The sequence below is a fragment of the Rousettus aegyptiacus genome, unplaced genomic scaffold, assembly GCF_014176215.1.
Source record: "Rousettus aegyptiacus isolate mRouAeg1 unplaced genomic scaffold, mRouAeg1.p scaffold_m13_p_3, whole genome shotgun sequence".
Taxonomy (NCBI): Eukaryota; Metazoa; Chordata; class Mammalia; order Chiroptera; family Pteropodidae; genus Rousettus; species Rousettus aegyptiacus.
The window spans coordinates 126,085,061-126,542,024 of NW_023416306.1; the positions used below are offsets into that span (position 1 = coordinate 126,085,061).

At 35.4% G+C, this 456,964-nt stretch overlaps 1 protein-coding gene, 2 long non-coding RNA genes and 6 pseudogenes across 12 annotated transcripts; 5 read left to right on the top strand and 4 right to left on the bottom strand.

Annotated features, from left to right (window-relative positions):
• Positions 1 to 22,474: 22,474 nt before the first annotated feature.
• Positions 22,475 to 107,219, bottom strand: LOC107517616. 3 transcript variants are annotated; one of them, XR_004950106.1, is made up of 5 exons: positions 106,368 to 107,219; positions 55,267 to 55,439; positions 45,071 to 45,227; positions 43,451 to 43,700; positions 22,475 to 22,753 (listed from the first exon to the last, which is right to left on the bottom strand). It is a non-coding gene; the product is annotated as an uncharacterized LOC107517616 (long non-coding RNA). The 3 variants fall into 3 exon arrangements; XR_004950107.1 differs by lacking the exon at positions 22,475 to 22,753 and adding an exon at positions 46,125 to 46,171 and having other exon boundaries at positions 40,001 to 43,700; XR_004950105.1 differs by lacking the exon at positions 22,475 to 22,753 and having other exon boundaries at positions 40,001 to 43,700; positions 106,368 to 107,216.
• On the bottom strand, positions 31,711 to 38,647 carry LOC118600441. The gene is made up of 2 exons (XR_004950108.1): positions 36,469 to 38,647; positions 31,711 to 36,362 (listed from the first exon to the last, which is right to left on the bottom strand). It is a non-coding gene; the product is annotated as an uncharacterized LOC118600441 (long non-coding RNA).
• Positions 107,220 to 122,566: 15,347 nt separating the features above from the next.
• LOC107518615 lies at positions 122,567 to 127,830 on the bottom strand (annotated as a pseudogene).
• Positions 127,831 to 127,935: 105 nt separating this feature from the next.
• On the top strand, positions 127,936 to 414,882 carry TCF12 (transcription factor 12). Of its 8 annotated transcripts, XM_036238494.1 has the most exons (22): positions 127,939 to 128,199; positions 129,157 to 129,253; positions 130,319 to 130,391; positions 238,111 to 238,184; positions 245,702 to 245,761; positions 256,887 to 256,989; positions 317,053 to 317,117; positions 340,973 to 341,108; positions 344,195 to 344,247; positions 373,519 to 373,624; positions 374,665 to 374,804; positions 375,070 to 375,214; positions 375,549 to 375,613; positions 383,746 to 383,824; positions 390,217 to 390,290; positions 391,311 to 391,382; positions 392,122 to 392,328; positions 400,610 to 400,724; positions 401,573 to 401,735; positions 405,437 to 405,669; positions 409,456 to 409,609; positions 412,511 to 414,857. In XM_036238494.1, exons 6-21 carry the CDS (start codon positions 256,971 to 256,973, stop codon positions 409,596 to 409,598), a joined length of 1,815 nt encoding a protein of 604 aa, XP_036094387.1. In that variant the 5' UTR covers positions 127,939 to 128,199; positions 129,157 to 129,253; positions 130,319 to 130,391; positions 238,111 to 238,184; positions 245,702 to 245,761; positions 256,887 to 256,970; the 3' UTR covers positions 409,599 to 409,609; positions 412,511 to 414,857. The 8 variants fall into 8 exon arrangements, with proteins under 8 accessions (XP_016015923.1, XP_016015922.1, XP_036094387.1 ...); XM_016160437.2 differs by lacking the exon at positions 245,702 to 245,761 and having other exon boundaries at positions 127,936 to 128,199; positions 405,440 to 405,669; XM_016160436.2 differs by lacking the exon at positions 245,702 to 245,761 and having other exon boundaries at positions 127,938 to 128,199.
• On the top strand, positions 165,115 to 165,233 carry LOC118600941 (annotated as a pseudogene).
• On the top strand, positions 169,091 to 169,209 carry LOC118601332 (annotated as a pseudogene).
• On the top strand, positions 213,521 to 213,639 carry LOC118601312 (annotated as a pseudogene).
• On the top strand, positions 316,223 to 316,341 carry LOC118600791 (annotated as a pseudogene).
• On the bottom strand, positions 382,115 to 382,233 carry LOC118600640 (annotated as a pseudogene).
• Positions 414,883 to 456,964: the final 42,082 nt, after the last annotated feature.

The following is a 456,964-nucleotide window of genomic DNA, read 5'->3' on the forward strand; positions in this document are numbered from 1 at the left end:
TTATGCTAAGTGAAAGAAGCCAGTCACAAAAGACCACATATTTTACAATTCCATTTATGTGAAATGAACAGGCAAGCTCATAGAAACAGAAAGTAGAGTGGTTGCCTAGAGCTGAGATGGTTAAGTAAAAATGGAGGGATGACTGCTAAAGTATATAGAGTTTCTTTTGAAGGGAATGAGAATGTGCTAAAATTGGTTGTGTTGATGGATGCATAAACCTGTGAATATACTGAACACTACTGAAGCGTAGACTTTCTAAGTGATTAAATTGTGTGGTATGTGAGTAAAATCTCAAAAAAGCTGTTCTGTTCCCCCAAGAAAGAACCAGAAACAACTAATAGAAATATTGGGTGATTTTTTAGCCTCAAAATAGTTTTAGGTAACTTATACCTAAACTACTGTGTGTGTGTGTGTGTGTGTGTTGAATTTCAGATTAAAGAGTTGAGACAAAGGATAGATGATCTCTTAAGATCTGACTATAATTGTCTTTTCTCATTTTTGTATTTCTTTTTATGTTTCTCAGTGTGCTAGTTAGAATATAAAACTAATCTTAACATTAATTATAGACCATGCTGATTCAGCTGACATATATTTCTTCTTACATAGCATATGCCGGACATTCTTTTTGGTGCTGGACATGCAGAAATGAACAGGACAACTTACCTGCTGTCAGCATACATTCTAGCTAGAGTAATAGAGTGTGGTGGGCAGGAGAGACATTCTCTTCAAGGAAGTGGTATTTGACCAGAGACCTAGATAACATTAAAATTTGGAGGAAGACAGTAACAGGTATAGGATGCAGAAATGAAGGCCCTGAGTTGGGAGAAAGCTTAGTATATTAGAGCAGTGGTTGTCCAACCTAAGCATGCTTTGGAATCAATTGGAGAATTTGTTAAAAGAGATTGCTGGCTCCACACAGTGTCTAATTCAGTAAGCCTGGGATAGGGCTCAGGAATTTGCACTTCTAGTAAGTTCCCAAGTAATGCTGATGATGCTGGTCTTAGGAACACACTTTGAGAACCACTGTGTTAAAGGAACAACAGATAAATTAATGTGGCTGAAGAAATTTGAGTAATTGAGAGAATGGTAGGCAATAGTGTGCCAAAGCCAACTGTCAAGAGACAAAATTATACATCTCTACCTAATTTTGTGTTCAGTGATGTTCCATTGTCAGCTTAATGTCAGCATTTATACCTCAGAAACTGGCAAATGCATCAAGGATCCCACTACTAATGGTAGGGATGAGGTTAAAGAGATTGGCAGGTATCAGAATTTGAGAACTCGTATTCCATGAAAAGGAATTTGGATTTAAGTATAAGGGAAATGTGAAGGCTTTGAAGAGTTTTGAGTAAGGGAGAAACACGACCTGCCTTGTGTTTTAAATGGAACATCCTGCCTACTAACTGAAGTAGATTATAGAAGGTAAGTTTGTACACTCCAAATTCAATCTCTCCTTCTTCTTGGGTGCAACTAGCTGCTCAACTAAAGGCTGCATTTCTCAGCGTTCCTTGCAGTTGCATGTGGGGAGATACCTCAATAAATTCCAATGGGTTGTGAGTAAAATGATGTGTGAAATTTCTGAATCACTAGATAAAAAAGAAATCCTTACCCTAATTGTCCACTCTTTTCCCTCCTGAAAGCCAGAATCCAGACACATCAAGGACCCATAGCGGCTGACTCTGCAAATGATGACAATACCCAAGAAGATGAAGAAACAGTGACTTAGAAGTGACCTCGGTTTGCTAATCACTAGAACAGCAGAGTTCCCATCAACCTACAACAGATAATGAAAAGTTTTCCTTTACGCAATAAGCCACAGTATTGTTGGACCTATTTGTTGAGTAGCCTAGTCTTATCCTAACAGCAGGAAATGTTAGAGTGGAAGCAGGAGGAAGATTTAGAAGACTACTGTAATAACCCAGTCAAAAGATTACAGTGCCTTGAATTAGGGTATGTGCCAGCTGGGCCCTTTTGCTCTCAGACCTATTTCTCTCCCTTCCCTTCTTTTGCTGGCTGACCCCTGCATTTTGCTTTTTCCAGGCTCTCTGTCAGCTGGCTTCTGGCAGGCTATAGGCACTGTTTGGAGATGGGGGTAGAGGTAGGAATAAGGGGAAGTCAAGTCATTTCTACCAACCCCCACCCTCACCCCCTCAATCTCTGCCTTAGGCAGCATCTCTGGCAGGAATGGAATGGCTCCAGATCCTGCCATACGGTATCACCATTGATCCAGCTCCCTCTGGGTGATTGTGACCCCTTTTCTTTTTATCTTCTCAGCCTGGACATGGCAGCAGCTTCCTAAAATTGGCTTCTCACTTCTTACACCACTTGTGTAACCAATTCTCTGCATAAATCCCCTCTGTTTAAATAGTTTCTGTTTTCCTGAGTGAGCTTGAACTGATACAGAAGGTGATGCTGGATTGGTGAGAAGTGTTGGAATAGGGGCATATTTCGAGATTGAAATGACAGGGTTGATAAAGGACTGAATATGGGATATGAGGGAAGAGTTTAAAGTTCAAAATGGATCATGACCCTGCATTCTCCTCACTAAAACTGTTCTCAGTCTTCCTGACTCAGAAAATTACACCATCATTTACTCAATCTCAAAACAAATTCTAGACCTCATCGCTTATGCATGGGATTCTTCCATGCCAGTAACAATGCAGAGCAGATTAACTATAACTATACTCTCAGTTGATCTTCTATACATGTGGTCCCCAGATCAAATGTAGGCTGTGGTTTAATTCATAATTAAAATAAAATGTTTTCATTGCAGAAATTCATTGCCAACACGTTTAACTTTGTGGAGAAAATATTTGTGGGTAATGGTGTAGGGTACCAAAATTTGGGGAAGAAAGGCAACATTAATGTAAAATGATCTCATAAGAAGAACCTCATGAACACTATTATTTTTTTTCTCTTCACTAACTAGATTTATAAAAAAGTGGCAATGTGTACTTGTAGACAACTCATATTTACTTGCATCATAATAAAATAAGTTTTTATAAAACACCTTGTAAATTTGATTTAAAAATATTCTTTATATAAACACCTTAATTCTCTAATTTATAAAGCCAGTCAGGATATCTTTCTAAGAAAAAAACTCAAAATGATGAGGACAGGATAGTTTTGTTTTACTAATTCTTTTTTCTGATATTTTATTTTTTCAAAATTTATAGCAATAGGCATGCATTAATTTTTGTTCCCCAAAGAAATTAAGATTCAAAATATACATGGTGCTTGTATGATTACTGGATTATTTCTGCTTAAGAGTTGGCCTGCTCTGTCTTTTTATAGCAAATCAAAATGAAAAAATTAAAATTAGTTACTTGCTCACACAAATGTACGCAATTATTAATTTTATGTGTCAACTTGGCTAGGCCATAGAACCCAGATATTTGGTCAAACACTAATCTAGATGTCACATTGAAGGTATTTTAAAAGTGAGATTAACACTTAAATCAGTAGACTCTGAGTAAAGCAGGTCACCCACAGTAATGTGGGCGAGCCCTACCCAGTCAATTGAAGGCCATACGAGAAAAAGACAGGTTTCAAAAGGAAAAGGGGATTCTGCCTCCAGACTGCATTCAAACTCCAGCTGCAATATCAGCTCTTTCTTGGGTCTCCAGCCTACTAGCCTGCCCTGCAGATTTCAGACTTGCCAGTCCCACAGTCACATAAGATAATTCCTTAAAATGATCTGAATCCCAAGATAGATAGATAGATGATAAACAGATAGACAGAAGTGTAAATAAATATATACATTCTATTTGACTGGAAAACACTGATTAATACAACTGGAAACAATAAACCAAACATCAAAGTAGCAAAACCATTTCTCCAAATAAAATATTTTTAGAACTTATAATAGTTTATATTTTATTATTAATTTCCCACTGATATTCTAAATCAAAATGCTACCACATGTTTTTCTTACAAGGACTATTACCTCAAAAGTTTCCCTGACATGAAAATCTCATTTCTCTTTTTCATTTTTTAATGGCTTAATTGAGATATAACACCATACAAGTCGCCCATCGAATGTATACAATTCACTGATTTTTAGTGTATTCACAGAGTTGCACAGCCATCACCACAATCAATTAGAACATTTTCATTGCCCCCAAAAGGTAATTCATACTCACTTCATCCTGCTCTCCACTGTTCAGCCTTACATAAACATTAAACTACCTTCTGTTTCTATGGATTTGCCTAATCTGACATTTCATATAAATGGAAGCATACAACAAGTGGTCACTTGTGACTGGCTTCTTTCACTAGCATAATGCTTTCAAGGTTCATCCATGTTGTAGCATGTATCAATACTCCATTTCTTTTTATTGCCAAATGACATTCCATTATGTGGCTATCTCATATTTTATTTAACCATTCCATCATGATGGACATTTTAGTTTTTCCACTTTTTGGCCATCATTATTCCTCTTTTCCTTAATCTTAGTGCTAAAATGTGAAGTGACTAAAAGATAAGCAAGAAGAAAAAAAACTGTTGAATCCTGGAGAAGTTCTCAGTTAAGTGAAAGATCACTGAATAAATGAGTTCTCAAGAAATAATATGTGCATAATCCCTATTAACTAATCATTTCCAAAACCATAACTATCAATGAAATGTCTTTCAAAATATCTGCTCATTGCAAGTATTTGTGCCCAAGTGCCTCTGTTTATGGGACAAGAAATTGGAATGACTATCTTTGTGGCATAACTCCAGCTATATAAGGGATTAAGAGTACTTTTGAGAAGGAGTAACAATGTGTTCTCTGTGGCTTTGGAAATGATGGTAAATTTATATATAATGTATGGATGACTATATTATATCCTTATGAGAGTATCAATCAATATAGCATTTCTTTCAGAAGATAGTTTCTAATTCACAAAATGTAGTTTTTACATTAGAATCTTTGCTGGGCTTAGATTTATTTAATGTTCACATTCCCCCGTTAACTTATTTTTATAAACAAGTTAATTCCGACTCTGAGCAACAACTATCCATACCAGCCTGGCACAGGAAAGCTTAAATCTAATCCTAATATCACCTCTCGTATAACATAAGTGCTACTGATATTGAAAAATCCCCAAGGTGGTGTTCTTTTTAATTACCCTTAAATTAGCTGGTATAGCCAGTACTGCTTCACAGACTATAAAAAGAACAGAGGCTAGTCTTACATAGAACAGAAATATACTCTAGAAAAAACAATAAAAACAATTGGAATTAGTGTGGAATGCAACATTTAAAAATTCCATAAAATAAGGAAGGAAAGCAAGAATTTACTTACAGGCATTTAAAAACACTTTGTCTTCTCACCAGGAATTGCTCACATACTAAACTTTTGGTTTAGTTTGCCTACGGGTATGTTTACAGCAGTCCCCCCTTATCCATCCATGGTGGATATATTCCAAGACCCCAGTGAATGCTTAAACTGTGAATAGTACTGAGCCTTATGTATACTCAGTGTTTTTCCTATACATACCTATGATAAAATTTAAACTACTCATGCATTTGGGGGCCATTATTAAGTAAAATTAGGGTTACTTGAACACAAGTACTGCAATACCAACACAATCGATCTGATAACCAAGATGGCTTCTAAGTACTAATGGGCAGGTAGTATATACAGCTTGGAGACACAGGACAAAGTGATGACTGACATTCGGGGCAGGACAAAGAAGGAAAGTTCAGGATTTCATCATGGTACTGAGAATGGCGCACAATTCAAAACTTACCTTTATTTCTGGAATTTCCTATTTAATATTTTCAGACCGTAGTTGACTGCAGGTAACAGAGCTCATAGAAACTGAAACCTCAGATAAGGGGGACTACTGTATACAATTTTAACTTATTAATAAAATGTGAGTAACAACTTGACTTGCATGCTTTTTACATAAGTCCAGCTAAATCAAATCGTTAGTGGGCAATGTTTATCTTAGTGTTCAATATTTTACCTTGGGTGTCTCTTAATTCTCATTTCCTCTGTTTCCTTTTACAGTGTTTCTCTAGAAAGATTTTTTAAAGTGATTTATACAAAGATGATAATGACAACTTACTTATTTTCAAAGAAATATAGGCATTTTCAAAGAGGCCATATTAACATAAACGAATAAATTGTTACTGATGAAATGTTACATATGCGCATAGATTCAGGACCTTCTTAAATCTACACCATTTTTTCCATAGTAAAGCAGGCCATGCTATCGACCTACAGACCTAAAAAACTGACTAGCATAACTGCGTAATGAGTATATTAGCTGAAGGGAGGGGAATTCTTAGATCACAATCCTAGTATCGGCCAGTAACAGCTGTTTTCCTCCAAATCTGAAACTTGTAGGAAAGACTGGGTGATAGAAAGACACTGATGCTTCTGATTATAGAATCAGAGGACATGAAGATGTTGCACGCACCATACACAACTAAGAATGGACCGGTTCAGGCCTCCTTCTGTGAGTGGTGCTGCTTCATGTTCTGTCATCTCATCATAATGCTCCTGATTGCAATTGTCAGCTGGATCCCCTTGGTTCAGATATCTATAATGTTACCTGAAAGGGTTATCTAACTTGGAGGTTTATAAAAAAAATAAATAAAACATTTATTTGGGAATAATTTATCCTAAAGTATGGAAGAAGAATTAGATACAGATTTCCAGTTTGAAAATAGTAAAGTAAAATTGGCATTTCCTCTTTCTCCTCTAGGAAATCACGCAAAAGAAGAATGAGAAACAGAAATGCAAACTAGAATACATATGCAACCCTAAACCACAAACAGAACAGCTGCAAAAAGCAGTGAAGATCAGACAGGATGTGGGAGGAAGGAGAGGGGATGCCTATGGATACAAATTCCTGAAAAAAAGCTGGCACTATGCCAAGATGAGGAGCATGCCTAAGATGCAGACCAAAAATCCTCGCGTCTCCTAACAGGGACAGGGGTGTGGGGTTGTGACAGAGGCATCTATATGCTGGTTTCGTTCTCAGAAGCAGGGGTGACAGGACAGAAGAAGGACCATGACAAAGGATATTGTAAGAAACAGTATTGGTGAGGCAGAGGATTCAAAAAAGAATCTGAATGGCGTGAGTCATATAGCTGCCTACCTCTGTTGGCTGGGTAGAGATAATAGTTAAGTGAACTTACACTTAACTGAGGGCTCTAGGGAGAGTACTGCTAGCTTTGGACACAGTTTTAGTATCTCCAACATACGAAACCTTTGCAAATAGCTGGTCAAGGAAAAGCCCACTCATCCAACATGAGAAATCAAAAATAAACCATCCAGGATCTATATACGATATTAAAAAAAAGAAAAAAGGGAATAAGAAAACAAATGCAGATAAACACTGATCAAAGCAGTATTTCCATGGAACAGATGAAAATTTTGACCAAATGTTTTGCCATGGATTTAAACAGTTAATAAAGCAATTTATCTATGAAACAAGAGCCCCTATATACATACATGCAGTGTATTTAAAGAGTTAAAAAGGAAGGGAGAGAAAATCAATGAAGCCAAAAGCTGGCTCTTTAAGAAAATCAATAAAATTGATAAGCCCCTAGCTGGGCTAACAAAAAAAGAGAGAGAGAGAGAACAAAAATTACTGATATGATAAATGAAAGAGGAGACATCACTATAGATCCCAGGAAAAGCATTTCAGTTCTCAGGAAAAATTGACACATCATGGTCAACACAGACATATCCTAATACAACTGTTGAACTTTGAAGAGATTAAGAAAATTTCTTTGGATAATCAGGCAAAAACAATGAGTCAGCTATGAAAGATTGAAACAAAATAGGCTGACATCAGACTTCTCTATGTGCAAATCTAGAATACTGGAGAAATGCCTTTAAAATTCTCAAGTGTGACCTAAGAAATTTACATCATCCAAATATAAAGGTGACAAACAATTTTTAACATCCATGAACTCTGGAAATACTGGGAAAATATTTGCAATTATCACAACGTGCCAATTTTTTTCCTATAAAGAATCTTATTTTTTAAACTATAAACACAGCAATCACATGCTAACAATTTTGAAAACTAAGACAATATGGAAAAGTTTCCTGAAATAATATATATACATTATAAGATGTGACAAAAGAAAAAAATTAAAAACTTGAATAGTCCTGCAACTCTTAAAGATATTGAAGTGGTCATTTAAAATCTTTCTACAAAGATGAGATTAGATAATATGAGTAGTTATAAGGATATATTTTTCTGGAGATCAGGAGAAAGGTCAAGACTAATATATGTCAATATGTCATCAGAGAAAATGTAAAATAGAAAAACAACTATGGTAAGAATTGTCAATAAACAAATAAAACCTTGAATATGTATATCAACAAAAGCTATTGCAGTTCTGAAAGGCCCAACTGGCAACTCACTTAGCCTTAGCTACTCACACACTGATATAGCCAGGCTGTTGTTGGGAGCAGAGGTTGGCCCAACAAACTAATCATAAACCGCTACTTTTCACTTCTGCCAGGCAGGAAGAACACCTTTGTAGGTGGCATTTATAGAAATGAATAAATTGCAATACAGAAAATAAGGAAATGGAGTGGAAAGTATCTCATTTTCCGCATTTTCAGTGTATACTACATATATTTTCAAAGCTCATCCTCATCTTTATTTTCAATGGGGCTCAGTCATTTATTAAGTATCATTTTTAGGATACGGGATGAAGTTTAGTGGCTAAACTAGCAGCACAAAGAGAGCTCAAGCCTCTTTCCACATGTAATATATCTCTCTTCAGTAGCAGTACTGCAAAAAAGTAACCTCACTGAACCATCTGAACATTCAAAAGGAATTTCAACCACTCTCCTAGATACAAGCCAGAGGTTCATTTGTCCAAATAGAATATCCACCAACTAGATATATTCTCTCATTCTGGCAGCAACTCCAGATTCATTTCGGCCTAAAGTAAAGATAACTGAATGAAAGGAAAAATAAATTAACAACAAAATAACTACAGATAATTTAATAACTCTGAAGATAAATGAGCAAAGAATATAAAGTTTATTTTTTGACAATGTTTTATTGTTTTGTAAATTTGTGTATCTTTGTTCCATATTAAATGCTTTTATTGAATGGTTTACATAAAAGGAAATATAAATAGCTCTAAATATATATGGAAAGGTGTTTGATCTCTTCATAAGGAGAAAGGCAAATTAAAATTAATCTGAAATGTTTAACCTATCAAATTGGAAAAGATCATAATGCTTGGTAACACATTAACGTGTATTAAAGAGGCATTTTCATATATTACCAATAGGAATGTAAATTAGTAAAACCTCAATGTAGGGTAATTTAGTAACATTTAGCAAAATTAGAAGTATACATATTTTTAGAATCAATAATTCTACCTCTATGATTTAACCTATAGATTAAATATGTACAAAATGACCTACATACAAGTCATCACAGAATTATTTGTAATAGCAAAAGACTGGAAACAACCTAAATGTTCAATCAGCGTGGAGCTGTTTAAATAAATTACGATGTATCCATTTAATGGAATCCTATGCTGCTGAAGAAAGATAGGTATATTCATTATTGATATGGAATTAATTTAATTGTATCCAGGATATAATTTAATGAAAAAAATAAGCTTCAGAGTATACAGAATGTTATCATTTGTGTAACAACTGTATATACACTTGCTCATATATACATCAAAGAATGTATAAGATATAGGTAATATAGGTTGCCTCTGAAGAGTGGAACTAGGCTGGCCGGATAAGAGTTAAAGAGAACTTATTATTGTAACTCTTGTACTTTTGGAATTTTGAAGCATTAATTCATTACCTATTTATACATATATACATACATACATAAATACATAAGAAAGCAATCTGTGATTCTGTTGTTTATGTCTAATATCTTTTCTGGGGAATTTGTGAATCCTCTTAGCCATGACTTTTCTTTCACCAACCCACTTTTGAGCCATTTGCTACCTTCTTCTGAGCCTTACCTCATTTATATCCCCATAATGTCCTAAGTGAGCACAGTGCTTCCTTAAATCAAGGCTTTTAATATTTCAAATAATTCTATGCTTATCCACATGCAAACACTCAAAAATTCCTATTTTAAACAGAAGTTTTCAGTAAGCTCTAACTATATCTATTTGTTAATTGCATTGAGCTTAAGGAGGTTTCTTTCTACATGTTTTAGGCTCTGCAAAATTAGGAATACTTTTTGTCTCTTGGATAAGCCAAATTTTAATTCTTCCATAACAATGAAACAAAAATTCAGGATTATAAAAAACAGAAACTGGTCAAAAATGATTAATATGCCCTCTGTTTTCTACCAAAACACATTTTGCTTATACTTTTTGGCTATACTTTTTTCAACTGTTTGCTTGAAAGTTGAAAACTTCAGTTGTCCAAGCAGTCCTGGGCTCTGAGTTTATGTAGCTTGCTCATGTCTAGATGTGGACTATAGAGGGGGTATCAAAAACCTGTAGTTAATCCCTGTAGGATATTTCTGGATTATTGCTCTAGCAAATTGGAGGACTATCCTGACTCCTTATATTTAAAAAACATATAATCTTTAATGAAGTAGAGATTGTAGCCTTCTAATGAAATTTACTTACAATCTCCTGATGCCCTGTTAAGCTTCCACCCATGGCAAAGTCCCATTAGATCTGTCCATGCTAAAGCGTATTTGATATTAAAACAAAAGGAAAGATTTTTCTGTAAGTAGATTAGGTAGGCAAAATCAAGCAAATCAGCTTTCAAAATGAGGGGACTTTAACTGTGGAATTTGCATATATTATTCCCTCCATGTAAACATGCAGATATTGCTCAGTGAACTTTGGCCTACTGGCTTAAAAATCAACGGTTGTAATATTAGAATCCCCCTTCCCATAACTGCTGCAACAGGATTTCAGGCCCCATAGGGGATTTTCACAATAACATTCTCTCACTAGTTTCTAATATCCTTACTTTAAAATGCTACTTGGAACTTTGTAAGTAGAATGGTTTTTTGCCTCTTTGTGTCAAGTTTCTGCTTTATATAATCTGTGTCTGCTTCTCTGTTGACACTTTGCACTCTCAGCTTCTGGCTAAAAGAGTAACTTCCAGGTCAAATTTAATTTGATAAAGCATTAAACACTATAAAGAGTTAATGGAATCTATGTTGTACCTTGTGTAACACTATTAAATACTCTTTATTCCATTTGGCTGCAGTCATCTAGGTTTTTGTGATTAAATTGTGCTCATGTTCTACAATTTAGTCAGTCATCTGTTCTTTGAGTCATACTGTTTTCTACCTTGATTTAATGCCTTTTGTCCCTCCATGTCAATGTATGCATTTTTTTGTGAAAAAAAAAAATGTAATTTATTATTGTCCATTATTGCTTTAAAAATTTACTCAGCGGGAGTGAGATAGAATGAGGCTGGATGAACAACTGAGAAGGCCTTATCACCTTTCTGTCCACTCTAAGGTACTAGAAAGACCTGTGTCACTTGAAACATAAATGTGATCTCAGTTCAGCAATTAGAATATCCATATTTAGAAATAATCGCAATTCTTAACTTCATTTAATGTCCATATGTGCTGGGTTTGTTGTTGTTGTTGCTGTTTAATGCCTGCAGCACCTGGTATTCCAAGGTAACCTCCCTTCCAAGGACTAACCACTAACCAGGCCCAACCCTGTTTAGCTCCCGAGATCAGACGAGATAGGGCACGCTCGGGATAGCATGGCCATAGACCATACAAGCTTTTTTTAAAGCTGGAAAATGAAGTGTTTCTAATAGCTTTTTCAGATAATTGTGGATATTCTTCTTTGATACTATGCCAAAACTCAACAATTAATAGTTTCTTAAATGTTAGTTATATGAATCTGAAACCATATAAATGAACATTCATACCATTTAATATTAGAGTCCATTTACTATCCTAAACTTTGAATTGATCTTTAACCTACACATGACTTTAAAAATCATGCACTGATCATTTAGAGAATATTAGTGTTCATTGAGTTATGTAGATTTTCCAAATGTTGACATATTTCATTTTGAGCATAAAAAAAAAAATTCACATCAGTTTCCATCACACAAATCTCATCAGAAAAATCTTTAAATAGTGGGAAGCTATCAAGTTTATGGTGGTAGATATGTTTTCTTAACTTCCACTTTTTGTTGAAAGCTCACATTTTATTATTGGCAACAAATACTTTCAATTGTTTTCCTTGAAATGACAGGCTCACTTCATTCATTTTGGAAAAATGTCCACCAAAACTGCAGTTCTGGCTAATCATAGTTGTCTGTTTATCAGTTGTTCTTTCAAGTAAAAATAATGTTCCATGAAAAAAGATGCTAATTCAGGTCACAACTTAAATAACTTTATAAGTGTTTTTCCTCCAAACAAGATGACAGCATCTTGATCTCTAGCATGAAACTTTTATTCTATTTTGTCTTTTCACAACTTGCTTTTTCTTTCTGTTAATGCATGGGAGAACGATGCTCTTTAACTCTGGCAACTATGGTCAAACCTACTGCTGAGGCCATAGCTGCATGACAAAAGTTCCTAGATTTTCTTGCTAAAGTAGTTTTTAGATAATAGAATTACTTTAGAGTATTAAATGGCTGAACGAGGAGGAGTCTGTGCCATAACAAATACCTCCAGCTGTACCTGGATCAATACCTCTGGTATTATAGCAAATACAAGAAATTAACAAACAAGGTGCCTGGCTAAAACAGACTAGTGCCCCTTCAAGTACATTTTTGGTTTATTTGATACCAACTGGTCATGCTCATGGGGGCCCTGGCTAAGAAGTATATTGCAGTCTCTTGGTATCATTCTTTTAATAGTTATCATTGTAGTCTCCCTGGTGTTCCTCCAAGGTCTTATATGCTTGCTTATAGCTATCAGATCTCACTGCACTTGGAGAAACAGAAACAAGATGAACTATGAGATGAATAGCAAAAACAATCCTTCCAGATCTGATATTACGACCTATGAATTTCACAATGAGTCAGGATCAGCTTAACTCTGAATGTGAATATGAGTGCCACTAATATCAAATTTTGGTCAATCTGTCATGTGTGAGAGGATGACCAAAGGGGTGGGGCGTTGTTAAATTAATTACACAAGAAGACCAATAGACTGAGGTAGCTCCAATGCCATGGTGGCCTATGTAAGCAAACCCAAATCTAAGCCTGTAAATGCCTCAAGATTATGAAGTCAAAACAGTCAAACAGGTTTTACACTATAACCAATCAATAATTTCCTTACTTTGTTTCTACCTTTTCTTTATAAAAATCTCACCCTGAACCCCTGATAGTGGAGTCATCCTAACTGCTTCTGGTTTGGAGATCCTGAAAGAGAGGAGCACCACCCCCCCATACTAAGGGGGCAAATCGAGGGGAATGAGACAACTATGTATATCTGTATTAAGAAATAATCATAATTCTTAACTTTATTTAATGTCCATATCTGCTTTTAACACAAGCATCAGTATATACATGCTATATTAGTTTCCTGTTGGTGCTACAACAAATTACCTCAATTAGTGGCTTAAAACACACAAATTTATTATCTTATAGTTCTATAGGTCAGAAGTCTCACACGGGTCCCAGTGGCTAATATAGGTATTAGCGGGGCTATGTTCCTTTCTGGAAGCCCTAAGGATAAATCTGTTTCCTTGTCTTTTCCAGCTTCCAGAGGGTACCTGCATTCTTTGGCTCATGGCCCCATCCTCCATTTTCAAAGGTAGGAATATCACATCTCTGTGACCATACTTCCATCATCACCTCTCTCTGACCACAGCTGGGAAAGGTTCTCCAATTTTAAGGACTCGTGATTAGATTGGGCGTACCTTGATAATCCAAGATCATTCCCATCTCAAGGTCCATAGCCTAATTATATCTGCAATGTCCCAATATCATTTATTCGAGCCAGCATTATCATTCACCTATATCTCATCTGGATTATTGGAATAGATTTCTATCTCGTTTCCATTGTTTTAATCTTGCCCACTATAGATAATTATACTCACAGAAAAATAAAATCAAAAGTTGTGTTTTCCACGTTTTAAGTTTGGTATACCTGTTAGACAATCGAGGGGGTTTCAAGTAGTTTTCTAGTACCTAGATGAATCTTCAGTTCTGGAGCTCAGGGAAAGGTTTTGACTAGAGATATAAAATTAGGAGATATCAACATATAGATGGCATTTAATACTAAAGGGCTGGAAGGGATAACCAAAGGAGGGACTGTAGCTAGAGAAGAGGCTGAGAATTGAGTCTTAGGGTATTTCGACAAGAAGTGAATTAGCAAAGACTTCTAGTCTGTCAGTGAAAATAGAAGGGAAACTAGGAGCTGTGGCTTTCCAGAAGGCAAATGAAGAAAGTATTTTAGGAAAGGTAAAGTAATCAGCTGTGTCAAGTGCTGCTGAGAAGTGGAATAATATGAACACTGAATATGAAGACTGCCAATGGATTTGGAAAGACGGAAGTAGTGACCTCAGCAAGAGATCTCAGTAAAGGCAGTTTCAGAGGAGGAGTGGGTACCAATGCCTGACTGAACTATGTAGCAGGGAGCACAGCTGAGTGGTGGCCCAGCTCCAGTCCTTATACATCCACTACATATGCAGAACAGGTAAGAAAACTGAAGTTCAAAGAGCTTAAGTGAATTTCCAGGGTTTCCATGATTAGGAAAGAATGGAACTGAGAGGTGAAACTTTGCTGATTCCAAGTATTCATTTTATTACCACACCCTTCTGCCTCAAAGAAAACACACAGGTTGGATGGAGAGTCAAAAGAATTGGGAGAGCAGAGTATGATCATACCAGGGTTAAATGTCAGCATATGGGAAAATTGGAGCTCACATTTAGGATACCAAGTCTATTTAATATACACAACCATAGATCAAAGTGAAATAGAATACCAAGCATTCCACTGGACTGATACATCATTCTGAAGACACTTGCTGGTCAATATGAAATCCAAGTGTGTGGCAACAAGACAGATCCTGGGATACACTCGGACCAGAACAAGAAGGCTCAAAGCTGACAGCAGGAGGAAATAGTCAGAATTCCTGAGCCACTAGAGCAATGCTGCAGGCATTTTTATAGTGTGCCACAATTAGGCTGTAGTTTGGAAGGGAATCATGAAAGATTCTGAGTTAGCAGGGATGTAGTCATGTTAGAATTCAAAGATAAGTTTAAGGTTCCTGTCATGGGGAACCAAATGGATGCACTCAAATTAAGAATACTAAGAGCAAGGCAGGATGGGGTGTGAAGGTTGTGACAGAGGCAGATGACGAATTCCTCTTGATAAATGAAAACGTTTGGGATGGTGAAAGATTCCCCTCTGGATCTAAGGGACAATATATAATTGATTTAATGAAGAGGTAGAACTGGCGTCTATAGGTTATAGAAAGGGGAAGGATGGAGAAGAGGAGGCTTATATAGGTCCTGGGGATCAGGAAGAAAGAGGTCTTTCATATTTTACTGAATTCCTTGATCACAATGGCGAATAATACATCTTTCCTGACTTGTTTAAGCTTTAGAATGCTTACTTTTTATGTTCTTACCCCATGTCCTCTTTTTGCAAAAACAATTTCTGCTTTTTCATTATAGGAATAGAAATAGCAATAGTTAGTTCTCACTTCACATTACACAGCCTTCCTGTACATAAAAGCCAGTCAGTACCAACCCATCTCTCTCCTTCCCCTCTCCTTCTTCTCTTCCTCTCCTCTCATTCCTTTCCTCTGTCTTGCCCATCTCTCTCAATCTCTGTCTGTCTCTGTCTCTCTGTCTCTCCCTCTCTCCCCTTTGAGTGGGATCTAGATTGTATGTTAGCCCCATAGTTTTCTTTATAAACTTTATCTTCCTCATGAGAGGAGGATCAGCCATCAAGGATGTATAGTGGAAGGAAAGAGAAAAAAAAAAATCTCAAGATCCACCATAAAGAAGCAACTCCACATTGATAGTCATAGATGGGAAACAACTGAGAGGAACGTGTACTGTGCAACCTAGAAGTCTATAGCTTTGCCTGGAGTTTCATTGGTGCTCCATCTTTCAAAACCCTGGGCAGGGTGTATGAAGGACAACCAAGAGAGAAGAACCAATAAATAGAATATATGTGCAAATAAGTATGCTTTAGTTCAAATTGTTCACTAACCATTTAAATATTTTCTGTCTCCCAGATCTTATCTTTGCTTATTGAATGTAGTTGAAGCCCCCTTACCTTCTGAATAGAAGAAATCTTCTAGTTATACATGCAGTCCCTACCCTTTGCCACTGTATATGTAGCTACTGCATTTCATCTTAGTTGTCTTTTACTTTAGATTTTATGCAGTTTACATCCATTGTCTTAATTTGTTCAGTACTGAATTAATCATTTTTCATTCAATCCCCCTGTGCTCTGGATAGCTCCTTCACAGAGGATGCTACACAAGGGCAGAGTATTATTTATCTCTGTGATCTGTCTCAGAATCCCCAGTATTGTAGGATGAATAGATAAATAGATGAGTGGATGAATGGATGAATTATTTTCATTTATCCTCCATTATCTATTAATGACTTACCTTAAATGATCCTTCATTTATGAAGCCACTCTTCAGTTTATCCTCAAGATATCCATCCTCATTTATTTGAACCCATGTGGACTTTATTACCTAAGACACTTAAGAAAATCCCTTCTTGTATTTTCATCATCTTATTTTTTGCGTTTGTTTCAGTCTTCCATAGAGAGGGACTTTTGTCTCATCTTTATGTCTCCTGTTGCACCTAGCACAGAGCTTACATATAGTAGATGATAGATATTTTTAATGTAATTTCATATAGGATAATTTGATTTTTGTAATACTTCTGCAAGACAGGCAGAAATAGTATTATTGTCCTTATTTTGCTGGTTGAGTGAGATTTATAGAAGTTAATGACGATTGTCCAACTGGCCACGGACACTCGATTGGCCAAAAAGCTGGCTAGCAGGAAAGCACAGGGCTAGAAAAGGCGAACCAATTTTATCAGCACCATTTCTTGACTCGGTCTGCATTAAACAGATCTGCTTTTAAACAGCCTTTAAAAGGAACATGCTGGGTCATAAAAATGAAAAACTCCTGCATGTAGGAAGGAACTAGGTTTTTAAATATATTTTCCCGCTTTGATCTTTCCTTTAGTAGGGCATATGTCATATTTTCCTTTTCACCAGTATACACCCATCACCATACACTATCTTACCCAGATGTCGTATGTGCCTAAAATCTGTTCTTATGTTTTAACGTCACCATTGCCCACCTTGTCAAGGCCCCCACTGCCTTAGAATTACAAAACTGCTGAGCACTTTTTTTCCCCTCTAAGTCCCTGTGACTGTTTTGTAACTTTTTATATGTACTTCATCCCTTCAACTTTTTGCTGAGCTCCTTTAATTGCTCTTTCTACCATGTAGGTCCCTCCACCTTCCAGTCAATTCCACAACAATGCTAATAAATCTTTCAAAGCTACCATTGTTCCCATACTGCCATATGTGAAGGGAAAGTAGAGAACAAAAAGAAGTGATTTGGACATTTTATCATTCATTTACTGATTGAGCACCTGCTACCCTGTCTATACTAGATACTAAAAAGGCTTCAAAAATGAAAACGCATGGTCAAAACTTCCAGGAGCTTACTATCTAGTAGTATGGAAGAGACAAAATAAGTAGTTAACAAAGTAAAATTAAATGCAAAAAAAGAGTTAAATGAGAAAGGTAGGAATCAAGAAAAAAAAAGAAAGATCCACTCCAATTCTGTGAAATCAGGGGAAAACTTGGTGGTAGAAACAAAATTTGAGCACCCACATAGTTCATTTCAATATTTTATGTGATGCTAAAGTCTATAACACAGAAGTCAAAATTATATCACATTTGCATTTGGAAGATTAAAATTACAATCAGAAAATTAACAGATACTTTGGGTTCTCTAGACAGTCTGAGTTTCTTCAATATACATTTAACCAATATTTATTGAGCTCCTACCTAGGTCTGTGACTGTGCAAGGAGATGCAAAAGTAGACACAACTCAATCCTGCTCTGGAAACGTTCAAAGTTGAGTATCAGAGACATGTCAATACACAGATAATTTAAAAGGTTTACAGTAAGTGCTAGAAGTTTATACAAAGTGTAATGGAAACACAAAAGCATGTATACCTATCTGAGTTTGCAGAGGTAATGGAAAGCTCCACAGGGAAACAATCCCTTTACATGAGTCTTGGAGTACTGTAGTTTATCTGTTACACCAGTGGAGGAAGAATATATAGGCAGGGGAAATCGTATGTATAAATATTAAAAAGAGAGGGATTGCACTTGGCTGCATTTAACTGTAAATAAAAATAACAGTGGTTTAAACAAAATTGGGATTTATTTAATTTTCCCACATATTAGGACATCTACCAGTTCCTGGCATCGATTTAGTGACTCAAGGGTATCGGGTCCTAGGTCTTTGAGCTTATTTTGCATTATATTCCAAAGGAAGCTGGGAAATAAAGGTTTTCTTTTATTTATTTTATCCTTTTTAAGCTGGGCACAAAATTACTCCCAACAAAATCAAAATTTCCTTAAAAATAAAGGAGGGAGAGAATGAATACATTTGGTGTAGGCAACTAATGGTCTTTTTTCTACAGAATGTTCAGGCAATTGCAAGTCTTTGGTATAGCTGGATGATAGCATTTCAGAGAGGATTGATGAGCCTGGAGATGCAAGAAGAAATAAACCAAAGGCAAAGTTGATCCGTCCAATTTTTTCATGGAAAAATATATCCAAAGTTCCATGATGGGATATCAGGCACGTGGTCCTGGCTATAACCCAGCATTAGGAAAAGAAAGTACTTTATTCCATCACATTTGGCAAGTCAACTGATCAGAAAGCTCCCAAGTCCCACAAATGTAGCCAAGGGCAGGGTTTCAGCAGAAAGTACTGGTTGTTTTGCATAGGCTGTCTAAGACCCATTTTTCTCCCATGCTTTGTTAATGATAAAAGTTACCACTGCCAAGAATATTTCTTTTTCTTTTGTCCCTCTATTCCTTTCTTCTCACTTGGAATTTATACCAGTGTGTGTGGCCCAATGACTTCATTCCTTCCCCTCTTAATGAGTTTTCAGCAAGATTCCACACCCATGACTGAAAGCCAGGCATAGTCCTATTTAGGCTCCAGGGTTTCTGAGACTTAATTTTGTTTTTATATTTTTCAAGTTTCCCTTATTCTGTCATATTGTATGGCTCTCATATTGTACGCCCCTCATCCTGTGAGCTTTCAACAGTTCTCTTTTAGCATGTGCCCCTCCTCCCTCTTGACTCCTTCCTTTCCTGGGTCCGCTTATCCTCTCTTGAATAAGAAAAGGTCAGAAAAATGTTTAGTTACCTGTAGAGGTAAGTGCTTTCTAATAGCCAATTAAGTCTCTCCTACTACCAAATTAAACCTATATCCTCTATTGTTGATATAAATAATAATGTTTTGATGATTCTCTTTCTCATCTCAAAAGTATTACTTGTTTATTTGTACAAAAAAACTTGAAAAATACAGATCAACCAAAAAAGAAATGGGACTCGTCCAAAATACCCACTATTAACCTTTTGGTATATGTTCTTTCTTTTCAGTCTTTCTGTTATGCATATAGATTGTGTACAATTTTCAATGGTATCACTGTGTACATATTGCTTTGAACTTGTTTTTGGTTAAAATGAACCATAATAGCTTTCTTTTCCAGTCATTTTTTTAAATTTAAATTGTAATCTTATTTAAATTATATATATGCATACATGTAGTTTTAAAATCAAATAGCACTACAAGATTTTTAATGAAAAATAGTATTAGCCCCCCGCCCCGCCCTCAATTTTCAATGCCCAGGGTCAGATACTCGCAACTGTCTTAATTGTTTCTCCTGGAATAGATCTATGTATTTCTAAATTATATGCCTTTATGATTATTTCTGGGTTTTACATTTCAGACAATGAAAATCCCTCCTAAAATGGAATAGAAGGACTGATAACTCATGAACTCTTCCCTCAATGTACACACATATATCTCTCCTCTTGGAGTAATATAACAATTTTTACTAAGTCATCATTTGATGTTTACATTAAAATATCAACAATGTGATTGTACTTAATGCCACTGAACCATACACTTAAAAATGAGTAAAATGGTAAATTGTATTTATGTAGATTTTATCCCGAATTAAAAAAAAACTCAAGCTGTACTACATTTCATTTCTAGTACAACATTTGTTTTTTCTAGAGTCCATAACTGCCTGTGTTTTCTTTTCCTATTTGCTTAGTTTTTATGGAACTGATCCCAAACCTTCCAATATAGCTGTAAAACCTAAATCAGTACAGATAAATATATCAGGGATTTTCATTTTTGTTTTTTTGGTTTGTTTATTTGTTTTTGACAATATCCCCTTTGGAGTCCTCCACAATCTTGCTCCTATCAGAACTGGAAACTGAATCAAGCTTTGTTTCCAACCTGGAAAGTCCTTTCACCTCTTTCCTATCTTGGAGGTCTTGTTTCCTGAACTCCAATACTTTTTTCTTGTTTTATGCCTTTATTAATGACGCGTACTTGAATAACTTCCTGAAAAACTTTGCACGGAAGGTAAATTTTCTGTGCTCATGAATGACTGAAAATGCCTTTATTATACACTACTCTCACCTGATTGGTAGTTTGGCTGAGTAAAGAATGTGACACCGAAAACAATTTTTCCTTGGAATTTTGAAGGCCTTCCTCCATTGTTAGCTTCCGGAATTGTTATTGACGTATCTGCCATTCCGATTCTTAAAACTTTATATATTATCTGGTTTGTTTCCATGTTTTTTTTCTCTTTATGCCTGGGGACTTGAAATTCCACAATGGTATACCTTGGTATAGGGCTTTTTTTCATTTAGTGTGCTGGTCACTTACTCCGTTCTTTATGATCCTTCAGTTTGGAAACTTGTATCCTTTTATTCTGGGTAAATTTTGTTTTTCTGTGATCACTTCCATCCTTTTCATTTTTTTTTCTTTTTGGAACTTCTATTATTCAGATATTGGCTTTCTTGAACTAATAATCTTATCTTCTTGTCTTTCCTCTTTTTCATCTCTTGTCTTTTTGTATTGTTTTCTGGGAGATTTCCTCAACTTTATTTTGCAACTCTTCTATTTTCCCATGGCTCTTTATTATCCATGAAAGTTCCTTTTCTTTCCTTCATTTCTTTCTTTTCGACTTTTTTTTTTTTAAAAAAAATAAAAGAGAATTCGCTTGTGTCACTGAAACTAAAGCTATTAACTAAAGCATAAACTATTAATGCCTTAAAAATTCTTTTTTCTTCTCTGGGTATTGTTTTTGTATTTTTTTGTTTTTTTGTTTGTTTGTTTGTTTTTTGTTTTCCTAGTGTGTTCTCTTTGCTGGAAGCATTCTTCAAATATCTGGTAATCTTCTTTGTTCATAATTAGGGAATTACTAAAAAACTGACTTGATTAGAAGCCCTTTGTACCTGAATGAAGCTTGTTGATTAATGAGTTCTCTGCTATAGAAAAAACAGAAGCCCAAAATCTAACTGCAAGTACTTTCCCTTAGACTGATCAATTGCACTTAAGGAGAACCCTCCATTCTCTTGTTTAGGGAAAATAGGCCCGACTACCAGCCTAGAATGTAGCCTTGTACATGTTTTTTTTTCACAAGTGAGATCATATTATTCATAATGTTTTCTAAACTGTGTTCTTCATCTAATAATATATCTAAGATATCTTCCCATGTCTGTGTGCATAGGAATACATAAGAGCATAAAACAGCTGCCTAAAATTTCATACTATATGAGACATAACTTAAAGTGTTTCTAATTGATGGGCGTTTAGATATATTTTGCTATAACAATATTATAATTGCCTTTTTCTTTCCATACTTGTTCAGGAATATCTGTACAATAAATTTTAGAAGTGGAATACCTGGATCAAAGGGTGTAAATATTTTAAATTTTCATCAGTATTGACAAATTAATCTCTAAGAAGGTTATACCAATTCATATTACCACCAATGGTATGTAAGAGTGCCTGCTTACTTCTATTCTTGATAATTCTAGGTACTGTCAAATTTTTTCAACTTTCCCATTTTAACAGGATTTTTAAAATTATATGTAATTCCAGTTATAACATTTCTTTGTATTTTTTTTTTAATGAGCACAAGAAATTTTAGCTTTCTAGAGGCCCCAGCTAATTCACATTGTTCAGCTTCCAGATGTTTAAAATAATTGTTACAAAAATTGTTACATTTTAAATGTTTACTTTAGAGAGGTGAATACTTTTAACAAACATAGAAGAACAGATGGACTAAGCTTACAACATACATTTCTTTATTAGTGAGGTTAAATAATTTTTACTATTTTTATTAACCATTTATATTTATATTAATATAAACATTTTCTTTGAATTCTTTGCAGATTTCTCTATGAGTTATTAGAATTTTCTTATTAAATTATTAATTTCTGTATATTGAAGAAATTGGGCCTTTGTCTATTATTTACTTTGACTTTTTTTTTTTTTTTACTTTCTAGTTTTATTTTTTCCTAGTGGAAATTTTAAGGTTATATATATATATTTTATTTCATGGCTTGGGTTTTATGTAATTCTTTGAAAAGCCTTCCTTACTCTTAGGTGACAAAAAAATATTCACTGTGTTTTACCAAGTGTTTCATATTGGCTTTCATTATATGGAGGCACCATATTTTATTTAAATAATTCTATTAATAGACCTTTATGTTGATTCCCATTTTCTGAAGGCTACATCCTCTTGTTTTGTCCTGGACACCCTGGAAACCAAAGAACAATAGGTGAATGTATTGTCTATAGAAGCTTTATATAAATGCTTAAAAGTTTTTCTTATTTGGTTTCGATAATTTCAACTACTTTAACTATATTTCACTTCATTTTTTGGTTCATTTTTTGTTACTCTACACCCGAATCTCCCTGCCATTTCACATGTCCATTAAAATGCCAGTGCCCAAACTTGGCATGATACTTCAGGGTGTTACCAATTCTAAGTTTAGCAGAGGGATACTTTCCTAGCCCTTGGATGTCATAGACCTATTAATATATTTCACTATCACAGTTAGCTTTATAAAACCAGCCACACTGTATTGCTGACTCACTCTCAGCTAGTGGTTCCAGGCTATCAAATTCATAAAACTAGAAATAATGTTTAATGTCTTAGATGAAAGAAAAAAAGATCCTGGAATTTTGGAACACTGGGCCAAAAGATGAAACTTATCAGGAAGAAATAAAAAAGTTTTGCAATTAATATAAAAAAAAATAATAAATGACCTAAGTACAGGATAGGGATGATTCCACTTAACACTTAAACACTAAAACATTTTAGTTTCCTATAAACTTAACATCAGCAACAATGTGAAACAGCTGCCAACAAGCTTAATGCATTTTTGACAAGAAAAAAAATTGATGTCTGACTGTTCACAGCCTCCCCCCTTCCTCCTCATCAAGTTCTTTCATGGCAATGTCAGTTCCCTGGCCTTTTAAAGAAACTGGTGGAGTGAGTAAGAGGAAAGAAGTTTGATTGATCTATTGGAAAAGTTGGAGAGATAATGAAAATGAGAGCAGGCATTAAGAAAGCCAGTAAGAGTTAGGGGAGAAAAAGTTTGAGAAGTTTATAAAAGAGAGAAAAGAAAAAGAAATTGGATTAGCTGCTATGTGTGGCAAGGAAGGCTTTTTAGATGAAGAAGTTTTAAAGAAAGTGTCATGTGTTATGAATATCATGTCATTTTGTGTGTTCAGTGACTTAAGTAAAATTTAAACATTTTTCTAATTATTTTTGGATGTCTGAAATATGTGTCTTTAGATGGAACTTTAACCTGAGAAACTGTCACAGAATATCTGGTCTGTATACAGTTTACAAAATCTTATGTCACATCAACAGAACTATAGTTAGTGTTCACAATAATAAAGATGACAATCGTGTCACTTGGTCATCTTCAGCCCTGGATACCACAGTTTTACAAGGTGTATTAGTTTTCTAGGGCTGCCATAACTAAGTACCACAGATTGGATGGCTTAATCAACAGAAATTTATTTTCTTACAATTCTGAAATCTAGAAGTCCAAGATCAAGGGACTGACAAGATTGCTTTCCTCTGAGGCGTTGCTTCTTGGCTTGAAGATGGCCATCTTTTCCCAATGTCTTCACATAGTCTGCCCTCCATGTGTGTCTGTGTCTCCTCTTTTTATAAGGACTCCAGTCTTATTAGATTAAGGTTTGCCTTAATGACCTTGTTTTAATTTAATTACCTCATTAAGACCCCTGACTCCAAATATTGTCATATTCTGAGGTATTGGGGGTTAGCACTTCAATGAGGATACACAATTCACACTATACACAAAGCTACTGACAAATTCAAATTTTATTTTAATTTTTAGATTCCTTTGAATTTTATTGCTGGTCTTTAAGGGCTCTCGTAATCTGTAAACAACCAGAATAGTTTCAACTTCACCATTAAATCACTGGTAATAGTAAATTCACCTTGAAGATATTGATGCACATGAATTCTGTTCCACCCAAAAGAACTAAGGATCTGGTATTTTCTTAGACATATGCAAAATGGTATATAAGTTGGCCCTTTGGAGGTCACTCACTCACACACACACACACACACACACACACACAAAGAAATAATTTCCTTTTCTGTCAAATGAATCAAGTGAACTAGATAACCAGAAAGGTCTCTTCTAGTCCTGAAATCCTACAATTCTGATTCCAGAAAAACAAAAGTATAATATGTTGTTAAATATAATGTTAAATATTGGGTCTGTGTTATAAATATCAAGCATGCAGGAAAGGCAGAGAGCATGTTAGGAATTGTGAAAGCTTTTCTTAAAATGTGAATGGACAATCTAAAATATTTTGGAGGAAAATCCTTTAAGTCAGATTGCTAACCTAGAGTTAGGCCTTAAGAACCATAACTCACATTGACGGCACTCAGGTTCCCAGTTTCATATTGTTTCTATAACTAGTTTTTCCTCTCATAGTTTTATATGCTTCAAAAGTGACTCAGGGGACTTAACCATGTATGGTCATGTCTTGCCATACATTTCATACCTCTTTAAAGCTGCAAGAAAAAATACATTATATTTCTCATCTCTTTTACTTTTATTTTATAGTTTGTTGCAGAAATAGTAACACTTAATCAGCAATAACAGATGTATTTAGACATAGAAGAATAGATAGTAAACTTCTGTAGTATACAGATAAATATTTGGGTTTGACAATGTTTTACACATTATATTTATTCATATTTCCCAAGCTCACATAGAAACCTATTCATATACATTTCAACAAGCCAGGATTACACAGTAGATCTGCCAATCCCGAAAATTAGTTTTTTAAAATACCTTGTACAAGTCAGAAAATATGGCTCATCTCTTTGAAGGTTGAAGACAGGCTAATATTTTACTTTTCTTTAAAAAAATAAGATAAGGGCCAACTATTGGGCAAAAGTTGTGAAAATGTAGCAGTAATACTTAGAGGTTGCTTTCTGCAGTGAATTATTATACTTTGAAAGACTTTCATGTACTATCAAGGCTCATTTCTGACATCAAGTTAAACTCAGTTTGGCATGAATAATTTTTAAATAAAACATTTTCTGAGGGTGGAAAAGAGCCATATTGAATTTTATCTGGTTATTAAATTCAAAAAGTGCTTTGTATCAAGAAAGTGGATATTGTGCCCAGCATTATTAACATATTCTATTTAGAAAAATGACACTGTTATTCATATGAAAACAGATGTTGGTCTAGATAAAGTTAAATGCCTTCACCAGTCTCAACATGTGTACATAAAATTACAGAAATTAATTATAGTTCATGCTAGGATTTTGACTGATCTTTTGCTACGAAGGGAATGTTTAAGTTATCTACTGCCGCATAACAAACCATCCAAAAATTTAATGGCTTAAATTAAGGCTTGGCAAACTTTTTCTGTAAAGGGCCAAATAGTAGATATTTTTAGACTTTGTAGACAATATAATCTCTGTCACAACTACTCAACTCTACTATTTTACCTCAAAAGCAACTACAGATATAATGTAAACAAAGGGGTGTGGCTATGTTTCAATAAAATTTTATTTATGAAGAGGCAGTAAGTCAGATTTAGCCTGCAGGTCATACATAGTTTGTTGACTCTTGCTTTATTAAGGCTTATAATTCTATAGGTTCATATTTTGGACAGAGCTCTCAATGGAGGTGACTTGTCTCTCTGCTCCTCATGGTTGGATGGATTGACACATGTTTGTAGTCTATTGGCAAATTGGCTGGGGGTGAAATTGTCCTGAATAGTCTCATTCACATGTCTGGCAGTTGAGTGTGGCTGTTGGCTGGGCGCATCAGTTTTCCTGCACATAGCCTCTGTAATAGGCTAGCTGGGGGGTTCTCACATGGTAGTTGCTTTCGGTGGGGAAAAAGCAGAAGCATCAAGACATCTCTGAGGCTTCAGCTATAAAGTCACTTCACCATATTCTACTGGTCAAAGTCACAAGGCTGGCACAGATTCAATAGACTCCACCTCTTAATGGAAGGAGCTGCAAAGAATTAGGGGCCATTTTAAATTCACTACAGGGAGTGCTATCAATTCCTGTAAGACTTTTACCAACAACTTTCCTCCTTTGAAAACCTGTCAAAATCTCATGTATTATGGTCACAATTGTCACTGTAAATCATATAGCCACAAGCTAAACAAGAAACAGAAATTAATCAAAATTTCCATTCAAATAATTTTGGACAAAAGACCCAAAAAAACGAAGAAAAGAAATCCTCTTCAATAAATGATGCTAAGAAAATTGCAAAGCCACATGCAAAAGAATGAAACTAGACTATCTATCACCATACACCAAAATTAATGCAAAATGGGTCAAAGACCTAAATGTAAGACCTGAAACAATAACTTGCATAGAAGAAAACACAGACATTAAATTCATGGTTTTAGAGAGGATTTAATGAATTTTACCTCAAAGACAAGGCAAAAATAATTGAATGGGACTATATCAAACTAAAAAGCTTTTGCACAGCAAAAGAAACCAGCAACAAAACAAAGAGGCAACCAACTGAATGAGAGAAGATATTTGCAAAAAGTCAGCCCTCCATATCCCTGAGTTTGAAATCCATTCATTTAATCAACCATGAATCAAAAATAGTATTTTCAATCTCCAGTTATGAATCCGTGCATACACAGTTCCAACTGTTTGCACTGTTTTACTCCTTTTTATATAAAGGACTTAAATACCTGCAAATTTTGGTATGTGCGAGGGACCTGGAACCAATCCACCACAGGTACCAGTGACTGTAGTTAAGTTTTGGGGGAGTCTAGAGTTATACACAGATTTCTGACTGTGCAGAGGGTGGGTTCCCATAACCTCCACATTGTTCACTGGTATTCAGGTTTGTTCAATAACGCTGGTTATAACTGCTTTCCCACTGTTGCTGCTGTCCCTCCATGTGAACTCTCTCCTCATTCCACTCATACTCTGAGACCCTGTTCCAAGCTGCCACCTCCCCACGTAGATGCCCTCTCATGCTGCTCAGGCTCCAACACTGTATGCCAACTCATCACAACCACTGCTCATGCCCCTGCCATACAGACTTTTGTACTCAATCTTGAAGGAATGAAATAATGAATGCAGTTTCTGGATTTTTCTTCTATTTTTTGTATTGGGACCCATATAAAATGTATTTGCATAACTGAAATACAAAACTTCGAAAACAGGTTTTGTATGCCTAAACCTACAAAATAAATAAGTATTATCACAATATATGCATTACCAGTGACATAGTTGTTACATTATTGCTATCACCAGTTAAACTTCATTATTCTTTTTAATAGTCCTGTTGTTTGGATGCTGTGGTGTTTAGACTTACAGATAAATGGTCCGCTGCTGTAATTATCTTCATAATTTTTATCTTCTTGTACTAGACATGTTAATCAATAGTTTTTGCCATGAGCACATCCCTCCTGAAAAAGCAGCCTATTAAATTCTGTTTAATATCACATAACTGCAATCCTTATAGGAGACAGAGCTGATTAGCCACTGACCCAAAAGACATAAACCTATGATTTGACCAGAACAGGGTTCTGCCTATAATCGATGCTGTTGGTTCCCTGCCTATATACCTTTCACACCTTCCGAATCACATTATGTCGACAACATTCTGCTCTAAGCACCTGCCACTTTCTACTTAAGGTAAATGGAGCAGGCTGGCTACGTATAAGTTAACAATCCTGGAATCAGCCCTCTGCCAATGAAAGATGGAAGTTAAAGGACAAATACCCAACTTCTTTGCCTCTTTACTGTGGCAACTCTGAGGAATATTCTACACTGTCTCCAAGAGTTCCCCCTTGGCACAGTTAGTTGCCCATAGCAGTGACCTGCCCAACAATGAATCCTTTATTGGCTTCCTTTCTTTCCTTATCTCAAGTCCCTGTTTCCCTAAAAGTGTTTCCAGGATCCACCTCTCAAGTAAACTACCAGCTCTCAAATTCTTGCCTCCAAGTCAGCTACTGTGGGAACCCAACCTAAGAAACTGCTAAAATGTCACAATAGTTATCAATAGAGTCTAACAGAGATCCTTCCTCAGGTATTTAAATAGGAAGTACAGTTGCACCACTTGATACATTCTTAGAAATGTGTTGTTGGGGAACACATTGTGTGAATATAATAGGGTACACTTACACAAACCTAGATGATATAGTCAACTGCATACCTAGGCCTTGTGACATAGCCTACTGTTCTGTAGGAAATGTGGAGGGAAAAGGGATTCTATGGAAAGTAAGCTCAGAGGGTTATCTGATCATAAATTCCTAACTGGGCAGGTCATGGTGAGTAGACATGCCGCAGGCATATAATTTCTTTTGTAAAAGGCTCATCTATGCCTTAAGCAAGCCCTGTCCATTGTTCTTGTACATCTAGGTTAACACATCTTTGAATGCCAAAGTAATCCTCCTTTTCAACCCTTCAGAGGAATAACCACCCTCAAAAGAACACATAATCTTAACTATCCAGTAATCCAAACCCCATCTTGCTTTCTCCTACCTTCATGTAATCTACCTTACATTCCCTCCTTAAGCCTAAATATGTTTTTTAAAACTGCAAAACTGTCGTTCTCTGGAGCATTAAAGATCTTGTTTGCAGGCATTGCTGTCAGTTTGTTCAAATAAAATCTTATAAAAATTTTATGCAGGTTTAGACATTTCTTACACTGACAATACCGTAGGCAATTGTAACACAACAGTAAGTGTTTATGTAATGAATTGTTCTACAGATGTCACTAGGTGACAGGAATTTTCAGCTCTGTTATAATCTTATGGGTCTGATGTCATATATGTGGTCTGTTGCTGACTGAAATATCACTATGCAGTGCATGACTATATATTTTTTAAAAAACCATTTTTAGTTGGACAGAGGAAAAGAGATATGTAAACGCTATTTGAACACTATTTAAATACTATGTGGAGCATATAGAGGAGATATAAAAATCCATGCCCAGAGGCATCATCCTTTGGATCCAGAACCACCTTCCAGTTCTAATCTGCATCAGACTGTGCTCTATTACAGCTCCTCTTGAATTTACATGAGATTCTTTTATTCTTTAACTGTATATGTGCCCTAAGAATAATGAAAACCAGCACTCCCATCACCACTCATCTGAGTTTATATTGAGAATCTCCGTTCCTTGATATTAAACAACAATATAGGATGCATCAACTTTGATTTATATTTTGCTTCCTGCCTATCTCAGGAAACAAGAAAAATCCCAAATAAGCAACTTAACATTACACCTTAAAAAACTAGAAAAAGAACAAATGAAGGCCAAGCCAGGATAAAATAGGAAATAATAAAAATTAGATCAGAATTATATGAAATCGAGGGAAAAAAGACAATAGAAAAAATGAATGCAACAACGCGTTGGTTCCTTAAAAAAAGATCAGTAAAATTGACAAACCCCTGGCTAGACTGACTAAGGAAAAAAGAGAAAATACACAAACAAAACCAGAAATGAAAAAAGGAGAAGTTACAATGGGTACCACCAAAATACAAAATATCATACAAAAATACTTTGCAAGATTAAATGCCACCAAATTCATTAACCTAAAAGAAATGGACAAGTTCTTAGAAATATACAACCTTCCCAGAGTGAATCATGAAGAAACAAAAAATCTAAATAGACCAATTAACAGTAAGGAAATTGAAACGATCATCAAAAACCTCCCAAAAAGTAAAAAGTCCAGGACCAGATGGCTCTACTAGTGAATTCTACCAAACATCCAAAGATGATTTAATACCTGTTCTTTTCAAATTTTTCCAAAAAATCTAAGAGGCAATACTTTCTAACTCATTTTAAAGGCCAATATTACCCTGATACCAAAACCTGGTCGAGATAACGCAACAAAAGAAAACTATATCCCAATATCTCTAATGACTGCAGATGCAAAATTCCTAAACAAAATACTAGCAAACTGAATACAACAATACATTTAAAAGATTATACATCATGATCAAGTGTGGTTCATTCCAGGGGCTTCAACTTATACAAATCAATTAATGTGTTATATCACATAATTAAAATAAAGGATAAAAATCACATGATCATATTAATAAATGCAGAAAAAGCATTTGACAAGATACAGCATCCATTTATGATTAAAAGACTTAATAAATTAGTATAGAAAGAAAGTACCTCACATAATAAAGGCCATATACGACAAACCCTCAGCTAATATATTTTGGATCCTGTATTGCAGCTAAGATAAAATCTTGCATAAAGTAGATACTCAATTAATATTTGTCTGATGAACAAGTCAGAGAGTTATTTAAAAGGTATGTTGACTGAGTATAAATGAAATAGGAGGCTTTGTTGAAATTAAAAATGACAAATTTTATTCAAGAATCTTAGATTTTTAAATAGGAAACATTACCAGGTAATATCCAGCATGTTCCAAAGAAAAGAGAAAGGTTGAGAGTTCTTACAGTAAAACTACATTCTGAGAAGAATCAGTCCTGCATTCTTAGCCTCTGGATTTGATGGAAATGGTAATCTTCCAGATGGCCAGTGGTCTGGGTAATGAATATCAAATGGTCTGGATAATGAATGTTATGGACACATGACCACTCTCTCCACTGGGGGTCTTGGAACATATCCCCCCTAAATAAGGGAGAATTACTGTATTTTTTTTCTAGTGGGAAAAGTTTTAAGGAAATTCAACCAAGTGTGAAAGATTTGCCCCAAAGTCTTTAATAAATGTTTCTGAGTAAATTAAAACGATTTAAGTGTCTTCTGGCCAGTTCTACTTGGATGTCTCAAAAACAACTGAAATTAATCTGAAATTGAGTCTATCTCCCAAAGCTGGTCTTTTAATAATACCCTTTTATCAGTATAATGTCACCACCATTTATCCAATTTATGTGTAAGCCAGGAACCTGGGGTTATTTTTAATAACTTCTTTGTCCTTCACTTCTCCATATCTAGTTAATGACGAAGTTGTATTATTTTATCTTCTAAACATCTCTTGAGTCTTTCTGCTTATTCCCAACTCTGCTGCCACTTCCTCTGTCCAAGCTATCATTATACTGGACTGCCGGACTACTATTCTAACCTACTAATTAGTCTTCTTTGTATGTACTCCTGTTCCCTTTTAATCCATTTTCCACTCTGAAGTCCTTCTTTTCATGTCTGAATGCAGATCTGTTTATGTTACTTCCTCTATTTTTTTCCCTTCCTTTTTTAATGCCCTGCCCCTGCACTTCCACCACTGACCCATGGATGTTGCCATTTTCCCCTTAAGAACTGGATCTCTGAAGGCAGGGCATCCCCTTTCACACACACCCAGTGTGTACCCGGTGTGCACCTGGGGCCTGGTGCACACGGGGTATGGTCTGTGGCTCCACCTGGGGCGCGAACCCAGGACATTTTGTGTGCAAAGTAGACGTGCTAACCATTACACTATGGAGCCACCCCCCACTTCCTTTATTCTTAGCCTGCTTAAAATTCTTCAGAAATCTATTGGACATCTGACGATTTCTGTCCAGAAAATTCCCATCCTCCTTATGGTAATAACATGCTAGCCACAGAGATTGTTTTAGAGAAGGGCGTTTAACCCAAATCTAAAGCACTTAAAGTACTGCATCCCCATAGCTAAAGGAATTGGTTCAATGTGGGCATGTAATTTAAACAAATCCAATCAAGGACATTGACTGGTTCTTGTGACTATGTTGGGAACCAGAATAAAGATTAAGCTAGGAGAGTCAAGGAATCCCAGAAAGCTAGACCAGAGGCATGAAGACATCATCCTCCCATGGATAAAACTGTACTTGGGTAGGGTCTGAACTATGAACTTCACCATTAGATAAACCAGTGACCTTTTCCCTCCCCCACCCCCCTCTTTGGCTTAAGGCAGATTAGACTTGGTTTTCCATCACTTGTGGCTGAAAGATTCTTAGCTAATATCCACATGTTGCACACTGAAAAAAAGCAAAAGTCCTTAATATAACTTGAAGCACATTTGCATTTGCTCCCTGGGTTCAAGTCATAGAGGCTGCCATTTAACCTCTATTTATGCCATATCCTCTTCCTGAAATCCTCTTGGCTTACTACACACCAAAATTATGCTTCTTATCCTACTTATTCAGTAACTCAGCTCAAATGCCTTCCATGACTCTTCAAACACTCTCAAAGAACAGTATGGAGTCAGTTCCTATTTGTAAGTACAGAAATTTTACATTCATTTGTGAGATTCTCTCATAAAGTCTGTCTCTTAACTATTGTTACATGTAAGAAACTCTCTTTGCTCACTACAGTTCCTGACACAGTTAGTGCTTTATTTTTGTTGTTGTTGAATTAATTAAAGAAGTCAAAGAGAGGAAGATATTCTCTGAGCAGAACAAGTTTCATTTAACATCACACTTTATCAAATAACAACTTGAATTGCATTTGAAAAGAAGCAGAAAATCACAGTATCAATGGTTCACTTACAAAATGAAAATAGGTTAGTAAAATTCATTTTAAAGCGATGGTGGAAGGAGAAATTTTCCTGGTCATATCCAAGCAATTTATAAAAATGAGAAATTTAAAAAACCGATATATCAGAGACACATACTATTTTATTTAGAAAAATGAAATAGTTGAGTTAAATTAACACTTTTGGAGGGTAAAAGTTGAATAAATTTGCTTTTAGTGTAACTCAACCAAAGGGGGCAGAATATGACCAATGTATTGATTTAGAAGTAGATGAGATGATTGTGAAAGAGCAGGATTTCTGGCAGTCATTTCCCTAGATTAAAACTGCAACAAAGAAGCTGATAAACGTTTGCAATTCTATTTCAATGTTGGATTGAATCTCAACATATACTTTCTTTCAACTATTGGGAAAAGAGTTTGGAATAATTTTGTTATACTACGAATTACATAGTCCATCATGCTCAAAAGACAATTGCAGATGAATTTCAGTTTTAAGATCATATTTCCCCACCAATTTTTCTTTCCTGGTGCTCCATCCTCACAGCAGGGAAACAACAAATGTGTATGGGGAGGTTAGCTGACCATATTGTCGCTCTAATGAGAGTTTCATAAATATAACAAAATTTGTCATATACTTGGTAGAACAATACTTTGTTGTTATTCTTGTTTTAAACAATGGCTGAATGAAAATATACCATGAGTCAATTTGGACTTTGAATGAGCTATGATTCCATAATTAACAATACCTAGAAAAGTAAAATCGTAACGTTTAGATCTCTGAATTTATTTTTTTCTTCAACCTGAAATGCCTTCATTTCTCATTTCTATCTAATCCAAATTATCCTTGATTTTTAACCACACACTGAACTCACATCTTACAATCTTATTACACTGGGTTGATTTTGTTGTTGTTATTTGTACTTGGCTAGTATACTTATTTGTGTGAGATCAGTGACTCCTAACTATCAATCCAAAGACCACATTATCTATATACCAAATTACCTGGAAAACATAAAATACGGCTTCTAAACTGTTCCCTACTCTTCTCTCACTTTTAAAATTTTGACTCGGTAAATCAGAGAATCTAAGAAATATGAAAAAATTTTAAACATTCTCTGTACATCCATGTTCATAGTGGCATTATTCAAAATAGCTGAAAGGTGGAAGCAACCAAGTATCCATCAACGATGAATGAGTAAACAAAATGTGGTTTACATACAATGGAATATTATTCAGCCTTAAATAGGAATGCAATTCTAATATATGCTACAACATGGACGAACTTTGAGGACGTTATGCTAAGTAAATAAGCCATTCACAAAAAGATAAATACTGTATGATTCTACTTATATGAGGTACATAGACTAGTCAAACCCATAGCAAGGTAAGGTAGACGGGTGGTTGCCAGGGGCTGAAGGAAGGGTAGAATGGGGAGTTATCGTATAATGGATAAAGAGTTTTACCCATTAAGTGAAAAAAGTTTTGGGAACAGATGGCGGTGAAAAGATGTGAATGTACTTAATATGACTAAACTGTACACTTAAAAATAGTTAAGATGCTAAATTTTGTTATGTGTATTTTACCACTATTTTTAAATGGTTAAGATAATAATTTTTGTTATATTCAATTATAATTTTAAAAATTCTCTAGATGTGTGATATGCTGGCAACAGTCATTTATCTTGGTTCTTCATTTTTATTATAATATTTTATTCATACATTTCTTCATAAGTATTTATTGAGTACCTGCCATGCACCAGGCAGCATTCTAGATGCTGGAGATATAACCACAATGCAAGCAGACAAGGTCCCTGCTTTCAGAGAGTCATAATTCTATTGTCTATGATATTGTATTTGTAAAAATGAGGTGGTGTAGCATGAGACATAAAACCCAATTTTATAGCAGCTTTAACACTCGAGATGTTGTTTTTGCATGTAAAATGTCTATTTGACAGGAACCAGGTTCCTTCTAGCTTTCTTTATTAGTACTAGGTATGACCATATAGGCATGATCCAAGGTGGCTGCTGAATAGCTGGTCATTGCATCTGCATTCCTACCAGCAAGAGGGAGAAAATACACCCCAAAGGGCATAACCCTTATTTTGGGGATAGTCTCTGGACATGATATTCATTAATAATAACTTAGTCATATGGCCACAACTAGCTGCAAGAGAAGCTGGGAAACGCTGTCTTTATTCTTGGCAGCCATGTGCCTAGGATTCTCTTAGTGAAAAAGAGAATAATAAATACTGGAGAACTATCAGACTCTGCCACAATTATTTTCAGATCTTGAATTCTTTGAAGGCTGAGTGGTCTCAAAATATAGAAGTAGTCAGCAGAAACCAAGGGGCAAGGTAGAGGGAGTATTTAGTGTAATATCCTTCTGAGAGCTTCACCCTTTTAACATGCCCCTGCCTATTGATGAGGATTGCCTTACCTTAGAGCAGACTTTTTATGTAATGGGCCAAATAGTAAATACATAGGCTTTGCGGGCAATCGATTCTCTGTCAACCACTCAACTCTTTTGTGATTGCATGAAAATAGACATAGAAAATATGTAAATGAATGTGTGGCTGTTTTAAATAAAACTTTATTTACAAACACATGTGGTAGGCCGAATCTGGCCTGTGGGAAATAGAATGCCGATCTTTGGCATACCTCACAACATAAGCCCTTAAGAGGCCTTAGTATTTTATCCATATATTTTACATTTTGTCACCTTCATGGGTAGTAATCAAAGCTAAACATGTGACTCAGATCTCTCAGGAAGTTTTATTTATTCCATCAAGTCAGCCAATGGCACAAGTAGAGGTAATAGTTAAGCATTAGAGTAATTTAGAATGGATAGTAGAAGAGGTGTTGTGGAGGAAGACCAATTGTGGCAATTATTTTCTCTTTCTTTGAGATGTCTTTTCACTTTCTTGACAGGGTTTTATGAAATACACAATTTTAAAATTTTGATGAAATACAATTTTTACCTTTGGTTACTCATGTTTTGGTGTCATATCTAAGAAACAATTGTCTGATCCAAGGTCACAGAGATTTAAACCTTTGTTTTCTCTTAAGAAATTTATAGTTAACTCTTATATTAGATCTTGATCCACTGTGAAGTAATTTTTGTATATGTTATGAGGTAGGTGCACAACTTCATTCTTTTGCTTATGGATATCTAGTTCTCTTAGCACAATTTCTTGAAGAGATTCTTTTTACTCCCATTAAATGGTCTTGGCACCCTTGTTGAAAATCAATTGCCCATTAATGTATGGGTTTATTTGTGGACTCTCAATTCTATTTATCTATCCTTATGCAAGTCCATAATTATTTTTACTAACCAGAATGCATATTTTGCAGTATTATAGTTAACATATCCTTTTATTTATGTAATCATTTACCAAATATTTTCTAAGCACCTAAATAGTGCCTGACACATAGAAGGTGCTTAGAAAATATTTGGTAAATGATTACATAAATAAAAGGATATGTTAACTATAATACTGCAAAATATTTTCTAAGCACCTTCTATGTGTCAGGCACTATTTAGGTGCTTAAGGAGAAAGGAAAAACATTGTCATTTAGATTATGTTTAGGTACAAATAAGACTCCTTGGATGTGCTTCCTCAGATATAGCTCTCTGGGAACAGTTCCTTTTGATCTGTAGACCTATAAACTAAAGAGACAAAAAATCTCTTCCATACATTCCCAACATGCCATGATGTTGGCACAAAAATAACTGTGATAGATACTGCCATTCAAAAAGGGAGACAATCGAAGCACACAGAAGTCATTGGTCCCTAGCAATACTAAAATCCGGCTGGACATATATTGCCAGTTCCTTGATTGAAGGATCATTCCCATTGTCTGAAAATTATTTGCCATGACTCTTGGCTCTGCCTCTGTATTCTTGACCTTTTCATTTTCCATGGAAAATAGCCCACATTTACAGCTAGGTAATTTTCTCAGCCTGCTCTGCCCTTAGAAAGTTGGGATCCAAAGATCACTCTCTCGCTCCCTTTTTTTGTACAATCTTTTTAGTCCAAGTTGATATAATTCTTTTAAAATCTTTGTAGAGTTTTTAAATGAATCAATTTATAATCCACTCCATTAAACAAAATCTATACCCATGGGTCTCTTTGGGATAGCTTCTCTTACTTTGGTCTTATTAGGCTCCTGAAAGGACAATATCTTTAAGAATTCTTAGAAGTCCTCTTTAAATAGAGATGCCCTTAAAATCCTCAGAGGACATTGTGTCTGAGGAAACCACTTTGGATTTTTCTGAGATCATAACAATAGACCTTGTAGTTCTTCCTTAGATTTGATCTTCGCTGTGAAGCTTTTTCCTCTTTGAAATCTGGGAGAGCCTGAAAACAATAGTTTTATTTTCAAATTCAGCTCTTCATTTCGCTTATTTCTGACTTCTCACATTTTACTGTAAGCAAGAAGCATCAGCCAGGTGGCACTTTCAACATTCTTCCAGGAAATCTCAACTACATCATCGAGCTCATCAGGTATATTTTCTACTTTCTCCTTTATCGCACGTTATAGTGTTGCTAAACATTCTGTCACTATGTAAGAAGAATCCTCTTCCTCCTATTTCTAATAACGCCTTCTTTACTTTCTTTTAAGCCCTCTCCGAGAGCCCTTTTGAGGGCCATCAGACTCTGCCATCAGTCTCTTAAAGGCACTTTCACCTTCCATCCACTGTCCCAAAGTTCCAAAGCCACTGCCATGTTTTTAGAGTTTTGTTACACCAACATCCTACTCCCAGGTACAAAACCTATTCAGTTGCTATGATTGCAGTATAAACTGCCTCAAACTTGGCAGCTTACAGCAACTATTCATTATGCCTATAGATTTTGTGGGTCAGGAACTTTGTGGGAGTGGCTTGTCTCTGCTTCATAACATTTGTGAGATGGAAGACTTGAATTGAAGTTTGGGAACTATATTCACCTGAAGTCTCACCAATCTGTGTGGAAGTAGATAAACCATTCATTCTGGAGCTCAGTCCCTCTCTATGTGGTCTCTCTGAATATGCTGATTTCCGCTTCCTCATATCATGGTGACTGGGTTTAAGGACATGTATCTTAAAAAAGAGCTAGATGACAGCTCAATTGCTTTTTGTGACCTAACTTGGAAGTCACACAGTGTTATTTCTGCCTTGTTCTATCAGTTAAGATACAAGGTCCTCTCGGGTTCAAAGACTCCACTTCTTGATGGAGAAGTGGCAAGTGGAGAAGAAACATGAAGAGTAAATGAGACCATAAAAAAATGCTGTGGCCATTTTGGAAAACACATAGGAAGCCTAGAAAGGTACTCCTTCAATACATCTCTTGCATGAGAATTCCATTCCAGGCTCTCCTTCTAGGAAACTCAACTGCATTAGTTTCAAGGGCTGCTGTAACAAAGAACCATGATCTGGGTGGCTTAAAGAATAAAAATTTACCCTTTCACAGTTCTAGAGACTAGCAATCCAAGACTGAGGTATTGGTAGAGTTGCTTCTTTCTAAGAGCTGTGAGGAAGAATCAGTTCCATGCCTTTCTCCAATCTTCTGGTGGTTTGCTTGCAATCTTTAACACTCCTTCACTTATATAGAAACAGCACTTCAATCTCTGCCTTCATCTTCACGTGGCATTCTCCCTGTGCGCATGTCTCTGTGTCCAAATTTTTGTAAAGACACCAGTCATATTGGATTAGGGCCCACACTAATGATGTCATCTTAATTAATTACATAAATTAATTACATCTGCAATGACCCTATTTCCAAAAAAGGTCACATTCTGAGGTACGAGGGTTAGGACTTCAACATATGGATTTGGGGGAACACAGTTAAACCAATAACACTGATCTAAGTCATAAGAGTACCGACATTATAGTATTATTGCAAAGAATACCTGAAATAATGCATAGGAAATTCATAGCACCAGCTAAATGATCAATACATGTTAGCTAACATCATGATTTATCTTTGGATCCAGAGAGACTAGCACAGTGCTTAGCACATAGTGAGCAAATAATGAACATCTTTAAATTTTGTCTGTCTGGATTTCACTCCACATTTTCTGGTAAGAACATCCTGAAACAGTTCCCTTGCCAGTCTTGATGAGGCAATCATGCAAATGCCTTGGCCTCCCTCAAACAGGTGGTAAGTAGATGGATGACCCAAGAATGCAATTCAAACTCTTTTTCCCAATACTTAAATCCACACTACCTCACTACGAATACTTAAATCCTCCTGCCTCACCATGACTTAGCCATTTGGAGAGGGTGTAGTGGACATCTGTCTGGAGCCCAGCACTTTGGGGACACTTTCCCTCTATTTAGAGAGTTTCCTTCCTTCTCAAGTTAAAAGTCAGAAATTGTGCTTCCCTAACCCTCCTTGTGGCTGGGAACAACTATATGACTCAGTCAACACCCTGCCCACCATCCCCTAACCCCCACCCCCAGACACTCTTGTGATATGTCCTTGGAGAAGAGACTAATATGGGGAGAAATGCCATGTGAAATCCATTTTGCCAGTGAGAGTGACACCACTGTCACTTGGCCTTCAGAGGCGGCACTGTTGAGTTTCTGGTAACAGAGCTATCAGTAGTACCTGCATCAGTAAAATTGCTTCTGGCAGAGGAAAATGTAGCATTGAGTCCTGGGAGGCGAGTATGGAGGCAGTAGCAATGTCCTCAGGCTAGTTCTGATGACCGTTCTAGGTGGTATTCTGGAAGTTCTACCTGAGCCTGGCTCTCTAGCCCTCCTGGAAATTTTGTGACCTGCCAAATATTCTTTAATAAATTTCTTTTTGGCTTAACCAATCAATTATATTTCTGTAACATTCAACCAAAACTTCAATCAGTAAAATTTGTTATACTGATTCACAGTATTAAAAATCTGATAAATTAATGATAATTCTGTGAGGTAAACATTGTTATTCCCATTGTATAGATGAAAAACAGATCCAGTAATATTAAGTGCATCTGGCCCAAGGTCATGCAGCTACTAAATCCTAGTGCAGAGATGTGAATTCTAGTCTCTTTTTTTTTAAAAAAACAAAAAAAAACAAAAAAACTCCAAAGTTCATTTTTTTAGTATGCCATTTGAAACTTGCTTTCAGAAGTAATCTTTTGACAGAATAGATTGGTTTACTCACAATTCATCCTAATCTCCTTCTAGTGTGCCTTCCTATACTACAGAGACTGAGAAATTAAAATTGCTATTTCCTAGACTCATTTACAACTAGGTATATGATTTAGACTCCACCAAAGAGATGTACTTGTATGAAAACTGAACTTAAACGAAGTTGGAAGGCAGGCAGGCCTTCATTTTGATGGTACATATCAGGTACACATGGTTTGACACCAACAATTGAGGCTACAACTTTCTGATTCCTGAATTGTAGCAAAAGTCGTGTGATCTTGGAGCTGGCAGGTGGCGCAGGGACTCTTTGATTCAACAGCTTCCTGACTACTGCAGAGAGAGTTCTTTGAACAGGTCAGCTCTGTGGTGGTGTCCTGGAAGTCATCACTGGAGGCCCAGCCTAGAGCCCATTCCTCCAGCCTTTTATACTGTGAGTATTTGATTCCCTCCATCTAATTCTTTTCTGCTTAAACTATGAGACTGGTGTCTGCTACCTGCTTCTGAATCCTGTCTAATATAAGCATGTACAGAGGTCAAGTACTACATAATCAAGCAGCACTGTAAAGAGATTCTTATCTTCTCTCAGAGTCACAATTAAGGTGGGGGGGGGGTGGTATATATTCAAGGTAAATCAATATATTGAAGTCATAAACATCATGGCCTCTCCAATCTTGCCACACCTGTATCTCAAGGACACTTAGTGTATCAGTTAGGGTAGAGGCAAGCAATAGATGGCTCATTCAACCTGGATAATTTGGCGAGACACAAATAAAGACCATTTTTCAAAGATATGCACAGGGCACAGAGAACCACAGAGGTTATACAGTGCCACCAGACCTAAAGTAGCAAGGAGAAGGAGCATGTTATGGACTGAATGTGTCTCCCCCACCTCTCCACCAACTTCATATGTTGAAATTCCAACCCCAATATGATGGTATTAGGAGGTGGGGCCTTTGGGAGGTACTTAGGTATGAGGGTGGAACCCTCATGAACGGGATTGCTGCCCTTATAATAGAGACTCCAGAGAGCTCTCTAGCCATTTTTACATTATGTAAAGATACAGAGAGAAGTCGGCAGTCTGCAACCAGGAAGCAGGGGCTTGCAGCCCCAAAACTGTGAGGAATAAATTTCTGTTGTTTTTAAGCCACCCTGGTCTATGGCACTTTGTTATGGCAGCCTGAACTAAGAGCCCTTATGGAAACCTGGAGACAGTTATATAGAGAGGATGCCTTCCAGGAGCTGTGAAAGTTGGTTGAGGGATGCGGCTAACTCATGGCAACCTCATACTCGCCCTCCTTTCAGTCACCTGCCCATTTCCAGAACCCACATGCCAGTCAGAGAACAAGAGCTTATATTGTAATTCATATAGAAAAACCTCCCCGGGTGAAAAATGATGGAGACTTGATCTGAGGAGCAAATGAGAGATACCCAACACAGCAAGTGAAAAGATAAATAACCACAGTGCAGCAAGAAATCATAAAGAATGTAAGTGGAAATGTTTTGGTGCTACTGAAACATTTTTGTCAGGGGGGAATACAGTTTTCTGTGGTGGGGGTTGGGGAGTTGGTGCTACTTAATTTTTAATGCTCACGGGTTGATTTTATTCATTCCTTTTAAAGATAGTCAAAATAATCTGCTCTATGTGATTTGAGGGCATTTTACTCAATTTAGCAAGAGGGTCATAGAGCATGAGAAGTGGAAGACACCTTAGAGTTCTCGCTGGACATTTCTCATGTCATAGATAAGGAAACTAAGACTTAGAGAAAGAAAATAAATTCCTCCAAAGTCACATATCCAAGAAGTTGCAGAATCAGAAGGCACACCTAAGTCTAACGATGCCCAATTCAGGGGTCTTCCACTACCTGCAGCTAAAATCCATATTGGACACAAGATATGCTCATTACTAATGGCTAGGCTGTAATGTGGCTACAGTCTTAGTCTTGAGCATCTCTCTGCTTTGATTTTATTTTTCTCTTCATTTTAAACATTTACCTGAGAAACTGAATTTCAAAGACACTTTTCCTAAAAATAACTAGAAGCTACGGAGGATGAAATTAGCATAATGTATTTTATCTATAGTTTACAGTGTGTAATCTAAAAATGTGCGACAAAGCAAAGCTAGTAGTGCAAAGAAAATTCCCCTGAGATATTTGGTGCCATTTAAAACACCTCAGTATGGGGGGATGTGGGAGCAGCAGCCTGTGACACATTTCCATCAGGGTAAAATGTTATTCCAGTGATTCACAGAAAGAAGCCTGACAAACACTTCGAGTCGATATAAAGGTTCTTGCCATCAAGATAAAATGAGAATTGCAGTGGGTGGTCCCATTCTAGCTTCATGTCTCCTTCTACTTCTGTCCTGACTTAGGTGGTTGCCCTGGAAACAGTGGGGTGGCAAACAAAACCATTTGGAACAACTTTTAGGAAGCCTTATGCATGAAGGCCTAATTTTTATTTGCTGCTGCCTTTTTTTCTCTTCTTAAAGGGTAACTTTTCCATGGTTGTCATTCCCTGAGAGGGTGTGCTCTTTGGACTACCTTAACAGCTGAATTATTCTAAAGTCTTTAGCAAGGTCCAGTTGGAGGGCTAGCCAGAGTTTGGCAGATAGTGGAGGAAAGGGGTTTTATTTCTCATTATTCAGCTTTGGATCCGAACACAGATGGTCCTGATCTCCTCCTCCCCCACTGAAGAATTTTTCTAAAATGACACCCAAGTTTTTCTTGGCAGAAGTTATAATTCCTGGCAAACAGTTCACTGCAGCTCTAATTATGATGACAGCTTTAATGGAGAAGATAATCATATTAAATGGTTCTTATTCAGTTCCATGTGATGAATTAGTGAATACCAGGAAATGTGTTAAGCAGCCAAAAATAAGGGGAAGGGGTAAGGTACTGAGCTACAAGTTGAGGTTTGAGGGATTCCAAAACTGGGTGGGAGATAGGACAAAATGATCTTAAAAGAGGAGATGCTGATTCTATTGTCTCAGGTGGCTTGTTTACTAAGAAACCCCTTCTGCCTGATGTGTCTGAAAAAAATTTTCTGACTTATAAAAATGGTGAAGAAGATTTTATTCAAGACTATTGCAATAGGAGCTGACTCTACCACAATAGGGGACAGAGATCAGGCTCAACTCCTAACATGGCAAGATAATTGAGGATTTAAGCCCAAAAGCAGAGTGAGGGATCAGTGGATGGAAAATTAAAAGGAGACACAAAAAGTAGGGAAATTCTTTTTCAACAGGATTCCTGCTAAAGGCAGGTCAAGGATTTATACATCAAAGGTGCGGGGGCAAGGGGGTGGGGGGTGGCAAGAAGCTCTACCAGACATAGAGGGTGATCAGATATCAACAGTTGAGCGGACTCTCATTAAACTTACTTAGCAGGATTCTTGTTAAAACTGGGCTAGGCATGCCAAAGACAGAAAAAGGCCAAAATGGAGGCCTGCGAATCTGTCAGTCCCACTCCTTGTTTAAGGAAAGAAGAAACAGTCTTCTTTCATTTGAACAATATAAGTCCATTTCTTGTTAGTTTCCTTTTGTTCATTAAGGGCTAGATGAACCATCAGTTGGGACTAGAGGATATTTGCTGGATGGTGCAAATCATCAGACATTTAAGAGGGGGATTTTCTAGGGGAAAAAAAGAGAAAAACATAAATTAATGGTTAGAGCAGACTATAAATCCAGTTTCTGAGTCAAGGGTAGCCAGTTGAGATTTCTATATATTGCACTTGAGGGATCATTAGATGGTAGAATGAGGACAGTAGTGGCAATCTGACAGATGTCCTTACAATCTGAATGTCTTTGGCGATGGCAAAACATCAGTGTCACAGTCATGGCTATTTCCCAGAGCAGAGTATGGAAGATGTGAAACTGTCACTACACTTCCTGAGTGGCCTACACAGCAGCATCTCCAGGCATGGAGGACTGACGAAATGTGCAAGATGGCAGAATTCAGTTCAACTTTCAAGGAGATAACAAAATCTCAAAGATAATGAATAGGACCAGGGCCTGATAACCCATGAGGGTGTGCTATAATTTTCCATGGACACATAAAATTTTTCTCTATACTCACCCTTTTTTTCAAAGAAGTTACTCAAAGTAAGATTATTCTTATTTATAAAACAAGTCTGTTCTTATTAGATCTGACCTATTATTTACATAAGTGCAGCAAATAATAGTAATTGACCACACAGAACTTTGGAAGTTTGCTTTGCTCGAACTTGTTATAAGGAATTTCAAATCAGACTTTTAAAAGCTTCTCAAGACTAGGAAGCCAAGCCAGAAACTTGCCACCAGACTTGATCTGCAGTACCTATAGGTCTGGGTGAATTTCTCTCTTCTTTAGGTCCCCAAAATATCCTAAGCTTCCTGGGCCTGCCTGTAAGTGACCTGTGCTCACCTGTAAGGCTGGGAAGCCTGTAAGCCAGGTACTAGGCCTGTTTTCCCAAAAGGGCTTTGTAAAGCATTGGCTCCATAAAGTCAACCTTAATTGCTTAAAACTATCTGGTCATATCTGATTCTATGTACATCATTCTCAAATATGACATTCCAGTCAAAGTACTGGTTATATAACCACTGTTTTCAATTGTGTCTTTTAAGGAGGACAGATTCTTATTGAACTTATGCAAATAACTATATTGCCATAAAAATAAGAACACTCAATAAGCGTTTTTGAATTCTGGAGAGATCGGGCAGGCAGAAGAGATAAATGTTTCATTTCTGTTTACAGAAGTGTTATCTACTAAATTGTTGTGCGTTATAACTTAAAAGGGAAAGGGGTTCCTTAAATTCAGCAGCAATATTCCAAACAAAAGTCATAATCATACTTCATCAGTTCATTCAGTCTCATGTAATTAATTCCTGTCCTACTTGGACTTGGGTTAGTGGTTTTATGAACCTATTAGCTTTTCCACTAGAGTTCTGGAAATCCTTTCTCAGTTAAGGTATGATCTCAGAGTGATTTTAGCAATGCCATCAAAAGCCTGAATTACACAGACCTGTCAGTCTTTTCCATGGATCTTGGAGACAGTTCCTCTTTGTTGAAGATGAAACACTCTGCTTATATCTGATTACAAGTGCTTTCAGAGAAAAGTCAGAGTAAAACAAAAAATTTCTGTTGATGACCAAAGGCTTAAGATGTCTGTGGGTAAAGATCTGAAGAGAGTTCATAATAAAAATTATTCAACTGACAAAGGAATTATTTCTACAGCATATAACATTTAAAATAACAAATTATGACTGATGCCATTAAACCAGAACATATCATGAACAGCAAGGGTATTGACAAATTTCATACAATTTCTGAACTATTTATATTAATAATATTTTATTCATACAAATATAACCTAGAGAAAATTAAAGCATCCCTCATTCGACAATGCTTTTCTTGCAACTGAACATATCAAGTAAACCTAATTGTTTTTTGGCATCTCTCTTTTTATAATATGAAACTAAAAATCCTTTGAAATTTTCCAAGAGCCATCTGAGAAATCTTAAGCTCAGTTCGGAATCAAGATTTCATTTAGGATTTGATTCTGGAAAAATAAAATTGTCCAAAATGTCAAAAGGTTTGAATACTTGACTAAATACAATCCTAGGTCACTGTGAAACAATACTTGGCTACCTATTTGATCAAAGTGACCATAAAAGAATTCAAAAGTAAATATAGGAGATAACATGACAATAAAAAAATGTTAGCTCTTGTTAAAGTGAATTAATTAAGGACATAATAAAGGTTAACATAAAGCACAGGAAATTATTCTGAGAAGACAGACAGTATCTTTGTTTTGCTGGTTTAAAGGTAAGGAAAAGCCTTTTACAATCTCTTATTAAGAGAAGACCAATATGTTAGTTTTATTTTTAATTTTTTGAGGAATTTCTAAAGTGGCTACACCAGTTTCTAATCCTACCAGCAGTGCACAAGGGTTCCCTTCTCTCCACCAATACTTGTTCTTTGTTGTCTTTTTGATGATAACTATTCTGACAGGTGTGAGGTGCTATCTCATTGTGGTTTTGGTTTTCATTTCTCTTATGACTGGTGATGTTGAGTACCTTTTCATGTGTCTGTTGGCCCAGCAATACCACTTCTGAGTATTTACCTGAAAGAAACAAAAACACTAATTCAAAAGACACATGCAAGGATCTTTGGAAACATGACAGAGTGAGAGATGTCCCCAGATCTCTCCCCTTGAAACAACAATAAGCTGAACATCTAAAACTTAACAAAAAACACCCAAACTGCACACCAGCAAGTCTGAGCGTGGGATCTGAGCATAAGAACTACCACAGGTCAGAACCCCAGGTGTCAGGCAGTGGACAGGGAGAAATAAAGAAGCTACCTCTCACAGCCACCAGAGCTCCCTGTAGGAGGAGGGGGAGAGTAGAAGGAGCAGCGAATTTGTGCTGCGAGCTCCCTGAACATTCCTGCTGTGGCTGGCTGGCTGCAGGACCCAGTCATCAGGGCAGAAGGCAGAGAAACAAGTATGGCAGAAAAGTGGGACGGGACCAGAGAGAAGCAGGATGGGATCACAGAGGAACAACAGCTGTTTTCTGTGGGCTGCGGTTGCAAAACTGAGGCCAAGCCACAGCCCCCAACCCCCCAATCCAGTGGGCCCCTCCCCCACAACTTCTGAGACCAAACACCGCGGAGCCCCAGGACAATCTGAATAAACGTTGCTGAGACTGTTGCTGACACTGACAGGGATAGAAACTGAAGGTAGCGAGCGTAATTAAATATCTACAAGAAAATTTAAAAGGTGTTATTAAGACTTTATGTAAGCAGGGATCCAAGAGGCTTAGATGCCACCTATTGGAAATCAAAAGAAAAGCACCTTCTTTGCAGCAGGCTAAAGAGAGACCTTTCTATAATAAATTTTTCTGGAAAAACCACAGAATACACTTCCATTAATAGCCAGGGGGAAAAATAGTCCATTAAACACCATGAACAACAAAAGTGACAAGGCATCTCAGAAAGAAAGAGAAAAATCTCCAGAAAATAAGCTTACAGACATAGAGATATGTGACTTAAATGACAGAGCATTCAAGATGGTACTTCTGAAAAAATTCAATGAGATTCAAAATAACTCAATTTCAGGAACTGAAAAACAACTAGATGAGCAAAGCAAGGAGACTGAAACCCTCAAAAAGAACAATATAGAACTTCTGGAGATGAAGAACAACTGCAAGAGTTAAAAAATGAAATAGCAAGCTTGGGAAATAGAGTCAACCAAATGGAGGAAAAGATCAGTGATATTGAAGACAGAAATATAGAAATAAATCAGAAGGAAAAAGAGAGAAACCAAAGAATGAAAAATAATGAAAGAGAAATACAAGAACTAGCTGATACCATCAGGAGAGGAAACATAAGAATAATGGGCATTATCAAAGGTGAGGAAAAGGAAAAGGGATTAGAAAGCATTTTCAGACAAATAGTTAATGAGAATTTCTCAAATCTAAGGAATGAGTTGGAGCTTGGAATTCAAAAAGTCAACAGAACACCCAATTATCTCAACCCAAAAAGGCCATCACCAAGACACATTGTACTAAAATTATCAAAAATCAATGACAAGGACAGAACTCTCAAGGCAGCCAGAGAGAAAAATATGGCAACTTATAAAGGTTAAACCCATTAGATTATCCTCAGACTTCTCAGCACAAACCTTACAAGCCAGAATGGAATGGAATCAAATATTTAAACTATTAAGTGAAAAGAACTACCAGCCTAGAATAATGTATTGAGCTAAGCTCTCCTTTAGATACAAAGGAGAATTAAGACTTTTCCAGACATATAAAAATTGAGGGGATTCTCTACTGCAAGGCCTGCACTACGGGAAATACTGAAAGGGGTCAGTTCACCTAAAACAAAATGACAAAAAAAAAAAAATTATTAGGAGTAAAGTGACTATCAGGCAAATAGAAGCAGAGGAGGGCAACCCTTACTAAGAACAGGACATTATAAGCTTAAATAATAAGAAGAGAATTGTTATAACAAGATAGTAATGAACGTTCAGCATACATAGGAACAACTTAAGATAACAATGACTAAAAAGGGAGGATTCAAAGATCCAAATTCACAAATAGAGATAAGGAAATATGGAGCTTAATGGAGATAAGGCACCCACAGAAGAAAATGGACGACTATATATATATAACTATCCTTTACATATGCATAATGGTAACCACACGCCAAAGATTCAGAACCTTTGTATAAAACAAGAAGGACCAGAGGGAAAACCCACAAAAGCCAACCAAAATAAAGAAAATAGAAGCTCAAGGACAAGGAAGCAATGGAAACACCGAGCTACCAGAAAGCAAAAGATAAAATGGCTATAAGAAGACCAACCTCATATTTCAATAATCACCCTAAATGTAAAAGGATTGAACTCACCAATAAAAAAGCACAGAGTTGCAGAATGGAACAAAAAACAAAACCCAACCATATGCTGCCTTCAGGAGACATATCTCAGCTCCAAAGACAAAGGCTCAAAGTGAAAGGGTGGAAAATGATATTTCAAGCAAGTGGCATTCAGAGAGAAGCGGGAGTAGTGGTATTAATATTAGATGAAATAGACTTCAAACTATAAAAGGTAAAGAAAGATACTGAGGGACAATTCATAATGATAAAGGGAATCACGCACCAAGAAAATATAGCACTTATTAATGTCTATGCTCCCAATCAGGGAGCCCTGAAATAGGTAAAGCAATTACTAACAGAACTAAAGAGAGAAACAGATCAAAACACTATCGTAGTAGGGGACCTAAATATCACAGTGTCAGATATGGACAGTTCATCAAAATGGAAAACCAATAAGTAAATAACATCTTTAAATGACACATTAGACTAACTGGACATAATTGACATTTATAGAGCCTTCCATCCCAAAACAGCTGCATATACATTCTCAAGAATCAACCACATACTGGGACACAGAGATAGGCTCAACAAATATAAGAGAGTTGAAATCATACCAACCATATTCTCTGATCATAATGCTTTGAAACTAGAGATCAACTGCAGAAAGAAATCAGGAAGAACCACAAATGCATGGAGATTAAACAACATGCTACTGAAGAATAACTGGGTCAGAGAAGAAATAAAAAGAGAGATCAAGAGATACATAGAAATTAAGATCATGATAGTACAACATAGCAAAAGCAGTAATAAGAGGAAAGTTCATATCATTACAGGCCTATCTCCAAAAACAAGAACAAGACCAAATAAACAACCTAATGCTTCATCTTAAAAAACTAGAAAAGGAAGAACAAATAAAGCCTGAAGTTTGCAGAAGGTAAGAATAATCGAAATTAGAGAAGAAATAAATGAAATTGAAAATAAAACAAAACAAAAAGATAGAAAAAAATAAATGCAACAAAGAGTTGGTTCTTTGAGAAGGTTAATAAAATTGACAACCCCCTAGCCAGACTCACTAAAAAAAAAAGAGAGAAAGGGCACAAATAAACAAAATCAGGGATGAAAGAGGGGAAATTACAACTGACCTCACACAAATACAAAGGATCATACAAGAATACTATGAAACATTATATAACACCAAATTTAATAATCTAGAAGAAATGGACCTGTACTTAGAAAAATACGACCTTCCTAGACTGAATCAAGAAGAACTGGAAAATTTAAATAGACTGATCAGCAGTATGGGAATTGAAACAATTATCAAAAACTTACCAAAAAGTAAAAGTCCAGGACCAGATGGCTTCACCGGTTAATTCTACCAAACATTCAAAGAAGATTTAATACCTATTCTCCTCACTCTTCCAAAAAATCGAAGAGGAGGCAATACTTCCCAACACATTTTATGAGGCCAATATTAGTCTGATACCAAAACCCGGTAAAGATAACACACAAAAAGAAAACCATAGACCAAGATCTCTCATGAACACAGGTGTGAAAATCCTAAATAAGATACTAGAGAACTGAATTCAGTAACATAGTAAAAAGATTATACACCACGATCAAGTGGGCTTCATCCCAGAGGAACAGGGATGGTTCAACATATGCAAATCAATTACTGTGATATACCACATAAACAAATTAAAAAATTTAAAAAATAAAAAGTATTATATGATCATATCCATAGATGCAGAAAAAGCCTTGGACAAGATACAGCATCCGTTTATGATCAAAACACTTAACAAAATCAGTAAAGAAGGAAAGTACCTCAACATAATAAAGGCCATATATGACAAACCCTCAACCAACATTAAACTTAATGGTGAGAAACTAAAAAACTTCTCTCTAAGATCAAGAACTAGGCAAGGCTATCTACTATCACCACTGTTATTCAATGTAACATTGGAGGTCCTAGCACATGCCATCAGACAAGAGAAAGATATAGAAGACATCCAAATAGGAAATGAAGAAGTCAACAGTCACTATTTGCGGATGACATGATTCTCTATATAGAAAACCCTAAAGACTCCACAAGAACACCACTGGAAACAATAAGCAAATAAAGTCTCTAGATTCAAAATCAATGTTTAAAAATCTATAGCATTCTTATACTTTAATAATGAAGAGTCAGAAAAAGAAGTGGAAAAAATAATTCCTTCTGCAACTGCAATGTAAAGAATAAAATACCTAGGAATAAATTTAACAAAACAAGTGAAGGACCTATATAATGAAAACTATAAGACCCTATTAAGAGAAATCGAAGAAGATACAAAGAAATGGAAAGATATTCTGTGTTCTTGGATTGAACAAGATATTCTGTGTTCTTGGAAGAATCAACATAGTTAAAATGACCATATTACCTAAAGTATCATACAGATTTAATGTAATCCCCATCAAAATCTCATCAGCATTTTTTAAAGAAATGGAACAAAAATCATCAGATTTGTATGGAAGCACAAAAGACCCTGAATTGCCAAAGCCATCCTGAAGAAAAAAATGAGGGTGGAGGCATCACTCTGCCTGACTTCAAATTATACTACAAAGTGACAGTAATCAAAACAGCATGGTATTGGCAGCAAAACAGACACACAGACCAGTGGAACAGAATTGAGAGTCTAGAAATAAACCCATATTTATATGGGCAAATAATTTTTGACGAAGAAGCCAAAAACATACAGTGCAGAAAGGAAAGCCTCTTCAATAACTGGTACTGGGAAAACTGGAAAGTCACTTGCAAAAGAATGAAACTAGACTGTTGTCTATCACCACACACCAAAATTAACTCAAAATGGATTAAGGACCTAAATATAAGATCTGAAACAATAAAATGCAAAGAAAACATAGGAACTAAACTCAAGGACCTTGGATTTAAAAAGGATTTTATGAATTTGACCTCAAAAGCAAGGGAGTAAAAGCTAAAATGAATGAATGAGACTACATCAAACTAAAAAGCTTCTGCTCAGCAAAAGAAATCATCAACAAGGTAAAAAGAGAACCATACGAATGGGAAAATATATTTGCAAACGACACCTCCGATAAGGGCCTAATATCCAAAATATACAAAGAATTCATACAACTCAATAACAACAAAACAAACGATCCAATCAAAAAATAGGCAGAGGACCTGAACAGACACTTCTCCCTAGAGGACATACAAATGGCAACAAATACTTGAAAAGATGCTCAACATTGCTAGCTATTAAGAAAAGGCGAATCAAAACCACAATGAGATACCATCTCATACCTGTTAGAATAGCTATAATCAACAGGACAAGTAATAACAAATGTTGGAGAAGATGTAGAGAAAAAGGAACCTGCTGGTGGGACTGCAAATTTATATAGCCACTATGGAAATAGTATGGAGGTTCCTCAAAAAAACTAAGAATTGACCTACCGTATGATCCAGCAATCCCTCTACAGGGTATTTTTCCCAAAGACTTGAAAACCCATATCCAGAAAAATATTTGCACACCAATGTTCATTGCACCATTATTCACAGTGGCCAGGACATGGAAGCAACCAAAGTGTCCTATGATAGATGACTGGCTAAAGAAACTGTGGTACACATATACAATGAAATATTACTCAGCCATAAGAAGAGATGAAATACTGCCATTAGCGACAACATGGATGGACCTCAAAAGAATCATGCTAAACAAAATAAGCCAGACAGAACAAGTTGAAAATCACATGATATCACTTCTATGTGGGATATAAATCTAAAAGCAACAAATGAGCAGGACAAACAGAGACTCATGGACATGGACTAGGCTAGTGGTTATCAGAGGACTATAGACTAGTGGTTACTAGTGGGGTGGGGGAGGAGGGGGTAGGTAGATAAGGTAAAGGGGGTCAAACATAGGGTTTAGAGGGGAAGGGTGAAGTGAGTAAAGGGGATCAAATATATGGTAGCTGAAGGAAACTGGACTTTGGGTGGTAAACACACAATAGAATATACAGATGTCAAATGATAACGTACATCTGAAAATTATATAATTGTATTAACTAATGTTACCCTAATAAACTTAATTTAAAAAAATACATGCACCCCTATGTTCATTGCAGCATTATTTACAATAGCCAAGATATAGAAGCAACTTAAGTGTCTAACAATAGGTGAATGGATAAAGAATGTGGTATATATACTCAATGGACTATTACTTAACCATAAAAAAGAATGAAATCTTGACATTTGTAACATGGATAGGCCTAGAGGGTATTATCCTGAGTGAATAAGTCAAACAGAGAAAGACAAAACTGTATGATTTCACTTATATGTGGAATCTAAAACATAAAACAAACAAACAAAACAAAACAGAAATAAACTCACAGATACAGAGAACAAGTTGATGGTTACCAGAGGGGAGTGGGTGGGAAATGGGCAAAAAAAGTCAAGAGGATTAAGAAGTACAAACTTCCAGCTATAGAATAAATCACAGGGATGTAATGTACAACATAGAAAGTACAGTCGATAATATCATAATAACTTTGTATAGCAGCAGATGGTCACTAGGCTTATCACAGTGATCACTTCATAAGGTATATAAATGTCTAATCACTATGTTGTACACTTGAAACTAATATAAAATTGTACATCAAATATAATTTTAAAACAAATATAAATATTTTTCAAAAGGGCAGACCAAAATTCTAAGAAAACTTTATTATTTCAACAGAGAAAACCAAATTCTAGTTTTGCTTCAGTGTACTTTTGATATGATAATTCATTTTGTAAAAAAAAAATACCCTTTAAATAAATCTATACAATCTCAACTACTGTTGATCACATGAGACAAGATTCCTTTTCCAAGATTATTTTCCTACAAACCTTCTACAACTTTTTATATCTATTCTTTTTTTGTCCTATATTTTCCTCTTTTATTTTAGGACAAAATTACTCACTTGTTCTCCTAACAAAAACCCATTCAACATAATTTGTATACTTTTCTTATCAAAATACATTCTACTTTCCTTACATGCTTTTCATACGAAGTTGTTTCCTTTCACTCTTATTGTTTCTAGTAGTTTTGTTTACAGATATTGATTATAATTTTTAACCATTAGTAAACTTTTTAATATAAAACTATGATGTATTCAATTGTGAATTGTCTATTATAAACCAGCATTCTGTGGCTCATTAGCAAATTTTATGAATATACCACCTCATAATTTGTATAGGTATATGCTTCCTGATAGTACGGTTTTTCCATGTGTCAAAAAGAGGATGCTTATTAACCTACTCAATTATATTTAGGCTCTCTGTATCATGTAAAAATAAGAAGCTAATTTGTGCTTAGTAATTTAAGGTTTAATAGTTCCGCTTATTTAGAAATGATCTACATATTTAATGAATATCTACTAATTAACTTAGAATAACTCTAAGGTTGCAAGTTACCAAAAAGATTTTAGAAACTATTTTTAAGCAGATATATTTCAAAATTAAAAGAAAGTACCCATCATCTCAACTTGTTTTCCTGTTAACTATTTTTATAGCGCATGCATGTTAGGCAAGCAACAAAAAAATTATAAAGCAAAGAAACCTTTAAAAAGTTAAATACAAAATATGTGCTGGTATTATACTTAATGCTGATAATTCAGAAGACATTGCTATTTTTATTAACAATATTAAACTAGACTTTTTTTTTTTTTTACCAAGATTTTCCCAAATTACATAAACTTGAAAAGCATTTGGATCAGTTTCTATATTTTGGGGAGTTTTCAGAATATTTAATTTATATAAGCACTTATTTATCTGTCTTCCATAGAATAGAGCTCCTTTATGACATTTTATAAATTATTTTGGTAATACCATCTAGAGGTAGAAAAATACCACATATACATAACATACATATACAAATATACATACATAAATATACAAATGCAAATAGAGACCTTATAGCTTTCATTTTAAAATTTTAGACATGAGTCAGATAAATATAGCAATATAAAGCTCACTGGTTTATGCAAAAGAGTTGGCTCTCATCTTGACTCCATTTTACATTTTTACCTAAATTGTGTTTCTTACAAATGGAACAAATTAAGGTTACCTGATCAAGATGAGAGCTAATGCTTTTTACCAATATTTGCGGTGGAGGCTTTTAAGATTTTCTTTTTCCCTGACATATAGTTTCTTTTGGGGTACCCTTAGTCTTTTGGGAGCCCTCAATGGGGCACAGGGGACCTAAAGTTCAAGTAACTATATGGAATTGAGTGGCTAAAGTGAAAAGAGAAAAGTCTTGCAGGACTAGACAGAGATGTAGGAAGTAGGGCCTTGAAGGTATTCATATTAGAGGACCTAAGGGAACTGAAGGGAAGACTGAAAGTGATAAAAGGAGGAAGGAGAAACAGAACAATGGTAAAGGAGAAGTCAGGGGAACCAGCTGGGGAAGTCATCAAAGTTCCAAATTATGCTTTGTAAAATCATTCAAACAAGGAGAACGTGAACAGTTAGTGTCGTGGTAGTGGAGCATATGGTCAGCAGGGGTATGAGATGAAGTTTCAGCCCACTGAGAAACTGCAGGTTCTTACCACATGGTACTTTGTAAACAAAGAAGCCTTGGATGCCAACCTAACCTCCCATTTGCCTATGACTGTAACCCAGCTTCTAGAGTAGAGGCCAGGAATTTTCCGCTTGAGAGTAAGGGAGTAAATCCCCACTCAAAAAGGTCCCAGACTTCCATTCAGAAAGATGCTTGCTCAAACAGGTTTTCAACCAAAGAATCCTGGGACTCTGACCCAGCCTTAGAGAGTATACTCAGAATTTTAAGAATCAATATCTGTCCTTACCAGGCTTCAACAGACTGCCATCCAGAGTACTGGCTCAGGAGCTGGACTTGCCTATGGATCCCCAATCAGTCAGGAGTGAGACAAAGGCTTCAAAAGTGCACACTTGAGGTCTTGGATGAAAGGTCCAGGTGTCCGATGATGACTTTAATCCTGTCTGATTCATGGCACCATAGCTGTTAAAGAAAAAATTATTCAGACACTTATTAACATGGTACGGAAGACTTTATTTGAGACTACTGAAATCACTCATTGCAGTCGGGGAGAGATTAAAACAAAGACAGCAAAGACAGCTAAGGATTCATAGCCAATGAGCAGAGTGAGGGGGTCAATGAATGGAAAATTATTCAGAACAGTAATTAAAAGTAGGGGTATTCTTACTAAACCAACTTAATAAGATATTCTCTTTGTAGGTAGGCCAAGGTGATCAGATATGGAGAGTGGGAGATAAGGAATTAGATCAGATATTGAGGGTGATCAGATACCAAGGGTAGCAAGATTCTTGCTAAACTAACTTCGCAGGATTCTTGCTAAAATTGGGCTGAACAAGCCAAAGATGGATAGAGGCCAAGGTAGAGACCTAAACAAGAGGGTTCAGAGGAGCCTAAGTAAAGTTTAGTCAAGGAAAGAGTCTGTCATATCTACCACTAGTACTATATACTTTTACATAGTGACCTAGATATGAGAAGGTAAGAGGCAAGGAGGAACGAAGAGGAAAGAAAGAAGGAAAGTTTTTAAAATTGCCTTCCGAACTCAAGACTATTCTGAGTGCTTCCACATATTTGTTTGATGAAGATAAATTTGATCTTTTGAAACAGCCAAGAAACATTTGGGGCCAAGTTTTAAAAATAAGAAGGGGATCAAATTGAGTGACACAGTTATGACTACAAAACAATGAGCTGGTGGTTCTCATGTAGCTTATAAATAGGATGACCAAACTTGACCCAGTTTGCTTGGAACATTCAAACCTTGAGAACTGAAAATCTCCCTTAGTTCCAGGTAAACCAGGAAAATTACCCAAGGCTGTCTTAATTTTCAAACTAGAATTCCTACATCCTGGGAAACCCTTCGGTCCTGGAAAAACTGAGATGGTTGATCACCCTATTTATAAAGAGTGCTAAGGTACTTCCAAACAAGAAGTTTCAAAATCATTCTGAGTCATGGCACATGACCAACTAGGTGTCTGGCTTTCAATATAAGGGTTATTTGTTTTGTTTTTTAAAGCCACCTCATTTGTTTAGTCATATATTATATAGAAATGTAAATATTCACTCTGACTCCTATTTAGTTAGATGTTCATTTACTTAAATATCTTAATTCAAGTGTGTGTGTGTGTGTGTGTGTGTGTGTGTGTGTGTGTGTGTTGTGGGGTGGGGGTGAGGGTCTTTCATGGGAAAACAACCTTCTTTATTCTCATCTTCTCCAAACCCTAATTTATTCATACTTTCACTCATTTTCCCAAGGGCTGTGTTATTCCTTTAGAAGGCTTTTTTTTTTTTTTTGAAGGGGGCAACTAGAGATGGGTAGAGGATTGGATGGCCAAATTTTGCTCAGAAAGCTCTGTTATTGCTGCTGCTGTTTTAATTAATCAATAACATTACTTTATCCTTTAAAAATCTATTTTACATGTTCTCCTGTGTGTGTGAGGACGTCCCCCACTAAAAAGAAGAATCCAGGCAGGCTAGGAGGGCAATATCATAGTTGGGAGCCTGGGACATGTCTGAGGTTAATTGGAGCTGAATAGGTAGAGATTCAAGAGGACGCAACTTAAGAAGTTGAAATAAAAAACCACTTAATGCCAAAATATCCAAATATGAGGACAAAGTGGGAAAACTGCTCAGAACGAGTAGGTTAGAAACACAGTATAGACAGAATCTAAAGAATTTTAGTAGTTCTTTTGACTTTTTTATAGGTTGCCAGCAGCCTCAGCCTGATGGTGGTGGACATTTTAACCAGAACTTGCTCTTTTTCCACTCCACACTCCAGTAAACTGTGTTGTCCAGTTTGGGTGGCTGAAAAGCCTTAACTTGCTCAGGTGGGTTCTGAATTCAGGTGGGGGACTATCATGTATTTGCTTCTTTAACTGGCATTCTTTCTATTGGACAGAGCTGGCTGTGGCACTGCTGGAAATCCAGAACCTTCCATAAGATTCTTGGGTTCTTCTAACTCAGTTGTCAGGATAAATTGATGGGATTCTGAGTTGCCAGTATAGTCTCACTTGCTGGGCTAGCAGGAGCTGGTGAAAAGAGACTTCATCTCTACTTTTTCTAAGAAAGCAGAAGCAATCAGAAGATAACTATGACAATTTCCCATCATCACTTTTATAATTTTTGCCTTTCCTTCCTTTGTGACAGAAGAACTGTCCTGGAGTGTAAGTTCTCTTAGATGTCACCACTTAAGCCCTGGATCCCCTCTCACCTATTCAAGGGCTTTGCTCTTTTCATCATCCATTCTGTCCAACATTTCCACATTTCCTCTCTCTACTGTGAACAGTACCATCAGTGTATAAACATGCTATAATAGCCCCCATCTTAAAATAAATCTGTCCTTCCAAAAATCTATGCTTTCTTCCAAGTACCCCCTTCTGCTTCTCAGGTCAACTTGCATCACCATTTCCAAAATGAGTTGTCAATACTTCTCACTTCATAGTCTCTTTTTCGATCTTCTTCAATCACATTTTCTTCTCTACAACTCTACTAAGCCATTCTTCTCAGTATCAGCTATGAGTCCCATCTCTCTAAATCTTCTGAACAATGCCCACACCTTCTCTCACTTGACCTCTCAGTAGCATTTGACTCCATCAATCAGTTGGCTTCTGTGTCAACGTATCATCTCAGTCCTCCTCCTACATCCCTAATAGGCTTTGTCTTAGTCTGCTAGCTCCTTCCTCTTATTCCCAGTTTTTAAATTTGTTAAAACCTCTCCTGTTAACTATACCTACTCACTTAGGAGAAGATCTTATCCAGTCCCATGGCTTTAAATTCTATCTGTCAGAAACTCCCTGATCTACATATCTTCCAGCCCTGACATTGCCCCTGAACTCCAGACTTAAGAAACATATTCTGCTGCCTATTTGACATTTCCATTAAATGTGTAATAAGCATTTCAAGCTGAACATTTTAAAGATAGAACTTGATCTTATCTCTCAAAACTGTTTCTCCCATAGTTTCCCCACTGCAGCTACTGGCTTTACCATTCACCCATGCTATGGTTTGAATGTGTCCTCCCCAAATCCATGTTAAATCCTAAATCCCAAAAGTGATGGTATTAGTAGGTGGGGACTTTAGGATGGTCTTAAGTCTTGAAGATGGAGCACTCATGAATGGGATTGGTGCCTTTATAAAAGAACTCCAGAGAGCTCCCTAACTCCTTCTGTCATGTGAAGATGCTGGCTATGAACCAGTAAGGGGACTCTCACCAGGTGACCCCCTGCTGCATGATATCAGACTTCCAGCCCCCAGATCTGTGAACAATAAATCCCTGTTGTGTGTAAGATACCCAGTACTTCGTTATAGCAGCCTGAATAGACAAAGACAATTCGGTAGCTCAGGATATAAACTTAAAGCTCACTCTTAACTATTTTATTCATCTTACACCTACATATCATAAAAATCCAATTGTGTGGGTCTCTATCTGTGTCTGATTATAAATGATAGCTAGGACTAAATGTCCTTAGAATTCTCAGCCAGATGATTTCTCAATGGTTGGCGACATTCATTTGGGTGGGCTGGGTCAGGTAGGTTAGCGGAAGGTTGGAGGAATTAAGCAAGGTTCACTGGGAAGACTGCATTTGCCTCTGAGAACCAAAAAAAGCCTATTTCAGTTTTGAGAAGGTCAGCTATTAAACAGACAAAGAGAAGAAATGTGTAATTAATCTTATAATAAATTTTAGGAATTATTAAATATATTTGATGAACCGTGTGAGCCTTACTCTAGAACCATGAACATTTGAAGCATAATGCAGATATCTTGGTTGTACAGAATACAATTCAGGACTTCTTCCGTTGTCTTGGACTTGTACTTTTCAGAGTTGGCCTGCAGGTGGTGGTGTAGCCTGCAGAGGACTGTATGGACAAAGGACTGATGGGATGTTAGATCCAGATAAGTATATTAGGATTTTGTCCAAGTAGATATCGCCTTCTTGATCCCAGATGTGATTCAAGAATATGACTAGGACACTACATGGGCAAAATGACACCATAATCTTCCAGACTTTTCCATTGATCTCAAAGTTCTTGGAGCAAGCAGCATATCAGGATATGTATAACCTTCTCTATGTCCACGTAGGTGATAAGAGAGAAACTGCCTCCCAGATAAGTCCCAAATGAACTTCCCATGTGAGGTTGCTAATGCTTTTGAAGAAAGGGCATCTATCTATGAGGCAAGAGGTCAGTTCTGTCATGATGCTGGCTCTTCGGCTCAATAGAGTACGTTAGCCCCACCCCACCACATATTCCACCTCTGCTAAAGTTTGTGAATAGAACTGCTGTCCATAACTGGCTGGGCAGGAAGTCCTACATATTTGTAGTGGTGTCACAAATTAGTTCACTCTGATCTTAGATGTGCATAGAAAATAGCTTCTTTATTTCTCCATAACTCATCTGCTCATCCATAGGGAACTGAACCCTAAACTTATCCCATTCAGTTAAACCTAATTCAGTTAAATAATTCAGACAACTCTTTTATGTGAATTCTCTTTGGTTTCTTTGAGCAAAATGTTGTCTTTAAAACTTTTCCTCCATCTCCTTGTTCTCCGTCAAGACAACATCTGTGTGTATTGAGGTCTGTAAGAGTTTCAATGACCCATAGCAACAGAGGTGGTATTACCTAAATCTTCAGTGATAGTGGAGTGGCTGGATTTTGTGTTCCCTCAACTGATGATCACTGAAGTATAGTTTTTCTGGCCTTCTCAAAATTCCTATTCAGCTACCTCTTTGTTTTGACCAGAGCCCTTTGATATATCTCTGTGCTCTCAAGACTATGTCTCATCAGAACACAGGAGACTTGCTGGGTCACTGGACTTGGAGGCCTAGGAGAGATGGCTCAAGCTCATCTATCAAGTCACCTCCTACTACACCTCCTCACCATCAGTCCTTGCCAAGATTCTGGCCTCTGACCTTGCCTCTTCTTTGTCTTATTTCTTTCATAATCCCTTAGAATTGAGAGGGGCAGACTTTAGGCAATTCATTTGTCTGTGTAATATTTCCCTTGTAGGCTATAGCAGTGAGCCTCACACCTAAGAAAAAACCTGTGATTTGAGTCCCCCTTCCCACCCGCCTAATTCTAGACATGCCTTAAGTCTGAATTTAAAAAATCCTTTCTTGACAAAGGCTACCTTTAAGTCTTGATATAGAATCAGTGCAAAATACAATGAAGGCACCAAAGGTCAGAAATTACTTTGTTGTTCCAGAGCTACGCTGTTTACTATGGTAGCCCCATGTGGCTATTTAACTTTAAATCTAACATAATTAAAATGTAGAAATTCAGTTCCTTAGTCAAATGTGGCTAGTGGCCACTACAGTGGACAGCAAAGATACAGAACATTAACATCATCGCAGAAAGTTCAATTGGACAACTGTTCTAGAGGTATCTTTCTCCCTTCCCTGAAGCATTAAATGTTTTATTTAGATGGAAGCTTCCCATACAAATAAGTTTTGCAGGATATGGCACTACATCTGAAAATACATTTGTAAACAACTACTCCTAATGTTTGTTGCCCTGGACTCCTAAGAAGCTGGGTTAGTCAATAAGTCCCACTCACTTCTTCAACTGTCAGTGATATTCTCTGTTTCTCCTAAGGATAGGCTACAAAGTTGTGGGGCCTAGTGCAAAATAGAAATTTTGAAATTTTATTCAAAAGTTATTAAAAAATTTCAAGACAGCAAAACCAGAGCATTTACCCAAGTACTGGCTTTACTGAGTGTGGGGCCCATTGTAACTGCAAGGGTCTCACACCTATAAAGCCGAGCTGGCTTTATTCTAAGATAATCACACCTGAAGAGAAGGCAAGGCAGCTCTCTGCAGGTTCACTCACTGCAGGGAATTTACTCACCAGTGGTAATGCCAGGGTCCACAGCTGTGCTAGTGATGGCCAAGTTCAGATGTTAACTCAGACAGCTGCCCAGGGAATGCCTGTGACTGAAGGCAGCCACCTAGCCAGAAAGTAGTGATAGAAAATAAGGATCCCAAAATACTGTATTGGGAAGCCAAATGCTGGAAGGTCTGGGCATGTCAGCTGCTTCCAGTTGGGTATGTTTCCATCACAGCCAGGGGCATGCACAGCCAGGAAGGCTGAGATCTGTCAGGGCTATCATTTAGAAATTGCTGGAAAATGAATCAAAGGCAGCACACCTAGGAACTTCAGCAGAGAGAAGTATGTCCAGTTGTCCAGTTGTCCTACCTGCACTGTGGATGTTAACACAGCATAGTGTCCAGGAGCTTGTGTATAGGGGAGGGCTTGCCTGCCTCAATCTGAGAAAGGGCATTTGAGGAAAGGCTAGAACAAAGGCCACTCAGAACTTCAAAATGAATCATCATTGCCAAGGAGCAAGACAAAGAAAAAAGAATCTACTTATAAGTTGACTAACAAGAAACCGAGGAAAAAAGATAAAAACAAAAATATCTGAAGGGGAAGGTGAGACTTGGAACTTGTAAACATTCTGTAAGATAAGTAAACTAACTCCCACAGCTTTTTATAATGTAACAGATTGGTACCTACCTATGAAAATGCTGATTAAAAATGCAATGAAAAGTAAATTTTAAGTAAGCAGCTAAGTTCAAAAAGAACAGTTCCAGAAGGAAGACAGACAAAAAAAGCCACAATGGGTTCAGTCTGAGCTGACCCTCTGATTCATTTGATGGTCTACATATTTCTTGTTCAGGGTTTTCTTCAGGTGCCATTTCACCTCATATTAGCCTCTGGCCTAAGGCAGAGAAGTCCTGGCCCTGTGCCCAGCCAGCCTCTTGGCCACCTTCTCTGTTCCAAGTTCAGAAGCTACAGAAATAAATCCACAACTATACTCTCACTTAATATATGACAAAGGAGGCAAGTCTCTTCAATAAATGGTGCTGGGAAAATTGGACAGATATATGCAAAAAAAGAAGCTGGACCATCTTCTTACACCGTATACAAAAAACAGACTCAAAATGGATTAGAGACTTAAATGTAAGACCAAAATCATAAAACTTCTAGAAGAAAACATAGGCAATAAACTCTCTGATATTGCTACCAGTAATTTCTTTTTGGATGTATTTTCATATTAAAACCTTGGGAATAGTAAGAAATAAAATATTTGTACATCTGCAACCTCTAAAAACATATCATGACAGAATCCCAAGGATGGCTGAACATTAAAAAGCTAACAATGTACTTATATACTCAAAATCATTCGAGGAGCTGTTTAGCAATAGATACCTACAGCAGCCATTTCCCTTCAGCTATTTGCCTAAATGCTCTGCACCACCAAGGTGCTCGTTATCATCAATCTTCTTTCTGTCTTTCCTGTCCAGTCACTTTCCCACAAAGCAAAGCAGCCTGAGAATCCCTCTTATTAGAGCATTGTTCCAAACACAAATGAATTCTCGTTTTCCCTATTAAGATGAAGGAAAGGATATTAGCTTATACATGACTGAAATGAGTACATTTCAATATTAGCAACATGAAAATAAAAGTTTCAGTTGTGATATTTAAAAAAAATCTAACAATGCATCTCATTAATTAGATGAGCAGCTTATAAACATGCAATTTATGGGAGGAAAAAAGAAAAACTATTAGGAAACTAGTAATGAACTACAACCTCATGTCCTAATCAAGAGTATTGTAGGACTGGGCTTGGCTGTGAGTGGCAGTAAACTCCAAACTACATAGAATTTTATTTCCCATGTAAATGACTGATTAGGTGAACCAGAGCCAAGTTCCTTCTATCATTTTATTATGTTGTGCGTAATCTTTATTCCTAAAATTACTTCAAGTCCAATATGATTGCTCCAATTCCAATAATCACATCTGCATTTCAGGTGGCAGATAGGAGAAAAGAGGAAAGTGGTTATGTTTCCATTTTAGGAATACTACTAAAATTTGCATAGGACTTTTACTTACATCCCAATGGCGGCAAGTAAGTTATGTACCCTCACCTAGTTGAAGATGATTGAGAAAGGCAGGCATTTTTCTTAACACCCATGTCTCCAAATAAAATTTAAATATTCTACTGGGGTAAAAAGGGGAGAACCAATGGGAGGGACTCCCAACAGTGTCCTCTATAAGTATCTACCAGAAACCTCCAGTGAACATGATACAACATTATAAATATGCTCTTTGGAGTCAGAAACAAGCCAAGTAACGTTTCATCACAGCTTCCCTTAAACACCGGATAGAGTCCTAGCCAGAGCAATACTTTTAAAAACAATAAGAATTAGAACGAAGGAAAGAAAGATGTCCTTATTTGCAAACTATAAAATTATTTATATAGAAATTGCAAGAGAATTTGTGGGCAAATAATTCAAACCAATAGAAGAATTTGGCATTCCAGATACATGTTCAGGGCGTAAGAGAAAAAAATTATATATGTCTACATATAAATTCTCATTTACAGTAGATACACAGGCAAAAACTAATGAAATACATGCAAGACCTATTTGGGGAAAATTATATGAAAGATGCACTAGATAAATGAGATACTGAAGGATTGAAAGATACTATTAAATCCTGCAGTTCTCCCCATGAATTTACAATGGATCTATATGATTCACTGTAATTCCAATCAAAACCCCAACAATCTTTCCATGAAATTTAACAATCATGTGGAAGATTCAAGAGATCAAAACCACCAAAGAACTTTTTGAAAAAAGATACTAAGGAGTAGAGATTTGCCCTTCCAAGCTAATTATCAGGTTATAGTTATTTAAACAGTGGAATATTGGGACAAGGCTTTAAAATAAGCCAAAGGAACACAAAGGACAAAATTAGTCCATACTGATTATAAGTATATGGAAAATTGATATGGACAGAGATGTCTTTACATATCAGGAGGGAGTGGTAACCATTAGATAAATGGTGCTAAGACAACCGTCTATAGCCAGTACATACACGGAGAGAAATTTTTTAGATCTCTACTTTATGCCATAACAAAATATACATCCCACACCAATGAAAACCTTAAATGTATGGGGAAAATCTTTAAAGTTAAAAAGGAAGTATAAGAAGAAGAATGTTTTCATTACATTTTTTTAGGTTTTTAAACAAAACACTGAAAACAAAAAATATAACAGAATTTAAATGAATTAAAATTTTTTAAAGGTACCATAAACATTAATAACGCAAGTTACAGACTGGGAGAAGTTCATTATAATACACATTACTGGGTATTAGTATCCAGAATAAAAAGATCTCTATAAATCAGTACAGGAAAATAAGTACTATGACAGAAAAATTGTCAAAGGTTTCAACTGGGGATTAAATAGCCAAAAAATGTATAAATGATACCTTCAGTAACAAATACAAATTAAAAACCATAATGGGCCTTATTTCACACTTATAAGACTGGCAACATTTTAGAAGTCTAAGAAGCCCAAGTCTTGGTAAGAATGTAGCAAAAAGAAAAAAAAAAGAAAAGAATTTTTAAACATAGCTGGTGTGAATGTGTATTGTTAAAAACCACAATGGAAAACAATGTTGCAATATCATATGATGTTGGTGTGCACATACCCTATGACCTAGCAATTCTACTTGTGGGTGTATATATATAAATATAAATAAATAAATACACACACACACACACACACACACACGCACACACACTAAGGGGACATGAAATAACATGTTAACTGTAGCATTGCTTTTAACAGCAACAACAATAAAAAAAAATTGGAAACAACTTAAACACTCAAAAATAGAACTGTGAATAAAGGATGCCAGAGTCAGACAATGAAATACTAAATACGTATGTGCTAAATATATAAAAACCAAGCAGGAAGGATACATGCTAATTTCAGTATAGTGATTACCTTTGGGCAGAGCACAGGAATTGGGCAGTGGAGGGTGTGGTTAAAATGTATCTGCAATATTGAAACAAAACAAAAAACCCTAAAGCTATTATAGCAAGATGTCAACATTGGTTAAATCTGTTGAAAACAATGAGCCTGCCCCATATGTACAGACTGCTAAGAAATTATTTCCAGGGTATATTGCTAAGGAAAAGAGTAAGCTACAGAAGAATAGGGAGAATGGACTACCATGTGTGTAAAAACTAAAGGGGAGGATCAGACTGTGTCGAATATTTCTGAATGGCACAAAATACACTGACAACAATGATGGCCTCTAAGTGGGGAGAAGACTGAGGACTGGGGTCAGCAGTAGGAAAGAGACCTACTTTAATGCACCTTTTTCTACTATTGGGTTTCTTTTGTCACTTTTTCTCAAAAGTAAAAATAATAAAGCAAAAATAAATAAATAAATAAAATGAACTCTAACCCAACAATGCACTTAGAACCAAAGTTACTGTTTTGAGGAATATTTTGCATAAAAGTATAAGTATATCTTCATGTTTGCCATCTTCCCAAATGACTGATTTTTCCGAAAAGTTCTTGATAATAAGCTCCTTATGATTAGTTACACAGAAATATATACCCTGCCTGCTGCATCTGCTTTAACTGTGCATCTATTTATATGGGATGACAGATACTTTCCCTAATAAATCTTACCATTTTCTCTGCTAAGGAACTGAGTGCTGACTAAATGGCTGATGACACATGGAAGTTATTCCTACATTTTCCACACACAGTGAGACAAATCAATGCAATGCAGAGTTCTTCTCTTACAAACATCAATAGCTTTGAGATATGTCAAAAAGGGCTCGGGGTAGGGGGTGTACAATGAATCCATAGTTTCTAGACTTTCCTGTCAGAGACAGCCAAAGGCAACTTGGGAGGAAAAGCAGGATTTGGAGTTTCTAATCTCAGGCATTTTATTTCCATTATCTAATTTATCATCAAGAGAGCCTCAATACTGCCAGATCTAGAACTCAACTACTCCAAACAGTGATCCTTTCTCTTATATTTTGCATTGAGTTTTTAAAACTTGTTTTTAGGTTGTTTAAAAGCTAAATACCTGAGCAGAGTAGTATTTTCAACTTGATTGCTTAGGACAATTTTAGGAAACAAAATGATCCAAAACAATTGACTCTCCCTGCCTTCCGTGACCCCAAGCTAAACCCATAGGGCTCTACGCCCCAATTGGGGTAAAGTGCAAGGATCTGGTTTATTCCACTTCATAGGTATCAAAGAGGCAAGAGAGAGACTCAAGATAATGAGGGGAAAAAGGAAAGAAGATCAGTCATCTTTTAAGTCTTTCATTTCACAACTTCTTCCTTCCCAGGCCTGCTGGTGTACTCCCTTGCCTTGTTCCAGAGCCAAAAGACAGGTCAACTTCACTGCTTCTTATCCAAGTTGGCAGAGGTTGTGGCAGCAGGGTGGTAACTCTGCCCGATGTTCTCAAGCTGCAGTTGGGACACGTCCAACAGCAAAGTCACTCAGTAAACAGTTCTCTGTTTTCTCTTTTCCTTGAGTTGGCTGGACTATCTCTAGGCCCAGTACCACCCACTCTTTAATTCAAACCAAACCCACAGATCAGAAACTTCACAGATCACCCTATCTTAAAACAGTCTTTTGCTGGGTACAAAATACCATCTACAAAATCATTGATATGCTACACTGTTTCAATTCTAAGCCCTATAGATGTCACTTTGATGGAGTGGTTTTCATGTTTTTAGTAATATTAGTTGTACATCATTCAGTTCAATAGTCAAGAACTTTATTAAATATCTATTTTGTTCCTAGCTTTGTTCTGGGGTGGGGTAGGAGAGATTAACAAATATTGCATGTAACAGTTCTTTGTTTTAAGAAGTTTACAAACTAATTGGAAAGGGAAAAGTCAATATGAAATGAAGAATAACTGAAGACAAAATATCTCTAAACCAAAAGCAGGGGATAAACATCGGAGACCTGGAGAGGTGAGGTAAAGTTTTAAGAAGGATTTAGATTAGAGCTGGTTTTTGAGGAGGAATGGAGGGTTGGGAAGGGCTTTCTGATAGGACAAGATGGTCAAGACCTCAGAGACTGGTCTCAGAAGAGTGGATTGTGGCACTATCAGAGACCAGTCTAATACCCAGAAACCAGTTAAATAGATAAACAAAACCATAGGGCAAAGATATATTAAAACTTAGTTAAGAATTACTTATTTTGCTCATATAGACTCCTAGAGATCAAAGGGACCTCAGGAATCACATCACCCACCTTTTGCATTTATTATACAGATGAGAACACTGGGGATCAGATCGGTAAAGCAATTTCACCAGATCAAATGGTAACAAATTAGTGCCAGAGCAGAAATTCAGCTCCAGGACTTCTGACTCCCAATCCATCACACTCTGCTTCAAACCATCACATTATTATGCTCAAATGACTCAAAACCAATAGGTACCAGTGACGTATCAAAGTAACAACACAATAAATTCAAAAACAGAGGACTGTAGAAGGGATAAGGCTTACTTTGTACTTGATACTTGAGATATTTCTAATTTTTTCTTTTCCTGAATTGCAGTACTTATTGCATCATGTTTTACCTCCTCTGCTTGACATCCAAAATCTTCCATAACATGACCCTGTCCAGTTTTTCTGACCTTATTTCCCAACACTCCTCACTCTACAGCCTCCACTCCAGCCACATATAACCATTCACAATTATAAGCCTTTGCTAGGCTCATTTTTACCTCTGGGCCATTGCTCCTGTCATTTCCCCCTCCTCTAAGGTTTTTTCACCAATTCAACATTGACATAAAACCCAGGACTCAGTTAGGATCTTTGGCTACCTCGAGTATTCTCTATACTCCTAATTGATTCAATGTGAAATAATTTCAATGAAATTTTATGGAGGGCCTGCTGTGTGCCAGGCACTCCCACTAGGCCCTCAGGATTCCAAAATAAGTAAAGCACGGGTGCTGCCCTCAAGGTACTAAGAGTCTAGAAGTGGAATGCAGACATGAAAGCAAATTGCTAACACCCAGAATCACAGAAACTGGTACAAAAGACAAAGATAGCACGATATGGAAGATGGAAAGGGAGGAGACTTGAGAGGATAATGTCTGAGGTAGGTTAATGGATGCGTCAGAGTTTACCAGGGGCTTAGGTTGGGGAGAGGGAAGAAAAAAGGCTATTCTAGGCAGTGAAGACTGCATGTGGAAGTACACAGCATTTGGAAACTTTGGCTTTGTTTTGTTTACTAAACCAGGTTTGGGTTTAGTACCAGGATTTAGTTTGCCTTCAAATCAGTATGCTAATAGAAGAGCAAGGGAAGATAAAGCAAGAAAAGTGGTCAGGGGCTCCTTACCAGGCTAGGAGCCTGGATTGCATTCTGTAGATGACAAAGAGCTATAGAAGACATCTAAGTGTCAAGTATTAGGGTGGGTGGTTCAGAGAAATGTGGGCCCCCCCTTGTATTCAAGCAACCAAGTAAAGCTAAGTTAAGGAAAGTTATGGAGACAGATCTTGAAGAATGAATAAAATTTCAATAGACTGAAATGGAGGGCCAGTCATTATATCATTAGTGGAAATGGCAAAGTAACCATTTAATTGTTACCTGATGATTCCAACTATGTTAATAATATTTTCTCCTGAGACATATTATCTAAATTTTTCAAGGACAGGGATTATTTTTCAAATTTCCTTTTATTAGCTCCAAGTAGCTAACACAGCTCTGGATACACAGTGGGTGTTTGGTCAATTATCAATGACCTTTTGGGATGTGGCAAAAAAAAAGCGGGGGAGGAAGAAAGAGAAAAAGAAAACCCTTCATATTTGTTCATGACAGGAGCTTGTTTTATTCCTAAATCTGTTGCTAAGAATGAAAATTCATAAGGTTTTATAGATCCATATTTTAAATGAAGATGGTGTGTATAATTGGAAGCTTATGGCTGTCTAATAAAGGACAGAAGATTCCAATTAAAGCCAAAATTCCATCTCTAAGCAGCCTTTCTCACTGTGTGGGCATCCCAACTGCTAAGTTTGTTTAATAGATCAAATTAAATGGATGACTGCTTTTGAAGGGCATCTTAGGGACTTGGGACTTAGCTTTGCTTTGGAACATGTTTCCCTAAGCTCGCCACTGACAGAAGTAGTCGGTCTTATTATCAGAAAGTCAAATCACTTTTAGATATTAAAGAGAATGATAATATGATATAAATATTTCATGAAGGCCCATATTTGCATGTTATTTCTTTTTTCTTAAAGAGAAACAAAGGGCACTGGGTTTCATCAATTCTCTTTCCCTGTTCCAAATCTGATCGGGTTCTGAAAAACACCCTGCCAAAAAATTTTTTCAAGTGCTAAGTAATTTTTGTTCCATAAAGATCAATGTCCTTTTTATGTGTTCGACAGTGCTCATATTGCATTACATATGTTATTTTTAACTCATAAGTGGTGAGAGACTGTCATGCAGGGATGATATTCAAAACAGTTAACAATGGTACAGCATGTACACCAGCCATTCAGAATGGACCCCTCAGCAATCTAGATGGATGCTAGCTGGTTCATCAGAACTGCACACACAAGCTCCATCTCAGTCCTGGTGTAGTGCTACTTTTGGCCATAGATTTTCCTTCTGGTAATAGCCAGATGTTTTCCTTTGGAGAACTGCCCTACTCTATTCCAAGTGATCTTAAAAGACAAAATGGCCATCATGGGACCTCACCTTCCCTTGGCCACAATGCTGACACATGTGATCCATATTTAGCCAGTCAAAATACTCCATTCTTTCAACACAGTAATTGAGAAATGGATGCATAACCCAATTTAGTCCGAGCAGACTTTTTCCCAAAACTTTTCCTCTGGAGTTAGTTGGGAAGATTCCTCCTACTTTGGAGATTGCTAAACTTAAAGGAATTGACGCCAGTGCCTTCATAGAAAAGAAATCCTACTGAAGAATGAAAACAGAGTTCTCACAACATTGTTTGAGCCTCTGGAACCAGTCATGCTTACAGCCAGATGCAATCTGCTGTACTTCCGATTTACTCAAAAACATTTTCTTTTTTCTCTTCCCTTTCTTTCTCTTTCTTTCTTTCTTTCTTTCTTTCTTTCTTTCTTTCTTTCTTTCTTTCTTTCTTTCTTTCTTTCTTTCTTTCACTTTGCTTAAATTGAGTTGAGTTTCTGGCCCTTGCATTCAGACAAGTACTTAATAATTATGCCCACATAACATAATTTTATATAATTTCCATTACACAGTGCTGATGAAATCTTGGACTTAATTGAAAACTCTGCTTTTCATTAGACTGTCCTAAGGCTCCAAACCAATACATTATGCAACTAGAAGCCATCATGGGTCCTAATCAGAGGAATAACAAAATAAAGATGGTGTTTTAGAAAAGTTTGCCTGGCTAGAGATGTGTGGAAATAATCAAAACAACATATGCTCATATATGTATTCAGAAATATATATTTATTATCCTTAATTTCAAATATGCCAGATGCCATTTCTTTTTGTATTAGCATAACTGAAAAGAACTATTATTGCCCATACTATAAGAATGTTTGGAAATTATCATACACTCTTCCTTTAATTATTTGGAACACTGAATCATACATTTATATCATTCATCTATCCTATAAGCATATATTAGGATATTACTATGTTCAAGTTACAGGCTCCAGGGATAAAAAGATGAGTAAGATGATTTCTCTGCTCACCAAGAATTCACATTCTGGTGAGAGAAGCAGAAGTGTAAATAGTGTAAGAGCTGTCAGGACTGGAACCCTTCCTTTTGCTGGGTGTCTCCTTTTCCTTCTAGGAAGCAATGTTAGTCAAGAGCTAGATGATGTGGAGTACAGTATATGCACACAACTCCATAAAAGCAGCTCCTGAGTATTCCAGGCTAAGCTGCTCAGTGAATCATGTAGTCCTGGATTTTCTGGCATTTCAGGCACAGGTCAGATTGCTTTGGCCTTTTTTATGTAAAGAACTTTCCTATGGGAAAAATAAAGAATGAGGTATCCATGGTTGATGGATGTAGCCTTAACTCTCTTTACAAGGCCAGATGTGATCTTCAGGAACCTACTTTGGTTGATTCATACTTCCATTTGTAAATTAAATTTAAATTTTAAAAGTTTAATTATGAACAAAATTCTTGAGAACAGAGAGGGCCTTATTTACATTTTCAGACATTGTCATGCCTATGCTTATTCAGAGCCACTCCTTAAAGATGTACAGTAGATAGATCTTTAAGAGTGGATTGTGTTATAAGAAATTTCTCTAGGCTGTCTCATTCTCAATTCCTCGTTAGAACTTTGCGATAACTTAACCCATAGTTGGAATTCACTTACAAATTCCTAGGAACTAAAAGCCAAAAGGACACTGACAATGATTTCTTTCACATTTTTTTTTTCTTATCCTAGGACATGCATCTTTCTGTGAGTGTTGCTTGGCTTCAGTGGATGATTGGTGTCTTTGAAAAGCAGAAAAAAAAATGTCTTCCATTTCCTTTTCCTTTCTATTCTAACTAGCTTTTTAATTTTCCATCTGCACTTTCACATTAAATGTAGTATAAAATAGTATGTATGTATGTATGTATATGTATATATGTATATATATACATATATATATTCCGAAGTAAGTCTTAAAAGAGAAAAATAAAATATTTATTGTGTCATATTATTTATTATAAAGGATTTAGTGTCTGACTTCTAAATTACATGATTTGGGGACTAGAAAGGTCTTTAGAAATTACCTAGTCCAAATTCCTCATTCTATAAATATTAAGCCGGGTAAAATAACTTGCTTAATTCACAGAGCTAGTAAGGGTCACAGCCAAAACTAGAACCCAAATCTCATCAACGTACTCAGCACTGCTGATAAGTTCCCTGCCCATTTCTCATAACAGCTATTAAAATCTTCAAGACTGTTTTCCTGAACCTTATACTACTACCTCCCCATCACTCTGGTCCCTACTTCATAGAAAATTAAAAGTCACCAAGCATGACTCCAGTTTCTACTTTTAAACTTCCTCATATCTCATCTTAAAGGAACATGATCATTATTTTTCAAGGGTAATCCTGCAATTTGTTATCTGTATCCCAATGAGTCCCATCTCTTCTGAGACTTTATTCTATTAATTATTTCTTCTCACATATATGGGAACCTTTCTCCCTTAATCCCTTCTTTTTATTACATAAACAAGCTCAAGGATTTGCATGTGTCATGACTTTGTGCCCCATTCCAGAAACATTCTTTCTTTTCTTTTCATCATAACAAATCTTATTTTAGGAAAGGTGTCTTCTACTGACACTACATTCTCATCTCCAATTCACTCCTTCAACTTCAAAAATATGACTTTTGACACTACCATTCAACTGAAAATGTTTTGGCAAAGACCATCTGTGACTTTTAAGAACATTTCAATTCTCTCCTTTTGAGAACTTTCTTCTCTGCTGGCTTCCTTATTTTCCTCTTAACATTGGGTTTCTGTTTTTCTCTCCTCCTTCATTTATTCCTTCATTATTGATACTTACCAGGGTTCTTTTCTCTCACTCTGTACTTCCTCTGGGTAAGTCCCACTTATATCTACAGCTCAGCTCTCACACACAAATTTGTATAATGTACAGATGCCTTTTAAAGGAAAAAAAGTTTTTCTCTTAAGTTTTTATTATATTATTTACTTATTAAATATAAAACTAAATTTAAATTACCTATGCTTATAGTTCTTACACAAGTATACAACCAAAACCTTTATAAAATGAATTCAAATAAATAAAAAATTTTAAAACTCCTAATATGAAATAAACATTAATTTATGTGGATTGTTATACTGTTTTCTTGAAACCAAATTGCCAACACACGATGTGAGTATGGGGATCACCACTAATAACACAAGTTATTCTTAATTTAAATTAAACTGTATACCATGTAAAGAATCAGTTCTCCCACCACTTTTCTCTATTCAAACTATATGAAACCTTCATTCACATGGGCAAGCACATGATGACACCATTTTGTCTTCACTTGACCTGACTGCATCATCTACCTAATAAGCCTGGCTCTATGATACTTGGCACCAGCAAGATCATAAACATAAATACAAACACAGACACTGAAATACACAAGCAATACTCATAGGTGGTCAGTCATTCAGATGATCCAGATTATTGTTGAAATGAAAGTATGAATATAAAAATCAGTTAAGTATATACACAGACCCCTGATAATATATTTGATAGATGTCAGGAATCTGGGAACCCCAACTTCGTAAATCCCAGATCTATACTAATAGTCCCAACCCCTCTCCTGAGCCTCTGCCCTGTATTTCCAACTGCCTACTAAAAATTTCTCTACCTACATGACATAATCACCTCAGTGTGACATATACAAACTGAATTTGTTTTCATCCCACGCACACACCCACCTTAACCTGTATTCCCAATCTTAGTTAATGATATCATCATCTACCCAGAAATCTAAGCCAAAAACTTTAGTCTCATACTAGATTCCGTCCTCTGCCTCACCTCTTACATGCACGTCTTGTAGATTCTACTTCCTAAACTTCTTTCAAATCAATGCTCATTTTTCTTTCTACCCAGAAATCCTACTCAAAAACTATTCCAAGGGAATAACCTAAATATTAAGGAAGCAACAAACAGACAAAAAACAAAGTTCACCTCACTATTACACTTAATAGAGAAAAACTAAAACAACATGACCATTTAAGATTAGGGAAAAGAATAAGTTCTTGGCAGACTAGTTATCAAAATATTTTTTTAATGCCCAGGAAAAACACCTTAAAAATGCTGACTAAATTTTTAAAAAAGTTTTTGTAGATGAATGGCTGATCTATCAATAATGTAAGAGAGATTCTCAGAAGCCAAAATAAAGAGAAAGAAGAAGAGGATCATGAATCCAAAGAGGTATGAGAGATCCGAAGCCAGCTCCAACCTTGGATATCTATCAATCTTTGGTGGCCTAGAGCTTTAGTTTTAAGAGACATTGAGCATGATAGACAAGAGACAATGTAGGCCAAAGAAAGGCTGGATATTATATTACAAAGCCAGGAATTCCAGAAAAGCAATATCCTCAGTGAGTAAACTAGAAAACAATCTACCCCACAGAAGAAGATGTGAAGGAATATTCTCTGTCCTGGTCTTGGCCATAAAAGGAGAAAAAAAATAGTCACTCTTGATAATTTAAGACTATAAGCCTACCCTCAAATGGGTTTGGTGACAGAAATTACAGACTCTGAATGGTCCCTGATGTGGAAATTTTCATTTAAATTAGTCCAGGTTGGTGGTTCTCCAGACATTTAGCAGAAACTAAAATAAGTCTCTCCCAAGAGATCCAATTTCAACCTGGGCCTCAAAATAAATTCCACTAAAAAATTTCAAGGAACATAAAACCTATATAGTACAACATATTGAAACATGAAGAATTAGTTATTGTGAACAAGTGTCAGCATAAAAATTTCAGGATAAGACTCACGAAAGCTTCAGTTATAAAAGTTATTGATGCAGAATATAAAATAAACATGTTTAATATATTTAAAGAAATAAAAGAAAATATAACCAAAGAATGAGTCTATAAAAACATAGCTAAGTTATAAAAGAACTAAGAAGAACTGTTAGAAATGCAAAACATAACTATTGAAATTTAAAAAACACCAGTGTATGGACTCAATAGCAGATTAGTAGATTATACAGAGCTGAAGAAATAATTAGTAAATTAAAAGATAGTTCTGAAGAATTATCCAGAATATACAATTACATAGAAATTACATAGAATATATGTAATAAGATGGATACACAGCACACAGTGAGAACGTCTAAAAATAAATATTTGCAATACTGAAAGATGAAGTGGAAAATAAAGGAGATAATAATATTTCCAAAATTATTAAAGACATGAATTTTTAGATTCAAGTAGCCTACATTACACAGTAAAAAAAAAAAAAAATCTAGACATAAACCACCTCTGGAAAACAGCTACTGAAAGTTTTCCCCCTAAGATCAGTAATGAAACAAGAATGCCTACTATCGCCAGTGCTATTCTACACTGGAAGTTCTAGCCAAAGCAATTAGGCAAGAAAAAAGAGGCACACAAATTACCTATTCACAGGTAACATGATGCTCCATATAGAATATCCCCCCAAAAAACGTTCATAAAAACAACTGATAGAGCTAATAAACTAATTCAGCAGAGTTGCAGGGTATAAGATGAACACTCAAATCAGTTTTGTTGTTATACACCAATAGTAAACTATCTGAAAAGGAAATTAAGAAAACAATTTCATTCAAGATAGCAACCCCAAAACAAAAATAGCCCAGGATAAATTCAACCAAGGACGTGAAAGACTTGTACAACAATAAGTATAAAAAAATGGCTGAAAGAAATTAGAGATAAATAAATGGAAAGACATCCTGTGTTCATAGATTAGAAAACAATGTTGTTAGATGGAAAGAATACCCAAAGTGATTTATGGATTCACTGAAATTCCAATCAAAATTCCAATGGTCTTTTTTGCAAAAATAGAAAAGCCAATCCTCAAATTCTTATGAAAGTGTAAAGGGCTCCAAACAGCCAAAACAATCTTGAAAAAGAATGAATTTGGAGGCCTCACACTTTCTGGTTAGAAAATTACTGCAAAGTTACAGTAATCAAAACAGGATAGTATAGGCATGAAAATAGGTCTATAGACCAAGGAAATAAAATTGATAGTCTAGAAATAAATACATACATCTTTGGTCAATTGATTTTCAACAAGGGTGCCAAGACCATTCAAAAGGGAAATAAGAATCTTTTCAATTAATGGTATTGAGACAAATGGCTATCCACGTGCAAAAGAATGACTTTGGACTCCTACCTCACAGCACATAGAAAAATTAATTCAAAATGAATCAAAGACCTAAATGTAAGAACTAAAACTTTAAAACCCTTAGAAGAAAACATAGGGGTAAATCTTTATGCACTTGGATAATGGATTCTTAGATACGTCACAGAATGAGTAACAGAAGAAAAAATAGATAAATTTGACTTCATTAAAATTAAAAACTTTTATACATCAAAGGACATTATTAAGTAAAAAGCCAACCTCAGAAGGTAAAAAATATTTATAAATTATATCTGATATGATTCTAGTGTCCTAAATATATAAGAACTCCTACAACCTCATGACAAAAAGAAAACTCAATTTAAAAATGAGCAAAGTACTGGAACAGACATTTCTCATAAGAAGAATATACAAATGGTAAAAAAAATATGAAAAACTGCTGTACATCATTAGTCACTAGGTAAATGCAAATCAAAACCACAATAAAATATCACTTCACATCAATGGGATAACTATAATTATAAAACAAAAACAAAATAACAAGTGTTGATAAATATGTGGAGAAATTAGAACCCTCATATATTGCTAGTGGGAATGTAAAATGGTGCAGCCACTGTGGAAACAGTTTGGTAATTTCTTAAAATATTAAACATATAACTACTAAATGACCCAGCAATTCTATTCCTAAGTACATACCCAAAAGAATGGAAAACAGGGACTCAAACAGATACTTGTATGCTGATGCCAACGTTCACTACACCATTATTCACAATAGCCAAAAGGTGGAAAGAGTCCAAATGTTCATTAACAGATGAGTGGATAAACAAAATTGTGTGTGTGTGTGTGTGTGTGTGAGAGAGAGAGAGTGTGTGTGTGTGTGTGTGAGAGAGAGAGAGAGAGAGAGAGAGAGAGAGAGAGAGGGAATATTGTTCAGCCATAAAAAGGAATGAAGTACTGATACATGCTATAATATGGTTGGACTTCAAAAATACTATACTAAGTGGAAGAAGCCAGACACAAAATGTCATATATTATATGAAATATCTATAATAGGTAAATTCAGAGAGACAGAAAGTAGACTGGTAGCTCCTACAAGTTAGAAGGAGAGAAGAATGGGGAGTGACTGCTCATTGGGTACAGAGTTTTCTTTTGGGGTGATGAAAATGATTTTGAACTAGACAAATATGGTAGTTACACATTAGGAATGTACTAAATGCCACTGAATTGTATACTCTAAAAGAGTTATTTTTATGTTAACTGAATTTCAACTCAATTTTAAAAAGATTTTTAAGTTCACAAAGAAATGAAGCAAACTAACAAAATGTTGTTTGTGAACCTAGGTGAATAATAACTTAGTTTCAAGATATAGAGAGCAAAAATTCACAAAATCACAAGGAGAAATGAACAAATCTATCATTGAAGTGAGATTTTAATAAATTATCAATAATTAATAGATCAAACAGATAAAAAGTCAGTAAATAATATTTGAATAGTAAATAGTATTTGAATAATATTTAATATACATAGAACATTGCATCCAACAACTTCAAAAATATGACCTTTTTAATCTATATAGAGTACTTATGAAAATCGACTGTGTATTAGGAGATAAAACAAGTCTCAATAAATTTCAATAAATCAGTATATATCCAACGCATACTGACTACAATGCTAGTTGTCATAAATAACAAAAATATATATTCTTTAAAATCTACATCTGGAAATTTTAAAATACATTTCTAAATTATTCATGGAATAAGATAAATGTGATGAACGTTAGAAAACTGGAATTCAATGGTAACAAAAATAGTGCACATTGAAACTTTTAGTACTAGAGGAAATATATAGCCATCTCTTAGGGGATAAAAAGCTGAAAGTTAGTGACATAAGCTCCATCTAAACAATATAAAATGAGGACAGGATAAAAATAATAAAAGTGAGAAAATAACAAAAACATAAATTAATGAAACAGAAAACAAATATACACCAAAGAAAAAACAAAAAAAAAATTACTTTTAAAAATATTTTAAAAATTGACAAACCTCTGGCATGATTGGTCAAGAAAAAGGGGAAAAACAAGTTAACGTATTATAATTGTATAAGAGAAAATAACTACAGAGGCAGCATAAATTAAAAACATAAGAATATTAAGAAAATCTTTATGCTAATAAATCTAAGTGAATAGAAAAGTTCTTAGAAACTAGACTCAAAAAATGGAAAAATGAAATAAAAATTGAAAAATATGGTCTTACAATCAATACAGAAATTGAAAATCTTGAGTATCTTAAAATTTTTCAAACACATACACACACACAAAAAATACTAGGTCCAAATGATTTTACCACCAAGTTCTACTGGTAAGAGTTAATTTTAATTTTAACCAAATTATTCTAGAGAATAGAAAGAAATAAGCACTTCCCGACTAAATTATAATAACAGGATAATTCTGATACCAGATTCAAGAAGGGCATTACAAGAAAGAAAATTTCAGATCAATCGCGCTCATGAACATAGATGCAACATTTATAACTAAAATATTAGCAACCCAAATCTAGAATATTTTTTAAAAGCTATTTATGATGAATAAGCTAGTTTTCCAGCCAAAATCAGTAGTTTGCCGATTTCCATGGTGTAAATACTACAAAGCTGGCTAATTTCAAGCTACCAGCACGATTTCACTGAATGCAGAGTTGAGGAGAGACACTAACAATCAGGTTTCACAAATCACTGGGAGCTGGTTCTTGTATATCGTTTACATGATAGAGGTACCACTGAATAACAATGGATAATTAGGCTATGATAATTGGTTATCCATTATTTTAAAATGAAATTAAGTCTCTACCTCATACCACACACAAAATTCAGTTCAAAATGAATCATGGACTTAAATATGAAATACAAATTTTTGAGAAGTTTAGAGAATAATATAGGAGAACATCTTTTTGAACTTGAGGTAAGAACTTACTTCTATAAGACATAAAATCACTAATGATAAAGGAAAAGATTGATTTTTTTTATTATATTAAAATTATGGAATTTTGTCCAACAAAATATACCATCAAGAAAGTGGAAAAACTCCCACTGAGTGAAGTGAAAATTCTCATTTGGAGAAGATTTTTATCCCCACACAAGTACAGCTGAATACCATTTTCTTCTGCCTCCTTGGGGCCCTTGCCCTAGCCACTAACCCCTTTGTTTTGTAGCTTAAATCTCTCTCTCTCTCTCTGCTAGCTTTTTTCCAAAACACTCCCCTATCTCTCCACAGCCAGGCTTGTTCAAAGGTTAATAGATATTCCCCTTTTCCACTTACTCACTTCTCAACCCAATTCTTAATTCAGCATTTACTTCTCATTTCCACTACACCCTGATTTCTTGGTTGATACAACTGTCTCTAAGGTGCCCTGATAATGTGAAATTCACTGAATGCTTTTCAGTGTTTCCTTGACTGGCCAATCCTCAGAAGCAGTCAATAATGTTGACCACTCGCTTCTTAAAATCAGTTCCTTAAAATATAAAGAACAGAATGAAAATTATCAGTAATCGTAACACCCAAAGCTGGTAATTATTAACATTTTAATTAGTATATGCTGTCTGACTTTTTCTAGAATATATATTTATTTTCATAAAATGCTAACTATCATTCATAATAATCCTTTTATCATTCACTATAATGTACACTCTCTTATACCAGTACAGAATACTGTTACTCTAATTATTAATAGCCAATCTTCATTGAGCTTTTACTAAAGGTACTGTGCTAAACTATTTACATATATTTAAACTTCACATATAACCTTATAAGATAGAAAGAGTTTTATTACCACTATTTTACATATGAGAAAACTGAGGCTTTGACAATTTAAATAAATAGTCCATGTTCTAATAGCAAGTAGCACTTGTGAGAGCTACTCAAGATTGAAACCCAAGCTGTTTAACTCCAGAGTTAGAACTCATTTCACTATCTATAAAGCTTTATTAGTCAGAGTGAATTCATTTGTAAATAATAAGATGCCAACTAAAGGAAAATTAAACAATGAAAAAGTCTTGAATTTGATCAGTTTAAAGTTGGGTGCACTACTTAACAATGCAAGACTTTGGGTTGTCATTTTTAGGATTCTTGTAGCTTTCCCTCAGAGTCACAAGACAGCTGCACAGCTCCAAGCACCACATTCTTCACACAAATATCTAAAGATAAGCAGAAATAATTCGGGTTTTCTCCTCATAAATCTATTTTTATCAGGATAGAAAACTTTTCCAAAAGCTCCAAGGAAAAATACTTCTGTATTTCATTGACCAGAAATAGATCACCTGTTGACCTCTAAACCAAACACATAGGTATAGGGTTACCATCATCATCACACTTCACTCCCTGGACTATGCCCACCTTCTCTGATCATATTATTACTCAATATCTAAAATAAACCAACCAACCAACCAAACAAACAAAAAACAGCAATTCTCTTAGCAAGGGAGAATAGGAAAACGACTGTTAGGGTGACCACCAATATGATGCCAACAGTCATTAAAATTTTTATGTATGTATCATGATTTAGTTAAGAAATCCCATGTTGTAGGATATTTAGGTTGTTGCTAATTTTACACTATTTAAAGAAAGCTATAATGAACATGTTTGTCATACTTTTAAATTTTTCCTTAAAATAACTTTTTTTATCAAAGCAAATTTTTAAGGTTAAAACAATACGTTGCCAAATTACCCACCAAAGTATTTAAGCAAATAATGTTCTCACCAGGAGAGTATGAGAGTACCTACTTCTTCACACTCTTAAAAACATTAATTAGCTTTATCACTGTTTTAAATATTTAAAAATATAATTTAAAATTGTACAACTTTCTTCTAAATCTTAATTTTTAAATTACAAAAACAAAAATTTTTTGACAAAATCTAACCTTTCAAATATGTAAGAAGTAAACATCCTCTCAACCCCACACCCAACTGCCCCTATCTCATTCCCCATCGGTAATCACTATTAATAACTTTTTAACACAGTTGCAGTGGCGTTGTCTATCGTGTGCTTTGCTGGGTCCCTAGTTAATAGCTTATAATGCACTTAATAAGTGTTTATTTGTAAAAATGGCATCATATCTTGACATTATTTTCTAAAACTTGACCATTTCACCAAACATACTGTAAATATCTTTTTATTCTTTGTATATATAGATCTGCTTCATTTTTAAAAAATATGTGAATAGCATTCCATTGTATGTAACAATTTATCAAACTCCTAGTTAGGTTATCCCAATTTTTCACTATTATAAGCACCACTGAAATGACTATCCTTGAAAGCATATCTTTGTTTTGTAGAGCAAATATTTCTGAGGGCTAAGGTCCTACAGATTCAAGGTCAAAAAATATGTGCCAAATCGCTTTCCAAAAGATTGTGCCAATTTATATTCTCTTCAATATGTGAATGTTTTTCTAGTCTCAAGCCAACATTTGATCTCTTAAGTATTTTACCTTTTGCTACTCTGAGATGTTAAAATTTTATATCATTATTTGAATTTTAGGTATAACCAGTTAGGCAGTGATTTAATAGTTTCTTACAATCATTGGCCATTTGTATTTCATCTGTAAATCACCCCTTTATAACATTTACCTATTTTCCTATTAGGTTTTATTGTCTTTTTTTTTTTATTTAAGAAATTATTGACATACTAGAGTTACTTTTTTTCTACTATATATTTTGAAATATTTTCTACCAGTTTGTTATTTGTTCTTTAACATTGCTTATGTATCTTTACCATACATGAATTTTAATTCATATCTTTTTCTGGTAGAGTACCATGGTGCCTTAGTTGTTTTAGCTTCATAACATAACATAATATTTTTCTATCTGGTATGGCAAGCCCCTCCCAAATCCTCTATTAAAAATGTCTTCACTTTTTTTTCCAATTTAATTCACCAAATTTGCCTAAAAAATTGCTCCTATTTTTGTTCAAAATTTTGTAAATAGACTACCATGTCAAATCACCCAAGTCAAACAACTTCGATTCTTTCCTCTGTCTCCCCAGAAGTCTATCTCTTCAAGATTCCTCAAGTCTTACCCCTCTTAAGGTCATTGACTTAGTTCAGGCATCATCATTTGTGAACTGAATTATTGGAATAACCTCCCAGTCTCTAATGTCACCTCATCCAATCCATTCTCCATAATGTGATCAGAGACAGTTTTCATTTAAAGAAATCTGATCATGTGACAACATATTTAAAATTCTTCAGAGAACAGTTAGTATCTTTTATCATGGCAGTATCTACCTATTACTTTGGTCTCCTTCCTACCCACTTCTTTATAATTTCTTGCTGATTGTCTTCCCAGTCTCTTATGACTCTTACCTCTGTCTAGAAACTTTTTCTTTGCATGTTTATCTACTACTAATTTCTTACTCGCCTAAAAGTTCAGCTTAAGCTTCACCTTCCCCAGAAATATCCATTTGTGATGTCACATCATCTAGTGGATAGTCTGTCATAGCACCTAAACCAACTAAAAAATAAATAAAAAATAAAGATAAAAAATATCTTTTGAAGATATCCTCATAAATCAACAAAGGATTGAATTCAATAATCTATTAAGCATTCCTGAAAATAAGTACAAGATAAAGAACAGTCAGTTCACAGGAAAATAAATACAAATAGTCAGTAAACCTATAACTTGTTCAATAGAAACTTCTTAGTTTGATGTAATCCCACTTGTTTACTTTTGCTTTTATTGCTTCTGTTTTGTGTGTCATATACATAAAATAACTGCCAAGACCTATATCATGGAGCTTCTTTCCTATGTTTTCTTCTAGAAGTTTTATGATTTGAGATCTTATATTTAAGTCTGCAATCCATTTCAAGTTAATGTTTGTGTAAGTTATAAGACAGGAGTCCAGTTTCATTCTTTTGCATGTGAATATCCAGTTTTCCCAGCACTATTTATGAAAGAGGCTAGCTTTTCTCCATTGAGTATTCTTAGCTCCCTTGTCAAATATTGGTTGAATATATGCACATAGGTTTATTTCTGGGCTCTTGATTCTGTTCAATTGGTCTATGTGTCTGTTTTTATCTCAGTACCATATTGTTTTGCTCATCGTAGTTTTGAAGTATAGTTTGAAATCCAGAAGGGTGATGACTCTGGCTTTGTTCTTCTCTCTCAGGATTGCTTTGGCAATCAGGGTCTTTTGTGGTTCCACATATCATTCAACCATGAAAAAAAAGGAAATCCTATCATTTATAACAACATGAATGACTCTTGAGGGCATTATGCTAAGTGAAATAAGTCAGACAGAAAAAGACAAATTCTGTATGATCTCACTTTTACATAGAAACTACAAAAAAACAAAGCTCACAGAAACAGTAAACAGACAAGCAGTTGTCAGATGATGAAAGCGGGGCTATTGGGGGCGGGGAAAATGTGTGAATATGGTCAAAGGGTACAACTTCCAATTATAAGATGAATGTTTTGGGGATGTAATGTCATGGTGACTATAGTGAACAATACTATATTACATATTTGAAAGCTGCCTAAAGAGTAGACTTTAAAAGCTCTCACCACAAAACCAATTGTAACTATGTGAGGTGATGGATGAGTTAATTAAACTTATTTTAGTAATTGTTTTGCAATATGTACACATATAAAATAATTACCGTGTAATTGTAAACCTATACAATGTTACATGTTGTTATAGCTGAAGAAAGCTGGAAATAATAAAATAAATAAAAAAGTTGTTCGATATCATTAATGATTAAAGAAACACAAATTATTTTCCCATGATCTTATTGTTGAACCTATAAAGGTTGACAATGGCCCCCCAAATCTAGGCTAGGTCAGTGTTCTCTTGGAAGCAGGGTTTCCCCTCCTCAAAGCACAAAAAAGTAACTGAAACATGATCAAATCTATTCTGCTCACATCTGTCTATATGACCTTGAGAAAAGCATATCAATGCACTGGGTTTCCATGCTCAACTCTGGGCAATAAAAAAGGCAAACAAGATACTCCCTCAATCCTTGCCAACTCTAACATATCTTCTCAGATTAGCTTAAAGGCATATTTCCTCTAAACTGAAGAGATGACGCACCTTTCTGGAGTGGCCATTCAGTAACAAATGGCTATGCCATGGCCCTTGCATTAACTATTTTATTTAATCTCTATCACAACATGGGAAGGTTTTTATAAAGGATAAAACTGAAGCTCAGAGAACCTAAGTAAAAATATAGTTCAGTATTCATGTTCTTTCCATTGCTTTGTAAATAATCAATGAATTTTTCTCCAGTCATGTGCAAAACGGCTCTGAAGAACCTTCAATTGGTTAAAGTTCTATAATTAGTAGAAGTTCCACATGAAATGCTGAAAACAATTTTAATGCTGCACATTCCTGTTATAAATTCTGATAGTTATAATATTGTGTTGCAGTTTTAAACTGAAAAGAACACTGATCTTAGAGAATGAAAGATCTGATCTCAAATCCCAGCTCTGGTGCTTACCAGTGGTAAAATCTTGATCAAAACCTGATTCTCTACGCTAACCCTTGACTTCACTTCCCATTGTATGTTTTATATAGCTCTATCATTATACTAACCATCATTTGACTTGTTTTTGAGTTGTTTATGTTGCAGTCTTCTCAACAACTGTAAGCTGCTGAAGGACAATCCCTTTGTGTCCTGACAGCATCCAAAAAGTTACTTGTACATAAGAGTTTTACCATACAGATTTATTAAATAAATATCTTATTATAAACAAAAACATGAAAGACTGGCAATACTAAGAGCTACCAAAAAATGGTGAGGCCATCTGGTCGGGAGAACAATTTGTCATTGATTATTAAAAGGAGTGCTATAAGGAATAAGACCAAATGTCCCCCCAACACCTTTCAACACTCTCCACCCATACCTAGATCCCTTGACTTTCTTCCAATCCTTTGAATTGAGAGAAAACTACTTAACAACAGGACCATGTTTTATTCATCTTTGAATTCTCTGAAGTAGCATAGTATAATGCTCAACAGATGACTATTGAAATAAACTGAATGGTAATCTTGAAAAGGAGGAGATCATTGCATGCAGAATATTCATCTCATGAAATAAAGTTACAGTTTTAATTTATTTTCAGTTGTGATCCCTCCATAAGTAGGAAAATTCTATACCAAAGACTAAAGAAAAGCACATCATAAAACATGGTTCGGTCCATCTCAGTGCTGTTTCAATTTTAGCACAGAATGTGTTGAACTTTAGTGTTCCTGATTCACATATTTCTAATGTAAATACATCAAACTTTCAATTATTCAAGGGTGAATCATCAAATTTGTAGATTAGCAAGGCTTTTTGATTCTTCTGCTCTCTCTAGCTATACAGACTTTTGGGGAGCTTCTCTTTTCCTTGTGCATGAATGGCAGTGAGATTAACTCATTATGAATAATGGAAACATCTGTGATGCTTAAATGGCGGTAAGAAATACAGAGAAATCCAATACCACCTGTATGTATTCTATTACTAGTCATGAGTTGTACTGAAATAAAACACAATATTCAAAATTCAAAGGACATTTCTTGAAGTAGTTCATCAGAGAACAATTTTTCCTCATAAACAACTAAATGAAGCATTTCATTCACAATAATAAAAAATGTTAAATTAATTCAAATCACCAACAGCGCTTACACACACAAAAGAAAGCGGATGTCGAAATCACTCAAAGATTCGGTCAGTCAGGCTTATCCTAGCTTGTCTGCACCTGTCATTTAGTGGCAGGCAATCTACCATCAGTTTCTATCACTTAGTGGTCAATTAATGTTTTACTTCTATTCAAATCCTTTGCTTTGATACAACTGTAATCATCTCATAAATCTAAGAAAAACCAACCCTGTTTACAAATTATGAGCATTTTAAATCCTAGTAAATGTAATTTCTTTATGTTCTTACTTATATTTTCTATTGCTATTAATACTTCGCATAGGTGTGAATATAAGCTTCTATGCACACACACACACACACAACTCTCAGTTTAATGTCAACACATTAAAAAATAAAAAAAAGACATATAGGAGAACCAATGTGTAAAGCTTTAATATGTGCATGTCATCTACTGAGTATATATACTTACTTATATTTATGAGAAAAAACAACAACGATAGGAGTGAGGAAAAGAAAAAAGTTAAAGCGACCGAATGATGGGCCTTAGCGCTACCATGTGTGACTGCATGGATTGGTCACTGCAAAACTTCAGGGATATCAGTAACTGACTGCAAGGTGGATAGCACTCCCTAGAGTTGTGCAATATGACGGTCTTGGTGAACTTTATTTTCTTTCGGTATTTAAACATCCTATTAAAAGGACTAGACTGTAACAACAGCTCCAAATCAGACTCCTTAATCTCCTAGCATGGTTGGCAGTAACTTCTTCCCTTACAAGGGTATAGGTAAAGGAGAAAGAAAAGTAGAAAGGAGAGGAGAAAGTATTTATAGAGGTAATAATAATAAAATAGCAATAGCTATATATTTTTAAATATTTATTATGTGCCAGGTATGGTTCATAGCACTTTATACACATTAACTCTTTTAATCCTCACAACCATAATAGGAATAGATACTATCATTAGCCATGTTTTGTAGATAAGGGAATTGAGGCACAGTGATGTTAAATACCTGGCCCAACACCACACAGCTGTAAGTGAGGAAGATGTGAGGCAGAAGAGCAATAACTGACTGACTCATACACTTTGCAAAATTGTGACTATCAATTGAAGGTCAGTTGGAGTTCTTCTCATTTGAATCATTATTTGTGCTTCCCAAAATAAATGTTTATAGGGAAAGGCAGTCTCTTAAGAAGACCCTTTGTCTTCAATCATAAAATCAGATGTAAGAATAAAGAAAAAATTATGTTCCAATATAATACTGATAAAATAATAATTCTCCAAAGTTAGCCCCAAAATTAAAAAATAAAATGCCTAGGGTTACATTTACAATTAACACAGTGCTAGAGAGACAAAAAAAAATTCTTTTTTAAAAAATTATTTTATTATGTAAGTTTCAGGTGTCCGGCATTATAATTTGACATCTGTATACACTACAAAGTGATCACCACAAGTATAGTTCCCATCCATTACCATACAGTTGACCCCTTTTGCCATTTTGCCCACATCCCCACCTCCTTTCTCTTCTGATAATCTGTTCTCTATATCTATGTTTGTTTTTATTTTATTTTGTTTGTTTTATTCCCTTTTGAGTGAAATCACACAGCATTTATCTTTCTGCATCTTTATCCATTCATCCATTAATGGACACTTAAATTGTTTCTATGTGTTGGCTATTCCAAATAATGATGCAATGAACATAGGGGTGCACATATCTTAGGTGCCCAGAAGTGGAATATCTGGGTCATAAGGTAATTCTATTCTTAATTTTTTGAGGAATCTTCATATTATTTTCCAAAGTGGCTGCACCAATTTAAAACACCACAAAGAGTGGAACAGGTTTCCTTTTCTCTATAACCTCTGTAATACTTGTTATTGTCTTTTTGATAATAGCCATTCTGACAGGTGTGAAGTAACATCTCATTGTGGTTTTGATTTGCATTTCCCTAATAATTAGGAATGCTGGGTATCTTTTCATGTGTCATCTGCGTATCTTCTTTGGAAAAATGTCTATTTAGATTCTCTACTATTTTTTAATTGGGTTGTTGTTTTTTGTTGTTGAGTTGTATAAGTTCTTTATGTATTTTGAATATTAACTCCTTATCAGATATATGTTTTGCCGATATCTTCCTCTGTTCCAAAAGGTTGCCTTTTCATTTTGTTGATGGTTTCCTTTGCTACGCAGCTTTTTAGCTTGATGTAGTCACATTTGTTTATTTTTGCTTTTGTTCCCTTTGCCTTTGGAGTCTTATCTACAAAGACGTCACTGGTCTTACATCAAGGAGCTTATAGCCTATGTTTTCTTCCATGAATTTTTTGGTTTCAGGGCTTACATTCCAGTATTTAAACCATTTTGAGTTAATTTTTGTTTATGGTGTAAAATAGTGGTTGTTTCATTCTTTTGCATGCGGCTGTCCAGTTTTCCCAACACCCTTTATCGAAGAGGCTGTCATTTCTCCATTGTATGTTCTTGGCTCTTCTGTAACAGATAAATTGTTCCTCTCTGTGTTTGTGCCAATACCATACTGCTGTTTTGATTACCACAGCTTTGCAGTATAGTTTGAAATTAGGGAGCATGATACCTCAAGCTTCGCTCTTCTTTCTCAGAATTGCTTTTGCTATTTACGGTCTTTACGGTTCTATATAAATTTTAGAATTATTTGTTCTAGTTCTATGAAGTATGCCACTGGAATTTTGATAGAGATTGCACTGAATCTGCACATTGTTTTGGTAGTATGGACATTTTAACAATATTACTTCTTCCAGTCCATGAGAACAGAATATATTTCCCATCATTTACATTATCTTCAATTTCTTTCATAAATGCCTTATAATTTTCAATGCACAGGTCTTCCATCTCCTTGGTTAAATTTATTTCTAGGTATTTTACCCTTTTTGATAAAATTGCACGTGAGATTATCTTCTTAATTTCCTTCCAATAGTCTGTTATTAGTATATGGAAACACCATGAATTTCTGTATATTAATTTTGTATCTCACAACTTTACTAATCCGTTTATTAGTTCTAACACTTTTATGGTGGCATCTTTAGGATTTTCTATATATAGTATCCTGTCATCTGCAAAAAGAAACAATTTTACTTCTTCATTCCCAGTTCAGATACCTCTTCTTTCCTTCTCTTGCTTGAATGCTCTGGTAAGGACTTCCAATACTATGTGAATAACAGTGCTGAGAGAGGTCATCCTTGTTCCTAATCTTAGAGGAAAAGCTTTCAACTTTTTACCACTGAATATGATGGTAACTGTGAGTTTGTCATATATGGCCTATGTTATGTTGAGGTACATACCCTCCCCTCTATAGTCACTTTGCTGAGAGCTTTTAAATAATAGATGTTGAATTGTTGAAAATGGTTTTTCTGCATTTATTAAAATGATCATATGATTTCTATCCTTCATTTTGCTGATGATTGATTTGCAGATGTTGAATAATCCTTGCATCCCTGGATAAATCCACTTGATCTTTGTGTATAATTCTTTTAATGTATTGTTGAATTTGGTTTGCTAATATTTTGTTGAGAATTTTTGTGTTAATGTTCATTGGATATTGAAGAATATTGGCCAGTAATTTTTTTTCTTGTGATATCCTTGTCTGGTTTTGGTATCTGGGTAATGCTGGCCTCATAAAACGTGGCCTCATAAAATATTTGGAAGCTTTCACTCCTCTTCAATTTTTTGGAAGAGTTTGAGAAGAAGAGGCATTAAATCTTCTTTGAATGGTTAATTCAATTTGCCAGAGAAGCTATCTGTTTGTTTAATTTTGTTAGTTGAAAGAATAATTTTTAATTGATCAGCTAGCACTTTGTGAAAAATTCTAGCTTTTAGAATGAATAAATAAAAATGTTAGGAGGAAATGGGAAAACATCACAGAGGCACTGATAGAAAAGAGGATCACTAAATGATCACAGAGAGAAGCAGTCACAAGAAGCACCACAACTAAAGGAAATGGGATTTGGGGGTAGGGCAAGTTACTAATACACTGCTTAAGAAGCCTAAAATATTTCTAAAGACCTTGTATATCTAATTGATTTCTTGTTTCATAACTTCTGAATATTTGAATTTCTGCACATATAATTTATCATACTAAATCATAATCATGTTTAAATGACTTCAACTTCATATAAAATTTTAATGTGAAAAACCAACTTAATGAAATTATGACCTAATAAGAAATTGCAACAATTATCTCTGTGCATTTGCTCCCACAGCCCCATCCCAATGCTGCTGTGTGAAAGTAAATTATTTGAGCAATTGAAATATTTATAGCTACAAAGGAAATTGTTAAAGGTAAAGATAAAATCGAGTTTGTAATGTAAACACTATCACAGATCTGGCCTAAAGATTTCTGGTAAACAGTCTATTCTCCATCTTGTCAAAACAACCTGTTTTCTGAGCAGGTTCAGAGCTTGCCGGTTTTCATTTATATCAGAATGTCAGGAATTGGAGAAACAAAAATATTTTGAAAATGATCTGCAATGTACATTGTTTTGTAAAATATATAACCTAATTGGGGCAACCTGTCAAAGTCAAAAAATGTTACATGGCTACAGTGGGTAGGATGCAGAGCTGGCCACCCACTTACCAGTTACAAGAAATGAATTTAAAGTAAATTGGTCATTTGTCCCAGGATAACGAACAACCACTAAATATTTGATTCTAATTTGTCGGCCCTGCTCTATGCCAGTGAATTCCATCAATCCAACCAAGGCCAGTCACACTGCTTATTCTCTCCAAGACAATAAGCTTCATCCAATACATTTGTTTAAGTCATCTGATGAATTCTTTTAGATTATGCCATGTTCCTAGTACTGTTGGCATTTTGCATTCATGTAAGCTTTTGCTGCAGCAGCATGGAAAGAAAAGAAAAGAAGGCTCTTGTAGAGCAATGAGAAGAGAATACATTTTTAAACTTTCATTTCTTTCCTCTAAAATTAGCACCTGGCATATGGAATGTTCAGCAGGTGGCTCAGCAGGGACAGGCTTACTGTTTTTCATACCTACCACTGAGATGTTTGACATTTGACTTGCTAAGGAACATGATTTTTGAGGCCATTACTCTGTGTGTGTGTGTGTGTGTGTGCACGCGCGTGCACGCGCACATGTGTGGTGGGGCGTAGAGAGAGAGTACGCACATGCACTTGCTTATGTGCATGCATGTGCTTGTGGGTATGCTGAAGAACACCTCATAAAGGTGTCTTAGAGTAGATAGTGCAAGAGACAAAAGCACAAAGTTATACAACTAAGAAAAATTAAATTCTAGACAAGGGAGTGTATTTGCCTGTGCCTCATCCATACTATTGAAGTTGAATAATTCAAACCCCACTAGTGGCAGAAAATAGGGAATTACTTTGTGACATAAATAATTCCAGGAATTACACTTTTAATGTAGTAAGAATACTCTGAATATTATTTGAACACCCCAATTTAAAGTTCACTGATATAACTTCCCTCAACTATATGGAAAGCAGGTATTTAATCAGCATTTCGCAAACATTTATAAACATAAACAGTGTGGATCATGCACTATCTTAGGCAATGGAGATTTTTTTAAAAGTAGAGTTTCAAATTTGAAAGAAATTTAGGAAATATGATAAACTAATCTTGAATATGGAAAGTGATGGAGACGGAAGAGTCTTAGATAATCCCTAGACTTCTGGCTTGATGACTGGGCAAATGGTGTAATCTTTAATATTTCACCTAATATCCACTCCACTCATTTTCTTATGTAACTGACCTATATAGTACCGAAGATGGCAATATGGCCAGCTAAAAACTATATAAAATCTATATTTTCCAATCTCCTTTATATCTAGTAAGATGTAATGGCATAAGACATAAGCAGACATCTTTGGGTGGGGCATCCACGAAAGCTCTCTAAAGTACATTGACTCAGCAGGGTGGCGGCACTTTTTCTTTACCTTCCTTCTTCATGCCTGGAATGTAATGGTTGGAGGACAAGCAGCTAGTTTGTGACTATGAGGTAGGTAACTTGAAGATGAACATTTCATGCTAAGGATTGTAGAACAAAACATGTATTCCTGAAATTTGGTCATCGTGTTGGCACTAGGTTACCTAATTCTGGAGGTTTATTTTGCTAGAAAAACAAATCTTTTATCTTTTTAAGCTACTATTATCCCAAGCCTCTGTTACTAGGCATTAAAACTAATCCTAACTGATACCCCATTATAGAGAATCAAGTTGCCTGGAGCTTTTTAGTAGTGGTAGCATTAGGAAGAAGTTCAGCTTTGGATGTGTTGTATGTCAGGTGCTGGTGAAATGCCCAGAGTCACTTGGAAACACATGCTAGAGATATAGATTTGGGATTGATCCAAGTGGGAGGCTAACGTCTGTAGCTTATCATTTCTGTTCAGTGGGTCTTAATTTTTTCAGCTCATGTCTATAGTAAGGACTTCGTTTTTTTTCATTTCTGAGCATTTAACTTGCATTTTACCTTGAATAAAATAAAGGCCATCTTTATTTTGCATGGCAGTGCAGAACCATAAAAATGAGTGTGCAAGCTGAAACTGTGCAGTGATCATAATAATCCTTGGAAAAATTGTGATTGTTCTGTGACCTTTAAAATTTTTGTCAAAACATTAAAACTCTGTCAGTTATAAATGTATAAAGAAAAATAGTAAAGCTATTATTTACTTAGTATATTAGAATTTAAGGCATTAGGAACATTGAGAATTAAAGTGTTTTATTTCTTTGTTAAACATGTATCCAGCATAGTTTGAACACTGCTTGTATTCTTCACATTGTATAACTTACTATAAAGGTGCGAGGATCTTCTGTATGCCCTAATAAATTGCTATTCTCCTTCCTAAATTTGTATCGGCTTCCAACATTTTACCCTTTGCACATTCATGTTGTGAAATGATTCCAAAATTCCATTAATGTGGAGGGTTTATTTTGCCTGTGTTACTTCTGGTTCATCTTCATCCTTTTTTGTCACAACCGCTTTTCTTCTTTATGATAAGTTTGCCTTCACCAAGTTCTTCTGGCTGCATATCTAGAGTCTCTCAAATGGTGGCAGTATCAACATTCCCACTGTCAGCTATTTATTCTATAATTCCATTCACAGTCAATTCAAATTTCACTTCCAGCATTGTCTTTTTGGGATTATTTGTTATACTTTCATCTAATTCTTTCTTTTGATTATGCATTTTTTGTAAACTGTCACATGGGTTCATCATTGGGAGACAAGGTGGCAACACAACCACATAGTTTTGCTATCTCTGTATGTGAACTGAATAACAGATGCAGAGTGACCAATCACTGACAGACTTTGAAAGGCGTAATGTGATTGGTCACTGATCATGATGTGCATCTATTATTTACATAGTGATTTGTGGACTGAAGAGCTAGCAACAAAGTTTGTACTCTGCAATTATTGAACTGAACTGAACCATGGTAACTGAAATGTGCACTGTGATGTTGGAAGACTGGCTTATTTAACTAAACCATGGTAACTAGAAATCGTGCATGTCAGAACCATGCAAAGTGAGACCTGTGGTACATGATCCAGTACAGTGCTGGTAAGTAAAATCTAGGTGTGTCCAGGCAACATTCATTTTCTCCTTTTCATGCTTCCTCCTTTTATCCACTTTTAGCCATTTCATTTCTAATAATATTACTTCTAGACAATGTAAGAGAAATTTGCAATGCATTCTAAATCAATCGATTTTGTAACTGATGGTTTTAGTTAAATACATTGGCTAAAATGTGTGTGTGGGTAGGGGAGAGAGGTGTTAAAATTATTTTCTGTACTGTTCTGATAACCTATTACTATGGATTGCTGAATTAGCATGGCTTTAAAAATGTTTTGTCATAAAGGGTTTTTATTATAATAAATTCTGTTATTCAACATTTTTGCTAATCTGAGTTACCATTTTATTCATCCATTCATTCAGCAAATATATGCTAGACAATGTACCATGTGTTTGGAATATTCTGTATCAGTGAGTAAACACAATAATCCTTTCCTCTGTGGTATATACATTTTAGTAAGTAGTTGTGAGAGGCTGGAGCATGAGACAATAATGAAGCCTGCTACAGCGCTGCAGCGTTGTCAAGCTATGATGAACTTATAAATGGGGGAAAAAACAGATATTCAAGTGTACATGTAAAAAGAAGATATTAACAACCTTGACCAATGATCAAAATTAATACTGCTAATAAAGTGATATGATAGATATCATGTACTTCTAGATATAATGCCCTAAGAAGGACAGAATATCACTATGTAATATTCCGGCCAGATATGTATAACTTAAATTATGTGGAAACATCAGACAAATCCCGAATCACGAACATTCTATACAAAAGGAAGTATTCTCCAAAATTGTCAATTCATAAATTTTTTTTATCTGATTTTTAGGGCCCTTTAATTGCCAACAATTCTTTGTACCAAAGGATGATGATCATTCACATTTCTGTATCTGCAGCAAATTTTGACTAAATTTATTTATAAAATATCTTCTTAAGCACTCATTTTGATACTGTTTGGGGCACTGTTTTAGCTTGGATTCTCTAGAAAAAAAAAGGGGCCTGAGCAAATTTGGGAAGTTTGTAATCCAAGGATGTTGAGACTAAGGAAATAAGCAAATGAGGCAGAAAAGGAGGAGAAATAAATTTAAGGATGCATTACTAAGCTGGCCACAACTTCATAAAGAGATACAGTGAGGACGTGTCTCAGAAAACTATATGTAGAAAACAGAGTCGGGGCCAAGCTTAATATTTATGCTTTATCTACTTTATATCACTTTGATTATTCACTAGCCTTACTGAACACCTGCTGGCTCGGTATTAAAATATCGCTGAGGAGTTTATCCCTAAGTCATCCAATTCACATCTGTATGAATCTCGCTACACCTTGTGTTGTTTTTCTGTAGACAGTCCTTTTGAACTCAATTTTCCACCTTCCTGTTTACTGAGAAGAGCCAAATGCGCAGTTGCGGTACCATCTCTATATAGAAGAGGTTTAATGGTTCAAAGTCTTAGAGCTTGTACTCTACATAAGAATGAAAACTAGTTTCCTGACTTCTCCTGAGTTAAGCCTTTACAATATTTACTTTGAAGACTGCTACAGACTTATATTCAGACGAAAGTTAAAAAAAAAAAAAAAAGATTCTAATGCCAACTAGAAAACTGTGAGGGTATTAATATGATCCCATGTCCTTCCATTGGCTAAAAAGGCCTGTTATAAGCTCAATGGTAACACAGTGAAAGAAATTTGTTTTTGCTATTCCTCCACTCTCCTCTTTTTCCTTGTCTATTCCCCTACCTCCAATACACACAAGTATCCTGAAAACTCATGTTGCTCCTTGCCTATGACATCCCCCTGAGGTTGCCTTTTCCAGACAGCGCCTTTTACTCATATTTCCTGTATTAGTTTGAGAGGGCTGTTATCACAAAATACCATAGACTAGATGGCTTAAACAACAAGAATTTATTTTCTCACATTTCTAGAAATCCAAGAGACTAGAAATCCAAGAGCAGGATGACAAGAGGGTTCATGTCTGGTGAGAGCTCTCTCGTTAGGTTGCCTTGTGTTCATAAGGCCTTTCCTCGGTAAGTGCGGTAAGTGCACCGGGTAAGAGTGGGTGGAGAGCCAGTTCTCTGATGTTTCTTTTTATATAGACACTAATCGTATCAGATCAGAGTCCTACCCTTATGACCTCATTTAATCTTAATTACTTCCTTAGAGGACCCATCTCCATATACAGACACACTGGGAATGACAGATTCAGTATGTGAATTTGGGGTGGACACAAATATTCAGCCTATAACACCTCATGTCCTAAGTCTATCCTCAGACCTTATCTTCCCCTAGCATAAGCCTTAGAGACTTGTTTTTCCCTAGGTGGCTATTATAATGAACTAACCTGGGCTAACAGACCAGTTCTACTCTTAAAGAGCAAAGCACACAGGAAAGTATACAGACCTTTATCCCTCGGAGAATATCAGTTTAAAAAGCATTTTATTAATTCATTTAACCACCAAGTACTGCTGCCACACTCAGCCCTCTACCCAAGCATTTGCTTAGGGTCCAAGGTATTTGGTGACTAGGCATTATTTCTCCATTTCTGGCATATACTGCTTTGGATTATTAATTGCATCAATGATGTTCATAGAAGAAACTTTATACAAGAATAGCAACAGAGACACGGAGATTGTATATTCTAAATTTGAAATCCAGTTCCATAAGTAATTTATGCATAATCCCAGAAATGAAGTTAATCAGGCTATATCATGGTGATTCGTGAAGATAATTAACATTTACTATTTTGAAAAAAATTGTGCCAGTTTTCAATTTATTGCCTCTCAGCTCCAAAATCACCTGTCTGGACTTTCTCTGCAACATTTCTCCCTTACAGTGAGCACAATGTTAAACTTTATCAGCACAGAGCTTGGGAAGCACATTGCAGGAAGAAGGGGATTTTTCTTCCTGATTGCTGCATTTTGCTTTTTCTAGTTCCTGCTGCATCATTAGCCATGCAAATGTATAGGGTGGGACTTCTGGCTCTCCTCCAACTGTGCACCAAGTGAATTACTTTTTAAGAGCAGAGCTATCCTATTAGCCCAGATTAGTTCATTACAAAGCACACATTCCTCAGTGACCTTGCAGACCCTGGCCCAAACTTGTGAACCCCTTGCCATGGTCGTTCCAATGTAGACACCATCACTTTGAACCTCATGCTCACAACAGGGCCTCAACTCCCTCAGCCCAGCAGCCTTGGCTCACCTGAACTGAGGAAGGAGACCAGTTAGGACATTCTGGCAGAAGACTAGGCAAGATATAATGACCTTTTTAAATTAAGACTATAGAAGTGGAGATGATGAGAAATGTTTGGTCCAGATATAACTTGGAGTTATAGTCAATAAAATTTACTGATAGATTGAGTGTTAGATATGAATTAATGTGAGAAATCAAGACATTTGTACCAAGCAGTTAGATAAACAAGAGAGCAATAAACAATGGAAAAGATTTAGGGAGGTCCACACTGGGGTACTGGAGAAGACAGATGGAAATTAAGTTTTCTATTTTAACCATGTTTAATTTGAAATATAAGTGAAGACATCAAGTAAGCGGTTAGATATACTAACATGGAGCTCAGGAGAGAAAACAAGGTTGAAAACTTTGTTTTCCCCTTTTTACTTCACTTGATGGTTCATCAGCAAATTGAAAAGCACAGGTGATAATTAATAACATCCAAGCCATTTTTATTTCCAGGCATTTATACCATCTATATTACCATTTGATTTCCAGATCTTGCCCTGACAAACTCGATTTTGCCTAAACATTGATTAAATGAAAATTGGTCTGGGAACTATGACTATGGGTAGGGTCAGGGTCCTCTTGGCAGTGATGTTCTTGGCTGGAGATAAGCTCTACCCATCATCCTTTGCTTCACCTTTCTTCTCCCAACACTGAGCACACATTAACTGATCTCTTTTCTGTGATCTATTTTCCTTCTTAATATTTAACACTAGTGACATTATTTCCTTATCTGTTTATTGTCTATCTTACCCCACTTCCATGTAGAATAACAGCTCTATGAAATCATAGACTTTGCCTCTTTTTTTCATCCCTGCTGTATATGCTCTCCCTGGACCAGTGGCACCTTCTAGCTGCCCAATTTTGTTAAACAAATGAACTTACCAGAAATTAGCTTGGTTAAAATAGGAAAAATCATGTAGTACAAAAATCATTTCATTTCCTCCTCAAAATTAAGAGGAGTATATTTTGTAATGAATAAATTATGGTAATAAATACACACAATACATTTGTATGTCAGCATAAATTCTGACAAAGTTTTTAAAAAGGTAATATGCCCTTTGGGGAGTCATCATTCAATTACCAGGTTACTCAGGCCTTTGCCACTCCCTCTGAAGCTGGACAGTTTGGGAGGGATATGTCTCATCTATTTATATTTGCATTCTCAGTATGATACCAGAAAAAGAGAACAAACATGGTGGGGAAACATCTGAAGGTCAGCTTTAAGGGGACCAGATTAGGAACGAGCTTCAAGGACATCACAGATCTATCATATTCTTTCTCTCTCTTTTCTCTGTCTCTTTCTCTGCACACCCCCACCCATCATGTTCTGGCTTTCCTTGACACCAAAAACACCCACCCTATCCTTAAATTGCCTTCAAAGGAGTATACCTTTCTCACTCCAGAATATATGCTCTTAACCAACATGCTAATTTTTAAAGTCTATTAAGCAAGCACATCCACCTATTGTCCGCTATTCGTGTTATATTTTTTTCCTGTATTCTACTTGTCTTTTAATTTTGTTAAATCAGCTCAAGCACAGAGATTGGCACTAAATAAATGTTAGTTCTTGTGTCTCCCTCCCTTAAGACACAATGGATTAAGCATCTGAGACTCTGTGCCTGGAATGCTCTGCTCTTGGCTCTCAAGCACAGTTAGCTCCTCCACCATGAGGCCACTATATCCATCTTACATAACAGCCAATACCACCACTATACTCTATCATAAGACTCGTTTGTTTCTTTTGTGATATTTAACACAAATTGCAGTCATTTCAGTTACTTGTTTCCATGTTGATTGTATCCCTCACTACACTGAGTCGAATCCTTGTCTGTCTTGTTCACAGCTAAATGCCCAATGCCTAGCAGAGTGCCCAATAGATAATAGTTGTTGGGTAAATATTTGTCTGATGACAGGATAAGTAATGAGGATGAGCGCAAAAGGGGAAGGAGAAGAAGAGAAGAAGAAGAGACCTCCCCAACCCTCAATCATCTCGCTTTTCTTCTGAACTCCTAAAGGGTCTACTGTCTAGTAGTCTTCGAAACACCTTCCTTGTGTACCTCCTAAAATAATGTATTTAAATGATATATATCCTCACACATGTTTAAGTTGATATCTAAAATTTTTCATCATAAGTTTAAACAAATTCAAAGAATATCCTGTATACTGTATATATTAGCATTTAAAATGAATCTATTAGACAGTGTTCCTTAAAATATTCCGATGGAACCTAAATACAATAGAAATTTGATATCTACCAGTGTCAATTTTAAAAAGGCACAAAAATCCAGCGATACCACTCTCAGACATCAGAAAGTGGTGTAGCAGTCCTCAAAAAGACATGCACAAGAATATATCCATAGCAACTTTACCAACAATAACCAAAAATTGAAGAATAATCCATTGTTCTTCAGCAATAGAATGGCTAAATGAATTATGATACACACATATATACATGCACTGGGATATTGTATAACAGTGGTTCTCAAACTTTTTGGTCTCGCGACTCATTTACACTCTTAACTTATTTAGAACACCAAAGAGTTTTGTATCTAGTTGGTCATTTCTATCAATATTTGTTATATTAAAATTAAGATGGAGAGATTTTTTATTATTTAAAAATAACAACAACAACATGGGTAAATCTTGAAGACATTACACTAAGTGAAAGATGTCAGACATAAAAGGAAAAATATTGCATGATTCTACTTATAGGAAGTACCTAAAGTAGTCAAATTCATAAAGACAGAAAATAAAATGGCAGTTGCCAGGGAGAAGGGAAAGAGGCAAATGGAGAGTTATTGTTTAATATATAAAGTTTCTGTTTGGGAAGATGAAACGTTCTAGAGAAGAATCGTGGTAATGATTGCACAGCAAGGTGACTATACTTAAGATCACTTAACTATACACTTAAAAATGGTTACCATGATTAAAAAATAACAATAATAAATCAACTACAGGTCAATGTACATATCTCTATGTATGACTACATTTTCCAAAGAAAAACAGTAAAAAGAAGTGGCATTATTTTATATATTTGCAAATCTCTTGAAAATCAGTCTTAATAGAAGACAACTGTATCTTAATATCTGCTTTTGTTTTCAATTTGACACAAAATGTTGTTTTGGTTGAAGTATATGAAGAAAATAGAGCCTCACAAAGATAAATCGTGAAAAACAGAAAGACTGTTTTAATAGCCTTTTCGGAAAATTGAGAATGGTCTTCAATAATATTATATCAAAACTTTAGCTCCCTAAAATATTGGTTCACCAAAATATGAGATCTTCCAAATACTGACACGATTCATTATATACCAAAAAAATCACATTTGTTAATATCCCGTCAACCTTAACAGAAAAGCCATGAAGTACTAGAAAGATGTTAAGCCCAGAATAGTGAATATAAATATCCCAAAATTTTAATTTTTGCTTGAAAATGCAAATTTTATCAATGTTAACAAATATAGTCAGTCGTTTGCCTTGAAGTGACAGGTTTACACCATTTTTTTTTTTTTTGACAAAATAACTGCCAAATACCTAAGTCTGAGTAATCACTTTGTCCTTGGTTCTGTCAAGTAAAAATGATGGTCTATGAAAAAAAAAACTAATTCAGTTTACAACTCAATCACAGAAGTGCTTTTTCTTAACACGATCATCATACTTCTATGTGATGTACTTCATGAAGTACTTCATGAGTATTTTCCACTTCATCACATAGAATATTTATGAGAAAAATTTAAGAAGATGTAACTAAACAGAGAGATAGACCATGTTCATGGATTTAGAGATTTAATATTGGTAAGTTGGCAATTTTTCCCAAATAAATCTATAGATTCAATGCACTCTCAATCAAAATCTCAGCCTTTTTGTAGAAATTGACAAGCTAGTGATAAATTTTATATGAAAAAGTCAAACATCCAGAATAACAAGATGAATTTTGAATTTCTTTCCTCTTAATTTTTTAAAAATAGGTATGACTGTTTAAAACAAGGGCTTAAAACAAAGATAGATCCTACAGAGATTAGAAGAAGAGAACACTATGAACAACATTTTGCCAATGAATTCAACACATAAGTGAAAAAGACAAATTAGGTTCCTATAAGAAAAGAGAAAAACATCAGGGAGACATGCTTATACAGAGAAAGGGCATGTGAGGATACAGTGAGAAGGCAGCCCTCTGCAAGCCAAGAAGAGAGGCCTCCCAGGAAACCAAACCTGCCAACAACTTATCTTGGATGTCTAGCCTCTGGAACTGTGAGAAAATAAATTTCTGCTCTTTAAGCCACCCAGTCTGTGGTATTTTGTTATGGCAGCCTCAGTAAACAAATACTCCAACATAAGCTTAATATCAAAACCTGAAAAAGATGATGTAAAAAAATTACAAACCAATATCCTTCATGTACATAGAAGCAAAATCTTTAATAAAACACTAGCCAAAATCAACAGTACATAAAAAGAATACCACTTCAGGACTATGATTTATCCAAGGAATGCAATTAGTTTAAGACTTAATAATCAATCGATGTACAGTAAGTCCTCAATTAAAATTATCATCATTGATTGATTCTTGGAACTGTAGCAAAACTATATACAATGAAACCAATTTTATCATAGGCTAATAAATATAAACAAGAGTTAAGTGTCTAGGTATCTCATCATTATTAACAGACAACATTGCATGAAACAATATCATTGGAGGACCTGCTGTAATTTACTATAATAATAGACTAAGGGAAAAAATCCGTATGATCATTTCAATAGATACTGGAAAAACATCTGACAAAGTACAAATTAAATCCTGGTAAAAACTTTCAGCAAACCAAAAACAGTAGGGAACTTCCTCAAACAAATAAAAGACAGAACTGGTTTCCCCTTCAACGAGAACAAGACAAACATGCAATCATCACTTTTACATCTATTTAACATCGTACTAGAGAGCCTAGTCATTTTAAGAAAGAAGAAAAAAGAAATAAATGACATTAAGAGTGAAAAGAAAGTAGGAAAATTGTCCCTATTTGCAAATTATATGATTATTAATACAAAAAAAAAATCCCAGAGAATCTAGAAAACAATTACTAGAACCCATAATTAAATTTATGGAGTTCATACACAAGAATCTGTTTAAAGCAAATATTAAAATATATCTTTTTATACTAACAACAAACTATTAAAAAATAAAATTTAAAAAGCCATTCCATTTACGAAAGCACCAAAAATAATTAAAAATAAGTCTAACAAAAGATCTTGGAAACTGCAATAACATAGTTAAAAGAAATTAAAGAGTAACTAAATACTAGAGAGATAACCCATGTCCATGAATCAGAGGATTTAGTATTGTTAATGTAAGAATTCTCCCCAAATTTCAGTATTAGTGAAAGGATAGACAGATAGATCGATGAAACCGAGGACAAAGTCTAGAGAGAGACTAGTTTATATACATGTGGTCATGTGAGTTTTGACAAAAGTGCCAAGATAATTCAATGGAGAAAGGGAGAAAGAATAGTCTTTTCAACAAGTAGTGCTATGACAATAGGACATGCATATTTAAAAAACTACTGATCGTCAAGTCATATTATATGTAAAAATTAACTTAAAATGGATCATAGTACTACATGTAAGAGTTAAAACTACAAAACTTACAGAAAAGAGTATCAGAGAAAATATTTGTGTCATTAGGTTAGACAAAAATATTCAGAAAAGACAAAGAAAAAAATATTCATGCCTAGGTGCCAGCAGTTTTAACCACCATTGCTTTTGCATCATTGATGAAAACATCAATGCACTGAAAAGGGCAAATAAACAAAATCCTAAATTAATATGAGAATAATTTTGACTCATAGACTACTCCCCCCAAACACACACTCCCCTCCTCCACTGAAAATTCTCAGGAACATCCCTCCACCACCACCCCACCCCCAGCCCCAGAGGCTTCAGGCCACACTTTGATGAACTCCAGTGTATGCAACAATGGATGCATCATACTGACTTAATGTTGAACAAAAGAAGCCTGGCATAAAGGATATAATTCTATTTATATAACTTCCAAAAACAAGTTGAAGTATTCTATAGCATAAGTCAGAATAATGGTTTAATGGGTATCTCTAGGAGGTGGAAAGGAAGAAGATTAACTTCAAAAAGTCATAGTTGGGAGGTGCACCACCTGTATCTTGATACAAGTGGTGGTAATGTGCATGTTACTGTAGGGACGTCATAACTCAATAAAAATATAAAAAGAAGTAACATAAATAAGTTCTTAATAGCTTTATAGCTTTCTTTATTTCTCCTTGAACTTATATTTCAATTTTATTTCCTTACAGAATAATGCTCTAATGAAGTATATTTCTGTACTCTAAAGTTTTATGAAACATCTTCTAATACTTCTATGTAACAAAGCCATAGACATATTCTCAATCAGGTCAATTTCAAGGAAGAATTCATAATGAAGTTGAGAATTTGGAAATTCTAGTTTGAAGATGATGGACTTGAACATTCATTTGGCACTTTGTACTTTAATAAAGTATCATTTTATCTATGTATGTCTTATTTCAGTGGAAGGTTAGTTCCTTTAAACAGAAATCATCTTGGGTCTTCCATAGCACAGGACCTGGCACAAAGTAGTTGGCTCATTGAGTCATTTACTCATTCATTTATGTAATGAAGGTTTCTTTACCATTTATGTGTAAGGTACTTATGAGGCCCTGGGCAAATAATGATGGGTAATGTGGGGCTTCCTGTTGATAAATGATTGATAATTATCAGCTACGTTTCAGAAAGAGTGTAATTCTCTTTCTCTTCTGAACTCCAAGTACAGGTGCACTACAGGTCTAAAAATGGGGACACCAAGACACAGAGATTAATTAACTGACTTGCTCAGGGTCATGCACTTCATCATGAGTTGAGCACGGATTAAAACCCTTACAGGTTCTTTCCTGAACTGAGATGCTAAGGGAATTCATTCAGATTGACGAGTTCACATTTCATTTAAATGCTCTCCCTTCACTTCTACTATATCTACCTTCTCTGACTCATATTTCAGGACCCGCAGTCCGAATTGGTTTACTTCCACTTCAGATGCTGTCAAGATAAATTAGTTACTGAGGCTCCATGACACCATCTGAAGCAGAAGTACTATTGGTAGAAAATACATAAGCAGTTTTACATTTCAATATAGTGTAGCACTTTTTTGGAGAACCTAATTTCTACTAAAAATGAAATGGGAATAATAAACCTGGGTAAATTTTAAAATTTGATTTTACCATACATCCTTAAGCAAGTATAGCCAAAGAAAGGTAGGATACAGTATTTTTATCTCCTGACAACATATCTATATACTATTCTGCTGAATAAGAGCTGCCAGTTTCCTGACTGTGAGCAGAGATAGAGTAACAACTCTGATGATGCCCAAACTTGTATCAGATACGGGCTCATTTTTGCTGTATTCATCCATCCATAGCCTAGTCTGTTCAGCTGACAAGGTATGTTATTAATAAAATGTACTGTACCATGAGTGCACTGCCCTACACGGTGTTTATATTGCTGGAAACAGCAATTCTGTGAAACAATGGCCTCTGTGAAAAGATGTGATATGTTATGAGCTGGATAAAGATCAAAATAATTTAGACTAAACATGGGTTATGCTGCAAAGAGCTAATGACTCAGCCTTGCTTTTAAGTTTTATTTCCATTCTGCTCCCTGCGAGATAACCTGGAGTTCCACGCCAAGCCTTGTGGAGAGACAAAGTCTCCCTACCAGAATATAAACACTCTGAAGGCAGAGAATTCTGACTTATTCATCAATGTCTCCTAACACATAGTTCAGGATTTGTAAGAATCAATATTTGTTAAATGTAAAAAAAGGAATGAATATGAGTATAAGAAAGAAATGAACCAAGTTTCAGGTTCAAGTTAAGCCATTATCAGCATTCCCCTAAGCTGTGGCCCAGAAAAATAATGGGACCCAATCTCCAGGAGATCAGTATTGGTAGTGAGAGTGAGGGCAAAAGAGAGGTAGTCTGAAGCTAGATAGCCAAGGATACCACATGGCACTTCCACTTTGCTGAGGCAGACAGAGAAGCACTGGGCATAGAACTCTTAAGAAAGGCTAAGGCTTGTCCTTGGTCCTCACTTCCCCACTCCTGCCCCAGCTCCACCCAAAAAGATCTGGACAAGTTCCTGCATCTTTCAATCTGGATTCTCCTGAGAAAATAAAAGGGGCTTCAGATCATCTCGGATTCTCATTAATAGAATGCTAGGTGGAACAGCCTGCAAGTTACTGTATGTAGTTTAGAGACCACTGCACGGGGCTAGGACAAAAGCACGGTCTTAGGTAGGTAGACAGACAGACGGAGGACCACGTCCTGAAAGAGAGCTAGATTACCTCTCCACTGATATAGTAAAGAAAAAACATGGAGGATGACAGAAAAATTTAGAGGTGATGTAGGAGAGTAGATACAGAAACATTTTGAAGTAGAGGAAAGAAAAGATAAAGAAAACTTTTGAGGCCTAAACAACAGCTGCTTTATTTTTTTTTTTCTGGCAAAATTTAATGTTGTTTGGATTATACCCTCCTATATGCTCATGGAGAGTGATTTCTCTCCCTAGTATAAAGAGTAGATTATAATTGCCATCATTCTTTTCATAAGTAATTAATTTAGGATGTGCGTGACACAATTCTGCCCAATGAAACTCAACACTGCTAGAAGCCTCTAGAAAGGGTTACCCTTCCTTTATTGTGAAAGAGACAGAAAGAGGTGGGAGACAACTTCTCTCTCCTTTGCTGGGTGCCCCTGACTGCATCTGACACCAAGAAATGCAAAAGCAATGGTGCGGTCTTGAAGGGAGATGGCAGGAGAGACTACCATCATCTGAGGATGGCAGAGCGGAAAGAAGAAATCCACTTGAGCCCTTGAAGACATCCTTGAGTTACTCAACTAATATAGGAACATTTTCCTCCAAATTTTGTATTCTATGAGGTAAAATCCTCATTTTCTCAAAAGCTACCTCTAGTCAGGTCTTCTCTTGCTTGTGCTTTTGTTGATAGTTTGATCTTTTCCAGTAGAGCTGAGAGCATGTGTTATGAATGTGAAATGTAGGATTTGAAAAGTTTGAAACAGATATTTCAGCTTTCACCTTTAACTTACATCTTTTTCTCCCTTTCTTATACCTTCCCCACTCCTACTGGACTCAGACAAGGGTCAGGGTACACAATACTGGATGTAAAAGGACCTCTCTCTTCTCAAGACTTAGTCTTTGTTCCTGTCTCAAGCACACTATTCGGCTCCTTCATGGAGGACATATTCACTCCCAAGAAGCTTGTCTGTCACTCCGGTAAACAGGCTTCTGGGACCTTGCCCCATCAGTTTCACAGAAATACAGAGACATGTCTGAACCCCAAATCACAGCTTAGGCTCTTGTGAAGCCCCAGTCACAGCACTACTCTGTACCAATATCTATCAATGCTCTGTGGCCTTAGAGCAGAAATAGAGAATGAAAATGGCCAAGACATAGGGATGAGAACTGGCACAGGCATGGGAGAAGATCTGAAAATGTAAGAGTCAGAGATGGCCTAGTAGATTATAACTCCCACAAAGACCACATAGCACCCAGCAAAGAACTCTATATCTACAGTCAGTCTCAACATATGCATATTAAATTTAAATGAAATGACCAGATTGTAAGCTGATGGTCAAATGGCTTCCTTTAACAGAATTTTCTGTTGAGACTCTCTTTCATCAACTTCCCCCACAAAATAAAACCTTCAATGTTTTCACTCAGTTATCTAAGTTTATTTTTATAATATACTTTGAGATAGGGAGCAGTAAGAATAGTTTTAACTTACCAGAAGCAGTGAAGACACAAAGAGATGATCTGACTTGGCCATGATCCCAGAGGGCATCCGTGGCAGAGCTAGGATGGTCACTGAGTCCCTGGGGGTTCTCAAGCCATTGTTCTGATGTCCCTGTATGTAATTGTTTTGATAGCAATTTCCCTGGCTCTCTCTTACTAGCCTGCTAATCATGCATGTCAATCACATTCAGGACTGCCATGGGCCTAAGGGTCAGCACAGTCTCAGGAGAATGCAATTCAAAAGAGAAAACAAGGCACAATAGAGTATTTTCTCCTTCAAGAGAGCATGTCCGTTGTAGCCTCGTAAGTCTGACAATGTGGGCCAGAGAGTGTTGCTGCTGCTTCTTTTTCTTTCTTTCTTTTTTTTTAAATTTATTTTGTCCAGATGGAGAAAGGATAAATCAAGTGCTCTGACCACCACTGAAAACCCAGTGACAAATCTACCAATTTAAGATCCTCTTACTAGAGTCTCAGCAGCTTCACTCCAGGCAGTTAAGCAAACCTGGATGGTGGTGCAGCAAAAGTGTAAACCTTGACATAGATGCTAAATATCCTTATCCTACAGACCACTTGGCCTTCAGTCCTCATTTCACTTTCACTTTAGAGCAGTATCAAGGCCGGAACCTGGAGAAGGCCCCGAGGAGAAGCGCGCGTACGGCCCAGGGGGCGGCTGGGCAGGGGGGCGTGCGCGGGATCGAGGATGTTCGTGTGAGGCGTGGATTCTGGAATGTGCGCGTGCACGACCCTCGGGCACGGCCCGCGCGCCGCTGATTGGCCGGGGGGCGCGCAGCGGGGGAAACCCTTGGCTAATCTCCTGCCACTCAGCCGGGCCGACGTCGGCGGGTTTGCAGCGCCGCGCGCGGAAGGACAAATAGTCCCAAAGGCAGTGCCGCGCGCCCCTTCACGGCTCTGCTCGCCCCGCCCGCGGCTGCCGGGGCCGCGAGGCCCGGGCGGCGGGGGAGGGTTAGCTTCTGAGGCTCGCCGACTCCGGCTGTCCCTTAGCGGCTAGAGGGGTGGATGGCGTTCCCTTGGGAAAAGTAATTGGATTCCGGGGCTCCCTGCAGCCGGGATCAACGGAAATCGGAGGCTGAGCCTGCAGCTTGGGAGGGGCAGCCGGGAAGGAGAGAGGTCGGGGAGCGCCGTCGGGAAGGGAAACTTGGGAAAGCGCCACTATCTCCTCAAGTGCTGGTGTGCTTATTTCTGTACAGGCCGCGGTAGAAAGCTGGGTGGTAAAGAAGAATCAACGGAGATTTCCCTTGGTGCCCTTTTTCGCCTAGCATATGACACTTGCTCCTCCAAGTTGTTACCATTCTGAAACCCACCTGGTTGCTGATCCCCAGGAAGAGAAATATTTTGGCACCTTTGAATCTTTCAGCCACCACCTCTTCCTTTTTCTCCCAGAGCTCTACTTGGAGCTTGGATGGAAAAAGAACTCTGTCAAGTCCGGGATAAAGATGTCTCTTCTTAACGGGTTAACTCGGAGAAATAGCATTCTTTCCAGACTCATCCAAGAAAGTATTATTGCAAGGCCTTGCCTTAGCAGTAGCAAACTTACTTAAATTCCCTTTGCCTTGAGGAGATGAAGCAAAAGCGGGAGTCTTAAGCAGAGTTTTTGGCTGAAATGATAGGAATGTTCTAGGAATTCAAGTGACTAACAGCCCTCTTCTGATTTTTTTCCATCTCATTTACTGCATTTCACTCATTCATTATCATCAAACACGCTTTTATGGGTGATTTCTGTGTGCCAGGCTCTGTTGTACTTACGTGGATACATGAGTATATATAGTACAAGTCCCTGCACTCCTGGAATCTCATTACAGTTCCTCCAATGAGGGAGACAGACAACACATTTACAAACAGATCTACAGTATAATATGTAGTGATTAAGTGCTATGAAGACAAAGCAGAGTAGAAGGGCAGGCAGTGATGCAGGTGGGAGTAATGTGTTATTTCATATTTTAGGTAAATTGATTTAGAGAGGCCTCTTTGATGAAGTTATGTTTAAAAAGAGATCTGAATGAAATGAAGAAGAAAGCTAAGCAAATGAATGAGGGAATAACTTCTCAGGCAGAGACAAAGCAAGTACAATGGCTCTTAGGCCAGAGAGTGGTAAGTTTAAATTAGTAGAAAGCAAGGAGGCCAATGCGAATGCTGTTCAATGAACAGGAAGAACAGCTGGAGATGGGCTAATCAGTCCAGTGCCATTTAGACCACGGTATGCATGAGCTTAGCATTTGCTTTTAACATCATCCGATGCTTTTCTCTAAACTTTTTATGCACTAAGGGGTTCTGGCTCTCTTTCTCTGTGTCCACCAAGCACTAGATCCACTTCACTTTGGATACCAGATTTCCCTGCTGGGCTGTAACATTAAGTTTTAGTTGTTGCTTTTCTCTCACCCTCTGGTGGTCCTTATCTTCAACTGTTGCTTCATATTTCTTCTCTGCAGATCATTATCTTTAAAGTCACCTTTTTCCCAGGTTGCATACATCTTCAACTACCTAACCAACACTTCTAATTGGATGTCCTGTCATTTCTTCAATTTCGACAGGTCCAAAACCAATCTTACTGTCTTTCCAAAATCATCTCCTTTCTCTCTCACTGGTACCACTGCTCTCCATGCCACCAAGGCTTGAATACTTGGATGTCACTGTTGACTCATCCCTTATCTTTATTCCTTTTATCCAACCAGTCACCAGGGCCTTTGATTTATCCTTTAAACTATATCTTGTCAAATCCCTTCCTCTGTCTCTACTTCGTGGTCCCTGTCTAAGTTGAATGCTGCCACCCAGAGCTAGCTAGTTCAACAGTCTCTCTACGGTCATTGTGACTTCCCTTTCTGTTCCAATCTAACCTGCTAGAATATTCATCCTAAATCTTCGCTTTTAGCACATTTCTTCTTATTTTGATAATTTCATAACTATAAAATTTAAATATACATTTAAATTCTTCTGACTGATTTTAAACTCTTGCCCCAATCTAGTTCCCTCTTCCCCTGTGAATCACTCTACAATCTACAGTTTTAGTTAGGTATTTCCCTCAAGTGTATACATGTACTTTTATTTTTATGTATATTTTATATAGATCTTCCCTCACACAACTTAGTATTGATTCAGTAAGGGTCTATGGTTGCAAGTGACATAAAATTCAACTCAAACTGGCTTAAACAGAGAAGAGACTTTATTGGCTTACATAACTGAAAAGTTCAAAGTAGTGAGATATGGCTCAGCTGAAGGGTTCAAATTATATGATCAAGATTTGGACTCTCCCTTGTATGTTAGTTCTTTCCTCTGCTGTCGGCTTCAGTCTCAAGCTCCACAAAATGCACAACCAGCACCCCTAGGCTCCCACTGTCCTCACTACTAGCAAAGGTTAAGTGCCTGCTCCTAAACCAATCACTGTTTCCAAGACAATGAAATTCTCAGATTGGCCTGGACTGTTTCACAAGCCCATTCCAGGACCTGTGTTTGTCAGTAACACATGAATGGCACAAGAAGGTGATTCCACTTAGGAAAATAGGAGTATGGTCATCAGAGTAAGGGTGGATGCATCCTGGGTAATGGAAACAGCAGGCACGCCACACATCCCTGTTCTCTCGATATCCCTAAACATTTTTCCTCTACATATACCTTCAAAAATATCTATGCCTACTCAATGCAAAATATTCTTTTACCACCAAAAATGTACTCACTTCCTCCCTGGAAAGAGATGATCTGAACTTTCATCTAGTTATTGCAGACAGTTCCAAGACCAGGAAAGCAGGGTAATCATGCAGCAATGGAGCGCTTCATGGTGTAGTAACCTAAGACTACATGATAAAATTAGCTATGAAATACTTAAAATATTATGACATAAAAAGAAAGAAACAACTGCAATGAAAACTCATATTTGGAAAAATGACTAATGGCAAACACAGTAGTTTCCAATTCATAACATATATCATATCTAGTTGGACAGGAAGAGCAAGGGCTTACTACCATAAGAGAGGAGAAAGTTCTTTGATCAACCCATCTGGCTGCCATATGTTCTACTCTTGAAGAATCTCTCATTCATTGTTCCTCTATGCCATATCTGTAATGGACAATGGAGAGGATAATCCTTCTAGGACCACACCTCCTCAACATTCTCCTTCCTGATACAGTGGGTATTATAAAATCATTTACTGTGGCAAGTGAGATAACTAGCTAGATAACTAGCTTTTACTGCCAAATAGTGTGATTCTCTTCTGTTATGTAGAGTTGTTGCTAGGAAGTAGCTTCATAGCCAGTGACTAGGAAGTAGCTTCATTTCCCAGCTTCTCCGTTAATCTGGGGAAGTCATGTGATTAATTATTTCCATTGGAATATGAGTGGACATGATGTGAATCGCTTCTTGTCAATGTGGTTAAGAACAAGGTTATGACTTCTCTGGTTTCTTTTTCCTCCTGTGGCTGCACTGAAAGGACCCTAAGACCCTGGAGGATAATCATAAGAGAGCCATGAGATAGAAGGAGTGGGCAGCTGAATGACCTTGTAGGAGACCACCTGCTGATCAGGATTACTGATACTGAACTTTGCGAAAGTAAAAAAAAATAAAGGTCTGTTGTGTTAAACCACTCAAACTTGTGTATTACCTGTTACAGCAGTTAGTGCTAAGACTAAGTAACCTAGCCTTTGTTCTCCAGACTTAGGATTTCTCTCACGACACAATTTTCTTGGCACTCTTAGTAAGTTTTCAGTCTGTTTACATCGGGCTAATTCCAGGAGGGAAAAAACTCCAGAGCCAGAGGTCATCTTAAGCTGCAATCTTAATATTAGGTCTTCATATTCTTCTAGTTTAATGGCCTCCATTCTGGTTTCTGCCTGAGAACAATTTGAAACAATAGCCACTAGTTTTGCAAGGGGAAGGGTGGAGAGGGAGGGTGCAGTGGTGCTGGAGGGAACAGAATGGGATAATTATTACCTTTCTAAGCAGGCAGGAATTGCTTGAGAGAGGCCTGGGTGTGTTCACTCTTCTTTCAAGTGCCAAGCTTATCTATTTCTTGCCTTCATCACCTTTAATAGTCTCTTGAGGCTTTTCCAACGTTTAAGGGCTCCAGATTATTAAAGTTTTTGTCATATTTTATTGAAGCCTAGGAACAAAAATGGTCATTCATAACAAAGTAGTACTTTTCCTTCTCTATCTTAAATAAATCGAGCTTAATCCTAAACTTGAGTCTTTCTTGTAGGACCTTACCAAAAGTCAACATGTAATACTTGATGTACTCTAGTATCTGACCTTTTAATAACAGGCTCTTTTACATTTCACACTTGATAAGCACATGTTCTGAATCCTAGTGTCCACTATTGAATTCCCAATCCAATATAGAGGTGGGGCCTTGTCTGAATCAACTGATTTAAGATCTTTCTCTTACTAATAATTCCCACTTCTGTTACCTATTTATGAATTGTTGGAGCTATTTTAGTTGCAGGTGACAAAATAAAAAAAAAACACACACAACTCAAATTGACTATGCAAAAAAAAAAAAAAAAAAAAAAATAGAGCCAAAGAGGGCTATTGGCTCACATAACTGAGGAACTAGTGATATATTTAGCTTAAGGCATAGGTTGATCCAAGGGCCTAAGCAATGTCATTAGAATTCTATCCTGCCTCATCTCTTGGCTCTGTCTTCTGTATTGGCTTCATTCTCAAGCTCCATATGGTGGCTCCTGGCAGCTCCAGTTCACATAATCCTTACTGTTACCAATCTCAGTGGAAGAGTACATGTCTCTTTCCCACAAGTGCCAGCAGTAGGGTCCTTATATTTCATTGGCTCTGATTAAGACATGTGGCCAAGGAATCTAGTAGGTTAGGCCTGATTCGCACGATTTACTCATGTTGTTGAGAGTGGAGTCCACTCTACCTAAAAGACACTGATGGAGAGTAGTAGAAAAGGAAAATCATGGTATGATTAGAAGACTGAATGGATGCTGAGTAGTAAAAACTCAAGTGTCTTTCACTATGTATAGCGTCTCAGGAGCAGGATCATATATTATATATTTTGACAGTGTAGGTCCAGCAGGCAGTCCTTAGATACCAGCTGATTGATTGCCTCTTCTTGTAACACCGAAGATGACACACTCCAAGAGGGTAAAAAAGAGCTTAATAAAGAGATAATTTACAGAGGTATGGGAAGGGTTAAGGGACCCAACAAGCAATGGTAAAGTGTGTAACAATGGGAAGTACTGGTAACCACAAAAAGCCTTAATCCCGAAGGAGCGGAGGAAGGAACCCAGTAAGAGCTGTAGTTTGGAAGGGGACACCTGAAAAAAGCTGTGACTATAAATAGAGAAATGTAGCCACTGCCAAAATGTGGCCCACCAAAGGACTGAGAATAAACACTTGTCCTCTTTTTCTCCCACTCTCCAAACTTCTATTGGTACCTCCCATCGGCCAAGTCAAACCAGAAGCTAGAGGGCTTGGATGATACTGTTTGTAAAGGTCAGCCTCTAGTATGGAGCAAGGCAAATAGGATGAAAAACGGATCTAGAGTAGCAAATGGAAAATAACCAGGACATCTCTGCTTCTATTCCTAAGAGCAACCCTAAATAAGAGCAATTCATATTCTGTGTTAATCATATAGCCAGGATTTACCAGAAGAATATAATTTTACCCTTTTAAAAATTTTGTTAAATATATAACTAAGGTACTTTAATTTTTATAGAATTTTAAGAATTTAAAATTCATGAATTCATAAATTTTAAAAGTCTTTTGTTAGCCTATGTAGTTAAAAAGCTATCATCATTGTATTGATATGGAACTCCTCAAGAATATCGTATCTGGCAATCCATCAGAAAGACTTGGCACAGTACTTGTCAAATAGTGACAAATTTGATAAATGTTTTATGATTTGAAGAATGATTAAATGAATAAATTAAAGCATTTCGAGCCAGACTCTAAGCGGGAAACTAGATGGGTTTTTCTTGTTAGAAGTTGTTAGTAACCATACAACATCTACCCATCCTATCTCTTAAAGTCTGACATGGCTTCTTAACTGTTGATCAAGGTATTGTTTCATAGAAAATTGAACCGCAGTAAATTTTCTTTGTCAATCTTTAGAAGTAAGAAATTCTCTAATTAACTGTTATGCTAATGAACTGACTATAAAGTCCATTTCAGTAAAGAAATTAATAATGTTTTAATCTAAAACTGGGTTTCCTCATGGAACTATCATTCAAATGTAAAATATCCATATCTATACCTATATCTATACTTGTTTCAATATATAAACTGGCATTTTAAAATGTCAGTCCAAACCGTTTCTGTAACAGACTTTAGTTAAGCCAAAATTCCATACTTCTGTTCTTTGGCAATCCTGTATATACATGGCTTAAACAGTTTTACAAAATGTTTTCACGTGTATCACTGTTCATTTATTCATGCAACAAATAGCACTGAGTACCTACTATGTGCCACACATAATTTCTGCCTTCACAGAACTTACCTTCTAGTACGGTGTTTCTCAAACATTAATGAGAATATAAATCACTTAAGGATCTTATGAAAATGCAATACTAAGTTTGGGATGAGGCCCAAGATTACATTTTTGGCCAGCTCCTGGATGATGCTGATGCTGCTGGTCTAGGGACCACATTTCGAGTAGTAAGAGTCTAATGGACTCATTTAATCCTCAAAACAGCAACTCTATAAGAAATGTATAGGTGTTATTTTATTATTTTGAGTACTTATTATCTACAAAGCACTGTGCTGTACATTGTAGATAAATAGTTCACTTAGACATAGTCTTTTGGAAATTCAGTATATAGTAGAAAAAAACTAGCATAGCAAATAATTATGAATGTATGACTTTATATATATGAAATATCCAGAAAAGGCAAATGAATAGAGACAGAAAATATACTGGTGGTTGCCTGGGCCAAGGGTGGGAATAGGGATTAACATTAATTGGTCATGAAGGATCTTATTGGGGTGATGAAAATGTTTTAAAAACTGGATTATGGTAATGGCTGTACAACTCAATAAATTTATTAAAAATCATTGAATTGTACACTTGAAATGGGTGACTTTTATGATTTGTGAATTATACACCAATAAAGTTGTTAAAAACAAATAATTATGATATAAAGTGAACAAATACAATAATAAACATGTAGTCTTTACACCCTTTAACAGCCAAAGAAATGGAGCTCACAGAGGCTAAGTGATTTACCCACAGTCACATAACTAGTTAATGACATAAGCATATAAATCTAGTCCTATTAAGCCAAGGCTAGTTATTGTCAGAAACTTCATTGCCAGAGGAGGCATAGAGATGTATGCCAGGAAATAGAAACCCTTCCACCAAGTAGAGGTTGTACCTCTCTCAGAATCATCCTCACCATGTGAGGCAGAGGCAGAGATCATCTTGAGTGGTGACCGGGGTGGCATCCCATACACGTACTGCCAGTTGACAGGCTGTGCAAGCCAGCTAGCTTCTGGCAGACCCTTTGGCTGCCTTGGGGTTCTCAGTTTCAAGTAACAAAAATTAATTACCACTGACTCAGTAGCAGAGGAAGTAGGCAGCTTACAGAATCATTATGAGGGTTGAGAGCTAAGCTCAGAATTGTTGCAGTCAAGAACAATGCTCAAAATCATGCTGCAGAAACAACTGGAGTAGAAGCCTGCTCTAACTGACATTGCTCATTATGCCAAGCTCTGCTGTCCCTCCGTCATCACCACTGCCTTGGGAACTTAATTTGGCCACAACTGCAGTGTTGCAAAAAAGAGAACTGACTGCTATTCTTGCTTTTTTAAGTTACTAGTTCACTACTCAAGGCCATACAGGTGTTTCTTATTGGCAGAGGGCAGGTCAAGTTCCTGAATCCAGGCTGCAAGGGAGGATCAAGGGAGGATGGTAAAGTATTTTGCAACTTCTATCTATTGCTAGATAGAATTGGGCTTTACTTTCTTCCAAGACTCAAATGTCAGTGAATTCTCCAAGCTCAGAGAGTTCAGATGCTGGGCCATCAAAAATCATTATTATCATCATCATCATCATCAACAACAACACAACAACAGCAACAACAACAACCACCACCAACAAAAAAAGACTTTCATTACAGCCTTGCACAAACTGTGGTTCATGGAATAGCAACAACAACAACCACCACCAACAAAAAAAGACTTTCATTACAGCCTTGCACAAACTGTGGTTCATGGAATAGCAACATCAACATCAAACAGACGCTTGTTAGAAATAGCAGTATCTTAGGTTCTGTTCCAGATCTGCAAAATCAGGATCTTCTTTCTAACAAGTAGCTGGGGGTAACTAGCACGTACATTAAAGTTTTAGAAGTGTTGCTCTACATTATACAACATGTAGTTCTTTTTAATTTTCAAAGATTAGTCATTATTAGGCTCTATTCATCCATGAGGTTGCCAGATTTAATGCAGGATGTCCAATTAAATTTGAATTTTAGATCAAGAACAAATCTTTTTTTAGAATAAATATGTTCCAAGAAATATTTGGGATATATTTATACTAAAAGTTATTCCTTGTGTATCTGTAATTTAAATTTAACTGGTTTTCAGTATTTTATCTGGCACTCATATGCATCCACAAAACTCTCTCCTAACAATGATCAGAAATAAACAAAAAGAAAGAGAAATTAATGTAACTGCATATTGGAAAACATTTATACCAGTTTTATATTTTGGTATGGTAAACTGTAAGTATCATGAGATCAGAACATATAAGCTTGACAGTTTCAACCCACTCTGAATTCTGCTTAACATTTATTGTCCCCTATAATATAAAGAGTGAATATTCTGTTAACTCTGAATGTTAACTGTTCTGCAGGATGAGTTAATATTTAAATATACCTATGAATTGTAACTAACTTCATTTAATGAGTTTTGACGAATAGCACCTTTGTCCTGCAGAAACTGACCACACGAATTGACTATGTAAAGGAAATAAGTAATGACAATCACTGTTGGCTTCCCTCTGAGACTGCTATTATAATTTCACTTTCTTTCTAAAGAAAAGTGTTCCTGCCTATGTCCAGGAGTTTTAGAAAAAAAGCTTTCAAATATTCTAGGGAAAGAGGCAGATTGCATGGTATATCAATTGGAATTAGAAGCATGACATTCAAAAATTAAAGAAAACTTTTAGTACTCCAAAATGTATATTGATTGCATTTATTTGGAAGATGACTTAATTTACTTAACATTTTAGCCAGTCCAAATATTTCTAAACTGCTAAATAGGGAATTTGGGGTGTTTGGGAAATGGTGACTTTCCTTTTATAACCTTTTGCACAGTTATCAGTGAGCCACTTCCAGTAGTTTATCATCAAAAATCTTCCATTTATCATACTTCTACCAAGCCTTATCTTATCTCTTGGCTCATGATGAAATGTCCAGGAGCTATGAGAGGGATTGCAATTCCAAGAAGTAAAATATCCCTAGGGGCTGATGAGTGTTGGGACTAAATGTACATAGCCTTCCCCTACTAGAAGTTTTGTATTATGTTTGCTGCCACTTTTTAATTAAGTGTTTGCAAGCTCCACCCTAGAGGCAGATGTCTGTAATAGCTGAATGATAAACCCTCGTTTATGGGCCAGGCCATAAATGGGCCAATTGATTAGCCTTTCTTTAAATATTAAATAATAGAAAAAAACATTTATAAATACATGATCAGTCACTATACATGCTAGTTCTAGAAAACAGTTAAGTACTTAATTTATAATAGTGAATTATTAGAAATTACCTGAAGCCTCTTCCTTCCTCAAGAGTGAACTAGTTAAATAAATAATGGTATATGCATAATATACAAGCACTACAAATCATCTTTTCCAGGGCTCTTTGGAGAAATGGATGATTCTGGGACTGAAGTAGGAAATTACAAGATGATCCTAGAACATATTGCTATACCAGAAGGTATGTATCAAGGACTTCCGGGTCATGTCAAAAGTGACTAACTTGAAGATGTATGCATTGGTCAAAGAGGAGGCAATGTGAGCATGAATGAGAATAATTCTAATAGAATAAAGCATATTATATATGTTTTAATCTATTAGCTCAGACAAATGTTCTTAAGTAATAAACTATTGGTATCAATGGAAAATGCAAAGAAACCAACTCATTATTTTGAAAACTGGAAACTAAAGAGAATGAATCAAGAATTTATCTCACTTCTCATATACAAATTGTACCTCAGGTTAACCTAATAGTTGATAAGAGGAAGTTTCTCTTTACAGAGTTTTCCAGCTAACAATAGATATAGAAATTATCGAATATCATCACATTGTAATCCCTAATGAAACAATTCAACTAGGAAATGATCATCAGTGAAAGCTAACTTCACAAAAAGAGAGACAAGCAGACAGTACTTGCCTCCTGTATATCACATTGCATATGAAATATTCTTGCTAAACTAGAATTTGATCAAGGCCATAATATAAATAATGATTTTCAGAAAATATGGGAGATAAAGGAACATATTAAATAACACAAGAAAGTTGTAATCGGAAAACCCAGACTATGGAAAATCCTATAGGACAAAGAACACAATTTAGCTTTAACAAACCAATTGAAAGAGAAGGAAGGGGAAACCATAGATTAACAGGCTTAAGACATGTAAATAATTCACTGTATGGATTTTATTTGGATTCTAATTTAAACATATCACCTGTAATAAAAAAAAACATTCATGAGACAATTGGAGGAAATTTGATTTGAAATCATTATCCTAAAGAGATATCTGCATTCTCGTGTTCATTGCAGATTTGCAGTATCTATCTACATTCAGTTACTTTCTGAATATTTGAAGATATCAAAGCATTTTATAAACACTGTGGATGTGATAATGATATTGTCATTATATTTTTTAGAAGCAACTTTTAGATATAAGTGCTGAACTATTTGTGGATGAAATGATTTGATGTTTGCTTCAAATTATTTGAAAGTGGGCATGTTTAAATAATTGTGAAGCTGGGTGGTAGGTTTAAGGGCATTCGTTATAGTATTCTCTCTACGTTTGCATGTGTTTGAACATTTCCATAAAATAATAAGTTTTTAAAATTCTGTTTAGAGTATGAACTCAATTTTAAGTTTGTAACAGAAATGCAGAGAATTAGTTCCTACTTGAGCATATCTCCTCCCCTCATCCGCACTTTCTCACCCATTACCCAATCATCCTAATGCTTCAAACAGTTCTTTTATGTTCTATTATGTACCTATCTCTAAAAGAGTTCAGTTCTTAGGAGAAGCAAAAAATAACAGACATCTGATGTTATTGATGGGTTAGTGGCATTCTTGTGCTCTATCCTTTTGGGACCAATACTTTTTGAGATGGTCAGAAACAGAAGACTGATCTGTAGTGAAGAGACCCCTGCTTCTCTGAGAGAAGTTAACAGATCCTTTGGGGATAAGCCTATGATTTCGATCTCATTAGCATTGTGAACTCCATTCAAGTGTAACTGACAGTCACACAAGTCAATACAGGAGCACTTCAAGAGAGCCAAGTTAGAGAGTTTTTTTCTTATGGATTAGTGTTTCTGTTCTTGCAGAGCTCATCAGAAAAAACAAATCAGAGCACTTTTGATTCAACAAATGAATGTAATGAAGCTGCATTTCTAAGAAAAGTGTATTATTGGGCTAAAAGAAAAAAACATAACACTAAATTATTTGTTCAAATAAAAATGTTACTGAAGAAAATGGAAGTATATTTTAGATGATTATTAATAGTTTCATTTTCACTTTAATCCTAATGCAAGTCATATCTAATAACTAAATGCAATCTCGGAAATTTAGAAAGTAAAGAATACTTATATCTTTGTCAGTTTTAATCCACCAAGCATACTTTATTAAAGATTGAGTAAAATCAAGATGGACCACCATTATATCATTAGAAAAAGAGTGGAAGAGAGTACCCAAAGACTGGGAAGAGTAAGCCAGTCCTATCTAGCTTTTTCCTCAGGTTTCATTCCTAATTCCAGAGGAAGTAAAAGATGTTTATATATTCAATGGCATCCTTTTATCATGCTGCTGAATATAGTTTGAAAGCTTAAGGTAATATGTTTAAAGATCAAAAATAATTTTTAAAATCCTGTAGGCTTATAATGCAAATGAAACAGGAAAAATTATAGCAAGTTATTTTGGATTTAGAGAAGTGCCAATCACCAAAACTTAATGTGTAAGTACATAAAAACTGGTTCAGTGAAATTAGAAATTAAACAGATTGTCCCAAAATAAAATATTTCTGCAATATATGAGAACACTTTTCCCCTAACCCCTCTCAAATGAACGTGTGGATAACTAAGTGTCATCTAACTCATCTAACCCAAGTCAATCAATTCACTTTACCAAATCACCCATGGGAATGAACTTAAGACAGGCAACTTCTACTGAAAATATAACTTCTCATTTAATTATTAATCAATTACTGATAGATTATTGGGGTTAGAGTGAAGATACAGTCATTACTAAGAAAAGGAAAATACAACTTTTACACCTGAAGAGCTCCTATTTGAGAGAAACTGGACATATGCTCCTAAAACCTTGAGAACATTGACCATGTATCCTCCTGATTTTTTGTAAATATTAAGATAAACAATAAATTGACTGAATTTGCATAAGATATCAATGAATTGTATGAAAAGATTTATAAGATCTGACATGTGGTGAGAGCCAAACTTGGTGTCACCTAGCGTCCTCTTTCTGGACTTTTCACTAGCAATAACTTTTGCTTTCAGCAACTATTTAAAAACAGTTAATTTACATGCACTTTATTCCCTTCAGCATTGCCCCATCTTTTTAAGTACATTTCTCCAATGGTCATTACCTCTTCAAGGTGAATATACTTTGGCTGCCCACTTCATGTTCATTTTTATTATCCTGAAGTATTAAGGACCTCACAGGGCCACCATTCTAAGGCACAATTTCCCAAACTTTAGTGTGCATCAGAATCACAGGGAGGACTTGTTAAAAATAGATTGCTAGTTCCACCCTTAGAATTTCTGAGAGGGAGCTCCACTCACAAAGCAGGTCTAGGATGGAACCCAAGGATTTTTATTTCTAGCTTAATGGCCTTCTGTATGTCAGGTCATACTGATGCTGCTGGTCCAGGGACCACACTTTGAGAATCACCATTCTTAATGGTGTCTATCTGCTTATTCTCAGAAGTAAGAAAGGTGAGGTCACAAGAGGAGTTGAGGAAGCCAAGAAAAAATTTTCTTACTCCCATGAAAATCTCAGGCTTGGCTCTGTTCATATATTTAAGGGCAATCTCTACCCTTTGAGAAGATTCCAGTGTTGTCTTTTTAAGGTAGGCAGGTTCTAGGACACATGTGCTCATAGTAGCATGATGAAAGTCAGCTTACATATTTAGAGAGAAGTGCAGGCTAAACATATATACTAAGGATTAATTATTTCCAAAATAGGTAAGATAAAAAACAAAGAACAGAATCCTTACCATATTAAAGTACATGTAATAAGTATCTCCTTACCACAACACTAAAAACCCAAGTATTAGGGAGCTAATATATGACCAGAATAGGGAAGGGATGGCTCATCTTAATAATTCTTGGAAGTGTTATCAACTGCAGACACTAAGTTGTCTGTCCAGGTGATAAAGAATGAGATTATCACTGAGAGTAACAAGAATCTCATAAAAGCTTAACCTCTAAACTTAGAGTTCTCCTGGTTATTTTCTTTCATCTACCACTTTTCTTTCTTGATAATTGAGCACAGGTTCTTTAACACAGTGAACTGAATTAATGGATTAAGTAATTTAGTATAGATACCTAATTCAGAGCATGGAATTCAATAAATGATTGGAAAAAATAAATTGGACCCCTACCTTACTCCTTATACCAAAATAAATTCCAGGTAAGTTAAAGATTTAAAAACAAAAATCAAACTACAAAAGTTCCAGAAAAAATTATGAGTGAATTTTCCTTTTTATAACCTGAAAGGGTGATAGACCTTCCTAAATACAAGTAAAACTCAGATGCCCATGTAGGATAAATCCATTGGACTACATAAAACAGTTTTTAAAATTAGGATGCAGAACATAAAGAGAAATTATAAGTGTAAACATTTGCAACTAATATTACAGAAAGAGGGCTATGTCTGATATTAAGTTAGGAGCTCTGCACATCAAAAAGGAAAAGACCAACAACCAAATGACAAAATGGCAGCTCCAACCAAAGCCTGTTTCCTCTCATTGCTCACTTCCGAACCAAAGTCTGTAGGTGCCTAGGTCACAAGTCTGTGTCCTGGCTGCAGAGTCTTGGAAATTTTTGGCTCTGACTTACATGTTAGAGAGGCAAGAGTCATATCATGGCAATGTCCTTGAATACAAAAAGGCTGTTTAAAAGGTGGTGGACATTCATGACGATGACAAATGTCTGCTACCGTTCTTTTGCAAGTTTTACATAACAGTGTCAATAGGAGATTATAGGTGCAAATTTAAGATTTATTTTTCAAAATCCTGGAAATAGAGCTGCTATTTTGAATATTAAAATACCTTCTGTCATTCATTTATTCTTTTGGTTTTTCATAAAGCCAACGAATATTAAGCACATACTACGTACCTGGCACTGTCTTTTAGCTGCTTAGAATACACTAATGAATAAAATAGGAAAAAAATTGTGCCTCCGTGGAGCCTTTATTGTTGTGGGGTGTCTTCAGTCTCCGTTGGTATTCCATATCTTTTGTTGATATTAACGAGGAGTGATTAAGTGGGTGGAGCAAAATAAGTAGTATGATGTTTGTCAGTTTTTCCAAGACAGTTCTACTAGTTGTTCTAGTTTCTAGGCACCTGCCTCTTTGAATACTTGTCAAAGATACATTCCAAAAAAGGTATTTGCTTTTTAGGATGCTTCTCTCATTGTAGTGAATAAACTGAGTATAAACAATATGTATATTGAATTTGACTGTACTCAAAGAGAATAAAAATAATTAAATGAGGATTCTTTGCTTGCCAAAAGTTCAGCAGACACTAATATTTTTAAAATGCTTTAGAGATGCTGAGAAAATAGCAAAAACTGTATGTGTATTTGCAGGTAATGTCACTGTGTATTCTATCTGGGACACAGTTGGGTGTAAATCACAATGATTCAAACTGGATAAAGGCACTATTTGATTTAAAAATTATATATAGAGTTATTATTTTTAAAATAATATTATAGTTTCATTAACACAAATACAACATGCACACAAGCTGTTTATTTATTTTCTGTGCAGCCTGGCATTGGAATTGGCGACTCTGATGTCCAATTTCCATAATGGCTTTGCAGTTCTTTGAGGAAACATCCTGAGTAATCTCAGCACATTAATATTTGTTGCACAACAGCAGAACTTCAAGCTCCTTGAAATTGTGGACCAAGAACTTCCAAAAGCCCCTGGGTAGCATGTGCTTTGTTTTCTTTGTTCTCCCATAACCAATGTTGGGCATCAAACTCTGGCCCTTGAATCTTCTGCACATCCTATTGTCAATGCCTCTAGGTTTCCGCCTGTTAACACTTAATTTTGACATAGCTGTCTGACTGGTGCCGGGTGAACTTCTTGGGCCTCTTTTTGATGATCTTGGGGTTCATGAAGGGTCTGAGGGCAACCACAATGCCAAATAGGATATGGCTGCCACCTCTGCAGACAGAGCTGTGGAAGAGAGCGAGAGTTATTTTTAAAATACTTCCAAATAAGTAATCCATTTAGCAAGGTTTTTTTCCCCTTTGGAATATTTGAAGACCTTGTTCCATTGCCCTCTAGTTTCCAGTATTGTTATTTAACAATGGGTGCCATTTTGTTTTTAGTCCTTTGTATTCGTCCTGTTTTGTGTTCTCTCTGGAAGCTTGAAGTTCTTCCCTTTGCTGTGTGCTCGATATTCCTGGTCACCTGCTTTGGTATAGATCTATTTTTATCTGTTGTGGTGGGTGTTTGGTAAACCCATTTAATTTGGCAACTCATGGAATTTTTCTTAGATAATTTCATGGATGACTTTTCTCTTTTTTCCTCCTCACCTTTCTTGTTGGATCCCTTGTTATTTAGATTTTTCAGCTCCTAAACTGGTCTCTTTTTGCTCTGCTTTCTAGGCAATTTCCTTAAGTCTTTTCTTTTATCAAGTGCCCTCCCTACCCCCATCTATACCCTCTGTCTTCAATTCTAAATGCTCTAAATGTCTAAATGTCTCACATGATAGTGGCTTTCCTCAAATGTTTGATATTCCTTGGTTGTCTGCTCACATTTAAGAATAGGGCAACAAAATGCTGGTGGGAAATACTGAGTGAATGGGTGGGTTTTTGTCAGCTTTTCCAAGAGTTTTATTAGTTGTTCTCTGTTTGAACTTATCTGTAGAGTGACTTGATTGGGTGTATAGTTAGGAAACCTCCCATATCAGTATCTTCAGGTCTTTCCTCTTGGATCGATTGTATTTCATAGAGAAATATCATCTAATCTCCCTTGGAAGTTGAGGGCCTGGCTGCTGAAATGTGGGAGCCAAGTTGGTAAAGATGTCTGGGGGTCTCAGTAACCAATATACAATGTTCACTTAATCCTTCTAATCCTACCCCCACCCTCTACCGCCAAGACCTCCTGTTTCACTATTTCCAGAGAATAAGTCTGCAGTATTTTATCTAGGTAGGAGGGAGGCATTTGTTTGCATGACTGCATGGAATTGGAAAGGGAATCTGGGGCTCTGATTGCTTTTTAAACATATTTGCAAACAACCTCCTTATAGTACTTCCCTCTTTCTCACTTCAAGAGGAGCTGATTATGTCTTTTGGTGACTAGTTATGGTTAGTTATGAGTCTTTGGTGATACTACAGTGTATGGGTTTGGTGACTGATTTACCTCAGTGCTGCTTTAATAATTTTGTTAGTCTACTACATTTTATTTTTTATCACTCTTCCACTTTTCCAGCTAAAATCCTTCTCAAATTCTGTTGCCATTGCCTTTTTTTTTTTTTTGGCTCCCCATACTTTTAATCCATAAAAAGTCATTTTATAACATGACATGATGTACAGAATTTACTTTAACATGGGGGTAGGAAAGTGGGAGGAAAGACAGAAGAAGAGTCCATAATAATTAAGTACATGAGGTTTTTCAGACTGTTCTACCTTTTTAAATAGGTTTGAAATTTTCTATAATAACAATATTTTTAAAAATCTCTTTATTGATGTCTTAATGTGATTATAAGAGGGAACAAAATTTGGAATGTGTGTTAAACTACTGTTTCTACCTAGAAGTATAGAACAATTCATTTTTCAACAAAAATCATTCAGCATCTGCTATATACTAGGCACTGTGCCAAGATACACATAGAAATATGGAAAAGAGAAATTATTATTTATCGTACTTGATTAACTCTACCAAGTTTTTAAAAATTAAAATCTGTGGCTTTCTAGGTTTGATGTTTAGAGAGTTTGAGTTTTTTCCTTTTTCTGACTTCTGAGTTTATCTTGATTTTAGTGCAAACGTATGCTTTTATGAAATATGAAAGAAGAAACCCTAAAGGGGAAAAAGACATTAGATATGAGATGGACTATTAGGGAATAGCTCTTTAAATCTGAAAATAGCATTCATACAAGGCATTTAATGGCTTAAGTAATAAATGACACTAGCAAGGAATAGAGAACTCTTTTTATTTATGAACACAGAAAAAAGGCAAAATCTATACCAGAAAATCCCACAGATGTGAGAGATTCTTGCTGGCTGATAGAAGAGAATGGGTACAGTGAACTGTTGATGACTAGCAGTACCTTGGCTTTTAGTTCATCAGTGATGGAGTACCATGAACCAAAGGTAATACTTCCCATTAAACTGTTACATAAAATTGTTCTCTTTAGTCCCAAGGGGATAGCTGTGAGGAAAAAAAGGCATGGACTTCTATTTGCTCTCCTATGGAGCAGGGAGCTACAAGGGAATTCATTAGCCATCAACCTTGGTTCTAAGTGGATAATACCAGAAGGCCTGTCACTTCATATACATAGCAACCTGCCACTTGACTTGATTAGCTATATTCTCTTTCTACCTTCTTCTCTTTGAGCTTCCTCAAATACTTGCCTTCTTAACAAGAGATCAAGGTCAAGTCAATCTCCCAAGGAAGCAAGTCCCATTTGCTTTCGCTGTTTTTCCTTTTCACGGAGTGACATAAAACTCCAGTTTTATACTTTTTGTCTTCTATACATGTCGGGAATAAGAAATTCATTGGTGGGAATAATACCCTCCTATTAAAAATGATACACACGAAGATAACATTATAGCATGAAAAAATGTCAAATGATAGATCTAATTCCAGTCCCCCTTTTTTGAGTGTCTACTATGCACTTGGCACCATGTTAGGTATATGGTATAGGTAAATGCATGGCAGTCCCAGCTCTCAAGAAGTGTACATTCTAATGAGGAAAATTAAGTATAAAATGATATGCCACATAATAGCTATGAAAAACTTCACCATTCAATCTTTTAAAGGAGTGATGGAGCTCCCATGACTGAGGGTTTGGGCAGAATGCTATTTCTTCCTCCTAATTAATTGTTTAAGAAGAAAATGGGTCTCCTTTTCTCTTGAAACAGCATGAACCCTTCAAATGAGATTATATTCTTTTCCTTTCTCCAAGATTTCACTTCAGTTTTAGTGGTGAGACATTAAATCTTACCACTGACTTAAGTTTTAGTCAGACTTCCCATTTGATGTTTAGGTATTTGCTATAAAAAATGGTCATTAGATCTACATTGCTTAGAGTACACTAGATTACAGATAGCAGAAAATGCTAATCCTGTTGGTTTAATCAATGAAGGGAAACCTGGATTCCGAAGCTGTTTGATCAGAGGCTCAAAAACATCATCAAAGATCATATTACTTTCTGTCTATGCTTTCTTTATGTATGGTTGGACCTTGTGGTTGGAAGATGGCTGCCTACAGTTCAGGGGCCTCTGAATTTTTTTGCCCCATACAATATGCTGGTAATATGCCTTCAATGTTGGGGGAGGGGGCAGGGGTTATTTTTATGCTCCTTTTTTTTTTTTTTTTTTTGAGTACATGCAGAAAGGTTGCTCCTAAAACTCTTGGAATGTGAAACAGACAGACAAAAACTTTCCCCAAAGACCCCAGCAAATAGCTTCTCTCATTGGCCCAACTGTGTCATGTCCATTGCCAACCAATAACTGTAGCAGAGAATGGGACCATGCTGATTTATTTAGGTTGGAATTATGCTAACTTGATTATATTGGAACCATCTACTCCAGTAGGCAGCCAGGGCAGGCATGTGACCCTAAGAAGGGGTGATTACCTAGGTAAGTGGGAGTGGATGTTGGGGAGGCTACCACGGGATCTGGCACAATGTCTAGGGTGTAGCCATTGACGTCATGGAAATCCCTATCCTCAAGCTACAATTGACTTCTCCCGCTGGACAGCTCCGGTTGTAATAAAGTAAAGTAATTGCATATTTGCAGGGAATCTACCTCTTTGTTTCCATGTAAGTCTGGGCTCCAATGGCTCCTTCTTGCCATGTTGTTACACTCAAGGCGTTGGCTGCTTCTCTCAATTTGTTACTTTGCAAACATCTCCTTTCTTCACACTGTTTCTCTTGCTCGGCTCTGTTTTTTTTTTTTTTTTTTTTTTTTTTTTTACTGAATTCACTAACCCAAGAGTGAAAACACTGGCTGCCATTAGACAAAACCTTACTTCCATCTCTGAATCGAAAGGAATTGAGGTTTAATTATTTTGTCTTCTTTCTATTGTTTGGAGCTTCTTCAGGCCAAGTTCAGAACTTGTGCCAAGATAGTAGCTGCGCGACAGAATCTCCCTGGACCGTCTTTGTTAAATGAAGGGATTGGCTTGATCCATTTCCAAAAACTCGTCCCGTTGTGAAGTTTGGTGGCTCCGAATGGGATTTGGGTGGGTACAAGTGATTGTAGAAACGAGGGCTTGAGTGAGTGGGGTATTTGGGAACCTGAAGCCCACGCTGCTTTGTGTGGTTTGAGGGAGGTTTTGCCTCTTCTGCTTTCCGCTTAGCAACAAATATGACCAAACGCACCTACTCCAAGAGTGGATCGAGGTGGCCAGGTGTCCCTGTCCCACGCACGCATCTTCTGCGCCCAGCGCCGCTTAGCCTCCTGGAGTTGTAACCTCCCGACCCCGCGGGAAGCAGGATCCAGCGTCCAGCGTCCAGCGTGGCTTGCTCCGGAAAGGCAGCCTTCAGGGCTCTGCGGCCTCAGGTTGGGTGGCCTGGGGAGCGGATCCAGATGGGCCGCAGAGGCGTCTCCGCTGCTCCACTTCGGGGCCCGAGGCAGGAGCTGGACGAGCTGGAGGAGGCGCCACGGGGCCCGCCTCCCGGCTCCCGGGGGCCCGGGTTAGGCGTCCTCCGCAGGCGGCCCAGCCCTGCTTTGCGTCTCACGCCCCTCCCCGCCGGTCCGACTCCGTCCCGCCTCACCCCACGGCGGGCTTTGTCCACCCGCCGCGCGGCGGCCCCTCCCCGTTCCCGCCGGCTCCTCCCCGCCCCTTCGCCGCTGGCCCCACTTCCTCGGCGCAGGCGGCAGGAGCGGGCCGGGAGCGAAGGGGTTAAGCCCGGGCTCTTCCCGGCGCGGAGGGATCCAGAGCTGAGCCAAGCGCGGTGCTGAGGCCGCTTCAGCGAAAAAAATGTCCGCCTGAGGAGACCCACAAGTTCTATTCGGGGGGACCGCCAGCCCGCCCCGGGGAGGAAGGGGCGGCCAGGCCGGAGAGCCGCCTCACCCGCCCGGATCCGAGAGCTCGCGCGGGGCAAAGTGAACCGAGCCGCCGGGCAGTACGAGGGGAAGCCGTAGCTCGCTCTCCCGGCCAAAGTGAACTTTAATCGAGCTGGTTGGATGCGGAGACGGGGTGGCAGGTAATTGCGGGGAGGCGAGCGGGAGGGAGACGCCGTGGCGGGGCTGGGGGCTGCGGAGCGCCGCCGCGTCCTTGCGGGAATGGAGGCGCCCCCGGCCCGCGCCCCAACTCTGCGCCCCTTTGTACGGAGCGCCCCGGGGTCCCCTCTAAGTTGGGGATCGGAGTGGGGGCGGAGGCGAGAGTCGCGGGCGGCCAGGCCCGCGGGCGGCGCGCTTGGCCTGCGCGCCCTGTTCGGCGCTCGGCTCGGGCTCCGGGGCGCGCGGGAGAGCGGGCTGCTTCGGCCGCCGAGCCAAGCTCATTGTTCGGCAGGTTCGGGGCCGGCCGGCCGCAGGCAGGGTAGCAAAAGTGGGAGGGGGCCGGGCCGGGGGAGGAGGGCGCCGGGCGAGAGCGAGACTAGTTGTCAGTGTTTCTGTTTTCTTTTCAAAAACGCCCCTTGGACGCGCTGGGGGTGCTTTCCGAACCCCCAGGCCCACCGGGGACGTCCGGGCGGCGGCGGCCGCCGACGCGGGCCTGCGAGCGGCGCGTTCCCTGCAACTTGTCAGTTCTATTGTTGCCGAGCCAGTGAGTCACTTCGCATCTCCCCTGGCCGCCGCTCGGCTCGCTGGACCCCCAAACGCCTCTCCCTCACCCGCCCCTCGAGACTCCCGCCCCGGCCGGGCCCGGCCCGCGGAGCTCCGAGCGGCGGCGCACAGTAGGGAGCGCTGAAGAAAGAAAGGGACCGGCTTGGAAACTTGCGGGAGAGGTGGCGAGTTGCGGGAGCCGCTGCGTCGCTCTGGGGCCGCGCCGAGGATTGCGTGGATTCACGGACCTGGCGTGGGCTCCCGGCTCTACCGCCTCTTCCCCGCGCGGCGGGGGTAACCAGTTGGGTATTGAAAGTCTGCCCCACGCTTTTGCTCTTCTACACCCCTCTCCTCCCCTCCGTGGTTTCTCGCTGAACCTGGATCTTCCTCTACCTTAGGACCTGTTAGAAGTAGCCGAAGATGAATCCTCAGCAGCAGCGCATGGCCGCTATAGGGACCGACAAGGAGCTGAGCGACCTGCTGGACTTCAGTGCGGTATGAGAGCTTTCCGCCGCATCTTGGGGTTCTGCTGAGGTTTATAGAAAAAGAAAGAAAAAGAAAGAAAGGAAGTTGGGGGAAGCGACATGGAGACTAGGCAGCGTGAACTCCCTCTGCTTTGAGCAGTTGTTCTCGGGGCTGGAGTCCAGCTGCCCCAAGTTGGACACCTGAACTTTGATGTAATGTCTAGACTTGCAGATTTAAAACTTTATTGCCAAAGGGGTCGTTTGATTTTAACCAGTTAAAAGGAGAACAATGTAATCACAAGCTTTGGTTGAGTCACCCTGTGACCCTGATGATTATTAGGGATTTCGAACTTAATATGAAAAAAGAAAATTGTTTTTTCTTTGACACTCCTAACCATTTTTCTCCCCAACGTGTGTGTTATAGTTTATCGTACCTGAAAGATGTCAGTTACAAGAAAGCCAGTCAATGGCTAGAATTTCCAGCTTTTTGAGCTAACTACTTTTAGGGTACATATTGTGTGTGTGTGTGTGGGGGGGGTGTGTGTGTGTGGAAAAATGAGTACGCGTATAGTGTATTAAAATTTTTTTTACATAGGAAATAATTGAGTGACTTAAAAGTATCAGCTAAAACCTAAGAGCCCACTGCCCTTATTTCTAATCGGTTGAACTCCTTTATTAGCCGCTGTTGGGAGGCAGGACCAATCCCTACTTTATAACACTATTGTAATGGATCTTTACAGTATGTAGTAGTTTCAATGGATAAGATTCTGGCTTTGTGTATTAAATTGTAGTGTAAGAGTAATGAGATTAAATTAGCTACAAAGTGAAGCTCCTGGAAAAAATTTACCATTTAAATTTAATAATAATCTTAGAATCTCTCATGTAAGTGACTGGATTTTTAGGATACAATATAACTATTACCAAGTAGTGTTAGGAAATAGTGTCACTCAGTGTATTTGCCTTTCTGGGTCTGAATGTGTATTTCTAATTTTATTTTAATTTCCTTCTAAAATATAGTAACTAACTGACGACTCTTGGTTTGAAAGGAGTGTAGAAGAATTTCAGGACTAACAGATACTTTTGGGTTATTTTGCAGATGTTTTCCCCACCTGTTAATAGTGGGAAAACCAGACCAACGACACTGGGAAGCAGTCAGTTCAGTGGATCAGGTAAGATGCCTAAAATCAAAAACTCATATTTTGGTGTTGTGATACACCAAATATATTTTATTAGAAAAATATAAAGTGTTTAATATCTTTGTTTATATTATTCTTCATGTCCAGTTAAAATTGTAAATAAAAACAAGCCTCAAATGTGGGCTGTTGCTCTAAGATTCTTTGATATTTTTGTAAGAATTTTAATGTGGATTTAAAATTACTGTCTTTTCTATGAATTTTTAAATTTGAAATTGTCATGTTTGAGTACATTTAGAAAAGTACTAGAAGAAAATGATTTTTGGTCCTTGTGTGGTCTTTTACTTTTTAATGTTTATTTAAACATGTATTTTAAAATTTTTTTGAATTTTCAGCCCATTAGCATTATTAAATCTGGGGTTCTAAGGAATTGGTAAAATAATATTTAATGTATGCACATGAAAAGTGAATTGAGTCAAGCAATAATTAGTAAGACGTTAATTTTTAAAAATGGCCATTTTCTTAAAAGTCTACAGCAAATTAAAAATTTTGTAGACAGTTATTTAAAATGGTAATAAAAGTTAAAAATAAATGAATAGGAGTTGGATATATTTTCAAATGACACCTATTGGATGACTGAATTTTCTTACATCGAGTACATTAGGATAATGTTTAGAGTAAGTTAAATTAGATTCCTATTCCTACACTAGTGCTGTTCTCTTTAAATTTACTTGCATATTTGTAACAGTGGTGCTCCATTTTCCCATATTTCTTAAGTATGCATTTTTTCTAACTTATTTAAATTCTTGATTTTAAAAAAATAAACATTCCAGAAGCAAGGTCCACTCTAGTGTACAAAAACTATAATTTTCTGTCTAACTTAATTTTATTCTGAGTGCTGAGAGACAATTAAAGCAAAACCAGAAAAAACTAAAGCCATGACAGTATCACCTTAAGAAAACCAGCTGTCAAATCTCTGGGTTGAAACTCAGTAATTCCTCTTTGACTGGTACTTGTATTTCCCCTAGTAAAATGATAATTGATTTCTTAAGATACTGTGAGAGCACAACATCAGAAGGTTAAATTAATAATAATTTTACCACTCTATACTACTTTATATTTAAAAAAATGTTTAAAAAATCTTACACTAACTTAATTTACTAAAATTCATTTTTAATGAAGTTGTAGCTTATAGAGAAAATAATAGCATGCCGTTTAACATTTCGAATTAAGTAAAAAAAAAAGTACTTTGGATTGTAAATATCCTATGGCTAATGTTATCCTTAATCCAAAGAATATCTTAAAATGTCAGCCAAACCTCAACTCTTCTCCTACCTCCTTCCTTTTACTGGCAATCATTTGAAAATTGTCACTTTTGGGGGAGGGGAGAAAGTTATTAATGTAGAAGAGGACTATATTTCCTTTCTTTACTGCTGTTTTGAGTACATCTCAGTTTTTGCAACTAATAATTCTCAGGAACTTTCAAATTTACTTTGTCTAATAGTAGATGCTTAGTATATTTCACTAAATGAATAGTGATGTCTTATTTCAGGCTGTTCCAGCTTGAATTGTGGAAAGTATATTTAATTGACATTCATTGATATCAAGGACAGCAACTTCAGAAAGTTACTATTAGAAATACTTTCTGTTTTTTAGAATAAGGGCAATTAATTTTTTTCACTTTAAAATTAAGAAGGTGAAATTAAAAAGTATGTGTGAACTTGGTGTGTATTACAAACATGGCATTGGAGCAGTTGTGGGCCCTTCTTTCTGTAGCTTGTATCCTACAATGAAAAAGATTATTTTCCTATGTTGTACAAGTAGTCATAGTATTTGATTCTTTGGAGTTGGAAATTTTTAGTTTTAAAACTGTTAGACTTGTTAATTCATTAAAAGTTTGAATTTAAACACCTGTATTCAGTGGACATAGTAATAGTTATCTGTGTGGTTTGTTTGAAATTCAGAAAAAAAATTAAAAAACTGTGACCTTTTAATTAGTGAATGGATTTAATTTTGGAGAAGAGAAAATGGCATGTGATTATTTTATCTCAAAGTCCATATACATACTGGTAGATATGGTTTTCCTATAGCCATTTCTTATCTTAAAGGAAATGTCTGAAAGAAATTGATATAGCAGTATTATTTAATTTATATATTTTATTGATATTTGAATAATCTTGTCTTGATTTCAAAGCATATGTAATACTTCCTAATGCCTGTTTATTTGCAGCATATGAGGATCTAAAGATTTGACTTTCTTTCCAAAGAGCTGACTTAAAGATTAGACTTTTCTTGTCTTTGGAGGAACATTTGTAAAACCCCAAGCCTTTTACCTCATGAAAACTAATTGTACAGTATAATTTCCTTTCTTGATTATTTGTCTTTTTTCAGGATGACTTAATTTCACAGTGGGATTTCTTTTGAGCAATAATATATAACACTTTTAGAATTTTTAAAACTAAAAACATATGCTAGAGTACATGATGTATTTTTAAAATCTTATTCTTAAAGCAAAAACTTGCGTGATAGCTGACACTTCATCAAAAGTCAACGTGGAAAAGATAAATGTGTATTTACTATACTTATTTGTCTTGAGTCTGTTATAATGCCACTTCTTCATCAGGTGTTAATTTTCATTGTGTGATAAGACTGAATTTGTCTGCCTGGTATGATAGAATCTATGAAATGTTCTTACAGGGACCTTGAGAGAAGTATTTCTTTTTGTAGGAGTTAAAGGTGAAGCATTGTGTTAGAGCAGTGTATAAGGGGAAAGCTTGTTGAAAGGATTGACAAAATGGAAATAGTTTAGGTGATTAAATACACTGTCCTCTCTAACTTCAGGAGTTGAGTGCGTAGAACTAAATTGTATTTCATTTTTAGTAGTTTAAATGATTACGCACTATCTGAAAATTTTCCTTTGTTAGTTTTTGAACCCAAGTAATAAGAGATGTTGGGAAGGAGTGAGATGTATTTGTTTTGTGAGCCATCTGTATATATTGAGTTTGTCTGTCTGATATTTCCGTCTAGAAAGTTATTTTAATTAGCAAGTAAAATTTTTGGAAATAATTGTAAGAACTATTTTCTACCTCTTAAATATTAAAAGGTATATAATTTTTTATTCTTTAGTTACTGATCAATTTTGGGGTGGAGAAGTTTTTCATATGTACATAGAGGCTTCTTGAGAATGTTACTGTAGGGCCAGAAAAATAAATTCTCATTAAATTGCTCTTAAGTATTTTTTTTTTTATTAAGTCTTTGTTTCGAGGTAATTGTAGATTCCTATGCAGTTATAAGAAACAATAAAGAGATGCCATGTACACTTTACCAAGTTTCCTACAATGGTAATATCTTGCAAAGCAATAGTACAATATTATACCTAGGTTATTGACAGTGATACAGTCACGATACAAAAAACAGTTCCATCACCACAGGGATTCCTGCTGTTTCCCTTTTATTATTGCATCAACTTCTAAAGTAATTTTTCAAAATTCTATGGTAGGATTATTAAATTATATTGAACATGGAGTAGGCTTTTCAAATTGCTTTACCATTATTCGAAAATATCAGAGAAATCAAGAAGGAGAAGACAATTTTACCAATATGTTCTTTAATAGTAATATTAGTAGGAATGGCAGTTTAAAACAAGGTGGAAACTAGGTTTGGCCTTTTCACTTAAGGTATTTTAAGGTCAAGAGTAGGGTGTGGTTCATATTGTGTACCTGTCAGTGTCGAAGTTTATGATAACTATAATGTGTAGTAAGACACACTTGTTCAAATTTAGTGATGTTATTTGAGTAACTGAAACATCTTAGACATTTGCTTTCAGCAAGCTGTAGTGATGAATGGAGTGTCTAACAGAGTCAACAGGCATGTGATGGAAAGTATAATATTTTAGGATAAATATTGTCTGGTGTTAAGTGGCTCATTTAAGGTAAAAGTTTAGTAGCAAAGGCATCTTAGAGAAAATCTGTATGTGAAAATACAAACTTGGAAAACAAAAATTAGAGACAAAATTATAACTGAGTATTATGAACTTTTCAGAACAGTTTCTTTAAGTAGTCATTGGCTTATTAAAATGGATTTGAAAAACAATTTGGTCGGATCACATTATTTTAGAGTCTTGTTTATTATGTACAGTGTGGTATACATATAATTATTATTTTTATCCATTTTCATTAACAATTTAAACAAGTTCAGTTTTCTGTCTTTTAGGCTATCCTTTGGTGTATCTTTTTCTTAGAGTTTTTAAGTAATTCTCTTGGAATAGGAAGATAAAGATGAAGCTATGCAACCGTAAATATAAACACAGTTATTTTCACTCTTTAGATTTAATGGAGTCATTTAGAATAATCTCTTATTAAAAGCCAGATAGTCTTTTCTGTTCTTGGACATTTGGTAATCATGCCTGGAATGTCATTAGTGTTGTCAAAGACTTGGATAACTCTTGTCATAGAAGAGTAAAGTAATACTATTAGAAAGGGTCTCCTAAAAAAAAAAAAAAGGGCTGTTTCTGGACAGTGTGGGATACCTTTTAAAAAATAATAGGACTGCTTTTGGCTCTCACTTGAATATGCTTTTTGCATTTATGGAATAAAATGAGAAGACAAGCATTTAAATATATCAGTTCAAAAGACTAATGAATGACTTTCTGCTTTGTTAAATAGTTGACCCATATTTATTTCAGATTTAACAGTTAGCTGCATATTTATTTAGTATCTATTTTGTGCAGCCTGCTGTTCTTGTAGCTTTTGGGAAGGTGGGAAATGGACATAGACCAAAAAAAGTAGAAGCATTTCATTGTCTAGTTAGGAATATAAAATGTAAAGTTATGAGGTAGATAAACTTCAGTAACATAAATTGTCACCCACTGCACATTAATGTTGTTTAAATTGAGTCCATGAAAATAAGGATATGCTGAGGAGTCAGAGAACAGGCCTAAGGAAAACTCAGAGATACTGAATTTAGAATTGACTTTTGAAGGCGATATGGAAAATAAATAAGGAAAGAGCTGGCCTCCTAGGTGTGGAATAGCCTGAAAAGAGACCCTGCAATGGGAATTTGGCTTGCATCAAGGGCCTGTACATTTCAGGGCAAGAGAAGTTGGTTTTTATTGATTACCACTCTTGCACTCCTGGAGGAGCTCATATTTATACTATTATTTGGAGCTAGACTGCATGGGTTCAACTCCAATAATTGCCACTTAATAGCAAGGTGATCTTGGGTAAATTACTTAACATCTCTGTGCTTCTCTTTCTTAGTCGGTAAAATAAGACTAGTAGTAGTAGCTGTCTTCATAGAGTTGTTGTGAATGTTGACCAAGTTAATACAGATAAATCTCCAAGAACAGTGCCTAGCACATATTGAGCTGTGGCAGAATGAATTGTTAGTGGTGAGGCAATAGGATGAGGAAATCATTTATTCTGGGGTTGTTGTACTAATCTAGGTATGAGCTAGTGAAGATTTGGACTTGATATTAGTATAGGAAGTAGGAAGGAAAAATACCAGAAGAAAAGGATTGACAGAATTTGAAGGACTGAATTTCGGTAGGTAAGAGAAATGACTTAATAGTTGTAGTTTTGGTATAATTGGAGGATGGTAGTCTGGAGGAAGTAAAGATGCTGAATTGTTTTGAGCATTTTGAAATCCACGGGACCTGGGACTTTTCTGGCTAACTTGGGGATTTATGAGCAAAGAATCCAGGGAGATGAGATAAGATGTCAGTTAAAAAAGAAACCAAACAGCTCTTTTCTGCCTATAAAATTAATATACAGTAATTGACAAGAAAATTGGAAAACAGAAAAACCAATGAGGGAGAAAAAACCCACCCATTATTTCACTATCCAGAGAAAATTGTTTATTTCCTTTTAGACGGTTTTTCCTGTTGGTTTTATATTTGCAAAGTTGAGAGCTTAATGATGGTTTCATTTTATCTTTTGCTTTTTCAAATTTCACTTGATTGATAAGGATTTTCTCACATTCTTAAAGATTCTTTATAAACTTGATTTAAAATTGTATATTACATGGAATGGATATAGCATAGCTTATCAAATCAGTTCTCTTACTGTGTGACATTTAGGGATTTTGTTAATTTGCTTTTTATTATAAAAAATGTGATAGTGAACACCATTTTCTGTATACTCTACTGTTATCCACACTTGGATTTCCTTTGAATAGGAGATACAGATTTTGTTTTTTGTGTCTGTAAGTTATAATTAAAGCTAAGTGAGTGAATGAATACCCTTAGGGAAATGAATTCAGAGGGAGATAAATTATCAGGCCAAGGATTGATGCTAATGCTGGAGTTAGATGTATAATATTGGTGACTTTGGTTGATGATTTAATGTACATATACAGATTTTTATTAGTAAATAAATGGCGGATATGATGGCATTTCGTGCAGATTTATGTATAAATGAGTTGTATGGTGACTGGAGAAATTCCTGTCATTCTTTGACCTGTGTTTATTGAAATGGAGTGGACTCTAACTAGAGTCAGATCGGTGAGAGAGCCCTTGAATTCTTGACTGTAATAAGAGAGACAGTGTAGTGTACTGGGAAGAACTGGGCTTAGGAGTCAGACAACTGGATTGGAATCAGTGCTTTGAGATTTACTACCTGGATGACCCTAGGCAAGTCATTTAAATGATCTGAACATATTTTTCTCCTTTGTGAAAAGTGGATGATAATACCTACCTTCAGAATCTTTGGGAGGATTAAATAAGATTATGTATTGCTTGTCACATTTGGTAGCTGCTGTTATTATTGTGGCCTCCTAAGTAATACCATTAAGTAATGGTAATATTTATTATTAATAGTAGCAATTAGAACCACTTTTATAGTCAGTGGTTATTGAACTATTATTATATACTAGGTACTATACTAAGCAATTTACGGACATTATCTCGTTTTACTTTGGATAAAATGAGATGTTTCCTGGTGGTGAGGAAGTAAGGAAGGCAACATATCAAAGTTGCTTTTTAGTGTCACAAAATTATATGTATTGTTAAAAGTCTAAAAACAAATCAGGCAGAAGAGTAGTTTTGAAAGGTCATCAGGTACCTAAGAACCCTATGTTTTATTTTTGTAGTTGATTTCTTCTTAGTACTGTTATTTTGTAGACTAGATATTGTCTAATGCAGAACAGTGAGCAGAAATGTGTACACCTTTTGAAAATCCTCTTCCGTGCTTAGGTACCACCACTTGGATGTAGTATTTTCTTCATCCGGGTATTCGAATTCTTTTTGGAATGAGGTGTGGTCTCAGTAAGTAAATGAAATAAAAATTATGTGACCTGAGAGGATAAAATAGCTGGGAGACAGGTTGGAGAGATTGTTAACCGTCTCTAGGGTAGAGATTCTCCACTGTTTTTTTTTTTTTTTTTTAATGGCAGAGAAGGTACATAAACTCCCCCGGTAGCCTGAAGCAACACATTGCAAGTGAGCAGAAGAAATCTTAAAAATTCATGTGTATTTTACTTTCTGCTTTGTAAGACAAACTATTTGTTGTAATATAAATGCTTTAATTAATCATTGAATAAAACTGAAGTTCTAGTAAGTCGCATTATATTTAGCTTAAGGCATTGCCTTCCTCCTGTTTTGCTTTGTATCTTTGGGGTTAAGGGCTAGAGTGGAGTGGGATGCAGGCCTATGCTATCCTTTCCTTAATAAGAAGCCCAGCTCTAAAGTATATCTTTTAGCTGTCTTTGTTCCTGGATCTTTTCTTGCTTCCACAGAAGTCTATGAAAAGGGATCATTACATTAAGGGGAAAATGGTTTTGGTAGGGAGGAAATTGTTATTATTCTATAAACCGAAGCAGAGATTTGTTAGTAATGTGATTGTCGTTTGAACCTGTTTTCTGTTTCCAGCTAGACCATTCTGTAATTTCTTAATATACCCATGACTTGAGAAGAAAACATATTTTTTAGAGAGAGAGCTTTTTTGTTTGTTTCATGTTTAAAATGTGGTCTCATAAAGACCATAGTGAGTTAACCAAGCTGCTATAAGCTGATTGGGGACTTAAAGATCACTTTTAAAGATCACACGGAAATGAAAACAGATTAAGGTTTGGTTACTAATTTTTATTGCATTGGGTGAGTGACTCAAGGATAAAACCTTCAAAATAAAATCATAAAATGATTTGAGATAAGGTACAAGACAGAAAATTTTACTTTTTAAAAACAACCACTACCATATCTTACAATATTTTTGGTTATTAAATATTGAGAAAGTTGGCCCAAGATGTCATTTCGTTATTTGTTTTAGGTAGTAGGAAAGTATCTGAATTTTAACTGAGGGAGTTCTTTGAATTTGAAAGATTATTCCAGTTACCCAAAGGAAGTCTCTGTGGATGCAGCCCTTCTCAAAAGTTGTCGGTTTATTTTATTCTGGTGGTTTTTCCAGTGAGCCATTGTGAGGCTTTAAAATGAGTAAAGTCAATTCATGATCACTATTCCACCATTTCATTGGTGGTTAATGTAGGGAACACAGGTTGAACTTAATATGATCATGTAACTCCAATCAATGAACAAATATGCTGCTGCTCTCTGTAAGTTGTGAGTAGTGGTGGAATACTGCAGGGATCCCTGCTCGGAGGGAATTAAAGTCATCAAACTTCTCAGTCCTGGAGACATATGTTGTTTTGAGGTTGTTGGGAATAAATAAAAGGTTTGCTGTGCCACTAGAGAGGAAAAGTTGCTAGGCTCACTTTGAACTTATGGCAGAAGCATGAATTGGCCACAAGTTAGTTTAGAGAATCCGAGTTTGTATTGGGACTCATAGACCGGGGGTGACAATCTTTGAGTTCTCCTTAGTTAGCAGGTCCTCTTAGGTTTTTGCAGTTTGGAAGCCCTACTGTATACATCCAGCTGACTTTGTCATCTGTTAGAGGCCCCTCTCTTATCTGCTTGGCATTGACATGCTAAGGTTTTGGAAGATGTTTTCCATGGTTGGTCCCAATTTGGAATAAAGTTAAAGGGGAAAGTTGTTTCATATTGAACCTCTTGGTGGTAACTTACAATTTGCCAGCTAGGCAAGTAATTAGAGCATTTTCAAATCTATACTAAATATCCTACCTGTCTCTTATCTAAGCATCAGCTAGTTCTTTTTGTTCTAGGTGATAGCATAGTTTGTTATATGTCAAGACTACCTTTTATCTGCCAAATATCCACAATGCCTGATCTATAATTTTGAAATCATAAAAGGTCTGAATCCAAACTTTTCCTTTAAATTCAGCATAAACTATTTCTGTGGCAAAATCTGGTCTTTTCTGAAGGGACATTCTCTATCGACATTCTCTATTTTCCTAGTTATTGTGTTATTATCATGTGCTGGGGGAGTGGTTTTTAACATATGGTATATAGTAGTCAATATTTCTTTCTAAAATACGAAAAATAGTTTTAAAACCCACTTGGTCCCATGGATTTCTGATAAGCTATTATAGACCTCCCTCTCTGTTTGTGTCTCCCAGGTATTGTTTTCAACTCAAGTAGTTCTTTGGACTAAAAGTCTGTATTGGAGGCTTTGTTACTTTAAATACAAAAAAATTGTGGTGGAATTGTTAATATAAAGAAAATTCTTCTTGGAATATAGGCCTTTCAGGCTGAGCTTTGTCCTTTGATTAGTTCATTCAGTACATTGGTTCAGTACATTGGTTTAGGGAATTGATTTCTGTTTTGAGAAGGGACAACCTTTTTCATCTTTTAGGCCAAAAAATATACTGATATTTCCTTGATCAGTTTGCAAGGAAATTTTCAATGTGCTAACAGGAGATATATTTATACATACGTACATACATACATACATACATAACACCAAATGATAATAATTCACATACACACATAAAACTATGATTACCTCCAAAAAGAAGGCCTCCATCCTGACCATGCCCAATTTTAACTGCTGCCTGAGAGCAAACAGAGAAGAGAATCCTGCCAAGCTATCTTCATGAAGAAAAGGAGCTAAGATATGGTTTCGTAGAGAACAGACAACAAGTCTTTGGTATTTTTATTCTCTCCTTTTATATCTGGTAGAAGTTTTCATAGATTAGTAGTATGATGTTTATTGCTACAATTTACTTATTTAAGGGATCTTCATTCAAACAAATTGTTTCTCATGAGTGTATGAAAATTTCGTCAGGAGCCTGTCATTGGCTTAGTCCTAGAACTATTTAATATAAACTATGAAAGTAGCAATGAAATGAGTGTGTAATAGACAAGTTTATTAGGTATCTGTTTTGAGAGGCAGGCTAGTTGGCCATTCTGACTTTTCAGGTTGTCTTGCAGCCTTGTTCCCTGTACTGTTCCCAGTGTTACTGTTTCAAGAACCATGATACAATGTTGAAAAATTAAGTCCACTTAAATTTATTGGAGTCTGAGGTGCTCTGCTGTAGGAACACAAAAAAAGCCATAACAGCCAGGTCTCTCTTGCCTTCACAGTTATATAACCTCTTTTGTTAAGCTTTAAGAGTAGTGCCACAATGAACAGACTCTGGAGGCATGCCGAACTAGTTGTGTAGCAGTAGGACTTTACCCAGTGACTGATTGGGTAAGGGGGAGGTGTCTTATTCTTTAAAAAAATCAATAATGATTAAAGTACTTCATAAGTATTTACTCATACATTCTTTACTTCATAATTCTTATAGGAAGTTGGTAACTCTTCATTTTACAGAGGAAATAAGAAAAATCAAGAGTGATAATACATTTCTCTGTGGTTTCTTATTGCCCCTCATAAGCAGTAAACTGATCAGTTGTAGTTGCACCTGCACTGATACCAATCTACACCAGGGCATGGTTTGTCTTGAGGAATTTAATGTGTCTAATCTTTAAAATTTGTTGTTGTAACAAGAAAGAGGTTTAAGTGGTATAATGTTGATATTCTCCAAAAGAAAGCGCTTCAAGATTTATTTTTATTAAAAAGACAACAGAATAATCAGAATCCTCCATAAAACTTCTTGTTTTTTTAGTATTGCCAGATATTAAATACAAGCAACTATAATCTGACATGTCTTTAGGAGAGTAGAATTCTTTTTATGTGGGGTCTTCTTTGTTCAGCTTCATCAGACTTTGTGCCTTGGGAAGAAGTTGAAATTTGATAGATGTAAAATGTTGGAATATTCACATCTATTATTTAGTTGAGGCCATAGAAAAGAATGGTTGCCTCATAGTGTGGAAAATTCTTTATTTTCATTTTCTCTTTTCAAAGATTTAGTATTTGTTTAGTTAAAATGGAAGTAAAAGCAGATGGAAAATAGTTATTCCATTGTTATCAAACATACAGAAGAGATTTTAATGTTAAAATTAAAATTTGGATAGAGAACTTTCAGTGCATTAAAATAATAAAAGTTATGTTAACTTATATAATGTTGAGAGGGTGCTGATTAGTCCATTTTCATTTGTTTTTAGCATCTTTAGGTATGAGAGAGGTCCTACTAATGCACTGTTTTATTGTAGAATGGTTTGTTTACCAGAGGAGGGGATTAGAGTCACAGAGTTTTGATTCAGTATTGGCTAAATCGTTTACTAGATTTTGGATCCTAGGGCGTTAACTTCTTCGAGTCTTGTTTATCTTATCCCTAAAATGAAGATAAAAATACTGCCTTAAGGGTTTGTGATAGTGATCAAGTTAAGTAATTTTTAAAGAAATTCTAAAATATGGAGGTTTGTGGTTCTGCATGAATATTAATTGTGTTATGTTAGTGGCATAGCAACTCTTGAAGGGATTCCAAGCTCAAGATATATATGGAGAGGGTGACTCTTTATGCAAAACTAATACATTTCAGTTACATACATAACAATTAGTTTTTGAAGATTAGATCAGGTGACAGAGAGGGATGATAGCCTAAGGAACTTATAGTAGGTAATCCTCAAAATCTTAGAATTCTTCTGGAGAGTTTTTTCTTTTTCTTTTTTTCTTTTTGGTTAGATGAGGGAAGTTAAAGCAATAAAGTGAAAGAAATTCTCACACATATTCTTTGTTAAAACTCTGTTAATTATATCTCAAACCATAAAGCCCCCAAATTAGTACTCTTGAGTCCTTTATTCTTAGTTTAGTTGTTTTAAATGCTTGTTGAGCATCTGTCGTAGTGACAAGGTTAACCCTAGGCTTAAGTAGGTGCAATAGCTGAATAGTTCTTAGGCTAGTCTACTTTTGCTTTGATGGGCAGTAATCTGAACAAAATTTTAGTGTTGATAAGTCAACCTTTTAAAGATTTAAAAGTACAGGATGTGGTGGCCTTGATATACTCCTGAGGATGAGAGCGTGCAGTGTTGAGGTTGGGAAATGTAAGTGGAAATCCCATCTGCTTTATGCCTGTTATTCAAGTGGGGAGGGCTGATTTAGTCTCACCCATAAATGACAGGGTGTCAGGGCTTGGGGCTGTCTGCTGATGCTACTGTTCCAGGTTTCTTTGTGATTAGAGAAGATGAGGGCTCCCTCAGTTCCCAGTACTCCCCCTTTCCATTTAGTGTGTTTATCTGGGTATATAAAACACCTGGCTCACCTTTTATTGGGAAATAAAAGGTTTTCTTGACTATGTGCTTATGGGATTGTATTGTTTAGATCTTTCCTTTATATTAAAGAAGGAAATCAGCAAATTGGGTAGCTTTGATGGAGGCCTGGGGCCTTGTGGGCTCCATAGGAGCCATTTGCTGATTGTTCCTCAGATAAGACAATGAATGGGTTTGGGTAAGATGGGTTATAGGATAATTTGACAGTCACTTGACTGGAGCTGAGAAAGTTTTGGGACCTTTAGTCTCTGGGTTTCCCATTGTAATAATTCCTAATGATTTCTTGAAAGAGTTATATTAAATTGCAATGATATGAGAGTAGATGATAGGTGAAACAGCAAAACTAAAGACGGGGATGGAGAGCAAGGGTTCCTGAATATAATTTCTAGAACCCTGGGGCCAGGTGAAGTAGCATATTTTTCTTGGAGAGGTAATTGATGACTTCTGCATTTCTGCTGCCACCTCTGTAATCTCTTACTTCGCTACTGAACATTGCAGTAGTCTCCCTCCTTACTTGGTCTCCTTCTGCCAGTTGCTCTCTCTTCCAATCTGTCTTGGTCTGCTCAGGCTGCCATAGTAAATACCACTGATGGGGGGGCTAAAACAATAACAATTTATTTTCCAACAGTTCTGGAGGCTGAAAGTCAGATATCAAGGTACCAGCATGGTCAGGTTCTGGTTCTAACTCTTGCTGGCTTGCAGATGGTGGTTGCCTTCTTGTGTGTTCTCCCATAGCCTTTCCTCAGTGTGTGAGTTAGTGGAGGTAGAGGGAGGGAGAACTCTGGCCTCTCTTTTTATAAGGGCACTAATCCCATCACAAGGGCTCCTCTCTGATGACCTTATTAACCCTACCCTAGTTACCTCCCAAAGTTTTCACTGCTTCCCAGTGTGAATTGCATGATTCTATCGTAGTGGTCTCCTTACCTGACCTTCTGCCTCTAGTTACTCTTTTTTCCCCAAACTGGGATACTGTCTTGGCGTTATTGTGCCATTTGAACCCTCATTCCTTTATGAAATCTTTTCTAGCTATTTCAGGTCATAATTTTGTAAAAAGCCTCTTTCAGATCCTTTAAAGACTCTTGGGTGAAGGAAAGTATGGGTTCTTTTTTGCCCCTGAAGGCAAAGCTAAGGTTAGAATGGCGGTTATGGCTAGTAGATTTTGAGTCCAATCAGTTGTACCTAGACAGCTTTGTGAGTCTAATCTTATAAGTTTAAAAAAAGATTGAAGCCTACTTCTGATGATTACTGGACAAAAGATTTATGTTTGTAGGAGTTGTACTCTGACTTCTGAGTTCTTTTTAACCCTAAAATTCTTTAGAATACTTCCATCTTTTAAAAAATTATATACATATTAGCCAGATTATAAGCTCCCAGGAAGCAAAGATAGTGTTTTATACTTGTTTTTCTTCAATGTACCCCACTTTGAGGTCAGTAAACACCTGGTGATTGACTGTTTTTAGATTTGGGGATATTTGATAGGTTGGTGGAAAGATTAAACTCCTTAAATTAAATTTCCCAGATTAAAGTTTCTAAATTGCATTTTTTCTTTTCTAGCATCAGCTACATAAGTGAGGCTTTAAGGAAGCTCACTGAGCTTGTGTAGATTAACTAACTGGAGACCTGAGGTGCTCATTGATTAGAATAAACAAATTTCACCTGTTCTATTCCAAAAAGATCTTAGCTCATCCAGGATCCCACATTTAAACATCAAGGTTGAGCAAGAAGTGTCCAAGTGGTAAAGCTGTTGAGATTGTATGTGAATACAACTGCCTCTACCGAACCATAGCCAGACTTGGCTCTGAAAAGCAAAGAGAAGTGATACTTTCACAGTTTTTTTTTCACAGGTTGTGTGTCACTTTTGTTCTTTAGTAATGTCAGATTGTGGGGAGAATAGCTTGTTTGATTCTGGGATCATTGGATAGAGGAGCTCAGTTGTATAAGAGCCATAGGAACCAGTTTACCACAGTCTGAAAATCATGAAAATCAGTAGAGGGCCAAAATCTTGCAAGCGATACTTTTCCTAAAACAACACAGACTTTTGCCAATTGCATTGAGCCATGGAAGAGAGGTTGTATGATCTAGCATTAGCATAGATGTGGGGAAACATCCATAAGAGCAGAAAAAGATGATCTTATTTAATGGAACTGAGTCCATTTACCTGCCTAATTTGTGAGAAAGGTGAATTCACTTAATGCTTCTAAATCATCTTCAGTTTGAGATTTTGGGCCAAAGCTACTTTTGTTGACTGTAGGAAATATTTGTTAGCTTTGTATTTCGAAGTTAGGCTACAGGTCTAGACTTGATGTCTTTGACAGCTCTTTCTATCTGCCTCTGTCTCATCATGTGTCTACCACCCATCCATCCATCCATCTATCCATCCACTCACCCACCTACCTATCTGTCTATGCAATTTGTCATCTCTCTGTCCATCCATCCGTCTGTCCATCTATTAATCATCTATCTAACTAGGAATTGAGTTTACCACTCTGTAATTTGGGTCTTAAATGTTACCTTCCTATGTGGAATTTGGAAAAATCTTGTTTCAAGAGAAACATTTATTGAAGGTTAAGGAGTTTTGTTAGGAGAGACCTAGGACTGTTTCAAGCTGGAGATGTGATCTGGATGATAAAGATTATAAAAATTCTCATTTACTTCAACAAAAATTTTCCATCGTAAGTTTCTCACTAACTTGAGCTATTGGCTGCTAGACTACTTCTATACATCTCAGTTGTCATATAGCTTAACTTTGTAGGATATATGTTCTTGTGTAGTCTGATAGAATGGTTTTTATTTCAAGTAGTAACTTTCATTGCTTGTAAAACCTGCAGATTTCTGAGAAGCCACCTTTATAGACTTAAGGTTGATTTTTAGTTCTCTGAAAAGTGTCCATTTGCTCTCTGTGAAAGGAGCAGGTTTGCATGTATTCAGTGAGTCTAAAATGAGATAATTGGTATTTTTACTGTTTGAATGGAGGCTTTGTAGTTTTGAATTCTGTGAAACAAAGCTGTGTTTGTAAACATTTCAAAACTATAAATGACACTTTTTTTTTGGTGAAGATGTTAACTGAATAGCAAGAAAGTTCAGAAAAAAAGCTTTTGTTAACATTTAATAATAATCTAACTGTTTTCATTGACTATCTCATTAATGTTTAAAGGGTACCTGATTATAGAACTTTTTGTATTAAAAATAATCTTCAGATTAGGTTGTGGTAGGAAAATATTTTCTTAATATCCAGTGTCCTGTACTTGATATCCAATGTCCTATAATTTGAGGTTTTCAACTACTGTCTTGGTTTAGAAGAATGTGTCATAAGCAATGTACTTCAGTGTAAAAATAGTCTTGGGAAATTGTGGGATAGCATTTGGTTAGTGCTCTGATGTAAGATGAACAAGTTACTGTGGTACTGGACTAATAACAAATATTTTGATTTGGCTCAACTGGTTTAAGTATAAATAAATGGTGTAAAAATGTTCAGGCAAAATCCAAAGTGAGTCTTTAGCTTTGTAAAATAAAGTAGGTGATTTTATATTTCCCCGTAATTCTTTCTTATTTTAAAGATCTGTTGCTATTGTAATGAAGTTGTCTGTTTAGGTCTGAAAGTATTATTTCCAGAGGAAGCGTATTATATTTATTTTCACTAATTTCCTAGGTGACATGGGAGGAAAGTGTTATACTTTAAATTAATTTAGAAAGCCTATGTGTAAATGACTGAAAATGGTTTATTTTAGTAACTACTTTTGAAAAACTTTAAAAGTATAAGCCAAAGCTAAAATAATCTAAACAACTTAGAAAGGTATTTGGTGGAAAACTAAAGTTCTTCTGGTCATTTATTCCTATTTCCCATTCCCACTCCCTTTGTAGAGATTGACTTTGTTTCTTAGAGTTTTTCATATGTAAATGAGTAGCTTTTTTTTTTTTTTTTTTAAAACAGTAGAGAACCATAGTTCTTCTACTTAACCTTTTCATTTAACAAAAGAGGGAGTGTAGGGAATGTAAAGGATGTTCTTGAAGCCCATATTGATTTTGGTAGGATATTTGATTTTCTAAAATATGTGGAAAGATTTGACCTGTTATAGAAAGTGACATATTTGAACAATACACATGACATAGTGAAGCTAAAAAAACCCCAATACATTAGCATTTGTTGGCAGTCTTAAGATTCCACTTTGACCAACTTAATTGTTCTCCCTTTTAGAAAACAAACTCTGAAATGAGTTTTATTGTAATAGGAAGCATTCAGTAAGATTTAGTTCCTTATTTATAGGCACTGTGTGTAGGGCACACTTTTACATGAATTATTTCGCGTAATTTTCATAATAAATCTGAGGCAGATTTAGTTTTACTTACATTTTTGCAAATGCGGAAACAGGCTTAAGGTGGTTTGAGTAACACAGCTGCTAAGTGGCAGAATCAGGTTTCAAAGCTGACCCATACAATTTTGTAGTAGTAGCTAGTTATTCAGATTGTTTTAAAAAAAAAATAGCCTCATAGGTAGTTGTCTAATATCCTGTTATGAAATACAGTTATTTAATATCGAAATTTGGTGAAATAATTCTTGTTAAAATGTGCTCAACAATGTAATAGCGTCATCTGAGGAGCTTTTAACAAATATCTATTCCTGGATTCCGCACCCAAGATATGCTGATTGCAGGGATCTGGGGCAGAGCCTAGGAATCAGAATTTTTAACAAGCTACTATTTAATTGTTAAGCAGCCAACCTGGTTCCAGTTTAGAACCCCTGGAGTGTGTCTGTTTCAAATTTATCAGTATGAGGTTTCAGTTCTCCACTTGTTTTCTCTCTGAAGGTAATGAATTATTACTTTGTAGAAACACGTGAAACTTGAAAGTTCATTTAGTGATGTATTCAAACAAAACTAAACTTCATCTTGTTGAACTGTATTATATGTTGTGCTATAAGGACTTATTTTCTTCATGGACCCCACTAGCCAAAAATAAGTTAAACTGAAGACTTGATCTTGTCTCTTGTAGAGGCGAATGCTGTGGAAACATTTTGTAAATACTCTCTAAAATGTATAAACAGGGAAACAAAATTAAGTGATCAAGATTGAAAAGGCTCTAGAAATGGGTTGTCAGTTTCATTTTTAGTTGAGAGAAAGATAATATTTATCCAAAGAAATAAATTGTGGATTAGATCTCTTGTCTTGATATTGCTTTAAATATTGAGCTTTGATTACTATGCTTCTAAGGCAAGATAATTCAAAAAAAAAAAATCACTTGGCTTTTTTATTTTTTATATTTTTTTCTGCATTTTGGTAAACCTGGATATAGGCAGTGAAAAATCTTCTTGCCTCCTTTAGAAATTCTACTTACTGTGAGCCAGAGAGGAAAGATTGGCGGTATTTCTGGCATTGGTAATTTTTAGTGCACAAAGTATTTTCTCACAATATTGATTTTTGGCGAGGTTTCTTACCATAGGGACAGTGAAGTTAGCAAGTCATATTAAATTCAGGAAACACTATTTACTGAGTTATGTTAACTGCAAAGTAATGTAGGATATAGAGAAAAGAATATGATAAAGTCTGTGTAAACACTGGTAAATAAAGTTAGAGGAATGAGTTAATTCTTCCATTTGATATATTAATGTTGACAGCTTAACAATACCGAGTTTTCTAATATATGAACATGGTGAATCTCTCCTCATTCACATCTGTAAATCCTCCTTGGCAGTATTTTGCAGTTTCAGTATAGAGGTCTTGTGCATATTTTGTTAAATTTATCCATAAGTGTTTCATGTTGTTTAATTCTGTTATACATGGTATTTAAATTTTTTTCCAATTATTTATTGCTGTTGAATAGAAATATGGTTGATTTTTATATATTAACTTTGTATCCTGTGACTTTGCTAAATTAAATTCACTTATTAGATATAACAACTTTTTTTTAATGGAGACCTTAGGATTTGCTAATATATAGTCAGGTTGCCTGCAGATTAAGACCGATATATTTTTTCCATTCTAATCTGTCTATCTTTTATGGTTTAGGATACCAGCTATCATAGTAAATAAATAATGTTATATAGTAGTGGTGAGAGTGAATATCTTTTCCTTGTTCTCAAGTTTGAAAAGCATTCAGTTTTTAACCATTAAATATTTTAAGTGTAGGTTTTGGTAGATGTCCTTTACGAGGTTGCAGAAATACATTTGTAATCCCAGTTTCCTTTTTTTTTTTTTTATAAAAAAAAATCATGAATGCATTGAAATTTTGTCAAATGCTTTTTTGAATCCATTGAGATCATAGATAGATTTCTTGCTTCTTTCCATATAATGAATAACATTGATTGATTTTTGAATGTTAAACCTTGTTCTTGGAATAAATTCTACTTGGTCATGATATATTATTTTTATAGTACTGAATTTAATTTAATATTTTGTAAGGACTTTCTGTGTCTGTATTTATGATGTATATTGATCTGTAGTTTTTTTCTTTTTTTTTATGGTACTATCTGCCTTGGTTTTGGCATCAGGATCATGCTGGCCTCGTCACATGAATTAGGAAATGTTCCCGTACTCTCTTGTTTTTGAGAGTATTTGTGTGGAAATAGTGTTTTGTCTTCCTTAGGTATGTAACAGAATTCATCAATCAGGCATTCAGGCCTAGTGTTTTCTTTAAAAGGTTTTAAATTGTGAATTCAGTTGTTTCAGTTGATTTAAAGCTACTCAGATTTTCTATTTCTTCGTGAATCAGTTTTTGTAATTTGTGTCTTTCAAGGATTCTTTCCATTTTATTTGTTATTAAGTTTATTGGTCTAAAATTATTCATAGTATTCCATTAGCTTTTTTATTGTGCAAAGGTATGTAATCATGTTTCATTTTTCCCTTTCGATATTGGTAATTGTGTTTTTTTCTTTTTCTAGTCTTAAAAGAATGTTTATATTTATCTACATATTTTTCATTTCCATTATTCTTCATTCCATTATATATATATCCAATTTTCTATCTTATTTTCTTTCTGTCTGAAATTTCTTATGGTGCAGAACTGTGGACAATGAATCTTTTTACTTTTGCTGGTCTGAAAAGGTTTATTTTGCCTTTATTTTTGAAGACTATTTTTTCTGGATATGGAATTTTAGATTAACTTTTTTCTTTTGACAAGTTAAAGATCTCTATTGTATTTTTGGCTTTTGTTGTTTCTCGCGACTAGTTTTCAATAATTCTTATCTTTGTTTCTTTCTGTGTAATATGTTTTTGTCCCCTCTGGTTGCTTTGAAAATTTCTTTGTTTTTAGTAATTCGATTATGAGTTTCCTGTGTGTGTTTATATGTGTTTGGTATGTATGTTTATAGTGTTTTATCAAATTTGAAAACATTGTAGTCATTGTATTGGCACATGTTTTTTCTTGTAGGACTCCAATTACACATATGTTAGTTCTCTCGATATTATCCTATGGGTTATTAACATTCTATTTTTTTTTTAGTCTTCTTTATACTTCAGTTTTAATAGTTTCTTTTATTATTGTGTCTTCAAGATACTGATCTTTTCTTTATAGTGTCTAATCTGTTGTTTATCCTATCCAGGAAGTTTTTCATTTCAGCTACTCTCTTTTATTTCTAAAAGTCCCTTTTTTTTGGTCTTATATCTTTCCTTATGGTGATCCTGTTTCTCTTTAAATCATTGAGCAATTTGTAATAGCTGTTTTCAAGTCTTTGCCTAATATTATCATCTTTTTATTTTAGGCACGTTTCTATTGACAGATTTTTCTTCTGGTTATGAGTCACATTGTCATGCTTTATATGTCTGGTAAATTTTGTTTAGATTCTAGACACTATGAATCTAACATTGAGTATTGGTATTTTGTTGTCTTCTTTTAAAGAGCGTAGGACTTTGTTATGACATGAAATTAAGTTACTAGAGATCAACTCAATCCCTTCAGTCTTGTTTTTAAGCTTTTTTAGGGTGGGTCTAGAGTAACTTTTATGTTAAGGACAGTTTACCCTGTTACTAAGGCATCACCTTTCTGAAGTCTTTACTTAAATGCCTCAACTTTTCAGTGTTTTATGCACTACTCTACTTCCAACTTAAAAGTCCTTGGTTATCTCTTGGCTGCTTTTGTGGAGTTTTACATATGCCTGAGTAACATACTTAAGGGGACCCCATGCAGATGTCTGGAGATCTTTCTGTGTATAGCTTTCTCCCCTGGATCTCTGCCCCACAAATCCAATTGCCTTTGCTTCTCAGGATTCTGATCTCTGTCCCCTCAACTCAGTGGTACTGCTTTGCTCTGCTTGCCATTCCCTTCCTACACAATGATCTGCAGATTGGTTCTAGTCAGGAGACCAGGATGATGGTAGAGTTCACTTAGTTTGTTTCCCTTTTTTCAGGAGTTAGTCTTACATTGTTTTCTAATTTTCTGATTATTTGCAGTGGGAGAGTAAATTCAGTCTCAGTATATCATGGCTGAAATCAGAAGTGTCCCCCTTTGTAGGAAGGTAAATACAGCTAGTAGAAAATGTGTAATAGGAAGAATGGAGGCAGGGTTCTTGGATGCGGGCTGCATTCAAGAAGCCAGGACAACCATATAAGTCTGGTCAGGTGTTACCCTGCATTGTAAATGATGGCCCTGGAGGTGTGAGATACACAGTTTAAATGATAGCTTTGCATGGAGCAAAGCTGGTAAGGATACAAGTGAGAGCATAGAGATGTGAAATTGATAGAACTTCATTTTAATTGATTTAGTAGTGTGAGGTAGAGTGGGCCATCTGAGGTGATGTCAACGTTTTGTGTGATTTATCACTGTGGAGGTGAGTAAGCACTATTCAAAAGGGTTTCATGAAGCTTAAATGAGATCTTGCATGTGAAAATGCTTTCTAAATGACAAAACAATTTGAAGTATTGTTTAGTGCTAAAGTCTGTTCTCTGGATATCTACAGAAAAGCCTGAATAATGTTGCTCTGAAAAACTTAGTGTAACTCCAAAACAGCAGAATTCGTCTCCAGGGCAAGTTTTCTTTCTCTCTTTGAAGAATTTAGTCAGTATAAGAGTTTTTTAGCTTCAGGGCAATCTGTATAAGATAGCTCTTTAAAATCCCTTGACTCCAGAAGAGACTATTAAGACAAACTGGAGTAAATACCAGTGGAGTAGTAAATACCAGTGACATTTTGTGTAAGTTGAGGAAGTTAAAACATTGTTCTTAATGGTGCCGTCACCTCAGAATGAAACTGAGGGCTGAAGTTTATGACAAAATCAGCTCAGAAGTCATAGTCAAAAGTATAGAAGTGACAAAAGCCTTTAAGGCTTCTGTAGAATATGAATATGTTTTTTTATTATAAGCATTTCCACCCCATTCACTTTCTATATGTTTTACATGCACTTATTTTTCTATGTCATTAGAGGGAAGAGAATGCTTACACTTTTCCATAGTAAGGACACAAAAAGTCCCACTCTTTCCCTAGATAAATCATAACCTATAAGACATGGACAATAAGGCTTGAATACAGATTATCTTAAAGTTAACTGATTTTCTCTGTTTGATTTCTCTTGATTCCAACCAGAGTTTGTTTGTGACTCTGCATTAGAGAAAATATCCAGTTTCACAATTTCCAGAAATGGCCATTTCACAGTACCCTGAAAAGGCAAAAACAGTTGTTACCTTTTAAAAATATAGTTGAAATCCTTGATTTTATTTTTATTCATTCCATTAAATTGTCTTAACGTCTATTTATATTTTTAAGTGTTTAGTTTTCATCTCTAGAATTTTGATTTGTGTCTTTGTATCTTCTGTATTTCTAAACTTCGAACATATGGAATAGTTTATAATAACTTATTTAATATCCTGGTCTGTTAATTCTTATATCTATGTCAGTTCTGGTTGAATTTAATTGATTTTCTTTTCTTCTGTATTATTTGTACTTTTCTGCTACTTTGTGTGCCTGGTAATTTTTTAAATTATTATTACGTTCTAGACATTGTGAATTTTACATTGTGGATGCCGTATAATTTTGTATTATCAAAAATATTCTTGATCTTTGTTCTGGAATGTAGTTAAGTTACTTTGAAACAGCTTAATTCTTTCTGGTCTTGCTTTTTAAGATTCTTTAGGTGGGTCCAGAGCAGTGCTTGGTTTAGGATTGATTATTCCTCACTCCTATGGCCAGTGCTACAGGACTCGAGCAATTTTACAGACTGGCTGCTAGGAGAACAGATACTGTTATTGGCCCTCTGTGAGTTCCTGGCACCTTTTATCTTGTGAGGTTGTTCTTCCTCCGGCCTCAGGTAGCTTCTTCACATGCATGTGCTGAACAGTACTCAAAGGGAGCCCTCTGCAGGAATTTGTTTGTTCTTAGTGCTGCTGCTCTCTGGTTCTCTCTCCTTCCCACTCTTGTGAGATCCACGTCCATGTTGTCAGCTCACTGAGTCTGTCAGTCTTCATCTTCATTCCCCCTTCCTGACCTCAGCCTGGAAACTTTCAAGTCAGAAAGTTTGGCCATTTGTAGGACTCATCTAATTTGTTCTTGCCTCCTAGATATCGCTGTCTTTTGTTACCTGTAGTTCAGTATCTTAATCATATGTCATTCATTTTCTCCATTTTATGCTTTTTTAGGCAAGAATGTTTTCTAGTTTCTGTTTCTCCCTATTACTCTATCTTTCTGGAAACTAAGTTCAGCCTATTTACATTTAAATCAGTTTTAAAAAAGAAAATTCAGTTCCTCAGTTGCCCTAGCCACATTCTAAGTATTTAATAGCCACATGTATCTAATGGATACCATATTGGAGAGTACAAATATAGATATTTCCATCATTGTATAAAGTTCTTCTGTACTGTGCTTGTGCTGCATTAGACCATGTATTATATACAGTGTGCTCACGTATATAACAAAAGCTTACATAAAAATTGTAATTAGATTTATGATTTTTTTTTTACCATAACATAGTAATTAAGTTTATGTTTAAATTAGGTTTATGTATTTCTGTTTACACAAAGAAGTCTAGCTTTTTAGTTTCGAGTTACCAAGTTTATATTTCATATCTAGCAGATTGTGAAATTTGGAATGGGTTTCAACTTAAGTGCTTTTTCTCTGTATTATGCTGCCTTCCTGGAGCAGGGTGAGAATACTCTGGATTGTTGGGTCATGCCTTATTTTGAAATTTTTTTGTTTGTTTCTTGTGGCAGATATTATTCCAATTGATAATGTTCCAGCCCTTTATATTCCCAGGCCTGCTTAAATACTTGTTTATTCAGAAAAATATTTGAGCACTTACTATGAGGCTGGCATTTTCTTTGGTATATGTGGATGAAAGACTACTTTTTGCTGCAACCCTGTGAGTATCCATTGTTTCCATACAGAGGCTATAATCCCTGAAAGTAGAATGGACCTATATCCTGAAAACTTAAACTGTATTTCCAGCCACTCTACCATTTGAGATGTGGAATGGCACAGTCAAGCTGCCTTATAATCTTAGTGAAAAATAGTGTTCCTCTTTCTTTAGTGACTGTCAGAGCTATTTCTTGTAGATAGTAAAGTCTCTAATGGTTTGATGAGAACTATTGAAGAGCTATGAATGTTAGTTAACCAACAGAGTTCTTTAAAAATGGAAGCAAGAATCCAGTCTTTACAGGAGAAACACTTTCTACACAAAGGAAACCATTTTCTTCCAAGAGTCTCTAATCATTGTAAATTGAGAAATTGGAGACAGTTTAATCAAGTTTCTTGTTTTGAGTTAGCTGTTTAATTTACTTAGTTGTTAAGAAAAAGATTTCACATTCAAGTATCAAATGATTATTAAAATGGTTATTTTTATTGTTTACCATTTAATAAAATTGTTTAAAAATACGTCACGTTTTGGTAATGGTACACACAAATGTTGAATTAGAAGATGTTCAGAGGCATCTGTTTCTTTTAACTTTGGTTTTAAAAAGAAATAGCAAGGTGAATGTTTAATTTTTTGACATGACAATCTGAAAAATCTAAATAGCTGCTGTAAAATATAGTGCATATCTTTTACAAATAAAATCACTATCTCTCTGACTTGTAAAGCTTGAAAATGCATTTGTCACATATGTGATTTATTTGTATTCTGACTTGTACTCAAGAATTTGAGTCGGACACATGCACTGGCTATAGAAAATAAATGATAAAGTTAAATTTACTAACTAGTAGTATATATTTCTTTTTAGTAGTGGTTTTATTAATAACTGGATTATGGAATTTGGTTTAAATTGTTTTGCAATAGTCTTATTTTAAATAAATAATTTAAAAAGTGTTATAAATGTGTGGAGCAAAATTCGGCTTTCGGGGTTTGCTTTGATATTTGTGGTATTTTGATAGCTGTATTCAAAAGTACTTTTGTTAACCTAAAGCTATTTTAGTGCCTTATCCTAATTCTTTGAGATATAAACTAATCTTTGAGATTAGAGAAAACCATTAGTTTAGTAAATAAGTGCCTACTGTATGCTAAGCACTGCTAAATGAGGATAATAAAGATGGATATGGTCAGTGTAGTTCTGTATAACTAATAGAAGAGAGATAATTGTAATAATAATATTTAATAATTGTAATATAAATATAAACCTATTGGATTCTTGTGGACATTTTAGAAAAAATACCTGTGGAAAAATTCTTAATGAGTAAATAAATGGGGTCACAGGTCAATGTTTTCTTCCTTATATATCTAACCTATTGTTAAAATAAGTACAAGACTATATAGTTATATTTGTATAAGCAATCCAAATATTTTAAAATACACTATGTAGCACTGTACAGTCATACTGATAGTATTACTCACATAGTATGTGTTACTAAATATTTGGGGGAATGAAAACTGTTCTTAAGGCTTTGTATCAGTAATAGATAACTTATGCTTTCTATCATTTTTAAACTGCAGGCCATTACCCATTAGTGGGTTGAGAAAACATTTTGGGGATTGCACACAGCGTGATAAAGAAATGGGAAAGAACAGAAGCTATGAGAATGTATCACATGCATCTAGAAGATTGTTTCTATAAAATTTTAGTTATATAAATATACATTTATGTACACTAGGTGGTGATATAAAAATATATTTAACATTGGATTGTGGTAGGAAAAAACAACAACTTTCAAAGCCACAGCTTTGGTAGTTAATTTTAGCTGCTTTTAAAGTTCTGGTCTCTACTATTTTGTAAGGTGTGAAAATGATTTGATTTGCATATCTGATGTGTGGTGAGTTTGGTCCTTGTTGATGCTGCTTTGCAAAATGCTTGATAGGCACTGTGGTTTTAACTCCACTCCAGATTTTTCTGCATTAGATATAAGGTCTGTTACAACTTTCTTTGTTCTTTTGTCTTTGTCTTTAAGGTCACTGACCTTTAACTCAGCTTCCTCTAAAGAAAGAAGGCTGCTCTCTTGGTTTTGGAGGCAGTAGACATTTCTGTTGGTATTAAAGAAAAGATCCCAGAAACATGAACAGAGACTAGAATGTAATTATGTTAAAACAAAAACTAAAAACAGTAGCAAAGAGGAGAAAATTTAGTTAATGATGTAACCTGCCTACACCTCAGTTTGGAAAAAAAGAGGAGGTTGTTATTTGATCTCTCAGGTTACTTTCTGATAAAATTTGGAACTACTGGACATCTTTACATTTCTTTCAGTTCTGGACTCCTAGTAAATATTTGGAATGATAATAATGAACAGCTTGATTTTCAGGAATTCAGAACCACTAATGAAGTAAAAATAAACTGTGTTTCTTAATATGTGTGCATTTAAATGATGTTATAAGAGCCTATGTACTGTTCAGCAAAGTTTATATAGGAAAATTAAATGCTCATAGCTTGTATATTGGAAAAAAACACCTTAGAACTTTCCCTAAAGTGAATGTTTCTTTGAAGCATATTTAATTTGTAACAATGCGTCAAGGCCTTTCTTTGCTCTCTCTAGGATTATTTTTTGAGATTATAATGAAGTGATTTTAATTGCAGAAGATAATTCAGCATTTAAACACTCTGAAACTTTCATTTTCTAGAAATACATATGTCTTAAAACGAGGTTATTTTCAGAATCCTAGATCGTTGCCTTTATTGCTTTTTTATATTACTTGATTTTTGGATTTTATTGTCATGGTATTAGCTGTTAACTTGAGGAGTACTAGAGCATAGAAAACACAGCTTACTTGATTTAGAAATGTGGGGCTGTATAAGTTGAACAGAGATGGAAAAACAATTTCTTTAGATCAGAAATATTTTACATCTAGAAACATACCCTCAAACTCTGGCTGTAATTTTTCCATGCATGCCATTTATTAGCTAATATATTCTTTCTAAAATTTTTGACAGTGTACTATAGAAATGTTTTCAGAGTTTCTGCTCTTTCTTTCTAAGGAATGCTTTAATTCTAGGCAAAATTTAACTTTGCTGGTTTTGATAAGGTGTTACATCTTCAGTCAGAGTGGGGGACATTATTAACCAGCCAAAGTACCACACCTGTACTGTTTTCTTTTTTCTTTTATCTTCACTTAATATTTTTTAGGAAAGTGTTCTGAGATATTTGAAAAGGGAGAAATCTTTCAGTGTTTTATTTAATTGACCTTCATTCTTTAGGGCATCTGCTTTATAATATGAAAGGGGGGTCCCAACCACAGCCCTCCCTCCCCCTTTCTGGATGCAGCTTTTATTTTCAAGTAATCCTGGTTCTCTATGAACTGTAACATACTGTTGACACCTTGTATTACAGCAAGTAAAAATTGGTACCGTTGTGACAGGATATACCTTGTGCCTCAAGGAGGCATCAGGCAGAGTTTGAACATTGTTCCGTGTATGTATCATAGGGTGTCGCCGACTGGGTTTCCAGAGAACACGAGATTGCCATGGCAACAAAAGCTCTTTGAAGGCAGAAATCTTGGCAGAATGGTTAGGTCTTTTGAAGTGCTGGGTGTGTTGATAGGAAAGGATCCAGTCAGCAATAAGCATACAACTGTAGGCCAGCAGTCAAGTAAAAATAAGCATTTAGTTTTTAGCTTTAACCTGAAGCCAGATATATTTTGTTTCCTCCTTAATGCTAATCTTCCTTCAAAACAAATATTTATATGAGGTTTTCTTTTTATATGTACACTTTTTCAAGAACATAACTTTATAGGCATGTGCTGTATGATGTTTTAGCTAGCCTAAATTGTTGCAGTTTTTGTTAAAACTGTGGTGAAATGCATTCTAGTATTAATGGGTTCTGATATTAAAAGCAGAGTAGATAAAATTATTACAAATTACTCAATTCGGAATTTGATTTTGTTTAAAAACTATTGAAAAATAAAAATAAATCCTCAAACTTCATGATCTGCCCATTGTTTTCAAGATCCTTATCATACCTGACCAACTTTCTCTCTTATTCTCTACTTTGATTCTCAACCTTCTGCATGGTTTTGCATTTGTGGCTATTCCTGCCTGCTTCTGATCCATCACTCACGTTGTGCCTCCTGCCTACCATGCTTTCTCATTTTTCTGCCTCTGCAAACACTACATCTCAGAATTTTTTTTCTCAGGTTTCACCTTTGTTATTAAGCTTTCTCTGACTACTATAACCTCCAGGAATCTTTTCCTTCCCAAACTCTTGATTAGAATTTATATGTGGAATCATACAGAGTTTAACATGATTTACACATTTTTTTGTTTGTTTATGTGTTTAATGTTTTGTGTTGGACTTATAAATAACAAGCTTTTTGCAGTCAGGAACTGTGCCCAGTCAGTACTCTTGTGCCTTATTATAAAGGACCAGATATATGGTTAATACTTAGTGAAAACTAGTTCATTAAGGGCTTTAATTTGAAATTATTAATGTTCAAAAATTATATTCAAATAATAGACTATTTGGCTTTTTACTAAGTTGTATATGTAGTCATCATAGACTACATATCTTAAGGATACTTGCTACTTTTTATGCTTGATCCTAGGGCTAATAATTTGTGTAGATCTGTTTCCAATTGCAGTTCTTTACCTAAATTGAAAATGATTTGAACGACTTTTCAAAATTCTCCCAAGAATGATACATAACTAATATCATTATAGATATCTAAAAGTTAATTCAGTCCATATAGTGAAAGTCTTAAGGTACCAGAGTTTAATTCATATATGGAACCACAGTTGAGAATGGGACATATATGAGTAGTCATTTCTATATGAACAGGGTTTTCTTATGTGTGAATTACTTGCTTGAATTTTTCTGTACATTGATTTTGTTATTCTCTATTGTTATTTCTTTTTTAAAAAAACATAGAGGGTGGTCAAACTTTTAAGGAAAACCGTTCCAGGGACTAGGTGGAAGTTTTGCTATTTTGATTTATTAGAAGCTATTTGAAATGATAACCCAACTTTAAGCAATACCACTGTCTGCAGATGTAAAATGCAGTTCCTACTTTTTAGGCTAGGAAATTTTTGGTTTTACAAAAACTTTTAAAAGATTTTCTCCCTCTATAAATGAAGAGGAAGGTAAAAGCTAGCTGCTGAATCAGATGTTTTAGGATTATTTTATTACATCTTGTCTGCAAAAGACTTCACAAATTATTTGCATGCATCTTTTACTTAGAAATGTTAGACTTCAGCCTTTATTTTTAAAATTAATTATTTGTTGAAGAAATATCTAAAGTACATAATTAAACTCAAAACTTACATTTAGCTTTTTGCTTTTGTTTACTGAACCAGGTCTAGGGGAAAAGACTTAGGGCCTTAGGGGAGTGCCAGGATCTTCTGGGTCTGATAATATTTTAGGGATATTCCCCATTCACAGTATAGTTATTATTTCCTTAAAGCAAATGGAGTAAAGAAGCTCTTGCAATTAACCACTATGGAAAATGATTTGATAGTTAATGATTTATATATAGTTCTTCACTGTTTATGATAGCATAAGTTATAGTTAGATGAATTTATTTGAAAAAATAACACTAAGTCATTTTTGATTAAAATCTTTATACATTCTTATTATTTTCTTAAAGCTTACTAAATATGTTTTATCAGGGTTATAGTCATGAATACTTTTGTTTTTTGCTTTAATACAGCAATAGTGTATTGCATTATAATGATAGAATTGTTTGATTCTTTGCAAACCTTTTTCCAATTATTGTGCATTTATATAAGTGGCATTTTAATTTTTTATTTCCTTTTTACTTATAGTTATTTCTCAGCTTGTTAATTTTTAGCAGGACTGACCAATTTTTAGCTTTAATTATGTTGTATAGTCTTTATTCTGCTCTGTAATCTAGACAGCTAAAAACTGACCCCCTTAAAAACTGACCTCCTTGGGGTTAGCGAGATAGGTAAGCATTGTTACAATCAGAGACTGTGTTGATACATGAAAATAGGGTTGAGAAGAGTGCATGAGCTTTGTTTAAGCTCTTTTTGTAGCTTATTTCTGTTTGCCTAGAGTAGATTGTAGTCACTTGATGTACGACTATGTGAGATATGGACTATTGTCATTTCTCCTTCAGGTGACTGACATTTAAAAATCTTTAAGTGTTTTTTTTCTCATATAGTAGCAAAATTTGAGAAAATATTCAAATAAATGGCTTGTTTATGTTAAATGTATTAGAACATGAACTTTAATGCCAACCGATTACCAATTAAAGGTATTTAAAAAATTTATTAAATAATAGAAATGTTTTTGGCATAAAATGAATTAATTGGAGATATAATTACTGATAGTGATTACTGTATTGAACTCTAAAATGCCCTGATAAGGAACATTCTTTTGAATACTTTGTTGCCTGGTCCAGTGTGAAGAAAATTTTTTGTAAATGTAAAGAGAAAAAAAGAACATTTAAATTCCCCCTTTTGGTTATTGAGAGTAGAGACTGAATTGATCAGTTAAGAAATACCTTTTCAAGGACATGTTTTGGTACTAGATGTAACATAATAATTTATTAATTCGATGGGTTCTGTGTAGTTCCTGAAATTCATGGCTCTTGTTTGAGCTTTTTTTTTTTTTAACTCTGGTGTCCTGTCATTTTTCTATGTTTGAATCTGTCTAGTTTACTAAGTGAGGAGGAGGATAGTCAGAGCTGTGTCTTCCAAACACCAAGTGTGCCTCTTTTCTCACGGTGGTGCGCCTGACTTTTTGCTGACTTTAATGTCTAATGGATTGGGCCAGACTCAGAGGAGAGGAAGTGGGGAACCAACTGATTAGGACTTGTTCTGAGTTCAAGAAAAATTCATGAAGAGAGTAAGGATGTTCATTTCCAAAGATGACATGGAGGACACTACCCCTGGTTTTCAGCTCAGCCTCACTAGGGTGGAAGAATGGAGATCAAGTTTCAGGGATTGTATCCATTGGAGAGCTTGAGGAAACTTGAACACAGTAACATAGTGGAATTGCCCCCTCCCCCCCCCCCAAATGAGTGTTGTTTCATATTAAGCTAGTAAAGTGGAGGGACTTCTCCTTTAGCTAGTAGAAAAAAAAATCTTTTGAGCTACTCAGTGGTTACTAAGTGAGAATATAATTTCGATCTCTATATCTTTGGCTTAGGTTTAATTAGAAATAGTTGAAAAAGCTGGCTCCCATTAATTTCTTTTGAATTCATTCATAATATTACTTTTGGAGCATTAACCTCAGAGGGATCAGGTTACTTTTCAGTCAGTTTGAACAAATAAGAACTATTTGAAAGTGTTACAATATGGCTTTGACTTTCACTCTGAATGAAATGGGAAGCCATTGGAGGGAAGGCCATCTGAGTTAATGTTTTAACAGGATCACCCTGGCTGCTCTGTAGAGAATAGGATAGAAAGAGGAGACCAGTTAGGAGGCTATAGATAACATGTGCTTGAATTTTGAATATTAAGGTAGGACTGACGGATATTCGGCCCGAGCAACAGAAAGGAGAGTTACTATTAATTGAGAACGGGGAAGACTGAAGGAGGACCAAGTTTATTTTTTTTTAGAAATAAGACTGGAAATACAATTTTAGACATGTAAAAATACCTATTAGACATCCAGTTGGAGCTATTAGTAGGTAATTTGATATTCTGGTCTGGGATGCTGGGTAGAGGTATGAGCTGGAGGTATCAACTTGGGAGTCGTCTGAATATATATGGAATTTAAAGCCATGAGATCAGAATGAATGTAGATGAAGAAGAGATCAAAAGACTTTGCACTTCAGCATTTAGAAGTTGGGTAATGATCAAGAGAGGCTTGAGAAGGCATGTTTAGAAATACAGGAGGAAAATGAGGCAAGTGTAGTGTCATGGAAGGGAAATGAGATTGTTTCAAGGGAGAAACAACTGTTACTAACAATTAAATGCTGCTGATAGGTCAATTAAGAAATGAGCACTCAACAATGTGGAGGTTATTGATGGATTTGAAAGGAGCAGTTGTGGTAAAATGGATGGCTCAAAACTACTGGGTGGTTTTGGGAGAGTGGAAGATAGCAAAATACAGGCTCTTCACATAACACTTTGCTCTTGTGGGGAAGAGAGAAAAGGGCTGTAGCTATGTGGTAGTAGAGGTGAGTCAAAAGTAGTTTTTATTTTTTATCTTTTTTTAAGATTGAGAGTTAATAGTGTGTTACGGGATCGTGGGAATAAGTCAGTAGGGAGAAAAATAACTGGTGATTCAGGAGGGAGAAGGAGAATTACTTGAGTAGATGAGAAAAGGATGGGTCAAGTGTACAGGTAGAGGGAATGGAGTGTTGGGTAAGGGCAAGGACAGCTCATAGCAGCAGGAGAGAAAATGAAGAATATTAGGTTAATATTAGGTTAAGAATATTTTAGAAATATAGAAGTGAATATACTGTTGTGATCTTTATTTTGCTACTTTCTATATAACTTTTATTAAGTCTAATAATAACCTGTGACTATCATGGTAAAATTGATATTCGAAAGATATGGAGGATCTATGAAATATTATTCTTAAAGTTAAGAAGACTGTTGAAATTTATTTAATTAAATAATTTTGCCCATCATACTTAGACATTATCTGTATATATGGTTCTGTTAATTATTAATTGATGTACAAAAAATTTTAAGGTAATACTTGTAAATTAGCAGATCCTAATGTATCTCAGCTTGCTTAAATAACTAGTTTAAATAATTATTGTCAAATGTATATGATTAGACCAATTAGTTTTAGCATGGTCACTTAATAGTGAAGGACTATGAATGTGGTACAAGTTTCTGTTTAAGAATTGAATATGGAATGGAAGATATCTTAAGCTACATTTAGTCTGTTTAGCAGATTAGATTTTCATTTAATGTCATGCAAACAACGCAAAATAGAATAGAAAAATTCAGATATAGTCCAAAGAACATATGTAAATTTATTACATGATAAACCTAGCATCTCAGAGCTCTGGGGCAAAGATGGACTTTTTAATAAGTAGTAAATCATTTGGAAAAAAATAAATTTATATCTGACATCATACAGAAAAATAAACTTCAAATGGACCAGAGATCTCAATATAAAGAATGAGACTATATAAATATGAAAAGAGTACATGGGTTAATTCTTCTGTAATCTGGGTGTGAGGAAATGTTTTCTGTGACTTCAAATCCAGATTCAACAGAAGGAAAGACTGATAAATTTGAGTATAAAAAAATTTAAAGTAAGAATTTCTTGTAAAAAACACATAACAGTCAAAAGACAGGATGCCAAACTAGGAGAAAATATTGCATTACCTATCTCAGATGGAGTGCTAATATCACTAATATTAATGAACGTTTAAGAATAGAAGATGAAAAGACAAGACCAAATAGAGACCTGGTGGAAAAATAGGCAGGAGACTCGGATAGACAGTTCTCACAAAAAACTATAAAAAATTCCCTTAAACATATGAACAGATATTCATGCTTACAGTAGGAGAAATCCAAGGTAAAACTTGCACTGAGATGCCACTCTTCACCTATGAGAGTGATGGAAATTTAAAAATTAACAACCAAATACTTTTTTGGCTGTGAGGAAAGAAGTATTTTCATACTTTGTTGACGGCAATACATAGTGGTATTTTGATACCACTGTATCCCAAGTTGGCACAGGATAGCTCAAAAAGTGGCATCCTTCCGGAGTGAGAGGGCAGAGAAAGAGAAGAATTTATCACCTAAGGCATTTTGAGACATACATCTGGCTACACTTGGTCCCTTCTCTTACAAATCCCTGGAGTCAGAAGGAGGTGGGAGTTCTGCCCCACGCATTTCTTTCTGCCTTACTTAAAACTCCATGGTCTCTTCCACCAAGACTGGCTTTTGAGATACTAAAGCTAGGTGAGTTAAGGAACACAAACACTCCTTTCCCAAGACAGTAACAGAACTAAAACATAGGAAATCATGTTTTTGATTGTAGGAAACTGAATATTCACTAAATGTGGTGTTATGGTCTTTTGGTAACAAATCATAGTCTCTTTCAAGATAAGTGGATTCATTAGGTATGTGAGAGCAAAGGTTAGGTGTTTGGAAAGGCTAACAATATTTTAATAATTAAATAGAATTATCTTCATTAACTGATTTTCATGAAGCATGCATTATATATATGTGCAAAGAGACATGTTTTGGAGAGGCATATGATATGTGGAATATATCAAAAAGAATGTGTACTTAGAGTAAATACAAACTATCATGTGCTATGTAACTACAGAGCTTCTACCTTAACTCAAAACCATTATATCCTGCACTTTATGTATACGCATTGATAATTAATTTTTAGATCAACAATACCACAAGGAAAGTTAACTAATCTTATTCACCAGTGACCTTATTATGTATCATTGCATTTAGAGTTACTTTGTTTGTGCTAGTTATTAGAAATGAAATGGAAGGTGGTTTTATAATATAAGTCAAGTTAAAAGCAGGTTATCTTGGTAGAAATGTAAAATGGTACAAGCTGCTTTGGAAAATAGCATGGCTATTCCTCAAAAGGTTAATCTGAGTTAACATGTGACCCAGCAGTTCCACTCCTAAGTGTATACCTGAGAATTGAAAACATGTCCACTCAAAAACTTGTATGTGAGTGTTTATGTAAGCAGCATTATTCATAATAGCTAAAAAGTGAAAACAAACCAATGTTCAGCTGACGAATGTATAAAGTGTTGCATATCCATACAGTGGAGTATTATTCAGCCATAAACTAGAAGTACAACACTAATACATGTTACAATATGAATGAACCTTGAAAATATGGTAAAAGACTGCTTATTGTATGATCCATTTAAATAAAATGTCTAGAATAGGCAAATCTATAAAGATAGAAAGTAGATTAGTGGTTACCTGGACCTGAGGTGGAGGGCAAGGGAGAATGACTGTTAATGGGTGTGGGTTTCTTGGGGATGTTGTGTGGTGAAAATTTTTAAAATTAATAGTGGTGTCTACGGCCATGCTGCCCTGAACGTGCCTGATCTCGTCTGATCTCAGAAGCTAAGTAGGATCAGGCCTGGATAGTACTTGGATGGGAGACCACGTAGGAATACCCGGTGCTATAGGCATAAAAGGAATAAGTAAAAAAATAAAATAAAATTGATAGTGGTGATTCAATGCTTGCACAACTGCGAATTTAAGAAAAGTATTGAATTATTACTTTAAATATATGTGAATTGTGTGGTCTGTGAATTATATCTCTGTAGTTATCATAAAAGTGAGTTATCTATGCTCAGTGACTAATAATCGATTTTTTCCCCCACTACTAAAATGTCTATCCCATTCCTATACATTGCTGGTGAGAATGCAAATTACTGTAACTCTTTTGGAAGGGACTTTGGCAGAATATGGCAAAACTACATATGCATTTACTTTTTGACCCAGTATTCTACTTCCGAAAATTTACCCTGAAGATTTGTCTCCAGCAATACAGGAATACACACGGACAAGATTATTCGTTGTAGCATTATCCATAATTGCAAAATATTGGAAACAACTTAAATGTTAATACAGAAGAGAATGATTAAATAAGCTATGGTACCATCCACACAATGCAGGTATATAAAAGAATGAGGAAATTTCTACAAATTAATATGGAATGATTTTTAGGATTAAATGGTTGAGCTCCATAAGGAAAGTGCAAAAGAGCATCTTACATCTTGCTTGATGTAAGAAGGAAGGCAGCATACATATATAAATATACATATATCTGCAAATGAAATACAGGAAGGATAAACCAGAAACCACAAACACTGAGTGGGAACAGGGTGGAATGAATGAGGGATGAGAATGGGAATAACAGAATTGGAGGAGGTTGTGACATTATTGACTATAGCTTTTTGTATGGTTCTGACTTTTGGAACTATGTTAGTGTTTCACATTTAAAAGATTTATAAAGTTAGAGAAAAAACCAAAACTGAAAAAGGAATAAAACAAACAAATGAACTCAACTAACTTCAAATGAATCATATATTTACATGTGGGTCGGGGGACAAACTAACACAAATAACTTGTGCATACAATATTTGGACTATATGGCCTCAATTTGGAAGACAAAAAACTCAAAAAAAATATTGAACTTAGTGTGTAGGCTTTCCTTTTTTTGTGCAGGGCTATGGAATAGCAAATCTCAAATGACTGTACTTTCTGTGTATACCAGGATTGAGCAAATAGATAAATATTTTATGGGTAATGGAAGCCAGATTTCTTATTGTTGGAGGAGTTTTTAAATATGAAAAATGGGAAGCAAGAAAGAAGAAATCATTTAGTGTTCACTTGGAATCTGAAGAATTAATATAAAACTCATCTTTCTTCCTTCTGTGTATCTGTCCATCAGTCTAGTCTGTTCATTTATAGAAATAATTATAGATGAGACAGGTAGTTGCATGTATGTGAATATGTATATGAATGTATGTGTATATGTATATGTTAATTTATTTCATACTCTTCTATACCAACCCCTTATATGTATCTGCTTCCTAGTTGATTTTGGTCAATAAATTTATCGTTGGCCAAGCTTGTTAGGTAAGCTATTACAAAAAAATTTATTGAAGTGCTTTCTTTGATTTTGTAGTTTGGCCATATGTAAAATGTTATTTGTTAAATACATTTGCTCAAACATTAGACTTCTAGCTATTTAATTGTAAATAGTGGACCTCCTTGAAATATATTTGATTTAATTTTGTCAACATCTCTCCAAATTTGCCTTTAAAAATTTTTTACATTGTTGGTAAAATGTTAGTAAAGGGTCTCTTTTGACAAAAATTTTTAGCTTATGTGCAAATGGAAAGCAACATATCTGTAGCTATCTTTTGTGATTTAATAGATTAAGTTTATTTTAACATTGGGATTTATGTACCAACATGTAGCTAATGGCCATGATATAATAATAATTAGGATATAGTGACAGGTCATTTAAAATATTAGTAATCAAGATGCTTTTATCTATAGTTGACAAAATGTAGGCTAAAGCAAGAATTAAAGCTGTATTGGAGTCGTTGAATTTGCTACTAAACCCTACATTAAAAAATATGTAATTATAATTATACTCCTATGCTCTTATTTAATTATACTTCTATACTTTAGGAAAGAATATATGTGTGAATTGTGGGTATTTCAATAATTGTTAATTATGTAATAATTGAATTTTCTTTTGATGATTTTAAACTATTAGAATCTTAAGAAAATTGAATTACCTAAAAAAGTCTGCCTAGCTTTATAACCTGTGTGAATATGTTAAAAAATAAAATATTTTAGTAACTAAAAATCTTTTTGTTTATTATTCCAGACAACTGGAATTGCAAGTAACTGTTTTATTAAAAATTAAAGTTTTAAAAACCATTTTCTTTACATCTAAATTGAGGTCTCTGCACAGTATTTCACACTAAAAGTAATCAGAGATACTTGGAAAATATAGCTGGTTTCATAATTGAGCTGTGAAATGTACAAGCTAAGTCTTGAACATCTTGTCATACCAGATAATAAGAATTGAGCATTTATCCTGCCTTTCCTATAAGAACTATATCATTGGGCAACTACATAGTAGATGAAAGGAAGTTTATTTTTATAGAATTATTATTTTTATAGAACCGTCTAGCAAGTGAGAAAGGAATTGTAAAATTAGAATATCACCATTTTGTAAGTCCTAATAAATTAATGAGTGGAAGTATGAACATCATAGATAATAATGCTACCAGAGAAAGACAGCTGGAACATTTGTCTCCTGATACAAGACAAAATGCCACCCGTGAAGTAGTCTTGCCCCCTCTCCCCCCCAAAAGAATTGAACCTCAGTCTGATTAAGCATCTAAATTAAACTGTTAACTTATAGAAAAATACAGAAGACGAAAATGTTAACTAACAGGAAGAAGACATAATCAGAAAAATCCAGACTGTAAGGAATGCTATAGAACAACCTATTAATTTATCCCCCCCTCCCAGTCTCAAAGCAAAAGCGTGAGGGGACACATTTTAAAATTTAAATTAATTAAAATTAAATTAAAAATTCAGATTCTTATTTGCACTAGTCACATTTCAGGTTCTCCACAGCTGTGTTGGACAGTGTAGATATAGAAATTTCCATGATTACAGAATGTTCTTTTGGGTAGGTATTTAAGTTTCTTAGGGCTTTTCTAGCAAAGTATCAGAAACTGAGTGCCTTAAAATAACAGAAATTTATTCTCTGACAGTTCTAGAGGCCAAAATTTTAAGATCATGGTGTTGGCAGGACCACATTCCCTCTGAGGGCTCTAGGGCAATATCCTTTAATTCCTCTCCCAGCTTCTGGTGTCACCGTGATATTTTCCGGTTTGTGGAAGCATACCTCCATTTCTGCCTTCATCGTCACATAGTCTTTTCTCCTGTGTCTCTGTGTCACAAATTGCTCTTCTCTCATAAAGACACCAGTCATTGGATTTAAGGTCCACTCTAAATCCAAAATGACCTTATCTTGAGATTCTTAGTTACCTCTACAAAGACCCTGTTTCTAAATAAGGTTATATTCACAGGTTCTGTGTGTTAGGACATAAACGTCATTTTGCAGGGAGGCACATTTTTAACCCACTCAACATTAAACAGCGGTACTAAAAATTAAGAGATTTAAGAGATGTATCAAACAGTTGCAGTGTCTGGACTTTATTTGGATCCTGATGAAAACATTATAAATTTAAAATTATGAGATCATTGAACATTTGAACCCTGGATATTTATATTAAAGAATTTTTGTTAACTGTTTTACATGTAATAATGGTATTATAATTATATATAAAGAAAGAGCCTTTATCTTTTAGAGGTACAGTGATACTTAACAGTTGAGATGAAGTGATACATTGGAGGTTCTTCAAAATATACTTGAATGAGGAAGTGAGTAGGGTTTTAGATCAGAGCTTGTAAGCTACTGCTCATTTAGCTTGCATACTGTTTTTAAAAATAAAGCCATGTTACCCTGAACAAGCCCGATCCCATCTGATCTCGGAAGCCAAGCAGGGTCGGGCCTGGTTAGTACTTGGATGGGAGACCACCTAGGAAGACCAGGTGTTGTAGATGTAAAAAGTAGATGAGGGATTGTAAGATGACAAGGTCCTTGCTATCTGTGAGGTCAACCAAGGGTTGCCTCATCTAAAAAAAAAAAAAAAATTAAAAGAAATTAAAAAATAAAAATAAAGAGTTATTGGAAAACAGGCACACCCATTTATTTACACATGGCCTATGGCTGCTTTGCAATGCAGAGGCAGAACTGAATAATTGGAATAGAGACCCATTGGTCAACACAAACTTAAATATTTACTCTATGGCATTTTACTGAAAAGGTTTCTTGACCCCTGTAGAGATGAAACAAGGTATACCATTAAGTGATAATAGCAAAAGCTTTCTTCTTTTTACATGGTTGAAATTTGCCAATGTTAAATTATCTGAAAAATAATAGTGGACTCTCTGATTTTAGAGTAAGAAAGAACTGAGTATAAAAAGAGAAAATCAAAGGGAAATATGAAAAATTTTTAGTCTATAAAAAATTCTATTTTCTGTAACATTTCTTAAAAGTCTGAAATGGATGTGGTAAGATAACATTTATTAAATCTGGGTGGTAGATACATTATTATATTTTATATTTGTATGCTAAAAAACATTTTCAATTTAAAAAAGCAAAACTCTGTTGTAAATCTAAGTTAAAATGTGTAAGGGCAAACTACACATTTGGGAAAGTATTTGCAATACATTTACTAGCCCCAGTACATATGCAGCCACTATAAATCATAAAGAACGAAATTTCTGTTACAAAAATTAGAAAAGAACATATGATATTTTCTAAAGAAAGGCAAGTGGACAAGGTATATATGGGGAAAATGGTTTTAAAAAAGAGAAAGAGACCATAATCAGAAAATGGTTAATTAAAAAAATTAGGATTAAAGTTATATCTATATATATACACACAGAGAGTAAACTGTGTATATATGTAGAGTTGTTTGTGGCTTTATTGTATTTTGTGTATATTTAGTTAATTGTTTTGAATATAATATTTTAGAGTAAGCTAAAGTTTTTAAAGTTCAGCAATAGCAAAGGAGTAATCTTTTTAGTAATTGAGTTTATTGGTTAATTATTAGAAATTTCCATTCATATATATGTATGTTTAACATCTTATGTATACTGATTGTTGAGATACTTGTCTAAAGGTTCTTAAACTTTAGCACACATCAGAATCACTTAGAACAGTGGTCCCCAACCTTTTTGGCGCCAGAGTCTGGTACTCCTATGATAGTCTTAATGCTTGATCTGAGGTGGAGCTGAGCTGTGATGCTAGCGCTGGGAATCAGCTGCAAATACAGATGAAGCTTCGCTGCTTGCCCGCTGCTCACTTCCTGTTGTGTGGCCTGGTTCCTAACAGGCCACAGACTAGTACTGGTTCATAGCCCTGGGGGATTGGGGACCCTTGACCTAGAGGGCTAGTTAAAACATAGACTGCTTGACCCCATTCCCAGAGTTTTTGATTCAGTGGTTTTGGAATTGGGCAGAGTATTTACGTTTCTAACAAGTTCCCCTGTGATCTGATTCTTCTCATTGAGGGACCACATTTTGATAAACCAATGCTCTACAATTTTTTTTTTTTTTAAAGGAAAGAAAAGGTATATGAATGTAAAGCAACTAAAATCTGTCTTTGATGCACAGGAAGTTATTCTCATTTTGGTTTATGATCAGTTAAATGTTTATGAAAAAACATTCATTTTATAGAGAATCATTTGGAATCTTAAGCTTTGTGTTTGTAACCTGCACAGCTTTGATACATAGGTGATGATTTAATTGATTCAGGCTTAGTTTTTTTTTTTAACTAGAACTGGGCTCTTTGTAGTATATCGAGTAGCAGTGTTATTTAGATGAATGAAAATGAACTTAGAGTAAGTCAAAATAGTGAAAAGAACAAGTGATATAAAGAAAAAATTTGATTCTGCTAATATAAAATGAAGCAGGCAGAACAAAATATGTATTTTTAGGGAAACATATTTGGTAAAATTATTTTTAAAAGCAAGGGAATAATAAAGCTAAATTCAGCATTGTTACCACCCAGGGAGGAGTATTTATATTTCATTATTTGTCTATAGCGTACACATATGATATGAATATTCTTTTTAATATTCACTAAGAAATACTAAAAGCAAAGTGCTCCATTTCTTTCATAGAAAAAAATTTTTATGAAGAATATAGCTTCCTTAGGCTCTTTAGTCAGGGCTGCTGAATACCGTAGGCCAGCACTGTCTGATAGAATTTTGGCATTGATGAGCGCGTTTTTTAATATGTGCTGTCAAATATGGCTAATAAGCACTTGAAATGTGGCTAGTGCCACTGTAAAACTGATTTTTTAATCTTAATTATTTAAAATTAATATTTAAATAGGCATGTGTGGCTGATGTCTACCGTATTAGACAGTATAACTCTAGGCAGTTTAAGACATAGGTTATCTCTTGTGTTATTAATTATTAATTCTCTTACAGAATATGCAGTGTTTGGTTTGCTGACATTTTGCTTAATCTCTGATTTTTTATTATTCTTGTCTCCTGCTTCTGCTTCTTATGTATGGTGGTAGCAGTTTGATTTATAGGCATACTTCATTTAATTGTGCTCCACTTTATTGCACTGCCAAATATGTTATTTACAAATTGGAGGCAAGACCCTCCACCAGCAAAAAGATTGTGACTTTATATTGTTGCTTGCTTTATTTTGGTAATCTGAAACTGAACCTGAGGTATGCCTTTACTCACTTCTTGACCCTTCTAAAATTGAGTCTTCAGGATCAGCTACTGGACTAAAGTTTATTGAAAGCATAGTAATATTTTACTGATAATATTACTTGAAATTTTTATAAAATCATATTTTTTGTATGTCAGTTTTATTTGATTTTTTTTTACTTAATTTAAATATTTCTCCCATTGGCTTTTGAATCCTCAAAATTCTTTTTATTTAATTTGGTTTATACTTTAAGTCATTCAGTAAGTATTGCTTGCTTGTTGTGAACCGTACATTCCTGAGAAATTGAGAATGATAGAGAAAATAGACTGACTTATGCTGTGAGTATATTTGGAAGTATCTTTTGGAAGCAAAATGTCCCTAACAGAAACACATTGGATAGTCATGGCGGAATGAGAGTAAGAAAGTGTACTACTGGGAGGGGACCAATAGAAAATGTTTATATATTTCTACTTTGTTATGTTGTCACTTGATGGTAATAGAAATTGTGTATCAAAGTTCTTAGCAGTGATCCAAAGTTCTTAGCTTTCTGTATATTGTGAATTCTTAATTTGCAAAAATTATATTTGAAAAACATTTGTACTTGTAATATATAAAGAACTTATACCAAAAAAAGACAATACTTTTTTTTTTTTTTAAAAAAAGGACAAAGGATCTAAATAGGCCCTCCATCAAAGAAGATATATGAATGGCCAGCAATACTTGTAAACATATTCATTGTCATTAACATTGTTATTGGAGACATGAACATTAAAACCACAACAAGATATTTAGCACACTGATTAGAATGGCTAAGGTAAAAAAACCCAAAAACCAAGTGATAATACCAAATGTTGGTGAGAATGTGGAGCAACTAGAACTCTCATATATTGCAAGTGGAAATGAAAAATGATGTATCCACCCTGGAAAACAGTTTAGTATTTTCTTATAAACTCAAACATACACTTATATGACCCAATATTCCTGCTCCCTGGAATTTATCCAAGAAAAATGAAAACATATGCACATAGAATTTTTTTCCAGAATGTTTATAGTGGCCTTATTCATAATACTAACTGTGAAACAACCTAAATATTTATCAACTGTTGGATAAATTTTAAAAATTATACCACAATACGGATATATCACATCCATATAGAGGAAAACTACTCAGCATCAACAAGGGACAAATTATTGATACATGCATACATAGTTGAATCTTGAAAGCATCAAGCAAGTGAAAAAAGATGTATGTGAGTTTATCTACACAAAACTTGTTTATCTTAGTGATTCTTATATTTTTTTCTGCTACCTAGGTGATGGGTATTGACTTTAATTTTAATATACTAACTCATGATGTTATAGCTTTATTCTTCATCCTGGGTTGCTAGTTTATTATAGTACTAGGTGTTTTCTAAATGTCTGAAACCTGTCATGTGGTGCTTAGAAGAACATTTTTAGAGTTTCACAGTTATCTGCATATAGTTGCTAATCAGAATCTCAGGAGTATGTAGTTTGTGGAAAATTAAAATAGCTGTTATAGTACATGGTTGCAAAAAAAAGGACTCATGTAGGCTGGTTCAAGTAAAGATACTTAAATCTCAGAAGTCCAATTTGAAAACAAATACAGTTAGGTTTTGTAGGAATTAAAAAATAGAAACTGAGTCTGTTTTCTCTGTCCTTTATGGGCCATAGTCTTTTGATTCAGCAGGTTCCTAGGTGCTATTTGCCTTTTGCTCTTCTTTTTACAGATGAGCTTCCTTTAGTTATTTATTACTTTGCCTAAATTCACAAGACCTACAGCTTAAGCACTATCTTTCTGTCTGCCTCTTGAGTCCAGTTTGCAAGAGAGAACATTTGGTGATTAATACACCCAGGGATTGACTAGTCTTAGATTGACTGCTCACGTCTCATTAAGTAGGGGTTAGGGACATGATTGTTGTTAACTGGTACAAACATGGCTGCCTAGGTCTGCCCTTTTAACTGGGACTGTGAGTGAGGGTTCTGTATATGTGTATTATAAAAGTAATTAAATGAATTCATGTAATAAGTTATTTTAGTTACTTTTATCCATGTTCATTAACAGACTTTTTGAGCACCTATTATAAAAAGATAGTGTCAGGTGATGGTGCTACAAAGTTGGCTAGGCTAGAGGAAGGTATAATCTTTGCCCGCAAGGAATTGTAGTCTTAGCGAGAGTGTCACATAAACAATAATGCAGTGCAATGATAATAAGCAGGTAATTCTAATACAAGTAGTCTACTTAATAGTCATACCAAATAAGGGCTCAGAGTTGGATTTCTATTCCCAAGACAATGTGGCCTTGACTAGTTGCTTAAAATATCAGAGTACCAGTCGTTAAAGTGAGAGTGATATGCAGCTTCACTGTATCACCCCAGATAATGTACATGGAAGTGTCATATAAAAATGTGAAGTCTAACAAAAGTATTATAATTATTGTATTAGACTGTTTCATTGCCTTCAATTCTAGTGTAATCTTTATTTTCGAAAGACTGTAATTTCTCTTACTCTTTCACCCTGGGAGGATATATCATCTTCTTGATCTTTCCTTTCTTTTCATGTAGACATAAATTTTGCTGTGAGTTTTAACTGTATTGTCTTTTTTTATATTACTTATTGCTCTCTTAATTCTTCTACTAGGTTCTTTGACATTTTATTTGGTTCTTTTCTTGTCTCGCCATTCTGGTTGTTTTTACTTTTAAAATTGTTTGAACTTTAATACAAATATTTGAAGCTGTAATTTTATATGCAAGTATTCGTATATATATTTCTAATAAGTTGCTTTGCTTTTAAAACTAAAATTGATTTTATTGGTATTGTTTTGTATTAACTTAAGTTTATATTGGTTTACCATTTTTAAATGTTTAGTCTGGAGTAAAGGTGCCTGTTACTTGTATGATTGTGGATCTATGTATTTTTGCCCCCAGTTCAACTACAGGTTTTGTTGTTTAGAAGCCAGTTATTTGGTGCTTTCAAATTACATTGCTTTATGAAGTTAATTATGTTGGGAAACCTGAAAACGATTATTTCGTTTCTCAGTTGAGGCAAATACATGCTGCTGGCTCTAAGTCACGTAGTATTAAATAAAATACTCACATTTGGATGACTGCTTTATTGAATGTACCCCACTTAATTTTTCTGTCAGTACTTTACATTAAGACAGCCATCATCAAAATTAGCTCTTCAAAAAGGTGGCTGACAAATATATATTAATTATATACTATATGTATCTTGTGTAATGAGTAGTAAGTGTAGTTATGGATTCTGGACTTTAAAAATGGCATTCATATAGTGATTTGGAAGAAAGCATATATATTAATTTTACATTTCAGATTATATTTTCAACATTGCCAAAGCAGTGTACACACACTCAGAGAAACGTATACATAAAGTTTAAAAATGTAAATAAGCAAAAAAAATAACACCATTCCCACCACCTAGAGATGATACTGTTAATACTTTAGTATATGTTCTTTCAGATATTTTCCTATGTAAAATGTATATACATATTAGTTTTTTCCTAAAATTATACTATTGTTCATGTCATTTTAGTATATGCTTTTTTTTAGTTAACAATCATGTAAGCAGATCTTTATCTAATACCTGATTTATACTCACATTTTTTCAATTTTCCAAAAAATACTTGTCGTTGATCTCTCCAAACCTGGTCCAATACTAGATGACTCATTGCATTTGGCAATTACCTCTTAAGTGTTTTTAAGTCTAGCAAGCCCCTCCCTTCACCTTTTTCTTGACCATGAGTTTTGATTAGACCTTGTCTTTTGTTTTGCACATGTATTTTTTTGTGGTGGGGAGGGGATATGCCTGGTTGCTTCCTCTTGGTGCTCATTGGCTTATTCCTCCATACCTTGTATCTTTTTTTCCTCAGCTCTCTATATCTTATATTTTAAGTAAGTGTATAATTTTAAATCTAGCGAAATTATAAATACCCCTCCAATTAATCTTTCAACCACATCAGTATGGTAAGTAAAAGTTTTGAATGACTTTAATCCTCATTTTTCTTTTAGCTCAAAGACTAGAAAAGAAAACTGAATTTTCATAGATTACCTATGTATACATTTCTTAATTTAGGGTAAACTAATAAAAAGAGGAAATCTAGGTTTATTTATATCCACAAATAGTACTTGAGTATAAATTCAAGTTATCACCAGAGTTTTCTTTCAAAACATTTAAAGCATTTAAATTAATACTTCTTAAAAAATAATGTGAAAAAGGTGCAATGCTCAGGCATTCGCATACCTTACCTTGTATTACTGTAACCATTATTGATCAAATTATAAAGTTTTAATCAAAGGACCAAGTCTTAACATTTACATCTCCATATGTTTCAGGTTCTGGAAATGCATATTGCCTAGTGCAAAATGTTTTAATGATTATTTAAGAAAATGGATTCCTGTGAGATATCATGTTCTGGTATATTACTTATTTGGAGTCTGCCACGTCTTATTTTTCTTCGTAATTGGGAAAGTGCTGATAGACTGTCATACTAAACTTTAAAATGAAGTTGTCCATCCACAAACTGCCAAAACATGGAAATATGAGTAGCTGTATCTGAAAACATACAAAGTATGAACCTCGAAGGTTATTTTTCTGGAAACACCATTGGTGATTTTACAGTTGTGGAATTCGACTTTGTGGGTAAAACAGGTTTTGGGGACTAAAATTGCAAACCTGAGTCCTTATATATTTTTATATTTATTAACCCAAAAAAATAAAGACAACTAAACAAAAATAATTTATGAACATTTTACAAATTTCATATTATATGAGCATCATGCAATTAATTTCTGTTTCTTGGCCTTGATTATTATAAACATTTTGGGATTCCCTCCCCTTAAGTTTCAGTGGTGTAGTTATATTAATTTTTATGTCACGCAAATTGAGTAGTTTTGTGTTTTTTATTCAGGAGCTTACTACCTTTCTTCATTATTTTTTTTTCATAATGTATATACATAATTTTTTTAACATTTTATTTTTTTATTTTCCCCCTCTCTTCTGATAAACTACCTTTCTGATATTACTTTTCAAGAATAATTGATGCCTGCTCCATTCCCATTATGTATCCAGAAACAGACTTGTATATGTGAGCAAGAAAAAAAGCTTTGGAAAATCTTCACTTATTCAGTGATTTTTTTCTGATCCTTTACTGTGCTTTTCAAAATCAAGGCAGGAGCATAACTGAGCTCCCTGACTTGGATCAGGGTATTCTTTTCATATCTAAATTCCCTTCCACAAAGGAGTCCTCTTTCTAAGGCCTGGTTTTAATTTCCTTTCCTAAGCCTGAATTACAAAAACCTCTGTAACTACTTGGTCATCTGTTTTGCCTCTATATTATGTATTTTAAAATAATTTTTAGGTACCTCATTTTTAAAATAAGATTCACTTGAATAACTGAATTTGAATCTCTTAGTTGAGGTAAATGCAGTTAGAAATGATTCTACATGTACATAATTAATTGTCCATTAGAAGGTAAGGAGAGTTTATGGTTTAGAAAATGTGTGTGTATATTTCTATGTACTATATTAATATGTTGAAGTAAAGAGTGATCTTGATTTTTCAAGTTATAAAAACAGTATTACAGGAACAAAACAAAAGGAGAATTTCTCCCATCTAACTTAATCTTAATTAAGCAGTTTAATTTATTTAAACTGATTTTTTAGTGGTTTTCTCCAGAAATGTAGATTTTTCTTCATACCCATGATTTAAATGATTTACCCAGTTATACTGCTCAGTAGTAGAACAGATCGCCCTCATCTATTTTGGTTATTGGCTCCCAGCATCTGTAGAATATGATATTATTTTAGAAAGTAAGGGATAAAAAGGGCACCTGTGCTAACAGCAGCTGTGTTGGGAGGTTGCCTAGTCTACCAAAAATTCTTGCTATTTCATAGCCCTTCTACCCAAGTCCAATTCAGGAAATATTTATTGAACATCATTCATTTGTATTTGAGCATTCTTAGTGGTTTGGGTTGGCTTCAAATTGGAACACTGACTGTTGTGGAGGAAGTTAATCTTAGTACAGGGAGGGCATAATGAGCAGAATGATAGGAAGGAATATGGGGTGTTGGTAGGAAAGGAGGTAAGGTATAAGTCCCTCCCCCCGCCCTCACCCCTGCACATGGGCAGAGCTCAGAATACAGTGATTTCAGTTAATGTTTTGGAAACATCTCTCTTCTAATCCTCCTGAATGTTGACTTGGAAACTTTTGGCTTGGAAGATAGTTCTTTCAAGAGAAAGTGTGGGCATTACAGCTTGTTATTTTTAAAAAAAATACTCATTCATGGCCTTTAGCACATTTTTACCCATGATACTAGTAAGCGAGAAGCATGAAAACGATTGTCTACTTCTAGATCTATTTCTTTTGTTCCACTATCTATGCTCCTGGGTCATTTCAAAGTTTATTCCCACCCTATAAATTCTCATAGTGTTGATTTCAAAAACCAAGAGAAAGGAAAAGGCAGAGGCCAGATTTAAGTGAATAGAGGGGGTAGTGGCAAGGAAAGCTGGAAAAGCCAGGCCAAGTATTAATCCAATGTTTACACAGTAACAGGAGTGATTTCTTTATGTGGTTAGTAAATATTCTATAATGGAACTTTCTGAAAAGAAAGTTCTGAAATTATTTGAAAAGTGGCAGTATAAATTAAATAACTATTAAGCTTTCCAAGGAGACAGTTTTGAAGAAGAATATAGTCTTAGTATAAGTATTGACGTGCTTATTTAGAAAAGAATTAGTCTTGTTACAGATCATTTTAAATGGTTTAAAATAGCCAGTGAGTGGAACAGCTGTTGATTGCAATTTATGATTCCATGATGAGGTACAGAATTCTTGGTCCAGTTTTCAAGATCAAACTGTTTTCTGTGCCTTTAATTTTAGCTACCATTTAAGTCAAACACTTTGGAACTTTTGAGGTCTCAGAAGTAAAGTAAAGAGATGAGAGTATGACTGGTTTAGTAAAAATAAAAGTTGGTTCATGTATTAAAAGTTAGTCAGGTATTATACATTCTAATAGCATCTGAAAGAAAATTGAAGCTTCTAGTGTTTATGAGATGGAAGCTCAAAAAACAGACCTTTCTGCTTCTAATACAGTAATTACACAACTACAGTCTGGCTTGTGAAAAAGGAAGAGGAAAAAAGCTAGCTAAATAGACCCAGGTCAGTTCATTTACCTGTAAGATATTCTTTTCATAGGAAGATCATGGTGTAAACTGAGTGGAAATAGACTGGGAGACACTACTTGTAGCTATATTTTCAGAACCTCATGGTTATATTATTGTATAAATTATGTAATCTTTCTTTGAAGGTACTTTTCTTTACCCAGGTAATAGTAGGCTCTGGGTTCTTTATCATTAAAAAGTTTTCAAAGGATAACAAAAACAACAGAGACAAAGCAAATCAGACTTCAAGTTCAGCCAGCTACAGCCAGGGCTATTGTATAAATAATCAGTTGAAATAAAGCTCACAAAGCTAAAAGCTTGATTTTTATAGGAAGGGTTTGCGTTGGAGCTATCGGTAAAATGATGGATTAGAATGAAATTCTCATAATACACACCAAGATTAAAAGACTAAATTATCATTAGAAAACTTCCATTTTCATAGGATGTCTTATTTCTTTAATCGCTTCACCATGGATTTTGTTGATTGTTTTAATCTTTTATCCTTTGTATTCTCTTTTATGTTTTATCTTGTAATATTTAAAAAATATTAAAAGATAATGAGAATTTTTAATGAAATCATTTTATAGGCAGTTTACAGGAATATTCTTTTTTTCTGAAAACAAGGTATACATGTAATATAATCAAAGCTTTTAAATAAGTTTATTTTATTTCTTGTATGGGAAATATCCTTAGTTTCATACTTTTCAAATTATAGTGTTATGTATTATTTCACACATATTCTTAACATGTGTTTACCCTCAAACTGTTCCTTTTTTTAAATACTCAAGTATATTCATAGATACTACCCAATGTTTGAAACATAATCACTTTTATAATTATACATTTATTCTTCAGTCATAGAAATAATAGTTTGTGTTACTGCTGAAGCTCACCTGATTTCCCCCCGTCAGATGCTTAAAGTGATGATTTACCAAAATAAAATAGCCTAAATACTTTTTTAATTCATTACATTTATTTATACCTTCAATAAATGTTTTAGAATGTTTTCTATTTTTGCCTTTCCAAAGAAAAGGTAAGAATCCTTTCTCATGTTAAGTTTTTCATTAGTTTGTCATGGTAGTATGACAGTTATGAAGCATAATAATATCTCAATTTCAGGGGTTGCATTATTTTATTTAGACTGTTGGATTAATGGGTAGACTCAGAGTTGCACACCCTATTCTTAGGGTCTCTCCTGCAGCTGCTATAAGTAAATTGATTGAGTAATAGAATTCTCTCTGAAGGACTAAATCAAATCTGGTGTTAGGTTATGATGGCAGAGTACAGATTAAAAATTCTCAAAAGACTAATTCCTACATGTTTTCTGGATTTCTTATCAAGTGTGATCAACTAGAAAGAAAAGCTGTAAGCCTGTATAATATCGAGTGCATTTTAAAGTAGCAAATAGTTTAAAAAGTAAAAATCCCAATCTCAATAAACAATATCTAATTGAATACCTACAATATTTCTAGATCTGTGTGGGAACCTTTGAAGACTATTAAGATACGGTTTTTGCCCTTCAGGAAATTATGGTTCTTTTTGAAGAGACAATGTTAATAGTTATGAAAGAATTTAAATTTAGGAGCTTTAGAGTAACTGACATGAAAATGGTAAAAATGAAATGTTAGTATTCGAAGCTATTGATCATGTGGTTTTGACTTGAGCTTAAACATCAAAGGATATGTAAGATTTGTTCCATTTATTTTAGGTAACAGCAGACCGAGTTACTTTTCTAGGACCACTTCGTAAATCTTATGCTAGTCCTAGAATTTTAGGTTCCAGAGAGAATAATATTTGGTTAGGGAGCTGTCCATTTCAAAATAGTTTAATGTTAGCTCACTTTTAAAAAATAAGTTTTATTATCTTTCCCTGTGTGTGTGTGTGTGTGTGTGTGTGTGTATTCTTCTGTACCTTTGCTTATGCTGTGCCCTCTGTTCATGATGCCTTTCTCTGACACGTTGGTCTTTAGCACCCTCTCAGCTCCTGCATATCCTACTCCACATTCCTGTGGCAGCCAGATAGTTGTCATCTCATTTATGAACATGACTTTCAGTTTTAGTCTACTTCTCATTTTTGTAAGATTTTCTTCACTCTGCCGGTCATGTTTGACTCTTCTCTCTCACATTTGTGGTTTTCTTGAGGATAGATATTATTTATATATGTATTTGGGATGCCTAGCATAATGCTGAGGACATAGTAGATAGTAGCTAAATTATTGAATTACCTAAATTCTCAATATTCAGAATTAGAAGTTAGTTTTTGACGTTTGCAGAGGATTAGGCTATGACGTGATCATCACTTTCATAGATTAATCTAGAGTTAGAGCTACAAGTCCTCATCTTTCTGTATTTTCAGTAATAAAGAAATTCAGGGCTAATGGTAATTCATCTAACAACATGAACTTGCAAAAATAATTTGATAAGACTGAATTCATTAGTTTACCGAAATAATAAGCTTTCAACAGTAGATTTTTAAAAAAGTAAGTTTACTTTTATGTATAGGGTTTACTAATTCTAAATTTAGATGTAATTTATTCATTTGGCAAATATTTATTGAATGTCTGCTAAGTTTCAGGCACTCATGTAGGCTTTGGAGATGCAGTGGTGAGCAAGACCCATATAAGTTCATAGAGCTTATTAAAAAACGAAAAGAATAAAGATGGTTAAACATGAATATAATGAATTATTCAAAATTTTAAGCTTCTTTGGCTGATATAACTAAATTAAGTTTATATTATCACCTTTTATATGTCTAATTTAGTTAAAGTGTTATAAACAAGGTTTAAACATATAGGTAATTTTGAAATTTTTATTGATTTTTGATGGCAATTACTTCCGATATAGATGTAATGATAGACTTCCATGAAATCTGTAGCTAGCCTGTTGAATTGGAGCTGGTTCATCTTGTCATCTTGCAGTGGCTTAATAACTTTTATTTACCTTTGTGAATGAAATAGCGGAATCATTCGGTTTCAGACAAATTTAATAAAATTAACCTCAGTAAATATTAAAACACATTACTGCTTTTAAATATTATTACATTTTTTTTTTAAAAAAACCTTATATCTACACCTCGATTATGTATAACATGCTTTAATGTTTCAAGGAAGAAGGATGCTTTCTGTGAAGAAAACATTTAGTGGAATCTTCTTGACTAGTGATTTAAGTTGATTTAATTCAAACAAATTCTGTATCTGAGGGATAAATAGTTGCTCATCTAATCTAAAAAGTAACTGCTAATTAAAAAGTCATTTATATTCTGTCTTATATTATCTGATTATCTTAAAGTAGATATGGATTCTGAATTATCTTTGGGATAAACTTCTGGGTAGCTAGTAAATATGTTGTAGGTGTTTGATAGTCCGAGATTAAAATATGTAACATTTATACAAATTTATTATATAAAGTGACTGTAGAGTGACTGTAGAGTACGAAGGTCAAATGTATTAGAAAGCAAGCTCGAAACATTTTGTTATTAATATAAGTTCGTTATTATCAGAAATAATAGTAGCATTGAGAATATGGGATATTCTTAAGATTAAAAAGTCCTGATTTAAATATTTAAAATGTTAATATGTATTCATCCCTTTCCTGTTACTTCTGTCCCCCACAGTTGCTTTTGGGTTGCTGCTGCTGTCTGTAGTCCAGAGTAAGCCCCCCCCTTTTTTTTTTTTTTTTTTTTTTGCAAAAGGGAGGTTAATAAGCATTAAAGAGAGGAGTTAAAGACAGTAACCTTATTGTGGGTTCTTCCCTCACTCCCTCTACCCCTCTTCTTTCTAACTTATAGAAGATTGAAATTAGTGAAAGTTGTAGAGGAAAGCAGACAAATTATATAAACTTTACATTTTTAAATATAAAAGTATTACTCCACAGTTTCTTAGCCTCAAACCTTGAGATTGGATTTGCTTTAGAATCCAGAATTTCTTGAATTTTAAAAACTGAATTAGTGATACGTACTTTATTTTGTAACATTCCCCAGAGGACTCTATGGCAGAACCTTATAATCAAATACATCAGTATTTCTGAGTTGTAATATATTAACATGCACATTGAGTGGGATAAATTAGAACTATAATTATCCTCATTTCAGTTCAGGTCAGGTTTTACAATTTAAGTAAGTTATGTTAAACTTCAGTTTTCAAAATTCTTTGGTTTTTAGAATTTTTGAATCCATATGGAACTGTCCCTCTTTTTTCTTCAGTGTTCCCAAGGTTCTGTAGAACCTATTCCTATGAAGAAAGGAAGATATACTGTTTATTTTTTTGATCTTTATGAACTATATGTGTTAAGATGATGATGATGATGATGTATGTGTGTATGTGTATAAACACATTTATACAATATACATACATACATACACCTACCTGTATATACACAGATTTAGGGAAGTGTGAGTGCGTGTTGATGTGTAAAAGCATGCATGTGAGAACGTGAGAGGTGTGTGTGTTTGTGTGTGTGAATGGGGGGGATGGAGAGTGGTGAACATGGTCCATTTAGTTGTTTCATCTTTGTGCTAGCTCTGATTTGGTTACTAACATGGTGTGAAATAAAACCTTAATTCAGTTTCACAGCTTTGTTAGCACTTGTGCTTATCACTAACAAATCTCTTGACAGGTATAAAATCTAGAAATTCTGTGTAAAATTACAATCAGAACATTCTATGTGTCATACAAAATAACAGTAGAAAAATTATACAGTAATGACAGAATATGGCTTAAGCTACTGTTTTACTAAACTTAAGTGAATATGAAATGATTTTGGTGGTATATAGGCGCCCAAAGAAGCCATTTCACATTGCCTGTTTAATAATTAGCGCATGGACTGTGGTTCAAGACAGGAAATGAAGAATAACTGAGCCAATTGAAATGGTAATAGGAATTTAGGTAAGCAGAAACATGATACAAATTAGAAATAGGCCAGGGCATTGGAGATTAACACCTTCCTATTATGAAAAATCTCATGAGATCTGAAATGGCCACAGGAGGCTTGCATTTTTGTTTGTGAGAAGCTTTGAAAAATACTCAGGCTTTAATGTTGCTTAACTGTGTTAGTACTGTAAATGTGATAGAAATTACGTTTCTTTCCACTCACATGTAAAAACTAAATGTCAGGCTCCAAATCAGTCAAATGAAATGAACTCTTGGGTTGGAATGCTATATTTCCTTTATAAATATAAAAATCTTTAGTATTTTCTAAGTTAAATATAAGGTCCCAGATCTTTACAAATATAACTGTATGAGAAGATACCTTGTTATACACTTCCAGTGCTGCTTTGATGCTTTTTCTCTAACCTTTTTGTTCTTTGCTGACAACAGCAAGTGTGTGTACTTTGTGAGGTCAGTATGTGCTGATTCCTGCAAGAAGAAAGATCTTAGGAAGTAAGCTTAGACGTTGTGAAGAGGAAGCACAAAGAATGAGGCAATTCAATGAGGAGTATTGCAAATGATTATTTAAAAGTGTGAGTCAGAAGCCAAATTAATAATACTTCCCCTGAGTCTACCAATTTTCAAATGTATATGTCATAGTTTATTTTGGTTTACCTGGTTAGTTTATTCAGATATGTAGATGATAGCAAATTGACGTTATCAAATTTTCCTCTTTTTTATACCAAAAAGCTAAATAAGTATGCTTATGGCTGTAGTTCTTGTCTCCAAAAAAATCTACTAATAAACTGGATCCCTGTAATTTAAAGTTATAAAATAGATGGTGTTTAGTGAGGAAAAGATCATCCTTATCCCATGATGTCTACTTAGTTAAATCTATCTTTTATTTTTCCTTTTAGGACACCAAGGCTTATGAATTCTACTGTAACCTGTTTAATTCTAAATAATTATTGTTCTGTTTAAATGAGCTCAATAACTTAAAAGTTATTTCTTTAAATAATAGAATTTAGAACTTAAGTGTAAAACAGGATCAACTATGAAGCTGAGGGAATTTCAGTTAGGAGATTTTTATTTTTTATTAAACAGTATGTTTTGAAGAGTGGGGAAAAAGGGAAGAGGAACATTTTGAAATTATCCCAACAGTTTTCGATCTTTTGTTATGTTAGCTTTTTGTGATGCTAGAGATGACTGTAATTTGACACTTGAAATCTGAAAGATTTGTGTATTATATGATTCACATACTGCTGTGTTTTTCACATAAATTCTTTACAGAAACAGTTTTAAAAACACACAGCATGAGAAGAGGATTATATTTATTCTATAGGACTTGGAAACTGACCTATGTTCTAAAAAGATAAAAAGCATGGTTTATTTAAAATTATAAATTAATTTCCTTCCATTACTGCTTACATTTCAGTTTTTTAGGTTTAGTAATGTTAACTAAACAATATGTTGACAGAACCAGAGAATAAAATTGAGCTTGTGTTGCTAAATAAAATGTAAATGCTACTTTTTAAAATAAAACTTTACCCTTATAGACTGTTATGTATGATCTGTGTGTTTCATGAGGAAATGTTGATTAAGTAGTTTCCATTTTGGTATTACAGTATGTCCTGTTGTAAGTTGCTGACTGTGGAAAAATCTTCTAAGTCAAAAAAGCAGCTCAGCTTAAAGCCCTAGTATTTATTATGGCAGAAACCAGAAATAGAAATCTACCAGCAATTTTATAATCTATTGAATTCCTGATGTCTTTTGGGGGTAAATTAGTTTTAAAGGTTTTTAAAAAGAGGCTGTTTTCTGTAGAACTGAGTCACTTTGTTTATCCTTATACAGAGTATTTTTCACTTGATTTACTAAATTACACGTGTGCAGATTTTTTTAAAAAAGAAGCCTTAACCTAAAGCGACAAAATTGTCTCTGTTTAGTGTATTTGTGAGGGGTGTTAATCTATAATATAGGCTAATTAAATACAATTCTGACAAGATTTGTTTATATGTAATACTTAGCAGGATAGACATTTTGTATGAAACAAAAAGTCTTCAAGATCTGTTTTCTGTTAAATAAGTATCTTGTCTTTGCATTTTTTTGAGAATATTTGACTATCCTTGGTAACTGAATCTGAATTTGTAATATTAGTCTACTTAAGTAAGATAAGTTTTTGAGGATAAGGCCAATTCTTGAATTTTGATGTCTACTTGCAAAAGTCCAGTAATTCAGCATTAAGTGAGATGAAGTCTTTGCCTGAAAATTATTACTAATAGGGCTGTGGAGTGTGGTCTGTATCTTCTAAATAAATGTTTTAAGGTTTTTATTGCTTCGGTCATCAAGAGGAAAGGGAGACTAAGAAAACTCTTGCAGCTGCTATTTTATCTGAAGTTAAGACTAGTCAGTATTTAGTAGCTGTGGAATCTTTATTATTTTGCAATAGCTTTAGTACATGGCACGATCAATAAGTTTTACTTTTAAAACATTTTAATGATAATAAATTTTTTTTTTTTTTTTACCAATTAACACTCTATTATAAAGAGAACAGAATATGAGTGACACTTGGATAGAAAAGCTGTTGTTTGTACTCTGATATGTATTACTCTAATTTAAATTTGTGGTTTGAGAGAATTAAATTTGGACTTTAACATCATTCAGAAGTAAGACCTACATGCATTTTCAAGATAAACCCGAGAGATAAACCATGAAGCAAAGACTGGTTTTTGTTTCAGAACACTGAGAAGATATGACTTTTAAATGCCTTCTACACATTCAAAGTAAACCTCTCATTTATCAAGTTAGAGTTAAATTAGTCATAATGATATATGATATATATATATATTAGTATGTTGTCTCATGTTTACAAAGTTAATAGTGTACTTCAAAATGATAGCTAAAGCATATCAGCATTATTTTTAATAAAAAATAATAAAAGGAACAAAAGAAAATTAAAATACTGTACATGAAAACTACCACAGCTGTTTAATTGTACCTTAGTCCTAGCAGAATACATGTCTGATTTTTTAATAGTAACATTTTCTGTCAAAACTATATTTTTGTTTGAACTGTTTATTGACTGGTAATAAGAAGTTGTATTGTTCAGTATGACTTTAAATGTTAATGCTATGGTTATAAAGTGTGGAGTAGGCGTAGAATATATTTATGGTTTTTGTCACATTTTTTACTATGTTTTGAAAGAAAAACTGAAGCTAAGAGGAATATAGTAGACAACTAAAATTCGAATTGAACTTCAAACTGTATTAAATATCTTGTGATATGCCTGAACATTAATTTCAAAGTAGTGACCTTGAGAGTCCAGATTAACAACTCTGACTTCTGATAAAAGAGGTCTTTCTCATTGTTATATATGATGAAAGATGTAAAAATACCATTTTAATTCTTAGCAGTTTGATTTATAGATAATGGTGAATACCAAAGTGTTACTGGACCTGTATGTCAGTAACCACATAACTACAATTCAGGTCACAAAAATATTTTTGGTCTATATTTTCTTATAAGTTTGCACTATAATCTTTCATAACTATTTCCTGATTATTACAATGATATACTCACTTATGAAAATTTGGAAAGAACATAAAAAAGATTGAAAATAACATTTACAAAGATTAGTTAACTATATATTGACATTTTGATGTTGATTTCCTTCCTCCCTTTTTCATGTGTTTATATTATATATTATGTATGTTTATATCAGCATTTGAATTGGGATCATACTGCTTCTGTAATGTTACTAGATTTTAACATTAAAAATATTGGTTCTGTAAAATTATATTTACATGCTATAAGTTTATAAGGGAACACTTTTTGCTTTATAGAAGTCAGCATACTTTTTCTGAAAGGGGAAGATAGTAAGTATATTAGGCTTTGCAGGCCAAGAGGCAAAATTCAGCATATGATATAGGTTCTCATAACCATTTAAACTGTAACTATTAAAAAATTTAAAAATTTCTCTTCACTTGCAGGACTAAAACAGACAATTGCCTCGATTTGGCCCATCAGCCATAGTTTGCCAACCTCTGCTTTAGACAATTATTTGTTTTTATTTTATTTATATTTCACAATGAGTGTGCGCATGTGTGTGTTTAAATCTTTAATAGTTCATGACACTACTACCTCACAGGCATTTGAGCCAGCCTGTGTGTTAAAACCCAAAGACCCAGATTGTAATTCTAGTCTTATTGCTGCAGGAATAAGTTTACTGGCTCCTAGAGGAAAGGCTGACCTTGACTTAGTAAAATACTGTACTTGCCGTCTCCCCCGTAGAAGAGCTAACTGAGCTAAAAAGTGAACATAATTCAGCCTTTACAGGAAAATAGGAAAGTGTTGTACTTGGGTCTGATGCCTAGGAGATGAGGATACTGTGTAGGAGTGTTGGACCCACCTGAAAGTGTTACTTTACTTATTAGCCTTGAAATGTCAAGGCTGCCCTCCCAAATCTAGGTTTCCTTGACCTAGTTGTATTCCCTTTTTAGTATCCATTTGTCTAACTTCAGAGATGGAACTAAATAATAAAGGAGTTTATTATATGTGGATGTAAAAGGATAAAGAGAAAAAATAGCTAAAAATAAAATGTCAAAATGCACTTTTTCTTGGGATAAAAAATTGTATCTTAAAATGTATACAGCAGAGAAAAACTGCTGTAGCTTTTATATTGCAATGATATTGTTTATTTTAAGTATAATTTTTTTGCGTATATAAATATTACAGTTCCCATTTTCAGATTATGTGCATAAGCTCTCCAGTTAACTCTTGTCTTTTTGTTGCTCTTCATGGTGTCTTTAGTGAAAGAAAATGTGTTTAGAGCGGAACAGTAGATTTAAAATATGATATCATGAAAGCTATACCTCTAATGATATACAAAAGCCAGGATGTTCTAGCACCTTTTTTGGGGACAGATTTGCAAACTTACTTATGTTATTAGGCAATTACATACTAAATTTTTATTTAAACAAAGCTCTATCTTCAGATGGTTTTCCTTTATGGTGGTTGTATTTTCCAGGGATATTTAGAGTGACATGGTGCTTTTATTTTTCTTTGCCTTCTAATTAGCAGTTTAGAAGTATTGGAAACATGCATTTGAATGGTACATTCTAGATTGCATTTCCTAGGATGTGTTTCCTGTAATACTGGAGATACTTATTTTAATAAGAAAGGAGTGATAATTAGTTTCTAATAAGGGCAGCTTTGCTGTTAATAATGCTTATGCTGTACATGAATGTTGGCCTTAGCATCCTTCCTGCAAAACTTGGAGCAGAGGTAGTATGTGTTTTGGTGCGCTTCTGTGTTCTTGGAGTATGTTTCGGAATACTGCTGAACTTTTAAGAATTTCTTAACAAATTTGACCAGAACTCCTAAATTAAAATTTTCATGTCACTCATTATATTTGTTAGTTAAATTCTCAGGTGTTTGTTTTAATTTCCTAGTGTCCCTTTATGGAGTTAGGTCATAGAATGAAAGATGATATTCTTGACCCATTATGTAAGTTCTTTTCCACTAATGGAAAAGGATTTTTCTAGGCTTATTCATTTATTCTTCTCTCATTCCTTTGTCTTTTCTCTCTCCTCTTATTTCATGAATCTTCCCTTCCCATCCAGTGACTGGTGTTCTACATTGGACAAGGTAGAATGGTTGACCAGATCTAGGGGAATAGAAAAAAGCTGAATATTGAACTTGTGTGGAAAAGGTTAAATTGCGACCTAATGTTATCTTCCATGTAATTCTATTTGCTATATTATAATGTCTTAAATTACTCAGTTCAAACTTTTAATTGGTTAAGAAAGTAATGTATGGTTCTATTTAAATAAAATTTGGAGGAAATAAGCTCTCATCAGTATGCATTATGAAAAAAGTGTCTTATAGTCTGTGAGTGCAGAAACCTGCCTACTGTTTGAGTGATGATGGTCAGAAGATTTAAAAGACATTTAGGGTTAATAATTTTTCATGGTGCAAAGCATTTAATATTTTTTAAAGAAAAGAAAATAAGCACTAATTTTTTTTTATCTTAACTCCTTTTAGATGTTCTTGTCAGAACTACAAAGCTGCGTCTCATATAAGTAAATAATTGTATTATAGTGTCCTTTTTATTTATCATTATTGACTGATACATTGTAAAAGAGTCAACTGTCTTACGACATTTATTAAGTTGATTAAAAAGCAAGTCAATGAAGAAGTTTTGAGTTTATTGTGGGGATAAACACCTTTGTTGTGTGATTCCTAGATTTTCTTAAAAATTAGCCTCCCTAAATGTTCAGCCTTGCTCTCAAATTCAGTTCCCCTTAAATTTTGTTGCCATGCACTTTCTGCTTTTGATTTTTTTTTTGCTCTTATAAAACTAAATTTTAAAACTTTAATTTTCAGTCAGCTACCAGAGTTTGAAAGAGTTTAAGAGCCACTCTATTGAAAGAAAATATGTCTTTAATGATTTTGAGTCTACTACAGAAAGTCCTTTAACTCTTCCTTGAATAGTGATTCTTAACTAGTTACCTGTAAGTGAATTGCCCACTTTAATACCCACTGATGCGTCTATCATGTCATTGTAATTTCCATAAACGGAAAAAACGAGTCCTTCTTTTTAGTTTTAAAAAATATTTTATTTTGATAATTTTACTCCCAAATAGTAAATGATACAAGAGGAAATAAAATTGGATGAGCTACGTCTCTTAGATATGATTAAAAATATTATACTTTTATCATTTTAATTATTTTAATTTTATAATTATAGTTTGATTATAATTATTTTGGATATCATAAAATTTAAAATTTTTCTTAAAAATTTTTTTAGTTTTATTGAGATATAATTGACATACAGCATTGTATAAGTTTAAGGTGTACAGCATAATGATTTGACTTGCATATACTGTGAAATGATTACAACAGTAAGTTAGCATTCATTATCTCATATATAGACAAAACTTTTTTAAAAATTACTTTTCCTTATGATAATAATTTTTAAGATATACTCTCTTAGCATCTCTCAAATATACCATAAAGCAGTGTCAACTATAATCATCATGATGTACATTACATCCCCAGTACTTCTGTATCATTAACTGGAAGTTTGTATGTTTAGACCACCTTCATTCTGTTCACCTTCCTCTCACCCTGTCTGGGTCTTTTTTATGGCTCAGTAGTATTCCATTGTGTATACACACTACATTTTCTTTATCCATTTATTTGTTGGTGGCTCCTTAGGTTTTTTCCACATGCCAGCTATTGTGCTGCAGTGAACACGGGGGGATGTGTACAGATGTTTCTTCAACACAGTGATTTTGTTTACTTTGGATATATACCTGGAAGTGACATCAGTGTATCATTTGGTAGTTCTACTTTTAATTTTTCGAAGACTCTTCACACTTTTTCATAGTGGCACAGTGCACAAATGTTTCCTCTTTATCCTCACCAGCATTTATCTCTTGTCATTTTTATGATAACCAATGTAACAAGTTAGGTAATATTTTATTGTGATTTTGGTTTACATTTCCCTGATGATTAGTGATGTTGAGCACCTTTTCACATCCCTATTGGATATCTTCTTTCGAAAAATGTCTGTTCAGATCCTTTAAATTAGATTATTTGCTCTTCTGCTGTTGAATTATGAATTCTTTATATAGTTTGGATATTAATCCCATATCATATGGTTTGAAAATATTTTGTACTTTTGTGGTTCCATATAAATATTAGGATTATTTTTCTTAAAAAAATGCCATTGTAATCTTGATAGGGATTTCATAGAATCTGTACATCACTTAGGTAATATGGACATTTAACAATATTAATTCTTCTAATCCGTGAACACAGGATATCTTTTCATTTATTTGTGTCTTAAGAAGAGTCCTTATTTTCTAATAGTGCACCATAACATTTTGAGGACCTTGCAGGGATAGTCTGTAATCATCAAATTTCTTTGGCTAAAATATGGTCAGGTTTTCTTAGTGTTATGGCTGTCTTTTTATGAGTTAGTAGCTATGTGAAGTAGGGCTTTTTTTGGTAAATGGAAGGAGAACTCAGGACTGTTTACTTATTTTAAATGACTGATATCTTCTGATATTTGAGGCATCTATATCTGAGTGGGAATTGAGTGAGAAGGGAATTTAGAGAATGGTTTCATTTTTAGATAGATTAAGCACATATACTATTTCTTCCACTGGATAAAATGGATGGACCAGCTATTTGAGGACTCTGAAGAATAAATAATAGCAGGTGGATTGGGAAAGAAGGTTCTAATCCAGAGTACTGTGAAACTAGCTGTGAGTTTACCATCTTTTTTCCTTCCAGTATCCCTGAGTCTGAACTTAACATAATCTGATGGCTACGAGTGGACATTTGGGTATAGACAAAGGAGCTCCAAAAGAAGCCTACTAATTCTAGCTCAAGGAGTAAGAAAGATAACTCCTAACTCTCAATATGAATATGGAAATTCTGTCTTTTATCATTTCTCTATTCTCTCCTGCAATATTCACAAGTTATCCTTTGGTAATGGCAGCAAGGACTGCAGCAGTAGCTTGCAGCCAAAGTGCTGAGAGATGGGAACCTTCCTCTCCAGTCACAATCCCCTATCACTTTTTTCCTCTCTCTGTCCTTCCACTGCATGGCCCCAGAGCATGTACTATAGCAGATAACCTAAAGCCCCAGGATTCAGGCTGAATGAAGGAAAAGGGATGCCCTAGGGAATTGGAAAGTACTGAGATCTACTGCCCAAGACTGATTATTAGATGATACAAGGTGGGACAGATTCCAATAGAATGGCAAATGCTTTGAAAATTGAGCTGATATTGGAACTGTGTCCAGAGAAGCCATGTTAGAACCTGTAGCCTGACCTTAATCCATGTTGATCACCTGTTAAGGCAAAGATATTAACATTATTCGCAGATTTAAACAAGAACCAGTTTTATACATAGTGTTTAAAATGTTCAGATTACAATAGAAAATTATCTAACATATGGAATATCAGGAAATTTTTAGTTCACATGGGAAGAGATGATTAAACATACACCATTATTATACAGATGTTGGGATTATATTACTGCAACTTTATAGTAGCTACTATACAAATGTTCAGTGAGCAATTGTGAATGCTCTTGAAATAGATGGAAAAGTAGAAAGTCTTAGCAGAGAAAGAAGATATAAACAGGAACTGAAAAATACAGTAAGTGAAAAAAGAAAAACCTCACTGAATGATTCAATAGCAAAGAGGAACAAAATTTTAAAAAATTGTACAGAGCTTCAGGGAACTATGGGAAAATAACAAATACTGGACATTTTAAGATGTTTTGTGAAAGAATGTGGTGCTAAAATTATTGGAAGAAATAACGGCCCAAAACATCACAAATTTAGTGGAAGATTTATACATACCAGTTGAGAAGACCTGAAACAGGATAAACCAAAAGAAATCCATGCCTACACATCATAATAAATTTGAAAACTAAAAACAGGAAAATCTTGAAAGCAATCAGAGAAAAATGACCTATTACCTATAGAGGAACAGTGATTTGAATGATTGAGGTTTTCTCATCAGAAACCAGGAGGCAAGAAAAAAGGCAAAACATTCATAAAGTGCTAAATAAAATGAATTTACTACAACTAACAAAATTTTTTTTTTAGGGATGAGAGTGATATAAGGACATATTTAGATGAAGGAAAGCTAACAGTATTCATTATCAGAAGACCAGACCTAAAAATTTAATTAAGAATGTTCTTAAGACAGAAGGAAATATCATACTAGAAGGAAACTTGCCTATCAGGATTGAGAGATCAACAGAAATGGTAAATATCTGCATAAATATTATAGACTGTTGAGTTCTTTAAAATATATTTGACAGTTGAATGCAAAAATAACATTGTCTAATGTGATTATCAGTGAGTGTAGTATAATATATAATATCTGTGGTTCACTTGAAGTGGTGAATTACTGATTCTAAGTAGACCGAAAAGTAAAGTAGATATGTTATAATTCCTAGAAGTACTACTTACAAAATACATATGTTAAAATCACAATGGATACATTAAAATGGAATAGTAAAAAATATTAATTCAAAAGAAGGCAGAAAAGGGAAAACAAAGAGAACAAGCAGAAAACAAAATGGTAGATGTAAATTCTTACATCAATAATTACATCAAACTTTTAAATTCTATAAACATGTCAATTAAGAGATTGCCAGAGTGGATCAAAAAGACCTTATTATATGCTGTCAATTAGAAACTTAGTTCAAATATAATAACATAGCTAGGTTAAAAGTAAAGGAATGGGAAAAGGTATTGCACAACACCAGTCAAAAGCAAACTTTTCTGGCTATACTAGTAACAAACAAAGTAGACTTCAGAGCAAAGATAATCACCTAGGATAAGTAGGAGTATTATCTATTGATAAAAGGATTAATTTACTAGTCTTAATTGTGTACATACGAAATAGAACTTAAAAATACATGAAGCAAAATTTGAGAGAACTTTAAGGAGAAATAGAGAACTTAACAGTTACAGTTGAGGACTTCAACAGTTCTTTTTTAGGAGTAGAACTAGCAGACAAATCACCAAGGGTACAGAATGCCTGAACAATACCATCCACAACTTAGATTAATTTATATTTACAGAATACTTGACTGAACAATAGCAGAATATGCATTCTTTTCAAGTACATTTTACCCAAATAGAACATTTCTTGGTCATTATACGAATATTAACAAATGAAAAACTTGAACTCAAAGTATGTTGTTCTCAGCTCTAAATGGAAATGAAGTAGAAATTATTAACAGAGAGATAAAAGGAAAATCTCCAAACTCTTAGAAATTAAAAAGCGGATTTCTAAATAATCTAGTGAGTAAAAGAGGAAGCTTCAGGGAAAATTAAAATATATTTTGAATTGAACAAAAATGAAAATATAACATGTCAAAATTTATGCAGCCCAGGCAGTGTTTATATTAGAAAAAAGAAAGACCTCAAATCAATAATCTTTGTTTCTATCTCAGGGAACTAGATAAAGAAAAAATAAATCCCAGATAATGAGAAATAAATAATATTTGAAGCAAAAAAGAAGAGTGAAAAATCAAACCCAAAAGTTGTTTGCGTGTGTAGATCAATAAAATTGATAATTTCGAGCAAACTTGACAAAAATGAACCAACATCAGCAGCAAAAGAGAGGCTATCACTACATAACCCAGAGGAATCCAAATAGCAATAGGACAAAATACTAAACTTATGTTCATAAATTTGGCAAATTATGTGAAATGGACCAATTCCTTGAAATAGACTAATTCCTTAGCCAACTATCTGAACTCTTTTGAGAAGGAAAAGATTACTGCGAATAGTCTTATAACTATTAAAGAAATCGAATTCATAGTTAAAAACCGACCAAAAAAAATATCCAGACCCAGATGACTTTACTGGTGAATTGTACCAAATACTTAAAGAAGAAATAACATTATTTTTCTACCATGTCTTCCAAAAAGTAATAGAGGAGTGAATACTTCCAACACTTTATGAAGCCAGAATTAAACAGATATCAAAACTAGATAAAGATGGTGAGTAATGAAGAAAAAAAGAAAACTATGAACCAGTATACCTCATCAATAAAGTTACAAAAATCCTCCACAAAATATTTACAAATTGAATTTTACTATTCATGAAAAGAATGATGTACCATGGTAAAAAATCTTACAAAAGCCCCTACAACTAACATCATGTTTTATGATAAGGAACTGAATGCTTTTTCCATGAATGAGAACAAGGTAAGGGTGTGTACTCTTACCTCTCCTATTAAGATTTTACTGAAAGTTCAAGTCATTCTTTGTATGGCAACAAAAGGAAATAAAAGACATAAAGGTTGGAAAGGAAGAAATAAAACTGTTTCTATTCCCAGACAACATTATCGTCTATGTAGGAAGTCTCAAAAGTCTCCTAAGACCTAGAATATGCGATTTCAGCAAGGTTACAGAATACAAGATCAACACACACACAGTTCATTGTTTTTCTGTATATTGGCAGTGTCTAAGGGGAAAGTGAAATAATAAATACTGTTGACAGAGGAATGAAATACTTTGGCATAAATATAATATACGTGTATACATGATGTGTATTTCGAAAGCTAAACAATGATTAAAGAAAAAGAAGAGCTAAATAAATGTAGAGGCATACAGTGTTCATGGATCAATAGACTCAAAATAGTAAAAATGTCAGTTCTTCCCAATTTGATTTATAGATGTAATGCAATTTTAATCAAAACTCCAGCACATTTTGTAGATTATATTTAATCCGTCTTTAAATTTTATATGGAAATGTAAAGGAACTTGAATTGCTAAAATAATTTCAAAAAAGAATAAAGTTAGAGGAATTACACTTCTATCTACAGTAATCCACACAGTACTGTATTGGTGAATGTCATGGACATAGATCAGTGGAATGTAATAAGAATACTGAGGAACAAATAGTCACACAAGTATAGCAAAGGTGTAAAAGCAATTCTATGGATAAAGGATAATTTTAGCAAATTAGTTTTAAAAATCATGCTTTTTAGGGCAAAAACCCCCAATGTTAAAATAATTGGACATTCATTTGTGAAAAAAGAACTGTGTTTTAAATTTACATATCTATAAAAACTAATTCAAGATCAATCACAGACCTAAATGTGAAATATAACTATTAAATTTTTAGAAGAAAACACAGGAGAAAATCTTCCTGGTCTAGGGTTAAGCAAAGAGTTCTTAAACACATTGTTTTCTACAAAGTATAGGTGTTTACAGCATATTATTATGTAAAAATATTTAGTATATAACTATCTTTCTGCAAGAAACAGTAAAACATGTAGGTCAAAACAAGGCTATTTCATCATACTTCAGCATTAAAATTCATTCAGAAAAGTAAGCATGGGCCACTGTTTTCTGTCTTTCCCTACAGTTATTTGTAGGAAGTCCTTCTTAGCAAACCTAGTCTGAGTTGGATCAAGAAAAATGTTTTCATTTGACAGGTAATAAAGAAAAACGTATCCATTTGACAGGTGAGTTACTGTTTCCCCACCCATATTCTGCCCTTTTGAAGGAAACAGTCACTAAAAAATATGAAATGATGGATATGTTGAGAGTATGTTCAGTATTTTCCACTTTATAGTAGGAAGAAAGAATGATCTTCTAAGGTTACTTGGTCTGCCATTAACTGTTAATATTGGTCAAGTCTCTATACTTCTAGGCCCAAGTTTCTTTCTTTGTAAAATGAGGAGGCAGTATTAGATCATCTCGTAGGTCCTTTCCACTCCTAAAATTTTGTGGTTTTTATGTGTAATGGTAACTGATGAACAAAAATAAGTCTAAGGTGCTGACAGTTTGAGATATATATTCTGAATTTCAGGGGAGATTATATAAATGAAATAATAGTCTTAAAATAATACTCATTTGAATATATTTTTTTAAAAATTTGTTAGTTATGGTATATGTAACTTTCACATTATTTTTACTGAACAAGTTTTTCTTTAATCAATCTTGATTAATGAAAGTTTATTTTTTGTCTTAAATCCCTTAGGCATCAGTTTTGTTGAAGTCCTTGTTACACAAATATTCATAATCCAAGTTCTCCACAGATAGAGAATTCATAAAGAAGCAAAAGTTTTCATGACCAAGAATATTTACCTATGAAATTATCTCCATTCAAACCTATCCCTCAGCTAGTCTAGCCATGTCTTTTGGGCCAAAACATTTATTGGTTGCTCTGTAAGAACAAAGTGCAAACTGAGCATAGATAAAAATTGTAGATAATGCAAAAAGTGCAGTATTTCATGGAGTCCATGAAAGGGGCCATTGAGAACAGTTCCAGTCATATGCAAAGCCATGTGTGGGTGAGGTTCTGACAGAAATAAATTAGTTAACAGTTATAGAAGAGAAATTTACCAAGAGAATGACTCAGTATTTGCTTTAAGAAAGAGTGGTTTGGAAATCATAGATTAAGAAGGACGTTTGTTTGAAAACTTACTTTGTTTAGATCAGTGGTCCCCAAACTCTTTGGCACCAGGGACAGTTCCCTGTCTTGCCAGCTATTCACCTCCTGCTGTGTGGCCCAGTTCTTAACTGGCCATGGACCCAGGTTTAGATAATGTTCTGATAGTTAGCTGGGCAGTGAAGAATGCTGTTAAAATTACGATCTTCTTTTCATTTTTGTTCATTCTTTTCAGAATTAGCACATGGTTGTGAGAATGACCAAAATTTTGTGATGTAAAAAATAATTTTATTTTGAAATTAAAGTCCTAATCAAACCTTTTTTTCACTAGTTACTGTGAAAATTTAGTCTTGTTTTTACATGGATTCATGAGGAGGATTTTTTTATTTAGTACCAGTTATCCTTGGGTATTGAGAATTCTGCAGATTTATAGCCAAGGATAAGACTTGTAGGTTTCTTGGTATGCAACACCATTTTTTATGTCAGTGCTACAGAGCAGTTATTGGATATCTCCCTTATTGGGTGTTGTAAGTGTATTAAATTTATTTCCTTTGCTGAGAGAGAAAGGAGAAGGGAGAGAAGATCACAGAAAACATAAATGAAGGTTATAGACAAGCAAAAAATCAAGCTTTATGTGGAACATCTCTGAATTTTTCAACTCACATTTATTCTGTGCTACATGAAGTTCAAGGTCCCAAAGGAGATGTCATTTTCATTCTTGTCTGGCCTATATACTTAACCCAAGTTGAAGTTAAACACTTCCATAGACTTTCCACATATAATTTAAAAATAAAATGAACCCATGTGTGTCTGTGTGTAAAATGTTTTTATGTTTTTTGTTTGTTTGTTTTTTGAAATAAGCTGTTGGAGCCTTTATATTTGAGGGTGAATTTAAGTAGCCAGTGAGGGAAATCATAGGGACTCTAAATAGGAAAATCTGGTGTAGAGTTAATGCTTCCTTTACCCAGTATGGGTTTGTGTACATAAGATCCTTGAATAACGTTTCGTTATAATAATGAGATGCCGCAGGAACTTAACTATTGTTTATGTTAATTAGCCTTTGGTAAAATTGGTTTTGTCATATGTCATTTTGCTGCAGTTCCAGGATCCTACTGACAATGTTAAGTGAAGACTTACTGTATTTAACATAGACATATTAGCACATTCTAATTTTTTCCTTTGTATATTTGATTTTATTTCCTTTTGCATGCAGTGTTTGTTTTGCTCGATTGTTCCTGCTGCCTACTCACCCCCTTTATAAACTCCTCAATAATAAGGAAGGCCAGGAAAGGTACAAAGTATAAAACTTGGACCTAAGTAGAGAACATTAGTAACATTCATTTTTTTTGCTGGTGGAGAAGCAGAAATAGGGTAATGGGAGACAGCATAGTTGGTAAACTCTGAGACTTAAATACAAGACATGTAGCCTGACTCAGTAAAAAAGTGAAAATTCTTCATAAAATTTTTTATAAAGCAAAATTTTAAAGCAAGTCTACCTTAACATTGACATAACCAAAGAATAGGAAAGAGAGACACAGTAGCATCTGTTTGCTTTTATTTGCAAAAGAGTTTTTAACCCAATTGGTCAGAACTGATTTCTTTTATAAGGGAAGTCTTTTTCCCTCTTTAAAGCAAAAGTAAGGAAAATAGTTATTTTCTAATTTGCTGATTATCTAAAAACAGGCGGAGGGCAGGTGAGAACCACATGAATACTCTAGGGCTGATGTGGTCCATTTTAGTTCTAAAAGTTTAGATACCCTCTTAATTTTAGAGGATGGTTAACAAGCATTCTTCTGGATGTAAGTTCTTAGATGTTCTTGATATTATATTCCTTAAAATAGAATTTCTGGATGTTCATGAGGCCCATTTTTATTTAATCATATTGCTGTGGGTCTGAGAGGTCGGCAGGTAGACAGACTCCTGAAGTTGGTGCTTTTTACACATTTTAGGAGGTGGAAAATGGCTAGGATTTTTAACCTTCTTAAGGTAAAGGTATAGCTTTTGAGTTTGTGCTAGCTATCTACTGGACTTAGCACCATCAGTATCAACACTGTATAAAATGCTTAATAAAAATTTTGCTCTCCATGGTAGTTATTTTAACTTTTTGAAATGATTAAATGTTTAAGAAACCATGTTTTATCAAAGGTTGCTCCCCCTTTCTCCCATTATCAGTATTTCCTTATTTCTTGAGTTGGAAAGAATGAATTTTCAGTTCAGAAATTTACAGAGTCTGATGGCTTTCTGTCAATTTTTTAAAAAATTTTTTGTTGTGGACATGAACAATAGACTAGTGGTTACCAGAGGGTAGAGGGGAGGGTAGAGGAGGGAGGTAAATGAGTTAAAAGAGATCAAATATGAGGTGACAGGAAGAAATCTAACTATGAGAGGTGAACACACAATGTAAATATATATATGCCTTACCGTTAAAATGTATAGGTGAAACTTATCTAATTTCACTAACCAATGTCACCATAAAAAAGATAAATAAATTTTTTAAAAAAGAGAAATAAAAGAATTTTTTGATTTTAAATACGTCTAAGGGAAAGATTGCATTTTGAGAGCAATTATGAAAATGGACCTAGGAAGTGTTTTCCTACATTTCTCCATGTAATTAATTCATGTTCTAACTTTGTTGCTTGGAATGAAGTTTGTATGAGATGATGCTTTTGCTGATGTGATGTCTAATTAAATAATTTCTAAATTTTTGCATTTTGCCGTTACATTTTAGGAAAGTATTTTCTTCCTCTTAAGCAGGGATTTTAATAGGAAGACTAGCTTTCTGAATTTTAATTTGCTTAGAGAAAATAGAATACTTACTTGGAGAATTTGTATTATGTTTAGAAATTAAAATATGGAAACATAAGACCATGAATAACCCAGTGTTTAACATACTTAATTTATATGTTCAATTACTGCTTGAGTTTAGAAGGAAAGAAGTATTGTACCAGCCTGGAAAACAATGCTAATTGGTATATACACTGAGATCTTTAACATGCTTATAATTTGCAGTATATTGATCTTTCCTTCTTTTTTAAGGAAAATATTTTGGTCCAGTTAGTACTATCAGAAATAGTAGTGGCCTTTTGATTTTACAATATTTGTTTCTCCATCTATAAGAATGTACAAGTGGAAACTATTATAGGTCTTTTAATTCTTATATGCTGTACAGATCTACAAGTGGGGCTCTTGGGAATTGCTGCAGATGGATTCCATGTGAAGCCTGAGATAGAGTTTAGCTTATAGGATGTTCATTGGGAAGCCTGAGGTAGAGTTTAGCTTATAGATGTTCACAGATGTCCTTGGGATCAGCATCTGTGAAAAAGAGAGGACAGAAGTAGGATTGGACTGAAGGAAAAGCTGTGCTGTGATTCAGAACCAGTGAAATCCTTGACCAGCCCTTTTGAGAATTGTGACAAGAATGTCCCTTCAGAGTTGTCCTGAGTTGAGCTAAGATTGCCAGGCCTTTATAACTCACAGGGATCTGTCATTGGTATGGGCTCTCCAGGAAGGGGCATAATCTTTTGGGCAAAAGCTGTTCTCTTTGGCTCAGGTACTCCTAGCAGTTGGGGCAGAAAGTCCTTAATTAAGAGGGATTGGGTAATTGGGTGGCACATCACAGTATCCTCCACAGGAATATTTTGTTGAATCAGGTTCAGGCTTTTTTGCTTTTTTTTTTGTTTGGTTTTTTGCTTATTTTATCATTTCCTTTGTGTCTCTGGGATAAGTTACGTCATTTTTCTTTCTCCTCTGAGCAAGGATAAGAAGCCTGACTTACTTTAACTGCTTTAAGAATTATTGTGAGTCTCTAAAAACAAATACTTTAAAAATGCTTCGAGATCATTATATATAAGGTGCTTCAGATTTGTTTCTTTGCAAAACTCTATAATACTGAGTTAAAAGAAAAACGATGTGTTTTTCTCTTGAATTTCCATATACATGATCTTCTCCTTGGTTATCTTGAGGCATTAGTTTGCCTCAAATGGGGTGAGGATGAAGTGTATTAGGAAGTCAGAATAAAAACAAATAATATTTGGTTTCGGATTTTATATATATAACATATAAAATATAAAAATATTATATGTATAAAACAATATATATATGTATAATGTACCAGGCACTGTTATACGCTTTGAAAATAATAGAATTTTGCAGCAAGAAAATGGGCTTAACAACTCGGCATTTTGAGCAAAATGAAGGATTTCCAAAATCCCCCTACAGTGGCTCGTGTGTGTTAGAATGGGAGGAGGGGTGGGCATAATAGTTCTCTGCAATTTTTATTTGAAAAACATACCTTTGTTTTTCTTGTACTTAACTCTTCCAGATGAAGAGACTGGGTATGAGAAGGAAATTATTAAATAAAAATTGAATTTATGGCACGAGAATAGGTCGTATTGATTTTCCCTGGCTTCTAGGGAGGGAATGTCTTTGACCAGGGGAAGTAAGAGGGGATGGGATGGGATGGGATGGGATGGGATGGATGGGATGGGATGGGATGGGATGGGATGGGGAGTAAGGGGATGGTCAGGCAGGGGTGGAGGGGTGGGGAGATTGGCATTGGGGATGGTTAGTGATCTTTGTCTTTCAGAACTGCCCCCAGAATCTTCCTCAGGAAGGAAAACTTCCTGATATTGCTCTCCCAAACAGTTGCAAGTGTCTTAAATTTAACTGAATGCTGGATTTGCTGTTTACTCCCAGATAGTTCTGACCATGATTTGATTGTCATTTCTCTTAACCGTATGGAGAAGTGTATTGGAAATAGCAGGGAATGTCCCCAACTCCTATACCTTTCACACAATACACCTATCAAAACCTCCAGGTGCCTTCCCTGCCCCCATTTTAGTAGCCATTGCTCAGTCATTCTGTGAAGTGGCCAAATGCCAACTGGCTGATGTTTGGACAGATAAGACAGATTGGATTGACTTTTCTTAGGCAGTCTCCAAAAAATAAGGATGAGATTCAAACTAAATTGAAAACCCTAAGGCACACCAGCCTGTTAAAAGGCCACATTTAACGTATATCAGCGTTTACCCCTGACTGATTTAGGTCCTACTTATGGACCTCCAACAGTGTAAACAGCATTCCAAGGGCACTTTTAGCACTCTTGGCATTGTACTTTGTGTATGGAGGGCAGGCATTAACTTTCCTCCTTACCATAAACAGTGACTCACATCATAGAGGAATAGTAAGAGACCTTCAGGGATTCAATGAAACATGTAGTTTCCAAATGATATAGAGATCTCTCCAACATTAGGCTAACCTTGATTATTTTGGGGAACTTTTTGGAGGGAAGATTGGTTCATTATTTATATGTATTTTGCAGGCAGTTATACATAGGATGGAGTCATGCAGTTAGGATAGGTATTATAAAATCAGTCCCTGACTTTAGCTCAAGTGATCAGTGATACCACCTTGTCTCTAGAAGGTATTCAGGTCATTTCAGGTCAGCTAAGTCACTGGCCAGGGTTGTTATGAATGATAGAATTGCCTTAGATTTCCTTGCGGGTCATGTGGATTACAAGGCAGATTCTGTTTAATTGCTAATACATGCCTGGATTAATGCTTCAGTCTAAATGGAAAGGTCAATTCAGACATATAAGGAGGCAGACACTTGGATTTCTATGGTAGACCCTGATGATTTATGGGATTTGTTCAGCTGATTTGGCCTAGGACCTTGGAGGACCTGGTAGAAGTCAGTACTGTAGGTTAGCCTCCTCTTGCTTCTTGGAGTCTTATATATAGTAGGGTTAGTAACATGATGCTTAAGACAAATTAAAGAATAGATTTGGGCCTAGTTTCTTGGTCAGATTAATCAGCTTGGTTGATAAAGTAGAATGCTTTAGAAAAACCTGCCTGATAGTATAGAAACAAAGGATACATAATGTTGGACATAATTTTCCACTATCCTCTTAGAATTCTGTATGTTTTGCAAGTAGAGGCACTGGCTGCCTTTGTTTCAGACTATCCTTTCAAGGATGCATGTATCCTAAACAGCCTTGGAAAATAGACATAGTGTATCTCTCTGGAGCAAAGGGCAGATAATGTTTACTGTTCAGGATAATAGAGATAGCATCTCCAGAACACAGGTAAGTCATGCCACTGCACTCTCTGAAAGATTAGGCTCCCTAAACTTAGAGTTCCTCTCTTATAAACCCACTGTGTGTACAGACATCCATTTGAGCTCATCTTTGTTCCTGATGTAGGATATGGCTAATAGTTTATCACCTGACTCATGAGTCTCATGTCTTCTGCTTTCATTCATGGAACTGATAGTCTGCCTTGTTAGGTTATAAGTAGGGCACAATCTCAGACCCTTCACAGTTTGTGACATCGGGTACTTATTATGGGTACTCTCTGGAATATCCATTTAGGGAACCTCATATATCTATTTAAAAAATGATCTATTTGAGTATTAATAAAAATGTCAAATGCATATAATTTTCAGTCTGGCATTGCCATTTAAATGTATGTTACCTCTAGTAGGGGGTCACAAACTACTGCCCTAGCCCTTGGGACAAAATCTGTCTCACTGTTTCTTGTAAATAAAGTTTTATTATAATACAGCCACACCAATCTGTATTTGTATTGTTTGGGGCTACTTTTGTGCTACAGGACACAGTTGGGTAGTTTCAACACAGACTATATGGTCCAAAGTAAAAAATAATTATTTGTTCCTTTAAGGAAAAGTTTGGAGCCCTGTTCTATCATTCTAGACCAACATTATTTTCTTTACCTATACTTGCAGAAGTGTGTCAGGATAGATGTACAAAGATGTTCACAACAGGGTTGTTAATAATAGTGAAAATGAAAATCAACAGAACACTGGAAACAACTTTAGAAATTTTGAGAAGGTCTAGATTTATTACCTGAACATTGACTTTTTCTGCAGATTTTCACAAGTCATCCCTGGGACTGAACTCTTCCCAATGAGTCTGAGACACCCATTCCATAATTGGACTTAAATATATATGAAACATAATTTTCTTCTTCAGCTAGAATAAGGGGTTGTCAGATAATATGATCTGGAAGAGAAGACAAGGACACCAGATTAATTTGGCTAGCCTCTGCATATTACAGCTTCCAGGGAGTGTGAAGATCACCCAGTGAGAGGCTGAAGTCCTGCTGTTAAATTTTGCATTATAGTCTAAAGATTTGTTATTTGTTTTTAATTTTTAATTAGAGTTGGCATTAGTATTATATTAGTTTTAGGTGCACAGCACAGTATTTAGACATTTATATAATTTACAAAGTGATCCCCTTGATTTGTCTAGTACCCACTTGGCACTATACATAGTTATTACTATATTATTAACTATATTCTCTATGAAAGCCAATCAAAAGGTAGTCATTGGGAAAAGAAGTAAAACAGAACAAAAACCAAACCCAAACAGATTGCTGTTGTTCACCAATGAAGGTATTCACTTGATGCAGTAGCAATTACATCAAATGCAGTAGCCACACTTACTACTGACTCTTCTCTAGTAGGGGGATCCTTTGATTGTGTGCTCAGGTATGAGGATAGAACCCTTAAATTAGATGGACGCCATATGTGACTGAAGTTTAGGAGAGAATTACATTGATTTTATTTTAATGAGCCTTTAATAAGGAAATAAAGACCAAACTGTTATGGAGTTTGGTACCTGGTAAGAAGAGGAGAAATTGATAGCCTGATAGGCACTTAAATTTTAGAAACTGATTTAGGGAGAAAGAAGGTAGAGTTCTAATATTGTGGTAGCCAGCATTGGCCAAAGTACAGCTTTTTAGTGGGCAATACTGAAAATGTTTTAGAAATATTTTGCTCTCTGCCTCTAGAGGGGTTGTATTTTGCTTGCTGCTTTTTGGTTGCAATATGTTTTGAACAGCAAATATTATTTAATACTTTTGGTTAGACAAAGGAATTAAAATTATTTTTATTCATGAAGACTTAAAAATTTATAAAGATTCAGTTATATTTAATTGTACATTGACATCCTCATGGGGAAAGAAAGGGTATATGAGATAGGGATTGTCCCAGAAAATCTAGGACATGAGCTCCATATTTATGTACCCCAGTGTTTTTAACAGGTTGTGGTCAGGAAATAAATGGTGAACCTGTTTTGTGAGGGGTAGGAGCAGAGGCAGATGTATTGAGTGCATCTATGGTTTTCTTGCAGCGAGTTCAGTATGTTGTAAACCTTGTGTTTATGTTCTTCAGGTGTGAAGCTGGAGAAGTAATATCTTACCTGGAAAAGTTTGACACATATTGGTAGGGATGTCTTTTTTAAAAAGTCTTTTTTTCCCTTTTGAAAAAATGTAGAAGTAGCGAGGGGAAGAGAAGATTTAGTTATTTAACTTGTCCAATTTCCATAATGTTTATTTTGCCTCAGACATTAAACTTCCAAGTGTTCAAGTAACCTAAGGTAGACAAGCAGTGTAGGGAGCAATTATATTCTACCCAAAGCTAATATAGCCCAGCCAGCTGAATAAGAACACTTGAGAAATGTGCTCAACTAAATACATTGTCTAAGTGGTTTATTTTCCTATGTGGGCAATTAGGTAAGCATGTTATTTCAGGTGGCGGACGTGGAGGAATTTTGGGACTATGTGTAGGTAGAACAATGCTAAGGTTTCTTCTTGTTAATCAGCGAAGACTTCATGGAAGAGGATGAGTAAGTGTGGATAAGAACTTGAGGGTGGTATGGGTATCTTTGTGAAGAGCTTCAAAATCAAGGAGCAATGTATCATTTTTGAAAATAAGGATGACAAGCTTTAATTAATGTGTAACCTGATGTGGATGGAGGGGCTAAAACACTTATCACCTTGTATTTTTTTAGGCTTGATATGTGCTATACAAATTTCATGTTTACTTTCACTATGTATTTTCCTTTAATAAGATTAAGAGCATTTTGAAGGTGAGATTTATCTTTTTCTGCTTCTTTTGTACCCCACATAGAACAAAATTATAGACTCATGCTAACAAAAGTTTCATTTTTTTAAAGGAAAATTTAAGATTTCAAATATGGAAAGCTTGAGCATTTTGTTAGCTGTTGGGCATGATGTAAGTAAAAAGAAGACTTGGGACCCAGACCTGGGGCAGAACCTTTAAAGCAGTGCTAGCTTTGAGGGCCAAGATGAGGTCAGAGTATCATGGTGAAATTGGAAGAGAGAAGTAAACTCCTGAGTATAGCAAGTTAGACTAGTGGTGGGAGAGGAAACATGGGTATTAGTGGCTTAGTATATGGTTGTAGGTCAGAATTCTAACCAATCATGAGGAAGTGATTTGGGACTGCTGTTTAGAGTAAGATCCATGTCTCAGAATCTGTGATGGCAAAATATGTTCATTTAGGATAGGATCCAGGGTCTTGTTCTTTGCAAAGAACTGACTTCTTTGGTCTTTACATGGTTTTACTGCAGTGACTGAAACCTAGCAGATATGAGCTATTATACTTACTATACTGTATATAGTTTTCAGGTTTGGCCTAAAGTTGTAGTAAGTATGATTCTGAATAGTTTCAAATTTCTTTTTTTCTTTTAATAATCTTTTACCTTTAATAGTACCATTTTTTGGATGGATCCTCTCTTGTCAGGCCATGGGACTGATAGAAGGAAATATGTTGTAATATCTTAATTTCATGGGATTTCTGAACTGAAAGGATAACTGGTCACTATTTCTAGCTCATACAGGTGGGAGTGGAACAATCAGCACAGTGCCAAGTGGTTTTCTTTCTTTTTTAGGATGTTGAGGCTTTTCCTCTCTATTGATGTATAGAGGCGTTAAACGTCGTCATGCTATTGGAGAATAAATTGTTTTGGTTGCCAGTAAGGTCAGCTGGGATTATGAAAAATAATCTCCAACATAATTCCAGTTTTAACCTCAAGTAGATTATTCAGATAAGATTGACTTGTGTAATAGATTCTGTTTAGATATGGGGCTTGGTTCCATTCAGTGTTGGCTTTGTGTATTTATTGAGCACCTGATTTGTGCCAGATACTTCTCTAGGCACTTTATACCTACTATTTCATTAATCCTCATGGAAACCTTAAAAGAAGAATAATGGTATTCCCATTTTTAAAGGTCAGGATATTGAAGCTCTCTTTACCAGCCAGATTAATCAATCGTTTTTATTCCCTCTGGAAAATACACGTACTGATGACAGTGTTTCCATTGGCCACTTATACTCTAGTATCATACTTCTGTTTTAACCATATGAGTTATATCCTTACCAAGAGTCAATTGCCTTTGTTCCCAAACCTGTTAATAATTATTTATAATTAAAGCAATATATTGATAAAGAAGGTTATTTTATGAAAGCTGACTTGAATGGAAAGATTCAATGACAAGAGGCTAAAATACTAGCTATTGAATTAGATGTAAATGAGACAGCATCAATAAATTGGATGAAGAATACAAGTGTGGAAGATTCGGAATTTCTTTCTTTGCAAATGCATTAGTTTTTAATTGTACTTTAAAGAAACAAGCTGAACACTGTAGAGAATGCATTAAGAGAAGGGCAGGTGGAACACTAATCAGAGGACTCACACTCAAAAAAAGAGTGCCGATCCCGAGTTTAGAACCAAATGAAAAATAAGACACAAAAAAAGTGACATAATGAAGATTAAAATGTCAGCTTTATTAATGACACAATGATTAGAGTTCACGGCTTTAGAACTGCTGCTGCCAAAAGGGCTTGCCAACACTTCAAAGAAAATGCCCAGAATTTCTGCCTTATACCATTCCAAGATCTGATTGAAAGAATTGTGCCAGTCACTAGTATTGGCAGATTTATTATTGTTTTAACTCCACATATTCAAAAAACGTGCACACTAATCAGGAAGCTCTCCCTTCCTTGAGATAAGGTAGGTAATGGAGGGCAGGAAGTTCTTCCAGATAGAGACCTGAGGCTAAGGAAGGGTAATTCCTTCATCAAAATGTTGGGTTATGTTTTATGTTGAAAAACTTTTTAGGTAATGCTTGTCCAGTTCATTATATTCTTACTTTACTCTACTTCTGAATTATGATCATGTGTTGCATAGTTAAAAAGGGAGAGCTCAAATCAAGTTTAGTCCTGTCTGACTTATGAGCCTTTGCACTTTTCATTATATCACATTTGTTGAGGTTTCTTTTGGGCACTCCTGCCTCCCTTTTTATATCTCTGTCTTTGAACCAGTTCCCTAAATTTACCCCTTGAAACTTTGATTACAGAGCCCATTTTGTTCATTCAGGAGAATAATCCTCAAACTAAAAGGCTTGTATCAAACAACATAGAACAGAATAGAATTGTAGCCTACAGTAGCTGAAGAGCAAGAAAATTATTACCTAGGAGCTTTATTAAATACCTGAAATGGCATCTGGTTTCCAGATCCAGATGAATTTTGTTGAAAAATTTGTGGATACCTCCTCATACAGTTTTTATTTACAAAAGTAATACATGTACATTTAAAAAAATTTATTACCGTAAAAAATGAGTCATCAATGTGATGGAGCATAAAAGAAATGAAACCTTAAACTGCATAAGTAGAAATGTGGTGTCAGAGTCATAGATACTAATGGTTCCACCGTCATCTTAGATGGGATGATGAATTAATTTTTATATTTTAAGAGAGTCACACATCAGCTAGTGTCTAGAACATGCTTAGGATTTGGTCTACTGAAAATGATGACATAGGAGTAATAGTAAATGGGGTGGAAAGACTAAGAGCAGATGGGCCTAATACTTTCCACGTTTTTGAATACTGTCATATAAAAGAGGGTATAGACTTCTGTGGTGTTCCTCTAGAACAGTGGTAGAAAAACTTTTTCTAAAGGGCCAGATAAATATTTTAGGTTTTATGTTGCAGCCATTTGACTCTGCCATTGTTATAGGAAAGCAGCCTTAAACAGTATGTGGTAAACAAATGGGAATATCTGTATTCCAACAAAACTTTATTTGTAAAAACATCGTAGGCTGGATTTCATCCACAGGCTTACTCCTATTCTAGAAGAGCATAGTTTTCTTCTCAATTTAAGAGAGAAGTTTTCAAGAGACTGTGGGTTTTAGCAATTGAAAAACTCTGTCTCAAGAGGTGAGAGTGCCCTCTCACTGATTTATTATAACCATCCACCTAACATGCCTTAGGTAGGACTTTGCACTAACTAGAAGAGAAGACCAGATGACTGCTAGGACTCCTACTAACTTTTCCCCTCTCAGTTTTCCATGCTTTTCTAACTGACAAAAATTCTTTGATTTAGTTGTTTAGATATTTATGATTTAGTGGGAAAGATTCAGCCCAGAAAATAAGTTTGTATTAAACTTATCTTTGTATGAGTTTGCTTAATTTCACTTTACTGAATTTAATTCAATGTAGTATTTTATTTTACATATGTATTTTATTGTATGTATGCATTTTGCATATAATAAAATGCAATATATATTCTGTATGTTAGGTTATATATCTTATCGAATTATATACTTAAAATGTATGTATTTTGTGTGTATGTATATAATAAATATATGTACTACATATACATATATAATGAAATACACATATTTTAAGTGTATAATGCAATAGTTTTGAGATTTATTTTGACAGATGTATAGAAGATGTCCATCATTCCAGAAAGTTGCCTTATATTCCTTTGCAGTCAATTTTCCTCAACACCTGTCCCTTGGAACCACCGATGTGATGCTATCACTGTAAGTTAGTTTTAGCCTCTTCTAGAAATAATCTCATAATAATGGAATCATACATAATAAACACTTGTATCTGGCTTCTTTGACTTAGTAGTTTTGAGATTCATCCAGGTTGACACGTGCATCAGAAATTAGTTGTTTTTAATTGCTTAATAATAGTTTTTCATATACCAGTGTTTTTTTGTTATTTATTTATCAGTTGATGATATTTGGATTATTTACAATTTTTGGCTATTACGAATAAAGCTGTTGTGAAATTATCCTTGACTAAAATACCTAGGAGTAAGTTTCCAGGTCATATTGTAATATGGTTAATACTCTACAAAATTGGAGAACTGCTTTTCAAAGTGGCTGTACCATTATATGCTCCTACAAGCAATACATGATTGTTCCAGTTGTTGAACAGCCTCTATAACACTTAATATTTTCAGTCTTTTTTTAAGTAAAGGCATTAAAGTGGGTTAGTGGTAGTGTATCGTTTTGGTTTTAGTTTTTGTTTACCATCTTCTCATATACTTATTGTCCATTTATGTATCTTCTTTGCCTATTTTTAAATTGAATTGTCTATTTTTTATTGAGTATAAGGCTTCTCATAATTTTGGATATATTTGTCATATATATGTGTACTATGAATATTTCTCCCAGTCCATGTTGCCTTTTCATTTTCTTAACAGTCTTTTGAAGGACATTAGGTTTTAAATTTAATGAAATGATATTTATTAAATTTCTTTTTGTGATTAACAAAGCTTTCCATGTTTGTCAAAAAATCTTTGCCTACTCCAAAATTACAAAGATTTTTTTTCCCCCTGTGTTTTCTTCAGAACTTAGATTTTACATATAGGTCTCTGAACCATTTCGAAGGTTTTGTGTACAGTATGAGATAGGGGTTGAGATTCTTTTTTTTTTTCTCCATGAGATATTTACTTCCTGAGATACTTACTTGTTCTAACACCATTTGTTTGAGACTGTCTCTATTGAATTTTGTTTAGTGTCTTAGTTGAAAATCATTTGACCACATGGTTTAGTTCTATTTCTGGATTCTATTCTCTTCTAGTGATCAATGTTTATTGTAATTTATGCCTTCCTCACAATGTCTTCATTACTATAGATTTATGGTAAATCTTGAGGCCAGATACTATTGTCCATCTGACTTTGTTTCTCTTTTAAAAAATTATTTAGCCTATTCTGAGCCTTTGTGTTTCTGTATACCTTTATTTTTAGTAAGCTTGCTAAAATTTTTCTTGGAATTTAATTGATTGTTTGCTGTATTTTGTTTTTGGCTACTCTGTAATCCTTGTTGTTTAAAGAAAAATATATTTTGTAACGTTCTGTATGAGTTGTTTAAGAGGGCTGGTTTTAAATTTTATTTTTAAAATGAACATATAGTTAAATTGCCTTCTTTTCTGATGAATAGTTCCATGAATTTTAGCACATGTATAAATTCATGTGAGTCCTTCCACAATCAAGATACATAATAATTTTATTATCACCCCAAACTATTTCTTTTCCCTTTCTTCACCTCTTAATCCCTGGCAACTACTAATCTGTTCTCTGTTACTATAGTTTTATCTTTTTGAGATCTTCATATAAATGTAATAGTACAACATGTAACATTTTGAGACTGACTTCTTTCACTAAGCATATTACTTTGAGGTTCAACTATATTTTTGAATGTAGTTCTTTTTTATTTCTGAGAGGTATCACATTATATAAATGTACCACAGTTTCTTTATCCATGTTAAAGGACATTTATGTTGTTTACGGTTTTTAGAGAATATGATTAGAATGGCTGTGGACATTTTTGTACCAATGTTTGTGTGAACGTAAATTTTCATTCCTCTAGGTTAAATACCTTGGAGCGGGACTTCTGGGTCACATGGTAATTGTGTGCAGATATTTTTTTAATGACTTTCTTATTTTGGAAGTAGTTATATTCATTAGACTAAATTTAGAAACTGGGCAGGAAGAAAAAATAGGACAACTATTACCCATTTTCTCTATGCTGAAACCTAAACACAAAATTTCAATGTGTTTCCTTTTATTCTTCCTCTTTCTCTTCTTGTACCTCCCCCCTCCTCTCTTCTTTTCTTCTCTTCCTCTGCGTCTTTCTCCTATCTTTCCTCTTCTTTCTCTTCCTCTTCTTCCTAGTAGTAAGCATATTGAAAATATAATTTAATATCTATTTTCTTTTTCTTAATTAGATTTTTTACTTGTAAGACTCACCAAACAGTAATTTCTAATTAGTATATGGCACAGTATCTAGCATGTACATAATCACAATACACATTTGTAGAAGTGAGTAATTTTATTGCATTTGGCAGTGCAGCTGGCTAGTGCTAGATTTTTTTGGACTAACAACTTTTCTTTACTCATTAAATCCATTTGGGCAACTGTGGACTCCAAATGCCTGATCTTGGGGTTGCTGCGGTTGATGTCAGCCACTTGCCTTTGCACTCAGATTGAATAGAACCTTAATAGAACCTTAAGGCAGCTAAATATTTCCATTGTTTATTATGTGAGTGATTATTTCTAGAGTAGACTTTTCATCTAAACCTCAAAAGAATAACGTGCTGATTTGTATTCATGACACAAACAACATGTTTCCATGCGGTCTTAGAAACAATGCAGCTAGCTCCATATTTTTCTATTTGTTACCTTTACTTTCAAGTGCTGTGAGCTTCTGCTGTTTTAGGAATGTTGGCTCTTCTCAGGTGGATTGGTAAGGCCTTGATGTGGTCTTGTAGAACTCAGGTAAACACTCCGTTCTTTGCATTTGGCTAAAGTGTTAGTGGTTTTTATGTTACCTTTGCAGCCAGGAGCTTGGCTAAAGAATTGTTTGGTTTGAGATTTGGAGGATTAAATCAATCAGTCCTTCTGACCTGGATTCTCATCATAGTTAGATAGTAGAGAATTTCATTAAGCTAATAGATCCTATAAGTCAGAATTTAGAAATTAAGAAATGTAGGTTCTTTTACTTATTTAAAAAGCGGTAGTAGTCTACGGCCATGCTACCCTGAATAAGCCCAATCTCGTCTGATCTTGGAGACTAAGCAGGGTTGGGCCTGGTTAGTACTTGGATAGGAGACCACATGAGAAAACCAGATGCTGTAGATGTAAAAAATAAAAAAAATAAAGGGTTGTAAGCTGATAAGATCCTTGCAATCTGTGAGGTCAAACAAGGGTTGCCTCTCCTAACAACAACAAAAAACAGTAGTATCTTCTGGTTCTCAATAATAATGAGTAAACACACAACCCCCTCTACACCCCCCCCTTTTTTTTTAAACAACTGACTGTAACTGTAAAACCTGCACAGAATGCATGATAAATAGCAGCAATCAAATTAGAGAAGAACATCAGATTTTGAAATACCACCAAACCTTTAGGATCCCCTGACCTAACCTCTGTGCAGCCAGAAACTTGGAATTGAGCAGTGTGGTGTAGATAGAATGAGATCCAGAAGCCCTCTATTTCTGACTTGAGGTATGAGAAAAGGTGAAGAACTCATAGAGTTGAGGTCATCCCCTGTTTTTTTCCTTTACTTTTTTCTATTTTCTCAACCCGGTTGGTAATATCAGTTTGCCATGGGTGTCTGTAGGAGCCAAAACTCTGAGGGAGGGTAATCTTATACCTTTGATGCGGTTGTTCCAAGAGAGCTGAGGCTAACTCCATTGCTTTCTGGGAACAGAAACCCCATGGTGTTGTGTACAAACACCTAGGCTTACTTTCCACCTGTGCATATACAAGGATGTTATCATAATTAACATTTCAAAGACTGAAAACCGAGATGAAGGATAAAACTCCACCCAGGTTGCAGACTGACCACTGGGTGGCACACCAATGGGAAAATCCAAATAGCATTGCAAAGGCTTTGAAAACTGAACTGATGTTGGAATCACAACCTACAGAAAGCATGTTGGAGCTTGAAGCATGAACCTAACCTGGTCAACTGCTGGTGAAAACAAAAATATTAATATACTCTGTAGGATTTAAGAAGATCCTGAGTTTTATAGCATATTATTCAAAAGTTCAAAGATATAATCCAAAATCACTCAGTATGCAAAAAACCACAAATAACGCACATTAGAAAAGGCACTGACAGACACTACTGAAAAGATAATATGAGTGTTGGAATTATTTGGCAAAGGCTTTAAACCAGCCATGATAAAAATAGTGAATAAGAGACATTGCAAATACCCCTGCAACAAGTGTCAAGCTAAAAGTATTAGCAAATAAATAAAGGGTATAGAGTTGAATCAAATACAATTTGAAACTGAAAAATACAATAATCATAACGAAAAACTTACTGAATGGATTTAACAGCACAATGGTGATGAAAGAGGAGAGATTAACTGAATTTGATAGGTCAATAGGAATTTTTCAGTGAGAAAAATGATAGGAAAAAAAAAGAGCTTTAGAGAACTTTGGGCCAGTAACATAAGGGGCCCCAGAAGGAGAAAAGAAATAGTGCAGTGCAGAAAAAAATGTTTGAAGAATTACTAGCCACAAACTATAATTGTGTTAAAATTCATAGAACGATACACCAAAAAGGAAAGGGGGTATTTTATTGTATGAGAATTTAAAAAATAGAATAAATTTGGAAAGAGGTGGCATTATAATTTGTGATGGTAATGTAGAATTTTTATTTAGCAGTGGTAAATCCTGGACTCCTCAGAGTAACTTCATTGCCGTTTGCACACCCAGTCATTTAATTTGGTTTCTTCATGCAGGGTTTCCCTCCCCCCCCCCCCATTAGTTGGGGAATCCACTTTTCCATCTATTTCAGTAAATGTTTTCCCTGTCTTTGGTTTTGTTTGTCTGTCAAACCTTTAACCAGGATAAAAATGTGTCCTATATATTCTATTATAACTTAGCGTCTTATTTTGTTGTTGCTTTGACTAATATTGTAGAATTTTTAACATCTTATAAAGGATATATTTATACCTAAGGATTATTTTTGACATTATATTTACATATACTAAGAGAAGTTAGTCTTGGATCATTTTCCCTGCCTTCCTCCACTTCCTCACCCCTACCTCAGTAACCTTTGTTCTGTAGCTCTCTGTGAGTTATGTTTGCCTGTTGAGTCAGTGGACCTTCCTTATTCCAGACCAGCTTTTCAAGAATCATGAGACCAATTTATCTGTACAGTTCAAGCTTCCTTCTGGACCTCCGTCAGGACAGGTAGAGTTACTAATCTAACTGCCCTCTGACATAGTAGCGACTAATTACTTAGTAGTCACAGTTTTTGAGATTGTCAAAAGTCACGTTTGGTTGTCATCCAGACCTAGTAATTTTTTTTATTGTCGTTATTACTTTTTGATCTAATATTTTAAACTTCTGTTTCAAAAATTATTTAAATATTTCTTAAACAGCTTCTCCAATAAATAGTGAAGCATGGAATCAATGAGTATCTCTTTTATCTCACTTTATTCCCTAAATAAGAACTTTTATTAAAAATAGTTTTTAAGTTATTGCAAAATTATTCCCAGACTCCTTTTCAGGGATTATTTTCTTTTGAGAAGTTACCTTCTCTCCATGAAAACATGATTATATTAATTCTGATTTATTGCCTTTTTGTCATAGAATAAATTTTTAATGCAACCAAGTAGCAAAAAATTCCCAGATACTAATTACCTGTTCAGTCTAGATTCTTGTTTTGTTTATAACTCAGACTATATATTTGATCGTAGAGCCTCTCTTCACATAATGCATGATGGCTTTTCAAATTGTAAATTAATGATATTTAAGTAAATTGATTTTTTTTTTTTCCTATTTGTCCTCATCAGTGGATTCAGTATCCAAAGAAAGCTCTTTGGCAAGTGCATAACCTGAATTAAATGTCAAGGAACAGATGGAAAGGGGTTCCATAAGAATTGGCTGAATAATAGGAGTTTGACTTTCTGTAAAATAGCTTTACTGGCTTTCCTCTTTTACAGAAATGATGTTAAAAAGAGCTCAACCTTCAAACCAAGGAATAGATGTTTTTAGGCTGGTATTTAGTAGGAGATAAAAGCCCTTTCATATAGTCTTAACAGTATGGTTTATTTATTTTTGAAAGGCTGTGAGTTCTCAGAACATTGAGAATACTACATGATCAGATGTAAATACAAAAAAACACAATTTAGAGCCAATAACATTTTTTTTTAATATTCCTAATGATATTACTGCCTTGATTAGGGTGAAAAATTGCATTTAGGGTAATTAACTTAGTAATAGTATGGCTATGAAGGTAACTGAGTTTATTCATGAGTACAAAGATGGGTTTTGTGAAAGTGACTACCGATTCTCTTATGAGCATATAGGGTATCCATGCATATTTTTAAGTTTCATTGTCGAGTACTGAAGGTCAAACTCATAATATTGTATAAGTCCCTTTTAAAGTATTGATTTATTGCATGATCCACTTATGTGACTCAATATCGAAGTTCTCAAGTATTAACTTTAAAAGAGTAAGCTGTCATTTTCACAGTTACTTGAAGAATCTGTGGCAGGAGAACCCTACCTGACATTAAGTACTTCTGTATTAGATAAAATATATTGGAAGAATATAGAAATGAAGAGAAAGATGGGCATTTTGGCAGCCAAACAAATTTAGCTTTGACTGCTGGGGCTTGGGATGGGGTGGGGAACTCATCCCTGATTACTCAGGTTTCGATGCATTAAAATTGGATGTGATCTTCATGATAAATTTTTTGTGTATACTGTCAAACCAAGTACTTCTTTCTCTTATTTGCTTTTTACATCTTCAGGTAAAGAAATAAGGTGCATGTTTGTGTTTTTTACTTTTGAGTCCATAAAAGCATAATTTGCAAGCTTTGACTCAGTGCAAATTAATTGTGGCAGTGGAACCTAAAATGTTGTTTTATGATAATTTTATAATGTGTACATACTGCAGAAGTTAGACAGAGGACCTAAGTTAAACAAAGATCTAGAGCTACTGCCAAACCTAAAAACAACAATGGCACAAAGAAGAGAACAGAATGCAGAGTCCAAAGCCAACAAAATCCAAATGTAAATTTGCTTGTTGACAGGCATCACATGTAAATTGGCTTACTTAGGCAACTGTTGGAGTTAAAATACAAAAGATGTCTTATACAAAAGCAAAAGTAATTGAGATTTTTTTTTTTTTAAAGAAAATGGTCTTTCGAAATTTATAGTAGCCATTTAGTTTGTATAAAGAATGCTGCCTTTCACTTTTGTTAAAATCTGTTTATTGTTTAGTTAATCCCATTACTAATGTATTGTTTTTCTTCATGTTCATAAAAGTTATTTGGGGTGATATAAGAAGATGTGACCATTACATCAAAAGTTTACTGAACACCTTTTATTTATTTTTTTTTAAAGTCTCGGGTGGGGACCCATAGTTAGAATTCTTTCGTGGTATGTTTGCAGCATATTTTATGTTATGAGTATAATTGTCATTTTCCAGCCCTTACCCGTGTGGCATTTATGTAATTACAAAATGCCTTTTACCTTATTTTATGGCAGGGAATAAAATAAAATGAATCTGTACCTAGTTGTGGATCTGACTCAGTTGGGGCTCATCAGATGGCCAAGGGTGAAGGAAAACAAAAGTTTTCTTTGATGAGTAAGTTAAGGAATGAAAACAGATCATTCTTATAGAAATAAAGATATAAGAAATGGGCATCACTTTCTGCATGTTTGAAAAACAGTGATTCCCCTCCTCCATTGGATGGTATTATTTACATATGAGCATTCTTATTTATGAATTATTTGGTGTGTTTTTTTTTCTTTTAAATGTGGTAAAAAACCACTTTAACATGAAATGTGCCTTCCAAACAAAATTTTAAGTGTATAGAACAGTATTGTTAACTATACAGTGTATGAACATTGTTGCACAGCAGATCTCTAGAACTTTTTCATCTTGCATGACTGAAACTCAGTCTCCATTTTCCCCTTCTCCTAGCTACTGGCAACCATTCTGCTTTCTGTCTCTATGAATTTGATTACTTTAAATACCTCATATAAGTGGAGTCACGCAGTAGTTGTCCTTCTGTGACTGGCTTATTTAATTTAGCATAATGTTCTCAAGGTTCATCTATGTTGCAGCATATAACAAGATTTTTTTTAAAGGCTGAATAGTATGAATATACTGCATTTTCTTTATCTCTCTGCATTTTCTTTATCATTTTCTACTTCTTGGCTATTGCAAAAAATGCTGCAGTGAACACAAGAGTGCAAATATCTCTTCAGTATACTGTCTTTAATTCTTTTGGATAAATACCTGGAAATGGCATTGCTGGATCTTATGGTAGTTTGATTTTTAATTTTTTGAGGAACCCTGTTTTCCGTAGTGGCTGTACCATTTTACATTCTCACTAGCAGTGTATAGGGTTCCAGTTTCTTCGCATCCTCACTTATACCAATTTACTGGTTTGTTTGTTTGTGTGCTGTATGGGGTGATATCTAAGTGTGGTTTTGATTTGCATTTCTTCGATGATTGACAATGTCAATAATCTTTTTTATCCACCTGTTGGCCATTTGGAGAAAGTAGGTGTTCTTAATTCATTTAAAGCAATATTTAAATCAGTGAAATGTCAACAAAGTAAAAGAACTGAATTTCTTAGTCTTTGTGATTGCATCTGAATTATACATAATGAGAAAAATGTTTAAATAAAAAAAATGTTTAAATATAACGTAAATTAGGCTAGGAGTGGTTCTGAATTTGCTCATTGATTGCTTTTGGCTTAACTTATGATTTTTAAAAAAACTTATTTTTAAATTATATAAACTCTTAAAATGTTTTAATATAAATTTATTTCAGAAAAATTGAAAAAGTACAAAGGAAGAGAATAATAATCTAACTTTTCAAATGGAACTATTAGTACAGTTTTTTGCCCATCAGACATTATTTTAAAATAGTTACTGTAGTAAATATGCAATTTGTATCTTGCTTTTTTTACTTAAAACTGTCATGGAAAGAACATTTCTATTACAAGAAGCTTAACAGATAAAAGAGAAAAATAAGATAGAGTGATTTGTGTCATTCGGATTGGACATTTTCAAATTGGAAACAAAGAAAAAGCTTTTAAATGGGAAAAGTAAAAATGCAGAGATGTTAGATGCTACTGCAAATCCCTAAACTAGGAGGAGAAAGGAAGAAATAGTATTGTATTGTTACATTTGTATAATCTTAGAAATGTAGACATGAGTCAGAGCACATTTTATTAAATCTATACAGTAATGAGCCACATGATTCTACCGGGTTTTAAATTTTTTATTGTTTAAAGAATTTATCTGTGGATTTTTAAAGTGCAATTTAACATTCCTTACATTGCCAGTTAATTACTTTTATTTTAATCAACTTTTTGTTCATTGGAGAAACTCTTCCAGGACATACATTCCGTTTGTGTTGAATGAATCATCAAGCTCAGAGTTCCAGATTTATGACTGATTCACCTTACTAATTTTTCTTCTTTACTGGATTTTCTAATTTTTTATTAGTCTTGCTTGTACACATTTCCTGACAAAAATTAAATGCATCTTTTTTACTTTGTTAGAATTAAAGCTTTTCCATCTTGATTTCCAGTCATGTGAATTTCAGGTTAGTTTCTTATAGGACTATTTTTAGGGTGACTTTTCAAAAGTTCATAAATTTGTTACATTTTCCACACAAATATATACTGTGAGGTCAGTGAATATAAAATGTAAAGGAGTATAGAGGGAGAATACAGGTGTAAACAGTGGGGGAAACTTCATCCGTTTTGTTGACTGTAACTTGCTTGGTCATTTATAGTGCTTGGTGGCCTGCCACACAGAAGATATAAAAAGCAAATAAGAGAAACTTGGTGGGGGAATGAATAACAAGGTATGGTTCCTGACTCAGTAGATCTTTAGTAAATGGGTACTGAATACAAATTGTTAAATTGTGTTAACAGATAATTAGGTAATTGTAGAAAACAGTGACATAATGATAACATTTTCTCTCATGTGTTACCTTAGTCCTTTAAAACAACCCACAGAACATTGCAGGGAAACAGTGTTGTGAGGATAGATAATTGTAGAAACTAGTACATGCAAGATGCTATCCAGGCACTTTATATACTGTTTCACTTAAGGAGGCATAGCCAGTGTTATCTGACTTTAACAAATTAGGAAACTGAGGCAAAGAAAAAGGTGAGACATTCAAGTCATACAACTTGAACTATGTTTGGTCTACTATCTCAGACACTTCTCTCCATCCCCATAATATGAAGATACTATTTCTTTTTTGACTTTACAGTTTTTTATTCTCATAAAGACAGGAAAAAAACAGAAGTTGATTTGGTGTAAATTTGAGTGTCTTTGCAGTCTGAGTACCTTTACGGTGGGGTGGGCTCCAGTCGTGTCAGTGTTCTGCTGTATGGTCAATCTTTGAGAGATGACATCATTTACTATAAATAATCTGAGTTTTAAAACACAGATGATGACTGCCATAGCAGTCTATCAGTTTTTCAGTCAGAGAGTAATTGGTATTTGAAGACGCAATACCACAAATGGGAACTCTAGTTCTAGTCACTTAATTAAGCAGCAGATAACGTGCCTCCCACAATTATCCTCAGTGGCAAGATTGCCAAATGTGTTCTCTTACAATAAAGAACAAAAAGATCTTCCCTATAGGTTCACATTAATCGAGTATTTATTGCGTGACAGATACTGTACTAAGTGCCTTATAAATATCTTATAAATAACTCATTTAATTTTCACTCTCTGAGTTATGTACTATTATCAACCCTACTTTATAGAGGAAGAAACAGACATACCTAGTAAATGGAAGAGCCAGGAATTGTACTTAGGTTCAGCTGACTGTAAAGTGTATTTTTCTGATATGGCTTTGGTAGTTGCAGAGTTTGCTATATCCATTCTGCCCGCTATTTTGAGCCGAAAGGACAGAGTCAGAGACTAATTTGATTATGGAAGGAAATCAGCTGGATCAATTTTTCTGGCATTCTGAAACATCTGGAATAAATATATTAAATGTTGAGAATATGTCAAGTTTTCTTCATGCTATCAATAGATCCCTTTCTAAGGGAGAAATGGGCAGGAAGAATACTAATAAATAACTAAGACATTTAGTATTGTATATAGATATAGAATTGGGTAAATCAGTACAGTTCATGCCTTTCCACTTTGAGACTGACAAGGAGATATATCACTTAGAATTGAGTGCATATTCACTTGCTGAGTTGGTGGAAGACACAGATCTGCTTTTGATTACCGTGAAATCAAAGTATAGTGATTTGCTCTTCCCATTCTCTCCTAAAGCATCTCTGAGCAAATAATAAACTCCTCATATTTTACCCATCTTCCTCCCTACGTTGTTAATGACCTAACTAGAGAAGTTAAGCCAAATCTGGTTCCTTGCTCATAGGCAGAAATCTATTTAAACTATGCAGTTCATTTTTACAGAATCTTTGGTTTGGCTGTTTGAAAGTTTTAAGGGGAGGATCATGGCTAACTTAGCCAAAGGCCACAGAGCAAAGTTCAGAGTGCATAATGGGTTTATAGTTTAGAAAGTATTAAAAGTATATGGTGAGCATTTTACTATTGACATTGTTTTATTTTTCCCATAGTTTAAATACTTAAAAGGTATTCTGAATAAAACTTAGAAAACATTTTAAATGATAGTGTAAACAGGTTATTTTAGCATCAGTAACAAAATTATGAGTTTCTAGTCCTTCCCCTTTATTTCAGGTTAGCAAAGAAGTAGGTCTATGAATAGTTTCTTTAGGTTAGGATCTCTCCTACTTGTATACTGATTAACATCTTATTTTTAGAAAGATTTAACAAGATAATGATTTCATATACTTAAAACTATTTGAAAATAATTTGAGCAGTTTAATGGAGATGCTTAACATAAAAAATTGTACTGGAAGTAAATGACGACAGATTGGTGGGTCATTTCCCCCCTTTCACTCTTTTTGGATTGTGAGAGAAAACAGGTATTTCTGAAAAATTTATAAACAAAATTTTAGCCTCAGCTGAAAAAAACTTTCCTCTTGAATATTGAGTGTAAGTCATACATTTACAACATGAATTTTTCTACCTTTGACTTGCATTAAATTTTCAAAGAGAACATCGCATTTACCTTCTTACCTTTTAAATTTAGTTCATCTCCTAGATGTTATTGGATGAGTTTGCCAACCTTAAGGCATCACCCATATTCTTCCACTGAAGTTGTAACCATGGTAAAAGACCAAGTCCTCTTTACTATTTTGCAAAAGGTATGCACCCTTTATCATTTAGGTAGTTTTTCAGTTTATCATTTGGGTTGGTACCAACTTAACACTATTAATGAACATAAATTGCTGCTATTTAGTTAGCTTATATGTATACCCTTTATTTTCTGGGAACTCACAAATTTAAAGTTATATGTGCACAGAGCCAAATTGGCTCATAATATGATAAAATCCACTGAATACTTAACATAGTGTTTTGCTTTTACAGTATAAGTAATCTTTATGTATGTATTAATTCTTCAGACACCTCTGAAAGAATTAATCATCTGAATGATCTTTCCGTAGGTTCTTTCTGTAGTTCTTCAGATCATAATTATTTTAAACGTGTGATAGCACTGTGATGTTTGTGTTGGTAATGGGTCAGTCATTTTATTTCATGTTGACAGTCTCAAAATTGGGGAAAAGGGATATTTATTGTCTGAATAGATAATATTTGAAAGGTAGGAGTTGGGTTTTACACTTTTTTTTTTTTTTAATGAAAAAAATCTCATAGATATTTGCCTTCTGTTGCTTCGGCCAACAGTAGGCTACTGTTTTATGTGAGATCACTATCATCCTTGCCACATGAGTGTAGACCTTTATTTGAACTTCAAATGAATACCTCTAAAAGTCAGCAGTTCTTTCCCTTATGGTCTCTTAATAGTGGTGGCCAATTGCTGTAGGTACCCACTACTATTATCAGAGCTATCACTTGACTATGGTACTGTCCTTGTTTCTAAAATTTAATCTTCTGTCTCTCTTCATTCCAAGTTGTACTTTGTTAGTGTATAAGTTTGGTGGGTCTTTTTGGGAGAGGTAGGGGTCCAAAATAAGGGTATAACATTTTTTAAAGAAGTGTTTGGAGGGAACTTCTGGAGGTGTGAAATTTATATAGAGTAAAACGAATGCATTTTAAGTGTATATAATTCACTGAGCTTGGTAAATGTATACACATTCATATAACCAGTACTCTAGTCAAGAAATAACACTTTTCTCTCATGCCGTGTAGTGTGGAGATAATGGAGTGCTTCCAGGATCAAACACTTATTTTTCAAGATTCTGGGAATGTTGGGGTATGACTTTCACCAAAGTCCCTCTTTAAGAATTGCACTCTGCTGAAGAGAGCCATCTTGAGCATGGTTACACCCACTTTCTGGAGGCATCCTGTATCCAATGACTTGTCCATGCAATGGTGGAGTAGGGGGAGAAGTATAAAGATCTTGGTCCACTTGCTGCAGTTTTGGACAGGTCCTAAGGGCCGTCCCAGCTGGAGAACTCCCTGTATGCTGCGCTAAGGCATTTGTTGCTGTGTCACGGTTCAGCTTCAACCTTTACCCATTTGTACTCCCTTCAATGCTTAGGTGTTGAACATCAGAATGCTCCCCAGTGTCTGCTGCAGTACCCCATAAAGTTCCCCCATGCTTCCTTCCAAAAACCCCCACCCACCTAAACAACTATCATTTTAATTTTATCACCTTAGATTAGTTTTAATTCTGAAACTTCATATACAGTAGTCCCTCCTTATCTGAAATTTTGTGTTCCACGTTTTTAGCTGCCCATAGTCAACCACAGTCAGAAAATATTAAATGGAAAATTTTAGCAATAAACAGTTCCCAAGTTTTAAATTGCACTGTGTTCTGAGTAGCCTGATGAAATTTTACAACATCCTGCTTAGGTTGTGAATCATCCCTTTGTCCAGTATATCCACACTGTATACATCACCTGCCCATTTAGTCAGTAGCCATCTTGGTCAGATCAACTATTGCTTTATTGTTGTGCTTGTGTTTAAGTACCTCTTACTTTACTTAATAATGGCCCCAAAGCCATTTACATAACTTTTTATTACAGTATATTATTAGAATTGTTCTATTTTATTACCGATATTATTAATTGCTTACTGTGCCTAATCTATAAATTAAACTTTATCATAAGTATGTATGTATAGGAAAAATTATAGTATTTATAGATAGAGTTCAGTATTATCCATGGTTTCAGGCATCCCTTGCAGATAGGGTGGGGAAGGGCTTACTGTACTATAAATGGAATCGTATAGTATTTCCTCTTTTGTGTCTGGGTTCTTTTGCTCAGTCAATTCATACAAGTTGTGTATAGCAGTTTATTCTTCTTATTGCTGAATTATTCCTTTGTATGAATAAACCATCGTCTATTCATTTAGGTGTCTGCAGGCAGTAGGTCTGTTTTAAGTTTTTGACTGTTATGAAAAAAGCTCATATGAATAGTTTTGTATAATTTTGTGAATATATATGTTTTCATTGTTCCTGGGTGCATACAAAGAGTTGAATTTCTAGGTTATAATGTAATGTAGAAGTATGTTTAACTTTCTAAAAAATTGCCAAGGAGTTTTTCAGAATGATTTCATTGTTTGAGACTTCTAGTTGCTGTACGTTTTCTCCAACACTTCGTATTTGTGTTATATTTAGTTCCATCATATTGTTATTTTCTTTCCTGCCATTACTTTTTTGGTGCCTCAATTCTTCCTCTTTTAACCTCTTTTTTATTAATCAGATATTTTTTTGTACTCAATTTTAATTTCCCTAATGACTTTTTAGCTGCACTTTTAATTATTTTTAAGGATTGCTCTGGGAATTACAATGTATTCTTGTTATGGTCCACATGGAGATTATGTTTTACCATATCAGTATAAAATAAAGAATTTTAAAAGTATTATTCATTTTACCCTTTCTTATTCTTTGTCATAAAAATATTAAAAAGCTTTCAAAACAAGTTTATAGTTTCTGCTTTAAACATTCATGTACTTTAAAGTAAATAGAAGAAAAATAGTCATATATCCTTATCACGTATTTGCCATGTCTGTACCCTTCCATCTAGTGTTATTTTTCTTTGACATGAAAACTTTAGTATTTCTTGTAATTTATATCTAGAGGCAATTATTCTGAGATGACCTTGTTTTTTCTTCTTAGAACTTTAAAGATGTCATTCCATTGTTTCTGATCTCCATTGTTTCAGATGAGAAGTCAGCTTTTATTTATATAATTTTCTTTTATGTAATTTCTTTTGTTTGTGCTTGCATTTCAGCATTTTGATGATTGTGTTTATTGATGAGGTTGCTGAGCTAATTGGATTGGCAGTGCAAGTTGGATGTTTTTCACCGATATGGGAAAAATTTCACAAATTTTCTCCCAGATATATATTCTGCCTTCTTTTTTCTCTCATCTACTTCTGGTACATATAGAGTATTTTAGAACATTTAATATTGTCTGATAGGTAGCTAAGGCTCTGTTTTTTTTTTTTTCCCAATGTTTTTTCTAGTTCATATTGAATGATTTTTTATAGATTTATGTTTAGTTTCACTTATTTCTTCTTCTGACTCCCGTTAATTTTTAAGCTTATTGAGTAAATTTTTTATTTGAGATAGTGTAATTTTAAATTCTAGAATTTTCATTTTAAAATATTTTCTTCTGCTGAGTCTCCATCTGTTCATTCATTTTGATCACCTTTTTAAATGTCTTTGAATATTTATATTAGCTGCTTTAAACTCCTTTTTTGCTTATTTCAATATCTGTCTTCTTGAGGTATGTTTGTATGGATTTTTTTTCCCCTAGACCATAGGTCACATTTTTATTTCTTTACACATTATTGATTTTTTATTGATATTGGAAAATGTGTAAGATATGTTGTAGAGGCTTTGGTTTTTCTTTTTCAAGGTTTTGTTTTTGCGCTGGTAAGTGGTTACAGTATGGGTTGATTATTTTGAGGCCTGGTTTTACGCTTTGTTAAGGCAGGTCTGTGTAAAGCCCAAATTATTTACCAGGTCTTTGTAATTAGTTTCATCTGTGGTACCCAGCAATGAAATATATGCTGTTATTTTAGCCTTCAGTGGGTTCCTTGTATTCTCTCCCACATTTATGTATAGAATTCAGCAGAGTATTTGAAGGGAGTTTAAATGTAAACTTTTGGACTTTCCGCAAATGTGACTTTCTCCTTTCTTGGGTTTACCCTCTTTACTTTCCAGCCACACTTGTATATTCAAATTCTAGTTTCTGGCCCTTTAAGCAAAGAAGATAGTGGCTCTCTGCTTGTCCAGCCACCATATGCAGTCCTGACTGGGGAGTGTCTTCAGTGGACAAACCATATAGATTGGGATGTTAGCCAGTGTCTGGTTTTGTTTTTTCACTGTAGAGCCTCTCCAGTTTTTGCCTACTTTTGTTTAGCTCCCTCGCCTTCAAACATTTGTTTTTAAATCTTTTGTCCACGATTTATAATTATTATTTTCATTTGTTCAACCCCAGGTAAATGGTCACTGACATTTGGTTGTTTCGTAAAACATTTTCCTCATCCCATAAAGATCTCTCATAATGCTTTGTTGGCAACTGTCTACCCAAGAAACTACCAGTGTTTTTCATCACTATGATTTATTTTGTTTTAGATCAATATATAAATGGGATCAATATTTTATATCTGATTTCTTTCACTAAGCATGTTTTTGAGATTTATGTATGTTGTTACATGTACCTGTAGTCTATTTTTTTATTTTGCTGAGCAGTATTACATTGAATGAGTAAACCACAGGTCTTTTATCCATCTTTTTTATTGATTGTCACCCTAGTTGTTTCTTGTTTTAGCTGTTATAAATACCGTTCTTAATATTCATGTAAAACGTGAATATACACACTATAGGTGTATATTTTTTATCGCTTTATCTTAGGTAAATAGCTCGGGTTAGTATTATGTCGTTGGGTATTTGCGTTAGTCTTTTAAGAAACTGCCAGTTTTCCAAAGTGTACCATTTTACATATCCATAGGCAATATGTAAGATTTAGGGTGCAGATCTTATTTTTTTCAAGATTCTATTCTGTTATAAATAGAGGTCATTTTTAATATATATTTTTAATTCTTGGTAAATAATTTTGATAATTAGCCCTCTTTTTAAACTAAAAATATTGTGATTTCGAGATTTCAAGAGTGATATACTTTATTTATATAGGCAAAATTCATCTTTTCCAACTAGATTTAACAGATCTAAAAGTTGGTTGCTGGGTAGCTGTTGATGTAATTATTCATCTTTATAAGTTGTAGATGTTTTTAAATGACTTAAATTTAATTTTTTTACAAGCTAGACACTAATTATGAGAGTTTAAAATTAAAAAATTTGTACATGGCAGTAATTTTTGCTACATTACTATAATAAATATACAAGAGTGTGAACAAGAGAGTTTTAGTTCTTTCTGTTAGAGCATTAAAATGAAAACCAAGTGGGGGCCTTTATATTTGTGATTAGGATAACTTTTGATGACCTGAAAGTTCAGTTTTATCCTGTAAACAAATGTTTACTGAGAGCATTTTATGTGCCTGGCATTCTGTTTTTGCTGTTGTGGTCTGGGAATGGTCTAGATACTAGTGAGAGGTTGATTAAGCGAGTGAATAAATTGTAAAGGGTGGTCAATGTAAATTCTTGTTTTGTAGAGAAATGAGTAATACTTAGAAGAGTATATGAGGAAGAGATTTTTAAATATAGGGAAAATATGAAGGAAACATTTTCACATAGTTCTGGGAGAGGCAGAGTGCTGCCATTATAGGAATTAATGGTCTAAGACTTGAATGCAGAGAGTACATGGGCCTCATTACAGGAAATGAATAGAATTGTTTGTGGAATTAAGTTAAGAATAGTAATTGCTCACACAGCTGTTTTTAAATAGCAAATTGTGCTAGGTAATCAGCAAAAATCCACTAAAATGTACTTGATAGTTATGCAGAAGCTACTTTATTGGTACTGACTTATGATCCTAATGGATATGAGAAAAACAAACTAAAAACCTTTGTATGCAGTTTTCACAGTGGTATGGTACAGTATATTTTTTGTTCAATATACAAGTACAATTGTAATGTTTCATTTTACTTTTCCTACTACCAAACTCAAATACAATTGTTTGTTCAAGAAGAGCAGGAGCATGAACTTTATGAGCTCACAGAGCAATGAGGTGTGTTCTTATTGAAAGGAATAGTTATTTATTTGATTGCTTCTCTGGCTTCCTCCCTAAACAAAAATGGAATGTTATATATGCGGATTTAGGTCTGCTGCTAATTCATTCATTCATTCATTCATTCATTCATTTATTCATTTTCCTATCAGTATTTGGTTTGACTGTACTTCTATTCTTTTGGATTTGGCCGTTTCTTAGGACTCTATTTTAATTTATTAGTTGGCTTTTGGGCGATATTTGTGTTTTTTTTTAAAGCCTCTTTAAAAAATTAAGTATGAAAGATGTTAATATACATAATTAAGTTCTCACAGTCTATTTAGAGTTAATATTGTACCGCTCACATAAAATGCAGAAACTTTGTGACCTTATTTATTTAACCTCACCTGTGCCTTCTTTTATGCTTTGTCATATGCATGACATCTAAATACATTATAACTCCTATGAGGAATGTTATAATTTTTTTAATATAAATAATTTTTAAGGAAATTAAAAGGAAAAAATAATCTTTTTTTTTAGGCGAAGCAATCCTTGGTTAACCTCACAGATTGCAAGGACCTTGTCAGTTTACAATCCCTTATTTTTTTATTTTTTATGCCTACAGCACCTGGTCTTTCTAAAAAATAATCTTTTATATTTATTGTTTCTTACACTTCTCTTACACTTTTCTTCCTCAAGATCCAGGTTTCTCTCTGATGACATTTCCTTTAGCTTGAAGAGTTTCTTTTAGTATTTATTATACTGCAGTTTTGCTGACAACAAATTCTTAATTTTATTTTATTTTAAAATATATTTCACCTTCATTCTTGAAGTATATTTTATTCTGATATACCTCTTGCCCATATTTTAAAGATGTGTTCCATATCTGCTGACATCCATAGTTTCTGAAGACAAGTTTGCAATAATTTGAACTGTTGTTCCTCTTTATGTAATGTTTTTCTTTTACTGTTCACTTTCAAGGTTTTCTAGGTATTTCTGGTTGTCAGAAGTTTGATTATGATGTACCTAGGTATGGTTTTCTTTATATTTATTCTGTTTGGGTTCATGCAGTGTTTTTAATTGGTAAATTTATGTGAGTCACCACATTTGTAAATTTCTTGGTCATTATTTATTTATTTATTTTTCTACTTTGTTCTCTTCTCTCATTATGTCTACATTAGACTTTAATATCTTCCTTTACATCTCTAGGGTCTTGTTCATTTTCTTTTTATCTTTTTTTCTCTTTTTATCAAAATGAATTATTTCTTTGATCAGTCATCAGCACTCTTCCTCCGTCATCTCCATTTTTCTCTTTAATCCTTATTCAAGATGTTTTTTAGATTTCAAATACTTTAATTTCTAAAACTTCTATTTGCTATTTTTTGTTTTTAATTCCTCTGTGAGATTTCTAGTCTTTTCATGCATTACGAGCATATGTCCTTTACTTCATTGATCATACTTAATGTCCTTGACTGAAACTTCTTATCCGGGTCATGTTGATGTTGGCCTCTCCTGATCATCTTTTCTCGTGAAACTGGATCACATTTCATTATCAAGAAATTTTGGATTGTATTATGGATATCATGAGTATTATTTGTGGAAATTTTGTTTCTTTCATATTCCTCCAAAGAGTTTTAATTTCTTTGTCCTAGCGAGCCATTAATTGGATCACACTCAAAGTGAAAACTCTCTTGCCTAAGGTGGCCACTGCTCATATCTCAGTTTTGATTCTTTGGGCCTTAGCTACAAACTGCCTTGGGCCTCCCCTGTGAGCGTGCATTCCAGGGCTCAGCCAGAACTTGGGTAGAGATATACCAAAAAGTTGGGAATCCACTTTTCTGTCTGTCTCTTTTTGGGGATTGGATTCTTCCTTTCTGGTAATTATGATGGTTGTCCTGGCTCTGTCCTCTTTTTCTTCAAGCCAGAAAACCAGTGGGGTCTTTAGAATTTTAGTTCCTGTGTGCTATGGCAGCTACTTGCCTGCAGGATAAAATTTTAATAATGGGACTCGCTTGTACTGATCCCCAAAAGCTGTTAAAAAGAAAAAATCACTCATCTGGTTTCTCCTTCCAAGTTTATATTTCTAGACTAAAACAGCTTGATTTTGTTTGCCCTCTAGGGTTTTATATAGTTGTTTTATATTTATATTCCCTCATCCCCCCCCCCCCCCACCCGCCGCTGCCAGAACTTAAGTAGCTATCTAGAGGAGCTTAGTGTATCTCATTGGAGGCCAGACTCACTAAGTCAGTTTTGAGATTTCCTCCAAAATATTTACAATTTTTTTAAAAAAATAATACTCTCTTTAAAAATAATTATTACATAATTGTTCAATAATTATTGGATAATTAAAAATATTTTTAAATTTATCTTTCATTATTTTATGACAGCATATCATGTGAATACCTTATTTTTATGTTTTAACCAGTTAATTAACCTTTTAATGCAGAAGACTGTATTTCTGTTAGATACTAAAAGATCATTCAAATGAACAAGATATGTTCCCTGTTATAAAGTTTTTATTGATAGGATATACATGAAAACAACCATAATGGTTAGGATAAAATTAAGATAAATTAATTTCTGAAGAAATGTGATTAATTTAGTTGATGTAAAATACTTCTTATAGGAGGGGGCATTTTATCTTAGGGTGATTCAAAATTAGAAATTAAATAGGGGAAAAAAAGAAGGTGGATAGTCTATGGCTAAGAAACAATAAAAATAAATATAAACATATGACAAGTATTGTCATGTTTAGAGAGTGATTAAGGTCTTGAGGCTGGAACATTGAGTTTTTGGTTAAGTACCGAAGCTGAAAAGGTAGATTGAGGCCACCTTGTGGAATATCACGCACAAGAGTGTGCATGTTATTCCTAAAGATTCAGAGGATCATGTCTGAGTAGTGAATGGATGTGATCCAACTTGTGTTTATGGCAATATAAATGTGTTGGCAATGTTAACTGTGGATTGCAACGAGTACATAATAGAAGAATAAAGAGTACACAGGATCTGAACCAGAGCACAGTATATATGAAGGAAACAAATAGGATAGTTACTCAAAATATTGCCAAGGTAGAAATTAATACAATGAGTGAATGGTTAAGGGAATATGAAGAAAGAGTTACTAAATTCAAGAGAATCATTACATGCCTAACCACATTTGTAAAAATCCCAACATCATGATAAGTATATGAAACTTGGAACATTTTTTATTTACAATTCCTTTTACAGTAGTGTACTTTAGGCTGTACTGTAGTGATTATAAAGTGATAATTTTTTTGTGTGTGGGACATGTGAAGAGGTAATTTCAGCATCGCGGTACTTAAGATCTCTGTGTGATGTAGCCACCAAGCCTAATGAGGATTTAGGTTTCTCTAGAACTTTTAAATTTTTGTTCTTTGGAGGTAGTTACTTGTTTAGTTCATAGTCATTCAGTCTAACTGCTTCTCACTGGAATTTTCAAAATATTCAGTTATTTTGAATGTTAGTTTTGATTATTGTATAAAGAATGATAAACTATCAAATAGGGAACCACTTTCAGCACCACTTTTATTAAATTATTTCCACTTTATGCATTCATTTTGTCTACAAATATTTATTAATACCCTCTGTGTGTCAGGCACTGTTTTAGGCACCAAATATATAGCAGTAAACAAAACAGGCTACATTCTGTTTTTAATGCAGCTTTCAATGTATTAGGGACAGATAGACAGTAATCATCTTTCCATAGGATAACATTTGAACAGAGACCTGAAGGAGATTAAGGGACGAGACCTCAGATATCTGGTAGCGGGGGAGCATTTTATGAAGGAAAAAGCAAGTGGAAAGCCTCTGAAGATAAAGCATGCTTTGTGTTTGTGAGCAAAAGCATGTTGTTGAGATAGATTGATTTAAGGCAAAAAATAATAGATGAAGTGAGAGGGATAGGCGGCAGAACCTATAAAACGTTGTAGACCAAGGGATTTAATTCTGAATGTGCTAGGAAGCACAGGATTGTCATGATTTGAGTTATTTTTAAAAAAGTTATTCTAGTTCCCATGTAGAGAATACAGACTGTAGGAGGAGCAAGAAAAGGGAGACCCCTTAACAAGCTGTTTCAGTAATACATGTCAGAGATCATGGTGGCTTGGACTAAAATGATCATATTAAAAGTAATGAGTCATAGGTCAAGTTTTGAAAATGCTTATAAAGTAAATCTAATGGGATTGTACCTTTGAGAAACTAAATAAGGTCCAGGACTTTGGTATTTAGTTTGGAGAGAGAGGTATTGCAGTTGCTTCTCGGTTGCCGTGGGAGGGTTGTCCTTGTTTCCAGACTTGACAGCTAGTTTAAGGGAGGTTTTTCAGGGTTAGACTGTCTCTTTAGATAGGCAGAGCAAAACCTCAAGATACTCGGTCACTAGACAGTTCTCAAGGTGGTACAAAATGCCTGCTTGCCCTCTGAGAATTTAGTCTCAATCCATGACTGCCAGATAATTTCTGTTTTTCTTGAAGAGGTAGACCTGTCATTCCTTTTGATCAGCTAATAACAATAACATAGTAAAATCACTGTGTTTGCAAGTTATTTTCAAAATTAGTTATTTTCTTGAAATTAGCCATGTGTTTACTACCTTATTCCAGTGTACTGTGGCACTAGAATATCACTACTTAGGAATATTTGTTCTCAACAATACCAAACAGAAATCGTGATTGAATTTCAAAAGGTGATTTGAGAAAGCAAATTCTTCTCATCTTTTTACTGGTCTTACTTTCTTACGTACTTAAAAAAAGTCAAACTGTTTTATTTAACATTTCATTGTACAGAATCTCAGTTTTTAATAAGGAAAAATCTCCATAACCAATGTTACGTACTTCATATGAGACAGCATGTCTTAACTTTTCTTAAATTTCCTTACAGTTTTAGTATTTTCATAGCTTTATTATGTTTGTCATTAATGTTTAGCAAAACAACAGATTTGCTATTATATTCTAATTGGCCCTATTTCACAGTGAATTTCTAAAAAAACACGTTGATTTATTTCATGAGTATTCAGAATCTGAAAAATACAGTAAAAATGGTGGCGGTGGGTTTTTTAGGTGTATGTTATTTTACAAGTGATTGCAGTTTTTGAATCTTACCTAGAAGACTGTCATTGTTCTGTAAATAAAATTGAGTAAAGAAATGATTGAAAAGACACATTCATAGCTTTGGTTATATGATATAGCTATCTCCAATAAGATTTCTTTCATCAAGTCATTTATTGAGTCACTCTGTAGTGGATGGCAGTCCTGCAAAGTATATTATCTTTCTCTTATTTGTAACAATGTTGGGATATGATATTTTTATAGTGCTACCAAAGACTGTATGTGTGTGGGGGTGAGAGGGTAAAGGTAGAGGTGGATATACAGTCCCCTGTGGTGTAACTCCCAACTTTATACATGTCCCTCTTTTGTAGGGTAGACTCTGGCATGATATTGAACAGAGTGGCTGTATTGACTTGTTTTTCTTGCCAGCTTTGCTACAGAGATATCTTAATTACTCTTCTCCTTTCCATTTTTTGTATTGTCCCCTTCTTCCTTTCATCCCTTCTTAGCTCACCAGACTCCCCACTGCTACCTGAAATATTTTCCTAGTTCCAGATCTGTTTCTCACTTTACCCTAATCTTAGTTTAGGGTGGCAGAGTGTTTGGTTCTAGGTCTGGTAGTGGCAAGAGGGAGAGGTCATCTGTAACTTTGCTCCTTATTTACCCCTGTTACCTACAGACAGGTTTTTTCTGAGCCTCACCATGTTAGCCCCAACAGTACAGAGTTTGTGTACATAAAATAATGCTTTATGTATACAAACTCTGTACTGTTGGGGCTCACGTGGAGCAAGAACAGGTGTTAGGGTGTATGTATGCTACCCTTCCCCCCAAAATCTGTTTCCAGTTAGCTAGTTCTTAAAAACCTAGATAAGTCCATAGGAAGGACTCTACTTGGAGAATGAAAGAAGGGATAGGATAGGTTAGAAACTGTGAGATAATTTTATGATTGACTCAAGAAAGAGAACACCTTTGGTCAAAAACAAAAGATGGTGGCAGTGGACAGGAAGCAGGTAAACTAATATCTGAGTACTTCATAGAAAAGAAAGTAATGCCAGGTGTTAAACTTTGCCAAGATATTTACTTGCTCCTCTAAGAGTCTTGCTGACACCTCAGCAACTTAGTTTCCACCTTTATTATTCCTTCTTTTCGGTCCCTACCCGTATGTGTAGTAATCTATGATTTGCTTTCTGTTGCTTTTTCTATTAAATGCCTTACTAACAGAGGAAGCAGATTATTTCATTGAATTTACAAACTTTTGTTTTTATATATAAAGTCTAAAATTTAATCTTTGTTCTTTACTGAAAATATTAAATAAAAATAATATACCTTAAAATAGGACACATGAAATTAAAATATATATCAGATTTTATTTAATTCATTCCATTCAGAAAAGCAGGTTCTTAAGAGATTGTGTATATAAAAGATTAAAACAGAAAAGGGTCATTTTAATTTCTATTAGTTAAAGTATTCATTAACTCTTGTTGAGTGGAAATAGAATAATTAATTGGAAAGTTAAGCAAGACTCGCAGCGTTTCTACTACTTAATTATTGGTAAACTTCCTATTATATTTACCATTTTAATCAGTTGAGGAACTAGCTTTTCTAAAATTATTGAATTGGCACGCATAGACTGGAAATGGGAAGGAAAGAAAATACATGGCAGTAATGGTTTAGATATATCATCGTAAAATTGTTTTTCCCCCTAATCACTGTATTGCAACTGTGGTATGTTTTCTTGTTGTTAAATAGTTTTACAGATTTTGACCAATTTGTATAACTTCTGTATTAACTCTATTTTCTTTGTGTAATTTTCTGTTGTTGTTTTGTGTGTTTTGTTTACCTTGATCTTATGGCCGAAGCTTTGGAAAGTTTATTATTCCTGTCATATATCTATGTTTGTACAGTCATTGTCTTTAGCAGAAAGGAGTCATTGATGCTTAAAGATGACTCTTGTCTTTGTCAGTGCCAGCCACGACCTTCTATTCAGAGTCTGGATATGTTAACAATAAAACTATACAACTCCGAGTTTAAAACTAACACAGATCCTTGTTATTTTATCGCATCCTTTGAGCTCCCTTCCATGTCCACATTATTGGTATGTAGAACTCTTTAGCTGGTGGCTTAATTATCATTTCATTTAATTAACCTTTGCTCTTTATGCTGTGGAAGTAATTAGTGTCACTTGATAAAAATCGAGTATGTGTTTTCACAGAATTTCATGTATCTCTTAAATTTTGTCTGAGATGTTCTATAGCAGGCATCCATCTTTTCTATATTCCCTTTTACAAATGTATTTAAAGTAACACATAGGCCTCATATTTATTAATCATTTAAGACAACTCAGTCCTAAAACAAATAAATTGTGGTCCGATTATTTTCATTAGGGTAGGATCATCGAATTTCTATTATACATTATAAATGAAAGTATCATTTTCCCCAAGTCCTTTAGCCCCACCATCCTACTTTTTATCTCTGAAATTGACTACTGTAGGCACCTCATATAAGTGGAATCATGACAGTATTTGTCCTTTTGCGATTGGCTTATTTATTCTACATAATGTCCGGTTCATCCAGGTTTTACCATGGGTAAGAATTTCCTTCCTTTTAAAGGCTGAATAATATTCCATTGTGTGTATATGCCACACCTTGTCTATTTATTCATCCTTTGATAGACACTTGACTTGCTTTCACCTTCTGGGTATTGCAAATAATGCTGCAATAACATGGGTGTACAGATACTTGAGACCCTGCTTTCAGTAGCCAATTAAAAAAAAAAAACTTTTCATGAAATTATTTGCAGTTTCATAAGTAGTTTTATATTAGCAGACTTTGTAGGTTAATAGTAACCTTCGTCTTGGATTGGGTCTCATAGGAATCTTACCTGCTGTTCTGCAGTGTTAATTGCAAAGAAAATGCTTGGAAAATAGCCCACAGGTAACTGGTGATATTGGAGAGATGGTAACAAAGTTTGTTTTTATAACATATGCTCCAAACCTGCAGAATCTTTCTAAAATCTGGAATTTTAATAAGAATTCTCTAAGAACGAACAAAAAATTGTGTATTTTTACATTTAATCTCTGTGTTTGCAAAGCTTTGGGTTCACTTGAAATTGTGCCTAGAGTGCGGTCTACAGTAGGTACCCATTGTCCCTCTACATTGTTTTTAAAAACTTTTTAAAATATATATTAATCACTTGATGTAGGAAGTATAGATTAATTAAAAGAATAAATTAGGATTCTACTAACTAACTGAATTAGTAATTAATAGATTCTACTTTGGAAACAGACTTCCCTTTCCTTGCTTTTCATTACTTATCCCTTCAATTGGCAATTCCCTATGAAAGAGCTTGGGGAATGGTGGGTAGTTATTGGAGAATTTGGGACATTTATCTTACAACACATCACATTCTCATCTAAATTACAGAGGACTTACAAGAAAATTTTTGAAGAGAGGTTCTAAACTTAGTAGAATGTTGTCTTTGTGACATCTAGAGTTTTCTCAAGCAAGAATGAAAAAAGTCAACTATTTGTATTTTATCATAGAGAAAAGCTCAGAAAATATTAGGAAAGTATACCCCGTTAGGAGTCAAGGATGAAAAAGACTGGTTCTCAAAACAGAAAAGGGAGAAATGGCTGAATTGAGAGATCTTCAGCTCTCACCTTTTTCTAGAGACTGATTAGAAGGTGAAAATAATGGAGCCAAAGCTTCAGACGGTACGTTAAGGAGCACAGTGATTTTTTTTGTTGTTAATCATTACTGATCCTTTCTTACTTTAACTTTTCCTTTGCAATTTTCATAAGAATGGATGCACTCATTTGTACTCAGATTTTAGAAGAGATTTTATTAGGATGAATTATCATGTCTTTGGGTTAGTTTTGATATTTGATATGGTTTGATTTAGTTTGATGGTTTTAGTTAAGAATATCTAAATAATTGTCTGGTAGAAACCAGTTTTATTAACTTAAACAGTTATTTGACTTGTTTCATTTTCTAATGCTTATCTGGAAGAGCTGAATTCATCATATTTTTATGTAGGCAGTACAAAACTAGAAAGCTGTGGGGGTTGTCTTAGAAGTAGCAGTGGATGAGGATGAAGATGGAGAGATCTAGATAATGTCCTGATCTAAAGTCTTCAAAGTTATATTTTGTTCCTGAAATTTTGCAATGTATATAGGGCATTGTATGAAACAGCAAAGAAGATGTTCTGAAGTAACTTGTTTTCTACAGGTTTCTGAGACAAGGATTGAGATATAGCCAGTTCCACATAAATGCATATGCCACTTAACTGAATTGTACTCTCTGCTATACCATATCAAAAAAAAAAAGTATCCTTTTGGATTTACATCTTTGACTTTCTTCTTTCCATAGGTATGGATGAAAGAGGAAGTACAACATCTTGGGGAACAAGTGGTCAACCCAGCCCCTCTTATGACTCATCTAGAGTAAGTTTGCTCATCAACCCTTGATTAAAATTGTAAAGATGATTTGGCAAATAAGTAAGTTCTTTCATATATGAAATCTATTTCTTAAGAGAAATGAAGATTAACTTATTTTCATTGGAATATAGTAGAATACCTAGTACCTTCATGGTAACATTGAGTTCTTTCATTAACTGTCTTATATTGATAGTTCATCTCCTACAATGAAGGAAATATTCTTGGTGTTATTTCTACACTTGGATTACCTACAATATACTCTGCTAAAATTGGAAGAGCTTGCAATGCCTCACTATGTATTCTCCATGCACAGCCAGTTTTTTTCATTTATTTATTTGTTTTGAGAGATGGCTCACTGGCTTTTGAGTACCAGTTTCCAATCTTCTGTCTTCTATTCTTGCTCTGGTGGTCATCAGCTGTTTATATCAGGGGTTCTATAGCCCTGTCTCCTGGAAGGATGTCAAAACAGACATATCAGATGACATTTCTTGGTTGGCAGTTAAGGAAAAAATAGGACCAGCTAATGTACTATGCACTGAAAGGTCAAAAGGTTAGAGCCTTTTCTAACAATAAACAAACAAAAAATCCCCTAAAACTTATAAAAATTAGACTGAGAGATTGAAAATTAGACCAAAGAATTGGTAATAAAATTAAACATTGTGCTCCCAGATGCCCCAGTAAGTTAATTGGTGAGGTTAAGATACCGTACTTTGAACGATTAATAAACTATTGATTTCTCTAAGAGAAGGTGGAAAAGCATAAAATTTATAGTAGCTTAACCCTAGAAGCAAATTGGCTTAAGTGGAAGGAAAATGGAGTAAGTATGTGATTAGAGTTCATAGTTTTCATATGGGTTACACCGTTTTGCACTGAAAAATGCCGAGTTAAAGTTCTTATTAAAGTCTGTGGTTTTGCTATCATATTTGGCAGTAAACTATGTTTAATTTGTTTTAAATACCATGGTAAGAACTAGGATATTTATTTGGAATCTAAAAAGATATAGAGTGACTGTTAAAGTTTTAATGTTTCTTTTCAGGAGTCAGTGCTGAGAAAGCTAGGTTGTAGTGTAAAAAGCACTGTCCTGGATATCACAAGACTTGGATTTATTATTGACTTTCTGTGTGCTTGCCGTTTAATCTTGGACACCTTATTTTATTTTATTTTATTTTATTTTGGGGATAGTTCAACTGGTTAATGTCTATATCTCCTTCCACCCTTAAAAGTTTTTGATTATTTGAGTAATACTGTGAATAGGAAAGGTAGATTTCCTGTTTAGATTTTGAAGTAGGGATTTTACATAGTGGAGAATACAATCCTATTCATTACTACTGAATTATTTTCTTTCAGAGGCTTGAGTTAGTGTAATCAATAACATGTCATTTCTTAAAATGCATTAAATGGTGTCTTTCGTACCTTATGTTTACTTCCCTTCCAAGCTTTCAATTTTTTTCTACTTGAGTACTAAATAGGATTTTAGGAGAAGAGAACATAATAATGTATCTAGACATTTACAGGTTTCATGATCCTGAAATGAAGTTTGCCTCTAGAGATGAACTTCAAAGCAAATCTTATTTTTCTTTTTTGCTATTTCATTTATATGTCAAATGTTAAGTGCCATTTTTCACTCTTAATTTATTCTTTTGAGTGTATATTTCATGCAGTGAAAAGTTAAATTGACTTTATAGTAAACCGGTTTTCTATTTTAAAAAATAAGATTAATCTAGAGATTAGTCTCTAGGATGAATATATGTATTCATTTCTACTCGTCTTATGAGATATCAGGTAGAGTGGTCCTTATTGAAATCCGTTCTTTACCATCCTCCTTCTATCTTAGTCATGATTTTGAGTCTAAAATGGTTTAGTGAGCTAGTTAAGAAGTTATGTTTTACTTAAAATTTCAAACCACCATTTCTCTTCTGAATTCCTCTCACCAACGAAGACACTTATGGGTCCTTGAAGCTACCCTTAGCACTCATTTATAGGAATATTATCAGCTTTTGAGGGAATTTTATTGTTAAACATTATTCACCATCTTGACCCTTTTTTCAGAAAGTATAGATGGATATAATTTTGTTAATAAGAATCTCAGTTGACCAAAGTACTTTATTCTCCTGAGTATTTTAATGTTGAAGTTTTTTAAATTCAGAAATAAATATTGATATTGGCTAAAAACCAGTTCAACACATTGTAGTAAAATTATTGTCAATATAAGCTTTAATGGAATTATAGGTACTTTAATAGAAGTTATGTGAAGTTTATTTAGACTTTACCATATTATATAAATAGTACATTCCTATCATAGCAAATTACATCATTTAAAATATAACTTGACTTTACATTACTAATAGAAAAATTTTTTAATTTTTAAAAGTTTGAAACTATTTAGTAGGCTCCTAAAAGATATTTTAAAACTGCAAGATGACTAGTTTGGTGTAGATGTAAAACATATGCTTTTAATTTACATGTATTCAACTATCTGAGTTGCTCTTCTCCTTCTCTGCCCCCACTCAAAACTATAAGGAAGAAAATAATTTTTTGTAGTACTGTAAATCATATTTGACACATGAACTCTATTAATACTGTATATTACTATTTTACTCTACAAGATTGGCTATGCAAAATTATACAGACCAAACTTTTTATTTAACAACTTTTTAAGGGGAATTTTTTCGATGTTTACTTTTTGCCTAATAGTTTCTGACTTTAATTCTAATGAAGATACCATTTCCTTTAGTAACCTTGATGTATGAAGGGAGCTCTTCACCAAAGCCTGTGGGTTAAGAGGCCACAAACTTCTCATCATTGTGTTAGTCTTATACCTTTTCTCTCAGAAGTAGGAAAAATCACTCCAGCAGAGCTCCTATCTGGTGTGTCTGCCCCGTTTTTCCCAAATCCACCAGAGAAGTTGCCTCACAGTGTAGGTGGTTGGTTGAGTTTCTGATTATTGGAATTACCCACAGCACATCATTCAGTGCAGTTTTTGTTAGGCAGACACAGAAATAAACACAATACCTAACAGTGGTTATAGAAGAAATGGTTAGCATTCTTGGAAAATGTGGAGATGACACAGAACATATTTGAGATACTCAGAAAGAAGAAACACAGTATATGTGATGTGAACCTCAGACCTCTCTATCTTTGTTAGAGTGCAGGTTTCTGCACTGTTGACCTGCTGCCCCAAAACACACAAATAAACAAAAGCATCATCATGCAGTGAACAGCACTTCTAATTTCAGAAACATGTGAAAGTGATAATTAAAGTTAAATCACCAGAGATTGAAAGAAACAATTATAATCTCAGATTTAGACATGGACAAGCAGTATAGTTAAAGAGTTTGTCCCATACCTCCTGTATTTTTTTATCCTTTCCTTCAAACAAATGTTTTCTCTGTTTGACATTGTATCAGACATAAAGGCCAGAGAATACCATGATTTTTCTTATTTACTATAGTATTAATTCCAGTTTCAGATTTATTCCAGTTTCAGATTTTTTTTTTCCTTTGTAGAAGGCAGTGGTTAAGAGCACAGACTGGAGCCAGACTTTGGGTATGAATCCCAGTTCTGGCACTTAACTGCCTTTTTGATTCTGGACAATTTACTTAAACTCACTGTAACTCAGATTATTCATGTGAAATGGGGTTAATAATGAATGCTTTGGAAGGTTATCGTGAGGATTAAATGAGATAATATATGTTAAGTGTTATATAAGTATTGGCTTTATTCCTGTGTATAACAATTCATGTTAGATCTAAGTGTAATGAATAAGAATTATTTGCTAATTCAGTGATGCTTAATATACTTCTTTCAGATATAAATAAAATTTATTTTCCCTTTTAGTTGTTTCTTGGGAAAGCAGAACTTTCTGACAAACTTTGATAAAAAAGTTTTAGTCCTTCTACTACTATGCTTTAAACATATGAATGATCTATATGTGTTTGCTGAATATAATCAAATTGAGGAAGAATCATTAAATTTACTAGATTAGTTGTGTTTGGTGATCAAGGGGGCAAAAAACAAAGTTGACTTAAGATGGCGAAGCTTGAAGTAGATGGTGGTGCTATTAATAGCTATAGACCTTTCTTCTACGCTTAAAAATTATTGTCCTGATTAATGACACAGCTATTTAAGATCACAGCTTCTGGAGAGTTGTACTCTGTGACCTTGGATAAATTACTTAGCCTCTTTGTTCCTCAAGTTTCTCTTCCCTAAAATTATGATAATTTCACACAACCCATATAAGATTTTAGTTTAGATGAAATGTAATAATAGCTATGAAGTATTTCATTTATTAATACAGTAAATGAAAGGTACTGTTAGTATTATTAATATCATTATTATCTCCAAATATCTAATATTTCATTGTGCATTTTAATGGACCTAGTTCCTGATGTACATATTCTGTTTCTGATATGTTATCTGGTCCTTTTGGTTCATGGAAATTCCAAGAGGCCAGTTATCTTGGATTTCCTGCCTCCTAGCTCTGCTACCTGAGCGGTATTAAATTTAAAGTACTAAAGGACCATTGGGGTTTGTACTTTGTCCTAGGGGTTATGATGGGGCTCACAGGAGAGAGGAGAAATCTTCTTATTGACACTCTTTCCTAATACAGAATTTTTCATTTTTTAATTTAAAAGGTAATTGAGTTCATTTGTAGGTTACCATTAATAGAAATTATATTTATAGGCACCATTAGTGACCAGGATTTAGCATTTTAATCATGAGCATTTTTCAGGTGTATATAATCTGTTGTGGTAGTTATTTTTGGAAAAGAAGTAACATTCAATCAAATAGAGTATGAGTGCTTATTTTTTCTGGTTACTAAATTTCCACCATAGTTTTCCCTTCTCTTAATAATATGGTTTGCAAAATGAAACAATCATGTCCATGTTGCTCTTCCTTCCTTCCCCATTTGCAGTATCATAAGAGTTTTCAAAACTAGAAGATATATTAATTATTTACATCAAATTTTTTTTTTTTCTTAAATGAGAAAGTTTGAGATTTGGCTAACTTGTGATGTATGCTTTTGATACAAAATACACATGAGGTTTGGCCAGATAGTCTACGTAGTTAACGACAGACTCTGGCCTGGAACTTAGATATTCTGAATTTTGTGCTAGTAATTTTTAACCCCCTTACCCAACTCAAAGAATAACTCCTAAATTTTCTCTATATACTGAGGAAATGGGAAAAGAGAGAAGAGAAGGGTAAAAGAGAAGAAGATCTGCAGTTGATATCCACAAAGGGTACATGAGACATTATATGATTTTTTAAATTTTGCTTAGTAAGTTCAGTGTATTATAAGGCAGGATAGCATAGAATTTAAGAGTTTGATTATTGAAATCAGGCTGTCTGGATTCTATTTCTAGCACTCTTGCTTCCTAGCTGTATGACTGTGGGCATGTTACTTCTCTTTGCTTCAAACATTTTTTTCTTTTCCTTTTTTCGTTAGGGGGTTGGGTTCTAAGAATAACTACTTTGCTAATGTTCTGGACTGAGGCTTATTAGTGGAGAAGGGGAAAACCACTTATTTGGTAATGAGTTGGCTTTAAAATACTTGGGTTAGCTGTTGTATATGACTCAGCACAAAAAAATTTCAGGGACTTTTTATTAATGGATAAATAGTAGGTATGTTTTGAGGTCTTTAATTTTAATACGTACTATGACTGCTGCACAATGAAAGGATATGACGGTTCAGTTTATTTAAAACGCACCAGCAGTGGTCATTTCTCAGACCAGTTGTCAAGAATATACATGAATGGCAGCCTGATAAACCAGGTCAGGTAGCAAATGAAGATATGAGAATATAGAGATTCAGGAGTTGCTCTAGCCTTCTAAGAGTCATACACAAACTATAGATTGGGTACCTAGGATAAGGGAAACAAAAATAAAATAAAAGTTCAACTAGAGTAAACATACAGCTTTAGCTTCTCTGGAAATGAAAATGAGTCCACAAGGTTATTTGGATCAGTTTAATGTTACTTCTCTAGGAACTGCTGGACCATTTCTGCCAGATGTGTCTAAAGGAATCTTTTGCTCATTTCTTTCTCTATTCTTAGCAGGCATTCAGTATCTTTTCATTCGTGTGGAAGAGAATGACTAAGAGACACTCTATAATTTGATGGATAGTGAATTGGAGACAGGGTAATCAAGCCTTAGTTCCTCTCAAATGCTATCTATAAAAATACATAGAGGTCATTCTGATCCCAGGGAGAGTTACACTGGCTAGAGTTTTGGGAGAACATGGTATGTAGTTCATGTATATTTTATAATAAAGGCCTTGGGAATATCTAGGGGTAAAGAGAACCTGTAGTTTGCTTTTACCATCAAAACACAGTAGTAACATGAGAGGCACCATTATAAATAAGGATGGTAACATTGCCTGCCTGCTTTTAAGTAGTTTCTGATTTACTGTGGTCCCCAAGTTTAAGAAGCTGACATTTGTAAATGCACTCAGTTTCTGAAATAGAAGACGTGAATAAGTGTATGTCTTAGAGATTAGGAAATATGGTTAGAAATACAACTTATATTTACCTAAAGAGTTAAATTAATTATAAAACTTTAACTCTCTTAAAGCAACAAATAATTAATTAACAACTTAATTTCACTGATAACCACGAGATTGTAGGAAGGGAGAGATTACTTTGGGTGGTTAGAAAAGACTTAATAGTAGAGGAAATGTTTGAGTAAAATATATTATAGTACAGAAAATATTTATATGAGTAAGATTGAAAGGAAGATGACTTTCTGCAAATGTGAAATTATGGGACCATAATACAGAGGCTCCCAAATCACAAAATTTAGTTACTAGAAAATCAGCTTGCTTTGTAGTTGAGTAGTGTGATAAGGCAGATAACCTTTCTATAGGAGATATATAGTCTAGCCTTTGAGAAGTAGAAAGTCAATTAAAAATAGACTTTTATACAGGGAATGACACAAAGAGTTTTATAAAGATCAATATATTGTGGTATGAAGAATGGAACCAAAAAGGAGTGACAAAAGGAGTAATGAAGTAAGACTTAGACTAGGATGGTAGGATCAGGATCACAAAATAATGGAAAGAAGGGTGATTAAACAAAGGGAGAAAAAACTGGCACACTTGGTGACTGGGGAAGATATAAAATCATATAGACTTACTCCCCCCACAGAATGTTGATTCCTGAATTAAACTCCTTATGTTTTTTTTAGGCTTTGATAAGTTAGCTGTAGTTATGTTATGTAAGTACCAGATTGTCTAATTTTGATAGTTTTGCTTATAAATAGGAAATCTAGTTATATAAATAAAAATTAAATAAAATAGTTTTTACTTTATTGTCCCCCATTTGTCCACATTGATGGGTAATAAAGATTAGTGTTACTTTCTCTCCTTTAGAGTAGATATTTTCTTTCTCTAGATTGTTTGTTGTTTGCTATTTTTATTTTTGAAGGGAAAGTGGTGTAGGTTTTATAGCTACTAGGAGTTCAAATGCAATAATTAGAAAGGACACACAAATTTTGAAATAGTATTTTATGCCTCTTGATCTCAGGTGCAAAACACGAGATGAAGCAGTTAAATAGCAAAGCAAGACAGGAGGGACAGAATTAAAGTAAGTGTTTTCTATATATTGCATTTATGTTCCCATTAATCTCTGTTTTGTTATGTAACTGCTCCTTCTGAATATTCCGAATGTGAAAAAAACTATGGGTAAGAGAATGTTATATTCTAAAGTTAGGTTTAAATAAACCCATGAGGAAAATGTTTTTTACTTTTGGTTGTATTCAAAACAACAGCTGCCTATAAAATATAATTCTAATTTTTTTAGATAAGAAAATAATTGCGTTAAAATGATATAAACTCCTTTAAATTCCTTGCCAACAAATATTTAAAATGAAAGTAATCATATACCTATCAGTTTGTCCACTTTTCCATTTTAAGCCAGTCAAACCTTTAGTTTTTTCAAGTGTAGTTGTTATTCCAGGGACAGTGCCTACTGAGATGCTCTAGTCTAACGTAGATCTTTTGGAAAGAGCCTTTATGTCAGTTTCTTGCCTCATTGTGATTTTCACTTAACTTTGTATGCCTCTGAAATAGCATCTTTATCAGAATTGATCTTTATAATTCTCCTTTTTTTAAAAATCTTCTCATTATTTAGCCTTTAAATTTAACAAGAAGTCAAAACATTAATCTTTGAATCTCATGTCCGTTTTTGTAATAGTTGAGGTCTTACTTTTTGATACCTTTATATTTGTTTCCTATAAATTTAGATATTTCTTATTCATGAAAATATAATAAAGGATAAATTCTGGCTGAAAACATTTTTAGGCCTGCATTGCCTATTTTTATTAATAACAATAATCATAACAGGCATTTTTCACAATATAGTTTAAAACCTTTTACCTGTTGTTTATCCCAAGCTTTACACTAGCTTACCAAGAAGTCATTTTTAAAATCTTGTCCACCATTTTAGAGGTTGAGGAAATTGAGGCTCAGAGAAAACTTCCCAGATATAAACATCTAAAACTAGTGTATAACTCTAAATTACTGTCCCTTTCTATCAATATCACACTCGCCAAAGTAGAAAAAGACCCCAAAACTGTTGTTATTTCTACTTGTCCAGGACTTTACAGACAGATACTCAAAAAGTTGTAAGATGATGAGATGACCATCATTATTTATCAAAATATTATTCATGTTTTACATGTAAAAAAAAACCCCATAAGTCATGGAATAAATCAAATAAGTTTGCTTCCTGGTTTCATCACTATATTTGACCTTGGAAAAGATAAAATACTTAATTTCTGAGCCTCAGAAATTTCTCATCTGCAAAGAGATTTATCTCATAAGAAATGTGTAAGAATTAAATAGAGGACGTTTTACAAAACATTTAGCACAATATCTGGAATTTATTAAGTATCTGTAAGTGTTTCTCTTTTTATATCCTGTCTCATGAAAAGTATATAGATCCATTCTGATACAAACCATAATAGGAATTTTGGAAGTCTTAGATGCTCCTTAGAGAGGAAGCTGTTTTGAATTCCTAGAGTATAGCCTGAACAAGATGAGGACCTATTACAGTTTTTAAATACTCATCAGTAGGTTCTATAAATCATAAAAAGTAAATTATGTTTACAAAATTAAAATTATTGAAAAAGTTTATTGCATTACAGATTTGAAGATTTGAATATTTTTTGGGGGGGAATAGATATCCTAGATTCTTATAAATGTAGATTCTAAAATCTAAAATTTACTAGGCTGTAAGTTACTTAAATCTGTTTTAAAGGATATCTACGTTACAAGGTAGTTTTGAGATCCAAATGAGATTGTGTGTCAGAGACTTAACATGATCAATTAATTTTAGTTCGTTTTATAGTGTACTATTATTGTCATGTATTCTAACATTTTTATTCTTGAGTATAACAAGTTTGGAAGGTTTTCCTTCAACATAATTAACTGGTGCTTAATCTTCTGTGCTTTAAATGAAATAATTATCTGAATGTGGTTTTACACTATAAACAAAGTGCAATTTTTTACGTGGAGCATACCATATTCTTGGTGTTTAATATGGGAAATTATTTTGTGATTAAGCAATACTGTATCAGCTGTCCTGAACCAAATATCTTCTCTGCATTGGTGATGCCATTACATCTCACTGAGTTTGTATTTTTCTGAGTTCATGCTCTGTAAAAATTATTCTTGATTTCTCATTAACCCTACCTTACTCTTAGATCACTTTTCCTCAGTATTTTTTTTCCCAGTTTCAAATCTTCAGTTGTCTCTTGGACTTTGTATTTTTGTTTGTAGTCTATTCACATTTTTTCTTCCACTTCTTTCATTCATGAAGTATTAAGATTCCACTGTTTTTCTAGTCCTGGGATTATTTGGGCAAACAAAAATAATTAGTCTACATACCCTGGTGAATTGCTTCCTCTTTTTTTCCTTATCAGTATGGCTAGAGGCTTATCTATTTTACTGACATTCTCAAAGAACTTGTTTTTAGTTTCATTGGCTTTTTCCTATTTTTTTTTTATTATGTTTGATTTCTACTTTTACCTTTACTTTGAATTTAATTTGCTTTTTACTTTTTAGTTCGTTAAGTTGGGAATTGAGGCCATCGATTTGAGACCTTTCATCTTTTTCTAACAAGTGTTTTAATACTATAAATTGTCCTCTCACCATAGTGTTATCTGCATCCCATATTTTGCTGTCGTGTTTTCATTTCATTCAATTCAAAATACTTTATAAATCTCCTGCTGATTTTCCCTTGACCCATGAATTATTTACAAATGCACTAATTTTGAAACATTTGGAGGATTCTCTAGAGGTACTTTTTTTTTTATTACTGATATTTAATTAAATTCTGTTATTAGAGAACATACTTTGTTTTAGTTCTCTTTGTAGATCTATATTTCTGTCTGGTATTATTTTCTTTTTGACTGAAGGACTTTCTTTAACATTTCTCATTGTGTAGGTCTGGTGCTAATGAAGTTTTACATCTTCCATGTTTCTGAAATATTCTTCATTTTTGTTACTAGGTGTGGAGTTCTAGGTTGAGATATCTTCTCTTTTTCTCTCCTGCCCCCCTTAGCAGTCATAGGATTCACTTTGTTTCCACTTTCTCAAAGATTACTGTCCAGTGTCTCAAAACCGTTTAATATATTTTGTTTAGATTTTTGATTATTTCAACTTTGAAGGTTAACCCAGTCACTGTTATTCCATCCAGTCTGGAAGTGGAGGTGGAAATGAAATTCTTAGCCATGCTTATCTGATAGGGACCATGTATTCGATTCATCAATGAAATTACTAGGAGTAGCACATTACGAGTGAATGGAGAAATGAAGTCTGCAGTATTTGCTTTTCCTGTACAATACTGAAAGTGTAAGCTTATTTAAGAGATCCTTGGAATTTTTATACCCATTTGATATTGTGCAGTTGCTTTCCTTGCTACAAATTTACCCCCAAAATTTGTCTGTGAGTATTTTGTAATTGGAAGCCAAAAAGGTGTCCTTTATTATAGTGAGGTTAGATTCTGCCATTGAATAGCTGCATGATCTTAGCCATGACCCTTGACTTTCCTGAATCTTTCTTCCCCATTTTTAAATGAAGTCTCTGTCTTAAATAGTTTTCAACAAGCAACTCCAAATTCTGACTTGGTATTGGTAATGAGAGTTCATGATTTATTTTAAAACGTAGTAAATACAGTTAACCTTTGAACAACATGGATTTTAACTGCACAGGTCTACTTATATGCCCCTCATCCACCATGTTGTTCAAGGGTCAATTGTACTCTAATCCAGCAGTTTACCTAGTATGTTCCAGGGACCTTGGGTTACCCCAAGATCCTCTTAGACTATTTGCAAGGTCAAAACTACTTTCATGATACTATTAAGACTGTATTTGCCATTTCAGTCTTATTCTTTCCTGAGTGTACTGTGGAATTACCATATACTACATAATATGTGATGATGCTTTGCTCTGATAGTTCTTGTGTTTTTAAAATTTCTCAAGATTAATTTCTAACATGGTAAATATTAGTGGATATGTCCCACATAAACAATAGCTCTTTGGATTCTCAATATTTATTAAGACAAAAATTTTTTTATACAAGAGGTCCTGAGACTGTAGGAGTTCTTAGACCTTGAAAATGCTGGCCTAATGGAAAGTATTCACTATTTAAGTGTGTACTCTATTGCCATATGTCTTGGTGCTAGAGTTTAAAAAAAAAAAAATAGTGACTAACTTAAGTTATCTGCTGACATAGTTCCAAGTTTAAATCAGTTCTCTACCACTCCATGACTTTGGGAAAGTTATTTAAATTCTCTAAGAGAAAATTTCCTCACCTGTGAGGTGGGGAAAATCTAGTATCTGTATATAGTTTAAATGAACTGATACAATACATAAAAGCCCTTAATACAGTGCTGGCATATATTATATCAGTTAATTTATTTAGTAAGTACTCAATGAAAGTTAGCAGTGATGATTGTGATGCCACAGAGGTTTGCTCATTGACATTTTTGTTTTCTAGTAATCAACATGTTTCATTCTGCTTTAGGGCATTCTTAGTAAATATTTATGCTATTTCTTTGCCTTTCTGGCAATGCTCATTCTGCTTTGTGTTCCTATTTGAAGCTGTGCTATTATATTGCCATCTTCTAAACTATTCATACCCAACCCAGGAGTTTAACTTGGAAGTTGGCAGACCGGCTTAGGCTTTTTAAAAAAATTTCACTGGTTGTGCCATCTTGTCCCTTAGACTAATAGGGAGTTTAATAATACTAACATAGAGTAATAATGTGGAACAGTGGGAAGCTTCTTGCTGGCACTTGATAATTCAGAGTTTGAATCCGTTTTGTAATCTTTGTTACTCTGAGCTTTAGCGTTTTAATATGTAAAATGAGACCAGTCTTTGTTACATTTGCCTGTTAGTTTTAGAATCCCCTGTGAATTAATATGAAGTATATGGCATTCTTATTAATTCCAGCTCTGCCAGTCCCTTACTTCCACATTTTTAGCAGGACACTCAACTGGTGTGTCTTCATCTGTATGGTAGGTAAAATGAAGGAACTATATGATGTCCTCAGCCATTAAAATTCTCCTATTCTGTGAAACAGCTGGACTCAGTAATATATATATTTTTTTGCTTTTCCTGTTTCAATAAATGTATGTTTTCCTGTGATACCTAGAGATGTTTTGATTTCTCCATATATAAAGAATGAACTTTAAATGGCCTAAAATACAGAAACTTTTTTGCTTATAAACTCTCCAACACAACAAAAGCTACAAGCTGGACCAAAAGAGCATCAACTCTGATTGCTTCTAACAGATGGCATTAGCAGTTACTTTGATAAATTTGTGAAGATGGATGGGCTCAAGTTAGAACTGAACCTGTGTGAACTTTTTTAGGTGATCCTCTGGAACCTCATGTTCAAAAGTATTTCATGCCATTGTAGTAAGCAGCATTTCATGTATCTGTCATATTTTCTAAGGATCCTTTCCCCTTTTAAAAGATTTTGATTCTCCCTTGCCATTCACTCATAACAATTCAAGAGTTGTTCTTTAATCTGGGTTCATAGTAGTTCCATGAAGTTATCCTTAGCATTAATAAATAAAAGTTACTCTGAGAAGTTCATTCTTTCAAGAAAAACTTAAGCATTTACTTACATGCAAAAGTTCTGTGCTGGTTTCTTTTGGGATCATAAAAGAAAAAATAAAATGTTCTCGCCCTTTTGGAATTTCTGGATCTGAATGACAGAATCCATTTCTCTGTTAAAAAAATTCTATTATATGTTAGCATCTGACCTATTAATTAATAACATAACCTTAACATATTGAATATTAGGTAGCTTTTTCATATGTAGACCTGATTCATTAACAGTGAGCATTATTCATTTTTATTCATTCATTAAATTAACAAATTTTATTAGTCATGTACTATGAGCGCATTAATGTGCTTGTCACTATTGATAAAGTAAGAAGTGATATAGACACAGTTCATCTCAGGTAACAGACTATTGTGTTAACCCACCTGTCTTTTTCATAGGTGTATTTAACTGAGAGACAATCACATTCAAGAATTTGTTTAAAAAGTATACCTTATTTTCTAGACATTTATTTTGGTATTTATCATAGGAGTAAATAAAAAATGCAACAGGACTTTTATTTCTTTTTTAAACTTCATTTTTTATTTCTATTTATCTTTATTTCCATTTTACTTAATTTTGAGGTACGACCATTCATTTATATCCAGGCCTTGTCCAGAGCTTTCTGGTGGCTTAGACTTTGTCTAATTCTACTGGTTTTGACCACTTAAAAGCTATAGGATTTCAAGAGTTGTGATGAAATCTTGTGGCTTTTTGAATACCAATATTTCTGTGTTTACTTCTTTCATCCAGTTAGATAAGCTAGTACCTTAGCCTTTTTTCTGCTAGTTATTGGGTGTTCTATGGAAAAACTGATTGAACCTTTTTAATATCTCAAGCCTTGTAGCATTTAAAAGATTTAGCGCTAAAATCTCCCGTCTGCCATTTATTGAGCACCAGCTATGTATGTGCCGGCCATTGTTTTGAGGATGTAATTGTGGAAGAAGCAGACACAGTTCCTGCTTTCTCCGAATGTGTAAGACAAATCTCTGAGATTATAATAATGGTTATTAGCATTTATTGTGTGCTTACTACATGCCAGGTACTTTTCCAGTTGCTACATATTTTAACTCAATTAATGCTTACAACAACTTATAAGATGAAGATAGTATTGTTATTATCCCTAGTTTATAGATAAGGAAACTGAGGCAAGAAAGATTACATTGCCCCAAGTCACATAGCTAGTGTATGGTAAAGATGGAATTTATATCTGCTAGTCTGGCTACAAAAATTCCAGATTTATCCAGTATGCTGTACTGTGCAATTATAACAGATAATTATGGTATAATTTAAATGGATAATTAAATAGGTAATTTCAGTAAGTATGAGCAGTGATATGATGGAAATGCTTTCTGCCGTAGGAGCTCAGAATGATTTCACTCAATATGCTAGAGTCAAGGAAAGCTCTTCTGAGGCAGTATATGTATCGAATGAGCTCCCTTACTTCTTTTTAACTATTGGAAAGAATTGGAAAGAGTATCTTAAAATAGAAATAGACAGTGGCTTTCATGCAGAGAAATAACAACATAGGTTAGAAAAATCATGAGTCTGTTCTCAACTTGGGAACGCTCTCTGGTGATTGCACCTTATTTGTTAGTTGGATGAAATAAATTGTTAAATTAGCTATTTAAAAAATTAAAGGAAATTTTTTTGTATTTTTGAGGAGACAAACCAGAGAAGAAAACTATTACATAAATAATACTAGGTGCTTTTATCATATTGTAGCAGGGATTAACATTTCTAAATTCTGTACCATGAAATGAGCATAGAGAAAAGTACAAAATGCATTATATAAAACATTTTATAATGTTAAAGCTTTTACGAAGTATTATATATTCATAGATAGGATTATTTAAGATATACAAATTAAAGTGTAATTTAGACAGGTTTTAAGACAAAATTAAACAGTTTTGTGATCTATGTATCAAATGATTTTATCAGTTATTAATCTTTTGAGAGCTTTTCATTTTTATTATAAGACAGGAACAGTAATTTTTTAGGGTGTATTTGGGAATATTTTTGTGGTCAGTAGCAAGCATGCTATCGTGAAAAAGCTACTATGGTAGATGGTTCTGGTAGTATTGCTCTGTTCTTCATAGTTTATAGTGTTTATTATCTCTCACGTATGAAACTCGTTTTTATTATAGGTTATTGTCATGGTAAAAACATTTTAAGAGTCCAGGGGGTCAGATTTGACAATTTTTGTTAGTATAGTAACACTCTATCAATTTAAAGTACGCACCATGATTGTCCTGTATTTAATGGTCTCACTGGTTTACTTCCTGTATATTCCAAAATTGAAATAGCATTCATTATTCAGTAGTATTGGCTGATTTACTTAGGCTCCATCTTAACAATAGCTTCCTTGGTTTTTGTCCTTTCTCATCACTCCAGTGCCTCTCAACCCTCCCACCCCTCCCACCGGCTAAGTCACCTTCCCTTTGTTTTCTCCAGCCATTTGATATTCTAGCAGGTCACACTCACTGCATTATTCTGCTTCCTTCACTGCTATTCTGTCAGCCCCATACTTACATATGTAAAAATATTTTGTTATTCTGATTACTTTAGATTTTTTTGTTAACTGTGGGATTTCTTTCTAATTTGTATTTACCTGGAAACTTCTGGTGTTTAATATGGTTCAGGGGTGTGTAGGGGTGGGGAGGGACCTGGCTATTGCCTGTATAGACTTGAGTTTTACCCCTCTTCCATGTGAAAAAGATCTCGATTTCCAGATTGTGCAAGTTCTTCCTACTAGAAGTGTGGTACGTGGACCAGTAGCATCAATATCAACTGTATGTTAGAACTGCAGAATCTCAGCCCCAGCTCAACACTTTATACTTCTTAATCTGTATTTTAACAAGACCTCCAGTAAATTGACGTGAACACTAAAGTTGGCAAAGCACCGTTCTAGGTATCATCCAGCTAGTGGACACATTAACATGCTAACTGATAGATATTTGTATCTTTCTAAAACTTATCTTGAACATGAGACCTTTAGTGATGTTATTTAAACATTTGTAAATTATTTTGTAAATACTAATCATGGTTCACCAAAAGTTATATCCTGGCTGGATATCACCACTGCTGTGTGGAATGGAAGAAATGACAAAATTAATCTCTAACAGTAGCCAGGCCCAGTCTTTTAAGTGAGGATTTGGTATATATTAGATCTAAAACTATGACAAACATTTATAAGTTTGGTTTCTTTGTTTCTTCTCCAACATCAGTTTGCATCTGTAGATGAAGAACTATCTCTTTCTTGCCTCTTAGACTATGGCTCTTTGTGAAAATTATATACACTAAGACAAACCTTTGAGGTGTAGGGAAAACTGTTCAAATTACTATTTAATTTTTATGTTAAATAGGCAAAATTTCATGTTACTGAAATTCGATATATTCCTTAATATATCACACACACACAATTTATGAATAAATAGATATTGAGGATCCATATTCAAAATCTTGCTTGTATGTGATAGAGTTTATAGACTCCTTCTATGTGGTAGAATATGACAATCTTATTAAAATTTTAATTTTAATTAAAAATTTTTATGAAACTCTGTGAGTGGCCTGGGATATAATCTTGTAGTAAATTCTATACTATGCCTTGCTGTATGTAGGTGCATATGGATAAGGAACAGTGCTATCATTTTTATATAGTTGCTAGTAAAGTAATTGTTTTATAGTCAAAGCACATATTAATAGAGGCTTAGAGACAGATTCTTTATGCTACTACATGTAATCTATGCAGTTAATACACTATTTGTGTATGATCAGTTGATGATACCCTAAACTTAGATTTATTTCTATATTTGTGCTTTAGGAAATAGTTTTTAAAAATTCAATTATTTTATTTTTAACACATAAAGGAAAAAAATTCTTTTTATTGTACTTCAAGAATGAAAGGAACTGAGAGCATACAAAATTAGCATTCAAATCAAGTGTGAATAATGTGGCCCACCTATGAATGCATTTCTGTTGTCATTTTTTAGAGTAATGGTATTGTTTAATGATAATAAACAATATTTCAATGAATGTTTTGTATGTTTCAGTGTCTTCTTTCAACTATATGCCTAAGGATGGCAGTGAGAGGGAGTGACAGAGAGAAACACCTAGATGTATGTGAGAAAGCAGTATGTAATATAGCAATTTAAGAATGTTAAGTTTTAAGCAAGAAAAGTAAACTCCAAAGAGAGTGACCTTAGCTAGGAGCCATTATGTTTTGTATATAGTTTTTGCTGTGTGTGGCTGTGACAGACATCACCATGGTTTTGGTTGCCAGAGGACACCCTTGTGGTCATAACCAAGTTGTAAATGTCACCGAGATTCTTCTTGAATGTCTATCATATATATCAGTGATTCTAAAGTAGATAAAAACGAAACAAAGATCCATTTGGGAGTTAGCACTCCCCGAAGATTAGTTTTAAAACAGAACAGCAGAAGGAGTTGTGACATGCATTCATAAGCAATTGTAATGATTTGACAGTTATTTAGCCCTAAGTTCCTAGCTTTTTGGTTGAACTGACAGCATGTCTGCAAAGATAGTGAGGCCTGTTTCAGCCCCATTAATGTCTTCTTGAATATTATCCTGCAGTCTGGGTAGTGATAAATGTTTAGTGATTGATGATTTTATAGTCCCAGGGGATTCTGGGTGGTTTCTGGTTTGTGTGAGCCAGGGCAGTTTTCTTTCTTATTTGGCCCTCTTGTTAGTGTTTCTGATCTTTACGAAAATTGTTTGAAGTAGGCTGAAGGGTAGGTATATCTGCAGTTTTAATTAATAGCTAGAGTTCGAAGCCTTATTTAGAAACAATATGATTTCAGAAGCAACACTCAGTACGTGTAAGAGTCTGAGAACCAGAACAGTTTTTAATCCGCAAAGCTTTTGTAACACTTTATTTGTAATTTTATTCTCTTTTTCTTCTCTTTTAAAAAACATAAGGAGAAATTTAATAACAATTATTGTGAAAAATAACATTAGCTTTATTTTCATCATTTGCAGTTTCATTTTTCAGATTCTTAAGAATTTAAATCAGCTATTTTTAGTAAGTGTTTACCTTTTTTACATGGCTCACTTTCTGTGAGAATATGACTTATACTAGTATTAAAAGGAATATAAACAGATTTTTGCTAAATACTTACTTGCCATTTAGTAGAGGACTTATTTCTAATTTGTTGATTATGGATTATTTTCAGTATTATACGTAAAACTTGTAATTGCTTAACCATTTATTGGTAGGGTATGGAGGCAGAGAGAGGAGGATAGAGATAAACATTTTAATAATTTATTACAACTCAGAAATACATTTCCTTAGTGCATCCTTTTTTAAAAGAAGATTTATAGAACTTTCTTCTTGGATGTAAAGAGATCACAGGGCTAATTTTCTTTAAGGTGAATAAAGGAATCTTTTTTTTAATTCTAAAACCTTAAAAGTAATAAAAGAAGCATTTCTGTTTAGTTTTTCAAGTAATAAACAAGAAACTTGGTTAGGAATGACCATTCGTAAATCTGTATATTAATTAGATGAGTGTCATTATGCTCAATTAGCAGGACTGCCAAATAATCTCTTTAATACTCCGGTCTTTTTTTTCCCCTAGGGTTTTACAGACAGTCCTCATTACAGTGATCACTTGAATGACAGTCGATTAGGGGCCCATGAAGGCTTGTCCCCAACACCTTTCATGAACTCAAATCTGATGGGTAAGTTGGTAATTTTCTGCAAGTCGTCTTCACAAAGCCTCTTTGGTCAGAGACATATTTTATCCCCTTGTCTAGGAAGGACACATAAGTATCTAAGAAGAAAGTTCCTCATTTTCTAAGGGCATCTGGACTTTTCTGTTCAGCTCAGTTTGAGGAGCAAGCATCCAGAAATGTGGGTCCTTCTTTTAGAGCATTATTATCATTGTTATCAAAAAAGAAAGCAGCAGTGTTTAACTCTCAGTTTCAGCAGTGTATTTATGACATAAGCCTTGTATGTTTTCTGCTTTCTGGGCAGAGAAGCATTTCTGAGACATTTGTAATTTACTATTTGTCTTAACAGTTGTATCTTTATGATAATTAAAAACAGAACAAAGCCATGATTTTAGGCAGATTTTACTCCCGCTGGACAATATTTTCTTTTGGCACTCTGATTAAAACTTAATAGTATATTTAGATGTTGCAGCATTTGTTTTAAGCACTTGCATTCATATTGGAGATTTTAAGTTTTGTTCTGTAATAGTAAAGTTGTACTTTGAAGGATATTAACTTCCACCGAAACCTAATTATTTTAGCAAAACCTTTAAGGTTAGCCATTCTCTGTATCTCCCCTTTATTTCCTGTAAGATACCCCTCCATCACTCACTCCCATTCTCCCTCCCCTTTATCTTTCTCATATGAAAGTTTATAGGTGGTCAGTCTAAAATGATAAACCCAAGCATTTTTTAAAAATCAGTTTGGATACCTCTCTCTTTTTTTTATTGATAATTTTATTTTTCTGCAGAACGTGACTCAAAAGAATCTCTGTTTTATAACATTTTTCCTTCTTGCTTATGCTGGGGCTGAGTACATTACAGAAGCTTTATTTAATCCGTTTTTTTACTGGTTGTTGGTGGCATCATATAAATATGGAAGGTTTGTGTAATTGTCACTGATTTCATTCCTTATTCTATTTCTTAAGGACGTGACCTATATTGTGATCTTAGAATTGTCCTTTTAAGACACAGCCATGATAATCTAAGTGGATTACCCAAATCCAAAATCCTGGTGGTCTGCAATTTCTTTATAAATGATTTTGCTTTACACAGTCTTTATTTATTTTCTTTATCTTTTATCAAGTGTTGAGGAAACAGAGTCTGATATTTTAGTGTGAATTTTGCCTAAGGCAGTTACAAGTCTAAAGCCAGAATCATTGAGTGTGACATAAGGGTAAAATATCTAATCAGTGATAAAACTTGTGTTTAAAATGACAGTTTATTTCAACATAAATGCAAATAAAAATCCTGGTATTAAATACATTATCATTCCAGATTAAAATCAGAATTTATACTAATAAATTTAGAACACAATATTTATATTTGCATTTGACCAGGGAAAACTTTATAATTTATTTTTTAAATTTTCTGTTGAGCTTACCATCAAAATAAAATAGATATGACACTCCAAGTAATTTCTTTTTGTCTTACAGCTTTTCCCTAAGTAGCATTTAATTTATAGTAAATGTGGCAGAGCAAGCTATAATCAGTGTTTTTGTAATTTCAGTTTGAATTAAGCTTTCTTAATTGAGGCTGTAAGTCTGAATTGTGAAAAATCAGAAATTGTCCTTTTTTATATTTATATTCTTACCTTTATTCTTAGTTCATATAGATGACTCATAAGCCCGGAAGAATTTTATCATTAGCACAGCATTTGAGTCAAGGCTACTGTTAAAATTGTGGGGTAAGCGTGGGAATTAAATGAATTCTAAGAAGTATGTGTCGGTCACTTGCTCTAAGCAGCTGTTTACTAAAAATATTTCTGTAATTCAATTTGAGGTAACATTTTTTTAGTTGGAGCAATTATGAGCATGTACTTGTTGGTTTCTTGAGTTTACAGTAATTATTAGAATACTTTTAATAGTCATCCAAAGAATACTTTTAATAGTCATGCTAATAGTCTTCAGCATCTAAAATAAGTCTTGGGGGAAAAAAATACCTCAGATTTTTAAACAGATCGATCTTTTCACAGTACAAATTTTAAAAATCTGCATTCATCTGAACCACATTGTATAAGCAGTAAGGTACAACTTTGCATATTCATTGTAAATTTGAAAACAAATTTTAAAAATGTTAATTTACTTATAAGAAATAGGGAAACAATCCTGAAAAGATTAGATAGATATATGTTCAAAAGCATTTCACTGGTCATTGGCAATAGCTGATTTACTATACTTCCTTCCCTTTATTGTCAGTAAAAATGATCAAATGAGGCAGTAATAATTTAGTCTAAGCAATCAACATGACAATTGCTTTTTGAAATAGATGTCTTTTAAATGGTAGAGCAGTTCTATACAGCAACAGGCATTCCCACTTGATGTGAGCATAAGTAATTGAACTATTAGATTCTCAAAATATGGGTTTATAGCACTTGGTAGAGTTACAGTGGATAGATTCACTTTTCTAACCATTGACAATTTAAGGGAGTTTCAGGCTAAAAACTGTTGTTAAAGTACGACCAAAATGTGTATGGTAGTATTAAGAGCATTTGGAATTCTTAATACCTAATCATCATAACAGGTAACACTTCAGAATGCCACAGTGAATGATGAATGCTCAGAAACAGTTAAAGCTAATAGGAAAGCAGTAACATATTTCATCATTGCTGCACACATATAAAAACACCATTAACGGGGCGGGGGCGGGGTTGATTATATGTCTAGGGAATGTTGTTATTTTTTGTCTTATGTTCAGCTATAATAAGCACATTTGCCTGAAGAAAGAGTGGATTATAAAGTGCCACTATCTTTCATGATGGAGCTCTCAAATACTTTAATGATTTTGCACACTGCAAAAAATGAGAAATTTTGTCTAACAAGAGTTGATAATGATTCAATAATGAACAATTTACCACAGAAACATGCATTTCTATATTCATTTAGATATTTTGAAGTGTTTTATATAGGAAGTAAAGCTATTATGTTAGATCAGTTTGTATTTCCTTTTTAATGAATTCCAGAATTATCCAGTTGATTTGTCAATATGGAAAAAGGGCATTTCTTATGTTTCAAGTTGAAATAAGTACATCCATTTGGCATATCACTGAGTAATTAGCATAAAACAGTTTTATACTCTATTATAGTGAAACTCAAATCTTTGACAATAGCTATGAATTGCAGTAGTATCTCCAAATATTCTTATCTATTTTTAGCTTCTTCCAGCTTTGTTCCATTTCTCTAACCTTGGACCCCCTCATTAATTTCAGTAATATTTGCTTTCCTTTACCTATTGTTGATTAGATGTATTTTTGGCGATGGTAGTACTAGTTAATTAATTGAACGTAGAAATGAATTATTTCATAGAATTGCCTACCTTCAATTCCCAAAGGATTGTGGAATGAATTACTCTCATCTTTTGACCCCTCCACTTTTACCAAAGCTTTACTTATTTTAAATATTGTGTGCAGGTGTTGTCAATGGGAAATTTAAGATGAAATATTACCTTCAATTTTCCTTTTTTTCCCTGAGACCTTTAGTTGTATTCCTTTTTGAAACCAATTTTGCTTCTACAGATGTTTTATTAATATTTTGTCTTTTAAAGAGTGGAAGCAGTGTGTGGTAGTATATGAAAAAATGCAGGGCTGAGTGTCAGGGGATCTGGATTTTAATCCAGATCTTGAAAATTACCTTTCTGATAGAGTACACTGGCTAGTCTCAAAGATTTCCTGCGGCTCTAGAATTTCATAATTCTGTAATCTAATGTATCTTTATATGTTCAGCCTGAAAAAGGCTACAGCTAACATTGTAATTGCTGTTTTGCAATTGATAAAATTAAGGCACAGGAAAATTAAGTATTTTTTTTCCTGAGATTACAAAGCCAATAATTGGCAAAACTGAATGTTAAACCTATGTCTCCTGACGTCCAGTCCAGTGTTCTTTCGTTAGGTACATTAGGTTTTTAAGGTACTTGTTTTTTTTTTATAAAATGCTTCTTAGTTTTTACTAGCTCAGCATTTTCCTAAACTATAATTGTGAAAACACTGGTCTTGAGAGATGACCATGAGAAAAAGGTTCCATAGTGATGTAACTTTGGAAAACATGTACATTATGTGTTCTCTCAGAGATTCAGATTGTACTTTGGGATATTACAGGATACCTTGTACCTTAATGGTTTAGAGTGTTTTCTTTCAATGCACGTATCCATTTTATTTGTAATACTCTGTTCCTGGCAACATCATTCCTTTCTATATCCCTACCCTGCTTCCACAGCCTGAAAAGCAGCCTCTTTCCATAGTTAAAATGGCTTTTGATAGCCATTCTTTTTAAGCTGCGATGAGCCAGAGATGAACTAATGGCGTCTTTCCTACGCATTCTGGGAGAGACCAAACTACTGCTAATGCCTCACTTTGAAAGAGGTTCTACAGTTTTAAGGGTACTCCTATATAGACTTAGGTCCTTTTTATCTAAGAGTAGTTAGTTCTGGAGTGAATTACTTAAAAGAATTACTTAGAATTACTTAAAAGATGCCAAGATTTCAGAAGATAGAGGGGAAAATTATTTGAGGCTTTATTTTGAAAATTAACTAAAATGAGAAAGTAGTATTAACAAATCGAACAATAATTTATATTACCCGCTAGGTCTTAAGTGAACAAAGAGTGAATCATTGAGATTTTGAACATTTTTTTTCTTCAGAAAATTGTATAGTAATATAGAAATGTCTTTTACTTCACATTTGAACCTTGTTGATTTTCTCTTCGGTTATTAACTGACTCTAATGCACTTAGGTCCTAATCTGTTGATGGCTCTTGTGTTTGATTAAATGGTTCTTTTAACATCACCTTCAAGGACATCATGAAATTTTTAGTCTCTTGTATAATATTCAACTTTCAGTGAATTTCTTTTGTATTTGCTTTGCCTTATGAAATATTTAGCAAAAGATTGACCAACAATGCCATTGACTCTGGCCTGAGATAGCCACACCAACTATGAAGAATATTTTACTGGGATTTTTATTTTTTAAGTTACCTGGTCACTAGTGAATATTTTCATGAGATCACAACATGGACTTAACTCTGTAGCATTAAAAACCGGTAACACTAGGGACTCATGTAAGGAGGACCACCTTTATTTTTGTATACCCAATCCATTTGTTTATCATCACTAGTGTGTATGTGCTCTATGATCAATAATAATCTTTACTGATCTTCACAGTTTTATTATGGGTCAATGGCATAGATCCGATAAATGGTTCTTTTAAAATCTTCCCATTGTTTGTGTCTAATTCTAGGCAAGTGAATGAACTCTGAGGGTATTCTGACTGAGTTCTGCCTCTATGGGGTGGATGACAAAGGCTGTGGCTGCCTGGTTAGTAGGGATCAAAAGGATGATTTTGTTTAAAAAGAAACTTTTATAAACGTTACTGTTTTCCTAGATTATCCATACCATGACACACGGTTAAGAATTTGGGGCACTATTTTGATTAGGAAAACTTCTAGAGCAGCATTATCAGATCATACCTTCTATTTGGTAGCATTTTGGATTCAGCATTTATGGTTATAATGATGCTTTTATCATTTACTATAGGTTTTCCGAGTGTTTTGTTAAATATAAATGCTTAATACTGACATTCTCATAGACCATTTCAGCTGGACTGGCTCTTAGAGGTTTTCTAGCTAAGTGGTTCTCGATTTGGGAGTGCTGATATATATAGATTGATATATATATAGTTATCATAAAGACTATAAGTAGAGAGGTACAACTGAGTATGAGGGTGTTATTTCCCCTACCCAGGAGACTCTGGAACCTCTTTCAAAATGAACAGTTAGTATTAGTTTGGTTTGTGGTCACAATGTTTATGCAAGTTTTAATTAGTCACCAAGTAAAAGTGAAATTTAAAAAATTTGAAAAGCATATCCTCAGTTGCTTTGGTTTAAATTTGTAAAAATGTTACTGTTTGAGGTATTCTTGACATTTATCCTTCAGTTGTATAGGTTTTTTACTATGTTGCTGTTTTTCAATATGCCTCAAATGTTAAGAGAGGGCCCTCAAAAGACTATTGCTTATTTTGAGTGTCGACCTAACATTTTTATAATCTTTAGATCTCAGCCTTTAAAAAAAAGTATCTTTCGCTTTTCATACCTCAGGGATTTTTTTTTTTTTTTTTCTACTTTCTAGTCGAATTTGTTTCATTGTTTTTGCTATTTGAGATTTTAGGTTTTATGAACACTAGAACTTGCCATTGTACCTGTATTTTAGGGTTCGTGTGTGTGTGTGATTTTACATAATTCTTTCCTCTTGAAAAAAATTTTTTTTGGCTATTGCCATGTACATGGTGTGGTGTGATGTAACAGTCATTGTTATATTACATACTTGTTTTTTACTTTGAGAATACTTCTGGAGGATTGTCAGACTCCGCAGATTGTACGACATTTTGTATGACATTTCTAGGGAGTCACAATTAAATAGTAGTAGAGTATAAGGACATTTAACAGCAAATTAAATCAGTTTATATAGTTGTAAATTTGATTAATTTCTATTACATCTTTTCTATACTGGTCCCTGAGATCAGGGCTCAGCAAACTTTTCTGAAAACGCCAGATAGTAAATAGTTTAGGGTTTGCAGCCCAGGAGGCAAAAATCAATGATATTATGGTAGATACTTATATAAACATTTAAAAATGTAAAAAACTATTTTAGTTCATGGGCTATAAAAATGACAGTTGGTCGCCTGGCTTTATTCTACAGGCTATATAGTTTGTCAATCTTGTTCTAGATGATGCTTTAACAAAAATACTTCAAACAGTAGTAACCCTATCAATTTGTTGAGGAGGTAATAAATCTGTGGAACACCCCAAGGTTTTGTGGTGGTGGATTATTTCTAAAATTATTTCAAAATTCTCAAGTTTCTTATTGAGTTATTTTCCTGTAGCTTTTGTCTTTAAATATGATTGATAGTTAGCTTTTTAGGCAAATGTCAGAATTCCTTCATTCGAAATTCTGTTTTTTCATTAGTTTTCTATAATATGAAAATTTTAAAAAACTGCTTATCAAATAGCAATATAAAATTATAGTTGTGATGAATTGAACTACCTCATTAGGAGAGGAAAAAGTGAAAATTAGATAACTCAGTAGCGATGTGGTAGTAGGGCAACTCTTTAGAGAGAAATATTCAGAGAATAGCTGTGGAGAAGAGTCTATAGAGAGAATATGTGATAAGAAGCTAGTGTGAGAATGGCACAATCATCAGAAAAGTATACTGTTGCTTTAATGCTTTAGTGAGAATCTACATTCTTGAATTTGGAATTTCCCCAAAGAGAGTGTACAATAAAAATATTATAACATTTCCTAGGCTTGTATCTGAAGAATTTTTTGTCAGATAAATGTAAATTATGGATTTTTATTGTATTTTATAGAATATGTACTTAAAATTTTTCACATACAGTGCTTAATAATTTGTGTTTGAGAAATTTTCTGATTTGATGTGGTATTCATCTTTAAGGCTGTCTTCTATCCGAATATTTTAAGAAGAAATGCAGTGCTCTAGTTATAATTTTTACAAAATTTTGCTCAGGCTTACAGAAAGTGAAATATGCTCACATTAGTTGTTCGTACAGACTAATGAGTTTCAAGAAAATAAGTTGTGCAGGGCACTTTTACTCTTACCTTGTTTGTGTACGTGTGCATGCACACCTGTATGTTTAGACAAGGTAGGAACTTCTTAAGTATAGGCTTTTGTTTTATTTCATTTTGCAGTAAGATTTCAATTAGATGTCTTAAAAATGTAAATAGTATCTTTAGTTGTTTTATACAAAGTTATTAGAAAACATATCTTCAGATAGTAGAGCAAGTGTAGAGCATAGTAGAGCAGGTGTTTGCTTGTACTTTACTTTTTCTCTAGAGATATTGTAGGAATATATGTATATGTACATTCATAATTTGAATGTTGTATATGTCATCTATTTTTGTTTATATCTTTCTTTTAATCTGTCTCTGATCTTTTGGTCAAATTGTTGCACTGAATAGTTTTAGGACATTGCAACTCATCTGACCTTCCTAACTGTTTTCTTTATGTAATGTGTGTTTAACTTTCCAATTTACCATGACACCTTTGGAAGGAAAACAGTACTCCAAACATACTTATGAAGATGAATTTATATCCCTATTAAAAAAAAATACATTATGTGTCTTCTTAACTCCATCAGGAAGAAATTTCACCTGGGAAGTAATTGAAATTTTACATTGGGGATGTAAAATTGTATAGCCCTTCCAGAAGACATTTTGGCAATTCATTATGAAACTAAAAATGTAATTACCATAGAATTCAGCAATTGTACTCTTGAACATTTATCCCAGAAAAATGAAAACTTATGTTCCAACAAAAACTTAAACATGAGTGTTTATAGCACTTGTATTCTTAACAGCCAAAAACTGGAGAAACAATCCAGTGTCCGTCATTAGATAAATGTTAAGCAAACCAGTACATTTATACCGTGGAGTACGATTCGGCAATAAAAAAAGATTGAACTATTAATTCATTAACAGTTTAGATTGATCTTGAGTTAATTAGGCTGAATGAAGAAAAAAGCCACTCTCTAATTTCATAACCGTATGATTGCATCTGTATACTACTCTTGAAATGGCCAAATGACAGAATTGAGAACAATCGGTTTCCAGGACTTAAGGAGACAGTTGGGTGTGGTTATAAAAGGGCGACACAAGGGATACTTATGCTGATGGAACTGTTGTCTATGATGATTGTGGTAATGGATACATGAACCTACACCAGTAAAAGAAGCTAGGGACATCTGAATATGATCAGTAGATTCTATCAATGTCAATATTCTGGTTGCAATGTTGCAAAGTGGGAAAAATATTGTAAAAGGTGCACAGAATCTCTCCATTATTTCTTACAACTGCATGTAAATCTAGTTATCTCAAAAGAAAAGTTAATTAAAAAGTAGATACCTGAATATATAAATAAATTAATTGAAAGAAATAAAAAATTGTAGGAGAGTAAATATGGTAATATAAGAGAGAAGAGAGAAGAGACAGGTCAGAGATGTGCAGAGATTATTTTTCTAGAAACATTTCTGATAGAAATTATACCAAAATAGTCACCCCTGTGGCTTTTTAAGTCACTGAAAATTTATATTTTTTAGGTAAATATGTCTCTCGAACTTTAATTTTTAGAAAAGTGTACAACTTTAATAAGTGGTATCAGCAAGTGAGAAGAATCTTTTTGTTATGCTTCTGGGCAGTAGGGACTGGGAAACATCAAAGGTCAAAACCCTTGTGTGTGTTCTTGAGGACATTGACAACTTGATAACATTGATAACATCAAAAGCAAGATAACCTATATTTTAGAATTGAATATTTTATGGAAAAATATCAGCAAGAGGGCAGTAGATAAACAATTGGTGCCTGGAGTGAGGGAAAGATAATAAGCGTGTCAGAGTAAAGCATTGAAAGGTCCCAAAGTTCATTCTTTAGTGATAAACTTTACCCTTGTCACCTTTTTCACCCCTACCCACCTCTGCCCCGCAGAGACGAAGTTAGAAAGATGCAACAACAAATTTTGTCTGGGCTTGTCCTTACTTTTACTTGAGTGAGAAATAAGATTTAAGGATTAGGATGAATGCCATCTATAAACTCAATTGGATGTTAAAAATTCCCTCCTCTCCCCTAAAATGTTAATCCTTCTTAGGAAATTCTTGTGCAGTTTTCAGTTAACAAGTTACAATAAACTCTCTCCACAGGAAGAGTTTGAGAATCTAGGTAAGGGTATTCTGATGGTCCCTGTAGTTAAGTATTTTAGGAAACAAGTCTCTTCAAAAGAAGTGCTGGCTTGGAGTCTCTTGAAGTAAATGTGGGGGAGAACAGAGGAGCGTTCGTGGAAATAGATTTGAGAAAAACATCAGTAGGCTAGTTCGTAACTTCCTCTTGGATTTTAAAAAATTCTACCCAATTTGCCAAATTTTTCCTAAGCTTTTAAAAATAATCATACTTTTAAATATGTGTACAAAGAGCCAGTAATAAATAAAAATATACTTCTGTGTTGTAAAATATTTTGTGTCATTTGTGAAAAGCAAAGGCTATAAATGTGGATATTTTAAAATCATAATAAATGATGGTACATTATAAATTTAAAGTTTTTAGAAATATTTTTATATGATTAGTATAGAAATGTGGATGAGTCATTGGGGGCAGATTTTTTGCATATGTGAAAGCTGAAGTAAAAACAAACCATTCCATACTTTAAAGAGGTTTAAGATAAAGTGGCTAAATCTCAAATATCTCTTTTTGGTTCATTGTGTCAGTTAATCTGGCAGTAGGGTATATTTATCTACTGTGAAGCCCACTGATGCATGTAAAGCTAAGCAGAGTACAATTTTCCCCAGCGAGTCTTCTTTCTCTGGGCATTTGTAGCTGTGCTTCAGTGTGTAGGGGTCAGCTAGGGAAAGCTAGCAGCACTGAGGTGTCAGCTGTTGTAAAGATACTAAGATCTTGTCTAAGAAGGGAATGGGAAATATGCAGTAACGATAATTAGTAATATATTGTAAATAGGTCAATCTGTTAAGTTCTGCGGTATTTAAAGAATAATTCTGAAATTCTTTGTAGTTAGCTTGTGCTTTTCTATAAGAGTATTAGAAGTTCTATTTCTCTCATTTTAGCATCAAATATTTTACCTTATTCTTACATTTAGTTAACTAGAACCTATGGCCTAAGTTAACTATTAACTAATTAAAGAGTTCAGATTATTTATCCTAACCTATTGTCATATATGGTGTTTTAGGTTTTTTTTGAGTTGAGTACTGAATACTATTGTATATCACAATTGAATAGAAATCGTCAAAGGCAGCTTAATTGGGCTTTCAGCCTTTCTTCACAAGAAATATTAGTTTGAAGTTAGAAGATTTATTTAATGTCATTAAATTTTCTTATTTAAGTCATTTACACATTACCATAGATCATAATTGTCTTGATGTCAACCATGAGGAATTTCTGTTCCATGCAAATGCACTTGTAAAGTTTCTAGAAAACATTAATTTTTGAAGGAGCAAAATTATAAAGGTTAAAATGTCCATCAAGCTGTATATAATAGATAAAATAATATTTTAATTCAAGATTTAAATTCTCCTGATATTTCTGATGAGAAAATATGTAGATTATTTAGTGTGGCAGGAAACTAGACTATAGAAATTTGGTAAAAGTAAAAGTGACTCCTAAATTACCCAGTAAGTTGTAAAGAATAGCTTTCTCAGCATGTATATCATGCTAGCATAACAATAGTGTCATAATGGATTGCCTTAAAAGATAATGGTTCTAAGAGTCAATAAAACACATAGTAGGAAAGATTTAATTACACAATGAATGTGGGTTCAAAAAACGAGACTTTGTGTTCATCTGGTTATTAAGATTTTATTTTAAAGAGTTCTGTTTTAAAGCATTTTAAGTCTGCCATAGTCAAGGGAAAGGACCATACTTTCACCTTTGAAAGTACTGGCAAAATAGAAGAGACACAGAATCTTCTCGGCTTGTGTTAATAGTCTCTGATCTAAGTATATGACATTTTCTATTTTAATTCAGAATCTAAACAAATATTTATACACTTGAGAAACTGGAGTCATCTTTCCATAGTGCCCATTACTTAATTCCTCTGTGATGAGGCTCTTAGGAATTTGGTTGAAAGTTTGTTTTTAATTGGAGAAAGTGAGGCATTTGTGTACAGAAAAGAAAAATGCAAGAGTAGTAACGTAGGCTGCTGCCTTCTGTGCAGTTCCACAAAACCCTTTAACTTAAGAGGCTCAGTCTGTCTTTATGGGTTGTTTGGACTGGGCTAGACAGAATGGATACATTGGCTGTTGAACTCTAAAAATGGACTTGGTTCATCTTGTACGAATGAGGAAGCTGAGATGTTAAAATTAAGGCACCTAGAAGCCTCCCCTTACAATAGTCCCAACATTTATTGAGTTGTTAGGGGAAAACGAAGAAAGTTGATACGATAACAGGAGGTTCAGATTGCAGTATATAGGTTACTGCACTAAATTTTGAACAGAAATGTGGAGTTCCAGTGAGTGAAGAATATATATACATCCTGTTCCAGATGCAGTGTGCCTAGTGTTAGTCCCACGTATGGGGTCTTGAGATGAATGTTCCTCTCTTTTCTGGCTTGCTCTGATCCCATTCTAGATTTTTTTGTTAGTGTTTTTTTTTTTTTTTCCTTCCCCCTTTGGAGAGTGGGCATTGTTTTGTTTTGTTGTTTTGTTTTGTTTTAAGATTGAGGTCATCTGGAGCAAGACCAGCTGAATGGACTTCTTCTTTTGGTTTCTTGATGGAATGTTTTATTATTTCACCGTGGACAGAAGCATGGAACAGCTGGATTCTAGTAAATTTCAGGCCAAACTCTCTGAAAACATAGTGCTTACAACTTTCTTAGGGATTTGTTGCAAGCATAAAAAGGATTCACTGAAGGTAGTGGCAATTGCTTATCCTCTCTTAATACCTAAGAGAGAGAGAGAGGTATTTAGACTGAGGTCTTTGGTGTTTGCTTATTGAGGGAAAATGACACAGAAAGAGCTGATTGGCATACTTTGATGAGATTTCATGCCTTGTCTGTGTGGCATAGAGGAATTGATGGGCTTGTTTTATGTCTCTTGGAAAGAATAAACATTGTAAGTGGGGAAAGGGCCAAAATAGAACAGTTAACCCAAAAGTGGCATATGAACAAGGGGCCAACACCTTTCTCCTCTACTTCTTTTAGATACCATAAAGAACTGAAAACATTCAGTAATGGTCACAGGAATATTACTGGAGTGTATAGTTTAGATTTTCTGTAATGTAATTTAGAAGGAAAGGAAGTCCTCTCCCCCTCTTCAAATCTAGGGAAGGCGGAAATGAGCTATACTAGAAATTTTTCAGTCCAGAAATATAAGCCTTCTCACAGCTGAGGGCTCTGTCTCCCTAGATTTGGGTCAGAAGTCCTGGAGCTGGGAATATTGTCCAAGCCAGACTAGCCCTGTGGCCTGACCTCACTTGAATTTTCAGGTGATCTGACTTTCCATATCTGACACCACGGTGCAAAGGAGCCAGTCCTCAAGTAGCTTTGCATGGATAAGCCATGGGTTAAATCTGTGCCTGAAGGAGCATGACTACTTTGGCAGATGACTTAGAGGAAGGAACACTACCACTTGGAATCCCCTAAGCTATCTGCTAACTGTGAGTGATTGTGCATGGCCAAGCTGCAACTTGATTTTAACAACTATTCCAACACAGAGGAGCTATAGAAGGGCAGCTAGATTGCTGTATTCTAAGAGTGCTGCAGTTGAGGTAGCATCCTTTTAGCAAGGCTTATATGGCCTTGGTTTTCTGTGGAATTTGTTTTTATGAAACTGATTTGGTATAGCACAAATTCTAATAGTTTTTCTGGTAAGAGTTTTATTATAACACCTGAATCTTCATATTTTATTGAATATCTTCTCTGTGTTACACTGTACTTGAGTGTGGGAAATACTAAAATGAGAAAGACATTATCTTCAAAAATAATGATGAAGGACTCAGATTTTGTACTTAAGTTTATAATGTATATAACATAGAATATTGTATAGATATTACATTTAAGATTAAGAACATAGTGCATTTGATTTAAGTGGGAAAAGGAAAATAAAATTTAAACTCATTTAACTTAAACATGATTTTCACTTTGAATACTTAATGTTTTTCAATGGTGAATTTTTTTTTTTTTTTCTCTTTACAAGAAGCTTTCACAGATCTATTCACATCATCTTCCTTGTCCCTTACCTGCAGGGTAAAGTCTAGGTTCCTTAGCATGGCACTTGAGGACCTTCATTTTCTGGGTCAAGCATCATTTTTTCATCCTTATCGCTATTGAAGGACAGCTATATCCCAGCAGCTCTGTATTTCTAGAACTGTCATTCACTTTTTATTATTTTGCAGTGTTTTCCCTTTGCTTAATGACATTAGGATCAGCTCACATTTGACATCTGCGACCTCATATAGAGGTAATCGCTGCCTCTTTTGTATTTCCTTAGTGCTTTGTGCAACTTGCATAACTTTTTATCACCTTTTACCATAGAGTTGTGTACACCTCTGTCTTTTTCTGTTGAACTATAAATTCCTTGAAAACAGGTCTCATTATTATTTATTTTTATATCTATCTGAAATATAGTTGATTCTCAGTAAATAATTAAGATGACATTTGCGTGGTCTCCCTTATCTTTTAAGAAAGGAGAAATACTGTAGTTGAGGGTTTTTTTATGCTAGAAAATACAGAACAACTTTTGAAAACTAAATTTAGAAGTTAAAGGTGACTGTGGTCCTAACCTTGAAGTAGAGTCTTGGGCTTTGGTAATGATTTCCTCAATAGGGATACAAGACTTTAGTGAGCGTCTTAAATTTTGAGAACCATATTTAAGCCTAACTAAATTTATTCTTGTTATCCCTTTTTGAAAGCATGTTTATCTCAGTAACATAGCATTACTTCTTGCTCTTTGACATATGAACATATTACATGATGTTTTACTTATTACTCCATCAGGAGCTTGGTAGTTGGGAAGGTTGGCAGTCATCTCAACATGTTTTTCAGCCAGTGAAAAAATTGCAGGTGGTTTAATCTACTTTAATATTTACGTAAACAACTATGATTTTAAGCGGAGGTGGTGGGATAGGTAGATTGGAATGCGTTAGCTTTGTAAGCATTTTTAGAATACACAAATTTCTCTCAAAATTGGTTCTAGTTCAGCCAAATCGATGGTGATCCTTTCTACTCTTCCCAAATAGACAGTGTTCTTGGTTTTATAATGTACTTGGTTGACTTTTAAGTTGTTTTATATCTTTTGGTACCTTTATGCCTTGCATTAATATGTTTACATTGAATAAGTGAATAAAACCTGTTCCTTATTTAGCTAAGAACTAAAATAATGCAAAGAGGAAAGAAAATTGTGAATTAAAATGAAGCATCTTCATTTTGCTCTTTTTATATGATGATAAAATACATGACAATAAAAATAATTCTCAAACAAATGTGTAATTTATCTTGGTTTAGGCTGAGAATACAGTGGTGTTCAGATTTACTATATTTCTGTGGTTTTAGAAAATAAAGATTTGGGGGAATGCCTTTACTTCATAGGGTATATATTGGTCTTCCACCTTTTCTTTAATTGGAAAAGTTAAAGAAATTCGAAAGTTCAGAGTTCTATTAAAAATTACAGTTCAACCTCTATTGATACTTACCAATTTTAATGCATTTCATTCAGGTATTTATGGAGCTACATAAACAAATAAATGAAACAAGTGTATTTTACTCTAGGTGTTAGTGTCTGATGAGGGTAAATTAAAAACTCTACAATTCCTAAGGTTTCAACATAAAAGTGTATGGTTTTATAGTTACTGTGAAGTTGGCAGTGACATTGGAAGCTTATAAGCAGCTGGCTGTCCTTATCTACACACTGTCATGGAATTTATTTAGAAATACTCATAACATGGTGAGGATGTGTATTATATTGGAAGAAGCTGTAACTAATAGAAATGACTTAAAGAAGCAGCTATGTAGGCAAATTCTTAGGAAAAGCTGGTTTGTCCATTTTTGTCTTAAATTTTAATTTTGTTTTAGTGGATTATATCCTACCAGTGTTTGGTTTGGATTAATAATCATAATTTCAGAACATTAATGTATTATTAAAACTTAGTCAAGTTAGATTGCTTAATTCCTAGCAGAGAAGTCTTAATTGAAGAAGTGAATTCAGTCATTTTGGAGTGTGATGTACAGTGGATTACACATTACTTCAGTGAGCACTCTGCGCACCAGGTAAGCAGAAGGATGCTAGGCAGTAGGAGAGGATTAAACAGTGAGAGGTAAGAAAGCAAGGTATACTCCTCTCTCTTGTACTTAGAAATGAAGGAAGAAAATACCATTTTCCTCTCTCCTCTGTCCAATTCCCATACTACCATTTGCATAGGACCTTATTGTATTGGATTCTGTTCTAATTGTTTCTATAACATTTTCTCTTTTAATCCCCAGGAAAAACATGTGAGGTAGGTATTATTATGCTTATTTACAGATGAGGAAACAAACACAACAAGGTTAAGTATTTTCTTAATTCTGTTATTAAGGACAGGGAAATATTGGCCTCTGACCCCAAAACAAAGCATATGTTCTTTATCCTAACTCTGGGATCCACATATGAATATTTTTTCTTACAGATATAAATTCTAGGTTCCTAATATAGCTGACTTAAAAATGAGATTATGGGACTTAGTGGCTTGTAAGTTTTATTTTTTACTCTGGTAGATATTGTTGCATAATATTTTCTAAGTATGGATTTTTTTAAATAGCTTATTTAGATGATACATGAGAGCTATGTGATCTTTCCTTCTGAGAAGTTACAGTTTAGGATAGTTTATATAAAAATTGCCATTCTCATTTCATTTAGACTGCTGCATTCTTTCATTTTTCCCCTATGGAATTTAATAACTGGGAAGCAGGTTATTTAGTTTAGTTGTGATAGAGTAATTGAGAAGAAGCCTGGAGACTGAATGATGAAGTGATCTATTAACAGCTTTTATTGACTCACTTTCTTAAGTGTGAGTTGATACGAGTACATACTAAGTTTCCAGATTTCATCATTCTTTGGCATCACACTGCTAACCATGTAAGTTTATTCTTTTAATTTCAGTTTTATTTATGAGGAATAATAGAACTGTAGTAGAAAAATGCTTTTGTTGAAATTCAACTGCCAACGTCCTTAAAACCCAATAAAATAAAAGAGGTAGGATAAAAGCAGATCTGTAATTAGATGTTATTAACTTTGATAGAAGATGACCTCTCACATTACTATAATTATAAGATCTGCCTCAAATGAGCAAAACTTTATTATTATAGATAAAAGTTACTTTCCTGCAGCATGACTGATGTCAGACTACCTGGATTAAAATTCTGGCTCTGGTTTCTTCAGTTTCTTTACATATATATGAGAATAATAATTATACTTAAGTTATAGGATTGGTTTGAGAATTATAGGACATACTTAATGAAAAGAGCTTAACTTAGTACCAGGCAATTTGATAGTACCAGTAAATGTTTAATTGTTTAATTGATAAATTAAAATTTGTAATATTCTTCTCAATTTGGGATGAAGGTCATTTTATTTCAATTAGAATCTTGCTACTCAAAGAGAACTATTGTTAAAATAGTTGTATAATCACAAAAGGAATAAGCTTGCAGATATTTAAAAAATTGTTTTTATTTTGTGAAGAGATCATATTAACTAAGTAATATGCCCACTGAAAACTAATAGGGAGGCATATTAAGTAAAAGTTCTGTTGTTAATCATTTTGAGTCATTTTTGTCTGTTGTCTTCGTTCTATCTATTCTTGTCCTGTAGAAGGCTTTTCTTGTATTCAGTGTAGTGATCAACTTAATTGGCTCTGCAGTATTTAGGATGAGGCTGCTAGGCCAGGTTGTATTTGGCAGTATGAGAAAGACAAGCTTCAATGTTGATTATAACTCTGCCTCATCTCCATCGTGTTATTTTCTAAGTACAGATACAGCTTGGCCCCCTGGTAGTGATATACAGCAAACATCAATAACAACCTTTATAAATGTTAACTAAAAGCAAATTGAAGTGCACTAATTCTTTAGGAAAGAATTTTGAGCAAATAAACTCTTATTTCTATTAACCCATGTTAAAGAATCACTGACTGTCTCTTGAGTCTTTGGATGCAATTGATCTAGAAGCTATGCAGATAAAGGGCTTCTCTTCTCTTTAATGGGTACTTTGGATCTGGGATATGTGTTGTTCATTTGAAATATCTTTCTCTCTTTTTTCTTTTTCTTTTTTTAATCATACTTTGACATATGGCCAGTTTGATCAGCATCAGACAGTGATGTTAACCTGTATTTGCAGAGCAGTTGTCAAAAACTTTCTAAACTTCCTATCTATGGAGAAATTTTTTATTATAGATTTTCTAGTTAGTTGCGTGTGTTACTTCCTGAAACACCTCTCCCCACCCCCCTACCCCCCACCCCACCCTACTTGGATCAAATCACCGGTCATTCTGTCGCAAGTAGCCTTGCAAGGCAGACAGCCCAGCAGCCAATGTCTTTTCAGATTTTTTGTGCCTAATGTGTTTTCTGTTTCCATTCTAGTTTTTCTCCTCTTGCTTAACCTAGTACAAAAGCAGCCTATGTGTCTTTAAAGTTAGCTTTCTAAAAATTCATTTTAAATGCTACTTTAGCCAAAATTTGAATTTGCATTTTTGTATATGTACATAATACTTACTTGATAATATTTTATCCTTTTCTTAAGATACACTTCAGATTTTCAAGTCTTAGGAATTTTTCCCCTTTGGCAGGAATGGGGGGATATGATTTATTATCTACCTACCACTTTCTCAGAATAATTCATGTCTGTCGTATTATGTACTGTGATGGATTAATCATGAATTTGCATTTAATGAGGGGCTATTTATTTCATGCATACCTTCATAGATTTTTTAAATTATTATTATCTTCTGCATCCTGGAAACTACTATATGCTGCTTTTGAGACTCTAATCAAATAATTATAAACAAACTAACAAATAATTTTAGTTCCTTATTTGTATTTTTGGACACAAAATCAAGAAATAGATTATCTTTTCTTCCACTTTATTCAGCAGTCCTCATGGAAACTTTATACTTTAGATTTTAGAATATTGTAATTCATAAAGGAATGGGCAGTAAGATTTCGGTGTTATTGATTTAACAGACATTTAGTAAATATTCACTGTGCTCCCTTGGCAATGCTAAATAGAAATTCATCTCATCTTCTGTTTTTCCATAATACTTTGTATCTCTTGAAAAATAAAGCCAATCAGTTGTTTACATTATTACTACATTAAATGTTTGTCGACTGCCAACCTTGTTTCTATTTCAGAACCTCAGTGAAATCTAGGGCATTCAAATATCTCATTCTTATTTTCCATCACTTCTTGCCTTGAGTCTTAAGTCCTAATATTGTTAACCTGTTTATTGTTCCTCACTTAGTTCAAATTATTTCATGTTTGCATGCTTTTTCTCACCATATTTCCTCTAAATTAAATGCCCTCCATACCTGCTTTGACTAATTGATTTTACCACTCCATTTCAAAACGTACTGAATTTCTACCATTTGCTAGGTCCTATTTTAGCTACTTGGCTATACATTGGTAAAGAAATCAATTACAACCCTGAACCTTTTGGAATTTTCAACTCATACCTTAGCTTTTCCAAGAAGCCTTGCCTGAACCCCCATCTTGGACTCGATGCTCCCGTGTCCATGGCATCCTATACATATTATACTGAGTTGTTTTTAAACTGTAGAAAAATTATGTGATCCCTGCCATTGATGAATTCTCATGAATTATAGCTTTGGCTTGTGTTATGACACTAAATTACCAGCTTCTTGAAGAATACAGTGCTATCACATTGATATTGATGTGCCCCATCATACCTAATACCTACATAGGAGGTTTGAAAGTGACCCTTTTCTTAAGAATGTTTTCGCTAAATGCTGACTCCTGTGAGACCTACCTGAGTGAGCAGATATTGTTTAGGGAAATCAGGTGTAGCTTATCTAATGAGAAACTGGAAGAGCTTGTTTGTTGAGTGGGCTCTGAAAATGCCTGTTGTCTCTGCTCTGAAAATGAACTGATACTGAAAGGTAATCTGGAGGAAGAGTTTTATGGAAGTCAGTTTTTGAAATTAGAAGAAATGACATTTTTAAGGTGTGGTCTGGAGCTGACATGAGATCCAGAGACAGTATAAATGATGACATCTACCAGTGAAGTTACATCACTGACAGAAACTGAGATCACGCTGCTAGTCTAGGACAACGATGAAGCTTAACTTCACTGATGGGGGAGCCAAACTTTTTATCACTTACAGAATACATTTCTGGTGAATGTAGCTAAATACGAATTCATTCTGAAATTTGAGCAATTCCATGCACTTACCAAATTAATTTGAACAGTAGTGTTCTTTAAAAAGGATAATGTTCATGGATACCGTCCATTATTCCTGAAATGATTTGAAAGGGAGTCCTTGGAGTTTTGTGGAGTTGTATATAACTAATTTGATTCTCATAAGTAAATTTTCATTATGATGAATGAACACAGTATGTCCATGGGTGAGATCAGAATAAATTAGAGATCTTTATTCATACATTATATCTTTAGCTAACATTTACCATCTACTCTAAGGTATTAAATCTAAAATGTCTTCAGTTTTCCTGTTTCTCATCTCCCTTTCTCCTGTAAAAAACTTACCCATGCTTCAGAGCCCTGCTCAAATGTCACTTCCTTTAAAAAGCCTTGCTTGATTTTTCTCTCGTTTTTATCTTTCCCATGGCACTTTTAAGGAAATGTGAAATTTGCCTTGCATTATAGCTTCAAGTCCGCTTCATCAGACCATAAGCAATGTGAGGAGAGGGACATGTTTGGTTATAGAACTTTGTATTTATATCAAAACCAAAAACTAAGGGAAAAAAAAGAATATATTTCTCGTAATGATTGTATGACAGAAACTGCAATTTGTTCAGCAAATATCTTTGGGCCAAACATTGTGAAAAGTGTTTATGTTAACCATTTCATTCATTTCTTATAAAAGTGTTTTGTTTTTTTCTTTTTTATAAGTAAAAGAACAAACTTGAAAACCAACTAACAAATTTGCTTCGACAGCTGTTAAGTTATGAATCAGGAAGTAGAACTCAGCTCTCTCTGACTCCAAAGTTGATACTCTTAAAACAATACTACACTGCTATCATAGTTTCTTAATTTCAAATAGAACCACCGAAAGAACTTGTTCACCTTATAATTTTCTTTCCTTTTTTCATTAGGACCTTTGGAATGTGTAGTTTAAATAAAATTAAATTTGGAGTGCAGTTTGCAGGAAAATGTGTAGTCAGTAGACCTCTTTATAACTGGTTATAAACTAAGCCTTATGAAAGTGAGGCTTATAAATTTGAGGATATATTCGTTAGCTGTAGGAAAAAAAAACTAGAGCTTTTAAAGAGATTTATTCTATCTACATAAAATGGTTATTTGGAAGAACTTCCTGGTGAACAGAAATACTTTTGCTATATTGTGTAAATTAAGCATGATGGACTAACTAAAAATAGCTGCTTTAAATTATTTGATGGAAGGAATCTTAAATTATTATGGAGGTAAGGTTGAGTGGATGAGAAAATCACTTAAACTAAATACTAAAATGATGACTGACATTAAAGCAAAAAAAGAAAAAGATGTCATTCACAACTATGAAAGATAAAATTATTACTATAACCTACTTTTATTTGCATTTCTTTCTTGTTAAATTTAAACTTTAGATTTTTGCTGTGTCATAAAATATTTGATTTACATGACCTTGACAATATAAATGAAATAAATGAACACCAATGAAGGGACTTCTTAAGGAATAAAAGTCTGAGACTTTTGCAGTAAATATACAGTTAGCATAATTTTTTAACCATGAGCTTTATTGTGAGGCTGTAAAGACTGGTAAAGACTTTTAAAATTTCTTGAAATTATTTATTTGATATACTGTTATAGAGCTAAATAACTTTGAACCCCATTCTTTTTCAGTCCTTTTTCAATCTTTTTTATTTCTTCTGAGTAAGAAACAATCTCCACTTGCTGCTAACACCTCTAACTCTCGTGAGTTTACTTTTTAAAGGAAGAGAGGTAGGCCTCAAGCTTGGAGTATAGAGCAGGAAAGATTTCTGTTTATGCCAAGTGCTGCTGATTTTCCATTGTGTTCTACTGGAGTTTCTTACATACTTCAGTTTCCACGTTTCTACTTCTACTTTGTTCCTTGAAAATTTATCATTTTCTTTATCAATGACTTGATTTAAGCCAAAAAAAAAAAAAAAGTGAAGAAACAATTAGTATAGCTACAGCAAATAATGCTGAAGCTGGTATGAGAGTGGTTGGGGGAGTCTGGGAATCAGCGTGCTTGGGTGTCTGGTTATATTGTTTTGTTGACACTTCCTAGAATTCAAGACAGTCTGTCAGACTTCCTCTAAGCCAGCATTTTTTGGTACCCTTTTCATATAGGAAATCAGACGGATTCCATGGGTGTTTTCAAGACTTCTCAGGTGTTACAGGTGGAGCTGCATTTTCTCCACAAAAATTAAGAAAACGCAGGGGACCATGCGTGTCCCAGGAAGACTTCTTTGTTGACCTCCCACTGCTAATTTGTCAATGAGCTGACATTTTTACCAGACAATGTCTTGGGTCTCGGACTATTCATTTTGTCTTACATTGGCCACACCATCTTGGTTATATATATATATTTTTTCATATAACTAAGCATTGCCTCAGCAGGCAGAAACCATCATCTGAATGGGGTAATAATGTGGATCCCACTGCGAACAGATAACTGAGCTTGCATGCCAGGTTCAGCTGCCTTTCCAAAATCTGGCTATATTTGGCTTGGTTAGGTCTCTATGGAAAATTATTTGATGCCTTTGTGTGCACAGAAATCTGAGAATACTAAATGTGGATTGAGGCCTGAGGTATAATAGGCCCTGCTCTTCTTTCTCCGATGGAGTAGCCTAAAATAAAACATGCTAATGACTTTTTATAATATTCTTTAAATATAATTGTAGTGGATGTACCTAAACCTGAATAAAGTCATATAACTACTGCTATAATTGGTAATATGATGCACCTAGTTAATATAAGACAAGGTGCAAATGAAGTAATTAATATTTTACTGTTACCTTGGGCAAATGTATAGGTAGAATGAGCAATAGTACTCATGAAAAAAGTAAATGGAAAACTGTTATAATTAGCTTTTAAACTTCAAAATACTAGATTAGCAGTGAATTTCTGATTAGCTGTGGTTCTACAACTAGTTAAATAAAAGTAAAGTTTTACTTTTTTTCAAACTAAGCTAATTTCTAGAAAGAAATTTTCACTTTAGAGTAATGAATTTAATACTGTGATGTTTTTGATAGGTATAGGATGTACTAAAAAAAAAGTTTCCTGTTCTTCGTTTATATAGTTTTAAATTGTTTAAAACCCTTTAAGTAAATGGTATATATCTTTGTATCATGGCTGTAAATAGAAGCTATTCTTATTTAGCTTGTTTTCTTCACATATAGGAGACTGGAATTGGAGAAAAGATATAAAAGCAGCTAATCTAGTTAAGAAAATGTTTTATCATTTTGAGGTTTATCACATATTTTGTGTATAAAGAATCTTATTTTTTGAACTGAGGCCTTGATCTATTATAATTTGTTTTTACCGTAATTTTTTTTCAGAGCTATCTCCTTGTGATATTGTCTTTATAATCTTATTAGCAAAAATTTGGTTGAGCTTTTCATTCTATTTACTTATAAAACCAAAAAAGTATACTGAAATATTTTTGAATTTTTACAATCTCTACTCTCCTTCCCCTTCAATATAATATGCTCTAGTTCACTCCCATTTGAGAATCATTACCTGTGTGTATTGCTGTAAGAAGCAAAAACCCAAACTTCTTCCTCCCTCTTAATCTACATATTAGAAAAATTTCACTTGCTTGAAATTAAATATATTTTCCTGATATTGTTGGTCCTTGGCTTCTTAGTCAGTTCCTATCTTTCTTCTTCATTAGTGTGCCTTAAAAACTGTATCTACCAATTTTGCTTTATTATCTGATCATCTAATTCCCCTACGGAGTCCTAAAAGATTACAGTAGAGATCTCTATGCTGTATATTTGTTAATGTTTAAGGGAAATTTCCTGTGATAAGGCAGCACAGCATAACTGTAGGTCAAGATTCTTTGTGGTTGGCTTCATTATATTAGTCCTGTGCGGCAGTGTATTTTGTGTGGTGGGTTTTTTGGGGGAGAGGAGATCCTTTTTCATGAAAACAAATCAAAACTGTGAATTTATTATTTCTTATTCTCCTCTCTTTTTTCTTTTATGTATTCCGTAAATATTTATAAAACAACTATAATATACAAGAGGTTCTGCCAAACTTGAAGAAGACAAAGATGGTTAAGGAACATTTTCAGTGTTAATAGCTTTTGGTCATCCAGAGATCACATAAGTAAAAGCAGGCTGTAATGGAGAGAGTTGCACTTATTTATATAAATGCCATCACCATTTGTATCAAGAATTTTTGGTTCCTTTAGGTTTTCGTCTCTTTAGAGTATCTTCTCACTTCTTCCCAGACTGATTTACAGTAGGTGGGAATTATTCACAGTGTCCAGGACATGGAAGCAACAGAAGTGTCCTACGATAGATGATTGGCTAAAGACGGTGTGGTATGTATATACAATGAAATATTACTCAGCCATAAGAAGGGATGAAATACTACCATTTGCAACAACATGATGGACCTTGAAATAATCATACTAAGCTAAATAAGCCAGATAGAAAAAGTTTAAAATTACATGATACCACTTAATATGTGGAATATAAACTAAAAGTAACAAATGAAAAGGACAAACAAAGATTCATGGACATGGAAAATGGACTAGTGGTTACCAGTGGGGAGGGAGGAAGTAGATGGGGAGGAGGAATTTAAGTCATTTCTTCAATTAAAAAAATATATATATAAAATTTAAAAAGAGCCCAGTTTGGAGGGAAATGATGTGTAAGTCTGTACACTGCGATAGCAGTTTCGATACCAGATAGCATGCCAATGTGCAGATGTGCAAAATTGCCACTATTCTCTTACAGCTATTGCAACGCCATGGCATGGTACTGGGCTCTGAATCTTCCTCTCAGAATAATTGTGTTTGATCATAGGCCTGCCCTCCAGAAAAGACACAGTATTATTTTTGTTGTCTGTTTTTCTGTGAATTGCCTGTGAAGTTCCTCAAAGTTAAACCGACAACATGAAAGCTGATAGACTTCCTAAACAAATGGATTGTTTACAAAGTTTAAATTTATTTCTTTAAAACATGAAATATATGGAAGCTCTCTACTTATTTATTTTTAAAATAAATAGTAAGTTAGCTCTTTGCATTAGCCCATAAAAATTTAAAATAAAATAGGTGGAAACCCTAATTGAGTTTGAGAAGTATTTATGAAATGTGAATGTGAGACTAAATCAGTAGTAAAATTATTTGCCAGATAATTCATTGGTCATCCCCAGTGAAAGTATAAGAATAAATATAGAGAACTCTTCCTAGAGGTAATGGTACCCCATGGGGAGAGGTATCTCTCCATTCTTCACTATCACCTGGGGAGATAAATTAATTGGCATATAAGGACCTGCCTGTTTTATTATTTTGATCAGTGTTAGTAGTTCTCAGGAGAGCCATCTCATAGCATGAGACAATTTTTTGCTTGTTTTGAGGTTCAAATAATACTTTTCTGAACATCAAAATGTCTAATCCTGAAATTAGAGCAATTTGTTTTAGAACTTACCAAATTCATTTGAACAATAATGTTCCTTAAAAAAAAAAAAATCACAGCTATAGCTTTATTGTTCCTGATTGCCGACAGATTTGGAAGGGATTCTTTGGAATTGTATATAAATAATTTGGTTGTCTCCAGTATATTTTCATTATACTTAGGTCTTCTGATGTGGGCTGGTTAGTAAGTCCATTTTCTTTCATACTAATAATAGATATGTACTGGTTTTCCTGACTTTTCTGTATACTTATAAACATGTAGTTGTGCTCCTTCGTTGCTAATCAGGTGACAAAAATTGGGTAGCTTTATTAAGCTATCAGGTTAGAATCAATGTCATATTTAAGTTCTGTTGTTTCTGCATTTGACAAAGGGAAAAGGAGATCACATTTCATTAAGAACCTCCAGTGTGTCCCAGGCACCATTCAGAGTGCTTTAGCTTACATTATTTAATATTCCTAACCTCATGGGAGTGGTTTTATTAATCTTTGAAACTCAGTATTTTTTAATAACAGCTTTGTTGAGATATAATTCACATCATAAAATTCATCTTTTTAAAATGTACAATTCAGTGACTTTTAGTGTATTCCCTCTCAGAGTTGTGCAGCCATCATCACTAATTTTAGAATATTTCCATTACTACATGAAGAAACCCCATACCTAATAGAAGTCAGTCTTCATTCCTCCCTCCACTTACCCCCAGCAGCCACTAATCTACTTTCTGTCACTGTTGATTTGGCTGTTTTGGACATTGCACATAAATAGGATCATACACTATGTGGTCTTAGGAGGCTGGCTTTTTTTTACTTAGCATAGTATTTTCAAAGATCACCTATGTTGTAGCATGTATGAGTACTTCATTTATTTTTTATACTAAATAATATTCCATTGAATAGGTATACTTCATTTTATTTATCCATTCATCAATTAATTGAGATTTGTGGTGTTTCTACTTGTTGGTTATTATGAATAATGTTGCTATAAACATTGGTATACAAGTTTTTGTTAGGACACATTTTCATTTCTCTTAAGTATGTACCTAAGAGTGGAATTGCTGAGTAATATAGCTCTGTGTTTAACCATTTGAGGGACTGCCAGACTGTTCTTTCAAGTGGTTGTGTACCATTTTGAAATTCTACCTGCAGTTTCTTCATATTCTTACCCTCATTTGTCTGGCTTTTTTATTTTAGCCATCCTAGTGGTGTGAAAACCTCATTGAGGTAGGTTTTGATTTTCATTTCCCTAGGGACTAATGATAACGAGCATTATTTTGTGTGCTCATTGACTGATTACATATGCGCACACGTGCACACACACACACACACACACAGACATGCATCATTCTTTGGAGAAATGTCTATTCAAGACTACTTTAATCTTTGAGATAGTAATTCTGATCTTGCTGTATTCTTAAGGATAATGGTGTATTCTAATGCTCAGCGCAGGGCCTAACATTTAAAAGACATTCATTAAATGTTCATTTCTTCTTTTCCATTTCATCTCCAATTTCACAGATGAAGAAACTGAGGCAAAGAGAGAGAGGAGGAGAGGGGAGAGATCTACCAGAGTTCATTTGACATTTAGTTGGTGAATGCTAGATTCAAATCCAGATTTTTCTAATTCTACTAGAGTCAGCACTGTACTTTTCCCAACAGTTCCTCCTTTTTGCCTCTGCTGAGCACCCTTCTCTACTGTGAAATGGCTACTATGACCAGGTAAACTTAGTTTTATTGACAGTTTGGGGGTTTTTGTGGATACCAGTGAAGAAACATCTGTCAATTGGGTTCAAATTTACCAACTTTTTTTTCTTAACTTTGCACAACTAATTCTAGAGAAAGAAAAGGGAGATACCTTTCTAGACAAAAGCAGAAACCTCTACTCTTTTGGTAGATTTTCCTAATTTAGTTTTTGTAAGCTGTATTATCAGGGGGCTGGCCAGTTGAGGCATACATTGACCAACCCTGCAATTAATTGTTAGTTACCATAATCTATCTGTCTGTTTTCTTGTGAAGTATTTTTTTAAAACAACAGAGTTGGATCAGTATGTTTATGGACCGAGACTTTCTCCTGTTTTTTGGTACTTTTAAATTAGTGTTTTAATTTTTAACATTACATGATAACAAAAATTGCTTGCTTCCCAGGTTAGGCATGTTGCTAACCAAGCACCATATGCATTAGTTCATTTAATCTTCACAACAGCCCCTGAGGGGTAGGTGTTGTCTATATTATTATTCATTTTTTTAAATCAAGAAATTGTGGTTTAGAGAGTTTAGTAACTACTAGTCCGAAAGTCACAAAATTAGTAACTCATGGAACTGGCATTTAAGCCACAGTGCCTGAATTCAGAGCTGCTCTCTTAACCTTTCTCTGTATTACCTTTAAATATCATTTTGTATTCACAGTGGTTAAAAAGCGAAAGTACGGTTTTTCTTCTTTGGTTTTCAAAGCATTATTGTTGAGCATGTTTTTAATATATTTCCTGTATCTTGGGGGGGAAAGGTTCAAATGTAGGTGCTTTCACTAAGGATTAAACTTGGAATCAAGAAATAGATGCCTTCTGGTAACATGCTGTTCAGTGTCTCCTGCTGATTTGCTGAGGCCAGTCACCATCCTTTATCTTCCATATTTTTCTGTTAAATGGGTTCAGTCCTTATCATTTTTAGTTTCAACAGAGTTATTGCAAGATAGCTCAGCCTCTATGTGAGACACTTCAGGAAACTTTAGCTCAAAGATTATTTGAAAAGATTTCATGCTCCTTTTTAGTTGTGATGGTTCAGAGGCGGGGGTTGTAATACTATACAATTTTGGTATTGTTATTTTATCTGGGGAACCAACAGACTTCAACTCAAATTACTTCTGTAAACCAAAGGAATGATTGTCTTTTGTATCTGCTTGTTCATTATAATAATAAGTACATTTTATTCTTCCTTGCCAGGCATTTAGGGCGGGCACACCTGATCTCTATTCATCCCTACATGGTACTCTGAAAACTACTAGATAAAGCCTTTAAAGATATCAGGCCACAAAGTGAGACCGTAAATTAGGAGAAACTTCAAGATCCTCTCTAATCTGGTCACTCTACACTTTAATAAATTGAAGTCTTCAACGTAATCTGACCTGATGAAGACTAACACAGCTAATTAGTGAGAACCTGAAATATAGCATCCTAGTCTTATGACTTGAATCTTGTGTCCTCTTCTAGTCTAAGATACTCCATTTAGAAAGAAGTTAGGTGTGCATTTTAAAGTAAATGCTATGTAATAAACCACCAGTGACATTATCTTGCCAGTTATTCCTTTGTGGAATAATAATAACAATATATTTCTTTCACTAATCACCGGATTTCTTTCCCAAAGTGACCTCTGTTATAGTAGATATATTTTCGTAAAATGTATACATTCTATTTTTAGCCTGTAAAAGACATGATCACTACTAGCCTCATATGAGGAAAGCATGATATTCATTGGATTTTCTATATGTTGTTTTAATGAGAGAGAACATGATAAGAATATTAGTATCAAAAATCAATCACCCAAGCCAACGTTTAATGTTGTCACATGGTCCATTTAGACTCTGTTACATGTCTTGCATTGGTTTCCACATGAACTTTGGCTCTGGTGATTGATGTTCCTAGTAGAATCTAAGGACCCTTTAAGGTCCCAAAGTGCCCTCTGAATTATCGAAGGAATCTGCTGTTTAAAAACAGATGGATGCCTGACCTTCTTCCACCGAGGATTTGAGTTAACTAGTTTTCTTTTTTAGGATGAAGCATATTTTTCCTGGTTTTCCTTTTTAAATTAGGTCATCTCTATATGGTGTATGGTGAATCAATTATTCAGAATATTCAGTTATCCAGGATATCCCTGCCTAAATCTCTCTGTGAATGCTACCTAACAGAATGGAACTCTGCCTTGGTGAAAGTTTAGCAGTGTTAGTTGGAAATTGTTTTATTTATCTTCTCCCATAATTGTGCACTGTACAGAGTCACCCTTCAAGCACTGGAAAACTCAGCCAGTAAATATACTATTTTATTCATGGTCACCTAATATTTATTTGCAATTCAGTTTTAGTTAGGTTACTTTAGAAAAATGTGAAGCCTTTTTATCCCTCATACACGATTACCAACTTCCCTTTTTATTTTCATCCTCCTTTGTCCCTTATTCTTTCAAGCATACTATTGTTTAACAGTTGCTTTGTATAAGATACTAGCCTTGCATGCCAACTTCGATGTGGCAGAATGAATCATATTGCCATTGATCTCAGCCTGAACACAATAGTCATCTCCAAATAGGAAGTTTTTAGCTGCAGGTTGTTTCAACCCTGCATGCCTTGCCTAGCCTGCCGTGTAAAGTCAGTTGCTTCACTCCAAACAGCACTGTATTAATATGCACAACATGACCATTTTCAGTAGAAGGTTATTAGAATGCTAGTTTGTATCCTCTAGTGAATGAAATGATGTGTGATTATGAAGTCATCAGGCATGGACCAGTAAGACTCCAGAGAGCCTGCCCCCTCTGAGGTCCTCGGGGTGCCATTGATTGGTGGCCATGTGTTTGTGCCCGATAGACTGTGAAATGGTGTGTTGCTACACGGCTGTGTTGCACCTGCGCCCCACCGAGGTGATTGATTGGTTTGGTCATGTGGAATGTTCCCATCTGGTCTGCAGTAATGTGTTTTTTTTTTTCTTTTTTCTTTTTTCTTTCTTTTTTTTTTTAATCTGTGAATAGCAAGTGCTGGCTGGATAGTTACAGCAAACAGTTTCAGAGGCTAAATAATCCTTTTCCTCTAAGAATAAATTGGGATTTGAAGGAGTTTGTTTTTGCACACCATTGTTTTTATGAAGGTTGTCATTCTCCATCAGGTTTCTACCCCTTCTGTCTAGGATGTTAAACTCCTTTCTTTTTTGACCTGTTTCTGCCTCCTCTTCCTCATACTGGATTCACATATACTTTATATAGTTCTGATTTGTATAGTTCTAAAGGAAAATCTGTTCTTTTTGCTGTTCGTTGTTCCGACATGCCACTTAAAGTGGTTTGCAGTTTTTAAAAAGATGGTTTCTATGATCATAATTGGATTATCAAAATACTGATATATTTTTAAGCGTTCATTTAACCTCACAAAAGTAGTGGTTTATTTATTGAAAACTACTGATGTTGCAGTTTAAATGTCAAGAAATTATTTATTAGGTTCTTTTTTTAAAAGATTCTATAGTTATATTGGGCGGTCTTGTTTGATATTTCTTAATCTTAGTCCTTTTTCATAATTGATCTATTCATTCCACCTAATGACTAATTACATATCAGAGCACATCATCAACCACATTCATCATAGTAGAATGTAATAATCAATGACATTTCAACAAAGGAAAAAATAAATATGCAAATAAGGCCTCATTAACATTTGCATGAGTTGTTTGAATAATCACGTTGCTGACAAGGCTGTAATTAACAGAAATTGATGCTGAGTTCAGTATTTGATAGTGTGTTTTCTCAGCGTTTTATTGTTGTCACTGCAGGGGCTGAAATTAAGTTCTGCTCTACTTGTACCTTGACTAGAGTTTGATGTGCTGGGCTGTGCCAGGTACCAAAGGCTTCTGGGAGCCCTTGATTTGTCCGTGACCTACACTTAATGTATATAAAGACACTTTATTTAAATTGCCTTATTTTTTTAATGAAGCATTGTTAGATTTTACCGATTATAAGACAACTGTAAAGAAAACAAACATGAATATTCAAATTATTCATTATTTTGCCTGAACTGCTTTATATGATCAGATACTGTAAGACTCTATGTTTAGGTTCATGCCATGGAAAATTGATGTCATTAAATTTTGTTTTTTCTTAAATATGGCCCAGTGGATCACTGTTAAGAGGTTGGAGCTTACTGTAATTGAAAATCACTTGCTTAGGGAAAAAAAATCTAATTATAGAATGTACAGTTTTTGTTTTTTTTAATAACTCTGTTCCCCCACATTCCTCCTCCTTTTCCTGTACTGTTTCCTGTTTTTGTCATGGATATTAACTGAAATGCACTAAACACAATAAAGCTGTTTATGTCAGTTTTTTGGATGACTGCAAGTGCTGATTATAACAAGTTTAAGGAATTTCCTTTGTTGAATGTGTACCCGTGCCATATGGCTCAACATGGAACATTAACTTGACAGGGATAATGGATTGTGGTATATGGAGACAATTTTGCCTGCAGCTTTACTATAACTCATTCTGGTTGGGGATCACAGGTTTATAGTACGGGATGCAGCAAACATCCAGATGGATTTACTTTACATAAAAGGGTTGCATTTCTTTTTATTTCCTCCTTGTAATTGGAAAAAGAACATTTTTTTAAAGAAACAAAATATAAAGAAGTAAACAAAGAAGGAAAGATTGTTAAAAAATGGATTCTGTGCAGTCTTTTGTAAAATGCTATGAAAGAGATTATTTCTATATACATAGCACATTACTTTAAAATTGTTGTTTACATAGGCTTGTTTGTTATTTTTAGAGCAATATCTAAAGTGAACTTTTCTTTTTAACATTACAAAACTGACTATTGTCAGTTTTCTTCTTTCAGGTTTGTAGACCTGAAAGAGCAAGGAATGTCATTTCCGAAATTGTTTTAGTAATGCTTAAACAGCAGCCACTCATGAAATGAATTTAATTTGTAAGGTGTAAGATAGAAAAACCTTTTTAAAAATGTTTTCAGTGTTTTAACTGAACAAACTATATTACATGTAACAGTAGAAGATAAGGTTTGTCGTTCTGTTAAACAGTAATAAAACAAAATTGGTAACTTTAGGCTGCTTTATTTTAAGTGTGTCCCTGTTATACTTAATCTGATTTGTCTGGTGAGAATTAGAAAACTAAAATGATCAGTGTAACCAAAGATTAGTTTCTTATAGAATATTTAAATGTGTTGTTACTAAGAACTACATATATTTTAGCTCAGAGAGGGAAAAACAATGTAGAACATTTTTTATGAAACAGTCTATACTAAGAAACTGGCTTGATTATTTTCAGTTTCTTTTGAAATCACTGAAATTTTTTTTCCCGCATTGTTTAGGCGAAATGTAGAACTGACGTCATCAAATTATGTGTAATTCTACATTTTTCTTTCTAAATAAAATAATGGGCCAATAATTTTGAGCTAGACTGTCTTTTATACATTAGGTAACGTGCCCTCCCTGAGCAAAGGGGATAAAGAAATGTATTTCTCACATCTTCTACACTAGCCCTCAATCTATTGACATCTGTGAAAGTTTACTCTGAGCATCTGAGACATACATAGAAGTTAAAGGCTTTAGAATATGCTTATAAATGAAACATATTTCTGCTATTTAAATATTATCATTTGCATAGAATGTGGAATGAATAATGAAAGTTTTTTTCCACTTTGATAAAAGTTGGACACTTTGATGGGCTTTTATCATTATTTTGAACAACTCGATAATAGCCAAAGATTTTTAATTGTTTCAAATTTAGATCGTGCTGTCTAAAATTACTATTTCTAAAAATATGTTTTTGGTTAATTGGGAGCATTGAAACAGTTGCAGAATTCATACATTCTAACCACTGATATTCAGTGATGATGGTATTGCTTCTATAATACAGCAGCACTGCAACTACTATCTAAATTTGTTTGAATTGTAGGGTACAATAATTTTAGAAAATTTTGTTTGTTTTTATATTGGCAGAAGTTACAGTTCAAAAGAACTGTGCTTTTCTCTCGTGTTGGTAGTGTTTATCATAAAGAAGATTTGATTTAAAGAATATTACCACTAATTCTACTTTTTCCTCTCTTCAGCAGCCTATTCTTCTATTATTATGCCAGTTTTCTCCTTGCTAGCACTTTATCAAAGAGAACAGAGGTAAAGGAAAAAGAGTTCCGATTTTTTTGTTTTCTTTTTACTTGTTAGCATCACTGAGTGGCCAAAATTTTCATGAGATTGGACTTTGATCTCATGTCTAAAATAACATTTTAGCACTATTAGGATTTCTGTTTTTCATGCTTTTTCCTTTAACACTGTTTGGAACTGGTTCTCATTGCTTAAGCCAGGTTTTGGAAGTTTTTCCCTAAGCTTGGCATGTACCTTAACTTAAAGCCTCTTTCTCTTACTGTGTTTGTTAACCATTACTGGCTTACAGAAATCATTGGTAAGTCCAGGGGATTGCTTGGAGAGTCGCCGCCTCCAGTGGAAGTTCAGACAACTGCAGCTACTACCCCAGACAACAAGTACCGCACAATTAACCAGTTTCCAAACCATACCGAATAGTAAAGTTTTGCAGGGGTTAGTCAGGTGTGTCACCTTATAAGCCATTCTTGCAGTTAATTCTAAGAAAAAGGCAGCTGTTTATTTTAGAAATGACTTGTTATTAAAGGAATTCATTAGACTGGGAAAAGAATAGGCAAAAAAAGGCATTAGAAAAGCCCTAACCATCTTATTGGGATTAAAAGATAAAAAGCAAAATGACCAAATATTATGATGTGTGAACAAGTTATAAGCCATTGAAATAGTCTCTCTTTCAGATGCATGCTATCATTTGATGCATTAGATTACTAAGACTTCTGCTATTATTAAATGATCAAAATTTTAGATTTAGAGTATTATAACTAATATTTCTGATACTGTGAAGTTTAAAGCACGTAAGTGAATATACAATTATATTAACCAGTAATTGAGGTCATTTCAATTCAGAATTTAAGTTCAAATTCCAGTTTCTGAAAGGACTTTGAGAGGTCCTTTAGCTAAGATCGTGTTTAGACTGCCAGAAATACATGAAAATTAGTCTTTTCTATCCATTTCAATCTGTCTTTCTATTTCCTCCTTTCCCCTCTCTCTTGAGGTGCCCCTTTCCTCCAATATCTTTTCTCTTGCTCTAGTATTCTCTTTAATATTTACTTTGCTGTGCTCTTAAAATTTTTAATTAACTTGTACTACAAAGAACGATTATCTTTATTTAATAACTTATTTTGTGGATGTTAACTACATACCCTAAATTTGAAAAGCAAGTGTCTGATGTCCTATAGTATGGATATTTTTGGAAATCTTGCTAAATATAACTAGATTGCAACTACTTCCATATTGTTTAAGGGTATTAGCAGTGATTTTGATAATCGGGAGCAGAAGATAGATTCCCTGGACTAGGCATACTGTAGTGAATCTTAATGCTTTTCCCTGTAAAAATTAGTACTATCACTCATCACACAGAGCTTTGCTCCTGTATCATAGTTAAACCATTAAAGAACTCTTCATGTATCTAGCCATCGTCTTTATTTGCAATCACTAAGAAATCTCTTATGTTTAAATCTTTGAATTAAAACCCCAAAAATGTTTTATAGCTTTGGACTATACGCATAGAGGAAAGTGTACTTGCAGTCCTAGTGCATTTGAGCTGCTGTAACAAAATACCACAGACTTAGTTGCTTATAAACAACAAACATTTATTCCTCACAGTACCAGAAGCTGGGAAATTAGGGTACCAGCTTGGTTGAGTCAGGGATCTCTTCTGGGTTGCAGATTTCTCATTGTGTCAACATGGTGCAAGGGAGCTAGGGAGCTATGTTGGTCTTCTTTATAAGGACATTAATCCCATTCATGAGGACTCTGCCCTCATGACCTTGTCATCTCTTAAAGGTCCCACCTCCTAATACCATCACTTTGGGGGTTAAGTTTTGACATAGGAATTTTGGGGAGACCATAGTAGTGGCCCTAATATCTAGAGGCCAGGAATATTCAAGTCTTTGTTGTAATACACTCACAAGAAAAAGTAATAGCAGCAAAAGAAATTATATATGTTTTCATTTTTTACCATAATCTCGCTATAGAAAATGTAGACAGTAAAGTAAACCAAAAGGGAGACAGTAAACTTGATTCGCTCATAATTTCATCATCCAATCAGTTTTAACATTTAGGGTATAGTAGAAGTTCTCTTTCTTACAGGAATGTGAGGGGTAGTCATTTAATTAAAAACAGTTTATTTCTCAAAAAATTAAAAACAAAATTACCTTATGATCCAGCAGTGTCACTTCCAGGTATATACCCCCCACGATTAAAAGCAGAGTCTCGAGATTTTTGTACACTCAGTGGTCATAGCAGTATTGTTCACAGTAGTCAAAAATGGCCAAATCCTTTATGCACCAGAGAAGATATAAAGATAATAAATCAGTATCTTACTAAATAAAGTCCTTCAAACAACAACAACAACAACAACAAAGGCGGCAATCCACGTGCTCATTGATGGAAAATGGATAAACAAAATGTTTGGATAAACATACAATGAATATTTTAAAACCTTAAAAAGAAAGAAAATTCTGACATATGCTACAACATAGATGAATTTTGAGAACATTATGCTAAGTGAAATAAGCCTGTCACAATGAAGACAAATACTGTATAATTCCACTTATACGAAGTACCTTGAGTAGTAAAATTCATAAAGACAGAAAATAGAATGGTGGTTGCTAGGGGCTTGGAAGTGAGGGGTGAATGGGAAATTATTTAATGGTTATAGAATTTTAGTTTTGCAAGACGAAGAATTCTGAAGATTGGTTGTACAACAATGTAAATATACTTAACACTACTGAATTACACACTTAAAAGGGTTAAGATAATAAATATTATGTGGTGTGCATTTTACCACAATTTAAAACATACAAACACTTCATCGAAACATATTAGTATACATTCAGTCACCATTCTTTTGAAGAATAGAGACCAGGCCTACCTTTAGTGGTTAAGACCATTCGATTGGGTTTTAGATTACCTTTCTTGTTTAAATCACACCTTTTGTTCACCATCTGAAAAACACAAATGGTGAATTATAAATGTAGTCAATCAAGAAAAATAATAAATGTATAGTATTAAGTAAAACAAATATTTTAAGGACAATTGTGTGTATTCCTTTACATTTTTGTGCTGACTCCCCCATCTCTTAAAGTTTTCTAGCTTCATAATTAGATGGTGATTTTTTCACAGATGAGGACATATTCAATCTTGTATTTGGCTCACTTAATATTATATAATAAGTACTTACCATAAATATGATTTTGAAGGACTCTAGGTTATGGTAGTATAATTTTCTTCATTCCTCACCTGTTACTGGCAATTTAAATTGTTTATAAACAGTTCTGTATTGAGTGTCCTTTATGTGTAAAGTTTTGTCCTAACTCAGTTATTTCCTTATAAGGAGAAATTTTTAATTTAATAATTAAGAAGTTTCTTGGTCAAAAGTTATGAGTTGCTTCGATGATTCTTCGATGTACATTTTGTTGTTGATAATATCTAAGACACTTAAAATTGTTTATATTTTTTCTCCAACCCAGATATTGGGGAGAACCTAGTATCTGACATATGCATTGAGTCCTAACTAGGTATATGTTGAATATATATTCCACTACCGTTCACTCAGTCCTAGCTCTTTGTTTTAGATAGGCAAGTCCACTCACACACTCTGCTCATTTCTTCTTTTGTAATTGCTTTGAGCTTTCTTTCTTACTCATGCAATACTATTTTCTCCTTTCATCCCCTCTCCTTTCTTATGTTTCTCAACTTTTATCCACCTGTTCTATGAAACATGTAATAGTCCTGATCTACCTAGCTCTCTCTTTTCCAACTCCTTTTTTGAATTTAATTCAGTCAGCAGTGTTAGGTGCTGAGAAAAATAGCAATGAACAACTCTCTTTAGTCCCACCTTCATGGAACTTACTTTCTAGCATTAAATATATTATGCCATGTGATTGTCTTGTTTCATCAACTAGATTGTAGGTAAATATGTTAGGCCCATAAAAAAGTATCCATCTCATTGATTGATCATTCTAAATGGACAAAAAAGAAGATTGCCAATGATTACTGACATTAAAATGAAGGTATTCTTTCACTAATACCACATAGCTGGGTCATAGATTATCAGCATTAGAAAGGACTTTAAAAGGTTCATAATCTAACAACCCATTAGTATTTTAATCTCCTTTTACTTAACAAATATTTATAAATGTTGCGCTAAGGGCTGGGGACAAGGAACAAGATTGATAAAACCCCTAAATTTATAGAGTTAATGCCTAATAATTAATAAAACCTTCCATATCTTAAGAGTTTGTTGCTTACAAAGTACTATGTAATTACAATAGAAAGCATTTATTAAGTATTTGTGACACTGTTAAAAATTAGTGTCCAGAATTTAGTTTCTAAGCCTTTTGTATATATTAGTGCATTAAGTTCACACAACAATCCTATACAATAGGTAAAATTGTTTTTACTTTACACATGAGGAAACTGAGGTAATTAATTTGCCCAGGATTGACAATATACATTGCAAACCCAGTGAGATACCACAACCTGTGCTTTTAACCACTATATTGTGACTTCTGACTCCAAGTCCAGTACTGTCCTTTTTGTCTTGCCTGCCTTTACATCTCCATCAAGATGTTGTCCAACCTATTCTTTGAATATCTTCAATAATGTAGTACCCTAAGGTAGTTGTATAATCTTTGGATATTCTATTAGAGAGATCAACTTTATGATATGCTTTAAAAAACCAAAATGTCTCCCTAGAACAGCGGTCCCCAGCCTTTTTGGCACCAAGAACCAGTGACTCCTATGAGAATTTAATGCCTGATGATCTGAGGGCTGAGGTGATGATGCTAGCAGTGGGGAGTGGCTGCAAATAAGATGAAGCTTCGCTGGCTTGCCCACCGCTCGCTCACCTCCTGCTGTGCAGCCTGGTTCCTAACAGGCCATGGACTGGTCCCCAGTCCATGGCCTAGGGAAGAATTTTCCTATTTTGCTTACATGCACTTGAGATTACACCGAAGTATGGCATCTTATAAGATATTTAAAGCAAACTCTCACCTTTTCTTCTCCAGAAATATTTCTCCTCTCAAAACCTATGACTTTCAATTTATTTATTGTCATAATCACTGTGATTTTCTTACTGTGGATTCAGAAGTTGTTGCATTATCTCCAGATATAGATAAAAGTTAAATTCTCCACCTGAAGTAGTAAAAGCAGGCGTTTGCTCACAGTTTCCCACTCTTTGTTCTTAGAGACTCTCCATTTATTTAGTAAATTTTTTTTAGAAACATTTGAAGTATTTACAGCTCAGAGAAGAGTCACCTTTACTTTCCTTTTATATCATATGGCCCTGTAATTCTGCAATCAGATATCAGAAATTAGTCAACATAGGCACATCTCTGACTTGCAGAAGGGTGCAGTGGGTAGGTAGGAATAGGAGAATTGATATGTTGTGGAAAGGTTGGAAAAAGATTTAGGAACTCTTGATTGAAAATCATAAAGGGAAGAAGCACAAACCAGAGGGATAGTTTGGGTGTTTAAAAGCTCGAAGGAGAGAAGACACAGGCATGGTCCCACTTGGTTTTGTGCAGCAGCCTCTTTGGAAGCCAATGGTCACAGCAAACAGGAGTCGGGGAAAGAAGAGCTTCTGTGCTAGATGGCATTCACACTGAAGGGTAGAGGATGCTGCGATGGCAGCAATTGCAAGTGGGTTATAGATGGGAGGGGAATTGATTAACTAAGTAAATACATTTATGGGTAAGGAGATTTCTCACTGGTGGAGAATAAAGTTACAGATAAAGGAAGAAAACTAGAATGAATCCTATAGTATTAGATGGGACTTGAAGATATATGTGTGAACTCATAATTTCTAATAAATATAGTAAGAGAAATTGAGCTATAAATGTGTTTTGTGTATATATGTGTATGTATGTGTATACATATATTCCTTTAACCTGTCCATTAAGAGACAGGGAATAGCAAAACTTTAGTACCACTGACCATAACTCATGTCCAGAATTTAGTTTCTAAATACCATTCTCCACTAAAAGAAACCAGGGCTCCTCGGAAAAATGACTGATTCTAGGACTAGGGCAGGGGAAAGGAACAAGATAAGTCTGGAACATCATATTATGCTGGAAAGTAAGGACATACTCAAAGAATGATGAGGACATGAAAGAACATCACACAAAACAGCTTGAAGAAGCTCCCTTTGGCCAAATCTGTGACAATTTGAACAGCAAAATAAATATTGATAATAATGGATCATAACCCATTGAATAAAATAGGAAACTGTGAGTCTATACTGATATAGATTTAAGATTTTGTAAAGAACAAGATTTTTATGTAGTCTTAAAGTACCTTCCCATAAAAAAATTATTAATTACAATGGGAAAAGTAACATTTCAGTTGAGAAGCCTTGGCAGACACATTTATGAAGGGATCAAAGTGAACATTATCAATAATGAGATAATTCAGTTTATGTGTCACCTAATAGGATGTATTGGGAAGAACACAGCTTACTTCCGTGATATTCCTACTGAAGATGCATGGACTGAATGTAATGTTTAGGAAACATCAGACAAAGCAAATTCAGATTGAGGGACAAGTAAAGAAAGTTAGGAAAAGAAACCAAAGGAAATTATGATTCTGAACTTGGTTCTTTTGCAAAGGCATCTTTGAGATGTTTAGGAGAACTCAAATGGGATCTTAAGATTAGAAGGTAGTAGTGTATAAATGTTAATTTGATGATTATGGTAGTTGTATTGCACAGTAGTTTCTTGCACAGAATGCAGTAGGACATACTAAAATATTGGGGGGGGTGGAGCTTCATGTCTGCAATTTATTCACAGAAATGGTTCAAGGGGGAAAAAATTCCTTTTACTGTAGTTATAACTTTTTCATAAACTTTGGAGTTTTTTGAAATTAAATAAACAACAACAAAAAGGGTTAGATTAGAACCTGAATGTGGAGAGCTTGATATGTCAGAATTAAAAAATGATTTTTGTATGCCATGCATTGGGAAACTTTCATCAGTTTTGAACAATAGAATGTAGTGATGAAAGTGCTCTCAGAATGAGTTTATCATCAGTGATAGGTGGGAGCAAAGAGAGACAGGTGAGGATACCAGTTAAGAGGTAATTGCTTAGGTGTTCATCTATATAGCAACTTGAATTGAGATGGTGGTAGTTGATGGTGGAAAGAAAGCGATGGATATGAGATGTCACATCCTAAGGTTATCTTGAAATTTCTTCAGTGTTAAACTGGAAGTGACAGAAAGAGAAATAGATGATAGTTGGTGCAAATAGGCTCAAATTCTGAACCAGAATAGTTGATATTTCTGAACGTGTTTGAAAATAATTAGTCTTTCATTTCCATGGGTTCTGCTTCCATAGATTCAATCCACCTCATATCAAAAATATTTGGAAAAAAATGTTATGTCGTTGCTGATGTGTACTTTGTAGTTAGACCTACAATGGTTGTATCTGTACTGAATTTGTACAAAGTTTTTTGCTTTCTAAACAATACAGTATTATAACTATTTACATAGCATTTACATTGTATTAGATATTATAAATAATCTAGAGATTATTTTAAAGTATATAGAGGATGTGTGGAGATTAAATGCAAATACTACACCATTTTATAAGGGACTTGAGCATCCTCAGATTGTGGCATCCACTGTGACGAGATGGGGAGTGGAAACAATCTCCCTTTTGGATACTGAGGGATGACTGTAATTTGATGAAACATTACAGCTTTTATATAAATATTTATTCTGTAAACAAGTAGCACTAGTAACTACATAAATTACTGAGATTTTTTATATTTTTAATGCTTCGCTATCCTATATTTGTGTTCACTATAACTGTTGTGTAATGATGATTAGGTAAATAACCTAATTTCTTCATGCACATATTAAATATTTTATGTACATGAATTCTTGTAAAGGTTTTAGTTTATAAAAATTGTTATGTACCTTTAAAAATGTCTTTTCCCTAAATCAGACATAACACACAGTTATTATAAAAAAATCAAAATACAGATGAGCTAAAAGAAAATGACATTTTTATACTATTGCCAAAAATAAATCATTCTTGTCTCCTTAGCATTTAAAAATATGAAAACTAAAAATCAGAGATTGATTTACTTGATCAGACATCCTATCCTGCACTAAGTGGCAAAGCAAGTATTAGAATCCAAACCTGTTTGATTGTAAATTCATCATGTCTTCTATTTTGATTGTCTGCCTCCTCAGTTGTGTAACTGTACCTGCTAGGTATTTCCTGATTGGCTAGGAGGATAAATGATTCTTTCTTGACACATGAACATGTTGTGTTTTCTTGTTTGCCAGTTGGAACATGTACATTTTCCCCCATAAATACAGTATTAGAAGTAATAGGAGTAGGTATTCAAACTGGTCTACAAGGAAATGACAAATAATATAGCTGGACTTGCATCTAGAAAGAGGATTATTGTGGTACAAGGACAAAGAGCAAATGGTGTACCTAGAAGAAAGAGTTCTTTTGTGCCTCACAGGGATAGGCATAAATATATACCTATTTCTTCAGTATAATTTACCTTTGGGATCTTCCCACCTTCATGCCTGCAACCCCCCTTTCTCCTTCTAGAGTCCCTCACTCCAAGTTTCCATATGCTAAGTACTATTATGCTGCTTTAGTCTTCAGCTATAAGGTTCTTAGCCAGAGTGCTCTGTCCAGAGTTTTCTCATTTTTCTCCAGTGATTTACCAGACTTCAGTATACTAATTCAGCTACTATTAGGAAAGAGCAATCTAATTAAACTCATTCACATTAATGAGTAGTGATAGTGTGGTATAGTGCAAAGAACTTAAGATTTGGAATCAGGACCTGTATCTTAGCAGTCTGTTCAACCTTCACTAGTTGTTTGACCTGGGGTAATTTAGTTGATCTCAGTGATTCTCAGCCACTTCATTTATAAAATGGGAGTAATAACAGTTGCTTTTCAGGACAGGGTGAGTATCGAGTATTTGAGATAACAGTAAATGTGGGTTGTGATGTATAAAAAATATAAGTACTAGACATCATTGATAATGAGTGGCAGACTTACAGTTTTTACGTAATTATTTACCTTTTGAAAAGTTTACTTCTTGATCATTCGAATTAAGCTCTTAATGGTCAGAGTTTTGTTTGTTGCTTGCTTTAAAATAGTGATTTCAGAGAGTGGGAAAACAGAGTTGCAGTAGGAGTCACTTAAGTAAGCAGGCAAACCTAGTTTGAGTTATATACTCAAGGTTACCTTCTAAAGCTGTTTCTGATTTTCTTTCTTTGACTCTACTTGGTCTCTAAAGCTACTCCCATGCCTAAATAGTCAATCAGGTCTCATCCTCCACCCCTTTGATAGTTGGGGATAGGACAGCAGAGAGTTTCATAAGCTTTAAAGACAATAAGAATCTTCTGGGGATCTCGCCAAAATGCAAGTTCTAATTCAGATCTTTTGAGATGGGGCCAGAGATTCTGATTTTTTACAGTGTCCATGTCCAGGCCTCTAGTATAAGTGGTAACATTTTGAGAGGGGTTAAAATGTGGACGATGTTTTTCTGTATGTTTTATTTCTAAAAGTTTATGTAACTTAGAGAATTTCTCATATTGTCACTGCAAATACCTTTTAAAATTTCATGTTAATTTCCTCCATTTAGTACAAATTGTTTTCTATCTAGGAAAGCATGGACCTCACTAGTTCCCTAGGTGATAATGAAGGAAGCCAATACTAGTACATAGAATCGCTACCAGAAAAAATGTAATTAATTGATGGTGCTGAGTTATTTCTTTTCATTTTTAAAACCGTCATCCTCTCTTACTAATAGCAAATTAAATACGAAATTTAAAATAAAAATAACTACTGAATCTATCCAAATTCATTACATTTTCTTCATATTGCAGATTATACATGTTAAAATCACTAATATTGAATAGCCAGTGTATTTATATGTAATAAATTAAGATTTTTTTTGTCTTAGGAGATCTGCTAGTCCTGTTTATCAAGTCCTGTTTATTTCTGTGATATAAAATTATCCAAATCTGTACCATAGAACTGTGAGGAAATTAATATTGGATTTAGTCAAAGTAAAAATACCAAGACACAAGGGGGCACTGTCTTACCATAATTTGATTGAATTTAATAGCTTTTTTGTTTAGTGTGAATTTGAACATCGCTTCCAAAATTCTGTCTTCTCTTTGGTTATCATGAAAACTTAAACACTGTATGTTTCTCTAGAGCTGTATGTAATACTTAAACCAACCGATCTTTCAGAATTCACAAATCAGATGTGCTCTTAGCAAAATTCAGGAACTTTTCATTGTATTTGGCATAAGTCTTGGAAGAGTGGGTGATTTAATGATTGGAGAATAGTATAGCACATTTAGTTGTTAGTGTTTAGGTCTTTGGGTGGGGGTGGGGAAATCACTGTAAAAACAGTTCAGTTTCTTTGGAGAAATATAGTGCCTCTGTTCTGCAGGAAAGAGTTGGGATAAAGATCGAACTGTTATAAGCTGCAGCTGCATTTGCCATCAAATACCAAGTTGGTGCTGATGAATGTTTTGTTTTTATTGTCATGGAAACTTGGAGTCAGAGAATGGATATTCTGTTCTTCTGGGAAAATAGCAGTTCCTTGCATAAAACATAAGGACCTTCCAAAGCAGTTCCTAAAATAGATATAGGCTGAATATAATCCAAAAAAGTTAAGGAAGTAAGTATAGAATAAATACAGTCATTTCTGGATCACTTCTGTTCTCAATACTAAGAATATGTCTGTATATTCTGTTATTAAACTTATTATTGCTGCTAGAAAGTTGAATTCCAATGAGCATGGTATTTGTTTAACAACAATACGATAGTTACCTACCCTTTAGGAGCTGTCTTTTTACTTCTTCCTTGAGCTTAAGATCTCTTTTGATAACTCTGAACTTATGTACTATTAAACAATTGCTTGGGATCCCTGAATATTTTTTTTTTTAATTCATGTTACTTATCTGCTATAATTTCCATTCAGAATATTTTAAAGCATTTTATATTGGGTATGGGGGAAGCACCTTAAAGAAACAGTTACTGAAACACGAAATAAGATTTTTATATGGTCTGGAAAAAAAACAAAATATAAAATTTAGTAAATCATAAAGATGCAAGTAAATTCTTATGTGTTTTATAAAGTCGTGAATAGAAGACATTACAAGAACAGAAAATGCAAAGGGATTTTGGTTTCGATGAGAGCAAATGTGATACAGTAAAATATAATTAATAGGAAATGATAGGAAAATGTAAATAAAGTGGCAATACAAATTAAAGCGCTTTCTTTATATTACAAAAAGGGAAAAAATGTGAGTTATGAAGTTTTACCAAAGGTTAACAAGCTATATTATATTACCTCTGCAGAGGAAGCAAGGCAATATTTATGACTTCATAAAATATGATAGAAAAAGAATAGTTAGAGTGGACTATTTTAGATAGGATAGTCAGTCATAGAAGGCTCATCTGAGGAAGTGGCATTTGAGTGAAGACCTGAATGTTCTGACAGAAGAACATGTCTTGCAGAGAGGCCAACAAGTCCAGCAGCCTTCAGTGGAATTGAGCTTGGAATGTTTTAGAAACAAAATACAAGTTTATGAACAAAGTTGAGAAAAAAACAGTGTTCAAATGAGCATTTAAGTACTATGATTAGAGCAAGCCCAGTTTTCTTAACGTGAGACAGGTCCAGGATTAGAGGCCGAAGTCAAAGTTTAGGTTTCCAGGATATAGCATTCTCTCAGTGGAAGAATAGAATTGTTTCAAAATACAAATTTAAAGTGTGAGTTTTACTGTTTATTTTTTCCCCAAAATATTTTAATGAAATTACTGAATATAGTCTGATGTAGGCAAGAAACAATTCAGGAAAAATGTGTCAAAAATAAATGTAACTAGCTAACATTGTCAGAAATATAATCTTAAGCAATGACATAAGAAAAAAAGTTTAACAACAATTTTCACAAATATTTTCATGCTATATGACATCTAGAGCATATACATGTGTGTAATATATCAAATTATATTAAACATAACTAGGAATTGAAAATCTTAACAAAAAAATACTTAAGGTTCAATTTAGAGAACTAGGCAACATCCTGAAGGAAAACAGTACAGAAAATACAAACCGGACATTGTATTCCATAACTGAAATTATGAATAAGAGCTGGAAAATTGCCAGCTTTATAACCTTTTAAAAATAAGGATGTGTGTAGTGAGTGCAGGAGATCATATTCTTAGAGCAGTTTGTTCCAAATTCAAATATGTTACCAGACCTAGTGGAATTCAAAGTATTTTAGAAAGAAAATGTCTGAGGTTAGAAATAAGAGAACCTCGTTACAGTGTCATAAAAACAAAAGTAGTTTAACAAAGTTTTTAAATTTTCCAAGAGTTTATCAGATTCAATTTCTGTTGTGGTAATATCTAGCCAAGCAGGATGTTTTTAATTTAGGGTATTGCAAAATGTAAAGATGGTAACAAATTTGGAATCTGTTGTATGTTATCTTCTCAATCCTCTGAACAGTTTTTTTTTTTTTTTTGTCATAAAATCTGATTATTTATAGGAGTCAAATTTTGCTGTGTTCTAGCTTTCTGATCTATAAAATGGGGTTGCTGGAGAAAGACCAGGAGAATTATTATTTTTTTTTTTTAAATTTTGGGTAAAGAGGGGCTGGTGGAAGGATTTCCAAGAAGTGTAAAAAGCTTAGCAAGTTTTATAGTAGTCTCAATTAAACCGTTAGTTTTCAAACATTGGACAATAAATGGTGCATGGGTGAAGGGAAATAAATAAGATGAGTTCCACAATTCTCTGACTGACTGCCTGGAGGAAGATTCCAAGCCACAGCAATGGGAAGAGGAAATCAAACATCATCTAACAGTCTTACTGAGTTGTGACAAAGAACAGAATTCAGGGAAGCCAGGGAGGGTTGAATTTGCAGGGCAAAAGAGAGGGAGCAGAGAGGAAGAACTCGAGATCTGCAGAGGGGTTCCTTCAACTCTTTGGCTGACTACTGATATGTGCATACATAAGAGAAAACTTAACTTGAGACCAGTAAAAACACTTGAAAGGAATAGGCGGAACAATTCCTGAAACTCACACAAAATTGGGAATAGTTCTTCCAGACAGCCAAAGTAGAAAGATCTAATAATACAGGTATATCTCCTTTTATTGCATTTTGTTTTATTGTGCTTTGCACATTTTTTTTTAAGTAAATTGAAGGTTTGTGGCAACTCTGACTGGATCAGGTCTACTGGCCCCATTTTTCCAACAGCATTTGCTCACTTTATGTCTTTGTGTCGCATGTTGGTAATCACAATATTTCAAACTTTTTCAGGATTATTGTGTTATATTTGTTATGGTGGCCTGTCTTTGATGTTATGATTTTAATTGTTTTGAGGTGCCACAAACTGCCCATATAAGACAGTGAACTTAATTAATAAATATTGTGATCTGACTGCTCCCTGTCTCCCTCTTCTTGGACCTTCCTATTTCCTGAAACACAAAAATTTTGAAATTAGGCCAATTAATAACCCTACAATTGCCTCTAAGCGTTCAAGTAAAAGGAATAGTCAGGTATCTCTTACTTTAAATTGAAAGCTGGAAGAGTACTAGAGTAGAAGGCTTGTTAAGAGCCAAGATAGGCCAAAAGCTAAATCTCTTACATCAAATAGTCAAGTTGTAAATGCAAAGGAAAAGTTCTTGAAGGAATTTAAAAGGGCTAATCCAGTGAACACACAAATGATAAGAAAGTGAAACAGCCTTATTGTTGATACAGATAAAGTTTTAGTGGTCTGGCTAGAAGATAAAACCAATTACAACATTTTCGTAAGTGAATGCCTAATCCATAGCAGGGCCCTAACTCTCCTCAGTTCTGTGAAGGCTGAATGAGGTGAGGAAGCTAGAGAAAAATTTGAAGCTAACAGCTTGATTCATGCAGTTTAAGTAAAGAAGCAGTCTCCATAACATCAAAGTGCAAAATGAAGCAGCAAGTGCTGATGCAGAAGCTGCAGCAAGTTATTCAGGTGATCTAGCTAAATGAATTAAGGCAGCTACATTAAACAAAAGATTTTCATTTGAGATGAAACAGCCTTGTATTTGAAGAAGATACCATCCAGTACTTTAATAGCTATAGAGAAGTCAATGCCTGGCTTCAAAGCTTTAAAGGACAGGCTGACTCTCTTGTTAGGAGCTAACGCAGGTGGTGACTTTCAGTTAAAGCCAATGCTCATTTATCACTCAGAAAATGCTAGAGCATTTAAGAAGTATGCTAAATCTACTCTGCCTTTGCTTTCTAAGTGGAACAACAAAGCCTAGATGACAGCACATCTCTTTATAACATGGTTATTTTGAGCTCACTGCTGAGATCTGCAGCTCAGGAAAAAAAGATTTTTTTCAAAATGTTACTGCTCATTGACAATGCATCTGGTCATCTAAGAGTTCTGATGGAGATGGATGTTGTTTTCATGCCTGCTAGCACATCCATTCTGCAGCCCATGGATCAGGGAGTATTTTTGACTTTGAAGTCTTACTATTTCAGAAATAAGGCTATATAGCTGCCATAGATAGGTGTTCCTGTGAGGGATCTAGGTAAAAGGATTCACCATTCCAGATTAGTTAAACATTAATGATTCATTGGAAGAAGTCCAGATAACAGCATTAATAGGAGTTTGGAAGAAGTTGTTTCCATTCCTCATGGATGACTTTAAGGGGTTCAAGACTTCAATGCTGGAAGTAACTGCAGATATGGTGGAAATAGCAAGAGAACTAGAATTAGATGTGGAGCCTGAAGATATGATTGAAGTTTTGCAATCTCATAATAAAACTTTAATAAATGAGGAGTTGCTTCTTATGGATGAACAGAGTACATGGACTCTACTGAGAAGATGTGAAGATTGTTGAAATGACAACAAAGGAAAACTACATAAAGTTGATAAAGCAGTAGCAGGGTTTGAGAGGATTGACTCCAATTTTGAAAGGGTAAAATGCTATCAAGTATATCACATGCTACAGAGAAATTGCTTGTGAAAGGAAAAGCCAATCAGTGTGGCAAACTTCATTGTTGTCTTCTTATAAGAAATTGCCACAGCACCCCTGTCTTCAGCAACTACCACCCTGACCAGTCAGCAGCCATCAACATAAGACAAGACCCTTCACCAGCAAAAAGATTACAACTCACTAAAGGCTCAGATGATGGTTAGCATTTTTTAGCAATAAAATATTTTTAAATTGAGGTACATTGTTTTTTGGACATATGCCTTTGCACACTTAAGAGACTACAGTATAGTTGAAACATAACTTTTATATGCACTAGGACATAAAAATTTCACACGACTCACTTTATTGCAATATTCACTTTATTGTCATGGTCTAGAATGGAACCTACAGTATCTCCAAAGTATGCTTATAATTGGCATTGTGTAGAGTCCTCAGAAGGGTATTGTTTTGATAAGTCGAAATTAGCCTGGGGCTGAAGGCTGTTCTGGACCTGCCTTAACAAAGCTTAAAAGGCAACTCTTGAAAGGGATCCAAATGATGCTCAGTAACTCAACTGCTTACCAGGACAAAACCCAACATTCTTTAAAGGAATACAACAAAATCTAGCACTCAACACTGTGAACTACATAATATCTGGCATCAAATCAAAAAGTACTAAGCATCAAAAGAAGCAGGAAACTATCTCTGTAACCACGAGTAAAATTCATTAGCAGAAACAATAAAGCAGGAAATCACAGGGATGATAGAATTAGCAAACAAGGTATTAAAATAGATGTTATAAATATGCTCCATAGTTCACAAAACTATAGAAGAAAACACAAATATGGTGCAAAAAGAAATGAAATATATGAAGAAAAAATCTCCAGAAATGAAAAATAGAATAACTGAAATGAGAAATGCACTAGATGAGATTAATAGCAGATTTTTTACTGCAGAAGAAGAGATCAGTGAATTTGCAGACGTGGAAACAAACTATCCAAAATGAAGATCAGAGGACATCTAGCTTCTTCTTAAGACATAGAGAGCTACAAAGAATGCCATTTCTACTCTTAACAATGAGAAAAATAAAGCCTCAAAAACTACAAAATTCTTTTTTGAACCAATCACAGAGCTGAAATCACAAGGCAGTCATGGGACCTGAACTCCAAGGAGAAATGGGACACATGAACTGTCTTACCTATGACAGAGCATGGAAGAATAAGATGTCATACCAGTGACAACGCAAGCAGATAAGAGGAATCAGCTAAAATTTTAAAGTTTAACAGAAGGCCTGTTATGGGCCAGCAACATAGCAGTTTGAAATAGCCGAGGGCATCTAAAAAAAGAAGAGTTCAAAAGGGGATTTCACACTCACTCTCAAGTTTTTTCCCTCAAATCTCCAAGAAAGAATAGGGGGTAGGGCGGGAGACTGAAAGGAATTCCTGTTGATATTGCAGGCGTGCAGGTGCTGATAGCTGTCACTGTGGGAAAGACAGAAAATCCTGCCAGCTTCCCTGAACCCTAGGTACTGAAAGACTTAAGCTAATTTAGGAGGGGCAGCAAACTGGAAGACAAGAAACTGGTCTTAGACCTAAGATCCTATGCTGATACTAAGTACAGGTCTTCTGCCTGTCAGGGAGGAGTGAAAACTTTGACCAAAGGTCAACTCTAGCTATAAAGCAGAGTTTTGCTCTTAAAGGGAAGGGAGGGACGAGGGACAGGAAAGCAGTAACAGTCTACCACTAGGGGAGTGGCAAAACCATGGCGAGAGACCCACTAAGGGACACAGGGTCATAGGATCTACTCAAAACGGGATGAAAAACTAACTCTGGAAAAAGTCCTTTAGCACACCGGTAATATGGTAAGCACTAGGCAAAAGCAGCCACTCAAGACATGGAGTTGAAGTCTCTGGTCAGCTGATTGGTAACTACAACAATAACAATAATCCCATCCAGCTAAACTCTTGACGTGATTAAATTTCCCACAGTAAAGGTCTTATACAGGAGAGGAATGCTCATGTCCAGGCCTAAATACTGTTTACCTCTTCTATACATGATGTCATTTGTTCAGTCAAAATTATGACACACATACGTAAGAAAAAAAATTGTCAAGAGGAAAAATAATCTGGACAAGACTCAAAGGTGATTCATGTTGGAGCTATCAGACATGAATTTTAAAGTAACTCTAAGGTATTAAAGAATCTAGTGGAAAATGTGAACAACATGCATCAATAGGACATTTTTAGCAAATAGACGGAAGTATTAAGAGTCAAATTAAAATGCTAAAAATACAACGCATGATATCAGAGATGAAGAATTCTCTTAGGATCATCATTAGACAACACTGATGAAGAAATCAGTAATTTTGAATATAGGTCAGTAGAAATCCAGCTGAAACACAAAGAGGAAAATGAGTGATAACAAACAACTATGGGGCAATGTCACAGTCTGTTATGTGTGACTGAAGTCTCAATTGGAGAGAGAGAGAGAAAATGTTATAGATCCAAAGTTTTAAAAGCAACGTACACAACTAGGCTATAGTATGTTCAAATTGCTGAAAACCATCAATAGAGAGAAAATTTTGAATGCAGAAAAACTTGTATGTATAAGAAAATAAAAATAAACTTCAGCAGACTTCTCATTAAAAACTTTGTAAGCAAGACGATGATGGAGTACATCTCTAAAGTATTAAAATTAAAAAAAAAATTGTCAACCCAGAATTATATATCCATTGAAAATACTTTTTTTAAAATGAGGGCAAAGTAAAGACTTTTCCAGATACATGGAAAGCTGAGTTAATCCATTCCCAGCAGACTTGTGCTACTGCAATTGTTAAAGTTCTTCAGACAAAGGGAATGTGACTCCAGACAGAAACTTGAATCTACACCAGGACTCAGCAGATTTTTCTCCACGAACGGCCAGATCTCTAATATTTTAGGCTTTGTGCATTAGACATTCTCTGTCACAGCTATTAACTGTCATTGAAGCACGAAAGTAACCATAAACTACATAAACAAATGGATGTGACTGTATTCCAGTAAAACTTTATTTATAAAAACAGGAAGTAGGCCACCTTTGGTTTATGGGTCATAATATGCCAACCTCTGATCTATACAAAGCAATGAGAGCTCCAGAAATTCTAAAACTGAAAGTAAATTTAAAAGATACACGATTCCTCATTTTAAATTACAGTATAAAATAACTAAATGTCTAAGCAAAAATAGTAACACTGTATGTGTGGTATATAATATACAAAAGTCAAATATATGATAACAATAAACCAAAGGATGCAAGGGAGGATTTTGGAAGTAAACTCTTGTAAGGTTCTTATGCTCTTAAAGGGAATGGAGGGACAAGGGACAGGAAAGGGACAAGGGACTTGAAGGTGGGCCCTGTTAATTAAAGGTATACTATATTGTAAATCGAGAGCAAACATTAAAAAATAAAAGCCAATGGTACAGACTAATCAGAATACTCAATCCAAAAGCAGGCTGGAACAAAACAAAACAAAAAAAAAAAAAACAAAAAAAGCAGGTGAGACAAATGGAAAACATCTCACAAAGTGATAGTTCTAAATCACATTAAATGTAAATAGTCAAAATGAAGCACACAGAAACAAGAGCTTAAAAGAGAATTTTTTGACTTTTTCATTCTGTTTTTCAAGTGGTTTTATATATACTTTTAAGGATTTCTTCCCTAGTTGGAAACATCTTATATACTGCTAACACTGTAACAAACACTTCCTAGCAGTGTAACACTAACACCTCCTTTTTACCTAATAAAAACGATCTGCCTCTGCATTCCCCATGAACCTCAGACAACAACCAGACTATCTTAAGCCAGTGGTTTAGAACAGTCAGATGCAAGGTCATTCTGTAACCCTTTACCCAGCCCTAGTGAAAAAGGGAATAAGCAAGTTAAGGATGACACCCCAGCTTATCTACTTTATTTCCTCTGTATTACAGATTCTATAACTCTGTTAAAATTCACTTTAAATTGTTCCTTTATAATGCTGTCATTTCTCTTCATATCCCTTACCTCCTTTTCCAGATTTCCCATGTGTCCTTTGGTCTTTCTTTCTCTTTATTTTAGTTGTGAACAGAAAATTAATTGTGACTAAGTATTTATAGTGCTAGAGATATATCCATTCATTTATGCTAAGGGAAGAGTGAAGCCATTAGCTTTTAATGAAATTTAATGAAATGAAAGGCATAAAGAATATTAAAAACTTCAAAAGTATCCAAAAGTTTCCTTTCATTTATTTCCCTGGAATCTGCCTTTTTTACCCCTCAAATTAAAGGTTTTTTTCTTCAAGAATTGATATTCAAGGTATACATACATGGATTTTGTAGTTGATATATTTCATTTTAAAAACAATAACATTTAGTTAGCCCTTTCTTGTGTTTTTCACTGTTATAAGCACTTTGTCAATACATTTTACTCTCACAAAAACCCATGAGGTGAAACTGTTATTTCATTTCACAGTTGAGGCAACTAAGAGACAGAGAAGTTAGGTAATGTTAGTAAGAAGTAGAGTGGAAATTTAAACCTAGTTAGTGTACATCCAGAGTCTCTGTTCAAACTTCTTTACCATGTCTCCTCCCTAATTTTATTGTGTGTTTTTACCCTTCCTTTACTTTCTTTTTCCCTTCAACACAGAAACATTGTGACTTAAATTGATTTGTATAGCTATTTATAATAAGTTGGTGTATAAAGAACTTATTTTTAAGTTATTCCTGACCCACAAATGAACTTTGGATTATAACTCGTTGAGAACTTGAGGCCAGCTTTTATCTGATTTTAAACTGCAGAGGTAGGATGGCAGTAAATTGCAATACTGGAGGCCACTCAATGAAAACTGAATGCCTCATGTTTTACTCACAGTACTTGTCATGTAGCAAGAACCTTACTTAAATCTTAGTGGACCACAAAAGAGGATTTAAGACTCTTCTTGTCTTTCTCCATGTGTTTCAATAAAATAGTCTCCATTCAGTCGCTTTGTATTTATGTATTTTCTATGGTGTACAAAGTGTGCTGCCTTTTCTCATTATATAGATAGAAGTCATTGAGCCCCAGTGAGAAATTTTATTAACATTTAGAGTTTTTCTTAATCTGAGTAGAATGAAGTCTTTAATTCTGAGCATATTGATTTCAACTTGCTATATTCAACATATTATATTGGTGGTTAAATATCTCAAGGTGCATTAAAGAAATGTATGATGAGCTGCTTATACACTTAATTTTTGTAACTGCACATTGTCATTATTCTAAAAGTCCCTACATTTTTTAGCAGCTGTCTTCTTTCTACTGTTGGTAATGTCCAAATTTACATTCTTTAGGAAGGGGTGCCTGATGAATAGCAAAAACAGATGAGACTGTCAGTTTCATGAGATATTAAAACAAAGATATCATCTAATTCAAACTTGCTTAACCCATTTCCAGGTAAAGAAATTGAGGCCTGGGGATGTTTAATGACTTCTTCACGTCACACAACTAGTTCACAACAGAGACAGAAATAGGCCCTCCTGACTTTTTCCATGATTGTTTCATTCCATTCCCCATTTTTGACCAGATAGTTCTGAGTGGTTGCAGTTCCATTGACTAGTTTCTTTCCTTATATGCTAGTTCTTGCTGTCAAGGGAAAATAGCTAATTAACAATCATTTATTGTCTGCTATTTTATAGCGCAGTTCTGTTAAACTGTCTCTCTGCTTACATGTGGCTGTGTGCCATAGATAGAGCCTTGGAGTAGAATCTGTCCCTGGCATACAAACAAAACAAGTCTAGAATTCCAGATCAGTGTACTTTGAATAAGTGGCATCTGCCTTTTGGTCCTTGGGTGCCATAAAAAACAGATTCAGATACCGACCTTCCTGGTAAGGTCATGGTTTAAATTAAACAGCTAAAATATAGAAAGATGTGAGAAAGTGATTGGAGTTAATAATGAGCTTAATGTTCTGTTTATCATTGTATGATACAAATATTTTTGAGAGAAGCATTCATACAAGAATTTGGTTGAAATTGTATGTCAGAAGGAGAAGATTATTTAAGTGTGTAATTACCAAGATAATTTGATATGTCCCCCTCTCTTCTCCCAGTCAAATTATTTGGTGATGTGATTTTTACCAGATTTTTTTCTTTTTCTTCATTTTGGGGTAGGGGAGTAGATAAAATTAAGGTGTTAAAGGATTAGGTTAAATTATTTAATCCCTAGAAAGTCATAAAACATCAATTGAATTATTTCATTCTTTTTTAAGAATGAAATAACTATTGTGATACAAAGGTTACTTGATTATTTTTAGAGAATATACATTTAACCATGTTTTCTCCTGAAATGTAGCCAAAGGTGATATGACTCCTCGTTCATTCTATGATCTGTCAGATTGCTATAAAAATGAAATGTTTTCTTTCTAAATTCTGAATAACATGGTTGGGAAAATGTAGACATTAAGTGAGAAAATACACTTAAATTTTGAACCTAAAGAAAAGCAACAATGCAATATAGAAATACGATTTCGGGGACTATTTAGAAAATACAATTATGAAGTAAACTGTCTCAGAGAAGTGGAGTTTAGATTTTGAGTTACCTGTAATAAATATCTTGTTAAGTATTATGTATGCAGCACAATTGAACCATACAATGGCCTATAAAGTTTTTGATAAGTGGCTAAAATTGACCAAAATGTATTTATCTTATTCTTTTCTGTTCATTCATTCTTGATTTCTAACTACACAGCCACCTCACCCTGTCATATTGAATTCTGCATTTTAATTGTCCTCTCTGAGCATTCCAATGGCTAAAAGGTAAACTGTTTTCTATAAGCCTTCTCATCCTCCTCTACTTGTTAATATTTAATGTGTGAATCTGATTTTAGGTGGAGGGGTGGAGAGCATGGGAAAGGATAGCTGGATTGGTGAATGTTTGCATTCTGGACCACTTCATCTCAGATTTAGTCTCAAGAAGTCATTTCTAAAGCTTCTTCAAATTGCCCAGGTCTGACTTCGTGCTCTTATTAAGAATAATGAGATACTTTATTGGTACTTTAGCAGTTCTGCAGGAATTATTGATTGGGAAGCTGCTTATGGTTCTGATGCCTGTCAAAGGAAGTTGATGCAGAGTTAAGATGGAATAAGTGAAGAGATAAAGGCTAGATTAGAAAAGTGATTACAACTGGGAACTTGCTAATCACTGACCTCTATAGGGATCCTCTGGTTTATTGCTAATCTCACTCACACTTGGCATTTTCCTATGCTGCAGCCTCATCTTTCATAGCTGTGTGAGTAATTTGGCATGGAGTGAACAAGAGGAGGGCATAGAGAGTCTAGCAGCTGTGCTTATTGGCACTAGATATTTAAATATCTTCAATGTAGCCAGCAGTGTGCTTGGCACAAACGTTAGCCAATAATACTTAAACAAATTGTTGTGAAGAAAATAGGCAGGCATTTATGTTAAAACTCTTTTCTTTCCTTAAAAAAAAAAAACTGTTAGTTTGAGATTCTTTTTAGGTTTTCTGTAAATTTGAGCAGATTGCGACAAAAATGATGTGTATAAATCTCATAGTTAGTATTCGCCTTGGTTCTTTAAGACAAGAAGTACTTCATAAGCATTAATTAAACTGTGCAGGCCTGTGTGGGGTGCATGTTACTAAGTTGATTTTCCTAAAAGAGTGAGTGGGCCCACAGATGTTAAGTGCCTTGCAACTCGCCTAGTTCACTTAGAGAGAATTAAGAGCCAAGAGTTGAATCCAGTAATCAGAATTCCAAAGTCTCTGCTGTGATATACCCATCAGCATTCCAGATTTGCACACTTTGTAAGATAGTACCTTATGTTTCTCCAAGTGGTTAGCGAGATTCAAATTGTAGGTAACCTTTGGTAGTATTCACCCACAAAAAAAGAAGAAAAGCTGGGGTGGTTCCATAGAGTAGTGGTTAGCACGTCTGTTTTATACGCAGAAGGTCATGGGTTTGTGCCTCAGTGGAGCCACGGCACATACCCCGGGTGCTCCAGGCCCCAGGTGTGAGCGCATGGGAGGAGATGCCCTGCCTTCAGAGGTCCAGTTCTTAAGGCTTCGAAGACAGCAACATCCTTAGGTCACAGATTAGGCAGAGATTTCTTAAATAGTGTACCAAAAAATGTTAATCACAAAGAAAAAATGGACAAATTGGCTGTGTTAAAATGAAAAATTTCTTTTTATTAAAAGACACCATTAAGAGAGTGATAAGGCAACCTACAAAAAATATGACATAGATATAAAAGGTTTTACATGAAAAATATGTGAAGAACTCCTACAAATCAACAATGACAGACAATCTAATAGGGAAAAAAAGTGGGCAAAAAACTTTATAGTACCCTAATATCCAATAAACAGGAACTCACAGTGATTCCCTAAATAATAATTTGGCTGCTAAAAATATCTGTTGTCTTCCACTGCATTAATAAATTGCAAAAAAGAGCTAATTGTTTTATAAATCTCTTTACTAAGAACCACTAAGATGTTATATAACTTTTTGCTAAGTTTTTATTTTACTTTTAGAAATTCTTTTTTCTGCAAGTTTTTCCTTATAACAAGCTAAAATAATGTGTCTCTGTAATTTTATCCTTTGTTTCTAAGTCTCTTCACTAGGACCAAACAGTGTAGTCTGATTCCTCCTTGGCATAGTAGCTCTGTAAAAAGTGCAGAGACCACACTTCTCCCAGATGCTCTCTTCTCTAGGCACACTTATCCAGTTCTATTAGCTGATCTGGTTTCCAGATCCCTCGCCAGCCTGGCCCTTTGGGTTTGTTTGTTTGTTTGTTTAGTATTATTCTTAAAATGTGAGCGATACAAAGTAGAAAGCAGTTATCAGTGGACTTTTTTTTTTTTTTTTGCGAAACTGTGTCCTACTAGTACTGCTTTGGGTGGGAATTGGACTAGGTAGCCTCTAAAGTCCCATTGAAAACTGAAGCTTTGATCCTGGAAAAGGTCATTTGGTTTCATTTGATAAATCTGATTACTCAGAAATGGATGTGTGAGTCCTATAATTCGCTTGATCTTCAAGGAGTTACTAAAATTGGACTTAAGTTTTACCCTCTTTAAAGTCTGAACACTTAAAACCAGGGTTCCCAAAATCGGGTGTGGCACATTCCACCCACTTAAATGACCCTCCAAGAGGATTCCTGTAGTTTCAACTCTCTTCCACTTCCTTGGGTGATGTATGTGTCCTCAAGTCTTAAAGTGGAATAAGTGTTAGCAATTTCTAGTCATGTTCTTCCTACATCTCTTGTCTGGAGCTTTCACATATATAAAATAAACTCAAATTGACTAGGTTAATATGATGAATCAAAGATGAAATTTAAAATAATTTTTAAAAATAGAGATGTAAAGTACAGCACAGAGGAAATATATTTCTATATTATAATATTATAAAATACATTATAATAATATTGTAATAATGGTGTCGGATGGGTACTAGACTTATTGGGGTAATCACTTTGTAAATTACATAAATGTCTAATCACTATATTTAATACCTGAAATTAATGATATTGTATGCCAACTATTGAATTTTTTTATTTAAATAAGTGATTAATAAAATAATTTTTTAAGGAAATGAAATCCTATATTTAGGTTTAGTAAAATAATTTGTATAAATACAGGATAGGGTGACTTGGTCTAACAGTGGTTCAAGTTAAAAAACAACAAAAAGGTCTAATTTGTACCCTCAAGGTAGTATGACTATGTAAAAAGCCAATGTATTCCTGACTGCTCTTATGGAATAATAAAATTCAAATGTAGTTGTCTAGGAAGGCAGTTTCCCATGTTTCTCTTCATGTATGTGTGTTTTACATTTTCTTTTTTTTTGTCCTTCTGTGTTTTCCATCCTTATCTTTCTACCTACTTCTTTTCCTTAATGCTGATTAGGAAAAAAAGCATTTCATTGCTTCTGAAAAAAATCTGTGAGCTCTCTTCTGTAAATGAGAGATAGGATCCTGTTTATACTTGGTTCTCACCACACCAGACATTCTCAGGACTACCTACATTCCCATTCTTTCACCTCTGGGTAAAGGAAGAGTATTAAGGTCTGGCCTTATGGTTTACTTGTCTCAATCAGTACATATCTTTTTTCTAATTGCAATTGTTTGTTCTGATAGTTTTGGGACAGCATGACCTAGGTCTAAATGAAAACGAATTTGAAAGCTCTGAAACTATGTGTAGGACAGAGTACAGCTTATCCACCAGACAAATTTTATTGGTAAAACATTTACCTAAAAAGCCACATTGTTCTTATGTAAGCCACCTACCCAGAAGACCCTTCTTCTGTGACATTGTGGGTAATTTCATCTCCACCTTTAGTATGACCAGAAGGTGCCTATTTTTCCATTTGCATTTGAATGGAATCCTACTGGTTCAGTAGGCCTTATGGATTGCCCCAGCCCCAGGCAATTCCTAGTCTACTCCTTTACAACCACCCATAGTGCTTTTAGTATCTGGACCTCAAGACATCTGACCTTTATTATAAAATTTTTTTCATCCAAGTGGGATGTAAGCTCTTCCACTAGTTGATTCACTTTAAAAAACAAATGAGTAAGAACACTACTGTCAGTGGTCAGTACTGTGGGACATCTGTTCTTCCTCTAGAGCGGGCCCATTCCATTCCTGTCACTTGGCCATCTAACTTTTGAACTGCAGATGTAGTCTCATCAGGAATTTTTATACATTTCAGGAAATAGTATAAATTGGCATGGCGAGTTCAGAGAATAGTAAGCCAATACTATAAAATTGACAGTGCACATCCTTTAATCCAGCAGTTCTACTGCTTTGTGTCTTTCTGGAGAAACTCTTATGTGAGTGTAAGACATGCACAAATACATTTGTTTCAGTACTCTTCATGATCACAAAAAAAGTAGGAACATTCTATTTTTTACTAGGGAAATAGATCACCTGTGATTTTATTTGTATAATGGGACCATTTTCTAATGGTAAAAATGAATGAACTAGGTGTCTTTTATCAACGTATATCTCAAAAATATAATATCGCACAAAAAAAACAAATTTCAAAAGAAAGATACTATGTAATCTCATCTGTTTAAATGTATTAAACACAGTCTATGGCCATGCTACCCTGAACAAACCCGATCCTGTGTGATCTCAGAAGCTAAGCAGGGTCAGGCCTACTTAGTACTTGGATGGGAGAACACCTAGGAAGACCAGGTGGTGTAGGCATAAAAAATAAAAAATAAAGGATTGTAAGCTGGCAATGTCCTTGCAATTGTGAGGTCAAGCAAGGATTGCCTCACCTAAAAAAATAATAATAAAATTAAAAACATTTAAAAAATTAAAAAACAAAAACAATGGTTAAAAATAAATGTATTAAATACAAAATGTATTTTAAATAAAAATAAATAAGGTAAATAAATGTATTAACACAAATAGTATTGTATATTATTTGAGGACACAAATATATATTAAAAGGTTAAGAATATACATAGAAATCATATACCAACTTTATGATAGTGATTACTTTGGAGTGTAGGATGAGATTTGACTTGTGTTTATACTGTTTTAGTTTCAGAGAGAGAGGAGAGAGAGAAATGTTCAGTCTAAATCAAATATGAGAAAACATATTCCTCCCTAGTGGGTGCACGGTCATACTATTGGCTGTATAGAGGTCCATTCTTTTCTATTCTTTTCAGTATTTTCTAATGTTTCACTATGAAAAAAAAATATTTAGTAAAATAAATGTTATTATATGTAGAAAGTCATTTGACTGTTAAACTGTGGAACGATAGAAAGTTTTTTAAATTTTACTTATTGGATTTTATCTTGTTTCTAATTTGTTTGTACTTCCAAACCCCAGTATAATTATCATGAATGGTCTAGAAGTTGAATTGACTATGAGGATTTTTATATAAAGTTATTTTCTTTGCTTTATAGGAAAAACATCAGAGAGAGGCTCATTTTCCCTGTACAGCAGAGACACCGGTTTACCAGGATGTCAAGTAAGTTTAATAATTACAAAAGCTGTAAGATTATTTTTTAACACATAAATAAAGATTCTAATGGAGGAGGTAGAAATTTATCCAATTTATTTCACCATTATTTGTGCCTTTAATTTATGACAAAATGTGTTAAATTTTTAGTAATTGAAAATGTTCTTATGCTACTTCTGCTTAAAATGGTTTCCCTTTCCTAGATTGAAGATTTTAAAAACTCGCATCCATTTTAACTGGAAGCAGAGTAGCAGTTATTTTCCTACCCCTTTCTGAAATGCTTATTTCTGAAAATGATTTTTACATATTTTCTAAACAAAATAGTTACTGATATATTACATGAAGAGCATACATTTTCTCTGTGAAGCTTGAATATTCTGTATACCTATTAACATTAGAAGTATTTTCATTTCAGTCCTACATCTAATCAATTTTTTAGGCTTCCTCTGGTCTCTTGGGAACTCTGTTTAACTCTTCCACATTCCCTAATGGTCATCTTCTTTGCTTTTTTCCCCATATGTTTAGACTGAGAGTCCTAAACACTTATTTCACTGCAGATTTCCATTAGAATCAAGCCAAAAAAGAATAGAAAGGAAAGGCAGAATGTGTTAAATTTGTTTTCTGTCTACATGCAGGCCCTAATTTCACACATGGGCATGTGAGCCAGTTTTAACTGTCATACTAACAGTACTACTCCATTTAATGCATACCCCATCATTGTGCCATTTAGAGTCAGAAGACCTAGGTTCAAATCCGATTTCTACAAGTTATCACCTATTGTCCTAAGAAAAGCCATTTAACTTTAAATTCTATTTCTTCATTTGAAAATTGATTTCCTCATTTGAAAAACAGAATTAGCAATTTTTGCTTCTACCAACTTTGTAGGTCTCTCTGAAGGTTAAACTCCATGTACTTGTGAAAAAACATTTTATAAATTAAATAAATATTTTGTAAAGGTTCTGGTTCCTATAACCTGTAAATGCTATTCGAGTCCTTAATATTGTTTTTTTTTTTTTTAAGTTTATTGGGGTAACATTGGTTAATACAATTATATAATTTTCAAGTGTACATTATAATTTGACATCTATATATTCTATTGTATAATTACCATCCAGAGTCCAGTTTCCTTCAGTTACCATAAATCCTTAATATTGTTTTTAACAGATCAAAAAGTTTGAGACCCACTGGTCTAATGTTCACACTACTGCTAAACTTAAAAAAACTATTGTAAGCTCTTTGAAACTACAAGTGTCTAATAAATCATAGTTAATGCTTATATTAATGAGTTTTCACTTACATTTTCTAAAACTCTCTTGGCAAAGGTATTATTTAGTTAAAATCAGTGGTAAGGTCTATGTATATAATTCTCCAATTTTGCAAAATGAATCTTAACTGTTTTTGCCAAGAATTAATATATGTTTATACCGGAATTCTCATATTAAAAAACATTTATTTTAAATGTACATTATAGTGTTCTGATAACAATTGATAGCATTTACTGAATGAGTACCACCTGAGCCCAGGCATTGAATTAAGCATGATCACATTTGATCCTTTTAACAGTACCCATTTTGCAGATTAGAAAAGGGGCGTTCTCCAGAGGTATTAATAATTTGCTCAAGGCCATACATCCAGAAAGTGTTAAACCTTCTAAACTCATGCTTGATGTTTTTAACTATGATAGAACTATACTCTGCCGTAAGAATCCCTTAGATTCCTAGTCTGTGCCCTTATCTCCCTCCCATTTTATCTTGTTTGTTTAAGGAGGGGCCTGAGAATTTATATTTTTAAGTCTCCTAGGTGATTCTGATTTACATGGGCTACGGATTATGTTTTGAGAAACCCAGTTTCTCTGCATATACCAAATAAAAGCATACATGAAATATAAAAAAAGAAATGATAAGATCACTGTTTAACAATTGTTTATAACATATTGGAGAGATCATATAGTCCTGTGGAAAAGAGAAAAGTAAGATTACTGGAATGCATGAAGTATAAAATAACAATATTGCTATATACAAGAAGATTTAAAGGTATTCAAGTGAGGGAACGATTTGTTTACGAAGAATTCACAGAAAGAATGCATGAGCCCCAAAAAAGAAAGCCCCAAATTCAGCCCAGAAGAGAGAAGATTATACCAAAGACAAATACCATCAATGAAGACAGGAGGGGTCTTCAAACAAGTAAAAGGATTCCTTGATGTGAAAGAAGCAATGGCTTTGCTATTTATTATTGTTACTTAGTTCTGACTCTGCTGCAGTTTATAGGAGAGATTACTATGGTTGGTACCATCTGATTATAGGCCTAAGTAGTAAGCTCAGGGAATTCAAGAGTTAAAAAAGATGTATCACTCCCATTTTAAGAAAAAACCTATGTTCCAAATAGTTTTTATTATAATAGGTCAGAGAAGAAGAAAATACACCTCAACAACTACTTGGCTGCCATTTTGTCTTACATATTCACAAGTAACATAAAAATTTTAATCACACAATGATAATACAAAGAAATATAAATAGTGACTACAAAATTACGTCTAAACACCACTTTGAAACCATCGTCCTTCAACAGAATCCCCCAAGGAACATTAACTCTGCTATTAATGTACATAAAATGCTGCTGACATACTGCAAAATTCAGGCTAACTTAATAATGCCTGATGGGCTTTACTTCATGTTAAGATGATGTAATAATATGTTGCTAAATGAGTCTCCTCATATTACCTTCACGGCAATTGCATAGCTGATGAGCCATTAAAAGGAAACTGGTATAGCAGTATTACTGGAAACATTGATAGATCATTCTGCAATTGAATTTTTTTTGTATTGATTCAACACAGAGCATAGAAGCTAACATCTTTATTAATCATAGGTATACTACTTTAATAACTGCCATCATGAATTGAAGAATTCTTTTATCATTAACAACAGTTTCTCATTGAAATCTCTTAAACAGTTATTTATTCGAATAATTTATATATGTTTTTCTCAAGTATTCAAACTTAGAAGAGGAAGGGTCTTGTTTTTTTTCCACAGAGATTTAAGTTTCCTCAGAATTCCGGAATTCTACCTTTGAGAAAATGCCAATTAACTTTAAAAACTCAGTTACCATTTAGTTATTTGGAAATTTACCCATACCATTTGCTTCTTTACCATCTTTTTTTCCTATTTTAGCCAGTCTCATTTTATGCAGATATTTGATAATGATAAAATGATAAGAATTAATACATCAAGAAGATATAGCAATAATAAATATGTATATACCTAATAATGAAGCTTCAAAATAAATGAAGCAAAAATAATAGAATTAAAGAGACATAAATAATTCACAATTATAGTTGAAGATTAGAATAACTCTGAGAATTTGACAGAATAACTAGAGAAAAACTTAGTAAAGACATAGAACTAAATGAACTGTCAACTGTCTTGACCTAATAAATGTTTACAGAACTGTTCCCAACAACCAAATATATAAAAATTCTTGTTACATTCAATAATATTGAACTATATGCTAGTCCATAAAACTAGTGTCAATATATTAAAAATGTTCGAAGTCATACAGAGTATATTTTCTGACCACAAAAGAATTAAACGAGAAGCCAGTAAGATACCTAGAATAACACCAAAAATTTGGAAATTAAAAAACCTATGTCTTACCCATGGTTCTAAAAAGAAGTCACAAGGGAATTTAGAAGGTGCTTTTAACTGAATTATAATGAAATGTTATATAGTAAAATGTATTGATGCAGCTAAAGAAATGCCTAGAAGAAAAGATATAGCTTTAAATGTTTGTATTTGAAAAGAAATTCTACAATGCACCCCCTGAGGCTCTGCCCTAAGAAGTTGGGGGGGGGGGGGAACAAAATAAGTAGAAGAGAGGAAATTATACAAATAAAAGCAGAAATCAATGTAATATTACACAAATAATAGGAAAACTAACAAAGCCAAAATTTAGTTGTTTTGAAAAGACCCATAAAATTAACAAGTCCTAGCTAGACAGATTAAGACAAAAGGGTACGGAAGAAGCGTAAAGAACAGAAATTACCAATATTTAAAATGAAAGAGAGATTTATCACTGTATATGGCATATACATTAAAATATAATATGGAAATATCATAAATAATGCAGTAAACTTGACAATTTAGGTAAACAGATTTCTTGAAAAAAATGCCAATTGGAGACAAGATGAAACAATCTGTAAATGAAAGTAAATTTACCTCAAAAACTATCCCACAAAGAAAACTTGAGAGTCATACAGTTTTGTTGGTAAATTCTTTCAAATGTTTAGGGGGAAAAATAACACCAATCTTGTAAAAATTATTTTCGAAAATAGAGAAAGAGGGAGCAGTTTGCAGCTTATTTTATGAGGTGAGCAACACGCTAATACTCAAACCACATATCTGGTTTGTACCAGAAATGAAAATTTGGCTTAACATTTGAAAATTAATCAATTCGGTTTCCCCAATTAAGGAGGAATTAAGGAGGAAAACAATATGATTATTTCCTTAGATGTAGAAAAGGTATTTGACAAAATCAAGTACTCGTAATAAAACCTCTCAACAAACTAAACATAGAAAGCAGGTTCCTCATTTTGATAAAAGACATAAATTAAAGATTTATAACTGAGTATACTTAATAGTGAAAAAGACTAATGTTTTCCCCCTAATATTAGAAACAAGGTAAGTTTTCACTCTCATCGCTTTAATTTTATGTACTGTGGCAAGTGCAAGGGAGGAAAAACAAACAAAAACTGAGAAGGAATAAATTAAGCTGAATTTTCAGAAGATATGTATGTGTGCATGGGAAATCCTGTGGAATCATCAACAAGACAACTGAAACTAGCAAGTGCTTTTAGCTATGTCACAGGATACAAAACCAATCTAAAAAATCAGTTGTATTTCTATACACTAGCAATGAATAATTAGAAAATGAAATTAATAGTACCATTTATAGTCACATCGAAAAGCGTAAAATACTGGGGGATAAGTTTACCAAAAGATTGTAAGACTTCAACAATGAAAAGTATTAAAATACGGTAGTTCCACTTTGGGGATGTGTTACAAGACATCAGGTGATGCCTGAAACCACAGATAGTGTGAACACTACATATACTATACTGTTTTTTCCTATACATAAGTACTTTTGATAAAGTTTAATTTATAAATTAGGCACAGTAAGAGAATAACAACAATAATGTAAAATAGAACAATTATTATAGTATAATAGAAGTTATGTGAATGTGTTTTTTTTTCTCTCAAAATACAGTATCCCCCCCTTACCCATAGTTTCTCTTTCCATGGTTTCAGTTACCTTAGCCAACTGGGATCCAAAAATATTAAATGGGAAATTCTGGAAATAAACAATTCATAAATTTAAATGGTGTGCTATTCTGAGTAGTGTGATGAACTCTCACGCTGGCCTGCTCTACCTGATCCAGACATGAGTCATCCCTTTGTTCACATATTCATGCTGTATATGCTCCCCGCCCACCAGTCATTCAGTAGCCATCTTTGTTATCGGACTGTCGCAGTATCTCAGTCTTTGTGTTGATGTAATCCTTATTTTATTTAATAATGGACTCAGAGCACAAGAGTACTGATACTAGCAATCCAGATGTGTCAAAGAGAAGCCATAAAGTGCTTTCTTCAAATGAAAAGGTATGTACATATAGGAAAAAATATGGTATATAAAGGGCTTGGTACTATCCGTGATTTCAGGCACTTGGGATCTTGGAACATATTTCCCCTAGATAAAGGCAGACTGTTTTATCTTACTGTATTATACTTACCCTTCTCGTGGTGACATGATAAAATGCTTATATGATGAGATGAAGTGAGATCATTGACAGTAGAAATTGGGACATAATGTTAGGCTACTGTTGACCTTGTGACAATACATAACAAGCAACTTTGTGGTTGCTTAATGGTCAGCTTGAGATTTTATCTCACCACTCAGAATGGCACACAATTTAAAATTTGTGACTTCTTTATTTCTGGAACTTTCCATTTGGTATTTTCAGACTGGTTGACCATGGATAACTTGAAACCACAGAAACTGAAACCACAGATAAGGAAGGACTACTGTAGTGCTGAGAGGAATAAAAAAGATCTAAATAAATGGAGATAGATGCCATGTTCATGAATTAGAAGGCTCAATATCATTTAGATGTTAGTTTTATTGGGCTATAGATTTAATATATAGTCCTAATCGGAATTCCAGCAGGTTCTTATTGACATTGACAAGATATTTAACCCATTTTCCACTTGCCCTGAGAATGCTCACCAGGGGTGCTTGGGGCTACAGCATTTATCCTGAGATAATTTGTGGATTACAGTTTTAATCATACCCCCAAAGTTTGCTATACCTCTCCTATGCTTTTCAGAGAATTATATCGAAACAGGCCTGATGTAGTTGGGATAGCTTGTTTAAACAGAAAACAGATGCCAAATACTCTGGAAAAAAAAGGATTACAAAGGGACAACTGTAGCCAGATTCTGTGATAAACTTATGGCAGTGAAATGGTGTGACAAAAAGGAGGTGACAATGTTGTCAACATTTCTCAATAATACTCTGAAATAGACAACAGAAATGGAAAGAAAACTAAGAATCTATGTGTCATTGTGAACTATAAAGAAAATATGGGAGCAGTGTACTTGGCTGATCAGATGCTCACTTCTTTTCCAACTGAGTGCAAAAGGCATAGGTTTTGGTATAAGAAATTCTTTTGCCATCTTTTAAACATTACCTTGCCGAACTTCTACAGCCTGTTCAAGAAGGACAATTCTGAGCACAAGATCAGCCATATAAACTTCAGACTGACATTCATTGAAAGAATACTGGAAAAGCATCACAAGCCAGGCAGCAGTGTCTTCGAGGTCATCTGTGCTCTGAGGATGTCATACTCCTTCACTTGTCTGGAAGACATTTCCTGAAGAACATACCACCAACATCAGGAAAACAGAATCCAACTGGTCACTGAAGTTTGCTGCTGGCACAACAACAAGGATGGCAAGAAGATCTGGAGGGAAAGATGATATTTTTGTGGGGAACATGATGATCCATTTTATGTTATTCTATGCTTTGAAATCTACCACACAAAAAAATTATTAAATACCAATCATCATTTCATTTCTGTTACATTAGGATTAGAGACAAGTTCTGTTTAGAAATAGCTCCAACAACAGTTTTTATATTTTACTTTTACGTTGAAAACCAGTCAGATTTGCTTCAGCCTCAGAGCACATGTTTATGTAAATTAACGCTGGCAGCGAGCTATACTTTTATTTTCTGAACAGGAAATGGGTTACACATTCATTTGAAAAGTCACAGGGTTAAGAACCAGAAAATTTTGAAAAGAAGAAAGGAGGAAGGACTTATTTTATGTAACTTAAAGATTTAACCATAAACCAATACTAATTAAGACAATGTGGTATTCACAGAAAGATTGACAAATATATCATGGAATAGTATAGAGTCCAGAATAGGACCCACACCTACATGGTAAATAATGTTTGATAAGAGCACCCCAGCAATTCAATGAGAAGAGAAAAGAAACATTTCTTTAACATACAATGCTGAAACAACTATATACCAATATGGCAAAAAAAAAAAAAAAAAAAAAAAATTCAATCCCACCTTATACCACACACAACCAGAAATTTAAGGTAGAGCATGGACTTCAAAATGAAAGCTAAAAAATAAAGCTGCTTGGGGAAAAAAATAGATAAAATTTTTGCCACTTCAGGGTAAACAAAAGTTTCTTAGGAAGACATATAAAGCATAAAACAAAAGAAAAATTAATAAATGGAACTTCATCAAAATTAAAAACTTGTGTTCATCAAAAAAGACCTGGGTTCATCAAGAAAATGAAAAGAGAAGCTACAGAGCAAGAGAAGGTATTCGCAACATATATCTGACAAAGGACTTATATGTAGAATAACATAATAACCCCCGACAACTAAATAATAATAAAGAAGCAACCCAATTTTTTAAATGGACAGAACACTTAAGCAGACACTTCACAAAAGGAGATATACAAATTGGCAATCAGCATATTAAAAAAGCTCCACATTGCTAGCTATCAGGCACATGAAAATTAAAACCACAGTTACATACTAATACACATGTACCAGAACAGCTACAATTAAAAGATGATACATTGCTAGTGGGGCTGTAAAATGGTACAATGTGTTTAAGAAACTGGCAGTTTCTTATAAAGTTAAATATGAGGTAGATGCATATTTAACTTTATAAGAAACTGCCAGTTTCTTATAAAGTTAAATATGCATCTACCTCATGGCTTAGTAGTTTTACTCCCAGGTATTTATCCAAGAGAAGTGAAAACATTATTCACAAAAAGCTTTCATTACGAATGTTTGAAGCAGCTTTATTCATTATAGCCTAAAACTGGAACAATTCAGATGTTCATGAACAAGAGAGTGGTCAAATGACCTGTGTTATGTTCACACATTGAATGTATTCAGCAATAAAGTGAAATGATCTAATGATCTCAGTGATGTTATACTGAAGGAAAGAGGCCAAATCTCAAAAATACTGTATGACTGCCTTTATATGAATGTTTATATGATAAGCAAAAGTATCACATGCTAATAAAAATCAAATCAGTGGTTGCCATTGGGACCCCTATTTTCGAGATGATGGAGATGCCTTGAATCTTAATATACATTCATCAAAACTGAGTAGTACACTTAAGATCTGAACATTTTATTGTATGTAAAGAACAGCTTACTTTTTAAAAAATGAAAAGAAATGCCATTTACAGTAATATATAAGGAACTTAAAGTGTTTAGGAATAAATTTTAACAAAAGACTGAAAACTACTAAACATTACTTAGAGAAAGTTTTAAAAACCTTAGCAAATGCAGAGATGTACTGTGTTTATGAATAGGAAGATAATATTCTTAAAATGTCAATTCTACCCAGATTGATTTATAGACTAAATGCATTCCCAAATATAACCCCATGGGTGGTGTATGTGTGTGTGTGTGTGTGTGTGTGTGTGTGTGTGTGTGTGTGTGTGTGTGTGTAATTTACAAGCTGATTTTGAAATTTCTTTGGAAATACAAAAGACCTAAAAAAAACCAAAGCAGTCTTGAAAAGTGAAGAGCAGAGTTGGAGAATTTATTCTACCTGACTTTAAGACCTAGTATAAAACTGTAGTAATTAAGCAGCATAGTATTGTCATGATTGAGGAATATGACATTAGAAGAGAATAGAGCCCAGACATATGACCAAGCTTATCTAGTTTGTTTCGTGATTCACAGCTTTGCTGTGAATGCAAAGCTGTCCCCAAACACCAAGGTACTAAGAGGCCAAAGAACGAGGTATACAAGTTCTGCTTGTCAATTTAAAGATTATAGTAGGGGACTTAGATACAGAAAGCAGTCTTGGGTAGCAACAAGATAAATGTATCCCTGAACCTTCCACAATCTGGGAGTCAGTATTTATAAAACATGTATCTGACAAATGACTGGTATCCCAGATATAGAAGGAACTCCTACAAGGTAACCCAAGGTTTCTACAGTTTTTCTCTTCATGAAAGGAGATTTAAGTTCTGTGGATGAATAGATTTCCAGTCCCTTCTGGATTTGTAATTCTGTGATCATGTCAGGATCATTTCTAGTTGGTAGTATGATTACAAGCTTTCACATAAAAGGTACCTATGGTATAGCTACTTCTTTTATTTCTTCTCCTTTCTCCTCCAATAAGGCTTTTCTCCTAAGGAGGACAATTTTCCTTAGCCAGTAAGAAATGACAGTTTTAGAATTTGAACTATGTTATTTGATGGAGTGATTTCTGACAGTAAATATAAAGAAAACACTAAAGGGTGAGACCAATGGAATAATTATCCAGCCTAAGATACCTATAAAAATATAAGAAAGTCTTGCTGCTGTAGGGGAGGAAAGTTTTCCTCAGTCTCCTTAGGGTCCCTGGCTGGGTTTGAAAGCAAAATGACATAATAACAGGAGAAAAGCATACAAATTAATATATTTTATGTGACATAGGAACCTTCATAAGGAACGGAAAGAAACAGCTTATCTACTTTTATGCTAGGTTTGATAAAGAGTGGACAGTTGTGAAGGAATATAATAGATTAAGGAGTATGAGGTTATTGTAATAAATTTAACAAGGGGAAATTTAACAAGGCCCGTTTATTACGATTTTTCTTGGCATCCTTTTGTCTTTGAAGATAAGGATGTTCCTTTCCTCCACGTATAGGGAGGGCACTTCTCAACATTGAAGGTGTTGTGGCCTGTTTCAGGGAAGAAGGACTGAGGGAATGGGACGACCAGCATCACCTCCTGCTTCTGTGGGTTTCTCAAACTCCTCAGTTTAATATATTCATTGGGCCAAGGTACCATGTTTTCGGGTGGTATATCCTGAACCATATCACTGCTTTTACTTTTTAAGGTGGTAAGACAGAAATTTTAAAGCACTTTAAATGATTTCAGTAAACCTAATTGTTTAACACCTAGATGTAGTTTGATTTGAGGTGATTCTTTTCCAGATTTCTGTAGATTTAAAATAAATGTCCTAAGAAGTATTCGAGATTATTTGTTTTATTTCAAACCTACTTTGAATCAAATAATAGATTTTTGCACTGTTTCATAGGACTAATTTCACAGCTCTGTATATCACAATGTAATGTTTTGTTATATTTTACATATTATTGGCCAGATTTTGGCAATTTTAGTGTTTTTTATTTTCCCTAAGGACTGTGGTGCCCTTAATAACTATGGTATTTCAAAGTCACAAAGATATGTTGCAACTTTCATTTTAAGCAGACCAAATTCTCTTACAATTTAAATGTTTCATCTTTTCTTTCATGCTTCTTTCTTATTGGGTGAAAAATGCTAGGGAAACATCTTCAGGCATTACAGGATTTGCTTAACAAATAAAGAATTGAATCAATATATATTTGTTTGTTTTACCATGTATAAGGAACTAGACCAAGCAACAAAATTTGATTATCAGTCTTCAAGAAACATACATTTAAGTTGGGGGAGACCAGCTGTGTACACATGTAAATTTAACTAAAATGATAAAATGATCCATAGTAAATTTCAGGTAACTAGCACAGATATGTTAAAACTCAGAAGAGAGGAAAATAAATTAATGTGATTTTGAGATTTTGCAAAAGAAGTATAGAACTCCAAGATCTTGGAGAATCGGTAAAATGTAACAGGAGTAGGGAGGAGGATATCTTGAAGAAAGAGAGCATATGACTAATGAAATAGAGGCAGTAAATATTCAGCACATCTTGTAGCTGCTTCCTTGATTTTCTTTCACCAAAACTATAAACTTGAGAAGGCAGGGTCACTGGCTATTTGTTTGTTGTATTTCACAGGCATCTAGTTGTATGCCTGACAAATAGAAGGTATCAGTGAACACCTTTTAATGAGTGTATTTTAAATTAAAGTTAAGTGAATGTGTATTCTAGGAATAGTAGCAGTTTAGTTTGGCTTCAATGAAATATTTATTTAGGGAAACAGTGTGAGATGTTCCAATTGTAAGGACGATGCTTGAATGCCTAACCAAAGAGTTTGTATTTTATCTTACCAAAGGGTTTGGGGTTGGACACGTTGTGTGGCATGACAAAAAAATACAAGTGTTTATTAGAAAGTTAAGCTCTGGTTCAGGACATACAAGAGAATTTATAAATCGGAGACAAGAAAACTATTTGAGATGTTATTGTTGTAGGCCACATATGAAGAACAGTGAGATGAGAGGTAGTTTAGACATATCTTAGTTGTCATGTAACAACAGCATATTATGAGCGTTAAAAGATAATTTTTTTAGATGGGTAAAATTATGGCTTTCCTACAGATATGAAAAATGAACATGTATATAGATTTTATCAGTGAAGAAATTTGTAAGATATTAGAACCACTTCAAAGGAAAATTTAAAAACAGACATAGTCATAGATCAGAATTATGGAAATTAATATTCAAATGGAGACAAAACTTTTTTCCTTTGGAGTAGGGTGGTGGAGGTATTGAGAGTGGGGGGAGTGTTGTTCATCCCTTCACTGCACAGCATTTTTTACAAGTCTGTCGATATGGATTATTTTGCATTGCTAACAATTAATTACAATTTGCATGGTTGCAAAATAGCTCCCATAGAATGAGAATCAGATACCTGAAAAGATGTGCTCTAGACCCCAGAAGTCAGCAAACTATGGCTGCCAACCAAATATCAAATAACCATGCCTATTCATTGACATTTTGGTTATGGCTCCTCTCTTGCTACAAAGATGGAGTTGAGTAGTTAACAACAGAGACAGTATGCCCCACAGAGCTTGCAGTGTTTTCTCTCTGGTTCTTTACAGAACAGACCATACTCTAGGTAATGCAGAATTTTCCATTGAAGCATAGTTTTTTCCTATATAGATATGTGTTTCTAAAAAGAGAATCAGAGCTTTCATATGGAGCCAGTCATATACAAGCCTGCTGTTTTTCTAAGAGAATTAAAGTTAGTTGTTTTAAAGAGCAATTTGGATATTTCTTTACACAACAGCAAACCTGATAGTAGAGACTTTTAGCCTTAGGCTGAATTATTATAAACATAATATTTAGAATAAGAAGTTGATATTGTATACCAAATAAATTTCAAAACGGGCATAAGTAAACGAAAACTCATTCAAAGAACTAGCAAATAAATAAATAGTAAAATAACTTGCAATTCTAGCATATGGTGAATGATTGAAGGACCGAAAGCTATTTAGTTTTAAGAAGAGAGGACTCCAGTAACATGAGAAGCATCTTCAAATATTATTTGAAACATAATTTGGCATGTTCTGTAACAAAAATTAAAACTTTGAACAATGGCTAAGAGTTAAGCAATCCTGATTTTAACTTAATATAAGAATGTTCTCAGAAGATGGAATATTCAACCATGGTAGATAGTGACTTTCCTCTCATTGGATGTGTTCAAGCAGAGGCTATGCATTCACTACTGGGATTATTATAATAGAGAGATTAGAGCAGCCGTTGTATGATTGAAATAAAAGACCTTAAAATGTTCTTCCAATTTCATGAGCTCACAAGTGACAGGACACTTTCAAAGAGATGCTGATGATCCATCTGAGGTTGGAGACTAGAAATTACTATTGACATTAATCTGTATGGTTTTATATGTGTTCTAATTTTTACTCCAGTAGTACTCAGCAGACTAAATGTAGAAGCATAGACAGCAAATATTTGGATTGATATAGTGATCAAGTTTACAGGCCAATTAGGTGGGTTAATGATAATATAATAATACATAATGACTAGTATATGTCAGACACTAATACTAGGCATCATGCTAAACACCTTACAAACATTTCATATGGTCCTTGCAATACTATGAAAAAAGTGTCATTGCAGGTGCTGCTATTGCTGTTACTGTTACTCCTCCTATGTAACAGTTGAGGAACCTGAAGCTTCAGGGATTATGTAATTGATCCAAGGTTTCATTTCTCCTAAGAGGTGTAGGGATAGGAGAATTGAGGTAGTGATGAGATAATGGTTACTACAAGGTCTAGTTTTTGAAGGAAGAAAATGAAGCCATGATTAAACTTTGAGACTGGAAAAGAAAAGGTCAAGATATTGAGTGTCTTGAGGCGAAAGAGCAAGTACAAATAGTAATAAGGGGATGATGGTGCTGTAAGAAAAAATTGTGTCAGAGTTGAATGTTGGACTTAAAATTTTCAGATGTCAAGTGGTTCCCAGTACTGACAGCATCTTTTTGGAGTAGATTATTGGTTGGTGATTAGAATATTATTAGAGTCAGGAATATTAAGAAGACTTGACAGTTTTATACTGGATCAAGTATCAAAGCTAGCCAAGAGATGATTCATTCATGAAGTAGCATGTAAAAGGGTCATGCACATGGCTGGCACACAGTAGGCAGTCAGAAAATGTTTGAATCTGAGTCCTGAGATCTAGGAAAGAGTGCATTAGCAAGAGGAATAACCATCAGCTGCCTGCAGAGTAAACTTCTGGGATTTGTGAGTTGTTTGGAAGATAGGTAAAATAAACTGTTGGGAGGAAAATCTCACGGGAGTATCAGGTGGTAGGCAATTTTAATTTCCTGCTTCTGTTAAAAGGCGGGAGTTAGATTATGCAGGGATTACTATGGCAGGGAGAAAACTTCATTGTTTCTTTATTTCTTTTCTCTCCATAAAATTTGCTGATTATACTTTTGTTGGTTCTTAGTATTCTTTGGGAACATTGTTTCCAAAAGTCAGTTCATTCTTTTGAAAACTTATTTCAGGAGAAAAGAGTCTATTAAGTCGTGGCTGGAGGTTAGACATCACCTTTTGGGGGGGAAATGAAAAAAGAGGTGACTACAGACTGGATATTACATGGTAATAAAGGAATTGTTGTCAGTTGCGGGGGGGCGGGGCGTCATGTAATGAGCTGAGAGATAGCAAAATAAAGGAAGCAAGAGCAGCAGAATGCTGACATTTGTTGAAACTGTGAAAAGTACATGAAGTTTTGTTGTGCTGTTTTTTTATTCTACTTTTGTTTATATTTGAGAATTTCAGAACACAAAAAGTTTATTTTTTTAAAGATGTCCAGTATAGAATGTTCAAAATAATGCCTACTACTGTCTTTGATTTTGTGTTACTCTTAATTGTATTCTTGAAAATGAAAGAGATTGGGAAGAGGGGGTGCTCATTTAATAGAAGTGAACACTAGCATCTACTAGGGAAAGGGAGTGGCTTCAAAGTATTAGAACCTCTGCTGAAAATCTTAGGGCTATATACCACCATCTCCACAAAGGCAAAAGAGAAATGACAGTTCTTTATCTCTTATCTTTGTAATGTTAAGCACTTCAATAGTTGGCTCCTTTGTATTCACAAAAGAAATGGCTCAAAGGCATGCTAGTAGCTTTGCAGATGACTTTCAGAGGACCCTATGTAACAGAAAAGTTTCTAAATTCAGACATTCAAAAAAACTGACTGAGGAGGAAACATACTTAGAGTGTGCCCCTTCCTAACCTCATGAGAGTCTGCCTTTAAGAAATCCCTTATAACCATTTTTGGAAATGAGACTCTCTTTATGGAAGGCAATAAAATACTAAAAGAAAGTCATTTTTATTGTATATTTTCAATTATTTAAATACTAGATATATTAAAATGGCTGTTAGCTTGTTGTCCTTATAGTTGTTGTTGTGGTTGTTTTCCCCAAGACGTCTATCTTTTATTGATCTACATCCCAAATATCTCTACATAGTATCTTTCATTGGCTGGTACAGGATTCAGGAGAAAAGTTCAGAAAAAAAAATTAATGAAAAGGATTATGAAAAGGAAAATGGTAAAATTTCCCTCTGTTGCTGATAAAGATTTGGAAACACGAACTGCTAAGATTACTGCTAAGTTTTAGTAATTTAATAGTACATAGATAGTTTCTTTTTTCTCTTTTTAAGCCAGAAAGATGGGGCCGATTGCATTGGCAGGATGCATTTGATGGATGACTGTCATTATCTTCTCAAACCTGCATGACACTTTTAAGTATAGAAAATGATCATTAAATTTTCAAGAGAACACGTTGAGATTATAAGATTTGGGACTTGTAAAAGAATGAGCATAACAGTTGGCTAGTGGTGGTTGGTGTGTTTTTATTGACCCAGGAAAGGCATAGAAGCATGTCAGGTTTTCTTTCACTTTGTGTCCCTGTACATCTCCATTTCTGCCCTCCCTTCCCCCCCCCCCCACCCCCCTACCCCCTACACACAAATTAATATCTTGTCCAGTGTGTTGGTAATGACTTGAAACTATTCAGGTTGCACAAAGCATTTAATGAAATCTTGTCTTAGACAAAACACTAGAGAGGATCATAATTAATGTCTCATTTTCTGCCAGTTGCTATTGATTACTCATTCAAGATCCCTTTGTTCTCAGAATGATAACAACTGTACTTTACATCACTATCTAATGAGATTCTCAGGATAGAATTCTTTAACAACAGGCTGATAATTGCTAACATATCCCTGGAATTTCAATGTAAATTAATTTGCATGATAAAACAATTATTTCATAAATGTCAGTGTTTTCCAAATTCAAAATTTATTAGTCTGTTTTTAATTATTTGTAGAAAATTAACAGAAAACTGATACATTATTAAAGCCTAACATTTATATTTTGCCCTGAGTTCCCCCTTCACCCTCTGAGACTTTTTATTGTGACTTGGGATGAGAGGCTTCTTTGTCACTCTTCAGTTCCCCAGTCATAGTCTCCAAAACTTCAAGTGGACTTAGGGATAAAGTGTACTGTGATGTCTCTAAATTAAACGAATAATTGCATATATGATGATACTATTTTTTGCAAAATTTTGCTTGTAGAACAGTTTTGTTTCTTCATCTTTCAGTGACAAACACATGTTACAGTATAACAGTTTATGTACTCTATCATGATTGTGTTTTATACCTTTCTCTTTAATTAGTACGTTCTCATCTCAAAAAGACAAATCTAGGAACAGCTGCTTGCTTTTATGTAGTAAAACTATATACCACTTCAAGGGTGTAATATAGGCATGAAATTAAGGAATTCTGTAGAATATACACAGCTGAGGTTCCATCAATCCATATTAAATATTTTAAATTTTTTGAGATATGTGAATATACCATTTAGGTACTCTCCATTTTATTTTTCTAGAAAACAAATTAGTGATTAGTTAGTACTTTAAATTTCTAATCATAAAAGGAGGCTAATAATTTTGACAGGGTTAATTAGATTTGTATTTATCTTAATTTATGGGTATCAAAGTGTATGTAGTATAGTGTATGGGCTAAGCCATTTAATGGTAAAAAGCAGTTCATAGGATGCAGCCTATGTTTATCAAGATTTCAAACACTTTCCCTTTTAAGGGTAAAGAATATCCACATTGCAGTGTGATTCTGAATCCTCCTGGCTATCGAGCAGCACTGTTTTTACATGGGATGTTCTGTGTTCCTATTAAAACACATTTACACTACCTTCCAATATATTTAAGATGTTGCATTAATAAATGATGTTGGCCAAGCCCACTGCTTTATTTCTCTCCTTTACTTTTTGGTCAGTATCACCATGACGGCTTATACTGAATAGCCTTTTCTAGTTCACATTTTAGAGTCAGGAATTTTCAAACACATGAAGAGAGAGAGAGAACTTAAAATTATCACATAGTGTACTAAAGCTCCTTATAAAGAAATGGGAATTTTTATTTACTGGCTAGAAGTTTGTCATATGTAATTCAAAATAAAACTTACTTGCTGTCGGTTTTATTACAATAATCTTGGCTATATTAGTGTTTTAGGGATAACCCTTCATTGATTATTCTTCAGTAATTAGATATATTTTTCACAGATGAGGTTCTCGATGACTATAAAAAAAGATTCTAAGCATGTGATAAGAAATGTAGTGCTATGTTATTTCAGAATTCTAATTCTGCCTCGAATAAGACAGCCAGAATAAAACTGCTTTGCCTAGTTCTGTATCCTCAGGGATGCTTTTTTATTCTTTCTGCCTGAGATACCTCCAGGACAAGATCAGTAGTAATCAATAGTGTTTCTCATTTGTTTTAGGCAGGCAGAAAAATCAATAATGTGAGCTATGTAATTTTATTTTAAGGAAGAAATTAATTTATTATGTGTGTTTTAGTGTTACCAAAATGTTTGAAGAATAAAACAAAGGAAAAATATGTGAATTTGTTAGTGGTAGAATATCAAAATGTTAGGCTTATATAGTTTAGCCCTTGATTTTTTAGTTGTATTCTCCATTAGTTTCATGAGTATTATTTCCTAGAATATCAAGTCTTTGTGGAGAAAACCTTGTGTTAAACTCCTTTTGCATTTCTTATAGGACTGAATGGTTTATTTTAGTTAACAGGATAAAATATCATCTTGTGTTCTCAAAAAAAAACAATTTCTTAAAAAAAACAATTTCTTTTACTTTGCCTAATCTATAGCTCATTATATAAATAAAATAGGAAGAAATGGTTATTTATTGGGGCAGCTGAATGAAGAACAGCTTCTGTATTTTTTCTACATTAATATTCACTATAGAAAGAAGACAAGATATTTCCTAACCACATCTCCATATTTGTTTATAGTAAGGAAAAGGTTTAACAACATTAAAATTGATAACAAGTAAACTTTTTTCCCTAAAAAATCTTGTCCTTCTTATGCATATGTTCAAAATCTAACAGTATGTGTCCTATAGGTAACTCAGCTTTAGGGTTGTAATCCACAAATTCATGTACAGTTAGTTAACAATCTTATAAATGATAATTAGGTTCCTAGACTATTATAGAAGTTTTGGTGTATTGAGCAGAAAGAGCCTCTGTGAAGCAGACCTAGATTCAAATTAGGATTCTACTACTTGCTATCTGCGTAAGATAAAATCCATATAATAATTGAGATTGCAGTAAACATTAACTGAGATAATACATTTGTAAGTGTGTTGGTGAGTCTTTGATATTTATTCTGCGTTTCTCCAACTTTTTATTTTGAAAAATTCCAAATCCATGGAAGAAGTGTAAGGATAGTACAGTGAGCATCTGTATGCTCATTAACCAAGTTTCGTTAACATTTTACCACATTTGTACATACATTCCTTTTCTTTGACTCAGTATGTATTTATATATGTTTGTGTGCTATGTATGTGGATTTATACACACAAATATGTACTTGCTGAGTCATTTTAAGGAATAAGTTGGCGTTTTTCAATTTATTCTTGATTTAGATTGAAACAGTTTGAATGTGCCACACTACTCTTTGGATTTAGCTTCTAACTGTCAACTCCCTCTCGACTCCATGTTCTCTTTCCTATTTCTAACATCCCATATTGTAGTCATTGGGAGTTGTAACTTAACCAGCTTTGATTCAGTGCACACAAGGTCTCCTTATTTAGGACAAAGAGTTTGTGCCCAAGAAACAGAATTTAAAATGCCATTCATCTTATTTTCATTCTTCTGTGATACTTAGAATGTGGTCATCTATGGGAAAAGAAAAAGTGAAATTGAGGGAGTGTTTTTGTCTGTTTTCTAGGGCCTAAGTTATACTCACTTTTACTTAACCCTTATTTACTTCTCCCAGTAATGGTGTGAGCTAATTAGTAATATACCCATTAATAATAAAGGAAACAGACACATTAATGTAAGATAATTTGCCCAGAAGCATACAGTCAGGATTCAAATTTAGGGTAGTTAACTCCAAAGCCCATGCTGTTTCCAGGACATCAACGTTTTTGTAAATATTCATCTACTTTTAGAAATATAAGAAATGTGCTTTCCTGTTCACAATTTAGATTATTTGATGTCTCTCTTAGTCTTTATCATGACTATTATTCGACTTCTTTGAAGAAATAATTCGCCCGCTACATTTTATTCATCTGAAAGTTTACCTTTATCTTATAACTTAAGCAGACACACTTCTTCACCATCATCAAAATTCAGTCCTTGGTTCTTCTACTAACGTATTACATAAGCGATTCATAAACATTTTCTTAAAAGGGCCAAGTAGTAAATATTTTAGTCTTTGCAGACACCATAAATTCTTTTTTGCAACTGCTCAACTCTTCTGTTGACCTGCAGACCATGGTTTGTTGACCCCAAGTATAAATTATCATGTTATATACCCATTAGAATTTATATGCCAAGGAAATGTTGTAAGGAGCACTGTTAAAGAGACATGAATGTTCAGTTCCTGTCATGTATTTGTTTTTATGTGTACAATGACTAGTTCATATGTACCTTCAACATGAGGAAAAGCAGATAAAGTAATAAATATAGCACGTGCCTCGAAACATGGTATCTTGAACAGTCAGTTTTGCAATGAGCAGGGAACATCCTAAAAGACTAATGTTTAAAGGAAAATTTCAAGTTACATGACCCCTACCCTCAAAAATGTGGTAATAATATGTCCCATCTAGCATAGTATGAGCCATATTCTGATCACTGTTGGAAGAATGTTGAATATGCCTAGCATGGGCAAAAAAAGAGAGAAGAATATAAAACGTGTGACAATGGAAATTTTAGTGTAATGTATGCAAGCATTATCCTGATACAAAGACAGAGATATCACAGGAAAAGGGAAACTACAGAACAATATCCTTTTTGTAAGTTAATGTAAAAATATTCTACAAAATACTAGCAACCTAAATCTAGCAGTATATTCAAAGGATTATACACTACGACCAAGTGGGTTTTACCTGAGAAATGCAAGGGTAGTTCAACTGAGAATCAACCATTATAATTCATTAATAGAATGGAGGGATCACGTGATCATCTATGCAGAAAAAGCATCTGAAGAAATCTAATACTCTTCTATGATAACACGTAACAAATTAGTAACAAGAGGGAACTTTCTCAACTTGATAAATGTCATTTATGAAAACCACAACTAATATCATGCTCAGTGGTAAAATCATGAAAGCCTTTCCCCTTAAGATCAAGAGCAAGACAAGACTGTCCACCTTCAGGAGTTACATTAAACATTTTACTGGAAGTTTTAACCAGACACTTAGACAAGAAAATGAAATAAAAAGCATCCAGAATGGAAAAGAAGTAAAACTAACCTTATTTGCAGATGATACAGTTTCACGTATAGGAAATCCACAATAAAACTATTAGAGCTAATAAATGAATTTAGTAACATTGCAATATTCAAGATCAATACAAAAAGTAGTTGTATTTTTATACATTAATAATGAACAGACCAAAAATAAAGTTAAGAAAACAACTTCATATACAATAGCACCGAGATGGATAAAATACCTATTCATAAATTTAACTACAAGGTGTAAGACTTGTACACTGGAAACTACAAAGCACTGTCAAAAGAAATTTTAAAAGACCTGTATAAATGGAAAACTTCAGTGTTCATCGATTAGAAGACTCAATGTTGTTAAGATGGCAGTACTCCCCAAATCAATCTACAGATTTAGTGCAATCCCTATCGAAATTCCAGTGGCTTTTTTTTTTTTTTTTGGCAGAAATGGAAAACCTGATCCTCAAATTTATATATATTTTCAAGGAACCCCAAAGGGCCAAAACAATACTGGAAAAGAATAAAATTGGAATACTCATACTTTCCAATTTCAAAACTTACTACCAAGCTACAATAATCAAAATAGTATGAAACTGGCATAAAGTAAACATATAGACCAATTGGATAGAATTGAGAGTTTAGAAATAAACCTAAATATCTATGCCCAACTGATTTTCAATAAAGATGCCAATGCCAAGACCACTAAATAAACCATGTTAGGACAACTGAGGTATCACCATACAAAAGAATGAAGTTGAACCCCTACCTAATGCCATAGATACTCAAAGTGGATTGGTGATCTACATAAAGAACAAAAACTATAAACACTTAGAAGAAAATGCTGGGGTAAATCTTCATTACCTTGGATTTGGCAATGAATTCTAAGATATGTAAAAGCACGAGGAACGAAAGAAAATATTAAAATTAGACTTCATCAAAATTAAAAACTTTTGGGCATCAAAGGGCATCAAGAAGTGAGGAGACAACCTATAAATGAGAGAAAATATTTGAAAATCATGTGTCTGATAAGGTTCTAGTATTCAAAGCATAACATATAAGAACTCTACAATACACAGCAGAAAGACAACCCAATTTTAAAATGGGCAAAGGACTTGAATAGACATTTTCCCAAAGAAGACATAAAAAGGGCCATCAAGCCCATGAAGAGATGTCCAATATCATTAGTCATTAGAGAAATGCAGGAAAATACCACAGTAAGGTACCACTTCACACCCATGAAGTTGGCTATATATTTTTTTTTAAGTAACAAGCATTAGCAATGACATACAGAAGATAGAACATTCGTACATTGCTGGTGGGAATGTAAAATTAGTGCAGCCACTGTGGAAAACAGTTTTGCAGTTCTTCAAAAGGTTAAACATAGAATTACCACTTGACTCAGCAATTCCACCCCAAAGTATATACCCAAAAGAATTGAAAACAGGTATCCAAATACTTGTAAATGAATGTTCATAGCAGCACTATTCATAGTAGTCCAAAGATGGAAACAATCAAAATGCCCCATCAATGAATAAATGGATAAACAAACTGTAGTGTGTCCACATAATGGAATATTATTCAGCCCTAAAAAGGAATGAAGTACTGACATATGCTACAACATGAATGAGCTTCGAAAACATTACGATAAGTGAAAGTAGCCAGACACAAAATATCATATATTTTATGATTCCATTTATATGAAATATTCAAAATAGGTAAATCTATAGAGGCAGAAGCAGATTAGTGGTTGCCAGAGGCTAAAGGAGGGGAGAAGTAGAAGTGACTTTAAGGAGTATGGAGTTTTCTTTTGAGGTGATGAAAATATTTTGGAACTAGGTGGTGATAATTGTACAAAATTGTGAATATACTAATTGTCATTTATTGGAAACTTTTAAATGGTTAATTTTGTGTTATGTGAATTTCACCTCAATGTTTTTAAGCTGAAACCTAAAAATTATTTAATCATCATTAAGTAGTATGATAAACTGAAATAAGATTTTTTTTCTTGATTATCAGAATAGAGGCAAGGTCAGGGCTACTAAAACTGCTGTTATAAAGTTCTACTGATTCTTTCTGACCAGAGCTAAGTTTTATTTCTCAGTACTTTCATGATACTCAGTGGTTGAAAGAACTACTAAAAGTATGGTGATAGCAATAAAGGTTATTAAAATGTTGTAGAAGGATAGTAAATGTATCAGAGAAATCAGCATATTCACTTGAGAGCATCTTCTCAGGTATATCCAATACCTTTCCCAGTTGAGGTCTTTTTCCGTCAGCTACGAGAAAGCTTGGAACTAAATTCTGGCAAATTACTTTCATTGTTTTATAATAGCATCACTGGGTTAGCGGGTAAGGGCTGCCGAATCTCTAAATTTCAGTGAAGCACTGACACATTCTCATGATGTCACTGTAGCGTGCTATAGGGCTCTCTCCTCAGCCTGTCATCCTGATTTTTTTTTTAATCCCATTTTTTATGCCTGTATACTAGAAGGCTAGCAGACGCATTGGTTGACAGAGTCAGAACCTGAAAAAGATAGGAATGGATGATTATTATGAATCAAATATAACAAGATGAATTTTGTCAGAGACAAATGTTAAGTCTTGTACTCGAGACCAAAAAAAAAACCACACAAACTGGACAAGGATATCATTGGAGGAACATGACTTAATTGCAGTATATGCAATAAAGAGTAACAGAGTATGATCACTCTTAACTTTTCAATGTGAGCAAGCACAATTGGGTTGTTTAAATGTAGTCTTGAAAATTACTCTGCATAATCTGGTGCATTGCCCTCTATTCCATTTTACAAGAGACTTTGATAAACTGAAAATAAATTCAGAGGTTTATGTCAGGGATGGTGAGGAGGACATTCAAATTCATGTCATGAGACACAGTTGAAGAAAACAGGAATCGCTAGTCTTAAAAATATTGGCGCTCTTCAGACAATGAGAGCAGTCCAGAAAGGAAAAGAAAAAGAGCAGAATTGAATGCCTCATGTGGCATGAAAGCATTTAAGCAAAGACTGGGGGGTGATTTTTCAGAAATACTCATGATGATTAAAGGATGGAACCCCAAGTGACTAAAGTGTCTTTCAACCTTTAGTTTGTACAGATCTGCATAATTACTAGAAAGCAAGCAACGTAAAGATGGAGAAAAAGAAAATATAGGCTTATACCAGTGGTATTAAAGAACTCAAAGAAGTACTTATTGAATGCTTCTTAAATGCAAAACATTTCGAAGGTACTATAAATGATTCAGAAGTGATGAAATTTTCAGGTTTAGATCATTATCAGTGGGTAGATAACTTGTTTTCTTGGCCTTGTTTTACAGTCTAGTCTCCTGAGACAAGATCTAGGACTTGGAAGCCCAGCACAGCTATCTTCTTCAGGAAAACCTGGGACACCATACTACTCATTCTCCGCCACAAGCTCCAGGAGAAGACCACTCCATGACTCTGCAGCACTTGGTAAGTGTATCACGTGACAAATCCCATCCTACAGATGTTTCTCCCTCACCTTTAGTCTCTTCTATTGGCTGTACTTTTAATTAGAGAAATTTGGTTTATTGGGTATCATGTTGATATTGGAGCTAATTTGCATAAGGTAATATATCTATTAGGTATTTACTAAATAATCAATTTAATACTCTTGTTTGGTCATCAAAATAAGAACTAAATAGTGAAAAACAGGGCTTAAAAATAGGACTAGTTTTTCCTCTTAAAAAAATGTTATGTGCTCATATTAACACCTTTTTTTACTAAAATGGATAAAATGCTGAACAGTTTATAAAGTGGTTTTATGTACATTCTCATCTCTCATCAGTACAACAACCCCGAAGTGGATGTAATACTAGATTTAACATAAAACTGAGGCTCAAAAGAGGGACACATCCATATAATTAGTGGGTGGTTTACACAGGATAAAATTTAAGATTTTCTGACTCCATGTCCAGTGTTCTTTGCATATTAATTGTTTCTACGCCCCACTTTTAAAAAATTGATGTAAAATTAACATAACAAAATTAGTCATATTAAAGTATACAATTAAGTGACATTTAGTATATTCACAATGCTGTGCAACCATCATCTCTGTATAGTTCCAAAATATCACCTCGAAAGGAAACTCAGTACCTGTTAAACGTTTAGCCCTCATTTCCTTTACATGTCGCCTAACCAGATTAGTCTATTTTGTGTTGCTACTTAGTGTAAGTTTCAGGTGTACTCTCACATCTTATCCAGGCACTGTTTAAATATGGGAATTTTTGATGATTCCTACCAAAGAATCTTTTATACAGAAAATTGAAATTGTAAAGCATATTTCTATTAAAGATAGGCCAGCTTCTAAAATAAACCACCAGAAGAAAATGTATCATAGTCATTCATTCCACAAATATTTGTCGACTGCCTCCATTTATATCTCTCTTCTGTCAAGCCTATATTTTGGTGAAATATCCCTAGTTTCTGGGTCTAGAATATGCTTGAGGATAACAAAGTGCACAATGTTGAATTATCCCATTCAGCAGAGAACTTTCACGAGATGGGCCTGCCTCTCATTATGGATGATTTAGTATATGTACTGTTAGAATGAGCCTAGATGGTTTAAGCTAGTAAACTTTTTGTTATTTAAAAAATGAAAGTTGTAAAGTGTCTTTTCTCTATCTCCCCTTTTGTTTCCCTCTAAATGAGTTAGTCAAGATAAGAGCATTCATTTGCGTCTAGACATGTTAATATTTTAGAAAATATTTTGTTGGTATGTTATATGAGTATATACTGTGACAAAAAGCACTACCGTAGACCAATGTACTATTACTAAATGTTCAGGAAGAAAATGAACTATTAAAATAACTGGGTTGGGGGTAAATTTCATGAAAATTCAAATTTTCCAGAAATTAATGTCACTCACTTTTAGTTTGATTATGATGGTGATAGGTACTGTTCATTGTCTCTTCTCTGCCAGGTACTGTGCTGTACTTACTACATCTTTATAAAACCTCTATGAGATTGTAATAGTAAACTCATGTTACAAATGAGGAACCAAGACCCAAGAAGCTAAGTAACTTACTAGCCAAGGCTTGGTACCCAGGAAGGCCCACTCATGTCCTGTGTGGATATCATTTAGTGGATTATTATTTTATTCTTTATTGTTATTTCTCAGTCTTAGCCCCTCTTTTTTGGCATTGCAGTTATTCATAAAAGCTCAGAGCTGAAAGGACCTCAGAGATCATCTGTACCAATCTGAGCATCTTCTCAAGTTATTTAGATGCTTTAAGCAGTCAGCATTCTGCAAAACAGTATCCAATTTGTAGTCATTTTGCCAAGTTTTAATATAAGCCTAATAATAATGGCTAAAATTTATTAAATGTCATTCTCTGTAGGCACATCCTTGAACATCTTTCATGGATTATCTTTATCACCCCAGGAGGTGTTATCCTCTTTTTCCATCTTAGGTAGCTGAAGCTCAAAGAGGTCACTTGCCCAAGCTCATAGATGCTGTATGATGAAGCTGAAATTCGAATCCAACCAACTTACACTCTTAACTGTTACACTTTTCATCCTCCCAGAAGTGAACTGTGAATTCCAAATTCGTGATTTTAAATTTGACATTATGGGGGGTGGCTCCATAGTGTGTAGTAGTTAGCAGGTCTGCTTTACATACAGAAGGTTCTGGGTTCGCGCCTCAAGTGGAGCCATGGACCATACCCTGGGTGCATCAGGCCCCTGGTGTGTGCTGCGAGGGCATGGGAAGAGACACCCTGCCTTCAGAGATTCAGTTCATAAAGGGGAAACAGCAACATCCTGTTGGTCAGGGGTGGAAATGGGAGTGGGAGGATTAAAGAGGGGAGTAAACAAACAAACAAATAAATAGCTAGCTAGCTACCTAGCTAGCTTACTTTGACGTTATGTATGCAGTTGTATAGTGGCAGCTCATGGTGAAAGAAAATTTTCTATTTAGCTGGCAGGGAAAAATTATACTAAATATCAGCATCGTTTACTAGTAATTAACACATAATAGAGTGATGGGCTCCAGACTACTAGGAACAGTTCATTTGACTGTCTTGGAATAGAGTATGACTTTTTCTCAAGGAATGCTGTTGTGAGTAGGGTTCTAGAAAAGCTTCACAAAGAACAAAAATTTTGTCTGTAAGTTTCATAAATATAGTGTGCCAGATATTGTTTATCTTTGGCATTTTTGTTTAAGGATGTATAGGCTGCCTGTTGGTGTAGTGACTTAGATGCTAATGAATGGTTTTCCCTTAAAAATGTTAATTCCCTTTCCTCATGTGTGCTTATTGGTTTGTCGTTTCCTTTCTTACTTTGTTTGCTGTCATCTTCCCAAACTCAAGTGATATTTATTTCAGAATATATCACTTCATTAGGAAAACTTGTTTTGCACTGGAACCAGTTGGAATGAGGCCCCCATCCCCATATTCACTTGTTTACTCCTAAAAATTGGAAACAAGAAGGACAGTAGGAAAAAAATTATTTCCTGTTCATTTGAAGTCTGATCTGTTCCAATATAAATGCTGACGAAATATACTGTTTTCCATGCGCAGATCCTTTGCAAGCAAAGAAAGTCAGAAAGGTGCCTCCTGGTTTGCCTTCTTCTGTAAGTACCATTATTTTCACTTTGTGATAACCTGATTTTAAACAGTCTATATTTGCTGGCTACAAGGATATATTCTATTGGTGTCAGTAAGCACACTTCACATAGTAACTGTTCATTGCTTAAAGGACTCATTGATTGAGATAAATCCTCATTTAATGTTAGGTTTTTAGATTTCCCTGCAATGATTTGTAGCTTACTCTTATGCTTTTACTCCATGTCCCTGTCATTTGAATTCCTCTCTTGGGAAGAGGACGAGGCCGGTAGCTGTCAAAGAAGATCTCCTGTACAGGTCTTTTGATGTTTAATTAGTCATTATGTTGCTGAACAGGAGGACAGACAGAGATTAATAGCTGAGAATCTTAGAAATTTACATTTGTAATAATCCCAGTGGAGCTAAAGACATTAAGATTCGGAGGACATGTTCAGCTCAGCTTGCCTCAGTAGGACCGAGGTTATTAATATGCATAAATCACCAAGTCAGATGTTCATTGTGAAGCCCTTGTGGATTTTAAAGCCTTCATTAAGCCTTTCCTAACTTCATCCTAGCATCAGGAAAGCTTTCAAGCAACTAGTTTGTTGATCCCTCTTTGCTCAAAAATGTGTCCTTTGAGAATAAAGAGCTTTCGTGAAGGAGGCTGGAAAGATATGGCGAACAATCATTAATGGCCATGATAATCTAATGCCGTAGGGGTGTTTGTGCTATTAAATATACTTTATTCTTTTAAAGAGTAAAAGTATCTGTAAATGAACCTACATCATAAATTCACCTATAATTTAAAAATCCCTGGTGCAAGGAGAGGAGATTATTTTTTCTCTCCCTTTGCTTAGAACAAATGGAAAGTGGGGCTTTTGGATTGAGGCCCCATGCCTTGTAGGGTACATCTCTTTGTTGTGTAAATGGATGTTGGGCTTTTATTTGGCAGTACTTAACACATAGGCGCAGGTGCTGCTGGATGAGTCAGTCACAGCTCATCGAAGTATACACTGAATGGAATATCCGGCTTGGCATGTAGTAATCTAGAAGGAGCAGCATGGGTCTGAGCTTTTCCTTTTTTTTATTAAGGCTGAAGCAGAGATATCATCTTTTGGTTGTTTGCTTTCCTTCTTTCCTATATTCTCCCCTCCCTACCTTCTCCCCCCCACCCCCGCCTGCCCGCCTTCTCTTCCATGTGATACATGAAAACTCGCATTTGAAATCCTCTGTGAAACTCGGTTCCAGATGGATCTGAGTTTTATGCAGCCCAGGGCAGCTGTGCTCTGAACCTGCAGCCTACCTGGAAGGTTGGATTGCAGCTGCAGGCATTCTTAAAAGCTTTTGCTTGTATAAGCACTTGGGCCCACTAGAGGCTGAATGGCTGCTTGATAAACAAAATGAACACAATGCCTCAAATCATTATTCCCAAAGACAGGAATTTTTTTAGCAGCAGCTAAAAATAGTTGGGCAATTTACATTTTAACAGTTGTGTGCTGTGCAGGGGTAGGTGGTTCAACAGTATAACAGATGATTTCTGTTAGATTAACAGAAATCATTTAAAGCTGACAGAACTGCTAAAACATGTAACTGCAATTTTTTGTAATTTATTGCTATACTCTTTCTTTGAGAGTAATAAAAGTTATGTATTAATGTTTAGTAGAACCACACAGTGTGAAAAATACAACATTCATACATGAAAAATTCATTTCATTTTTTTTTTAAGTCTGAGATGGATTTTAAAAAAAAGCATATTTTTGGTGTTTCATAGTTCTTTTGTTTTTCAACCAAAAGGGCAAAATGGACTAAAGAGCCTAGAAAGAGAATAGACACTGGAGGTCACTAGCATCCCTCATCAAAACAGTATCTACTCCTTGGAGATAGTTCTCTGTATTGTATCCGGTGTCCAGGGCATGCCACAGAGAAGGGGAAAGGCCAGTGAATTCTGACAAAACTTTGATTTCTTTCAGAGCCACTAGAAAATTTCATAAGCCAAGCTTACTTATATATTGTGTTACTAGCTACTTTATTTGGGATTTATTAAATAGTTTAACAGTATTTAGAATTCAGTATTTTCAGTTCTATGTTTAACATCAACTTAAACATTAACACACTACTTCGAAACCATGTGAAAATAGTATTTAAACATATTGAATGCTATTAAAGATAAATAAATAATAAATGTATTTTAATTGAAAGTATATCTTAGTTTAAATTCTATGTTGAAATCTTAAATTAAAAAAACAAACATTTTTTTCAGCTTTAAAGACAGATACCTTGATAAATAATACCAAAATAGTTACTTCTGAGAGCACTTATAGTTACACTATTTACCTTTTCAGTGTCTAAAACAACCGGAAACTTAAAGTTATGATTTTCTATTTGAATGCTTTTCCTGAAATATATGTAATTTATAGACCTTTAACAATGTTAAGTGTTAAAAATATGGGTATCAAAATGACAGTGAACTATGTATATTTTATTTAATGATTATTTGAATGTTATACTTCCCAAACCAAACTAGAAACTTGACAGTTACATCTTAGATTTCATAGTTTGCTGCTTATTTCATCTACCTTTAATCTTCTGTAAAATACATGCTACCTTTGCTGAAGATACAGTGAAAGAGCTAAGTTAGTACAGCTCATACTGTTATAAAAAATAATAATAAGCAGGGTTACTTAATACATGCAAAGCATTGATAATCTACGTAATTTGACCACAGAACTTTGGTTAGAGGCCTTTTCCTTTTGTAAGCCATAATATATATTTAGGTATCATAAATACAAACCTCAGTTCCCCTATTCCTCTCTGCAGAACAACTGACTGGTAACTTCTGTCAGTGGATGAAGGTCCAATGAGGGTTTATTGACATCATTAAAGCTGTATGGTCAGAAAAATTAAGAGAATGATCTGCACAAATCTGCTGGCTCAATTATTGATTGATTGTATGACCCTAGACTTATTAGTTATCCGTTAGGAAGCTTGGATTGGAAAATCTGGAGTTCCTTTCAGGTCAAAAATGCAAAGTGCACTAAGAGTTTTAAAACTGATGTGCTCAATACATAACCTAAAAGCATGTAGGCATGGTTTTCTTCCTACTGATGAAGAATTAGTGTTCTTAAGCACATTAATTTTCTACTTGCTTGTCCAGACAGGTTGTAGCATCAACAGGAAAATGATGCTTGGACATTGAGAATTCAAACATATACACACACACACCATCATTACCTTCATATACATACACACCATCATTACCTTCAGGGGAGTTACCATCTGGTATGAGAAACAAGTGTTCAGTGAATTAATTACATTGCAGTGAGGCAAGTAAAGGTGTACCAAGTGCTCTATTAACATTGGGTAGGTAGAACTAACTTGAAAAGTACTAATGGCCCCAGTAATTGACATGTGAGCTGTATCTGGAAAGATGAGTAACAGTTCATCTGTTAGAGAAGAAGATCAGACAGGTAAAAGACATAGACATGTAAAAAGAAAAAAAAAAATGTGCTCATGCCACATCTAGAAGAACAGCATTACTGGATTCTATGTCAAATACAACCTTCGTATTGTTCCTATAGCAGATTTACTCTCCCACTCCAGAGGAAGATTGAGGAACATACATAAGAACAGTGTAGATACAACAATGGTAAACTGACTTGGCAGTGTACCCTAGATAAGGCCTAAAGTATCTTATGTCCAATAGGTAATAGGCATTTGTAATTGTTAAGGTTATCTGGGAGTCTTACCCAAGGCATGGGTGGTACTTTGACTTTGTGGGCGTTATCTTTACTTTTTTAGAGTTCCTGCACCTCTCCTCCTAACCACTAGTCTTTGTTCTTTATATGTACACCAGCTATTTTTCACTTATATCAGATTTTTACAGAGATACAATGTTTAATGGAATTTTGAAGCACTGAGTAGGGCTTGGGAGCAATTGTTTTTTGTTTAGTAGTATGTGCAAAAATTGTAACATTTGCAGTATATTTGTTAGCATCCTTCACAGCCTCGGTGTCACCCTTTTAGGGGTGCAGGACTCAACCTTTGTGAAGATCTATTACTATTATCTGTGTCATCTTAATCTTTAGTTTTTGCCACATAAATCTATAAAATAACTAATTCTTCTTCTTACAAACGAAGAAATTGAGATTCAGATATTAGACAATTCATCCAAGATCACACAGAGCCAAGATTATAATCTAATTTAATATCAAAGACCATTTTCTTTTTATTTTGAATGTTAAAACATTTTATATCTTGGTTTACTCATAAAATATCTTATTTAGTATATTAAGTTTAAAACATAGTTTATTCTGTCAGTTATGTTTTTGTTGATCAAATTTATTTTTAATTGACTTTGTTGTTTAAAGACCTACTACCATCTAAAAGGATGATGTAGAAAAGCACAGACTTCCTTTCAATCAAGCATGTGATCGATTTTATCTGGCCTTAGCTGCTTTTTATTTCATAATCTTGAGAAATTGCTTTTAAGTTCTCTGAATATCAAGTTTCCATTTGTAAAAGGAGAAAATAATGCCTGTTTCAAATGGTAGTTTGAGGTTACAACATGCCTAATATGTGCCAAGCATATAATAGACGCTCAGTAAATATCCTTTTTCTAGTTCCTACCGCCACAGCCTGAAATTAAAAGGAATTTTTAATCTTTTTTTACCAAATTTTGCTGTAAAGCAAAGGAAAACTTTGAAAATATAAGGAAGGATAAATATTATAGTAAAAAAATAAAAGTATCGTGTTACCTAAATTTACATATGTAATGTAATGCCTGACACATAGTGATTGGTAAATTGTAATTGTTATCATTGTTTAATGTGTTCATTTTTAGAAAAGGAATCTACAAAAGGAGGGAAATTTTGTTGAATCAAATTCTTCTGCCTAGAATGCATACTAGTTATTTTTGTTTTCTGAACTATTAGGAGTCTATGCTTCCCCCTCCCCACCTCCCTTATTTTTATCATTGGTTGAACATCTTTATGGCTCTCTGAAGCATTTCTCAAGAGAGAGAGTGCCTTCGTTTTTTATTCTTTATTTCTTAACTTGGTGTTAGTATTTCCAAACATAGATCCTTTTTTTTTTTTAATATACTGCAAAGATGAAGAATTCCAAAGAAAGAAAGAAGCAAGACACCTTCAAGATTTTTATTACCAGAAAGTAAACACCTAGATAAATTCCAGAAGGCCTTTAGACCCAAATTCTTAAAATTGTGTTCTCGTTCAATACCATTAGAACACATCTTTTGAACATCGGATTTTAATTATGTATCAAAATGGTATATCTTACAACTGATTTGAATATAACTGGTTTACAGTTCCATATAAAGGCTGTTAACACAAATCTATTTGTTTCTTTATCAAATGTTATTCTATCCTTTGTCCTTTGTTTTTTAAGTCTATATTTTCCCACAAAGCCATTATAGTTATCAGATAAATTTCTTTGCTTTTTCGTCAAACTCTCGAAATATATTTTACCACCCCAGCCATCAAGAAAAAAAACATTTTTTCTAACTCTTACTTTATTGTTTCTGTGATGAATCAAAGCCATTTAGATTCCACCTTTATTTGTTTTGCTGCAGACAGATACAGAAGTCTGTAGGCTTTTGATTAGTAATTGATTACACTTAGGAAATGATGCCTTCCATTTTCCCAAAATTTTTATGGGATTTAATTTTATTGGGAATGTCTTTTTAAAAATTAATGTGAATTCTGAGTCATTTTTAGTATTAATTTGAAATTTTAAGGGTGCCCCTTGAGACCATTGGGAATATCTCCTGATGTGTTCCCAAACCACAAAGACCATTAAACCATGTCCAATGGATCTAGCATTTTCATGTACATAGTAGCTAGAATTAGTAAGACTTTTAAATAGAATAAGTCAGAATATTAAATCCAGAGAGTGGTTAAACTGAGTTTTGTTTTTGTTTTTATTTTTGTTTTCTTTTTAATAAGAAAGAGAGGACAAATATAACTCTCTGGGCTGGTAGAAATAAATAACTTGGAAAACTACCATTTCAAAGATTTCTGACAATCTCAACCAGTAAGAAAAAGGTCAAGAGTTAGAACCATAAAGAAACTGTTAACTTCCATTTTATCCATGAATATAACAAGATGAAAAAAAAAAATAGCAAGATAAGCAGCAAGTATAATATTCTCAAAGGGTGTGTCCTATGGAAGTCATTAGGAAGCTAAGATACAGTGTATTATAGACAATTATCTGAGGCCTTTAACACTAGAAAGAACCTTGTGATTGTGCAATAACCAGTATTTACTTGGAGCACCAGCATCAGTGGAACTTTTTGTTAGTAAACCCTCCAGTTCTTGAGCATGAGTTTAAATAGGTATTTGCTTAGCTCCGTTGGCAGACAAGCATGGAGGGCACACAACTGTAGGTACTTAAGAGTTTCTTATTTCTGTCTGTTAGCTGTCTCTATTTGAAGGCTACTGTGATAAAAATTTCTAAAGTGGCTGATTCTTTCTCTGACCTTATAGGTCAGTCTAGCAGAAAAACCTTGGTATATAAAGGGAATGGTTCTAAAGTACATTCCAAATTTATATTCAATTTGGTTACCGAATGAAAGATAATCTTTGTACATTAATAAGAAGAAATAGCTACCGTTTATGCTGACAGAAACTACTGTTCAGAACAGTGTCAGAATTGTATCATTGTAGATAATAGGCTTTTAATCCATAGTTCTAAGATGTTCATGTTTGTGACAAGCCAGTAATGTCTTTGATCTGATTTCAAGTCAAAAAGCAGAAGGGAAAGTAACCAGTGAGTCCTATGTATCTATTCGTTTGTTCTGATGTGATGTGGTTGTACAACCACAGTGATATTTGTCATTTTCTGACCTATTTCTTTTTTAAAAAGAAAGAGCATTGCTGAATTTTAAATCTGGCTTTTAAGGTTTATTGAACTCCAGCTACTGGTGTGGTATTTTCAACTCTTTGAGACTTCACACCACTAGATACAGGATAATCATGTGCGTGTGTGTGTGTGTATGTATGTAACTTGAATGGCTTTTGAAGGATATGTGGTCGAATTCTATAAATGCCCGCCGTCAAGTGTTCAGCATCAATAGAAACGTGAAGTTTTTTGTTTTTGTTTTTGCCTAATACAATTGAGCATTATTTTTTCAAGTATAGGAAAGAAGGAATAAATTAAGAAATTCCAAATTTTAACACAAGGGATGTTTGAGGTTCCATATTTTATTCTTACTTAGAGAAGGCTTTTGCAACCTAAGTAATTTGGTGACATAAAATTTCTTATCACTTTATGCGTTTTGTTTAATCAGAAATGATTTTACTTTGAAAAGTCATTTATTGTACTTATATAATATCTAATTTTGAGGACAGTGATATATTCTATATAGGTAAATTCATAGTTAGACTGTAAAGCATTTTAAAAACACTACCAGTCCAAGGATAGTTTCTCATTTCTCCCAGTGTTTATATTCGCTGGATAGATTTTAAACAAGTGTTAAAGTGTTGGCTATTCAGAGTTTTCATCTTTTATTATCTGCAATTATTTTAACATAACCCAGTATATCTATAATATGCTAATGTTATTAGTCTTCAAAAATAATTTGGTTCTAGATATTATATTTCTGGAAATTTTGCTAGAACCTGCTTTGTTATAGCCTATATTTCTACTCTTCCTCAATGTGCTAGACCAAGAATCAGCAAACTTTTCGTGTAAAAGGTTATGTAGTAAATATGTTTGGCTTTGTGGGCCAGATAGCCTCTGTCACAGCTCCTCAACTGTAGTTGTGATACATAAGTGAGTATAACTGATGATATATAAATGAATAGGCATGACTGTGTTCTAATAAAACTTTATTTGTAAAATCAGGTGGTGGGTCAGATTTTGCTCATAGCCATAATTTGCCAACCCCTGCATTACACTTGAAGAAAACAAGTATATCTCTAAAGTAGATATATTCTTGCTTTCTTCATAAATGTAGTTCCTGTGAAAAACAGACCCAAAGAGAAGCAACTAAATGTTTTTAGATGTGTTCCTGGTGGGTTTTTTGGTTTTTTTGTTTGTTTGTTTTTTTGTTTTTTTTCTAAGATTCATTACCCATTATTCATTAGTCCCTTCATCATTTCCTTAAGGCCCTGGGCTCTGAGCCAGAGCTTATTGTATTGACAGAAACTTTCCAAAACCATTATTTGCCTTATTCTAAAATGTACTTGACTGGGATAGTGGAAGAACCTCAATGTATAAAGTGGGTGCTGTGGCATCATAATTTTTTTGGAAGTTAAATGTCACATTAGGTAATATATAGGATAGTTTATAATATATAGGATAGTTTATAACATCAGAAGCCCATAAATAGATATATTAGTAAGTGTTTACTTGGTACAATTGGGTATAAAGTATTTAAATAATTTGCCTTTGAAATAAATAGCCCTACTATAATTTTTCACAGACACACACATGCGCACACATAAAACCACCATCTTTTATCCTGGCTCAGCTTTCTCCTAGATCTCAAAGCTAAAAGATAGTCTCTACCAGCTTGAGAATCAGTTCCAACCCAAGTATGATTGCGAAATATTTTGTTGAAACATGTGGCATGTCTTTTCCTAAACATAAAAGCTTTGTACAAAAGAGAATCTTTAACCCCAAGACCAGAATATTCACTATTTCAATGTTAATCTATAAATTTAAGTGAATACGTAATGGTTTTTATTTCGTTCACTTTTTAGCTTTATAATGGCTAGTATTAAAAAATAATACTTAATAAATTAATAATAATACTCTTCTCAAGTTTTTTGACATGTGCTTGATAATTTTTTTATTTCTTTCATTTTTTTATGGTGACATTGGTTAATAAAATCCAATAAGTTTCAGATGTACACTTTAACAGTAAGGCATATATATATATTTACACTGTGTGTTCACCTCCCATAGTTAGATTTCTTTCTGTCACCATATATTTAACCCGCTTTACCACATCTACCTCTCCCTTTTCCCCTCTCCCTTCCTTCTCCCCTCTGGTAACTACTAGACCCTGAGTCCATGACCCTGAGTCACTGTCCTGTTCATTTGTTACTTTTAGGTTTATAGCCCACATATAAGTGACATCATGTGATTTTCAGCTTTTTGTCTGGCTTATTTCGTTCAGCATGATTATCTCAATAATTTTTTAAATTATAACTGGACGTTATTTGAAATCAAGTTGCCAGTATCTTTTACAACATCACCAAAGATACTTATAAATTTCAAAAAACAAACTCTTTGCTACCAAAGTGGGCATTATTTTAGTAGCTCCCTGGTGAGAGAAATGTGAATCCATTTTGTTAAGGTCAGTAAATATATATTAAGTGCTTATTGTGAATAAAGAACTCTTTTAGGCTTTAGAGATTTAGATATGAATAAGACATGGACCCTGTACCTTGTCTTCAAGATAATTATAGTCAAAAGATAACTAATGTTTGGAAAGAAATAACTTTTAAATACTTTTCTGTTGAGTAATTATTACCCTCTGGGCACATGGTAGAGTATCCAAGAAATGCTTTTTGAAATAAAAGTATAAAAATAGATACTGTTAAGCCATTTTTTTAAATTATCTATAATAGGGAACATCATTCATTAATAAGTTCCTGCTCCATGCTGTACTTTGCAACTTCCTCCTACTCTGGCTATTCAGATCATCAGAAATATGTTAACTTACTTTCTTTGTATAAGAAATGCAATTATTTGTCCTATTTTCCCCTTCAATTATGCAGTTAACTCCTAGTCATACACAATAATAGTAAATTTGCAACAAAAAAAGTAAATTATTGGTAATTCAGCCATTACTGTACAGTACACTAGGTTGACCTAGTTAACAACTTAACCATAGCATGTGATCCTCACATAACAGAGAAGTATGAAAAACCAGAATATAGGAAACCTTTCCCTAAAAAAAAAAAAAAAGTTATGGATTCATTGGCATAAAAGTAAAATAGGAGTTATCTTCCCATATTAAGCTCCTCATACGAAAATCATCTTTAAGAATTTGACCATTTGTCACTATTTTTTATTATCATCCTTGTCCCAGCCACCTTTATCTCTTTCCTGAATTATGTTAACATCTTCCCAATTGGTCTCCCAGTTTTCCTTCAGTCATTTGTATTTTAACACAGGAAGATCCTTTTAAAATCTAAGTGAGATGATATCATTCTTAAAATCCTCCAGTAGCTTCTGTTATCACTGTAATATTAAAGTCCTTAAAATAGCTTTCAAGATTTTTCTGATCTGTTCTCTGCTACCTCCCAGACTTCCATCTTCCACTAATTTACCTCTCTAGCCACACTGCCTTCTTTACTGCTCCTTAAAGATATAAAGCACGCTTGCCTCAGGGCCTTTACATTTACTTTTCTCTGCCAGAATATACCCCCCTTAGTAGCCACATAGCTAATTTTCTCACATACTTTTCTCTTTGATAACATATCACTTTATCAATGAGACTCTTTAATGACCATCCTGTATAAAATGGCAACAATGTCCCCATCACCTCTTTCTCCTTCCCTGCTGTATTTTTTTTTATAATATTTAATATACTATCTGATATACTAGAATTTGTTTATTCATTGATAAGGCAAGGATTTTATTTGTTTGTTATTGCTTTATCTGCAGTGCCTAGGTGCGTAATAAATGCTCAGTGAATGTTTGTGGAATAAATTAAACTCAAATGATTGGCAATGTAGCCATAGCTCTTTTTTCTTTCTTCCTGGACTATGCTTATTTGACTCATAGAAGGTAGAAACCACATAACATACTGGATTATCTAAAATATCCTTCAAAGAGACTACAAGTATATTTTAACTAACTATATTATAAAATATTTAACATGATTAAACTTGATAAAAGCATTTTAGGGAGAAAAAGCTCCAATTTTTCTTCAGAACAGTGAAAGTCTTTTCAGTGGCCAAAGAGGATGGACATCCTTCTCATTTACATAGGCATAATCTTTTCCTCAATTAAGATACATTAGAGCTAGGAAGACCTGAATTTTGTTTTCCATGTGAGGTTTTAGCATTTGATAATTGTGTTCTTTCATTCATATGATCTTTATTCCAATTTTAACAGTAGTAACACAGTTTGAACCTTTTTTTTATAGATCAATCATTTAAGCCTGAAATAACCAATATTAGGGCAACAGGTGTCCTTAAGAGCACACACCTGTAAAGATGCCTGTTTTTCACCCTTTTCTATTGTATTCTGTAAAGTTTCCAACCTACATATTCATTATGGTCACCTTCATTTGTAATCTACATATCAATCTATTTTACTAAATTCTCCAGCCTAAAGGCACAAAGAAAGGAAGTACAGGCCCAACTTCTTTACTACATAGTCACCTCTTAGTTTAGATGAGCTCCTTATTGATGCTTTTAATTCTTTGTTGCTTGCTGTAAGTATAACAAAGCTATCTCTGTAGAGGCTTACATGTTTATTTGAAATTCATGGCCAAAAATCTTTTATTTTCTTGATGATGCTGTATTAAACAAAATGTCTGACCTATAGATCAAATTGCACATTACTGGGAAAAAAAAAATTATCAAGCTAATTGAACAATAACATTGTTAGGTAAGAGTTGTTACCTGTTAATGTCAGGCTTCTTTTTTACCATCTTTCTTTTTCCTTCTTTCTCTTTTTACAATTTTGTTCTAGACACTACAAATCTTTTTAAGAAGATGTTAATTTTAAAAGAAACTATTACTAGGTAATAATATAAAATAAAAAATGTGATTAGAATACAAAATATTTGGACTCTTAGCTGAGAACTGAGAGTTGAAATTAAGTTTTTGGAATCCCTTTTGTATCAACTTTTTAATTCATGTGAGGCTTTAGGCTTTTTAATTATGCCACTTGCAGAAGTGATTATGAAAATACAGTTTAAGGTTGGTGTGGATATTAGGTATTATCTATGTCAGTGAGTCACAAACCCTAGGTCTTCAAAAATAGTAATCTGACAAGATATAAAATATTTTAGAATACCTAACAAGTCACATAGTTTACTGAAATTAAATTATCCATGCTAGTTAAAACATCAGATTTCTTTCAATAGAATTATTTCAGCTCAGCATGGCAATGGTTCATTTCTCTTTTAATCAGAAGTTCTGAATGAAAGTTACATGGCTTTGTGTGTTTTATTTTTAACAGAAAATATTCATTATAACTCAAAAAAGAGTTTGGCATACTAAAATCTTTCAGAATAGGAATTCACTGTTTTTGGGTGGAGTAGATAATAAAAGGTTTTATTGCTGGTGAAATGGCTAGAAAAAACTTTGACCTAGTTTAATGTGTGCATTTTGCAGAAATGGAAATTTAGACTCGGGGAAATTCAGTGACCTAGCCTAAACTCTCATGCCTCCTAAGAGGTAGAGCTAAAACTTGGATTCTTATCTCCTGACTCCTAGTCCAGTCCTCTTTTCCATCATATGTATGGCATCACAGTGTTGGTAACCTGAACAGCCTATCTCACATTACAGAGTTCTAATGCGTGGGAAGAAGAATATTTCTGCCCTACTGTGTGTAGATGTGACATAGATACATAGAACAAGTAGCTTAACATATTTTTTCTTTCAAAAGTCTGTTTCCCACTCTGTCTGGTAAGGGACACATTGTTGGGTGGTATATTGCCTTTCCCAGAGAAGCATAATAAACATTAATCAAACTTTAATTTTGTTTTGCCTTGATACACGTTGAACTGACACCATCTCCCATCGCCTACTTGTTTGTTACACCCTCCTCCTCAGATGTGTTTTCAAAATGAAATATTATTTGGCTTTAGTTGAGAGTGGTCATCAGAATTTAGTAGCAAGAAACCATTCTTTTATGATTGTTATTTTAATAAATTCGAGATCTACATGATTTCTTCTAGTGAGTATAGCTAAAATTAACTGTTACATGCACATTACAAATAAGAGGCAGGATGATTTGGTAGACTCTCCATATTTAATTAATTAACAGTATGAAGTATTAAAAAATTACTGCCACTAACAAGAATTTTACTGGCACAAAAAATAGATTGGGGGCCAGAAATAATATGGTATTTAGATCCTCTCATTGCAGATTCTTGAAATGTCTCTGGACTAAGATGCAGATGTTACTTCTGGTATCTTTAAAAATAATTTAAAAACAGAATAGAATTTGTTGTGCTTTTTCATTTCTCATAAATTGAAAGGATATGGCTCCAGCTCAGAAGGAAAAAATTGCAGAGGTCAGAAAATGAAACAAAAAGATGGTTGGCACTTTGTTTAAGGGAGCACCCACGGGACCCAAGACCAAATTGTTTACCTTCTACAGATAATTTTTTTAAATAGCTTTGTTTGCTTAGTGTTCTTTTGTTGTTAGTTGCCTAGTAGGTAAATAATGTAAAGCCTTCTCCAGTCTTGAAAGCTCTTCAAAAGTACTGGCTCATTGAGGAATTTAAAAACCTGGGTGTCCTCATCGTTTGCTTTTTTTTAAGCACACACAATTAAGCAGTCCTGTGATTATAGAGCCATCTGCAGGAAAATTAGCAAGTTGCAACATAGTTAATGATTCTCTTACCAAGTTATTTCAAGTGATAAATGAAAAGTGACAAATTACAATTCATGTGGGTAAAGAAATGGACAGCCAAGAGATGCAAGAATTACTAAGAAGGATAACCTCCCTTTAATTTTTCAAAGGAAAGTGCTGTGTCATTGTGAGTTTTTGGTTAAAAAAAAAAACATGCAGTTTGCTTCAGGTTTTACATATTCTCAGTAATTATAGTTCTATCTCGTTTGAAGGAGTGTCTAATCATTGCCTTTTAGAGGCTTTGTAAGATCTGTCAATTCTGTTAGTGTTGATGTCAGAGAGATACTGTTTATTTACTTCAGAAAGAGATCTACTTGCTTTCTCCTCCAGGGAGGTATGGCTGTTTTATATATGCTCATTATAGTCATATGGTTGTCAAAAGGAGAGTTAAACAAGTGTTCTTTTGCCCTATAAATGCGTTTTTTTTTTTTTTTTTAGCCGATTGTTTCCATTGGCTATACAGATAGGTATTTTCTAATTGTGAATCATTAAGCATTTCTAAAACTCAAACTTGAGATCTGATGTTCTGCATTTGAGACATTTGATGTGATTTGTGAACCTAAGCATGTGTTTTTACTGTGTTCTCAGAAGTATGTTTTATGTGTGCGTTGAGGCTAATTTCCAACCGGTATCCAAACAGTTACAAGTACTCAGAGCAGTCTACAATATCATCCACTATAACTCTGATTATTGGTTTGGCTAAGATTTGAGTACTCACAATTAAGGCATAATTGGGACAATTTTTTCAGAGTATCGCCCGAATAAAGATCACAAAATGAGGTCTTTTGATTTTTACTATTTTCATACAGTGGAAATACAATGTTTAGAAGCCATTTTACTGATATATTGGTATCAGCAAGATGAGTGATATTGTTGAGGTAGAAGTTCCACTACGTGATTACAGATCAATAGCATAATCTTTAAACAATAGGTATTGAAAGTGGATTGGTTTAAGAGGGATGCATTATTTCACTAAAATTTTGTATTCCTGTTTTCTTCTTTGGAAAAGTTAGTTTTCTAAATTTTGAGGGTACTAGAAAAAGACCAGAAGACCAACTTCATGAACACTTAGAAATGGCTTTATTTACAAAGCAGCATATACCAGAACAATCTGCAGTATAATCTTCAGCTATAAAACCTGGAATTTTTGTGTCTGATTTTGGTGTGTCTGATTTAGTTAGTCAGGCTAAATAAATATTCCACGTTTAGGAGACAGCATTCACCCGCATGTCATCTCCCTATAAGCTAAATAAGGAAGAGGGGGCATTGGGAAGGTTTTTTTTGCATTCAATCTACCCACTTGTAGGTTCTCTCACTTATTATCCTCTTAAACCTACCCTCATTCCTCACCCCCTTATCAGCAATCATTTATTAGTTATTTACTGATTTTATGCTTTAGGAAAATGTAGAGTTCATTTGTGGAAGTATTCACATGTGATCTTTGTTTGGCTTCATTTATCACTCTGGAAATCGTTTTTTCCCCAGAATTGATTAACTTAGAATTAATGTCGAAACTTTTCATAAGGAATCCGGTGAACAAGTTTGAGTTTTCTCTTTCCAGCTGGATCTTCTGGCCTTTTGGGATACCGGGATGTAGCCGGCTTGTTTTAGAAAAATGTACAATAAGATTAACTACTAACTGGCCTCGATTAATTAATTCAAGAGACATAATTTAGTTAAATTTTCTTTTGAAAAATTTTTAGAATTTTGGGTCATTCTTGAAACATTACTGCTTTAAGGATAGTTTAAAAAATAGGTGAGAGTTCTAGTGATCTGTGTATCAGAGATAAACAGTAGATAATAAAATACATTAAAATAGTGCATGGTTAATCCCAACAAAAATTGCATAACTCCCCAAGGAAAATCTGCCAACTTTCCAATCAACCGAAAAATAAAAAGGAAAAAGGAAATTTTTGCATGGCAGCCTGGAAGGTAAATCGAAGTTGCTAGAAAATCTTTTTGAAAATATCTTTTCTTAAATCTTCAGTACAGAAGTAAATTGCTTAGGCAAAGCACTTTATAGCTTTTTCTTATCTAGCTTAGGTTTGTGCTTGATGACTGTCGGAATGGCAGTAAATATCACATCCTGAAACATTGAAGGGGATAAGCATATTTGCAAATTGGAGAAATGCAATAATCTTCAAACCAGGAATTATCAGTTTGCTAATAAAAGATGTATGGCTCCAAGTCATATTTTTTTCAGGGTTCTCTGACATTTTCATTAATCATGTTGCCCATATGTACAGTTATGCTCATTTGATTATAAAACATGGTGATTTTTGAGATTTTTGGACTAGGTATCATGAATATTGAGTCCGATCACATAATCTTGAAATAACACAGTGATTACATGGAATTGTGGGTGGAAACAATTCAGGGTAAAAAGTACATGACAGTTTAGAACTCCAGTGCAGACTGCATGTCTCTCTGAAATCAGGTTTAAAAAGTTGCCCTGTCTCCAGCTGACTCATTTTGTCAGACGGAGTCACAGGATTAACCCTTGACATGTTCTTTTTTTTTTTTTTTTAAAAAAAAAAAAAAAAAGGCAAGCAACGATTAAACAACTGCGTTGACCAGAGCAATACTCGATCCATCTATATGCATTTTTTCCTGTAATATGATTCTCCTTAAAAATGTGCTGCAGCTGTTATATAGATTAAATTAGATTCTTTTCAAAACATTTTAGAGGACAAGAAAAAAGGCTTTATCATAAGAGATCATTTGTAATTGTGATAAAGAAAATGACTCTACATCAACCAGCTTTGGTTTCTTTTGGGTAAGGGAACTTTAAAAACATAATATTTTGGAATAGCAAACTTAAAGGCCGTACCAGAGTGTACAGTAGAATATGAGAACATTTTATTTAGATTACCATCAGTTTTCTTGATGATTTATTTCTTCTTTTTGAAGAATGAGTTTAATGTCATATATATGTGGATCTGTATATATACCAACCCACCCTCCCTTTTTTATATACACTCTCAATTAGGCAGTGTTATGCAGTGAATGTATTACGTATGGGGGGGGCAGTCTTAAATACACTTGTCTGGATAGTGAATTTGTGTTTTTGAGAGGAGGTATGAAGAGTAGAAGCAAAAGCTTTTAATTACTAAACTCTGTTTATATTTCATATTCAGGTTTTAGGTTTAACAGCAAATCTTATCTAGTTAGTTGCTTAATAAACTGTTTTAGAACAACAGTAAGATTATGCTGTCTGGCTTTACTCTGAACTTTTTTACTTGAATATTTGTTTATTCCTTTCAGATATCATATAGTTGCCTGTAAAATAAAGAACTAATGATGAAATACTAAAGTTTTCATTGTGGTTTAATAGCCAAGATTGCATAATTGGATTTATGTTATGCTTTTGTTTTATCAGACAACATTGTACTCTCTCTCTCTTTACTGGCAGACCCCAAAGAAATGAGCCTGTTAAAGTGGATTTTTTTTAACCAATATATAAAAGTTTTCTCTGGTTGGGATAATGGTTGTAGGAAAAAAATGTTGAGGTATTGTCAGTGCTTTGTGGCTCCCTTTCTTCCCACCCCAGTCTCTCTTCAATTTCTATTCAAAAGTAAGGTTTGGGGGGGGGGGGGGTTATGTTTACATCGTTGAGGAAAAAGAAATTTTGTTTTAGATGGTTGGTTTTCCTTTTTTTAAAAAAAAGAATATCTGTTCTGTCCGAGAAAGATTATGTGTATGAAAGACTAAAATTTACTTGAATGGTTTTAAGGCATGGCATTGTTAATTGTAAATCAAAGCTTTTTACACAGTTCTCTAAGGATTGAAATGGGTCTTTGTGGTCTCTCAGGAGGGAGGAAGTTACAAACCACTCTGCAGACTGGCATTTTAATAGTCTGCTGTACAGTGATGTTCTTTTGCAGCTGCTGCTTAGCCTTTTCTATATCTGGAGAGTGTGGGGAGGTTTTATTGTTATTCTGATACCATCAACTTTTAAAACATTGTTAAGTTAACTGGCCTTATTGTTTGATTTAGTTTATTGCTATAATTTGATCAATATGTTCCACAAAATGGGAGGAGGGAGGTTAGTCCCTTATAGAATATTTAGAATATTTCTAAGTTAGAAGAGTTCTGCTTCATCAAAGTTGTCTTTGAAAAAAAAGTAATGTGCCCTTTTATGCAGCCTGTGCCCTCTCCTCTGATTAACAGGTTCCCTTAGAACTTCCAAGGCACAGGGAGAAGAGATAGTACAAAGAGATTTTGATTGGGGCAAATGAGAAAAAAGAAAAGTTGCTATTCTGTTTTTCTGTCCATACCAAAAGACAAATTAAAATTTTTTTAAATTACAAAACGTGTTTTTGTGTGAAAAATGTGTATTTGCAGACTATCTAAAACCTTTTGATTTCTAAATATAATTAATTTTTTAAGTCTATGAGACATTCATTTCCACAGATTACTTTTCCTTTTTCAGAAATTTGAGTATTTACCTCAAAATAGGAATATATTAAAAAATATAAATATATATAAAGTATTCCCTGAGAGCAATAATGAACTTAAGAGAAAAGACTACGAAACCTTTTTCAGTTTATCAACTAGAATGTCTGTTATATTCACTGACCTTTCATACTTTTTTTATAAGGGAAAACAAAACCTTGTTCGTTTTTTCTATTTGATTATCAAATTGTTTAGTACATATTAAATGTTCTAGAAGAGTCCAGTCCATTATAAACTTTTAGATAGTGTTATGAATGAGGCATTTAAGGGGCTTTCTAACCAAAAATCTGTATTAAATATTTTAAAAATAGATGTGTTTTCAAGATAATTTTTTGAATATTTGGGTTGAACATTTTCATAAAATGTGATCCTTTTCATTTTTTTAATATGATTTTACATTTTAAAAAAATGATGATTTGATCGTCCACTTTCTCCAGGAAGTGATTTCTTACTGTCTGGATCATTCTTGTTGCACATGGTTAAGTGTTTTCAATTCCTGATTGCTTGATCATATGTTTATCAAAGTTGGAAGCAACTTCAGGCTAAGACAGATGGTAATGTTGCGAGAGGTGTAGCAAGCTAGGTTTCCCTGCCACAAATGCTCTAATTTAATTAAAACTAAAGAAAGATTTGCAGATGTGTCCGTTTGCCTTTCTTTGAAATAGATAGACAGAATTTTATATATAAATAACAAAATTAATATTTACTTGGGATATTTATCTCCAGGGCACTATGCCTCTTTTCATTATTTAGCTATTTATAAGTAACTTGTATTTTTTTATTACTCCAAATTTTGTCTTATTGGTATCCTCCACAATGCAAGGACTTAATAGAAATTGAAGGAAGTTACTTCCAGCGTAAACCCTCCCTCTCTGCTCTGTGAGTTGGTTCAGTCCTGTTTTGCATAAGTTCCTTTTGAGTAGATCCATGTGTGGATGCATAGTGCTGAAGACTTAACTCTGTTTGGCTGTGTGGATGTATGTCTTGGAGAGAAGCTGTGTGCATTAGCTGCTAACAGTAACATTTTCAAAATCAACATGTATTGTGCTTATCCTGTCCCTGGAATGGGCAGCAATTCTTTGATGTATTACTACAATGGGAAGACGGTAAGTCTTTTTCTTTGTTCATATACTTCTGTTTGTTTAATGGAAAGCAGTATAAATTAATTGCTTTTTACTAAAACCTATGAGGTTTTATCATTTTTGAAATACATTTAGATTGTGTATTTCTTTGTAAATAGTGTCAGTAAAGTTGTCTTTGACATAGTTATTCAATAGTTGCTGACTTTTATTTTTAAAAAGTATAGAAAGTAAACTTGAATTTGTGAGTTATTTTTAATGCCTGATGTCTTTACTAGCAGTGAGCTCGAAAGTACATTTGTTTTAATGTCTTCTTATGTTGTAAACATATAATCTCTATATAAAATACATACACGTATATAGACAGAGAGAGGATTATTTAATGCTTTGTAGATAGAAGGCAAAGATGAAAGTCATATTGGTTATTTATAAAAATAACAAGTATGAAGCTCTGGGAATGATTAAGGAAGCAGTCAGCTAGTGAGGGCCGTATTTCCTGTTTGGAGTTTCAGGTCCAAACCCTGACTTTATTGGGAGACCATCTGTTTCCAATCAAACTAGAATTTTGACCCTGTACAGATTCATAAAATAAATCACTTTTTCGAAGAATGTATTTATACATTTTCCAAAAAATGTATTTCTGGTTGGTTTATAGCACATAGTTAGATGTTTTAAAATAATACCTTTCTGAGTTGCTAAGTAAGACTTTTTTTAATTACTTAGTATTAATTAATGTGTTTCTGCAAAACAAATACCTTTAAGTCAAAGGATTTTGTATATTCTAAAGAGAAAGTGAACTTCTCTGGAAGAATCAATATGAGTTATCTTTGTAAGATATTTGATAAACATTATAAAAATGTTATATGAATAATAATCTTGGATTTATGTCAGGAATTCAGTATTTTTCTCCTCTATCACCCCCCCCCCCAAACATCCTTCAGGTGTCTTATTAAATACATAAATGACTTTAGTGACCTTTTGGGGTTTTTTGGACGGGAGTAGAGTCATTTTTACTGTTAATGTTGGAAGTTATAAAGAAAATGTAATCACATATTCTTAAATAGGTATAAAATCAGATACATTTGTCCCTTCCCTTTTTACTACTGATTTTAAAGTGGCATATGGCTCTAGCTATCACTGCTTTGGTAAGGCCTCTTTAGACTTTGTTAACATTTGTTAACTTTTGAGTAAGCTTTCTTAATAGATGATAATCAAGCCAAAATATCCTTAAACTCATTAAAAAGTAGGTGTTCACACTGTTCATATGAGCGGAGCTTTAGAGAATGTGAGAAGTAAATGAGGTAATATAAGTGAAATTACTTGATCCTTCTGTAATTTTCTTACCAATTGTCTTTCAAATGCAAAAATACTTTTTCTGATTTTAAGTAGTCTTTTTGAAGATGGCGTGTGTGTATGTGTGTATGTATATATGAGTTGAGTAAAATTAATTTTACAGGACCTCTGAAGTAGAGAGACCATAACTCAAATTGAGTTTAAATTTTATTCTTTCGAGAGCACAGATCGCGCTATTACAACATTTCTCTTTGTTCTACATTGTTGGGGGGGCAACAGCTTTGATCGTATTAAGTATTTCCAGCCTTACGGTAGATGACAGAGTTGGTATGGTAGAAAAGTATAGCCTGAAAATTGATAGCCTGTGCCCGATATAGGTCAGAGGTGACTTTTATGTTCCTGAAAAATACATAAAGAGATGATACATTGTCTTAGTCTTCTAAATCGTAAGGCCTTGGTCTCGTATGTATTTTCTTATATGCGTTTTATTTTCATCACCTCTATCTAGTCGTTTATTATTATTATTATTCTCTTATAACTCTTCAATAAGAAAATCATGTGGTGTGTAATTATCCAAAGACTATGTAAATACCTTAGTGTTAGTATATATTGGGAAGTATCTACCCAACAATGCTTTAGAGTAAAAACTAGTACTTTAAATTAATAATTCCAGACTCTATGTGGAATATACTTCCTCATTTGAGTTACAGAATTTTTATATAATTCCCATAATGAACAGGTTAGATTTAAACCCTTTAACCCCATTTCATCAATATATTTTAAGATGATAAAGCAGATTAATATTTTGAAATGCTAATAAGTTCACATTGATTTCATTTTATTGCATTTTGATGTATTTTAATAATAAGACTGAACAGACTTTAGGGGAAAAAACATTAACCAGAGAAGAGCTTTATTATATTTTATTATTTAAGACTATGTGGCCGTATTGTATTGTTAGAAGTATAACAGGCTTGGGCATCTATTTTCAGAAAAGAAAAGCCAAAAATTTTAACACTATTTATCCCCACTATTTGAAAAGTGAAGGAGTTAATATGTTCTGTATCATATATAGCTTTTGTTTAGCTATTCTGTACCATACTGTAAGATATTAATATGTATTTATGATAGAGGACCTAAAAACCATTGTGAATATTATCAATTTTTTTTGAGATTTAAAAATAGCAAAGAATAATGGGTTTCTGAAGTCCCTTATATATAAAGAACTTGGCCTATATTCAGTTTTCTCATTGATGTGACTAAATTGTGTCCTTTATGCAGAAAGGTAGAAAGTCTTAGAGTTAAAGGAAGGAAAGTTTTGAGAAGAGAGGATTCTGGAGTTTTGGTCTTCATCCGATCTGATCAGCTTCCATTTTCTAGGCCTTGAACTGAAGATGCTACAGAGTGTTCCAGGTATAAAAATTGCTGCAAGTTACAGACATGATGCTCTTTTAACTTATCAAGGGATTATTTCAATCTTATTAGAGACAACACAGAAATCCAAGTTTTAAAACTCAAGCTTAGAAACACATTTTGAATACTAAGGTTGTTATAGAATCTGGGAAAGAGGAGATAGGAACTTGGCATGTTTATAAGGACCACTCTGTGTCAGGAGCTATGCTAGAGACTTTCTATTTACTTCATTTAATTCTCACATTCACTGTCATGTGTCTGTTTCTGGCCTCCTTTTATACAGAAGGAAAATGAGGTTCCAGGAAGTAATTTGGTCAAGCCCCACCCAGTAGTAAGTGCTGAGGCTACAGTTGAACCCAGGTCTCTCTTCCAGAAGCAGATTTTCTCTTTTATAGCACCTAAGAGCAAGTAAACTAGTATCCATAACAAAGGGCCAGACTTTATTTATCCTTACTGCCATTTGTATCAAAATATATTATTACAATGGAAAGAAAATAGTAAACCCTATTTAATTCCTACAAATAAATATATTTTGCATATATGATCAGACTAACAGTTTTCTCAATGCTAATTAATTTGATCAATTAAACAAATTGTTTCTTTTTAAGAAGAACTTACAAGTATCCTAGATATGTTTAAAAACTCAGGAAATTAGACTAGCAGGTCTTCCCTTCCACTAGAATGTGTGGTACTAAAATTTGGTTTTGCCATGGTTTTAGTACCTGTCTGCTCACATAATTTTGTATTTTCATAAGAAGTGAGGTGACAGGTAGCTAAAACTGTATTGTAAATATTTCTAAGACTTATTTTTCAAATAAACATTTTCAGTTAACAAAAGCACTAAAACAAATGGGAGAATGTATAGAGCTACATATCTGTTTCATTGGGGATTTATTGCTAATTAACTTGAGGAGAGGGGAAAAAAATGCAATTAAATTAATTCAAATTTCCAGGCTGTCTGTGGGCCCAGTAGAGTTAACTCTAACATGTATGAGGAGGAAAACATGAAGTCATTTAAAAATTCTCTGAAAATAGAATACTAAAGACATTGAATGACAAGGACTTCAGCATAAATCTACTTAAGATTGTTTTTCCCTTTATCAAAAATATCTGAGACTATATTCCTGTTATAAATCCAAAAAGGCCTTTTTTCTTCATTCAAGTGAGCACAAACACCAGTAAGTTAAAACTGTAGTCCCCCTACCCAAAGAAGATGTTGTTACTCACTGAGCTTCATCAGTGTTTTAGAAAGAAATTTGTTTCCCTTTCCACTAGTCAATGGACATGTTGAAGAAAAGGATCACGTGCTATATTGTTGGACTTAAATTTCTCTAAAATGTAGGTAAGAAGTGACACACATTGATTTGTTTAGTTTGTTATTCTAACATACATATTTCAAACTCAGTCTCTTAAAAATTCCATAGTTTATATCTCAGGAGAAAATGTGTGGTCATTATAAAAATGATAGCAGTTACAATAAAGAGCTGATAAAATATGATGAGTGATGTTAACATAAGATTAAAAAAAATGTGTTTGACTTACCTGAGAAGTTTTTTTCACAGTGGAAAACCAATAATATTCAACTATGTTTGTTAGACAGCAAAGGTAGTAATTGATTTTGAGCTGCTTTATACTTAAAACTGGAATTCTTTTTTCTTGCTGTTGTTAGAAAGGGCATTTTACTTTATTTCACCCCTAAACATGTCTCTGGAAATCCTTAGGGAAAGATACTGGTCCTTTTATTTATGAAACTGTTGCAAATATAAACATATATTTATCTTCTTTATAGAAATTCCAATTATGTTTTCAGCAGGCTAATTAGGTGAAAAGAATCTCCATAGAGATAACTTGTATGTCCCTGAGTTAGTCCTTATACTTCAGACAATTTGGTTTATAATGCCTTTTGGTTTCAATTCAGATATCTAAATATTTCCTCCCTTGAGCTTGGAATTACCTTAAAAATTGTAGTTGTAGATTAGACTTTTTATGACAAAGCTTGCTATTTTTGTATAATACTAAAATACCAAGAGCATCGAGGTGTTTATCAAATCTGTCATTTGTGTGTTCTTAGATAATGGGAAATTCTTAAAAATAGACTGCTGTTTTATAGATTTATTTAAATGTTTTAATGACTTTCTTTTGGGTTATGTTTTTTAATTTTGATTAGAAAAGGAACAAGGAAAGGGGGAAGACCTAAATTTCAGCAATGTTAAAATTTTGCCATTTATGTTAAAGGTGCTTTTTAACTGATCAGAAAAATCAACGTAAAGTTGTTCGTAGGGAATTTCTTTAACTTCCTCTAATGCTATTCTCAGTGACTATAAATATTAAACATTTTTTTTATTTACTCTTTTTTAAATAGCCTCTTTTTTTCCTAAATTCAGGTCCTACAAAATTCAGGAAGCTGTTGTTTGTTTTGTACTATATGCAGAACTTTCATAGGTTAATCAACAATAAGTAAAAAATAAATTTTATAATCACTTTTTTCCTTAGTTTTTGAATGTTAACCCTTAAGCGTGTATTTTAAAAATTATTGGCCCAGAGGTTTAATTACAGATTTTCAAAATAGGATTTGACTTGGGTTCGCATTTTCTTTTTTTCTAGTAATCTAGACTTTTATATTTTTTCAGGTTTTAGGACCTCAGATTATGTAAAAATTTTTGTCATTTAATACAAAATATAGTTATGTAAAATATCAGATAAATTAAGTGGGTATTCTTGACTATAATTTTACATTTTTATTTTAAAATTATGATGGTAGGGATAAGTTAGCCAAACGATTTTGTTTTATTTTGGTAAATTGATACCAATTGTGCTGAAGATTATATTATAATAAATTTTTTACATATTAGAGGTCCATGATAGCATGAATTAAAGCATTTAATGATATGTTATATATTGGAAATTAAAGAGAACATTATTCAAATCATCTTGACAAAAGAACCACTAGAGGCCTAAATGTAATGAAATCTCAGTAATAATTTCGGTGTTAGTGCATGTTCAGAAAAATGGATAGGCTTCTCCATCTTTCCTCTTTCTAGATTACTAAAAGTGTTCCCAAAATGTTTGAGAGTTTGGGCTGATTTGGATTTTCTTAGGCCTTGGAGGTTATGAGACTTCCAGAATATTTCTTTCAAAATAATTTATGTAATTTTAAACTGCCAGATAAGAAAGAATGATCCAAATCTGTGTTATTCTATATAACTAATAGTCACATGACTGTTTAAATTAATTAAAATAAAATTAAAAATTTAGTTCCTCAGTCATACTATCCACATTTGAACTGTTCAATAGTCATGTGTAACTAACTAGTGGCTACTGTATTTTGTACAGCATAGATACAGAACATTTCCATCATCACAGAAACCTATCAGACAGTCCTCATCTAAAGCATTCCTCTTATTTTCTGTGGAGGGATATTTTAATTAAGATATATAGCTATTCTCACATACTAAAGAAAATTCCCAACTCATCTCTACATCATTTGGGACGTTTAAAAATATCAGTCACCACACAAGCTATGAATCTATTATAAAAAGCACGGAAATGACATCGTCTTTTAACTCATTACTTGATGTGACACGATAAAAAGAAAAAAATATTTTTAGCAAAAACTTCTGCTTCCTTGCATCTTTTCTCAATAACAGAAAATCATTATGCCTTCCTGCCTTACATGAATGTTTCCAATATTAATTATATGAAGGATGCATTGAAATCAAGAGCATTGTACACAGCTCCAGCCTCCAGAGATAAACAGAAAGTGGGCTTCCCTGAATTTAGAATTATCCATATGACTAAACTGAATTATCCAAACAGGAAAAAAAGGAATCTGTTTTTGCTAACTTGACACCAATTGGTTATATGAACTACATTCCAAGAATAATTTCATGATCACTATAAAGAGTAAATATTCATTTGCGAAGTAGTCTATCACTCTTAAAAAGTCTGTTTGGGTGGATGGAATAAGAATGTCAAAGATATTAATATGGATTTGTTCTTTTCAACCAGACTTAACAGTGAAAGGGAGGTACTGTTAGATTTTCAGTTATATATTCGTTCAAGTTGGAATCAATATTATGGTTCTATTCACCACTCAGATTTCTCTCATCGTCATTCCTGAAGGAGAAAATATAAATGCTTGGGAAAGAATAAAGACAGTCCCATGATAGCTCTTGTGAGCCTGACCTGAAATGGAGGCTAGAATTCTAAAGATAATTTCTAAGTATTTCCCACATTTTAATAGAACATCACAAATTACTTAATTGTAACTGTTTCTATTTCTCTTTAAAATAGACTCCTGGTAGATTTTAATTATCTTAAAGCATATATATGTTCTTTTCTCTTAATTTTAAGATTGTTTGTTGTGATATAAAATCATACTTAAGATTTAAATGTATGATTAGATCATTAAATAGAGAAAAGAAAACTGGCATCTGTGTGCAGGTGATCAGATGACATAAGCAGTCTGGTTTTAATTTGTGGCCAGTACTGATTGTAACTAAAAGAGACTTGCTCTTTTTGTGGAATTGGCTGGCTATTTCCCTACATCTGGAGTTAATAAAGTCTTTGAGACCACATCAGTTGCGCTTTGCCGTAAGAACTCTTTGATCTGAAAAATCGAGACTGGCACAACTGCTGCTTCATAACATTGCATCTATGTTTTTGCAAGCTATGGTTAAGATACCAAAAGTAAAGTTATTTGGCCTGTGTTAGAAATGCTGTTAAATTGGCCTCTTTGAGAACCATGTTTTTCAAAACATTGTTATTATGATACAAACTTTGAATTTATGTTAGGAAATAAATGATAAACTTAGAGCAATTTGGTTTTTACCATTTTCATTTAAAGAGCTGTCCTTCAAAAGTCTATTTATTTTTTCCAAAGTCTGCTTATAAAAGGCTAACATTAAAAATAACTTTACCTCTAAAATGAGCCCCTGTTTTCTGCATACAGCTTAAAAATTTTTACAAAAGTAAGCAAGTCTCTTCTGCTTTATGTCTTGATTTTCTTGCTTTCCATGACAGTCTTTATCAACCATTATCTGATCAGCATATTCTTTATTTGACACTGATTTTTAAATCAATAAAATTAGGTTTATCCTTTTACTTGCTTTTGTAATTGCAAACCATTTAAATATTTTAACGTGTAAGTATATCATGTATGGAATAAGGATAAAGAAATATAATTGACAAATTATGTATAAATTTAAACTGATAAATTATGTAGGTTTTTTTGTGTGAAATCACACCTCAAAACCTTTCATAATTAACAGTGGGAGGCTTACATTATATACTGTTTCCATTTATAACCTGTATAGAGTCAGAGAATTTTATAGTTCATATTTTCAAATCACTGAGGGGTGTGTATAGTCAATAAGCATTTGTGACAAAAAAAAATGTTCTAGTGCTCTCTTCTAAATTTTATTGTTATTGTATTTTCTTGCTAGGTGTGTGGATTTACCATTTTTCCTTATTAATGATTTCAGCCTAGTTTGGGAAAATCTGCATATAAAGGGGACAGAGGGCATCTAGCTGTAGTAAATTTAGACACTGAAAATTAATTAAAGGGAAAAAGTGCAAAATTCCTTTTCTAAAAACTTTTTCCTGCCTCTGAACCTACAACCAAACACTATTGTATATACTCAAATATTTCATTTGAACAATATTTTTATGTAATAGCAAGCACTAAGCTAGAAAAACATGCCTAATATGTATAATGGAAAAACCATTTTATCTGCTTTATTCCTCTGAGTAGAATCCTTCTGGGTGTGATTCATAGGAATATACCTTGTCCCATACTTCTCAGGTACCACAAGTGTGTGTGTTTACCTCTGGATTGTGAAAGGTAGTAAACTAACCTGGATTACCATTCCATTAAAAAGATACACCCGTGTAAGTATTAACATAATTAGCGAGAAGACTAAAAATGGACTTTTTAACTTTTTATTTAGGGTAAATTTGTAGGATCACATTAGACAGCTAAGAAATAGGACTGACCAGGGGTAATATGTGGTGGTATAACTGCTTCTGTAAGAATAATAAAGAGATGATACTATTAGCTAATACTCAGTGGTTACTGTTCTAAACATTTTGCATGTGTTATCTTGTCTAATTGTTGCATCAGTCCCCTGATGCAGGTACTGTTAGCACCATCTTACAAATGAGGAAGTTGAGTCTGGCAGGTTAGGTAATTTGGCAGAAGTCTTTACATTTAGTTAGTGCCTCAAAGAAAGACTAAATGAATATAAATGATAGTTTATGCAAATAAAAAATTTGAAAATTTGACTTCCATTTTAATCTCATTGCATGCTTCCTCCACTTTTTTATTGATGCATAGAAATATATACTGGGTAAAAATATCAGACTGTTTAGAAGGGCATAAAGTAAATGTCCTCCTTCCCAGTTTTAAGTCCAAGTTAGTAACCGCTAATTCTTGTATGTAATTTCAGAAATTTTCTGTACTTATGCAAAAAACATGATTTTTTACACATGCTCCCATAATTTTAGTAAGGTAATTACTTTCTTCCACTTAAGTGAACACTTAGAATTTTTATTTTGGAATGAAATTTAATGGGCTTACCCTTATCAAACTAAAAAGGATTATGTTTCAACACTGCTCACAATAAAACACTATTCCATTCTTCTTATCTCCTGATTTACTTTTACAGACCATGCATTACCTTAAATGTTATTTGTTTTCCTTCTCGGTTTCAGTAGTCATTGTGAGAATGGTTTGATCATGTTTTGATTATTAAGGTTATTTGGCTGCCCATTTAGTTTTCTAGAGAAATGACAGTGTTGGCCATTTGCCAGTTCAAAATGTTCATACTTTTGCTTATCTGAAGCAAAAGTTTACCAAAGGAAATTAATATTGCTCTGAAAAATTAAATGAGATTTTACTTAAAATTGCGCCAGACTTGAAAGTTTACTTGAAATTAAAATATTAAAACCTTCCAGCAAAACTTGGTCTTAATTTTGCTAACCCTACTAAATTAAGGAAGTTTCTGAACAATTGTGTTGTACCTTTCACGGTCATCTTTTAATAGTAACAAAAGATAGTAACATTTAAGATTTAGTATTTTGATTTTGATAAATCTTGTAACAGTGATAAGAATGAATTTTATGAAACCAAATTTTATTTTGTGCTATATTTAAAAGACATTCGTTTCGACCATCACATTTTGAATCGTAAGCTTATGTGGATTTGTGTTTTATAAACAAAGTCAACATTTATGACTTTATTCAAACACCTGGTATAATTGTCACAAAAGATGCATTGTGGGAATACTTGGAGTAGTTTATTTTTCTATTCATCAGTTAAACACAAACATGTAGAGAGTAACCAAGTTAGACATTATTATATGTAGATTTAGACAGTTCTTCAGATTTGTGGTCTTTATATATTATTAGATAGGCCTTTGTGGTCATTTGTATATGTAGCTCTCATTTTATATGTGACATGATCATAATTTAGATTTTAATTAAATTTTCTATTTTAAGGTATATGCACCATCCCCAAATTCAGAAGATTTCAACCGTGAATCTCCTAGTTATCCATCTCCCAAGCCACCAACCAGTATGTTTGCTAGCACTTTCTTTATGCAAGGTAAGTACTACCAAATAGTTTTCAAATGCTACAGCAGTTGCCTATTGTATATTAGCTAATAATTTAAAGTCATAAGGAAAGAGAATACCTTTATAGGAATTCAGACATGATTTATCTAGGTATTTCTAGCTGATATAAATTAAAATTAATTGTAAAGTTTTATAGTGCTATTTTTCATTTCTGACTGCAGTTGGACTATCCAGGAAACCATTGGAGTGCCTCACCTAGTATTGATTAAATTTGTAAAGGACTTCAATTGAGAAAAATGAATAGAATTACTCTTTCTTATTTTAGGATTTAAATGTATAAAGATTTTAACAACTCTAGTTTCTAGTTTAGGTTACAGATTCATATCACTCCTGGAATTATCAGTATAAATAAAAGTGAATATCATAAAACAGAATAAGACTTGTTCAGGTAGAAAAAGTGTTTCATTTCCTTTAATTCATGCCTAGCAAATTATTTTTATTTGGTCTCCTGTGGTTTTAGAGTATGGGAAGCATATACTATGGGAGCAGTAAATTACTGCATAAGTGGTTCCTTGACTTTACAGTGGTGAGTGAAGTCATTGCTAACACATTTCGTTTAAAGGCTGACTACAGTATAGTCATTATCAATTACTTAGGTTTACTATTAGAGAAACTTATTTATTCCACAGTTTCAGAATGTTTGCTGTAATGTACATTGCTTGTTATAGATGAAGGACTTTTTGTGTATATTTATAGGTATGCCATTTAACTCAAAATTAAATTCAACCTATTCCCAAATTTGGAATTTTTATTATCTTTCATATAATTTACATTTTTTGAGGATTTTTATAATGATCCGCCTGCTAGATTGGATTACCTGTTTTTCCCCCTCTAACTGTAAAGATTTATTCTTTCTTCTTAGATAGTAATTATACAGTTTGTAGGGAAGAAAACTATAGATAGAAGAAAGGAGAGGAAAAAATATTTGGAGGGTACTTTTTGAATTTTTATAGCATCATCAAAATAAAAGAAAATTTTTTAGCTAAGGAAGATTTTATATTTCTGTCTTAGATGGGACCCACAATTCTTCTGACCTTTGGAGTTCATCAAATGGGATGAGCCAGCCTGGTTTTGGTGGAATTCTGGGGACCTCCACTTCACATATGTCTCAATCCAGTAGTTATGGCAGCCTTCATTCACATGACCGCTTGGTAAGCTCTAACACATAACTAGGGTGTTTCTTTTTAGATTACAAGTATAAGATTTGATTCTGCCAAAACTTCTCAAGTTTGCAATACTTCTAGGTTTATTGCATTAAGCACGCCTTTTTAAAAAATAAATGACAGTAGTAGCACTCTTTAGCTGCTAACTTGTGATGTTCTTTTTGACCTGTGATAGTAGTTGTCCAGTTATACATGTGTGTATTGTTCAGAAAATGTATTTTAATAGATTGTGTCTCTTTCTCCCTTTCTCTAGAGTTATCCTCCACACTCAGTTTCACCAACAGACATAAACACGAGTCTTCCACCAATGTCCAGCTTTCATCGCAGCAGTACCAGCAGTTCACCTTATGTTGCTGCCTCACACACTCCTCCCATCAATGGATCAGATAGCATTCTAGGTGAGCTTTTTTAGATTGGCAAAACTCCGTAAAACCTATTTGGGGATTTACAGTAAACCCCATGTCTTTCTATATATATTGTTAGTATAGAGTTTTAAAAAGAAAGAAAGAAAAGAAACTTTTTTATTTTCATTAATGTAGAAACTAGTAAGGAACCCATCTTTACCTTAGCTTATTAAGTATAACACATACAGAGTATTTGCTAGTTTATTTTGACAGTTGTGAGATAGCAGTAGAGAACACCCTTGAAATAATGGCAGAGTGCTAAAAAAATAAATAACAGCATGCCAGCTTGCTAAAATTCTTGATTTGTTTTCCTACTTGAAATATTCAGGAACCAGAGGGAATGCTGCTGGAAGCTCACAGACAGGTGATGCACTTGGAAAGGCTTTGGCATCTGTGAGTACTGATTTTACATGTTCTGTTGAATGAAGTTTACACTGCTAAATGCAGTGATTATATTTGTGGTTAATATGTGTCATAGTTAAAGGATGTAGTTATAACAGGTTCAGCTTCATTACTCATTTAGCATTATTCTTAATTTGTATTGATTCATGCTGCCCTTAAAATAACTCATGAGATACTCTGAATTCTCTTTAAATCATATTAATCTTTTGCCTTTTACTGAAAAGAACTCATGAGAACACTCCCACAAGGTCTATCCTTCTAACTTTAATTTAAATGTATGTCTTTGTCTTGATGGAACAGATATAGATGGAAGAGAAATTTGGACATTGTAAAACCTAGAGCACAGATGACTGATATTAATATTAAATGTTTTTATTATTTTAAATATATACTTAGCGAGTTTCCCATTAAAATCAGTCAAGTGGAACCAAGAAAGACAACTCAGTTATTCTTCTGATCTAGAGAAGGAAGTGCTTTTATAAGGGATTTTTCCAAGATGGGTAGTATTTTACATTTTTTTAAAAGGAAAAAATAACCATCTGCAACTGATTCATTCAAGAAATAGGAAATGAGAGCTTTCCCCCTAAAAAGCCAGATTCTTTGAAGAATTCATGCTAAATTGAGTTAAAACTGACTCAAAGAAATTCTATAGCATTTTCTTGAACATCTAGGTTATATTTCATCAGGACATTAATGACAAAGCAATTATTTGGTTTAATAAGCATTGGTTTAAAGCATTGGTTATGTTTTAATATGTGATTCTTAAAACACTACAACTGAAATCCTTTCTTTTGGAAGTTTTTTTGGAGAGCATTTACCAGTAATCCACAGAGATTACAAATCTAATTGTTTAAAAGAGGCACTCTCCTTTGTACTTTCTGAAGTTTCTCCTTAGGCTTTTTCTTTCTTTTTTCCTTCTGAATGATATGCCTCTCAGAATTCCCACAGAGAGTAGTCTTATATTTCCTATGACAGGCAGTTAACTCTGTCAAACACATTTGCTACTGTTCATAGGGAGGGCAGACCACTTAATGTGTGAGTAATTAATAGGAAGCAACTATTAAACATTTAAGGAGGTAAACCTCTTTGTATGTGGTTTCTGTAGATAAACCTTTCTCTGCGGCTGAGCACAAGTGTCTTGAGAAATGAAGCCAAGTCAAATTCATCTATCACCTAATGGAGCCCTGCACAAAACAGAGCTCAGTAAATGTTTGTTGAAGTCAGTCTTGCATTATATAACAAAAATAGTGATAACAAAACCCACAAAAATATCAGCTATAATTTGAATGTTTACTAGGTGCTATATACGTTCCCAAGTGTTTTCATGCTTCATTTAATCCTCAAAAAAAAAAAACCTGTGAGGTTGGCATTATTTTCCCCATATTGCAGAAGGAGAACTAAGGTTTAAAAGGTTAAGTAACTTCAGCTCAGAAAGATTAAGTCGCTTGCCCTAGGGATCACTAAGCTGGTAAAGGGAAAGCCCATATATATTTGATGAAAACCCTGATCCGATGATCTTTAACTACTCTGAAAGAGCAGTGCTACAGTAACTTGTTTTACAGGGTGATAAGGATTAAAGGTAGTTGTCCCACTTTTTTGGACTTATTCCCACCTGATGAAAACTACCTACTGAGGAAGAAAATTATTCTATAATATTAAATTTGATTGTCTCCAGATATTTGATTGGCTTGTCATATTCTTTCTGCTGGTTCTGAAGGAATCCAGTAGCAGTATTTCACATGTAGGAGGACAAATAATATTTGAGCTCTCAATTCTAGCCAACTTTTAGAAATATAATGTGCATTTCTGGGGCTTTTTTTCTAAAAGATCTTCTGTTTATTTTATTCAAAGAAAACTTATGTAAAGGAATCTTGGCACATAGGTAGGCAAGAATTTGTGATATTCTCAGTGGTCCTTCAAACTCCTTTCCAGTTACCCTTCAAGGCCTTGACTGTTATCCGGTATTATGACCAGCATACTAGCCAACCAGTTGGCATTTGGAAAAGAAAATCCAAATTCACTGTGAGTAGAAGCCAGGGAAGAATGTTTAATCTAGTTAGTGGGTGGGCTTTTGTTGTCATGGAAACTCAGCTCTGTCATCCTATGTTGTTACTAGGCAAGAGCTGCTAGGTCATTCCATAAATCATGTCTGTCATAGCTGACGGTGATGCATTCCATCTGCTCCATCACTGCATGCCATAGTCTGCACACTTCAAATCCCTTCCTTCAATCCATCTGCTGTCCCCCTCCCCATTGGACACCTCCTCCAAATACATTCTTTCTCTAACTCCATTACAGATTCGCATTCACTTTACTGCTTTCAGAATGTACTGAAAGACAAAAACACTACATTGGGGATAGGAAAGATTAGGAGAGAAGAAAAGAAGGAATTCTATGAGGATTACATTTAAGAGTCTGACAAACGTATCAGAATTTTATTTTATGTATTATAGATCTTCGGAAATGGTGACCATGAGTATTTTGAACTTGTTAAGTTCTTAAGAATATGACTTTTTAATATAGCATCTAGTTTTAGATGGTGAAACACCATGCTATTGTTACTACAAATTATTTCTAGATCCTCAATTGTCTGATATATGTCTTAGAAGGTCTTTCATGTGTGAAACATCAGAGGGTACAACCTTTGTTCTTCAGTGTAGGTATTAAAGAGCACACAGAATACTGTGTGATTAAACATGTAAGGCCAGATAATACATTTGCAAAGGTTCTTTTCTTTTAGGTTTAAGCCTGGGTAATTGTGGTCTTAATCTCAGGATAGCTAGAAAGAGAATTGTACATGAAAGTATTTACACAAAGTTCCCAAAGCCTTGTGGATTATGCATTAGTTTAGATAATAAACTAGGATAGATAGAAGGAAAGGAAAATCTGGGTATCCGTGCCATTTCTAATGTATTTCCCTGAACATTTGCCAGACAATAACCCTTTAAGATTGTGCCCATGGAGAGTTATATAGAGGAAGAAACATCTGGTTTATTTCAGTGCCTAATACCGTATCAAAACACTTGGTCTTTAATTTAGAGGAGATCAAACAAGAGAACTGTTTAACTTTGTTGATTATATTAGACTTCTTTGTGATAATTTATGTTTTGATTTTTCTACCTCAGAGACGGGGTGGGGGAAGGGGAAAGAGAGAGAGAATTTTAATCTGGATAGTTAAATGGTCAGTAGTCTCTAACAAAAGGGAAGGAAATTCAAGGAAGTTGACGTTTAAAAGTAATTCATGAAATAAGTTTCTTTGTTCCTTAGACTCAATAACATTAACATAATAAAGATTAACTGAAATGTGCACTGTGGTGTTTAAAAAATTGGGCCCACAGTTCCAGGGTTCGGTTTGGGAGCTCTCCATTGTTTCTTTTTTGTCTGAGGCCCTTTTCATTACCCTCTGGCTTATTGGCACCCTGCTGATTGGAATGGACCATGACTGATAGGAGGAGGAGCCTCATTTGTTGCAGTAAAATGAGGCATATTACCGTTTAAGCCTGGCAGAAGGTATTGGGAGTTATTCATCATTGGTCATTTAACAGTAGGAGGACCACGGCTGCATGCAGAATGAGTTCTTACTTTGTGTTTATACTCTAGATTCTGAATCACTCCCCATCCTCATTTTTAAATGACTGACTTTTTTTCTTTTTCTTTTTTTCCCCAAACATCAATATAGGAGTTCTTTAAGGTCAGAAAGTACAAAAAGTAACGTATGCCTGATTTAGATTACTCTTTGTCAAATAAAACCTTATGTTTAGAATTTCTTAAAGTAGCACAACAGTTTCTATATAGAATAAGTATAATTTGTTTGTTACTTGATAATAAAATAAATATACAGAGGTAAAGTGTAATGAAATGATCTGTGATCTAAAAGGCTGTTATTTTGCCTTTTTAATGTTGTGTTGCTCCTCCTCTTCCCACATACACATCCTTTTTATGAAAATAAAAGGGATAAGAAGTCCTATAAGTTGCCAGGCTGCCTGTCAGTTCAGGAAAAGCATTAATAATAATTCTGTCTGTTATCACTTTAGTTGAGGGCAAAGTAGAACCAGAGAATGTGATGGATGAGTGGAAAAAAATGGTTTTTTATTGTACAAATGGAAAAACTTCTTTCGAAAAAAAAACACCAGAAATTATGTTTTTATATACATTTTTGGTACTCCTCCTGTCTTTCACAGTGGTTTTTAAAAGTCCACACTTTGTATACTTTAATCATAAAATAAAGTGCTAAAATATTAATTTAATTTCAAAAGCTCATACCTGTATTATATGCAGCATCAGAGCATTTTACTAAGTCATTGCAAGGTAGTGATATATAACTTTAAAGTATAAACCTCTTCCTTCTTTGAGATAAAGTTGTCACCAGTTCTTGACGTGGTTAGGGATTATTTAACACTAATAGCAGAGTGATCAGGGAAAATAAGGATTGATAGTCTACTTGTATGCTCAAAACGTTGTGGTATAGACACATTAGCACATCAACACTAATTCTTAGAAATGGAACCTCACCACGTTGTTGTTCTCAAAGCTTATACCATAAAACTGATTTGTAAATGAATTCATCTTTATAACAAGGTCTTTTTACCCTTTTGGTACTTCTGTTACTGAACCTTGTTACATAAATACTAAGATAAATACTACCATTTACTGAACCTTACTTTTAATTGAAAAATATTATAGCAAGTTTCAAGTGTAATTTAATCAATCGGGTATTAAAAATATTGAGCACCTACTCATACATGACTCTGACAAACAATGATGGATTCAATGTTGAACAATATAAGGTCCCTGCCATTCAAAGAGCTTACATTCAAGTAGAGAAGTTAAAACAGGTATACAAAAAATGTTAATGTAGAGAATAGTGTGAAGTGAAGAACCAAAAAGAAGTACAGGCTGTTCTAAGAGTATAAAGGAGGTGAAAATGAGCATAAATGGGGAGATGACATTTGAGCTAGGCACTTGGATATGGTGTAGAAGTTCATCAAGGGTAAGTTAAGAAGTAGACATTTTGAAAGAAGAAGCTATGTTCAGAAAATGAAAAAATATTTGGTTTGAATAATAGGGTACATAATGGTATAGGTAGATTATATGGCAGAAAGATATTTTTGTGACCAGATTATGGAAGACATGAATGTCACTCTTTTATTTAGTAGGCAACAGGAAGTACTACATGAGATTTGACTGTTAAAAACTGGTTGAGGACAGTAACTCAGGCAATTATGTATGGAATGAAAGGAGCAGGGAGTAACTAGAAATAGAAAGACTTAAATAGTCCAGCCATAAGTTCTAGTAAAGGTTTGAAGAAGTGTCATGGCAGTGACAATGATTTGTACCTATCCCAGAAACTAGAGAATTGTGGATATTGATACCTGTGGTGGGAAGTGTGGCGGGGCAGGGGAAATGAGAGAGAGAAAGTGGTTTTGGTGACCATGAGAAGGGTAGTGCTAACTGAGGTAGATAAAACAGAGTAGAGATAGGAAGGGATCAGTTTGGACATACTGATCTTGAGTTGAAAAAGAATAGAACCAGATGAAGAAGTCTAGCAACCAATTCGAACATAGATATGTCAACTTGGGAGTTATTCACATGGATGTCATAGTTGATACTTTGTGAAGATCGGTATTACCAAGAGATAAAACACAGGTAAATAGAAAAGAAAGCTGAGACTAAAGCTCTAAAAAAAAAAAAAAACCTACATTAGAGGAACTGAAAGAGCAAAAAAAGGATGGGGCCTAGGTAAATACACCCAAAGATTTAAAAGAAATACTCAAATGATAATTTATCGAAAGGATGATATTTTTTCAACAAAGATGTATATATTTACAAGCACTGTTGTAGAATCTGAAACTACTGTAGATTCTGTATAATTCAAATTTTGTCTGAATAAAATTAAGTCCTTTCTCTCCTGGAACCTACATTTTATTAGGGGAAAGGGTGAGAGATAATAAACAAATAAATTTGGATTAATGTAAGCAGTTTGAAGAAAACAAAAGGAGGATGTGAAAAGAGAAATGCTATTTCTTCAATATTTTCATGCTGTTACTCCTTAGAGGCAAATAAAGAAAATCAGTGAGTTGGTCTAGGTTTTGATGAAATTTTGCATGGAATTGAAACTTTTCTTCCTCCTCAACCACCACCATGAGTGTCATCAACCCTTCCCTCTTTTACCAATATTATTGTCAACATATTTCATAAAAGCTTCCGTTCATAAAAGATATAATTATTTAATCTTAAACATGAGAAGTAGTGATTTATAAAAGTAAAGAGGTATGTTGAGATATATTTGTGATGAAGCTCAATAATCTTAATTATTTATATGTTTGAAATAAATTACTGTTGTATGCAGGCAAATAGAAACCAAAATGTGATCTTTAGCTAATTTTCACGTCATCTGAATTTTATTTTATTTATTTTTTTTTAGGCGAGGCAACCCTTGGTTGACCTCACAGATTGCAAGGACCTTGTCATCTTACAATCCCTTATTTTTTATGCCTATAGCGCCTGGTTTTCCTAGGTGGTCTCCCATCCAAGTACTAACCAGGCCTGACCCTGCTTAGCTTCTGAGATCAGATGGAATTGGACTTGTTCAGGGTGTCATGACCATAGGCCCCCTGAATTTTTAAAAGACTAACAACTCTAAGACCAACAATATTGATTTTATAGTATCTCCATATTTCTAAGTCTTCCCATAAAGTCTTTTGAAATCTTTTTGATTGTTTTGCTTTTCCAAAGTGACTTTCTTACTTGAATATACGACTTCTAGATCTGGCTATTTGGAGAGAGTTGCTGTTTAAAGGTATTTACAGATACAATTTAGTACCAGTGTATTTTATTTGACATAAATATATTCATTTGTATTAATAGGAAAATAGACTTTCTTGCTGCTTGCAATTTAATTAGTACTGTCATCTTTTTTAAAAATGAAAGTGTTATGTTTGATGATTGTGACCTATGGAATTTTGTTTTACATGAGCCTGTCCCAGTGTCTGGCTTTTTCAGCATATTACGCTGTCTTTAAAACAATTGCTAAGACCCCTTATATGACATGATTTGGGCCTCTTTAAATTCATTAGAGCTCTGTGCTTACTCAGAGCGAAGTTATTTCTATTGGAAGTAGTTTTCCTTTTTAAAATATTTGACCACAATTTGTCCATGTGAGTTGGTTGCCCTAAGTTAAGGGCTGAAATGTGAAGATGATTTATTATGCCCATTATAAAAGTAGGGTTTTCTTAGAGAAGACCTAGGAACCCTTGCTGCCTGGATTAAGGAGACCTTAAAAAATATCTAATGGTTAATTAAATTAATATATTTCTGTCACTTTTTAGCAATATGAAATAAAGTATTGCAACAAAACTTTTAGACAAAATGTCAAAATTTCTACCTCCAGATATGTTATCTTCTTTAAAAGAAACCTCTTAGGAAGTGAAGTCAATGGATTGTTTTGGGAATATTTTTTTGAGGACTTAGGGTTTTTTTCACTTTCCTCTAGGGGACAAAATATCATTTGAGAGCAAGTTCAGTTTTTTGTTTTTTGTTTTTTGGTTTTTTTTTTTGCAATACACATCATTTGGAGCTAAATTTGGCAAAAATGTAGTTGATCAAACTGAGAGATTTTAAATGAAAAACAAGTAACTTTTTTCTTTTTATTTTTAATGGGATAACTATTTTTAAATATTATTTTCTTTCTTGGCTTTTAAAATATTTTAAAGATTCTTACCTTCAAAAGATAGTAGTTCCCTGAGATAATTATTTTTAATGGGTATCACTTATTTAGATGGTATATTCTAGAAAGGTTATTTATCAAACTTGTTAACTTTATAATCACTTCCCTTTTTATCCTAACAATTAGAAACTAAATTATTTTCAACGAGGAAAATAAATTGAAATGATCTCCTTTATTCCTCTTAAATTAGAATATATGTGATACTTTTTAATCCTAATTTTAAAACAGGCTTTTAGAGTCTTTATGTTATGGAATAGTCCTAAAATTGATGAAACAATTTTTTACTCTGAGAATTAGGGGTGGCAACTTTGATTATAAAAATAACTCCATGCAAACAGATTTATATTTTTGCTATTGTCACATATTTCTATGTGTATATCTTTTGTTTTCTGGTTAGATTTATTCTCCTGACCACACCAGCAGTAGTTTTCCATCAAATCCATCGACACCAGTTGGATCACCCTCACCTCTCACAGGTAGGCTTTTGTTTTATCGACTACTTAATAACATGGATGGGGCAGGCTACTTGGAAATACTTGAAATTTGTTTTTTCAACAAAATCCAATAAAAACTCATGGAAAAAATTTAGATTTGGGGAAATTATGTAAACAGCTTTCCTCGAGTTCATTTTGAAGAATATTAAAGTATTTGCCAGTTTTGAATTATTCATATCTTCTCTGATTCTTAAAATAACTTGTGGTAATTTCTAAGAGCAACTGTTACAACAGGAGAAAATAAGACTAGGCAATTGAAATGAAGGTACAATATAGAGGAAATAAATCAATATTTTTGATAAGATAGCATAAAAATAACTAAATAACCTGTTGAATACATGTAACTTCTTCCTTGTTCTCTGCATTTTCCATGTGCCATATGTAAGACTCAAAAATTAGTAACTGTTTCTAATAGTTTGTCTTTATTTTTAAGGCCACTAAGTTATTATTTCGTGTGTTTGTGTGTGTGTGTTTGTGTGTGTGTGTTTTCCTGGATAAAATGTAGGTTTTTTGCTAAGGAAAAGAACTCTCTATTAATGTTGATAAATATTGTTAGAATTAAATAAGTAGTTCAAATTCGCTTTATGTTTTCCTTTTTTTATGTTAGCTAGATTTATCAAGAAAAAATAAAATTACAGGAAAATGTTAATATCTATTAAGCTCTAATTGTAAGACTTGAACTTTATTTTTCTGACCAATGTTTGGAGCAAAACCATGCTGAAGAGGAAATGTATTAGTTCTAAGGAAAAGACATTAAGCAACCTGGTAAAAATTGCCATGTTTCTCCAATAGTTGACCTCAGAAATGATTCCTTTTTCCTGATCAAGCCGTTAGTTAAGTCCATGTGGCATTGTTGTTGTTTTTGTTGTTGTTGTCAAGCATTTTTGCATTGTTCAGGATTTCTGAAAATCAGGGCTCTGGTATATTAGGGCCCTGGCTATCACCTGTGCTTTGTGTATTAACCCTGTGACTCTGCTAAGAAACATTCCAGTGTGGAGATGATGAACTGCTGGCAGCTGCTTTTAGCTTTTAGTGGGTTCTGCTACTTTCTCAGACATCATGGCTTCAGCTGTCTAGTAAAAGTAGAACAGCTGTTCCACATAGACCAGACTATGAAAGACCCATTGACTTAAAGTTGCTGTTTAACAGAGCTGAAATTACAGGAAGAATGATGTAACTTTAACCCTACTCACCCTTTTGGCACGGTTTTACTGAAATTATCAGTATCATTTTTGCCACAGCCTATTTTACTTTCTCAGCTGAGATGCTGTATCAGCCCTCACTATATGTTCCCACTGCTTCTGCTCCCTTGCCCAGTAAGGTAGCTATAAATGTGGTTTTCATTAACACTGGGTGGGAAAGCAGGCAGCAGAGAAGCTCAGCATCTATGAAGGGGCATCAGTAAAATGGAAAATCAGATTTTGACATTTTTGGAAAAATAATGGTGCAAAGCAGAATCTCACATTTCCTCCTCCATCTTTGTTTAGTGGATGATATCCTCTTTTCCCCTTTAATTCAGCTGATTAATGAAAATCTGTGGACTGTTTGTATAATGAAGGTATTAATAGGCTTTTTCAATTCAGCAGTCTAATCAAAGAAAAATACTTTTATATACTTCTGCTGAAATGGCAAATCGAAGGCTGATTTTATGCAGGTTTATCTCTCTCCCATCTCTTGTATCTAGTGTTTACTCGTTATCAACACACACTCATGGTATGTGCATACATCTAAATTGGCAGAGCAGCAAAGAAAAGGGAGGAGAAAAAAGGAAAGCAGTAATGTATGATAAAGTAGTCACAGTTGAAGGGAAAATGAAAAAGATGAAGCAAACCAGAGCTCATATATAATGTGGAAATTGTGCTCCTTTTACAGCGTGCTTTCTAGAGTGAAAATCGTACCCTCTGAGTGCTGTCTGTACTCTCTGCCTTTTATGCCTTGTCAATCAGACTGAGCACAGGCCTTGTAAGGATAGATACACAGGTGCAGAGTCACATAGGCAGCTTTTAAGGCAATCATTTTTGCTTAAATCCCACTTATTTTTCTTAGAAACTTTTCAGGCCAAGAACATACATTTCTACCTAGAGAATGCTTAAGAAGCTTCTGAATGAGTATATTGTATCATTTAGAATGCTTTAGGCTGAAAGAAAGAGAAACTCTTGTCTTGGCTAGCTTTAAATAATAAGAGGATTGGTTATCTTGTTATGACGAGAAGCCCCCAGCAGAGCAAGTTCCTGGACCAGTATGTAGGACTCCTGCTCTATTTCTTTGCAATTCTTCTTCAGGCTTGTAGCAAAATAGCTGTTTAAGGTACCATATACAGATATGACAATGTCCAATAAAGGAAAAAGGACTATCCTTCCCTTGTCTTTTAAGAATCTTTTTCCAGAAGCCTCTTCAACAGATTTGCCCTCCTTACTTATTGGCCAGCACTGGCCCTAACACAATTGCTCACCACCATATTTATCTTAGAGATCAGGGTTTATCGTAAGAACTAAGAATATAATTACTCTTTACTGGTTCACACTAGGAAAGGATAGACACATACACTCCCTTTCTGAGCCAAATCAGATCTAAGGAAGAGAAAAGTGGCTGAAAGACACAAGTATTTGAGTTAAGAGAATGTGTTTACTCAGGGAACTTGGAAAGTAAACTAGCAAAATCACGTTTTGACTTTCTTGGAATATAAGTTTAATAATTGCAGCACTCAATAGGAGTCTTTGGAACATCCACAATAAAAATAAAGAAGAATGAGAAAAGAAAGGGTTCCTCAGTTTTGGCTAGTTTAATCAGGTATTTTTTATCATCATCAGTTTGTCTGCTCTTAAAGCAATTACCTAACTTCAACTTTTTATGAACTCTTCACTTATGGACGTGCGAAGCACTTAGATGAAAAGATTGGCTGGGCCAGATTGTGGAAAGCAAAGCACTAGAAACTACATTAAGATTATCCAGCCTTTCCCAAGCGTGGGAGAATCTCATGAAAACTTGAGTTTAGGGTGGGATTATAAAGGGAAACAACTAACAAAACAACTAACGAAATAGCAAAATGCATAATAAATGGTCCTAAGAATTTCAGCCACACAAAATGTTAGTATCTGTTTTTTTCTAAATGTATTAACTAGTTTTATTAGGTAAAGTACCTACTAAGTCCCACTTAGATTAAGAGCAGATCAGAAACACTGGGCGAATTTAGATTTAGAGATCAAAGAAAGCCTTTCCAGATTTTCTAGCCAAATAATTTGATTCTGTTATCCTAGTCACCAAGCTAGCTTGTTTTCTCAAAATGGTCAATAAATTTTAATATCAAATAGTTTTATTATAATCCTTCTTGAATTACAGCTAGTTTTTCTGTAAGCCCAGGGTACTTAATAAATTGTTAACTAAATAAATAGTTGAAAGCTCCTCGTGTCTATCTAATAGAAGGAAGTATAAGCCGAAAACCTCTGTGTATGTCTACCACCAGATATCAGATGACAGAAAAAGAAGGGGGACAATATCCTATTCTCTAGGAAACCCTAAGGTTTTTATCCTTTGCACTTTTGTTTTTCCATATTTGTGCAACGGTGCTACAGTTAATGATTACAAGCTAGAGATACCAATGTAATTCTAAATTTAATCTAATTTTACAAAAAGATGTCTAGTGTTAGAGGCATGCTAGTATTATGGTCTGTGTACCAAATTTGAATTCCATGTACAACCCCAAAGGTCTTATCTGTAGTTAATAAGCCCTCAGTGGACCAAAGTTGCAAAAGTCTGTGTCTGTTTTTCTTCATTGATTACATGAGAGATATACCATTAGGAAGAAATAATAATAATGCTCCATAGTCAAAAAGACCTTTAGGCTCATGAAGTGAGTACTTTGATATTTTTTATCTCATTGATTGGCCTTATACAGCAGATTAAAAACAAAATAAACTGTGTGCCTATTTTATAGTCAGAGCTCATAAGATTAATTGCTATATCAGTGAGAGTGCAGTTCCACTAATTCCCAGGATCCACTAAACTTCCATGCCCCTCTTTGAGCTTTGCCAGCCATTGAGGTCGACTTCTGCCAAAATAACTCTTAACTACCAAAACAAAGTGGGAACTGTGTCCATGAAATAAAACTTGACATTTCTGTAAATTTCAAACAGAAATCAGTGATTTAACTATGTTAATATTTTTTTTTTAACCAAGTATGTCACAGAGGGCAGCTCTGTCTATAATAAAAATAAAATAAGTTTGAGTATATGTGTACTTTTCCAGTTTAATGAATTGCATTTTGGAGATAGATCTTAGCATAATTTCTTCATATCACTATCAAAAAATAATTAGGTGATTTCTTACCTGAGTAATTCAGTGCACACATCTCATTCTTCAACACTTAGCTAATGAAGAAACACAAAAATTATGTGTTTTACAAAGTAGATGCGTTCTAAGAAGTCTGAGCTGCTTAAACACAAAACTTGTATTAATATTCTACACAAATTAAGAAATTTGATGATCAGGCTCCTATCACAGGCTGATCACCCAAGGAGATTAGGAAAGATGAAGTAAAATGATTGAAAACAAAATATTGTAAACACTGAGGGAAAGTATTTTTAAAACATTTTAAGGTCTTTTTCAAAATGTATTGTGATGAACCTCTTAATTCACATAAAAATTTATAATTCTACATCAGTGCTTTAAAAGCACTAATGCACTGAAATCAATGGTAAAGTAGTGGCTGGTTTTTACATGAATTCTTCACATAGTCAGTTACTGGGTTTTTCTGGTTGTTAAATTCTATCGTTAGTTATAAAATTAGTCCACAAACCTCGAGTGTTTCAATGAGCAATTTTAGATCGTCCTTAATTTATGTGGTTGAATAATGATCACATTTGTTTGTCTAACAGGAAGCCTTTAATTGATCTTCAAAATAATTTGTTTGAAATTTGCTTACAAATAAAAAAATGGTTAGCTGATGAAGTATATAACATATACTTTTCCTTATAATTTTAGTATTTAAAATTTTTTCTGTTTAATTACAATAGTATGCATATAATTAATTGTGAAATACAACCAAGTTATTAAGACTCTGTGTGTCCAATTTTTCAACTTGCAAAATATATATACGATTAATGGGAATACAGTTATTCAGCTAAAGTGAACTATAATAGTTCCAATTTACCAAAGTTTTTAGTTTCTTAAACATGGCAAATTAACCTGTAAAAGCAGGCTTCAGAATAACATAGTTTAAAATTTATTTAGCAATAAATGAAACAAAATAAGCCTTCAGCATCTCCAACCTCAAATTTCTAATATAATTAGGGTTATCACTAAAGCTTTTATTAAGAATAATAGTGTAAAGTAAATTGAATTTCTTCATTATTTTCTGTAAATCACCTATTTTCAAATGCACAGTCATCAAATAGTTAAGATTTTTGATCAATTGTTTTTTTCCTTTTAAAGCTATTTTGGCAACACCATTAAAATACTATATTCTCCCCAACAATGGATGAAACAATCTCTTTATTTTTTTCTTACATTATTTTTCTTTTTATCCTTTCTGTTCTGAACTCGTATCCTTTTTATCTTTATCTTTGTTTTTTATTATATTGCTACTTTTCTAAAGTTGAAGAGTAAACAAAATTTTTATATTTTCCAAATTAAATAATGTGTTCTGGTATAAATTACATTGGGAAGATTTTTAACAGATAATCCTAAATGCATATGCAGTCATTTGAAATTGATATGTTTATGCATTACTAAAGGCACAAGTTAATATGACCCTTTAGAAAGCAATTTGGCCTTATGAATTAAGGATGATAAATATGTTTATACCTTTTAATTCAGAATGCTGCTTATTCCTATGACATATTCCCAAAAAGAAGAAAACAATATTTATCATTCATAATATAATAATATTCATTTACTATTCATAATAGCCAACCGAGAGCCACTAAAATATTCAGCACTGAGGTAATGATGATTAAGCAAATTATGATCTAGAGAATCAGATGAATATTAATGTAGTCATTAATAGCATTATCTCAAAGACTGTTTAAAACCATGGGAGAGAGACAGAATTTTAAATTATATGTACTTTAAGTACATTTTCTCAAGATATGTGTACATATTGACAGTCTAAAGAATATGCAGAGATGTTCTGTTTTAAAGTATATTTTTTTTCTGTTTTCTCAACTTCCTACATTGTTGTATTAGTAATGAAAAAGGTTTTTTTTTTTTTAATGTTTTGAGCTTATAAGTAGCTAGTACTGTGTCGAAGGCCGAACAAAAGTTTTCGTATAAATTTATGTACAGTTACTGAATATCTTTACATTTTCCTTCGGAACATTATCAGGATCATGGAGTTAACCAAGTTGTGTGGGTGCTTTTGGGTTTTGTTTTAACAGGTACCAGTCAGTGGCCCAGACCTGGAGGTCAAGCTCCTTCATCCCCGAGCTATGAAAACTCACTCCACTCCCTGGTAAGAGCCTCTTAGAAATATACAGATCACTTTTATTTGATAGTATGCAGTTCATTTTAGTTGGTTGGTTGGTTGTTGTTTGTTTGGGGTTTTTTTTCCAGCAAACCTTGAATAACAATGAAAAAACAGTAGGATAACATTACACATGAATTCTTTGCTAACAAATGGCCTGATTTAGTTGAACAATATAAGACACATTGGGTGTGCCTTTTGCCATCTGTTCTTTGGGACTTCAAGCTTCTGGTCTAAGGACAGACAGCTGGTGTTAAAATAGTGTTATGAGATTTTTGTTTCTAGGGCTTATTTTTTCTATACTTTTTACATTTATGTGTAAGAGGAAACTTAAAAAAAAAGATGAAGTAAAAGCAAAAAAAATTAGTCCAGCAATGCAAAATGGTTGTATTTTACTCTTTTTATATGATGTATAGTTTATTACATTTTCATTAAAATTTTTAAATGTAATAGCAGTCATTTTTTTCATAAAGAATATTATTTCCCATTTTTTTAAATGAAAGAATGTGTTGTGCAGATTGTACAGTAAAAATATTATTTAGCAAATAAGACACTAGAATAAAGGAGCCTGTCTAGGTATTGAGCATGAAGAATTTGTGGTTGAATGTTAACTTACTATTGCTTTTCTGTGCTTACCACAGAATCACAAAATATTATAAAAAAAATAAGGATGACTTGATGGAATGCTAAGTCATGCTATTATTCAGTAATTCCAGGTTGTAAATAGAAAAGTTCTTTTTCTGTGACTAACAGAACATTTTAAATTAAAGGAAAGTTTTCTTCTCACATATTATGCAAGCAAATATAATTTGTGCTATTTAGGTGCTAACCTTATAACTTCGCTGTTAAATCCCAGCCTTCTCATACCTTAATACAAGTAGATCTCGCAGGTCTCCACGTTCACTTTACTAACATGTTATGCTGACATGCACATCAGCTATTTCCTCATCTCTTTTGGAGTTAATCTTAACCTGTGCTTTGCCTCCTGTTCTGTCTTGACTTTGCCAGAAAAATCGAGTTGAGCAGCAACTTCACGAGCATTTGCAAGATGCAATGTCCTTCTTAAAGGATGTCTGTGAGGTACTATTTCTTTTAGATGGTGCCTTTTTTGTGTTTCAGTTAATTATACTTCCTATTATCCATTTAAAACCTTCAAGCCTGTACAGACTCCAGTCTTTTAAAATCAAACAATGACCATTTCCGTATGTGTAACAGTATGTAAGAATAGACTTTTGTTCTCTTATGTTGTTGAGAATGATTCTTTTTAAAAGAGCTCTACTGGCATGTGCTTTTGATTTTAAAAATTCTAATGTTTCTGTATGGGGCATGTGTGTATTCACAGACAATATCATTTCCTCAGTTTTGTGAAAGTGTGTATTTGGATGTGTTCACTATTTCACATAGGTATGATTTATTCACTTAGAACAAAATTACAACTTAAACTTGTTGGATTTGAGGGTGTATTCCCAAATTTTCCTCATTTCAAAGATCAGTATTAAAATACAGGTTATCTTCTTTTATCAACTATAATTGAGGATCAGACACAGAAAGTAGCATCCCTCTTTTGTAGAAACTAAAAGAAATAACCTCATGGTAGATTTGTAAATTGATTTTATGAAGCAGTGATTTATTTCTGGAGCTTTGTGAATTTAGCATAGTCTGCTTTCTTTGTTGATTTGTAGTGCAAGTAATTGCTTTCGAAGCTACTTGATACTGCATTTCACTTGCTGTCTTCCATATATCCCAAAGTAGAAACATAGCAGTCTAATGAATTTAACATACCAGCAGTAACCTCCATGTCTATTTTCAATCCCTATAGCAATCTCGAATGGAGGATCGTTTAGACAGACTGGATGATGCTATCCATGTGCTGCGGAACCATGCCGTGGGACCTTCCACCAGTTTGCCTGCTGGGCACAGTGATATACACAGTTTATTGGGACCATCTCACAATGCAGCAATTGGAAGCCTCAGTTCAAACTATGGTGGATCAAGCCTTGGTACAAGCAGTCGATCTGCTTCAATGGTAAAATAGTGCTCATCTTTTTTTGTAATAAAGCCTATTGTCCTACAGTTTTTCATGAAATCTTTGGGGTAGCGGGTCCTTTTTTTTTGAAGGGAGATATAGTGGCTTTTAAGAATTTCCTTTACTGTCTTGGGCAGTAAAGGAAAGCATTGGGCCTTAGAATCCTGCTATGATCATGTACAAAAAGCAGAAACTTTCTACAGAGATCATTTCAACTTAAACTTGGATTTTTTTTTCAGATGCATAGTAATTGGTAGAACAGTTTTTGCTTCAAAATAGTGTGTGGGAAGTCTGAATAGCAAAAGCACTAAAGTAAGACTGAATTACAAGGGTCCTCTTCTAGAAAAGCTGTTTATTATAATTTAGAACCGGCCTTCAATAGCAGAAGGAATGTGGAATTATCTGTACAGGTCCAAATTTAAGCTTTATTCTCAAATGAAGAAAAAATGTTGGAGTAGTTTTAAGAATGACTATAATTTAAGTGACAGTGAAAGGAAAACAATTTTATATTAATCCCCTAAGAGAATAAAATAATTCAATCCATCTTTTCAAAAACATGCTAATTCTTTAGAGGGAATAAAGTAAAATTCTATAGCTATGCACATCAAAAATTCTATTGAATGTCTTACATTATTTTTTATCTAAATTGTCTTAAAGGAGTAAAGCTTTATTTGAACTTACTGTTTAACTAATACCATGTGTTTGCAAGTTTATGGCATGGTTTTTAAGATTCGTTGCATGTTGTGAAATATTCTTCTATGAAAGAGATTTCTAGCTGTAAGCCATGTGATCAAGGCTAAAACTCACCTATCATCAAAATAATTAGCTGCCCCAAATACTGAAGGCTTGTGTTTTGTAAAGTAGGATTGGTTCCAGATTTTCACATTCACATCTCAGACAGCCATTTATATTCATTTTGGGGCCACTGAAGTAAACATCAAACAAGGCAGCCTGGTTTCCTGAGAACAATGTTTTCAGTAACATGGGTATTGTTAGATGCCTGCACATTTTAATAACTAGTTTTGAGGGGGGTTTTTTTAATGTCAAGAAATCTTGAAATTCAGTCGCCTTTAAAATTAGTTTTTATTGCTATCGATATACTAATAAATGGGTGAGAATTTATAAATTGTTAAACTCAAATAGAAGGGAGCATGTTATCACTATTAGTTATAATAATAAAATAATTTTAACAGTATAATATAGCATTTGTTACAAATATAAATATAGAATATCAAACTATTATTTTGTTGAAATACTATTTATCCTTATTTAGAAGAAAGATTTGCAAATCAGTATATTTGAATCCCAGGTTTCTCTTACTGCAGCATTTGCAGTTCTTATTCCTCACCTCTTAATCATTTTTAAGTCTTCACTGTATATAGTTTACTGTTCCTTTTCCATTCTATCTCCTGTAATATTTGATGTATCTCTGGGTCCTCTCCATTAAAATGAGTGTGGCTATGTTCCAGTGAAATTTTATTTACAAAGAAACTTTATTCCTTTATTTGTATAAAATGGAACTTACGTCTTTGGAAGGTTGTTTTCATCAACTTTGGTTAGGACTTGCGATAGAGAGTTTTCAAAATTCATTCCTCCAAACCCATGTGGTAACCTAGTACATTTTTAAAAGACTTGTAGAGGGAAAAATTGTTTCATTAGATACTGTCCTGAAGTTTGTAATTAAGAAAGTAGCTCGCATTACTCTCTAGGAATATGCTGTCTACTTCAGAGCATCAACAAAAGGGCAGCCCCAGATATGCTTTAAAAATGAAAAAAATTCAAAGTAGTCAAGAAAGAAAGTCTTCTGAAACATGAGGTAAGCCTGGCTTAGTCTGGGCAGCAGCATCAATGCCATAGCAGCTAAGCCAAGCTTTTGCTTAGTGTGTCTATCAAGGTCTTCTGTTGAGTTCTTCTAACTTCCGTAGAGGACACATTCAGGGCTGGTCAAAATCTGCTAGGCATCATAGCTGTATCCACTCCATTTAGATGCAATCACTAGTAGAGGTGGAGATTTAGATGTTTCTGCCAAGTATAGCTTCAAAATATAAAGTTATTAATCAACAAAATCGAACACTGTCAGGTGAATCAGTTTTCATCCCATATCCTTCTGAAATGAACATTTTAGCTGTGAGACCTCAGTTCTCAGTTTCAGCAAAAAGACCAAAGGATGGAATGAAATAAAGATCACAGCCAGCCAGTGACTCTCCCAGCTAAGTCTTAAGCATACTGTTGAGGAAGATTCTTATCTTAGTGTCTATTCACGTCTCGATTTCCATCAGTACTGCCCAGGTCCCTTGCTTGGAATCAACTCTCTTCATATTTTTGGAAAGTGTGTGATTTGAGGGGACATGTTATTGTAAATATTGCCAGCCATCTTCAAGAGTTAACATCCTGCTTTTATTATTTATCCCTTCTCACCCCCATATATTCTAACTGATCATAACTAAACAAAGACACAATTTTACACTCGAATAACTTTTTTTTTTTGTCTTGCTTAACTTTCTGGTAGTCTGTATACTTTTCTTCTGTGTTAACACAAATTAGCATTTGTTTAAAGCTTCTAAAAAGGGGGGTTACTTGGCCAAAATTACAAAGTCACCATGGAAGTGTCAATTTAGCAATTCTTTATCATCACGTAGAATTTGTGAGGTTTACTTCTCAAAAATATATAATTTTCATCATTCTGTTTTTTCTGCAGAGAGTAGAATTATTCTAGTAAGTATAAATACCATTTTAGTACCTCCACAGAATATTCAGATAATACTTGTATTCTAATCGATTTTTGTTCTATTGGGCATTTGCTGTAAATCACCATCCTCATTGCACCTTTTAAATGTGATATGGCTTTTTCTTGTAGAATTTAGAATGAGGGTCAGCATACTTTTTCTGTAAAAGGCCAGGTAATAAATATTTTCAGCTTTGTAGGCTATGTGGTCTGTCATAGCTACTTAACTCTGACATTGTAACATGAAAGCAGCCATAGATAATTATGAAAACAAATAGGTATGGCTGTGTTCCAATAAAAACTTTATTACAAAAAAAAAAAGTTCTTTTATTTGTAAAAAAACAAACAAACAAACAAACAAACAAAAAACAGTCCTGACTTGGCCCACAGGCCAAACTTTCGCAATGCCTGATTTAGAACATAAATTAGCTTCTCAGTGCAGGAAACAAGGGTTAGCAAGTTGTTTTTCTTTTTCTTAAAGCCTATAATTTTTTGCTTATTTTGTTTTAATGAGTAGTTTGGGAGTTTTTTTTGAAGTAGAGTATTTGAGATGAGCCAGAAGGTGCCAGGAGTGGAAAAATAAGAATTGATGGCAGGATAAAGGTGTACAGAGAGCTCAGCTCCCAGTCTGCAATGCTATCAAGATTACTTGTGTAAAAACTACATGGACGGATTAACCAAAATGATTGTCCTTGGTCAAGGAAGTAGCTTTGTTTCTGAGAACCTTTCTTTATGTTGTCTTTAGTTATAACAAGATTATGCCAGTAAGGCCTTAATATTTGCAGGAATCAGTCGTATTGTCTTAATAGATGAAATAATGGGGGGGGGGGGTTCAATTTTTCCAGAAAAAGATTTTTGTATTTCACACCGAGGAGATAGATGAGAAGACTATGTCACTTGCCAAAAATACATGTTAATAGGAGTCAATATCTAAAGACTTAATTTTGACTGTTGTGTCTTTCAACTGAACATATTTGACTGCATCAAAGTTTAGAATTAAATGAGGTTTCAGCCACATAAACCTTTTAACGTATTTTAGCCATCTAATATATACAAAAATTAAATTTTCTGGAAGATTATTATATCAGAAAAGGAAACTAGGAAATCGGTAGTTCCTACTCCTTTTCATATAATTAGTGTAACTAGCTTGGCATAGTTTTAATATTTGCTCTTATTTTTTAATGGGATTAACATTTTTATGGACTTAATTTTATGTTTTAGTATTTTTCATGATTTCTCCACATTTGCTTAATGCAGTATAAAACTTAAGACTTCGTCAGACCCTCTTTTGGGATGTAATTGATGTATCATTTAAATTTTAAGGTACAAAATTAGCATTTTGAGAATTATTAAAATGTCAGCATTGGACTTTAGTTTTGCTCCCATTTATATAGTGTAAGAATAAACTCTTGTAATAAACTGCTGACAGGAAAAAAATACTGTATTAAATGGAAAACTGAAAAGGAATGAAATTGTTCATTTCATTTGCAAATTACAAGGAGATACCAGCAATATAAAATTATTGTACATCACATCTGTTTATGGCTGTAATATCTAAAATACTGAGGCCCATTGAGATAAATCCATGATAGCACTTTTATCTTTAACACAAAGTACTCAGTTATTCTTCGGATAGTGATTTCAACTTCAAACCAAACTAAGTAGATTAGGAGCTTTTTGTATTAATAGAAGCTTTGTGCAAATCTTAAAAAGTTCCTTATTAATAATATAGGATAAAATTCCATCTATGAGGTCTTTTGATTTTCTTTGTTACAGATCCCAAGGAAATTTAATCCAAGCACATCCCTCTCCCTCCCCCTCTCCCCTTCCTCCCCCTCTCTCCATCTTTTCTCTCTTTCCTTCTCTCTCCCTTCCCTCTCCCCCCTCCTGAGACCCCTCCTTTTTTTTTTTATTTTGTTGGGTTTTTTGTTGTTTTAAGCAGTGGGTGGAGATCCATAGTATTCTTGTATGAGAACAAAATAAATAATGTTAAATTGTGGAATTTAAAGCTACCTTATATAATGATTTAAAAATATAAATCACATCTGTCTTCCAAATCCTAAAGCAGTTAGAGAAACTATATTTTCTGAATTGTAAGAGACTTAGATTAAGTTACTAAAGACTAACAGGCAAATAGGGTAATATTTTGTTTAAAATCAGCTTTTTGTCACTTATCAAAATAAATTCAGACTCATTTTAACCTTACTTTTAGAAAAGTATTTAATTTTATTAGTATAGATTTGTGTAATATAAAATTTTGTGGGCATCACCTGAATTAAAAGAGTTTATTTTTAACTGTATATTACTTTTTTCTAACCTGTTTTTTTAATGAGCAATTTAAAAGAATTTGACTTTCATTAAGACAATATTATAGTGCTTCGAAGGATTTTGATACCAATTTTTAAAATTCAAAATTGTTCAAATGGCAGCGTTTTTTAGTTTGAAAACTGTGAAGTTTATATGTTATGGAAATATTACTAAAAAGGAACTATAATAGATGGAATTCTGCCAAGTTTCTAGCATAAAACCCCTCTTCAGGTATAACAAAATCTATACAGTACATAAAGATCTTATTAGTCTGTAGATTAATTCCTCTCGGATTCTGAGTTCTGTTCTAATAATTTATTCAATGTGGACTATTCAGTAAATAGTATTCAGTAAATAGTCCACGTTGAATAAATTATTAGAATAGAACTCAGAATCAGAGAGGAATTCATATTGAGTATTTTTCACTTTGTTCCTTAATTCATACGACCCCTTATTTATCAACTAAGTGGAGTTACAATTTTTTCATTGTAGGTACTAAAGCCATTGGCTAAATTAAAGGCAAACAGGTTCCTTGTAGGGCACTCCCACAAATGTAAGGCCATACACAGATTGTGAAGATTCAGAATTCAGGGTGACATCTTTTAATGGGATGGGCTTTTTATTCTGAAACAGAGCTCTTCATAATAATTGAAATTTTGAGCATAGCAGGTTAAGGGTTTGCCTTCCCTGCTACTCCCCCTGTAGAAGCAGCCTGTCAGCTGTATGCTAACGAGATGAACAATTAAACAGGGTCCTATCTTGCTGGCCTTACAGGCTCTGAGCCCAAACAAAGAACTGTTTATACACCTGTTGTGTGTGTGTGTGTGTGGACAGAACCCTTTGAATGGGTAGCCACAGATTAAAGAGAACATGCAGAAGCCAGGGTGAGCAAGGGTTAAAGAGAACTATTAGGAACTATGAAAGTCAAATTCTTCAGAAAATATATGAGGGCCATTTGCAAGGGGAATCAAGTTACAAAGAAAATGTTCCTGCTAACTTCATTAATATGAAAAACTCCAGACTTCAAGGGTTTCATTGGTCTGAGGCCAGTTTTTAAAGGTTTAATTTTTTTCTTTTGTAAGCCAATATAGGTTGGTGTGAAAAAATAAGTTTCTATTCCATAGAGACAAAAGTATTTATTGGCATTTATATCTCAAAACAAACTGAGTAACCTTTCTGATTTTCCTTCAAGGAAACGCAGAATCCCTAAATATATTATTTAGGTAATGACCCTTTATCCTCCAGGCCTTTCATGAGAAAGGAAGTGATAGAACCATTTTTATTAGTTGAGATTCAGAAAATCAAAGAATTATTTATACTAATGAAATAAAAAGAGATAAGAATTCAGTAGATGCATCATCACTTACCATTACTCAAATGAGTGAAAATTCAGTTTGTTAACTGTTCAGTTACTATCTTACAGAGCTGTAGAAGGAGTTTCACACATAGAATATATAGTAAATATACATATGTTTAAAATTTTTTAGTTTTAAAAGGTCATTTCCTTTTAAATTACTTGGTATGATAGCCCAACATACTAGGTAATAGCAGAATTAGCACATTACCTAAATCATAGGAAGTCTTAAGATTATTATAAACACAGAGAAATCTTAGCTTTTACTTTATCCTGCAGTGACTTCTTCAGGCAGTCAAAATTGCTCTAGTGATATTTTATCTTTATAATATGCCTAGGCTATTAAGGTCCAAAAGAATTGCAACTGTGTATTGTGATTATAACATATCTATTTTTAGAAAATGGGATTTTTGAACTGACCTTCCCATTAGATTACTGAGTAGTTCACAGCTAACAAGAAAGCACCACCTGTGTTAATAAACATGACCAGGATGCCCTGGATACTGGTATCATGAAACATTTTAAAAATAATTTTCTCTCTTAAATAAAATTTTCACAATCTGCTTTTGCACTGGTTTTTAAGTTTAGTTCTTCAGATTTTTCTCAAGTGTGTTTTGGGGAAAATCTAAAAGCTTAGGGAAGATTTTAGTGCAAAGAAGATAAAAGTCTGTCATGGTTTCTGTGGTTCCTTCCCAGCTTTAAGACTTTATGATTCTAATGCATGATGAAATTGTGTGGTTTAGGAAAAAGATATAGTCATGCTTGATCACCTAAGGAAATAGTGACACAACTATTCCTTAGCAATGACTAATACCCAAATAATTTCAAAAGTAGTTATGGAGTACATTATATGAGGTTTTTTAAACTACATTAAAGATAAGAGTAGGGACAGACATTTCATAAAAAGAGTGGTGAAAGACCTGATACATTCTAATTAGGTCTTCTACCAAACGGCCTGCCTAAAACTTTGCTTTGGTTTCTTTTGTTTAGCTCATAAGAAACCAAAGGATAAACTTGCATGGGTGCATTTATATCTCTTAGGGTAAAATCCACACAGTCATGAAAGATAAAAAGCTATATTAATTACTCAAGAGGGATTCAAAGCTTGGCAATTTACCGAGATTGAAGGATTTATTGAAAAACTGTTGTTCTCATGTGCAACTCTAGGCAATAAACCTCTTTAATTAAAGGCTTAATCTTCTAGTTGACGTGTCTGCTACTGTTCTAATAAAAAGCGTCATTTGTAACTAGTTTTTTTCTAAAAATACTGCAGCAGCCAAACTTTTGGTGGTTGCATGCATGCCTTACCTTCCCATTTCAGGTAAATTGTGATTTGTTTAAGTTTTATTTTTTTAAAAAAAATTGATGCAGAACTTTTTAAGTTATTTTAATTTCGTATTGCCATTTGTTCTTTTAAAATTCTTGAGGGGAGGCAGAGGAAGTAAAAACAAGACACTATATGTCTCGTGTGAAGAAAGGGCATGCCAAAGTATAGATAGATATTATTACTTGGAATCTAAAAATATTTTTGCAAATGCAAATTCATGCATACTTTAATATATATAGGTAGTATTTGGAATAAGTTTTCAGATCAATTGATAGAGATTATTAATAGGTCCTATAATATATAGTGGTTTATGGTTTCTGGATTTGTTTTGTCTCTGTTAACTCATTTATAACAGTCCTCTGTGGAATATAAAATTTGAAAGTTGGAATTTTACTTTTTTAAATAAAATTTTAGCTACTATCAAATCTTTTGAAATCAAAAATCCAGAAAATTGGTATCCAAGAAAAGTTGCTAAATTCAGATGAGTACTGTTGTTTTCTCTATTAAACCCAGTAAAATAATTTTAAAAATTATTGCCCCTGAACTGTCTTGACTTTTTTTTAACTAGGTTGGAACTCATCGAGACGACTCTGTCAGTCTCAACGGCAATCATGCAGTCCTGTCTAGTACAGTCACCGCTTCAGGCACAGACTTGAACCATAAGACACAAGAGAATTATAGAGGTAACTATATTGTTGGTTTTCAGCAGTAATGCAGACAGAGATATCACTTGGAGCACTATCAACTTTTTCACAAGTGTATTGACATCTGTGAATCAAAAGTCATCTTACATGAGGGAATTTTAAATAGTTGCTACTGCATGAATGTAGAGGGTAGGTATTTAGTGTTCAGTGGCCTCTTTGGCTAAGAGAGGTGTAGATACTTATTGATGGATAGAACCACTTACAAACTATTCTTCAGTTTTTATTGGTCATTTTCTTACCTATTCCCATTTCTGTCATGTCTGCCTTCCTTAATTACTTCCCCACGTGGCTGAGTCTCCATGGTCCCATGAAGTGGGAAAGATATATCTGAATATGCTGAGAGCTTTGAATGATACTAGCTGTTTTTGAGAAACAGTTCAGTTGTAAAAACAACTCTGTTAAAAAGCAGACTGATCAGCGTTATAATGGAGCTTACAAATAAGTACAAATATATAGCTAATATTAAGAATGCGAAAGTAGAGTTCCTCCAGTTATATTTAACCCATGATGCCTATTTTATTGTGTTTATCCAGGAAAATGTCAAAGCTTATTTCCTTTACCTTGGCAGAATCTTACAAGTCAATTTCTAAAAAATCTATCAAGTTTCTCATACCTTCTTCCTTTGTTAAATAGTGCCTAAAAGTGAGCATTAGACCATTTTCTCTAAAGCTGGTGGACATGTTCTTTCCAGCTCTACATCTTCAGATTTCTCTCATAGCCCTGTAACAACTAAGGGTATTTACCATCTAGAAAGCTTTTTGCTGTCTTAGTTCGAATTCATAAATGAGTCTGGACATTTATTTTTTATTTCTTTGCCTCTTTGTTAGGTGGCTTGCAAGGTCAGTCTGGAACTGTTGTTCCAACAGAAATCAAGACTGAAAACAAAGAGAAAGATGAAAACCTTCATGAACCTCCTTCATCAGATGACATGAAATCAGATGATGAATCCTCCCAAAAAGATATCAAGGTTTCATCTAGAGGCAGAACAAGGTATTTGTTAGCATCCAGGTTTTAAATTTCAGTCATTTGCCATCAGTGAAAATACTTTGAAAATTAAAAGATGTCATGCATTTATTGAGTGTCAGCTATGTTCTAGATACTGTGTTGGGACTTTATGTATGTTATATCCCATTTAATCCTCATAGCATCCCTAAAAGGGAATCATGAAGCTGACTCCAAAATTATGCTTTCCATTATATCACACTATTTTGGGGTCTACATATAAAAAGGAATTACATCTCTCCCCTCAAAGCTTACAGTCTGTAAGACAATTAGATGACAGAATAGCTAAAACCAATTAAATCGGGCAGTATAGACATTTAGGTACATTTCATCAACAAATACATGAATGTATTAACTTCAGGCTAAGTATATGGTAAGACTCCATTATACAATTTAAACCATGTGTTGTCAGACTATATATAGCCCATGGACCAAATCCAGCCCACTGCCTATTTTTATAAATAAAGTTGTATTGAAATACCTCCACACCCCATTCATTTACATATTTTGTCCTGGGCTGTTTTTGTGAAGCAGTAATAGCAGTTTTGAGTGGTTGGAGCAGAAACTAGATGCCCCACAACGCTGAAAAAATTTACTATCTGGCCCTTTATTTAAAAAGTTTTTCAACTCTTAGTTAAACAGTTATTTGAGAAAAGTATGGAAAAGAAAGTACTGCTGATGGACTGATGTTACTGGGGAAGGTTTTCTAGAAGTTAGACTTGACCCTGCTTTGAAGTATGCATTTTGACACATAGTAAGTACATTAGTTTCAAATGATTTCCAGATTCTTCCCTCAGATTCTTCCAGTTCTACATTAAACTAGATGATTTGGAATATTTGTGATCCATCTTATTTCTTGGATATGTGTATCCATTTATCAATAATATGTATATGTCACATATAGATATTATAAATATAGTTCTATGTATTAAATTATGGTACAATAGAGATTGCATTAAGTATAGTAGATACAAATTGAAAGAACGAGCATGGTCCTTTCTGTATTCTCATACTTACAAGGTGTCCTTTTGCCTTTGACATTCTCACTATTTCAACACTAAGACATTTCTCTTGAGGAAAATTAAATTCTAAGAAACTGTCATTTTCATATGCATTGTACTCAGTTGTGCAGACGCATGAAATGAAAAATGAGTCATGGAATCTAGAGACCACTCCTTTCAGGCATCTTAATTCTTTCATCATTTTTTTATTCTAACAGAATTTTAAAGGAAATAATATTCATGTTTCCCCTTCATCTTCTCATGTTGTAGGTCAGAGGTTGACCAACTTTCTGTGAAAAGGGCCAGATAAGTAAATATTTTCAGCTTTGTGGGCCATATGGTCTCTGTTGCAACTACTCAACTCTGCCATTGTAGCCAAAAAGCAGCCATAGACAATACATAAACAAATGTGCTGGCTCTTCCAATAAAATTTTATTTACAAAAACAGTAGCCATCTCACTAGCCATAGTTTACTGAACACTATTACAGGTCACCATAAATTGAGAAGGCAGTGTAGCAGGTTAACAATAACAATATTTAGTAATTAATAATAGTTAATAGATTAATAATAGGTCCTTTGGGCAAAGTAAGGCTAACTTGGGTTTTACTTATGGCTCCTTCATATACTTGCCAGGTGACCTTGGCCAACTTATTAAAGCTTCTGAGGCTTTGCGTCTTTCTTGAAAAAGTGGGAATAAACTGAAAACAATTCATATAAAGGCCTTTACACACTGTCTTGCATGCAGTAAACATACTCAATAAATGTGCTATAGTTACCATTACGATGATGGGAATTTTAGGTTTGTGATGTAGGTTTGCTTCCACCTCGGTTCTTGTTACATTGCCACTGATTGGCTGTGTGATCCTAGGGAGGTCACAGATTTCTTTGGATCTTGCAGTGTTTTTCAACCCTCTGCACAGACTCCTGAAACATTTTAGAGTACAGGTGACTGGCCCCCAACCCAAGCTCACTAAATCAATATCTCTGGTAGTGGAACCATTGAAAGCTGTTTTTTACGTGCTCCTGAAGATTTTGATAATTGGCCACACTTGGAAGTCTTTGCACTAGATGATCTGTAAAGGTCTCTTTGGGGTCTAAGAGCTAGTGATTCTCTGTTACTGAAGAATACTTTTATGTAATTATTGATAATTAGCTAGTAAGAATCTATTGTGTACTTATTCTTTATCACAGTACTCAAGGTATTAGAAAAGAGGTGAAAACATCTATTCTTTGTGTATATCATAAGTTTTTGAGAGGCCTCTGCTCAATAATTTATTTCTGAAATATAACTAGAATTTTTAAAATTTATTCCAAAGCATCTTCCTCAAATATTTCTTTTCTGATATCTTAGTGCTTTTTTATTACAGAAATTTGGAAGATACAGAAGGGTGTGTACAAAAATCACAAGAAACTCTACTACCCAGAATTAACCACTGTTTACTTTTCAAGGAATATCTTTTCCACATATATAGTTAAAATTGGAACTAAACCAGATATAACTTTTACAATTTCAACTTTTATTATTTAAGAATGTGTTTTTAACATTTTCATCTATCCCCGAGTGTTTTCTGCAAAGCAGAATACTTTTACCACCCCAGAAAGTTTCCTTATGCCCCTTTGTAATCAGTACCTTCTCCCATCCCCTGGCAGCCATTGATCTGCTTTCCATCACCATAGTTTTATCTTTTCTACAAGTTTATGTAAATGGAATCATACAGTATATACACTTTTGTTCTGGTGTCTCTTAATTAGCATAATCTGCAGCTTGATTTTTTTAGAGGCTACATAGTAGACCATTGTCTGGATGTACTGTAATTTATCTAACCCAGCTCCTATTATTGGTATCCAGTTTGTTGCTAATGTAATATTTCTGTGATCAACTTCCTTTACATCTCTGTGTACATCTACATATGTCTCTAATTATATCCTTAGGATGAATTTATAAAGTTGGAATTGCTGATTAAGAGGTAATGAACATTTTAAGGTTTTGGATTTATTTTGTCAATTTGTCCTTCAAAAAAATTTTCCAGTTCACCCATGTTTTAAATCATCACCACTGATGATGATGTTTCTCTCTTAATCAGAAAGTAGTCATTTTTTGAAATACTTCTCTCACTCTATGTCTTCAGCTTCTCTTACTCTTCACCAGGTAACTGCCAGAATATATTTAAGAGTATTGGTTAAGCAAAATAATACATTAGTGTACTAAGATAGTACTTCTCAAACTTTAATGTACATATGAATCAGCTGGGGATCTTGTTAAAATTCACTTTCTAATTCAGTAGGTATACAGTAGAATCTGAGACTGAGATTGTTTTTAACAAGCTCCCAGTAATGCTGATGCTGCTAATCGTATTTTGAGTAGCAAGGTGATAGAATATTATGTAGTCATTCAAATTATGTTTATGAAGAGTTTCATTAGCATGGAAAAGTCTTCATGCTGTAATGTGTAATAATAAATGCATTTTAAAAGGTATGTGGTATAATTTCAACTATACAACTATATGTGTGCACTGAAGAAAGACTAGAAAGAAATAAACAATCATGTGAAGTGTAGTTAGTTATAGTGTTTGGTAAAATTTATAGATAATTTTTATTTTCATCTTTATACTTCATAATTTTGTACAGTAAGCATATCCGTGTTTTATAGGGAACCTGGCAGACATTGTTGTTACTTTATTTTCCAGCAGTACTAATGAAGATGAAGATTTGAACCCAGAACAGAAGATAGAAAGGGAGAAGGAGAGGCGGATGGCTAACAATGCCAGAGAACGCTTGCGTGTGCGGGATATTAATGAGGCGTTCAAAGAGCTTGGTCGAATGTGTCAGCTTCATTTAAAGAGTGAAAAACCCCAAACAAAACTCCTTATTCTTCATCAGGCCGTGGCAGTCATCCTTAGTCTAGAACAGCAAGTCAGAGGTAAGTAGGTTCAGCAGAGATACATAACTGTTCTGCCTCAGATGGACATACATTTCTCTTTCCAGTCACTCTTCTGCTTGGTCTCGTTGATTGCAAGTTCAACTAGTACTTCTGCCACTGCATCATCTGGACCAAGTTTTCTCTCTAGTTCTCTCACCTCTGTCTTACTGCATTGGTCAATATCCATAGGCTCAGTACTTCCCACAGACCAGTAGAGGGTAATCCTATGTAACAAGGCAGAGAACAGCCAACCTTTGCCTGCTGCTCAGTATTAGTGTTTTGTGCTGCTGTTCTTTAACTCTGGTCTCCCACACTGTTGAATTTACCTGCCTAGACCTGTGCTCTTCTTGTCTTTACTCTATACTCAGTTTCTTGCCTGCTGTGCCCTAAGGGCATCCACTAGGTTGTGCTGCTTAATAGGATGCCTGGTCATGGCCCCATCTTGGTGTTGCCTCACTTTTTGTGCCTTAACCATGTCATTAAGGTATCAGGGTTTCTTTGTTGATCCCTAATCTGAAATGCTGTGACTGCTTGGACTAGGTGCATTGGCATAGCTGTGTGTCCTTAAGGGCAAAATTATGATTTGTATATGCTCATCCACTGCTGACTCAGACAACTCTTCCAACTGTTTTACTTTTCAAGAAGTTCGATGGAATCCTATAGATGCTTTGAAACTGCATTTATTGCACATCCCTTCTGTCCCACTATTAATTAATGAGTTATTAATATATGCCCTTGAGAGGTTCTATCATCAAACTTGCTTTTTTGCATATTACTTGTATATCTTCTTATCTGAAGTTACAAATGCCTCATCCTAAGCATTTTTGCAAAGAATTTATAGATGGAACCTTTGGTTTCAGATCCTATTTCTAACCTCTGTTCATTGAGAGCAATTCTGTCTGTCTTATTTCTTAGATATTTATGTAAAATTTTATTTAAAGAAAGCTGGAAAAGAAAAAAGAATAAGGGTAGACAGGTGTTGACAACTACAACCATGGACCCTCAGCATTAATTACAAAAAGAATACTCTTTTTAAGGAAACCATAGTTTGAGAGCTAGAACACATTTTCAGAAAAACTTGCAATAGTAATTAATTTATCCATCAACTTCCTTCCAGTTTATGTAATGAATAAGAATGATGAATAGATTATTTCATGTATAACCAACCACCACTAAAGTGAGATACTTGCTCCTATTGTCTTAAGGCTTTTTAAAATATCTGTAAAGGGTAAATGTTAAGTAAACTTGATCTTCAAGGAGTTATAGACTATTTTGAGATATTCCTAAAGACATTATGATTGTTGCCCATTCATCTGTGGTGGGAACAGTTCCTTCAGCCTTCAGTGTCTCCTATAATTTTACCAAAGGTTTTTATTCAATTGTGTCTGATACCCTTTGTTTCACTCTGAAGGTAACAAGACACCTGTGCTCAGTGGTCCAAGTACATTCATCCTCCTCTTCTGCAGCCCAAGATATTTTCTACCCTGACTCTACTGTTTATCATCAAGACTATTACCTCTATCTGGTCTCTGAAAGTCTTAACTGTCTGGACAACAGTGGTGCCAGAACTTATTACTATACAACATCTTCCCTTTTCATAGTTTATTACAGCTGGAATACAGAGTCATCTGTGTTTTAAAAACATTTTTTTAAAGATCAGAAGTATATACTCTGAGATCCAAGCCATAAAAATGAGAAATTATCTCTATGTTTGAAAAAATTTTATAAACTCCACCATGCCTGGGTGGATCTTATTCATTCATTTGTAAGATTTGACTTTGTAGTAGTTCCATTTAAATAGACTAGAAAAGCTGAGTCAGAGAGGATCTAACATCTAGGCTCTTCTGGCTGCCTACTAACTTTCTGGTCACTGTTGTGGGTACAGACTTTTTCACACAGTTCTGGAAAGCTCTATATAAGGAGCCATTGACTTATTATAGAGTTTGAATAAAACATAAATATGATGAACTGTCAATTCATTACAAACTACTTTAATATTTATAATAGTAGCCTACCTTCCTCCCACCCTCAGACTCTGGGCTTCAAACCCCAGAGCCTTTATTTTCCAACTTAATGTAAAAGCCTTGGGATCCATGTGTAAGTTTCCTCCTTAAAAGGCACTCTGATGTATGTCTGTCAAACAGGGTTCATAACCCTTTATGCAGCCCACAATACCTATTCCTTGCGTATGTGAGCCCCTTCAGAGCTTAGGATAGCCACTGTCCTTCCCTGGACTTTAACTCTTAACTCCAGCAGTTTTTAGTCATTCTAGTAACCTATACATTTGTGAGAGCTTCTTCATCCTTGCAGGGTCCCTACATAGCAGTCCTGGGGCCCAGCAAGACATACATCTTGTCTGCATGTCTACTTTGGACATCTTCTGGACTCTCTGGGCTCCCCTTTGGTTGGGGATGGTGCTCTAAGACTGTATCTGGCTATCCATAACTTACTATCCCTGTACAAGTGATTATACAAGGAGGGCAGCCAGACCCAGGCCTAGCAACGCATCTGGAGAAGAACAGGAAGAGTGGCTTCCCATTCAAGCCTCAGATTTTGCCAGAGCACTTTTTGTGCCTTGGTGCCCCCACATGTTAAATTCCATCTGGTTCCCGCCATTGCCAATTTAAATTAAGCCTTTATAGTTTCGTGATTACCTTTTTACCATTACCATTTTACTAATCCTCTTCAGACTTCACATATTCCCTTCACATTGATACTCTCAGCTTTACTAAAGATTAAATAACTGGGTAAACACTTCCTCATGAAACTCATCCAATAGTCAGTTCTGTTAGCTTACTTCTCTTCCAATGATGATTTAGGAGCAATAGAACTATTACAATTTTCATTTCTTGGTCTCCTAGTAAGTTTGAAGATGAATGAACTAGGACAGTAGTTCCCAAGTCTGGCTGGTCCCAGAATCACCTGAGGCTTTTCCTTGTTCCAAAAAAATGTCCAGACCCTACCCCCTGTAAATTTTGATTTAGTTGCAATGAGATGGTCAAACATAGTAGGCTTAGCATATTCATTGATAATATTCTCCTCATCACTTAAACTACACTGAAATGGTTAAAAATGGCATAACCCACAAGGGCAGATGGGAGAGAAAACAATAGTAGATGAGAGCAAAAAATGTATATAAGATGGATAAAAAGTAGAGTAGTGGTAACTGACTTAGAAGAAGTTAAGTGGAACAGGGAGGAACACCAACAAGAAGCAGAGCATTTTGCCACACAGAACCCTAAATACTGAAGGACTCTGTACTTTGGAGGTACTGATTATTGGAGAAAGCATCAGACCTAAGAATAGGAAGATTAATTGAAGGTCTGCTGTGGAAAACTTGTATCCCTACATTTTCCCTCTACTTCATTGCTTCTGCCCTCTCTTTCCTTCCACCATAAAAGACAGGAGGAATATTTTCTGGAAAAAAATGAAATCAGAAAGGCTGCAAATCTGGAACACCAAGAAGAGCAGAGAATGGGTGAGGCATGAAGATGAACAGTGAAACCCTCAGCCCTGTGTCCTGCTTTGCTTCCTTAATGCTGGCAGCAAAGTACATTCACCCCATCTTCAAGGAAACTGGAGAATTATTTTCTATAGAAACTAAATACTCTAGAGAAAAGACCTCCAGATTTAAGAATTCCTGAGTAATAATGTCTCACTTTTGGATTACCATAGAGTGAAACCCACAGGAAGAAAAAATAACAGTAATTTGCCCAGTTTAAGACCTAAGAGTCCCTGATTCATAACTATGACTATAATGATAAAAATTATTTTTCTCTACTTCAGAGAGGAATCTTAACCCCAAAGCAGCCTGCCTTAAGAGAAGGGAAGAAGAAAAAGTTTCTGCCGTATCGGCAGAGCCGCCAACCACACTGCCAGGAACCCATCCTGGGCTTAGTGAAACTACCAACCCTATGGGTCATATGTAAACATCAGCCAGGTAAGTAAGGGTATGAAAATAAAGTACAAGGAAATCACCTTTTTCTTAAACTGAGTTAGAACTTTTGAACAGAATTTTCTGCTGGCACTGATCCTAGTAAAGGCCACATGTAATTGGAATCCAACAGTTTACTTTTCTGTTGTATAATCATACTTAAGAGAGCCAGTGTCATTTTATAAAAATTACTGTTCTCTTCAAAGTGTGCTGATATCCTGTGATTACTATAAAGAATGTTGGGTTCTTCTGTTCTGGATCATCATGTATGCTTTCTCACATGAATGTCATTTTGATCCAAGAAGAAAATAGTGCAAGGGCTCTTCTGTCAAAACAATTCTTTTTCTACCGCTCAAACTCCTCATTCTTCTACTCAAAAATATTTGACTGTATCATCAACCAGTTTTCCATTAACCATCTACCTCTTCTTTGCTACGGAATTTTTATGCACAGTTACTGCTTCTTTCCATTTGGATCAGTAGTGCAAGTTTGTGAACATGCATCTTCCTTCACTGTAAGCATATCATTTACACCTTCTGGAATCTATTAATGAATGTAAAGGTGTTATATATGATAGAACCAGAATCCCCTCCCTATGGAATTTTACTTGTTGGAAGTTTGTTCTTTTATCTTCTCTTCATGGACTAAACACAATTCCCTTTCTTGTGATTTTTTTTTTAACAAAGTGATGAAAGTAATGTGAGGTTATTGCCCAAGTAGTTAATGTGAATTATCTTTTTTTTAACTATATATTCATTTTATCTATAATCCAAGTTGTAAAGTTAATATTTAGGTGGCAGAAATTAATATAGACTGTAATTAAATATTTTAGGCAGTGACATTTTAACTAGCAGCATGGTTTAGGAATAGAGCTGGTACCTTCATTTTTATAATCTGCCTTCAGCAGTGTGTAGTTCTTTTCCCAGTTTTATCAGCACATTAATAGCAGTAAATAAAGATGAATGGATGGGAGGTATGGACAGGAAAAAAATTCAAGTATAATTTCATTTGGTCAGCTTTATGGTTTCCAATTTGAGCTGAAAATCTGAAATTTGATAGAATATTTTGTGAGCTACAAATATTAAGTCAATAACGCACCCTTTACTGAAGAATTTGGTTCCTACCACTTCTACATATATCCTTCCTAGGATCAAAATAGACCAAAACTGAAGATTTCATTTGGGAACAAGAGAATTCTTTAAGTGACAGTTATAATTCTAACATTAGCAAACTGGAGAAAACTCTAAGCCACCTCCCCCACAAAAAAAAAATATCCAGCAATCTAACTGATTATGCATGTCAAAGAGACTTCTGGCAAGAGCTAGTTAACTTGTAGATCCTCTCAAACCCAAGCTACTCTTTCATATTCTATGGAAAATACAGAATATCGTGAAAAAATTACTTTAGTTCAAAAGTAGACTTGGAAGTTATAAAATCATGCCACTCTTTCTCAATGCAAAGATGACTTTCTGAATTAGCAGATCATTTAGAAGAAGAGTGATAAGGGGTAACTTTTTCTGCTCAAGTCCCAGGTACCCACTGGGCTGTGAAAAGAGTGCTTCATATATTCGTCTGTCACATTTATCTCAGAGCCTATGTCTTATGTTTTTTTGTCCCTTTCTAATTTGTTGTACCCATTTCCTCTTATTTTCTCGCTAGTTTCACTCTAGCTCTTTCTCATTCAGTTCTCTCTCCCAACCTCATATCTCGCTTCCCTCATTCTGTTTACTTTCTTCTCTTACTGCTTTTATATCTCATACTGCTTTCATATCTCTGCCCTTATCCGTATAATAAGGAAATTGCCCCACTTAGGTTAAAAATAAACCTAGAACATTCTCACCTATCAAAAAGAGATCAATAATCTTTTTTTTAAAAAAAGGCTTCAGATGATAAATGTATTAAATGCACTTTGTTCCATTAGATTTTATAGGTTAGTGTTTATTATCTTAAAATATGTCTTAAAAGTTGATAATTTCATAAAGGTGGTTATCTGGTTTCACCTGATAACTTTCAATTCTTTATAGAAATGAATAGCAGATTAAAACTAGAAAGAAACTGGGCAACAGGAAAATGGCTGCTAGAATAAAATAGCTGATAAATGACCACAGAATGAAAGACTGTGAAAGTACAAAGATTTGCCACCATTTAATGTGAAGCCAGGTGGCTCTGAGTATCTCAGTTATCCTCCCTAAGTGTATCAATCTATTAAAAAAACAAACAAAAATACTGTGGTTATTGTTTAATAAAGAAGTGAAAAGAAGTATGATTCTTCCTAAAACTATTTTCATCAAAAATGGCAAATTTCAGAGTTACTACTATGTGTATTATGTTGAGAAAATAAATGTATAAAATTTTTACTATAAAAGTAAAGTTTTCTTAAAAATTCATTAAGCATACATTTATTGAAGACCTACTATCAAGAAACTGGGACCAGTGTGAAAATGAGTATACAATGGTCTCGGCTTTCAGAAACTTTCAGTGTAGAGGGAACAGATGGAAACTTTTAAAACATAGTATGATGGACTGGACGTAGCCGTTAATGTGTGCTTTAACATTGTCTCTCCACTCAGAAACGAATCAGTAGAACCTCAAAGCTCAGGTATTGCCAACTCGAATGCTGCCAAAATTAAGATTTGAATAATTGTCACAGCTGTTATATAAAACTAGATCGTGTGATCTATAATCACATGATTACCTTTAAAAATCTAAGTAAAACCATTTCAATTACTCCTTGAATGAAAGAAGCTCATTTATAAATAAATCATTTAGCAGACTGCTAATGTAGTGTAAACCTGGGTATAAATGAAGAATACCAACTTGTTTTTTGTTTTTTTCTGGAGGGGTGCTTAGCTTTAACAGTGATGTCCTAATTGGTTCTCTTCTCTCCCTTGACTCTCCCTGCCACAGTTCCAGAGTTATCAGTAGGCTAGATAGAAGGTGACCTCTCCTCATAAGGACTTGGACAACTCAGATAATCTGAAGACACAAACCTGATAGGAGGGAGAAGAAAAAACAAACACTTGAAGGAAGAAATGCAAATGTAATCCTACGATCAAAGCAACTGGTCAACACTTCCATCAGAAGTGAAGATAGGAAGCTCATCAGATAGAACGTCAGCCGTGAGACATTTGCAGCATATCATTTTGTTGCAAGCAGTGTGTCGCTTCTGCACAATCAGAGACTGTCTCGATCTCTCCACTCACCGTGGAAGTTGCCTTGTGCCTAAACTGAATTGACAAATGCATTGTAACTACAGATTTTATTTATTGTTATGGAACTGTAAGGTCTACATATAAAGGGAAAGTTAATGTGGAAAGCTGATCTACACTCAGCTGATGCCAGCATTCGTTAAAGCAGTTCACGTGCAGAGAACAAAGCAGTGACAACCATTGGCCCTTAGCATTCCCGGCATACCTATTAGTGTCTTAAAAAGGAAGGGAAAAGTCTTTCATTGCCCTCTCCTATCCTTTTGCCATATGAATAGTGTTTTCCATGAAATAGGAAAATATTACTTGGTATTGCATTTCTCTTGCTCATTTTTTTCATTCATTTTTATTTTCTCTTTGTGGGTGTTATATTTGGTCTCTGAATCTGAATAGTTTATGGTCACAGTCCACAATCCTCCATGTAGCCCTATGTGCTTTGCATATTTACCTTACAAAGATAAGCAGAGACCATCTGTGACCATGGCCTAGCTAAGATTTTGAAAGGGGAAATTTTGTCCCCTAGATCTTCCCCAAAATAAATATTGCTTTATTTCTAATAATAACCAAGACTTTTCAGGCTTCTAGGTTTCATAGTAAAGCTTATAATAGCAAAAAAAGTATAAATTACAAGGGAAGAATCTAGAAATTGCTTTGTTTTCCAAGCAGTAAGTACTAGATATAGTACTTATAAAGTGTTAGCTATAAGTAAGCACAAGACGAATTTAAAATACAAAGATTTTCAGGCTGTGGTTATGGTGAACATAACAAAACTCAGTAGTCACCAAGGCAGGTAGTATGATAAATGAACACACCACTCTGAGGCTAATTACCTAATGGAATACAAGAGCAATGGTCACCTGTGTTTCCTTATCCTAGCCTTTATTTCTCTCTCATTTGAATGGCTGGTCATTGAGGAGGAATTCAGTGGGTGATTTAATCAACTGCAAACCATCTGCCCCTGTCCCAAGAAGATGAGCCAGATTAGCATTAAACCAGTACTCGTCAGTCCATCTTAATACTGTGCATTAAGGCACCCCTCTGACTCTAATCCTTAAGAGTTGTTTTTTAAGACATAATCAGTTTGAACTTCCATGAAATCTGTCTTCCACCACAACAACCTGGGGAGAAAAAAAAAACATGCAAAACAATGTTGACTTGGCTTAATAATTCCTTATATAGTCAATATCAACAGCGGCAATCAGCACACAGAAGAAAGAACCCAAATCACTATGTAATTAAAGATGTCTGTTAATTTGAAAGAACAAAAACAGGACAGAACTTCAGATCCTGCAATCAGGATGATTCCTAACTAATCAGTCATTTGTGAACTTAGTGGACTTTTTGGTTATTTTAATTTGCGTATATTCTCCAATTACATCAGACTCTATCTGTGGCCTTGTTCTTCATTTCAGTGTTAATCAGCTAAACAGAAATTGTTGCTTATGATGTGTGAGTGAACATATGCCACTGCCTGGCCTTTTTTCTTCGGAGCTTGTTGTCTTTTTCGCTATATTAGACTTTGCAGTATGCCCAGAAGCTTTCCTTCATAAAATAGAAAGAAAAAAACATTTGGCTTATTTTTCACTGTAGCTAGTCTTTTATACAATAATCTTGTAAGAAAATTTCTTGAATTCTAAATATTACTCTTTCTAGATTTTTGAAATCGAAAAGTTTTCAGTAAAAAGTTTCTTACTTTATTTTATTATATTAGGTAGTAAAAATGTAGGGTTATCTATCATAACCTGTTCATTAATATCAGAAATTTACAATAGCATTTTAAGACCATAGTAGGATTCTAGCATACCGTGTAGTACCTATGGAGTATTGTTAAGAGCTAATTGTCCGAGATGAATTGCTTCTCATCTTGTTCTCCAGTTTCCATTGTTGGTTTATTGCAGATTTGTATCCTGTGTCAAATTCAAGGTATTATTGATAAACCTTTTCAACCAGCAGCAAGAAGTTCAAAATTTTTCTGTCACTGTAACAGAAAACACAATATGTATATAACATTTATGTAGCAATAAATGTGCCATCTTTTTTTTAACATAGTAAACTAGTGAGTTTTTTACATTCCTCTGTCAAAGAATAATGCATTTTGTTTTCTTTTCTCCATCTCATTCCTCCCAGAAATGCCCACAGCGCTTTTCTTTTTTTGCTCCACTTTTACAGAAACAAAATTGACATATAACTATGTGAAGTTTAGGGTGTACAACATGATGATTTGATATCTGCGTATAATGCAAAATGATTACCACAGTAAGGTTAGTTAACACATCCGTCACCTTACCTCACATATTTGCTTTTATGTGTGTGTGGTGAGAGTTTTTAAGGCCCATACTGCTTTTCATATCTGCATTATCTACATTATTTGGAAAACTTGTCAGGACAGCATCAGACTTGAAGAACTAAGTTGGTAATTGAGTCAGTAGCTTCTCTGGGTTGTGTGTTTCTCCTCTTGCTCTCTCTACTGATAGTGGCCTTTTAGCCTTTTCCTGAAAGTTGACAAAACATCATTTAGTTAAAATCTACTCATTTGCAGATCTAGAGAAGAATGAAGAAGATGGGAAAAGACTCGAATGAGACATTTCAAGTGAACATTCTTTAAAGCACTTTCGCACATTGTCTTCCTTTTCTCACTAAAAGCCTGTGTCATAATTAGGGAACATTATTTACTATTTTCAGATACAGTGTTCTGCTTTCATCCCAGTTTTTACATAACACCACCACCAAAAATATGCATAGTGATTACCTATGAGGACTTCATGCCTAGCAAGAGCTTGAGAAAAACAGTGGATGAACTTTCTATAGGGTCTGTGTGCGATGCCCATGGTCGTTATCCTGGCAAATTGCTTCTCTTGGTGAAGGATGAAATCCACTGTTCACACTGGAGGCCCAACGGATTGTTTTACTAATTGTGAGATTTGTTGAAAACAAACACTTTAGTTTGTTTCTTGTTATACAAAATGATAAATAAGTTAAAAGTTTCATTTAAGAAGAAAATATGAGGATGTTAGAACTGAAATGAAATCTAGAGACATTTCATCAACTGCCTCATTAATCGATTTGTAAACGCTGAAGCCAAGAGATGTTGTCTCCAAGTGCACATAACTGTTAACAGATCAAGACACTTAAAACTTTTACTAAAAAATCTCCCTACTTTTCTTTTCTCTTCTTTCTCTTTATAGATTTTTAGGCCAGCCAATTCTATTTGGTGGCTTTAATTTCTCTCTACTACATTGTTTTTCATTTTTCTCTCTAGTTCATATGTTTTTCTTCCATAGAAACTAATATGTATCACATCATGTGCATGTGTGTATATTTTAAAGGTTAAAGAGTATTAGCTTTGGCATCAAACAGCTCTCGATTCAAATCCAAGCTCAGCATCTAATTTAACTCCATTTCTTTATCTGAAAAATAGAGGTACATACTAGAATTGTGTAGGTATTGAATGAAACAATGTATGGGAAACTCTTACCATGGTTCCTGTCACATAATAAGTACTTAATAAATGATAAATATTTTTAAAATAGTAGCTTTCCTTATAACCAGCTCTCTGGATGATTCCTCTTCAGCCCTTCTATGAGAAGTAAATGGTGGTAAAGTCCACCCCAAGAAGATGTCAACGCGTTTTTGCAGAAGTCTGCATTCTTTGGGGACAGTCCATTTTCAGTGCCTTCCTATGGCTACATTTTATGAGGACTTTTTAAAACCTTACCATTTCAAGAATGAGGCAGTAGACTTTGCTCAGTCACATTGTATGGGTTGGTAGCAATATCATTTTGGGTCCTCTGGAAGCAGACACCAGGGTGGACTTAGATGTGCACAGGATTTTTATTAGATGTCATATTTATGGGAGACAAAAGGGAAAGGAATCGGGAGTATTCAGGGACGGGCTTCAGACCATGCTGCAGTTATGATCTCTGTGGAAGAAGAGGAAAGGATTAGATAGGAAGAGCCTCAGACCACCTTGGAGTTCTGAGGAAATCCTGGGCTATCCAGGAAGGTTTGAGAAGATCGCCCATTGAGGAGCTCTGTGTTGGGCAGAAATGGTAAGGTACTAATGTCGCCATTGTGGTTAGTCATTGGTTGGCAGTTACCTGGGAAATAGACCTTAGTTTGAACCCTGAAACAAAGGTTCTGCACCTGAACACTGATAGCTAACAGTGCACCTCATGGTTTCCACAACACCTCTTTGTTCCTACAAAACCGGCATCACCAAAACGAAGGGTCTTCTGCAGGCGCTGGGACCACAGCCAACCTCAGTATTTTCCAATTGCAATTCTTTCTTCCCTGGCATGCCACGGTCAAAGCACACCTGCACGTGTTATCCAGAGGATGAATCCCTATCACTTCCTCCCCCACCTCCATGGGCTGCCATGTGGACTGACTGGTGTAATCAGACCAAGTCTCTGAAGTTGCTGTGTGTTGTATTCTGGTGTCTACAGGACGTGACAGTCTCAGTGGGTGGTCCACACAGAGTCTTTGTGGCCACATGGGTTTGGAAGGCCACATGTCATCATTTTGGGGTGTTTCCCTATGAATATCCCCAGGCCCAGAAGTTTTATACTACTCCATACTGGAGCATGTTCATGGAAGTAGAAACATTTTTCCAGTTTTTCTTTCCGTGTTTAATCACTTATTCCAGAAGACAACCTGAAAGGTTGTCCCCGTGGCCTAAGCCTACAGTCTCTTCTCAAAACTAATAAGAGAGTACTACTGCATGGTACCAGGTTCTCCTCACCCTTGAGGGTTGATGCTCCACTGGACAGGGTCCCTAGCTAAAGTTTTGCAGGCTCTCAGCCATTTTATCCTTAGGTACCATAAGTACAATGCCCAAGGCCTGCAAGCCTTTGAAAACCTGTGAAAAAGTATGCAACCTGAAAAAAAATGGTGCCAAAAGATAAACTGCAAAAGTGAACTTCATTTCAAAAACAATTATAAAATATCTCAAATTTTTATAGCAAAATAAAATTACTATTTAATATGGGATTGGAGCTCATTTTAATATATTTGATATGATGGAGGCTAGGACTTCCAAAGGTTTTAAAACGATCCTGGGTTTCTTCAATTCCAGAGTCTGTTACCACTTTTTCTTCTTTGGTTTATTGATAGTCTCCTTGGGAAGAAATACAACTGTGTCTTCCCCTGGAAGCAAGGACCATCTCCGTACCTCTGAAGATCTACTCTGCGAAGGCCCAGAGGAACCCAGAGACAACACAGATTTTTTAGAAACTAAACAGACCACTTTTCTCCTCCCATGGGCCAGGTCTTTCCTTCCTCTGTCTCTTGCAGCCCTATGAGATTTTTTGCTTTCTCCGATTTCCCTGGCCTTCTGCAGGCTCCTTTCCTGCAAACCTGAATTTTTCTCCTAGGTAGTTGGGCGGAGGTAGCAGCCCAGGGTTGGGAGCAGGCCAGCAGGAGGAACACCTTGTCTTTGTCCTAAAATACACCCAGCGATTTGCCATGATCATTTTTCTCCATCATCTGAGTGCTCCCAATGACCCCCCTCCATGCTAGGATAAACTGGAGGATGTTCCAAAGCAGCCCAGTGTCGAAGCTCCAACCCTGCCCTGTGGCGGCCACCTCACACTCAGGAGGCCTCTTCCGTGACACCTCAAGGCATCCTGTCAGGCTGGGCCACTACACCCACTCATTCCAGGCCTCCCCCAGGCCATCCCACCTTATTCTCATTAAAGCCTGTGTTGAAAGGAACAGGGTTGTTTTTTCAGACTCTTTCAGCGTGAGTTATTGATCAACACTGATAGTGCAAGGAGCTTGATCTCACCCAGGACTGGCAGAGATTAATTAGCTTGATTCCCAAGCATAATCCTAATTAGGCGCAGGAAGAAAGGAAACACAAAGGAGCTATTATTACCAAGAACCACCGACCTTCTGTCCTGGAAGGGTGGAGGGGGAGGAGGAGGAAACTGAGGAAGAAACAAGTAAACGTGTCCCAGCACCCGAGTGCTTTGCCTAGTCCAAACCCAGATCAAGCCATGAGCACAAACGTGGTGAGAAGGGGACATCTTCTTACAAGGGTTGTATATGAAAATGTGGATTCGTTTTCTTTGCTCCCTGTCTAATGATGCACAGGCAAGCACAATTAAGCAGGAGGTACCCACTGGGGGCTGAGGATGTCAGCAGTGGAGAACTCAGCTCGAGTGGGCTGGGGGAGAAAGGTTGGGTGGATAGGGGATGATCGCCTTGAAACCTGAATAGAAATAGTAAAAAGGGACCATTTTCTGCAGCTGGGAAGCAGGAGCCATCTTCTTCTATTACTGGCATTTTTCTAGACCTTTCCAACCAGGCCCAGCGACCTAAATGGCTCTTTGCTGGTAGTGGGGAGGGCACCAGAAGGAAGGACTGGCCTTCGACTTGGCAGCCATGGGATGTGACGAACCAGCTTAACCACTCCGAGCTTCAGTTTCACCTTCTGTAAAATGGGGATAATTAATAATCATACTAGCTCATGTGGTGGTTATGAAAATTGAGAAATTCAGAGGTACGTGGAGCATAGCAGGCACGTCCTAAGGCCCCTAATGAAAACAAGCCAGGGGCTGCGGGGTGGGCGTGCAGATGAAACGAGGCAGAGAGCTGGTCATCGTTAACGCTGGGAGATAGGCATGTGGGAGTTTATTATGCTCTACTTTTTATATGTTTGACATTTTTTTATGATAAGATGTTGAAAGAATGGAGAAAGGCAAGAAAGGAGGGAGGCAGAGAGGGGAGGAAAAAAGGAAACAGATTCTGCCCAAGTGTCCCTTCTGAAACCTTCCCTGATTGCCACATTTTGTGGTAGGCTGTTTTCATTCGGCCGGAGCAGTGAAGCCCAAGTGGGGACAGTGGGACATCCAAGGAGCAGCCCCAAGCTGCAAGGTTCCCTTGGGTCCAGCCCACACTGTAGAGAGAGACAGCTCATAACATCTGGTATCAAAGGGTCATGGGACCAGGAGGGAGGCATGAGAAAGGAGACCATTAATAGCTGTTGAGAAGGAAGCTAGTGAGCCCACTTCCTTTCCTCAAAAACGGGTTGTGGGCCATTGAGATTGGTGATGGGGAGGGTGCTCCAGGAAAAGAGATTTTTTTTTTGAAGGAGAAGGAAAGCCTGCTGTACCCCCAGCTCCCAAGCAAGTGGTATCTGGAGAGAGACAGGTCACTCAAGGCAGCTTGTGGTTTGGCAATTTGAAGTGTCTGTTCCCCTACCAGCTGGTAGATGCCCTGGTCCAGGGACTGGGCCTGCCACCACTAGGGCAAAGTGTCCCTTACAAGCCTGCCTCAGGGATGCCAGGCCACCCCTGAGAGTTTGCGTGAGCAGACTGGTCTCATTTTCCTGAAGCTTCTCCGAGGTTCCCAGCAGGACAGAGATCCCTACTGCCCTGACCTTCTCCCAGAGGAAGAGCTTGTCCTAGTGCAGCACGCAAGGGGGAAAGACTGTGTGGGAGGCACATGTCCGGATCTGCCCAGAGAGACGAGACTGGTAATGGGGAGAGGGGTAGCTGCCAACCAGTTTGGGGAATGTGGATTTTGCAACAACCTGGATGATGTTAAGTGCTTGGGGGGCCTGGGAAGACCAAATGTTTAATATTTGGAAAAGAGGCTGTCTAAACAAAGTAATTAGGAGGCTCCTTTGTAGTGATATGAAAGAGATGGATTGGGTTTATCCGACATCAAAGGGCAGGAGATACAATGGGGAAGAGGCCCCTGGGCAGCGTGGGCAGGGCTGGAGTGGAGGCTCCAGCAGTCTCTGGGGTGGGGAAGGAGAGTTCCCCATAGTGTGTGTTTTGAGGATTGCTTTGAACTCCCCCCAATAAAACTTTCTCCCACTCACTTAACACACTTCCTGAAACCTAGCTCTCAGGTTCAGATTTAGCCGCCCCAAAGCCACTTTTTCATACGTGACGTTTATAACCCATGAGGAAAAGCACAGGAGCCTGTCTGCCCTGCTGTTTGCTGTTTACAGGGAAGCGGGTGTTCATGGAAGGCCCCCTTCCTGAGGATAAACCAAGGACCTCAGGCGCTGGTGCAGTCCAGCAGGCCGGGGCTTCGGAGTTCAGCAGAGCTGGGTGAGTGTCCTGCTCTTGCCTCCACTGACTGGCAACCGTGGGCAAGGAAGGCCCTGACCCTCTCTGAGCATCACCAGCCTAGCTTATAAAAACTAGAAATAATGAGCCCCAAATAACAAGGGGTGGTGCTGGAGGCGAGAGAGAAATTTGAGAAAAGGAAGCAAGAGGATCCTCTAGGTGGAGACTACTGGACACGGAAAGAACTATACTAGTCACTCCAGGGGACCTTCCCCAAGACTCTGGCAGAGAGCCCATCTCGGTGTCCCCTGTGCACGCTGCATCCTCCAGGACAGTGGGGAGGTGCGAGAAAGAGGACCTTCGTCTGCCTGAGGGAGACCTTGGCAAGGAGATTGAGCAGAAGTATGACTGTGGAGAGGAGAGGCTGATTACGGTGCTGTCTGTCATGGGGACAGAGGATGACCTTTCAGATTCATTTACCCCCAAAATTCAGTGGCTCCACATCTTAGTCTCACATTTTGAAGTGTTGATGGAACAAGTGATTTGACATTTGAAATTCATTTAAAAATATTCTAGCCAAAATAGACACACACACACACACACACACACACACACACACACACACAGTAGATGAAACAAGAATGTGAGAATATCGATAATTCTGGAAACTGGATGGAGATACATGAAGATTTATTATTTATTCTCTCATTGTATATTTGACATTTTTCATAATGAAAAGTTAAAGTCACAAAAATAAATTTCAGGCTCTTGTAACTCCAGTTCCTTAGCCAGTGGAGCTGAAGCTGAGCTGATGGGGGTCCCTGCCTCTCCCTCCCTCCAATATTTGGGGTCTCCTTAAGTGACAGGAGTGCTGTGAGAAACACAGAGATGACTGCAATGCAGACCACCATGAGAAGCAGAGAAATAACAAAGCCGTACAACATGTGTTCCTCAGGGTGCAGACATAGGGCTCAGGGTCCTGAGGATGGAACAGTTAACTCAGACAAGAGAGGGTGTCCGGGCGGATGGAGCGCATCAACAAACAAATAATATCGTCAGCAGCACATGTAAACTGGGGGCTGGGAAGAATGCTCCTGGAGTGTTTTTCACTCACAGGCCTGTCAGGCCCTGAATTTGACAGGAGGGGCAGCTGAGGTGACTATTGTCTGCAGCCCTTCCAAAGTTATGATCATACATTCCCAGTGAACTAAAAGTTCTGAGGAAATTGTCCCTATTTGTAGCTTGAACTGGGACAATTCCCCATTATATCTTTTGACTGGGTAGCGGGACTCACTAGAAAACAAGAGAGGGAAGATGCACCATCCTAAGCACACATCTGGGTTCATGCTTAACTGAGTGAGTGTGAGTGTATGAGTGTGTGTGAGTGTACAAGTGCGTATGTGAGTCTGCGTGTGCCTGTGAAGTGCTGACGTTTGATTCTGGATGCAAGGACCATTACTTCTACTGAAAAGGCTCCATCCCTTGAAAAGTGTATCATCTACAGGAGGAGAAAAACAAGATATGCCTGTAAAACAAAGAATGACTTATTTTAGGCATAATTAGGTAAAAGTGCCTAGAACAAAACACTCAATGAAATGCAGATAACATTTTTTGAAGACACCACCCAGGAGGAAGCTAACATAGAAGACTTTAGAGAGAGTCAGCGGTCTGAATCCTGACTTGGCCTGTAACCTTGGGCTTAATCTTTTTTTTTTTTTAATTTAACTTTTTTTTTTTTACAATAATTATAAATTTACAGAAGAGTTGCAAGTATAACTCAGAAAGTCCTCATATTTTTTACCTCGCTTCTTCTAATGTTAATATCTTACATAAACATGGTACATTTATTAAAACTCAGAAATTAACAGTGATACATTATTAGTAACTAAATGACAGAGTTTATTCAGAATCCACTGTTTTTCCCCCACATATGTCCTTTTCCTGTTCCAGGATCCAATCCACGATCCCACAATGCATTTTACTGTGTTCAATCTACAACTGTTTCTCAGTCTTTCCTTGTTTACTCATGAGTTTGACACTTTGAAGAGTACTGAGAAGGCATTTTGTAAAATGGACCCAGATTTAGATTTTCCTAGCATTTTCTCATCATTGGACTGGGGTTATGGATTTGGGGGAAGAATAACACAGAGGCAAAGTGCCTTCTCACATCATGTGAGGGGTACATGCTATCCACATGACTTGTCACTAGCGATGTTAACCTTGCTCACTCGGTTAGCAGGTATCTACTGGCTTCTCCATTGCAAAGTTATTATTTTCCTTTTGCATACTTTATTCCTTAGAAACCAGTCAGTCATTCAACCAGGCTACCCTCAAGGACAGAGAAATGAAGCCACACCTCTTAAAGGAAGGAGTATTCTCATTTGTAGCTGGAATTCTTCTGTCAGGAAGATTTGTCCCTCCTTCCTCATTCTGTGAAATGGGGATAATGGCTGTACTCAACTGAGAGGATTTTTGGAAAGTTTAAATAATAGAATGTGTGGAAAGCACTTAGCACTAGCAGAGGCTAAATATTATGATCAAACTATTGCAAGAGTCATTTACCTCTAGGCCCACCGTGCGCAGCTGTTGGTGATGGTCTCCTGCAGACCCAGGGAGTGACGGCCTCTGAGAGGGGATCTTTGGGCCAGGCTAGGGTCAGCCGGCTCTCTGCTCCTCCTGTGAACCTTGTAGATGAGAGGGTAGGTCTGGAGACAGAATGCTGAAAGCCCACCAAAGGCACACACTTACAGGCAGAGAGGGAAGCAGATCAGGTCTAGAGAAACACAGACTGGACCGAGATGTGGTGTATGGATTGGATTTGGGTGAAAGATACAAAAAAGATGGTGAGAATTCAACCCCTGAGATACCACTCTGCAGACAGGATGCATAGAGCCTACCTCGTAGTGACTCGTTGATGGATGGCTCAGTGAAAAACTAAACAAAGAACACTAGACTGGGAATCCAGTTATTTGGGGCTTGCATTCCAGATTTTTACGCCAACTTGATTATTTTTTCAAACTTGCTGCGTGACCCTGAGCAAGTTACTTAACTTGTCTGGGCCTCATATTCCACATATGTAAACTGCGTGGAAGTGGAGGAGAGACAGGGACTAGATCCAGGCTCAAGAGGCAAGGCACTGACCCCCACTTCTCCTTGTCACTCCACTTTCCATGACCCAGCCTAACTGTGGGGCTCCCGACCGCACTATCAAAGCACATGCTGCGATCTTAGTGCTAATCAAAGGACCCCGCATTGTCAGCTGGAAGCTTGTCAGCGTGTGCAATAAAGGCCGTTGCGACACTTGCTCTGCCTGCTTTGTTCTGTGCTTCCTACACACCGCTCCCTGTTTCCCTTCATCTCAATCGGACTGTTGTCACTTCATGTTTGTCCTCAGCTGCTGAAAGGGCCACGTTTGTTTTAGATACAAGTATGATCACCGAGTGGGCCGCCTGGGGCGGGGGACCGCCTCGTGCAGTCCTGGGGTGGCCCCACCTGCCTCTCTCTGAAAGGTGAATCTTTCCTTTTCTTTCCTCCCTGTTTATTTTTAGACAAAGACAAGTGATGGAGGGGCTCTCCGGATCACAGCCTTCAGGTGACCCCAATCATTCATGACCTTGCTCCATGTATTCCTGGACCCGGGTAGAGCAGTTCTCTTTGCTCTTCAGAGGAAGCACAGAGTCTGGGGAGGGAGATCAGACGGCAAAGGGCTTTTCAGAGGTGGGGCTGGGAGAGGGAGATGATGAATTATTTTTAACAGGTGATTTAGTTTTCAACCTGGGCCTCTCCTTCCTAGGAGGGCTCTTTCTAGACCTCAGCTGCCTCTGTAGGCCACTTCCTTGGCATCATGGTCCATCCGGCCTCCCAGTCCTCTGGCATTTTCCTCTGCGGCCACTTTTCCTGGAGCCCTCACCCCCTCTAATCACCCAGACCCGGGCTCGGGGCTCAGCGCTGCCGGTTCTGTCAACCTTTAACTTCCGGCGCTGGGGCGCCCCCTACTGCCTGAAATTGTCGTGACCAATAGACAGAGGTTCATTTTGGGGCCTGCTTGGGTTCACATTCCCTGGGCCACAAACTTAGTGGCAAACACACAGTCAAAATGAACTTCTCAGTTGTCCCCAAGCCTGCACTGTGCTGCGTATTGTGGAGGACACTGTAAAAGGCAGGCCATTTCTCCAAGGTTACCATGGCCTGTGCACCCCTGCCCGCCTCCTGCCTGGAGGTTCCACACTGACCGTCCTTCTTGCCAGACACCAGGCTCTGGGCCAGCCTTAGCCTCTGAAAAGACATCGAAGACCCCTAGGAGAGAAGGGCAGGAGAGGCGCCTCGGAGCACCTGCTCTGCAGGTCCCACACGGCTCCCCTTCCAGCTCTCTATTAAATTGTATACCTGAAATTTACTGGATTTCATTAACCAATGTCACCATTAAACAAACAAACAAATAAATCAATGACTTTTTTTAAAAATAAAAGGAAGAAATATACTTTAAGGGTGAAGAAAATGTTTTGAGATACGTTAACATATTCATCTTCATACTCACAGTCATAAAGTACAATCTTAATTATTATTTTGATGAAGAAAAGGGTCCCCAAAGGCAAAAGTGCCCAAGACCCACCAAAGTCCTAAAGCGCCCCTGGACACCTGTAGCTACCTGAGAGCTGGCGGGGCTCAAATGCCGGCAAAGGCCAGATTCCTTGCACGGGACGGTGATGGGAGCTCTCTAGAGAGCCTCATGTGGCATCTTTGCTTTTTATTTTCTCTCTTAATAAGAATGTGTAGTGTTTACATTGTCAGAGAACAAACAGAACCTTGGCTTGTGTTTCACATCTTCGGAAATGGGTCTTGTGTACTTTTGGCTGTGTCTTCGTGTTCCTGGAAGTTATAGCATGGACTCCCCCTAGAATGGAGGGGCGGCGTATCAGGATGTTGAGGATGGAGAGGGCAGGCTCTCCCCTGCACGGTTTCTCTGGAATCCCTGCTTTGCCTTCCGGGTGGTCTTCCTCCCGGGCCCCAGCCCTGCCCCAGGCAGTCCGCTGACTCCCAGTTCTGTCCGCTCCAGCAGTGGCCCCTTCTTGTGTGTCCTCAGCCTCGGCCTTCTCTGGGATTCCAGCAACTTCTTCCATCTACTTTGTTACCTCCTCCACTGTTTCAGCCTGCTTGGCCTCCATAACAAAGTACCACAGACTGGGGAGCTAAACAGAAACTTCTCTCACAACTCTGGAGGCTAAACATCCAAACTCAAGGGTTGGTCTCTCTCTGATTATAAATGAACGTCTCCCTATATTCTCCCATGGTCTTCCTTCTGTGTGTCTGTGTCCCAATCTCCTCTTTCTAGAAGGACACCAGTCATCGAATTAGGGTCCAACCCCAAGGACCACATTTCAACTCAATTATCTCATTCCAGTCTCCAAATACAGCCATGTTCTGTAGCACGGGGTTAGGACATTAACATATGAATGGCGGAGTGGGGGAGAAGGAGGACCGATTCAGTCCATAACACCCACGACCACCTCTGCCTCCATGCACAGAAACGATTGCCAGAGCTATGAGCTTGAAAAGGGCGGCAATGCAACAGGTAATAAAGCAAGACAGAGAGCTTTGAGGGCTGCAGGCCAGGAAGCCGGTAACCGCAGCTGCTCACAGCAAAGTGCCATCAAGGCAAGGAGAGGCCACTTTGCCTGGGGGCGAAGGGGGGCTCTCCATGGGCAGATCCGCCTGGCCAGCGCTTCAGAAGACTGACTGCCTCTCAACGCTTGTAAAAACAATTATCAGCAATGGGAAGGATTTGGTGCCCCTAGCTCCAAATCCATGGAAACTCTTTTTACTCCAGGCTTACAGTAGAAACCAGCAGTACCCCCACCTGCAGACCTACCTAGATCACACGCATCGACCTAGACATTACCTGCCTTCTTCACCAAAATGTCTGAGCCTTGTTCCCATAATTACTCAACGACTATAGCTCCAAATTCATGAATTGAGTTTATGAAGAACCTCATGCAGAATTATTTTTGCTAGGGGAATCTTTCAGAAACCTAGTCTACACTTATCCAGTTGCTAAGTAGAACGTTCTTGGAAAGACACTAACTCCCAGAAGGACTTCCTCCATGACACTCTAATTTTCTTATCTCACACATCCATGCTCAGCAGAGTCAAGTTTATTCAAAAAGCTAAAGAGGAGCAAAGTGGGAAGATTTAATCTTTTCAAGAAAAAGAATTATTCCCTGTATTCCAAAGCCAAATGCAAATTGAAAAAAAAAAAATTTTTTTTTTTAGAAAAAATTCTGTTTGGAATTTTCGGAGCCGATGCTCCTCTCCCTTCCTACAGTTCGAGATTTCTGTTCCGAGCCCATCGATTCTCCTGCTAGTAAAATAAGAAATAACTAGAGGATCACTTTTTAATCTACCCATTTTGGCAGGGATCCTTTCTGGCCCTCCCTTAACCCTACCCACATTTTCCCTGGGGGTGGAAGACGTTATTACAGCTGTCTCATCTCCTTCAGAGCAAACTTCTCTGCTTAGGTCTCCAGATGCTGACCGGGTTTCGGAGGAACACCAAATCCCATCCAGATGGCCACTCAGCCCGGAGTCTCTTGCACAGAATAACAATGTCCCCTTCAACTGCCTCAGCCACAGAATTTAAACACAGAGTGAACCGCGGTCTTCGCCGACTTGCCTTTGCTAACACAATGAAGCGCAGCCTCCTCGCCTGCCTGCCTTCTCAGGAAGAGCCCGGAACAACCGGAAAGCCTTTCTGGGAATTTCTGTAAGACGTTCTCAAGAGATTCTGCGACAGGCATTGCCTTCCCTTTAGTCTCACCTCCCTAAGCACACTAATGAGCCTCTGCTCTTCTCTCTACCTAACCCAATACAATTCAAACTCGTACCCGTACAGTTTTATTAGCATAAATGTTCACATTCCAAGGGCTCGACGACCTTCCTCTGCTTAACTCGGGACCTCAGAGGCTCCCCATAGATATCTCTCAGGCCCCATGGGAGCCTCCAGACACTATCTCACCTGGGCCCACTAACCGTCCTTTCACTAGAGCTCCCAGGTGCCATGTGTTGATGATGAAACACTCCAAGTGCCATCCCCCCACGGCCATGGCCTCTGTGAGGTGCTGCCTTGGGGCCTACACCTCTTGAATAGCCGAACTGGTGCTGGGCCTCCTTCAGTGGCCCAGGCTGGGGCCACACTGTGCTCCTTGTGGCTACGAAGGCTCCCCTCCCAGTCGGTGTCTCGCCCTCTCCCCCCGACCCCGCAGCCTCTACTAGTGCTCTGTGCCCCCCAAGGACCCTTGAGAAGCCTCCGCAGGGGACAGACTTAGTTCCTGGGGCAGGTGGTTGTTCCCAGGCACCTTCACCCAAAACACGTTTCTTCTCATTTCCTTCCTTCCTCCCCACACAAAACAGAGAAGTCCCAGAGGCTGCTGGCCCAAGATTCATTAGATGTGGCTGTGCCCGGAACCCAGGGTTAGGCTCGGCTGGGGCTGCCCCCAACTGCAGTTATGCCTGGAGCTCCTTCCCAGCTCTGGTGGTCCTGACAAGGAGCCGGACACAATATCTGTGTGCACATGTACCTACAGGAGCAACATGACAAAGTGCGACTCTCCAAATAGATGGCCAAGGGCAGAGAGCCCAGGGTACCTGCCATTTCATCCACAATATTGACCCCTAACCCCTTATCCTAACCAATGAATGTCATTTATATTATTTTCACAATCATCAATGTATTAATATTTTCAATTATTGGTGTAGCATTTTACCAACTACTATCTCATTCAAGTGAGGGAAGGCTCACCAAATCAGTAAAATGAAATCTGAATTACAACTTTTAAATTAAACAGCTTTTTGCTTCAAGTGCCTGTAGAACAGAGGGAAGATAAATTTCAGGCAGGAAAACGCCTTTGGGATCCCTAATGAAGACAGGAAAACGGTGTATCGTTAGCTTATCAGTTACTGTATGGCAGTGGAAGATTTTCATAGTTCTGGAAAAACCTGCTCATTCTCCACTGCAGTGACATCTGCTTATAACATCATTTGCCGAGCTGACTCTGCCCTCGTAATTTCCACCCAAGTGAATGTCAGCCCCGATTCTGTAAAATATCACACCTTTCAAATTGCTGCAGTTAAGTGAATTCTTGATATATTACCCTGCTTTATCCCACGCTCTTAAAATGCTTTTGAAAAGAAACCCGCCCAGACCTGTGGAAATAGGCCATTCTGATCGTTTCTTTTTGAAGATAAGTCGCAGAAATGTTGAGGTTGCAACTTCATTACTTGCCTGAGTTCCCAGGGCCCTGGCTCCCCACTTGTCGTCTCTGCCTCATTTTCCGGGAATAATGCCCTTCGGTCACAGCCCAGGGCTTGAAGGCTGCTCCCAACACCTCTCCCACCCCATGTAAGTATAGCACAAACATGGCCAGTCCAGTGGTGGCTGCCTGGCATGTGACTCCTGGCCTGGCACAGAGGGCGCTCCCAGGTGTCCGTGCATCTGAGTCACAGGCATGGGGGGGAAAACGGGGACTTGTTTTCCTCATGCATCTCAAGGCTGCACTCCAACTTGACTGTGGCCACAGAAGCACAGAACCCCACAACTTCTTGGCAGTTAAATGGTTTTCACACTTCTATTTTTAAAAGCCTTGGAAACGGGTAACCTAAAGGATCACGGTGGTTGGGTGAATGTCTTTCCAAAGTTCTCCTGGTCAGAAGCCCTGTCCTGGCGGGAGTCCCAAAGCAACTGTGAAACCAAAATGCCACAACAGGGCCCGCGCTGCCAATCTGCTCCTCAGATGATAAAAACAGAAACACTCAAGGGACCTGGACTCTCAGTTCTATGTGACGACGAGGAGTACTTTCTGGCCTTTGGTCCCCACTTGGAGATTATTGTTCCCCTGCTTTGTGTGGGTTACATAAAACTTTCACGTATGGGAAGCCAGCTCAAAAGATGGTGGTCACCGCGTAGGGGGCTTGTTACGGGGATTCCTGGTATCCACCCCTGCTGAGGGAAGGGAAGCAGTGAGAAGGGGACAAGAGGGGGCAGAAAGAAGAGTTGAGCTATGGTGCAGTCTCAGTTGACATTTGGGTGTTCTGCAGTTGGGTGACCCCTCAGAGCCACAGTGAGGCCTTTATACCCCACGCATCAGGCACTGAGTGTGGCCGCCTACAGAAGGGGCGTGGCTGGGGACGAGGGGCTGACAACCCAGGCCTGGCTGTGGGCAGCGTCCCAGCCGCGGGGAGTAGGTACTTTCTTCCTGAAGTGGGAACTGACTACGTCATAGCACCCGTGACAGCATCCATGTCTCTTTTTTCGGCTGTAAACTTTTAAAAAATTGAGGTGAAGTCATGAAACATAAAATCATAAAATTAAGCCTTTTAATGTGTATAATTTAGTGGCATTTAGTACATTCACAGTGTTTGGCAGCTACTGCCTATAATGTCTCAATATTTTCATCGCTCCAAATGAAAACCCCGAACCATTAAGCAGTCACTTCCATTCCCCCGTCCCTCGAGCCCCTGGCAAACACCAGTCCGCTTTCTTTTTCTATGGATTTACCTATTCTAGACATTTCATAGAAACGGAATACTATATGACACATAATTTTGTGTCAGGCTTATTTCACGTAGCTTAAGAGTTTAAAGATTCATTCACATTGTAGCATGTATCAGTACTTGATTCCTTTTTCTGGCTGAATAATATTCCACCGTATGACTTATTCATTCATCCCTCAATGCACATTTGAATTGGAGCAGGTCACCTTTTTAAAGAAGAGCTTAGGACCCACGTAAAAGTTCTCAATTGTCAATAACATGACTTTACCCCATTTGGGAGCAGGAAAATCTCTCCTCAGGCTTACTGTGTGAATAGGACATATCACAAATTTACATCCTAGAAGAGGCTTTTGCTCAACTGAAAGTCCAATGCCCCCAGACTTCCTGGGCCTGACAGCGCCCCTTCAAGCTTGTCCCACACTCCTGCCACCATGTGCATGCCACAGTGGCCTCAGTTCAGCTGTGCTTTGTTTAGGCCACACTAAGGCATCTCTAAGGGTACTGCATCTCTGCTCCAGGGAGCCAGTGTGGGGTTTGGGACTTCTTGACCAGCCCTTGGCTCAGCCCTCCTTTCCATCTCCCTGGGTTACTGAGAAAGCGTGTCTCCCCTTTAAGCCTTAGGGCTACCCTCCTTGGCTTCAAGTCAAAGCAGCCATTGTGGCAGACACAGGAACCGAACCCATGGCCTGCCAGCCTCAGCCCACCCATAAATCTCCTCATGGCCCTTCTGCCCCAATTCCATCCTTACCTCAGAGTAAAGAAAATGTGGCCCTTCTCTGACTCCCCTTTGCCTGGGTCAGGGCAAATGTTGTGTAAACAGCCATGTCCCTGGCTCCTCATCTGGCCCCACCGGATCCTGTCTGCCCAGCTCATGCCCACCTAATTCTGCTTATGGCCTCCCCTGCCCCTCAGTCCTTGTTTCCTTGTTCACAGGCACTTGTAGGTGCCCCAGCACCTAGCACAGAGCTGCTCGAAAAATGTTTCACCAAAGGACCTCTTCCTTGGAAAATTTGACTCCATACTTAAGAGCTTCCCTAGAGAACCCTTTGTTGGTTGCATTGTGTGTGACCCTCATAGCAATGCCACCAGGTAGGCATTACTATTCCTGCTCTACAGATGAAGAAGTTCAGGAAGGACCCTGCCCAGGTGGGAAGTGGCAGGGCCACGACCTGCCTCTCAGGTGCCTGTGGGGACCAGTTCCTCATCCCTGAGCTGCTTCTGCTCATCAGGTTAGTTCTATTGTGAATCTACAATGTGCCAGGGTTAATCCCTGGGTTAATCCCTGGGGCTCCTAAGGGGGAGGAAACTGTCAAATGGCTTTCTGTCCAGCCCAGGGAGGGAGGCAGTCTACCACCAGGGTGAGAAAGCTGTGCTCAGCCTGAGGGAATTAATTAATAATAGTATTATGGTTAATGTTAATAATAAATAATAACATGTATGAACAACTATTTATATCATAGCCCAAGGGCAAAGTCTGCCCAGAAGACATTCACCATCTGATAAACCTTACTGTGAAACCATGATACAAAAAATAAAGGCAGCCCCAGCATTAGGAGAGGGGGGCTTACACCACTGTCTCATCTGCATACGGACGGACGGACATCCTGCTCAAGGGCTTTATTCCTCTCCCAACAACCGTTACTCAGACTTGAGGACAGGATCTTGTCTCACTTGTCTCTTTTTCAGCAACAAACATGGGCCTCGATGTAGAGTGGGGTTCCAGGGAAACGTGCAATGAGCAAATGCTCAGGAGGGGACGCCGAAGAAACGGCAGTGATCTTAGAGCTTGCGCTGAAGGCACAGGTGAAGTCCTTCACACAGTGTTTTCCTTCAACTATGGATGGGACGTGAGGGTGCCTCGTTTTTCTTTTTCTTTACTACGCATGCCACGAGAACCCAGCACACACGATCGGCACCCAGAGCAGAACCCAACTGACCTGCTACTGACACTGCACCTGGCCTAGCATGTCCAGGTGTGGCCATCAGCTGTCCACAGGGGAAACAGCTGAGAAGGGGTAGAGTCTGCTGCCAGCGCTCTGGGGAGTTCGGCAGGAATTGCTGGGTTTTATTCCTTCCCTGAGGATGGTCGGGCTTCCCCTCCTTCCTAGTCCACTCCCCACCCTCTCTGGAGACCCCAGGGGTAGGCAAACCCAGCCCCACAGGTGGACTGCCTGGCTGTGGGTGAGGGTTGGTGCTGGGGGAGAGGAAAGTAGGCAGCAGGTGGTGTCCACTCCCTAGCTCTCCCCACCGCCCCATCTTGTGCTGTGAGAAGGAAGCCTGGAAGGTGGGAATCAGGACCAGGGAGGCCCACAGCCCAAACAGCATCATGTCTGTTTGCTTTATTTCATTTCTAATGCAAAGCTCTAAAGCAAAGGGAGTGTGACTGGTTCTGGGGTGAGGAGAAGGTTCTGGAGGCCTAGACGTAGTGGGTAGAGCAAGCCTGAATGGGACACTGAGGTGGATGGTATGGACACAGCAGACAACTTAAGGCTCTAAGCCAGACAAGAAGAAGAGAGATGAGAGAGAAAGAGAGAGAGAAAAAGAGAAAGAGAGAGAGAGAGAGAGAGAGAGAGAGAGAGAGAGAGAGAGAGAGAGAGAGAGAGAGAGAGAGAGAGAGAGAGAGACTGGTGAGACTGGTGGCCAGGAAGCAGGGGAGAGCCCCAGGCCTCTGAGAAGCCCCTCTGCCTGCCACCTCCCAGGCCTTCTGCTGCTCGGTGCCTCAGGGGCCCTGTAGAAGTCTATAAATAGGCAACTGTCCAAGTTCAGTCCAGCAGAAGCCCCTGTGGATGGGGGAGGATGGGAGGAGCGGCTATGGGTATAAGGAAGAGACTGTTTCCCAGGAGCTGAAATCTTCCAGGCAATCACTTGTGGCAAGAATGCACACATGCATTGTACACACACACACACACACGCACGCACGCCACTCCACTCCTGGGACCAGCAGTCCCATACATTCTTGCTTGCCTGGAAGGAGAGTGCCCAGACTGGTTTCTTCCCCGTGAAATGAGTGTTAGAAGTCCAGACTGACTCGAGTTGGTTTTTCTAATTCCTTTCCCATTCTGTCAACAAGGGAAGGGGATGCTTTCTGACACAAGGGGAAAAAGGGAGGTGAAAAAGGAAGAATGAGAAGGCAAGGAGGTCTCCCCAGAGCAGCTTGGGAAAAGGCCTGGGCCACGGCCAAGGCCCAGCCACCGCCCGAGGACACCAGGCAGCATGGGTTCTCCTACCTGCAAACCTCCAAAATGGCCTGACCCCGCCTCTGCTTCTCCACGTTTCTTCATAAGGCACATGAATTTTACTCTCACACTGGTATCCCTGGTTATTGTTTTCGTTTTGAGGCTCCTGTTAGCTTCTACCTCAGCTGAAACCTAAGATTAGGCCAAGTTCTTTGTCTCTCAGACTTATGGAAACGAGAGGCCACAGATCCTAGGAAGACATCAAGAACTCTCACTGTACTTTCTTCTTAAGCCTCCGGGGACATATAATGGTTGCTATGGAGATTCCTTCATTTGTAGAGTAATGGTTTTCAGAAAAAAGAATAACTCACAAGTTCTTTCATGAGGAACAGAGTCAGTCCTTGGGGATGACATGATGTAATAGGATTTAAAAGAGGGACTATGACTGGCTTCAGTTTGTGTACTTTTTTCCTTTTTGATCCTTGTGCATGCTTGGGGTCCACCAGGATCTTCCTCTGAGCCTCACTCTGCACATGGAGTTCTGGTTGATGCCTGACACCTCCATTTGCCTCTTCACGACATCTGAGGGCAGCTGTTAAAAATAATGTCAGACACATGCAGGTAGCTTCATCGGGGAGTTACTGTCAGGGTCTCTGCAAGGGTCTTCATGGCCACTTCTGGGAAGTTATTAGCCTGAGAGTGCCACAGGGCCTTTGCACATCCATTAGCATAATGACTGGCTGGGGAGAGGGCTTTCCCTACATGGACTCTGTCTGGAAAGGCTGGGGTTAGCAATGCAGACTGGAAATTGAGGTGCACAGAGGGGAAGAGCTGACCCAAGGTCCCACTGCGTGACAGGCACAGAAGCCAGGCCTTTTCAGCAGCTGTGGCTGGCAGAGCAAGGAGCCAGGAGAAAGACTTTTATGAACAAACATATTTTCTAATAATGGGCAAAGAAAAAGAGGTTGACTAATGGGAGCAACAAAAAGAAAGAATAATGGGGGGTGTGTTAAACTAGATTGACACCTGATTGAGATAATTTTTCTTTTCTTTTGCAACGGGCACTGCATTGGGAGTCAGCTATGTGACCCTGGGGAAGTTGCTTTCCCTCTCTGGGCTTCGGTTTTCTCACCTGCCAAATGAAGGAGCTGGTCTTGAATGAGCTCAGATCTCTTCCAGTGCTGACATGCTCCCATACTGCACTAATGCTAAAAATACTAGTGAGGGTCCCTCCATGCTAAAATTCAATGTCAAGGGTTCCCTGTGGCCCATAGCGACAAGCCAAACTCCTTAGCCTGGAGCTCAAGGCTCTGTGTGATCTGGTCACAGCCCTTCTTTCCAGTCATATCTCCCATTTGCTCCTTCCTGTGGATGACTTATTGTTCCATCCAGCCAGGCTGCATGTCCTGGTTCACACCCTCTGCTGGCAAACATACCTCCTCTCAGCCCAGCGCCCTGGCCTGAAGAAGCCCAGTTAGTCCTTTGGCTCTCGGTTAAGATGCCATCTCCTTCAGGGATCCTAAATTTAGGGTCATGATCTTTCCAATCCTGTACCCACCATCACTGCTTTCATCTGAACTCGTGTTGTAATTATCCAGTCATTCAGTTCAACAAATATTCCCGAATGATTAGCATGTGCTATGACAATGACAAATTCTGACATAGTTCTGCCTCCATGGGGGGAAGAAGGAGACATTAATCAAATAATCATGTTCATGAATGTATAATTCCAAACAGGGAGATGTGGAGAAGAAAGAGAAACAGTTCCCCGAGAGCCTGTCTGGTATCTGGGAAGGAGGAAAGGGCGGGGTGGAAGGGAGATGTTCCCAGGAGGGGACAAACGCATGTGACTCTGGTGGAAGGGAATGTGAAGGATGAGAAGGGCTGCAGGGGAGCAGGATCACTGGAGGACTCCCGGGGGGGGGGGGGCATGAGCTGCTGGATGGGTGGGCAGAGGCTGGCCCTTGGGGAATGCGGGGTTGTCTTGATCAGAGGAGCCATCTGGGGAGCTGTTAACAGGTTTTAGGGAGGGGAGTGACAGATCAAATTTGTGTTTTAGAACAATTATCTTGGCTGTTGTGCAGAGAATGGCCTGGAGCAGTGGTTTGCAGCCTCAGATGTGTTGGACCGAGAAGTTTGAGCGGGACCCAAACCTTGGCCTTAGGGCCCCCCACCCTCACATCCCGTTCAGTTGGTCTGGAGGGAGGCAAAGGAAAAAAGGGGCCCAGTAGGAGACCCTGCAGTGATCCAGCCAGGAGATGAGAGCACCTTGGACAGGAACGGCAGGAAGCAGAGGGGCTCAGGGATGTCTAGGAGATGAAATTGACAGGGTTTGGCAATTAATTCCCATGGGATGAAGGAGAAGGAAGTGTCAAGGTTCAGGCCCAGAATTTCTTGCTTGTGCAAGCAGACAGAATGCGTGGCATGCCCCAAGACCGAGAGCATGGGGGAGACAGGGCGTTGGGGGTAAGGGAGTAGGTCACAGCTAACAGGACTCCTGAGACACCTCTGTTTGTATATCTCAGTGCTCTGCGCCTGCGCAGGGCTGGGGAGCCCTTGCTTTCGCGGGCCCTTCCCATTCCGTTGGAGCTCTCTCCCGCAGAGGCCTAGGTGGGTGGGGACAGGGCTTGGCCGTCCCCTCGCTTGGTGCCTCCAACGGAGATGCGAGGAAGCCCCAGAGGCAGGGCGCGCCCAGGCCGGCAGAGACCAGCCGAGGGCGCCAGGCGGCCCGGCATGCGGTAAAGACAGAACACGGCTGCTTGGGAAACAGCCCTTTCTGAAGCACAGTCACGGCACTAAGTGATCCCGGGGTCGTAGGCAGGTGTCAGTAGGACTCTTACCTGCTTCCGGATCAGCGGGCACCTCCGTGCAGGAAAATGAACGCTCGGTTCGGCAGTCAGGGGCGCTGTAGTGGGGCACCGGGGACCGTGCGCTGCGCGCAGGGGACAGGAACGCAGTCAGTCGTCCGCCCACCCGATTCCCTCGCAGGGATTCCCGCGCGCCCACACCTGTCCACATTACCTTCTTCCAGGCTCCGGAAGCAGGGGAGAAGGACTCCACTTGGAACTGGGGTATTGAGTCCTAGGCCTGTTTTTTGTTGTTGTTTTTTTTATTTGTTTGTTTTTTTAATGGGGGAATGACAAAATTTTGTGACCTTGGATAAGTCACTTATCTCGCCAGATCCTAGGAGGGATAGGAGGACGAAGACCCAGACCTGCCGTCTCTAGAGGCTTGCTGGCTCTGGCTCTAGGCAGGCCCGGGGTAAAAAGCCATACCGCAGAGCCCGCAGTTTCCAGGAGAAAGAGGGCGGAAAGGAAGGGGTGGGAGAGGGAGAAGAGGGGAAGCCATGGAAGGAGGTGGAAGGAAGAGTTCGAGGAGAAATCCAGTCCCTCCCGAGGACCCAGACCGCTCCTACTCCTCAGACCAGAGCTCTTGCCCCCACGTCCCTTGATTTTACCTCAAGGCAGGCGAGCTTGTGCCACAGTTACTTTAAAACTTTTAATCTGGGGGAGTGCCACCCTGAACAAGCCGGATCTGGTCTGATCTTGGTAGCTAAGCAGGGTGGGGCCTGATTAGTACTTGGATGGGAGATCACATAGGAAGACCAGGTGCTGTAGGTGTTAAAAATAGATAGATAGATAAAACTTTGAGGAGAGGTAAATGGGGTAATGGGGGTCAAATATAGGGGGTTAGGGGGAGGGTAAAGAGGGTAAAGAGGATCGAATATATGGTAGCTGAAGGAAACTGGACTTTGGGTGGTAAACACACAATAGAATATACAAATGTTAAATTATAATGTACACCTGAAAATTATATGATTGTATTAACCAGTGTTACCCCAATAACTGTAATTAAAAAATATTAGAAAAAGAAAAAATTAAAACTTTTAGGTTGAACTTTAAGTTGTTTTTATTTTTCATTTGACTCCTGCATGGGAACCTGTAATGACTACACTAACATACATTTTTATGCTTGTTTATAAGTGCTTTCTTCTCAACAGATTTTCGTACATTCCTCCAAGTCCCTTTGCCTGGGCCTAGAACCAATTGAAAACTCGTTCTTGTTTTCTCCTTGTGCACGCACACGTGTTCACACGTAAGGAGTCTCACTCCTTTTCTCTTTTTGTTTTACTAGCATTGGATCATACTAGATGCACTTCTTGGCCACTTGTTTTGCACAATGAACAATAAATACATCATGAAAATCCCTCTGCGTGAGCAAACAGAGATCTTAATCATTCTTTTTCATGCTGTGTGATAATCCCTGGTGTGGGCTTAATAGGACACTCCCACACAGCCAAGAGATTTTTTTTTTCTCTCCATGGTGAAATAGATTTTTATTTAATGCTGGAGACCCAAATGAGTTATTTTTACTTGACAGGGAGCGAAACTACTTGTATGGTTCAGAAGCAAAGACCAGCAGCCCTGTGCGTGGCTTTCTTGGTAAAGACAGAGAAATGGGCTCTGCCCCAGATAGTTTACTGTCCCCCTGGGGAGATGAGAGGAAGGCCAGGCCAGGCCGTTAGACGGCCATCCCCACAGCTGTAGGCAGGAGAGCCGGAAGGTGTGCCTGCAGGAGTGACGGTTCCTGCTACACCCCTGGGAGAGGGCAGCCCTGATGGAGAAAACTTGAGCTGGAAAGTGCAGAGGTTGGAAATTATCTCACGGGCTGTGTGGCCAAGGCATGAAGTTAAATAGGAAAAAGTGGGGTTATTCAAAGGATTGGCTGAGCAGCCACCTCTTTTTTACTTTCCCCCAGGAATTTCAATAGCCCCAGGTTATTTTTGGCCTTTAGTTTCTCCTCATTGGAGGTTGGGCCGCTTGTCTCTTGATTTTCTAATTGCAGAAAAGATGAAAGTCTGAGATTTCAATCAAAAGCTTAAGAAAATAATAATCCTTGGTTGCCCTAATTCTTTTCCTGAAAATACCTCACACTGACAGAAATTGTCTTTAAGCCCCTTTTTCTCTTCTTTTATGCTTTGAATTTCTTCCTTAATTAAAAAGAATTGTTTACCTGATGTGGGCTTGAAAGTGCTTGTTTATTTTAACTTATCTTCTTGTTCCTTTTTCCCTTATCTTAGCCAGCGACTTGATAACTCTATAACTCTCTATTCTCCTATCTTAAAATGTGCAGTGTCTCTGTCACCAAGGGAACAAAACGAGGAACTTTATATCAGCCTGTTTCTATTCCCACAGAGTAGAAGCTGTGTCAATAATAAGCAGAGCCTCTAAATTCAACTGTCCTAACTTGGTTGCTTGTCCCTAGCAGAGATTTTAGAATAGTCAGTCTTCTCAGAATAATTTCAATTTCGCTCACTGCTACCTTTGAGGACAAGATTAACTGTAATTAATGATGTACTAATATTTGCATTTCAAAATACCTGGTCAAATTCATTATGTAAAAACAAACAAACAAAAACAAAAAACACGCAGCCAAACTGATACTTCACTGAAATCCAGCAACTGTTGATTGACAGAATTTTTTTCCCCATCTCTTAAGGCGATCAAGTATAGTACTCAGTCCCAGAATGCCTCGGAGACCCGCCATCCAGTGACTTGGATCCTTGCTCAGAGGATTGTGATAGAATTAAGTCTGACTCAACAAATGAGGTCACTGGGAAGAAGCGCTGGCATTAAATTTACCGTTAATGCCAGGGTCAAGTTGCTAAACAGTCATCTGGTTGTGGTTCCAGAAGACCTCTGGGTAAACTCCAGAGACTGCCTGGACTGAAGATAGTTTGCACATGAAGTCACCGAATCCTGGTTAAGGTGACTTTTAGTCACCAACTCTCAGTATATCAGAAAGTATTTCCAGAGACAGGATGCCATTTTGGTGTGTAAAGCCTTTGAAATCTGTAGAGGGTGCCTTCTTATGTTAAATCTAGAAATGGGGTGGCAAGAGGGGAAGACACTTACTTTGGGGACAGGAGACTCGAATTCTAGTTCTGCCATAGAAGTTAACTGGGTTTGGCAAATTGAGTCATGGATGGCTCATTTTAAAGATGTTTTTAGATTAGGTAAGGCACTGTATGGAGAAGTGTAGAAAAGTAAGAAATTCTGTCAATCACCAGTTGTCAGGCATAAAGGATGCCTTTTCCCCTCCGTCACTGAACCCCAGTTTCTTTACCTGTCAGGTGGAAACACTAATTATTATGTACCCACCCCTGACTTCCCAGGACAGCCAGCATGAATAAGATGAGAATATAGTTATGAAGTTACCACACAAAGTTCGAAGTCCTACACAAATAGAAAGCACTAGTAAACATCTTGTCCATTTTCTTTCTGATGAAGCTTTTCAATCATTCCCAGTCACAATTTTAGGAATTTATTAAACACATCCTTGTTGATCAAATTATGTGAGTTCAGATGTCACAACCCAGATGATCAAAGGTTTCTTCTCTTCATGCGCAAGCTATCCTTGTGGAGTCAGCCTGACCTTGCTGGTTCTGTCACTCTCTGCCTGTGACACTGAGGAAGCAAGGACCACAGATGAACCTCTTGGCTCCCCCCGAAACTGCCCTCCTCCACTGTGTCTTCTGGAGTCTTCTCACAGAATTCTTGGCTAGGCAGACACTTTGCTTAAACTAAGTCGGTCTCCTTCATTCCTAGAGGCAGCTTAGCACAGGGGCAGCTTTAGGGCTTTGGGTCAGACAGGTCACTTAATTATCCATGGACTTTGCTGAGCCTTGGTTTTCTCATCTGTAAAATGGCAATAATAAATCTACTCTCCTGGGTATCTGTGAGGATGAGCTAAAAGAAAGTGGGTGAAAAAGCCTGGCGTATTACAGGGGCCAAATATATATTCTTTCCCCTTTTTCTTCTTTCCTTGTTCCTCCTCCAGTCGGCTGCCTGCAAGGCACTGTCTTCTTTCTCTCTCTTGAATAGAGGTTCCTTTTCTCTCTTCGCAAACGGAGGGAAATGTGGCCCCATGTCTGTGTATTTGCCTAGAGAAGCCCTCACAAGGCTGCATCTTCCCTCCCAAACTGGCCTTCTCTGCACTGTTGCAGATTCTTCACATTTGGAGTTATGTGGGGAAAACATCTGGATGAGTCACTTAATTTTCCAAGTTGCATCTGGACATGTTACATAGCCACAACCACCACTGCACGCTGAGAATCGTGTCTGTGCTGCTGGCAAGCCAAGAGTCGGCTTGGTGCGGGCTCCCTGTAGCTGCTGGGGTGGTCCCAGAGAACGGAAGAGGGACTCAAAGGGCCTAAAGATGTGAGGAGTCAGGTAGGATCTTACTAAGTGGGTTTCTCTAATGGCTGTTGAGACACGTCTCATAAATTCCTAGCTTCCCGCGGTTGTCACAGGAGACAACACTGTGAGTGCTGGAAATCAAAATGGAAGACGCTTCCCAAGCCGCTTGAGCTATTCCTTTTGAAGCCGGGGCGCTGGGATGACACAGCGGCCTGTACCACAGCTGTTTCTTCGTACGCGCCCCCATCCGGAAGCACTGATTCCGGAGGCGCTGGCCCCATCGCGGCTTCCCCGCCCACCCTGCGCCCGCCTCCCGACCTTCTTCCCCGCTGCTATCTCTTCATCCTTCTTTCTCCCCTTTATTTTTGTCTGCCTTTATGGCTGTCAGCGGGGTCTTGGGTCGCCCTTGTCATCACCGTCTCGTGTGTCCCGAAGTATGTTCCGTGGAACACGTGTTACTTACAGATGTGCCTCAAAAAGTGGATCCCATGGCTAACGGCAGGGAACTCTGCACCCTCCCTCTCCCCTTGGGGACTCTTGATTCATATTATTTATTAAGAGCTCTGAAAAATCCCACATGAATGGTTTCATTTTGCTTAGCTAGTTTCCCCCCAAACTTACTTTGATTATGGACCTTTTCCTATGGACTCGCAAGGAGAACCTATTAGAGTTTGGTGAATCACACTTTGGGGGAAGCTGGCATAAACAATGTATTATTTGCAGGAATGCTGTGAAGTCAAAATTCACTAATGAGAAATCTGGCATCAAAGGCCTGTGGAAGAATGTGTGTGCTCTGCTTTAACAGAAATATGACATTTCTGTAAGTCAGAGTTTCCCACCCCTTTACCAAGAAAGATCCTTTTTAGTTCTTTCCTCAAGGGATTCCATGTTTTGAAAGCTTTTATCTACCCAACGAACTACATTTATTGAATAATAATTTGTTTCTTTGAGTTTTATTCATCAAAGACATATAACTGCCAATTAGTGCTTCTGATCAGTCAAGATAACCACTGTTACCACACTGAGTTGATATGACTTCAGCCCAAAGCAAATAAACTTAATGTTTTATTTAGTCTGGGAAACTCACTGAGGTAAATGTATGATTTCCTTTGGGCTTTTCGAAATCTTGAAAATAGTTTGCAGACCCCCCTCGCTGCCTTCACAGAATGCAGGCTCGGGGGAAGCAGGACTGTGGGCAGATTCCCAAAGAGGACACACATGGTTGGAAGGAAGGCAGGGAGGTGGTGGTTATGGTGCCGCCTCTGGACAGCATGGGGAGTGAGACGCCAAGAGCTAGAGCCCCTGCGAAGCCAGTGGTCCTTGGACTGGGGGGTCCGGATCCTGGTGAACAGATGAGAAGCCACTGGCCAAACACATAAGCATGGGGCTCTGCAAATATGAGTAAGACACCGGGCAATGGTGTCTTCCCTCTGCGCGCCCCCTCCGCCCAGGTCCCCAGAAAGGAGCTGGGGAGAAGGACAGGACCATGAGAAGCCAGGGGCTCTGAAGGGCCACCAGGCTCCTCTTCTCAGACCTCCCTGATAGTTTTCATTCATGAGCCACTAGGAGGTGAGTGAAGTCAATTCCGCTGCCATCTGAGGTGTCAGTGAAGCCCTTGAGGGCTCGAGGGTCTCTGAGGTACCTGCCTTCCATTCTGCGTTTGGACCCTGAAGGAGAACCTCTGCCCAAGCTTGTCCTGGCTTAGCGGACCCCGGTCCCAATCGTGTGGGAAGCGGGAGGGCATAACGTAACGTAGCTCTGCCTCAGATGGCGGGTGACCACGGGCTCCTTAAGTAGAGACTTTCCTGGTGCATTTGAAAGGGTGATTGGTATCTCGCAATTTAGTCTCCACCTGTCTTTGCAGAGAGCTGTTGGAGCAGCTGTGGATGTGTCAGGGTGGCCCCATTACTGGGAGTGAGAGAGGGGGCCTCTCCATGGGAGAAAATTGCTAAGCTACACACTTTGAGACTCTAATCAGCCTCCATGAGCTGTGTCCCCAGCTCGTCCTGTGCCACTGAGGTGCTGTCATGGCCCTCGGCCCTGCGTGACAATGGCCTCAGCCTGGAACACCCAGCCTGGCTTCTCAGCTGTCTTCTCTCATTAGCCAGGACCTAGCATTTTCCCAGAAGATACAATCTGTGTCTGGCAGAAGCCCACTTGCAAAAATAAATCTTTCCCTGAACATTTTCCAGGCCCATTTTAGACACAAATCTGGGTGATGACTTTTACTCATTTCCAAAGACAACTGACGCCTGAAGCCTCTCTCTGTGGCATAAACGTTATAAGGATGAGGAATGGGACCTGCCCCTCAGAAGAACCCAGCCCCTTCTTAGAGCAGGGAGAATGAGCAGTCCTCGAGACAGTCCCCTGCCGCAAATCGCTGCCGCCCAGGTCTGGGACACAGGCGGGATGGCATGCTGGGCCTGGGCGCAGGGCAGTGCACCTACACAGGGCGGGCCCTTCCCGCTTGCCTCGCCCAGGCTCTCCCACAGGTGGCAGCCTTCCCATGGCTTCTGGAAGCACTGCAGCGGCTACGGTCTCCCACACGCCCATTCCTTCATTCACTCATTCATCCATTCATTCATTCCTTCGCTCAATAAATATTTCCACCCATTATGTGTCTGTATAGGTGCTGTGCTAGGAACTGGGGATAACAGTGGGTGAACGTGTATTATGAGCATGTGTTTGCACTCTGTCCACAGGACAACAACCAAATGAGTGAGTGATGCAGAGGTCACACAAGGCTGTGGTTTTCTGGGCTCTCTATCACAGCATTACCTGACTTGATGTTCACGAATGTCTCAAAATGCCTGCAAACTGGGAAGGAAGGAAGGAAAGAAGGAAAAGAGAGAGGGAGGGAAGGAAACCTCTATTTTTCCAGTCAGTGCCCTCTGCTTTCACACGCACTATCTCATTTATCTTTCCAACTGCACTCTGGTAAGAAGGTATCTCACTCTTCACTTTTGCAGAGATGAAAGCCTAAGGAAGTGCTAGAGGAGGGATTGACTCAAGGTTTTCTGATTCCAGAGCCCCGAACTCCCTCCTGTGCAGGCACACTCACACGGGCACTCACATGTGCCCTTGTGTACACACTCATGTGTGCTCATGCACTTGCACACACTCACACACTCACACACTCACACATGCATCTAGGCTCCAGGCCTCTGCTCCAGGGGTACCAATGATTGACCCACACACTGATATTTTACTTTCTTCCATCAATAGATATGTTCTGAGCACCTGCTCTGCATCCTACATGCTCCTCCTTGCTGGGCCTGAGTTTACCACGTCCCTCCCCTTCTCAAGAACCTGCAGGGGCTCCCTATTGCCTGTTCTGTTCTTCAACTGACCCTTTGCCATGGGAATCACTCATGCCCCTCAGGTCCCTCTGTCCAGTGATTATTTGCCAAAATATCTTGGCTAAGGCTCCTGGAGGAAATTACTTGTTTATTTTATGCCAAGAGAGAAAGACTTGCTTTAATAATTTTTCCCCCCCAAGAAAATGATACTCCTGCCATTTTCTAAACCACAAAGCCAGTGCTACCTTGGCTTTCTTGTCTCTTCGAGAGCACCTTATTGTCCTGAGGGATGTATCAGGCTCAGAGAGACCAAATGAAGTGACCCGGGACAGCCACACTCACTGACTGGCCTATCAGAGGAGACGACTGTCAAGTCACGCACAAGCTTTTTAACAGAGCAGCATACATTCAGAGAACACTGGCTTCCCACCCCATCTGCACTCACTTAGCTAACATTTACTGAGGACTTACTATGTGCCAGCCACTGTGCTATGGCCTTACCGCTCGAAAGCGCTTCCTATAGGAGGGACTTATTCCAAATATGTTTCTGTGAACAGCCTTCACTACTTTTTAAATGATTACTTGTAGAAACAGAAAAGCATTCTTTTGAATTTAATAAACAGAGCCCACCAAGCTTATAAAAATCTTTCCATATTTGATCACATTTCATAACGCCTTGTTGCTTGATCTCAGAGGAGCTTCGGTGTCTGGATCGCTATTTGTTCTTTATCAAGAAGATAGACATCCTAACACCGCAATTTGCAAGTGGGGCTCAGAAAGGTATCCTTGTGGCTTGCTTCGGATCGCACAGCCCCACGATCTGCAGCCACAGTGGAACCTCCTTGCTTGAATCTACAGAGATTCTCCCCTCTAACCGCACAGGGAATCACTGGGAGGGCTTTTAGACTGCCAACTCCCCAGGTGCTGCCCCAGAGGGTCTGATTGGCAGGGCCTGGGCTGCTGAAGTTAAAGGTCCCCAGGTGATTTTAACAGGTAGAAGCTGCTGAGAACCACTGGCTGCTTTGGAGCAAATAGCACGAGCACCGTGGCCTGGGGAACCATCTGGCTCTGCTGCTAACTTGCTGTGTGATTTGAGGCAAATCCCATGACCTCTGTGTTCTTCAGTTTCTCCATTCGCCAAAAAGGGAGATCTCTATTGGGGTCTCTTTTCACACGCATGGTCTGTGAACCACAAGGTAAGGGAAGATGCTTGAAGCCCTCAGTGGGGAACACCTGAGAAAGAGCTTTGCCTCCTGGCCCTCCTCACATCAGCCTAGACAGAGGGGGAACGAGACCCTGCACAGGTGACCTCTTTGCCAGTTTCTGTCCTCCCCAGTCACTGTCCCAGGGATGCTCTCCCTAGGACGGAGGTCAAGTTCCTTGGCAAGGGGAGGGCATGATGCAGATGGGGCAGGCACCCAGGTCTTCACCTTCCTTGCTTGTGACCAGCCTCTGGATCTTCAGGACCAGCTATGGGCTTACTGTGGCCCTGCGGCAAGGAGAGAGGACACCAGTCCTGTGGACTCAGCAGCCCTGGAGGGGAGACCTACCTGGGGGGTTTCGCAGACTGCCTGAGACATGAGAGGAGAGGTCCTCCCGTAATGTGATTCTTAGAGCTTTTCTTCATTATCACTTACCGATTGTGAAAAATGTGTTGCAGAACAGACTGAACTATGTTTATGTTTCCCAGATTATGAAGGCAATTTCATGTTCTTTGGTGGTTTTTCTGTGTCTCTGACATGGAATTCATTTTTCTCCTGGGATATTTTGGGGCTCACTGGGATCTTAATGTTGGAGATTAGGGGGCTGTGGGCAGCCATTGCCTCTCCATATGCTATACTTGTTAAAGTGGTGGGGTTCAGAGAGCTCCAGGCTGGGTCATAACAAAAGGACCTGACCCACCAAAAGGGCCTGAAGTCCTCTCTTGTGAGGAGGGAGGCCGAAGTGGGTGCAGGGCCCAGCTCCATAGTCCCCATAAGTCTTGTAGAGGCAGGTGTCACTGCACTTTCCTGCCTGAAATTGATAGAAGTGGCTTTTTTTCACCCATGGAGCGGCAGACACCCTTGTCATGAACCTAACCCCCAAAGGTGGACTGGCTCTCTCCCTCTGACTCAATGGATGTGTTTCTCCGCAGCATCTGGTCCATATCCGGCTTGCAAGGATGCATATCGACTAGCCACGGTCCCACTAAAAATGTGGACCCTGGAGCCAGAATTTCTTGGTGTGAAAAAGCACTTCTTGCAGGCAGAGCCTCAGGAAGTGCATTATAAAATTGTTTTCTGAGCCTTCTCTTCTTGTGTGGAGCCTCTGGATTTAGAGTCTATAGAAATGAACCGATGACGGCCAGGAAAGGGCAGGACAGGGCAGGAAAGGGCAGGAAAGGGCAGGAAAGGGAGCCAGTGGTCACCGAGCAGCCTTGCAGGGCCATCAAGCCCTGCTGGCAGGGCGGGTCAGAGTAGTGGGTGTGGGTTTGCTCCACGACACTCAGGTGCAAAAGTCACCAGTTTCCTTTAGTTTTCTGGCTCCTATCTACCAAGCTTGGAAAGAAATCCCATCTATTGTGTTTGAGGACCTTTCAGCAATCTGGGGTCCTACGGACCAGAGAGTGTCTTGCACCATTCAGAGAAGTGGCGCTTTGTTCTCCAGGACACCATGGGCACTGCTGAGAGACAGTTTGTCAGTCATCTTGGTCCCCAGGGACAGCGGCACCACTGAGTCCAGGCTCAGCCCCCGGGTATTCACTCCCCATCCCTGTGAGCAATCTTGGGCACCCCCCACTACCACCCTGATTCCTGGACTGTTTGCTGAGACTGCCACCCTACTGCTCTATCCTGGCACTGTTGACTCCCCCTCTTCAACTCAAGATAACAGTCTCACACCCCTTCCTTTCCAAGACCACCCAGGTTACTTCCTCTGTTCACTCCCCCATGGGCCTAAGCATAAGACCTCTTTACCTGCAAAGTCACCTGGGTAGGCGAGAGAGCTCAGCCCTTCAGAAACACAAAGTGTCCTCATTCCTAGAATAGGGACGCAGAAGGAGGAAGAAAGAAGTTTTATTTTTCTTTTGGGAATCCAGCAAAAGCATTATTAGCCAAATAATACTTCCACCCCCCAGCTTCACCTCCCCCCTCAAAACAAAACAAAACAAAACCCAAAGACCAATTTTTTCATTTTACTAAATAGCTTACCTTGTTATATTAGCTTCATTTTATGGACAAAGAAACCAAGGCTCAGAGGGGTTACTTGGGTTGTCACTTGGCCCTGGACGCAAGTGTACAGAGATTCCAGCCCCTCCATTAACCTACAGGCACAGTGGTGGGCACTGCCTGGCACTGTGGCCACAGATCCCCAGGTAGTTACGAACGGGCTGAGACGCGACCTCCATCACAGCCTTGGCCGCTGCCAGAGACTGGGTGGGACTATTACATTCTGGCCACTGCAGACAGAGCTAGCTGCGCCCTCCTTCGGGAAAGGGGTCACCGTGACTTAGGTTTCCTCAACACCTGTGCTCGATTTCAGCACCTCTCCTGGACCAGGCACCGTGCTCACTGGTGCACGTGTTATCCCATGTCATCCTCACAAGACTCCTATTACTGTCATTCTGCAGATAAGGAAGTGGGTGCTCAGGGTGCTGAGTAACTGTCCTAAGTCTTATAACTAGTAGGTTGCCAAAGTGGGTTTTAAGCCGAATCTCCCATTTTTAAGTCCTGTGTTCTTTCCATAATATATCGGTAATTGTAGCTGAGAAATTTCATTTTTTAGAAAAAAGCAAGAAAGGTGGATGTCAGAATCCATGCTTTTCTTTTGTGGTGACACACAGGCACATAAACAACAGTGAAATCAAACATTTCAGTCTCAGGAATTTAGAGATGGGACGGGAGCGACTAAAGCGGTTATTCTATAAAGGACCACCAGGTGGCAATATTGCACAACAGCTGTGTGTCCTGACGGCCCAGATCTGAACCGAATGGGACAACGCCGCCTCAGGAAGTGGCCTGAGAAGTCGCTCCAACATCTGATAAGTCTGACAAGTCTAAGGCTGTGTCCACGCCCAGCCACTGCTCATGCTCCCCCTGAGTAGAGCTGCTGTCTGAATAAGGAACTCAGCTCATGTCCATTTACTAATCCATCTATTTAGCAAAAAATCCTTTGTACCTAGTAACTATTAAAATGTTTTGACCTTGTTAGATCTTTAAGTAGAATCTGGTCTGTGCTTCCTTGTCTGGAGGGATGAGGATAGATTCTTTAACACAGTCCTCCTTTGGCTCGAGGACAGCCGTGGGGTTTGGCTTGAAGATGGAGGACTCAGAGGTCACACAAGGGCAGCAGCAAGGTTCGTGCAGTGTTCGGGGCCTGGCAAGGAGGTTTGCACAGTTTACCCTTCGCCTCTGTTAGGGGTCAGGAACTTGAGAAGTTTTGCAGTTGGAGACGGGAGGGGAGAGAAGTGGGTTACTGGAGAGCAGCACCTCTCACACTGTGGATGGACATACACTCATTGCCACTGCTCACTTGGTTATAGGATTTTGGAAGTCCCTAGGAAGGATGTGGGTGTGGGGCAGGAGCCAGACATTCAGAAAGTCAGCAGGCTGGCTCTGCCCTGGCTCAAGGGTGTCCAGCATACTCTCTGCAAATTCAGAGCTGACAAGGCCCTGACGCTTGGGAGAAGTAGGAAGTAGGAAGTAGAAAGTCAAAATGTTGACATATGAAGAGATGAATCTTTTCTGACAGAGGAAAATAAAGGGGCAATCAGTGCCCTCAGTGGTGGCTACACTGGGAACATACAACTCCTAGTGCGACAAGCCCAGGACCACCTTCGAAGAGTGGGTAAAGTGTAAACCGAGGAGTTACCAGTCTTCACAAACTCCCAACACCTGTTCCCCATAAATGGAGAAGGTCAGATTTAGGGCAAGGGGCCTGGAGAGGACCCTAGGGACTTCTCAGGGACCTGGGTGTGAACTGGACGCAATGCAGGCAGCCTGTTGTCTAAGGGAACGCGCTTCAGAGGCTGAATGAAGAATGGCTTCCTCCCGAGGGGCCAGGCAGGATCTGGGCCACATCTCAGAGAGCCAAGGCTGAGTGCTGACCTCTGACCTGCTGGGAAGGAGCTGCCTCAGTGAGGCCGGGCCCAAAGCTCTCCAACTGCATCTTTTAGCTTTTATTTTCTCTGAAACCTTAACCTTTCATACTATGAATAGCTAGTAATAGAGAATCTCCTGGAAGAAATCTGGGGTGCCGGATGGAGATTCTGGGGTGTTGAAAGAAGAAACATGAAGTGCTGTGATAGACTTTGGGAATGACAGCTTAAGAGATGCCTTTTTTACTAACCTATTGTCTTATGATGACAGGTATTGATTATTTTTATAACTACTGCACAAAATCTGTAAAGAATGAATGAATATTTTAAAATGTCCTATAAAAGTAATTGCTATGACTTATTTAAGTATAGTTACAAAGGAAGTTCACCACACAATTTGTATTCAAGTACCACTGCTGTGTAACTCAGAAAAAAAATTTCATTCTGAACGACTTCTTACGTGGAAGCATAAAATGTCAGAAGCAGTTGTTCTGTAAGAAAACCTAAAAGCAGATCAACAAATAAGACTAATAAGCACAGCATAACCTGTATGTACTGTAGAAATACTTGTTTTCTATTTAGGTTTAGAGGGCTTTGAATATTTTTACAAGTTCTGTATATCACCCACAATTAGCGGCTCCTTCAAACTATTTAATGTGAATCCTGCTCCGTGGAGAGATGACGCCATTTTCCAAGTGGAACAGGCTGAACTGTGCCCTCGCAGAACTCGTATGTGAAATCCTAACCCCAGGGCCTCAGAATGTGACCATGTGTGGAGACAGGTTCCTCACAGAGCTAATTAAGTTAAAATGAGGTCACTAGTGTAGACCCGAATCCAGCAGGACTGGCGTCCTTACAAGAGGAGGGAATGTGGAGATGGAGACACAGAGGGAAGACGATGTGAGGGCCCAGGGGGACGATGGCTACCCGCACGCCGAGGAAAGAGGTCTCAGGAGAAATCAGCCCTGCCACAACCTTGCACTCAGAGTTCTAGCCTCCAGAACTGCGAGAAAGTAGCTTTCTGTTCTCTAAGGCACCTGGTCTGCGGTCCTTTGTTATGACGGCACCAGCAAATGCAGTATACACCGAGTTACACAGACTAACAAGGAAGAGGCAGTAGAGATAGAGGAGGCTACCACCGCTCCTCTCGGCGATAAATCCCTTTTCCCAGAATAATTTGTACTTGTCTTCTTAGAGTAGTTATTTTCACCTAAAGAGAGAATCATGAGTTTTCAGGTTTCAAACACGTTTGTTTCTGTGCAACTGTGTATGGCATAAAAGCAACAGTCATTTCTCTGAGAAAGTCCTCTGTCTTCTAAAGACTAACGGCCTGTGCTAACCAGAGCCGTGCCCAGACATGGACCCCAATTTGGGAAGATAAATGGACAGACTCACCTGGCCCCTGCGCCACCGCTGAGCTTGAGTTTGGGCATCGGGAACTGGCCGCTGGCCCAGGTAGCCCTGGAAACTTGGGCAGAGCCAGCCAGATGGCGAGGTGACTTCCAGGGCTATGAGGCTGGCCGCAGTTAGCCTGGCAAGGACTCTGAGCTGGGGCTTGGCAGGAGACCCCTGTGGGCAGGAATGAACGCCAAAGTGGGTCACGGAGAACGGGCCATATAGGAGTGCTTGGTCCCCCACCCAGACCTGGCAGGAGCCTGGTGACCTGGCACAGGTGGCCATACACAGCCAGCGCTCTATTTTGAAGACAATAGCTAACTACGGACCGTTTTTAAAATAAACAGTTGGTGGACCGAACAGTGCTTTTTCAAAAATCTTTTTTGTATAGATGAGCTAGAGTCTTGTAACACAGAGGAAAATTTCTGGGGAAAAAACTCTAGAATCTATAGCTCTAGGTGTGTTAGGTTGTCAGGCTAAGGAGAAAAATTAATTATTTTCGAGCTATATTACTTGGCAGTCAGCATCCTGCCGGCATTGCTGCATACAGGTACCCGAACTTTTTCTACAATAAAACCATATTAATTTGAAATCCAATGAACAAAAAGAAAAATCCTCCAACCCCCACTGGACTCTGCATATACTGAGTTCTGCTTCTCTCAGCACTTTTATTAAACAGCGATAAAAGGTGTCTCGTTGGCTGGGGACTAGCAGTGGCTTTGAAAGTCACCATTTTTAATTAACTGACATCGAAGTAATAAGTTTTACTGTAATTTGGTATAATTTAATTAACTCTAACTTTGTGTCCGGCCTCAACCCTCCCTCCCAGGTCAAGCTGGCCCTCAGCAAACTGCTTGGATTAGGTGTTTCCTAGGACATAGCCTCTCTGACGCCCTCCTGGGGCAGGGGGCGGGGACCCTACCTTTGCTCAACAGCTTATGGGGAATTGATTTTTTTCTTTTCTTTAACCTGCCATTACTGCCAACTCAACACGACTGCAAAGCTTGTCACCTTCCTCCCACCCTGGGTCCCCTGCCTCACATCTATCCACAGATTGCCAGGCTCAGAACTACCCTTAAAAAGCTTCTTTTTTCCCCCTCAAACTGTACCAAATCCTGTGTCATCTTCCTTTTCAGAGCCCCTCCACCTCTGTGATTGCCCCGCCCTGGTCCGGGCCCTCCAGGTTTCTGTCTGAGGCTCCGCCTCTCCTCTCAACCAGCTTAATCCATTCCCTTTCCAAATGACCCCTTGGTCCTCCGCGAAGACCCTTCAGTAGCCCCCCAGTGCCCATTGAAGGTTGTCTTTGTTCCACAGAGTTCTAAAAATTGGTGGAGAGACCTTGGAGATGAGGATGGGTTGACAGAGGGGACAGAGCGGTCTCAAAAAGCCGCTCTGTTCTCACCTCTGCTTTGACCCAAACAGCCTTGCTTTCCTGTAATTCATGCGTGAAACTTCCAGATATTTGATGTGAAAACAAAAAGTTTCTGTTGCTAAAAATAAGTTGGAAAACCACTGATCTGTACAATAGAACCTATACTCTTCACCTTAACAATCTTGACCCAGAGCAAAGCAATAAGGCCACCTCTCTGTTAATCCACTCCTATGTCTCTCCAATTCCACTTACCCAAGGGGTCCAGAGAACATCTTATTTACTGCCTTTGTGCCTGGAATAGAAGGATCTTCTTATCTGTCTTTCTAATTCTTTGTGCTTGAAGGCCAGGCGCAGATCCTACCCTGCTCCATGTGGCTGTGTCTGTCCTGACCACTAGGGCTGGAAGGCTGTCTCTCATTCTGCAAACCCCTGCTCCTCTCCCCGGCCACAGCTGGATGGACCAGAGGAGCCTTTATGGGCCTTCTGCAGCCTGGCGTTAAAACACACGACAGCTGGGTAATGGGGAATTGAGAATGGACATGAGCCATTTTGTGATTGTGGCTGGTGTTAGGGCAGAAGAGTACGTGGAGTTGGGAGCCACTTGTCAGTCAAGATTGGGAGGTGAGGGGTACAGAGGCTGGATAAACTGAGAAAGTCAATCAGCAAAGGTGAGAGAGTGAGGAGGATGGGAAGGTCACAGAGAGAAGGGGGAAGAGGAGAGCAGAGCAGAGCGGAGAAGAGTGGAGAGACCCTTGCTCCTAAGGACATCCTGGTTCTGGTCCTCATCCGTGAGACCCATTAGTAGATTTTGTAGCAAATCTGCCTTTTACTGGAGCCCGCTGCAGGGCCTCTGTTGCTAGTCATATCTTCTTGGCTGGATCTTCTTGAGCACCTCAAGGTCAGAGATTATGTCACACTCATCCCATATTCCCTGCAACACTGACCACGGGAACATAGCAGGGAGTGTGTGTGTGGGAGCCAGAGCTGCCCGCCTGCCTGGAAAATATGGTTTGTTTGAGCTTTACTACTAATATGCACAGCCCACACTTGGGTGGGGAGTGATTCAAAACCCATGAGCACTTCATGCCCACTAAGAAGGCTATCAATAAAAAGATGACAATACGAGCGTTGGTAAAGATGTGGAGAAATTGGAATCCTCATACACTGCTTGTGGAAACATAAAAAATGGTGCAGCCATTTTTTATAGTCACAAAGTTAACTATAGAGTGTAATATGAACTAGCAATTCCACTCTTAGGCTATATACCCAAGAAAAATGAAAACCTATGTCCACATAGAACCTTGTACATGAATGTGCATAGCACAAGTATTCATAATAAGCCCAAAGCAGAAATAACCCAAATGTCCATTAACTGGTGGATGGATAAACAAAATGTGGTCTGTCCATGCAATGGCTTATTATTTGAGAATAAAAAAGGAAGTACTGATACATGCTACAACATAAATGAATCTTGACAAAGCTATGCTAAATGAATAAGTCAGTCACAAAAGACCACCAATGATTCCATTCATATGAAGTGTCCAGAATAGGAAAAATCATAGAGACAGAAAGTAGATTGGTGGTCGCCAGGACCTGGGGGGTGGGGAGCACGGGGAGTGACTGCTAATGGGAATGGGATTTTTGAGGGGATGATGAAAATGTTCTGGAATTAGTGATGATGGTTGCCCAACCGTGTAAATATATTAAAACTCCACTGAATTGCACAGTTTAAAACGGTGAATTTTATAGAATGTGAATTACATCTCAGTTAAAACAACAACAACTACAACAACAAAAACACAGGCAGCCCTAATGAATTAAATACCTAGGCGCTAAATAGCAACATGAGCTGATATGGTAAAAAGAAAGAAAACCAGATAGTATGAGCCTCCTATTGGAAAAATGCTCCACCGCTTAAGAAGGAGCATTGCCAGAAAAAAGTGAGCCCGAATCCAACCAAGCCTGTAGCTCCAGCACAGACTTACAGGAAACAGAGAGGCAGAGAAACATGTTAAATGACACCGTGGGGATGCCGTCCAGACTGCAGGAAACTGTAGGACGCACAACTCAGTTACTACAACAAACAAATTCCAAATGGGAGAAAAAGAGGCCTTGGGAGAACCTGCAGATCATAAGAGATCAATCAACCAATTACTAAATGTGGATCCTGAGTCAGACAACCCGTTCAAAAAATTATGAAATTTGTTTTGACATACTTGGAAATTTGAACACTGACTGGATATTTGATAATATTGAAGCGTTATTGCTAATTATTTTCATATTTATTTCAAGCTTTACTGAGATATAATTTACATATAACACTGTGTAAGTTTAAGGTGTAAATAGTGGTGATTTGATACACTTGTATATTGCAATATCATTGCCATCAAAGTGTTAGCTAACTCCTCCATGAGGCCACATGATCACCATTTCTTATTTGTGGTGGGAATATTTAAGATCTGCACTCTTAGCAACTTTCAGGTAATTAGTACAGTATTGTTAACTATAATCGCAATGCTGTGCATTAGATCCCAGAACTTACTCATCTTCTAACAGGAAGTTTGTACTCTAACCAACATCACCCTGTTTCCTCCAGTCGATGTCTTTCTCAGTCTGATTCATTTCACCAGCATAATGTCCTAAAGGCCCATCCATGTTGTCCCAAATGACAAAATTTTCTTTTTTTTTTATGGCTGAATAATATTCCATTGTGTGTTTGTGTGTATCACATCTTTTTTATCCATTCATCTACCGATGGAGACTTAGGTTGTTTCTATGTCTTGGCTGTTCTTAACAATGCTGCAGTGACCGTGGGAGTGCAGATATGTCTTTGAGATCCTGATTTCATTTCTCCTGGATAAATACCCAAAATGGAATTGCTGGATCATGTGATAGTCCTATTTTGAATTTTTTGAGGAATCTTTATACTGTTTTCCACAACGGCTTAAACAATTTACATTCTCACCAACAGTACATAAAGATTTATTTTTCTCCACATCTTCTTTAAATCTTATCTCTTGTCTTTTTGATGATAGCCTCTCTAACAAGCATGAGGCGTATCTCATTGGAGTTTTGATTTGCATTTCCTTGATGATTAATCATGTAGAACACCTTCTCATGTACCTATGGCCATTTTTATGTCTTCTTTGAAAAAATTCTATTCAGTTCTTTTGTCCATTTTTTTTTAATTGAATTCTTTTGTTATTGAGTTGTGTGATATGTGCTTTGCAAATATTTTCTCCTATTCCATCGGTTGCCTTCTCATTTCGCTGACAGCTTCTTTCATTGTGCGATGTGTTTTAGTTTGATGTAGCCCCAGGTGTTTACTGTGGCCTTTGTTGCTTGCGATTTTGCTGTCCTATCCAAAAAATTGTTGCTTAGACCCGTGTCAAGGAGTTTTCCCCCTCTCTTTTCTTCTAGGAGTTTTACGGTTTCGGGTCTTACATTTATGTCTTTAATACATTTGGAGTTAATTTTTGAGAGCGGTATAAAATAGGGGTTCTATTTTGCTCTTCTGTATGCCTTTATCCAGTTTTCCCAGCACCATTTATTGAAGAGACTATCCTTTCCCCACTGAGTACTCTTGGTTCCCTTGTCAAATATTGGTTGACTGTACATGCATAGGTCGTTTTTTCTAGGCTATTGATTCTGTTCCATAGGTTGTTTTTCTAGGTTATTGATTCTGTTCCATTTACCTATGTGTCTGCTTTTATGTCTGTACTATTCTGTTTTGAATATTATATCCTTATAAAATAGTTTGAAATCAGGAAGTATTATGCCTCCAACTTTGTTCTTCTTTCTGAGGACTGCTTTGGCTATTTGGGGTCTTTTGTGGTTCCATACAAATTTTAGGATTCTTTTTTTTTATTATTTCTGTGAAAAATGCCATTAGAATTTTGCTAGGGATTACACTGAATCTTTTCAGATTTGATGATAGTAGTTTTTTGTTGTGATTTTTTTTTTATAAGAGTTTGTATCTTTTAGAATCACTGAAATATTTACAGAAAAAAAAAAAGATGTGATACTTGAGACGTATTTCCAAATAATCAGGAAGGAGGAAAATGAATGGCGGTATAGATAAAATGAGATCAGTCATAAGTAAATAACTGTTGAAGCTGGATGACAGGTAAATGGGATTTCATTATACGCTCCTACTTTTGAATACTTGAAAATTTCCTTATTTGTATGTTTATTTATTATTTTAAAATAAATAAGAAAAAAATTGAAAGGGAAAAATCATGGTTAAGTAATTGTCTGAAGTGGGGTGTCAGGCCCCATGCATTGACTGTTGACCACCAGTCTTACTTTGGCTGATCTGCTGGCTACGCCAGGGTGTCTCCACCCTCGTCCCTCCCTCACGGTTCCTTGGGCACTTCCCAGGAGGGAGCACTCTCAGTGATGGTGCTCATCTGGGCCTGGTCTCACAGCTGTTTCCAGAGGGAGAAAGTTGGCTCCCGTAGACCAAGGCGGGAAGAGTAGGCAATCGCATGTGGCCACCACTGCTGGGGAACAATGATTCTAAACTACGGTCCTTCCGTAATCAGAGAATGGAGACACCCTGGTGTAGCCAGCAGATCAACCAAAGTAAACCTGGTAGTCAACAGTCAACGGATGGGGCCTGACACCCCACTTTGGACAATCACTTTGCCATGATTTTTCTCTTTCAGTTTTTTAGAAAGCAAAGAGCTGAGGTGTATGAGAAGAAGGAAGTAAGAAATCTTGTCTAAGAGTTCACTGCAGTTTAACAAAGAGGGAGGTGATTTCTGGATCAGAGGTTGGGGAAAATCCTGATCAAAAGAATGAACTGAACTAGAGAGACAGATAAATTATGCAAAATATCTTTGAATGTACTTCTTAATTAAAATTTAAAAACCCTCAGGAAAATGTGCTTCTCCCTCGCTCAAAGATGACCACCTTGGAACATCTTCCCTCGGATGTTTGTTTAGCCAGTTTAAATATTGAACATCTGTACCTGAATCGCTAAGACAATTTTAAAGTTTGGGCAAGTTAGATAACACTTGCGTTATAAGTTAGGCCACAGACCTCAGGAATTGTTACTGGGATTCAGAGGAG

Excerpts from the sequence above, each read along its gene's own strand:
- TCF12 (XM_016160436.2), top strand. The coding sequence starts at position 129,179 with ATGAATCCTCAGCAGCAGCGCATGGCCGCTATAGGGACCGACAAGGAG. Across the intron at positions 344,248-373,518 it reads CTCCTGGTTTGCCTTCTTCT|GTATATGCACCATCCCCAAA; the intron begins GTAAGTACCATT and ends TTCTATTTTAAG. Across the intron at positions 392,329-400,609 it reads GCAGTCGATCTGCTTCAATG|GTTGGAACTCATCGAGACGA; the intron begins GTAAAATAGTGC and ends TTTTTTAACTAG.